At 38.1% G+C, this 541,746-nt stretch overlaps 5 protein-coding genes and 2 long non-coding RNA genes across 19 annotated transcripts; 5 read left to right on the top strand and 2 right to left on the bottom strand.

Annotated features, from left to right (window-relative positions):
- Window positions 1-9,290: 9,290 nt before the first annotated feature.
- TTC29 (tetratricopeptide repeat domain 29) lies at window positions 9,291-284,038 on the bottom strand. Of its 8 annotated transcripts, XR_014955209.1 has the most exons (14): window positions 130,329-130,419; window positions 127,519-127,615; window positions 125,055-125,138; window positions 111,592-111,815; window positions 101,730-101,915; window positions 86,081-86,293; window positions 83,408-83,493; window positions 68,181-68,272; window positions 62,471-62,594; window positions 59,270-59,504; window positions 17,222-17,294; window positions 16,764-16,855; window positions 10,943-11,301; window positions 9,292-10,607 (listed from the first exon to the last, which is right to left on the bottom strand). XR_014955209.1 is itself a non-coding variant. In XM_031504612.3 (12 exons), exons 1-11 carry the CDS (start codon window positions 130,393-130,395, stop codon window positions 17,257-17,259), a joined length of 1,446 nt encoding a protein of 481 aa, XP_031360472.3. In that variant the 5' UTR covers window positions 130,396-130,419; the 3' UTR covers window positions 14,790-16,855; window positions 17,222-17,256. The 8 variants fall into 8 exon arrangements, 6 of the variants coding, with proteins under 6 accessions (XP_031360472.3, XP_085435396.1, XP_085435394.1 ...); XR_014955208.1 differs by having other exon boundaries at window positions 9,291-11,301; XM_031504612.3 differs by lacking the exons at window positions 9,292-10,607; window positions 10,943-11,301 and having other exon boundaries at window positions 14,790-16,855.
- On the top strand, window positions 130,404-161,046 carry LOC146767657 (uncharacterized). The gene is made up of 4 exons (XR_014955210.1): window positions 130,404-130,567; window positions 131,136-131,219; window positions 149,967-150,181; window positions 151,916-161,046. It is a non-coding gene; the product is annotated as an uncharacterized LOC146767657 (long non-coding RNA).
- LOC146767658 (uncharacterized) lies at window positions 252,330-263,575 on the top strand. The gene is made up of 2 exons (XR_014955211.1): window positions 252,330-256,528; window positions 258,755-263,575. It is a non-coding gene; the product is annotated as an uncharacterized LOC146767658 (long non-coding RNA).
- A 35,035-nt stretch (window positions 284,039-319,073) lies between the features above and the next one.
- On the top strand, window positions 319,074-350,314 carry EDNRA (endothelin receptor type A). Of its 2 annotated transcripts, none has more exons than XM_021536588.3 (8): window positions 319,074-319,269; window positions 322,097-322,576; window positions 335,804-335,931; window positions 340,465-340,663; window positions 344,450-344,602; window positions 346,449-346,582; window positions 346,941-347,049; window positions 348,395-350,314. In XM_021536588.3, exons 2-8 carry the CDS (start codon window positions 322,175-322,177, stop codon window positions 348,533-348,535), a joined length of 1,266 nt encoding a protein of 421 aa, XP_021392263.1. In that variant the 5' UTR covers window positions 319,074-319,269; window positions 322,097-322,174; the 3' UTR covers window positions 348,536-350,314. The 2 variants fall into 2 exon arrangements, with proteins under 2 accessions (XP_021392263.1, XP_085435409.1); XM_085579283.1 differs by having other exon boundaries at window positions 319,074-319,193.
- Window positions 350,315-366,573: 16,259 nt separating this feature from the next.
- TMEM184C (transmembrane protein 184C) lies at window positions 366,574-376,199 on the top strand. Its single transcript, XM_021536590.4, has 10 exons — window positions 366,574-366,822; window positions 368,568-368,698; window positions 368,796-368,832; window positions 369,545-369,750; window positions 370,657-370,731; window positions 371,493-371,586; window positions 372,515-372,627; window positions 373,254-373,353; window positions 373,821-373,992; window positions 374,403-376,199. Exons 1-10 carry the CDS (start codon window positions 366,706-366,708, stop codon window positions 374,693-374,695), a joined length of 1,338 nt encoding a protein of 445 aa, XP_021392265.1. The 5' UTR covers window positions 366,574-366,705; the 3' UTR covers window positions 374,696-376,199.
- A 2,325-nt stretch (window positions 376,200-378,524) lies between these two features.
- On the bottom strand, window positions 378,525-400,379 carry PRMT9 (protein arginine methyltransferase 9). Of its 3 annotated transcripts, none has more exons than XM_085579279.1 (14): window positions 400,254-400,379; window positions 393,571-393,675; window positions 392,791-393,003; window positions 392,238-392,386; window positions 391,080-391,316; window positions 390,448-390,615; window positions 389,285-389,387; window positions 388,178-388,284; window positions 386,042-386,234; window positions 382,247-382,430; window positions 380,412-381,123; window positions 379,553-379,706; window positions 379,049-379,171; window positions 378,525-378,855 (listed from the first exon to the last, which is right to left on the bottom strand). In XM_085579279.1, exons 3-14 carry the CDS (start codon window positions 392,974-392,976, stop codon window positions 378,640-378,642), a joined length of 2,532 nt encoding a protein of 843 aa, XP_085435405.1. In that variant the 5' UTR covers window positions 392,977-393,003; window positions 393,571-393,675; window positions 400,254-400,379; the 3' UTR covers window positions 378,525-378,639. The 3 variants fall into 3 exon arrangements, with proteins under 3 accessions (XP_085435405.1, XP_085435406.1, XP_077639139.1); XM_085579280.1 differs by lacking the exon at window positions 400,254-400,379 and adding an exon at window positions 394,730-394,822; XM_077783013.2 differs by lacking the exon at window positions 400,254-400,379 and adding an exon at window positions 393,912-394,051.
- A 23-nt stretch (window positions 400,380-400,402) lies between these two features.
- ARHGAP10 (Rho GTPase activating protein 10) lies at window positions 400,403-537,214 on the top strand. 3 transcript variants are annotated; one of them, XM_085579282.1, is made up of 24 exons: window positions 400,403-400,731; window positions 440,042-440,137; window positions 440,223-440,284; window positions 452,314-452,385; window positions 455,610-455,711; window positions 458,624-458,734; window positions 460,737-460,841; window positions 464,425-464,554; window positions 465,823-465,929; window positions 467,554-467,648; window positions 470,562-470,643; window positions 471,670-471,712; window positions 473,037-473,102; window positions 479,367-479,441; window positions 484,468-484,555; window positions 485,749-485,807; window positions 488,327-488,432; window positions 489,055-489,214; window positions 502,689-502,839; window positions 517,577-517,739; window positions 521,907-521,981; window positions 527,855-527,986; window positions 528,899-528,990; window positions 536,258-536,485. In XM_085579282.1, exons 1-24 carry the CDS (start codon window positions 400,578-400,580, stop codon window positions 536,344-536,346), a joined length of 2,415 nt encoding a protein of 804 aa, XP_085435408.1. In that variant the 5' UTR covers window positions 400,403-400,577; the 3' UTR covers window positions 536,347-536,485. The 3 variants fall into 3 exon arrangements, with proteins under 3 accessions (XP_085435408.1, XP_021392272.2, XP_085435407.1); XM_021536597.4 differs by lacking the exon at window positions 521,907-521,981 and having other exon boundaries at window positions 536,258-537,214; XM_085579281.1 differs by lacking the exons at window positions 452,314-452,385; window positions 521,907-521,981 and having other exon boundaries at window positions 400,437-400,731; window positions 536,258-537,214.
- The last annotated feature ends 4,532 nt before the right edge of the window (window positions 537,215-541,746 follow it).

A 541,746-nucleotide genomic window follows, 5' to 3' on the forward strand; every position in this document is an offset into this window, starting at 1 on the left:
CCCTTTTGGCCATTTGTAAATTGTCACCTGAACCTAAAGTATTTCTCTGGCGAGTATTCTTATTCGTACGGCGTCGGCACCCTATAGTAGATGTCCTACATTATTTGTGTAGCCTGATTCACTGTCCGAGGTATTTGTTTACCGCGTTACATATTTAATGGGGATTCCCATATTGTCCCCACCACACGCTGCTCCCGAAGTGAGAAAGGACGTGGCCGCGTAGGTGACAGCGCTGGGGGGGTGGGGAGGGAGGGGGGTTGGGATTGTCGCTTCGGGTTTCTTGCCAGCACAATATCCGTCTTTCTCCATTTCAAAGGTGTATCGCGACGGTATTCAGACCGGCTCGGTGATTTATTTAATTATCCGATTGCTTATTTATTTATTTATTTATTTATTTGTTCGGTTATTTATTACCTTTAATTGCAATACTTTTCCACGGAGGAAAGTCCCTTTTTTTGAAGTCTGTTTGTAGAAAAGCCAAATTAATATTTGTAGGAAAGGGGAGCGAGCAAGCGAGGCTGCACTGCTTGTAAATTCACAACCGATTTGGTACACTTCTTTTTGGAACAACAACAATAAACTAAGGGTACTCGGTTGGGTACCTGTATGTATTGTAAATATTTCATTGGCGTTGACGCACATATAGATATATTCTTACAGATTTCGCTGTATCGCTATTCTATCAGAGACTGTTTGAAGTCTTAAGTTGTGTACATGACGCGATTTCGTTGGTTTTTGTTTGTTTTTTTTCTTTAAATTTTGTTATTTTTGTTTTGTTAATAGGAGGTTTATTTATTCTAGTAATGTACTAAGTTATTTAAATGTTGTTAAAATCGTCTTTCATTAAAAAAAAAGAAAACAGGATTTTTACGTTTTATTGGCAAAGCGCGTTTGCTGCTTCTTGTTTTTCCGCACCAGCCTCTGCCCGAGCTCCGCGCCGCCTGCGGGCGGGGGAGCGGCCCGGGGAGCGCCGGGCACGGCGGCAGCACCAGGGACAGCTCCGCGCCCGCGGTTCGGCGGGTGCGCGGGGAGGGGGGACGCGGGGCTGTGGGGTGTCCCCGCTCCCCGAGCTGCTGCGTCCCGTCCCCCGGCAACGGGGACCCGAGGGTGCCTCGCAGGCTAAGGCGCGAAAATAACCCCCAGATTTGAAAAGGGAAAAGTAATTTCCCCGCGCGGCGCTCACAAAAGCCGGGGAGCAAAAAAAAAAAACCCGACGGCGGCGGGCGAGGTGGGGAGGGAGATCATACACGAACCGCGATTAAATATTCATATTTCCGCCCAGCCACCAGCTCCAGCTGCAGCTTCAAAGCCGGCCGGGCACGCCGAGGGTGCCGGCGGCTCCGCGGGCGCGGAGGCAGGGCCCGGTGTCCCCGCCGGTGTCCGCACCCACGCGCTCCCCGGCCCTGCCAGCCCCTGTCGCTGTCGTTACCGTCGTGGCCCCGCAGCGTCACGGCTCAGCCCCGCGGGCGCGCAGGGCGGGTTGCCGCTCCTCCATCCGCGGCCGAGGCTCGCAACTTTTTGGGAGGGGGTGGCGCTGTCCCCCGCACCCCGCCGGGACCCCCCCACGCGAGAAGTGCCCCCCTGCCCCGTGGGCTGGGCTGCCGCGCAACCTCCGCGGGCGCGGGGCTCGTTCCAAAAGGTCAGGGAGGGCAGGAGGAAGCAGGGAAGCGGCCGTCAGGGGAGCAGGGATAGGCAGCCCGGCTGGGGCAGGGCCCGGGCGGCCCCCGAACGCAGCAGAGCCCCCCCAGACCGTGAGAAGGTGAAGGCGGCGAGCAGAGAACAGCCCCTGAACCGCCGCTGCGCCCTCTTAAATGAGCCATTCACTTAAAGGCTATTACGGGCGAATTAATAAATTACACAGCGAATTATTAAATCCAGATAATTACAAGGAATAAGTAAGTAATCATTAGTTATCTCAGCTAATTACTGTGGGTCAGAGCGAGCGAGAATGTGAAATCCTCCTCGGGAATTGAAATTAACTTTGCACTGTGAGTCTCTCTGCTTGACATCCCCAGTCTGTAGGCACATGGCAGCTCCCCTGTGAGCTCGGCTTTCTATTTAACTTGGAGAGAATGGAAATAAAATTAAGTGGCGATGTGATAATAGGAAGCTGCTTAGAAAGCAAACGCGGTGGGTTTTATTTTTTACCTTTTACTGCCAGGAGATAGATCGCTCTCTAGTTTGCCAAATTAAAAACCTGAGGCAATTAACCGACTTCTCCCAGTACCTGCCGGTCCTGCGCTTGCAGATGATTAACAAACGAAAAGGCACGGAAAAGCCGGGGGGCTGAGGGCTGTATGGGGGTGCAGAGGTGCCCGGGATCCGGGAGAACCGGGCCGGGTGCCAGGGGAGCCCCTCCGCTGCCCGGGCCGAGCAGGGCTGAGGCACCAGCGTGCTTTGTTTTGGGAGACAATAAGCTGACGAGCTCTAATGAGGGTCCTCGTCTCTTCCGTTGATCTTTCGCCAGATCCTCCAGGAGCCCCCCCTTCTCCCCCAACACCCATCTACAGCATCACTTCCCGGCTTTCCTTCACGTGCATATTTTGTAAACAGCAGATCTATAGGCGGAGATGCTCACGCTGCTCTCGACGGGCTTTGCCCGCATTAAAACAACAACAACAACAAAAACAACTGCTCTGCGTGCACGGCGAGGAAAAACATCTCGGCTTCTTTGCCTTTATCAATTGCAATTAGGTGGACAGTCTTCCCCCTCTTTCCTTGCTCCAGTCTGGGATGATAATTAAAATTTAATGAAGCCTGGGAGTAGCAGAGCTCTGTCTGGGGACTGTGGAATAGAATATTTTAACTGTACATTTACACCAAGTGTCTGGCTTCAAAGACGTGACTGCTTTTAATCTCGAATTAGAAAACCATAGACCTGAAATTAAATATTAGCCACCCTCGGCTCCCCTTCCTTCCCGCCACACGGTCACGCCTGTGTTTGCCTGCCTTGCCCCACGACACGCACACATCCACGTCTCGGGTCTCCAATTACCCTCGCGTTAATAATAAATGGCTTTGCCGGGGTGCGGGTTTTCCCTTTTCTTTTCCTTTTTTTTTTTTTTTTTTTTTTTTTAATAGGGTTAATGCAATATTAATTGCTCGTAGCTGCTATAAGAATGCGCCGCGTTTTTCCAAGAACAAATCGATGGATCGGGGCGGCGAGCGCAGAGCAGGAGGGGCAGCCCTGGGGCCGCCCGGGTGAGTACAGCCTCCAGCACGGCCCTCCGCGCCCGCGCAACTCCCGCGCCCCTTCCCGCCCGGCCCGCCGGTCGCTGCTCCGCTGAGGATGGAGGCGGGTCATCGTTTTCCCTCCCCAAATGCTCTCTCGGAGGAAACCCCAGCAGTGCCCACTCCCAGGACAGCCCGGTTTGTGATCCCGGCGAGGTGACCGGGTGGGGAGGATGGGGGGACAACGTTCCCCTCCCTCCTTTATGGTTGTTGTTGTTGTTTTGGCAGGTGAGATCCCCGAGCCCTCCCGGAGGAGGGAGCCCGGCAGCACAGGAAGGGAACCTGCCCCGCGGCTGCGGCTCCGCAAAGGTAAAGGAGGGGCTTGGAGGGAAGGCGAGGACACCCCGCAAGTCAGCGAGGCGGCGGGTGGGGGATAGAAAAAGAATCACAGCCCACCAGCCAAAAAAATCCCCCAGGAAAATCCGCGAGTTCCCCCAGACAGCCAGGACCCCCTTCCCAGGGCGGGGGAGTTGCTGACCTGCTGACACGGCTCCTCCGTGCGGGAGCATCCCGGAGGCCGGGCAGGGCCGGGGGTGGGCGGGCAGGAGCCGCGGCCGCTGCGCGGGGTAGGTCACGCCTTCCCTGGCCCGGGGCCTGGCCCTCAGCTGGCACTTGTTGACAAAAACAAGAAAAAAAAAAAATTAAGAGCAAGAAACAGAAAGAAACCAACCAAAACCCTGTCCCCAAACTGGCCACGACCCTCGAACGAAAACAACGGAGAGAAAACAGAGGCGCTCGCAGCGCGCTGGGCGGCAGCTGGGACACCCCGGGAGCGTGTGTGTGTGCGGGATCCGGCCCCGCAGATGGGCCCCCGCCCCTGCCCAGCTCTCCGCGGGGCGCAGCGCTGCCCGACCGGGTTGGTGTGGATCCCCGCGGGCGCCGGGCACTGTCTCCCGCAGCGGCACAGCCGCCCTCTGAGCCCGCCAGCAGCCCCAGTGGGACGAGCCTTCGGCCTCCTCCTCTCCTTTCCCCGCCGCGGGGAAGCCGGGCGGCCCTGGGGCAGGCGGAGCTGTGCCGCTGTGCGCAGGTGGCGGTGCGGGCGCGGCGCCCCGCGCAGCCCCGCGGAGTTTGCGCGGCGGTGGGGCCGGGGCTGCGCGCCCCGTCGGGCTGCGGCATCGCTCGGCAGCGCGGCGGGGCTGGGCTGGGCTCGCCTCCCCGTTTATACAGAACAGGATCATTTACATAAAGTCCTTAAGGCAAATAACTGTTGGGGCTCTAATTTATATCTGATCGAAAATTAGCCGTCATTATGCGCTCCATTAGCAGCGTCTTTAATGTGCTTCTAAGCACCATTTGTCAAGCGGCTTGTTAATATCCTTCAAGTCTTTAAAGTTGAGAGCTCATTAAAGAGTGCGCTCTGTTATTGATGTAATTTAGATGAGTTTGGAGGAGCGAGTGCGCCGCGGACAGCCTGGATGAGCGGGGAGAGGCTGGGGCGGTCCCGGGGCCCGGGGGAGCGGCACCCCCGGCGCTGTGGCCCCTCACGGCCGCCCCTGACGGCGGCGCCGGGCCGGGGCCGGGGGAGCCTCTCCGGGCCAGGCGGAGTAACCCTGTTAATGATGCGCAGACGTGACTCCGCCGTCTCTCCCCCACTCCATCGGAAGAGCATAAAGGCCAATAAATTACCTCCGCTGCTTATCTGAAAATCCATCTATCCTGTCGCCTTTTTTTTTTTCTTCCCCCCTCCGCTGGAGGAGATCCCGTTTGCGCAACGCGCCGAAGCCGCCCCTCGAGGGCGAGCTGTGGGCAGCGCCCTCTGGCCCTCCCGGGGGCCCCGGGCCAGGCTCGGCCCCTCCCCGCCCCAAATCCTGCCGAAACCAGGTGCTTGTGGGGCAACCCCGGCTGGGCTCTGGGTCCCCCCTCCCCCGGGCAGCGCGGGGGCTGGAGAGGAGGGTCCTCCCCTGCGCCGCCATCCCCGGGCTTCCCCCGGGCGAAAGCAATAAAGCGGGTAATTAGAGTGCTAAAGACGGATGTAAATAACGGGGAGGAGGCGGCGGTGACAGGCGTGCGACGGGGCCGCTGCCCCCGGGCATGAGGAAAGGAGCCCCGCAGTGCCCGCCCCGAGGCTCGGTGAGGGGCGCTCGCTGCCCCAGCGGCCGGGGGGCACCGGCGGTTCAGGAGGGACCCGTGGGAGAGTCCCCTTGTCCCCTTGGCCCCCGGAACCCCAGGGCGTGCAGGGCAGAGGAGCTGCTGTTGGGGGGGACTGCTGCAGGATCAGCAGCCTTTCAAATCCCGCCGCAGCCCCGCGCAGGGTCTCCAAGTGGCCTTTCACACAGCCTTCTGCCAAAGGGGTGTCTCCTTCACCCCACGGTCCCAGGGACACACGGACACCCTATTTTTCCTAGAAGTGTGATGTGTAAACAGCCACATGTGCGATCCAGCCCTGCTCAGCTCTCAGCCACTGAGCCCAGGGGTGCTCCCCATCAGGGCAGGGTGGGGTGCATCCAGCCCTGGCGCTCACATGTCAGATGGTCGCTCCTGACCAGCTGGGCATATCTTCTGCACTTTGCATGCTCTAGCACACAGAGGTGAGGTGTCCTAGCCCTGGAGCCTGGAGATGACCTGTCCTAGAGGAGACACCACTTCTATATTGGTCCCCAATGCTCTCTGGGCAGAGGAAGAAAAAAATACCCTCAAGGCAGCGAGCAAAAACAACCACCGTGGGTGGGCAAAAGCATGAGGCACAAAAAGCCACCAGGTGGCCCGAGGGTGACTGTGATGAGCTGTCCCTGCAGATGTGCCCTTAGTGACTGTCACCAGGAACACACAGGAGATGCAGCACAGTGGCACACGGCCCTGGCTGGCCTCTGCTCGCTGTGTCTGTCTGCGTGTGGCATTTGGGGACAGAGTCCTCTCAGGGTGTGTGTGCACACACGTGGGTGACCTGCTGGATTTGAGGAAGGCTCGCTGTGTGATGGGAAGCTCTTTCTTATCCGTCTTTTCACTTATAGCTTTTGCCTGTGGCACCACAGTATTTTGGAGGGAAAACCATGGAAGCAGGTAGGATAAACTTTGAGAATGCACATTTTTTAGGGAGGACAATTACAGGGAGATAGCTTTGTCTGTATTGAACAAAGCCATTCCAAACCAGGACGTCAAACATAGACTTGCTCATGCCAGAGGAGGAGGGAAACCCATGGAAGAGACTCATGTTATGACTATGCCAACATTTTATAGCACTAGTGGCTGCAGCTTTTACAAAAGCAAAAGGCAGTTCAATTTCTTGCCATATTTTGAGGGCAGAAGTTGTGGATGTGCAACAGCAGGTGAACCATGTCCTGTTCTCACCCTGGACACGCTTGTCAGGGGGTTTCTGGCAGTGACACATGTGACAATGCCCACTGGGCAGCACCAGAGATGTCCCTGGGCCAAAGAAAGGTGTGATGAGCAGGGCTTGTGCAAACCTCGGCATAATAAAAGCCTCCACCCACAGGTACACACAAACATATAGACACAGCAGATGTTAGGTACAAAAAACCCAAAAAATGTCACCTTTTGAAATAGTTTTTACATCTTGGGTTGCAAAATTTCTTTCCTAATTGTTCTTCCTTTTAGAAATACAGGTTCTTTAAGACTAGAGTCATAAAATGCAGCATCTTTAAAAATGACTGTGAATGGACACATCTGGTGCATGATATTAACCCTCCCAAATTTCTACTACAAAAAGTGTCTCACCACGGTGAAGCCAAGGGCATGGGATCCTTGGAGACCACCCAGTTCAGCCCCGCTGGAGCCTGGGATAGCACCACAGGTCAGCATCTCCTGGTTGTGCCTGCAGCAGGGAACGAAGCAGGGCAGGGCACCAGGCTGGCACAGACAGCTCTGCCTTGGCTGTGCTGGCTGGAGCTGATGAACACCTGCCCAAGCAATCCCTGCCATGGGCTGGGACAGGGTCTGCTCCAAGCAGGCTGTTCAGTGGCACCCACACTGTTTTGGAGAGGCAGGGGAACAAAGGAAGGGAATCAGCCATCACACGGTGCTGCTTGGCCCCAGGCTGGTTCTGCAGACTGACAGGGATGCAGCCCTCAGAGACCATCCACCACTTACCTAAAGCTTTCTCTCCTCTGCAAAGCTTCTTTCTTCCCTGTTGGGGAGGTCAGACTGTGTTTGGCCTGTATATGAAGACCAGAGCTGCTTTCCCCACCAAGCTGAGCTGCTTTGTCTTCCTGTCCCAGGCAGCAGCACTTCCAACTCGTGGAATAGTCTGGATTAGAGCCAGACAGCTGCTGGGCTCATGCCCCCACGCAGGTTTGCCGGGCAATGGCACCAGGACTCGGTGAGGTTCTGACCTCTCCAAGAACCCTACTTCCCATCCTTTGGATGATCCTGGAGCAGCCCTGCATCCCAATGGCCCCACACATGTGCTGATGAACAGGGATGGGTCAGGCATGGGATGGGGCCACAGGACTGCTCTCCCAGGCAGCCCATGGGGATGGAGCATGAGGCAGCCCTGGGAAGGTGGGGAGAGGGTTTTTCTTCTTTTAGACAGCTGTTAAAATGTTTTCATTTAATCAGCCACAGCACGCACGGCTCAGTTAAACAGCTGGCACCCGGGCTGATGCGTGGGGATGTGTAATTTTGATCCCTACCTTTCTGTTTCAAAGCTGTGTCGTTTTCAGCACTTTGATCCAGAGACTAAACTTATTGTGGCATATTTATGTATATGACATTTTCGTTTGCTCCTTTATTTATTTATTTCTGCAAAACACAGCACTGACAAGGTGCTGAGGCAGCGGAGCTCTCTGAAGGAAAACACATGGTCCAAACTCCAGCATGTACTCCAAGAGTCCTGTTTTATACATGTCACAGACTCCAATGGCAGGAGCAGTGGCAAAGTGTGGAAGAGCTTATGCAGGAAAAGGAAAAAAACAGGCTGGGTGAGTGACAGTGTATTTAATGCTGGTTTCCAATGGATTGTGTTTCAGTTTTATAAAGACGCATTTTTCTAGAGTTTTACAATTCTTTCAGGGTCATTATGGCAACTCAGTGCTTTTACCCCTCCCTGATAGCAGCACACTGATCCCCACAACATTCCCAGGCAGTAGGGATGTGCTGCTATCCAACCTTACAGCAGAGGAATACAGAGAAGTTCAGGATGGATGAGGAAATGGATAGAAGCTCCCCAAGTTCTAAGAGGGCTCTTAGACCTGGGACCAACCCTGCCCCTTCTGAAAATACCTCCAAAAAACTGAACCAGTACCTTCCTTCAATATCTCACTCCCAGGATACGAGATACTCCATGAAATACCATTTTCTCTCAGAAGCAGTTTTTTTTAAAGCCCAGCCTCAGGTGTACTTCGGAGGGGAGGTGAAAGCTGACTTCCCTGAATTTGGGCCTTTATGCTGGTATCAGATAAGGCACAAACTCTGGCTGACATCAGAGGATGGAGCATAAATAAATTCCCTTTCCTGGGGATTTCAGTACATGTGATTTTCTGCCTTTTCCCTTGTGTGGGACACACATGGGTTGTGTCACGTCTGTTGTCCACGCCACTGCACAAAACCTGTGGGGCTATATCCACAGCTAAACCCCTTCCCCATCTGTTCCTTTGGCCTGAAGTGGGCTTAAAACACTTTTAAAACTGGTTTGAAGCTGGGGAGGTACAAACCGAGGCACAAACAGACAGGGACAGCCTTGTGGAGGGTGGTTCCCCCAGGAAGGGAAGGGGGAACCAGGAAGCCAGGTCCCATCCATGACTGAGCCACCTGAGGAAGAGATGCTGCTCCTGGAGATATTTCAGCACTTGGGGCACCTCCTTCATGCTTTCCTGCCTACCAGACAGCTTCTGGTCCAACAGTCCTCATCCTCCCAGTGCAGCAGCAGCCTGAATGCAGCTCTGGTGGCTGAGGCTGGCATTTATTATGTGGGTGCTCCTGTCCATGGACACAAACAGCCCTGTTACTCACATGGAAGCAGGACAACTCGTTTCTGCAGAAACATTTTAAACATCCTCAGCAACAGTGTCAGAAGGTCTTGGACTTCACACTAAGAGAGCCCTGACATGTTAAAAATGTAACTGGGGAAAAAAAAAAAAAAAAAAAAAAGTAACTCCTTCAAAAGCAACAGAAAAATTGCTGGGACTGTTCGTTTCTCATATTTGGAAAAGACTTTGACTCATACACCTCCAAACTGAACCCCTGGGCAGTGCTGACACCAACTCTCCCTTCACCCCTCCAGATCACTTCCCTTCTTTGACCCTATGGGTGTTTGTGAGCCAAGTCTTCTTGCCCCGAGGAAATCACCAGATGGATGGGCTGCTTCCTTGGGTTTTGTGTCAGATCTCAGTGAGGTCTAAACCATGTGTACATTTTAGGCATGACAATATTTGAACTATCCCTGATTGAATAGAGAAAAATCAGAAGCTTTTCTCATGTAATAGTACCTTACATCTGAAGGAGAAAAAACACCTGCAATTACAGGAGAAATATAACACTGAATGTGGTTCATTTTCAGTCCAGGCTTTCTAGGAAGAAGATGTTACTCCACCTTTCCTCTCACTTCAAAATTGCCTGCCTTGCCTTGATCTGGGAAAGCAGTGTGCTCAGATTACGGGCAAATACGATAAACCAACATCTCAGAACATGTGTAGTTCTTTATTTTGAGGTACCTGTAGGCATTTTTGGCTGGCATTTCATCATACCTCAGTCTTCTTTCTACCGAGGCAGAATCACTCTGATACTGTAAAACAACATTGCTTGCTACCTTACACCCTAGGCAGTGAGATGTAACTAAGATGCACACGTACAACCTGGTATTTTTCTGCCAAACACCTCTGCAAAGCCAGCTGTGTGACAGTGTCACATATATAAGTCATTGTATTGCCCTGCTGACACCCCCTGGTTAGAAGTACCCCACTTTTCTGAAGCTGAAAATCCTCCTGGAGTACAAAACTGCCGAAAGAATAAAAACTGCAATTACAAATTTTAACTTAATACACAGTATTTATGTGTTCATTTCAATATTACATTTCTGTGGCAAGTTTTTCCATCGTGTGTCGTTCAGTCATGTTGGGACAATTTGTTAAACAATGTAGAGGCATTTCATCATGGAACAACATCTGAGGTGATTTACAGTTCCATCTTTAAACAGCACACCTGTAAATTGCCATAAATAATTCTAAGCCTTATAAAGGAGACATTAGGGTGCTTCCAGACAGAGGGAATTAATGGGGAAGCAGTTGTGGATGATCCTGGGTAAAAACAGTTTGGGTTGTTCCAATACACAGGCCTGCCCAGTCCACAGACAGGTCTGAAGGGGAAGTTGTGGGAGGTCCAATCAAGTTGTGGAATGACAGAGTTTGAAAGGCATTTAGCAGCAGGTTGGTGTCCAGAGATCAGTGACAATCCAGGCTTAAGAACCTTTGTTTCTCTTGAGGCTGTAATGGAATTTTTACAGTAAGATGTTTACAAAAAAGCTTAATTTGAAAGAGCTCCTCATTTTTACCCCTCATCTGTATGTCTTCATTCAGCAGCAAGGATAAAATGAAGGAAGGCTGTGAAGCATTGGAATTGTGGAGACAGAGGGGAGACTTTGAATGAAGGTGAAGAAATAAAACAATGGGTCTAAGGAAAAGTAGGGAAGAAAGAGTAAATGGGGAAAGGATACAGTAGGGTCAAAAAGATCAGATTTACTGTAATTTGTGTGTCAACCCAGGGCCTTTTAGGTGGGGGGTGAGATTCTGACTTAGTTCTGCTATGATTATCAACCTACCTGGAAAAAGATTTATTTTTAATGATGCAATCCTGTATGTGGAAAATGGTGAAAAAAGAGGATCAAGCTCCTAACCAAGGACTGGCCACGGCAAACCAGACAAAACATGTACAGTACTTACCCCAGATGAGGGATCATCATGTAGGGAGGCAAAAAAACAGCTATGATGGCAGAACCACATCAAACTATGAAACAAACTTTTTCAGCTCATAGTGTGGTTAGGAACACTTGCCCTTCAATGGTGTTGAAGATGATTTCCAGGTAGAAATTCAAAAGGCCCCAGTACAGTGATCAGGAAAGGTATGGTGACCCATAATTTGGGGCTATCACATGCAGGCTTTTACTTCAGCTTGCAATACCTGTGAAGACATTGAAACCTTTGCTTCAGAAGTCAAGAGCTGACTTATCCTTCTGTTACAGCAGAGTTGTCACAGGAAGGAGCTTTAGCAGACACCTGGAATGGTCTTCAAAGGCTTGGAAATCAGAGGAAAAAGTAGAAGAGCCTCCTCTTGTCTTCCTTGAGCACAGCTCTGACCTACATCTGAGATTAGACTGAACCAAACTCACTCCATTTTAGAGGTGCAGTAGCCTCTTCCTGGCTCACGTAGTCAACACTACAACAGGCTCATGAGTCTAGGTTTGGTTCCACAGACTCTTTCAGCTGATGAAGACCACTATATATTTCCAGCACCTTTTTCCTTTGAAAAAATAGTTAACTTCAGTCTCACAGTCCTGAAGATATTTCACTCTTGTCTGATATTAAGAAATGTACAACAGGGACTGCAGAGATGAATCACAGCATCTGATGGTGAGATTAAACCCAGCAGCTTTCAAGGGAAAGCACATTGCCTCACTGATGGAAACGCCCCAGCTCCCTACAGTGGGATGTGGGATCCAGGAGAAACAGAGAGGGTGACTAAGGCAAGCATACTTCTTGCAAATATATTAGTTTAGTTTTTTTAATCTTTTACATTCCTCACCTTTACAGCTTGGTTTTTTTATTTACTCTGTATAGACTAAGAAGTTTTGTGGCATAGATAGTTTCATAAAGTTATTTTCTAGGCAGGTTCTACTATCCTGAATTTTCTAGTCAGGAAGAAGGAGATAAAAACCCTAGAATATGACTTATATGAGTGACCCCACCTAGGGATACTGATTAAACATCACCTGCTCCAAGGTGGCCTGGTATGTGTGTGTAGAAATGCAGTTTCAAGCAGGTTTCTTGTTTCTGCCAAAAGCAGTGCAGAGCCTAAATGTGTCAGTGATGTTGTCCTCCAAGAACAGAGGTTTGTAGAGGTAAAGTAAAAGCAAAGGCCTAATTAATCAAAGTACTCTAATATCACAGGGCTCCTCTGAGATTAAAGGGGTTGCTGTGAGAGAGAAGCAACCAGGAGGGGGAAAGCAGGTAATCCTGAACTTCCTTTATCCTAAATAAATTTTGGTTTATTATCTGTACTGCAAGCAGCTATCAGTGCCAAGGAATATTTTTCTCCTGGTACTTGTGTGGAAAGAGAGTGTCTAATTTCCTCAGCCAAGTGGCACTGAGGAGCTCGGAGGCAGACAGCCCTTACGAAAGCAAACTGCAAAGAACAGCAGTGACCACTGGGCTTCACGGAGGGCTCTTTGAAGATGTTTTTAAAGGCATTGCTATGGTTAAGTCCAGATTTAAGTCACTACAATTGTAAACTGTGAACTTGTGACCAGATGGGACAACGAGAGTCCCATCCTGAGAGTCCAGGAAGACCAGGAGCAATGTTGCCAGGATAGAACAGCTCAGTGCAGGAGGCAGCAGCCTTTCAAAGCTGATTTACCTCTGTGTATGGATAAGTATGTCCCAAAGGAGGGGCTGGATGTGCCAGTCACAAAAGCTGCCTCCCAGAGACAAGGGCTACCTCTCATCTGTCCATCTGGTCCGTAGGAGATCTCAATCCTAGCTGGGTTTAGAGCTGAGTCGGAGTCAGGAGCTACTGCCACTCCCAGACACTCCTCTTAGGATGCTCAAGTTCCCAGCCTCTGGCTCATCCATGGCTACAGAAAATCTACTGTGAACAGGTTTTCTGTCCCGTGTCTCTCATGCTGCAGGAGACCAAGTTGCAGACTATTTGAGACCAAGTTGCTGGGACTACTTGAGACTTGTCCCCCCCAGCTCCCAGGGACTCCAGGCCTGTGGAGTCAAAAGAGGGCTCACTCTTGGAGCCCTCTAACACATTAACATGTTTATCTTCAAAGACAGCACACACATTTCATCTACTTGTAAGCATCTGTGTGGCAAATTATGAAGGTATTACAAAGTTATGATGTCAAAAAAGACACAGGTTTGTTAAAAAAAAAAAAAAAAAAAAGAAAAAAGTCTTCATTATCTTCTTTGTAAGAGCTGTCTTCAGAAATACCTGCCTGAATCTCAGGACAAAATCCTTGATGCACACCACTTCTGAGGGCTGAATTCTCACCTCATAAGTAATAGCTGAACCTTGCAGAAATACTCAAGATTTTAACATATTTCTTCATTTTTTACATGTATATTATTGCTTCTTTTAGTTGCAATCTACTTTTTCCTAACAGGAAACTAACATGTGGCTTTAGTAATACCTATCATCAATCTTATTTATTCCATCTATTTCCAGGTAATTATATATAGGGTATTTCTTAGTCTATATTCGGATGGCCTATTTAGAGATGAATGGATTCCTTCCAGAATGGCAATGACCTTTCTATGACTCAAACATTAATTTTCTAAATGGCATCACAGGTGAAATACCTTATACATCATCATAATTAACAAGATACACCCTATTAATGATCAGAAAACATGGTTTTCAAAATTATAAACACAATTCTTTCTGAGGTAAAACCTTCCTCTCTGCTACAAAGTGTTAGTCAGTACCATTGGATACATCCACAGTGAAACCTATTAAAGCCCTACCCAAAAAGCAACCTTAATTGCCAGACTAGCATATCCTAGGTACCCACAAAATGTAGATTTTAGAGACATAACATTTCAGAGCTATTCAGATATCTGCTATAATATGTTTGACAAGTCTCTGGTTTGAAATGGACTGGCATTACAGGCTAAATTGATCTGCTTGCTTTCCTAACTAAAGTCAACTCTGCCTGTGATTTCTGAGAGCACAGGAAAAGTTGTAAACTGCAATCCATACTGTCTCATGAGTCCTCCTCCCTGATTGCAAATTAAGGGTCAGGGAATCAGGTGCTTTCTGGGAAAACTTGGAGGAAGGATAAAGGAGTGAAGGTGGAGAATAACTGTGTTCCATAAGAGGAGTTTCTTATAGGAATTAAAACACCTTTCATGGAAGGAGACAAAAAACATTATTCCAATGTGAGCTCTGATCTCCACAGATCTTACGAGCAAGACTGTGTCTGATGAGAGATCAGCAAAGGGAAGTGATGCTGTAGAGCACTGCTAATTCAGAGTGGTGACTTTTCTTCTGCAGCAGCACTGGGTGGATACTTCAGCCAAGTGCAGTGAGCACTGTGCTTTCAGCTGGGGTGTGTGAGGTGTTCACCAGGCTGCTGTGACCTGTGCAACTCTGACTGCTCCCAGCAGCTGAGAGCTTTATTCCAGGATCCTGTCCAAACAATGATGTTGGGAACAACGTCCTGCCTAACCTCTTGGCCCCATTAATTTGAAGGGGGAAGAGCCTTTGTTTTCCCACTGAAAAGGTCTGCAAGGGGCTGAACAACACCTGCATTCTGCCAGACTGAGAGTTACTCATTGGACAAATTGTTCCTGGGATGGGAGACAGGTATATTTAGTACAATAAACACAATTTGCTCCTAAAGCTTCCTGACTTTCAAAAACAGAACTCATACTTACATTGCTATAGGATGATAAATTTCTCCTTATTTTTATTAAAAGCTGCATGATGAAGTATCAAAAAGTATGGGAGAGTTAATGCTCTAGGGGATTAATTCATTACCATTTTTCACAAGCATATCAGAGTTATCATGTACAGATTGGCAAAAAACAGTGAAAATCACAGATGCTATTTAACATAACTACACAACAACTTTTGAGACACAAAACCAGAATGTTCAGTTCCTGCAGAAATGTACATGGGATTAAAGGCCATTAAGAATTTAGAAACTTGCCCTTGATAAATTGGTGTATTTTCTAGAATATTGTCACAATTTACGTTATTTTATATACTTATATTCTTACTGTGAAGGCCAAATTCAATTAGGTAATTTCTTTGGACAATATTTTGATAAAAGAAATTCCACATATCTAATATTAGCAGTCATGCTATACTTACAAAGATTAGAAGAGCTTGTAGATTAACAGGATTTTAAGATATTATTTGAAAAATTGTGCTGGTTTTAGAATGTTTTTTTTTATTTCAAATCAATACTATTAAAATATAAGGGGGAAACTTAAGGGGTAAACAATACAGATATTTATATTTAATTCGTAGTCCTGTTTATCTTTCTGGTTTCCATAAAATGTTTACCTCATTTTAAGACTGAGCAAAGAGATTTGTTGCCTATGTGTGTGCACGACTGCATGTGGGAATATTTCTATACAACTTTTCAGCCTTGCAAAAGCCTTCTAAATTAACATTGTTATAATAAGCATGGTGTTCAGACAATAAAGACCTAGAAACAAAATAATAAAATTATTTAGCTATTTGTATTTAAATTGCATGTATACAGCATTTTGGATCAAAAATAGTCTAATAAGAGCTGGTTAATGATATATTTTTACTATTCTTTAACAGGGAGAAACCCTATTGTCACATGTCAACCACATACTCAGATTACAATCCTGAAGAAAACTGTCAATTGAGTTATTACTATGGCAAAAGCTAATGCTTGCTCAAACACCATCATAAAACTTGATTATAGGTCTAATGGACCTCGCTACAAACTCTGAGACTGGAAACCTCCATTAAGAGAAAGGAATGGTTGGCTGTTGGGAGTGATAAAGCTTTCTTTGTTTAGTTTAAAAGAAGGGTTTTTTTAATATGTGAAATTATGAATCACCAACTTTTCTAAATAAAATTCAAAGGTTAAAAATTCTGTTTTTATGTGTATTTTGCAAAGTGATAATTTCCATCTTCTGTCCTCTAACTCTTCCTAATGCCAACACCGATAGCAGCAGGCTCTGAGGACTCTTGAGTCCTCTGAGGACTGTGAAGACTATAGATGTCAGTGGGTCATGTAGGGAACCCACTGTCAGGAGTTTCATCAGCTCAAAATGGGACACAATTTTTACACAGACTCCAGAATCAGTGCTTCAGATTATTGACCAGAAAGAACCTAAGCAGAATTTTAGTTTACCTGATGGTGTGAAGTGCAGAGTCACAGAATGGGTCAGGTTGGGAGGGACCACATCTGGTCCCACCTCCTGGCAGGGTTATCCCACAGCACATGGCACTGGATTGGATCCAGATGGATTTTAAACAAACCTGGTTGTGTTTTGAGTCCAACCTGTGATACAGACTGGATCAAAATTGCACCATAGTTTGCCACCCAGGCTGGATCTATTCTGTTTCAGCTGCAGCTGAGCCCCAGTCAATACACACATGCTAAAATCACTGGTAGCTCCATGAATAAGTTTTTCTGAAAGGGACCACAATCTGGGATTTACAGAAAACTCTCCAGACACATTTGGAGCCTGGACATACAAGGCTTGTATTCCCATTCATGTTTAATATCTTAACAGGAGGATCCTGACACTTTGGAAGACATTAGTAAATGGGGGCACAAAGTAAAAAGTTTCTATTCTACTACTCTTGTATTTTTTAAAAAATTATTTAAATTACAGATGGTTTTTTTGACAATAGAATTTTAATGACAAAACCTTTGCTGAAATTCCTACTTTGCTGCACCACTCTTCAAGGATTTTCCTGTACTCATTATACATCAGCTTCTCTGTCAATAAACAGGCATCCTCTAGAATAAAAAACAGCACATAGAAAAATACAAAAATGTCAGAAGTTTATGTATATACATTGATATCTACATGTTTTATATTTGGGATTGGCATCTAATTAATCAGATTTGTTTCTGTTTCAAAGGCTTATTTCTGTAAATTAAAAGTAATTAGACGATCAAAGGCAATTACATTCTAAAACTGGGAATATGTGTAAAAAAATGGAGGGAAGTGTGAATTCATTCATTTATGAGCAGGAAAAATATAATTATTTAGACATAGTAATACAGAGATGATGTGTAATTGCCTGTCAAAATCAGACAATGACATTTTGTAAAAATCAGCAGATTGGCATAAAGTCTGCAGATTAAGAGCAAACACTGTACCAGGAAGATCTTGAACTGGTGTCTCGGACAGAGGCTCACAGAGGCTTTGAGGCACTTGTTTCTTTACCAGGTTCTGTTATTAAAAAAAAAAAAAAAAAAAAAAGTGCATGAATGTTTTTGACTTACAACAATTTTAATGGTTATAAGGCCTAAATGGTTCAATTGAAAAATATGACCTACAGAAATAAGTCACAAGAAAAGGAAATCTGAAAGATACAGAGGTGAGTCACATAAGATATAATCCTAAGAACACAGCACTGACAGGGGTTTCTGGTCTCATTTCTTGCACTCCTGTGCAGCAGTTCTCCAACAGGACAGGTCTGGATGGGACCAGCTGAGGAACCAACAAGGGAGATACATTTGGTAGAAGATGATGGCCAAGACAGCACTGAAAGATGGGAGGTAGGAGAACACCATGCAGTGGAGGAATTGAGCAGTGCAGGAAGCAAGAGGAGGCTGTGACCGCTCAGTGGGGTCTTCCTCATGGAATGTAATCAGGGAACAGGTGGCTGGGAGGCCATAGCTTGACTCTGCAGTTCTTGACAGCCACAGAGTTCATTTGCTCCAGTGACGGTGTCTCATTCCTTCCTCACTCAATTTCCACACCAAACTCCCACCTCCTGGCTGCACTTTCTGCTCCGTTTCCAGGGACTCTACAGCACCACACCTCCCTCTGCCTCATTCCACCTACAACATCCTTGGGGCATTGTTCCTTATTTTGGGAACCACTGATCTGCTTCATCTTCTCAAATGAAGAAAGTGCACATATATATCTAGTCCATCCTTGACATCTATTCTCCAAGGCTTCTGATGAAGGCTGTTTCACAATATCCATAATCTCTGTTTCAGTGCTTCACAGCCTTATTGCTCCAATACTTCCCTAATACTTAAGATAAATATTTATTGCAAATTAAACTGATTTTTCTCTTGTTCTACCTTTTGCACATACAAAGAGCAATGGAACAGCCCTCTTTCAGAATAACTCCTTATTGCACATACAAAGAGCAATGGAACAGCCCTCTTTCAGAATAACTCCTTATAGCTTGAAAGACTATTTTCCTTTCTCTAATTTTCTCTTTTGGAGGCTAAGCAAACACAGTCTCTTCAATATTTGAAATGAATTCATGTTTTCTTAACTGTATCCTCCTCAGTTTGTCACTACCTCTTTGCATTGTGATGCCTAAAACTGAACTTTAGCTTTCAGTCACAGTTATACCAACAGTGTTTGTTTGGCATCATAATTTAACTCATGGCCAAAATAAATCATCCAGTTCTGGTGGGGGTTAAAAATAATGTTCGAGGCAGTGTCTTTGCTGGTGCAATGCCTGGAACAGATTAAAACTACTGGACCACTCATGACTCAATAAAATTTATGTTTTGTCAATTCATAAGCTTTTATTAAGTATAGTTGCTAACAAGGACTTTATCCATAGTTGTATGCAATTAAGAACAGAAGTAAATCTGTTAAGAATATCTGAGAATTAGCATTCCCATATGGAATCTCATTTTGTATGAGGGCAGTGTGTGTGTTAGTGGTTTACAATGTATTTAACAATATAGTTATTCCAGGTGACACATTCTGAAACCAGGCCTAAAGTAAATGAATCGGAATTCCTTTCCTAGCAGACCAAGTCTTATACGAAACAAATCTAATAAAACGTGCACAGCTCAGTTTGGTTTAGAAACTCAGCCAGTGGCAAGCAGCCCAGAGCCCCAGGCAGTCCAGAAGTGCTCACAGGGCTCAGAACTGCACTCTCCCACCCCAGCTTCACACCAGTGCAGTGTTACTGCTCTCTCCAGTGGATGCACTTTGGTGGAAAAGTGGCGCAAAGTGGGTGACTCAAGCCCAAAATGTGGCTGGGTATACCAACATCTGTGTTTCCAGACAAACACACAGAAAAGTGTGTCTCTGACAGCTACAGACACTGACACGTGCAAGAGAGAGTGGCGATGTGCACATGACAGATGGGGAGTTACAGCAGAAATTGCTTTTCTTGTGCACCTTTCAGCCTTTTGCCTTCACATTTGGGCACCAAGCTATTATTGGCTGATTAACAGCTCTGCCCTCCCAGCACATATTAAGCATATCAAGGATAACTGATGGAATACTGAGCCATAAATGTTTTCTTGGCATTTGTTTGGCCTATGCTATTTGGAAACAATAAAAGCATCTCATATTCATAATGATAATACATATATACCACCACAGATCACACCATCAAGCATTCTCCTTCCATCTTATTGTGCGAATTGTGGAGATAACATTAATATGTATTATTAGAATGTAAATATAATTAATCATAATAGGATGTCCCTGACAGATTACCACTGCTGTTGATAAAATAGAATTAAAATTGTCTGGTCGGATTTTCAGTGCAGCTAGAATTGGCATTTCTGTTCTTTCTGATTCTGTGTGTCTATCTACAGAATGCTACACTTCTAAAAATCTCATTATTTCATGATGTTTTTGGGAGAAAACAATGCAGGGCTGCAACTCCTTTACATTATATGATTAGTGAAAAGCCATACAAAAGAAAGAAGGCCACACCCACAAAGACTGAAGCTACAACTAACTCCAGAGAGGATAGGAATTTTAGGCACCATTCTCTCAAAAGATTATAAAGAAAATGAAACAGGCAACACCTGAGACTGCATGCCCATGTAATGGGAATCCATTCAAATCCAAAATTTGCATTATTCAAAGACTGTTGGACTTTATTAAAGAAGAATTCTACTGAAAGCTCCATGAGGTGATGAAGTCATAAGAGGATTATTGTTTCAGGTATATAGTTTCAGCTGAAACTAATTTGAAAAAAAAAAAAATTTTTTTTGAAAAGATGACAAAAGTAAAAGTGAGCGCAGCAAGCATGAGGTGACCCAGAAACCATTTTTCACTGTGTTTTCAAAATAAAAAAATGAGGTAGGGTCTACTGCAAGTGGGAGGTGGTGGGCTTGGATACAAAGCAAAAGCTTCATTGTGCACTGCCACCTCATCACTGGAACCCCCTGCTGCAGGATGCTGAGGATGCAGCAGTTTCCTGTGGGCTCAAGGAGTGCCATGGCAAACAAATAGAGGGAAAGCCCACAGGCTCTCCTACTCCTCCACTACAGCTCACCTGCTTAAGCAGAATCCTCCAACACATCATCTCAAACGAGATATGGTAACAGGTAACATGCTGTTATGTTCTCACATGGATTCAAGTGCCCGTACACAAACAAGGCCCTATTTGTAACTCCTGCTGATGAGACTGACTATAGTGTACATACTGAAGTAGTAATATAAAGCAACGTGGCATTTTCGTTACACTTTTTTTCCTTTAACAGAATTACTTCCATGTATTCAGATCCACCATCAGCCAATACTGCATTTTTTTGTCACAAAAGGGAGAGAAAGCAAGACTACTTTGAATGTATTACCATGTTGGTGATATGCAGCTGATGAGATAGAGCCCATTATGTTATTTTTAAATTAACCTGAATTTTTAAAGATCACGCAACTGCTTTGAGTTATGTAATCTGAAGAATGATGTAATGGTGTAGGAATAGAGATAGAGTAGAAACTAATATGACTGCCAACAACATGCTAATCCCATACTTGAAGACAATCTTCCTACAAGTTCTGTCTTGATAACTGAAAAGTGATGCAATGCCTTTTAGAAGCATGTTGGACATACCTGTTTAACCATGTTTCCTGACTTGGATCACTTGGAATGGAGGCAGTTGTACTTAGAGGTTTTATTAATATAAAGATTAATGAATTTGTACAATTTGGGCATGCAAACCATTTCTATCAGGCATATTCCATTTAGAATAAGCAGTAAACCATATATAAGGGTTGTGTCAAAGTTTACTGAATAGGGCCCTTGGTAGCTAATGTAACATTTCTCCAACAAATCAAAGGTATTGTTCTATGCTCACATGAATATACAGTAGCCATTACCTTAAATTTAAAACTCACTGTGAGCAGCAAACACACTGTGGGGATATGAAGGCCATATTGTATCAGTGGAGTCTGCAGAGATTTTCTTCATATGGCTTTGCCTGGTTGAAATATATGTTGCAGTTGAAAGCTAAAGGGATTACTTTTGAATAGTCATCATAAAGGTTGATTATATTCGTATATCATTTAGCTGGACCCTGCAGGCTATTATTCCATTAGCTGTGCTGGCCCTGCACTGTCAAAAAGTTGATCGTATAATGTAAAAAGGGTCCATGCTATGTTAAGGTATGTGGAGCAACTTGAAGCAGCAATCTTTTAAGAGCAGTACAGCTCTGTACTTGAAGGTAGATTGCATTTAAAAGAAATACCCACAAAATGGAATAAGTACAATAAACCTACCTCTGTTTCCCATTTTTCGTTCTTCGAATAGGCTGTGTATAATTTGAGTAAGTTAATTGCACCAGGTAAGATATTGGCTATGGAGTATTTTTTCATACTTACAGCCAAGGAACTACACCTAAAAAGAACTGTGTCTTTACATGAAACCCTCATGGAAACAACGTTTCTGGGGAAATAGGTTTGCTGATTATGCTTCCCTTGCACATGCAAACACACACACATTTTCTTCCAGTGCTTAATAAAATGGATCTTCAGACGGTTCCATTATGTGGATGCCTTAATATTATTTTATGCTAAAACAGGGACAGCACATTAGATTGAAAGCATCTTACTGTTCATGAGGCAGAGCAATCATGGACTATCCCTAGATAGCAAATGCTCCCATTGGGGAAACATTGCCAACAACACAGGCTAATGAATCACAGCAGTTATTAATCATGGGCATTTGGAACAGCCACACATAATAGAGATGGACTCTCAAGATGAGGAAGGTTAGAAGATGGGACCGAGAAAAAGACAGAAGATCATCCAATTGCATTTTAGAATAAGTTTATGGATGAGTATTTGCTTCAGTACAGTTGTGCCCGTGCTTGCCTCTGTCTTTCTAAGCAGGCAGAGAAAGAAACTATTTAAGTGGCTCGGTTCTCTCAGCTTTCAGATCCTTGAAGGACAACTTGGCAAAAATAAATAAATAATAAACACACAAATACAAGACCCTTAGGGCTTATGGCCTAGTGGAAGTGAGACAGTGCTTCTTTTATTAGACAAAGTTGTTTAATTTAGATTGTAAAAGCAAGAGTTGGTTCTCTTTCAGCACACCATATATATTATTCAAGGCAATGAATGAGTCTTTATGAGTACAAATGGGAGCTTTTAATGAACTACAGCAAGCACTTGAGCAGGTAGGTTTCCCTGAATAAAGGCTTCACAAATGGGCAAGTTTATGAATGAGAAGCAGAGTTTATTTTACAAGCTTTTGAAGAGCCTATGCAGACAATGGCACTATAAGGAAAGTGCAAGGTTTTTCTGGTTTGGGTGAGAAAACCTAACAGGAATATGAATTTTTCCCTAACAACTTCCATTGTTTATTTACTCATATTCTCTCTTGATCTTAAATTTCTCAGTTCTGTGCATTTTTATACATTAATCTGTGACATCTTTTACACAAACCATTTGTTGACTATCAATTTTAAATAACAGGTCTATCAGGCCAAATTGTTGACTGTAGATAGAAAACCAGGGATTTTCTCAAGGCCAAAATATGACACCGTGTCTTTTGTGTATCTGGAAGTTAGAGATCACAAAAATTCTACACAAATATGGGCGACACAGAAAAATCAGCTTTGGAAAACAATCATCAAGAAGGTCACTTCAAACATTAAGAAACCTGAACAAAATTGCTGCCAGTTTTTTATAGTTTTACCTTCACTGTCAACAAATTCTACCTGAAATCCAAACTATAAACCTAAAATTTCAGTACAGCATCTTGTCTCTGGCTAGACTTTGCCATTTAGTGTCTTGAAATATTCTCAGTCTAAGGCAAAGTTTTCCAGCAGCACAAAGCAGGTGAGCATCTGCCCAGCTGGTTAATCAAAGTTTCCACAGTGCAAAGTAGAATTCCCAAATGGCCTGGAGAAGGGTTTCTTTTCAGCCCCCATCCAGATGCAGAATGATCACAATTGCAACCTACTTGCTGTCTCCTAAAGACATGACAGGTTTTGGGGGGACCTGCTGATAAAGCAAACTTCTGAGCAAAGGGTGTCTGCTTAGTCTTGTGGTAGAAGCCAAACTCACTCTTGGCTACCCTGAGGAGCTGTGAGGAGAGAACACACAAGGAGTATAGAGACATTTGTATTACCTCTATCTTTGCCTATCACTAAAGACTGAGCCTGAAATCTACTCAGAAATCCATATGAAAGGAAGGCCTTACCTTGCCTACAGAAGGGGCAGTTTATTGTCTCAAAGAATGTCTGCCAGTATTTTTAGAGGCATTCCTATACACTTCTACAGAAATGTGTCTATCTCAATGACATTGCATCAAAGTTTTAACACAAATCTTTAGAGTTATGAATGAAATCTACTCTCAAAGAAGCAGGAAGTGGGCTGATGTTTTTGACAACATATTGATCATAACAGAAGCAGCATATTTGTTCCTAATTTGTGTGCAGAATTATCATGGCTACATCACTTTAAAAAAAGTGAAGCCAGGTATATTGAGTGCTCAGTAAATAAATAAAGTACAGTAGCTGTGGAAACACAGATTTCAGGCACAGTGACAATTCTGACACCAATTCATAACAAAGCCACTACACTGAAAAATTCTTGCTGTCTTCCACCAATTCACTACAGTCCTTGTACTGTAAATTTAAATAATCTGCTGGAGGATCTACATTTTGAATTTACTGTGCAACTTTTGTGTATGACTACACATAGAACCTCATCCTTTTTCCTTTACTCAGACATAGTGCATTTTGTCTGTTAAATACCTGGTATAAAGGCACAATTAAAACCTATAAGACAGCATAGCAGGACAGTTCATACTTGCCTTTTGTGAATACCATCTTCTACCCACTGAGCAAAACACTGAGCAGAAGAGCTACTCACGGCAGTGTGTAATATTTATTTCTGAATATGTAGCTTGATGTGTCTTCAAAGGACCTGGCTGTCACAGAGTGGTTAGCACTCCTTTTTCTGAAATTCAGGTTCCTTAAAGGTGTCCCAGGGGAGGAAAGCTGGGAAACACAGCTTACTTAAACACATCCTCTTGCTTAACTGTATGCCATCACCATACTGAGGTTCAAATACAGTATCAGACTTTTCTGACTTAAAATATCTCTGATTTTCATTCTTTCTGCTCTATCTCTGTACTTTGACATGAGCATGCTGTGTAATTTTGTTGAGAGTTTCTTGTTCTGTAGCTCTCACTCTTTATGCTTTGGTTTGGCTCTGCTGTTTTCTGGTCTCTAAAAATTTACCTGCTCTTCTATAATACACTTCTAAGAGCACTTATTCATGGCTGAGACTTTCAGCATCTCCAGTGATGACTCTGCCTGGTGGCTTGCAAACTGGGGTTTGCAAAAAATGGTGGTTTGTCATCTGAGGTCTCTGTAATGCAGTTTTTTTTTTTTTGCCTGGGAAACTGTCTTCCAAGAGCTTAGCCAAAGGTATCATCTGGGTACAGAAACAAAAGCTAGTGAAGCAGAGAAATCCTAGCAATGCATCTGCTACAAGAAAAAAAAGGAATGCCATGGAGATTTTCTTTCTCCTTACCTGACGTTAACTTTACATCTTCTAAGGCACCCCAGGCATGAGTGCATCCTCTCTGCTTGAGCAGATGTAGGGAAGTGCCTGGAAGATGATGTTCCTTAAAAAGAAGGTATGGACTCCCTCGTGGAAGTATCAATTTTCCTGTGACTGAGCTTGTCTGGGGAGAATATGTCTCCCCTCTAAGATTGAAGAAAAATGCTCCTAACTTATCTTTTAAAAATAACCAACAAAAATAACTGCTGGAAATTAAGGTTGGGTGTAAGCAGGGTCCTTGCAGTAACATGTGCTGACACTGGTGTGCTATAGGACATAGATCTCCCATGGGCACTTGGGAGAATTTGTCTCAGCTTTTGTTGCGGATTTTACCAACAGATGGAGAACATAGAATCAGAAATCAGACGAAATCAAACCTAATTCTCTTCACCAGGCATTGGGAACAATACTTTTGCTGGCCACAGCAACACAGGGTGTTTCGTTTCTCCCTCCTAGTTTTTGAATTTATGGCCATGTTCTCCCAGACAATGTGTGACAACTTGAAAGACCAAGACTTGTCTTTACAGCTAAGTAGAGAGCTCCAGCTTTCACACCAGACACTCGCTTCTTTTGATGAGAAATACATTCACATGAAAAAAAGATTACACTGAAAAATGGAAATAGATTTTCTGTTTTATTAGCAGAAGCACAAGACTTGTGAGCTACTTTAGAAAGTTATAGAACTACAGAGACTTTTAAGAAAAAGCCAGCAGAAGATAGAATTTAAAAATAAATGCTCTGGCTAGTCTGGGCCCAATTCTCAACTGATGCAGCCAGTGCAGGTTCACTGAAGTTAGCATGGTTATATCAGCTTTGCCAAATTGCTTAAAAACAGATATTTTTAGAAAACATTTGACTTCAGAAATTTTAAATTCACTTTGAATTATGCCACACCAGTCACACTGTTTTGCTCAAGGAACAGCAGAGATTAGAAGCATCTCTATTAAGTAAAAAACGTCACCCTCCCATTCCACTTCTTGACCACAGTGATAAGAGTCACCAGCAGGTACCCCTGTGTGGCAGACACTTGATGGAGCTGAGGGGAGGCATGGACTTCCAGGTGCAAGGGAAGGAGAGCAGCAATGGGTGACCTGGCTTCTTTTGGATCTTTTCCACAACCACAATGCAAGGGGAGAAAATTCATTGCTATAAATTGGAATAAGACAGCCCCACTGGGAGGGTTCAAAGTCTCCAGGTCACAGGTGAGCTTGCCAGCCATGGCAGTGGGGCAATAGCCCTGGGAAGGTTTACTTACTCCACTGCAATTCTCCCTGGTGGGATGTTTGCTGTGGCTCTATTTAATTCTTAATCTCTGCATCTCTGTTTAATTCCAAGCTGCTTTAGAGACCTGTTGTAACACAGTAGTTAAAAAAAAAAAAAATCCACATGTACTGCCAGGCCTCCCTAAAGAGTACTAACTTGACACGTAGGCCATGACAGCTGGGCTTGGACTACTAAGAAATCTAATCCAGGGTTTCCATCATCTCAGTTGTTGCCTTTCTTTCATTACAGTTTGACTCAGCCCCTAATGGATTCAGCTTTATAAAATCAGAAAAAGAGGAAAAGAAAGCAATTTATTCATGTTTCACTAGAGCTCACAGAAGATGTGAATTTTCTCTAAAAATGCAAATTATTTTGTGCCACACAAGTGAGACTGGGCAGCTAAAGCTCTTAGAGGAAGGACCTTTCCCAGGGCTAATGTTTTTATACCCAGTGATTGAATAAATTGATCCCTTTCTTATCACATCTCTTCTGCTCTCCTTTTTCTTCAGAAGAATGTAACCAAAGGTACCAAAGCACCCTTTTTAATTCTAAGAAAACTGATTATGCGTGTTAATTTAGTTTTTAATCCCAGCCATATCAAAATAAACACCATAGGCATGCGTAGCAGAAATCAATATCTCTTAAGCATCAAGTTAGTAAAAACAAGGATTTAGTAAGAATCCAAGATGTAAAAGACTAATGTACAAACTAAGCCCTTATTTATGTAATGCATCGTTATACAAGCTCAATATAAACCTGAAAGAAACTATTTCAGAAGAGCAGAAATGGTTTACTTGCACTGCATCAAAAATGACCCCATAAGACCTTCTTTACTGAGCAAGCCCAGATATTTAATGTGAACATATGTTTTTAAAGGATTTCTTGTCTTATGTCCAGTCATTCTTGTTAATTCATGGGACAGCATACTGCAGATGTGCTTTTTTCTATGTTACATAAAGCAAAAATTACATTTAACAAGTGCAAGGTTGGTCATAAAAAATAAATAAAAATAGACTCTTAAAAGCTGGGAAATCACAAAGTGAAGCTATCAGTCATTCTTATTGAGAAGGGTGAGGACAATGTGAAATAAAACTTGCGCATCTATGAAGAGACATTCCTAATATGCCAGCACATGCCTGTTATTTCCCATTCTCTATAGGTTGTTTCCATTGGCCCAATATTTCTTCCTTTAGGGTAAGCTGCAGTGCACGTTTGCTCTAGCTTCCCTTTCTAGTCATTGGCTTCAATTTTAATAGTAATTAAATTAAACATTTTGAACCTATGTGCAAGTTTGCTTATTTGAAAGAAGAGAGAAGTCAGTTTTTGTGCGTTCTACTTCTGTGTTTGAACTTCAAACTACATGTTTGTTTACCAGTAGTGTTATTTGTTAATATAATTGTTTAATCTGCTAATAAAATAAGTTTTCAACTCTAAACCAAATCCAATTGTTAATTTTTGCACCTTATCCATATGCAAACTAATCAGAACATTGTGATGAGTATTTAGTTCTGTATGGTTTTACTCCTTCCTGAGTGCAGAGGCGAGAAGCAATACCACTTCAAAAAAAGCGATACCACTTCTACTTTTTTGCTGACACTTAAGATATCAATCTTGCATCCATTATTTGTACTTTTCCTTCAAGAGTTGGTATATGATGGCATTCAGAAAGCGGAATCACTCTGTCTTCTAGGACATTGTTAATTTAAAGATCACTAAGTTCACCTATATCAAAGTATAGACATCTCAAATACACATTTCCTTTATATATTTACATTAAAATTATTATTTGTAATGGCAAAGTAGCTTCACAATTAACAATTATGTGAAAAAGCAAGTTTAGTATGAAATTTGTTTTCTGATTTTATAGGAACAACATGACACAGTTAGAAATAGCTCAACAACACATCTCCCCATAAGCTTTTAAGTAATGCTTTAGCAAAACAAAATATTTTTTATAACTTCATCTGAAGTTTAATCTCACACATAAATTATTTACAATTCAATACAGACAACAGCTACTGGCATCTTAAAAGTAGTTTTAGTAGGTAAGTTTAAATTATGAAGCAAGTGATTTATTTTTAAGAGTTCTGGATTTGTTAATAGACAACTAAATTTAGTAAGACTGCTAATTGATGGTTTTCTATATAATATGTTCTACGGACATACCTAGTCAGCAAAAGTAAGTGTAAACAAACACCCTAATACAAACCAAATTACTGGTTCAGGTCTGGACTAAATCCTGACTTTGTAAAACTTCCCAAGTCACTTCATTAACCACAGAGGGTATAATATCAATCAAAGCTTATATTTATACTTACGTACTTTTCTGTATTTTTAAAAATAAATATAGGTTTTCACTAAATACATAAAGTAAATAGAAAAAACAGCAGTCTTAGAACACTGTGAAACAAAGGGTTAAAAGTTAAGCTGTTGAAAAAAGGACATTTATTTTTTGTAATTTTTTTTGCAGACATTTAAATAAATCATGACATCTTAATTCAAGCATACATCATACACTTGTGAGAAAATATGACTTGGAAAAAGTGTAATATGCCAGCTTTGAAGCTAATTTTGAAAAGCTCACACAAGACACCACAGAGCTTACATTGCATCTTCTGAAATTTCCAAAACAAGCCAGCAAGCCTAGAACCTTTCAGGACTCCTGTACAAACTAAAGACCAGGCAAAAATGAACCACAAAGGATCACAAACTGATTTTTTTTGTCTCTTTCAAATCTCTGCCCCTACTTTTTGGGCAAAACTTTCAGAAGATACAACTCCTTCCTTTGTGTGCTAGTGCTTTCTACTTTTTCACCACATTCATGCATTCCAAACTATTTCTATCTCTCCCTTTCTCTCAAGTACCCAAAGCTTTCCAGGACACTTTAATGGAACTATTCCCTCCATTTGTTTCCCCAAAGAAGCTTGAATGTTCTTCCAGTATCTAATGCAGTCATTATCTGCCTGATTCTTCAGACAAGTTAAAGCAACATCCTTGAATAAGCCCCTTTTTCCACTCCCATTTCAATCAGGATGTTATCTCTAAATTCAAATAACAGCACTTCATTATTAAATCAAACTTCATCTCTGATCACTCAATCAGTGCTTCGAGGAGAGAAAAAGGACTGAAGTCTCTATCAGGAAAGCATTACAGGGAAAAGATGAAAGAAAACCCTGAAGACTGCAAAAATGTGAAAAGATGATGAAGGAAAGAAGAGTGGAAATAGTAATTAACAATACAGATTATTTTTTTTTCAAAAAACTGATGAACAAGACAATACAGAGAAAATCGGTAAGTGACAAGAAGTTTAGTAACCACATGATGTTGTATTTTGACACTGATTACTGGGGAAGCTTCCCCTGAACTTTGAAAATGCAAGAAGGAAGGTACAGATGTCTCTAATATATAGTTCTCAATTAAAAGTAGAATCGGGGCCTCTGTAGGTTGACAGGCCTGTCAGAAATTCCCCTGGATAGCCCAGGAGGATGCAGCTGTTTTGCAATCACTGTATCCTGCTCATTTGCCACTGACACAGAAAGCTGCTCTTGCTGTAGCACACAAACATCAGCTCAATCCCCTCACTGCACCTAGAAACAGCTGATGACTGCCTGGCTTTAAACTGAACTCAATGTGAACTTTCATGGTGCCAAGATATCAGAGAGAATTTTTAAAAATACAACAGCTGGAAGTTTTCAGGGTATGGACATAGAAGTACAATTTAACCCAGTGATTTATTTTATGGTGACCACACAAAAATAACAGAGCACTGATATCAAGCAATCAAAGCAATCCACAGATTGCATTGTTCTCCTATTTCTATTTGTGTTCCTAAGAATGAAATAGTGGGGAAAAGAACAATTACATATTTCTTGTTTTTTTTTTTTTCCCCCAGAAAAACAAACACACACACACACACACACACACACACGTACAAATGTTGAACAAGAACTCATGGAACAGAAGATAACAGCAGAAAGGTGAAATGTATTCTTGGGATTGTGGTCACTAAGGAAGACCTCCAGCAGAGATCAGCATTTTTATTTTCTAGAAAAGAGAGGAACAGTTTTAAACTGAAACGCTGTTAGAGTAGGATTAGAACAAGCTGAGAAATCAATCAGGCAAGAAAGCAGTATCTGCTCAAGAGGGTTAAAGGACATGTACAAAGGTATTGCTTAAATGAGCCTCAGTACAAGAGTGACATGAAGTGCTAAACAAGACATTAATTAAAACCAAGAATGTGCCATGGGAGGAGAGACCAGTAAAAATCTGACTTTCATACCAGGCAAATTAGCTGCAATTCTAATAAAGGCTACAATGATAGATAAGTAAATTAAAATGTTATAATGAAGAAAAGAAATCAAGATCACTTCTGTAGAGGTCTCCTGATGTTATTTTCTTTTGAGGAATACAAGAGATCTGGATGACTATTACCTGGTTGATTAGATTCCCAGAATGCTTCAGATATCTTCCCTGGATTAACAACTAGTAAAAGGCAGAAAATAAAGATAAAAATAGATGGACTTATGGAGAAACATCAGTAGTGAATTCAACAGGGATCTAAAACAGAATTTGTTCTGTAAACATTTAAAAAACCCAACAACTCTAAATGTTAGTAAACAGCAAAGTGACAGAACCTACTGCTGGCAAACAAAATTATACTAGGTGACCACAATCAAAAGTTTAAAGAACTTCAAAAAGAGTTTATGACTGGGCAATAAAGCATCAGATAAAATTCAGTGTTGATAAATGCAAATTGATGCATGTAGGTAAAATGTCTTTGATGCAAAGGGAGATTAGAAGGTTCAGCTTGATAGAAAGATGATTGATAGCAGGATATAGAGAGATGTATCTATTTTCATGAGTGCTATGAAGAAAAAGAGTGAGAAATGATAACCTACTTTCTTACAGAGCAAAAGTTGCGAGGTAACAACTGAACCTCCAAAAATCAGGCTAGGGGCAGATACAAGGAAGCTGCATTTTAGCTGCCAAATTCAATGGGGTGCCTTGGCTGCCAGTTATGTAACAGAAATGCACTGGATAAGTTCATGGACAAATACAGAAAAGCCTATTAAATATAATGGGATCTAGATTCAACTTCTTCAAGAAGTCACTGACTTCTTCCTGAAAATATGGAGAGAATACCACACAGAAGCCTTCCAAATTTCCTGGTTTTATATTTTTCCCTAATCTATTAACCACTGCCAGACATACACCTGGCTAAACAGGCCTTTGATTCAGCTTACTACAGTCTTTTTTCCACATATCATGTTAGTATTAGAAAAGCATGATCTTTAATCATGGGGATTAGAGAAGGGTTAGCATAAAAACCTACAGAGAAACTCTTCCAATTGTTCCATGTAGGAAACAAGACTTAAATGACCTCTGCTAAACACTACTAACTCTCTCAATTTCATCTTTTTGGTGGCTAAAACTCCTTCTATCAAACTTGACATTTTCTGAACATTAACACCTATTTGACTTTCATTTAAAAGCTACTAACAAGGGATGGTTTCTGAATGCTGATATTTTTTCCTGCAAGAATAACACCAATTCTGCCTGTGCTGCTAACATAAAGGCACTCAGACTGTTTTCCTATGCTTTTAGCAACAACAGAACATACCAACATTGCCAAGGAAAGACTGGATGCTAGACTGTCACCTCCACTCTTTACCCAAGAGCTGGATCTTGTGGTGTAATATACTGAAATGGGGAGCACACCAGTTGTTCAAAATCCCAAGGCAAGCACTGATATTTACAAATAGGAGCACCATTTCCTAGAGCGAGAGGATTTTGCAGGCTGGTCTTCAGCTTGCAGATCATCTGCAGCTGCCCTGTGGGAGGACAGTTTTTATAAATAAAATATTTGGGAACAGTGGTAGTTACAGCATTATTACAAAGTCCAAAAAAAGATATCAAAGGGCAGTGTTGCATGCATTGAACAACAAGTCTGCAGCATTTTTTCCCCTGAACAGCTGTATACTTCTGTTCTGTGCCCAGAAAAACAGAATTTTTAAGGTAGTTTAAAACAAATGCAAGTCACATTTTTTAAAAACTGGCAACATTACTTTTGTTTACACATGGAATTAATTTTACTTACATAATTAGCTATGGTTGTTACCACTTTTGCATACTTTGCTAACATGTTTTAAGGCTTTTTCAAGTAACTCAGGAACTGCCTTGACTGCCCACTGATGTGGGAATAAGCCCAATTCCTATGTGTTTATTGCTGAGGTGGGATGGCTTAAGTAGGTACAGGCTTCATGTTTTCTCTGCTTAGAAAAATAATAACTTTAGGATTTGGGCTGTAATATGGCAATGAAAAACCTTCTGCTATTTGTCATGTTGAACAGACTCAATTTACTGAATGAATGAAAATGTTAAACAGTTATTGGATAACAGGTTTATAATACATTTATCATTTACATTGAAAGAAAGTAGGATAGACCAGAAACCTGCATGTATGTATGAAAATTTATGAAAAGAAGTTCATCAAAATACATCACCCAGCCTGAAGAAAATATCAGCAACATAGAGTATCTGCCAGACACAGAGGCAGGAATACAGTGTGATACACCATCTCAGTTCTTTGTAAACAGAGCATTACACTGAGCTGATTGATGGGAAAGGCACAGGTGATCCCAGAACATGCTTTGGGATTAAATATTACTACCAGATCTGTAGATCATTCAGTAAAAGCTGGCAAGGGTTTTAATCCCTTAAAGTATTATTACTGCACCATTGTCCAAATACCTGGATTGATCTTGCTGTTTCTTCCTACACTATGTAATTTTCTTCAATAAGAGACTCTAAAATACAATTGAGCCTTGATTTTGCATGACTACCAAGCATACGTGTGGCAGTAAATTATGACAGAATTTTATGGCAGTCCCTGAGATTTTTAGGATAACACACCGTGCAAGTAGGAGTTATTGAAAGACAATAGTTTTGTAGGAAGGTTTGAGCCAGATTTCTCAAAGAATCTCTGGACTTTGTGATGCTATTGGTACCAATATTTAAAAAAAAAAATCTGATTTTCTTCTTACATACTAAGATGAAAGTGTTTGGTTTGGCTCCTAACAGTTATTGCCCACAACTGACCACAAAAGTACTGCTTACAGAAGACTTGGAAATTAATCTTTTAAAATTATGTAACTTTATTTATTCATATGGAATGCCTACAAAGCTCACAAAAAAAGTCTCCCGCTGTTTTTGGGATAAATGTTATGTGTGACAAGGCTATCCCTGTGGTTTCAGAGGTGCATTTCTCTAAAAGAGAGTCACTGCTCTCTCTGTCCTTCTAGTAATCACAAATTCTTCAGAACTAACCTTTCCAAGCAAGCCTCCACTGCATATTTTGTTTCCTGCATATATTTCAGAGCTGAAATAGAACATCCCTAAATGACATACAGAACATTCCTAAATGACACTATCTGAGCTGAGGGTCAAAGACATCTTGTATTGCTTTGGGTAGGGTGCAGGAGTTGGAGAAGACCTTAGCTAGGCATCCTCCCTACAGAGTGTTTTTGTTGTTGTTTATTTTTTAGCAGACTTGTGCCTGTTGTTTCTCTTTCACTTATTCTATCTTTGGTGTAGTATAGTATACATAATTTAAATAACCAGGGAATCTCTCTGGGCTCAAAACCACCTGCTGGCTTATATTAGCTAATTAATGGTGATTTATCCAAGTTACTAATTCGAGTGGAGCTGATTGCCTTTAGGAATTTTGAGAACGTTGTAAGAATTTTGATTATAATTATGCTTATTTGATGGGCAGTCTACTTAAAAAACTTAAAAAAATTTTTGCCTGCCAGCTGATTTTTAACTATGCCAAATGAATTACTCTGTTGTTTTCTGACTTGAGATCATGCATTCAGGTAGTTTGTTTACTCTGATACTCAATTTCATCTTAGTCTGACTCCCTATGATTTTCTCTTTTCTATCAGGGTTTATTTGCCTAGCTTTGAAACAATGACTGCTTGAAAAATAGTCCTGATCTTGAACCTGCAGAGCTTAATCATTTTCACAAAAACTAATATAGCAGATTCATTTTAGCCAAACTTCTCTGTCATGCTGACCTGATTCCCAGGGCCTGAAAGTGTGAATTTAATGGTGGTACAATGTCTGAGGTAAGAATATAATAGAAACCTCTCAGCAGTATATCTATTGGATCAGTGTAATTTCTTTTTTCTCTACTGGTCTCAATGTCTCTTAAGGCAATCTAGTCTACAGACAGCAAAGGAGACCAGCCTTCTCTTTTATTGTGATCCCAATGCTACTTATACTAAACAAAGAATCAAGTCCCTTGATAAGGTAGGCAGTAGACATAAGCACATAATCCTAGAGGAAAATTTACTCTATTAAAAAACTTATTATTTTGCTGTGAATTCACAAGGATGCTACTTGGATGTCTATCCTGAAGAACAGAAGACAAAGTTATTACAGCTTAGCTGTATTACTGTTAGGGATAAGAATTTTTTTATCTTAATCATCTTCAGGTACTAAAAATGAAAATGATACACTATATTCTGCGGTGGTAGATACGTTGCCTTCCAGTACACATTTGTAGATGAAAATTTAACAGAGCTAAAATACTCCCCCAAACTGAAACAACTGCTTCCAATGTAACTCAAGCATGATAATTTCTACTTCTGGTGGGTTTACTGTCTTGAAAGTATTCTTATTGGGCAAATTCTTTCCACAGAAACTTCTATTATAAAGGAAACTTAAGATATGACCCAGTATAGCTGTGCTTTCACAGGTTCTTCTTTATACAAAGCTTTCTGTCAAAGTCTTCTCTTCTAGTGAGGAGGTGGAGGAAATTGTAGACAGGCTTCCTAAAAGTCTTAATTAATTTTATATGAGAAAGTGTATGAAAAGCTTATAATTTATGGAAAGCATCTTTAAAACTGGATTGCTTCATTTAAGGATTTAATTCCACATCTTTGACTGAAATCCAAGAAGTGCAAGATAATAAAGAATGGTCCTGGAATAATACTGCTCTTCACAATCAGAATCAACTGTACCTGGATCATTTTGGTCAGGCAATTTTTTAACATACACTTTCAAAACCCCCAAAAATCACACACATTTCCTTCTCTTCCTAGGCTTCTTATAAATAAAGTGTATATTTCCATTGAGAGTTCTGGGTAATCAACATCTCAAACTGCTTTAAATATTTAGGTATGGTTTTCACTGCCTAATTATAAATGGCCAGTATTAAAAGAGATATGACCTTATGTTTCAGTGATCTCTTCCCTGAAAGATTAAGAGAAGAATTAATGAATAACCGTGCTTTTCTGTGATAATTTAAGAAACAAGAGAAAAAGATGCACCAGAGAGAAAAGGTGAGTCAACATTTGAAAAGCAAATCATTGACATGGAATGAAATAACTTCCTATCAGCCTCAGTGCTTTATCCTCTTCATGTGTTTTTCTGGTGGACTGAAAATTACTGATAGACAGACATTACTCTCCGTGTGCTTTTCTGGTAATCTGAGTCCTTCTTGTGGTGACAAATGTTGCTTACTATGAAAATCAGACTTTTGTCCAATTTAGGCTGCTCTTGTCATGCTTTTCCTCTCTCAATAGTGTTCAATGAAATAAAGCAAAGACAGAGCAATTTTTTTTCCCTGTTCATTCCTTAAAAATTACCTTACTGTTAAGTAAAATGGGAACAAAGGACAGAGGTGTTACAGTTCACTTCTGCAGTTGAACTTGTTCAACCAGATCACAGTAAAAGCTACAAGGCTTTTCTTGTCTTCCACAGCAAAACAACTACAGCTACTGTTAGTTTTTTCACACAAAAAACCCACCTTTTTTGGCAGTGAAGACAAAGCCAACTCTCCCTCCAGTTCCTCTACAGTCTTTGATCTCTTAATTCCCATTTCTCCTTCCCCTTGATGTTCCGGTCTCTCTGATCTCTGTTCATCACTACCATATATGTCCATATAATATCCCACTCGTAATAACTCTAGGACAACCAGAACCTCATCCTTCATTTCTGGCAGACATGCATTCCTTTGGAAATAAAAAACTAGGCAATCATGCAGTTTCATTAGAGACCAGTTCATCAGTGATATTTTGATTACGACTGCCCAAATTCAGTGAGCAAGTAAGTGAATCATGTCTATTAACACCAGACTTCAAGATTTTATATTAATGAAAAATATATAAAAGAAAATCCAAGGGACTCTTTGTCATGTCATTTCATATTTAAAGTATTGTCTGATTTAGCTCACTCAATTTCTGGTCATGAACATGTGAGTTTTGCTCATGTATGTTGATAACATTATGCTCCATTTTAATATTTGAGCAACTTTTTGATGTGTTTACTTAATATGTATCCAAGAGACTAACCTTTCTGTAACTAAATTAGTTTAAGCTAAACTTAAAAAAAAACATTACTTATATGAAGTGTTTGCTATAATCACGTGTTAAAAAAAACAAATGAAAGCATAAATTACATACAATAGCCTCAAAATCTGCTGCATTCCACATACTGAAAAGCAATTGATCTGAAGATACATGGCATTGTGATATCTAGCCAATGCATACCCACTATTATTCTCTATTTTTAAACAAGGCATTCTCCCAGTTCCTCCACCACAAAAATGAATATGCTGACAAATCAAATTAAATATTGTTTACCTGAAGAGACGCTACAGAATTAAATTATCTTCATATTACTAATCTCCTTCTTCAAAACTGGGGAAAACAAATAGAGCTTTAAGTAAAATCTCTGAGCAAGGGATGAATCAAACCTCCCCTCTGTTGAATGTATTTTGTTTAGGCTCTATTCACATGTAAAACATCTAAGACTGCTTGATATTTTGAACACACTGTATTTTTCACAAATTAACTGTGCAGCTTTGAACTTATTAATCATTATTTTAAAAAATATTTTCTTGGGAAAAAAATGCCCTTTAATGCCCTTTACCTTATAGGTACTGTCTTGTGCAATGTACTTATTAAAAAGAGCACATCCCTGTAGCCCAGAGGGCTGACAGCTCCCTCCAAAGCTGTACTGCTGCTCTGAGCTAACCTCCAGGGGCTACTCGAGAGTGATGCAGCCTTCATCCCCTCCTACAGAGTCTGAACAGATCATGCCTACAACAATCTCAACCTCAGCCATCCTGAGAAATGCTTTTCCTAAGGTGGTTACTGAACTCCCCTTCTGGTAGAGAGGCAGTTTGGCTGAGCAGAGAAGGAAAAAAAATCACCTATCATTTTCAAAAAATTTCAAACAATTTTATAAAAGAATAAGAGCATGGATTCAATGCAACTGAGGGCTTTTTTTCTCCTGCTCAGACACAGGTAACATTTGTTTCCATTATATCACTCATCGGTGACTTTTTATCTCACATGATGAAAATATAACAAAGAAATAAAACTGCCAAACTCTGAGCCTTATGACTGAGACAGGGAATGCTTGCAGACAGCACTGAAGAACAAAAAAGCACTGAACAAATCCAGTTCAAAAAGACTGATCATATCCTGAGGTACAGCTAGGGCTTTTTTGTTGTTGCCTGTTAGAAGTGGCATAAAATCTTTAGAGATTTTTTCCTCCAAAGATGATATTTCTCTAGTTTACTAGATACACTGTTTTGCTTTGCATGAACACCCTCTTTGACATTAAGTTCAGCCTTCAGGCTAGTGTCGCTTATCTCTCTTTCCAAAAATCCTCATATTTGATTGTCACATTTATTAAGTCAGACTCTGAAAAAACTTTCATCAATCTGTAGCCCTTTTCTCTTTCTCTTCTTCCTCCAAAATGTAAGCAAATAATTTAAATGCTTGTAGGAAACTGCTGAAATTATAGATACAGTTTAACCACAAGGCATTGCACACATTTCGTGTTTCAAATAGTTATCTGAATTTCAAATTTGTAAGTATTTGTAGTTTCTAGAGGCCAAAAGGCATGGAAAAATACTCAAATATTTAATATGTTACAATATACACCTTATGCCCCAATTTTCTATTTGCTTTATTTCCCTTAAAAAGCCATTTCTTGGGCTATAGATTCCTTAATATCGAGTAGAGGAAGAAAACACTACAGACCCAATAGAATTTCTGTTAAATTCAGATTACCTTTTAGCTACCTATGGCTAACCTTGAGTTTACATGGAAACATTTTTAAATTGAAAAAATAAAATTTAATGAACATTATACTATATTGGAAGACTTAGCAGCAAGAGAAACAATCTTGTGAGTGCACACAAAATGTTGAATGAGAAAATGGATCTCTTGGCTGACCCCAGGTATTGGAAAACAGACATTTCACTTGCAGCATGTGCTCATCTTTGAATGCTAATTACCAGAGGTTCTAAGACTCCAATAATAGGAAGAGATGAAATGATCCTGGGCTGGAAAGTGGAGGTGAAAAAGGCTGGTCTGTTATTTTAGCCAGAGAGAGAAGAAACAGGCAATGGAAGGAGGGAAACATCAAATCTGCACAATACTTTGTTCCAGTAAGTGGATTTCACCCTCAGTCTTCATAGCTCTCCCTCACATTAAACCTGAATAGGAAACTGATTCCAGACTTTCCAACAACTAGCAAAAATGAATATTGTTGCCATCAGAATCAATGAGATGGAAAAATTTGATGCTTTGGTAGCTTTGGAATGATTTCTGCATAGGAGAAGAGCATGGATAAGAATAGATTAAAGAGCTGGAAAATATCCAGAAAGGAAAGGATGAGGGGATAAACTGAGTAGGTAAGGAATATCTTTCAATATCCTTAAGCCAAGAAGTGGCATTTTGGAAAAATGTTTTACAAAAAATATCAACATCTTAAAGCTGACTTCACAGATGGGCAAACTGAGACAAACAGGAATTGATTTTATTACCCATCCTTTTTTAACAAATGAGTCTTTCTTGCCAAATAAAATGCAGTTTTTTTGTTCATAGAAAATAATTCCTTTTTATCTTTTCTAGGCTGTGAGATCCTGTCATGGGCATTTCACAGGCTTATCTCCTGAATTACAGCATCTGCCTGTATTCTGATATGAATGTCAAATACATATATAAATCACTCTCATCATAATGACAACTCATAAACCACTGGAAAAAAAGTTCCTACAATGTTGTAAAGTTTTTCCCAGTGGCTAATCAGAAGTATCCTGCAATTTTTCAGTCCACTACTTTTAGTTCAACATATCATGGACAAAGAGAAAAATCTTTAATTATTTTATGTCCCTATTCAAATTCTGCAAAGTTCAGAATTGATCTATGATTTTGTTCTACTCTGAGTCTCTTGTATAGACACAGATGCTCAAATCTACCATTAAATTAGTATCTTTTGGTCATAATTTTTAGTTCTTTTTTATCCTTCCTGCACCTTCTCCAGGTGTTCTGCATACTCCATAAAGCATTAAATTCAGCACTGCTATGATACTAAGCTGAGACCTTACTGGTGTTGAGTAGAGTAGAAGGATAACTTGAGGAGTCATAATTTTTAATACCCTAGGAAGATGTCTGCAGATTTCACAACAGCGTAACACTGTTCATTCAAGTTCAACTTGTGATTTACTGCTAGGCCTGATTTTTTCCTACCCTCTACAGAACTGGTACTTGCTTCTTTTTTGTAATTCTGCCTTTGATTACTCCTGATTATCAATACTCACGCAAACACACATATAAGGTTGAAAACATTACATGTGTTTCTCAATTTGACAAGATCCTTTAGAATTGCACCACAATGAACAGAGTGCTTATGTTCCTTCCTACTTTGTGTTCTCTTCCAAGGTAAAGCATATTTACTATTCCAGTCTTCAGATAAGGAATGGAAATACAACCTAGTACAGGTTCAGATCATTGTAGAATAGCAAGCTAAACAGCTTTCCATTTCTAACAACAGCCACAGATAGCTTTTATTTGTCAGAGGTTTTTTTAATAATCATTATTCACCCACTTGATAGTAGATTCATGCAGTTCAGGCTTCCTTTCTTGCTTATAAATGTTGCATATAACACTATATAAAAAGCTCCAGCCAGATTATATCAGATACAGTCTCCTTATTTTAACTTCTTTACCTGGAAGCCGTGTTGCTTGGTAATTATTTTGGCTTGACACAATTAGCATTAGCAAACACATTTTGGCTGTTGCAGATTTCCTTTTTTTCCTTCTAGATATCTATTAAACATCTGGTAGTAGGCTCTGGAATTTTTCCAAGACTGGATCTTAAGTTGATCTATCTGAAATTCCATGGTGGCTCCTCCTTTTTCCCTTTCTAAAAAGAGGCATCAGGTTTGCCTTTTTCCACTACTCTGGAACCTGATTTGAACTGCATCTGCTTTCAGAAATGGCTAATGACCTCAAGATTGTTCCAGCCAGTTCTTTAAGGGTTGTAGGATCAAGTTTCTGCAGCCCATCTGATTTGAAGATCTATCTCCTCTAAGTACTCTGTAGCCTACTTTCTCCTGTTCTAGCCTAGGATCTTGCTGATTTTTTTCCTTGTGGCATAAATAAACTCTGTTTTCCACATGATCCCAGCTGACCTTTTAAGTGAAGACTAAAGCCAAAAAAGCATTAAAGCAGACTGGCCTCCCCTAGGTCATTTATTAAGAGTTTCTCCCCTCTGTCATAGAGCAGACTAATTCTGTCCTTGATTTTCCACTGGCTAATAACATGCTAATAGTTTGTTATCATTGATGGTCCTTGTTAACCGTATCTCTAGCACAGCTACTCTTATTTTATATGTTATCAGAACACAAATCTTTTCTCTCTGCCACATATTCTACTGTCTCCATCCATTGCTTCACTCTGTGCAATTAAAAAATCCCAAACACTTTTATAGTGGTATATAAGAGGAGATGTACTTCTTGAATTCACAAAAATACACAGGTCTGCCTGAAAAATGTCTTGATGTTATGAATTTTTCAGTATTAGCAGGAATAGTGGTGCTATATAAACAATGCTTTAACCATTTATTGATTGGTGCTTTAACAACATCTGACTCTGCTAAAATCACAACCAGATGTCTAGAAATTCATTGTTTTATTTAAAGTCAATGTTGCACCACTGCCAATATCAGAGACTTGAGCTTAAGGATAAAAATTGATGCTGACAAACAAATTCACTGGAAAGGAAACAGTATCAAAATTAAACATATCTCAGCACTGGACTTTTGGCAAACTTCTTATTACAGCTACTGAGAGGTGGGTATGACAGAAGCAGTTCCCCCAGGGTCTGGCAACAGTGAGGGCACCATCTGGGTTCTGTGGTCTCAGAAAGTGCAAGGGGAACAGGAGAGAAAATTCAGAAAGGGGGATGAGAGGGAAATATTATGAAGGGAGATGACTGCCATGGCAAGTGAGAATAAGAGAGATGGGGAGAACAAATTTTGCTTCCTTTGGGGGGCCTAAGAAACTCTTGGTACCTCTGTCCTTTCAATGTGAAATTGATTACTTACATTCCAAAATTTTTTTTTTTCTTCTCCAACTTGCATCTGAAAGTAAATGACAAGCAAATGAGCACTAATTAAAGGTTAGCCTTTTAAATCTTATTTAAATCTTCTGATGGAGCTATTTCTAAAACAAGGGTCCACACTTGACCCTCACTGCAGTGAAACTAATGGGATTACTCACATGAGTAAGAATCACAAATGTATTTCCTAATACACTTGCACAAAAAAAAAAAAAGGTTCACTTTTCTGCATGTTTCATAGATGTAATTTGAAACAATGAAGAAAAAGCTTCAAAAGGGATCTTATTTCTGTTTATCTCAAGTTGGAAAGAAAACAAATTAATAATTTGCAAAGCAACAAGAATTCAACCTTGAAATGCCTCTGGTCATCAATTGTTGCAAGAAAGGAAAAAACAAAATGCAAAAGGAACATGGGGATTACATTTAAAAACCAAGAAAAGAACAGCTTCTATACAGAAGAAATGTTTGCTTTATACTCTGCATAGATGCTGTACAAGCAAAATTCCCAGTATATTAATATAAACTGTCTGAAAAAATGCAACCCGATTCCATAAGACCAGCAAAAACAAAACAAAGGGAAGCATGACGTTTATGGGTTTTTCCTCCAGCACAACCATGCAAGCTGAGCTGTGAAACTGTGATGGAAATATTAGAGCTGTTGTGCCTGAAAAAACGCAGTGATCATTTCATTCTTCCTGTCTTTTAATGCTCCAGGGTTTTGGAGACGAATAGGAGCAATAAGTTCACTTTGCAGAATTAATGCTGTAATTCTTTATCATAAGAGCAGAGCATTACCTCAATCTGATTTTTCTACAAAATGGTTCAAAGTCTATTTTTAATGATGGCCCTAATTTGTTAACACCTTTTAAATTATTAATCCCCTTTATATTCAAGTAGTTATTGCATGTCATAACAATGTATCTATGCAGGGAAATTTAATAGTATTTTCTGCATGTCAAGAAAAGGCTTGTTCTGCAAAATGCTATTAAAACTGATAATGAGCTAAATATTTGCCATAGCAAACACTGAAATTACTATATCAATCAACTTTGGGTTCTCTTATTCAATAAACAAAATTTAACCTATTAACTTTGCCTAATTTTAGGCAGGAAAAAGCTTGTTTTCAGGCATATCTTGCCCTTGACTTCATATCTTTATCATCTGATAACTACATTTTCCTGGCCAATTAAGCCATTGTTTTGAATCAAATGTAGCAATATAAGCCTTTTATTCTGTCTTGAATCCAACTATATTACTGGGTCCTGAATACTATTTTCTCCTAGCAAATTTAGACTACATTTTAAAGCTCACATATATCACAGGAAGATTATAAGCTATGTTCCTGAAGACACCTATCACATTAAAGCAAAAAAAAAGGAAAAAAAAAAAAAGATTTATGAGGAAGTCAAAGGGTAAAATAAAACCTTATATTGCAATTCTCTTAACTCTTCAGATCTCCCCAGATCTGTTTATGTGGCAGGATGCTTGTGTTAATATTTTCAGAAAAAACGCCCCAAAATACAAAAACCTGTGCACAAGCATCACTGTTGACAGGCACACCAAGGAGAGCATCCTCTTTCATGAGCATCTGAAGCATAAATCTGAATGCTGATTGAATATCTAACGCCCCATTCAGCGACAAAAAAAGGAGGCAGGTTCCATCTCTGCCGGGCACACAGAGCTGGAATGGTTTATTACATAAGCTGGGAGCCTCGCCTCGGCAGCGTGTGCTGCTGGGCGATGCTGCTGCTCATGCATAAGCGGCTGCACTCAGCCGCTCGTCGCTTTTGTCACGGCAAATTGTTGTGTGATCAAGAGGGATCAAAGTCACCCTCTAGAGGCTGAACGCCAGCCCCGGCCCCGCGCACGGCACCCGCGCTCCCCGGCCCGCAGCCGGGGCTCTCTCGGCCCCACGGCGCCTCTTGCAAACCAAATGACCACAGGCAGTCAGCAGAGGTTGTTAAAGATATCAGCCTTGCCTTGGTGTCCCCATGTCAAATGCCAAAAGGGACGGAGTGCCTTTTGTGAGTGCACCCTGCGTGGCATTGCTGTCCAGGACTGCAGAGGGGTGGCAATTAACTGAAGAATGAGATTATTTTTTTTTACTTCTACCTACAGTAAAAGGGCCATGCCTTGCTCAGGCTGGACTCCATCATGAAGCTCACCACAACTTCAAGGAAACGTAAGGAAGCGAAGTCAAAAGACACAGTCCCTCAGTTTCACGGAAAAGGGTGTACGTACTAAATTCAATAATCAGAGTCACACAGTGGTTTGGGTTGGAAGGGACTTTTAAAGGTCATCCAGTCCAATAAGCAGGGATTTCTTCAACCAGATCAAGTTGCTCAGTGGCCCATCCAACATGACCTTGGCTGTTTCCAGGGATGGGACATCCACTACCTCTCTGGGTAACCGGAGTTTCACCACTTTTATCGCAAAAACCTTCTTATTTATATCCAGTCTAAATCTATACTATTTCCATTCAAAACCACTGTCAGTCATCACAGCAGGTCCTGCTGAACAGTTTGTCCCTGACTGTCTTAGAGGTTCCCTTCAAGCGCTGAAAGACTGCAATGAGGTCTCTCAGGAGCCTTCTCTTTTCCAGGCTAACAAATCCAGTTCTCAGCCCTTCCTCATGAGAACTGCTCCAGCCCTCTCGTAATGGTTTGTGACCATCCTCTGGACTCTCTCCAACAGTGCTCCCTCCCTTCCCTGTGCTGAGGACCCCAGAGCTGAAAGCAATAATCTGTGGTTCTTACTGAAAGACAATTTCTTAATATAGAATATTTCCAATTAAATGATGGAGAGCCACTGCTGAATGGAAATTAACTGTTCTGTAAATGTCATTTAAGTAAGACAAAGCTACTTGTAAAGGCTCATGCTTGTAGACCTTTTTCTTCAGCTGACAATGAAATTATTGCTTCTTTTCTCGTATTTCACATCCTGCTAAATCAAACACCTGTTTGAAAGAATACCAATTTCATTTAATTGGGGGCAAGAATAGTATTAAGCTATATTTTCCTATATAAATTACTTCAAGAATTCAACTAAAAGAACCAAAATTCCCCTCAGAACAATACTGTCATGTTAAATCTCTTACACTTTGCCCTTTAACACAGAACTCTGTTCATTAAGAAACAATTTTCTATTAAAGACCTTACTTTTCATAATGATTAATAAAAATTGTGATTCTTCAAAAGGATACCATGTATTGGTTGTAAGTACATGTTAAATTGTTTAATGGTTTCCTCTGGTCATCAAGACAGACCAAACTTTTAGGTAAAAGTCTGCAATTTCACATGTGTATAATTTTATTGTTCTAAACAAGACTGAGCTTGTGTCAAGATTTTGTGTGTAAATGCAGTTAAATGATAACAGCAATTATCCCCCTAGTGAGCATAATAAAGCCATGATATTCTGAATTACCTTAAGGTTAAATTGAAAAGAATCTCCCATTTACAGAGAGATTGCTGTTGAAGGTTCAGAAACACTCTCAGTTTGTGTGTAGTGACATGCAATACATAAAAAATTACCATTAGTGGCTGCAGTTTCAGTTAAAACTGATTTAAGGAAGGCTCTTTGTAGTACCAAGTATTTCTGCTTACAGTGCTGCTCATATGACAGGAAAATGAGGATAAAGAGTGACTTTGCAATAGGGGAGGGTTGCTCACTTCTGTCTCACACTGTGCCAATACAGAGAAGCACACACTGGAGTTACACCATGCAGAGATGTGGTGTGTTTTATGTATTTCCTGCAGTCAGGAGGTGCAGGGTAGAACACACCACCAAAATCAGCCAGTGGACACAACTTTGGAATAAGGAAAGATCTATGAATAGCTAGGATTCATAAAACAAAAGAAAAATGGAATTTACTGGGAAGTGAGTCTGTGAATACATCTTAAAGTCAAAACTATGATTTAAAATATTAAAGTTTCAGCTAACTGCTGCAGCAACCAAAGTTATCAGCTGTAGACACGTCAGAATCACAATTAAAACAACACTGATGGAGGAAAACTTTTTTCATCTGTTTCCAGGAAAACAAGGTAAGAGGTGCTGTAAGAGCACAATCCTTCAGTCTTCTAAGTAATGATTACTTCAAAAGCTCTTAAGCCCTTACTTTATCCATGGAAACTGAGATTCTCAGGCACATGGGAAACCTCAGTCTAGTAAAATGAAATGCAACAGCCTCCTTAATATCTAGACCACAAAGTTCTGTGTACACAGGGCTCACAAGGTCAAGGGGAAAAAAGTTTTCCCCTTCACTGAGACTCTTTGTGTCAGACACGAGCAGGTCCCACACATGCAGACTCAGAGACAAATACTTGAAAATGTTTACAGATAGAAAGGCATTGGAGACTCAATGGTTATGAAAACTTGAACAAGTTTATGAAAATCAATGATGGAGAATATATTTCATTTTAAGTCTGACAACTTTCTTATTTTTTTCCATTAAGAACACACGTCCCCAAACACAATATAACCAAACCAGTGTGCACCTCTGCAGCACACAGTGTACATGTAAGTAGGGGAGAGAAACATCCTTTTTCTCCAGAGAAGCTCCATTAATCAATCTGGAGATTTCAGAGCACAGTGAGACGACTGAAATTGGTAGAAGAAAGTCAAACACATCTCTATTTCACATGGAGTGAAAAAATGTATGGAAGATCAGCTCACTGCCTGGCCATAACTATTTCCACAGGATACACTTTCTCTTCAGCTATGATGAAGTCATTTTTCTGAAGCAGAGTCTACTTGAGCAGAATGTTTGCTGGTTGCAATTTGAGTGGGTTTTATTGATCATTTGATATAGGTGAAGATTGATGCTTTTTGTACTCTCTTCCTTTAGTTATAACTTCAACAAAAGACAAACAGCCTCAGATTTTCTTTTCCATGAATGAATCCTAAGCAAACAAGTGCCTTGTCAGCTTCTAACTTAGGCTGAAGTGTCTCTGTAGGAAACTTTTACTAATGAAGGCAGCTACTGTTAGATCTTAGGATAGAAGAAGGAGTAACATTTAGAAACGAGTGTGAGTTGAGAAACTGGAGTAAGGGAACTATGGCCGATAGTTTTAAAATAGATTCCAAGATGAGAAAAAAAATCCAAACTCTTAATTAAGTTGCTATGGAATGGGTAAAAAAAAGAATAAATGAAAAGGGAATAAAAGCATTTGACAAGGGCTCAAAAGGTGAGCTATCCGGCTTGTAAATATTTTGATTTTTCATTGCAGAAGACTGGTGAACAGGACTTGGTTGAGCTTTATGAGAATCCAAAGTTGTGAAGGCACACAGTAGTACTGTAATTTTATTTTTTGAGGATATGGATTGAAATAGTGAACTCCGAAACTAGAGAAAAATATGAGTTTTTGAAACATCAAAAAGTATCAAGTATCAATCATAAACAGGGATCTAAAGTATTTTATTTAAGATCAATTGCATCTCTAGGAAGAGTTGAAGTATGAGTGGATTAACTTGGTAAAATGAATGGAGAAATCTTGCTGCTTTCCTGCTTCAGAAACTTGTGTAAGGAGAAGAGTCCTGAATTATGTAGGAGACTTTGAATAACAAAGCTTCACAGCACTTAAAGAGATCATATAAGAATACCTAACAACCCTTCCCCCTGCACTGGTTTATTTCTTGGGTGTGAAGCCCTGGTTCTTTCTGCCCTTTTGGAGTGGATATCATCCTACTGTGTTCAGCTGAGTGATATGGACTAGTCCTACTGGACATTATAACTGGAAAACAAACAAAAAGGGAAACAGGACCCTTGCATCCGCTCTCTACCTCTTTCCATCAGTCATGCTCATAAGGAAGAACTACATTCCATCATATATAATTTATACTTAGACTAAGTAATCCTTATAACCATCCTCTTCAGACATCACTAGAAAATTTTATTCTAAACACCAGTGTGTGCCAGATAATTCCTGTCTCTGATTTTACTGCAAATATGGAAAGGACAGATTTGAAGAACAGACACAGAGTTTCAATTACAGACAATTTTAGACAAGTGAAAAATTTCCTGGTTTATTCCTTTTTTTCTGCATAATTTTATCCTTTAGAACAAATACTTGCAGATGCTGTGGAAAATCAATTGCCAGATTTTTACAAGAACAGACAAGACAAACTTCTTTTGAAAATTACAAAAATACTTTGTACCATTGTTGCTGTATAGGGGCTGAAGAAAATGACTTCCTAAAATCCTTTCCACTACTATTTTTCTATAATCCTATGCTTATTGTCCTGGCTCATTAAATTCCACAATTCTGGAAAAGAATGGAGATTATGCTGCCACGGTGATTTGGGCATCTTCAAATTAACCCCACAGGCTTTGGCACTGAGAAATGCAAAGATTGCCAACTGCTCTCTGCTTTTTCCCTAGCCTGCCTCTGATCCTTCTAACTGGCATCTAGTCAAAGTAAGACTGAACTTGTACACTTCTGTGTTGAAAGGAACAAAAGTCCCAGAGTTTACAGAGACAAATGTTAGAACCAGATTACTTTAAATAACAGATTATACCTATATGGAAACTATGTGTAGGTTTGATTGTCCTATCCAAATATCTCTAAGTAAAGAAAACCTCTGTCTCCTTTATTGAGGACAATAAAATTGAGGACAAATCTCTTTTTAATGGTGCCATTAACATATATCAAAACATATATATTAGCCAACATATATCAGGGACTATACCAAATAACGTGACTGAGAGGTGCTTTACAATACTGGGAAGCAAATCAGATGTGAATTAACATTGATGATAATTTAACTAATAAGCTTAAAATATTACAACTGGAAAGAAGCAACAAAGTAGCAGTTTGTTGTTATTTGGCTTCCAATTTCAAATGATGCAAAACATTTGTTGTTGTGTCAGCCTTACTGACTCCACTCAGTTTTCACTGCTCTTACTTGGATAGAGACAGGCTGTTAAATGGTGAGAGCCAGTAGGTTATTTCACGTACATAAAGTTTGACTCAAGGGTTCAAGGCTCAGCCTGGCAAGATAACAGCATGTTCTATGATTATGCAGGTAAGAAGCACTTGAGCAAACAGCATCTGAAGAAACGCCATGCTGAAAATGCCACAGTAGCAATATGACAATGAATAGCATCAATAGCGATGGCTGCCTCTTTCTGCAAATATCAGATGTCACAGCACGCAATTTATCTGCATACAAAAAATGTTTTCAAACTTGCACTGTAAGGAATCTTAGCCCCTGAACTGATACTCAATTCTCTCTGGAATTGAAAAGGATGGAGAGATGTCATGTCTTGTATTGGAACCTCCTTCTAGCAGTTCCAAAAGACTGACACTGATGTCCAGCCAAGGAGGAGTGTAAGTGTCCTGCTGTTTTGATTCTGTGCTAACATAACTGATAAGAAGAAAGACTTATATTGCAGTTTGCACAGTATTACTTTATGCTGCAGATTGTGCATAGTATTACCAATTCCAGATGGCTCATGGAACAAGGGATTTAATTTGAAAGAGACACGTTGCAAGAATCTAAATGTAGAACTTAAATACAAGGTTCTAACAATTGAAATGTAAGGCCTAGATCTACTGTGCAAGGTACTATTGTGAACCAAATTGTAAATTTTAAGATGATACCTAAAAATCATAGGGAGACCTAACAAAATGAAATTAAAAAGTAGCCTGAGTAAATATTGCCTAAAAAACTAAAAATAAATAAAAATCCAGTAGCTGTAAATATGAGATGTATTGTTGCATGCACATAATGATGTGTGTATCTATGCATTTTTTAGGTATAACTGAAGAAGAGAGCTCAAAATGCTCTTAAAAACCTATACACCTGGGTGCAAATCCTTTAGATTTCTTATTCAAATGAGGAAAAAATTCCCACTTTGAAAATAAACTCATATTGTCACTTCAATGCAAAATGGATCCATCGCTGACTTCATCCATTTGCCAATTGTTGACAGCTGTCAATACAGGGATTTGATTTCTTTATCCAAGCAACAAACCTTACATTCGTATCTTCAGAGAAAGATCTTGACTGTGAGCTGTAGTTTCATTGCCCCAACTCAATTACTGCATTCTTGAACTGCAATGTATTCATTTGTGGGCAGTGGGGCAGCCAGTGGGAGGGTATTGATTGGAGTATAATGTCATGTGTAGCAGCGAGAGTAAGATGAAAAGTGTTTTCTGCTTAATGGGTTGGTATTAAGTAGGTGGGAATGGCTTCTAATTAGCCAACAATTGCTGTGTTTCTGTTTCCCTCCCTTCCCTCCTCCTGTCGGTCACCAGCTGCCAATCTCTCTCTCCTTTTCCTTTTTTGTGTGGAGTTCATTGCTCACTGCAGTGAAAGCCTTTGTTTAAAAAAGAGGGCTCCCAGGGTCTCATCTGCCAGGGTACAGCTTGCTGCCTGCGATGAGTAGCAACTGTCAGTTTATTTTATCTCAACCTTTTCATCATCCTGCTGAAACTGGTCGAGTGAAACCACCTGAGAGACCTGAGGATTCAGTACCTACAAGTCATTAGCCAGGACTGCTCAGTCTCTCCCCACACAGCAAGTCAACTGAACACTGCTTAAAATATAGTCCACTTTAACCCCATATTTTCCTACGACATATTAGGATTCCTCCTGTATGTTCCACATTTTAGTTGCATGATTGTTCCTTAAATATACTACAATTATACTAAATATACTAAAACTATGATTAGTAACATATTTTTCAGCATTTTCCAGAAAAAATATTCTTTATAAATACAAAATATAAGGTACTAAAATCCAGTTATTAGAATAGCACAGAACCTCCTTTTTATTTAGGCTACGTTCTCCAGCATAAATATCATACCTAGCAACTCCCCTAATTATTTGAACCTCTGCTTGTCTTGAAGTTTTTGATAATGCATTTCTAAGGGGTAAAATCTACTTACAGTTGTGTCACCCTCCTCAAAACAGTAAGATTTTATGGGCATAAAAAACCCAGTATTTGGTCCACAATTTTTAACATATATGCAATATTCTCCTCTCTTTGCCATACAGTTTCCCTCTCTGTAGGTACACTTGTATATGTTCATGTACTCCAATGAGTACATCAGTTAAACACTAAACATGAAAATGTTCTATAAATCCTCCTCTTAAAAATGGTACAGGCAATCCACACACCTGACCTAGAGCTGATCCTGTCTAGCAATTCCCAATTATTTACATCAGTATTTAAAATGAACGTCCATCTTCCAAATAGTTAATGGATTGCAGTACAATCATTAAAAACTTACTAAAGTATGTGAGAGAAAGAAATATTTTGTTTTGAACTAAAACTAAATTAAATGTATCTAAATCAAATTCTGTGTCAGTAGCCTGAGCTGTTTTTGGTAACCACAGTTAACTTGTTGCAGTCATTACTGACACTTTAAATACAGCAACTGAAGTATTATTTTTTCTTGTATGAACAATGAGGCTTTTCAAGATCTGTAAGAGATAACAAGAAGAGAAACCCAGTTATCCTTCAATATACAGTTGATTTCTTAATGTTTGAAATTGTCAGTGTTTCATTTCAATTCTCTTACTGCAGCATAAGTGCATATTCTTGTATGAATAGCAACAAAATGAAATTTAATTTGACTTAATACTATTCTCCGACTGAGCGAAAGGTACCAGTGAGAACAAGCTCACTCTGGGAGAACTTCATGTTTCAAGGCATTGTTTGGCAGATTGAAAGGCTCTGGAGTTACAGAACTTGGCTCTATAACACCCTGAAGGGACATTTTCCAGCAGGAGCCTGAAGTGTGAGGTAAACAGAGGGCTGCAAGTGCTGCACCCAGGATAAGAAGTCAGTGGATAGTGTGCAGCACACATCCCTCTCCCCTCCTGGTTCCTAAAAACTGGTTTTCCTTGACATCTGGGTATGGTCTGAACTTCCTATATTTCAAATTCCTTGTGTGCACAACATGAGCTGAGCAAGATTACTCTAGAGCACAGGCATCCTCCATTTTCCAGCTCCAGCTTTCTATCAGCAATGAGGGAAATGCACGGTGCTAAAAGATGCCCAGCTGGGATGCACAGACCCAGTCAGGCAGCTCCACGTCTCTGCTCATGTGATCTATAAATACCAGACAGTGAAACCCACCTTCACAAGAAAGACAGGGTTTGAGTATTGGCTTTCATAGACCTTGGCATTAGCAGATGAATAAATGTAAGATTTCCTTATGAGGGATGTTGGGCACTTCCAGCTCACATTTCAAAAACTGCCGTGGAAGATTAATTCCCCACAGGAGCTGACACCAGCTACATTATGTTTGACTAGTATCTGTAGCAGCTCAACATCCCCAAAATTAAAAATATGCCAGAATTTTAAGAAAAAAGAACTATATTAAACCACTAGCAAACATGGGAAAAATATGAAAAAAACCTTTGAATAAGAACAATTTCAAATCACTCTCTTCATTTCAATTACTCTATTGAATACTTACTAATGTCAATATTGTAGGATAGTAGCTCCAAGTTCAGAATGATATACCTGTATGACACACCATGAAAAATACTGAATAATTACTTGGCTCTTTGGCAAGACATGTATGAGGCCTTCCATGGGATTATTCTGTATTATAGATAATATTGAATGCTTAATTGAGTGAGTAGGAACAAGTGGATGAGCCTGGAGGCATGGTCATCTACTTAAGCATGCATTTGGATCTTCAAGCTAATTAATCACTCAGTTTGTACTTAAACTTCATCAATCCATTCCCACAGGTGATTAAGATCTATTTAAAGGCAATTTTGATACTTCACAATTTTCTATTAACCAACTTGTCAAGATACTCAATAGGAAGTGTGATTCTTTCCATTTCATTCTCTGATCCCAATACAATAAAAACACTGAGCATGAAGAACAGCGTGGAAACAGTAGGAAAACACTGATAAAACTCTCAAAACCATCCTATTGATTCTAGTACAAGTACAAAAGATATACCTAAGAAGTTGTAAGTTGAGGTGGCAGCTACTGGGTATAGAGGTAACTGACTTATACTCCTTAAACATTGGCATAAACATACATAAAATCAGAATTTGGAGTGAAGGTGTAGGGTCAAAAAAGGAGAAAGAATAATTTGCAGTATAAAAGTGAAGAACAGGAAAGAAAACACAGGAGAACAGACAATGAATGAAGAGAAAAAAAAATTTCAAAAACAGTTAAAAAAATCACAAAATATCTCTGGTGATTACAGAAAAGGATAAAGAGAGGTGGATTTTTGGGCAAAAGAAGTATGGTTTCATAAATATATAAAACTGTCGAAGTGCAGCACTTCATTTTTCAAAATAGACTGGCTTATTCTAAATGTAAATCCTTTAAAACTTGGCTATCTTCAGACCACACAGTCTTAATAAAACCAGCAATTTGTTACTTATAACAGGAACATAAAAGGATGTATCTAGGCAGGGAAAATGATTTCAGAAAAAACCTCTCAAGGATGCAGAAAAGAAAGCTGGCTTGGGAAACCCAGGAGAAGGAAGCTGTTTGATACACTGCCTGTGACTCCTGAGATGACCTAAGGGTACTCTTACAGAACATATACAATGAACAGTTTCTTTGTCTTGGCTTTGATTTTCTGTGTCCAAAGATTGTTGGGGAGCTTTGGGTAAGGAAGGGTTTGCACCAGAGAGCTGTTTTCATGTTGGCCTGAGGTCTAGACTGGTTGGCATGTTTCAGACAGCACCAATAAAAGATTCTTTACAAAGTCGAAATGACAAAAAACATCTCAGTATTAAACAAACCCACAAAAATCTTATCCCTGGCTCTTTATGAGAATCCATTCTCCTTTCTGAGCATAAACCCACTAGATACACCTCTGCTTGTGTATACAGCAAAGGAAAAGATGGGCACGTGGAGAGGTCCTAGGGCCACTTCAGAAGTTTTCCAACTGGCTGTTCCTACTTTGGCCCTGCCACTATCAGGGCACTGCCAGAGCACAACTCCTGCCAGCTGTTTCAATTTGTGACTTTTCCCTTCACCAATGCTGCAGTCAAACCAAAAACTTCTCGGTGCCTCAAATCAAGGATTTCTCCAAAAGTGGCCTAACAAGGCTTCACAAGAGATTAAATTTCTTTTGCACCATTCTATAAAATCAAGGAGGACTGAACTTCTGCTCTGAGAATTTTCACTTTTTAAATTGGAAAGGGACTCTACTTATGTAGAAGTTCTGACAGTGCAGTGCACAAAACTATGCTAGCTCAGTGCATAAAGCTACACTAAAGGGTCTGACAATATACTGCAGTTTGAACATCACTTCCAACTTTTTTTTTTCCACAAGAAAGAACAATTCATCTTATTTAGGAAACCATTTTCTGCTGATCTAGGGAGCTTGTCTGAGAAAACACAGCTGGATGCCAACAATATTTAGCACAGGATGTGTCTAAAGGAAATGTGTGGCAAGATTTAGATGGTTCCAAACAAAAGATCAGATGGCAAAAAGCCTAGATAAGATCCAAATTCTCCTCTGGGTAAAATGTTTTTATATAACTATTGATGACAAGAACACTTACAATCACAGTCAGGGTGATAGAGAGTTTTTTTAACCTATAACACCACTTAGTCATAAAAAACTGCCAGCTCTCAGCAAAGACTATGAATAAACTAGTACATTAATCCATGGTTAAACATGAAAATGTTCCATGAACTCTCCTCTTAAATATGGTACAGGCAATGCACACACCTGACCTAGATCTGATCCTGTCCAGTGATTCCCAATTATTTACATTGGTATTTAAGAGAAACCACAGCAAAACCCCCTGGATATTGCATTTGTACAAAGCATGAGAACACTGAATATCAGCTCTCCTCTCTTTTCAGACTTCAAACTTCAGCCATCAACAGTAAATAGAACAATCTACTGCACTCCTGGCAAAACTGACACTGATGTTTATACTGTGTTCTCAGGCTCTTCACTGAGTATCTGGGTGCATACAGCCACTGACCACAATGTGCTGAAAACCCTCCCTTGTCACCCTCAGCTCTTCTCTTCACACTTGATTCTTTCTGTAGTCCAAGCATTAATCACTCTCACTTGCTAAAAATATCAGTGTATCTCTAAGCACACTTAACACATACTTAAAAAACTAATCCAAACTAATAATAAATAATATAACATATATGAACCACATAAACTGATTTTCAGAAACATACCTCTTCCAAGGCATCAACATCTATACACAAACATGGTTTATTTCAACACTCAGTTAAGACTGCATTAAGACCTACTTAAGAATATTTTAAGAGCGTATTCTAGCATTAATATAAAAAATGACTGATATTTTTAAAACCTAAGATGAGACAAGATAAAATGTAGAAAGTGATGAGTGCTAGGTGATGTGAATAAAGAAGAAGCAGCACAAGTTTACAAAATTTTAAAGAAAAAAAGATAGAATCACCTCTCAACTTTCCATTTTCCTAAATGTATATATTTCATAATTTTTAGCCACTGTGTTTTTCCAGAGGGAGAAAATTATTCTGTTTGAGAAACCCCATAAAAAGGTATAGAAGTCATCCTGTGAATTTAAGAAGACTGAAGCATTTGAACTACTTTCAAAACAGGCTTATTAAGAAGTGAGCCTTTGTGCCTCTGGCACAGGGACAGCCTTGGAGTCTGTACTTGGTCACACACCTCCTTTATATAATTTAAAGTCATAGTTCTTATTTACCAGTGTGAACAGTAATGTCTGTCATTATATACACACTATATATAATGAACAACAGTGTGCATAATTCCCTTACTTCATGTTCAGCTGCATTTTCTGAGAAACCCCAAGATCTGTCTATAAAATCCTTTCAGTTTCTCCCTATCTCCAGATGAGCAGACAGTGGATAGACTGCTGAGAGGGAGGAGGTAACATTAGGAATTTTCCTGGAATTAGTGTTCTTCAGACAAAAGAGACAGCAAAAAAAAGTCAGTTTATCACATTATGAAGCAGTCTGTTTTGCTATTGGACATGATTACCAAAATGGCCCATAAATAACACAGCTCTGGTAAATTACAGTAGAGAATTGTTAACTGAATTTGTTTAGTATAATCCTTGACCTCATATCTCACTTCTGACTCTCCCATCTTTTATGGATAATCCTTTTATTAATGAATGAGAAAGTTATACACATATTCAATCTAAAATGCACCTGGTCAGGCCACTGTTTTCCAAAACATTAGAGATTTTGTGCTAGCCACATCTTTTACAGAAAAATTACTATAAAACATCTTAAAGAGCTTTCAAAAATGAATCAATAGGATGAAAATGTAAATTTTTACACAACACAAAAGGACACACTCATGCTACGGAATGTACCATTCCTTACATCCATGAGAGGAGGCTGGAGGAAGAATATTGAGGGACTACATATTTGGGAGTAAGAACAAAAGCTCATTGGATTATATTTTCCAAACTATAGGTTTAGCTGGTGCATGCATTTTAAATTATATAAAAGGCTGCTCAGGTGTGGAATACTAGAAAGAGTCCTTATCATGCTGAAGTTGATGGTACCAGATAATTCCATTGATTGTAAGACTTCAGAATTGAAGATAATATGCAGTATTTAAAGCTATCATAAATAAACTCCACCAAAACAAACACAGGAAATCAATGGTAAAATGTGTCAATTTTGCCAAGTTCTCCAAAGTTAATGAATGTAAATCTAAATTGTTGTCAAAAGCACATACTATTGTTCAAGAAAGCAACTGAAGACTTTGTAGGATGAGGAAAACAATGCATTTTAAGTCTACTCTTGAAAGTGTTCAGATAATTTCAAGCATTCAAGAGCTCTTGCTGAGGCACAGCCCTGCCAGACACAAAAACCTCGACTGAGAGTTGCCAAACTCACAGAAAACAATTTCTGCTCAACATTTCATGTAATCAATATGCAAAATCCGATTCAAAAATTTCCTGCCTTCAGCACCTTTAATTATTCTTCTTTCCTCTAGAAGGCAGCAAATCAGGAGATTATTTATTGAAAGACCTGGGAAATGTTTTCTCATCAGACAATGTTAGGTTGTAGTCTCCTTTTTAGGATTTTATGTGGAGTCACAATCCTTTTTGCCTACTGATTTTGCTGATAATGTTTTCTATCCATTTAAACATAAAAAGAACAATAAAAACATATTTGTTGTTGCAGTGGCATCTCACAATGATATAAATAACTCTCCTGTAAGTGAAGTCAGGTGACTGAGTCAAATGCAGCAGATAGAAACACATTCTCCTTTGCATTTTTAAACCTGGTTTTCCCATAATCTCATCCCTTTTGTCCATGACAACTATGGTCAAAACATCTATTTTATTAATAAATGTTGAGGTAAATTGAGTAATTAATGGTTCTTCCTGCCTGGTTATTGAAATGATTGATTTAGAAAATAAGTCTTGGTTGAAAGACGTAAGGTGATATGGCAGTACTTGAATTTAAATGTAATTGCTCCTCCACTAGTTTAAGTATTTCTTTTGCCTACGAATACAGAAACTACTCTTATTTTTTTGGCATAGAACATTTTTTCAGTCAGAAATAAAAACTTATTGCCTTTCTTCTCCCTTTCATAAAATTTCCCTGCAGATTAAGAACTACCATTATATCTTGTCTTTCTCTGTTCTATCCTCAAAAAGACTGAGAAAAATCTAGTATATTATCAGCACTGAGCTGTTTGAAAGAGCTAGAAATACTGCTCTATTATCACAGCAGGAATTTCCTAAGTGATGAGTTCATCATAGGATGCACAGACATTCTCCTGGAAGGTAGAATAACGGCAGTACCTGAAACTCAAAGCCAGCAAATCCTAATCTTGAATTGGTGCCAGGTCATGTTTTGCCAGACAAAGATATTAAAAATGTAATGCCAGTACTAACGAGAGATTTGGCACACGAAACATGAGAAATGTTACAGATTGTGCTGACAGTGTGACACTATGTTTTCCTGGATGTAATCTGGGTATCATGAGAGTAAACTTGGAGCACTAATGAGAAGAATGATATTGAACTGGAAGAGCTGCTAAATATGCAGTAGCCACAGGGTTCCTGGAGTGAACTGGAACTGAAATGAAAACTGCAATACTGAAAGTAACAGAGGGTAAACTAGGCAGAATTACAGAAGGAAGAGAATCTCCGCAGGCAAAACTTGTTTGTGGTACCATGCTTGCCAGGACATAAAGGGCTTTTCTAATCATACTCTGTTTATCCCTGAAGTACTGTTAAAGAGGAGCAGGATTTTCCAGCTTAAAGGGGCACATATCAGTTCAGGATATAAACAAGTTTCACAACTGACTGGAAAAAGCCATGTATAAAAGTTGAACAGAAACCCCCTTTAGGTGCAAGAACTGAAATTCATATTGGAGATACAAAGTTCATTCTATGTCTTTGAGGTTCCTGTTGTTGTTTTTTTTTTTTGTTTTTTTTTTTTTTTTTTTTTGTTTTTTGTTTTGCTGTTGCCCTTGTTGACTTTTGTTTGCCTCCCATTTTTATGAGCTACAGTTAGTGATTCTTATATGAAAAGTATATGAAATTCTTTTACAAATTCTTTTTTTGACCATCTCTGTTGGAATTCTCAGCATTTGCACTACAGGTCTAGACAGGAGACATACACCCAAATAACTCTGACAGCCAACAAAATCTGTCAGTGTGCTAGACGTTCACTTATTGAGACACAAATCACAAATATAGATATGTATAACCATTGAAGAAGTGTTACCATCACTAGAACTTTAAACCAAATGCTATCAAATTTATCTCTTCAGCCTTCAAATGAGTGCCCTTGTTCCACAATTCTCAGTAGCTACCAGTGTTGCCTCTGGCATCCTGGCTTCTCTTAAACTGCTAATATCTTCAATTACCACTTATTTTGTATATAAAATTCACTACTGTAGTTACACTTAATTTTCCACTTCTAAGAGAGGATGAGATTCACAAGAAAGCAGTAGCCAGGCAGTTCTTTGTCTTTAGGAGTAGGATAACTGAGGGAAAAACAACATAACCTTGAAGCTCCATATTGTGACTGCTCCAGTTGTCATTTATTTCCACTGCAGTCCAGATTCACACTCTTCACAGGAATGCAGAGCAGGAAGTTTTAAGGTAGAGTAGATGTATACCTTCCCCTTCCTCAGTACAACACAGTTTACTACTATCAGTACTTGGAGATAATGCATTATTCAGTTTGTCTTGTATTAATGTATTGTACAAGGGAAAAAGAGCAAAGAAAATTTAACCCATTAAGAAAGAGCGGACTACTCCACAAAAAGTCCTCCTCTGCTCTTTCTGTAAAGTAAGCAGACTTGCTTTTATTTTTTTCCTTTCTCTCTAATGTCAAGCACAAGGATACCAAAAATAAAGCAGTGTTTTTCTGGATCCAGAACTATGTCAAGCAGAAATTACTTCCCACTTTTAGCAACAGGGATCTTATTTTTGGATGTACTTGGAAAGCGCACCACAAATGGAGATTATTATTATTTTCTTCAAAGATTAAAACAATTATGTTTTGACTAAAACATGTAACTGTGGTGTTCTGACAAACAGCACTGAAAAAATCTAAGCTACCACCCAGAGCAATTACTACTATCAATTTCTCCCTGTTATATCATATTTTAACTTGTTTAATTCAGCCTCAAAAACAAGTGCACAAAGGAGTAAAGCCCAACCTCCGTTCCGTACAAGGATTAAACCCGGGAAATAATTTAATAAAACTCTACAAGAAAAATGACTTAAGTGTTGAGGACAATGCAGCACTAATGTGTTTCATAAGCACTGCCTTACCGGCTGGAAGAGGGTCAGTGCACATGTCACTTCTGTTTTGCTTCCATGCCAGCAGGCACTGCAGGCTGAGGGGATCGGCTGCTGCTGCTACGTGGCTGTTGAACGCCACCATCAGCTGATGAGCCTTGGCGATGCCACAGTAACTCTCTGTTTCAGCCACCAAGGGCAAATCGTTCAAAGCTTTCGCCGCCTCAGAGGCCTGACTGAAATATTCCAGAGCTGTGTTATAGTTCCCCTAGTAAAGAAGAGAAAAAAAAAAAAAAGAAAATAATGTTAAAAGCTACTTGTAGTCATCATCTGTATTTTGTCTTGACATCAGAGCTCCTCTGATGCCTCAGAGATGTGGCAGCCCATGGAGTGACTCATGGCAGGGCATTAAGCAAATCACTCTCCCTTGCTGTTTTCTAACCTCTAAAATCCAGGTAACACTGCTCATATCTTTGAATTGAATGGTTTTTAGTTATTTCTGTAGCATTTTGAGTAAACAAATCCAAGTGTATCAATGCTAAGTATTAATAAAGATTACAGCCAGGCTATTTAGAAATTATTGTTTCCTTGCATTCAACATATCAACATATCTGGGAGAAAAGTTACTAATTTATGGTAGTATTAAATCTTAAAAAATAAATCCTAAAAATGGAAAAACAGAGGATAATGAAGGAATAGACTTAAAGCACAGAAAAGAACAGAAATTAAAACTTACTCATTTATGGGGGAAGAAAGGGGTATACAAAACCCTAGGGATATTCCTAATCACAAAAAGAGAAACAGTAGGAGAAATGTAGCCCAACCGTTGCTGAATAGAAAACTGAAATAATTTATCTCTCTATCCTACCACTGGTGTGGAATTCTGCTGCTCTGATGGCAGAAACTTCCTGACTGAAAACATTTTCTGAGATGTCTTATCCTCTCACGCTCACCTTGATTTAAATTCCCTTCTGTATGAAGACTGGGAGGAGAGACTCCAACTGGTACCTGTTTCACTTAATACCACTTCTTGGGATGAAAATAATAACTGCTAAAATATGCTTACAATTAAAAAAGGAAAAAAAGAGTCAGAGCAATTCTGGTAGCCTTTCAGCTTTGTTTAATACAGCAGAAGAACAGAATTAGGCTTATGAGGACATGACAGTGAATAAAGAATGATAAGCTGTAATATAATAAAAAGCAGAAACACCTACTTACCAGACTCATGAGAACTATAGCAGCTTAAGTGATGCAAATAGTGAGAGGAATGTAGCAAATCAGAAAAAATGCAATGAGAAATGACAGAGTGTATCACACAAACTTCAGAGTGTACATATTAAGTAAGCAACCTGCTTATCGAACTGGGGGAAATGAAATGTACTACTCCTGCATAACACCTACCCAGGCATTTTAGGAAACAAGAAACATCTGGGTAAAACAATTGTGACTAGAAAGCACACTTTGTGTATAGCATTAAAAAAAGACAGTACTGGTGACAGAATAGTGAGATGAGAACTGGAAAGATACAGCAACAGTATGGACAGAGTAAAGTGAATTTGGTCAAAGTGATTTGTGTTTGGAAGAACAGAAAGAGTTATATCCCTGGTTTACTAAAGGTCCCCATGGATAGATCTGGATATAAACAGAAATATCTATAATTTGATGGACAGTACTACTGCATCACTGGGGGATATACAGAGTTGAATAAAAAGACCCTAATAATGACTTAACTTAGAAAATACTGGTGATGACAGCTGACACCACCAGGCAGTGATCCAAAAGAGGAAATGTTAATTCACACTCAGTTTTGGTAAACACAACTGACCTTGCAGAAAAAAAATGGTATAGAAAGCAGGGAATTGCAAACTTCAAGACTTTAAAATTCATGTTTAAACTAAATATTTTATATACATTAATAAGATTAAGTTACTGCAATTGTGCCCTTCTACCACCACTGCCTTAGCTCAAGGCAGAAAATTCTGAACTGAGAAAGAGTATCTGAAGAATAATCAAATAGAGGATAGTTATTAAAACACCAGTTCTATTGAATTGATTATTAGTAACGGTGGAAGAAGGAGTGGAATACAGAAGTAGTTAAACAGAAATTATTTAATTATTTTTCAGATTTGGAGAAGAATAATTCAGCACAGTGTCATATGACCCTTCTAAGTTTCAGACCCATTTTACAGTTACTTCATCAAGTTGTCAAAGACCTTAAAACTTAGTTTTCAATGGGAAAGTTGGCATTTATATTAAAAATATCTATAAACAGAAGACTCTCAGGTTACTTTAGAGATTACAGAGTAAAAAAAATTACTACTGCTTATGAAATAAAAACAAGACAAACAGAACAGGAATTTTGGTAGTGGGAGTTCTCTGTAAGAGGAACCCAGGGGAAAAAAAAAAAGGTATTTAGGGATAGTGTAAGCAAAAAGGAGAAAGGACTCTGTTCAGCATATTACACACAGAACTTATGACAAAAAAATATGCAACAGAAGATAGAAAGGTATTTCTATTTTTATTTTATTTGTAGAGAAAGTATTTCCTAAGTTCCATATTATCCAGCATACAGAACAAATTATTTTTATTACTTATTGTATCTAAATAATTTTGTACAGCAATTCAGCTCTAAAATAGGTGTTAAAGCATGAATCTTTCACATTTGCAGCAATGTCTTTAACAGCTTTGATTTCAAAACCCAAGTGTCACCGCAGTGCAAGCAGAGACAAGAGAAAGTCCTTCCAATGCTAACAGACCATTGACAAATTACTTGCTGCTAGAATCCATTTAATAAATTTGGCTGAGAGAATGTAGAGAAGAAATGTAGCTAAGATTATAAACAGCCCATTAGTATGCAATACAGTATACATTCATGTATAGTGCAATAAAATTTCATTTGCATTAACCGATGACTCTTTATGGGCATATATGGCCCCAATGATGATCTGGATGCACATTTTTCACAACATGTAAAGTTTATCCTGATATGAATTTGGAGTTTTTTATTCATCTGTTTTATAACAAAACTCCATGTGTTAAATATGATGTGAAATTTTTACCTTTCTCAGAAAATTAAGACACGTTTCATTTAGTCATGCAGTGACTTCTCCTTGGGTAACTCCTGCAAGATGCAACACCTGGACCAAATCCTCCTGTGTTATCTCATAGGCAAAATCAGATTTTACCAAGAAGTAAATCAAGTTGTTTGAGATCATTACTACAAACAGTACTTACTCTTTCATTGTGAACTTTTCCAAGTAGGACATTTGCATCCACCAGGCTTTGGCTTAGATTAGCACTCTCAGCATCCTTTATAAACTCTCCCAAGTACTTCACAGCCTCATTTGATTTTCCCTGACTGAAACAAAGGACAGGGACAAAATGAAATATTTACTCAGATGGCTTCTTCAAATGCTGAAGATCTGCCCCCTTATTCTGAAGCAACTTTACTTTGTGATGACTCATCAATGACTGGATTTTATTTCCAAATGGCCTCCAGCACTACCTGTGCTGAGCCCAGTGAGACTACTCCACACAGAATGTCTGAGGGCAAAACTGGATCCTTTCAGCAAAATAGAACAAAACTTTCTTTCAGAATATTTTGCCATATCTTAAGGCCAAGAATGAAAACACAGGTGGATGATTTAACAGGGCTTTTGGACCTTCCATTATTTTATTTTTTTAATTCTGAGCTGCTGATAGTATTTTCAATTCAGCTGGACCTCACATCCTGACAAAACAAGGGAAGGAGGTATGAAGGCGTTTTTTTCAGTAAGGCTTTCTGTCATTCAGAGCTGCTCTAGAACCTGGTGATGAAGCAGCAGCTCCATAAAAGTGCTGTTCTGTGTCAGTTCTGGGGTGACAGCCTTTCCCTGAAACACAATACTGCCCTTTGGCTGGGTGGATCAAAGGTGGCCAGGGTCACACAGGCAAACCTATAAACTGTGGATTGCAGGTGCCGCCCCCAAATCCCAGTGAGCTCAGAGCAAGCTGAGGTCACAGCTGCGTCTAACTTGAAAATTGGCTGACGTACTTTGACAATAACATTTGCAGATTTCCTTTTTTATTTTTAATAAAGCCAGTCATACTAACAATATAAGACCTCAGCAGTGTGCTTGCAAGATATAAGACAGACATCTGAGCTTGCTTGTGAATAAGGCTCGGTGCTCTTTTTTCCTTTAAGGCCAGAGTGTTATTCCACCTGACCTCAATATTAGCCATGAACTTGAGTCACTAATGTAGGAGAGTAACATGCTAAATGTCAAGGCACCAAGCAAGACAGAAAATCCAGTCTTAATTAAGAAATTCACAAAAATAGGAGTTTCTGTAAGCAATAAAGAATTGTGATTTATTTTCTCACCATCTTAAACTACCTTCAAGCTACATTCCCGCAGCAAATGATGGCCTGGCATTTATTTACAATACAGTTTTTATTTTTAATTATATTAGGGATATATGCTTTCAAAATCTGGCAAAACTCTGCATTTTCCTCTTTTATGCTGTTGGGGTAATTATAACAGCCTGCCATGAAACAGGAAACACAGCAAAGCTTAGCTGCAAATTTAAAATATTGCAGTGATTATCTCTATGTGACTTAGAGGGCAAGATTACTACAAAAGGATGCTAAATCACTGCAAACTAATATTTTTGAAATGCTCAAGTATATGCTACTGTAAAGCTTAGAGGTCAATTAGCAGACTTGGGTTTACTAAACTTTCCTAAGTTAAATATTTTATTACCATGAGAATACAAAACATACTGGACTGTAATCATTTACCAAATGTCAAAAGGCTTCTAAATTTTAGAATTAGAAACACATTTTTTTAACCTGTTTTTTTTTTTTTTTTTTTTTCAGAGAAAAGAAAATCAAATGTTTCCCTACAGAAATACAGCATATGATTTATATAAGTTAAAGGACAAGGTTAAAGTGTTAGACAAATATTAATTCCAGTTTTTCTAGTTTTCTATATGCAGTGCACAGGTGCAACTTGAAGAGCATATTATATGGTATAATCATTAAATCCATTCAACCAGACCTTTGAGAGTTAAAAACATATATTCTGAGGAAAAGGACTCCTTGGTCCAAGGAATGAGAATGAAACAGTGCAGAATATTTGTGTATCAAGGTGATTCCAGTTTCCAATTGGGAAAACAGGACTGTTAACACCCACATCCCCTGACAACTGTCCAATTATGTATATCACACTTGGCCTACTGTTTGCAGTAGAAGTAATCAATAAAGGATGTGGTTGAGTGAACATAGATTTTGGTTGAACCAATGCATGAAAACTTAATCATTTACTCAGAGTGAAGAAATCAAATAGAGCAGAGATGAAACAGCCACTAAGGGGTTTGTTGATTGTACCACCAAGTTTGTGGGCTAGAGGCTGAAAGTAATAAAGCAAATGGAATCAGTGACAGGAGAAATGTAAAAAGGTTTTCTTAATTTCATGAATTAATAGAAATGTTTTGATGTATTTTTGGCCATTTTTTACTTTTCACATCAAAACTTCTGTTCCACATATAGAAAATATGAAAATTGCTAGGGCATATAACCTCTTTGAGGAAAACAGGAATCAATTTGATACATATCAGACAGATATTTCTCACTGTTAGGACTTCACTTATGCCAGCTAGAAATGGGTTGGTACAGTTTAACAATTTTTCAAAGGAAGTACTTTTAAAAGCACTACAGCTTGAGATATTTAAAGTATGCTAGTGCTAGAAAGATTACTGAAACACTTTATCTCGCACAAGACCTGATAACATGATAAACAGGTCTTTCCTACTCAAAGGGCTAATATTTTATAGTTCCTTCAAAAATCTACATGTTATTTTATACAGCCATATACTTTCTATCTCCTTAGACATCACCTTCCTAAATGCATAAAATGCAATTTCCTAAAGATATAGTCATTCATGATCCCAAAGAACAGTTATGATGACTTCAGCAGAAGAGATTACACATCCACAGCAACTCGTTTTCCAGTTTCATGCTAAAATGCCCTATGAGATTTTTACTCCTATTAGACTTTTATGAAAATATGCACCTTTTATAGGATTGCTCATGTGATGGAATTGGATGTATAAATCATGTGTCCACAAGAAATCATTACCATGGTGGACACTGGCAGAATAAGTCAAGAACATGATGCTATTATGTCAGATTCTTTCCCCTGGAAAATGACATGACTAAATGCACATGATAAAGATTTTCAGTTTCCCATAGTCTCTGAAAACATCTGCAGCAAAGATTTCACAAAATATTCCAAAGCCATAGACAGGTTATGAGCCATTCAGGGGGGCTCAGGAACTTTCTCCAATCTGTCATGAGGCAATAAGTGCAAATTCTCACAGACATTATGGTTGTAATGCATTGTTTTTGGGAAACAGTCATCTTCCCGTGAAGATGTTATTCATCAAATTTAAAATTATTTACAAAAATCTAGCCTAGACCAGGTAAAAATACAAGTAAAGAAAAACTGAGCATGTCAGCTGAATATGGGGATTCTGTCACCAGCAGTAATTATTGCTGCATTTATCCAAAGTGTTCTGCGTCCAGCTCTGGCATCCTCATCACAGGATGGATATGGACCTGTTGGATGCAGAGGAGACCACCAAGATGCTCTGAGGGCTGGAGAACCTCTCCTATGAGGACAGGCTGAGAGAGCTGGGGTTGTTCAGCCTGGGGAAGTTGCCAGGGAGACCTTACAGTATCTCATGTGAGTTTATAATAAAGACGTGGACAAATTGTTGAGCAAATGTTGGGCCTGCTGCAACAGGACAAGGGGCAAGGGCTCTAAACTGAAGGAGTGTTGATTTAGATTAGATGTATGGAAGAAATGTTTTACAATGAGAGTGGCAAAACACTGGAAGGGGTTTGCCCAGAGTGGTAGGTTGGTGCCCCATCTCTAGAAATATTCAAGGCCAGCCAGAATGGGGCTTTGAGCAACTTGATGTAGTTGAAGATGTCCCTACTCACTGCTGGTGGTGGACTAGCTGACCTGTATAGATCTTTTCCAACCCAAACTATTTTATGATTCTATAATTCTATGATTCATAGGTGCCCAGACTTTTCCACATGTAAGTTTCTCAAACAACTGAAAGTTTGAGAACAATTATGACATTTTACAGGGTTGAACAGTTAATGCCTATCACATACCCAAAGCCCTTCAGAGCAGCTATGTATGTAAGGTGTTTAATTTGGTAAATGCTCTCATGGCATAACTACCACATGGGTTTTACAAAATTAAAACAACAGCCATTTTCCAGAGAAAGGGTTTATGGTTGGTCTTCACCAAGATGACCCAACCTATTCTCTCATCTATTCTTCAGAAGATTAAATCCATGATCACACACATGAGATTGAACTACGCCTTCACCTGAATTAATCAGAATATTCCTCCTCCAGGAGAATTCCTTAAACTGAGGAGTTTTACTGCTCTTAGCATCTGCTCCCACTGCTCCTCATCTCCTGTTTTCCTTCTTTTTCAAATTGCAACAACTGGATAGCAGTGGGACTGTCCATTCCTAGATAGCTCAAGAATGCTCCCAGAAGGTGTGGAATACAGATTTGATACAGAAGAAAACCACTAGCCACTCCATCTTTATTTCTGCTTTTAAGAAAAGAATTTCATTGGCATGATCTTTCAGATGAAGGGTTTAGCAAACTAATTTCAAAAAGATCTCAAAATCTCAAACTTCTGAGTAAATAAATGCATGTACCCTCATTCCAGAATGCCTAAATCACAGAAAGGAAATTAACACACATGGTTTACCAGGGATGTTCTCCTGACTATCTCAACCCAAGCCTCTATCCAGACTGCTGCTTTTTGAGAATACAAGGAGCTCATGAATGCTACTGAGAGCTCAGAAAATTGTGTACTCATTGCAAAGCCACTCACTGTAACAGCTGGTGATTTAGCTACTAAATCTTTCTTGGTTAGGCTTTAAGAGAGTTTTGAAACTGGGACCTGGTATTCTTTATTTTGTGTCTTTTTGAATATCTTTTCCCATGTCCTTATTTAGGATGCTCAGAATACATGTAGACATGAATTATGCATCAGAGCTGAAGAAGACTGTGGTTGTGGCTGATCCCTACGTGCTTGGATGAGGCCAAGAGAGAAGGGATCTGACTCAAAGAGGAGAATTTGCTCTGCACACTGAAATAAACCAGGTGACAGGACCCTCTCCATAAACAACTGCCAAGCTCTATCATGCATCATATGCAGTGAGGTCTTCAATTATAGGATAAGTCAAGAATAAGCTACAACTTCACTTTAATCTCTTTTTTTCCCTGTCTCATATGACAATTTCATTAGGTGACTTTATGTCAAAATTATTTGTACCTGAACTAATCCACCTGGAGGAAGATTTTAATGCCAGATGCTGAAATAAAAATATTGAACATAAGCATCATATTTGCAACAAATTACTACTTAGTTTCACACACACAAACCAGAAATGATTCCACAGAAGAAGTGAGTGCAATAAATGGAAACTTACAGTTCAGAAAATATTACACTGAGACACCTACTGCAGCTTGCTACATTCTTCCAGATTTTTTTTTAATTTCTTAACCTGGAAAATAGGATTCTATTTTCCAGTAAGGTGAGGTCCTCCACAAAAAAAAAAAAAAAAAAAAAAAAACAAAAAAAACCCAACAAAAAAAACCCCAAAAAACCCCCAACATTTAAAAAGCCCTCAAAATGTGGAAGAAAAAGGACATGTTATAGTTTACAGTCAAAGAAAAACTAGAAACATACACTTTAAAAAATATGTAACAGTTTAAAATAACTTTTGATGAAAGGGTCACTTACTGCAAGAAGGGCACTGCTTAAAATTTAAGCAGTCAGTAATGGAAAGCGACAGACCTCTAACAATTTAAGTCTTTCACAGCTGAGTGAATCTGTACTGACAGTCAGACAAGGATGTGCTAACCTACCTTGCCAGGATCTTGGCTACAGCTGCATATGCTCTGCCCAGGCCAGCAGAATCACAAAGGGTTGTGAAGATTTCTACAGAGGTGTTCAAAACCTGTGAAGCAGGAAGATAACAGTAAATACCCCAACAGGAATTTCTACTCTTTCTTCCCCTCCTAATCTCTCTGCCTAGACAGAACACAAAATTAAAGCCTTCCCACTTCTGCAACTGTTCTCTAATTAGCCATGATGGGACTAGGGTTTTGATCATCATTTATAATTGTTGGAAACTACTCAATAATTACAAATCAAAATGATGTAATTTGCAATTATATCTCTGTATTTTGGCAACTTGCAGAAAACTGAAGAGGTACTCCCTGATTTGCAGTATAAATTTCTTTATCTGTGATTTAGAAGATTTTAAGAGCCTGTGCTTTTATGAGTTTCTGATAATCTCATAAATTAATAATAACTTAAATAACTTTAGATGGTGTCCTTTGCATCCATACTGTTTTAGAATGATATGCTGAAATACAACTTAGTATTATTTTTCTTTCTCTAATTTGTCACAACTTATCTTATTAGAATTAAGATGCCCCAAAACTGAATAAATTACAGGTTATACATTTAATCCATGTTGGCTTAAAGTACTGTAGACAATGCTGCTATTTTTCTGATTAATTATTCACACATGAGAAGTTTGTTAATATTAGCTTGGAATCTATTATTATGAACCCTGCCACGAGGTTTACAGCTGCTGCATAAAATCTTATGATCTTAATTTAATTTAACACTGACATCACCTGTATTGCAAAATTTCTCTTTTCATCCATTTTTTTTCAATGGCGATGACAGGAGAATGCATATAAAATTAAATCTTATTCTTTCATCCCTCTTCTTTGTTGCTTGACCCAATCTATTACACACATGAGAAAACAGGAAATCTCCAAAGACTCTCTATGGAAATCCTTTTTGCACATTTCCAAGAAAGGAGTAGTGAATGTCATTTACCAGTTCTGAAGGAGGATGGGAGATGCCCAGGGACATATGACACTATCCTGCATGCCCTAGGATGCCTGTTTATACTGAGGTAAAGAATTGGGCATTTTCTACTCAGAGTGCATCCCTGTCACTGGTAAAGTGCATGGTTCAGGAGAAGACAATCTCTGTGTGCTAATGCTGTGCATAACACCATTTTCATTGCTGTTTCCACCACTCAGACTTCCTAGTTCTTGAAACAGTTTTGCTACATGCATCAGCATCCCTGGACATGGCTCTTATTATGTAGCTACAGAAGCTCTGTGTGCACCAAAAGTAGCATTTATTAATGTGCACTGCCCTATTTATCATCCCTCAAGTACTTTCTTATCAGCAGAGTTCCAGTGTTGCATCCTATCCTTGCAGGTCACTGTCAATTGAGTTATCAATGCATTAGGTGTGACAGAAAGAGTACAAAGGCACCTCAGTTAGAAAGTTGTCGCATCAACTCAGAAGCCTCCCTAAACTGAATACATACATGATGTTGTCAGTGCCTGCAGTACATTCTTCTAATAATCCAGGATGATAGCAGAAACACACAGGTGTCTGAGAAATAATTCTTGGTATTGCATTTAACTCAGGGGACCTACAGCATTTGTTGTAATAATCGTACCCATATTAAAAAACCTGCTATTAGAGTGTCAGGAGGTGTCACAACTGTTATGTGCTGGACTGAAATAGTTCCTACTTTAAACTGGCCTCTACAATATTAAACTTGGATACAGGGCCTGCAGTCATTACTATCTGGTACCAAAAGGTTACTTAGAAACATAAGGCTTTGGCTACTGTACATTTTTTTTCTATTAAAGACATCGAAAAGCCTGAAAAGTACAGATAAATCCAAGGAAAAATCATACAAAGCATAGATGAAGTAAAAAGTTGGTTCATTGCATTGCTGCAACAGCTGTGAGAAAGAAGGAAGTAAATAAATAAAGCCCCTCATTCATATTGATGAAAAGTGCTCATTTTGGTCCCAGGTTACTACTACTCTACACAAATCAGATATTTCACTCTAAATAATGAGGGAATTACATTAATTAAATCATCTCCATGAAAGGGAGAAAATCTTGATAAATTACCATAGAAAATGTACTCTTTATGTCTGTATTTCAAATTACTCCTCCAGCTTCAGGTAACACATGGGGACACAGAAAAGGATATAGGGGCTTGATGGAAAGGAGCTGTGCACCCCTGGATGCCACAGCTGCCCAGTATCCCTTTATGTGAAAGAAGTGAAGATCACACACCTCATCTGTGATGTACGCCCAACCTTCAACACTCAGGATAGAAATATTTCAGGACAGAAACATTTCAGGATAGAAAAAGAGGAAAAGGTAGAACAAAATAAAATGATGGTTACACAAAAGCATTACAGGATTTCACCCAGAGTCTCTTGAAATTACAGCATATTTAAAATTTTCATTTAAAACAAGAAAATGATAAACTTCACATGCTGGAAAATCAAGTGGAATCAACAAAGTGATGCCCGCCAGAATCTGTAAAAAGCCTAAAACAAAAAAATGAGCATGAAAACTCTCCTGATTATTTTTATGAGATAGGAACAACCAATCCATCTAACTGGCTTCCTGTGGGTACCACATAGGAAAAGACATGCATGTGGCAGAGAGTACTGGATGGGCAGGGCTCTGCCAGTCTCTTTCCCAGTTCTGTGGGAAGTGCATAAATATTGGGAACACCGGTTACCAATTGGATCTAATGGAATTTATAGGTTCCCAATGAAAAGTTTACCTTTAGACAGAAGCATAACCAGAAAATGGTATTTTTTATATATATACACATACTGGCCATTCTGAGTAGAGAAAAATGATGTCCAAGGAAGAGGTGGAATAATTAATAATTACTGTTGAAAACTCCTACACAAATGTGCAGTTTTACTGGATGGGAAAAATTCAGATAACAAAAGAAAATCCATTTTATTAAGGTAAAATGCTTCTGCTGCATTGTTTTATAGCAAATATTGTGTTTGAAAATGTCATATTGGTAATTTACTTTGTAATTATTAATTAATTCATATATTCATTAATAAAAATATACAACAATATGTTAATAGATATTGAATGGGACTCTGTAAGAATCTGTACTGGTAATGTATATTAAAACCAGATTGGGTATTAAACACATTTAGCTATATTTCCTTTTCAAAAGTTAGACTAAGTTTCCAGATATTTAGAGTTGCTAAAGAGGTAAAATGTCTGGTTTTTTCCTTTATATTTTATTTGTTTATTTTTTAGAATTAACCATGTACAAAGAATTCTGAGGAAGGAAGATGTTACAGATTTATCTTGATCATGCTAGACTCCACTATAAAATTATAAAATTTCCACATTGTTTCAAAGACAGTTTGATACTCCTAGCAACTAGTGGGAAAAGATTGTTGTATATGAGGTTGAACAGATTAGAATAATGTGCAGTTCTTTCTACCTCTATATAAAAATGTAACCTAAGTTTAACAACATAACAATTATAAAAACTACACTGATTCTGGTCACAGATTTGTTTTTGGATCAATGTGACTAAGCACATTGACTATCTCAAAATTTTTACTTCTGTGGGTTTGTGGAAACACTAGCTTAAAAAATCCAAATAACATAAAAGTCAAAGTCTAATAGAGAAATAAACAGTAGGGTTCAATCACTTTCCTCCTTTGTGTAGGATGTGGGAAGGTAGAAGTTGAAGCTGGAATTCAGCTTTGTCTTCCACATAACAGACCACAGGATAACTCCTGTGGGAGGATCCATTCAAAAAATCAACTCTCTTTCAGTGTCTTTGCAAGTCTGTTTTATCTACAACTACAGTGTACAAATGAAGTATTAAGCTTTGCTTAAATCCACAAACTAGAGCCTGTTTGTTGTATAGATCTCACACTAATTCTCTAGCTAGTGGTGTATTTCATATTAACCTTCTTTTCCAAGAAAAATTTTAGTGAACTCTCAGGCCCAGATTTACTTCTAAGTTACCTCAGCATTATGCCAGGCTGACCCTCCAGGGCTTATTCCATTAATATAAAACAGATACAGAAGCTCCTACCCCAAGAACCACCTCCATCCAAAATCCCATCCTTTATTTTTTATTGTTGTCACACCTGTAATTCTTTTATATGTACACAAAAACATACACACACACCCCATTAGTGTACGCAGGACTCAGACAAAAGCACAGAGACTCTGCTGAACACTGGTACATCTAGGGATAATGGACAAAAGCGAAAATATTGAAAGTATGAATTTATGTTGAATAAAGAACATCTATCCAACTCAACACAAGATTAATGCTACTACCAGCATTTCACTGTTTTGGTAAAATACATTTCTCTGACAAGCACATGATGAGATAACATTGATTTATAATACTGTAACTTTAAAAAACACAAAAGCATAGTTCTGCTTTCAGCTTTAGATTTGATATTGTTGCCAAACTTTATTGGAAATACATTCATTTTGATTTCTACAAATCTAGCTGTGTTTAGCCATTTCACAGCTGGTGAGCAGGAAAGATGCTTCTGCCTCATTTACAGATCTTGAACATGAATCAGACAATCAACTGGACCATTAGTCAAAGAGATCAGTAGCTAATGATTCCTGACAGGCACTGCAGAGGCAGGCTAAGGCCCAGCCTGGCTAGCAGCACCTGACAGTATTTTTCTGAAGCCAACAATAGGTGTTGGTAGACAGACAATGCAGTAGACTGAGACTACAGGACTTATAACACTTCGTACCTCTTAAATACTTTCAGAAAAAAACACATAGTTGTGATGGTTACTAAATATTCACTTTGATATAGTCCAGTGAAAATAAGAAACAATAGAATTGTATGCATAGGCACTCTGCAGTTCAATGAACTCTGATCAGTAGCTGCCACAGAAAAGCATATTTAAAAATGACAAAAAAGTGCAGTCTTTATTACCATAATTTGAGTGGTTACATGCCTGTGGCCATGCTGAGTAAGATCAAAGAAAAGTTTCACAATACAAACCCAGATGTATTCTTATTTTTGCCAAAACACATCCTGGGAGAGGTTGGACAGCAAAAGAAAAGAGTATTGTTCATGAAGTGTATTGATCACAATGTACATAGCTCATTGATCCCAGAAATTACACACCAGTATCAACTGAATGGCATGCCACACCTTGTGAAAAAAAATGTGTTCAGATATTGTGAGCATCCAGGGTAGAAGCTGCACATATTCCATCTGCATGCTCACAGTTCAGGGATGCAGAAACTGGGTGCCACGCCCAGGAAAGAGACAGCATTCCTTGATTTGACTAAACTGTTACTTCTCCCTCTTTACTTATAACTAAAATTCATCAACTCAATCCTGTGAATGTTATCTCCTTGCCCTCAGCCATATCCACTTAGACTGGCTATAGTCTTAGATAAATTACTAGAAATACACAAATGCTGTCAATCTCTTTACAGAGATGGGAAGAATTAATCTGGAATTGGTCAATCTGGTCTGTTCCAGAACTCCTATTCCAGGGACTTTATTAAGGTCACATCTTTGGGAAGAATTAATCTGGAATTGGTCAATCTGGTCTGTTCCAGAACTCCTATTCCAGGGACTTTATTAAGGTCACATCTTGGGGCAAGGGGGTCAGGGAAAGGGGACAGAAATAGAAGAATCTACCCAGAAGTCTGCACAAGTTAAATGTCAAAGGGGAACACCCTTGCTGAAGACTTTCCAGAGCTAGGACATGGCTATCTCTGAGGTGCTGCTTGGCTCCACTCTCTCTGTGGGTAACTAATCCAGATCACACTCCTCCTTCCCCGTGATCTACTGGGCTATCAAGTGCAGTGTTTACCCTTATGCTCTACAAACACTCGGCAATACATGCTTCAGATTACTTGTGTGTGCATCTGCTCGAAGGATTAAGGGAGGAAGACAAACATTTTACTCCTTCCTTAACAGTCTATCAAGATCAGACCTAAGGCTCTCTGCCTGCATCAAGTCTTGTCTGCTTCGTATAATACTCAAGGCATGTACATTTTGCTTTGATTCTGAATGGATGATATGTAAATACAAGTAACTAATTGAAAAGGTTCCTTTCCCTAGAGTAATTTCAAACTTCTATTGGCTTCCACAAGGTCAGGAGTTCATCCTGTATGCTTCATTTTGCTGCACAGAAAGCTTAAAGAGATTAAATATACAGATGATTGAATAAAGGTTAATTTTTTTCAGCCTTACTGTCCTTGATTCTGGACTTCTGTGCCACCAATAATTATATTAAGTCTGACTTTTTAAACAACAACTTTGCAGGAAGTAATAATTTTATTATCTCCTATACATAATAAAGGGTTTTATTATTCATTCATATTTGAAAAAATTTCAAAAAGTCACCCAGGTCCTTCAGAGCAAAAAACTATGCAAACATCAAATCCAAGTATTTTCATTTACTATTATTGTTCAATTTGAAATATCCACTGCAAGAGACATTGCCCTAGTAAAGGTTACTGCAATCTATATTTAGGACAGGAATGTAATGTTTTCCAAGCCAGACATTGTTGACATATTTCTTCAAAATAAAGCATGGCTTAACAGTCTGGAGTGAAGAAGCTTCATCTGTTACCCTTTAACAGCAATATAAGAGGAAAAAACAGTTTATGTATCTTTTCCATCCTGACAGATGTGACAATAGCTGGAAACACTGTGCCTGCCAAGAGCTTTTATCAAGCATGTTATAACAACTAGTAATAAGTGTAAATAATAAATGGCTACGATCTTATGGGAAACGGTGGCAATACTAAACAATTTTTGGTGCTTGCTGATGGGAGTCTGCTAGTCCTGGAATTCCCTGGCTTCCCAGTAGAGTTTTGGCCTGACAATAAACAACAGTTTAATACTTTATCTAATCCCAGCCAGGAGGTAAGTTCAACAGCAAGCTTTTGCAGATGTTCACATCCAATAATCTATTCATAATTGATGAAACAGGGAGGTCAGATGTAATGGTTGCTACTATTCCAGCAACAAATAAATGGTTATTGACAAAACAAGGCAGTGTGGCGCTGAGTGCTGAGCAGTGACAAGCATGAAACAGTACTGAGACAGAAGTAGTGATGTGAATACAGCCCTTCATCTTGAGAATTCCTCTATGTGATGTGTGGCACCAGGGCCACTCTGACACATAAGCAGATGGAGGTGACTTGTAAAGGAAAAGTGAGATTCTGCAAGTACATAAAAGACAAAGGCAGAGCAGGGGGAAAATCAAGGAGAAGAGGGTGGACAGGACTGGAAATTGGGGTAAGTGCAATAATGTGAATTGTTAATAAATGTTTTTGTATAGCAGGACTGTGATCCAGATGTCTGGACTGCTTTATCAGATTGTTGTGTTTACATGAATGTACCTGGTTATCAGATCACTGCAGTCTGCTAAGACAATAGTATCATAATAAATATACCTGCATGCTTAAATGCCCATTACTTCTTAGACAAAGCACCTATAAATATTCTGCTTCATACTTACTAATATCTTGAACAAATATTTTTAACTACACAAATTTTTTCCAGATAACAACAAGCAAGCAAGCAAACAAACAAGCAAACAGTTAAATTTGCCTAACAATGGTAAAAATTGCAGAGATAAACTAGGAAAGTATAAAATCAATTAAAATTAGATAATGTAGTGGGTACTTTTCTGCAAATTAATGTAGAAGTTCAGGAAGAGATCTCATTCAGCTAAAAGCCTTATATTCTTCAAGTTTTAAAACCCATGTAATGCAGTAAAAGTATTAATAGACTGTTCTTATTGACTGAATAAAACTTGAGTCATTTAGATGCCAATAGACACTTGAGATCTTTTGCACCCATTTCAGTGCTAAAATATAGTATTTCTACAATGTTTACTGTGTAATATACTAGTATGAAAACCAGCTGAATGAAATGGGGACCTTTACTGGTATATTCAGTCATAAAAAGATTTCAGACAGAAATATTTTAAATATTAATATTACTAAAATAATTTAAAGCACCAAGGAATGTGAAATCGATTTCTTTCGAAGTACAATTTATTTCACACTTTGCTACCAATTCTTTTGATCAGCTCTGAAATAATACATAAGCTGAAAGCAAAACAGCAAAACAAATTGCTTCTAGCAAGGAGGCACCAAGCTCTCAGTTTTACACAGACATGCCTCAGTGTTTTAACTTCTCAGGCTATTTATCTATCAAATGATAAATTTTAAATTCTTCAAGATCTAATGCCTGAATCAAGACCTACTCTCCAATTTAGTCATTGATGGTTCTGATCAAGCAAAGTTAAGCATTTGTTAATACCTGAACTTAAGACTTGTCCCCCCAAAGTCATTGAGAATAACTGAACTGAAATTTAAACACATATTTAATAAGTGAATTGCTGTAGCAATTTGAGAAAACAATCTAATTTTAAAAGCTTTACTTTAAAGATTTTTTTTTTAATAATCTGTTCATTAGAATTAACTATACAATAGAAAACAAAACCTCACAGATTATGAATATATTTGCATTTAAGTACTAAAATTCTTGGATTTGTACAGTGGGGATACAAATGTTCCCTTTATCACAACACATTAAGAGTCTGACTTCTGTAAGTAGATTATCTAACAAAATTAGAAAATTTATCTTGCAGTTGCTCAGCCATTTGCTACAGCCCTGAGTATAGAATGTGCAGTTTCACTATGGACTGGCAGTTCCTAGGATCTTGTATGTTACTGTTATCAGATAACAAACTATGGATTTAGACATGCGGTAGCTATACCTTTCCCTCAACTATGTGCAGCATTTATGTTCTGAGATACAGCACACCTAAGCTAGAAATCCAATGTGGGAATGAAATGAGGGGAAATTTTACATTGGCAGGTGCTTAAAAAAAAAAAAAAGGAAAATGGAGAACAATAAAAAAAGAAGCATATTTTATTAGCTACTCTAAAAAATGTTTCAGTAGATTCCAGAGGAAATGCCTAAATCACATCCTGTAACTGACAGAAGACAGTTATTGGAGTTTCAGAAACCTCAGTCAGGACAGGCCAACTGTAACCTTCTGTCCCAGAAGCAGACCCTGTCTAGCTGTGTCCCCAGTCTGGCTGCCAACCTGCCTGGGAAAGCACAAGAAAGAGCAACCTGCACTGGGCACAGCAGCGGAGAGCACACAGAGGCTGCTCCATCCCAGCAGCCACACCAGAAAGGTGAGACCTGAGCTGAGGCTCCGTGACTGCCAAGCGCTCTGCCCACCACGCCTTGTGAAAACCACATTCTTATTCCCTAGTAAAGCAGTTTAAGGAATTTTTATGGCTTTGTCCTCAACTTTTCAAGATACTAGAGCTGAGCAAACCCCCAGTAAGGGCAGTTTGCTTCTTTTGAGTTCAAGCATAACAGTTAGGAACAATTTCTCAGAAATAATTCAGAGTTATACGAACAATTCTCTTGATCTTAGAATCTCTTTTACAATGTAAATATACTTTAACTAGTGCTGCACTGCACACCCCTCCAGCTCTTTTCCATACTCATACAGAAAATGTATCTAAGTGCCTCCATGTGTATAAGGCAATAATAAAATAATAAATAACTGATGATAAAATATTACAATTTATCATTTTGAAGAAGAGTCAAAATAGTACCAAAAATAGATTTTGAAGTTTGGGAAACCACATTTGATATGTTAATTAGCTTCTAAATGCAGGATGTTTAATATATATATTTTAAGTAAGGCTACACAATCTTATAAATATATATAAATGAAGAAACTTTCATACATTTCAGAAGTAGAAATAAACAAAACAATGTCATCGAGGCATAGCCCTATTTAAAACTGAGGTTTTAAATTTTTTGTCACCAACTTTTATTCAGATTCTTTAGAACACCACTGGGCAGATAATTCTAACATTCCAAAAAGATTTATCTAATGGACTGGGCACTCAAACTTTCAACTCACAGCAATAGTCCTACTCTTCTGGGGTGTGAGAATGAATAAACTGAAAGCTGTAATGCATGAGATGGAAATCCAGCAATTCATGGTGTTTTGGTAGCTGCTCTTATGGGATATGGGACTCCTAAAGAGTAGGGTCAATATCAACAAGTTGCTAGAACATGAATTGTTGCTGTGGGAAAACATGGAATTGTTATTTTTCTTATAATCAGGTAATAGATTTTTTTAATGTATTTAATATTTTTTGTTTATTCTGTTCTATAATTTTTGTATAAATAGACCACTGTCATTCTGAAGCAGGACTGCATTTAAGAGTGTTTTCTTACAGAGGATGTTCTTGTGGCCTATTTATCTTGACAAAAATACACATTACTGAAGGGAGTTTTTGCTCTGCCATTAAGCAGAGCAAAATGTAATCTGAACCATAGACTGAAAAGGAAAATGACACCATGTTTCAAGGCAGTCGTAATGGACACCATAACACCAAGGTGCAAAACCATGTGGTGTACAGAAAAGTAGTGAAGGAAAGTAGCATTGCTGCTTCTCATAATCTGAACCCTTTTCCCTGCAGGTTTTCAAGGAAGTGGTTAAGACAGGAAAAAATCTTATTTACCTTAAACCAACAAAAGAACTCCTTCCTTTACTAAGAGACTGTTAACTTTCATGTCCAAATAAAAAGTTAGAACTGTCCTTCACTTTAAGAATTAAGTGCTAAATTAATAACAAAAAAATTAGTTGAATTATCAGACATTCATCTCTTTCCTGAAGTTCTAGGTCTTCTTTAGCATTTTCAACACAAATAATTTTAAATTTCTTAATTCCCTCAGCATTTGAGTCAGTATATTTTGTCAGGACAAAGTCCACTCCCAGTATTAATCCTCACACATAATTTTGTTTGTATTATCTTCATCAGTGTCTAGCAGCAGTGGGATCCTTCAGGAACATGAAATTTAACCAGTTTCAAAATTGGACCACTCCTTTCTTTGTACATAATCTATCATCAGTGTCAAGATCAATCAGAAGTGCCTACCTTCTAAGAAGGCTCAAAGTTTTGGGGTTTTATTTCTCAGATATGAAAACCTCTAAAGTCCTATATGAATACAATTTTTAAAACAGTTTAAAAATCACTTCAATTAAAGTGGGGCCTCTAGGAATGATGAGACTTCTTAAACTGGTATGCTAACATGTTTTTCCAAGCATGTGATGCCATTTGCTAAGCTGAAAATGTTACAATTCATTACTAATGGCTAAAGATCACTTAGACATTAATAAAGGACAATATGTCTGATTTAAAAGAAGGAAGTTTGAAATAATTTCCATTGAAGAGTATCTTTGGATGTGTATTGTGAGTCCCCATTTGAGAAGTTTTTTTTTGGGGGGGGTAACAATAATGAAAGCTTAAACTCAAACTCAGTGGTCTATTCAGACACCACTGACTTGAAGTTCAGCCTTCTAACTTCATATGCTCATTCTTCTCAACAACCTTGCTCAGTATTTGTGAGAAAAGAGAATAACATTCACTCTACCATTTGGAATTCTTTTACTTGCTAAGATGCTCCTTGATTTACCAAATCCACTCATCCATCCAATCCATACGGGCACAATACATATAATGAGATACAAATAATGTAATCAGATAAAATATACTGTACATACTAAATTCAGAATATCTGTGCCTCACTCATATTCTCCCAGCTGCATGAGAGGAGACAAAATTCCTGGTTGTTTTGACAGAGACTTTTTCAGAAATTAAGTTTATGGCCATTAATCACCTCTGATTGCTGTAACAGGGTCATTTTGAATGTGAAGATGTCATTGTAAGTTCATAAATTTTCTTGATAATTTTATGCCTGTGGCTTGTGTATCGTAATTCTGACAGTTCATGCAGACAGCATTATGTCATAAATTACCACATTTAGTTTGGCATGAGTCTCAGTGCTCATGAACACTGCCTCTATTATTTAAATGTGTAACATATCTGAAGCACAGGATTCAATATCCAAAATAAAGGAACACTCAGGAAAAAACCTAACAGGAGGTTGGGACTAGATTTTTCCTAATGATTTGGGATGAAACTGTAATTGAAAGAGAAAAATCCACTATACACTATACTTTGAAGAATTCTTGAAAGCCCAGTCTAAGAGAAGAAAAAATTCCACATCAAGCATTAGATTGTAATACCTTACGCAAGATTTCTAATGACATAGAAATATTTCACTTAATATTCTGCTTCCATAATGAGTCTGAGGACAAAACAAGTAAACAGCAACTTTTACTTTAAAATTAGCCTAGATGAAGAACTCTCCATGACAAAATCTCTAAGGTTTAATATGAAATCTATATAATGCAAACTATTAATATTTTGTTGTAAAACCATTAGGCTTGATTATAAAATCAGAAACCAGACGGTATGAAAAATATTATGAACATACCCCACTGTTATTGAATGTAATTAGTTCTCAGGATTTTAAACTTTCACACACTTAGATTTTTACATCTGAGTAGTTCTACTGAAATCAATCATATATATCAAATAAAATTAAACTTACTTATACAGATTATACACCAAAACAAATCATGTTAAACACCAAGTTCCTAGCAAATAAAAAACATTCTCTAACAAAACCAGCCCATTTGACACAAAATGACTGCATTTTTTTATAGAATAGGCTGCAGCTTAATCATTTCAGTCTTTAATTACTGCATCAGATAATGACTATTTTGAACATATGCTTCTCTGCCCTGCTAGAAGACATGAATGAAAAAGAAACAAGTTCATATGCATGATCCTGTGTGTGCATGTTGGGGGAGGGAGGCTAAAGAGCAAAAGAAACCAAGTGGCAACAATTGGAGGAAATGGTGCCTGTAACAGCTGCTCCTTTCAGATTCCCCTAGAAGGAGACTGCCTGAGGTGGACCATGGCACAAAGGGATAAAGAAGATGAAAACTGATGCAAAGCAGGGAAATAACTGCTGAGACCCCTGAGTCTACATCCGAATAGTCCCAAGCTGTGTGGCAAGACCTCTTTAGCATGCTACAGAAGCTGGTGATGAACTACATATTACCATGAGGCAAACTGGCTCCTAGCAGTATTGTCTGCATGTTATGTGTAATGATAACCAGTGGGCCCCTGGGAACAAGAGGCAATGATTTCATCTCTGTAAGCATCTGAGCTCCCCTTGGATACAGAGACCATTAAACTGAGAACAGAAGGGGAAATTTTAGGCAATGATTTCCAATTGGAGAGTGAAGACAACTTCTGCTCAACACTACTATCAACCATGGATATTTTACTGCTGTCTATATTGACCACTGCAAAGGACAAAAGGAGCTAAAGTTGTACTCCTTTTTCTTCATCCCAGAGAACACAGTGTATTTTTTGAACAAAAGTACTTTAAAAGCTTTTCATGTAATATTATTGGCAATGCCATTATATTAGAAAATGACACTGTATTATTACCACTGAAAAGTATTGGTATTTCCATTACTGTTAAAATAACATTTTATACTTTTAACAAAATATATAACTTGTTTTTGTATTACAGAGACCTTTGTGCCCTTGCATATCGCTTTCCTTAACTGTCAGGTGGTTTTGTAGGACTGAAAATATTAGGTACTACCTATTGGTTACATATTTAAAATGAGTAGCAGTACCTTAAAAAATTCAGGGTTTCAGAAGCTTCCTTAAAAAAAAAATCTGCATGCAACAAAAAGAAATGAAACTTCCAAATGATTGCTCTAAGTTTTTGACATGAGACACAGGGGAGCAATGAAGGGAAGGGAATAGCTACAAAATGTAGTCAAAATTGATTCTGAGGAAACAATGCCAGGACAAATAATATTTTTGACATTTTCAAGGGTAGTTTGATCCTTTGTATATTCTTGAAAAATTAAGATGCAGGCTTCTTCATTTAGCACACTTGTTTATCCTGCTGCTCTTCAGAATTCACACAGTATATTATGTGAAATGAAAAGTTAAATTAAGTTTCTGAAAGTCTGAGAAAAGTTGCTCAGGTAAGAATGCCAGCATACTTGTCAGGCAAAAAACAATTGCAGATAAACTGAAATATAAAAAATTCTGGTCTAATCTATCACACTGACTTCTTGTAAAAGATCAAATATCATATTCTCATTGCTGTTGTAACTATTAGATACAATTTTATAAAATTATTTGGAGCTTTTTAGTTTTGAAATATTTTTACATTTGGCTACAGGTTTAACTGCAATTCACTGAGAACAGGCTCCCCCTTTCCAGCATTCAGTTGATTTATGCAGAAGATAGGACTTTCAGCATTGAAGAATAATGTATAAAGGTGATCAGTAACTTCTAAAAAAGTCGTAACAAAAATGAAATCAGACAGAAATCTAGAACACCTCCTACACTGCAAGAGCCAAGCAAGTAATTTTGATACACATGCTGAATTAATTCTGGGACTTCTACTGGTCTGCTTCTGAGAAAAAAACAAACAAAACAAAAACCATCACAACAAATACCCACAATTAATGACCTCTATAAAACAAGTTCATTAATAGAATACTGAGTCATTCTGCAGTTACAAGAATAGACAGAAAGAGAAATCAATTGCAATAATCATGAACAAAATATTCAAATTTCTTTTCCACAGAACATTTCTAAGAGGATCATGGGGGACTGTGACTGATGACTGGCATAAAAGAATCAAGTTGCTGCTAATCTTTCCTCTCACACTGACCTATGAGGAAGAAGGGAACCCCCTCCTTCTAGACTAGAATTACACATGCAGAGCTCTCACAGTATTAGAATTATTAAGGCTCAAGGGAAACATAAGAAGAGGAGTTTGAACTCAAGTATCCACAGCAGGAATTGCATCAGCACTACAGCTTTTCAAAAGCAATTAATATTTCTTCTAAATTACTGATGTTTTAACAAACTGAGTGTGTGAAGTGATATATTTTTCATTGTTTCTCACAAATACACTGTACCAAACTAATTTGCAAAACTGGTGTTTTAAAAACCTAAATAAATAGAGACTGTTTGATATTCACATATATACAAGAAAAGCAAGGCTAGTCACATATAATCTGAACAGCCAATTTATACTATTTCTACAGATCCAAGCATGAAAACCTGGACTCAGTTCTGGAATCTATTGGAACTACAAATGCTTGAGCCACATGGATCCCTACCTATAGAACTAGATAAAGTTATGAAATGTCCATGAGCCAAGTCTCTCCAAGTTTTTCGTACTCTGCAAATGCCAAACATGCTGAGGAGGCAGAGGAAGACACTGAGAAAGCTAAATCAAAGAATAAACTTACTGCTAATGCTGTCTCATGCTCTCCAGAAAAATGATATGCTAGACTTAAGCAATAGGCCGCTTCTCCATGCATCTTTATATCACCTCCTAAAGGAAGGGTAAAAGGTAGAGTTACCAGCAGGATCTGAACAAAATGATATTGGTACAGACTGCTCTTGCAGGTTCTTAAATAAGATACAGATGTTAAAATACTGTAGTAAATTTTTCCCTTTCCTTACCCCCACCATGTAGCTCTTTCTGAAAACATACAGTAGTAATTAAAGTCAGTGGAGTTCACCAAGGAAGTTCAGCAAAGTCAGAAAATATCTTCCAGTAATAAAGTACAATGAAAGTAACGTGTAAGGTTCTCTGACATTAATTGTTTAATCATAGTGTCTTCATATTAGAAAATAATACAAGTCTCTCTACATATACTCAATATAAAATAGAAGTGGGTAGAAATAGGTAACAAGCCTTAATCTATAAACACAAAATGTATCTCACATTTTGCTAATGTGAATCTTGGTGAAACACCAGAGAGAACCACCAGTTGACCACTTTCAGCTTTCTTATTTTCCTGTCTGTTTTACTAGCTACTGTAGGGTTAAAAAGCTAAAAAAATGGATTACTTATACTTGCAAGCAGTACTTAAAGAAAATTCTGGACAGGTTGTTGCTAAAGTGCATCCCACTTTCCATGCCAGGTTTTATTTCACTGATACTAGTCTAACAACACTGCTTGCTGGATCTTTTGCATGGCTCCTTCAAGAGAAAATAATCTATTTGATACCAAAATAAACATAAACTAATAGTCCTTAAAGTATCACATTATATTCAAAAATTTCCTTCCAGAACATGAGTAGCTCTAAAAAACCCTGTAGATGAAATTATATTAAAAATAGCCAAAAATCCAATTTTTCTGTTGCTCAATATCCATCTGCTCCAACAAAATAAATAGCAAAAAAATCAACCTGAAGAATAAATGTATATCAAGGTATTTTTCAAAATGCATAAATAAATACAGTTGCAATGAAAAGGGAGATTGTCTGCTTACAGTTGTAGAATTTTCTGTCCAAACACACAGAAGTCTACACCTAGTTCTGAAACTCTCTGAAAGAAAATTGGTGAGGCCATAGCAGTGGCATATAGTGGCACATATAGCACTTAATGTTACTCACAATTATTAAAAGCCTGTAACTCAAAAACCTGATGGTCTTTTCTAATATTCAATATCCATTAAAAGGCATAATAAGGCAAAAGGATACAGAAATACAGCTTCACAGAAGAATAGTAAATTAAAAGTCGCTAGGGACAAAAAGAACATTCTTCCTTGCTTAAGAGGGTTTGACAGTCCGAAGCAGGTAACAGCTAATCCTAATTCCTAAAGTGCATAAACACAGAAGATGGTCCAGAAGGACAGAATGGACATTACAGATAACACCCAGTAGCCAGTATGGCTCTGGAATGAGGACTAGAGAACTCCTCAGAAAGAAGTTCCTAAAGCTTAAATTTAAAGAGGACGACAGCTCATATATTGAGCATAGCAATATGTGCTACATGCCTCAGGAAGCTGTGAAAGTGATTGATTTGAAATTTGAAAAAAAAGGGAACCAGAACACCTGCCTGGTCAAAATAAGTTTTGGAAAGATGTAAGATCCATTTTGCCAATCATTTAATATCCAGCAATTTTCACTGGCATTAAGAAGACATTCATATGTAATTTCATAGCAGTCCTTCTAGTTACTACACCTAATATTAAGAGGAGTTTAACTGTCGCTGTAATTTAAGCATAATTATAAACAATAGCTGTAGAAAACACTACAAGCTTGTATTATGACCTATACAGTCACAATGTTATTTGTCACAGAACTTACTTTTAAATTTGGAAAATATTTTCATTTTTTGCCATTTTTGACAGTTTATCTATTCCAACTACTAGTCAAAGACTGGGTCACAGATTAAATGTTTGGCATACGTTATTTAATTTAAAAAACCCTAATAGATCTGCGGATAAATATTGAATTAATATGTATTTAAACAAAAACCTTATTCATTGTGAGGGTGTTTGTAGAGTGATAAATCTTTCCAGAGTGATTATGGTGGCTCTACCTGTGGAAATACTGAAACCTGACTGGATGTAGCCTAAGTAGCCTGCTCAGGACAACCTTATGAGTTCCAGAGGTTTCTCTTCCTGCCTCTGCTGTTCTGCGATTCTGTAATTTTTTACTTTAGGTTTAAAAGTATTTATGTATATTTAGGTAGAAAATTTTGTGTGCTTATGATAAAAACCTATTTTTTTTTCAAGTATAAAGTGACTATGTAGAGTGAAAAGGTAACTTTTCCAGCAGATAATATCAGTTAAAAACTCACAAATCAGCAGTGACTAGCCAATCAAAATCAAAGACCTCAGCTTCCATCAGTGACTTCACTTACTGAGTATGGGTTTACAGTTTTGTATTATTGTTCCCACAAGGTTTTTTTTTTTTTCAAGATAAAGCTTTGAGGAACCTAAAAGTTTCTTTGTAGTTAGCAAGAAGATATTTCTGCTTCAGTGAAATCTTCAAGCGTTATTGATAACATAGTGAAATTGATAGCATTTGTCTTTGAGTTTCTTAGGAAATAATCACCTATTCAAACCCTGGCTCACGATCAAAATCATTGAAAGAAGGAATAGGAAAACATTGTTTTCCACCTACCTTCTTTTGCCATCTTTAAAGCTTTTAGTAGCATTTTGATGGCCTCTTGGTGTTCTTGATTTTCCAGCATTTTGTCTGCTAGCAAAGTATAAATTCTCCAGAGATGCTGACATGCCAGTGAAGTGTAAGTGTGGCCTGTTTCATCCTTCCAAGATGAGCCCTCTGTTAGCTGATAAAATGTTTCAAAATGCTCAGCAGCTTTCGTGACATGACCTGAAAAACGTAATTCTTAATTAAAATCAGTGCATCACCAAAAATTGTTAAAGTTTGTAGTCTATAATAATTTTATCATTTTAAGTAAGTTAGCCAAACATTCCACAGATTTTTGAAGACTCTTCAATACATAACCCAAAGATCGCTGGAAAATACAAGCAAATTTCACAGTACCCAGTAATGCTCTTATTTAAATTTATAATATTTTTAATTAGCTTTCCTTTGTAAATTTCCAATGTTAAAGGGGTGTGATTCCATGGATGCAAAGTTAGGATCTTCTAGAAAATAAATTTATTCTAGATTCATAAAGCCTTTGTGGTTCTCATATATCAAAATCACATCTATGCATAAATAATCACAACTGAAATCCTCAAGTTTCTTTTTCCATAATGAAAACCTGAGGTGAAAGATTTGAAGTGTGGGGGATAAAGGTATCAGAACTGTGGGGAAAAACAAAAAACCTTCAGTCAAACAAGTTAATCAATAAAAAAAGAATCAGCATGCAAAATAATTTATTCAACAGTTATTGCAAGGCCAATTCTGGTGAGTTTATCTAGTAAGAGCATTAACCATTGATAGATTAATTATTGAGCCTGAAGTAATATACTCCAAGGTCTTCAAATGTAAGTTACTCAAACATCTTTAAGGCAAAGGAAAGTTTGAAGATAAAATTCAATTAATTTTCACATTCAAGTAGTTTTTTCTCTACCTTCAGCTGGATTTACCTGTGTGCATAAAATTCAACCTAGGAGATTTCCATATCTGCTGGACAATGAAAATTCAAAACTCTTGGAAAGAACAGAAAAGCTTTTCCTCATACATAATGGGTATTGCTGGGAAGCAGGTAAGATAAAATTATTTACAGTAAAAATAATTTTAAAGAAAGCATTCTGGTCACAATATCTTGTTCAGCAAAGACTGTCCTGTAGCAGGGAGAATGATGAATGTGACCATGCCTTCATATGTTTGTGTGTGATGGAGGAATCTTGTTCCATAGATCATCAATACATCAACTGTATTTCTATTAACAGCTGAAAAAAAAACAACCATACAATAGGTTCATTTATATGTTTGCAGTTTGCACCTCTTCTGAGATGTGATATTGCTGTTTTGCAGTCTTTTTTTACAGTGCTGAATTCAAACTGCAAAAAGAACCAGGAAGGAGAAAAGTTGTTTCCCAGTCATAGGAAAGGAAAGGAGAAAAGCTTGGAGAAGGATCTTCTTTAAGCATTCCTTGAGAAAATGAGGTTATCTCCCCAGGCCTCTAGCCAACCTAGAGGCAGCAGAACAGCTATGACAGATTTCTCTTATTAACTCAATTTATATTTGTCTTTTGCATGTTACTCCTTTATAACCATGCTTTCAACTTTGCAATATAAAATATAACTCATCTTTATTAGAATTAAATTTATTTTCAAATTAAGTTTCTCTTATGATTAAACCGAGTTCAACTAAAACTGACAAGCACAAGAAACTCCTCTTTCAAAGATGCAATTTAATTAAATGAGTGTCATAGACAAATAATTTTATGGCTCTACAGCCTAAAATTAATGTAAGAATCCCAGAGGAAACAACAGGTGTTGAAGAATGCAGTGCCAGGTGAAAGGAGAATCAGCAGATTTTATTCAGTTCCATTCTACCTAGAGATGGGTATTGGAGAGATGGCCCAAAACACTGGGAAAACAGGAAAAGTTCTATACATTCTTTCCAAAATACCACACGCTTGACATCAGACTGCACAAATAGAAAGGCAAAGGGAAATTATCACAACCAGTACAAGCTGTTTACAGAGTCCCTGACAGTAGATAGAACAGAAAATAGACATGTAGATTTGCTAAAGTCAGATGAAAACCCCTGTCTATTCTCAAGAGACATCCAATTTGATTTTTGTCTAGCCAGTTCAGCTAACTTCTTAGGGCACAGAATTCCAGCTACACAAGGTTGCTAAAGGCAGATTTAAGATATTGAAGAAAGTCACGTTGGGTTTGTGATGACTGATTTAAAGTAGAGCTAAAATTTAATATTGATAGAGAAAGCATTTTGTTCATTTGGTTTCTCATAAGCTCATACACTCTTCCTTGGAATTCTCCCTGAAATCAATTAATAAATAGATTGTTCTTTTGAAAGGGTATTATCATACTTTTGAGTCATTGGGATAAACGACATGTTTAATTGATCCTTTACTAGAATTTGATTCATGTGTTACTCAAAAACTTTCAGTAAGAATGGGAAGCAGCAAACTGCTGTTCAGCTTCATGGTGGTATAACCATGAAGCTGAACAGTATCTGAGTTTCTCCTGACACTGCAACATGATCACTTCACAGTACATATTCTTTAGGTAAATAAAACTTGCAATCTCAAGGACTCCTGTTCAGGTTGTTAGAACAATCAGGGGTGGTGATTGCAGTATCCTCTTGAGAAAGTTTCTATGAGACCAGAAATGGAACTCATACATTCCATGCCCCCAGAGCTCTCAGGACCTAACCCTAAGAGTTCCGACACAACACTACTTATGTCAGATCTTAGTGAAATCTCTGTGGAAACAATCAGTCTACACCAAGCTTCAAAATTATAAAGTAATATGATTTTTTTGGTAATATACAAATGGATCTATATTACATTTGGCTTCACTGAATTAGCAAGAAAGATTACACAGTAAAATGTAAATAATCTGCTCACAGAAATACTAAGAGGAAAGTGATGCACAGAAAGCCAAAAGACCTGCTCGTTTCCTAAACAAGGTAGAGATGGAATTCCTGACATGAAAGCCCTTACATGGCTGGGAATTTACTTACTGAAGATGCTTTCAAATAAAAAGAGCTATTTGGATACTTCTCTAATTCATGGAAGGTAAAACATTTTAGACTTTGGAATTCATTCTTCCATGAAAATAAACCGAAATCCTTTGTTGCCACTGGCAAATGACACATCAGCCTATTTATTTAACCCATAATGCTTCTGTGAAACTCAAATATTGTGGGAAAAGTATTTTTCAGGGGGCTGGTGAGTTTAGTCCCTGTCATGAGTCAGTTCAGCTGGAACTGATCAGGCCAGTACATTCTAATTTTTAAACACTGAATTGCTGCAAGTGTTGGCTGCAGACATACATAGAACGCCATCTGAAAATATTGAAAAAACATTAAAAGAAGGCAATTAGCCAATTTCAGAACATTTCTGAGAATACCAGCATTTTTATCTCAGGCAGTGACAAGGGAGTTTTAAATTACTTTTATTATGAACTGAAAAACAAAACAATTCCAAGAAAAGCAGAAAGAGAAGAAAAAACAATGAAGAAAGAAAATCACTCGAAACAGCATGCAGAAATGTATTTTTATAGGTCTAGGAATTCAAAGAGAAAATAAAGAAGGTGTTTCTAGGAAATACATGTTTGAAAAATCTATTTGGAGACTGTTACACAAAGCAGTAAAGCTATTTTCAGTTGGCAACATTAATAGCACTTGCATATTTATTTTCATACTGCCATGAAGAATTTATCTCAGTGGATACCAAGTGGAGTTGGAGATTCTCTGATGTCTCTCTTCTCTTCTTATAAAAGGAATCAAAAACTAGAATGGTAACTCTTACAACATATGTACTACCACTACCAAAATATTATACTTTTATAATTTTCTATAGTTTAATATAATTCAGGGCTTAACAAGGGAAATCCCATCAGCAACAGCTTAATCTTAAATATGGGAGGCTAACATTGTCACAATATAATTCTGGGAGTAGAAAACCAGTTTTAAACAATTATATATAAATAAAAGACATTCTGACAGATTTGTGCTACAGATTTCACTGAATTGTTTCAAATTAAAACTATTCATTTAAGCAAAATAATTCAATGTAATTTTGTAAATATGGAAGATAAATGTTTTTAATCTAAACATGCATTTATAATTCTCCTTCTTAAAACCCAATCCAAAAATACAGATTTCTTATATCAAAATAGATACCAAATCAAAAGGGGTATATATGGAGACTACTATTTTGCCTTTTCTTTAAGTAGAAAGATTGACTAGATATTAACACAAATGGGTTTAAATGCGAAGCTGGCATAAAAGCAGGCACATAAATGTAATTCTCCCAGCCGCTATTTTGATGCACATTTTTGATTCCATGAATATTTTATGAAATGGCCCAAACTAAAGCCATATAACATTCCTGCATTACTGATGCTTGCGCCCGTAAGCTACAAACATTAGAGGCATGATTGAGTGCATTAAAATGAACTCATTCAGCAGTGCATTGATTACTTGAAGGAGAAAAAAAAGTTACTCCCACTTAAGAAAATAGCACACAAACCTGAAGTTTTCAATACTGAAATTAGAGACTCAAATTTGAATAATGTGGTATTTAACAAATAAAGGCAGTGCAAAACTACCTAGAATTCTCTAGATACATTCCTGACTTTAATTAGGTGAAATGTTAATTAGGTCCACAGATTGCTTCCAGTAGTGTACAGGTAATTTAAAATGTCACAATCTGCAAAATGCAGTGACTGACCTGCTCTAGTTCCATGCCTCAGCTATACTGAGAACACCTAATGATTTCCTTTTCTATCAGCTCGTATACTTGCCAATGAAAATAATGCCACAGAAACAACTGCACAAGAAAAGTGACAGGTCTGTTAGGCAGCATGCCTCAGCAGCACTACTAGAAGCAGGAAGCACATTTAATTCTAAATTGTAAACAGTTTTTGAGGGCTTCAGAAAATATTCAACTGTAGATTAAAACAACTTAAAGGTAAAATAAACTTTGAATATATTATAGTATATTTTAATCTAGAACATCTTTTGCATCAGTTATTTCACAATACAATGAGAACACAAAATCTGGTTGAAGCATCAGTTAATGGTAATGAAAACCAAAAATGCTATTATCTTTCAAAAGATAAATGGTTACATTTCAGTCTAACTGCTTGAACTACTTGTATTATGCTCAGTTTCTATGTTCAATTATGACAGCAATACTCATGCTGAAGTACTTAAGTCTGCCACAGAGATTGCTACAAAAGTGTTTAAAAGAGGTGGGTTCAGAAGAAACATAAAACAAGGCTCTCATTCAGCAAACATCTCTCATTTAGTGGAACTGCCTTGGACTCCTGAGGTAAAATGAACTATAAAGAAGCCACTGGGACAGCCACTTACATGTAATAACCTGAATTCATGTGCCAGCTGAAAAAACAAGAAAAAAATTGCAGAAGGGATTTAAGATAAAACATTATGGTTTCATAACTCTCTAATATCCATCTCAAAGAAAACCAGTCATCAGCCAACAATCAAAGTGAGTATTTTTAAGATAATGGGTAAAACCTTATATGAATTTACTTTAGAGAAGTTGATTTTTTTTTCATAAAGATTCCACCTTTAAGAGCTTTAGCAAAATGACATAGGCCATTCATAAGAATATTGCAATGAACATGCTGGCTCATCATGGGATATTCTAACTATTCCTCCAGTATGACAATTCACCAGTAGATCTCACCTGGAATCCAAGTTGCCTAAGGCAGGCTGAAGCCATGCCTGAGAAGTAGAGCACTTGAGGACACAAAGGAGAAAGGAAGAGAGAAAAGGAAAGTTGAGTTTCACACAACCTGAGATGTAGCATTGGTGGACTCACTGCAGTGCAAAAGGACAGCATTTTATCTTCCCTTGTCTGGGAGAAGGACTGCCAGGCTAGTCTTAGGTACTGCACCTTAGAGGATGATACATTATTTCTGTTTACATTACTTAAACAAATGTGTGTTGTCTGAAAAGAAAATCATAACTGTAGTAATCCAGTGAGCATTAGAGCATATGTAGTCTTGTCCTCTGAGGACCTATATGACTTGCCTTAAAGCTCAAGCACTCAAAATACACCTACACGAACCTAGAGGGCAGTGCAGACTGTAGAACCCCCAGCAGGACAGTTCAAAGATTCTGTATCACACCACCAGCACACTGAGATATAACACCTATTTTAAAAAGGGCTTACTTAAAGGCAGAGACACCTCACAAGGTAGGAATAATGCTGGCTTTTCTGGCTGCCCTCTAATCCCTTTCCCTTCTGCTGCCAGCACTCCTGAGCAGCAAACAGGAGAGTTTTCCCACAGGCAGCTGAAATGACAGCTGCTTTGGGAATGGTGTACTGTGGACCAGCAAGGGGAAGAGAAATGACAACCAAACGGGTCCCAAATGAAAATTCTATGAACTTGTCTGTCTTACACTCATATTCAAATGAACCAAAATGCAAAATTCTGTTTTACAATTAAAATTCCATTATCTTTTTAGGTTAACACATTTTATGAAAGCAGCATTTGTCACATGCCGCCTTCTGATTTTTTTGATTATATATAAACTTATTGATATATATCCATTTTAATCTGGAAGACAACATTTCAAACAATGTTGAACATCAGCTGAATGATCACATACCCATTTTTGAGAGAATGGAATTCTTGCTTCACAGTATTGTTCAAGCCTTCTTTCATGCTTGCAGAGCATCAAAGTGCTTTCAATATGCAAAGGCTACCCAAGATGCAAAATGCATTCAGGAAGCTCACAGTGTAAGGCTCCAGGATCTGGATGAGAGCAGGCCCACACTCAGTGGGATGCTCCCACTTCAGGTTTCACAAATATTTCAATGTCTATGGGAGGATATCTAAATGCAGAAAGGGAAAGGAGCAGAAAACTCAGGGATGAATGGTACATACTTTGCAATTCTGTTTTTTAGGGCTTAGGAGTTTTTAAAGTTCAATAGAAATAATGAAAACAAGTTATATTAGTATTTAACCTCAAGGATTATTATGATCATTATTTTTAAATAGAGAGAGTGTCACGGAAGAAGATTAGTTTCACTAAATGACTTTTTTTGCTATGTCAAATGCTTTTCCTGGTTTAAATGCTTTTTTTTGCAGTGTTTACATTTTATTTAGATTCCACCCAGTTCCCCTCACTTTCCATAGCTTCCAATAATAAATTTATTCTCAGATGCAGCACTTCAGCACTGGAGCTGTTCTGTGGTGCAGATGATTTACTTCAGAAGTGCAGTTGGATTAATAACCTGCTAAGATTCTAGCCAACCTGAAGGATTCTCTGAAGATCAAGACATATTTTTATTAACAGCTTCATGTTTGCTTTTCCTATGGCTTCTCCAGATTATTGGTAATGGCTGAGGACATGCAACCCTGGCTGCTCTCAGTGACCTGGAAAGGCACCTCTGGAAACAGCCTCCTTTATCAATTACTGAAAGGAAACACTGCCTCCAGGAAAGTTTATGATGACAACTGCTGGTCCAGCTACAGTATTCCAAGACCTCTCAAAGCTTTGAAGCAAAGAAAAAAAAAAGTGAGTGAGAGGGCAGCTTCATCTCAGCACTAGTCATTAAGAAGTAAATAATTAAAATACCCTGGAAAAGACAGGTAAAATACAAGCAGCAATGTCAGTAATAGACATGAAAGAGAAGAGAGGGAAAAAGAATTTAAAAAAGCAAAGAAATAATTCATTTGAAGTTTTAATAAAGTTTCATTTGGAGTCTTGTTTAAAGATATATCAGACTTTAGGGATGTAACCTAATTACATTTTTATTCTAAGTTCTATTCAAATATCTTGGACTTTGAATCTTTAACACAGATCAAACACAGTATAATTTACTCATGGCTATCAATACTTTAAAAAGATCTCTTCATTAAATGTCATAGTCTTATGAACATGCACATAAAGCAAACAGAGCAATATTGGATACCAAAAACATTTATAATATGATTTGTACAGAAGTACCTATATAAACAGTTCACCAGAGTGCAACATATTGTATTCAAGCACACATCAAGTGTTTTTTGTAAAATATTCCTGATACATCTTTCATAGTTCAAGCAAACAGCCATAGCTTTTTTACAGTAGTGTTACGACTTGAAAATGAACTTTACAATCACTGAACACACAGGAATGGAAACTAATTTAGAATATTTTTTTAATATGTCAAAACTTCTAATGAGAATGCAAATAACAGAGTTTAGAATCAGCACCTGCGCACTGCTGTGAATATTTTGAAGAGCTTATTAGAAAGCAAGAATACAGACCAACCCCCAGGTATTACAGCAGTACTAAAAGATTCTCCATTTGAAGAGTTAGGCCAGAAAGTGGGAGTGACCATGAAAGGATTAAGAAAACTTACTTTTTCTTAGTGTAAAGAATATTGTTACTTCCCTGAGCTTAATAATAAACATTGATTTAAATCAACTGAAGTAAAATAATGTAGAAAGGATTATATTTTCACAGGATTTCTTTTCAGAAGTAGGATCACTACAGAATTTTTTCTGGGTTCTCTTATTCAAAATATGTTCATTACCCACCAAAACCTTTTAAAAGTAAGAATAAAAAATAATTTTATGAAGAATGTTTTTATGAACTTAACAGGCCCCTTTTTCCTCCATGTTACATGTTCAGAAGCTTCTTTAGACTTTAAGACTGCTAATTTGAGCTGAAAATATTCCTAATTTCTATAATATCAATTCAAGATAGTTCAATAGCTGTAACAGTCCTGTAATAATAAAATGTCATTTGCTGGGGAACTACTTTGTGCACTTGCAGGAGGATGAGCTCAATTATTGAATAAACCTGTTCAATCTGTCCTCTCAAGAATCCAGAAAGACTTGTGGCTGCTTCTGACTGCTACTGACTGACAGAGAAAAGCAGAATATCCAAAGAGTAACTCCTAGCAATTTGCTGCTTAAATTTTTTAAATTATGCTCTACAATTAAGTTTTTTTCAGCCAACTTATATATTCAATTCTTAATCAGAAAACAATATAACAACTTAATGAGATAGAGTAAGTGCAGAATAACAAAAGAGAATTAGCTTCAGTTGATATGGTGAAAATCAGTGACTAGAAGTACCTTAAATGGTCAAACTGGGTATGCAGAATTTCATGTCCCATTAACAGAAAGCTTCTTTCTGTCTTTAAAGTTCCCTGATGTGGAAACTAATTTCATAACTTAAAATTTAGGAACAGGTTTATGTGGTCGAAGACAAAGGATTTGGAAACAAGTGAGTATGTTCCTAGGTCTAAACTAGTCCTACATACCTTTTCCTGAATAAGCTGTTTGGGAAAAAAATAATCACAAGTAGGAATAAATCTGAGAAGGTTATCATTTGGGATATGCAATGTGGGGTGAGGAGAGGGAATACCATGATAAACCAATTCTATTTGGTTACTACTGGAATTGGTCTGTTATATAAATATGTATATTCTCTCCAGATAATGAACAGTACAAAGAGACACTTTTAGGGTAGTCTCCATAGGGAACAAATCTATATGATCATCCTGTTCAACTACTTCTGGAGTGAGTTTCAACCAAATTTAGTAGGAAGTCAATAGGACAGTAAGTTTCCACCACTTCTTTAGAAAATTAGTATCTTGAGGACAGACATTGATCCAAACTCCAGAGAGTCAGAAAGGCAGGCAGAACTTGCTGTACATGTTGAGACAGCACAATTTGGCTTGGCCAGGGAGCATCATGTTCTCAACCAGCTTTAGTTTATCACACCACACACCGAACATCACCTAGTACAAGTGCTGTAGAAGCACAGAGGAAAAGATACTGTATAAATGCAGAACAAACCTGTAGTTCCAGTCTGAAAGGATAGAGAATCTCTAAATCTCTAGAACTAAAACTCTCCTTTAGGCCACCATCATGTTTTAACTAGCACACAAGCTTCCTACGAAAAAAAAAATTGCATAGGAATATATATCTTTAAATACTTTTCCTCTTTTTGGTCCACAGAATGACAAATGTCATTATAGAAAGGAGAAGAAAGATAATGATGAGCTTTATGTTTTATCAAAAATCACAAACATAACTGGGTACCAAGACAAGTTGCTTACAGAACAGAACAACAACAGACTAAGTTGCTTAAAACACAGACAAAATTATAGAAAATCCTATCATTTAGCTGATAATTTGAGTTACTTTTATTCCTGAATGAAGAGATTGGATTTATTTTAGGTTGCCTTCTTCCATTGTCTAACCTAGTGGATACAATGGTATGGAGATCTCAGATATTGGGCACAGGCCTTATGGGGGAAACATAACATAGTCAAATAGACAGGCTGGGTCGTTCAAACACAGCAATTCTGTTATCAGTGACAGCGCTGCACTCCACAGATAGGTAGGAAGAAATTAATCTCTTTTCACAAATGCTGTCCCCCTGGTTTGTTTTACTTACCAGCTGTTTGCAATTATGCAATCAGATTGTAAAGCAGAACATTTCTACACTATACTATGGAGGATTTGCTATTTAAATGGGCTTGGCAGACTTGCAGCACAGATAACAACATAAAGCTCTATTAATGTAGAAGGTGCATGTGGGCCACCTATCCCACTATCAACAGGTGAATTTTATTCTGGCTATACTTAGGAATCTCTTGAAAAGAAACTATATTTTTATGTAATTAAAATAAAGTTACAAATTGTGTGCACAAAAGCATATGAAATTTCACAAGCAATTTTAACTTTTGCCTTTTTAAACCTTTTTAGTACTTCATTTTGCAATATTAACATTCTCTTTTCTATATCTGAATATAAATTATTTCTGCCTGAAGGCAAACCAATTGGGGAAATTCTGCTTAAATGTGCATATTTCCTCTGCATAGATACTCATGAATTTATGCTGAGTTTCTCTCAATTATTTATACATTACAGTTTTCAATTAAAAAGCACTTGCCATAAACAAATCAAAATACAAAATCAACAATTTCTCAGTAAGAATGGATTCTTAGTAAGAATTCTTGACTAAGAACAAGAAAATAAACAGCTTAGACTTTTTATGTTCCAAAACCAGAAGATGTAATGAACCAGTTGTTGTTCAGCAAATAATTAATTGTTAAGCTTCATAACTCAAAGCTACCCTGTGCAATTTGTTTCAGGTGCAACCGCTTTAGCAGGGCAATTGGACCAGGTGATCTTCAGATGTTCCTTCCAATCCAGCCATTCTGTAATTAAGCACATCACTTAAACACAACCAGGACCCTTCCATCAATTTCTGCAATGCCTTGATTAAAAACTTCAATTTCAATACAATAGCAAAGTGACAGGAAAAATCCTATCCCTGAATTTCAACTATTATTGTTAACATCTGCAAGAATTCTGTGATGGCTTTTTTCCCTAACAAATTAATTACATTTATAAGTCCCCCATTCAGTAGCTCTTTCAACCAGAAAAGTTTCTATCAAATTCCAACATATGAAATAGACCGTATTTTATCCTTGATTGCAGATAAAACAATTACACCTTTCCAAAAAAATCAGGTGCAATTAATTAGTATTTTTGGGGTTGGTGCAAAGTGATCAGAAGTGTTCAACTCTGGCATAACATTGCTCTGTTTGAAAGCAATCAGACTTAACATTGCTTCTAATAAAGGTAGAGCTGGATTAGGACAGAACAATTACAAACCCTTCATTAATTTGTAGAATATAGCAGATTTTTGAAATGTCTAAGCTATTTTAGAAAGAACTGAAAGAATTCCTTATTGAGGTTTCATAAGGCTTTCAATCTAAAAAACACATACACAGACAAAACTGGGTTTCTGGATTAGGTGTATGTTGTGGGAATCAGCTCTGAGATTCCCAACATTGCTTTGCACTTGCTCCCTTTCTCTCACCAGTTCTGCTTGGCTTTGATCTTTTCAGCCTGTAAAGATTTCAAATAAAGTATTATCTCCACTTTTGTTGATCTTTATGTGCTAGCAGAATATAAATATGATGACTAATCCAAAGTCACCACTGCCTTGAGAATAATGGCATAATTCTCACACATCTTACAGCTCTCATCCAGGGGAGATCAGGTTGTGGTGTGGCACTGATACACATTTGTAATTAATTGTGAAAGCTTTATTCATTGGACTCTAATTTTATACTTACAGGCTTTCTCAAACAGTTATTTAAATGTATCCAGAAATGTTCCCAAGCACTGCAACCGACAGCTACCCTAATTTCAGATGTCTGGTTGTGCTATGCTTTTGAATAGTATAGAAATTTATCTGGTTTTGTTGTAGCATATTTGAAGTAAAGAGCTCTTACAAGTACAAACTCCTTGTTTTCCCCCAGACTGATCTTTTTATTCATATAAGTTACCTTAAATTTTGGGATGCATATATTTAAGGTGCATATCACTTCATGCATGATAGGTGGCAAGCATTTAGCACAAAACAGAAAGCACTCAAATATTGCAATGAAGTAAGAATCTGTACAAAAAATACTAGACATTGTGCTTTTCAGTGGACTCCAACTGTTTCTTCTGCAAGATACAACAGTGTAAACCTCAAGTTCACAATTAACTTCAGCAGAAAGCACAGTAACATAATCTATCATAAACTATGATTATAAATCTTACCCTCTGATATGCAGAACATTGCAAATATTTCTAATGACTGATATTACTTCTGAAAATGCATTGAAAGTATAGTAAGAAAAGAATTTTTTAAAACTCGCATTTCTTAAGACAGATTTTATTACAAAGCCTGTGCTTACCTGGACAGCAAATAATTCTGGATTTAAAGTGAGAAAAATGTGTTATGTTATTGTATTTTCAGTGTCTGTAAAGTGACACCAGCACATTAAAGAGCTATATGAAAAAAAAGTAATAAATGAGTAACTAAAGTAAAATAATGAGTAACTAAAGTAATAAAATGACTTATTATTAGTCCTTTGAGGAAAGACAAACTATGGGGATCGCACATCTAATTGAACAGTATCAAAATTTTAATACTCCTACAATAATCAGTGAATGCTTCAACCTTATTTTACAGGCAGAGTATTTTAGGAAAGAGGTTAAAAATCTCATTCTGTGAAGAAATGCCATTAAAATAATGTTTGCTCCAAGGAGAACATTCCATTTGTGTCTGTAGCAAGCTACTCACTTATAATTGTTTTGTTTCCCTTACTGGCAGTTACTAATGGCCTGCATCCAAATATCATGACTGAAGTCTACACCACCAACACTTCAAATATTTAGCTCTGAAGATTAATGAACATCAGGTTATATCCAGCCTTTAGGACAGGGACCAGGCTGAAAGTCAAAGAACTTTAAATTTGATTACACAAAAAATACCCAGCAAATTTATTGATTTTCTTCCAAGGCAAACAGCAATCTTTACAAGTCCATGTTTAACTTTATACTCCCAAGCAATCAGTCCTAAGCATATACAGACAGCTTCCTTTCCCAAGTAATGAAAAATACACTATTGGATAAGAGAATTGAAAATAACTGGGACCAGATGTTTACATTTATTCCTGTAGATACACTGCCAGAGAAGTGGGAATCTGACTAATTTGGTTCACAAAATAATTATCAAGTTATAAATACTTGAACAAAAAAATTATAAAATAGCAGAATTAAAATTTTACTTATAACACCATTAAAACTGATGCAATATTATATAATGCTAACCCAGCATCTCCTTTTATGCTTTCTCCAATCAGAACTTGCCCTTGAATCAATCTTTCACCCCTGAAAATACAAAATGCATGGAATACATCTGCTGTCCTTTTTTTCTGTGGTCCCTCAAAGCAAATCCTATGCTTACTCTCTCAGCTTCTTTATTTTTTTACCTCTTTCTCTCTGGAAAGAAAATACTTACAAAAGACAAAGCCCAAATATTCAGTGGAGCTTTACCCTGGGCACTGAAAATCCACTTTGCTTTATCTCTCATTAATAAGGTTAATAAGAAGCTTCTCTTCTAAAAGTTTCTAATATTCTTCAGCAGGAAAATAAAATTTCAGTTCCTCTGATCATCTCAGGCTATTTCATAACTTTACTTAAGTGCTTTTTTTAATGGGCCTCAAGATATTTAAGTATTCAACAACTTTTGCTTAAGACACCATAAAAGTAGAAAATACTATTTTTTTTTTTTAGGCAGTGCTTGGGTAACAGCAGTGAGTCACACTAACTAAAAGCCTTTGAAGTTACAACTAGATATAAATGTTTGCTTGTCTGCACCTTCTTAAAATTTTATTTTTTAGTAACTAAAGGACCAAGTAAAAAGGCTGCAAAAAATAATTAAAATCCAGTACTTTTATTCTACTGAGTAAGAGATAGATAACCAACCTAAGCATTTTTCATTCAAAATGAAAATCATATGGTTGTGACTGGCTGGGCTTTAAGCAATTGCTCTTATCAACTGGGAAACTGGATGATACCATGTATAGGAAAAGTAATCCTTCCATTTTACTACTTGTTGGTACATGCACAAATTTTAAAACTGAATCCAGGTCTGGGTGCTGCAGGCAAGAAAGATAAGGCAACAGTTCACAGGAAAACAGTGTGAATGACCATCAGTCTAGAAAGATGTGAGGAAATATAAAAAAAAGATGTCATGTGTCAGCTGTAAGAGAACAAGAGGAAAAAAAAAATCAGACAAAAATCAACACCCTTTCAATAAAAAAAAAAAAAAAGGCTGCAGACTTTTTGTTTTATGTCCAGGCTTTTGCTGGGAAATGGGGCCATCTTTCAAAACACATCCATTCCACCAGACATTTAATGGAATTAGGCTATTTCCACAAAATATTTCAATTTCTGTCAATTTTTTTTTAAGAGAAGCCACTTTATACGAGAAACTTGCCACAAGTTGAGTTCAGTGTTGGAATTGTTTCAACCCACAGTCAAATTTAGAAACAAAACCATAGTGGCTACAGAAATCACATATTTTAAGCAATAATTAGGCATGCAGGACACTTACAAATTAGAACTGGAAGACAGGCTTTATTCAATTAATTGAGGCTTACTTAATGCTTGCCCTCCTATATCATTAAAGGATTTTAAGCAGAGGAAAATGCCATTTTTATACTCAGACTGCTATGCACACACAAACCCCTCTGCCATGAAAGGTAATACTCCGCTCTTAAATACAAAAACAAGGTTCACCTTGATATAAGAAAGCAATATTGTTTACAGTGAGAATAACTGTTCATTGCAACAGTCTCCCCAGGGATGTGGTAGAGTCCCCATCACTGGAGGTTTTTAAGATGCAATTGATAGGGTGCTAAAATTATCTCATTTAGGCTCCCTTTCCCATGAAAGACTGGATCAGATGATCTGTCAAGGTCCCTTAGAGCCTGGGCTGCCCTATGATTCTAGTTATTTCTATTACTATCTTCTGATTTCAGAGACTCACAGTTTAAGGATGAACATGCAGAAAAGGAGTTGGTGGTGAGGTCTAAGTCTGAAGCAGACTCCAATGTGACAGTCAGGAACAAATAAAGAGGGTGTCACTCGTGGTCAAGAGAATCAGAAAGTAATTTTAAAAAGAACAAAAATACAGGAAGTTTATCTAAGTGCAAATTGGAAGCAGGATTAAACACTACAGAACGGCATGTCCACAGCTCTTTTAATTCAGCCCTGTTTGTGTAACTACATATGCCATCCAAAGCAGATTTGTGATGCCAGTGCCTTACCTTCTTCCTCTTTGATGAGGCCCATGTTTACATATGCTTGTGCCTTTCTCTTCCCACCATCAATTTCTACTAATTGAGCAGTGTTATAGCTTTGCTCATAAAAATAGTTACTTAACCATTTGTCCTCAGGGTCATTGAAAAAGCAGGCCAAGCTAAGCTGGTTATCATACACCTTCTCATAGTGCCCTTTAAAAACAAAAATCAAAAGAAAAATTACCATATTATCATCAGTGTTCAGAAATTTTGCATGTTATAGCAATAATCATAATGAAAATTAAGAGCTATTTATATTTCCACCATTCAAATGCCATCAAGTTCTGCTATGTGCTCGCTCAGAGAAATTGAAGAGGAAAATTATAACCTTACAAATTAGGCACAATTGGAAACATATTTTTGTTCTCATTTCTGTGTGCAAAATCAAAATTCAGTTCAATAAAACACATGGAACCTGGATAAAACACTGGCTAGTCAAAAGAGAAGTCAGAGTGAGACTGGAGAAGCATTTGTCTGAGCCTCTGGGCCTTGAAAAGGTCCAAGAGCTCTCCAAACCTTAAGTTTCAAACCTTGGACATCTAAAGTAACAACTGTGTTGATGAAGATTAAGAACCAAAAAGAACACTCTGCAAACACAATACATTAATTCATATAATTTTACATGTTCAAAGTATGACCTACAAGAGAGGCTTTGAGTTTTCATGCCTATTCCCATGTTTTGTACCTTAGCACTCTTAGAAATTAAAGACAAACTGAAATTGCACCTATTTTCATAAGACTCCTCCCCTACCCAGTTCACCAAGGAATTGTTCTTAGAACAAATGTAGAAAGCAGTGGAGACTCTTAAGTCACAGATTTTCTCCATGTCCTGAAGTTTGGATTCTACTCTTTATCATTTCAGAAAACTGAATGAACACACATTATCCCTAAAATTTACAAAAAAACCTCCAAGTCCTAAATCTAAGTAGCAATACAATATTATCCACAATTTAAAGTTACAGAATAACATTTTCTTTCTCTTGGAAAAGGGCCTTTAAAAAAATTCCCACAAGATAACAGCCATGAATTATTCCAAAACTTTACTAATTTGGAGTAGAAATCTAAAACTTTCCTGACAAATCTTATAATACTGTTCCTTCCTAAAGTGAATTTGAAATATCTATTTCTTATATGATGCTAAAAAATCTATGAGATAATACAGAACCAATATGTTTCATGGCTAATATAAATTAATTTTCTGTGCAAACTCTACTCCTGCCAGATGTGAAATTGAATAATTAGCTAAAATTCCACTGCAGTTTTAGTGGGCTATTTAGTGTGTTTGTGGCTGTTAAATGAATGTGAGCCAAACAGCCAGCTCTAAAAGGAATTTCCACATGTTTGGATAAAGAAGGAGTTAAGAAGCACAGGTCTGGCAGCAGGCAAGAGACTTTTTGGTTAAGCTGGATGTGTGAACAGAACTGCTTTGTTTTTGGGAACTCTGCAATTTGTAAGCTTCACTCAAAAAGAGTGAAAATGGACAAAAGAAAAACCCCCTCTTAATTCTGGGTATGGAACATCACACAGAAATCAACTAGGAAAAAATAAATATTTTCAGTGTAGGCAAGATCTCAAAGTCCAGATCTTTCCTAAGTGTTTTAAAACTATGATAACCATATCAAACCACTCCAATCAAAAGTTGCAGTCAAATTCTCTTCTGTTATCTACAAGAAGAATTGGGGGAAATTCAACTTCCAAAAGGATGAGCTTAATGACTCTAAATTGCACCACCTATGCAAGTCACTTGCACTATTTGGAACATACAGCAGCCATTACTCAAACAAGTACTTTAAATTCATCACTAAACCACACGAGGGATTTGTCAGCCTCATCTCTAGTATGTTCTGTCTCAAAATTACACATGACATATGATCTAATTGAAGAAATATAAATATCTCATTCTCTCTGTTGTCACAACTGTTATTTGACTTCAGAATATCTTAATAAAGTTCTTCAGTGTGTTGCACAACACAGCAAGGACTTTATTCTTTTGAGAAAAAGAGTTACCAGCTAAATATGTCTGCAGTCTTCAAGATGTTCACCTACTACTTGTTTCTCCTTTTTTCTCCATCTTGGTCATTTCAGAGAACTGAAATTGTCTGCATTCTTCCTGCTTTAAGTTTTTTAAAATCAAACTGAAATTTCCCCCATTCTTCAACACTCTTTTTATCTTTTGATTTAAAAATTAAGTACTCTAATGGCAAATAATACTTTTTCTTATTGCCTGTGTTATTTTATTTATTATTTTGCTTTCTTATTTATTTTCTCAGAGTTTTGCCTTCCATGAAGTTCTAACCTCAGATTTCTACCTTTCTAACAATTCCCATTAAAATATATAAAACTATGATTTTGAAACAGTGTGTTATATACATTTCTATTTCTAGTATTTTAAAAGAGATAACATCACTTCCAAGAAATAAGCGATTCACAATCTCTTTAAAATTACGAAAAAAGAAATCGCTCAGAAATTATATTTAGATTATCACCTCATCATTTGCATCTAAGGTTTTAAATCAAAATTTCAGCTTAAGTTTCAAAATTCAGCTTTGAGAGGAATAATTATTAATATACAAACTTCACATATTCCCAATCTGAATATTCTTCATGGCTGTGAGTTTTCATGCCTTTTGTTTCTCCTCAGGACTGAAAAAGCACCTCTTCTAAAAAGAGGTACCTCTTTTTCAGAATATCCTGGCGTCTACATCATATAAAACATATTTATACATTAGAAATTATGACTATTCTGGTACAAAAGCCTCATAAAAATCTCAACAAATGATTCTAGAACAGAAATAACAAAACTGGATTTGGTTTAATATATGTATATTTACCATGTGCATGCATACACACACACACATACGTTCCTGTATTTGTAGATGTTTAAAACATATATTTATAAATCTATACAACATCATTATCTATCACACATATCAACATTATACTAAATCTGAGACACTGTACTGTACCAGCTACTAAGAAGAAAATGAATTCTATCCTAGCCAAAACCAGGACAACACACGCAGATAAAGTTAAGGCCCATTTGGGATTCACCCAAACTAACCAATTTAAATATGGATAGGATTTACCTAAGATTCCTTTCCTCTCCGTGAAGAAAAGCAGATACTTCTTGGCTGAGATTTATCTCATTCTGACTTGAGCAATGCTTGCAGCACAAGGGAATGCTTTTAGAGATTATCTCGGAAGTAGAGGCAGAGCTTCCCATGATTACAAGCACACAACCACATGAGCAGCGAAATACGAAACCTAATTATAACTACTAACATAAAGATAACAACACACATTACATACAGATCACAGCTAAGTGAAAATGAACTCAAAGATACCAGAGGATGCACAAAAATAGTTGTAATATGCCAGAAAGAGAAGATCATCATTGGACACAGACACACTGGATACAGATTTGCTCCTCTGAAATTATTGCTACAAAGTATCAAGGCACTTAGGTGACATAAAATTATGCAAATAACTTCAGGTAGTGCCCTACAAATCCCAAGGGATGGAAGTGACCTGAGGCAGACTCCAGCTACTGCCAGGGCTTTGATTGAATGAACTTTAATGTGACCCTGTGATGATGATCCTGCTGGTGCATAACAATGAGAAGTGCACAAAGACAACCTCATCTCTGGCATTGTCTTGGACAGTGGCTGACTGGATACGCAGGCCATGAAACACACCCCCAAACCCCAGACTTTTAAAAGTCATTTAGGTTTGGATCCAAAGTCTGAGTTACTGATCAAGAAGTTAATCAACATTACTCTGACAGTGGCAAAGCTAGTGTGTGAGACTCAGTGAAAGTGAACATTTACATCCCAGGAGAGGAATATAGGAATAGGTAAATACTCTCTTCGATAAAATCTCCAAGTAGTTGAGATATTAAAACTTTGAACTCTCTCATTTTGTAGAGTCAGTTCTCTACAACTGATTATAAAATACATATAGAGTCAGTTCTCTACAACTGATTATAAAATACATATAGACAAGTCATCTTTAGGTATCTATTGATCAGAAAAATGAAAACAACTCCCTAATTGAGTATTTATGTACAAAAGGAGAGTTGGCCTATCAAACCTTCATGAGATCTTTCTGTTAAACAGAGATTAAAAGAAAACCCCACAAATCTTCAACTTGAGCTTAATCATTAAACCCCATATATTAAACACACATTACCCTGCTGTGTATCAGGATCTCTTTAGGTGCACCTCAGCTGCCAAGTAGCATCTCCTCTCATGCCTAAGCCATAGACTCTGATCAGCCCACTGAACAATACCTTTGTTCCTGGGCTCTTCTCAAGACTGTTCCCTTGGCAAGCAAGGCTGTGCATGGAACAGAGGATCACTCAAATCCGTATCTGCATGTTTGCTGTGCTCAGCTAGAAAACTACTAAGTAGTGCAATGCAAGGGGTAGTGAGGTGCAATTTGAGAACCCCAAAAGGCTAAAATGAGAGAAACGAAATAAATAGAAAGCCATCCTAGTGTGACTCAAGTACAACTTGCTGCCATATCTCTATGATCTCCTTTGTGACAGGATGCAGTGGAAGAAAGGAAAAGAAGTACAGGAATGGTCTTTAGAGAACAGACGGAAACATCAGGAAGAGATCCTGGCTTGGTATTTCCTTTGAAGAATAAGAGAGGCAGGTGTTCCATTTTCCATTAACAAGAACTTGCACTGATTTTTAAACTACAGGTATCAGAAATAAATTTTTCAACATCCAGCTACGACTCAGTATTTCCCACAGAAAAAGCCACCAGTCAGTCCTTTGTTCCTGCCAGACAAAGGCCAAAGGCAATGGAAAATTTTCAACAGGTGTTAATACTTATCCTCCAGTTAGCTGTTTAAAGTGTGTATGACTGGATTATAACTGACCCTTCACTCTTGAAGGCACATAAAGACCTGGCCTACGGTCAATTAAGTCACCAGGAGTAATTTTTTATGTCAGAATGAGACACAGTGCTGGAAGACTAATTTTTCTTTTGCCAGAAAGATAGAAATCAGTGACTTAGTAGCAAGACAGCTGATGCTGTGAAGAATTAATACAGAGAAAGATCTAGGATGGAAGATGCTGGACCAAGAAGAAGCACAAACTGCTTTTGAGTATGATGCTGCAATCAGTTATTTCCACCTGGATCTATACATGGCAAAGAATCAGTCCCTCTTGCTTGTCCAGAAAAAGGATGCCTCTACATCTATAGGTAGAAGACTCCTCCATCACTCCTTTTTCCAGAGAGTTTATTCATAAATGGATAAACATTTTTCCTGAATGTTTAGCTGTAAGTCCACAAATGAAGAAAGTGAAAATGTGAGTTGTGAGTATGATGACACCAAGTTTCAGGAAGAGACTGTTTCATAGAGTGTACACAGAGCACACCAACACTGCCAGGTACATAAAGGGAAAATGCTTAATCAAAGCAGAGTCTCTTAAAAAAATACTAAGGAAATAGTCAGGGTATAATTTTACTGAGTAAAGGATAAAACCAGCTAATGATAATAATATGAGGCAATTAACTGGTAATCTGGAATGCTAAAAGGGAACTCCAAGCTATTGCAACAAAAACATAGTACAGAAATTTTCTAAAAAGTGCTGCTTCTGTCAAAGTCAATGGTAGTTCTACAAGTGGCTGTATTTTGAGATGGTTTGGTTTCTTTCCTGGACAGAATCACTTCAACTTTTTGTAAGATAACTGCAAAAATAATAAAATTCTCCACTGGTCTCCAGCAACTGCTGCATTTTTTCCTGTGATAAAATATTAAGTAGAGAGCAACAAACCTGCTTAGAAAATAAAACAATGTTCCCTTGCCCAGCCCCTCAAAAGCAAACAAAACTATGCCTCATCCAAGCAAATATTAAAAGATGGTTTGTTATACTTTCTTCTTTTAATGCATAACCTCTTACTGTATTTTTTTTTCTCCAAATAGCATGGGCAATATGGTTATTGCAATGTTTCTAGCCCAAGCCTAAGGCATAAGTGTGAAGCCTTACAGAAAAGCTTTCTACTGTAAAATGCTAAACTCTGTTTTCAACCTTGAGTATACTGGACAAAGATTTTTCAGCTCATGCACATCATATACTCATGCTTTCTTCATATACTTTACAAGAAGACATCGTTTACAACAAAAACTAATGGTAACTCATACTGTCAAAATTCTTTCTATGCTGAAGTGAGGGAAAGAAAGCCAAGTTGCCACTTCTTTCTCATTGTGTATGTCTGGTACTGACTAGAATAAAGATCAGCAGCCTGCAGCACGTGCACAGATTCAGCATTTAGCACACAGCACAGCACAAAGGTTGAGTGGGGTCAGGAACCAGGAGCAGGTGGAATCTCAGAAAGGCAGCAGCTCCCAGGTTTTAATTCCCAGTTTCCAGCAGCTGCTCCAGTGATCAGTTAATAAGCAGTGTCTGGCCCTTCTAAAGGCGTGTTCATATCCAAGGATTCCACCCTCTGGCTTGGCACAGTTATCTGCCACTACAGTGCTGAGTGCCCAGCACATGTTGCCACTGAACTGTGGCACTTCCCCTGGTTTTGCATTCCTGCTGTGGCAAAGCAGAGTTAAAAGCTGAGACATCTCTTCCTTTAGCTGTTATTGAGCTGGAACTTGCTTTGCATTCCTCCCAACATCTACAAGCAAATCAGCTCATTCTATACTGATAGACTGCTATCAGTACTGATAAATACAAAATATAGATTGTCTTTTGAAGGAAGCCCCATATATTTCCATATATGTGCCAAGAAATCACTGTACACATCAAATACTGAGCTGTGTAGATCCATTACTCTGGCATTTATCCTGCATTCTTCTCTAAAAAGCCCTACAACTATACACATGTAAACAGCTCAACTACCTCTTTATTTTTTTCCCTAAGCTCCTGAAACTAGAACTAGTTTAGAAAGAGTTTAGTCCAGGATAAAGGAACATCAAAGAACAATTAAAACTCCCTCAATTTGGAAGTCAGAAACCTTTACTTTACTTGTATAAAGAAGGCAAGATAAAAATATAGTCAAGCATTGACAATATTTCTGCCAGTGTTTTTAGAATAATGCTGAACTTGGGGCAGAATAACTCCATCCATCATTTTTCTGAGAAGCTGCACAGATTAGAGTTCCCTCTCTATTTTTTAAATACTTGGGAGATATTCAAGTGGAACAAAAATGAGTTTAAGTTGGCCAGAGAAGCCGTTTTCTTTGCACACAGTATAGTGCTGGCAACAGGCAATTAAAAAAAAAAGACAACTCCTGTACAATTTGAAGTTCAACCAATATATTCTATTAAAAATGAAACCAGAGAGAACTTTTACTTACTGGCATGTGCAAAGGCAATCAGTCTGTACAGTGTAATGCTGGTAAACAAAATGTTATTATTTCCAAACCCAGCAGTAAAAAAAGTAATTGCTCCTTGATATCAGCCTGCACATTGTGGTGGATGGCTCTGATTCAGTTCAGGCCAATAATTTATATCCAGCATTGTACTGTCCTAGAACTACAGACTGTGGAAACCATTACAATATTAACATTTTCCACCAATAAATATGAAACCTGAATGTGCATATAGCTTGCTCTGTACACTATGGTAAGTACCATAAAACTCTAAAATTAGAAGTTCTAAGTTATATTCAAAATTAAGACAGCAATACCCTATGATCCAAAAATAACAGATGAGAAAAATTAAATAACAAGTAAAAAAATTATTTACTGACAAAGTAGGTGTTTTGTTTTCCACATGCCACTCCAGTCTCAAACCCCAACATTTTGTGATGTTTCAATTAATAAAAAAAACTTACAAGTAATAAATTCTTATGGTCATCATGTATAGCTGCAATCTCTTTTTCAGCACAATTGTTACCTAAGATAGGTAAAATCTCAGCCACCCTAATATTAGCAACATCAACCATGCTATGAAACTCTCACCATTTGCTGACCCAAATATTACCTTCACTCTTTTAAGCTTGAACTGTGGCAGCTGAAGAGCAAATGCTGGTCAGCTGCTGTTGTGGCTGCTACATCATGGTAAGTTCTAGCTGAGCTGAACTGCTGAATGATTCTTAAGTGGTGTCAACTGGAGTTGTCAGGAGATCATAAGCCAGAGCCCCAAGCAATTTGTTTAGAATCAGAGAGTAACCGGATTAGCAGAACTACTGAATTAGTGTTTGATGAGCTGCACAATTCATGTGAATCTTCATAGCATTGCTGGCTCCCAGACCTGAAACAGGAACTACCATCCACTCCTTCATGTGCCAGGCAACTCAAACCTCATTTTATACAGACAAAACATTTGTGCAAAGATCTGCATTGAAACCAGTGAAAAAAATAAAAAAAAAATTATGCTCTGATCTAGCAATTCAGTAACAATGCTTGCCAACTCTTAGGTTCTCATTATGTTTTTCTTTTTTCATTTTAATCAACAGGCAAAGTTGGGAGATACTCTCTCCTAGAGGCAAAGTGCAATCAAGCAGCTGGTGGTGGTACCTTGTCTCTGGGAGAGGTGAAAGACTTACAGAGCCCAGCACACAAGAAATGCCAGGTTCAGTAAGAGAAGGGCAGGAACTACACATTTGGCAATACCTTACCCCTCTGGGAGCATGTTTGCCACCTCTGTTGTCACACAGTGCTGTAACACTGAAAAATATCATTCATTGAGGGCAGGCAAACTCTTATCCTCAAGTGGCTGCAGGGCGCAGGCCCACTGAGATAAGCCATGTCTAGTACTTTTTGACCATCAGATATTAGCAGAATGCTTCTGCCAGGCCACTCCAAGCTCCAAACCTCTCTCTCATATTCTGCAAGATACAGGGGTGCCTATTCAAGTTTTAGTCATACTCCAGGCAAAGCTAAAGATTCCTTCCAATTATGGCTGGCTGGACTTCCTGTCAAGAATTATAGTGAATTAAATAAAGAAACACAACTTTTGGCTTTCATGGCAAGCATCAAATAAACACTTAACATTTTTTTGAAGGACCAAAAGGATTTATTTTGCTGTTCCTTTTTTTTGAAATGAAGCTGCGTGTTTCTAAATTTCAGTCAAAAAGCTTAGATTCCAAATTCATAAGCTTAACTGTAGGTTTTTGTATTTGTAATGATCAAAATGCCACTTGAAACAAGACAACTACACTGATATCAACTCAGCCATGAAACAAGATTGTAGGTAAAGCTTTGTCTGCCTCCATCCCTGCAATTATTCCAATGGAGAAAGACAGAGTAAGTTATGTTACTATTTATAGCAAAAGAAAATGATAAATATGAGTGCTTAGTAAACAGTAGGCAATAGAGAAAATACAGTAATTTGGAGTTATGTCTTCACTAATATCTAGTAATTCACAGGTGGCATGTTACATCTGTGTGCTGTATTTTATTTGACATGTTCACAATCCTTTTTAAGTCAGTCGCAAATCCAAACACAGTTAGCAGGGTATTTAATAAAAACAGATTTATAAAACTATTACTGTGTGAAACAGCATTTCACCTATTAAATTTTTCTAATACAAAACCAGCTACTCAAATCAATAGAGGAAGAAAGCAATAAATAATGAAACTATGAGAAAATAATTGAGATGTTATCAAAGCTATAAATACATCAAACATTTCTGATGTTATCAAAATGCACTCTACATCTTTTTTTCCTTTCCTTCACAAAACCTCTCCTGATATCTGCAGCTCCTAATCATTTATTCTATAAATACAGCTCAGTTGACTAAGGCTGCAATGTGCTAAGATGCAGTAGCGTTTCAAATTCATACATGAAACAATTTGGAAGCTTCCCCCAGGCACTGGCGGCTGCGGCTCCCGCTGCTCCGCTACCCACAATCCCCCCATTTACCTGCTCGCTGGGCTGCCTCAGCCCCGGTCAGGAAGTGGTAAAGCTGATCCAGCTTATCAGGCTGCTCCTCCAGGGACTTCTCATGCCATATGGCTGACCCAGGCCCTGCAGCCTCCCTGAAGGCATTCCACTTCTGGATCAGAGTGAGGAGCTCAGAGAAGGACTTGTGATAACCCCGGCACAGCATGTCTATGCAGATGTTCTTCTTGTATGAATTCCTGTAACTGGGAATAAGAAAGGGAGATTTTAAGCCTTTAAACCTGTATTCTGCTCTCCACCTTACCAAATAAGAGCAGATAACTACAACAGCTTTCAGGAAGAGACCTCTGCAGTTCAGCAGCAGGGAGTGGGTATTATTTCCCCCACTCAAAAAGAGATCTGCTAAAATCTGCTTGCAAATGCCATTCCATAGGGAAGCACACATAGCAATAATCAATACATACCAATATATACATTGAAAACACAGTCAAAAATACAGTGGTATTCTTTAGCTGATATTTGGTAGAAAAGGCTGACTGATGGGAACTTCCCCCCCTCCATGTTTACATTAGTCCATGAAAACACAATGAACCCTTAGTTTGCTTTAAGACAGTGCACAGGGGAAAACTGAGGCTCATGTCAAAACAACACATATGTTGTTATATATAACACTTTTATTATATGCTGTATATATACTGCTATTTGTTACATGTATGTATTTACATATATATAAATAAAATAGTTTTGCTGTAGGACAGGATGGCTTGGTTTAAAAAGGTCAAACAAATGCTATGCCAGAAACATATGATATGCCAGAATCATTAGATATTATTTTCCTTCCATTTGCACATAACTTCAGCCGGTTTAGTGATGCAAAAGTTTGATAATTTCTCCCTAATTTTACAACCAAAGATGCTAAGATGAATTTTTATTGAAGTTAGTACCTTCATAAACTCTAATAAGACATATGTATCAAAAAGTTGTGGAATCAAATATTCTTAAGTGGTAATACACCTTTGGAGGTATAAGTTAATGGAAATAATAAAAATATTTATTTTATGTGGCATGAATCATATTGTGTCCTACTCTGGAGAAAACTCTGAGTCCAATGGGACTGCAACACAAAGGTACAGATGGCTTGCAGGGATAGTTGTCCACTCCGGGAAAACCAACCTTTACTCCAGTAAAATAGCAAGGACACAGAAGTGTTATCTTTATCTTGTATATTCCATGAAGTTACCAAACTGTTTTCAAGACTGTCCTTTTAGATTAAAATCCATGTAAATTCAAATTATCTTGGCTTTAAAATAAATATGGAATTCTGAAAAATGAGATTTATAGTGTATGTAATAAATTCAGGTGTAATAATAACAGCTCAATGAGACTAATAATTTGATCTTAAAAAGAGCTACTGCAATTCTTTACCAATATTGATACAATGGAAGTGATGTGAAAAACTTCTTAGCTAGATGCCAACAAAATAGACAGCAATGTAAGATGTAGGAAGCAAATAATCTGCATTATTTCATAATTGACATAATTAAAAAAAAATCTCTTACTACACAGATGCACTTTAATCCTTCACATGTACTTTTCACATTTCAGTTGCAGAACTGAGCATAAAAGTATTAAATCATCCTGATACAATTTAGACCAGACAGTACTGAATTTGTGTTTAATATATAAATGGATGTTTTTTGAGATTGAAAATCACACATTTCTCATACAGATAAGGAAAAAGATATAACTATTCTGCACCATAAAAATTTGCAACATTTATCTTATAAAAGCATATGAGAAATATGTTTAAACATTTAAGTTTTCATTTGCTAGAATATACTATATTTGACATATACCAAATGTACAGTATATAGCTTCAAAATACTGTAAAGATACTATGCTATATGCTATATATGGTAATACCATGCAATGTATTCTCTATTTCTTAATATGGAATACATATTTCTTTACTATTTAAAAATTCAATGTAATCAAAAGACACTCTGAAGAGCATAGGAAAAAATTCCTACCAACTTCCAAAGGCCTAGGACTGAATCCTACAGTAATTTAACTCAGAGAAGTGGAATAACAATCTGCATAGGAGGCACACACATGCTTGTTTATTTATACAATGGGATCTATATATGTTTGTGTGTGTAGATCAGGAGATATATTGGAAGTAAACAAGGAAGTACTGCTAAAAGATCTCAGCAGTCACTACCCAAAATGTCATTCAGGTAATTTTTAACACTCACTGGGCACAGGACTGGTATTCCTACAAATAGAAAAACTGTGTCCATGTTATTTTCTGTAGACTGATGTATTTTACTTGAAGTCAAAGCCATTTTCCCCACAAGAAAGCATTATTAGCAAACCAGTACAGGAAAACAAAGCATATAGTAAAACATGTGATTTTTAAAAACCAGTGTCAAGAGTGTTTTAATAAATCCCATTCCAATTAATGGAGAAATTGAAATGATGCTGAGGTAATCCTACTGTGCAGAGCACATTTTTCTAAAGGCAAAGAGGACTGATTTTAGCACACAAGCAATGAAGCTATCTACAGTAAAACCCTTCAAATTTAGTGGCATAAAAATAAAAGTCATGTCAGTTTTAATGCACAAAGCACACAATAATAATACTATTGTTTCCTTAAGTTTCTGTAATATCTAAGCTACAAACGACTGATCACACACAAACAGTAAAATTGGGCAATAGATTAATGGTATTGTGGAGATAAATGGTATTTATCCCCATGTAAAAGAGCTTGATGCTGCAATGAAATCTAAAATAATTACAGTTATCAAAGTGTTTCTAGATTAAAATTCCAGGGTCCTTCCCCCCCCCCCCCCACCCCGCATTAAACACTTCTTTTGAAAAGAGATGTGGTATAGGTGAGAGCAGTAAACTTTTCATGATATCTTGATTTAAACTATAAATCCTCAATCCTCAAAACACTTTCTATCCTGCTTTTTATGATGTCGTGCAGCATGTAAAATCTGAGGTTAAGCAGAACAACTCATGTTTTGAGTTAACTAAAGATTACTCCATTTCTAATATAAATATAAAAACCCATCATACCTAAGGTTCCTTTCAACTCAGAATTTTCTATGATTCTGTGATTTATTTTATAAAATCCCACTGTTAGCATTAGCGTAGTATGTTTCTACATTGATAAGCAACCTTACGCTAAACACTTTTGAACCTTGCTACCTAATAAATGATGACTTATGGTTAAACAAGCGAGTTTGTTTTTCCGCATTCGTCCGCGCTGACTTGAGGTTTCCTTTGAACAATGATGTTACTTCCAGGAGCGAAATGAGAGAAGACTGCCGGCCCTTTGCTGGGCTCGGAGCGGAGCCGTTCCCGGGGTTTAATGGTCTCTGGGGGCATCTACTGGAAATGCGGGAAACTGCAGGCAGGATGCGGGATCCCGGCGCAGAACAAAGGGCCCGGCCGTGCCCCGGCCCCGGGCACAGGGCCAGGGGCCACCACGGCGCTCGCCTGGCCCGCACGGTCGCCAGCAACCCATGGAGTGTGTCGGACCAGAGTGAGCAGACAGCTCTGTAAGGTCAGCCGCGTTTCATTTTAAACCTGAATGTGATGTGACTGCAAAGCCAAAGTCCTCCCTCCCCTAGGGTGATCATGGGATCATGCCAGAGAAAAAGATACCAGATGGATTTTTTTTTTTTTTGAAGCAAACTATTTTTAAATGCAATTTGGAGCACCTCTATGTATTTATGGTTAAAACAAAGATAGCAATTAATCGGGTTTTAATTTAAGGCAGAATTGGTTTGCTTTTCTCATCCATGAAACTCAACAGATAAGAACCACACCACTTACTTACCACAGAGCCAGCTGATTCTAAGAATCCCCTGATCCTCTGCCTGTGCACTCATTTCTATCCTTGCTGCTACCCCATGATGTTGCTAAATGTTTATTTACACAGGCTGGGCAGTGAGCTCCAGGTGGATCTGGTCCTATGCCAGCTGTTACTGTGATGCAGCATTGCATCAGAAAGTGCTGAAAAATTCTGTGAAGCTTCTGAGAGTGTCTGTGTCATGATGGGGGCTGTGTGTCACAGGAGTTATCAGCACCAAATAAATAACCATAAGTTAATGCTACCATTTTAGCAGCACCTTGGTACAGAGCTACTTACTGAATGTGGATCTGTGAGCTTGAAAAGACACTGCTGTTAACACTGTGCTTAATTTAAGTGTACTCAGATATTGCTTTAAATTTTTTTCCTAAACTATACAGCTACTTCAGTTATTTTCTTATATGGGTTTATTTTTGCATTAACATTGCTATTACAAAACAATCTCGAGTCACGCTGAGAAATAACGGAAACCTGATTCTAATCTGTCTTTACCAGTGAAAGAATAATAAATTGCAATGTTCAGTGAGATTAATGAAATTACACTGTTGTTCCAGTCTCAAGGACTTTCCTATATTATGGTATTGCACTTTTACAAGACCCTTAAGCAATGCTGGGAGATCAGCACAGCACCTCACAGCATTCCCTCTAACTTTAAATCCTCGACAATAAGGCTATTTGCATTTTACCCTTTAAACTGAAAGAGAGGACTGAAAAAGAGAATTTAGAGGCCAAGAGGCAGGAACTGGTGCTAGAAATAATCAAAACAGTCAGTATACCATAACAGATTCATTTATCAGGAGCTTAATTCTCTATGCCTCCTGTCTGATGTGGTCAATTACAGACATGGAAAATAACTCCAGAAGACTACTATTTTCAGATGGCAGATTTATATATACATACATAAGTATATATATATATATAAAATATATTAGGTTTCATATATTTTGATTTTGTAGGGCTTAATTAGTATTTCTAGTTAATTCCAGCTGCTGAGTACAAGTAGTTGTATTGTACTGTAGCAATCCCATTTTGTAAAAAATAAAATGGCATGGATTAAACAACGATAGTATATAAAATATTAAAGTGTACTTCCAGTGTAAAATAATTACTCTACCAATTATTATAATGTTTAAAACTGTATTCAAATAGGTTTCATCCACTTGGGATTTCCTTCTGTAGTTGGCAAGCCAATGACTGATACAAATGCCTTAGATAAGCATCACAAAATTATGAAAAAATAATAAAGATATTTTTGCTTATGTTTATTTAAACAAATTTATTTTACTTCCCCCCCATTTTCTGTCTATAAATCTACAAGAAAATTAAAATTACATAAAGTATGTGAATACTTAGCTACTTTTTGTTTAACCTATATACAAAAAAATCACACCATAAACAGGGGAATATCAAAATTTCCTCCCTAAATTTTGAAAAAAAATTGCATTAAGTAAAAACAAATATAGAAAATAAAAATAAAAAGCCAAATATGCTGTAAGAATTTATAAATTCATGCTGCTCTGCCTAGGAATTGAAATAGGAATTATTATTTAATTATAGCTTGACAGCCAAAAACAAAGAACAGTTTTGCAACACTCTTGGTGACCCATGCCAAAATAAGCGAAATTTTGTGCAGGGAATTGTTGAACACAAAAAGTGCTCATGCAAACACTTGGAAAATATGGAAGGTGAGGATTTGCCTTTAGTGCCCTGGTTCCAGTGGCATCAGCCCCTGTATGTTCTCACACTGCTGCTGTCTACACTGCCACGTCCCTGGGCTGCAACCCACCAAAGGTGAGCACACAGCTAACTCAAAAATACATCCAAGTCCTGTGCTATCCCAATTCTCTGGGAAAATTTATTCACACGAGTATTTTGGTAAGTCAAGCCCTCGTATGGTCCAGGCACTCAGCACATTTCAGTACCACGTACTGCTACAGATACAAAGGTATTTAACTGCATCAGGGCACAGCCTCTTTAATCCTGCTTTAAAGACTGTCCGTTTAAATACTTCTCTTTTAATGAAATATTTACTGCATGGTAATATGTTAAATTGTAGACTATAGTAATCTCATTAAAAAAAGATATGACAGTACAGTAAATGCCATTAAGCAGTAATAGACAGCTTACACTTCAGAATATTTTACTACTAAGGCTGAGTGTTAAATTACATTGGGGTGGGGTGCCTGCTTTTTAATTCAAGATTACAAACTTGAAATAACTAATATCCTATTACAAAAAAGAATAAAATCCACAGACCCTCAAAATGTTATAAAAAGGATTCTGTATTTTAATTATAAATAAAAAATATTGCATGACAATTTGTACACATTGTGAGAGGCAAAAACAGCACCTGGAATTGACTTGTAACCATAAAGACTTTTTAAAGAAGAAAAGCTTTACGGAGCTATGTATCCAGAAGTATTAACAGAATGATGAAAATAGAGCATATATTAAAAAAGGAGGTGTAGGTACTTTATATTATATATATATATATAGGTACAAAAACTTTCAGCTTTAACAATGCAGCATTTTTCATCTGCTGCCTCAGTCACTGGCTTGTTGTCAAACCACACTTTAACCTAAATTGTGCAATCAAAGGGAGATGCATACCATGTCAGTAGGATCCCGCAAAGAACACATATATTGAACTCATTTCCTTTTGTTCAAAGCTACATAAAATGAAAAATTAATCAATTATAAACATCAAAGGATGACACATAAAAAGTGTTTTAAAATGAATATAAGCACTGTAATAATTAAGAATCCTCATTAACCCAGAAAATGGAAATAAAAATTTAGCAATGAACTTTTGAAACATTGTCCCTAAACATAAATGCAAAGAAAACACTAAAACTAAAGATAAAAGTTCTACCCTTATAAAAATGTTCATCTTACAAAAGTACACACACCTGTGATTATTTCCAGACTAATAATAAAATAACATTATCTTCATTTATCTTTCTTCTTTTTTTTCTTAACCAAAAGCAATTCCAATCACATTTTATGGACTACTATTTATCAAAATGAAGAATTTCTCAACTTCCCTCTTTTATTTCAAAGCTGACCTGATGGTCTGAGAGCTAGAAACACATTAGTTTGGAATCCTCTTCATTTGACTTGCAGGATATCAAAGCAGTCGTTAAATTTCTCTGCAAGTTTCTTTTACAGTGTGCAGGACAGATAAAGATAATTATTTACTTTCTGTATCCTCTCAAGCTGCTGTTAAGAAATTTTATAAAACCTTCTACAAGGTTCTGCATTTATTGCAGTATTGACATGAAAAATTTCCACAGTACTTTTGCCTTTGTTTAGGAGATCTCTTGTTCAAGTCCCCAGCTGAATTTACTCAGTAGGATAAGGACAAATAGACCACACAGAGATTGAGAAGAAAGGAAAGGCGAGGATTTTACACAATGCAGGATTCATAGTGAAAATTATTAGGAAGTCATGACTGTACCAAGGCAGATTAGACAATCTTTCTTTATCTCAGCCTCTTTTTGTGTGTTAGAGATGCTTCACCTTTATGAAGTGTTTTAAAAATAGAAGTCAGTTGTGTACTGCTTGTACATTATCTTCAGTAGTAAATATTATTGAGCTACTAAGAAATGAAAGCACTAAAAAACCGTAAGACCAAACTTAGTAAAAACAACAAGTTACATAAAAAAAGAAAAAAACTTCAGCTCACTGTGTTCTTCTTTATTAAAGTATGTCATGTATTTTATCTTTGCAAGAGTTTGATGAGTTTTTGCAAGTAAAATTCTGTTTCCTCTATACTTGCTAATAGTCATGAGAATCTGTAGTTTGCACCTTCCCATTAAAAATGTATTGTATTTTTTGAAATTATTCACCCCGCCTTTTATCCAGATCATGTCTTTGAAAGGAGGAAGTAGATAATAAATGGAATAATTCATGATTTCCCATTAAATATGAAACTTTCTTTTGCAGAGTTTAGAAAATGAAGTTCTACATAATGTACAGAAGTTGATTAGAACTTTTTTTAACCTTTTCAAGAAAAATCTTCCACATTACACAAATGCACAGAGAAGTTTCTTTAGGAAAGGCAAACCATTCACTTCTTACACTGTTCTGTTCTTCAGATCACTGCCTAATTACACTAAATAATATGCTTATCAGGCTCAAAATTCACAGAGATCATTCATTTGACCAAAAAGAATGCGTGCCTCTAAGTTCTAAAATCTCTTTTTGAAAGTTGTTTAATAAACATTGAATCCTGGTCATGGCAAGCAAGATTGTTAGGAATTATTCAGACTGGAAAAAATACATATTTAAATAATATTGTGAAAGGAATTTAAAATTTATCATCTAGCTCACTAAGTGACTTGTGCCATCTCCCTTTCCACAACCAGCAGGGAGTCTGGGACAGAGTGCCTTAATTTAAAATTTCTTTTACCATGAAAGGATACATTTCTTTGGTTCTGATTTACCCTGTTGCATAGTTTTTAGTATCTAAAAGTAAAGAAATACCCTCATAAAATGTAAATGACTTTACACAACATTCCACGTGTTTTCAACCAGAGTAATGTGAACAAAGAGGGCCATAAGGTGCTTACCAGTCCTGTCCAAAGACTGATATCAGGAAGAACAGCAAATTCTTGCTAGGACTGAACATAAAAGGGAAAGAAGTTTACTTCTTCCTCTGTTTGCTGCTATCTCCTTGAGCCTGCCTACCTCCCTCTGTCTCCACAGCATTGTACACAGAAGAAATGGAAACCACTCATAGCAGTGCATCATTGGAACCAATCAAGGGCTGAAATACAAGGGAAAAGCAGAATCTGCTCCTACACATTATCTGTCTGCATCCTAAATTGCCTTTTGCAAGCTTGCTAGTAATAGCAGATGCACCTCATCCTTCCTTGCCTTAATCCCATACCAACAAGATATTTTCCTTACACTTTTTCTTGGTAGTGCTCCTCTTCTGTTCCTCGAGAGCCTCACTTACTAAAAGAGAAATGGTCAATCTACCCCACAACATAAAACTTCCTTCCCAGACCAAGCTCCTTCAAATTGGGAAGCCCCAGTAAAAATTTCAGGTAGTGAAAAAGACAACACCGCAATACAATGTCAATGAAAAAAGGGTCCCCATCTATTTTTTGAGTAACCTAAGAAGTCACCTTATTAATTTATGTGGTAGAGGTGACAGCTACTAAAAAAGTATGGGTTAATCCAATTCCCAATCAGTTATTTGTGTTCAGCCTCCTTAAAGCACTCATCCTTCAATGCAAAATACCAGAACACAGACAGATAAAGAAGCAAATAAATAAAAAAACCTGAGTACTGAAACTCTCAGGATTGAAATAACTTACAAACAAAGGATAAGGTCAGAAAAATCCCAGCCTAATAGTAAGGCTTACTAGTCCATCATGGCTATGATAAAAATACAGAACAGACCTTCAGAGTAGGTTTCATTCATTCTCCTCTCCATCAGTCCACAAATCCCTTTTTTCCCCCTCAGTGAACTCTCTGGATCATCCTGGCCTCTAGTTGGGTGAGGAAGTTTCACCCTCTTTAGTACTGGAGGACAGAGAGGGCTGAGTATTCAGAGATCACTGGTAGAAGACATACAGATGTAGGAAAGAAATAATTTATTTCCACAAATTCCTCTAACACTTAATCCCTCATAAATTTTCCCACATCTTTTTTCCTTAACTCTACCCAGCTGAATGCTGACACTGAAAAGAGCAGAAACCTGGGGAGAGTAGTAAATAATTTTCAGTCTGACTGAAGAATGGAAAAATAATCTTTTCTCAGATGGCACCAACAGAAGTTTTAAAATGGATGCCAGGTCATTTCTCTTCCGCAGTTGACAGCTTCCCGTAAAAATGCTGCCTCAGGAATCAGTCTCTAAGACCTCTACCTCATCCTTTTTACAGCTTTCAAAATTCCATAGCTCTCCATTGTTGGATTGAGTGGTAAATTATGTGTCTAGGTCTGAGCTGATCACCCTACGATCTCTCTATAAGCAATGGAGAGAAACAGGTGCTTCAAAAGTCTCATGCACCTTATTCTAAAGCACTTGTCTGGATCCTGAAAGATGGGGCTCAACAAATCACAAGGCTAGGGTTGTTAACCTGAATTAGTTAAACTTGGGTGAAAGTCCCTCTGCTCTTTTTGCAGGGACTTTATGCTTCATTATATTCATCACTCATACTGCTAGAGCAGAAATTTTATGTGCCATTTTGCAGTCAACAATTTGAAAAGTAGTAATGATCCACCTTCCCAGTATTGGCAGAGATGGCCAATAACTGCTCTGGGGGACACAGAACACCTGAGGATTAAAGCCTTTGCCTTTTTCTGTTTCAGCTAATCCTAAAGTGGGTGAGCCATTGGAGAATTCTAAGCAGAACAGCCCACTGTATCTCAAAAACGTCTGACAGAATGCAGAATGTCATCTCCTGCCTGAAAAAATCCATTGCAGAGCCTGTCTTTACTGATACAGATTTATCAAGCAAGCTTTCCGTAACACACTGATCTACCACTCACAAGACAGAAAACGCAAATACAAATTTTCCACATACCTAGGTAAGCCTTCACCATCTCTGTGTAACAATTTGGATTTCATTTGACCACCAGAGCCTTGAGGACCACAGAACTCCATCATCCAAATCAAATGTATTTAAAATACATGTAGTAACATCACTAATGTAATTATTTTATAGTTACAGCTAAGCAAAGCTATTCCTCTAATCAAATACATTTAAAGTTTCTCTTTCTAGTCTTCAGCTCTTTTTTGATGACGTGTTCCTCTATAGACAGTTTTCATTTGTATGAAGAGGAGAGAACTGTTACTTGATCTTTATGGCCCTAACAAAAAGATCAGGAAACAAGAATGATAATATCAAATTCTGGCCCATTTTAGGCTCTAAACTAATGTGAAGATTCCATCCTGAAATCAATCTCTTAATGAAAAATGCTTTACTTCACAGTTCATCGTGAACTTCTTGACTCTTAGTTCAGTCATATTTTTAATTTTGACTGCAATTTGATTTTGAGCTGGTAATGACTTGGTGAGTCCGGACAAAGAACAGAAGGTACCAAGGAAAGCACACTGAATGCCACAGGGGCCAGCCAACTTCTGCATGAAGCCTGCTTCTATGACAAGAAAGCACTCATGTTCTGCATTAACCAACTTTTGGTTTTTTTCCATTTCTAGAGCTTTGCACCACATTCACTTCTTATTTCAAGTTAAAGTCTTTGAGAAGAAAGCAAAACAAAAACAATGAAAAAACAAAGCAATATCCTGTTTTAATATAATTAAAGTACTATCTTTCTTAAGCACTATTTTTTCTCCCTTGTCTATCATATCTACCTGGGACAAAAAATTATTACAAAGAAAAAAAAATGAAAAATATCATGAACACACTTAATGGAATTCTTCTTTTTTCCTTACATTTGGAACACAGGACAATTATTTTACAATACAAGAATAACTGCTACCTTTTTCCTTCAGTAGTTCATCTCAATTTTAAGGAATATTGTGAGGGATAGAATTTTAGGGGAAAATTTTAAAGAATATAGGTTTTTTCCATAAATATGACACTACCTATACACTCCTTTATTATTATATAGAAGATAATAAATTTGTTTTTGCCTAATGTACACTTAAAAAAAGGATGTTTAATATTAAGGGAAGTGTGGCTAGAAGAATTTGTCTTGATGCAATAATTACTGGCATATTAAATTAACCTCCATATTAAACAAAAGTACAGATATTTATATGTTAGAGGAAGTTCAGTCCTTTTATAAAGAAGTGTAATAATCTGCTTCTGGAATGGAAACAATATTGAAAAACTACACAGTATACTACAAGCCATCTCTCATATTTTTAAAATAATAATGCCCATTGCCTCCTGAGACATTCCAGGCATTACGCTGATTTCAGTAAGATCATTTACAGACATGGTATTGCCTTACTTAATAAATTTGTTTTAGATTACATTTGATGCATTTAGTTTTTTCTAACTAGACTAGCATAGTACTAATGTAACTGTGTAGTTAGTTTGCTACCTTTTGTTTGCTCTCAAATGATTTTATCAAGGTTATGGAAGAGTATTATTAGTAAATTATATCTAGAGAGAGAAATTTCGTAACTGCTGATTTATTATCAAAAGCTAAAATTCCAAGAGAATCGAATGCATAGAACATGAATGTAACATTTTAAAGTAGGTACTTTAAAAATCTCCATAGAAATACACCAGAATACATATGATATTTCAGTTTAATCTTCTAAGAGGCTTTGGTAACTTTGGAAAAACAGCCTCTTACAACACTGTAAAGGGAACTCCACTTTGGGTAGGTATTGCAGAACATTTTGATAAAATTCTTACTTCATTGTGGATGTCCTCACTGGTTTCCTTTTCCACAATGTTCAGAGGCTTGGATATAAAAACATCACTTAGGAGGTTGTTTTGCATTGTTTTTTTGTTTGTTTGTAAAATGCACTTTGAAGCCCCAAGGCCTTCCTAAAATAGCAGTGACCTCCTGTGTAATCACCTCAGAGAGAACACTTGTGCCCCTGGCATGGTGTGTGGAAATCCACTGGGGCTGAGGACTGAAACAGCTCCCTGGGAAGGCAACTCAGCCTGTGACAATTGCTGGAGTGTAATGAGCAGAGCAGCCAGTTCCACAGGTGATGTGGAACCAGGGGGACAGTAAGGGAAGGTGCTTACTTCTGTGCTTGCTCCCCGAGGTCTGATACTTGCAGAAATTTTCTAGATTTCAACATGGAAGTTTTTAGGGAAGGTTTGCAGGCACATTGTTAGGCTAGGAAGGAGAAAAAAAGCATATTTTGCAAGAAACTAGCTGGTGGAATTCCTGTCTGACTGATAGAATGTTTTTACGCTGCAAGGGTGATCTTGCAATATTCATCATTAAGGTGCCTAGAGCCCTTGTATATGCATCCTTTTATTATTTAAATATTGAAATAAATAAATCAGCTCACTTAAGCAACCAGCAATCCAGTTTGTTAGAATTCTTTCATTAATTTTGATGGTGCTGAACCCCAGATCTGTTAAAAGACTCCGGAAGAATAAGTCAGTCATAATCTCTTGTAACTTCCAAATGTAAATACTTCAGCTGTAAGAAATCGAAAGTTATCTAGATTTCTTTCATTCACTGCATTTTTAAATAACTAATGGGGTATTAAATGCTTCACCACAGAAGTCAGCACTTGGGCTTGGCAAAATAGTAATTCAAAATTACAAGAATGTGTATGTCGGTATACTCAGCTCCTACCCCAAAGGAGATATTTTACAAAGGCTCAGAAAAAAAAAAAAGAGAAGGGAAAAGAAAAAAAAAAAAAGGCAGCACAATATGATTACTAACACAATCTTAACAATAATGTCACAAATCGGATCTAATTGGTAAATATACAAATTAGTAAAACCAAGGAGATAAATGCTTTGATATATTTAACATCAAGAGAAATGAAACATCATTATTTAATATCAAATTCAATTTTTAAATGCCAAGTTCCACTAGAAAGGGTAGGGCCTAGGGAACTTTAAATTTAAATTACTATGATGACTAGAAACAAAGGAAACAATAAACTTATGGATGTTAAAATGCCTCAAAAAAGCCAACTTACGCAGCAGCTTCTTGTGTTGACACTCCTTTGATATTCTTCGCCAAATAATCATCTATGGCATCTTTGTCTTTGATCATATGAATCCTAAATTTAAATGAAAAAAAAAATTAAAAGAAACAGTGTAAGGTGCAACATAGACTTCTGCAGCATGTATAATATACTATCATCACAAAGTACAGCTAAACACTGAAATATTGACAAAGTAATATATCAGATATTCTATAAGCACATACAAATATCTTTTTAATTTTTTGGTCTGTACCTAGTTCAAATCTTCATTTCTGAAAGAAAACAGGGGTGATATAAGCTTTCAGGGGATCTGGTTATCTGATATTTCTGTCTAAACTAGAAGAAATTGTGTATTAGCTAAATCAGTAATAATTGATTAAGCTATCCATATTTAAACTTTTTCCTAAATCAGAACTGTTATATTTTTGTATTATCAGTATGGGCTAGGATGGTACAATCTATTTCATATTTAGCTTCTTCAAAATTAAAACCAAAAGCAAATCAAGAGAACAATTCCCAAATCCAACTCAAAATGTTTTCCTTGGTGCAATGCAATCTTTTAATACTGCTCCTGGCTTTCCACAGTTTGAGTGGCATAATGCAAAAGGTGCTCCACTGAGGGGATAATCCAAAGACCATCAAAATAAAGAGCAAATTTCGGGATGTGTGGATCTAGGTTTAAAATTTGAACTGTGCACCATTTCACCTATCACTTCAGCCACCATATCTTTGCATCTCCACTCTGATGCCTGGAAAGGCTAATATGCACTTACTGACCATGGGGTGTATATAAATAGAATCTGATATCCCAACTATAGAGGATGTTATCTTTATAAAAGTAATGTGAATTTATTTTTATTCTGCTGAGAAAGAGCACAAAGATTGTCTTGTTAATCACTCAAAGATAAAAGAAATTCAGCATTAGTGTTCCACATAAATCCATTCTTTCTCTGTCTGTATTACACTGCTGTCTTTCATTACAGTGATGAGAGTAAACTCTTTTCATAATGTTAGCTATTATAAGCATCATACTCCTTATTGCTCTGAGAACTCTGGAGACATTTCACAAAGTTCATTTAAATGAAAACAAAATAGATAAGCAAAGCAGAGATATTTTGACATATCTGTATTTAAAACAATGTAACAGTGAAAACATTCCTCACAACTAGTGCCTTTAAATTTGTTCCAGAATTTGCTGCTGCTGAGTGGCACCAGCAGAGGCTTGTGCTTCGAGGCTGCACTTAACACAATCCAGAGGACTTGCTGCTGATGTACACCTTATGGATATTGACATGAAAATTCACTTATAATCAACACCAAAATGTATTAAATATCAGAATTTTCACACCAGAACAATCAACATTCAGGAAGATCTTTGGAAGAAGAGAGAGAAAGTCAAAACCCCAAACTGAAATAGTGAACTACAACAGGCAAATTCCTATCAGCTTGCTGCAATTCAATCTACACTGCAGTTAAAAAGCATCTTAAAATGAAATAAAGGAAAGCTTAATGCCATTCCATTGTCTTTACAAGGATATCTTAATAAATAATTTTTTAAAAAATCAGGGGGAAGCCCCTTAGGATCATATACAATTTAAAATACCACCTGCCTTATAGCCGAACTATGCATTTCTGACTTCTGATTGGTAAAACTTAAAGAAAACTACAGCCAAGGGAAAAAAAAAAAAACAACATAAGCAAAATCTTGCAAACTAATAACCTGTATCGGACTGATGCAACTACAAGCATGGTCATCCATCATAAAGAGTTGAGCTTACTAAAAATAACAAACAAACAAACAAACAAACAAACAAAAACTCCAACCAACAAGAAAAAAAAGTACTCATCTCACCCTGGCTGTTATTATTGATGATGCTAGCATAGCAATAAAACAGAAAATATGGGCAGGTAATACTTAGGAAAAAATACACTAGGAAATTACATAAACTCAGGAAAATCATTCTGGCTTCCTATATGCAATGAGAATTAAAAACATTAAAATTAATAAATTCATTAATCAATGTGAAGAAAAGAAACTGTGACTTGGAATGGACACTGTTTCTTTTTACAGAATTGAGATGAGGATGGCATTTGCTAAAAGGCACCATTTCTTTTCTTCCAGATGTTGTCACTTTTCCAAGCTACTATATCCTTTTTCTCTGGTGCTTCCATAATGACTCACAGTACTTCATAAAGTGTACAAAAAGAGTCTACTTCATCTTTAAGTTGCCTCCTATTTAATTTTAAATCACTCAGTTGTTAACAAGAATCCAATTTTAATCCATTCTTTTTTTTGCCTCTTTTATTGTGGAACCTTCCTAAGAGAGAATTTCCTTGCCTATGATTTTTGTAGTTTTAAATATTGCAAAAGAGCAAACATAATTTGTCACCTTGGCACAGCCGATTGAAGCTGTTCACAGCAAAAATGATGCTTTGAAAGAGAAGAAGTACCTACCTTGCGAAGTCTAATGGGGGGCAAAGATGCTGCTCTATGAACTTGGGATGTTCCCCTGGGCTTTGGAGGACCGCTTGAGGCAACACGCTCATTTTAACTAAAACAAACAAACAAAACCAACATTATTTGAAACAACCTCCTCACAGCAATGTGGTTTCTTTTCCTTCTCGTGCTGCTTCCCAGGCCACTCTCTGTTATTTCAGTGCATTAAAATCCAACTCCAGCTCCACACAAATCTCAGCATTACTTCAGTAATTCAGAAAGGAATGGTCATTATTTAACTTTACATGGTTTTTTCTCTTTCATTGAGGTGCTTTTGCTTTCCATAGGGACAGCTGATTCAGGTACAAATACCTGCACAGGATTCCCCTGAGCTATCTCATTTACTTCCTCAAGCTATCTAGGTACAAGTACTGATAATATTTTAAATTAATATACAACAATGGAATATACAGGGTGGAAAGCAACGACAGGCACTGTGTTAATGTTCAAAATCCTACATAATCATACTAGAAACAAGCTTTTGAAGGAAAATATTGCAAGTAATGCTATACTTACAACACAGGGTTTTACTTAAAACAAAAGCCAAAAGCCTCACAGAATCGTCTAGCTTGTCATCTTGAAGTACATAAATGCTAATAGGACTTTTTTGTCATATAGAGCTACTGTGTTTTTTCCCCAAGTATTCAGTCTACTCTTCCTACCATTAAAGTTTCAGCTGCCAGTTCCTTCATTTTGCATGTCTGTGATCTGAAGACGTTAGCAGCAGGAGCACCCTTACTTTTAAATTTGGTTTAATGTAGGTATTGCATGCCCTGCTGGTAGGCCTGAAGGCATAAACTTTTAATAGGGATGGAAAAACAGAATATAATAAGAGTGGAGGAAAGAATTTAACTATTTGCTACATTTAGTAAAAGGAAATTTATTTTTTGGGAAATAGGTATTATATATGAATCAATTTGCTACTGAATGATCAGTAACAAATGACTAGCAGATATTTTATAAGCCTTTCTGGGATCAAAAGCCATTTCATTGATGCAGTATTTTGCTGTGGTTATACTGAAGTAAATTTTAAAATTGTGTTACTTAGAATTGAATAATAAGGAGAATTATAATTTGGAAGGATGACAGGATAGGATGTTTCTCCTAAGTCATTCTTTTGGGCCTCATACTAATGATAACATTTTTTACAGAAAGAAAATAGATATTATTTATTGATAAACTGGTTTGCAATTAGAGGCAGCAAAACTTAACAGAAGTGTGTCCTAGAAAACAAAAAAAAGAATAAATAGAACAAAAAACATATGGGTAATTCATCACTATTAAAGATTACACTTCTCACAGAGAATGACAGGTTTGTATACAAAAACTACATAGAAAGGAAAAACTCTTTTTAGGAAGATGTTATTCAGTGAGAAATAGTAATTTACTTGGGAACAACAATATTGAAGTCCAGAGAAGATGCAAAGCTTTCTAAAAGCTTCTTTGTTGTGAGGCATTAAGTGAGAAAATGAACACAGTCATGCCTTAGTGGAGGCTGAGGAATCTGGCAAGGCAGGGGGCCTGACTACAGCTATGGGGCAGAAAAGGTGTGGAAGCAGCTGAAAGAAGACCCCCACAGAGCCACTGCAGCCATGGAAAGTTATTGATAAGGAGTTGTAATTTCGGGACTACCACAAAGCACCTGGCTGGAGTACACGGCAAGTTCTTGGCTCACACGCTCCATGTTCTCAACACACAGAAATCAAATCTATGGGAAAAGAGGCTATCAGACATACAGGTCTCACATCAGGCACATATGCAGACATTTTTTCTTAGCACATTTCTGCCTCACAAAGACTAAAATACTGCCCTGGCTCCTATTTCAAACTCAAAGCTTGGGAGAGGAAAATAAAGGTGCTTCATAATAATGCAAACTGAACTTTTACTTTAGATGTGGGAGATTGCTTTCAGAATGAAATTGAGGGTGTATTTCCCTCATTTACAAGGTAACTAATTCTTACAGGTAAATCACAACCACAGGCACATGACAGAAGGCAACAGCAACACATCCTTCTGAAACCCATGCTATTTCAGTCGTGTAAATTTCATTACTAGTCATTTAAAGTCCACTTTACATCTTGCTCCTTTATTATAAAATCTAAGCCACTTATTTAATCAAACAGAATTCAGCAAAATATGAGGTGGTGCAGTTTGTTTCTAAAGAAGTGCTTCACTTAATCCGACAGTGGAGGGAATCTCCCCAGGGACTGTAATTGCTCCAAGGTGCACTGAAGCTGAAGGTAAAACACCAGCTGATAGCCGAGAGCAATGGTGCCTTTCCCTGCACCTTTTCGGAAACCTGCTGCTGCCCCTTTGCTCTTCCTACACATTTTCTGAGGTATTAACTGGAGGCTGAGGATTCCCCTCCCGGGGAAGGAGGTGAGGAAGTAGGGATGGATACACCACACGGCTGTCTTTGTGGCAGGACGGACTTACTGGCACGCTGCTTCGTTACACTGAAAGTCACAGTGCAAATTAATTAAAAAAACAAAAACGAACAATACATTTTTGAAACCCACAGCCAGCGTGATAGATGCTATTTGTTCCAAGTGACCTGGACAAGGTCACGGCCTCAGCCGGGCCCGTTTCTCAATGCCCTCCGTCCCCGCGGCTCTGGGAATTCAGCCGCCATCCGCTGCTGCCCGGCTGCCACCAAGCACCGCCCCGGGACACCTCAGCGTGTGCCTCCAGCTGTCCCGCTAGCACCCTGCCCTTGGCTCCGGTACCGATGAACTGCACCCATCAGCCGGAGCTCGCCGGGCACGCACCTGGGCTCATGGCGCGGCCGCAGGACGAGCTCTCCGCCGGCCCGGCCCGACGCCGCGGCCTCGCCATGGCGACGGCGCCGGGCGGCGCCGCGGGCCGGGCGTGCTCCCGGAGCCCTCAGCGACCGTCCCACCCCTTCCCGGCGGCTCGGGGGCGATGGAGCCGGGATGAGCAGTGGGAAGCGCTGGGGCTGTGAGAAATCGGCACGGGCAGAGGTGTTGGGGTGCGTTCCTGAGCTCAGGTGAGCTCCGAACGAGCTGGCTCAAACGGGAGCATCCCGCAAAGCTGAGCGAGTTTCTGAAGCTGGCGGGCACTAAGGAAGTGTGGGCAATCTCTCAGATGCCAAAGGGTCACCTGCAGTGAGCAGGTTCTTTCACGGCATCACAGAATGGCTAGGTTGGAAAGGACCGCAGTGGTGCATCTGGTCCGACCTCCCTACTTAAGCCGTGTTGTCCCAGAGCACATGGCCCTGGACTGTGCCCAGATGGTCCATGAATATCTCAGTGAGGGAGGCCACAATCTCTTTGGACTATCAGTTTCAGTGTGTGGTCACTACACAGAAAGAAGTTCTTCCTCATATTCAGGTGGAACTTCTGTGCATCAGTTTCTTCTGTTGCCTCTTGTCCTATTGCTCAGCAGAGCACAAAGCAGAGCCTGGTCCATCCTCTTGGCATCCCTCCTGCAGATGCTGACAGACCTTCATGAGGTCCCCTCCCAGTCGTCTCCCAGCCTGAACAGGCTCAGCTCCCTCAGCCTTTACTTGTAAGACCCAGTCCCTGAATCATCTTTGTTGCCCTCCATCCTTTCAGGACCTCTGAGCCTTCCTGAAGTTCTTCAGGACTTCTGAGTAAGGGAAAAAGCAAGTAGAAGAACACATTAGACTGGATCTCTGAGTAAGTGACAACATGAAGGCATTTTGTTTGTGGAAAATGTCCTCACTTTCTGTTGGTGAGGGTTTGCTGCATAATGTACTGTCACAATGGAGCTGTTCTAAGGGGCTGGCCTGCTTGGGTGTCTGGGGACTGGTCAGAAATGGAAATATTGGGAAGGAATCAATGAACTTTTGCTAAGTGCAAATGAAAACTGTAAGAAAAACTTAATTGGGATGTTACAGAATATAAATAGCAGAGATTTTTCAGTGACTTCTCTTTTTGTGTTGGAAACTTGACACTGGCAAAAGATCATTTTTTTAGTACAGTTTTGACCTAGTTTTTTATTGCTACAACTGTTCGGAAAACAGGAATGTCAGAATCAATTGCTATAATCTATTTTGGAAGTATCAAGTGGACAGAAAGCACTTAAAAAATGACATTACCCGTTTCTGAGTTGATGGCAATCGGAAACAAAGGATCTTGCGTGTTTATGGGTCAATGTTCAAGTGGATAAGTCAGAAGCTGACAGGGTACTTAGCTGATATCAAATCACACTAGAGAACAGCATGACCTATGCCTTACCCACCCACAACACATAGGGAAAGCACTGCTGTACTGAGTGAATTTCAGTCTGAATGACATATGTTGAAGGTCTCATGCTGCCAGTGTTAAAATGTACTTTGAATTTCAAAATATTTAAAATGTCAATTTCCTAACTCAAAAAATGTTGCATCCAACACAGAGGAATTCTATATTAGACCTCATCCTGTCAGATGAAAAAGAATTGATCACAGAACTAAAAATTAGCCATAGCTTAGGTATAACTGGTAATGATTTGATCACATTTGATATGTGCAAACAGAATTAAGTCACAGCCAATAATACATATACTTCATCCTTTGGAAGTGCTAATTTTATAAAGGTGAATTTTATTGTAAGGTAAGTGTGTCGGGAGAAGAAATTAATCTGGAGTGGGAGAATAGTGATTGGAAGTGGTTTAAGGGTGGTAGTGCAGATACCTACTCAGCCAGAATGCCACAACTAAGGAATATGCTGAAAAGCCAGGGTGGTTTACAAGGCAAACATCTGCAAAGCTGGAGAAAGAATGTGGTGTCATTCATGTACACTGAAAAAGGTAGGAATTGTAGAAAATTGCTGTGGCAAGTAAAAGGTTGTGAGGGAAATACACATATGGTTAACTGAGTTAAAATGAGGAAATTGGAGGGGTTTTGCAACTATAGAATATAGAAAATTATCTGAATAGTAGGAAGACCCTATTAAAACCCGAAGATGAGTGCTTAAACCTTAATCAGTAACAAACTTCAAATGTTAAAGATACGCATACTTGTTCTGTCACTTAGGAAGACAGCAGCTGATGTAAGTATGTTGTTAAATATGTTGAAGAGTTGTTTTCTATTCAAAGATGTGGGAGAATGGTTCAGATACTGAAAGAAAATTGCCATTAAAGCTTTTGGAATGAACATGTCTATCAATGTTCATATTCAGAAGTTCTTGAAACACTTGAAAGACTTTTTTAAGGAAGGTGAAGCTAGTATCGTTCTAGTACCTTAAAGAATAAATGGGATAATAATAGTTTACCAGTGTGACACTGATCAGGCAAAATGTGGAATAGACAATATTGTTTACTCAGTTAACAAATAATTTCAAACAAGAAAGACATTTCCAATTACTGTGGACTCCTGCTAAAAAATCTTTATATCCTGGCAGAAAAATAGAGCCTGGAAATCAGACTTTGCTGTTTTGATGAGGCTGTAGGTTTTGCTTATTGATGTAATTTAATTTGACTTCAGTAAAGCATTTGACTTAGTATCATTTGGCATTTTGGATTAAACACTTCAATGATACAATTATTTGTATCCTGTACATAAACTTACAAAAAAACCTTGTAAAAACTGAAAAGATAAACCAGCAGATTTAAAATTACTTTTAATATTCTGGAATGATATCTGAAGTACTTCACAAGCAGACATTTACACCATAGCTACATCTCCTGTGTTAAACATATATAATTCATTTTACTTGGGAGCAAAGTAAAATTTTTTTCTATGGAGATGTGTTCAAAGGATCCTGCATGCCAAACAATATGTAAGTTAGAGAGAACACTCTTTAGCAGAGAATCAAAGGCAGTGTACATCTCTATAGTAATATAAAGAGGCAGTATCCTTTCTGTGGTTAAGGATGAAACCAGCTCCTATTACACTGCTGTGTTCTGGCACCAATTTAATTTGCCTAGAAATGTTTGGCCTGCAAGTCCTGAAGAGAAAGGATGTCAGTCCACAGAAAAAAAATTCAATTGCTAGCACTTTTTTGTTCCTATCATTAGGGTAGGTTTTCTTTCAATTCTATAAGCAATGATAATGTCCAAGGAATTACATTATTTTATAGCAGATGCTTTTTGCAAAAACTGTGAAGAATTAATTTGTTTGAAAAAAAATTGATTCCAGACATGGGCATATTCAAAAATGTAACCTAGAGAGGCAAAAAGTGCAATGTATTGACCACTATGAGTAGCTGGTACCCTTAGGAAATATGTTTGTGCACCTTTAGTGGTTACATGGAAAATGAATTGCTGTGCTTAAATGTGGCAGTGCCCAAAACTTACCAGGACACATCTGGATACTCCTCAATACCTGAATACTGCTCATCAAAAAAATAAGTGTTTTGATTCCTGCCTAACTGCTCATCTTTGTTCCCTGGTAGTTCTGATTTTCCTGTTACTTATCCACCTGTCCACTACACAAAAATGACTCAAACCTGAAGTGTCTCCAGTCCTTTGCTTTAGAAAGGAGGGAAGAGGGAGAGGCTTGGTGAAAACTAAAGTATCACGGTGAAAAGTATGAAGAAAAAAAAGGAGAAATGGCCAAACTGTTAAAAATACAAAACCAGGGAACTGGAGGAGGGCAACACTGAGTGTGCTACCAGGTAACAGTGTATATAGATTTTCTTGGCATTTCCCAGAGAGCACCTAATAAACTTAATTGTGAATGTTGGAATTGCAAATAATACAGCTTTGCAAAAGTCATGCTCTTAAGTCTATATCATACCATTGTAAGCTCTATATTCTACATGCATTACAGACAAAAGTGCCCCAGCATGCACTTTATCTGTTATGATAAAATGAAATTTATGCTATCGATATCTCCTCCTGGTTCTGTTTACTTATTTCAGGTATTTTTATAGTTATGCATCACATGGATTTTCACTTACTGAAACATTTGTTACAATGTCAACTGACTTGTTTGGCCTTCTTTTGAAAGCTGTCTAGAAAGATTTCTATAAAAAGTTAATCAAACTACATCACTGACTCAGCTCATCAGAACAACTTTTTCATCACCATAACAATATCTCTGTGGCATCTAGTTTATCATCATGAATTATGGGGGAAAGGATAAACAACCCATTAAGAAATTAAAGGCCCACAAAGGTGCAGTTTGATAAAGGATAAAAAAACCCCACGGGGTATGTATAATAAAATCTCTCTCCCCTGAAGAGTGATTGTTATCTTTCTTTCATGAGCGTCAAAGACCTGGAGCTTCTCAGTGCCTCAGGCAAGTGAGTTTGAAGGTCTCCTTTATGATTGAATGGAAAATTGTAATCAGAATTAGGTTATGACTGTTTATCCTATGGAGCATTTAAAAATGTTTTATGTGTAGAACTGATATTAGTAACTGAGAGAAAAAGCCACTGTAATCACATTTAGAAAACTCCACTGTATTTTCAACATTCAGTCGGTGATTATCTGTTTATTCTGGTGTATGTTGGGACAAGCTGTTCCATGAAAAACTGAGCTAAATAGTCCTAATACATTAATTTGTATAGTCTTCATTCTGTAATAAATTGAAGCCTGGGTAAAAGAACAGTGATGTACAGATAAAGATGTCTTTACAACCCCAAGAGTAATAAGTTATTCTTAAATAAGTTTTCATTTCCTGAGACAAAATATGCAGCCAATATTCTTACTGTACTGCAATTAATTATGCCTTTCTTTATCCTAATGGAAGACAGCAGTATTTACAGTCTTTCACACTCCTCTGAGTGAATTTCATGATGCTGTACATAGTATGGCTTGTGGCTGAATGAGACTCTAACTAAATCAAGGGAGGTGCAATCAAAATGAATGACTTAAGTGATGACAGTAGAATTATCCTGTACAGTTCTGTTCCTTGTATGATAAATTATGCTTAAATTGGTGAAAAAAAATGATTTGAGATAATAAGAAAGACTGCCAGCAAGAGATGCTCATATTCAGCTGGCAGATAAATTATTTTTTTCCCCAATAAGCTGAAACTCTGAAGTTCTGCACTTGGTCCCTGAAGAGTGCTCTTAATTGCTATTAAACTCTTCTTCATTATTGTTTTCTAGTTCTGGCCACACCCGTTGATTGCATCTCATCTAAAACACTGTTACAGACAACAGCAATTATTATTGCAGGCAACATAAAACACTGATACAGGCAACAGATCCCTTTATGTGATGGAGCCCAGCCCTGAGACCTGTGTGCACTAGTGCAGTGTAAATGATAAATAACAACATGCTAATGACAGAGAACAGATGTCTTCTGAGGTCAGCAGATCTAAAATTCTCTTTCTATATGACTTCTGGAATACTGTCAGTGACAGCCAGCATTGCCTTTGGCCTGTTCTCTGTTAGCCCACAATTTATAGGACCAGTGTTCAAATGGGAGAGTGCCCAGTAGAGGCTCACCTACATTTTAAAGGCTTACCTATAGATGTTTATAACATAAAGTAGCAAGAGTGAAAAGGCATGGAAAGGTCATGTCTAGGAAAATAATGTGTTGTTCTTACGTAGTCTAAGGAAACATTTAGGTGTGTCATGCCAGAGATAATTCACATCCTTTGGGTGCAGTAGGTCTGGTGATTAATGGATGTGTATGCTCCACTGTGTAAACTCCTTTCTATCCATAAGGCTAAGAAATGTTGCTCCTTTTTTGGTAGAGTAGGTGTTTAAATTGAATTTTGGAAGCTTTGAGGGTGAAAAGCACTTTGTGTGCATACACCTACACATCCAGTACCTCTAGGTACTTACCTCCAAACTTGAAATTAGGCATTGTGATAAACCTGTCCATTATACTACTGGAACTTTGTCATAGTGGCCCCACCAAATTATTTTAGGGAACTGTTGTTATCAACCAGACAGAAAAGTGATACTGAAATTACAATGGAGGCCATTTTAATATTCCCTATAAGTGACATGAATATAGGCTTCATTTATTAATTGTAGCTGATTAGCCACAAGGCAAACATTTAATTAAACATTGGGAGACAATAACATTGCACATAAATTATCCATTTAAGAGCACATAGGTCTGTATATTTTATTAAAAATTGTTTAACCAATAACAACACATCTAAAGTTCAATCTGTATTTGCACAGCATTTGAAGTCAGAGAATTCTCTAGTGCATTGCTGGGGTGTTTTTCAGACATTTACTTCCTGATGTGTTTTGATTTGTATTTACTTACCATTTGTTCATGCTGTTTTCCTGATTAGTCAGACTGCCACTCAAATAATGGGTTAACAATTGATTTAAAAATTCCTACCAAATTATTTACTTTTAAAATTATTTCAAAATCATCTAAAAGATATGTTTGGTGCTCATGGAATTCAGAAAAGCAAAAATCCAAACAAATATGTTGTATTATTTCTATAAATGGAAGGCTTCTCTTTTGCATTATTTTTGTCCAATGCAGCTATTTTCTATTCTTCTAGCACTGGGATTTTTTCCTGCAAGAATATATGCTTATTACTTTATATGTTTTCCTGAATACTGGCATATTATATTAAATGTATATTTAGATTCAAGCAGTAAGATGACTGCTTAAGAAATTGTTACATTAGTCTAAAATCCAGTTTTTCACAAAAGCTCCCTACTTTTGTGAGTTTGAGAAGATAATTATCTGCTCTGTGAAGTGAATTTAAGAACTGAGAATACCCTTAAAACATTTGTAGTCAGCCATAAGCTTTATGGGCAGGTAATTTTTTTTTTCAGCATATGTTTTCTAACTGGAACATTTTCTAAATATTATAGACTGAAGCAAAGACATCTTACTAGTAGGCAGGGGGGAAAAAAATCAACTCAACCCTGATAGAAATAAAATTGTCTTATATAATGTAGTGCACTGATTCTTATTTAATATAATTACTAACCTCAAAGTTATTAGAGCTTGATAGCAAATTCTATTTCACTATCCTGTCATAGTGTTTAAGGAGCACAGGGAAGTGTGATGTGAGGTAAACCTGATTTTCCTCCAGTGTATTTATATTTACATTAAAAATTACAAAAGTACCAAACAAATATTTGTGTCTCAGGGATTGCTGGTATTTTCTGGAAATAAGTGAAAGGATATTCCTGTAAATGTTAATGACAGCTCATATGCGTGCCACCTTCTTTACCTGGCTTTTATCTCTGTAGTCAATACTAGAGCAGGGATCTTGCCTCTCTGTTTTCAAAGTGTCTTATTTTAGGAGTACAGGGAAAACAGATTCTGCTTAATTGTGAGATAAAAGCACTTCTGAAAATCAGTCTAGTGAGGTATTACCAATGCTTTGCAAATAATTACTTCTTCTGCTAAGACATTGAAACCAGAAAGCTACCTTGTCCTGTAATAGAACTTTTCTTAAAAAAAAATTGCTGAAATTAAGTAAATGAGCACTACCAAGGAAGCCAATATGTTTAAACCTTAAGAGTTGAGCCTTCTAATATCCCAAGTTAGCCTCTTTCCCTTCAGGTTTAGGAATAGGCTCTGTGACTTTCCTAAACAGTTGGGTTTTTTTCCTCTTTTCCCATTTTATTTTTCATTTGGAAAGCAGAGGATAAAAACCCCAAAAACATCTAGAAATCAATTATCAAATAAAAGCAAGCAGACAAAATAACCACACCAAAAACCCAAAACCTGAAATGCAGTAGGTTTGCACAAGTGCCTGTGAAGTTAAATGTAGGTTACTACATTCATCTACAAAAGTATTTAGATAGCAAATGGAAAGTAGCTGCTGTGAAGTACATCACATTCATATATAATTGAAGTACCTGAGAGTAAAATACTGAGGCTCAATAGGTGACAACTGATAAAAACAAGAGAAGTATAAAACAGAATACAAAACTCTGGGGAGTACAGAGAATATCTAATATAGGCTGAAGAATCTACAATAACTAAATTATTAGTTATAAATTAATCTATAAACTAAATTATTAGTTATAAATTGATCTGGTATCTAAATTATCAGATGATACAATAAGAATAACTAAACTGATAAAGCCAGAGAATTTAGTGAAGGATGCTGTTGGAATGACAATTCACTGGAATCAGAAACATTTGCTTGATTTTCTTCACTACCATGCAAAGAAGAGGAATATTTCTAGCTGCCTGCAAGATGTCCAGAACAGGGAAGCAGAAGCTTCCCAGCAAAAGCCACTGGCTTCACTCATTCTTTATGGATCTGCCTCAAAACCAAGTGTTCACAGATGAAGGTGATATTTGTTGTCCCTCAGTTTACAGGGATGTCCAAGTGTAACTCAAGTTAATACTAGTCCAGTCTAGCCTTATCCTTATTTTGCTTGCTTATCTGGTCAAAGTAAAATCTTTTGGAGCATAAAGCAGAAGACAGCAGCTGGAAATGACAGTTGAGGGCCATAAATGCTGAGAAAAGTATCATTATGCTAAGAGCAGAACCTGGATCTACATGCAGCAGGCTTTGACGTAAATGCCTTTGTCTTGTGGTGGCCGCAAGGCCCAAACTGTTGAGTCACATTCTCCCCTAAATGTGAAACAGACATTTGTACCAGTTTCTCATTAATTAGGCTTTGGGAGAGCATGTTTATTGAAAACAGTTGCTTTTGGCATTCTTCCATAGGCAAGCTTCAAACTATTGTAATTGTAGTACACATCTGTGTAGCATTTTTACACCAGTTTCAGATGCAGAAAATTCAGTCATGTTGTCTATCTTGCTCTGTCCTGACCATCATTTTCCAAAAATTTACAGGTGCTCTGAATTTTAAATCTCTCAGCTTCAGAAAGGATGATGCTAAAGGTGGCTTTTTTTGGGACTTGATCGTGAATTTAAAACCTTCATAACATGGAGTACTTAGCACAGTTCTGGTGCTGCTAACATAAGAAGGACATGGAACTGTTGGAGCAAATCCAGAGGAAGGACATGAAGTTGCTAAGAGGGCTGGAGCACCTCTCCTTTGAAGACAGGCTGAGAAAATTTGGGCTGTTCAGTCTGCAGAAGAGAAGGCTGTGTGGAGACCTTGTAGCAACTTTTCAGGCTACAACAGGGCTACAGGGAAGCCAGAGAAGGACTCTTTGGTAGGAAATTCAGTGGTAGGAAATTTAGAAAATTTAAGGAAATTTTAGTTAGATCTTAGGAAAAAATTCTTTATTGTGAGGGTAGTGATATGCTGACACAGGTTGCCCAGAGAAGCTGTGAATGCCCCATCCCTGGAAGCATTCAAGACCAGGTTTGATATGGCCTTGGGCAACCTCGTCTAGTGCAAGATGTCCCAGCCCATGGCCGTGGCATGGAACTAGGTGATCTTTAATCCAAGCCTTAACATTCTATGGTTCTATATTCTATAACAACCCATTACCTTTATATTGTAACATCAGTTTCAGCTTTGTCTTAAGAATTGCCAGATAGATGTTCTTACAATGTGATTAATGATAATTTTTTTGAACAATGTTATTTAAACAGTTTGAGCTAAGTACATGGGAACAAGTTAAACTGAAGTTATATTTTAGTAACATGGCCCAGCTGGGAGATTAATTGTGGCAATAGTAAAGATAATAATTTGAGTTTACTGCTAGAAAGATTGGAAACTAATATCCATAATGAAATTCAAAATTAACTCCTCCTGAATGATACACTGTAATGTCAACATCAATCTGTCCTTTGTGTTGGATTTGTTGAGAGGAATTGCTGGTCTCCAGAGCTCAGTATGAAGGATTCTGCTTGGCAGAATCACTCTTATCTGCCATAACAATTTACATAAAGTCAGGGTTAAGAATCTTGCATAATATAGGTTTATAAGGACCTACATTGTAATCTTATAATAATCTAATTTTGTAATTTTAACAGCTGCTTTCTTGTCCACCCTGCGAACTTTACCTCTGAACTCTCCTCAAGGTCTCATGGTGAATCCTTGCCCTCTTCAACCTGAGCAGAGTTCAGACACTGCCTTTTGGCCTCAGCCTTAGTGTGCAGTTTCCCTGTACTGCACACTCCTCTGAGAGCTGTGTTCCTGCTGCCCAACCAGAAAAGACTTTACAAAGACATGCTCCCCAGGAGCCATCAGGAATTTCTTCTCTCAGTTGCAAAATAATTGGCAAATGTTCTTAAATTATCATAGCAGAGAAATATGGTGACTGAAGTGTATGAAATATAGGCATTGTAGAGATCCTACCTTGATTTTAACAATATAAAGAGCTGAAAAAAATGTGTGAGATACAGGCAGCTGCCTGGCTTGTTTCTGAAGAGCTGGTGATTCTTCCTTGTGTCTTATGTTTTCCTTCAAGTATTCGCATTCCTTTCCCTCATTACAGCTAAATTTTTGTTTTTCTAGAACTCATAGCAATATGGACTTTCTCCCTTAAAGAGCAGTCCTTTGTTTTTGCTATCTTTATCTACTATATTTTTATCAGTATTTTTGCAGTGTCTTTTGAAGAGGGACATAATTCTGTGTCCATACAGATAGGAGTAGGAAACAGGGTAGGACAATATACAGAAACACTGGCTAGCATGCCCAGAAAAGCAGGTCATACAGTCATATCCATGAAGAAGGTAAGCAAACATTACATATTTTATTATTCCCAAGAAAGTTTAGTCAAGAAAAAGTCATCTCAGATCACTTATTAAAATACATAAAGACACATCATGACACCACATAAAATGTCTAGTAAAAGTAGTAGCAAAGGTAAGATATCAACATAAAATTTTGGATGGTTTATAAAATAAAATGAAGGAATATCCATTAAATAATGAAATAAAATGAAAATCACACATCTGTTCTAATACAGCCACTGATCACTTAATGAAACAATTTTGATTTAAAATTTTTAAGTCTATCTGTATCTGTTTCATTTGTAAGTGAAGAAGGTCTAATCAAATCTGACACTCAGTCTTAAAAGATTCTATTCTGTTTTTTATCCAAAAAAATTTGTACTTATTTTAAACAGTGATATAATTTATCATTATTATAAGGCAAATAACTAGCAGGTTAGAAAAGCAGCGAAGCAATTCTTCAGAAAAAATTTCTTTCTGTTTATATCTTCCAAGTTGCCTGCTGTATTTTCAGTAATTGACAATAATATATTGTTGGATAAATAGATGTGCTATATTTTTTTATGTTTGCATAAAAGTTGAAGCAGATGATAAATATACATTATAATGGTATGTATAATTTGAAAGTAAAATTGATTAACTGTTGTAAATTTTCCTGTGGGTTAAAAAAGTTTTGGGATTGAAAATTCTATGTAGCTACACAAAGCATTTTTCCTCTTTTAAAACTAATACTACAGGATTTTCTGTAGCAATGATTTCAGACAATCTAAGTAATTAGAGCAATACTGCAGTTTACAGTAATTACTGTAGAATACAGTATTTTATAAAGGTTGTACTTCATATTTCATCCAGTAAAACTCAGTTATTCATGTTTTAAAATTAATGTGCTGTAAGATAAACAGGTAAATAATAAAGTGCAAAGATACAATTATACAGATAGAAAAACAAGTGTGAAAATCTAGACTTCTCTGTCTATGTAATTTGCATGCAGTTGTATTTCAACATGTTATTCTAAAAGGGTGAGGAAGATGTCAGATTTTTCTGAATGTGGATCTTACTACTAAGGCAGAAAGTGGTAGCTAATGCCTGCAAAACAGAACTTCACACCAGTAAGAATATGTGGATCTAAAGTGCTAAATGCAAAACTTTGAGTATTACCCAGTGGCTTTATTCTTTGATAGAAATCTGAGTTATAATTTGTAATTAGTAATTGGTATAGCTACTTTTGCTTGTGTCATTGTTTAACCCAAGCCAGCAACCCAGCCTCAGGCATCCCCTGGCTCATGCCCCCACCAGCAGGACTGGAGAGAGAACTGGAAAGGTAAAAGCTGGAAAATTCATGGGTTGAGATAAAAACAGTTTAACAGGGAAAGCAAAACCCACAAAAAGCAAAGAGTAAACAAAGGAATTAATTTCCTGCTTTCCATGGACAGGCAGGTTCAGTCCTCTCCAGGAGAGCAGGGACCCATCGCAGGTGACCTGGGAAGACAAACATCATCACTTCAAACATCCCCCACTTTCTCATTTTTCACTCCCAGTTTATATACTGAGCATGATGTCACATGGTCTGGAACATCTCTTTGGTCAGCTGGGGTCACCTGTCCTGGCTGTGTCTCTTCCCACACCCCCTTGCCAGCATGGCAGTAGAAAACATCTCCACATTATCAACCCCGTGTTCAGCACAAATCCAAAGCACAGATCCATAGCAGCCACTGGGAAGAACATAAACTCTGCTGCAGCCAAAGCCAGCACAGTCTGGCTCACAAACACAGCAGCACACACAGTTTTCCCTCTGCCCCTGTTATTTCTATTTGCTATTGCCACAATTATTGCAGTATTTGTTGCATTGGTAACAGCCGACTTCACCCGGGGATACATTTTTCAAATGTCATTCTGGAAATAAAATACTGATCCCACTGCATGTTTTCCCTCCCAGGATTAGCTGGTGTTTGTTCAAGCTCAATCTTGATGAGAAATATTTATTCTGGTAGTGAGAAATGAGAAATATTTATTCTGGTAGTGATTAGGACTAGGTCATAATCTTTACAGAAGATAAAACACTCAAATGCTTTAATGTATTTTCATTGTTGTAACTGGTGGCCCCTTCAGAGTAAATCAGGCAGTAAAATCTGCAGCTGTGATTCACTTTTGAGTGCACGACATGATTTAAGTTATCATAGGACCATAGTTAAGGTTACAGCTGCAAGTCAGTCTAAAATAATGTCCCAGATGTCTTTACATCTAAGAGCTTTCTACATTGATAAGAGAATTCTTGAACACATTGCTTGCTTTTGCATAACATTTTTTGTACTTCAAATAATTCTGCATCTTTCCTGCACATATGGCCGTGGTATTTTTGTCCTTATTTTCTTTTCAAGTATTGGCATCTTAAGTGGAATAAAGAGCTGATGTCAGGTGTCAGTTTGCATCTCCTTTTCTGATTCCAGTCTTGTGCTCTGATTCAGGCATTCCCACTGCTTATTCCAGTTACATCTTTTGAACTTCCTGTTCCCATATACATAATTGGGTCTCTTGTACAGTCTTTTCTAGACAGAATAAATGTACCACTTTTGGGTTATAAGTACAATCTATGGTCAGTTTTTATGCAGTATTTATGCACATCTTTCCAGAAAGATTATTTTGATGCTAATTTAAGCCACTGAAGAGCACAGTGAGCCATCACCAGTAAATTAAAATCTGTAGACAAATCAGATCTATTATTTCATAGTTTTCAGAACGATGACAACCAAATGAGGTGTGAATAACATGTCTGTTGCCCTCCCCACCCCCAAGCCCTTCTCAAATCCTGTCAGTGACATAGAAGTTCGCAATTTTTATGGTTTCTTTTCTGTGAACTCTCCCAGGGTTCATCTATTTATGAAGTGGCAGGTACTTCTGGAAAGTAGGGATTGATGTAATATGCAAGAGTAAGAGAAAAGATCTTGAGACACACAACTTTTCCCACTTTATTTTCCAGAAATCTGCAGACCCAGCTGGTAAAAAATCTGAAATATTGATTAAACATATTTGTCCAAGACCACTGTGGATAATGTTTTAAAGTTGCTCCAGCATTAGGGACCAAAATATATTATAAAATGATCTTGGTGGAATAATCAGATTTTGTACGTTATACTCTTATTGCAGCACTCATACAAGGAAGCAAACTCTGGCCTTGCTATAGATTTTTGAAGTTCTGTGTTTGTTTTTTAAGTACATTGTTGACAAAATAATGCAAATGACTCTGGTAAAGTGACTGTGCAAACCTCTCAATTTGTTTTACTTTTTTATCATTATGTATTATTCATGTTGTATTAGCATATGCACTATTTATTTCCCTAATTGTAACAAGCACTTAATTAATTACACTATAACCTCTTGAATCTATAGGCCAACTGTTGCATCTTTAGTTAATATTTTAAAGTCTCATCTTTTTCCATTTTTCCATGTGTCTTTGATGTTTTGTTTCTTAGCCTTCTTGTTTGGGTTCTCTGTGGAACAGTCTCAGAATAATTCTGCAGTTCTCTTTTATGGCTGAAACTTTGCATTTTAACAGTTGTCTGGAGATAGTTTCTTCCTTGTGAAATATCAGTTTTAATAACAAGAAAAGAAAAATGCCATAAATCTGCACTAACTACATAAAGCTGAAGTCTCTGAGAGACTGATTAACATTGAGACTCCACACAGGTTTTTCAATAATTAGAGGATGTGCTTGCATGGAGCCATGACTGCTCTGGCCTTGATGCTGTTTCCCAGGGCAGGCAGCAATTATTATAGCCCAGAGTAAATTTCATACACTCATTGCCTCCAGCCACTGAAGATCTTTTTGGAGTAAAGGTCTCTTAATTTACTACATTCTTCTCATCAGCTTGGATTAGCAACATGTTCTACTTATTTTCTTCAGTTATTTTAGAAACAATTGACAGCTGCTTTTCTGCTGTAGCATTTTCTTTGCACCTGAGGTTGAAGGGATCTGATCACAGCTTTTATTATATTAACATAGTCCTGGAGCTTTCAGCAGGGCAGCCAGAACCAAACTGTTATCACTGTCTTTGGGCTCAAGTGAGTAACCCCTACTCAGCACTCCCAAGATTTGTGCTGCAGATTATGTTTATTTATTGTTCTCAGATTTTTATGGCCTCCATGGCTCAATAATTAATTATTCATTGAGGTAGAAGACTCCTTCTTCTTTGATGCAGTGTCTTTACCTTGTTCTGTGCTTATTTTGACTAGAATTTTGTTGTATTACAAAACCACCAACTATAAAACTGACTTATCTAATCTTAAAAAACAAAATAGACAGTCATGGCTAGTAAATGAAATATTAAGTGGTGAAATTTAAAATGGTTGTATTGTTTGCTAATTATACAGGTCAGATGCTGCTAGTTATTAGTGGGGAGAAAATGCCCAGATTGCTTTGTGTAATACAATCTTGGACAGGGCTGTGTAAGGTGTGAAACCATTGCTGATGCATTTCATAATTTGCCTTTAACATCCACTGTTGTCAGTTCCTGCTAAGCCTCTCCACAGTGATGCAGCTAAATAGAGTAAAGGAACTTTTAAAGCAAGAAGGGACTTAAAGCCATGAGAAGATCCACTGTAACAAACTGTATTTTAGTGTGAATTTGTAGACATTATTCCCTCATTGTTTTGAGCTGACCTGAGACTTATCATTAGGAGGACCAATGATATCACTTTAAGAATTCAAATCTTTTGGAAAAGGATGTATGTGGAAATTCAGGATAACTTTTCAGAAAAAGATAAAGATTGACATTGAGAAAAACATTGGAAGAGAGAAGGAGACCAAACTTCTGACAGGAAAGAAGTAGTTCAAAGAAATATGGTTAATGAAGAAACATCAGGAAGTATGGAAGAGGATGAAAGTTAGAATGTGAAAAAGAAGAATAATATTAGTGGAAAAGTGTAAGTTATTAGAAACCTGTTGAATAAACCTCTGGAGAGAAAAGAGAGGAAAAACACTGTCAGGCTGGGCATTGTGTGAGAAAAGGAGAGTGAAAATGCAGGTAAATACAACTGGATATGCAGTGAACCCATCTCAGAGTTGCCAAGTAGAGGGCCTGGCAGTTATGAAGGGTGAGATTGTCCAGGGCAGATATAACATGTAAACAGACTTTCCATTCTCAGCTAGTTTTCATAGGATAGGTTTGAATTGCCAGGTGGGAATGTTCTGATAAAGGAACTATTTTCTTACTGCTTTTTTCTGCTTCACATGTTAAAAATCTTCAGTCAGGCACCGTTTAAGCAGAGTAACAGTTTTATCTGGCCTTTCCCTTAAGGAGGGGAACACAAAGTATCCTTTTAGCATATTGTTTCAGTTGCAAAAACCACATTAATAGTGGTGGCTTTGATTTTTTTTTTTTTTTTTGGGTGCCATGTTAGAAGGAGGTGCTGATCTTTGCGCTTTATTCTTTCCTAAATAAAAAGAGAGGAAAGCAGCATACTCTGAAATGTAGAAGAGTGGCTTCCTAAGCCACTTCTGAAAGAAGAGAAACCAGCACTGCTGCATCCAGCAGAGATGAGAAGAGAGATCCAGTACTCGGTCAAGAGAATGACACACAGTAGTGTTGCTTGGAGCTGACCTTCCCTGTACTGTATGGGCAGAGATAAGATAAAGGACTGACTGGTGATGGAAAATGGAATTTTTTCTGAGAAGGAAATTCCAGCAGAGCAGGTAGACTTATAGGAGAACAGAGGATTTATGTTTAAGAATCTCCAAAAGATTTTGGTGTAGTAAAAAACTTCATGCTTCCATATAAGCTGTTTGCTATAGAATATGATCAGTTATGGCTGGTAGAGGAATTAGATTCAAAATTTTAAAATTATGACACTGATAAAAAACATTCCAGCAAAACACCCAAACCCAGTAGCCAGACTTAAAGCTGAAAAGCAGTGGCTGCTCAGCCCGGTTATTCAGACCTGTTTTGCCAGGGATAAAGTCAGAGCAAGCCCTACAAATCCCACACCTTGGTGTGGTATTAACTGCAGGAGCACCAGAGGAAATGGGACAAGATAGCAAATGCAGACATAGTCTCTTTGTGCCAGATTAGCTAAACTGAGGTTGACTTAGAAAAATGTAATAATGTGACACTAATAGTCCAAGCCCTTTTAGTCCAAGATCTTGAAAGAGAGCTCAGTTAGAATCCTGCTGTGTGGAAGGAACTCATGCTCTTGTGTAACATGCCCTGGATTTCATGGCTCCAATGTTGTCCCTAAAACTTGTCATTCCCATGTACTGCAACTTCCTTCTGCGGCCTGTAGATATTTAATTAACAGTAATTCTCAAAATTGAACCTGCTCAGAAATTTAACTTGGTCTTGCATAAACATCTCCATATTTAGTCCCTAAATAGGTTATTTTCAAATGTCATTCTGGGAATGAAGTACCGGTCCCACTGCATGTTTGCCTCCCAGGATTAGCTGGTGTTCTGCAGTTTTACATTTTGTGTCACTGAAATCAGTCCACCCTTCAGTGTGATTTCCATCTCTTTATATTTGGATATCTTTGTTTAAAACTTCTTCTGAGCTTTGACTCATTTATTCCCAATTGCCAAGACATTTTTTAAACATACTACCTGTGATTTGTCCCCTCACCACTACTTTATGAACTCTACACATAGCTTCTTAGCTTGACTATTTCAGCCTTCAACACAATATGGCAGCATCTCCTCTTCAGTGAATTCCCTACATATTTTCTTTTAAAAATTCCACTACAAAAAATAACTCCCATGTAGCATTATACCTGGCTCCATTCTAAAGTGCAGATAAGAAATTGTTTGTGTTTCTTTTGTCTAGAAGGAACATAAATTATCCTAGCAAAAACTAATATTAGGTATTAATCTGACTTTCATTTTTGTAATTACAGGCAGTATGCTTCACAGCTCTCTGTGTATATATACCAAATTTAATTGGATCTCTTAATGTCTCTTTAAATTAAAAACAGGTTTTAAATAGTAAATGAGTAGCATTTAGAAATGTGGGGCTAGATTCTCAGCTAGCATAAAGGATCTCTCAGCCATGCCATTTTTCATAAGCTGAGAACATGGCCTATGACCTCCTTTTTTTTTATTGTATCATGTGATAGAAAAAAACCTGAAACCAATGAAATTTTCAGAATTATTCTCTAAATAAGGAAAGTCAGGAAAACAGATGTTTCAGGGTTCATACCTGTTAACAAATATTTTTAGGGAATAAAATGTCTTTACTTTCAGAATTATTCATAGTGCATTGATTTTTAGTTGTTTTGCTTTTATTGAGATCATAATTAATAATACATTTCCTAAATAAGGGGTGTTCTAAATGGATTAGCATATATAAATATATATGTGGTTTTATATGCATACATTAAATCAACGCATTGTGCTCCAGATTTGAATAGCACTTTAAAATGCAGCAACAAATAGTCAACTAGAAAAAAAAAGAAGAAAAGTAAAAAGTTTAGTACTCAACCATAGAACAGTATCTGGCTTTGAAAAGAGGTAAAGACTACATAGAATTATTTCGAAGTGTAAACCAATAGATAGAAGAGTGAGAAGGAAATATCCAGACAGGGAAGACTGTGTTGTCATTCTGCACTAAGATGTCATATGCCTTTGTATAGGTGAGAGAAAAGTTATCATAAAGAGAGGACATCTGTTTCTGCCTGATTTAGCAGGTGTATTTATCCTCTTATGAGTATAAATAAGTGATGTTACTTAAACAGTGCAAAAAATGTTTTAGTAAAAAAATTATGATTCTGCACTGTGTTATTTTGTGATAAAAAAATTATTAACAAAGTATTTGACCACACTCACAGCTCATGCTTTTGTTTCAGGACACTAGGTGGGATATGCAGTGGCAGAGACAGTGCATGAATTAAATACAATCTGGAAGAAAGATGTTTCTAGTCTAGAACACTGAATAAGGCCCTCATGAAAGAGCAGTTCTTTATTTTCTGTGGACAGATCAAGGGCTGTGCTGGCTTTGCACAGACAAGCGCAGTATTTCCAAGGATCCTCGGAAATCCTCTGTACTCCTGCCTTGCAAGGCTCATGCTGCACCTTCCTTTGTTGGCCTATTGCTTCCAGAGCCAGCTGGGTTTATCTAACCAGGGGTGTTGACACATGATAATGAATTTGTGTCTTTAATTTACTAGGTAGACAGCTGCTCTGAAGTTAGGATGTTATGGGATTCCACAAAGCTTATTTTTTTTAAGGCAAAACAGGTAATGATAGAGTTTGATGTTAAAATTCATGAAACAGACTATCTAAATAGGCTTGTTCAGAAATATGGGCAGGAAAGGAAACAATACACCAGGGTAATTCAGCACTCAAGACAGATTGATCAGAGGGAGCAGAAAAAGATATAGTTAGAACTGAAGACTGAATAAATTCTCAAGCTGTTTAGTATTATTCTGGAAAACTATGGCTGGCTGTGACAAGAAGGTTCTGAAGACTTAACAGAAGAAAGGGTGATCAAGGTCACATTTGTGACACTAGAAAAATACTACACTGAAAGTTGTTGACTTTTTGTCAACAAGAGAAACAGATAAAAAGAAAAACAAGGAGGGGGGAGACATAGCGCAGAAACAAGCTATCTATGCTTTTCAAATTTGAGTTAAGTTTTGAATTTACCCCAAAATCTGCACAGAGAATTTAAAATTTATTTTAAAACTCGATGGAAAAATATGTTAAATTTCTTTTACACTAGGACATGCCCTCTCTCAAAAACCTAGTGTCTAAAAGCAACATTTATATAGATGTTTTCTCTTCAACTCCTATACTGTTTGCTCAGATTACCAGCCCAAATAAGTTTTTTATATTTTTAACATTGTAGTTCTGGTCTAACAGATGCAAGGCTGTATTGTTTTGGTTTCAGAAATAATTTTCAACAATAGAAAACAAAATTGAGATCCAAGAATGCCTTTTTTTCCCCTATTTATTTTTTTTTCTTTTTAGTGATGCTGCCAAAAGCATAAAGAATGCAGTCAGCCTCTTGAAAGCAAAGTAACTCCCCGGGCACTGCTTGTCAAGACTCTTCAGAGCATTCTCTTCGGTGGATTCTCAGACACGGAGGACGGGCTGTCTGTTATTGACATTGCTGCCATGGCTGTGGAGTAGAGGAGCTACTGGGGGTGTGCATCACACGCACACCTGGACCTTTGCAACTCCACGTGGGTAACTTCTGTGCCTTCTGCTTTACTTGTTTTTGTGAGCAAGGTTGCCCTTACGATTACGAGCAGCACTTTTGCTGCTCTTCTCAGCAGAGATCACTCTTTATGTCAGACTCTCATAGTCTTTGTAGAACAGAGACTTTTGAAGCACTTTCCTGAGATATCTAAAATGTCCTGGGTGTGTTGCTCGTGATTTGGTACATGAGGGTGAGGTTTTCACTGCTAGTGGTGCCTATTTGTACGTTTAAAAGATAATTCACTTTATAAATGCCTGTAAGCAACTTCCAATTTCCTTTTGGCATGTCAACAATATAACAAATTAGGAAGAAACAAATTACAATTTAATACAACTTCCCAGTTGGCAAGAATAAAAATACTCTCAGGAGGCTGCAGACTAACAGGGTATAAGAGATTGGTTGAAAATAGGATGCAGTAGTCAGATCTGACTAGCGAATCTAAGCAGGATACTGAAGATAAAGAGGGACTCTTTGGAAGGCAGAGAAAATTGTGTCTTACTTCTCGATTGCTCTCTCCTGTAGTGTCAAACACCCTTCAAATTATTTAAAATTAAGACTATTTCTCATCACCTGTAGCATGTTAGCGAGAGAGCTGATTTCTTCTTCCTTACTTACTCTCTCTGTTACTAATTCCTGCAATTGTATTGAGTTGTTCAATGGACTAAGGATTAAATATAAAATTATCTGAATTTTAAGTTTCGTTCTATTAACTTAAAAATAATTAATTTTAAATTCTCAGCTATATGAAAGGCTTTCGCCTTAGACTAATTTCTTGGTGTTTTACAACTGCATGAACTTCACAAGAAAGAGCTTCTAGTACTTAGATGAATGCCACTTGTCCACACAGATGTTTTCTAATCTATTTGAAATTATTTAAACAAAGTTACTTATTATGCTCTGTCAATAGCTGCTGTGCAATTAATTTTTTTCCAGTTTCCAAACTATAAGACTCTTCTGCTTATGTGGCCACACAGGTCACACATCTCCTTATCCCCAAAGGGATGAGTTTAACCTCTTGAACGAAATATCTTCTGTTGTCTTCTCTAAGCTTAAATTAGATTGTTTTTAAGATGGTCAAAAGAATGTTTCTTCTTGCCCTAGGACCCTTTTTGAGTTTGGTATCAGGAACACTCTGAACCTTCCTTGTTAAAATAAAATATGAAGAAAAATCCCTTTAATTACAGTAATTTGCCTTGTTAAAGAAAATTGCGCAAAGACTCTGTAATGTATCAGACTGTGCCTCAGTTTCTGTACCAGCACATATATGAAACTGAACAGTTTTATATTCCTAAGGCAAGGCTGGACTGGACAGGCATAATGGGCATTCCTCATTTCTTAGGGGTCTAGGACTGTGTATAGAGTTCTCCTGTTCTCCATGACATTCTCCCTGAGGGTCCATCCTTGGATCTGTGTGTAATCATTGAGAAAATTGAGGGTAGGGAAGAGTTTCTGTAAGAGAAAGGCTGACATAAACTACAAAGAGTTGATAAAAGAGGAGCAACTGGAGGCTACTATAATCATTACTAGTATGAAGAAAGTCATCAAGGAATGATTGCTCATTGTCCCACTTTTCAGAACAAAAATTTGGGAACTAATTTGTTGCAGACATTAGGTGTAATCTAATCTGCTAAAAAGATGGAGAAATTATTCTCATTCATTTTTTAAATCTCACACATTGATGATATTTTTGAACTTTTCCTTTTTGTCTCCATTGCAGTTCCCATACAGAAATTTGTTTTGAAAGGATCCTTGAAGATGACCCCTGACAGATTCCATGGATTTCATCACTCTACGTTGTTCCATAGCATAGTACCACCTTAATTTAGATATTTTTTAACTACGTGATTTGAGTGATAAAAATGTAAACTGTGCATAAAATCAATACCCCATCATTTTTGCAGTTACAAATCATATATACACCTATAAATATGGTGTGCAATTTCCCTCTGCTATTTCTGGATGGCTCTAACTTTATATGAGCTTAATTGCATTATTTAATTATTTGCATTCTATTTTGTTATTTAGTAAGCTTCTAGTTTGGATAAGAAATAATGAGGAGTCTTTCAGAATGCAGATTAATGCAGGATTTTTTTTCCTCTGGCTGACATTTCCTATAGACCGACTGTACAAATGTCATCTGGCAAAATAATATTTGTCACAAATGGATTAGCATGAGGAGTAAAGTATAAAAATATTTTAAACAAAACCAACTTGTGTGTTTCTCTGTTTCATTTTTTTATGGAAGAGCTGTATTTTCACACCATTTCTAATCCAGAAATCATGGCACAGATCTCTTCATCACTGACCCCTTGGGCAGGATGTGGCCAAAGCTTTGACAGAGCAGGCAGTGCAAAGGGTCACATAACACTATGCAATTCTGTTTGAGCCTGCAGATTTGAAAGCAGGCTCAGCCATGGAATAGGAGGTATTTTCCCATGATCCATTATCTCACTGAGATTTAAATAAAACATTGGGAAGCGAAACAAGTTGAGAGTTCTTTGGAGAATGACAGGAACAAACCAAGTAAGTAAAGAATCATTGCTTTGGCATCAGCAGGGCTCTTGTTTGCCAGTCTTCCTGAGCTAACAACTTCCTGCAAAACAACTGGTAGGGAATACAGTCATCCTAATGACAAAATGCTCTGAAGAAGTAACCTTAAAATGTTTAGTTTTGTACCTGGCAGTTTGTAAATTACCACAATACTGTTAAACACAAAAGCCATCAGCTGCAATTTCTTCAAATTCCAACTTCAGCTGTTGCTTTATTATCAGTGTAAGAAAATTGTCTAGAAATCAAGTTGCTATTGCCAGTCCAACTCTTTCTATGGAGGCTCTCAGAGATAGGAACTTTTCCTACATGGGATGTCTTCTGTTGTCAGCTCAGTGTGAAATGAATGCTGCTGCATTCCAAGTCATAGCAGAATCAGGATTTTACAATGGCTCTAGGATTTCTACAGCCAAAAGAGCTGCAGCTTCTGGGTGTCTTTGTACTCAACATGAACACCGTTTTATTTTTAACAGAGGTGATCCAAATTGAAGAAATGCTGCTTTCAAAATATTCAAATCAGACAACACCAAGTCAGCTCTGATGCCAAGAAAGTCCCTTTCTTCTCTCTCATCTCTTTCTCTTGTTTTTAGTCCACTCTCTTTTCCTTCCCCTGCTCAGCTTTTGAATTGAGGTGTCCCTCAGCTCAAAGGAACTAGTCTTCAGTTTGATGTTTTGAAACCTTGCCTGGCCTCAGACAAGTGGATATAATAGCTCAGCCCCTTGTAGGGATGAGAGATAAAACAATGTCCAGGGGAGCCCAAATTCCTTCAATCCCCATCCATGCAAACAGAGCACTTAACCTACACCATCACCTCAGTGACGAGATCCTTTATGTTTAGCACTTTCTCTGGATAGTTTAATATGAAGTAATTCCATTAATGTTTCATACTCTTGTTTCATTAATTTTTTGAAGGAAGAATGTATTATTAAATGTTCAGTCCCTTCTCTCTTATCAGTTCAATTAAAGTACAGGAAAAATGCAAAAATGCAAAAACGTCCTCCAGCAAAATTGGAGTTAACAGCTGATATTTTGAGGATTAAAAAGGCCATGAAAACCCCAAAAACCAAAAGATTTTCAAGATTCTTTTATATATCTCACACAGAGAAAACAAACAAAAAAAAAAAAGGGCAGTTACTATTTTGTTATCAAAGAACAATGTTTCAGCTCATAATTGTAAATTGTAAATGTGACACAAGGTCTGCTCTTTAAAATAAGTATTTTTCTTGATTACTTTCCAAAATGTATTCAGCCCTTCCTTCCCAAGATGGCCTTTGTCTCTGCTCTCAATTCATTATCCAGTCTCTCCACTTGCTAGTTTTTTGTCCCTTTCCCATTTCCACATACCATTTTAAAATTCCAGGGTTGCTACCTAATTGTTCCAATGTGATAATTTTTAATGCTGTTTATTACCACTATTTATTTACTTAAGATGCTCTATGTGTGATATAACTGCATGAGTGGTGTGTTTCCAATGAGCACCATGTCTCTTTATTTCTAAATATTGGACTGTGGTATATTCATTCTACTCTCCATAATTCAGTTGACTTTCTAGTTAGATGACACAGTTAGAATGAGCCCACCTTAGCACAAGAATGCTGTTTTAAACTACTGATAGTTTTGTGAAATTAGTCTATGAGTCTTATGATAGCTATGGTATATCCCAAATTACTGGGAATAGGATTCTTTCTATGGTGGGTGGTAGAGGGACTTGAACTGGGATCTGACAGTAAAAAATGCTCCAGTATTACTTTGATAAAAGCAAGATTCATGAAAAAGCCAGTTTCACTAGGACTTAACCGCATATGATGTGGCTGGGTAATGGCACCAGCTGCTCAAGGGCCTCGTGATCCGTGCACAAATGGAGTAATTCTGTCCCAATAAACCTTTACTGCAGTGTCCTGCACAAAAGCAGTTTCCCTCTGGATTCTGCTATCTACAGCCCTTCCCCAAAGCAGTAAGATTGTCAGAGTTCCTCAGAGCTGGTTCCTTCTATTCCTACTCGGATTCCAGAACCCTCAAATTCTCTCCATTCACCCCCACTTCCCTACATGTGGTTCTTTTCCCTGCCTTTCCTGCATCCTATATAGCACAAGCAAAGATGTACAGTATTTTGTTTTGGATTTTTTTTTTTTAATATGCTATGCCTAATGAGAGCCTATATTCCTGTGTGTATGTTACAGAGTGTTCTGTGTAATGCCAATCATTCCTTTGACTTTATTGCCATACTTGCGAAAAACTTTCAAATTAATGAGTTTTTTTACCCATGTGAGCAAAAAATGAAGAGATGCCATTTAAGCCCAGTGAGTTGTGCAGCAGGCAGAGGAATAAGCATAGGGTTGTTTATGGATTTGACTGACTTACAGCTTGTTACACAATTAAAATAGTGAAGGAATATTCTTGTTTTACCTTTTAATATAGCACTGTGCTGTACAATATTTTCATCTACTGGAAATGTTTTTTATAAAGTATGGATAAAGCATGTATATTTTAAAAAAATTCCCACTTTTGTAAGTCAGTGCATCAGTGACAGTTGAAAACACTTTATGAAACAATGTATTAACTCAGTAAAATACAAATGAAAACTGTATATTAATTGCTTTATGTGCCCTCCTATACTCATGTTTTATTAACTTATTAATATTATCAAGTATCAAATGTAATATTCCTTCAAATAAAGCACTAATTTTACTTGGTTTATGAAAATAAATGAGCATTTCAGATTAGCATTTTGATTTTGCATGAAAGCACATAATGTTTTTTTCTTGCATTCCCTGATTGTTTCAAGGGCATTTTATCATACCATAAAGCTGAAGACTCTTTCGTCTTTCTTCAGATAAAGTTGCTAATTACTCTTAATTTTACATGATATTTAAAGACTTTAGCATTTCTTATTACCATCAGAACGAACATTATTCAGATTAGGAACATAATATATTGGGTTTTTTTATTGTTTCTCTTACAAAGTAGAGTGATGACATACTCCACCACCACCTCATTCCCTTCCCTGACTAGAATTTTATCAGAGTACAAATGTTAGAAAGCTCAATGAAAATATAGTTTAATGCAGCCAGTTAAATTGCCTGAGAGGAAACCGTGCATACAGCTTTTTTAAAGCCTTTCCCCTCAGGCCATTAACTAAGAAACTGGTCACTAACTGCTGGTAACAAACCATTTTGGAAGGATTATTGCTATTACCAGAATTCAGTGGTTTATGGCTACAGTTTGTTAAAGACATGAGGAGCTGTAACATGGATGAGCCCAAAGTAGTGGAAAAATCCTTCTTTTCCCTTGTGATTAACAATAGTTTTTCTTCCAGTCCAGATGTCTTGAACAGTGGTTTCATTATTTCTCATATGTCCCAATGCTGTAAAAAAGGCTTTTCATTATGGCCAGGATTCAAATGAAAGGAGTGAAACTATAATACTGACTTCTGGGAAAGTACAGCTCTTGTAGAAGCCACAAAGCTTTAGCGATTTCCAAGAATTGTATCTGCCACAAAGAACTGGCGGAACAACACAGAGCAGCTTTCCCTTCCTGTGATCAGCCTGATGAAGGCATCACCACTACTGAACACACCAACAAGGTTTTAGGTTCCTTTTACATAATTTTCTAGCTTAAATTTTAGGTGTAAGAAAGGAGTTTTGATCAGTGTGTTTATAGCAGTCCTCAGTTCAATTTTCTAATTTCTGTAATTCACGTAATCTATATAGTATTAGCAAAGATGGCTCAGCCTCATTGGTAATGGAAAGTACAGGATTCTAGGAAGTTCAGCACTTAATTAGGAAAAGTTCTGTGGAGATCCAAAAATCTTTATTTTATTATTTTTCTTCTTTTTTTTTTTTTTTTTTTTTAAGGAACTCCATCTAAGAAGATATTTTGACAGCTTAGTTGTACAAATGATAGTGAGTTAGAATGCAGATTACAAACATATTATTTGCATGGCAAATGTGTTTTTCACTCTATTCTATCCCCCTCCATCTTTTAATTAAAAAAAAAATCCTAGATCAGAACATATCATTAGCTGTGCTTCTTAGTGAACCTGACTTTTCTCAAGAAATTTACATCTTTCTCTCATTTTCTGTTAAGGTTTCTTACCCTGTTTTCTCACCTAAAGAATTATAATGAGGTAGAGAGAATGAGATCTATGGGGAAAGCAGTGGACCTAGAGACTAAAGGTAAAAGGATGATTGATGGTATGAAATTACCATAAAAGTACAATCAGGATCAGATTTTAAAATGAATTTTTAAGCAGCCTAAGAGATACTCTTTGATTTGTAGTCTGGTGGAATGGATAATGTCTCATTCAGTGGATAAAGTTTCTCACTGTGTGACTTGAGCTTTTTCTGATCTTTCTGACTGGGAGTAAAATGGAACCAAAGCATAAAGTGGTTTTTAATGCTGAAAATATCAAAAGCAATATTCTTAATGTCAAAACCTAGACGTAGCAGGTGAGAAAAGAAAAATAAATATAAGATAATTGCAGTGTTGATATTATTGTATAAAAGACACTATCGTCTTCAGCACCCTCTTGGATCTATAAAAATATTTTAAACATAAGTAAGTAAAGGGTCAGATATTTATGTTGAAATGGAAAACCTCATGATCTTTAAACACTTTAAGTATTTTTGAATTTGTTAAATCAATTTTCAATCTAAGACAAATACTATAATTTATGTCTGAACAACACATGACATATATTGCAATCTCTATATAACTAACAATTTACAGTATAATTGGTGGCTTGGCAAAAACAGAACTTAGTGGGTATTTAAGAGCATAAAATATTCAGTAAAATTATTCATATATAATTGCATCAAATATTAAATTTACAGAAGTTGAAAGCTGAAATTAGGACATTTTACACTTTCTAATTTAGTGCATTCTCAGGAGGCATCTTATTGGCTCTGTAGGATTGATGTTAGAAAGCATTATATTGTTGACAGGCTTTTTTTAAAAACCAAAATTTTTTCAATAACAAATCCTTTTTTTTTCTTCTACCACTCACAGTTTCATTTATTTAATTTAGAGGATTTAATTCTGATAGTAAATTTTTGAATAAGAATACTTTTTTTTTTAGCTAATTCACTCCTTTCATGTTAAAGGACATTTATGATTAATTTTTTTCCTACTATATATAATGTATATATGTATATATCTTTACGCAATAAAGATGCTCATATATACCATTTTTATGTATAACCACAAAGGATTTATTTTATTACATGGATCCTTATTATATGGCTGGATATTGTGATATTAAAATTTCAGAAAATATTTTAAAATAGTTTAGCATTATAAAAAAAAACCCCAAGATTTCCAACAGTTGCTTCTTATGACAGTTTTCATTTTTTTCCCTCCTCCTGACAGTTCCCATAATGACTTTAATCATATAGTCTGGAAATGGAGCAGGTTACTGAACAGCAACAAACTCACTGGTCAATGTCGGTGTCACTTTTCTGGGAGCAGGACTTTTTGAGCATCAAGGAACTAATTTTAACAGCCTGCTGGAAAAAGTGTTAAGTGCATTAACTCCCTGTCAATCACATTTTTAGCATGCTGGCCAAATTATTATTATTATTTAGCTCAAGACATTCTATTGAAACTTATTTGTATGGTATTCTTATCTGTGTACCTTATGTGACTAATGATGATTGTTTATGGAGAGGTGCCTGTCCAATTATTTTTGAAGGAACACAAGAATGCAGAATGACTGGAAGCATCAGGTTTTTGCCAGAGAATGCCTCAGGTAAGAGGAGAATGGCTAGAGGCTATAAGGAATCACAAGAGACAAGTCAGAGTCGTAAATTGGAAAACTGACATATCTCATCTAATATACTTGCTAACTAGGCCTTTAAAAACCTTGACATTTAACTAAGTTTGTGGAAAAGTTATATATTTTGTCCTTTTCTATTGGCTATAACTCATTAATATGATGAACTGAGATGTTTATAATCATTATCAGCATTAGCTGACTAGCATACGGGATCATTTAGAGATACAGTTAAGCACCTAACAACTGCTCAGTTGTTTGTGTAGGTTGTGCCTTTTTCAAAGTCGAGTCAGTCAAAAATGATATTGCAAGTTATTTACCCTTTTGGTACTTCAGTGTGTGAAATAGGATGAAAGAATGCTGGTATTCAGCTGAGGCATTTAAATAATGCTTTGGAAGTCCTGGTCTGCTTAGAACACACTGCAATCCTTACCGTAAACCAGAAATTTCTGATGGTTTCAAGAAAAAAAGGTAATACAAAAACAAACTTTGCTGTGAATGCTGCCAATTAACTCAAAATGATTTAAATATGTTAGGGGCTTAACTTTTTTCCTGGTGAAAATAAACTTTGTCTTTGCCAATTAATGTTCTGAGGATGAGACCGTTAATGGGTAATTAAATACCTACCCTGCCCTGATTCTGATGCTATGTCAACAGATTTTTATATAGGGGGGGAAATATCTAATTTATATGTAAAAAAGTAAACCAACAAAAATTTAAGCCATGGAATTCTGTGAAATGAACAACAAAAGGAACTCACTTCACCATGAAAAGTGGAGATGATCACATAAAAAGCAGAAGGAGGCACTGTAGCTCAATAGCTAGATAAGAGTATGTTTTCATTTCTGAAGAGCTCTCCTCTCTAAGGAATAAAATTAAAACAATATACTTTGCAGGCCAGCATTTCTATTCTTAGGGATTGCTGTAATTTTTTCAAAAAGCAGAGAAAATATGAAGAGAGCTAGTCAATGGAGGGAAGGGGAAGCTATTAAGGATTGTTTTCCCAGGGCAGGAAGATGAAATTCAGTAGGAAGTGGCATTTTGACAAGCACTTTGTATTTCCAACCAAAATGGAATCTTGCTCATTTAGTGCAACTGGAAAACAATTAATTGAGGAACACCCCCCCTACATTTTAATCTTACACATGAGAAACTGTATTGACTTTTAGAGGATTTGAGTTAAGTCTACCAGCACTAGGAATTCATTCCTTTTACCTAATGTATTTTGGAGCATGAATAAATTATACGGCTACATATTACAGTAGGAGAGAAAATGACTACTACAGCTCAGGCTGTGTGACGTTTGCCATGCTATCCCCATTTTCCGCTCATAACTTTCTGAAAACTTCTGGCTGCTGGGTGAAATTTTTCATAGTTTAGGTCTCTGTTGGACGAAAATTATTTTTTGAAAGTTAGAGGGACTTTTTCCATTATTTCTGGATAAGTGTGAATAAAAACATATAGCCCATCAGGCAGTCTTGTTTCTTCTGCACTGCACTGTCATCCAAATGGAAAGGGGATCATTTTATGGGAATCTGGGGACTGCAAATGAGTAATTTCATGTCTGCTCAAATAGTTGCTTAGTTTGAAAACAATGAAAATCTTAGAGGAATTTCCAGGTTCATCCACTGTACTGCTGAATTCCTAAGCTCTTTTTCCTCAGCATGTTTTTTCAGGTGATAACCACACAAACTTGTCAAACATAATGTTCTTTATCTCATCACTTATGATCAACAATTACTTGGCAATATTTTGCCTGGTCTGAGATCACTGAAGGATGTGTGCTGGGTCATATTCAAGTAAACCTTCAGATGTAGTGCAATGAAATCCAAAGGGACCAGAAAACACATGGAACCTTCACATTTTAAATGAACATTCGCACATACAATTTCTTGACCTACTAGGGTGTATGGGAAGAGAACAAGAGTATAACCATTTCTAAGTCCTCCTTAATTCTGTCATAGATGAATGTTTAAGGGTGAGGAAGACAGAATGAGCAGCCATGGCACCCCTTATGGCATTGTGGCTCCGTTTCCAAACTCCATGCACAGGCTGAGCTGTGGGTTGGCAACGCAGTGTGGGAGAATGGAGAGGCAGGGCTGGAAGCTGGATTACGCTCTATGCCTCCCATCCCTCTTTCCCAGCAATACTTCCTTTGTTCCACTGAGCTATGTCTTTCAGTAGGCGAGTGCTGTGGAGCCTCAGAGCTGTGAATCTGGTGCAGAGAAGTGTAATAAAGGCACAGGCAGCAGGTTTTAGATGGAACAAGAGTTGAGATGGAGGATGAGAAGTGAAGGCACATAACCAAGCAAGAGACAGCTGGTAACCTCAGTATCTTTCCCCACAGCAAATTTCTGAGAGCTGAGGTCCAGACACCATTTGATATGTGATTCATGAGTTCTTTATTATTATATAGCTTCATTTTGACTCACTTGAGTCAGTGAGCGCTTGTGCTCGCTTTTGTTCTACGTGTCCAAAACATAAATCAGTATTTCTGTTAAGCAGCTAATGCCATATATTAAAAAAAATATATGGCATTTGTCACCTCATATATGCAGTCCTTGCTAAGGGATGTCAACATGACACAGGGGCAATAGCACTGGGTTTGGTGGACCCTGTCCCTTAACTTGCAGGACAAACTTACTCTAATCACATAACATTCAGTGTCTTAGTTTCCTCATCTGTAGGACTTAGATAAGAATTTTCATTTTATTTTTAAATTCATAAGAACACTTCAGAGAAATAGATGTTACTATTCTAACTTGAATCAGTTATTCCTGAATCCCAAGGAATCCCAAGTCTAGGCAACACCTTTCAGTGGATGAAAAAGGTCACCAGGCTAGGCAGAACATATGAATCTCTGTGAATGGAGCAATTAATTTAATCTACTTATTTTTATCTTTTTTTTCTTCCTTCTCCTATGTTGATACACCTGGCCTTGTTGTGCTTGAAAAATCTAGGCTTGGCCATTTGAATTAACTATTTTGAATATATTTATTTACAAATAATACGCACACACAAACATCTCTGCAGTATCCAAGACAAGAAATACCCAGCTGCCCTCATTCAAATGTTTTGGTCACTTCCTAGTCTCAGTGCATTATTGGCACATGTGTAAGTAATCTATCTGGTTTACAATAGAGTACATCATCCAATGTTATTGGAGAAAACAGTTTTAATAGTCTTCCTTTCTGAAAATAGCTCTGAAACCCTGACATCTCCATTAGGTTCATGTCCATTATACTGAGCTGATCTTTTTCCATAAGGCTGTAAAATTTTCTTTTCTCTTGTTCAGATATTGCTAATAAAGCAGTGCCAAGAGTTACTTTATCTGTGTCTGTAATCTTTAGTGCATCAATGGTGTTATTCAGATATGCCATTTTATTTTTATTGACACTTAAGTGAGTCTTCAAAAGGCAATTGCTTTGTCTTCAAAACTTTCTGTCAGTGTTTCTATGTGCAGTGCAGTCTTGGGATACAATTGTCCAATGCTCGGTATGCCTCAGACTGCATTCATTTTCACTGTTTTGTAAGAATAAATGATTTCTCAGAAAATAATTCCAAGAAGCATACATCCCTTTTCACCAGCAGGAATTGCTTGCAGCAGTATCAAGGAAAGGGTGTCATTTGCTATCTTTAAAAATTGCTTATCCATTGCAGGTTTAATTGCAACAGCCTTCTAGTAAGTGAAACCTTCTCCTATAGCTCAACTAATTTGAATTCAGATGGGTTAGAACAATGTGTAGTTGATATTAAAAAACACAGATTCATTTTAGGAAAGCAGCTGGCCTCAGTTTCCTTTAAACAATTATATTTACCATTCACTCTTTAATAATTATTGTCTTTATAGGTCTTATTTGCAGCTTCCCAGTTCACAGTTTTCTAAAACTCTCTCAAAAAGTTAAAAAAACCCCAAAAACCAAAAAAAACCCATTTATTTACCCTTTCCCAGAATGATCAACACCAGCAAAGAAGTGAGATGTTTTTTAAAGCACCTGCTTTGAGCTTCACCCACATCTGTTTGCTGTGAAATGCACTATTCCCATTTATTGATAAAGAACTGAAGTAGAAGACAATTTACTCCACCTCGTACTGAGGAGTTATGATAGTACTATAAGAAAAGTTGAATTCCCCAATCTTGATAGGAGGTTTAAACAACATATCACACAAAATTATTGACCAGAGATAAACTTGGCTATGGAATTAATAATACTTCTACCATTATGAAGATGAAAAGAACCATGTGTCTTATTTTAATTTTACACTTCTTGGTTTATGTCTTAAAAGTCTCCTTCAAATTGCATGTTTTGGAGTATCTGTATTGGGATTGATTTTTGGGAGACTGCTTCTGGAATACATAGGACTGATGGAAGAAAAATTTTCAACTCAACAGTTTTGAGAGTGGCAGATGCCATTGTGTCTCTGCTTTTACAGCCTCTTTGCAACTATCACTAAGGGTTTGTAGATCTATTGGAAGGATAGAGATGAATAAATAATCTTTGATGTCTGTGAAGCAATTTTTCTTGGATTATTTGCAGATATAAAGAAGCTTCTCTTGTCTAGGTCTGTTAATGAATTACTAGTGGAGATTGTGACTAATTAAAATAACAAACAGGTAGTCATTAAAAAACAAACAAAATAATCAAGCTAAATCTACACAAGCATAGCCTGACTGCAAAAAGTCATAATTTTAGGGAATTAAAGTATTGCCATAATCATTATTATAATCAGCTTACAATAATATTTACATGTTTGTCTGTATCTTATATTAGTTCACTGGCATGTTTGTCCTCCCAGGAAAATTTTACGCCTTTGTAAGAGACATGTTTTTGACTCAAGTCTTTAAATTATCATCCAGGTTTTCCTACTGACCATTAAACTACTGATGCATTGCCTGTGGTAAACATAAAGAAACTTGGTGAAAAATAAGTTTCACCACTTTTTTTTGTGAAAGGTGTCTGTCAGATCAAGGGAACATCACTATTATTGTCTCAGTGGAGAGCAGAATGTTTGACTCAATATCTGGCCATGACTTTTGGGCTGAATTCTTTTGTATCTTGTACCTTGAATTCTCTTGTATCTCTACTGAGAAGTAGAGGAGCACTGTAACACACCTGTGATGAGACCCAACCCATCAACTCTTGGTGTCTGTATTTTTTATTGTGTGATTTCTGTATCATCCAAAATGTTTGAATTGTTAGACAGGGTCACTTGGAGTAGATCTTTGGGCTGGTTCTTACTAAGACATAAACAACTTTCACTCAAAGCATTTTTGGTTCCTGAGCTCCTCTGTGTTTTTCTGACTTCTCACTGTGAGATGTGTTCTTGAGGGTAGTGGAAAAAAGCCACTGGCAGCAGTAGATTTTTTCATCATGTTGGGCTTTCTATGCCCTGACAAGGTTGACAGTCAGCAACTGAATATGCAATGGCTATAAATCTTGCAAAATGATTAGCCAAAGGCTATCATAATTCATACACTCCTAAAGACTGAGAAGTGTTCTACCTAGTTGGGATGCCTTTCCAGATTTAATTCACATTACTCTTTGAGTTAGCCTAATTTGAACAGAGCAGCCACTTTGCAACTGAAAAAACCCCAAACCCCCCACTCTGTGTCTTTTTAAAAAAATCTTTGTAGGCCTATAATTACTGAAAGCTTGACTTTGAAGATCACAAGGATCAGAATATAAAAATATATCATCCTTATAATAGATGTTAATAAAAATATAGAGAAAAAGTGAACTGCAATCCTCGTGTTCCTCCCGACTGCTTCTGCTCAATCTAAATACATTGTTTTCTTGTCTTTGTAGACCTGCAAAATCATTCAAAAGCTGCAGCAGGTTTCTTTTTTTTCCCCACTAAAATGGAGCAGTTAGCAACAGGTAACTAAATCAAATGCCCTTAGCATGCTCTTTACAGTTAGAAAGAGAGACAATAAATAACTTCTAAGAGCCATGTACACTGCTATGCGGCTTTGGTACTTAACTATTTGCTTTTTCTATCTGATTTATGAGGTACTTATAGATTTTACTGGTGCTCAGTGCCAGAAGACTCTGCACACTGAGAATTTCTATGCAGAATCAACACAATGTTTTAGCATTACACAGCAGCAGAGTCAAGTTAACACACCTGGTTTGTGCATCCAAAAGCCATAATACCAACCAAGTGTAGACTTAGACTCTTCAGAGCATATTTTTGTCTCCCTTGTACTAGAGTAAAGCAATCATTTCCCTGAACTAGTGTGTGAGACTTCCCCCATGGTTTTTATATACATGTAAGGTAATTTGGGGTAAGAAAGGAAAGACAACTGGGACTTCAGTTAAGCTAAACTGCAGCTTTGTTGGTGAATAGTTCTATTGACAACCAATGTGTTCACTGGAATTTGGGCAAATCTGACAGCTATTTGGATGTGCACATACAGATCCTCTCCTCAGATGAATTATAACAACTTGTGATTAGATAATATTTAAGAAACTGAATGAAAATGAAAAAATAAAACCTCACAAAATGAATTTAAATTATATGCTTTGAAGATAATTTTGCCTAAGTTACATGTCATCCCCCCGTCAATTTTCATCTGATGGATGCTGGGGGAAGGCAAGGAGGAAGGAGCTATCATCCCACAGAGTGAGAGCTCTGATAGTCCCAGAGCAATTCAGCCCAATGCCCCAGGAGGCTGTGGTGACCTGAGAGCAGAAGCATCATTTTAAATCCTCAGGCACAGGTAGAGGAGTCTCACTAGGCCAGATCCAGTTCAGGAATCATGTTACTGCTGTCAGTGAACAGACAAGAATAGGGAATGTTGGTACTTAATTGTAGTTTGCACTTAATTGCAATTAACATTTTTTCACATGAATTAGTAACATTTTTAATGTGAAGAGGTTATTTTGTAATCCCACTTTTATTTAATACATATCCCCATATGTTATTTGGTTCTTTTAAATAATGTTAATATTCTTTTTAACAGCTTTAAATACAACAGAACATCTTCCTTTTGATTTATAAAATATGCTTATGAGATTAAAATCATGTATGGTATTAAAATACATTAGACTAGTGGAGCCACTGTCAATTAAAAGACTGCTCCAAAACTGCAGGTTTTGGTCTCAACAAAGTCTCTTCTAAAAATCAGTCCTTGAAGCTTCTAGGGGAAGAATCTGGGGCTTTTTCAGTCACCAGGGAGCTGAACTCTGAGCTCTCACTGCTCAGCACAATTCATAGCAGCCTAAATATCTTTATAATTCAAGAATTTCATCTCACCTGAAGTGTCAAAGTAGAATACAAATAGAGAACTGACCTTTAATCAGTAACTCAAACCATAAAACTCCTGTTTGGCAACAATCTGGAAGCAACTGCAAGCTTCCCTGTGAGCAATCCCACCAGGATTGCCAGCAAGCAGATACACACATCCTGTGTGACATGAAGAGACATCAGATTTAGCTCATCTTGAATGCAAAACAGCGTGGCAATGAATCTCCAAAAGGAGAATTTGTGTTTATCTTTGCCAAATGAATGAAGGAAGAAAGCACTCTTGGCTCCAAATATTGCTATTACTCCATAAAAAACAGGGAAATTAATATTTTACATAGATTACAAACAAAAATATGTCTTTTCCATCAGGTGTATTTTACCAGAAGCCATTTCCTCATAACAAAAAGCAAAACTCCAACAACCATAACAACCATTAAAGTCTCCCTAAAATGCACTTAACGGCAATAGCTGCAACATGGATTTTATTGATTTTCATTTAAATAAATTATTTTTATTTAAATAAAAATTTTGATAAGGAAGAAAGGAAATTCTTTCAGTGAAAAGACTGAAAAAGATCCTGTTTCACTGATGCCACAAAAACTAATTCAAAATTACAACAAGAAAAAATTTTGCATTCATTTTTTAGACACAGTTCTCACAAACCAGATATAAACAAAATAATCCCTTGTTGGTGTTGCTTAAAGATAGCCCTGGAAAATGTCTGTATGGTGGACCAAAGTATGCACACAGTGTCTGATAGCTTTATTATGTGTATAAAGAAAAAAAAACTACAGAAGGATGTGCAGTGTAGTATGACTGGGAGAAAAGAGATTTTTAAATTTCTCCACATTTTCTCTGTGAGGCTGTCAATTTGATGGTGGCTTTCAATTTAATTTTGTGACTATGTCTCTTCAGTAAATATTCAGTCCTGCCATAACAGATGATTTGGGATTGCGTTGGTAAGAAGAACTCCAGCTTTCATTTCTTTTACATTCTGCTGTTGGTCATTTCAGGCTGCATTCAAGGAACGCGCATATGAAAAGGCACTTCAAGCTTCTCGCTGCTGAAAGAGGAGGCTTTCATTTACATCACTGGAATGAAGAAGTAGTTGCAGAAGAGTCAGATGAGGCCCATGAGGCCTGGAGCTCTCGCAGGCTCTCAGCAGCATCGAGTTATTCATCATGCAACCGGCTCTGTGTGCACAGAGAGCCTTGGAGAGGCCACGCTCCGCACTCCCACACATCTCCATTTGGATGTTTCTAAGCGGGCACAATGTTCAGCACCATCTTTTGAGTAGTGGATACTTCTGTCTAGGGAAATGAAGCCCACGTGCAGCAAGAACAACTGCTGGTGTTACCTGCACCGATGGACAAACAGCCCCTGCCTGCTAAGCACCAGGAGTACTCCTGGGCACAAGTGGAGATCCAGTCACCAAGCTGTACTTGGGAAAGATTACACTGCTTGAGCAATGGTTACTGCCAGCATTTGGTGAATGAGAAGACACTTAAATATTTATGCAAGAGAAAAATTTGTCATTTCTGAATTTCTGCCTAAAAGCAAAAAAGAAGGCAGCATTTCTGAATTTCCTCCTAATATCCCACAAACCTCAGGGAGAAAAGATTTTGAACCATTCAACCTAATGTGATAATACATAGCATTACATGAAGCTATCTACAAAAATAAAATGTGACATGCAGGTAAAAAACATTAAGTTTTTTCTAGGTATCCACAGTTTAAAGGTGTTACTGGAATAGTGAATATACTGACATCCAATAGGGTTGTACAAGGTAATTCTGAGAAAAGGGAGGTAGAGATTTATCTGAGTTAACACCCAAAATAAAACCTCATTAGACCTGTTCTCCTGCCACTAGAAGAAGCAGCAGAGTAGAACTCATCATTACGTGATGACATTTCTTTTAATGTTAGGTAAACGGAGGAGACTCCAAAGTTTCTCCATGGAGTTTCTTCTGCCAAAACACACTCACACGTAATATTCATAAAAATCAATACTAAAAAGAGAGAACCCAATCATAAAAGACCCCTACAAAAACCATGGATGCCTGTTCCACATATTATTCCATGGCAAACTGCTGCTAAGTTTTTCAACAGGAATCATCAATATAGACCCAAGAGACCAAATGACATCTTTGTGAGTGGCTATTTTTCTCTATCTCACTTATGTCAGGAACATTTGTATTAAAAGCATAACAAATGATTCTTGAATTTGTAATATCTAATTCATGTAATATAACTAACTGCTCAGTGATACATTAATGTCAATCTCAGTTAAACTGGCCCAATTTTGTTTCAGTTGCTACCAGAAATGAATGTCACCTTTTACAAACTGTATTCATTTTGCATGCATTGAGTGTAATGCAGTGCAGTGTTACCTTCCAAAAGCAATTTACAAGGGTTTTAGTATATATATGTGCTAGCATGTTAACCTGTACCAGCCCTTTAGCCAGTGAGGAATTTAAGCATGAAGATTAACAAAACCAGACTGTAAAAGCTTTTCTCTTCAGTTGTATCAGCGTAAGAAGAGAGGATGAAGCTGTGAACCTTTCTGTAAGGGGAGGGCAGTTGCCAGTGCAGTAAAACAGAGGGAACCACTGCAGTTTGAGAAAGGAAGGAGATGGCCATATTGCTGCTGGCCCTTCCTTGCCATTCTGGTTCATATGTGTTTACAGAGTTGTGTCTAAAAATGAATAAAGAATAATTTCTTGGAAGAGTAAAGTCATTTTCTGAGGGAAAGGCAAAGGAAAAGTATCCTGTGCAGGAGGTGCAAGTGAAATATATGTAGGGAAGGAATGAGGAACACCTGCAGAGAAGAAAGTGGGAGCCATGAAATAGAACTCAAAGGCTTGAAAAGAGACTGTAAGACATGTAGCATGAAAGAAGGGAAAAAGGAATCTTGCAGGGACAGGTCAGGCCAAAGACTAAGAGGGAAGAACATGGTTTAGAATAAGGAGAAATGAAGCATAGTCAAAGGTTATTTCAGTCTTATGAAATGGAGAATGAAAATAGATGACAAGGAGGATGAGTTAAATTTACAAAAACAATAACATTCAACAATTCTAAATAAAAGAATTTCCCAGTCTTGAAGTTGTGAAATTACCAGCATAAATGAAGCAAAAAGGTTATTTCTTTTATGATGCTGAGAAGCTGCAAGCCAATTTCTATAAGATTTTGGATTTGCTTTGATTTGCTTTGGTTTGCAGACAGATGGAAACTACTAAACTGCAGTCTTAATTTTGAAAAAAGGACAGAGATGTTTTCAAGCTTTTGAGCAAATTGAAACAATCATACTGAGGTATATGAATTTTTCTTGCATATCTGGGGCAGGTAGATACTTAGATACTTCTAAGCCTTCTTTAATGCTTCAAATACACGCATGACATTTCATAATGAGCCTTTAGCTGAAAGATCAAGTTAAACACACATATCTAAGAGAGTGGGCCACAGTGATGGGTTTAGGACTGGGAAAACCAAGGACTGTCAAGACCTGTCAAGATTTTCTGGAGTCCATAAAGAAAAGTTTGGTGTGTCTTTAACACCAAGATCAACTCCATCCCTTCCAAAAATGAAAAGAAATTTCCCAATTGTGTTACAATTTTCTACGACTCAGAAGGTTTGTTGTTATCTAGTACACTCACTGTAGCTCTTAGGATAAAAGGAAGTGGCCACTTTTGAAAATGGTCTCTCATTGTTTCACTCTATGAAAGACCAACTGGTTTCAGGTAGAACACCAAGATATAAAAAAGAAAGTTAAATCTCTGTCTTAAAATTAATATGATGAGAAGCAACAAATGCTCTCTGCCCTCTGCAGCCTTAGTTTCCCTGCAGTTACCATCTCTTCTGTCTCTTGAAATTACCTCCATGGCTTTTTCTGTACAACTCATTTACAAGGTTGCTGGTCCAATGTGTTCCCTTCCTCAATATCTCAGTTTGTGAGGGATCATTTACTGAACAACGTTTCCAAGGTTGTTGATCACAGTGTGTAAATGTTTACAGTCAGTGAGGTCATACAAATACAAAGCAATGCCACCATTTATTAAGTGAATTCTAGAATCAGATCAGGCACATTTTCCTCTATGAACACAATGCAGCAACGAGCATTTCCCCTGCCCCACCAACTACAGAGAAGCTAATTTTGTTTTCCATTTTATATTACATTTCAGGGAGCATATGGTGACTAAATTTCTTTCATAGCTTGTGCTAAATGTTTATCTCATGAAGGTTTACAGAGAGTAAGAAACAAGCAACTCTGTGGCTGCTCCAGCAAAAGTGTCAGAGTAAGTAAAAAAAACTTCACTGTCCCCCAGTCAAACTTACATTTTTTGCAGATTTGTCCCCTCAGACCATAGGTTTGCCACTAAACTTTGCACACCATTCTTGGATGTTTCCATTCTCAGCTGACATTCATGCAGCAGAATTATTTAGACGAGCTCCAATTTTCCCAATATGGAATAGGAGTGAAAATGTCTGGCACTGCCAGGCAGAAGATTGTGTCTTCGTTTTGGTGGAGGTTTCAGGCTCTTCAGAGAGCCTCTGGTTGTGGCTGTCACTCTCTGCCACACTCAGAGGCTTTTTTTATTGTCCCTGTCAGTTAGCAGCCCAAGGTTACTGCCAGCTCTCTGTCAGTGCTTTGATTTTTGTCAGCTATGGCCAGGTCCTTTTAGTTATCTGCTATCTTTTCAGCTTTGTTCAGCCTGAGCTCTACTTGTCTACTAATTAGCTCTTTGGAGATTTCCCTTTTAAAACTCACTATCACAGAGGACAGGAACCGTTCAAAAGTTTTGTGCTTCATAGAAATTCCATATTCATCCACATCCCATACAGCCATCTTTTTAAAATTAAAAGTGGCAGGTCAGGCCAATTTAAGGTATATAAGCAGCATAGCCTGTAAAAAGATACTTTTAGGTTCTTGATCAGGTATGTAGATGAATGACAGAAAAAGAAAAAAAAGGTTTCAACTGAAAGGACCAAGGTGTACAAATAAAAAAGAAACTATCATTCTGTGTAACATATTCTCATTTTCTTTATCTTCTGGTGTGCAAATATTGTGCTAGCTGAATATAAAAGTAGCACAACTTTAGGGTACAAAAAAAAAAAAACCACACTGTAACAACATCAAGAGTGGTCTTACATCAAGGAGGGCCCTGAGGATGTCTTTGTTGTCAACTTCAGAAGAAAAGAGAGGAACAGAAGAGGAAACTGGCAGAAGGAATAGATGCCAAAGAGAACTCAAAGGATTAGGTCCGGGTGAGGTGATCGGTATTCGAAAACAGTCTGCCTTCTGGCTCTGATCTAAGGGAATAGGCTGGCAGCAAAGCCAGAGGGCATAACAGCACAAACACACCTTCAGCACACTGCTGGAGGCTTGCCTCAGTGCCTTAAAAATTGTGGTAGCAATTAGAAATAAATGTATATAGGAGCAATAGGCAAAAGTGCTCTATTTATGAATAAAAGTCCTATTTTTACATAGTACTCAGTCTGCTTGTATCTTCTTTTCCTTCTTTTTTGACACTTAGTACATTTTTCTTGTGGTATCTCATCGATGCTGTAAGTTGCGCCTACATTGCACTTACATAGTGTTAATGCCTGGAAGATGAAAGTAAAAACCTTTGAATATATTAATGCTATAACACAGATGTCTTACTTTTTATACTCCTTTTTTAGAAATATGGTGTGGTTAATAATGATGCAGATTGTGCTGGATGGATGAGCAGATGAAACAGGGGAATACAGATTAAATAAAAATTTCTTCAAAGCTTACGTTTGCTTCATAATTTAACTTCTGTACTTGTCATGATAGTAGTAGCTAGGTGCAACTATGCATAATCACATTGTTCTAAAATATCCTGGTGAAGCATAGCAAACCTAATCTAAACAGCGCTGCCATACTTGTTCAGATAACTGGGGGGGAAAAGTGTAATTAGGAGATGTCAGCTTGGCTCCATGGATGATGATAATTACAAAACTACAGTTACAATAAAATATACGCAAACAGTTTTACTATGGAGAACCAAACATTTCTTACAGAAGGCAAGGCTGCAGAGAGACAATGGAATAATCTGTCCAGCCCTCCTTTTTAGATACAACACCACACACACTTCGTGCCTGATTTTTTTTTTTTTTTTTTTTTTTTTTTTTTTTTTTTTTTCCCTGCTCTGGTATTTGTCTTATGCATTGGACACCTGAAAGAAAAACAAATTCGGCAGCTTTTGCTTTGGTAATGGGAAAACTCCCTTCTCATATCACTGCTAACCTGGGTGATGTCTGGCCATCATGTGCTGACTCCAGAGCACTCACAATTCTAGATGAGAGCTGTTTTTGTTTTTCAGAGATCAGGTTTTCAATGGCCTGGGTATTAGAAGGAGTTGCCAGGATAATTCTTATTCTTTGAACTCACTGTGCACATGAGGTCCTTTGTTCCTGATGTTTTGCCAGACTGACAGATCAACAAATATTTTGTTGTTTCTTGTTCTCATCTTTGGATGTTTCCAGCTGCTTTTAAAACTGTCTGTTGATAGATTTGGGGACTTTACACATCTTTTGTATTTCTTGCAGGTTGAACATTTTGGACATATTTTACTACAATACTGTAACTCTGCTGTTTTCAAGGTACTACCATAATCTTTACCTTGTTCAATTAATTTAAATTAGGGCATAAAGTTAGAGATAACATAGATATTTCAGCTGCATGCATTGAAAACATTTTGATGTCACCTCCTACTGGTTTTAAGAAAAGTTCTGACTAATCACACTTTTTTTTCAAACTAAATTGCAATTATCAAATTGCAAAACTGAACTGACCAAATTTTGTATCAAAAAAAACCAATTCATTACTTTCATAATTTGCATTATGTCGATAACAGCAGTTTTTATATGAAAACTGCCCGGTGTCCTTTATGGAGCGACATTGTTCCAGACACTTTCTCATTGGCATCACACCTTTTGTCTGTCCCTACCTTCTGAATCCTGCATTTGTGCATGGAGCAGCCAGTCACTTGCTCCAGGGTGACACACAGCATGCACCCCGATGAAGCAGTTGTGTCCACATTGCATCTTTGTTCCACTGACACCTTAAAAGCTTGTGAACAATTTAGTTCAGAAAACTCACAGCTATCAAAAGCCTCTCTGCCTGCCCCTCCTCACTAGGAGGAAGGCATACTTCAGGTATGGGTGGCTGTCATGTCCCTTTAGCTTTTCCAGGTTTAGGGAAGACTCATAACAGAGAGCAAGTGACCCTTGTATAACACTGCTGGCAGTCATTGCTTCTCTTGTTTTTCCCTTACTTTAGTTATGCTTCCTTAGCTTGCTCATAGAAGCAAAAGGATGTCTCAGACATGAACTACCTTGAGTTTGTGCTAACTTCAAATTTTTAGACCTGAGCATGCTGATCACCAGGATATTTATCTCAAGGAGCCTTCTTAGCACATTTGACTGACAGCATTAATATTCTTCTACAGAAAATTTAATCCACATTGTCTCTCAGCCTTCCATTTGCAGAGTGGTGATTAAGGCAAACAGTTGCTTGCTTAATACAAAATTTCCTGGTTGTGAAACAGTCTGTGCTGTTCTAGTCAATTCAGATATGATTTCCTCAATTGCAGGCATCTGTTACTCAGCTTATCTCAGTATCATCCTATTTAAATGAATTTCTCTATGCAAATGGATTTTGTCATTTTTTCACCAGATACTGCTTATCATGCTGCTTATCCAAATCAAGGGCTGTGTCTCCTCACTGAGTTTTTCCGCTTGCTTATACTGATAAAATGTAATGCATCAGGTGAATCATTTAATTTAGTTAGTTTTATTTAGTTCTACTTTAATAATTTTATTTAGTGCCAGTACTCATTGTATTTAGTTCAGTACAAGTGATGGGCATTACAGTCCTTGAAGTACCTGTCAGTAATCTCTCAGTTTGTTCCAAGGTGAGTGTCTCACTTTGACCAATTGTATTTCTTCTGTGTTTGTTTTATGGATTGTTTGTCATATATAATAATTGAGGAAATGTCATATTATAATAATTGAGGTAATACCCTGCACTTGAATAGTGATTCAGCTGGTCAAAACCAGGGCGAGGATTCAGCCATTGCATTTGTAGCATGTTTGGGAATCTTCTGAGAAATGCCTCATTTGCTGGGCACTGGTGGATTGGCTGTACTGGGCAGCAAAAGAAAGAAGAGGGCACCCCAAACAATCACTAGAAACACATTATTGTCAACTTTAAAAAAATCAGTTCAGACTGAAATGTGTTCCTAGGAAAGGAAAAGACCAATAGTAGGAATATCTGGCCTTAATGATTTAAAAAGGTACCTTCTCTTCTCCAAGAAACAGAAGTCACTCACTATGATCTTGAGACTGTCTCAAGATCAAGACCAGTAAAAGAAAAAATGCAATGGAAATTTAATTGACTGAAACTGATGTCAGAAATAAGGTTTAACTAGTGGTCAAAATAATGATGGGTGCTCTATGCTCTCCTTTCCCATATCCATCCTACCCTCCCTGCACAGAGTAGCTCCTGAGGATGGATACACCAGGAACTGTGGTTATAAGAACAACTAAAAGCCTGTACCTCCCAATTAACATTCATGAAAAGTTCATCAAGCTCAAAAGAAGTACACTTTTGCTGAAATCAAATTCTTCTAACACTCCTGGTCATAAAGAAAAATTCCAGAATATGATGTAAGTATAAAGTCTTGGATACCTGCCTATGTTTGCAGAGAGCTGTGTTAATGTTTGTGTGTGAGAAGCTCCCATAGGCAATATTTCATGCTGTCTTACTACCTGCCACATTTCAACTGCAATATGGAACTTTCACTAGAGACAGGAATATCTCTCTAGAAAAAAAGAAAGGCGGACAGAATCGTGCTAACACTAAACGAATTTTCTTCCCAGGAACTTAATTAAAGAGATAAGATTTCTTCAGGACTTGAACAAATACTAAAATTCCTAAAATCAGTTTTTGAGTGTTGTAGCTGTTAATACCCTTACTTTACTGAGAGGAAAAACCAAGACAGAAGTTTTGCTTAAACATTTTTTTAGGTCTTCATTTTGGGCCCCTTGCATTCTGGATGCCTAAGTCCATATTTTCTCTTTCTGTTCTCCTCCTGTACTCCTTTTTTGTCTCTAAAATATTGGCCTCTCTCCCAGTTGCAACTGAGTTGTGTCAGTGCTCATTGTCATAGAAGACTAAACTCAAATCATATCAGGTAGAAGTCCAAGTGTTAAAAGTTTCAGTGCAAGAAACTGGACTCTCAGCATCTTGCTGAGGTCTTTGAGATTTGATTTCCTCTAGCTCAGCACTCCTGCACCAGAAATCCACAGTGCTGCCATCAGGTATCTATGTAAGTGCAAAAAAAAAAAATCTTTTACAGGAAAGGCCAAAGGCCAAATACCTGCTGCATAAATACTTTGAAAGTCAGGCTCTGCAGTGGTGAGTGGTTATGGGGATATCTACAGCCTCTCAAACAGACAAGGGCCTACCTTGTTCATTCTCTGGGCTTTCCAGGCATGGATCACTCCAGGCTGAAATCTTGCAGCCATGGCCAGTGCTTTGATGAACCTGGGGCAGTGGGCCCTGCAGTGAGGACCAGCATTACAGTAATGGGATTATTTGGCTTCAGCTGCCCAGGCTGCAGCCGAGACTCACGACATCCAGTTGCAAACACTTCATAGACTTATCATAAACATCACCTGCTGCCTCACTCACCCAGAAATGAAATAATATAATGATAAGAAGATTAATCTTCTACCTCTCATGGCTGGTTTAACATATTTTTGCTCCTTACAAAATCATTTTTATGTCTTTTTTTTCCTCTAAAAATGATTTTTGTATTTTTTCAAATAATGAAGTCACTCTACAAGACAAAGAGTGCTGTGGAGAGAAGGCAGAGCAGCAGTTTAAGAAGCTTGTGAGTTTTCCACTTACCATTTTTTTCCTGGCTGTGAGTGCAAGGAAGCAATTGAGCTCCATGTGATTAATAAAATAGGAAATTTACATAACATCTGACTCTCTGTATGCTATGATGCATTAAAAACGGTAATTCACCTGATTCTTTCCTGGTACTGATTCACCTGATTTTTACCAGATACTGCTAAGATGAAGTGACAGCTTTCCTTCTTTTGATCAATTAAAAGAAGTCCCTCAGTAAATACAGTCTATTTAGTTCACTGGTTTTTAATTTCCTAAATCATCCAAACCCCAGTAACATGGCACTACATAGCAACCAGTGTTTTCATGCTTGTGTTTTTGCTGATTTGGTAGATAAGGAAGGGAGTCTCTGTATTTTTGAAATAGCAGCAGGAACTAAAAGCTTCACAGAGGCCTTTGTGTCAGTGACTAAGAGACACAACATAACCTGAAGCTGAGGCCCCATATTATTTTCCTTCTAGACCTGTTTCAAAAGTCATTTATGCTGTTACAGAGAGCCTGGAAGACAACTGTGAGGTCAGTGGAGACCTGTGGTTACTTATAGAAGTTGTCTACATGTGTGCATAGGTGGTCTGCAGATTTTGTCATCCCTTTCTTGCCATCTCAGTCTTTTCTCCTTTTGGGAGAGAACTGGAAGATTCCTAAAAATGCTATTTCATTTTTTAACAATTGAACTAATTTATCTTTTGTCCTGACAGGACAAAAATCCTGGTAATATGTAGCAAATTCATGGGGATAATATACCTGGCTATAGATGGCTGCGTAGAAGGGTTTTAAGTCCAGAGGAAGTGAGAACAGGAAAACAAGCTAACAGAAGATAATCCTGAACTAAACGGAAAAAAATAATTGAAGTTGCAAGGAGAGAAAAGAAAGGAAAAAGTCAAAAAGTGAAGGAATTAAACATAAGAACATCCATCTGTTTTAATTTAGGGATGCTATACCTGTGTTACACTGCTGCTCTAAAGGACTGAGCTTGTTCACAGCCCTGCAGGACTGGTGCATTTCCCTGCCAGCTTGGGGTAGGAGAGCAGAAGGGCTGTGGGCAGTCAGGGCTGTTGGCAGTGTGGGATGGGGTTTCACCTCCAGCCTCTGCCAGATCCAGAAATTAGTAGGAAGTATTCTCCAAAATGCAGGTCTGAAATGTATTGCTTGAAACAAGACTAGAAACACTCCATTTCCTACTCTATTTGTGATTTAACCTACCTATCTCCTGCTTCTAAAGCAACAGGTAAATGGCATATAATACCATCAGCCTAATGCTAATTCAAAATTAAACACTGTCCAGCCCACAGCTCTGCCAGAAAAATTTAACATGCATTTTGAAGGTGGAAGAGAACACACACCTTATGTTGATTAGAAAAACATACAGGAATTTGTGTCTATGAGGGGATCAACAAACCAAATCCTACAGGAGTGGGGAAGTAAGAGGGCATAATCAAACCATGCATAGTTCATAGTTTTGTGTTTGAGGAATATACAGTCCAATAACCAACATGATATTTGACTGTTCTTGTGCCAAAGAACAGTCCTTAATCCTCACTTACTCAGGAAGAAAGGGATTTTTGAAAGAGGAAAGAGTCCAATTATTTTTCAAACCAGAAAATAAAGAGAACCTAAACACTTTGAAACTAATCTAGAAAATAGATCACCTCCCATGTATTCCAGCTGCATGTCCTGGCGACAGAGATGTACCTTCCTGGGCATAACAGCTACATGCACAAGATGGTAGAGGAGATCTCAAGACTCAGATTCATAGAATAAATTAATATGGTATTTCATATCTTCCATATGGATATAAAGTTGGTTTACAACTTTAAAAGTGTTTTTTTGTCTCTCAAACAATGTAGTGGTAAATGAGAGGGGTGAAGAGTATAATTAATAACAAGTAGGATATGTAAAAACACAACTTCCCTGTGCCAGAGCAGCATTGAGTTTCCACCTGGTCCCTTTTGGGCTAAGCTGTTTGATCAGCTTCCCTCAGTCTCTGTGGATGTCCTTATACCACTTTAATTGAAGGACCCCTGTTCTCTTTTTATTTTTGATCTATGAAAAATGCATTGGAGATGTCTTATAATGAACTTTGATATGGTGAAATGATAATAATGTCCTAATTATATATAAAAATGTAATTACACTTGCTACTATTATAGAAAAACTCCCTTTATAATGAAGTGTTATGTTATAAAAAAAGATTTCATTATAGCTGGATTCCTTTACTTGTTAATTTGGCCTGTGATTCATCGCTTTAATATTAAAAAAATTCTAAGTTACTTTTGATGTTTCTCATTTATGGTTCATTTCTCTGCTCTGGCACCTTAAGATGCCAAAAATTACAAACTTATTTAAGATGTACTTAAAAATGCACTAGTTCTTTAAAAGGAAAATCAGAAAAAAAGGAATAAGGTTACTTCTTCTGGTGAGAATATTTTAGAACATGGAACCAGGTTAAATACCATGGCCATGTTCTCACTGACCAATTGCCTTGTTATTAAAATTTTCTTTCTCAGCATATTATTAAAGGTCATATTAAATAGTGAATGTTACTAAGGAAAGGAAGAATAGTATTAAAATAGATCATTTGGAAAGATCAGTTAATTGAAAGAAGCATTCAGTCACTTCTGAAACTTGCAATCAAGTGATTTTTTAGCAAAAGCTAAAAAAAAAAGAAAATGAAACAGAGAGAATTAACATAATGTGATCTCAGGTCTAATATAACAAGATTGATAATGGTTTCAGAATATTTTCCCTCTTATATCATGAAAAGAGTACTCCACCTGTGTTTTTTTGTGACAGCAAGTTTCCCACTGCATTATAAGGTAGCTTGCAACCAATCAGTTGGTGAAAAACTAGAGGGGGGGGGAGGTGTCAGTAAGGCAGCAGCTTGCTCATGATTGGAAAAGAGAGCAGTCATTTTCTAGAGCAGGAAACAGCATTTCTCAAACCAGAACGACATGACTGAGGTGATAGAATAACCAATTACACTAAACTACATAGCCACTGTAAACAAAAATCTCCTAGGATTTAAAAAATGTTTTAAATGTAAATGATTTTAATAAAGTTTACATCCTGGCATTTATCAGCTTTTCCAGAGCTTTAGTTTCCTTTTGCATGGAAGACGCCTGATCCTGTCCACTTGCTGTTTCCTCCTCTTTGTGGGTGAAAGGTGGCCTCACTAGAGGAGGATGTTCCTCACTAACCAGCAGGTCTCAGGGCTCCAGCCCTTGCTGCAGTGGGTAATGGTTCTGCCTTGTTATAGAAGTATGAGGAAGAGACCTATGCACCTGAAAGCTGTTCTGTATAGACACCTAATGGAAGATTTCTTTTTCTAAAGCCTTGCCTTATTTCTGTCTTTAGGCCATTACTGCTGTAACACCACTGATGATAAAATCCATTTATCTATAGTCAGAGCTAATGTATTCTGTATGATGTTTATACTGCATCACACCCTCCACTCTTGCTCTCTTGACAAAAACCTGTGCAGAAATGGCTTCCTGCTCTTTACATCCATATACTTCTGCTGGTCAGCAAATTAAGGCTGAAAGACTCTGAAGGTCTGTTTCCTTATGGGTGCAGTAGTGTCTGGCATGTTTTCCTCACATTACACTCTTGCAAAGCTGCACAAGGTAAGAGTCTCATTCCTGTAAAGGTTCTTACACAGAACATTTAGGTACCAACAATTTTAGTCCACATAACTTCCTTGCTTCATTTTGCTTACTTGAATAAAGAAGAAATCCAAGAACTATTACTGTTTAACAAATATGGAAAAAAGTGAATTTGAACATAAATCTTCTAACTTAATTGAGACTGTAACTTTCCATCCATATGGTTTTATCTGCATTGGTCAGGAGAACAAGCATTGGTCAGGAGAAATTTTGTCCTCCTTAAATGGTAGGTAGCTCTTCCAGAGCACCCTTTCAAAACACCCTCCCAGTGAGTTCTTACAGTAGGACTGCATTACAATCTTAGTGATTCATTTCTTCAGCCAGCAAATCAGATTTTCGTCTCACTGTACATTTTAGCTTATACAATTCAGTCCATGGAAATAATTTAAATGAGGCCCTAAACCTCGAAGGCTGAGAGAGGAAGAGAAGAAGGGACCAAGACCATGAGAATGAATCAGCAGTAGAATCAGGACACAGGCCGATTAGCAACAGGTTGAGCTGTACTTCCAGGTATGGTAGTGGAACAGCTCAGTCCTTTTCCATTTAAAAGTCCCTCAGCCTATTAGTCAACCTATTTGAAAAATCAGCACAATTGTTTGCATGTCTAATAGCATAAATTCTGAGCATATTCTTGGTCTTGGAGATGGTGAGTCCAGATAATTAAAGAAAAATGAGATCAAATTAAGAGGTGGCACTGAATAGATGCATTCCTAACCTACTGCATTCTGTAGCAATAGTCTCTCTTCAGAGAGAAGCAAAAGTAATAAAATCAGCTGGGATGTGAGGAAGGGCAGGATAGAGACTTTTAAAATGGAGCAGCAACTATAGTCCCCAACAGGTCAGTAAGTGTCGGCAAGGAGATGCAATCTCATGCACTGCTGCCACTGCTGCCACAATGCAGAATTCCCACCAGCTTTTTTCTCCTCTGTCAAAGGAGCACTCACATGAGTAACAGCAGATGAAGCAAAATTGGTTTTGTAGAGGAAAACTAGTTACAATTTTAATCACAGAAGAAGTTTGAATTAATAAAAAGGCATATTTTACTCTGTTCCCTTTTCAGCCTTTTGCAAAGAGTGTGTTGGGATTCTTCTGATGTTTTGGTAGAGATTTTTGGAGTGTTGTTTCTGATCATACTAAAGCAATTGGAAAATGAAGGCTTTACTTTCTTCTTGGTTAAGAACACAGGGAAACATTTTAAGAAGTGTCTAGTTCAGACTTAATTATGGTGCAGCCTATGGAATTTCTGATTCCAAACAGATATTCAGTGCTGGCCAGAGTCCTGCCTGCCAACTGTGCTTTCTCCCAGACCCTTGTAGCTTCTACCCCAACATATTGTCTGCTGGCTGCACTGGTGGGGCCCTGGAAGGGCTACAGAGCTCAATGGCCATTAAAACTCCTTTACTGACAGCACTTCTCTGGCATTCAGGCATGCTAATGTTGACGTAACAGGCAAGCATTTCTCCTGTTAGCAAAGCCTCACACAGCAGAGCAATCACAGACATTTTTGACAGAAAGCACACCTTTGAAGGCTTTAAGATCCTTGCAGCCTTTAAAAATTTCATTCTAAGATAGCCAGTTGCAAGATATTTCAAAAGCTTAAGTTTCCAGTGATCAAAGGCGCTCCTGAATCACACTATTATGTTCTCCTCCTTAAATCCTGTCTGCTTGGCAGTGTTGCTGAGGAATTCGGCAATTTATTGCTCCTACTCGTGCAGCATATTGAAACATGCAAACTGCATGCACAGAGCTCCTCCACAGTGTCACATATTCTGTTGACAACTCAGGATGTGACAACACATAGCAATATTTTGAGAAAACCAGATTGCTGTTTATCCCACCACTTAATTTAGAAAGCAGAAAGGTGATCAATGTTTAGTAATACCATTGTAGGCAAGAAAAACATGTAGGTGCCACTTTGTAGTCATATACCTTGAAAGTAACATCTATTTGAAAATAAAATTTGGGACGAAATTTTCAGTCTCTGACTTGAAAATTTCTTACAATTTTTTCCTTTGCTTTCCTGTTTGCAAAGGCAGGATGTATCCAGACAGCTCTGCGCAGGTGCCAGGTGGTTCACTATAAATGATGGTTGGCCATACAGCTCGTCACCTGTGTTTTATCCATCTGGATTTATTAGCATAAAGTAAAAACATTCAGTTCTAAGCTATTTTATCTCTCTGTTTGAACAACATAGCTGAATATTACTAAATGTTCAAATTGTCCATGGAACCTACAGGATAATTTATCTTTGCCCTTATGACAAACACAACTTCTCTTCTTGCCAGGAGGGGACAAAGAGGTTGGGATAAAAATTAGGTATATTGCAGCCTACTAATGGGCTTTAATTCCTATCTGTTTGCTCAAGTTTGAGGAGAAAGAACAGGAAGGCAACAGCTGTTCCCACAAAGAAAATGAGCTCTGAGAACGAGACCAGTTAACTTCCTTTCTTACATGGGTCTGTGACCTGTATTCTCTTGTAGTCTAAACCCTGATCTTGGCTTTTAAATACTTTTTTTTTTCAGAGTACAAAATTTAAAAAATCAAATTACAAAATATTAGCACCTGTGGCCACCTCCAAAAGATTTGAATCAAACTCTGCATAATCTGCATGCAAAATTAACATGCAAGCAAATACATAAGAATTAATATTCTCATCTGCCAGTATCTTCAAGTTTTGCAGATACCTACATAATGCAAATACACATCTGGTTCTGGTTTTACATGTATCTGTTAATGGGAAGTTTCGACATTTTTTTATCTTATATGAGGTCACAGGGAATATGCACCATTTTTAGAAGTACCAGTAATCTCCACTAAGCAAAATTGAGAAAGAGACATCTTAGACACCCCAGCAGGCCAATGCTCTGGCATTTGAAGTTTATCCCAAAACTAGCAAACAGGATAGAGAGATTTTTAAGCTGCAGAAGAAATTATACTCTCTAGCAAAAATATCTGATCAGACAACTGATCTATTGTAAAACAGGTTTTTGTCTAAGCGACAACAACAAAAAAACAACTTCGGTAAAACCTCATATTGCATTTCCTTTGCATACAAAGTGCAGGAGTTTTGTGTAGCAGAAACAATTGCATTTTTGGGGCAGAAGGAAGAGTAATATTTGCCTCAGTGTGGCAATGACAGTTGCACAAGGGAGTCCAGATAATTTTCTATATCCTGGAAAATCTGAACATTATGAATGCATAAAGACAACCAAAAAATGGGAAGCCATAAGCAGAAGCTCGGCAGTGCAGCAGAGAAAGACACACACACTCCTGGCACTTCCAACTTCAGCTTTGTGCTCAGTGCTGGAAGGCCACGAGGCATTTTCACTGGCTGTGACACAAAGGAAGCACACCAGAGCAACACTAGTGAATATAATGTAATTTTATATTTCTCAGGGTTAAGTTCCTCATAGATAATCACTGGCTTTATGAAAAATCCTACCATATCTCACTCTGAATTATTAAGACTGTTAATGAAGTGAAGCTTAGCTTGATTAATGCAGCAAAATATTTAGTGAAGTTTGCAAAGTGGCGACCCTCTGAGAGCTGGGAAGATTGTGCAAATAAGAAACATAATTTCAAAATTAAAAAAAAAATACATATTTGGGGGAGCAAAACATCTTGACTCAAAACTAGGGAATGAATAGGAAGGTTCTTTTAATGTTGCATCTTGAAGAGAAGCAATAGCACCAATCACCATGATATGTACTACAAACACAGGAGCTCCTGCATTTCATCATAAACTGCAGTGATACAGCAGGACAAACTGCTGTTGATAGCAAACCAAGATGTCCACAAAGTCTGCAAAGGAGCTTTGCTGACTTTGAGGGGTAATTAATTTTTAAAAGCTTATTCAATTTCAAATATTTCAGTTGAAGAGTCTTCATTTGAAAATGCTGCTTTTACATCCACGATGGAGGTGGGAATTGTGGAGGGTCTCAAACACATACTAATACATTTTTAGAGAGTATTGACTAAGAATCCCTGTTGCAAGTAATCTCTTGTAGATTTTCTTTGTTGCAAATAAAACTATCGATATATAACCCTTAATAAACTGGAATGTCAATTATTCTTAGCCACAGAAATGTCACAAAAGGCAGACATTCTACCCCAGGAGCTGTACAAGCTGCAGTCTGAGTCACTATACAGCAAGGAGCAATATTTAGCTAAAGCACCAATCCTGCCATTTTTAAAATTCTCTTGATTTTGTGTACTGCCAAAAACTTCTTATTGAGAATTACAGCAGCTTGAATCCCAGTCTTTGGGGAATATCTGCAAGACATTTCAGTGTCTGATTCTTCAAGTAGCTCATTAGGGTGATGAAAAGCCACATGATGAAGGGGCAGTGCCATCCATGAAGAGCTAGGGGTTCCTGTTGTCTTGAATTATTAACAAGTCAATATTTAGTGGACTGTTCCTGCCTGCCTGCCTACAGCAGGTGGTACCCTACTGCCTTTCACTTGGAAAGCATCTGCTTGCTCTGAGCCTCCCCAGAGCTTGCTACAGTCATTTGTTCGATTTAAGACAGACACTGTCATTATTCTGTGCAGCACTTCACAGAAATATTTCCTACTAAATGCTTGAACCATCTGAGCAGCACTAGGCAGGCTGCAGGCTTCATTAATAATGCATCCCTGCTTATCAATAGATTTAGACAACTGGTATTTAGAAGCTTCTTCAGAAGGAGTGGATTTTTTTCACACCAGTTAGCTTCATTCTGTCAGTTCCTTGATGTAGACATTACATCCAACTGAGTTCTGAAAGGCAGAGGTGCTAAAATTGTATTTGAGCTGCTCCCTTGCTTTGGAGAACCATTTGAGTGATGTAACTCTTCAGATCAACTCCTCTGGTATTTTATTCTTTGCTGGTTTCAGGGTTTAGGGGGAGGGGTGAAGGGCAAGGTTACATTTACATTAAAATGGAAATTTACCTTTATCTTACTTGAAATACCCAGAAACATTGGCTTCACATTCTCTAGTTTCAACTAGAGCTTCTCTGGACTCAGGTCACAAGTGAGGGGGGAAGATTCAGTATTAGATTTGCTGAGGAGTGTCAAGCACTTTTGGCAAAGCCTTCAGGATGCTAAATACAGATTAAAAACCATTGAAGTGCTGACTGGATCAAAAGCAATGTGAAGAAAGTACTTCATTTAGGGAAATGAAGGAATTTAACATAGGGAAAGGGAAAACAAATATACTACTCCATTTTGGAAAAAAAATGAAAAGAAAGCATCTTTGAATAGCTGTCATGATTATAGAGAAGAAGTCCTGAGATCCATTTTGATACTCCTAACTAAGCCTTCTGTCTGGACCAGGTTTCCTTTCCATCACCCCCTTGCTGAAGCCCATAACCTTCAGATGGATTTCAGCAATTTTCTTGTTTGCTGGACTAGTTCTATTTGATATTCAGGAACTGGGTTATTTTTGGTTTGGTTTCAGTTTTTACAAAGCATGAAAACAAATGGTTAGAAATATGCACAGATCTCCCAGATATTATCATATTTATTTATGATCTATAGAAATCTCTTTCAGCTTTGTTACTGCCATCCCTGCAAGTGAAAAAGCTGCTGTTTCCTGCAGTTCCTGTCTATTTGTCCCTAAAGATGCTAATTTATAGCTGATGTGTACCATCCACTCAGCAAATTTATATTTTTTGGTAGACTTGGAGTAATCCAGTGCTTTCACATCCCCTTTGACTCTGACTTGCATGGGGAAACTCTCTACACAGTTTGCTTGCTTGATTTCTTTCTTTCTCTATTTGATGGATATAATTCCTTGATTCTTAATTATAGGAAATAATCAAAATTTTGTTTTTTTTTTTTTCAATTGCAGGAATTAATTGAAAGAGACAGCAGAAAGTATGAAAATATTGAGGTACAATAGCAGTGGACAAACTTTGCAATCAGGCTAATTGAAGTTTGCTTTTGCTACTGATTTTTTTCAATGTAGAATTGCTGGTTGCTGCTCCAAGGACAGAATTAAGATTCAGCAATAAAGCCAGAATTTAAAAAAATAAATAGTTTGTTCTGAGAATTTTATGCAACTGTAAGAGAAATGAAATTATTTTAATCACAACTCTTCTAACTCCTTTGAGTTCCACAGTGGGTGAGGCTTTTCATAATGACACTCATTACAGGGGGTTGAACTGAAAGGACCTCTTTGGAAGTACTTTGCATACTACCCTTGTCCACTGCAACTAGGTCACACATGATTTCTCCAAAGATGTAAGAGCATATTTCAGAAGGATGACTTTCGGATCAAAAGGCAGTTCAATCTCTTTGCCTTTAATTCCACAGCCTAGCTAAGAGGTGCCAGTGGTAACTAATTCACAGCTCTGTCCACCAATACTATTTAACTGTTTTAAAAAACTTGCTTATTAAATTAGGAATGATTACTTATGGCAGAGCTACTGTAAGGTACAGAGAGGCAATGTATTAATCAGTTTTTTTATGTTTTGTTTTCTCTTTTAAAGGATAAATTCCCTGGTGCCATCATTAGGAGCCTACACGAAAGATAGGGAGGGATTATTCACAAGAGCAGGTAGTGGCAGAATAAGGGACATGGGCTTCACTGAAAGGGTATAGGTTGAGACTAAATACTAGGAAGAAATCCTGTACTGTGAGGGTGGTGAGGCTCTGAAACAGGCTACCCAGAGAAAATGTGGATGCCCAGTCCTGGAAGTGTTCAAAACCAGGCTGGATGGGGCTCAGATCAAGTGAAAGATGTCCCTGCCTATGGCAGGGTGGGTGGGATGGTCTCTAAGGTCTGTTCCAACCCAAACCATTCTGTGATTTGACAATATCCCTCTAACAGGGTAAAATTCATTAGCCATGAACAAAGTTAATTAATTAACAAATTTTCCTTCCCCATCTATATACAATCTTGATCTTTAACTTGACATCTTAAGTGGCCAGAAAAGGGCAGTAGATGAAAGGAATGTGCAAAAGCAATGAAGGAGCAAAGAAACAAAAGCAGCAGCTCTTCCTGAAGCTGAAGCAGTAGAGCAGCACAGAGCTTCATACTTTGGCTTGAAGGTGGACAACACCTTCTAAGTCAGCCTGTTCTTCTCCAGACAGTGTGATTCCCCTGTACCATCAGAGGAAATGATTTCACCCTCAAGCTAATCTGATTTTTGGACTGACATCCAATCAGAATTTAAAGGGGAAAAAAAACAAAAACAAGGAAACCACTAGAACTGGTTTAATAATTTTAAAAGAGATTTTAAATGATACTCACTTTATCAAGCTGATGAAAATGACAGTAGTGTCAGAGGGTAACAGGTTGCTAATAAATACAATAGTTTAGGAAAGTGCTATTCTTGTCATGGAAAAATATATTCTGAGAAAAATAATACCACTGTAATTCATTTTTGAGAGCTATAGAGACATCTTAGTGAGGAATGCAGTTATTAAAGGCAAAAGTACACAATATGTTGTAATGAAATGGTTGTGCTACACACTTCATTAAATGTTTTGTGAGGCACGTGGGAAATTCCAGCTCTCCTCCCTCAGAAGCAAGTGTTTGACATGGCTGGATCACTAGAGGAAGCACAGAGAGCTAGGCTAAAACAAAAACCACACTGCCTGTCTTGGTGACTCCAGCCCAAAAGCAAAGCTGAATGTGAGCAAAGATTAACCAAGGGGCTGCAGGAATTTTCATTTATTCTTCCAGGGCAGAAATTATGGTTCCAGGACTCATTGAGAAAGACCTTTTTGACTCCCAGTGTTCAAAAAAGAAGTTGATGTGAGCAAAGCTGAAGTTCGTTGTGAGCGACAATGCTGGGGAAAATCCGACAGACTGTGCTGTGCACGTGTCCATTGGAAGAAAACATGCTTGTTGTATGAGAGGCTGAAAGGCTTAAAAATTCAGAGAGCACAGTAGGGAGTCTTCCAGGAAGATTCAAAGGACTGATATGTTTTGAATGTGTTGAGTGTTTGATTTAAGGGCAGAAAATAAAGGGGAAAAAAAACCCAGTCAAATTGTATATGGATTTCAGAGAAATAGGAGCTCAGGAAGGATAGATGTGCTGGAATATCTATGATATTTGCATGATCATTTCAGAAGCTCACTGTTTTCATAAAAAACAACCCCCCAAAACACCCAAATAAAACAAAGAAAAAAAACCCTCCAAATCCTGTTCTTTAACATTATGAACAGCATTGCTGAAATGATGCTGTTTACAAAGCATGTTTTATAGTTCCAGTTCACTTTAATCCACTATTCTTTCACACGTGCAGAAAGAGCACATTACAGACAAGAACCAGGGCAGAAGAAACTGTGATTATATCACAAAAGCTGGGAAGCTGCTGAAGTACTGCTCCTTCCTTAAAAATATTTGCAATTGTGCTGGAAACTTGAGGACACACCCAGGAGAGCGAAAAAGAGCAAGAATAAGATCTTGTTGCAAAATGTTATAGAAATAATGCAATATCAATAGTGGTAGTTTCTCTTTTTGCTCATGGTTTATCAAAGCTTGCAGTCCACTAAACTGTTTTCCCTTGACTAGGATTTACAATATCATTTGAAAACTCTTAAGAGAAAATAAAGGATAAAATGTTATCCTTTTATCCACTTTCAGTGGCAAAGAAGCTCATATTATTGTCTTAGAGCAATCACAATAACAATTAATTCTGTCTGTACCCACAGATTCATTCTGAGAGAGCCCCTATGGGTATGAAGTCTGGGTGTGTCACCTGGCACATGTGTAAAACAGTATTTCAGTCTCAAATTCTCTCCTTGAAACAGCAAGGCCACATGCAAGTCCCGTGCAGCCTAACTCTCTGAATGGCAAGCCAGAGGGCTTGTGTTCAGATATATTTATTGATACTCTAGCAAATAAAACAAGCCCCTTGAAGAGGTTCTTCCAAAATATTCAGTGGTGCAGGTTCTGGCAAAGGAAGAAAGCACGAGGAAGTATTGGGACACTTTAACACTTTTCAGTTCCAAGGGATGTGCTCTCAGGTGTATGAAATGTTGCTTAAAGCCACCATCATATCTCTCTATTAAGTGTTAGCATGCTCCTTGGAAAAGACATAGGATGAGCATTCTTCTCCTTTTTCAATTTTTGTTTGCAAAGCTGAAGAGCTCTTCAGGGAACTGAAATAAAATGAATAGTAAAGTTTGGTTTAACACAGTTTTTGGCCATTCTTGTTTCAGTTCTGCATCTTTTAACCTCCAGGGCATAATTCTTCCTCCTAATCAATCCCCTTTTGCATTCATTTTGGGTTGTCTTCTTACTTTTAACATACAGCTTAGGATGACTCTCATTCCAGGGAGAGCTATACTCCTTCCTAATAGTATCATCTTGGTTGCTGCTAAAACTTCTTTTGATTCGCAATTATTAAATGCCTCACCCCCATTCAAATATGTAAGCTTCCCAGCTCTCACTAAATAGTGTCAGCTTTTCAGTTTGCCTTTCTAAGGCCCCAGAACTGTGGCTTTATCTTTCAGATTTATCAGAGAGAAGTCTGGACAAAATGGAACCTGGTCGAAGTGTAGTTTTTGTGTCCAGACCCTTTAGGTCTTGCTGTTCAGTGAAACTATGCATAACACATGATTATTTTTTGTTAGTTCACTGATCATTTGGTAAAAAAAAAAATCTGCCTTAGTTTACTTCAGAGAAAATCCAAGACCTGACTTGATTGGAAAATGAATTTGGGAAAAGAAGTTAAAGTATTCATATGCATGATTTTTCAGTGGACATTTTTTGTTCTTTGGATAAGTTCAAGGCTTCCATGATCACATAGATTCCACTACTTCTTCCTCCCCTTAATCCTCACCTCACCAAATGGATAATATCCAGTTCCAAACCTTAGATATTTCTCAGTGTGCTTGTTCCTGGTGGTCCCAGCACATTTTCATTTCACTAACAGACAATGCCACTACAGTTCCACTGGCCTCTGACTGTTTGCATTTTGCTTTAGGAAACTGAGATCAGAGAGGTGCAAAGGAGAGCAGCAAGGACGCAGGGAGAATACATTATTCTTCTCCGTTTGTCCAGAAGTTTAAAGTGCCCTGACAGCAACTAAATGCAGTTAATACAAATATACTGCCTGGTGGTACAATACATTTAGGAAGCAAAATCTTACCCAACATAGCATCAACTGCTTTGCTCCCACATCTGTCTCTAACCTGCTCCTCACAGGAGAGATATCCTTCCCAGGAGTATCTTTTAACAGGATTAAGAAAATAATATGGATTAATTTCATGCTTAAGGGTTGAGTATTAAATGCAGATGTAAAAGAAAATGAATGCAGCTTCAGTTAAGTGACAGTAACATACTTTTGCTTAATGTTTTAAGTAAAAAGTTGGTATTTTAACCAGGCAAAGCTTCTTTCTGTGTAAAATCCACATTTTGAACTGCTCAGATAAAAAATGTCTGCAGTTCCATGAAACCTGAAAGCTCTCTGTGGTATTTGCATCTTCTTTGCTCTTTTCCTAAAAGCATTTTTCCTGACATCCCTTACTGCTGGTGCCACCAAACACTCGCAGGCAAGAGGGCACAGTCTGGGCCTTCTTATGCTGAGATGTGAAAAATCAATTGAATCCCCATCAGATGGAATCACTGGTGCAGAAAGTGACTAAACACTGAAAGTTATTCTGTGATCCCAAAGTCTTGAAAGAGGATATTGCAAACACAGTCTACAAGCTAAAATATAGGGTGAATATATTTATAATAACTCTCTGCCTGGCATTGTTATGCTGAGCTTCTGTCCTTCTACAGGTATGTTGCTACTCATGGCTCAATTAATTTTCTCTCCAAATATTTCAATTCTTATAACCTCTGTATAATATGACATGCTATGACACACACTGTTATATCACATCACATCACGATAGTGAAACATACAGGATATTTCCATTCCATTACCATTATGCATTAAAACAGGGTAGACTGACAGCAGACTCTACATACTGTGATATAAACATGATATTTATTTCTGTTTCAAATCTGGGTGGTTCTAGGCTCTATGTCCTTATTTTACTAAATAAAATCTAATTATTATATGCTGTATATTGTATCTATAATATATAATTTAGCTGTGGGTATAAATAAATCCAACCTTACTTATCTTTCTTCATTTTTTTCTCCCTTTTTTTCTCCCTGTCATTTTCTGTATTTTCTGCTGAGCTTCCCAGCATCTTCTCTAGCCAGTTCTTTGTTTCTCTCTTAAACTTCACATACTGTCTTATGTATCTGTGCTAGCATATAAATGGGCTGCAGGAAGGATATTTTTTTTTTTGTGTACTCTCTTTTTGTGTCAGTCCTATTATAACATAATCAGGATGATAAATTATGCTTGAAAACTTTTAGTACAGATATAAAGAAGTCATATTATCTATTCCCAAAAGAGTGTTAATCATAACTCTTTAATCATAATGCTAATCATACACATATTTGGAAAAACCCAGGCATTTTTATGGTTGAGCACAGGAATAGATGTCAAAAGATACATGTTGTCTTGGCTTTTTCACAGTCTTGTGGTCACAAGGAAATGATCTGATTTTGATTTCTAGCTTGGTTTTCTTGTCAAAATACATGAATAATATTTGCCTTCTCGATTGGGTAATGCTTGATTCAGGTAATGCTTATAAAGCCTTTGAAAATACAGACTATGCTTGGCTAAAGAGGTGCAAATTATTCTTAGCTGTCAATAATGTTTTATAGAAAACACCATGGCTGGACATTCATCAAATTGGTCAATTAGTAGAAAGAAGAAAAATAAAGAAAAATAAAAAAAAGGGGGAAACTACAGCTTTGGAACAGCAAAAATCAAAGCCCAAATGTGATGCCAAAGAACAAACTTTTACATGAAATCTGCACAGCTGCTCCTCACCTGAAATGTGAAACCAGCGTAGACACATAGGCTGGTCAAAATTAAACTCTCCAGTTTTATGTATAAACTCTTTAAGTACACTGATGCTAATGCCGTGAGGTCAGTTAACTTTGATCTATAATGACAAGAGTACTAGCTCCCTAATGTATTGGAAAAAATAAACTTTCAGCATCCCTGAAGCCTCCCCGTGCTGCACGGAGTGTGCTCCTGATCTGTGACTGAGCACACTCTAGCGGTGCCTGGCGTACAAAAGTACAGGCAGGCAGAGCGGGCGGCTCCACACATCCACCTGTGCAGTGTGACACAGAGCTCGGCTGCGGGCAGCTCTCCCAGAGTTTCAGGACCCCTGGCCTAAAGATGGGTGACGTTGGATATTTGAGATTTCTACTTTCTGTACCTCGCTTCTCGTTGAGATTATATATTGCTTTAGTACATGGCTGGGGTAATTTATGGGAAAAAAAAAATGCGTGTCACTAGATTAATCAGTTTGAGATCATAATTTATCTCTAATGGCCTTTCTTTGACATGAAGAAAACAAAAGAAAATTAAAGCTGATAGGGCTGTTCTAGTAATGTCAAAAGTTGGCATTCTTTATCACTCTTTAACTTAAAAGCAGTCCTTGTCAGAATAATGATAAAGGCATCATCGAAATTTTGCTTTTCATCTGTCTGACATATAAATCAATGATCCAAAAAACAAATCATTATATATGTATTTTTTTAAAAGTGAATATAAAACAAGCCCGCTTGTCTACATTCTTTATTCATCTGTTACACCATCTCTCTGAGCACTCACTCACAGCTCAAGCTGCTCCCCCCTCCCAGTTATAACACTGACCCCGTTTAGAGAGCACATCTCAAACAGAGGCATTGGAATCAGTGGCCTTTTCCAGGGTGTGAGCTGACATAATGGGCAGCTTTGCTTCCTCTGGGGAGCAAGCACTCTCTTTATCACTAGGACAAATGACCTGGAGGAGAGGTATCCAAGGCAAGCCACTCTATTTCCTTATAAATGCCAGATCAGATCATAACACATTACTGTGACTCACTGTGTTAATGACCAGGCACTATTATTTGCAGGGAAAGCACGAGGGTGCATCCAGCTGAATCCAGGCTCTGGCTACCTCAGTGTACACTTTCCAAGCAGGAATGCTACTTTTAAAACTTCCCTTTCCCTTTCAGAACACATATTTGAAGTTCACAGTTACAAACAGACCAAAGCATTGCCAAATTAACCACAACCAAACAAATGCTGTAGATAAAAAAGCTTTACCTTTCAGCACTGCTGACCCTGGAAGCAGCGAAAATGATGTGTCTTTCACATCGGGGAACGGTGGTTTTCAGCTCTCAAGAGGCTCCTCCAGAATCCTTCACTTCGGATTTTTCTTTACTTTTTTATTTTCAAACGGCACATTCTTATTCCTCAGAATGGGCAAATGCCAGCACACTGTACATCTTTTCACAGAAGTACAAGACTCCACCTTGTCCCTCTTGTAATGTGAAAGTTGAGCAGGATTAGCTGAGCCTAAAAAGTAAAATAAACAAAACAAAAAATTATTTTTCAGGATTGAATTAATAAAAACCAAAGATATAACTATTCTATATTTGGGGGAAACAAAAAAAAAAAAAAAATCAGAGCCTACTATGGGAACAACTACAGATAAATTAAGAAATTTAAGAAGTAGAGAAGGAAAATAAAGGTCAGATGACAGAATATGGGATAGACAAGAAGAGAGAAGAAAAATTACAGGATTAGAAACAATAAAAAGAGGGAAAGTGTACAGTAATAAATTGGAAATACTAGAAATAAAAGTATTAATAAAAAGCATCTGTTAATTTTAACATAAGTCTGGGGAAAAAAGGAAAATGTTTAACACCCACAGTGAATCTAAAAGCTTCCTGAAGGAAAAAACCCAGTCAACAAACCAACCAACCAAGAAAAACCTCTAAACAAACCAGAATAAATGTAGGAAATTATAAAGACAGTGCATGGAGGGAAGGAAAAATATAAAGGTGTTACACAAGGACATAGCCTTTGCATTGTTCCCCAATTCAGTTGTCTGCAGTCACAGAGAGTCATATTATGGAATCCAAGATCAGAATTCACTACCAAATATTCAGTTTATGTCAGGCCATGAACCACATAACAAGTGTTTAAATTTAAAAAATGCTTACTGCACCAAAATACAGAGTCTGAGGCAGAGTGCAAAGTCGAATGTGTATCATAGGGCTCCTATGCTAATGCCTCTTTAAATTAAAAGAGGAATTTTAGTTTAAAATGCTCAGAAGCTGTACTGCCATGCTTTATGGGAAAGTTTAGAAAACATTTATTCCTGCTACCTTTACTGAAACTCACATGCCATCCAAAGATATATCAAAGCAGAGGATACTGGAGACTTTAATTCAAGCTCCTTTGATAACACAACCCTTAGGATGCATAATTTTTCTCAGTGAAGGTATTCACAAAATTATGTGTATTCCCCAGTGTATTCATACACATCCTTAGAGGTATTTTCAAATTAGGAGCATAAGCATGAGTGCTCATTTCTGTTCAGATGGGGAAAGTGGAGTTCCCTTCCCTGGTATTCCCTTCCATGTCTGAGAAATCTGTGAGAAATCTTTGAGCTCTTACTCTTACACTGGTTTCAGAAACTTGACTGAACTATTCTAAAAACAGTATTCAGGCTGAAGTACTTATTGCAATGAAAAGCTGCTGGCAATGGACCATGCAGAGTATCTGTCTCCTTCCTCTGCCAAGATCCCTGCTTACTGTGCTTTTATCTGTGTTTATCCTCTAAACTAAACTCAAAGTTGGCAGCACTTGGATGTCTGTGTCAGAAGGATCAAGAAGTTTGAGTTTTATATATATAGATGCACTCAGACATATACAAAAATATATTTCTGTATGGGCTCCTTAGTTCTGCGAACAAAACTTGGATTCAGGCAAAAATGTATTTCTTTTTCTATACAATATCAACCACGTGTCTGGTTTTGAGCAACACAATTACTCTTCCCCAGAGCCACCAGGAAATGGATTCAGTAACACCTTCTGAAGAGAACAGAATATAGATTAGTCCTTGTTAAGTTTATATCTGATAAGAGTGTCATATTAGAGAAAATGCACAAGCATAAATTCTCCAGATAGCAGATTGCCATTATTAGCTTTTCCCCAAGCAACTCCCTGACACCTGTTTTCAGTACCTTCAATTACATTAAAGAGTGAGACAGAAGCACACAGGTCAGAGTAGAAGAAATATCTATAGGTTGGATCCTTCATCCCTGAAAAACCCCAAATAACTTATACTTACTCTTACTCCCACTAGCCTTGGTAAACGACCAAATTTTGCTAATTTTGAAGGGTTTTCTTTCACTCCAAATTTCTGCATCTGTTGTGCTTTCCTTGTTAACCTCTGTATAATGATTATCATTTCCCATCTTACAGCAGCATGCTACATTTGATTGAGCATGATTCTGACATTTATATGGGTAATAATATTTTGCAGTAGTTTCTTATCTTAAAATATTTATTAGAATTTTTTTTTTAAAGATGATTTTTTGAAGAGACAAGTGCCAGGCAAGTTCCTGGTTTTAACTTCAGAAACATTAACGTTGATAGCATTTACTAGAAATATAATAATTAGCTAAATTTAAAAAATAAAGTAGTTAAACCAGGATTTTTATCCAAGTAAAAAACCCCAAATTGCTAAGCTTGTTATATTTTAAATATCTGTTAATGATCCCAGTCTGTTTTAAAAAAAAGCCTTATTGGAAAGGATATTTATGCAGAGCCACTGTGATAAATAGGTAAGAGCTGGAATTTCTAATCCTAAGGACAATTTGCTGATGCAAGCTGAATACAAATGGGTTGTAATCACATTTTTCCTCCTGGTTCTGTACATATTTGGAGCATGCAAAACTTCATACTGGCAATTTGCACATGTAAGGCTGTACATAAAAACACATTGCCCAGAGTGAATCATGGCAGAAAATTAGACTTTCAAAGTTTCCTTTTCAGCAGTACCAGAGAGTGCCCTGAATTACATAGGCTGGACACCCATGATACTCAGCTGTATGTAAAAAAGTCAGTTTCTCAACTAATGAAACCATCTCTCTTTTGTTCAGTCTACAGAACGACATAAAGGTGATCCTTTGAATTAAACTTACATAAAGCAGGAGTCACGGTGGCTAAGCTGAGTGAGGCTAAGCATCCACATGAACCTATAGAAATGAATGTTTCATAGCTGTGGACAAAGATAATGGCATGCAAGGAACGCTGTTCTAGAAAATGATGTTGCCTTTCATCCTTAATAACCAAATAAAAAATGGGAAGTCAGTACTTGGGAGCTACTCCAGCAAGCAGATCTCCAGGAAACAAGGTTCCCCACAGACTCTTCCTTGATCTTAAAACTTAACGTGAAACATTTATATGCACGTAGCACCTGGCCACAAGACGTGGGAAGGCACTTTTATCACACTGGATGTATTTCTTCCTTAAATAATATATTTCCTCCTTTTTTCCTTTTTTTTTTTTTTTTTTCCCTCTCCTGGAAATGGAATACATCCTCAATAATGTTTCTGTACCTTTTTTTTTTTTTTTTAATCATTGTAAGAACCAGGCAATCTTGAAAAACTTAACATCACACAACTGTAAAAACTATTAATACCCCTCAAACTGTCTGGGGCTGAATTTCATCCAAGTTTCTAAAAGCAAAACTATCCAGTTAAGATAAATAGAGCATTATTTCAATGAATAAGTGTTTTTTGGTTGCTTTTTTAATGTGTTAATTGAATGCTAATTTCACACTTGCATTTCCCTGTACATCTAAGTACATGGATAAACTGTTCACAGACTAAGTCCAACTGAAACTACACAAAAGTCAGTTGAATTACACACAGAATTTTCCCAAAGGAACTCCAGAAGAGTTAAGAACAACAGTCTGTGAGCCTTAAATTGTTGCTCCAAAACTAGTGCCAACTTTGCAATGATTGACTCACATGCGTCTTAAGCAGGAGTTAAAATATCAAACCTGTAAAACACATGTATTATATGTACTTCCACATAATGTAGCTGCATGTCTGTTTTCTTCAAACTACTCTTGTTTTTATCTACATCTCTAATGTAGCTTGCAATCAGTATATGTGCAAACCTCCACAATAACAACATAAAGCAACCTCAATGCTTCCACTGAAACAAAGAGAAAAACACATCTGGAATAAATACTTATTTGCCTCTGATTACACGAAAAGTTCAAAATTTTCAAACTATTATCCATTAAGACCAATGTCGGTTGAGAACACAGGCAGACAAAATAAAGCCATTTTTGTTTGTGCAAAATAACTCTCCAAATTTTTCTCAAACAAAAATGTTTCATTTTACTTCAGCTTTGTCCATGTCCTGCATTTTGGCTGAGAGCAAACTAGAAAAACTCCAAACAAAACCTAAAACCCTACAAAAAGAACCCAAACCCAGAATACTCAAATGTGAAAATTAGGGCATTTGGTCATTCAAATTCCTGCTAGTGACTCCATTGCTACTGTGATACAAAGCCATTTTTCCATTGTTTAAATGTGAAAGAAAATTTCAAGAAAAACTCTGAAAGTTTTTCCCCTGATTACTTCTGTGGTCTGGGACATGCAGAGTTTTGACAAGAAATTTTAGCCCTAAACAGCTCCTTATAACTGCATCTGAACTTTTGTCCCTTTTGCAGTATTCCCAGGGACATCAAAAAGAAACATTAAGGAGATCACAACTACACAGGAGGAAAACCAGCTATAGAGATTGCACACAACTCAAGCAGTAAGAAATGCAATTAGATCCAGAGAAAGCAAATGAGGAAATATTGGAAAAATTCACCATCATTTTCACATCTCACTACATCAGAAATCTTTGCTGTAAAGCCTGAATTAGATTTGCATCACATAAGATTAGGGTTTGAAACAAGAAAAAACCAGCAACTCTCTTCCTGTGCAACAGAAAAAGAACATAGTATTAGTACAGTTATTTCAACAGCACTCATTTCTCCAGATGATTTTTTTCTAGATTTGCATATGTGTGGGAAAATAATAAACATTCCTCTTCTCTGCCTTCCCCTGCATAATTGTGCATTGTTCCCAGTTCACGTTTTGAAACCTGAGGCATGGAAAATTTTCTGCACAAGACACAAATACTGGGTTACATGGTCCTCCCTGTGAAGTGCTGCTGTGTTCCTAAAGCTGATGTGTGGAGAAATGTAGAGTCTCTGAATGGAGATTCAAAACAGCCCAGCATAATAAGCAGGAACCCCATTGCATTTTGTGGCAAATAAAGGGAAGTGAGCACAGTCCTAACCCAGACAGCAAGAGCTTGGCATTCTTCAGGGACACAGGACACATTTAGTCAGACCACACCCCAGCTTTCCTCGGCAAATATCAGAACCACTGAGCAGCTGAAGCAGCATCTTCTACCCACTCTCATGTATTTTGCAGAGTCCACCCTAAGAAATACAGGAAACCAAGCACAGGAGCTGGGATGGGCAGAGAAACCCCAACTCCATACAGAGTGGGAATCCTTAAGGATGCTGTAAAGATTTAAAATTTGAACAGAGGCAACCCAAAGGGCAGAAACCTCTGTGAAAAGTGAGTCCCTGATGAGAATTTACATTTGAAACCATCACTGCTAAAGTTTGCTTATTTTGTTTGTTAAATGCACTTATGAATATAGTTGCTTAGCATGAGGCTGTTTCCCACCCTCATTAAGGGCTTAGAGAAGAAGTTAATTGCAAAGTCCTGCTCCAGCAGGACTCTTTTACATGAGTCCAAAGGCTGGGACTTGGTGCATCCTTTACAGGTGGAGACAACAAAGATTGCTTCATAGCAGTGTAACTTTCTCAAAGGGAACTGAAGAGGAGGTGGCAATCATACCCAGCCTTTGCACAGATCAGTCTGTTAACTACGAGACACTGCAAGAGAAAGGCCAGGCTTATGGCCAAGCTCAGTCTAAATCTTGATACTAACTCAAACTTCCTATGTGACACCAGGCAAGCTGCCTATCAGTCTCCATTATGCAGCTATTAAGTGGGAATTCAGGGTCCCTCCATGTTTCCTCACCATCAGCCAGGTCTATTCATTGCAAACACTGGGCAGCAAAAGCCTTCTATTATTCGTAGGCTGAGGCCAGGTGGGATTAGGACACCTTCTTGTCTGACCTTTTGCATACCTGGGGCTGTTCTGTGGATAGGTAATACTCACTGGGCAGCTGATCACAAATGGGGTGTTCTCCAGGTGTTCTTTCAAAAGAGAAATAATAATATTAACTCAAACACAGTCATCACCTTCCTCTGTCCATCTAACATGCTGGGCCTATTTAGGATTTGGATGCAAATTTTGTTGTTCTTACAAAGCCAGCAAACTTCTCTGTGTTTCTTCTTTATTTGAAAGTTGTTTCAGAATAGGATTTTTCAAAATGAAAGTTTCTGAAAGAGTTCATAAATGCAAGGGTATTTCAAAGGCAAAAAGTACTTCAACATCCCAGATCCTGAACTGATAATAGTGTGTACGAATGCACTCAGAACTCATGGAATTTTTTCTAAATTAAGCATGATACAGCTTTAAGAGAACACAAATTCTGGAAATCTGTGAGACTGCTGTTCTAGATACATAAAACCATACAAATCAGAGCTCTTTAGATTAACTTAACTCACTCATCAATGTCTAAATATTATAAGGCTTTTCCAAGTAAAATACCCATATTCTCAGAGTGAAGATAAGTTGACCTAAACCAAAGTTTACCAAATCACAATCCTTAACCTTCTTGCATTTTCAGAGAATGTCCTCAGTGGCATTATTTGCTTTCTGCAGGTTTATAATGGAGTATTTAAATAGCACTCTACTTAGGAGATGATCAAATAAAATTCAGCTTCATGAGAATAAATTTTGCTCCACACTTCTGCTTTATTAAAAAAGAAAACTGCACAAATACTCAAATTATTAGTAGAACCTTAATGTTTTATATTTTTGATGAAGTGGAAGAAAATAGAAGAAAACAGTGGAAAAAAACCCTGCAACAAGAAATGTAACAGAAAGCATCAGATACATGCTATGGCATCACCTGCTTAATCCACTCATGACTGTATTACACACTGCCATCATGTCAGCTCCCAGGAAAACACCATCCATATTGCAAAGGCAGTGATTCACACTGTTTCTCAGACAAGCCTGTGTGTTTATCCTCAGGCCTTCCAATCCTTGTTTAAGGAACTATGATCATCTGAATGTCAAAACTCAATATATCAGCTTCAATATATATGAAGGGAGTGAAATATAGAGGCTAGCAGCATGTGAGAGTTAAACAAGATGATCTGATCATCCCCTCTGGCCTTACTGTGACACCTAGCACTGAAGGGAAGGAGATGGAAGATGTGCTGTCCCCTTTCTGTCTCCTTTTAATATGACCAAGCTGATTTAACTACAAAATTTGAGACAGAACCTAAGACAGTCCTCGACTATGCTTCTTTCTCACTCAAACAGCTCTGAAGGTGTCTGCTGTGAGAACTGCTTATAGGAAAGAATACATTGAAGAATGGATGTAAAGTTTTTCAGATCTGAAGAAAATTTAACTTAAACACAGGCTGGAAAATAACTTGGTTTGCAGGGAAGGCCCTATTCAGGAAAATGCCCTATGGTCCAAGACTTAGAATGGACCCTGTTATGCATGATGGGGTGAGAGAAACTGATACTGGAGCTAGAGGAAATGAAATTAAAATGGCAAGCACAGGGCAAGTGTGCTACCAGCTGGGGTAAGAGCCTGAAATCAGGAGCAATCAGGAGGTAACAGGAAACTTGTAGGTTTGGGAGGGATGTCAGCTTATCTAATTTGATGCTGGAGAGGGCTGGGCTGAAAAGACAGCAACCCAGGGAGAGCTAAACCAAAAGTGAGCTAGGAAATCAGAGAGAGCACTGAGGTAGCTGCAAATGGTAAAGAGAAATGAGAAGAAGGACTCAGGGAAGAATACTGGGACAAAATACAGTTGCAGGGAAGAGGATGAGATGGAAGGCTGAAGCAGGGAAAGGAGTAGTCAGACAGAAAGGTTCAGTCTTTGAGGATCCAGTCCACCAGCCAAGACTTCCTTCCCAGAATCTTGGATGGGAAAATTTCTCCACACCTGGCAAGAGGTTAGGACATCCACAGGATGCACATCCTTTCTTCCTTTCTCCTGACAGGCAGCATAAAAATAACTCCCAGCTACTGCTGTCAGTGACATGTTAGCTCAAGTAGCAGATGGCTGTCAGATGCATCCAGAGATTGCCATCTTGCTGATGACCCCTGTGGGGGTGTTATGATTCCACAAAATCTAGTTCAATGTTTTCACTTTGCTTTTCTAAAAACCTAGGGAATTACACAAAGTATTAAAAACAATATTATGCTTGCAAGTAAAGAATGTATTAAGATAAGCAGTATCAAGATTAAAAATGCCTGCTCTTTTTTTCATGTGCCCTCTTCAGTGCATGCTTCATGTGGTGCACATTGCTTTACAGGGGTAACAAATGCTACTGTCCTTATAATTTTGTCTCATTTCTTTTTCTGTTTTTTCTGCTGTTGTTTATTTGCTTAATAATGCAGAATAGGAGATCACTATAGCAAAAATAAAAAAGTGTATTCTTAGGGTCAAGACAGTTAAATGCTGCCTAAATATGAGATTCCATATCTGCTTCTGTATATAACACAAGACAGAACTAAGCAGAAATATTAACTAACCTGATGACCACAAACTCTCTAAGTTCTTACACATTCCATGTGAAACATCTGGCCAGGTTTGCTGAGTACTCATAGTTTCAGACAAAGTTTAATTTATTATAGTAGTTTTCTGAATACCTAATATAGCATAAAAATGCAGATTGCTTTGAAAAGCTTTTTCAAGACATCTCACTATAATCACCAGAATTAACAGCTGTTTGATAATTTTAAACTCTGTCTCACAACACTGTCCATGTTGCCCAGTAACACTGCTTGATTTTTGTATGGACATTGTGAAGTATTACAGAAGTGTCTGCAATAAATTACTAATTCAGTCAGCATCACAGAGTATGAATCTCATATTTCATATTTTTCAATGAAGATTAAAAAAAGCATTGAATGTTGACCATCCCTGGTGAAGACAAAAACACATTGGCATGACAAAAATAAACAGTGTGTGCCTGTATACACAGACACTGTAATTTCTAATTTTGTACAAAGGAGAAAACATGGGATGCACAATGTTATATTCAAAACCATGCTCGATTTTTCAGCTTCAATATTTATTTTTTAATCCAAATTTTTGAATGCAACATGCTATAAACTCATCTACATAGTATTCAGAATTTATAGGAGAGACGAAGGCTCACAATTTGAATCAAAGTGTAACCTATTTTTCCTGCTTATGGCAGGGAGTATGGATTAGATCATCTTTAAAAATTGCTTCCAGCCCAAACAATTCTATGATTCTGTACTAGTTTGGGAACTGTAACCTGACGTGTTACTTTAGAACAAATGGCAGCATAAAGATCTGTCAAAGATAAACTTAATTACGTGATATTGACTAATTTTCTGGCACTGAGACAATCATAATTCATTCCAGTAAGAACAGAATCAAGCAAGCTCACTATTTCCACTTGTGTTTTTCAGGCATAGCGAACCCCATGGAAGATGTGGATTTTTGATGTTTTATCCATAGGAAGAAGCATGACCCCCAGACCATTATAATCCTAGATAAAACCAACTAAAACTGCACTTCTGGAAAAAATACCTCATGCACAGGTGCTTGTTTCAGACGTGCCTGGAGCCTGTGGGAGACCTTTGCTCCTCGGCTGTGTTTTGTGGGCAGCAGGACCGGGGCCACGATCATCCCTGTACTTGGAACAGGTGAGGCTGCGCCTCAAATCCTGGGTTCAGCTCTGGGCCCTTCACTACAGGAAGGACATTGAGGTGCTGGAGTGAATCCAGAGAAGGGCGACTGAGCTGGGGAAGGGCCTGGAGAGTAAATGTTGTGAGAAGTGGCTGAGGGAGCTGGGGCTGCTCAGCCTGGAGAAAAGGAAGCTCAGAGACCTTCCTGCTCTCCACACCTCCCTGGGAGGGGGCTAGGCGGCGGCTCCCTTCTCCGTGATAACGAGCAACAAGACGAGGAAATGGAGTCAAGATGCACCAGGGGAGGTTTAAGTTTGGATATTTGGAAAAATTTCTTCACTGTCTGGCTGCCCGGGGCAGTGTTGGGGTCACCACCGCTGAAGGTATTTAAAAGACACGTAGATGCGGCACTTGGGGACACTAGTGATGGACATGGCTGTGCTGGCTGAACGATTGGACTCGGTGGTCTCACAGCTCCTTTGCCTAAGACCCCGCGATTCCATGGAATGCCCGTATCCCTGGAAATTCACTCTGGGGGCGCCGAAAATCCGGCGAAGAGCAACGGCGCCATCTAGCGGCGGCGCGGGGCGCCTCAGGCGCCGGGCCCGCCGCGGGAAGCGGCGATCCTGGGAGTCCTGTGTCCCGGGGGAATCTGGGTCCCCCGGGGGAGATCGGTGTCCCCAGGGGGAGATCTCTGTCCCCAGGGGGAGATCTGTGTCCCCAGGGGAGATCTCTGTCCCCAGGGGCAGCGCCGTGCCTCACGGGCAGGCGGGGACACCCAGAGATGTCACAGTCAGAGGCGCAGAGTGGGAAAAGGCGTTTGGATCTCATCCAGTCCAACCCCCTGCAATGAGCACGGACGTCTTCAATTAGATCAGCTTGCTCCGAGCCCTGTCCTATCTGGCCTTTAGTTTCCAGGGATGGGGCATCTGCCACCTCACCGGCATTAGAGAGTTTCATCACCCCTCCTTCCTCCTCATATCTAGTCTAAATCGATCCTCCACCAGCTCAGAACTATTGCTCCCTGTCCTACCCCAACGGGCCCTGCTACACAGTCCACCCCCAGCTGTCTCGTAGATCCTTTAGGTATTGTAGGTGTTATGAGGTTCTCCCTCAGAGAGCATGGGGCCTTCTCCATGCTGAACAGCCCCAGCTCTCTCAGCTGTCCTCATAGGAGAGGTGCTCCAGTCCTCTTATCATCTTCAGGGTCTCCTCCACATCCATTCTAACAGGTCCATGTCCTTCCTGTGCTGGCAACCCCAGAGCTGGGTGCAGCACTGCAGGTGGAGTCTCACCAGAGCAGAGGGCCAGACTCACCTCCCTTTGACCTGCTGCCCATGCTGCTTTTGGTTGTGGTGTTTTTTTTTTTATTTTTTTTTTTCCCTTTATGTTGCAATTGTCTTTCTGGGGTGCAGTTCATCAGTTCATGCTCCTGGCTCATGTCTAACCTCTCATCCACCAGCATCCCCAAGTCCTTCTCGGCAGGGATGCTCTCAATCCCTTCATCCCCCAGCCTATATTAAGACCACGGGTTGTTCCAACTCAGGTGCAGCAGCTTGCACTTGACCTTTTGAACCTCACAAGTTTCCCATGGGATCTCTTCTTGAGCTTGTCCAGGTCCCTCTGGGTAACCTCTCATCCCCTGGGCATTTCAAAGTATCCTCTCTTTTGTCCGTAGATGCCAATTTAATATGAAAAACTCTAAAAAGTTTCCAGTCAGGATACACAGATAGTTGCTTTTTCAGAAAACAAAACAAGGCAAAACAAAAAAATCCTCAGTACACCTAATGTGTCAGATAAATAAATAAATAAATATCAAGAACCACTTACTGAAGAGACTATGAGTTATTTTCTGACCACATTGGCAAAATGTATTTTTCCACCTTTCTATCTTGGAAAGCTGAATGATTTTTGCTGTTTCTGGAAAGCTTCATTCAGCATCATAGTGACACTTAACTGGGAAAACATGCCATGGAAATGCCAAGGCCAAGTGGTTTAAGGCTGGCACGTCATAATCAGTTGAAACAAGAGCCTTACAAATGGGAGTGCTGAGCAAACACAGGCAAAATGTGGTCACTTTTTGTTCTAGTCCAGAACTTATACAGGCTGCACAAGGAAATCAAATTAAATATTATCTGTTTTGCAGCCCAGGTGTTTCATTATATCCATGTAAGTCGACCCAAAATTTCTAAAAAGGAGCAAAATTTCAGTTGCTAGAACTGTCCTTGAAAAATAGGAAACATTAAGTACATGACCAAAACCTTTTGAGGATTTGCCCAATATAATGCCTCCATGAGCACATGAGGTCAATTCCTCCAGAAGTGTGACACAGGAAGTTTCTGTAGCCAAAACTAAACTTTTGTAAGCCCTGTGTTTAGTTGTCATCCATACAGTCAGTGAGGCTTCTTCTTCTTTTTGGTTTTGTACCAGAACAAAGGACAGGAGGCTTATCCTATCACAGGCTTTAGCAAAAGGCAAATAGAGCTGTAATGGTTTAAGCTGTAGCCGCACACCTCTACCAGCCCCAGCTTGCTTTCCAAACCCCAGATTTGATTTACAAGAAGGGAATACACACTTTTTCCTGTTTAAAGCTAAATTGCTTCACATTACAATAGCTGAGGCTCCAAGCACTTCCTTGACTCAGCTTAGAGATAGAAACCTCCAGCAGAGACACAGCGGAGAACTGCAGATTGAAGAGACAGTTTAAGATACCATGTCAAGATTCACCAGAATCTGTCTGTTAAATCTTCAAAAAAAAAAAAAAATCAGTGAAATTTTTACAGACATTCACCTGACTTGCTGTATCCTAGAAAATGGCAAGGAAGGGGATTAGGCTTAGCACATATATCACAGCAAGTAGTGGTTTTCTGACTACACAACTGCTTTTCCTTAAAAGAGTACATGTCCTTAATGTGCTGCCAAAAACTCCTGCACTCAAGGGGGCCCAGATGAAGCATTTTCAAATACTTGCTGGGTGCCCCTGACTGAAATGATTCTCACTTGAAACAAGTAGCAGATTTCTTATACACAGCACACAGGGAACCTTCTTATACACACATCACACTTCTGTGCAGATGTGGAGACAGAAGCTGTGAAAAGGACACACGAAAGCCAGAAATAACCATAACAGTGAAATCTTTCCTTTTCCTCCTAAAAACTAATAACAACACTACAGCACATTCTGGGTAGCAGTAGTTTGTCCATGTGCCAGAAAAAAAAATAAACAAAATAAAACTTAAATTAAAAAAATTTAAAAAACATCTAAAGAGTTACACAAGCCAAGTCCTTTGAGAGAAAAAGCAGCCCTCTTAATAACCAAACATTGGGTCCTGGCATTAGTTTTTAGAGCTCTTATTCTTCTCCTATATGACTGCAGCAACTCTGAATGTCTGTTTATCCTTCTGAGGTCTGTGGAAGAATCTATTTATAGTTGTGGGATACCAGTGCTAGTGCATCATGACACTGGCCTCTGTTACTGGAAATGATCCTGGCCGATTTGCAGGCAACAGGATGAGTGACTGACACATCCTATCAGAACAAGATTCTAGAGAAAAAGAACAATTCTAGAGAAAAAGTGCCAAAAAGAAAATGGAAGCCTCGAGATGCATGGGAAGGTACTGAAAACAAAACAAAAAATGGTAAAATCTCCTTTTGAATCCAATGGCCCTCATTTACAGACAAGTAAATAGAGTAAAGAACAAGTCAAAGTATCATTTCTGTTACATGAGCTCTTAGACATGTTCTAATTAAGATACATTACATGTTCTAATCAAGATAACAAAGGTTGTAATTCATCAAAGATGAAAAGCATCCATACAAACAAAAGCCAAGGGTACCAGCCCTGATATGCAGTTAAAAAAACCTTGTTCACTTTACTCAGACTGTGCATCACCACAAAACCACTAGAATAAAACTCCTAGAACTGATTTTGCTGGTAGTTAGAGAGTTACTCTCCTCTGCAACCTATCAGGACAGTATCCTCACCGAAGCAGGAAAAAAAAAGGCCCTACTGAGATATCAGCTGACACATTTTTGCATCTTCCACCACTTTCTCTTTTCCATTCCCTAGAGTGCTATATCAGTCAACACTTCACAACATCCACATTCCCTTATCAACAATCAGACACTAGTGTTCATGGCACTCCCTTGCCAATGGATAGGCAAGTTTGACACATGACTTATTTATTTTGGAGATTTGAGAAACTGTGATTCTTGGCTCTCAGCATTTCTAAGTTTGGGAACGGCTTTATTTATCACCAGCTCTGAATTAAGGCTGTAAAACTGCTATGAAAACATGTAGATGGTCCCTTAAAGGAGAGCTGTGCAACACTGCAAGTGAAATGGTTAAGCACTATGTCTGGTTATTAATAAAAGGAACTGAGCTGCATGCTGATATCACTGGAGTGTTTGCCATGCTTTGGGATAACAGGCCTCTATTTATATGCACTGGTGCACAGGCCAGGCACTCTGTGCTAAGCACAGGTGAGGGTAAGAATACACAGCTGTGAGCTGTCTTCTCCCTTTGAAATTGCATTCTCAAGTTACGCAAATAGACCACTTTCAAGGTGCTTTTCCTAGAGTTTAAGGGAAATCTACAGCATTGCCACAGCTCTAAACTTTTGTGGGTGTTCAAATGTCACCTAGTGGGAAAGCTGGTTTGCACAGTGTGAGCAGGAAACTCCTATTAGGCTTTCCAAAAGGCATCCCCACATCACAGCCACTGCATGGAGAAAGAAGGGTATTCCTTCATGTACGACACAGCCTGCTAACTCCTCTCAGTACTGTTCATCTAGCACTGGTTATTTCAGAGGAAGCTACTATTTCATGTAGTAGAAATGAGTGATTTGCTTTAGCAGGGGTCATTGTTCCATGACAAAGCAGTCTGTTGCTTGGACAGGGCAGAGTACCACTATAAATATCAGCTTCTTACAGTTATTTCTCTTCTTAGTGGAGGTTGATATCTGGAGTGCCAGATCAAAGAACAAATGTGGTAACTGTGCCCTATACTACAAAATCAATAAGTCAACAACTCTCCTTGGATCCTTTATTCTAAGGCAAGGGCTGTATTGTCTGTACTCTTGTCTACAGTAGAAGATATTTAGCTGTGAAGTTCATACTGCAGGAGTCAACAGCAGTCTGGAAAGTGCTTTGCCTCAGTTTGAAGATGATGTGTAAGAGTCATTTCTCTGAGGAAAATTGAAAGAACTGGTTAAGTTAAGATAGGCAGCTCTAAAGATAGTGCTGGTGCTTTTTGCAGCCATGATGTTTAGGTTATACCCTACCATTACATAGGAGATTCAGGACTTCTCAGGCTAAAGAGAAAAACTTGAAAGTTCAATAAATCATTAAACATTAAATTTAATTTTAGGGAATGAGTTGCACCTTCTGTTCTGACAGGCTTACTTTGAGTTTGTTTGGCTCCTTGTGTCTTATTGGATTGTTGTTGAAAGTGTCAAATTTGCATCAACAGTAAGAAAGCACTTGCTACAATGTCTCCTTCCCCCAGGTGAATGGGATACCATTACCTTGGAAGAGGAGCTGCACCTTTGTTTCCCTTCTGAGTTTTGATCAGATGTGCACTTGGCCTAGAAGGTGTAATTGCAGCAGATGCATGTCCACGTTGCTAGAAGATCATCAGAAAACATTTAGCTAACTTCTTAATTCTGCCTTCCAAGAGCTGTTAGCAAGAGAGTGTTTTCACACAGGTGTGGAAAGACTAACATTAGGAGGAGTTTTAGAAAGATTGAATGTTTCAGGATGTAGCAGTAGGATGCAGAAGAGCTGACGCTACCTGAAAGAATCAACACCCCACTCTGATGTATCTTTGATCAGGTTTTAGGCTTATGTATTTTTTTTCTAGGCACCAAAGACACCACTTTTCAGGCCACATACTGGACAGTTTCTGAGCATTGAAGAGTTGCCTCAGGATGGCCCTGCCCAGCACTACATGCTTCTTCCACATGCAAAGCCCATACAGAGAGGGAATGTCCCCATTTTTGTACAACCTTATGGAGACACTACAGAGCAGACAGATTCCCTTTGTCAGCACCAGTCTCAGCTCAGGGACTGAGCTACTGAGCTCCAGCAGATCCCAGTTCCCAACAGGTGCAGTGCCCCAGTAGGTTTGTTGGGATCAGAGAAGCCTCACTGAAGGCTGTCCTCTTTGTCCAGCTTCAAGACACATTTCCCATGAAAGACCCATGACAGCTCATCGCTGCACCCCAGGCACCATAACTAGCAAAAAATATTTTTGGTTCTCCACAGGGAGAGGAACTCAAGCCAATTGTCCTCTGAGCTGCTAGGTAACCTGAAATCTTCAGTGACAGACTCCTCCCTTTGCCCAGAGTGTAGTACCAGATTTAAGGAGAGCTGTTTCCTCTCTTTTTCCACACAAAGATCTTGCTGATTTCTTCCTAGTGCTATGAGCCTTACGTTATTCTGCCATCCCTTAGCTGATTTGCCACTTTCCTGTCATTCATAGATGATTCAGTGGAACCCAGAAAGACCGGGAAGGTCTTGGGAAGTTCTTGAAAGGAAGGCATTGGGAACGATATTGAACAGCACATTGGGACATTACAATGCTTATCCTTATCTCTCTGCACTTTCCTAAACCTCCACTGCTTTGGAGGCTGACAATTGCCCATTTCAGTACATGATTAAAATACAGGGCTCTTTGTGGGGCAGCCTCAAGATTCTCTCTGTTCCAGTTATAATCTTCACCCGCACCTCTTACTCCCAGTCCAACCCATGCTGTAGCAGAGCCTAACCAAACAACCTTAAAGGTGATGTTTTGAAAGTTTTCACAGGCACTTGTCTGTCCTGGTGAAAAACTTCTAAGTACTCTTTGATTTTTTTTCATCCAGTTTAATAAGGCCCAGCTCCCAGCAATTATTTTTGCTTTCCATTTTTGTCTTCTTTCTTTCTGATTGCCCACAGCTTAACTAAATCTTGACTAAACTAATCATAATTAAGGAGATAAATTTTAAATGCACTACTACTGGTAACTGATATGATGCTTTCCTATTTATGAAGAAATAAACCAGATTTTCAGTATCAACTCAGTTTCTAAGGAGTCACAGCAGTATATTTTTCCCCAAAGTGACCCAGAGAACACACAAAACATCTGTCCTCAACAGTTTTAAACTGTCCTTTGGCATTAGCTTGGCTTTCTCTCCATGTTATTCTTTTTTTAACTCAGAACAACTTTTTCCAGTCATCCAGAGGAATCTCCAGTAAAAACAGACAAGTCATGAGTTGCTGTTCTTGATATTTTTAAGGTTAAATAAGCATTTTTATTTTGAGTAAATCAACAAAAGTTCCTGCAGATTGCAGTGGAAACTACTGATTGAACAGAAACTTTGTCTCACATACTTTATTGAGGCTGTGTATACATCTCAGTAAAAAGGAAAAGAAGGGCATAAGCCTTATTTTTCTTTGAATTACAGAAATAGTTTAATTCTAGCTATGCATTCAATAATACTCTCTTCTGCATCACAGTTTATCCTAGGATTTACACCCTCATGTAAGATCTCACACTTTCACAGATATACATCAGAGTGAAAGTTTTAAAACATCCACATGGGAACAGACCCAGTGCCAGTGAACATGGACATTGCAAAGGAAGGGCTTGAGTATCGAGAGGGAATGGTCAACAGTGGCTTAATGGATTACCATGTGGTCAAGGGAATTGAGTCAAACAAAAATTCCTTCCTCAGCTGGGCTGACTTGCTCTTGAAGTGAGACAGGTCTAATATTGTCTACAGCAAGAACTAATTTTTTACTCCACTGTTCCTTCTTCCAGCTGTCTAATCAATTAGGGTCCCAGATAATGCACTTTCAAAAACAATTTGACTTGAAGAATGACAGACTTGCATTGGGCTGTTGTTTCTGACTTCTGTTGGTCTTAAGCCAGCTCCAAATACAAGAGTGAAATCTGGGGCAAGAATTCTTGGAAATGAAAACATTAATTTCCCCCAATGAGCCTGAGAATTTAAAGAGAAAGAAAGGGTAGTCTAATGAAAAATACCACTACTTTTACTATTCTTCCCACAATTAGGAGGAACTTAACAGCTGCAACCATTTACCATTTAGTAAAAAAATTCCCTTTTAAAAGGCAAATTTTTTTTTTTTAAAACGGTTGCTTAATCCCTCTCCAATAAACTCAGAGAGAACATGTGTTAATGTAGGACTATGGATTTCACATGTTGTACAGATTAACTGTAGGCAAAGAATTTTTCTCCCCCTAGCACAAGCTGCTTCTCAGTAATATTGTCAATGAACACACTGGATTTCCAGTGGGGAATAACTCTTGATATATTTTATGCTTTCTTTTAGGACTAGTGGTTTTATATGTGACAGCAGAATGTTGCTGCACAAGTAAGTCTTTGATAACTGATCTGATAAACCCATTTTATCCATCCTACCAAGATAAATCTAATGAAGTAGATTAATTTAATTTGTTTATCCTGATAAACCAGAACTTGGATGACAGGACATAACTTCTACTAAGTTCTAGGAACAGAGAACTATATGTGCTAAAGGAATAGGGTGGTACAAGGACAGAGACAAGTTATCCAAAAAAAGATGCAAAGCTGGAAATTGCTAAAAAAAAAAAAAAAAAAAAAAAAAAAAAAAAAAGGGTTGTACTAATGAAAACAATGATGAACTGAAGCAAAAATCCCTAACCACTTAAAGGCAAAAACCTGGGTGGGGTAATGGAACAAAGCAATGAAAGCAGATGAAGAATACATGCAAGCCAGGGACGGCTAAGACAATTTTCTGTGGATATTTTTCAGTTCTCTAAAGGAGCATGAAGGCAGGACAAAACAGCCAGGATCGAGTGACAACTCAAGGACTGGTGTCAAAGGTAAGCTCAGGGATGTTCCACAACTGGAAAAGTTCAAGAAAAGGAGGAACTATCTTTCAAGGACTACCTTTCTCTGGATCCCTTAACAAATAATCAAACCACCTTCTTGTATCAAATCTAGCACAACAACTGAGAGAAAAAATTGACAAGACAAATATGTCATATAAGTAACAGAGCCCCTGACTTTCTAGTCCTGTTCCACAGGACTGGAGTAAATGTGACCATTTACCATCCAACACCTTTCTCAAGCCACAAGAATCTGTCAAGTTACCTTGGTGTTTTCTCCTTGAGCCATGTTTAGTTTATGGAAATGTTTCTGGAGTTTGGTTTCTAGTATTGCAACTTGTAACACAGTGTTCCAATAGTGGCTTAACTAACACCAAACACAGTTATGTTTATCACTTTGTTCTTACAAGAATCTCTACTGCTTATTATGCACATTTGTTCTAAGTACTCCTGAAATTTCTTGTGAGGTGAATTTTCACATAAATTCAGCCAACAATCTTAGCTCCTAAATATCTGGTTCGTTTTATGAAATATCTTTTGGTTGCTCAGACCAAAATGATTCCAATAATTTCCTGTTCCCATTTCCTGATCCATTTCCTTACTTATCAGTTCCCATTATTTTACTTCTTATCTTTTAGTTGCTTTTAAATACTAAATAACTAAGGAACAAGAATAAGCTCCTACAGGGCCCTCTAGAAGGACTCCTGACGGATGAGTGCTTTTTCTCTACCAAGATGACAAGGAGGTGTATTTAAAGAAGGTTATCATCTTCTTAAATTATTTTTTCCTTCCTAAGAAGAAACCTGCTAGGTTTGGGTTTTTCATTGTTTGTTTGATAGAAAACAGATCATGAACAGATTTACTGACTTAATTGGACTAGCCACAAGGTTGGAATTATGTGCTTCATCATCTTGCCAGATGAATAAAAGAAGTGTTACTATCCTGAAGATTTTAACACTGTACTAAAAATTCAACAGAAGGGAGTAATTTTAACTACAACACGCTTGCACGCATGTGCCTTTACCTGCCAATGGAGCTTTGCCAAAAAATTCAGTGTCCTGTATTGGTTTGGGTGTTTTGAAGCCCTCTACTAAAAAGTAAAAACTTGTTCAGCCTAATTTTTCTATTATATGGCTTACTTGTTTTCTAAAATAAATAGCTGTAATTGCTGAAGTCTTACATGATTTTCCATACAACTCAATTCTGACTTAACTGACTTTGTTCTATACCTTATTTTTGCTCGCTGAGGCCTCTTCAGTGGTCCTATCCCAGGGTTAGGACCTGAAATCCCTTCCCTGGCATACTTGGCTGCCAGTTGGCAGGCTGCCATACCTATTTGGATGGCAGGTGTCTTCTTAGATTGCTCTGCTCTCTTATTGAAAGTACTTTTTGATCCATTTCCTTTATTTACTTGTCTGGAAGAGGGCCATCATCCTTCCTGAAGAACTAAAGACAGAAGTTAAGAGGAGATTGTAAAACTCTGGGAACAGCTGAAAATACCACCTGGAAAATCTTTGAATGATGATTCTGTATCTTAGCAAAGACAAGATAATAATCTTCAACAGCAGACAAGCTGGTGCAAGGAATAAAAACATTAATTTGTTGACTGTGCCCATGGCAGACAGAAAAGAAATAGTGAACTTACAGAGGCATATAGGGGAAAAAAATAAAAATAACACACCTTTTTAATGGCATGATTAGTGAAAGCCTGGAAAAGATTACCTAAAAAGTCATAAAATCTCTGATATCAGAAGCCTTCAAGAAAAGACGAGGGAAGCGTTTTCAGGAATGCCACAGCACAGCCTGCCTTGCCATGAGGCCTACTTTTAGTCCATTTTACAGTAAATATTTTCTTTTTTTTTCTGTCTTTAAGGCAAATGATGTCTTAATAAAATTGCCTGCCCACCCAAGCACAGACTGAGTCTTCTATCAAAATTAACACAACTTGCAATTCAACAAACTTTCAGCACAATGTTTAAGTATGTTCCTAGAATTAAGCACACATCCTTGAATGAGACTGATGACTAAGGAGGAATTGATTTAGGCATGTGTTTTCTATAAGGCAAGTTTGCAACGTCTCCTGTGGAAGAAAAACCCAAACACTAAAATTTCAATAAGAAATCCCAACAAACAGTCCAGAGCATTTTTTATTTCTTACAGTCTCTGCCTCCACATTGGGAAAGGAAATGAAAGCTGCAGCAAGTAAAGGAAATTATAGCTTTTTCTTCGTGCCTCCTACACATGCATTAAAAAGAAGGGATGTGTGGGAGGAACATCAACATCTTAGCCCACTTACATTCCCTTTGCTCCATTTTCTCCATCCAAAAATCAAACAGAGTTCAAATAAAACATGAGAAGCTTTAGTCCAAAAGCAGAAAATCTCAAAAAATGCCAGAGAGTGTTATGGGAATGAGGACAAAAGCCTTCCAGATTGCATCAGTTACATTAACATCCACAAATTAATTACCTTACCTGCCCTGAACTTTAACTATGCACATATGTTAAATCCCTTAGTGACATGTTGTAAACTGGTTGTGTCCTCTGTGCACACGTATCAGGAGTTTTAATCCATAACTTAAATATGAAAAGGTTGCACACTCTAAGTCAGTTTTGTCACTACTTAAATATGAAGTTGAGACACTCCAGTATTTGTTTACAGACAAAACATTAAATCTAACTGCAAACCCTATGCACAAGTGTCTGACTCAGCACATCTTTGACAACACTTCTAATGTATGACCAGTTTTCATACACTTAGTATTTTCCTGTGATGCTGTTGGGTGTCAGAATTATTCCCTGCAATCACAGATACAGAGCTTATCCATGGAAAAATAAAACCAAACAAACAACTTGGGTTGCAGCCCACAAAAAAAAGTTAAAATCTAGCAATGAACTTTGATGTTGCTATGACCACCATAACAACTTACTATAAAAACAATGCACTTTATCAAGCCCATCTTCAGCAATTATGTGAAACTGAATACTTATTGCACAGTATAAATAAAATATTTTTTTATAAGAGTTACTTTTTTAAATGTCTAGTCAAATTACATTTCCTTTTTTTTGAAGTGATTCTTCCAAGTACTTTTTAAAACAAAGTGTTCATTTTGAACTATGATAGCTCAAGTAGAAGTCTCTGACACAAACTTAGCTTTCTAGCCTTTGGGCAAAATATAAAACCATTGTTAAATTGAAATGAACCAAAAAAAAGTATGGTGAAACTCATTTGTAGAAACTTTTGCTGGTAACAAACATTTGTTCAGTGACACAGATTCTAAGTAGAAACACATGACAAGGTATATCTTGTAGTGGTAGAACAGCAGGATTCAGGAATGTTTTGCTGAGTGAGTCTGAAGACCAAATAATTGTGGTACTAAGCCATGTAGATGTTACAACATCCAATACCACACTCCACTATATATATATATTATCAGCATAATTCCAATGTCATGAATGAAATTCAAAGCTCTGTTAGCTTCTAATGTTAATTAGGTTTTTTTCTCTAATTTTCATACAATTTGCTTTATTTTACTGGCTCTTTGAACCTAAACTAGCCAAATTGCTTTTGAAACTGCCTGGCAATGCAACTAAATACGTTTTAGTATGCTGCAGGAACATATCTTACAATTTTATTCCCAGTTACAATAAGACTGTCAATAAATCTGAGCTTACAATAAAACTGAAAATGAGTCATCATATTAATGAAACATTTAAGGACGTGCTTCCATTTCCAAGGAGAATACTCTCATCCCTTCTGTCTTTGTTCTTTTCTACATGCCCCAGTGTTACAACTTTGTATTCCTTGGGCATGATATAAAGGAATGTGTCCATAATATTTTAGTTAGCTTATGTTCAACCCTATCTCGAATATTAAACTGAAATGCAATCTAAACAAACTTTTTAAAGTTCAACAAGGTAACAAATCCCCATGCTTCTTGATTTTAATAGGACACGAAGTTCTTATTGGTATATTTCTAATTAAAGAGAGATTGATAGAATAGAAAATCAAAACATTTCTAAAATTACCATATAAAAAGTAAAGCGAGGATAGGGATCCCACTAAATGTGAGGTAAGGCTCACTACTAAATGCGATCCAAGGCTATGTATTTAAGAATACTGGACTAATTTAGAGTGTCATATAAAAGTAAGGAGATGACAACTTCTGTTCATGTAAACAGTCAAATATCTTCAACAGGAAAAAAATAGCAGCAGTTGTAAGCTTGTTTTTACTTATGCTACTGCACACAGGAGTCTGAGGTGTCACTGCAGCTTGGCAACTTGATGAACATGCATTTCTCCATATCTTGAAGTGTACTAGGTAAATTAATTGCATTAATATCAAAACAGTCATCTGATTATGAGATTTTGAGCAATCTTCATTGTCTGTAGTTGCCCTCAAGTACTGAATATGGCATAAACCTCTTTTCTAGTTTATAAATTAATCAGCTAGAATTAAACTACAGTGGTCTGAAGACATGATAGTGAGCAAAAGGATATTATCTTAGGTCTGTAAACTCTTGCATAGGTTGAGAAGGTCTTGTGGATGGTGCCTGAGCCCACAGGACTGGGCACACCGAAAATGCTTACTTCTGAGTTTGCCAGCATTTCATCAACAAACCAAAAAAAAAAAAAAAAAAAACCAAACCCAAACTCTTCCACCAAAAGAAAAACCCAAACAAACATAACCAAAACCATTACAAAACCAGCAGACATACACACACAAATGGTTATATAGACCACCAATTGCAATCTTAGTTGATCCCCACATTGAATTAATCAGTAGCCCAATTTTTTCAGAATGAAGTATTTTTCTTGGAGACATGATTTCATCTAGGCTCCTAAGTAGAAAATTGGGTGTTAGAAATCAGGACTCTTGTTATAGGGAAAAGCTTTTGCTTCAATTTTTTCCAAGATGATTTATGCAGTGGACTTTCAAGGAATGTAAGCGTTCAGTTCGCAAATTCATCATTTTGCTCCTTTTTCCAGCCCACAGTCTCAACAGAAACAGCAAACACCATGCTCCCCCTAGCACCAAGTGCAGCCATGCCTTCTGAAAGTGTTTCATGTCAAACAACATATTTGTGCTTACTGTTCATCTTTGTCCAAGATGTGGCAGTCAGCTCCCATCCAACATTTAAGAGCATCATGATAAATAGCTGTTTCTTGAAGTGTTTACTCAACATGGTTGAAAGGCTTTTTTCAGCCCTAGCTCAATGGGATGTCAGCCTTGAGCCAGAAACACTGTGATCTTTGGGGGCTCACAAAGTGTGAGTGGCCTTACAAAATCTAGGCAGTTTGCCAAGGGCACTTTTTTTTTTTAAACTTTGTTGAACCATGGTGGAAGGTTAAACAATTCACACAGTTTTGATTCTCCCTATCCCCAATTTGCCTTGTACTTAATGTCTTCTTGTCAAGAAATAAAGTATCTTCATAATGAGATGGATGGAACCATTTCAGCTATTACACAGCAGTGATGCTATTGCAGGAAATCTGAAACAAATGTTAACTTCAGTCCTTTTCAGCTCAAAAGAAAGAAGTATATTTACCATGCTGGAAGTTTTTACATCACATGGTATCAATTTTCTTATGGTTCATTTGAAATAATAGAAAAAAAAAATCCAATCTCAGCTTTATGCTGAGAACTGGCAAGCAGGAAGTGAACTGCTCATGTCAAGGGGCAAGCCTTGGAAATTTGACTCCAGGAAAAGAATGCCTTGTTTCCAAAAGCACTAATGCACACATCATACAGTGTAAGCATGCTTTCACACATGCATTTTAATTTATGCATGTTTTGTGGCAGAAAAGGTCCATCACTTACAAATCAATAGAAGGAAAAAAATATGCATCTATTGAAAATTAATGTTTGAAAGCCTTGGGTCATTCTGCAATTGCTTTTTGAGATTAGAAACAGATTTCTTAAATTGTTCAGAGCAGTATTTACTTCAGAAAACCCTCTACTGGACACAGATTTTATGTCCTATTGTGAGTCACAGAAACTTTGTAAATCAACACTTCAGTGAGCAAATATATTAGGAAAAAACCCCAACAAATTAACCAAACAGACTATAATGCAACAAAATGTATTTTTGCTCATTTTGACAAGTGTTGTTTTATTCCTGATCCCACTTTCAAATGTTCTCGTGAAGTCCCTTTAATAGGCTATAAAGTTCAGCTACTAAATTTGTAGATAAATTTAGGCTGACATTTTCAATATGCAAATTATATCCTCAGTAGTGAAAAAATATACATTTATCTAGACTTGCTTAGAAATGTATACAAAGAAAGGGAGCCCAACATGTCTCCCATTAAAAAAATCTAATTTCAGTAACAGTTTTCCCACTTTATGTCTCTTCACCTTCAGAAGGCTCTTCCTGTAGCCCAGCTGTGAGCAGCAGAATTAGCAGACAGACACTCACTTTTCTGGACTGAAAGCAAGAATAAATAGAATAACGTGATGCAGATTGCATCTGTCATCATTCCCTGTGTACACCAACATGGGAATGTGCCCTACCAACTTCTGCTGCTAAAAAAAACACTGTCTAAAGTAAAGACCCATGCTCTTGCCAGGATTTCAGTGGAACAGCAGTGGGTGGGTGCCCATATGAACAGGCCCACTGGCAATTTTGGGGAATTATATTAATATTTTTACTTCTGTGAGCAAGCCCTCTAAGGTCCCACATGGTATGTTTTCCAAATTGTTGCCAAATATCAATACATATTACTAAAAATTCCTCCAAAAAGATTTTTCTTTGACTTTCTAAATTTCTTTATTTAATCTTTCGATAGAATCTTTCTATAAATATTCAGTCAGTGAGGGTATGCTTTGGCATTTTTGCTCAATAGTGGCACTTTTGTTTATGTCAGCAGGAGGTTATGGGACTGCACATGGAATGTTTGCTGTGAGCTATGAGCTCCATGGGGTGGACAGCAGAGGCAAACACATTTCTGCTGGGTAAATGGTTGAGGGATCTGGCTTAAACATGTGTCACAAAAAGTTTATTTCTCTCTCTGGTTACTCTACAGAGAGGATGCAAATCTCCATGAAATCTCCATGAAACAAATACGCTGAGGATGGGCTATTCCTTGGACAGACTAAACAACACTGTCAGTTCTTTTCTTAATAGTATTTTGTATTACTGCAATACTTTCCTTTGACTATCCACCACTAAGATCTTTCAGTTTAGTTGACTTGTTTAATATTGACAAATATAACAGAAGTACATTGTGAAGTCATCTCTATACTGTAATCTTCACTGTCCTACTTTCTGCATAATTTGCAGCATCCCATATGATTGCCTAGGTATTTTGCCAGGAATAATACTCATAAATAATTTACAGCTCAGACTCAGCAAATGATGTTTTGAAGGAAATGTGTTGTTTATACCAACAGAAAGCCTTGTGGTAGTTATATAAAATGAAATACAATAAGTACAATACAAATTGTGAGCTGTTCCTTCAGTCAGTCCCTGGTGTTATTTATATGAATAGGTACATCTCACTTTAAGAAAACAGTAGGCAGTTTTCAGCTAACAGAAAAAAAAACCAAAACTATTTTCTCAGTTCCTTAAGGCTCACTTCTGAAACTTTATCACAGAGAAAATGACCATAATTTCAAAAATTAAAACTACTGATAGAGAGAATCAAATCAAGCAAGCACATGGAGCAACTGCATTAAAATATTTTCATTTAATAGCTTATTGGAGAGGTGGGAAAAGGGAATAAGTAACCTGTGAGAGAGTTTGAGCTACCATATAAGCTGTCTCTGACAGGTCTCTGACACAAATGCAAAAAGCTGGGTGTTTACGCTAATGAAAACCACTTAGTCACTTGCCAGGAAAATCTAACTGTTTAATACTCAGCTAATGGCATTGGGTAAGTGAATAAATCGATATTGTGCACAAATAATTGACCCAAACAGTTTGTGCTGTGTAGTTAGGACCAAATCCACCTTTGTTTGCTCTGGACATCCCCACTGGGCTGGCAGCAATCATTGCACAGACATAAACATGGAGGAGATGGGTTATTGTCACTACCAGAGCTTGACAGCAGCAGACTATTTCTGTTTCTGCCCACATATGCACAATCCCAGTAACATCCAACCAAAATTTTGGTGCATACAGCAGTCAGATGTGGTGCTTGAATCCTCAACAGGCTGCACCACTCACTGTGCTCAGCTACAGCTAAAATAGACATCAACAGGATTACATTAATCCTGGGAAGGGCCAGAGCATCACTTAGAGAACAGGTGGGTGGTGAGAAAGCTCCCCCCAAAAGCTGAAGATACAAAGCCAGCATTGCCCTCAGTCCAAAGGAGTTCCAAGCACTTTCTAGAAAGTGCCTCTGAAGACGAGTCACAGAGTTCAGAAGACACATGGGGCACCTGTAGCCTTGTGCTTATTCTGACATGGATGTCAGGCAGACATCACCCCACAGTGTCTGTAAGAGTGGCTTTAACCTGGGGAGCAAGGAGAATGCTCACTGCTATTCTCTGGCCATCCTAAATTCAGTTTGGTTTGTAGCTGACCTTACCTCTTATCACAACTGCTATCAAAGTTCTTATTTGAGAGTTATTATTTACTTTGACAGAAAAAGACTGTTCTTTCCAGGAAGCCTAACTAAAGAAATGGGCAAAAGGTAGTAAGATATCACCATTATTATTTTTTTTTAAGAATGGAACTAAACTGAAGTCCTCCTTTAATCACACAGTTAAGAATGCATTTAATGCAGGCTACCCAGTCACACTAGTACATCTATTAGACCACCTACTTTAATGAGCCCTATGGGAAACACCACTGCATTGAATATATAAATATTCTATTCCTGCACTTTTCAATTTGCTATTTTCCCCATAGTATGGTTCTAATTTTAACATAATAAGAAAAAAAAGGCAACATAAACCCAGTCTTCTTTGATAGACTGAACAACCAAATACCACACTCATAGAGGGATGTTGATCTGAAGATCTGAAGAAGGAATAAGCCTCAATTGTTCAAACAAAGCAAAAATCTCAAATAAACTTATTCTATATTTCAATTTGCAGTGTATCCTGCATGATATAATTCATGACACATGCCTATCTCAACCCTTTGATAACTCAGCTCACATATCTTGGTCTCATTGAAGAGAAGTTGGGAGACTAGTATTTATTTCTCTTTTTAAGCTTGACTTTCACTTTTGGCACTCCTTTTTAGGAATAAAAATATAGAACACTTTTGCCTTTCCTCAATAACATCAGTTGATATGTTCAAAGGACAAAAGAGGATTGCGTCAATCTCCATGAAATCTCCATGAAAAAAATACGCTGAGGATGGGCTATTCTTTGGACAGACTAAACAACATTGTCAGTATTTTTCACTTAAACAGAATAGACTGAATTTAAAAGGAAAAAAATAGCCTTTGAAAGTACCATTTCTAGGTGGTTAGCAGAGTTACATGAGGGAAACATCTGTTAACTCCAGCAAGAAGCAAAGAACCACAACCCAACCACTGAAACACTTCATCAAGAGATCATTTTTCCTTCATCTTCCTCTGTAAATATTCCTTTGCATTTTCCTCTTACATGAGAAAGGCAATAATTGATTATGGCCCTATTGGCCTGTTTTCTCTCTTTTTGTCTATATGTACTGAACTAAGCTGTGAACATACACTGTACTCAGGGAACATCTGCTTCAAGTGGGTAGAAAATGTCATCAGTAAAATCTTTTTTTGAAAGCCAGTTTGGCTTATCCATTCCTAGAGACAGTCTAAACCAACACAACAAGGGAATTTTCCTTTAAGCCCCAAGTGACAAGTTCTGCTGTGATACCTGCCAGAGGCTTTCAGCGTTCACACATTTCTACATTCTCCTGTAGAGGAGGATCATGACTTCTCTCATGGCATTTCTACTGGAGCAAATGTTGCAAAGTAGCTTGTATTTTCTCTCAAAAGCCATCTTACAGCTTCCATCAGGGACAGAATTAACCAGAACTATTACATTACAAGGGACAAGCTGTGGTGTTTCAGCCTGACAGGTAAGATGCTGTATATCATGGTAATTTTATTCTGACTTTCTCTGTTCTGACACAAGTATTTGTCTTGGACATCTGCTATTTCTCATTCCTTCCTCATCCTAAGGGTGAGTATACACTTTCATGCATCTAATACATGTTGTCTCTAGGTCTTATCACAATATAAACAACAAATGAGTGCAGCAAACACTGCTAAAAGTAAAAAGGGTTACATAACTCATAGCTCTGGGTGTTAACATATCACTTTCACCTACATGGGCCTCACACAATACTTTTTACTAAGAAAAGAAAACAAGACTTGAGAGTTTGGAGATCTTGAGTTGATCTTTGAAACCTCTGTGTTTTACTTCTAGGGTAAATAAATAATTCTTCTTTTACTAGAAATTTTCTAGGGATGTCATGAGTGCTTCTGACCTGTCCATGATTTCAGACATTTGTGATTTTAATAATCAATCAACTATGTTTTTCTGTGATTGGCACCCCCACACCACTACACGAATGTAGTCATTTAAAGAGGGATATTGGAAACCTCCAAGTCCAAAACGTGATGAAAAAAAAGTTCCACTAAGCCCTGTAGTTTGGGTATTCCAAGGCTGTGCTTCTGGTTTTCCAGTCTTTCTGTGGTGCAGTTAGATGCCTAAGTGGACAAGCTACCTGGTCATTAGGTACATATTCAAATTTAGGATAATATTATATATGTTGTTGTGTGGACTCAAACTTCCAGAACTGTGTCCTTTAACCCACCTCATTGTAGCAAGCAGAATTATAGAAATCCAACACTGTATTTGTGCAGTGGAGCACTGCTAGGAATTCTCATGGGTTACCCTATGAGTTAAGGCCACCATCTTACTAGGAACTCTGCCTGGGAAAACTGCTGTTCCACAATAACATTTCTACCACTGTTGATATTTTCAAAACTTGTCCTTTCAAGCAGCTGACTATAAACTTTGAAGAGAAATCAATTGACCTTCTATAGTTGGCAGTCAAAATGAGTTGAGAGGTGGTGAAAATAAATACTTCCAGATTACATTTCACCTAGGAGTCAATTTTATTCCTTTTAATGTCATTAAAATGCAAGGAGGAATAACCACACTCTTCATATTTTGTCTGTTACATGCAGGAGTGCTCAGCTGATCCCCCCTTAAGTACAGCACTGCTTAAATCTGTGAGTCACCAACTAACCATTTTGGTTCTTGTTTAGGAGAATTTTTAAAGTTATAAATAAGACACTTGCAGCAACCAAATTTTAGGCAAGTTTCAGACCTCTTTGCACTGGTTAGGACCTCTGGTTTGTGCTATGTATAGCCTGTTAATCAAGGCAAACACAAGGGAAGTCTAGGTATGCAACTTCAGGAATTTATCTTCTAAGCACTGAGCCAAAACTGCCAGACCTAATTTTCTTGATGCCAAAGAACTTCATAGAAGTCTACTGCTAGCATAAGGCAAAGAGTACACCAAGATTTTTCCAGGTATTCTCACACAGAATAGTGAAAAGAGCCCTCTTGGTCTGCATAATTTTTGTACAGAAAGCAACAACACAAGTGGTGCTCTCAGGCCTGGAGAAAGGGGGAGAAAAAATGAAACCAAACCATCCTCACCCTGCAATACCTATGGGCAATTCTGGCTGACATCAGACATCATCACATACCTACAAATCAGTCTGTCAGATTAGAAGTCCCCTCCTTAACCTCATCCACATGGTTCCCATTTAGAACAGCTACGCTGCCCTTAAAACATTAAGCAATAAGGAAAAAGCTTATTTATGTTCAGAGTCAAAGCCACAGTCCCCACACCGACCATCTAACAACTGACTTATCTTTTGAATTTGAGCTGTTTTCCCTCTTCATGCCAGAACAGACCAGGCCAGTTTTCAGGGTGATGAAAAACAATTTAAAATTAATCAGTCACACACAGGACACTGAGGATTTAACTGCACGGTTTCCTTTAGACATGCTACCCTCCCCTCGTTGATCTTCATGCAGGTTAAATTAAAAAGCAGACTTAGATTTTTCTTCCTGATATACAACAGTTAGACATATATTCCAACATGCATTCATAACTCCTAGACTACAAATTACAGTTAGAGGTCAAATCTTTCTGGAAGCAGAAGAACCTTATTTGATGGTAAGGACTTGCTTTATCTGTTAAGAAAGAGAGCACAATGAGAGTTTTTCTTGATGTGACATTTTAATTTTCTTGGTCTTTCCCTGTGAACATCAGCAAGAGCCTGCTCTGCCTTGTCTGTACCTCCTCATTAGGTAGCAGAAGACAGCAGTAAGGGGCACCATTGACCCCATCCCCTAGAATACATAAAAGGGTTTTTTTCTGAAAGTATAAAGGAGAACCCTAAATATGCTCCAAAATGGAAACAGCAATGCAAAGCTGATGGAATTAACTTAACCAGTCAAAATCACCATTTGTTTTGTTAACTGGAAAATGGCAAGTTATCATGTCTGAGCAATAGCAGCATGTGCTGTAGGAGATGAGAACCAGCAGGGTGCTGTGCTGAGGGTTTGTTAGCAGGCATGGATCGTATCAATGTGATCAAGTGACTGCATTGAATAATTTGGTTTATTGCAAACATTCTCTTGGTATAATCTGGGTATCACATTCCTCATCTTGACAGAGCTTTGAAGTTCATCCCAGATCAGATAAAGGATGATGCTACCTTATCTCAAAAAGAAACACCCCCAAAACCACCAAAAAACCAACCCACCTGACATCCTAATTTAAAACCTTTTTTAAACAGCTCGTTTTTCTCGCTTAAGTATGCTCCTAAAGGCAGAAGAATGTTACTGAGTCTCATAAGTGAGAGACAGCAGCTGGAACACAGTTTACTAGAGACACAGCCCAGTAAGGGTATTTAAAGCCCTCTGCCTAACTTTAATCAAGAGAGTGTTCTTGTGAAGCTGCAAGACTTAACTCTCATGTCTGAGACAGGCAAATACTTCAAATGTTTTATTAAGACCTTATGAACTGCAGCACCTTGTCTACTACTTTCAAAGTAAATTTCAGTGATCTCAAAGGAATGTTTGGGGTGGTTTTAAGATATTTTTCCATAGAAAGGGATCTTTGTCAGTGCAAAGTGGATAACTGTAAGACAGCAATGTCTGTGCTGGGATGAGTAAGCAGTAGGAGGGACATACAGGAAACATCATCTAACATTAGCTGAGATGTTATTTCTAAGAATTTTGACACCTTTTCCAGAGAAATATTTACCATCTAGAGTGTTATAAGATCCATTTAAATACCTAATATCCTCATCCAAAAAAAAGCTACATCTGTCCAAGCAAGGTAGAAGAGAGCACATCAACTCAGTTTGCATCTACTCATAGACTTTATGAAATAGAAATACTGGAAATGCAATGGGGATCAAATTTTATACCTGATTAAGGTCAGGAAAATATGTCCTTCAGAAATTGTCAAGTTATTTAGCATCTTTGGGTACTTAGAACAGAACTAGACACTGGAATCTTCACTGCTAAGAGAAAACTCTGCTTTCAATTCAGTTTGATATTGTAAAATATCAGGAATGTCAAAAACCAGATAAAAGGTGCCCAAGTCAAGCACACAGCAAATTTTTGCCCTGAAACGCTAAAGGTCATTATGAGGTTTCTGCCATGAACAGAACCATTGTATGTGAACAGCTGTCCTGTTCAGGACGTTTTCTGATTTTTAATATTTTATTCTTTCAGAAGAGATTATCTTTTCTTTACTGCTTTCATCTCTGAAGATGTCTCCAAGATGTTCATAGGAGGCTGTACTCCATTCTTACTACCATAAAAGAGAAAGCCCCGCAAGCCTTCCTATGAATATTGATCTTGTCTATGTCGTTCTGTCAAAATTATCCTCTGATTTTGTTCCAGATCTCAAGACCAAGTTCCACATTTTCATTCATCCTGCTTCTGAACATTCTCTGACCCTCTAATTCCTTACCTTTAGTTACATTTTTTTTGCAGAGCCATGACTGAGAGAAAACACAAAATTCATTTTGTTCTTTGCTTTTTTCTGTTTTTTAAACAACCTCCTCAAAAATTACTTAAGCAATATAATGTCAATTATGGATTAGTAGGAACTGAGTGACTATCAAGCTTTTAAAGACATCAGTTTTACTCCCCAAAATGCTATATATTTTGCCAGGTGTTAGTTAACTTATCATGGTAATGGGCAAACACACTCTCTGAAAATGAGGTATTGATAATCTCTAGAGAAATACTATTGACTTCTCCTAAGCAGATATATAGTGGAAACATGGGACCAAGATAAAAGCCCATATTTTTAAACCATCAAATCTAACACAAATAAGCAAGGCAAAGAGCAAGCAAACAAAAAAATACAAATAATATATCTAACTTTTTCTCATCTATAATGAAAAAAATGTATGAATATTAAGGTATGCCTGAGGAAAGATATTGATAGAGAATCCTGACAGAATTTTTTTTTTTTTTTTTTTTTTTTTTGTGGACACCTGTACTCAATTTATCATTTTGGATATTTAAAGTGCATTGCATGAAAACACTTAGTTTGGCATAACTAGTTCCATTAAACTCTGAACAGGAAGCAGAATGCAGATTTAGCCACCAGCAAATAAAGTTAATTCTAGTTATGGAAGAAAGACATAAGGGTGCATTAAAAAAATTACCAGTGTGTTACTTCTACAGCTACATTTCAGAAGAAAAACCTTGTTCCTGCTCCCATCTCTGGAAGAATTTTGCAGATTACATGAATGTGCTACAAGTTCATACAATCTCATCCTGCCCCTAGAAGCTGCTTGCTAGGGCTCAGCGCTGTGCTAACTTCATCCACAACATTTCTGGTTTGCTCAAAGCACAGACATCTTCTTCCTCTGTCCCATAAACAGCCTTGTTACCTCCCACCTCAACACTTCAGTACTGAAGGAGTTTGAGTCCGTAGAAGTCTGTTTAAGGAACAGCAATGGAAATTCATGTTTTCCTGTTATCTTGATCAAAAGTATCATGATTCTGTCTGGAGCTGTGAAGGTATAGAAAATTGGGAATGTCCGAGAGTTCTAAGCAGGCTGGAAGGCAAAATATATTTCAGGTTCTGTTTTTCAGCTATGTATGCATAACAAATCTTAGAGCCTTGTTTTGGAGCCCCAGTAAAAAAGAAAAAAATCTACTTATTTTCACAGTTTTAGTCTCCTACACTTTTAGAAAGGGCAAGAAAAAGAATTTTATTTTGGTATTTTTTTTGTAATTAGGAGGAATAAATAAGATCCCTACAATACAGAAATGGGAAGTGGGACAAAAAGTCTGTTGGCTTCTTAAGATCCCATGGTGAATCTCAGGAGCACTAAACAGCAAGTAGCACCCTTTTACAGTCAAGTTAATAAGCCATTCCAAGCACTTGCTCCCTAGGGAGGGAGCATGCTTTTCTTTCCTTCCCCTGCAAACAGGCATCATCAAGGCTTCATGACCAACAGGCAACTTTCAACACAAGACACATTCCCACCCATTCATTTGGCTGATATTTGTCCCGTGGCTGTGCTGATAATGGTCTCATTTCCCAGCACACAATGGTTGGTTAGCAATAAAACACACTAAGGAAACATCACATCACAGCTGATAAACCTGCAGTTGTAGGCTTGGACAACCATGCAAGTTTCAATCCTTCATAGATTTTTGGGTATCTCCAAAGAGCTGTCCTTTTATACCTAGATTTGATTTTATTTCAAATGCTTTACATTAACACAAGCCAGTGCACAGGAGCAGAGAGAAAAATTCCCTCTCATCCATATAATTATGATTACTGGTTTAAGGAGCATATCCTACTAACCTTGTATTTCAAAATACAAACTCTAGTCTCATTCGGTTTTCACTCTGAAGGTTAATTTCATTTCTGAGGCCTGCTGAAGCAACAAGTTGCTACAGAAAGCAAGTCTTGAGTCATCCTTGCTATGGAACATTTCTGTAGTGAATATTGTCACTAGGATTCATCTACACCAGGATGGTGTTCCTTCTCATCTTAAGTCTTGGACACCTTGTATTCTATCTCTTATCTTCAGGGCTCTCTCAGAGGTCATCTTTCTGATCCTTGCTCAGCAAGGATTGACTAACTAATTCTGAGAGATTTCTATGGGACAGGAAACCTCCACTTCTACTACCTTTCTGCAGTTTTTCCTTCTGTATCCCTCTGGGAACATTCATAGTGCAAACAGGATCCTTCAGGCTTGGTGACAGAAGCAGGAGGGAGAGTTTGTACCATCAATTTTTAGCTGTCTCTAGTACAGATGTGTCTGTGTGAGCCCTGAGAAAGGTAAGCTTGTATTTCTCTCCATTGTCTGGAGCTCACACATATTCATCCTTACACAAACAGTATTTTTCACTCGATTCACATCTGTTCAACATGTGCCTTTACAAGCATCCATGCCAGGAACAGTCTGGGAGCAGGAAGGGGAGCTGAGAACCAGATGGACTCAAGTACTTTGTAAGCCACTCTTGCCTTGAAAGAAATGCATTTGAGTTGAGACCAAGTTCAATGAGACATTTCCTAGCCAGCAATATCAGCTGGAGAGACTCTTGCCATGTCCATCCCACTTTCTCTTCTTCCCAGCTGTCCTTCAATACCACCAGTCAAAACTGGGTATTTTTAGGGTGGGCATTTTATCAGCTGGTTTGGAGAGCTGATCTGGCTCAGTAAAAATACATAACATCTCTTTTCTACTCCCTATAAATCTTACTTTAAAATTAGTTCTCTTCCCTGACTTGGTTCACAGCACAGCCACACTGGCAGAACTGACAGGATTACAGAAATAGGAAAAACAATCAGTTTGACAATAGCTGCTCCCCCTCAAGTTCATTGCTTTAGTTTCAGAATGGCATAGTCAAAACTTTGTCTTTTTCCTCAATTGCTCCATTCTTCCACATAGATCTGGAAAAAAAATCTTAGTACTCCAGTTGAAGTATTTCCTCACTCTCATAAAACCAGAATAAACCTACTCAGACCTGAAATCTCTCTAGAGATTTCATTTCAGTGAAAACAAGTGCACAAACATAGCTAAAAATGGGTAATTTTTGTGACATGGGAAGACACTTTATCAGGAGTCACTAAAGACTGAATAAAAATCATGCAACTTGTCCCTCCATCCATGCCATTTCTATCAATATCTATGGATATTGCTAATGCTTCAGCTGCATGCCAGTACACATGAGTCCAGTCAAATATACTACAGATAGGATTTGGGGCACATGAGCAGGTCCTGAGGGACGTGCAATGTAAGATCACACTTGAGCTGGTCACATTGATTCCTTCCAGAGCCACCAGAAGCAACAGGCAGTGCTAACATGGGATCCCAACCCATCCCAAAACAACACCCAGCCAAACTAACAAGCTCATCCTGCTCACAGCGCTGATGTTCATAGACTTGCCCATCCAGAGGACCTCAGGGGCAGGCCATGGGCAGACAATAACAAGATGCTGGGATTTTACTCTTCATATTCAGAGTAAGGGTGGCAAAGAGTGATCTTGTAGAACAAAACATGGTAATCGTGTTTGGGCAGGTCCCCACTATTTGCCTGTCCATCTCTCTGCACTCATTTTTATCTCTCCAATTTCTTTCTAATCCACTTCTTTGCTTCTGCAGAACAACCCATCTTTCCTTGTCAAAGCCAGACACCAGCAGCTTTGATAATGGATTTCCCAGACAACACAGTCTTACCACCTCAACAACCAATTCCTTGAGAGTCATTAAACACTGAATATACATTTAGGTTTCCTTTTTTTTTTTTTTTTTTTTTTTCATCAAAAAACAACAGACATTTTGCAACTTAATTTCAATTTACCTTCTCTTGCCTTGGCTTTAACAGCCTGAGGATACTAAATTGTACTGAGACACTGAAACAATGTTGTATTCCCTCTCTGGCTGTGCTGTTTACATTGTGATACAGTACAGGGATAATCATTAAAGAATAGAAAATTTGCATTGCCCTTGTATTTCCTTTCATTACTTTTGTATTGTGTCCCTTTTCCTGCTCTCAGCCCCATCTGATACTTCCTTTTAAAAGGGTGGATTGTCCTGCCAGGACCATCAATCCTGCCCCAGGACGTTCAGTCCACGTCTCAATTAGCCACATTTCTTTTCCAGCCATTTCCTCTCCAGTATATGCACACTTCTGCCTTTGGCCTTACACTACCTCCTCTCCATTGCATTTTTTCCCCTCTTCTTTGGCAATGTTTCCTTTTTTCCATTTCAAGAGAGAGGGCAAATGAGCAGTGACCTCTGTAGCTGGCACCAGGACCTCTCCTGTGGCTAGAGAGGAGCCAGCCCCTGCAGGAGAGGCAGCCAAGTCCCTTTCCCAGGAGAGGACTGTCACCTCCCCACAGCAGTTCCTGTCTGCTGAGAAGCAGAACAGAGTCAAGTCAAATTTAGATATTGATTAATCCTCTGTTTTTCTATTTTCTTCTGAGGCCTAAATTCTCTCAGGAGAATATGGTACTCTATAATAGAGGGAGCTTGATCCACATTTTTATTCCTAAGTACAAACTACTTCTAGAAGAAAGCCATATACATTTCTGCTTATCAGATTTTTTAAAAATTTGCAATTTTTAGAATTTTAAGTATCTGGGTTCCAGCAGAGATGTATTAGAAGTACTACAATAGTACAGATGGGAACTTAATTTCTTGATAATAGTATTTGCTGGATGATGTGCTGCTTTCAGAGAACGGGGATTCAAATATACACTTTCCTGCTTTTCATATAGCTTTTATGCTATTTATAAACCCAGGAAAAGCAGGAAGCACCCTAAAAATACATTTACATGTAATGGGATAGCTTTTTCTTGTCATTAAGTTTCAATATTAAAATTGAAAGGGTCAAGTGTGATTTGCATAGGTTTTGTTCAAATTATTTGTGAAACCCCTGTCACAGTCCTGCACTTACTCCACTGCCCTACAAGTTACACACCGGCCTTTTTGAGGGGCACCTGCATCAGAAGTACTCGGGCTGGGGGTTCACTGGCCCTTGCAGAGCCTCCATACCTGCCCCAGATAAGAATGGCCATTGCCATTTACATTGTCTGTGCCTTTAAGAAGTACAGATTCAGCATTGCACGAGTGGAAAGGGAGATGCAGAACTTCTCATATGTACAAGTTCGCTACTGCTAAAAAAAAAATAAACACAAAGTAGTCATACATTGGTTGCATTTTTGGTTTGGCATTCAGAGTCTGTATCACCCACAGGGCATCAATTCTGTTACAATCCTAATCACCTTCAAATTCATTTTTTAATTATGTAGGAAAGAGAGACAATGACCATCCTTCAAGTCTCCAGACTCTCCACAGATTTGTTTTTGGTTTTAACATGTTGCAGGACCCTCAAGGTCATTTTAGCTTTACCAAGTGGAAACGGGTCACAGTGACATGCAGTGCTAGAGTTGTCCATCTGCACACACTAATTCTAGTTATTTCTACATTATTCCAGCCCTGTTTTGCCTCTTTCACTGCAGAGTGTCATAACAAAACTGATTAGCACACAATAAATTCAGCAGCTATCAGGCCAAACAACTGTGAGGGCTCAGCATGGCAGGCGCTTGTCCAAAACTGATGTTGGTTGATAGACCCAGGAATGCCACTTTTATCCTGGGTGAGGAGAGTGACGAAAGGCACGTCTGAAGTGCCCGGTGCTGGCTCCCTGCCCCAGGAATGCCACACTTCCTCTCACTGGGACTGTGATAAGCCCAGCTATGTTTAGCAGCTATGGCCAGCAGGCAGTAGATGGGAGCAGCCAGAGCTGCTGTTTGACGCACCGGGTGTCCTGTCAGCACAAAGTGCTTTAACCTTCAGCTGGTCTTGCTCATACTCCTGATGTTAGAGACACACACAGATCTGAGTGGTGAGGTGGATCCAAAATCACTGTGAATTAAACAAGGAATTTGTTTGGGAGACTTGAGACCTATAGATCTCACTGCAGTACTTCGGTAATGAGAAATCGAGTCTGAGCTTTTGCTGATGTTGCTGTAAAGTCCTGTGGGACTCACAGCTTCCAGTTGTGGGAAACAAACTTTACCAGAACAGAGACCCCTGAAAACAAAACCTAAAAGACAAAATAAGACAAACAGAGTTATCTCTTCAGCAAAGATGTCCTAGAAGAGTAAATTTTGCACTAATAATCACAAAAACAAAGCCATTTGAAACAAAAGTGTCCTGAGAGATCCAAAACACATTTTCTTTAGAGCTGTATGCTCTGACACATAAGCACAATTGGGACATTATCTGAAAGTCTACGATGATTCACACTCAGAAACGTTCATGCCTCTAGATGTTAGCTGTTGACATCATGTTATCAAGGTCAATTACTTAAATTTAAAAAAATACACACCACACATTTATATATATCTCCACAGCGGGAACTAAGAACTGCAGTTATTTTTAAGTTTATTTCTTTTGTTAGAAGAACTGCAGTTTTCTAAAATAAATTTAAATACAGTCCTATTTTCAAGACCTAGATTAATTTTCAGAGTGCTTTGTTCTGATACTCATAGGGATTATATTTTTAAAATTTGAAATAAACTCTATTGAATTAAAATAAATTTTGGTAGAGACTGAACCTATGAAGTGATCCTTCATCCTTTTCCTCCAGATCCTGTTTCCAAAACTTTGGAAAAAGAAAAAATAAAACTGAAAAACTTTTTTTGCAATGATCAGCTTCTAAATATTGGGAAGCGTAACGAAACCTAAGAACTTGGGAATTTCATCTGAGCAAGAGAATAAGCAAGAATAAGCAAAGGGACAATAAGCCTTTAGCTTTCTAATTTTATCATTCTTTCTGTGGTAGAAAAAACAGAATACAGTGCCAATTAAGTTGATTGGCGCTGGTATATGAACTAGAAATTTTCATATTAAAAGCAAAATCCAGAATAAATTCAACAGTAGTATTTAGGGCTACTCAGAGGGAATCAAAGGCTTAAAAACTGAATCATGACAGGTAGAGAAGATGCAGATGTAGATTAAGATGGTCTCAAATATCATTTATCCTCCATTAAGTTTTAAGAAAAGGATGCCCACAAAGTAAGCAGAAGGGCTCCTGTCCAGGTTGTCAGTTGTCAGAACACAACTGATAAATATTATGGGGAAAATGGTGATGCAAGAAGGTAAGTTCGAAGCTTTCTTCAGCAAGATGGAGAAAAGGTCACCAAGAAAAGCAAAAAATATTTGACACTACTCAAATCAGCACCCGTGGGACTTTGCCCAAGAAGATGGCAGAGCCATGGCAGGTCCCAATCCAATCTCCCAGACAAGCCAAAAAGGCCAAGGATGTGGGATATACAAGGGACACTTATATTGGAAAGCTGTGGGAGTCCACAAGGGAGGTACAGAACTAAAACCAACAGCAAGGTAGACAAGTGCAGCCTTTCCCTCATCCACCAGACAGGTGATCTGGTCATAAAAGGAGATCAGGTTGATCAAGCAGGACTTGCCTTGTCTAAACTTACGATGGTGTCTGACCCCTTGATTGTCCTGATAATCTGTTCCATAACCTTCCCTAGCACTGAGGTCAGGCTGACAAGTCTCTAGTTCCCTGGATCAGCCTTTCTTGTGGCTGGCTGTCACATTGGTCAATCTCTAGTTGTCTGGGACCACCCCAGTGAGCCAGGACTAATGACAAATTATGGAATGACTTGGTGGTCGCTCCTACCATCTCTCTCAATATCCTTAGATGAATTCCATCCAGCCCCATAGGCTTGTGAGTGTCCAAGTGCCAGCAAATCCAAAAGTGCCAGCTAACTCCTCCTGGATTGCAGGGGATCTATTCTGATCCCTGTCCCCATCTACCAGCTCCGCTCAGGATAAGCGTTCTTTCTATGGAAGATGAGGCAAAGACAGCATCAAGTACCTCAGTCTTTCCTTCGCCCTTGGTGACAATGTTCCCCTCCACCTCTAAAACAGGATAGATATTTTCCTTGGCCCTCCTTTTGTTGTTGCTGTATTTATAGAGACACTTTTTATTAGATTTCACTGTGATGGTCAGATGGAGGCTTTCTGATTTTCTTTCTACATGACATAACATCATTGTACTCTTCCTGAGTTGTCTGCCCTTTCTTCCAAAGCTGGTAAAGCCTCTTTTTGAACCCTGTTCAGCCAGGCTGGTCTTCTTCCTCACCAGCTCCTCTTTCAGCACATAGGGATGTCCTGCTTCTGCACCTTTAAGATTTCTTTCTTAAAGTATGTCCAGCCTTTTGTTATAGCCATTTGTTGTTGCTTCCCCAAGCAACCTCCAAAGCAGTTACCTAAACAGGGCAAAGTCCATCCTCTGGAAGTCCAAGATAGATGTTTTGTTGACCTCCCTCCTTACTTCACAGAGTCAAAAACTCTGTCCTTTCATGGTTTTGATGTTGGAAGATGTTCAACACAGAATTAAAGAAAATTGTACAGATGCACGGCAGCCACTCCTAAATCTACAGGCTGCACAGGGAAGGCTTTGCATCTTGGAACAGTAATGGAACTGCTGTTCAGGATTGCCAGAACTCACAAGCAGAGGGAAGGCTGGGGTTGTGCTCCTACAGACCTACAAAAAAGACGGTTCTGGAGCAAAACATCTGGCAGTGATAGAAACTACCAGGATAGAGAGAGACATTTGAAACACACTGTGTTTTTGAAGCCCATTTTATTAACAACTTTACTGTCATTTTGACAAGCTGCCCCCAGTCTCCATCAATGTATTAGCCTTAAAAATATTTCCACTAAGATTTTTAAATAAATGCAAGCTCTGTATTCTGACACGTAGAATTTGCCAAGGGTGTTTTAGCGAAGAAACCCACAATATTGCTGCATGACAATTAAATTAACAATCAGAAAACAAACAAACAAACAAAAAAAGCTAAGGAGTACTGCAGAGCCAAGTGTTGATCCATTTCTTCTTTAACTGCAATTTTTGGATTTTTGCCACTAAAACTGAAGAGGAACAGAACTCAGCCATTTGACTTTAGAACAGTCTACCTTGAGATTAGCATCGTTCCCTTCTCAATTCCAGTGCAGATGATAAACATCTCTCAAATCAACACTAGATATTTCTCCTAAATCATACATAAATTAAATTCTTGCAAGCATTCCCCATAAAAACTGAATTTACTTTGTTTCTTTTTTCCTTCTCTTTCCTCTAAACCTTTTTCTTTCATGCTCCCAAAACAACAGGCTGACTTGTCCCCATGGGTTATTGATGGCATTAAAGTGGACTGTTCAGCAGCTGTGCCCTACTGCCCGCCCTATTGATTAGTTTCTCACATGGCCCTTAATAGGTTTATTGATATTTTGGATTCATTTTGTCCTGATTTTTGTCAATCTTCACATTTTTGCAGTCAGGTTCCATTTTGCTTGAGGAATGTATGCAGTTAGTCCAGCTCTCAAAAGGCACATTCTTTCACTAATGATTTATTCAGCGGATTTATCAACCCATTTCTTTGCCTTTCCTAGTGTTTCTTTGTTTTGAGGGATTTTGGCTCTCATGTTGTTTTGCTTTATGTATTTAGGTAGGATCTGTGTATTATCTGTTATTTTCTGAATGCAAACTATCACTAATCAATTTAAAATTTTTTTGTGCACCCCAGTCTGCCATTATTGTCTGACCATGTTTTAAAATTACTTTTATATTTGTAATACATTTTAATATTCATAAATTTTGAAATCCTTTGCTGGCATTAGCTGGTATAGAATGAATGTTGTTGCAAGGTAGAAGTGCTTTACTTCAGACAAAGATTTGATTCTTTGCTGTTAGGAAGAAAGGTTAGTAAACAAATATATTCAAGTCTGAACTGTTACTCATTTAAGTCTTACTGAAGAGTAGACAACAGATCCAATGAAAATATTTGTCCCTAAGATTTCAGAAACTATGGAAATTGTGCAGCTTCTGGAACCTCTTCAAAAGACATAGTACTAAATGGGTTTACTGATTGCTGACAATTATTATGCCACCAAATGTTTCCAAGTTTCTCATATTTCACTTGATTTTGTGTAATTTTACTATTGAGATGGTGTTCTATTTGGCCCGCTATGAAAGAATTAAGATATAATTTATCTCCAAGTTGTTTTCTTTACATAAGAATCAGCCTAACTTATAAGACTTATTTTCATTTCTTTTTATTCTGTATTCCCAGGATGCTCCTTCATGTACTATATTGCTTTACATTTTTCACACAACTTTGCTGTTTGGTTTTTATGAGTTTATATCTGTTCATTTACAAATCCATGGTAACAAGGTGCCTTGCAATAGCAATGATTTTAAATCAGTAGGAACATCACTTGCAGATTAAAGCAAAACAAAACCAACTGTACCCTTCTACTATATTAAATGCAGAGAGAAGGAAATGTTACTTTAAATCCACCCAGGGAACTGGGGAAACCACAGAGGTGGACTATCTATGTGTAACCAAGATATAAGAAGAATTTTGTCATGTTCTTAACTCAATTTGTAACCAAATCTAATGGACAACAGACAAGTGATAAGCTGCCTCGCTGTGGGCTTTGTGATTCCCTTGGTACTTCATAGACAGGTTAATTGCAAAAAAGGAAGCCTTATTTTCTCACACAACAACAAAATTTCAGTTGGACTTCTGTAAATCTGAATACTGCTGAGGAAAATCACCCATGAATTTAATGGAAATATAACTTCTGATTTGGTCAGATTTCCACCCCAGTATCTGCAACATTTGAGAGTTGGAGGAAGAACCAAGAATTTTTGACTTAAAAATAATCTCAGAGAAACTAAAGGCTTTATAATTCGCATCATAAAGTCATTAAACACATTTTTATAAGCCCTACATTTAACAAACTGAAACGATGGGAAGCATCAGCCTTTAGAATATCACACAGAGGTTTTTGCTTGAAAATAAGAGTTTAAAACTGCCTATGTGCTCATAGCAGGGATTAATTCTGGGATGCCTCTTATGTTAGGCTAGGCCACCACAAACAAATCAGAGATTTAGTAATGAATGCCAACATTTTTATGTGAGGGCTTTTGTTTATTTTTGTTTCTTCATTTTAAGTATTAGAGATTTTAGCATTATGATTTCAAGTGTTTATGTACATAATCCCATTATTTCGCTATCATGCTCCGAGTTTCATTGACAAACCTTCACCTGTTTTAAAAGCAAAGAAATTCTTCACCATAGGCACTGCTCAGCAACATCTGGCATAATTAAACCCTAATTGTAAGTGAGGCCTCTGGACTCTCCTTCAACACAAATTTTAATGAATTTGAGAAAGTAACATTTTTCAGGTGTTTCTCAAACAGTAGAGGACCTTAATACAATTCCTATGAAGTTACATAAATGTTTCTGGAAAATAGGTCCCTCTATAAGTCATACTTACGCATTGAATTGCCTTGATTTTTAGCTGAGTTGGAACCAAGACTGTGTCTGTCTTTTGTTTACACAGGAGGATTAGAACAGGAGGATAAATGAGGGTTTCTTGGCTGGCTGAGGATTATAGAAATAACAGAAAGACCTCATAAAACTAGATAGCATCCTGCTTCAGATTTGCAGCTCCAAAAAGCTAAAGTTTGGCAGGCACGCACTGTGGTTAAAGCTTCCTTATTTGGGAAGAAAAGAGCAGTAATACTAAAAAGGTTGAGAGAGAAGCAGTGTTCTCTGAGAAGACTTAAATTCAGATAAGCTAAAGCAGGCATATATTAACTGGGCAAGCATCAAACTGATGGTCTGATAACTACTTCTTCCAATGGAAGAGTTTGGCTCTCTGAAATGTGTTTCCATTCAATTTTTATTAGACAACAATATTTAATATCTGAATACAGAGTGTTCCAGCTTCCTTTCCCTTTGAAGCCTGGAGCGTTATGGCTGCTCAAAGCAGGGAATCAGAAAATCTCCTGTTGCCTTTGGTCAGCAGCATCTCCCTCAGAAGCCAGGAAGGAGGCAGTGCCAGCTGGTGGTTAATAAGCACACACATTTTTCTGGAATTCCCCAGGCTGTAAAACACACCAAATTGCCAACAACAAGGGTCAGTGTTCAGTCTGTGCCATGCTGGAAAACTACCTGCTATTGGCAAGGTTGGAAGGGATCCCTGGAGGTCACCTCATCCTACCTCCCTGCTCCAGCAGGCTTCCCTAGAGCACTTTACTCAGGATTGTGTCCAGATGGCTTTTGAAGATCTTCAGAGAAAGATAATATTGACATTTAGTAAAGTCAGGTCCTCCAAGAACCTATGTGGTTAAAAAGAGCTTCTAAACTTTCATCTGGGCTGTTTCTTTGACACAAGTTCACCATATGGAACAACAGCTATACCTATGTCTTTTCTGACCAACAGCTGCTAAATTTGTTCTCAGAAGCCCTTCCCATGGTAGACAGTTTGCAGGGCTCCAGTGAGTCACCTTCCTGTTAGGTTTCTTAAAGCCTAATCCAGGCTATCTTTGTTGCAGTTTCAGCTCACAGATTTACTGTCCTCCTACCCCACCCAACGGTGGGGGGAAAGATACTATCTGTGATTGCAGTGGCCTTTTACTAGACAACGACTACAGCGGCGGCCTCAGAATTCTCTAGACTAAGCAGTAGACTTTGACTTTTTTTTTTAGAGCTCATGGTTTCTAGACTCAGGACCGTTTTTGTTGTCTTCATGTGGAACATCATCTTGCATCTTCAATGGGCTAACTTCTGCTTGAGTTGCAAACCCAGAAACCTGAGACATTCTAGTCAAGGTGCTACCACATTTAGCACAACTGGGATAACTCTCCTGTCTTGTGTGGTCTATGCTTGCTGTTGAGGCCCAGCAAGAAGTCCCTTTTTGCCACAACAGAACAATATTCACACAAACCAATCCTTTTCAGACAAAAGGAACAACACAGGAGCTCAGTCATCTGTAGACAAATATTAGTCCTGCATTATCATACCACCAAGAAACACCTGTAGCAAGAATCCCCCCTTTTCTGACACAAGTCTTCCCAGAAGTCAAAAATCATATCTATCAGCCAGCTGCAAGGATCCCCCCAGGAAATCTGATCCTCTCTATTCCCTTAGTAGCTCAAACAATGTAAAAACCACACGGCATTACAACAAAGACTTGTTGCATATGGAAGCCAACATTTTGGGCCACAACACATCTTCTGCATGATTGTATTTTTAAGAACAGAACTTTTGTGAGTCAACTCGACATTCTGCATTTGAAATCTCTGAGTTCCAGGTGGATTTTGTAACATTCTTATCAGATGATTAAAAATAAATTCCAAACCAAGTACGTAATTTCTGGCAAGAGCATATTAAACATTAAAAACTGAAATCTAATGGAAATTAAAGATATTCCTGAAAATCCTCCCTACTGCAAATATTTGTGTATCTGTCATAATAGTTTAGGAAGCTTGCAAAGACAGTGTATCACATGTAGACTGGGTACTGTTGTGCTCAAGAGGATCTACTGGGATGCCAGCACTTCTCAGATCTCAAGACATTGCAAAATATTGCACCTTGACTATATAACCCTTGGCTTCTTATTTCCACAATTGCCTGCTGCAGCCTCACTATCTCTTATTTGGTGTCTTCAAAAGATACAGGGAGGCTGAAAAGTATCAGCAAAGTTCAGGAAAATCTTTGGAGCCGGGAGACTGGGTAAGGCAGACCATTATTCTTATAGCAGATTATTTATGTAAGTTTGGCTGCTGGGACCTGCTTGCATGCACACAAATCATGATCAGCAGTGACTTAAGGCCTGGCTAGTTTAATATTCACACAGTGCTCAAGAAAAGCTAGAACTTAAAGGCTGATCTCCTACAAAGGTAAACAGGCCATGGAGTGTCCCCTTTGGAATTCACAAGCCTCTTGGTTAAACAGGATGTAGCTGGTAGAGAAAAGAACCAGTTAAGTCTGCCCCTAAATTCCAGTTAACTCAAACCATGGGTTTAGCTCAGAAAAAACCAAAAAACCAAAAAAAACCTCTAACTTGTATTGTAGAAAACTGCAGCAACAGAGCAGAAATTTGGAACAGATTTTTGCAAGTGTTTCTAATGAATCCAATCTTTTTTTCCATAAAACCTGTAAGCATGTCCTTTACACACAGGGGAAACAAACATATGTATGAATGTTCATATGTAACTTGAAGTAGAAAAGGAGTCTATAGTTCCCTAATTGCTTTCAAAAGCTACAAATGATCCTAAATTTCTTTATAAGCATATCTGACTGAATGTCTTCACAAGGAAAAAGTTCAGTTGTGTACCCTTGAGCTAATTTACTGTGTTGAGATCCAAGAGCATTTAAAAACTTATAAGTAGAAGACTAGAAAGAATAGTAAGAGTTACAGCTCATGATAAAGGATATAGTAATGCATCAAATGGAAGGGTCCAGCCTTTATTTATTTCCAAAGAGTCTGGAAGTGATTATTAAAGATGAAGAGCTGTGGGTTTAATGAATGTGCAACATTATTACATGTCAAAAAGATCCTAGTCCATGATTTAAAGGATATGAATTAAATAAATCATTTGATTACAATTGCTTTAAGCAAAAACCTAAGTAGGAAATACTTGAGAAAAGCAAATGTAGAATCTGTAAACTTAAAAAAAGAGAAAGAAAAATAAAAAAATGAATAAAATTGTTTGCCCTGTGAAACATGCCTTAGTAACAAGCAAGTAAAACAGTAGAAGTCTGGAGAAGCTCCCAGCAGTGAGTTACATAATTTACTGCAATGCTTGACTAAATTTCAAATGGAGTTGGAGTGCAGAACGTTCTCTGTATAGTACTAGCAGGCTAATTGTGGACTCCAAATAAAAGGAAAGGATTCATCATTTACCATCCCTTCTGCAGCTTTCTTTTCATTATAACAAAAAGCTGTTTCAATTAGAGCTGTGCAGATTCTCTGTGCTGAGTTCAATTCAAAGTGTTCTTATGCAGTGCCAGCATCTCCAGGGATCAGCCTTCCTGACCAGCAGGGGCCAAGCTGTCCCAGAGCTGGGACTGAGATTTGTTTGGGTCAAGCTCTGCTTGCCATCTCTCCCCTCAGCTCTCTGCAGAGTGCTGGTTCTCAGAGAGAGTCCTGATGCAACCTCATTCCAGCAATTTCAACTCTGCTGCCTCGCACCCGTTGGGCTGGATCTTGGGGCTGCTGCAGGGCACCAGGAAAGCATCCCTTTGGCAGCTCTCCTCACCCTCTCCACTGCTTGTGTTTGGGTCTGCAGTTAAACACACACCTGTCTTCTACCTTCTCCTTTTCCAGCCAAAATAATGCCAGAGATCTCCATGCAGTTGCCATCTCCTAGTCTTAACAGAAGGGTTAAAAGGATTCTAACAACTTCCCCCCTAGAGACACAGGGACTCACATTCACCTGTCCTGTTTAGAAAAGCACACATAATACTCAAAGCTTTGTGCACCTAATGATAGCTCCTTCAGCACTGAAAAACTCAGGCATGCAAATGAGGTGCAAGCTGGAAGCACATCCATACAGATTTGAAGCCATGACACTGCATTTGACAATCATTTTTGGAATTAATTCAATACACTTGTCTCAGCCTATGAGCTAAAACATGACACCAAAAATATACTGTATTTCCTAACAGCTAGAAAATACAAAATATTTTCAACAAATTGATTTCATCTCTGAGTCTCATTTACAACTAAGTAATCTCTAGCTGAATGGTAAAAAAGAAAAAGGATCCAGCTTAGAAGTGCAAATGCTTGTAAATGGCTAAGTACTCAGAGAAGACCAACATAGTAATTGTGTCCATTACTATTTAAATGAAATAAACACAATTTAAGTGAACACAACAACACAACTACTGAGTAGGCTCTGACCATTCCTGTTCAATACTGTGAATAACAGGGACATCTCCAGACACAATTTCCAAAAAACCTGAACTCTTTTGCCCTCAGTCTGTTGGTCTGTAAACACTGAAGTGTGAAACATTATGACATGCCTATGAGATTATGTCAGACCCCAGCAGCTGATGTTGATTGGCTGCAAGAGCTAATATTGTTTATATTTTTGTATATAATACCCTTTCCACCAAACCCAAACTTTCTTCACTTTCTATTGTTAATAAGTTAAAGTATTTAGCAAGCTTTTGGCCAGCACCAAACCCCAAACCAGTGCACTCAAAAGTACATTCTATTGTATAACACCACTAATTGGTTTTTTCACTTATTTTGGGATCTCATAGCACAGTCCTATATTTAAGCTAGATTTTTCAGTCTTAAAATGTCCTCTGACCTTTGCCTGAGAACATTATTTTCGTTAAATACTTGAAATAGTCTGCAAAGGATACACAGAAGTCCCTCTTTTTGGAAGTGAGTGAGGTGTCCAAAAAACTTTCCCTTGCCACATCCATTCCCCAGAAAAATACTGGTAATATCTCAAAAGAAAAAGATGGCCCTAACAATGGGAAGGAGTTTGACTCACACCACTTCTGGGGCTGCAGCTGCAGCATGCTGCACTCAAGAATGCCAAAGAAATTTTCTTTTTCCTTTCTTTTCTTTCCCCTATTCTAAAATAAAAGCATCTCTAAGAGAATTTCTAGAAGTAATTATCACTGCCCAGGTTAAACCAGACACTGGGAAATAGCAGATTTACAATTACCTATATGTCATTATATCAAGATGCTATGATCCTTTCTGATTAGAGGACCATGCATAAATTTTCTCTCCAGCATGTTTTTCGCAGAGAGAGTAGGACTGTGTAGAGTTGCCCAATGATATAACAAGGGCAAGTCTGAATTTGGAACTTCTGAGGGCTTGGTTTGCAAACCAAGTACTAATAAAAAGAATATTCCCCACTGCTGCTGATCTACAGTTTAGAGTATAATCGTAGTAACATCTGTGCTACTCCATTAGTGCAAAATTCGATGCAAAGGAAGGCATGACTATGAATGATGAATGAAAGACAATGAAAGTCCTAGGTTGACATTTATATGACCTAATGACTGACCTCACGTAGCATTATCCTGATGTAGCTGCTCTTTTCCTCAAAAATAGGTCTTACTACTTTAAACAATGGATGGCAATGCCCAATGGTTGGCAGTGTGGGGCATCTTTTGTTAAGAGTGTTTGACATGGGAAATATTCACAAATAAGATTACCACAGTTCTTTTGTCAGTCTGCTTTAGGTACAGAAACATATTAGCTTATCCTTCTTACTTGTATAGCTTTGGTTTTATCAGGAATGTTGGGACCTGTGGTGCTCATTCTGTGTGTATCAGCTGGAAGTGGCATTTACCTTGGAGGAAATGGGAAATTAGCACAAAACTCTTCCTTCATCAAACCATCCTGTTTACCTCAGTACTTCTTTCTAGGCAGAACTAAGGGGTTGCAAACAAAAGGGGCCCACTGCAGGGCACATGCACAGACAGAGGAAACACATGATTGTTAAAAAAAAGGACTTGTTACAATGAAAAAGGAGTGATGCCTTTACAAACCCTAAAACTCTAACATACAGATGATTTTACACATAACACTGAATGGCAACACAGAGAAACCGATTCCCATTGTAGCTAAATGCTGCAGACAAAATATTAAATAGATATATAGAGCATTAGAGAAGAACAGTGACTACAGCATGAAGGGAAATTATTTATGCCAGTTTTGCAATGGAAAAATATCCTGAAGAAAGAGAGCTGAATTGAAAGAAAAAATGAAGAGTTCAGAATGACACTTAAACATGCTTGATCTCAACTCTTCTCAATTATATTCAAAATTGAAAAATAATCACAATCCATACTTGCCCCAAACCAAAGATAACTGCAAGTGTCCCATTTCCCCATCTCTGGAAAATGACCAAGTCTTTCTCTTTAAAGAAGTAAAGACAGTTCAGGACAAGACAGTCCTTCTTACACTAAAGTCCTAATTGAAAGAACATGGCATGACCTGAAGCAAAATGTTAATTAAAACCATTCTGCATTTCTTTTCCAAGCAAAGTCCTTTTGTCTGACTTTTATAGATTAATTTGACACACTGCCTTCCCTTGCCTGGAAAGTTCTGGGGTTTTTTGTTTATTCTGTACAAAGCATGAAATTATTGTCCCTACTGCTTTGTTCTTTCCAATTGCATGAAATTTAGCAACATTTTCAAACATATTTGTAAGATGATGAAGGGCAGAGCTCACATATGAAAAACACATGAGTGTGGCCATTTACATGGAGAAAATCCATATTCAGTATACATGAAAACCAGCACTTCAGCAGCTAATTATTTTTTTGTCCTCAAAGCACTAAACTACCAATTAACTCAACACACCTCCATCTTTCTGATAGAAAATCAATTGCAGAAATAGTACTGTTATAAACCCTTCCATCATCATCCAACACAAATGCATTTCTCTATTTGCATGTACAAGAAAGCTCACTTTATTTAGAAAAGGCATGAAAGAAAATTCACTCTAAATTTATTTTTCTAATACACTTCTCTCTCTCTCTCTCTTAGGCTATATAGCCTCTTTTCTCTCCTTTCCACTTAAAAATGGTGAGCTTCTTGCCCCAATTGACAACACCACTGAAAATGAGATTCTTTCTAATCCTGTATTCTAAATTCTGAGGTTCTAGCAGGAGATGGGCATTTGAGCACTGAACATTATCCCTTTACTTTCTGTCCTCCAGAAAGCTGTCCTGTGCCTAATGCTAAGGGCACTTTTAAATACACCAGCAGTAAAATCAAACAAGTAGCATAAAGTGCAAAGAGATTTTGTTTCTCCTGGAGGCCAACAACGTGGTGGGACATGGGCAGACCATTTCACACTCAGTAACACTTCTATTCCCTTTTAATACATTGTCCTTCAAAACAAGAACAGGCAGAAAAGACCAAGAAATTGATGAATTAAACCCAGATTTTCAGAAACACACACAAAAACAATTAAAAATCCCCCAAAACAAACTATAAATATTACATACCATGGAGAAAAATCAGATGGCTTAAGAAAAAGGTTGCACCTTGTTACTTCTGTCCTTGCAGGAGGGGAGGGAAGGGAAATTTCATGCATCCTGACCCAGGTGATGGCAGTTACCTCCCAGGCAGTGCCTTCAGCTGGGAAAGGCAGGAGCATAAGGAAGAACTTGATAGTAAATCAAATGGTCTTAGTGGGGAAAAATAAAAAGGGTTTGTGGGCACATTAAGAAATGGCCATCTAGGAGATCCTTTGCTTAGAGAATTTAATTTTTGCCAAATGGATTCTCTTTGAAATACTTGTATATACCTCAATAGTCTTTAAACTGAAAGCTGTAAAATACTTATTGTGCTCACTCTGCTAGCCTGGAAATTGCATTGCTTTGCATATTTTGAATAAAATCACATGGACTGTTATCTCTGAGGAATTAATTTCTCAGACATAATCTAAACAAGTGAAAGTGGAGAAAATAACTAAACTACTTGTGAATGTTTTGTTCCACCAGTCACCATGAATTCTGGTTCATCTGTAGTTCACAGCCAAAAGGAATCCAGGGTAAAACATTTTCTGGGACTATCTCCTGTTTCAAATTTCAGTTAAGAAAAATAAATGGAAGTTTAATTGAGCACATTCCTTATAATTTCTCTCTTCCTAACAATTTGAAAACCAATCACAACAATTCCACTTCAGATAGCATTCTGATTTACAGGTATGTAAGCAAATAGTTGACATCTAAATTAAAAGTGGAAAAATATTTAAGTTTATGAATTACATATAATTAAAAAAGAGAAATGAACATTTGTAAGTTTTTTTTTTCTTTTCAGAGGCAGTAATTACCAAGACCTAAATAAAATTCCTTACTATGTTTACTTTCAGGTATTCCAGTCTTAAATATGCCACATACATTTTAATTAAGAAATACCATTAGTCTGGTTAAATTATGATTTCTCCTGGGCAAAATTTTTGGAGGCCTAATTTTTGGAGACAACTAATATACAGAACACCTGTTGTGGTTGTGAGAGAAATGTATCACCAGAACCTGTGAAAAGTCTAGTTGATTTTTGGCCAGAGTGATGGTAACTATTAGGAAAGCAGATTTTATATCAGTGATTTAACTTGGAGTGACCAAAAATAGCGAAAGCAAAAGCTTTATTGATTATAGGACCACTAGCAATCTGCTTTTGGATGAACTTCTGCTGTGTTTTGCTGGGTTAACTACGGCAACAGCTTCTTCTCTGTGCCATCACTTACAATATGTAGCACCAGGTCACTTCTTTACCTGTCTCCTGCCTTTTTCTTTGCAAGGCAAGAGGGAACTGGAGAAACAACCTATTCTTGTCCTGCAGTTGATCTCTTTCTACCTCCTACCACATTGTCAAGAAGTAAAAGCATAACATAAATTATAAATATAAAATAATTTTAAAGTGAGATACTGTTACAAAGACAGAATAAACAAAATTATTTTCCAAATTATTAGTATTATCATCTAACATCAAATTATAGCAGTCATTTTGCAAAACAAATCCACAAATTGTGCTGTTTTTCAGTAATTTATTGCAGCTAATTACATCTAAACAATAAATGGATTTTTTTTTTTTTTTGTTCTGAGTCAGTGAAATAGCTGGAAAAACACTTTAATATTCAGAGAGAAACTTATCTTCTAAAATTAAAGAGTTAATGTATATTCTGGGGGCATGACTTGTAAGATAATATGATGTAGGGTGATTGCTATGCTACACGAAAAGTTATATAGGTGAATAAACAAGCAATCCAACCAGTTGCACTCTGCAAATATAAATGCAACAGAGAGGTGCCAGACAGTACAGGAAGGTAACCCAGGGGTCAGCAAGCAGCTCCCTGGAAGCCCTTTCTGTCCTGTTAAATATCTCAGCTGAACTTTAAAATCTCCTTCTCCTTTCCTCCCTAAAGCTCCTGAACCTTAACACTGTTCAAGGACAAAACATGGGCTCCAAAAAAAAGTCATCCTAAGAGTATATGAATGGCAGGTCAAGAGTCCACCTCACCCAGTATAACCTCTCAGCCTCCAAGCAGAAGCCATTTAGGGCATTTTCCAAGCTTCCTGTGGCTTTCCTTCTCAGTTACCCCAATAGGTATGTCTTCCAACTACCTCATCAGTTTCCCTTTAAATCCATATTGTGGAAATAAAAGGCATACAGTTTTTGACAACAAATCCCATGGGTCTGAAAGCTGTTTGCTTTATCTAGCCAAGCATTTGTACAAAGCACAGCAATCTCTTTAAAGTGGGGCTCAATAGAGTACCTTGTCTCTGGGGCTGGAAGGCCAAAAAGCTGAAAAGAGTGCCTTTACCTTCACCTCCTGAACATCAATGACTTAAAAATTTGTTCCTTCTTTCAAGCTCTAATTGTCCCCTTTCAGTTGGGCTCTTCCATCCTTTTGCTCTGTTGTGACACCACACGTTCAAACACAACAAAAAATGAATCCAGCCCATCCTCTTTACTCTTATAACTTAAAAATTCACTTTTTTCTTTAAGCTATCTGGTTGCTTGTTTCTTTTTATTTCTTCTTTCCTACAAATCCCACATTTGGAAAATTTCCAAATCCTGCTAGTTTTACCTCCAAAGAACTCCAGACCTCTACCCCTGTATCACTGTAAGTAAAACCTGATATTGAAAGTGCCATGAATATTGTAAATATCCAGCTTCACTGATGTAAATCCCTCTCATCTGCCTTTCTTAACATCAGTGACAGTAGTCCAGTACAAATAAAATAGAGCCACAAAGATGCTGGGATGGGAGAACAGATAAACCACAGGAGCCACAGGGAGATTTGGATATCAAACATAAAGAAAACCCCTATTCAGCCCAGATCCCCTGGGCTTGAGAGTATGGGCAGCACAGATGGAATCTTCAGGGGCTGTTGCTGCCAAACTCTTATAAGACTACATAGGAAATTTTCAGAGGGATGGTGGTACAGTCAGATTTATACAGATTCCTGACTCCAAGCTCTCTGGCTTCTTTAACCACTTTTATCAGGTGGTTATAAGATTAAAAAAAAAAAAAGCCCAATGTGTAGACAATGTTTTGCTTTGAATTTGTTCATTGTCTACTGAAACTTTGCCCAGAAGATCAGCTTAAGACTGATGATAGCCATGGAGAAATCAGGTCCATGCTTTTCAAATTATACGCTAGCATATAAAAGGTCTCATAAAGGAATGTATTACATTACTTCAATGACAGACACCTTTGCCAGCTTCACCTAAAACCAATTTTAACAGTAAAGTATTTTATCTTTTGTTTTCTCAGCAAAGGACCACCCACTTTGTGCTATGTGACATTCTACAAATGCTTTATGCAGGGACTTCCAGATTAAACTGCAAGCCAAGCTGTCAATGCAAATCTTTTATGATCTCCTTTTGTTAAACAGTTTCTAAATTAAAATAAAATCAGCACATTTTTTGTAAGTGTATTGTAAGAGTCTCGAATTGGTTGCACTCAGTTACTGAGAGCCCAAAAAGAATCACAGAGTGGTTTGTGTCTGAAGGGACCTTCAGAGGTTCTGTTGTACAGACGCCTGCAATGAGCAGGGACATCTTCAATCAGAGATGGTTGTTCAGAACCCCATCCAATCTGACCTTGAATGCTTCCAGGGATGGAGCATCTGCCACTCCTCTGGGCAACTTGTGTGAATATTTCACCACATTCATTGTAAAAAATTTCTTCCTTATGTCTAGTTTAAATCTTTATTTTAAAATTATTTGTCCCACTGCAACAGGCCCTTCTCTTTGAGGCCCAAGTGGGTCTCCCCATCTTTCCCCTTTAAGTACTAGAAGGCCACTACAAGGTCTCTCTGGAGCCTTCCTTTTCCAGGCTGACAATCCCATTTCTCTGAGGCTGTCTTCAAAGGAAATTTGATGAGATCGCACTCAATCCCTCTGTCTATGTCTTTAATGAGGACATTAAATAGCACTGGCCCCATTATGGACCCCAGAGGGACAGAACTTGTCACTGATGTCCCTGACCAGGACTGTGAGCAGTTGTCCCTCTGGATGCAACAATCCAACCAATTCCTCATCCACCTAACAGTCCTTCTGTCAGTCCTTAAAATATTATGGTTCAGTAGTGTCTGGTTTCTTCTATCTCCCAAAGGGCATCTTGAACTCAAGAAGTTTTAGACATTAAGAGAAGGATTAGAGATCCTTTGTTTAGCAACAGATTCAAGCAAGCAGTGTGAAGCAATTCTCTTGGACACCAAGTATAATTATAACTAATAATTTCCTCCTTTCTCCTTGGAACAACACACATTGACTTCGTTTCATTTCAAGGCAGTTGGCTGACACAGTTCAAATTTAATTACTCCTTCTGCCTGATAAACTTCAGTCTGTGAGCAAACATGTCTCATTTTCAAGTTTGGCTAGACAGAAGTAGTGTAATAAAGACCTTTTCACCCCTGGTGAAGCCTGTAACTTTTGAAATCTTTCCTGGATGACAAAACAGCCTTCTCAACCATAGAACTTTATCACATCAGCCCTATTAAATAAAAAAACTAAATGCCAAGAAAGCTCTGAACTAATCAACTGACTGCCAGTTACAATGAATTCTGTCAGAATTGCTTGACGTGCAACCAGAGCAGGTAATGGCAATGTTGATGCTGTCTTTCAAATTAAGGTTTATTAGGCAAGGAGGAGAATTGTCATAGTTATTCTAAATAACATTCTTGCTTTTCCTCCATTGAGTAAAAATTTCCAGTGTCTGAATGGTGGTGTAGTCTAATTTGTATAATCACTGGATACAAATATCCAGGCAGGAAATTCTGACAGGGCTGCTTGTGCTTCACACCTTGGCTTATCTGCTGAGACTCCCTAACCAGACTCAAACTAAAACAGCATTATTAAAGAATAATTATTATTTTATTTTTTAAATTCCCAATAAGAACTCCAGATGGGAATTTCTATACTTGAATTCATCTTTGGATAGCCTTTTAGCAATGAGCAAAACGTAGAACTCTGCAGGACTGGGGAAGTCACTTCCAATGCACCTCCAAAATACTCAGAGTGTCTTCCAGGAAAAGGAAGCCAAGCAAAGGCAAGGGGCATCTCTAGTCAGTCCCATTTTAAAGCTGTTAGGAGGCAATTAAGATATTCTGATCATGGGCTGCCAAAGGACAAGCACAAACATTTGCAATTCCCTGGGGAAAATACATCAGAAGCAGTAGATTTCTCAGACACGAGGCCAAGAGTTGATTTGACATGCACACAACTCAGTCTGCAAGAGAAAGATGAAAGGAAGTATGAGAAAAAGTTTATGCCCTGTAAAACCAGCAACCAAACCATTATTTTCCTTAGGAGAGTTTTAATTCATGGCCACCAGCAGTTATTCCCCTCTTCCTTGTTCAAACTAAGACAGGTATCAGACATCTATTAAGCATGTGTTATTTGCAATTTATTTTGGTGAGGGCTAGAAGTGATGAGCACGTGTCTGTTAATACAGATCTTGAGTGAGACTCCCAAAAGTAAAGAAACAATTGGTGGTAATACAAGAAAAATAAAGAAAATTTTGAAGACCCATAAATTACCCCTCCAATACAGAAAAAAATAAAATTGACGAAAACATTTCAAATAAAATTATCAATGTAAAATGAAGCAAACACTGCACTCTAATGCCACTGCTCAGCAGGGGCCCTGTTCTGAGCTGGGTATATTTTATGCACCCCTTTTTTTCCTTAAATGAGTGAATTTTGCATCAGCTTTTCAACTAAATTCTGAGCAAGGGAACAATAGGTTTGGATAAATTACCAATCTTTTTCAGGTCCTGTTTCATCAGTGAAGGGTGGGCTACTGGCACTGCTTAGTTTAGCTTTCATGTGTATAGGAACCAGATTCAGCATAAAAACACCATGATCCTAAATGGAACGACCAAAGGAGGAATAAACAGGTGAGGCTGTTACAATGTCTTTACAAGGACAGATAAGCTGCTGATATTTAGCTAGAATGCTTTGAATCAAAGCTGCTGAGGGTGAGAATATATTCTTAGCCACAGTATTCCCAAACATTAGAGAGTGATCACTGCTATCCTGTTGTCAGCTTGCCCTGCAGCTGTCTCCATAATGATATTGTCTTTCCTAGTGAGAGTGGTAAACCTAAAATGAAAATGTCCCTTCTTATACACCACCTGATCTATCTTAGATTTTAATTTTTTTCACAGCAGAAGACTGGCACATATCATGGGCATGTATACAGAGTGGCATGGAAGACAGGAAAGCAAAATTAATGTAAAAGATTTTTATGAAAGTAAATTAATCCCAAATACGGTTGATTTTAAAAGAGGTCTGGAGAAATATTATTACTGGTCTTGGCTTCAGTTTTATAATGCCACTGTGCTGAAACAAAACATTAATGTCAAGCAGTGTCAAACCATGCACTCAAGGGGGATTCCAAATATTATAATGCCTCCATTCTACATGGAGAAGAGGAAAATTAGTATTACCAAACTCCACACTATTTTTATAAGTATCTAAAAGCAGCTAAGGCTCAGATTTGTTAGTGAAAATGGATGTATAAAAATCTATATAGTAGTCGTTGGCAGAAAAATTTTCTGATAGACAGACCTGATTCCAGAATTTTCAGATGTTGGCTGCATCTTGTAAAAAAAGTAGTTTTAAAAGCTATGTTCTCTAACTTTTAAGAAAAACACAAGACCCACACAAAGTATCTTCACACTCCTGAGATATTTGAGAAATAAAACCTAAGGATACATAAGCAATGTAAATTTTATCTATTATGAAAGATGAGGCAACTTTTTTTGTTTTGGTAAAATATTTGCTTGGGCTCTTTTCTGATTTTTGTAGTTTTAGAAAAATTTTCTTCTGATTCTGGTAAGATACACATTACCAAGAAAAGCAGTAAGGTTAAACAAAGAAGGAGATACACCAAATAAACTTCATGTTTCCACATAGACAAAACAAGGAAAGTACAAAAGAGGTGAATTGCTTCATATAATTATCTAGTTCTTTTCAAATTAAGATATATTTGTATATGTACACTCTGGAAAATAATCTCAATAAAATTCTAAAATAGATTTGTGGAATGCCTTTAAACATCCCAGCACCTATGTGTTTATCATAGTTAATTGTGGAAGGGAATTAAGATAAACTGAATACATGTACTTTATTTCTGTCAGTGTCACAGCATTAATCCCTATAACTGCATTTGGTCTTCTTGAGTTCTAACACTGAAAAAAGACATATAGCTTAAAAAAGTAAAAATTAAGCATGTGAATTTTAAAATAAATTGTCCTTTGAATGACACATTTTCAATCAACATACCCTAAGTTAAGGCATATACTTTGAGAATGCTGAATTAAAGTGTGTACCTCAGATGGTCTTAATTACTACACTATTTGTTGATGTAAGACTTAAATTATTCTTTTAACCAGACAGAAAGAAGAGAAAGGACATTCTATTGTGCATTTGCAAATGTCAGCTTTTGAAATAATGAATCCCCATTCTGAATTTCAGTTTGTTTTTCACTTCAGTTTGAGAACGATGAAACAATCCTACTTCAAGATTTATAACAGCAGCTGTGAGAGTTACAAAAGCACAGAAGTGTCACTGGGAGTACATGAAAACTCTAACTTTGCCTCAAATTTTGCCTTCAAAACAGCTGAATATTATTTGCCCAAGGTTTCTGAAGACTGGACATTGTAGCTGATGTCAGGCATTGAAAGTGTCAAGCAAAAATCTCTCAGAAATTTGAGTAGATTTATCACTCAGTAAGAATAATTTAGAAAGACTACAGTGTTCATGGCCAACTGATAATCCATTATAATGGAAATTTCAAAGGTATAAATCACACAGTATCATACAGAAACAAAATTTGTTACCCCATGATTCCAGCACCTGGAAGGAGTCACGTTACACCACACTTTTCTGTTTCTTACCCTTTTTTCATCAAAACAATATCAAATTATTCTTACATGAAGACAACAAAAAAAAACCCAAAACCCCCCACATTTACTGTGTTCTCACACTTGTCAATGTTTGGTATAATTTGATGTGCTTCATGAGATTACATATTCATGAGGACTTACAGTCTTCAGAATTTTTATCCTACCCTAGAAATACCTTCTGATTTGTTCCACAAAATGCCTTTTTTTTCCTGCAGTACATTCTTCTTTCTCCTGTGTCAAGGTGCACATGATGCAGTAAAAGGACAGTTATTTGAAATCAATAATGGATCCATTTCTAGTTGATATCTAAAAGCATAACACCACTACAGGCAAAGAACAGTGTGAGCAGATGGTAGAAAATCAGCCAACCACTTCTGAACCATCAGGTAGGATGCAGGGAAAAGAAGGCAATAAAAGGTTCAATGTCCATGTTCATGGCTGATGTGAAAGGAAACAAGCCTAAAATGAAACAAAGAGAAGTCCCAGGGATCCCTTAGGGCTGCAGGAAGAATTCTGCTTTCTATTATCCAATCAATATTTGGCATCAATTAAAGTATCCCCAGGAATACAGAAACCAGCTCTAGCTTATGCAATTTTCCATCTCTCTTCTCTTTTATGAAGTAAATATGGTAATTGGACATAGAGGTTTTTGTTCTATTAAACATTTGTATTTAAAATACTTCTATACATGAGAATAGCAAATGCTATACAGTAATTGATTCTGCATCGGCAGCCTTTTATCCTGTGAGTAGCATAAACCATTATTGATTTTCTTCATTCTGTAACAATTACTTTCACGATGATGCCTACCAACAATTGATTTATAATTTATCAACAACTAAACTAGAGGCTTTCAAATTTGTGCTACATCGGTTAGGTTGATGCAAACCACATGGTAATGTGATGATTTACTTACGAAATTACTAACTCTTACAGCCAGGTTTCTCATGGAAATACACCAGCATTTCTACTGATGAATTCCAAATTTAATTCCCACCATAGTTCACTGAACTTATTGTTTATTTGCCCCATGAGAATTTCTTCCAGTAAGTGTCTAGACAGTTTCAGAAAAGCAAAAGAAAAGTAGAGGGAGTGGAGACACAGCTAACCAGTGGCTGGTTCTTTACTTTAGGGATCCTTTTTGCCTGTGATCAGAGCTGCCAAATCTCATGTTTCCATCCAGATTTATAAAATTCCTCCCACAAACACCACAGCTCTTGTAGTCAAATGCATACCCAGGCTCATCTTTCATTTGAAATGGAAGTTCTCTTCAGCAAACTTTTTGAAAGTTTGAAACCAGAAGACAAATTGAAAAAAGGTAAACTCTAGACTTTAATGAGGAGAGGTAAAGGTCTTAACACTTCTGCAAGATCATTGACTGGGATAGACATGCACTAGTACTCAGGTAACAAAGTATGTAAGCACAGCATAAAACCAGATGCAGCTGGAGTAGGATTAAAAACCCACTAAAAACTCTGCATTTTCATATTAATCTGACACACAAAAAACTGTTGAATTGCAAAATTCATGGGTGGTAAATGAGAAAACCACAAGATAAGGAAGAGAGAGAGAATAAGATAAGATAAAAAATTGCATTGATTTATGAGGACAAAGACATCATTTAATATAAATTAGCTGTGCAAGTTGCAGCAGCTCACAGCCATCCTTGGGAATTGGCACTTAAATAGAAAAAATTCCAGGTCTTCTATATCTTGGCCATAAGAAACACACTCTTAACTCAAAAAAATCATTAATTCAAACACAAATGTGTTTTTCTTCTGCAAAAAGCCAGGCCTCCTTTTGTTTGTAATTATTTCCTGAACAATGCCTTCCCTGATCCATTTTCTTGATTCTGAAATAAAATCCATATTTGTGTCTGACTTTTAACAGGGTATGAACCAACAGCAGCATGGATATATTATTTGCACTGGGCTCCTATCTCTAGGCTGCAAACTTGGAATCACCGATATTGTGTTAGATCCTGCACAACACCTGAACTTTCTTTTGGAGTTAAAATACTTCCACTCTTGTCAAAAAAGACTTGAATTTCTACATACCTGATCAGCCCTGAGTCCACATCAGGGGAGTGGAGAGTATGCCAGCTTACAGGACAGGAGTGAACATTACATATGGACATGTACAAATTTAGAGACCTTCATGGGATAAAAACTTCCTCCATTCTCTGGCCCAGTGTTGCTCACTTAAATGCTGCAACTCATCTCATGTGTGTTAAATTCTTCAGTGGGAAAAGTCACCATTTCAGGCTGAATCAGTCCCAGCAATTTCAGCTCAGCTGCAGCCCAGAGGGAGAAGGCTATTGTAGGATGAAGTATTTCTAAGTGATATTAATCCACCAGGCTGAAAAAAAAATAAGACTAATATTTTCTTTGCATTATATACAAGTGCTACATATGTAACCAAATTTAAATTTCTTGAAGGCCCCTCAAAGTAGCAAAGATGTTAAACCAGTCTATGGGAGCAGGCTCCTATTTCCACAAACAAATGGTGCTAGCCAAATATTCTTAACAGATACCAAAAAGATTAAAAGGCTAGGACAACAATTTTAGGATAGAAAAGTGTTACTGGGACCTCAGGTTTGGAGAAAGCACTAACTTTCACTAACTAAACCTTTTGTCTTTCAAACACTAAAGGAATGAAAGAACAGCTTTGCACACAGTTTTATGCCATTACACTGTTGCAGAAAACAAAAATGGTGTAATGCAGGTGTAATGCTACACAGTTTTAAATAAAGAGGAGTAGCCTAAATATAAGTCACCATTTATATTCACTCACACTAATGGAATAAGTCAATATATCTCACAGAACTGTATTGTTCCTTCTTGATTTCAAATTCTTAAAGTTCACAAACACATGATCTTGTTTCACAGCAAGTCCTGGCCTGAATTGTATTCCCAGCTATGTCTGATGGAGATCAACCAAATTACTGTCCCCCATGTACCCACTTTTTATCTTCTTATTTTATTCTAGCCTATTTAAACTGTGAACTCTTTGTTGAATTGATTCCTACTCTTCCAATGTGTTCCTAGAGCAGCAGCACAACACAGTGTGAACCTTATCTGAGTATCCTTTATTAGAATACTAAACATGGTTTAAAAGCACTTCAAACAATGCCTCTTAGAACAGATGAATATTTATGATAAGGACAGAGAACTCCTTAGGAGACCTGATGAAACACTGCGCTTATTCATTTCAAAGGGCTGAGAGGAAGCTGATTTGAGTCACCATTTCAAATTGTTCAGTACTTGCAGTGGTACTGCTTGTCTAATAAATTCAAAAGCTGCGTATTAGCCCAGCTTTGTAAGAAATGTCTGATTTCTGTCATCAGTAGAGAAGATAAACCCTGGAATATTTTATGAAGTTGAATGATAATTAATGCCATACAGAAAGCCTTCTAAAACCAAATCAGAACACTTAGAATTTAGTCACAACAAAGAGATCACAGGAGATTTTAAAACAATACTTCCAAACATGCAAATTTTTCTGATTTTTTAAACATTTAAGGCACCATAAAAATGCATATCCAATATGTTGCTTATATGACCTCAGAGATCTATCAACACACGCACCCCCACAAAAGCAGAAAATGGCTCTGTATAAAGATCAAGCTCTCAGCCAAGGGTGAAACTCCTCATGGTTCCATAGTTTCCATGAACATAAAAAACAATCATACCATAAGAAAAGTTATTCCAATTTTATTTTACTTTAGAAGTGGTGAGTAATCAGTGATACTTTTTAAAGGTTGTTCAGCACAATAAACATGATTTTTAAAACTTTTTTTTGTTGTTGGTTCGTTGGGTTTTTGTCTGAGAAGCAGAAAAGGGATAAATTGGTTACATCTGTGGTGAAAAAGTGAAACATGAGAAAATGTGCGGTGGTGTGTTTTTCTTTCATTTGATATTTGTTTAATATCTGTTTCCCCCCCCAACCCCCCTTTCCCTGCCCCTTTCCCTAGAACCTTCCCTGTCATTCATTCTAGCCCCCTCCTCAGCTTCCAGATGTTAGTTCTGCCCTAAACTCCTCCCCTGCTATTCCCTCATTGGTTACTGTTCCTACACCCGTCCTCCTGAGTTCTGTATAAAACCTTTGCCCCCCCGCCCGCCGGGGTCTTGGGGCTCATGGAATAAAACCATCTCGTTCCCCCCCCAAGTCCCGTGTCGCCTTCGTCTGTCCCTGCGCGCCACGAACTGAAACTGCAGAGCTTGCGGGGGAAAGCGGCCGCCCGTTCTCTTCCCTCACCGCCCAGCCTGGCACCGCTCGGGGTGCCGCGGCGAGGAGCGCATGCCGCGCCTCAACATATGGTAGCCAGAGGATGGTTCCCTCCTTCGTCTTGTAGAAAAAACGGGCAAATTTGTGGGGGCGCCCGCCTCACAGAAGAAGAAGGAGGGAAGAGGAACATCTACGGCCGTAAAAGCTCTGCCTGATGCTATGAGGAGCTGAGCGCCGAGCGAAAAAGATTGAGGCTCCGGGACCTCTTTGTTCTCGCCATCTTCCCGCCCGGGAGCAGCCGCGCTGCACGGGCAGCCGGGCTGCAGAGCTTTTTGGCGGGCAGACTTACCCGAGAACACAGAGGGCGGTTTGGCAGCGGCTCGGGGGAGCCTGAAGAGGGGCTGACCGAGAAGAGGTTCATTCCTCGGTCAGCATCTGCAGCGAGACCACCGGAGGCTGATAGTGGCCGAAACCAAGGCTTCGGGGACGAGTCTTAGTTTAACGGGAACACCCAGGCTTCCGGAAGGGCCAAAACCGGGAAGGAACATCCCCAGTTTTTAGCGCGACTTTTCCATCGAGTCGAGGAGAAGATTCAAGCCATCTCCGTCCGAGCCTGCAAGGTAAGGTGGGCTACACGGGGTGGGGATCGCCCCGACGGACGGCTGGGTTTGCCGCTTTTTTTTTCTTGCGTTTTGACCCCCGTCTGCGCCCAGACTGGGGCTGTAGCCGTGCATGTCCCTGGCAAGCGGGTGGGTTTTCTTTTTCTGGGAGAAGCTAGCACTGAGTGCTATCCTTCGCCTAGTCTTCTGTGGGGACCTAGATTAGATCGCTTTTTCTTCTCCTCGAAAAAGTTGTCTTCTCTATCCTCCCCTCCCCATTCTGGGCTGGACGGAGGGGGTAGAAAAGACACCAGTAGGGATCAGCTAAGAAGACGACACGTTAGCTATAGGAGAGTTGTTAAAAGGGGCCCTTTACACCCACGCATTGCGCCGACATCCAGCTGCGTCGGGCGGCCCCCCCCCCCTCCTATAAATTTCCCCTTTTTGCTTCTGTGAAGCTCCCTATATCCCCATCCCCTCGGACTTTCCTAAAACCCTTTCCTATCCTCCCTTGGGGATTGCTGTGGCCGAGCCGCCCCAAGTGCCCTGCCGGACACTGCTCAGGCCAAGTGCAGTGTGCCCGGCACCCCTCTCAAGATGGCGCTGGCCACGCCGCTCGGGACCCATTTCCCGCCTTGACCCTTCTTTTCCGCCCCTCGTTTCCCGCCAGTCCCATTTCTCTCCCAATAGCCCTGCACCGTCCCTGCACGAGGCTAGTCCCTATTGTGGGGAGGCGGGGTTGGATATTCCCCCATCCTTCTTCGGGCTCGTCCTCCGGGGGGAGGGTCGGGAGGGATCTTCTCCCGAGGAAATGGAGCCGAAACCCGGGACTGGGGATCCGTCATTTTGTCTTCCCCCTGAAATGGCGGCGCCCCAGTCCACCCCTTACCGATACCCCCTGTTAATCATGGCAATCACTAATTAAGTGATTGTCTGATTCCCCTATCCTATTCCTTAATGTACCCTACCCAATATTCCTTTTTATTTAACTACAAATTCCTCTTTTTGCTTTTGATTATTTTTGAATAATCTGTTTGTTGAGTTATATTTTATAGAAAGAAATACCATCCCAGTTAATTATTACTCAAGATATTATGCCCACCTCTCAAACGGACATTCAAATTGAACAAACCACATCGCTATCCGCTGACTCTGCTTTAAAACAAGCGCCGTTATCCGCTGACTCTGCTTTAAGAATTTAAAAAGCTAAACATCGCAAGCACCGCAACGAAGCAAATTCTAAATCAGATGAAGTCACAAATCCTGCTGTGCTTTGTACCCTTAATTTGGACTTTAATTTAGGACAATTTTATATATTCCAGATAAAGTTTTTATATGTTTCATATGTTATAATCACAATTAGTTTATCATTTTTTAATGTCTTTCAATTTATGTTTTTTTAATAATATGTAATGTTACAATTTGATTTTATATTAAGTTGTTTTGTTGTAATTATAATTAATTCAATCTTTTCTGATATTTTTTAACTTAAAGGCTGTGTTTAACCATTATTGCTACAGGAATCACTCAGCTACTATATCGCTTCAGGCTTGCTGCATTGCTGCGAAATTTAAAAATTTATTAGTTATATTTAGTTGATCTTTTATTATATTTAATTCCAATAATTCCATTTAATTATTTTATTCAAGTTAAATAGTTGTAATTTTAATCATTCTAATTAAATTTTTTAGTTTAATTTCTGTCAATTATTTCATTCTATTTCAATTATTTACATTATTTACATTATTTTAAATTGTTACTCAGAACAGTAAAACAGCAAGTTTTGTGCAGTCTTGTGTCTAATTTAAGCTGTTACTACTCTTCCTGCCCTATAAATGCAATAATGTGTCTTTCATGTCCTTTAAGTAATTTACAATGTTATCATATGATTTTATATTATTTGCATGTTTTATTAATTTGCTTAAACCACAAAATTCTCCTTCTTTTTGTAAAGTAAAAGAGGGAGATGCGGTGGTGTGTTTTTCTTTCATTTGATATTTGTTTAATATCTGTTTCCCCCCCCAACCCCCCTTTCCCTGCCCCTTTCCCTAGAACCTTCCCTGTCATTCATTCTAGCCCCCTCCTCAGCTTCCAGATGTTAGTTCTGCCCTAAACTCCTCCCCTGCTATTCCCTCATTGGTTACTGTTCCTACACCCGTCCTCCTGAGTTCTGTATAAAACCTTTGCCCCCCCGCCCGCCGGGGTCTTGGGGCTCATGGAATAAAACCATCTCGTTCCCCCCCCAAGTCCCGTGTCGCCTTCGTCTGTCCCTGCGCGCCACGAACTGAAACTGCAGAGCTTGCGGGGGAAAGCGGCCGCCCGTTCTCTTCCCTCACCGCCCAGCCTGGCACCGCTCGGGGTGCCGCGGCGAGGAGCGCATGCCGCGCCTCAACAAAAATGTTACCAAAATCCTAAATTACTATTAAACCAACTTTTTAACCTCTAAGTAAATCTTTAACCACACTAACTATTTTATTTTCCATTTGTAGGCATGATTGAAAACAAGCTTTACAAGAAATCCTAAATGAAAAAAATAATAAAATTACCACTGGGCAAGTCTCTCCTGCAATATCACCAATAAGAATATACAACCAGAGATTTGTGAATTCACTGGTTTTCTCTTCTATGATGACTTTGACCCCACAAAAAAAAGTTCAAAGGAAGATTTTGATGTCATTAATAAAGTTTTTGATTGTCCTTGTATCTCAATTTTCAAGAATTCTTCTAACCCACATTATTAGACAAATTAATGGAAAGTACCAAAAATTTTTAAAGACCTGGCCTTTATTTTCTTCAGAATCTCAGTCTCACTGAAAGCCTTCAGTGCCTCTGGTATTTCTCTCCCCTCCCCCCAAAAAATATTGCAGTATATTTAGCTGAAATGCTCAGTGATATTCTGAAGAAATAATAGATTTTCAAGGATTGCACCTAAACTCCTTTGGTCTTCAAAACTCTTCTTTTTAAATAAGCAATCATTTTATTCTTGTTTTAGCCAACCCATCATCAGTTTTTAGTCAGAATTAGTGAAGACAGTGAAGAATGCATACAATATAAAAACATAACCTGGGAGAAATTTAACCTTAATAGTAATCAGAATAAAGTCAATGGTAAATCCTCATCTACAAATTGCCTCAATATTTCAAATTTCTTCTCCTTCTTTTGGACATAGGTTATTTGGTCTAGCATTGATATTTTTTTACAGGCTATGACCAAACACTGTCAATTTTTAATACACAGAGTTATATCAAACCTCTGTTAAGTGGTATAGCTCTAATTCAGAGTAGAAGTTAAAAGTAGAAGAAAAAAATCAGAAATTAAAAAATTCACTTTTTTCAATTATTATTAATCATATCAAATAGTAAGAAAGAGCTTAAAAATCGTATGAAAGTGATCTGACATAATGAAGGAGGTAGGCAGGTCCTGATAGAAGGGTGCACTTCTTTGTGCAGCAAAAGGGTGCTTCTTTTCTCATCCCACCTTCCCTTTCTCATTCCACTTCCTTCACAAGCCTCCTTAGGCCTGCAGCAAAGTGAACCTTGGAGAATTTTTCTCACTATATTGGATAGGAGTGTTTTCATAAGATAAATTTGCTTTGTTCTCTGTGCTTCTGAAATTGCTTGTCCTGCTGCCAATAAAACAAGAATATAATGAATGCTCTCTAGAGATGTTAGAGAGCTGGAAGCTCCAGGGACAAAGAAGGAAGCTCTGTTGCTGTTTTACAGAAAGAAAAACAGTGGTATGGAGAATGAAGCTTCTCAGAAAGCACTTAGTCACTGGTAAAACTGGAAACAGCGAAGTAAATACCCATGTAAAACAAATGTAAAATCTAGAGTAAAGGAGAGATGAAGATAACCTCTTCTCCAGACCTAAAACTTTTAAATAATAGAGAGATTCTGGGTAAATCTGGAGCACAAATTCAATGTCTTCAGACATTTCAGTAACTCATCACTTTTATGGTAGCTCTGCTAGTTCAGCTCACTCCTAACATCCTGCATTCCTCTCATGATGTTGAATTGGCTATTGTAGTAGTCTAAACAAAACATTCTTGTAGTCGCCTTCCTTGGCTTACAGCCCCATCATTTATTATGCTATAGTGAGCAGTGTTAGGAAGGTAAACAGCTCGGCTTAATCCTGTCTTGTTTAAATTGGCCCTTGAAATGGTCTTAAAAACTTAAAAATTTAGCACTTAGTACTTAATGCAATATTTTATTCTATGGTCTGGACCTTATTTCTGCAAAGTCCTTGATTTATACAGAGAGCTGCAAACTGATGAGAGATGTTTTCTAAGGACTAACATAGCATTCTTGCAGAAAGAGAGCAGCAAATTTGGCTGACAAATCAATATTTTACTGGCCTGACATGGCAGACTGACTTCTTGAATGGCCCCACAAAACTACCTGTCAGCTGACTCCCAAAGAGCCTTCCCAAGGAGGGGTGGCTCAGCCATTCAAGAGATGGCATTCCCAGTTCCCAGGCAGTCTCTCCCACATGTGCTGGAAGAATCACATGTTCAGCATCAACAGCTGAATTTTTGGTGCGACGAAGACTCAGCTGCTTGCAAGCTGAAGCCAGGAAATACTCTTTGTCTTCTCTGCACCCAAAGGGGTTCAAGGGTTGGCCACAGCAAAGACTTGTCTAGCCTGGAGTTGTCTGGGCTGAGAAGGAAATTCAGCAAACAAGGGAAATGTTGAGATATAGAAGTGGGAGAGCTGGTTTGTGAATCAGTTTCTTGCAGCGTTTGTGGTTCCCCTTGGCTGACTTCAGCTCTCAGAAGAAGAGGGGTCGGGGGCATTGGCGGTGAGGGCTGCGTTCCAGGAGGAGGATTACAATTTACCTCCCAACTAGACTGGAGAGCAGCCAATGCAGTGCTGCATCTGACTCTTTCATGTTGAGAAGACCATGGGAGAATAATCCTGAATTTTCTGGTGTTGAAACTTGAAGCCACAGAGATTTTTTGGTTTTCATTTTGCATTGTTTCCCAGAGTAAGTAAATAATCACAGAATCATATAGGTTGGAATGGAACTCTAGATGTTAAACCCACATTAAGTCTCATATGAAGTTCTTGTAGGAGTAATCCTTCTCCAGAATGCTCCTTCCTTTGACAGCCCCTTTGCAGTCCCAATCCACTGCAGCTCTAGGCTCTGCCTCTGTACCAACATTGACTGAGCCACCAGGAAAGCCCCACAGCCCTCCTCCATAAGAAAAAATTCCAAATGGAAAAGTCTGCTTGTGGACTGCCTATTTCTTTGGCAGCACCTTTCCATCCCCACTTCACCTACAACTCTACACTCTCTCACCCAACCCCAGCCTTAGGCCTGTGTGGGTGCTGAGCTTTAGCCCAAGTCCCACAACATAGTCCTGCATGAAGAAGTTCTCAGAGGATAACTTTTTTTGGCAGTTTTTCCCCTTCTTTATCAACCCATTTACAGCCAGACTGGGCTGACCTGCAGCCCTAAGCCTTCTCCTCAATTTAGCACCCTAATCCTAGGCATTAGCACAGACTAAACTTTAGCTCAGGCCACATGAAGTTAGGTCTAGTTCTGCATGAATTCCTTGGCAGACAATGTTTTTGGCATCCTCACTCCAAATGATCCCAGAACTTAGTCTCTCTGGCATCCCCAATCCTAAACATAATCCTTGATTTAAGGGGTCAAGGTACAAGCAGGGTTTCAGCCTAAAGGTCCCTATCTCTGCCTCACATGATGAATTTCTGCAGACTGTTCTTTCCTTTGGCAGATTTATTGCAGTCCCACCCCAACTGGAATGCTAGGTTTTGTTTCTCTGCCATCCTTAATCCTAAACCTAACCTTTGGAATTGGCTTCATTTTAGCCAGACGCCCACCTCCAGCTGAGTCCCATGTGAAGGTGTTCTCACGAGATGACTTTGGCAGCATCCCCTTCCTTTGTTAGTCCCTTACTACTTGAAGCAAGATCATATATACACTTCAAATTTACTTCAACCACTGTATGAAATGAATTGTTTGTTTTAATTATGGAATGGGATATTTTGAGAAAGTGCAACCAATCCCATTTAGCCATTTATGATTTAGCAGGGTATTAATCCCACATTTGTTCAGGGGACTGACAAAGCTCCAAGGAGGTTACTGTACTCTTACTAGTACCTTAAATCCCAGCTTTTGCTTAAATAGTGCTAGAGAGACTTTTTCCTTAGTGAAGATGGTCACTTTTCTGACACTTGAGGTGTCTAGAGTGAGCAGAAAGAACCTTATTACAAAAATTAAAAAGACAATTCTACAGAAGGAGCATAATTACCAACTCCTGTCTTTATGTCAGGTCTCTAAATTACAGATGGTTTTGGTCTTGAATACAACTGGGATCAGACCCAGTGAAGGTCCTCAAGAAGAAGGATAAGACTTTAGACTTGCCCGGTAGCTTTTGTCCTACAGATCTGGAAAGTCTGTGGAGGCAAACATGAATCAACATCAATTAACACAGTCTGTTCACTTTTCCCAGTAATTTGACAGATACATCCAAAGTTTTCCAAATGGAAAAACACCTCTGCTTGGCTTCTGAAGGAGAGATGATTTGAGGTCAAGATTTTCAGTGCTATTTGTAAAGAGATTTGCAGTCTTTGGAGAAAAGCAAAACCCAGCCTTTGGCAATGTCAACTAATTTTTTTTTTTCTTTTTCATGGTATCTTTTCCAGAAAATGTTTTAGGTCACAGGATACAGGCAGTGGTAGGACTAGGTAGATGCTTTTCCTGTTTTCACGAACAACACATTGGGGGATTTCATACATCCAAAATGTTAACTAAGGGTTAAAAAACAACTACTAACCTATGTATTTTAAATAAAGTTACTTAAAAATTACCAAATAGCAGAAAAATTCTCTGTCATTATCACAGAAGACTTGATAAATCTTATGTGAAAATAAATAACACTTGTACAGAAAAATATTTATTTGGAATTTTTAGGACTAAGTGTAAACTAAAAACTCAATGTACAAATAATGAAGGTGATTTAAATCCAAGTGTTACCCTACATAAAAACTGTATAGACAGCTGTTACTCTCTATGTTTCAACAGAAATAAAATGAAGCTCTTGAATCTGAATATCCTGGCTTTCAGTATATTCCACTGTAAATACTGTTTCAGATCTCATTGTTTGGGCATTTATAACATGTAACAAAATCAAAGCACTTGAGTATCTCATAGCTTTCCAGCTTTTGCATAGAAAGGAAACAGTTGCTCCTTGAGGAATTCCACTACTTCCCAGAAAAACAAAAATCTGTAAATAAAAGTGCTTTCAGGAAGGCCCATCAACACTGGACAGCAGCTACCTCTTGCTTGGTTGAAGGTATATGACCACTCACAAGAGTGGCAATAAGAACATTTGAGAAAAGTGGCTGATACTGGGGGGGGGCAGAAGATTGTTTCATTAATTTTTACATAAATGTATTATTTTATGGTAAAAGATATATTGATTCATAATTTAATTGATAATGGTGTTCCAGAAGTTCCAGGGTTACCTGATATAGCAGAATCCAAGGCAGCCAGCCCATGGAACAAACAAACTCCCCCAATCAAACATTCCCAACCCACTGTCTGGTTCCAGAGGCTGTAGGCAGGGCTGGCTGAGCAGAAGGCTCTGTTCACCCACTACTCCCCTTCCAGGACCTAGATTAGACACTCCCACTGGATACTGCTTGTGTCCATCTTGAAACTTTTGTACTGTCTCCTTCTTAAAGACCTTTTGCAATGATTGATATGGACACACTCTAACTACTTATGTCTACACAATCTCTATAATTGAATTTCTATTTACATAATTTATATTGGTAATAAATTCTTCTACATGCTGCCTAGGCAATTTTAAGGCATACAAATGTATCCGTCCCCAGGTTGTTCTGTGATTTTCAACCTGGTTTCATTTCTGGCACATGCAATTTCTACTTAGTGCTCAGACTAAACAGGGAAAACTAAACAGACTCTTGTGTTTAGCCAAGTATTATAAACATATTCTTCATTTCTGACTGGTCAAGAGCAGAAGTATAGTGAAAAATTGGAAAATATTTTAAAACTTGAAATTTGTGTGAGGCATTACATAGCTCAAGGATGTCATACTAAATAATGAATGCGGTAAGTAAAACTAAGAATAGTTGATGCATGATCCATATGCTGAAATCTAATTAATAAATATTTGTCCAAAAATTTTGAATAATGAAAAGATGCAAAAAATTAATTATTCACTTCAAGAAAGTTTCCATCTAAAAAAACCCACAGCTAAATTCAGAAAAAAGTTCACTGCAATTAATGGGATTAATTCTAGTAAAGTGTAATGTCTGTTTCTTCCCTGTCTGGCCTAGGTCAGAATTTACTGGAAAAATTTGCATTTAATTTAATTCCACAACAAGCTATATTCTATACTGTATTCCTCTTTCAGTAAAAACTGGTCTGCTTGTCACTGAAACCTCCCAATGTGCATCAAATTCACAGCTACTGCACAAGGGTTTTAATATTCCTGAGTTCAAACACTCATCCAGCTCTCAACTGTGCCATTTAAGTTTTTTTTAGCAATATTTTGCTAATTAGTTTTAAGCTAATTAATGCTGTGTATTGGCCCCTCTCTGTGTGCCCTGGAGCCATTTGTTGTGCTATTTTAGTACAGAGTGTTTTGCTACTCATTTGGTTCCCTACCTGGCACCATGACGGATGCTGGGAGAAAGGCCTGAGCCTCTGGTGTTTCCCTGCAGGGTTTGAATCTCTACTGCAAACTTTAGGCTGCAGCCCAGTTTGAATTTAGAAACAAAACATGCTGAATCATTGGTAGGCTTGGTGCTGCTTGTTTCTGTCACACAGTAAGGGACTGTTTTTGTAGAATCTTGAAAGGAAAACTTTCCTGTTCCCAGGAAATTCATTTTTCAACACTTTAAAACTGTAAATTATGTCTGAAAATATAGAATGCAATTAAGGTGGATATTGCAGTCTCTTGCTGCTAGCCACTGTCTCTGGCAATTGTCAGAATTCTTGTCACCTGTGACATAAGAAACAGCATGGGAGCCCAGTGTCAGAAGTTCCATATCACCTTCCATCCTGTCAAGAGAAATTCAATATTTAAAGATGCAGACTGAATACTGATTCTGAAATGAGTGCAATGCAATGAACAATCAGGTATTAATTTAACATTCAACATTTAAATAGAAAGTCTCTTCTTCTGACTGGATGAGAACAAGAGAGATTTTGGTTCTGGAGTCATATAGTTGGAATTTCAGATGTCACTCAGATGCCACCTTTTTGTTTTTTGCTAGTCTGAGTATCAGACTCAGCAGATATTAGTAATCACCTCTAACTGGGCTCCTGGGCTAGACACTGGAGATGGCAGAGCAGCTACAGCAATCCTCCTGCCACCCTCACAAAAGCAGGGAGCCAGCTGCCCAGTGCAGTGCTCCACCTTTACCAGGATGGCATTGGCTAAGGAAGGAATGAGAGCAGCAGGAGATGGATAGCAGTTAATGGATACACCAGAAGTCACTCTTGGACTGCTCATGAAGGATCCTTCAGCTCAGCCTGGCATTCACAGAGCTGAATTCCTCTCAAGCATTATACTCACTTCTGCACACGCTCACTTAGATTGTTCCTCCACACTTCAGTTGCACTTCAAAAAGCCTTTTATGTTAAAATACAATTGGTAAGTGATGAAAATGGCTGCTGGAGTACACTGGTGTCAAGAAAGATCACACAATCCCATCGACATCACCTCAGTTCCTAGGCATGGACTTCCATTTCACAGTTCCAGGAAAAAAAACATCAAATTGAGCCTGTCTCTTCCCAGGCACCAGAGAGGAGCTATCTCACTCAGCACAGCCTCATCTCTGGAGAACGTTCCTATCATCAGTCCCCAAGAGCTTGGGCTTGGCAGCCAGCAGAGCAAAGGTCACCCCTCTGCTTTCACTCTGCTCCAATATTTTGTGTGCTGTTTGTTGCTATGTATCTGGGCACAGCAGCACAGCCCTGCTCCCACGCATGGAGAGCAGTCCTGCAACTCCAGCCTCTGCACATTCCACCTGAGGCACTGCTTAGAGACAAAACCATGACCCTAGAAGAGGATGTAATACACATTCTCTTTGTTACTGCATATCCCCTCCGAATTTCAATCTTTATAGTGTAATGTGAGAAACATACGGTAAAAACCAACACAACCACTTCAAATGGTAATCTTTGTACATCTGAAATAGTGACATAGCACATCATTCTGTTCTGCAGGCTGGTACTGCTTTCAATAGTACACATCCACAGAGGAAGGTCTCACTGACAGTGGACAGTTAACACTGGTTTGAATGTATCAGATAGCAATAATTTTACTAGAATCCAGTGATAACATTGCTTATCTTCCACAATTAAAACAAACAAACAAACCCTTATGAGATCAAGAATAGAGAAATGGTAAATAACAAAATTAGCTTTTAAACCATTTTTACCTCTAAACATGCAGGGATCCATTTTTGAATACTATTTTTATTCTAGGATCTGAAGGAGCAGAGTAATGGAAACACCCTCTTCTTCCTTGCATGGCACTGCAGCTATAAACTGAGGCCCTAAAAGAGGGACCCACAACCATTCTTAACCCATGGACCATTCCACATAGAAAGTGGAATGGTCTGAACAGGAAGAGGAAAGTGGAAAAGAGAAAAAACACTGTAACACAGAAGAAAGAATGGCTCAGTGAATGGATTTGTAGCAATTGATGGTGACCCATGATTTGAACTTGATGACAGTAAGTTTCATGCCACAGACACGGGATTTCTCCTATAGCAGAAAAAAGGCAGTGAAGAGAGCATTAGGAACAATTTCACATGGACTCAGAGGGTAAAAAATACCTGGTAAGAAGGAAAACAAGAAGAGGAATTGCATTATGAAAGCAGAAGAGGAGAGAGAAGAAGAAACACAGGAAAAGGCAGCAGTCTATGCAAATCACCCTGAAGAGCAAATGAACAGGTCTCAAACTGAAGATGCTCTTCAAGCATGAGAAGGCAGAAGCCTGTTAAGCCATCTCTGGGCAAGAACATTAACATGGAAATGACTGTGCTATTGCTAGGGCCCTATGTGAAATAAAATACTTCTGAATTTTCCCTAGATGAGCATTTAGAAACTGTCCCTCACCTTTTGCAAGAGTTCCTGCATCCTTCCCATGTGCATTCCTAAGTTGGTATTGAACAATTACAGTTTTAGAGCATCATTCCTAACACCTGAGTTTCCTGCTCAGCCCATAGTTCATACTCCTAATGGGATTTCCCCACCCTAATTACATTGCCTAAAGTTTGGGGTTTTTTTCCTTTAGGTCATATATTTATGGTTTCCTCTCCAAATTAATTAGAATTCATCACAGCTACTGGCTTTATTGTTCAGCACTTGATTTGGCTTTCTTTTTTTTTCTGTTGGACAAGCTGCAGGAACAGTTGTCTTTGAATCATATTTATTAAAATTGTATAATGGAAATAATTTGCATTCCTGTTATGTCTTTCGCTGAACTGATCCAGTAACAGACCCTCTAGGAACTGGTGAATTCTTTAAACCCTCCTTAAGGTAATGTGGATTTGCAGAAAACCCTTGCCTGAGACAAAGGAAGTCAAGGATCTGGCAAAATCAATAATTTTCAACCAAAAACCTGTAAGAATACTTAGTTCTATAACCTACTCAATTCATTCAAACTAATGCAAGGGGGAATTCTGTAGGCTGTCATTTATAATTTGGTTTCTTTTCCAGAATACACAAACGTGTCAACTGAAGAGAAATAGATGTGCCATAGAGAGCCTGACAGGAATTGCATTTGTCCTGGTATATAGTATCAGAGCTAATTAAAAAAAAAAATCTCCAATGCCACATTTCTAGCACAATAATCCTATTAGATGGCTTAGACCTAATTAGGACAGCAAATGGAGAATAAAGTTCAAAATATTCTCGCACTCATTTTAGGACAATGCACCCAGTTTGAGATATACCTTCTTTTTCCTATTTATATCATCCACTTACTTATTTCCTTTCATCCTGGTTACAGCTGGGTTAATTTTCATCTTAGTAGCTGCTACAGTGCTGTGGTTTGGATTTAGCATGAGAAGATTGCTGATAACACACTGATGTTGTGGTCGTTGCTAAGTAGTGCTTACTCTAGGATGAGTCTTCTTCACTATCTGGTGCTCGGTCAGCGAGGAAGCACAAGAGGGAGGGAAGCTGGGAGGGAACATGGCCAGGACAGCTGCCACAGATTGGCCAAAGGGATATTCCACACCATAGAGCATCTTTCCCAGTATAAAAACTGGGAGGGTGCTGATTGCTGCTCAGGGATGGACTGAGCATTGGTCAGTGTGTGGTGAGCAATTGTATTGTGCATCACTTGTTTTTCTTCAGTTTTATTCCTCTCTCTTTTTGTCACCTCCCTTTTCCTTACAATGATTATTGTTATATTTTACTTTATTTTCCTCTCGTCTTCAAACACTGTGCATTTAAATGTGTTCTAGCCATTTACTGTTTTTTTTTCTGGACAAAAAAGAGCAAATGAATAAAAGCTTTAACAACCAGAAGCTATATCTAGTCAAGATGCAAGAGAATTCAAGATGGAGAAAACAATCCTGAAATTCATTCGTTCTATGGCTCCATGGAAACTTAAAATGAAATTTGGTCACCCAGAGCATAAAACCAGAAAGGATATACTATCCCTAAAGATGTTACTGTAAAGGACAATTTAATTAGATCTTTCTGAATAGTCTTCCAATAATTTGCCATTGAACTAATAAGTTTAAAATGAACTCTGCTCCTTAAAAAAAGTTGTAACAGCAAAAGCTATAAGAGAGATAAACAAACAAACTAATTTCTAATTTCTTTATGTCCTTTCCCGAGATGTATTTATTCTGAACAAGTTGGTACTGGGGTAAAACTTTCCTGAAATTATTCACTGTACCAATTACTTAGGTTTCAGCGGAGAGGTAATATGGCAGCATTTATGGCAGCAAGAGCTAAGACACTGAAACCATTGTAGAGAAAGTGTTTACAACTTGTACAGAGGAAAACTTTTTATGCACAAACAATAAAAATTCCCAAGTGGTATAAAAAATTGTTTTTGAAGAAAAATGACAGATCTGTTACCAATAAAGTGTAGAACACTGAAAATAAACAGCTGTTGTCAGAAATTCATAGTATCCTGAAAGTTAACGATCAAGAACTGAATAATTTATATATTAATACGGAATATTTAATATTAATTGGCAATTATTTGACGTGCATAAAATAAATGATAAATGCATGATAGATTAATTAAATCAAATAATTACATATTTAAATAATATATTATAAATTAAATAATTATAAAGCAATCAATTCATTAATAAGTGGTTTAAAACAAAGACCTAAATAATTCTGAATTATTTTTGAATAATTACTGAATTCCAGTAAGTTGTGAATTCAACTGGTATTAAAAAGCTGCATTTGACTTTCACTCCCATTTCTTTAGAAAGATACTAAAATTTAGCTGCAACTGATGGATTCTTTAAACTTATTTTTCTTTGGAAAGGCCTCTAAATTAAGCTGCAGTGTGGTGTTGAGATTAATTTTGTGGGCAGACACACAACAATATGGCTTTTTGTGGTTTACAGCAAGCCAACAGCACCAAAGCTATCAAGATTAATGCAGGCATCTAAAGCTGTTTGTCCAGGCCCTTTTGTGACATCTGAAACAGCTTAATAAGTTAGAATTTTAAAAGGAAATGAGACTTGTTGTAGCAGATAAAAAAATATCCATTAGCATCTTGGTTCAATTTCTGCTCCTTATTTGACACTTAATTGCCTGCTAATTCCAAAGGGACTTCTTAATTCTAAAGAATAATGTGCACTAAATCATTCTTATTTACACAAGTGTTTATTGAAAGGATATTCATTCAAGATTAGCTACTTTTTTCTTCTTTCTGTTCTTCAGCGACATAAATTCCCCAGATAATACTGAATTTACCTATTGAATAAAAACTACCAGGAGCCTCTTATGTTGCTGTTCTTTTATCCCCAACGTGAAGATAAAAAGGGAAGCAAGTTGAATCTTATTTGCTACAGACTGAACAAGGACATGGCAGAAAATTTGACAAGCTATCTCCTTTTAGCAGCTTTGTGCCAACTTATTGTGTGCTTTCCTTCTTGCAAATCTGAGGTGATTTGATGTTGCTTATCTTAAATTGATTAAGTAGCTTATTACTATTTTAAGGAATCTTTCATCCTTCACACTAATGCTTCTGCTCTGCTAAAAAAAAAAAAAAGAGGATAAAAAAAAAGGATAAAATTTCTTTAAAATAAATAATCTGCTGTAATTTTCATAGAGGGAACAAGGAACTGGTGCCTGGGGATGCAACTTATTGGCAACTACTAAAAAAAAAAAAAAAGAAAATATTTTTGTCATTTAATGAGCAAAATGTTGCAGTACTCAAATGAAATCACAATATCAAAAGTGTCCATCTTGCATTTTGTCCAGTTGGTGTTTTAAAAAATGCTCTATAAGTTCAGAAAGGTCATATGAAGAACTAAAAAATAAACTGTCATTGCATCAGACTAAAATATTCCAGAAGAAAAAAAATCTTGCACTCTAAACCCCTGATGTAGCACAACACAACATTGTATTAGAGCCAGAATCCTCTTTGCTTGAGGTAAATACCATACAAGTACATTCCTATTAAAAAATTAGCTCCTTGAGTAACAAATTTAACTTGCTATGTCTTGCAGTTGGTTTTATCGTATTGATATTGAATTATTTCATTTAGACAAATCAGCAAGTTTTAGCACTGAAAGGAACACCTACCCATTTCAGCAAGTGTAGTGACTCAAAAGAGCAGTGGCACTGAACTTGATCATTAAAGGATTTTCTCAAATCCTAGTTGCAAAGAGAAAAATAAAAAGACTTATGAGAAACACGAGAACTAGAGGAAAATTGTCTTGGGTCAGAAAGAAGCAACAGCAGAAGACACTATTAATGTGTTAGATTTAAGCCACTTTTTAGAAGCTTCCCTTTTTTCCCTTTCTGCACAGGAAGGATAAGCACAACCACCAGGTAAGATACACCACATGCTGGAAAACAAGCAGAAATGTAAGGGGGTGTTTGGTGAAAAATTTTGCATAAATTATTAATTTTATTAGAGAATATAATCCTAAACTTTGGTAAACTGTAAGGTAGGCCTTGGTTTCTAAAAAACAACTCAAAAGAATACAATGGAAGGGAGTTCTTTAGTTTCAGTACTCATAGTTTCAATTAATCCCTAACTGCTTAGGAAAAAAGTCCTTTGTAATTAAACTAGAGCTATTAAAGAAATGGAATGCCTTCATAATAACAAATGCTTTTTGACTGAAGTTCAACAATCACACAACTCCACAAAGAAGTGTTTTAAGTCTGCTGTTCACCATGACTCAATTACAGAAGAGTCCACAGCCTGCTTAGTACACAGGATATTATGAAGGCAATCATGGAATATCTCCACATTCTTTTTGAGTCTAACCATAACAGTATGTCAATATGATGTTTAAATCAAATATGTCTGGTCAATCCTAAGCAGAAGGAAAATTATTTTAAAATATTTGATCACCTGAAAAACAGATTTTGTGGTTTTGGTAATTTATGTGTTTGAGGCAATTTGTTCTTCTCAAAGTTACCAGAAAAATATTTTCATACTGGTAGCCAAAATTACCAACTATTTTACACTGAACATACAGAAGACAGAGGGGTATAACAGAGGTTGTAGATGCAAGCTTGATGTCAGTATTTCCTAAGTTATGAATACTATGAAATCAATTTTAAATAGTTTTTTACTTTAATGTTTGTATGTTTAAATTGTCTATGTGTATATAAATTTGCTAAAGTTTCCAGCATTGCCATAACCCAGTTTCTTCTTAGTAAGTATGTTAATACTGTCTAAGCTTGTAAATACAGCAAATAAACTCTGAAGGGAAAGCAGACAGATTTCCCATTAGAGATGACAAGAGTCACAAGGTATTTCAAAAAGCCAAAGTAGACAAAGAGTAAATTTAAAAAAAAAATAGATTAATTCTAGATACTTTCCAGATCTCAGCTTAATAAGTATGTTTGATGATGGACACAGAAAAGTACCACTTTCATATCACCATGTGCTACAGAACAGTAGAGACCCCAATACTCAAGACAGTCCATATATATTTCCTGCCTTGAACTAAACTGGTTTTTGTTCTGCAAACTGCAGAATTCCACTTACAGCAAGGAAAATATTCTCACATCGTACAACATTTCATCAAAATCTCATTTTCTTCCCCTTCCACGCCCAGCCATCTCACTCCACATAGCAACTAGATTCAAAATGTCTACAAAAGAAAGTATTCTGGTGCTATAACAAATTATGGCACTCCAAAGTTTTCTGTCTGGACTAAATTAGGGAGAGCATGTTATTAGTGCTCTCAAAAGCCTGCTGTTACCCCTGAAGTCCTCTTCTCTTACACTATATCCGTGATTGTACTTTTTTGTCCTTCTCCAGAGTAAATTATACTATGGTAAAACCTATCCCATTTTCTCTGATGGAGAAAAATCATGACATGTATCATTCATGGACGAGAAACTCCCTCAGTGGACTGACCTGTCTCCATCTGCTCGAAGTTAGAGAGCAGCCTGGGTCAACTCCCATGTGTTCAAAAGGAGCTCACATGCATGTCAGCGAATCTCAGCCTGAGATGCCAAAAGGAGCAGCCCAAATATCTGCCCTTCAATTACCTTCAGAGACATTCCCCCATTTTGAAAGATGGGACACATGCAAATCTGTGCTCATGTTTACACATGCATACATCCAGCCAAACACTTTTTCCAAGTCGAGGGCTATTCCTGGGAATTCTTTAAAAAAGCTGGTCATATGCAAGTCCTATAAAAAGCTCTGAATGGAGGTAAGGATTTCCAGTGAGTGCAGAAGATGGGATAACTGCAGATACAAGCTGAAAAACAAAGAACTAGGTCTGTACAGGCTCACTATTAAATGTTATCCTATAAACCTTACTTTCTAAACAAAGATTCATATAGTTTCAAGCCATACCATTGCAGAAAAAAGTCATCTTTTCCTTAAAGACAGCTAGTAAGTACTCTTTTTGCAATGACACCCTTTTCCCCAGCAGTTTGTAAAAATAAAATATGAGTGATTCAAGCCCTAACACTTACAGGCACCAGTGGTTTAATTATTTAACAGTTCCTGGACTGCTGATATTTCCAGCTTGTGGACTTGGTTACAGGCTCAGAGCTAGGGAATTGTGTTAGTGAAAACAGATTATTAAATAATGAAATACAGGCTTTGAAAAGCCTCCGAGATGTTTACCTTTAGGAATAAGACCAACATTAAGAGATTTCTAATAAAATATTGAATGAATTAAGGGACTTCCTTTTTCTGTATGCAGAGGTTCCATTTAAATCCCCTTACTGCATAGCAGCCTTAGGCAACACAACCTGACTTGACATTCTGTTGCCTTGAAAAGGATGAAGAAGCCAGGTTTTTCCACATGAAAGGCAGGCAGGACTCTTCCTTCTACTCTTTAGTTGTTCTCCAGGCTCCCTAGTTGAGCAGGGCTGTAGTGATAAAACAAAAAACCCTGGAAAGACTTTGCCTGACTTTCACTGGATTTTCAGTATAAGTGTGTTTATTTTCTGGCATTGAAGTTATAGCACAGCTAACTTGTTTGGCAAGCTAATAACTGAGGCAGCCCTAAATCATGTCAAGCCACATCACTCTTTGTAAGGGTAAGAGAGTCTGGCCATCAGTGAGCATGAAAAAAAGAGACTAAAGACCTGCAGGGTCACTTGCCTTGTCAAGCTTGGTGGAAGCCAAAAGAAACCAAAAAAAACCAAACCAAACCAAACCAAAAAAAAAAAAAAAAAAAAAAACCCACTGGTACTCCAAGTCTCTAAAAGTTGTTTAAAGCTAACAAAGAAATAACAGGACTTTTGAAAATATATTCCTACAATATATAAAAATATATTCCCCTTCCAAACATTAACCTTCAAAAATCTCTTCAATGTAGGAAGAACTACAACCTCGCTTTGTAGCACTTTGCCTGAGACCTGCTGATCCATTAACAGCACTGCAAAGGTCACTGGTTCTTTCATCATAGTCACATAAAGTACCATAAAAATACAGCTTAAACATCTCAGTTACAGCTAAACATTCCGTTGTCTCCCTGCACCACTCTAGTGGAACACTGGCAGCCTGCTCCTGTCACTGCAGCTTTTCCTGCACACAAAGGATGTGACTGGCACAGCCGTGTGATAAGGTCTAAAAGGGTGCATGTACTCTCCCAGGTGCAGGTTGTCAAACACCAGCTCTGGTTCCCACCTCTCCCCAGACTCCTGAGGAGTGAGCTAAGTTTGGCTGGGAAACTGCCTCAGTGATAATGGCTGTGACAGGGGTGACACTGCTGGAATCTTCAGTGTCACTGACACGAATTATGGCTTTCCTGTGATAACACCAACTATTGTGATACTCACAAGAACAACAAGTGCAAAACAATTTGGGTATCTGCAGATAGGTGTGGGGCTCTTCTTCTCTTCACAAGTGTCCTGTTTGAAAGAATTTGATCTTACTGGGAATGGCTGCAAAGGGCTCTGTGACCTCTGCAGAAGGATCCGACTGTGGAGGATATGGGAAGCACCATAGGACAGACCCACTCTTCATCCCCTCCTGTGCTGCCAGGTGTTGCAGCTCAGCACAGGCTCATTGGCTCACTCTTTGCCTGGGATGTGCTTACCTCAGATGAAATATTCTGGCATTTTATGGGGAAAAAGATAAAGAGTTGATGTTTGACACTGAAGAAAGGAGTATATGCTTCCTGCCTATTCCTCTCCCATGCTGGTGTGGAAAGCCCTGCTCTTCTTCCAGGAGAGAATAACAGACAAAGAAGTAGGAAACAGCAGAATCAAACTGGCCACTCCTGGGTGTCATTAATACTCTGTATTGTCTTGTAACTTGTGCTGAAAGAACTAACACAAAAACATAGTTGCAAACATTCTGGTGCTGTTCTTTTTTTCCTGCATTGGTTTTTAGCAGATGTATAGAGAGTAAGTAAAGTGTTTATTTTCCCCTAAAACTCAAAAATCTTAGCAGAAAAACTCTTGGTGGAATGTATAAATTGAACAAAATAGTTTAGTCTTCCCTTAAGCCACCTCACAAGGACCAGAGTAAAGGCATGACTGTCCAAAGCCAAAAGATGGATCCAAAAGGCTGCCCAACTTAACTGCATTAACAGGCTCATGTCATTTGCTTTCAGGGAAATAATTCCATGCTCTTAAACCCGACAGCCACATACTACTCAAAGAGAAGAAAAAAACTTGGAAGAAATAACCTTTTCTTTCACCAAAGATGGTATAATTACAAACTTCTTCAGAATATAAAGAACTCAAATCTAGAACAAAATGACTTGATACCAAAAATGGATCAACTCTGCTAATTTTAGTCAGATCTAGCAGGTCATCCCATCAAAGATGTCAAAAAATAAAGCGTAGTATTTGAGAACAGCAAAGTTAACCAAATTAGACATTTCTGAATATCACATAATTATGTTAAGCTGTAAAGCCACATTTCCCCAGAGATTTTATAGATTATTCTCAACATTAGGTGTAGCTGCAAACTATGATCCAAGAATAAAATAATTGCACAATTTTACCACCTCTCCCTACACAATATGTAAATACATCCCTACAGACTGATATATTACCGTGCATAAGGTGGGATAGCCTACCCAAAAGAAAAAAGATTTTCAATTCTGCTGAAGAAAAGAATTCCCCTCTATCTTTAAGCCTTTGATTTCACCAGACACCACATATGGCATCCATAAAAATGTAAAAAACCCTACTGGGTTTCATGTAGCCAAGTATTCTGTTTCTCCTTTAAGAGCTGTATGGGTTTTCTGAAGAATCCTCCTGCCTGACTCCTTCAGTATTTCTTTATGGCCCTCCAGCCCATGGAGGTTCTGTTTAAGTTTTTCTTTTTGATCTGTTGATATTGTCTGCTTCCACAGTCTCCTGTGTGGCAGTACATATCAGAAATCTACTTTGCACACTACATAGTTATGAAAACAGAAGATGACTGGTTTAAAGCCAAAGAAATTATGCTATTAATTCAGGGTTCAGTCAATAATGAGTTGCATTTGAACAATCTTTTTCACAGCTTTGTAAAAATCAATTCCATCTCTCTTAGCCTTCTTCTCATACTTGGGAGTCCCAGACTCATCAGTCTCACCTTGTGATGCTGCAGCCCTAGCCCTTTTGTCAATCATTTTGCTATTTGTAAGGCAAAGGGGGCTGCATTACAACAATAACACTCACATCTGGTCTTTGCTTTTCTTTCCTAAATACTTAAATCACATTAGCAAAAGTTCTGTTATACTGCAGCACTGGGTGTTCTTATTGCAGGGCATAGACAGGCATGACTCCCATGGCTTTGATCTAAGACCTGATGCAGAAGGTACCACAGGAAGGGTCCAAGCATGGGCCTTCCATCTGGCCCAGCACTTCTGCACAGACAAAAATATACTACTCCTGCATAATTTCTGTCATGAGGAGCTTAAAAACACCTTAAAAGTTTTACACACTACCTCTCTCCCTTGTGATGACCCCATCTGTCACAGCCCAAAAGTTTGAGTTTGTCCTTACAGGCTGCAACTCTCTTTGTCCCTTATAAGGCCTCACTGAATTTGACACTGGCTGAGTAGTAACTGCAAATCACTTCCCCAGAATAATACATTAGTTCTTCTTTCCACAAAAGGTCTCTAGCATATGGAGAAAAAGCTAAAATTAAGTGTTCTATGACAGAGTTTTCCTTTTAATGTATCTCAACCTTGCCTACTATGGAGTGGGCAGCTCCCCTCAACCCTGAGTGCTCCTCATCTGCAATAGGGGACCATATCAAAAGGCCTGTATTCTTCACTATGATTAAAAGACAGATAAGTAACAGAAGCTCTAGGGAGTCACTGCAAAGGAGGATACCTCTATTTCATAGTAAAACAAAGGAAAGCCATAAAAGACACTAAGAAAAAAATCAGGCCCATTAGGGTCTAGATACACACTCAACAAAACTTTGAAATTCAAGGCTTGTCAGACTAGTCAGCTTTCATTTCTATGGACATCTTGGTCATGTCTTTTTCTGAATCTATAATCTTCTTTTGTTTTTCCTGTAAGAAGTCATTCCCAATACTTGTTCCTGTACAGTTGCTACTCCCATGACATATTCCCTGTCAGAGTTTGTCTCTGTACTCATCACCTCAACTGGGATGTAGAATTTTTGGCACAGAATGTGTGACTTACACAAGAGTCATTAATTCTTGATACATCTGCAAAGCTCTTGATCTTAGTCTTAGTCCTTTAAGCAAACTCTTATAAAAGGAAAAGGAAAGGCAGGTTGCAACATTAATTTATCTTTTTGTCTGCCAGAAACAAAGAAATTGTTTGGCAAAACCCTGTACTACCTCTGCACGACTGTATTTCCCAGGGCTACAAAGGTTGTAATTATTATGGCTAGAGACTGTCAAGGCTATTTAGGGTCCAGGGCAATTTGTAATTGAGCAATTTCCAAAAATGACATTAACCTTTCTTAATGTTAGACAACACTAATGCTCATAGGCTCCATTCCTCTGGAAAAGCAGTGGCATGTCGTGGATATATCTTTTGGATTATTTGTGCAATTACTTTTTTTACAGATACATTCTTTGCTGCATTGTAAAGAAGTAAGCCATTGTCCAAAGAAGAACAGATTGACATATGCTGATTTCCCTTGCACCTTACCTTGCAGTCCTTCAGATAAATATTTTACTAATGTCTGTTTAAATGGAACTAAAAAGAAACTGTTAATCCTTCATAATTGTGAGTATAGGTTAAAAAATGGCTTCTCATAGGCCAAATCCAATAAAATTGTAATTGTCCCTGTTTCCTGAGGATCTAGTCCAGTAGATTCCAGAAGTCCACAGGCAAGCTCTCAAGTATAAACTCACATTACACAGTGTCACCAGAGCACTCTGTCCATCTAACACACAGCACAGACAGAGGCAGAACATCCTGCTCCACCCCAGAGCAATTCAAATTGCTTTCATTGACACATTACATCAGTGGTGGGGAAGGATCTCTCATGCATATTACCAGGGAAATCCACACAGCCAAAGCATACCAGAAATTTTACCAAACAGATATACAGAAAAGGCTCAGAGTCTTTCCATTCATATTCTGTTACTGGGAAAAAGAAAAGCTTCAATTTAGCAACCCATGCATGTTTTTCTGAAGCTCTATTTTATTGGGTTGTTTTGTTGTTTTTTTGTTTTTGTGGTTTTGTTTTTGTTTTTAATTTATAAGGCCATTTCAAGTGCTCACACACAATTTTTTTTCTTGGTCAGCTTTTTTCACCTGAAGGCATGATTTCCCCTCTTTTCCTTTACATGTAATTACCATGTCATAAATACCACTGTGACTTCTTGGACTAATTTAATGTACAAGAGGCACTGTTTCATACTTCAGAGCATCTATCTCCAAGAAGTGCATATGCAGGAAATGACCTGCAAGTATAATAAACAGATGGCTTTATTTTTATTTGCTTTAATAATGTTGGCAGACTGTTCATATGTCAGAATTACAGTTATGCACAATGAACCGTTGAACAATAAGTCCAGTGCATCCAGATGTGCCTGGTAACTGGGCTAGACATTCTAGTGCTTTTCAATATTTAGTTCAGGCTATGACTGACTGGTTGGTGGAGTTTTTTTTGTCAAATATTTTCAAAGTTGAGTCTGTATTAAAATGGCTTGTCTAGTGTGATGAGATGGTAAATAGGAGAGATGAGAAAACCAGCTCCTAATTTTTCACCCTGCTTCCAGACATTCATGTACATGGATGAGACTCCCCTTGGATATTCTCTGAGCTGAGCAGTCCCAGCTGTCATATGAGAGTCCCTTAATCATCTTAGTGGCCCGTTGCTGGGCTCTCTTCAGTAAATTCCATCTCTTTCTCGTGCTGGAGAGCTGCACACAGCAGTCCAAGGGGGCCTTCACAGGTGCCAAAGCATCACCACGCTCCTCCTGAGGCAGCCCACCAAAAAAACCACAAAATGCACATCAAAAACATCATCATGAAGATATGTAGGACGCAACTCTCATGAAGAAAATAAGCAGGTTTTGCTCTTTGTGATAAAAGTCTGCTGCCAACCTAAGTAGCCTCCATCTGGTTTCAAGCTGATACCAGATGCAGAGGCAGACTATGACAGTAATGGACAGGGGGGTACCCAGAACAATCCACACAGAATCTTCCTGGAGACAAGAGCATGGGACACTTGTTCTGCTGCAGCATCAGGGAGGAATTGTCCCCTCCAGCACCCCCAAAGGGAAAAATATGCTTGCAGAGTGGGAAAGAACAGGAGTATCTTGGAAGTTAAGTTGGTAATCTATTATTCCCTGAAGAGGGGTAGCTTTGGGCAGCTTTTTACAATACAGAAAAATAAAGTTTTTTCCTGTTTAAGGTGAAATTTGCCCCTAAGCTACCCAGGAGCTGATGTAGCACTGGCCTGAATCCAGACTATAAATAACTTGCTTTAGTCAGTATCTTAAAATTTCCCTAACTACTCCATTTCAAAACAAAATAAACTTAGTTCACCTTGAAACATCCACTTTCTATTGTCTTAATCACTCACAACATTATCACCTTAAAAAAACCCCATTATTTTGAAAGCAGATACGAAAAAATGAACTTCCATCTTTTGAATATGTGAGATTTTCCCTTCTGACTAATTTTAAAACTGTTTTTATTTTCACATATTGCAAGGGGTTTTTTTTGGTTCATTTTTCTAGTAATCTTCTAGGGAAGTAGTAAATAAAAACTGTAGGTTTCTTAGTAGACATCTCTTCCATAAATAAACCTTGCTTCCTGCTATTTCTTGTGTCTGATTATCTAGAAATAATTGCTCTCAGACTTCCATGGTCCATTATGGCTCTCTGCTCCCAAGACCACCTCTTGGTCTGACTTACAAAGGGCAAAAAATTGGCTCTTACACTTGCTGACATGTGGCTGGTGAAATCTGCAGGGAAGACATGTAGTGCTGAAGAGCACATTAATCAAAAGATAACAGCAAAATACAACTGTCCCTCTTTACAAGGACAACTGAACAATTCACACTGCTTTTCAAACAGACTTCTTCTGCTTTTATCAAAGACAATAAACAGACTTCTTCATAAATATAAATGCAAAGGGCCAGGCTCCACAACACAAGTTTAAATCAGGAGAGACTGTTCAAGTTGATGCAGCCAAGCTGGTAGATTGGCATGAAAACCAACTAGCAAATCATCTGTAGGCAATAAACAAGAATTTTGACACAGACACATTTTGTTCTCTAGAAACTGGCATGATTTCTTAAGTAATGCAGGCATGATTCAACACCAGATACACATACTGTGCCAAATTACAATCATGGCTTTTGGAACTGTTTAGAAATCTGTCTATACCAAATCCTACACAATGAGCTTTACATTAAACAACTCTTTTCCCTTTCAACATTCTAGTTCCTTCAAGCATGAAGAAATCTTTATTTCTCTAGCCTTAGGGACTCCAGTTAATATTACAGCTAAAACTTTTAAGAGCTACAAAGGAGTTTCCACAATGCATTTGAGATTAAACTATATCACTGATTTTAGTCTTTCAGTCAGTGAGCCCCATGGACTTTTTTCTGTTTCCTTTTGATCCAAGGGTCTTGATCTCAGAAGACATCACTGCTGTTGTTCCAGTTAAACTATTTCTCATTGAACAAAGTCCAAGCAATGCTAAATACCACAGGAACATGAATTTTCAGAGGATAAAACTTTTAATGATAATATGAAGTGAAGTACTCCCACAACTGAATAAACCTCTTCAACTTCTGTTTGATGAGTCCAGCTGGTCCTGATTTTTTTTGTAACCTCTGCAGAATTTGAGTCTTACAAAGAAAGAAGATGGGGAACTTAAGAAGGGGCAAGTTATTTGTTTGCTATACCCATGCTATCAAAAAATTATGCAATCTGGACTCCTTTTTTTTTCCTCATAGAAGAACAACATTTATCTGGGAAGACAGTTCCCACAGAAATCAAGCTCTGTTTGCATGACCATTTCTCTCTGAATAGTCTGTCAGGAGGGAATAGCAGTGTGGGATCAGCTGGAAACTATCAGAGATTCACCAAAGCAGATCTGCTCTGCCTCTTTTATTACCTTTCTTCTGCATATTTTTCCCCCTTTTAGGGGTCCCACATATGAGAGACACAAACATTCATTTGTGGGATGTCCTCAGCCTAGACCACTAGTAGTTTTTAGCTACTTTGCTCCATTGTTTCTTTGAAACAGGCCATTAATGAGCACAAAGATGGGTTTACAGACAGTTGACAGAGGGAACAGTCAAAGCTCTTTATACATTCATATGAACCAGCAGAAATATTCAAAATGCCTCTCAAAAATTACAAAGGGCCATAAAACCTATGTATTTTCTAAATTTCTACCATCACTGATGATTATTATTTTTTATGACATACAGGGTTTAAATGCAAATATATTTAATGTATTTTTTACTGTGTATTAGTAATGTTATAAACCTGTATGAACTTTATTCCCAGACTGGTGGACTTTAATGCTATAATCCTGCCAAGAAAAACATTTCATATTCACTGCAGTAAACAAGGGCTCTACAAATGTAGAAGAAAGTCATTTACCAGATGTTACTATTTCTCTTACAATCTGTCTTTGACTTCTGCTTATTTTCTCTTGACCTTCTAGGCTTCTCCCATACACACTTGGCACAGAAAAACAAATGCTAAACCTTTGAAAGTCAGTTGTTATTCAGCTATAAAGTTCCTTGAGACTCAATGCATATACCTTTGTGGTGTGTCAAAAGGAACTACTTTTATTCTATGACCAGCACAAAAGGATCACTGTATCACATTCCTGCCTTTTTAAAAATTATGCCATGCACTTTCACACTTACAGCTTTCCCAAGGTTTGACAAAATATTGAACAAAAAAGCCAAATAAAATCCCAGCTAAGGAACACGCACAAGTTACCTCACTGAAAATCACAAAAAAGGAAGATTAGATATCTGTGTATGCTTATGAGAATATATAATTATTTACAAAACAATCTTGAATAATAACATCAGTAATTCAACAACTGAAGTCCATGTAGGTATTTCCATTTCAGACTTTTCAAAACAAATCTCCCCTTCCTCCCTAAATAAACAGTCTGCTGGTGGTCATAAAGTTACACAGCATTTGAAACACACACAGTCACTGATACATTTGCTCACACCTTCAAGAAGAATTCAACAGAAATCCCTGCCTTGGTAGCCAAACCTGAGGGTCATGTATGGATCATTGCTGATATATATCACTGAACTTGGAGCCTTCCTCTCACTCATCACAGATGGAACTAACAAGCACTGCCACTGAAACAATTGGAAACTTAAGCTTCTGGAACCACTGAGAAATCTCCAAATAAATAAAAACTAGAGTCCAGGGTAATCTGAAAGCAGCTGTCATAAACAGAGGAAAGAAATTAAGTTCAAACAGTCATGAAAATCCCTTTTTTATACATCATCATTTCAGATTTTCCTGAGCTCTGTTTTGACCAGCTGCATTCCAGCAGCTCCAGAGGAACATGGGGGACATGCTGATATTTAAGCTGTGCATGCAGAAGATGGGTTTAACCACATACTTCTAGCACTTTTTCTTCTGTTATCACAGCACTTTCTTTTCTCCCAAAGGCCAACTAAAAATGTTTAATAGCATGGGAAAAGAGTAGAAACAGAAAGCAGGAAACATCTGAACATCTGAAGCCCCATACTTCCATGTACAAAAGTTCTGAGAGGACAATGCTGCAGTCCATGACTGTGGACCATTGGGTAATTGATCCAGAGTCGTGCTTGAGATGCTTAGGAGAAAATATTGCACCAAATTCTTCTTGTTCGTTGACCTAGGCCTTCCAGAGAAGATTTGCCACACACAAGTTGAGACACAGTCCCAACCCTTCTTTGCAACCAATCCTAGGGAAAAAAAAAGGAGCTTCAAAGGAAGTAAAAAAAAAAAAAAAATTAAAAAAAAAAATTCCAGAGATTGAAATCAGCCCAAGCAAAAAAGCAAAAAGCAGGAAACAGCTGTACTAAAGGAACAGCCTAATTCAGCAGAAGTGCTCTGAACAGAACTGTAACCATGGGGTCAGTCCCTGAACAAAGCAACAGAAACTGAGATTCACATGTGTTGCATGGAAGATGAACAAACTACCACCAGAAGGAAAAGCATCTTGGTTGGAACCACTACAGTGAGTCAGCTGGGGCTGGGAATGATCCCAGGGAAATTTAAGGTAGCTATTTGAGGCTGTGGATAACACAATACATGTGGGGTGTTTGATGCACAGCACAGAATCCAGAGTTCTCCTCCACTATGGTGGAAATTTTGTTCTTGCACCAATGTGTACATTTTTACCTCAGTGCCACAGGTATGTCTGTGATGACTATTTCTCTTCAGAAGTTGCAGGAAAGATCAAAGACATCTCAGCCTAAAAAAATTTAAAAATATAAATGAAAAAAAATTAGAACATGAAAAATTAAATTTCACATTTCCTAGGAAGATATTGGAAAGGAGATGAAAATTACTAATCTAGGTAGGATTAGTGATAAAACTAGTAATTACTAATAAAATTAGTAGAAAAACAGAAATATGGCCATATTTAAGACAAATAATTTAGTTTCAACTCTGCTGAATAGATGAATCAACATTAAGTCTTTGGATTTGAGTTTTTCATTCACTGAAGGTCTTACAGCATTGGTAGTTCACTCCAGAAGCAATCTGTTAGGGCAAGCAAGTATTCTAAAGTATTGCAACATATTAATCACACCAGTCCTGTTCAGCCTGACAACCTGAATAGTCATTTTATCTTAAATACAAATACTTAAACATGGAAGGGAAGAATTTGACATGTATCACAAAACCAAGTAACCATTAGAGGACATATTTAAAACATTTTTTAATTACTTGTACTTCCTTTTTTATTAATAAATTCAGATATACATTGATGCAAACATAGGTCTAATCTAAATAATCAAAGAAAACTAGAAAAATCACATGGAAACATCCAAGGTAATAGTGGTTCCTTGAGATATAGCTAAAACAGTCACCATTCATTTTACACATGCAAACACATACTTTTATTCCACTTTAATTCTTTAAAATTCTGTCTTCTGTGATCTTATTATTAAGCAACAAACAACACATGTACATTTTGCAATAGTATAGAGTTGCAATCAGATCAGAGACAAATGCTACCAGAGGGGAAAAATCTGACTCCCAGAAACTACAGACAAACAAAATCAAAACAAATTCACTGATAAAACAAAAAGGAAGTTGGACAATTTGTATATTTTTTGCTGCAGTAGCCTGGGAAAAGATTCTGGATGTGTGCACATGAGTAACTTGAACATCTGTGTCACATGGACAGAAGCATTAGCAAAATCCTCCTTGGTTGCTTTCCCTGCTGAACTGCCTCTGCTTGCACAGCATCTCTACAACCAGCTTGCAAATAATAAGCTGCCTGCTGGAGAAAGAGTGGTTAGAGACATATCAGAAATAGAGGAAAGTCATGTGTAGTAAGGGCCAAATAAATCATGCTTTATTTAGCATATTGGAAAACCAATTTAGAAAACTTGATGAATTGTTCTGTAGAAATTCTTGAGTTTTAAGAAATATTTTGATGAACACAGATTAAGAAATTCAGAAAGGCCCCTCCACTTTAATTTTACCTCAGCAACTACTTATCAGTGGGATTTGACTGGAAATTCCCTAAGAACTTGTTCCAGTATTTCAGCCTTGAGTAATCAATAATAACATGCTAAAATATAATATCAGAAATAGCTATTTAGTCTTAGACACCAGCCTAGTTATCAGTACCTCCTTCACCCTAATCTTTTGCAACTATTTGGTACATACAGAAATTATTTTTGATGGGAAAATCCTGAAAATATAGTTGCTTAATTTCGAGAATAAATTCAGGTGGCTATCAGAACATTTTAAAGCTACTTAAAAGGGAAAGCCCAGCTGGCTTTGTGTGAGACATCTAAAACCTGTGTGACGTAACTACATTTGTACAATATGCTCTAGCATTGATTCAGTAGTTAGAGTAGCTGATGCTATCCTTTCTGCATTGCGTTTTTCTTACACTTAAACTTCAAAACCACACATTTTGCAGTATTTGAGCTTTGCTTAATAAAAGTTGTCCTACCTCACTGTCAGTCTGGGTAGCAAAGTCAATTTTAGGAACTTTGTTCGACTCTTGCTCCCATTGAAATGCTCCATCACTGCAATGGAAGATTGCTTTTGCATAATATTTTGCGTAAATTCAGTTTTAAAAAGCTAGCAGTCAAAAATATCCAAGTGGCTTGTAACCAAAACCAATTGATTTTGCACAGCAGATAAGAAGAAACAAACATCAGAAGAATAGTGTGAAGTCCTTGTTGTTTCTGTCTTATAAACAGGCTGATGTTTTTCTCTGTCAAGTTCACTGCTGCTTTGTGGAGCACAGTTCAGGGCATTTTGGTCATACAGTGGCAAACATCACAATTCACACATCAAGTTCTGCCAAAAGGCAGGAAGGAGGAGGGGAAGGCAGGGAGTCAGAAATGTGCTCATTAAAAGGAAAAAAAAAAAAAAAAAAAAACTAGCAAGGGAGAATTTTGTTTTCAGAGTCATGGAAAAACACTGAGATCCCAAGCAGTTCAGTAAAGTCATTTGCTTTAAAGGCAGCAATTTATTTTAAAAGAGACTAGAAGAAAAATAGCAAGAATTATGCTATGACCTGGGTAAGTGGAACAAATATTCTGCAATTGCCTCTCCAACAGACCTCTCTGCAGATGAATATAAGGGACTCTTTCTTGCTGTTCCAGCTAATTTCCCACTTTGCTTCAACAAAACCATGGGCAAAAAGCTATGATCCTCAAAAGGGGTTAGAAAAATAACTGTAGTGTTGTGTGTCTAATTTTTTTTAATGCAATTCCATGTGAGCAGGCAATGCCCCTGCTTGAAATCCAAGTCCTACTCAAACTTTCTTCTGCAAAGCTTTTGCTATTGAGTGCTGCCTAAAAATCAAAGTGAATCAGAGGCTGAACACAGATCTAGGACAGTTGGATAATTGTGTATTTGGAGAGGAAGCAGCTTCAGCTTCTTTTGGGAGCAACAAAGCAAGCTCAGCTTGGTGTTTATGTAGCCATTTGTATTTAGAAGACAGAACAACCTAAAAACAACATGGCACACATTTAAGGAGCTCAAAATACCAGAGGTTGCTTTCAAAGTAGAGCTGCAAAGAGAAATACTCTCTGAACAGGCACATTTCCAGCTGGGACTCAGCTGGACTCTACACAACCACATGGCCAGTGTGCTTCAAACATCATTGTGCAGTCCTGTTCTTTAACCCACTTTGGAATTGACCTGGAGCACATCAGAGTTCCAGCCTGCACACCAAGCTTTCTATAAAGCAGTGTGCAGGAAGAAATGCTAGATGTGCTGGCATAAGGACAAGGCCACAGCTTGCACACATATGCTAATTTTTGCGTTCCCCAACACATACAAAAGTCACAAAATCATATAATCATTGCTTGGTGCTGTGCTGTTAGCCTGTTAATTGTTTTGCTGATCAGGAAGACACAAAATGATTATTTAGTTCTATGATTCCAGGAAGAGTAGAGGAATGGTAAAAAGGACAATTTGCTGATTCAGATTGCTTAGTACCTTGGATGCTGCAAGCAGGAGGTGGCTTTTTTTAGTGTTCAGTTGGATATCTAAACAAAAAAAGCATAAATATACAAAATTAAATGTGTTCTAGGAAAACTAGAAAGTTTCATGGGTAATAGGTAGCCATGAAGCTTCTGCTGTGCTGGTGGAATCCAAAAGGACAAATGTAATTGATGGGTACCTATGAAAGGAATCCAGAACATCAACAGGGAACAATTAAGGCCCAATATTTGGCAGAGATTTCATGCTAACACAATACCATGTTCAGATCTCATTTCTAGGCTCTAAGGAAAGTCTGAATAAAACAAATACAACTTTGAACAGGGGAACAGGGGTAACTGATAATCTAGTCTAATCAAAACTAGTGAAAGAAGCAACTTAGTCCATCCTGGGAGTACCAGCCCAGATATATGATAGAAAGTATTTCAACATCAAAGCTCTAAGGAGGTACTATGAATAGGACTCAAAAAGAACTATTTCAGGGCAAAAAATAAAACATGTTTTGTCTGGTTGGTTGTCTCTTAATCACTTGGGATAGGCTTCTCCTTTTTTTTTAATCAAATGTAATAGTTTTCTGAAAGACACACTCCATTTCAACATGGAATTAGTTTCTATTAATCTGGTTCATAACTATGAAAAGTACCAGAACATAAGGTCCTTATAAGACAGAAGAGCAGTTTAATGTCCTGGATACCAGGAAATTTTCCCTTCTGAAAAGTGATAACTGTCTTTTAGCAGATGTGGCCAGAGCTCGGCATTGGCAGCTGGACTCTATTTCTGCATCAGACAAGGAAAACAGTAAACAGAAAATCTCTTCCCTTTCCACGCTGATTTCAAGAGAATGTCAAGTAATGGCTTCACAGAATATTTTCACATTGCAGCTGCAATACTGTTGTCCAGCACTTAACTGTGTTTAAGTGAAGTTTGAAAAAAATGTCTTACAGGATGCATCTGAAAATTCTCAGAGCAGGTCTGACCATGCCCTTCTGCATAACCCAGCAGATCCAGAACTGACTATATCCTACTCCTGGCCTGTTGTTAAATTGCCAAGAGCAGTTCTTGCCAAAAATTCACCCTTATTTCAAAACCTAGGGAAATTTAAAGGACGGGGTTAGATTTAGATGCACACAACAGCCCAAACTGAGTTGAAACAGCATGGGACCAGAAAAGCTGACTGGTACTTGAAGAACCGTGTCACAGGACAGCCTGTTCTACTCTGCAGGGCACCTCTGGCAACACAAAGTGCTTCTGCCATCTCTTCTCTTTCCCCCTGTTCTTGCCTAAGTCCAAAGATAATTTATTTTAAAACAAAATCCAGTTTATTTAAGTGGGATGTTTCAAGGTATCATGCCTATTCTTTATGCAGTTTTAAGATGGGAATGACTCCACAAACACAAGTCAGGAATTTTTCTACCTTGCTTTGTGTTGTATGATACGAAAACCTGCTCTCTGGAGAGAAGGGGGAAGGGACACTTACTTGTATCAAAACATGCTCATAAATCAGAGGCTCAGATGGTTTTACTATTTAAAAAACAGTCAAAGATTAAACAAGTGATAATAGCCACTAAGCACAACAGTTTGGGATTTGCTGCGGTGTCACTTTAGAAAATTATCTTTTCCAGGCTTGACTTAACAAACATGCATAGCAAAAGATAACAGGACTGAAGTTAACTGTTCTTTTGCAGTTATAAAAACTGGGTTTACTTAAAGGAAGATTAAGGAAAGGGTTGACACTGAGAAAAGAGATCCTGTGGGCAGAAAGAGAACCAAGGAGAAGGGCTGGCAGGTACACGGCCGGGGCTCTTGTGGCAGCCAGCCAAGGAGGGAGCTGGAGCCTGGCCAGAGCTACAGGCCACCATGATGGCAAGGGACAGGGACACTGAAGTGGCAAACCTGAGGCTAAAGTCAAATGAGTTTGCTCAAAGTTGTGTGGAAGGCTGCCTCTGTATGAGCAAATGGTTTTCAGTCTTCTGGAAGCAATGGAACTTTTTGATCTTTGAGATCAAATCAGACCACATTAGTGAAGGGTCACTGAAGCAACTCATTAGAGCTATTGGCTGCACTTCTTTTGAGCAAAAAGCAAAGCTCCTGTTTTGCAAGCTGGTGCTGACCATTTCAAAGGAACAGAGTGACAAAGTAGACTTTAAAAAGAGGGACAATATATTTTTATAAATTTTGAAATCCTACTGTCTTACAGACAGATTATTTTGTCTGGCTGGCTAATTTTCAGTAGGAACTTCCAGGGTTTCTCTGCATTTTCTGAATACTGTGTTTTCTCACAAAACATTCTTCCCTTTTTTTTCTTTTCCAAGAAACTTTTATAACAATGAGGGTGTTGAAAAATAATAGTCGAAAATGATTCATCTAAAAGAACCATTAAGTCTCTACCTGCAGCACTATTTACAGCAGTTTCTCTCGTACTCTAAATTTAAGGTGAAATATTTAGATGACTTACAAATGAATACAGCACATAAGAGTTAACATTGATTTTGCTACTGGGCACTTGGCCAAACTCTGGGAAAAAAGTCATGGGTTCCACTAAAGCACAGAGCATCTCCTGAGATTAGAGGTATCCATCATGAGCTCATATGGATTTCATGTTCCAGTTCTCAGAAAAGCATTTTGCTTTTCTTGCTCATTGTAATTATTTGCAAACAAGACCATGAGATTCTGTTCTGATGTAGTGAATGAGTAGACAATCTTGAATTTAAAAGAAACATGGTGCTTTAACAAAAAAAACTGTATTCAAGTTAATCTCTGAAGTATAGGAAAACAGAAAGAGAAAAAGACAACAGAACTACAAACTAAAAAAGAGTGCCATGTACTGATGTTTTTATTATAAATAAGAGAAATCAGAGTAAATAATGCCATCACTTAACATTAGCTTCTGCATTTCTAAGTCAATTGTACTACAGTTTACTTTCTTCTACAATGGATTTAAAAAATTTGCTGTAAAAAAAATACATTAGACTGATCAGGTTTGCTATGAATAATTTAATATTTATCTATAAAGGAAGCACCAATTCATTTGAGCTACCTGGTATTGTTTCCTGAGTAGGATATACTTGGGAAGCAGTTTTGTTCTGCAAATCAGTATGAAATATGTTCCTTAAGTGATAATAGTTTCCTGTAATGTTTGGGCTGGTAGCCAAACCTTGTGTATTTGAACCAGTTTCCTATGCTAAATGATGCATTAGTTTTCAGGAAAACAAAAAAGTTTATTGATGTTCCCACCAGCCATTGTAAAAAAATGAAAAAGCATTTTTCTTATTAAAATTTTAAAATAATAAAAAGGTGTGCAAACATGTAGAACTAGCTTCAGTATCACACAAACAAGCTGTGCAATTTTTTTCAGAGTCTTCACCTCACCAATGTTGTCTGTTCTGGCATAAAATCACATTTCTGGCCCTATTAGCTGTCAAAGCATTCATATGACCTGTCTTACAAGACTACCTGTCTTACAAGACTACTTACAAGACTACTGAAGATTAAACAAACACAAATTGTCCTGTAAAAAGAAAGATATTACTACTTTCACTGACTAAATGTGATAAAAATTGGTTGAAGGACAGATTTGAAGAGAAGATATGGGTACCTGAGGTGCTTTAAGCAGAATGAAACAGTTAAACTGAGGGCAAACTACAGCAGGCTTTGTCACACAGAAGATCTAAGCACTGGTAAGCACCTATAGTTTCCTAGTAATCTTAATTAGGTACATGTCCAGAGTCTTGAACAGCTTTCATATTTGAGTAGCACTCTCAATGCTCAAGAAGTGTAAAATTCAGGATCTCTACCCAGTGACAAAAACAAGAATCTAGCAGAAATGTTCAGAGTACAGCAGTCAGCAATATAAAGAAGAGTATTCTGGGGAAATGTGCATGAAAACTATATTCCTGAATGATAATTAAAAGTACGGATCAGCAAGAACAACAACAAAAAAGAAGTTATCATTGTGAAAGCTCTCTTATTCTTGAATCAAAAAGTAAACTTTAACAGTAAGGCTCAACCATTTAGTTCAGCTCGTGAGCTCTGTTATCACTCTACTTAAACTAGCTTAGATCAAGAGTACAACATATTAAAATTGACTTATGCAAGTGCAACAGTGACATCATAATGTATAAACTATAACAGTAATGTTGAGTCAAATAAGGATCCATACTGAAAACTGACCACCTGAATCCCTGTCATCTGCAGGTTGTTCATTGCACCAGTAAAGTGGGGGTAAATCACAACCAAATCCTGGGCTATATGCAGGCAAATTAGAAAATAATTGGCCATAAAAATATATTTGCTTTGTTCAAAAACTCTGGAATAGCAGCCATTCCACATTAATTATTTACCTAAAATTACCAGATAATACAGCGATATGCTACTCAGAATGAACGTGTCACACTGCAACTATAAGGAGTCTTTTTTTTTTAAATGAAGTATCATTATTAGTAGGTCAGTGATGAGTGATGTCTGAAGAAAATTTCTCTTCTCTAAGAATAGGTAGGAACAAGTGGGAAGAGCTCTCTGTGCTACACTTTCAGGTACTTGGACACATGCCCATAGCAGGGTTGACACATGTCCTGGGCTTACATTGATAAGCAACTGCTCATCTAACATTTGCCATGCTGCATCTGCTAAATATAGAGTGGGACAAAGGGACAGTTCAAAGAGAAAAGCTGAGGGTAAAACTGTAACTGCTCTTTATCAAAATGCACTTTGATATATGAATTTTCCACATCTAACTGGGCCCAATTCCTTCCATCCACCTTCAGAAAATTATTTACAGTTGGAAATTATTTTGTATTCAAATTATTCCATATCCTTTCTTCCATCCATCTGTTTCTCTGTTCTTGATACCTACCAAAATCCTTTCTGTCCATGGCTGCTCCTATTTCTCCTCTACTAAAAAAGAGGCAAATTTCAGTGTGTTGTGGGGCACTGGGAGGGGAAGCGGGGCCAGGCTGTGATGATGGTATAAGGCAAATCTCACATTGCAAGGTTTTCTATTCCTAGCACAGAGGGAGACCTGTTGGCAGTTTTTCATCACAGACATTAGTAAGGCCTGTGGCTACATACACTGGAGGGATCAAGTAAAGTGACCCCACTCATTAGTTCCTCAATTTTTGTGGTTCACAGCTCACAACCAGATAGAACTTCTAACTCCTGTACCTTAAATCTATTCCATTTCTAACTAGCCCTAAACCAAGCTTCTTTCAGGTTTCAAAAACACAGCTGACCTATCCTGGCATCGGCCATTGATATGGTCTGCCACTCATTTTGAAAATTCAAATATCTCCCTCCTTCTTCCAACCCACACACCAAAAACCTCAGCCAGGTTCCCAAAACAGCCTGGGGAATCACCCAGGACTGGTCAACAAAGCCATCAGAAATTATTTATTTCTTTCAAGTGCATTTCTTGATGAGAAGCCCTATTGAGGCAAACAGCCCTATCCAGAGAGAAGGATCAAAAATGCTCTGAAGATGGGTTTTCATTAAAAAAAACCCCAAAATTCCATATTTACCCCTACTTTCTCTTACTTCTTACATGAAGTATAGTATACTTCTACAATGTGGTCAAGCATTCCCATGAAAAACCTGTTCATAACCCCACACATACCTTACACTTATCCCCAGCCAGGCTAAATATCAAACATTACAAGCTATTTGTGCTATCCTCTTTCCCTTCACAATCTAAAACTGAATGACTTTCTCATAACCCGAAACTCAAAAATAATCCCACACAGCCATCTAGCATATTGCATTGTTAAGGGAAAGAAGGATGAAATGATCTCCAACCATTTTTAGTGAAGCCCAAGTCACCATCCCAGCTGGTGAATCACCTAGGCTTTAGATTCTCACCCAGATTTGACAAGACCAGGAAGTGTTCATTCACCCTTAACTTCCCAGCCACTCTGCTGGTACAAGAGGACTTCCTGGGAGCTGCTAAACTGGATTTAGGAGAGTTTGCAAAGTTCCTCGGATTCTTTCTTGCTTACAGAGTTGAGGTGATACTAAGTATTATGTTTATGATTCAGGCTAGCATGGGTAGCAGGGATTGATTAGATTTTGGCAAAGGATTGAGTGGAGGAGCTATGTCATAAGAACAAGATTCCTTACTATTTCCTAGCCAGTAGCAGTTGCTGAATGCCTGCCTGGAACCAGGCTGCACATTTTTCAGGCTTAGACTGATTATTGATGTCAGATCATAGGGACCAGGTGGCAAAATCCAAAAGATGTGTCTGGGTAGGTGTAAGGCAGGACCTCCACAGGTTTTACAGCCATTTCAGGGCTATTTCCCCTCAGGGAGGCCTGTTTTAAAATGAAAGTTGAGTTCAACTCTCAGGGACTGAATCTTTGGTGCTGAGGTCAACCCCAGGGAACAATGCCTGGTCCCCCATCCCAGCAGACCCACATTTCTGCACATCAGGAATGTTCTGCCCTTGCCAAGTCACGTCCCAAGTCAGCATAGTTTATCAGCCACTATGTATCTGTACAAAGGCTTGAATGACAATTCTTATCTCACCCCTAGCTCTTGCCTCATCAGTCTTGGTGCCTCTGTAACTAAGGTTTGCAGCATCAAGACCCCATATACTGGCAGCCATTCTACAGAGCAAAAAAGCTGCTGTTGACCTCAAAATGCACACCCAAAGTGCCAGAGGGCACGTCATAGTTCTTTTATGCTTTTATCCCTAACACCTACAAAAAAGTCCACAATTTTTCTTGTCCTAAATGATGTCAATAAGAGTCTTCATGGGTAGAACAATATTCAAAAGGAATGGTCACAAGCAAGAAGCTTGAAAACAAAGAATGTTTTCACATCTTTAACTAGATCTTATTGAAGGAGAAGATCAGACTTGTTCAATCATTCACATGGTATCACTCCACTAAAGCATCAGTCCAGTATGCCAAGAAAAAAGTGACAAACTGGAGTATATTTAAACATCCCACATAAATAATCAGATTACAAAAAGAAATGTTCAACAGCAGGAGGAGTTGTTCCTTTAATTCATGTTTGTCCTGAGGTTTCCCAGCTGTGGGTGGGAAGTATTCTTGCTTGACTATGAATCAGAGCAAAATTTGTCCTGAAAACACTGTGCAGTAGTCACCAATTCTTAACATTAGCTAATTTCCTGAAAATCCCAATGTTAAGAATATTTTTCTCTTGAGTTTTTGAATGTTATCCTACCAATAATGCATAGAAGCAAACCATAATTTTTGCTTCTTTCCTGCATTGGTGTTTTCAGCAAACTACTACAAATCAGATATTCCAATTCCAGGTTTACCTGGAGATGTTTCTTTTTTTTCTTATGTTTGTCAGTCAGCAGAAAAAGGATCCCATGCTGGAAGCAGAGCTATAATTAGCCTTGTGCCCTGCAATTCTTCAATTTAAGAACACACTTCTTAGATAATTCAGTTGTGAAACAAATTGGGAAGTGAGGAATGAGATTTTTACAAGTTTTGTGTCCATACTTTTAATCCTGCACCACACACAAAATTAAATCTTATAATGCCCAAAACAAAGTAGTAAAGAACAAATCTGAGAAAGTTTTGAAAGCATCTATTGATTTTAGACTCAAAGTCATATTTGTCTGATTTTTCAGATGGAATAAATGCATCCTGCAGCAGAAGCTGACTCCGTGAAACACAAAACATCCTCAGGATTTATGCCTCAGGAAATAACATTTGCATTCGAGAATGCAAGGTCATCTTAGTCATATATCAAGTTGCAATAGTGTTAGCTAGCAGACAATGATTTCTTCCTGTATTTCATTTTACTTTATCTAGATGGAAGAAAATTCATGAAATTAAGATAATGATTAATAATATGAAAAGTAATTTACAACGTGCTGGGGGGTAGATTCTTTTACACAAACACACAACTATCAGATACTCCTGCTTAATAATCTTACATGAGAGTTAACCTGAATTATCACTGCAGATTTATTTCCAAGAGTCATTACTTCAAAAAAGTAAAAATTAATCTCAGTAGTATTGGCTCTTATAAAAACAAGCTTGGTGAAAACATTCCAGCTACTTAGGAAGCCAAAATTTCATTACAGGGAGAAGGGATGATCACACACACATTCAAGGACAAATCTCAAGAAACTCATGTTTGACAGGAAATTGTACAGGAAGCTAATTTAGAGAGATCAAAATGAGGGTGGTATGTTCCCAGGACCCAGGGCAAGCCAGAAATCTCACAGCTGAATTTTATACATATGGTAATTTGATCAGACTGGATATAGCAGAGAGGGGAAAGAAATGGTTGATTGAAAATATAGAGAGAAGAAAAATCAGCAAATCAGCATGGGAACAAGAATCTCCACAAGTAAATCAGATCACAAAGTCCCTAAACAAAAAAAAAAAAAAAGTGTGTGTGTGTGTATATATATATATATATATATATATATATATATATATATATATCCTATGTGAGCTACTTTTTTTGTAGTGGGATGAGAAACACCATAATTTGTGGGCAATGCATCAGATTATTTAAATAGTAGGATCTGAAGTTGTTTTCTTTTATCTTGTAGTCATTGTATGAAATGCACTCCTGCCTTAACACAGCAAATTGAAAAATAGACCATGAGGGCTAAAGACAGGGAGAAAACAGCAGATTTGAAAGTAACTATGCACTTTAAAGCTTAATTCATTTCATATGTCCAGCCTCAGATGATTATAGACTGTTTCTATGTTTTTAAATGTTTATTAGAAACAGGTAATGCAACAATTTTTTCTGTGTTCTCTGTGTTTCCAGAACAAGGATAGCAAGGAATTTCAAAAGTCTGAGGAAATGTATGTGGGCTGCAGTCTGTGGATCCCACAGCCACTGTACAGATCCTTCCAGGCAGCTGGTGATTTGTGGTAGCATGAACTTTGATCACAAGTCAAATGAGTTTAATAACATGAAGTACAGCATGTCCAAGTAAGAGCAGAGAGCAAAGCATTAACTTGAGCTAACACTGACTTTCTCAGGGAAAATTCACAACTTACAACATCCTTCCAGATGAATAAAATAATAAAATCTGGTGTTTAATTTTCTGGTTTATTTCAAATCCTACACCATCTCATTTTTGATCTTTTAACCAGCCAAAAATTATAGAGGTTAAATCATAATCTGTCTGAATGACTTTTATTATCATAAAAATAGGTGACTCAGCTAATGCCACTACATGAGCTGGAAATAATGTGAACTTATGCTCATTTGTTCTTTCAAGAGGCACAAAATCTAAGATTGTGTCTATGCTCTGTCTACTTGTATTGAGAGAGACACGTCTTGGGTTTCTTTGGGGAGAATCCCAGAAGCCAAACAGGAAAGAGGAGGAGCAATGAATGGGAAAACACAAGAAAAGCTAAATGTTTCCCACACAGCTATAGGATTTCCCTGGGGCTTTACACAATCTAGGCCAAATTCTCACTCAGTTACATTTGTAACACCTGACTGATTTCTGACAGTTGTGAATGTAGGGGAGCAAAATTAGGCACCCTGTTTTTATCACTGGGAAAATAAGAGAAAAGTCCCTTAAAAAAGCAACCTAAAAGTCATAGTCTTATAAAAAAAAGCAACCACAAGTGGTAATGCACAAAACCAAAATGAACTGTCGCTTATGTAATTTGAACTGTAAGCTTCAGACATTTAAAACTTTCTTGATATAAAACCATGAGGAAACCATTAAAATAAAACAAAACAACCCCCCCCCCCAAAAAAAAAAACAACCCAAAACAAAACAAAACAAAAAACTCCAAAAAAAACCTAAAACAAAAACACCAAACTACTGGACCTTAAGGTGAAACAAGTCAGAATTCTGAAGGACAAAACAGAAGCAGACAGTACAGCTTTAAAAAAATAAACCCACAAGGTCATGAGCCTATAATGAATAAAATATAACTCAAGCATATGCTTCTAGGCTCACACACAAAATTTCATACGAAATTTTCCAGCCCTGACCACGCAAGACAGTTCCATCATTGTGGCTGAAGGGGGTTATATATCTCAGCAGGGTGTACAAATGCCACTTTCTTCCACTCTTCTGGATGATTCCCCCATTGCTGCATCCCTGTAAGATATGTGATACTTCTCATTCTTGATGATGAGACCATATAATGTGGTCAGACACTTCATCCACTTGAATAATATTAAATAACGTAGGACAAAGTTATTTGGCTGAAAACATGAGAAAGTCAGTTCTGCACATATTTTGGTTTTGCTTTTCCTTTTTTTCTGCTGTTAAGTGAAGCAGGAAGAAAAACTCTTTTGGTTTCCTTGATGTAAAAATGAATCACCAACCCTTCGCCTTGAGGAGCAGTGCAAAGTTCTGCCAGGATCTGCCAGCACTACAAGATGAACTGTAGGTGACAATTCATGGAAGTTCTCCTTAAGAATCTTTGGAAAGGCTTAAGTGGTCTGCATACATATGAAGTAGCTTCCAGGAAATCAGAGATGGCTGAAGGAAGGGAGGAAGACCACATCAGAGATGGGGGATTTCAATGCATTTAAGGTGCAGCTGCATTAATTCTGTTCTTTGTTTAATTCTGGGGTCCTATTTCCTACTCTTTAAAATTAATACTTTTTAAAGCTTTGTAATCACATTCCCTCTGAATTTAACTAAACTTGGGAAAAGACATGGACCAGAAGTTAAACTGGGCAGTAGCCTAAAAAGTTCATATAACAGGGATATGAGCTACATCATGTGTGCCTCCCTTTTGCCATCCTTCCAAGATAATCCAACAGCCTTCTCATGCCTCGTGGCAATGCAAAAGTACAAATCTGATGGACCAAAGATGGGCCTTCCATTTTGGTCACTGCTTCTCCTCCTCCCTAACATGGAAAACTGGGAGATTACTTTTAGTGCCAGCCTGCACATATAGCTTTGCTGCCAGATGAATTCCATGGCAACAGCATGAAGAAGTCATCCAATTCAAAAATCCCAAATCTGTCCACAGAGACAGATTTCTTTTTCAGTGTCTTTGGTTATATGAACAGTTCAGATCTTCCTACCTGCTCAGACACCACCAATTTTTACTCTTTTTTCCTAAAGAAACTTCATTCTGAAGCACAGTTGGGAACCTTGATATGATTTTCTTTTGTTCAAATAGATCTGTGGAGAATCAAGGCAGAACATAGGTTCTCCTCTTTCCCATGTTTTTGGCCATGTTCTGTACCATACGCAAGGGTAGGAACCCCTACTCAAAGGACTCTTGTGACCTGTGTATTTACTGACCAGACAAATCTCTTTTCTACGAGATCAGCACCTGCAGTAGGACTCCCTGAGGGCTAAGCACAGGACACTGTTGCAGCAAAAACTCCTATGTGAGCATCTCCAGTGGAAAATTCACCCTTCCAGTACCTGACTTTCTGCATCACCACAGACTGGTCACCCTGCCTACACAGCACCTCTCTTACAATGGCATTGCACTTGAAATACAACCACATCCCACATTTTTGTAAGGAGCAACATAAAATGCAATGACTTCTCTTTTCATCCAGAGTTCCTGATGACTTATCAATGCTCTTATTTCAAAAAAAGTTTGAACCCAGCTCTTCAGAGAACATTGTGTATATATAACACAGTACAAGAGCAAGTGACATTTGGCAAATGCTGCTGAAAGCCTGTGATTTAATTTGCACTGGTGTTCTTTTTCTTCATTAAATTCATGAGAAGTTACATGAAATAGGAAAATGTATTTGGACCTACTTATTAAGTAAGAAAAGAAACCTTTTCACTTCAATGCCTTGATTACAATTTAAGAGCCTCCCAAACTACAAAATCTGGGCCCAACTGCTTGCCATGAAAACATCAAGAATATATCAGCTAAGTCTCATTGATTCTCAAAAGCCTTTGCCAGGTATCCAGAAGAAAAGGAGATGACAGAATTCCATTCTTAGAAATATCCCAGTAGGTATGAAGATGTTTGTACTGGCAAAATAATAATATTTTAATAAAGGAGTAGAAATGTTTAGAAACTAGCAGTAATCAGCCCAGTCAGATGCAGGCAGTTTTTTTCTTGAAAAGAAATTGTTATAAGACTAACATATATTGCCAAGGAACTAACTACTCATTCACCCTGTTCTACTTTTCCTAAAAAAGAGATTAGCTATTGCTTCTAAATGGATACTCAACATGAAGTTCCTTTTAAAGAATAAGGAATAGAAAAGAGAAAAAACATAGGACTGAAGAACCAGAACATCAGTTACAGAACATCACTGAACCGCAGGATTTTTGTTTTATAGACTGAGACATTTCTCAATAATTCCTTTATATTATTGCCTAACAGCAATCTTATATAAAATCAGTTCAGAGTTACTGTAATACAAGAGGATTTCTCATCTGAAAGCTGGGAAACATGTTTCATGTTTCGTCATCAAAAGTGCAGAGCCAGAGTTACCATGAGTAACAGGAAGTTTAAAAAAACAGACTTTGAGAAAGGACTCAAAACTTTTAACTGCCAGGATGAATGGAGATTAGTAATTGACAAGAAGTCTGGCATCAGTCCTTTATGAGTTGAGAATTCAGTGAACACTTTCTGAACTGAAAGCAGTTATGAATGGAATTGTCCTTCATTCAGGCAGCATGAATATAAAGAGGCAGAAGTGGCACACAGCTGATAGCAGAGTAGCAATGGAATTTTATTCACCAGAAAAATACCAGTTAGAAAGCCTCAAATATTTCAGAGATGCATTATTTCACAAATATAAGGGATAACCAATTTTTACAAAAATATTATTAAAAGCTGTTCTCTGAAGCCTGAGTAGAGCAATTAACTTTCTAATATGAAGTTTTATAAAAGTTATTCCACTTTAATTTCCCTCATGTTCTACAGCTCCATTTTTTACAACAGAAGTGTTCATTGGCATCCAATTGCCTTCAAAGCAAACACCAAAGACCCATCTTTACATGCCCTTCAAGAATGTTTCTATATCTCTTATCCATTGTATCACCACTCTCACTACCTAAAACTGCTGTTTCAAGCTGTCCTTCTTCAACATGTCCCATATCTTGTTCCTGCCTCTGGATCACCACTGAGTTCAGCTTTCAGAAAGACAAAGAGCTGAAATGCTTACATCCCACTGGAATTCAGATACCTGAACTGAATTTTGACCCAAGTCCACATTGTAACACAAGAATTTAATAAACAGGAAAACTACTTCATACAAGCTCTCCTTAAAAATTACAGCCAAAAGCATATATTATACATCTTTGAAAATAATATATTGTTCAGTCTGAACTGTCCCCTTTAAGAAATATGCAAAAGATGAAGTCCAAGAAACAAGAGGGAAAAAAACCTGACACAAAGATCATGAGAGAGGTTACTCTTATAGTACTTTTGATCTGGCTGACACAGAGAGGTAATAAAAATTCATAAGGCAACTGTTCTTGCTCAATTTCCAGGACAAAAGCATCTGGATATCTAGCCAAAGCTGACTCAACCTTGAAATCTTTTGTTCCCCAGTGCCCCATTTCTTTGTAACCAAAGGTATTTGTGAAGTATTTGCAAAAATGCATACATTTCCCAGTGGGTTTTGGGGTAGCCTGATCAGAGCAAGAATTGTAAAAAAACACCAAAAGCTAGAACAATTCTGGATACCAAAGCCAAATTAAAAATGCCACCCAAACCACCACAGGAAGAGTTAAACCCTTCCCATTTGTAATAAACACATTTATATAGCACTTTTTGCTCAATAAACAGAGTGTTTGCTTTGCAGTTTAAGTATTAGAATTGTCAGATAAAGTTATAATACACAGGCAATTTTAAAAAGTGAAACTTTTGCTATACAAATGAAAATGAGCAATATGCTATGTTTCAAACTAAAATAACAGTGTCTGGAGTAGAGGAGATAGGAGGTGGGAATTTCAGAAGCGCACACAAGGGATGTTTGTAACATACCTTAACTGACTGACTCTACTAACATGCCAGCCCTTTACATCCTCTAAGAAAATAAACATATGTTCTATACATACCTGTGCTTATGATCTAGAGGACATGGAGCTAAACAATGTCTTAATAGCACCTGATGTAGTCATTTGTGTCACTGTAGCATCCTTGGGCTTTTATTATGGAAAAAGCCCCATTCTACTATCTGCTGTATTAGTACAGTTAAAGAAATTAAATAATGAAAACATGACTTTCATAGAACTGTTATAGAAACCCTGGTGTATTTTAAAAAATCAAATATACTCATTGTCCATGCTATTCGTCAGCAAAGTCATATTTTGCTCTGATCCATAAGATGAAGTTTCATGGTAATTCTCATATGTTCTCCAAGCCAGTCTAAAAATCTTAGCACTATATCCCAGGTTTTAAACAGATTGAGCATAGATAATTTTCACCTCCAATGTAATTCTGAGTTCATCCCAGCTGATATTAGGTCATTTAATAAAGATGTCCAGTATTTACTTTAAAGTTTAATTTTAACTGACCATTTCTGAAATTCTGACTTAATTCACACCAGCTTCAATTCAAATCTATTGGATATCACAGACCTTGTGCTACTGACACAGTCTGAACCCATGGATTGCAACCAGACTCTGATCTATAGATTGCTGTACATTTGGAGCTGCACTCCTCTGTTTCAGTTCCCATTCTTTAGCCACAGACACACATTCATACTCACTGTGTCTCATATAGCTATGAATTCTCCTAATGTTGGATTTATTCAATAAGGAAAGAAACTCAGAAAGCAATTATTTATACCAATATTTCTACATAGCACATTAATCATCTCATAAATTCAATGGAAGTCCAAACACTACTATTGAAATTAGAAAATGGTATAACATCATCTAAAGATTTTGTCAAGGACTAGAACCATTTAATATCAAAAATATTTGAATAAGGCTATTGGACTTCCAACTAACATTTTATGTATGAGAAAAGCAATAATTACATGGGCAGAATGTGGAGTTTGCAAATACACACATTCATTTGTATATTTACACTGAAGATTCCAAAAGAGCTTTTACTCTTTAAAGCTGCTGGGGATGAATGACAATAACTGTGACCATCTGGTAGAGATATACCTGAATTGCCATTCTCCTCCAAGCACACTTAACAATATATAATCTGTGAACAAAGCACAGAGCTCAGAGAAAGACAAATCTCTTTACCAGTAAGAAGCTCTGCTCACATTACCATGGAAAATCATGGGGACATGTGCCAATCTGAGCTCAAAAATTTTTTTTCTGCATTTGCAATTTTTTCTCTGGAAAAACGAGCCACAAAGAGAATTGGTGACAAAATTCACAATATGCCTTTTAACTTTATTCTTACTGCTATGCACAGCAAGCCTGCACTTCAACTTCTTTGGAGTGTCCACATTTTTGGAGAATACATGAAGCAGCTGTTAACAGTTCTGTGGGGGCAAAAGGATGTCCTGGATCTGAAATACTTCCATGGGACAACCAGCTCTAGACCGACTCCTGAAGTGAATGACAGCATCTATATTGCAGTTGTTAAATGTGACCTGGAGGCATCTTACAGAAGCTATTACTGCCACCAGAGAGAAGGAGCCAATTACTTATTTCAGCTGGTTTTTCTGGCTCTTTCAGCTTACATTTGAGAATTGAATACTTGAGACCCAGTTTTTCAAGATCAAATAACTTAATATTTAGTAAATTACAAGAATAAGATATTGTTAATATTCCCAAGTGTGGTTATGTGATATTTACAGATTTCAAATACAAAAGTTATGCAGTAATTAGCTGCTCTTTATAATTTCAAGCACTACTCCCAACAAATGCAGCTTGAAATATAAATCCTAATTGTTGTCAGAAAATACACCTGTCTATGATGCTGTCATAAGACCCTGAGCAACCAGCTTCAGGTGGCTCTGCATGAGCAGAGGGTTGGACCAAATGACCTTTGCAGTTACCTTCCAACCTCAACCACTCCGTGGTTTGGCAATTCTGTGAATCTGTATGTGCAGAAGTGGATACATATAGATGATACATATATATAGATATATGTTTAGTTTAAGAATTTCATCTTTTGAGGAAGCCACTCTTTGACAGTCCAAGTATTAAAGACAGAAAGGGATGTCTCAGCAAATTAGGAACATTAAGATGACAGGCAGAATGTGAAAATCATACATCATTGAAATTTTGCATGAGGAGTGGCAAAGTGAAAAATCACATTTTGCACAGAAATGCAAGTAATTGTAAATAAACTCTCTAATTCATACATATACACTGAAGTTTCTTTTCATAAAAACTCCAAAAACCCAAAATCAAAAATAATGTACTATCAGTTAGAAAAACTATAATTTCTTTATTGTTTTCTAGTTTCTTTTCAGCCTGCTCTCTCTAGCCTACAAGGGTCCTATGCAAAAAAATTCTCTCATAAGTTAAAGCCTGGCAAACATCCATCTATGCACATAACTTATTAACAGCTGCACAGTGACAAAAACTTCAAAGGTCATCTCCCTAAACATAGCAAGACTGAGGCACTTTTAAATCTGACACTGCCTCTAAGTAGGTAACATCATGTGTGTATCATTTTGTATCTCTTCCCCTTTCCACAAAAGTTCCGAGTCTTTCAGAGCTAGGATCAGCACTCTTTGTGAGTTAGTTGACACACCTAGCAAAGTCTTTGCCCACCAAGTTGGACACTGAACAAATAAATTCTTAGACAAGGCGGGAATATGTTAATAAAGATGGCTGAAGGCAGAAAGGAGGGTATTTTAATCATCACGTGTAGGTGCCTATGTTAGCAGGGATTTGGGGTTTACTTTTACAGCAAAGAAAGATCTCTCTCCCCAGTGATTAGGGAAGATTCTAGACAGATGACCTTTCTAGCTTAGGTGCATCAATTCAGTGGGATGAGTACAGACACCTCTGTGTGTTCATTGCTAACATTTAAATGTTGTGAAAACACTCCCTGATCATGCAAATCAGGACATTAGGTATCTCATCATCAAAGATACCGTCTCTGAAGGAGAACAGATAACCCTTACATACAGATGCAAGCAAATAAAACTTAAAAGCAATATGCACAGCGGGAACATGCATTCTCAAACAGAACACCTGGGATTCCACCAGAGTTCTGTAGAACTTCCTTGAATCCGTGGGAAATGCTCCTACCTGCCACTGCATCTAAATACTCCATTTTCTGCACTGATCTTTAAAGCTCCATCCAACCATAGCTATTCTGCAAGCCTGTGACCTGTTTCATATTGATGGTTTGTACACAAACATTGACTAAATATGGTTGTCCTTTTTATTTTTGTCCTTTCTGGCTGTCCTGGTTTACAAAAATAATCTACATTCTCCAGTGGGAGACAAGATTCTATGTGGAGAATCCAGCACCTGCTAAAAAATCCAGAAATTGTAGAAATGCAAGAACACAAACTACACACATTAGATAAACAGGGACCTACTGAAACTCTCTAATTTACAGGTAGAGCAAGGTCTATGCTTTGGATTCAGAAGTGTTCCCCTCAAGAAAACATTTTAAAATTGTTTCTGTGAATGTAAATTAAACCAATTTCACTGACTCTCAACATCAGCTCAGTCTGAGAATTGCTAAACTATGTTTTTGAATGTTCAAGAAGCTTCTTTAGACAAAGCCAAGTCTCAGCACCAAAATGCATTGGGAAAGATGGTCTGAAGGGCATTTCCATTGAAGACAGAACAATTCCAAGAAAGCCTGATCCCCTGAGTCTTCCAGACCAGTTTTATTCATTTCAAAAGGGGGCAATACATTCTTGAGAAGCATCACAGAATCATAGGAAAATTCTATGGCTTTCCTGGAAGCACAGATGCTTCTCAAAAATGAAAGAAATTTGTAAAAATAGTCTCTTTTATTTCTGTCAAAGTCTACAGCAAGACTATTAATGTCACTGTTGAGAGAATTGACAAAATGCCTGCAAAATCAGGCAATCAAATTAGTTTAAATTAATGGAATTCATCAGGGTAAAAAAAGAGGGTGCCCTCATATGAATGCAAGCTGCAAGGCAGAGTTTTGTGAACCAAGATCTTTACTACCAATTTTTCTGACAAGTCACACAGTATAATCTTATTTAGTACAATGCCACTACATCCTTGACCAACCTCAGATATGAATCTAGACCACTGAATACTTTTTCATCATGGATTCAAACTGATTTTATATAATACCAGTTTTATGGCATAGAGAAAAATTGCCTTTTTTTTCTCTATCCAGTTATATAAACTTCATACACATGGGATATATGCAGTCATATAGTCATTATACATATATATTTTAAAATATACATTTGCAATTTAATTACATCATCTGTCAAGGGACAGGAAGCAAAGGAAAATATATAATGGCTGTGAGCCAATAACCCAGGTATAAGGATAAAAAAAGCCCTGTTCATCTCCATTGTAGGGTGGGGGGTTATATTTTTCCCATGCCCTATAAACATTCAAATAGAAACTTGTTCTATAGATTACAAGCTATCATTTTTTACTTACCAGGTTTACTTACTCCAGCCATGCTATTTATGGACTATATTACTGGATACCCTCTACAGGAAGTCACTCCATTGAAAGGAATTAGAACTGAGTTTATAGTAAAAAACATGCTATGCTTCTTGTAGCTCTGGAAACACAAACAATTTTTCTTGGCAAGACATATACTAAGCTTTTCACCCTCTTTTTTGGGATGTCTACTGTCTTTTCTCTTAATCTCTGTTTGGCCCAATATTTTATCCCATGTACTTTCAGAAGCATTACCATTTACTTTCCTGGTAATAAAAAAAAATTATATCGTTTGTAACATTGACATGATTTACATCTGTCCTGGACAGGCTACCAGTTCCGTATCCACAGAATATTCTATTCCAGACACAGAAGAGGGAAAGAGGTTTAGAACTAAAAGGCTCCAAAAGCTCCATTAAAATTGCTGAAATTTTTAAGTCCTACTGATATCAGGTCTCTAAAGTCATCACTTTGACAGCTGTGACCTCACTAAGTGTCCCTTCCAACACAGAGCTTTTTATGTCTGCTGAATTAGTGGCAACCCCCAAAGTCTTGAATGCTGTGGTGATAGTCATCAGAAAACAAGCCAAATATTTCCAGACTATCAATGAACCAAATAAATAGAAATAAAATAATCTACCTGAGATGCACAAATCAAAACTCTTAATGTGCCCAATCCCTCCTCAGCAATAGGTTTGTAATCAGTGGTGAGAAACCCTAAAGCTTTTAATGTAATGTCAGTGAAACAGGAACTCTGATTGTCCAGAAATCACAACTGTTGGACTTACTGCTTTTTTGTTGTAGAAAACTCTCCCACTTCTTCAGAAGCAGTCTTTCTGTATAAAATCTTTGGTGTACAGTCAGAGGAGCATGAATACTTATGGGGCCTTCTGTTTTTCAGTATGCAAATGTCAAATAAACCATATTGGTTCTCAGACCTCTGTCACAAGGCAGAGAAACTGAAGAGAATAATCTCTTAAGGGCTTCAAGCAAGATGCCAGTTGGAATTTACTTTAAAGTCTGAAACAGGAAAATGGTATAAAATGGCAATCTAACCTCCTCCACAATGCAATTTAGAATAACATAATACTTGAGTCACTTGGGGTAAAATTCTGGCTTCACTGAGAAAGAAAAAGAATTTTCCAAGTGACTTCAAAGTGGTCAGGATTTCATTCCTTATATGCTTCAGATGTTTTATTCAGAGGAGGAAGAAGCTGTTGAAGTATAAAAAATAAGCTTGCTTTAGTTAACTTTCAAATGCACCAAGATGCTGGAAGTGTACCAATTCTTTAGTTGTAAATGGGGAAGCAAACCTTTTAAAATGTCACTTTAAAGAGAAAACCCAGGCTTCTCATTAAAGGGTCTTATTTGGCAACAACAAATTGTAGCATGCATTCTCCTCTTATAACTATTATTTGTTACCATTACAGGGATGTGTTCTATAATTGGATTCTGGCACAGATTACTGGAAAGAGAAAAATCTTTCCAATCTCATTCAAACTAGGTTTTTTCTATGTAAAACACATATGCAAGAGCAAAAAATTATCTCTTTGCTTACCAGTAGTTATTCAAATAATTTAGACATTTTAGTCAAATGTTAAACCTACAATTTGTGAAGTTGTTTGTATAATCTCTCTCTGTATTTGAAGTTCAGGTAATTTTTTCGTATTTGGTGGATAGCTTTCTAATCATAGATTGTGGCTGAGCAACTGTTATGTTCCTCTCAAGAAATACACTTTGAATTAAATTTGCCTCCCACCAAAGAGTCACATACATCACAGCCATAAATAAAATAAATTCAATATTTTATAGATTGACTTAAAAGCCTAAAATCAGGCATGTTGATTAGGCATGAATCTGTGGTTCTACTTCAGCACCCATCAGAAAGCACACTGAAGGAATTAGGTAAATATAAGCGTAAAAAACAGAGTAGTACACTAAAAGAACAAATACAAATAACAAGAAAAAAAATAAAGTGAAAGCTTCTCCCTCTGCATAGAAGTTGGTCTCCCACACTTGAAGAACTTTTTCAACCAATTGATCTCAACATAAAAGTAGCCAAGGTGAGAAGTGCCAGCAAACTCACAGTATCAGCAAAGGAGAACTGATTCAGGCTCATCAGAACAATACTCACAAGCTAATAGGAAATAAAAATATAAGGAAAAGTCAAACTGTGCAAAACAGGAAGAGGAAAGCTCTTAACTAAAACATCAGTTTGTTTAAACTTTTCCTCCTCTCTATAAAGCTTAAGCTTTAGTGACACTGCTTGCACACACCAGCTAATCAGCTCTTCCCAAGAAGAACACAGTCTTGACATAAAATAATTGAGAAATGCTCCTGAATTTTATAATGACCTCCAGAGTCACAGCCACAAACTGAAACCTCTTTTGCACAGCACTACCTGTGCCTTACTGCCCACTCTTCCAAACAGGAGGCCTGGCCAAGGTTGCCTTGATTTGTTTCAGACCAACTCTGCTGTGGTGATTTAATGCCTAAATGCAAGCGGGGATTATCATCAGGTGGAGTTGGCATGAGGAGAATTAGAAATACATATAACCTTTCTTCCTAAAACAGAGCTTTAGGAGATGGATCTGTTCAGCTTCAGATTGATGACAAGCAACGGATGGGCAGCACTACATGAAATTTGGGTAGCTACATTCAGTTTGTGTCCTACTTTGAACTGGGAGAGAGGAGCTATTTTATTTCAAAACAGTGAGAGAGCAGATTCTGTATACTGGTTCCTCCTACTGATGCCCCAGAAGAATACCACAGACTTGCAGAAATGTTCTCATTTCTGTGCAAATATATTTTTTCCTAGTGCCAGACATTTTAAAAGCTTAGTACCAGCTTGTTTTCATTAAGTGTTTAAAAAAATTCGACTCAATAATTTTGAAATCAAAAAACCCTAAAATCCTTTCTTTCTTTAAAAAACCCACAGGACTGCCATGAAGAATTTCACATGCATCTAAGCAATGTTACATACAAAGAGTGTATTTTTAAAAATATTGATAGTTTTATTTCCTTGGATGTTTGTGAATACAGGAGGAAGAGAATAGGTAAGTTTAATGAAAGATCTGGTTAAACTGGCCGTTCAGTCTTTTGAATACTTTCCAGGATCAACACAGTCCATGAATATTTCTCTGAGGATTATTATGTATGCATAAATAAAACAAATGGCAATGAACCCTGAGCCCTTCAGATAAATGCAATTCATATCATGATATATGTTGCCTTCCAAGAAGAACAGTGGTTTTCATTAGAGGCATGCACATATCTCTGATCTCCATTATTCAAAATCTCAAGAAGTACATTTTTGAAACAATGAAGCATAAAACATTAACAATAAATAAAGTGCTCTAGAAATAGGTGACTAAACAGTACACTGTCAATAAGTCTGTAATGAATACGGTAACATATCATTTTTTCAGAAGCTCATGTCTGAGAAGCAGAACTTAATCAAAGCAGACAATGATACACTGCAGAAGTACTTTCTGCAGCAGTGCCTCAGCAAACGGGGGGACTGATAGGCACTTCAGTATAGATCATAAAATATGGTGTCTAGCCTGTAGAATCCTGTAAGTCGTGATAGGGGGCATGATCGAGTAAAGGAAAGAAAATATTATAAACCTAAGAATGCACAAGCAAATTAGAGAATAAGAAAGCACAAGAAAGAGTTATTTGAAGAAGAACCTTCCTAAGATAGTGACCAAGTGATGCCCTCATTGTTCAGCAAGGGAAGTGGTGTGAAGTCAGCCAGGGAAATATTAGAACACAATAATGCTCTGTGTCACCCCCTCTCTTTACCTGCATTTGCAGCTGTTCTGAGCATGTACTCCATGAAGGAGAATTATGATACCAAACTGCAGCCCTCCACTAGGTCAATGTGTTTTCACATAAGTGGTTTATCAGTGGTTAGATAAGAGACCAAAAACTGCCGTAGTCTACCAGAAGAAATAACATTTTAAAGAAGTTGAGGTGCTATCATTACATATCCAAAGTCAGAGAGGATGTGTGTTTTTCATCCACCTTCCTGAGCATGGGAGATGCTCTGTCAATTATAGCTGACAGAACCTTCAGGTGACAATGGAGGGCAAGGGATCCTATCATGGGACAAACTTCTAGAAGGAGATAGCCTGACCCTGATAGAAATTGCCAAACACATCTGCTCAAACTAGAATTTATTAATATTGCAAATCATACCAGCCCTCCAGGGCAGAAGGAATTATACTATCAATTTCTACTCACCACCAAGAAAACCCTTAAAATCTGTTACATGTTGAGACACCTCATTAAGGGTGGGAAGTTAAATCTACAGACAGCATTATAATAACTAATGATTAATTAAAAAAAAAAATTTAAAACGCAACAATTGAGAATTTGAACCCTGTAGGAAATTGAAGAGATGAGGCATGTGACTGTCTGGAGGCAACAATTATTGTTACTATCTCTAGAGGGTGCTTGGCCCAGACATGTCTATTAATACCAGACTTATTAGGTCTTGACAGCTTTTAGGACATCTGTTTGTTTCATTTCCCTTCAGTCTCGCCAAATGCTTGCAGCAAAAATCATACACTTTTTGTTCCTACTTCTGCATAACTTGAAAGACTTCTTTGCATATATGAATTTTGACAATACATGAAATCTAGTGTTCTGTATCTGATATGCATACAGGCATGTGTATTCAAAGAACCACAAAGGTGGGTAAATTCCTTTAATCTGAGGGCATTTATCTAGGAAAAAAGATGCTAACAAACACAAAGAGGAGCTAACAAACATTCTTCTGATGTAGGACAGTTTTCATAGGTTTGTTTTTCTATCTGAACTTAAAAAGTTTGCAGAGACGAAAATATCTCACCAGGAATTTTTCACAAGCAATTCCCTTAAGTATTTCAGTATATTTCAAAATTCCAAGAAAACATTACAAATTTGCAGCAAATAATATTGAGGTTTTTGGTATGGCTCTCCTGATTTTTCCAGAAGTCATCACACAGGTCCTGACACAAATTAAGTCCAGTTTAAGGTATAAAATAAAGGTTCTAAGTTAAGCTCTTGTATTTTGCTAGACTGTTAGTGTATTCTAGACCTAAATCTAAAAGGCATTTCTGTCCTATATGGTTCATAATTCTAGTTCATAATTCTGTTCTTCTTTGCTATCACTTCAAAAGCAATAGCATAGGTGAGATTTAAACATCACCTGCTGGAAACAGAAAGAAAAGGAGATAGTTACATGTGTACTATAAATCAACCACAGGCAGTTGCTGATGCTTTGATCCAGATATTTCACTATGACTATATGCCAAACAGCTAGACTATTTTATTTACAAGAACACAACTTTGCCCACTCATTTCATTTTAATATGGCTGTATAAATAATTTGTTTACATTTTTAAAATAACTTTCTTTGCTTATAAACTTTATGGGATCAATATAACTTCACACATATACATTTTTAAAATTAATTTTTAAAACGCCTTCAGTCAAGCTGTAAGGCCCATTCAGAATATCAGTACAAAGTAGTTTCATTTCAGTTTAAAGCATGTTTGGATACAGATTTCTTTAAATATTTTTATTCTCAGGTGAATGTTTCAAATTAGAGATTATTTCAGAATCCAAATTTAATTTTCAACTTTTTTTCAACACTTATTGAAAACTTGCCTGTTTAGATTATTATAGACACTAGGAAATTAATAATCATTAAAAATTCAGGAAGTACTAAAAAAATATCCAAATCAATCAAAATTTTTACGAAGCAGGATCAGCTTTTGCAGAAAATCACAGCAGCTGCTCTGTTTCAGGTATATTTTGAGAAACATGCACATGATGGCATGGTTCCCTCCAATGTCCACTAATGTGACTTGAAAAGAATTGCACCATCTATAATAATTCCCTGAAAATACAAATAAATGTATTTCCAGCAAGAGATTTACACTTACACTTAATGCCAGAGAATCTGATCCAACCTGTGCTTACCTGGTGCTGTAAGAGCCCCATAAGAAATCTTTGACTTCAGGGGTCTGCAGGAAATAACATGACCACAGGCTTGACATGTATGCTTTCAGGACCTGTTTCACAACAATATTCCTGGGGTTTAGTATATTCAAATCCAGTATCCTAAATAACTACAGAGGTTTCATGGGGAAAACAGAACATTGCATTCCCACCATCTTGGATCTGACCAAGCTGAGCAGATACTATTTATTCATGGTTTAGAAAACATGAGTTTTACATCTGAGAGTAAGTGGAAAGCATTTTTCCAGATGTTCTTCCCCAGGAAAGTATGATGCAAATAATGAACTCACTAGTTCAAAGAGTACATAAACTTCTAATTGCATGCATTTATTGGCTGTATTTTTAACCCCCTTCCTAAATAGTTTAATTGAATAGCACATTAAATCAATTAAGAGGAGATGAAAATTTGTGACTAGGATAATTGTTAGTTAAAAATACAAAACCTGAGCTTACTGTTGCTTGATACCTAAAATAAATTATTTTAACTATTGACAATAGTTTGCTTTTACCAATATTCATAAGAATTATCATAGAAAACTACTATCATTTTTGACCTCACTGTGCCCAGGAATTGCATTGGTCTAAAATTTAATTGTTTTTAGACTATACAAGCAGAATAGTCTTGTGTTACAGCTTGATACAAAGGTCTTATTGTATACTCGCTTCTGTGTGTTATTTACAACAAAATTCCAATGTCATGAAATGAAATTCCTTATAACTGTAGTGGAATATCAGTCAGGAAATGGAGACTGGCAACAATATCTCTTGTTCTTTTCCACTTAATAATCTGAACAATCTATAACTAGTCACTGTGACAAGAATAAAAATAAAATTAAACAATACACATGTATTATTATATGGTGGTGTGTATTTTAACAGAATCATTAGTTTACATTTTCATTATTTCCCTTTATTTGAGAGGACATAGTGTCTTGACACATGGAAATTGTCTCAGTTTCAAATTATTTTATAAGACCAAATAAAATTGCTGTTAACAGAGAAAGAACATTTCTATCCAAAGATGGCAGAAGTGAGTTGGACCTTTGTCTGGGCTAAGGCACACAAAATTGTTCCCTCTTTTCTTCCCAGCACACTCTCCCTCTTTCAGGGAGAAGCAAGGGATGGCCAGCAGCCAAGGGGGATGCCACAGTCCTCACAGTCCTCCCACTTTGCTTGTCTGTTTGTCCTCACCCCACCAGGGCCCAGCACTGTGACTGGGATTAAGGGTAAAACAGCAAAATCCAACAATTTATTGTTCAGTGGATGAAGAAATGGGCACAATCCCAGGTGGTGGAGAAACCACTGTGGGTCATCAGTAGGACAAGGATCAGGAAGAGGAAGATGGCTGATGAACACTGGTGCTGGTGGCTGAGGATTACCAGGCACATGTGGAGACGTGAGGGGTTCTCATTAGACAGAACACAGCAGAAGAGACAAGGCTCTCTGTGGAGAAGCTGGAGTGGAAGAGGAATGAAGGAAGCCAAGGTTAATTGCCTCCCAACCCTCTGAATCCTCAAGATAAAAATTTCTTTGACAATTCCAAAACTTGGAATTTCTTGACAATTTCAAAACTTAGTATCACTGAACTGCATTATCATAGCCAAATACCATAAAAGCACTTCTTCCATACACCCAGTAAAAATCATTGCAGTGGAAATCCAGGTCACAGTAAGGCCATGACAACATGACACAGCACATCATACTAATCCTATAGCCAGGAACACAATCACATCCCAACCCAGCCTTTCCAAACTTGAGATGGAGCCAGCTGTACTGTTAAAGGATCAAGGGCCTTTGTCACCAAAATCTAAAGAACTGTCAGCTCCTTCTGTCTCAAATATTACATATCTAGACTTTTCTATTCACACTGTCTTAGTGCTGTGTTAGTTACCTAAATGTGTGTTTTCATTTCCAATAAACAATATTTTCTGGATAGCATAAAAGAATGGTGAATCTTTTTCCAGAAACCTTGATCATTTATCTCAAAATTGTATTGCAGAGAATTCCTTACTTCTATAAAAACACTCAGAAGTTTGTAATTAATCTATCACTCAATAAGTCTGTAAATAGACCTACTTATATGGCTTACAGTAAGATAATATGTGGAACAGTTTATGCTAGCCACTTAATATTGAATAATATAAGAATGGAACTTTACTGAATCAAAGTAAATGTACTAGCAGATTGTTTCGACTCAGCTTTAGTTACACTAACAAAAAATTAGATAATGTAGAAACATTAGAAAGAAGTGAGATGAGTCAGGGTTTTCCATGAAAAACAGCTTCACTGCAGAGTAGCCAATAGAAATAATTTTAACCTTATTTAGATTAAGATAAAATGGCATTCCAATATCTCACTATCTTATCTAGATAATTTTATTAGTGCTTAAAATAATAAAAGATGCATCTGGCAGCAGAACAGCATTCCTCTATCACAGAATTTGTGTTCTGCACAGGCTCACATCTGCAAATGCAGATTGACACTTTTGTAAATTATGGAAGATTTTCTAATCTAAGACATTCTCTTCCTCTTGCTGTTCTTTAAATCAAAATTTAATTTATATCTGGTTTTCCTTCCTTCTGTTTTGTTTTTCTTTTGTGTGCTTTTAATCACTCATTGCACAATTTCACTTATTGCATGATTACATAACAGGCATCTTCTGTGACATTTTGCTATTTTATTCTTCCTCATGTATATATATTTTGCTGCATACTGAGGGGCTCATGTAGAAATATTTTTATCTGTCATCATTGAAGACTGGTGTTTTTGGAGCAGATTCCTTAGCTCCCAGCTAGTTTCAGGGTTGCCTGAAGCAATGGGGATGAAGATCCCCAGATGCTCCCTACAATCACTCATTTTGCTGTCTTGGCCTCAAAAGTGAAGAAGAAAATAATTTCTTAACTTTATAGAACTAATATTTAAAAAGTACAACCTTTATGAAATATTTTAGTTACAATCACCCATTATCCCATTATCCTTTTGGACAGTATCCAACTTGCCACAGGACAATAGCTTACAAGCACTCTTTTTTTTTTTTTGTGTGTGTGTGTGTGTGTGTGTGTGTGTGTGTAGTTCATGCTCAATTTAACACCACCTCAGTTCCCAATACAAACAACATAACTTGAAGAATTTTGAACACCATAATTCCAGAGCTCAAGTCAAAGTACTCTTGACATAATGGAAGTCTCACCTGAATCATAGATTTGCAGACTTTTGAGATTAGAAGAGACCCTTAGAAATCATCTGGCCCATGACCCTGCTCAGAGCCCAGGCACCCAAAATTGTGTCCAGCTGAGGTTTGAATATCTTAAAGGATGGAGATTCTCCAGCATCTCTTGTCTCCCTGTGCCACTGTTTAATGATCCTTAAAGTGAAAGTGGGTTTTCCTGTATTCAAATTTAATTTATTGTATTTCAAGAATGCATTTCTTGTGTCCTTTGCCTCCTCTTCTGTCACTGAGCTACAGGGAGAAGAGTCTGGTTCTCTGTTCTTTACTGCCTGCCAACAAATAGATTGATAAGATCCAGACCTTGAAAATTAGGGTTTCCATCTATGGAAATGAAGACCAAACAGCATTACCTCTCCCAGTACATCTTTTCTGAAATGTTCTTAGTCCATCACATTTAACACAGTAGGTAAATGCTCCCAGGGGAATCTGAAATGCTCAGCGATTGAAGGGAATTAACAACACATATTATTACTTCCCCAATCTGCACACTAAAGGCCCAGGAAGCTCACTTCTTATTCAAACTATTCCATCAAGATTCTGCAAAATTTAGATACACCCAATCCACAGTTCCTGACTAATATTCCCTTTTGGGGTACAGTAACTCCTGCAGTAGTTCCTGTATTAATTGTTTGGATCCATGGTCAATTTTGTCCTTTAAACTTCAATCCTTTATCCCTTTTGATTCTTTTACAGCTTCAGGTTCCCATAGTCCAAGGACAGGAACATTTCAGTGGTTCTAATACAAGCACCTTCCTACTTATAAGAAAAAGCTAATACAATAGTATTCTCACTATAATTCTCTTTGAATTATAAATTCCTATTGTAAATTGCCAACATTTTCTATTGACATGAAGGTAACAAATGAGAGACAGAGAAAGGGGGAAGATGGAAGGAGGAAAGAAGAGGGCAAGAAGGGAGGGGGGAGCAAGACAGCCTTGCCAGAAACAGGATTTATTTGTGCTAAGCCCATAAATAGAGCTACAGATGCGGCATTAGTAAAGATACAATTTAAATAAATTATCTGCTGGGAAACAGAAATGTTATGCAACAGAAGCAAAAAACTGGTTCACTGATCACTGGAATTAATAAGCCCTGAGTTTCAGTGAATTTAGATTTTCTAGAGGGTGCCCTTTTTAACTGAATTCTTCTAAAGCAGCTGCATAGGTGCATCTTTTGTGGAAGAACAGGTAATCTACACAAGATAGAAATATTCTCTATGGTTTGCATGATTCTTCTTTTTGTTCAGTGAGGTGCAACTTCTGATTGAACTGTGGTAATAAAAGTTGAGAAACCTGCACAACAAGTGTTCTTGAAATTAGCATGATTCCATGAGAAAGTTTTTGATTTGCTGAGTTCTTGTTCACTAGATCAAGGTATTAAATTCAAAGTGAAACAGTTATCCAGTATTGTAACCAAAGTATTTAGGTGTATTTTTCCAAATTTTCCAAATGGCTTCTATTTTCAATTGTTTGTATTGTTTCTGATAAAAACTGTATCAGAAACCTAGTGAAAGAATTCAGGATAATTAGATATTTTCAACCTTCGTCATTAATAATTTCTGATTTTCTGAGTATGAGAGATCAAAAACACACCAGTTGACTGCTTATGGAAATGCAATTATAGACAATAAATGCCTGGTTTTGATCTTGGTCTTTTGAATCTCAGCAATTTGATTTAGGACTCCACAACCTGATGATCATATGTTTCTATTTCATACCAAATCTGGGGAGGTAAGTGGCTTAACAGGTAATACATTTGCTTAGAACACCTTTCAATCCAATAAAATGAAAGTCTTTCATTCTAATACCTGCAGGCTTCATTGAAATCAATTGCTTTACAAAAGCTGATATTTGCGAATAGTCTTCTTGACTCCAGCTGCAAATCCAATTGGATTTTTTTCCTAATGAGATTGATACATTGCCCCTACTCTGAATCTCCAGAGTTATGCAGGACAAGATAAGCAGTTTGTTGAAGACACAAAACAGAAGAGGTCAGAGGAAACACTTTCACTGTGCTGAAACTGGTACAGAATCCTCAGTCAAGAGCTCTTCCCCACATAGGCCAGCAGTCCTACAATGATGGTGAAAGTGTCTCTAAAAGATGAAAATATCTTGGCATAAAGAACTGCATTTTATCACTTTTCCCAGTAGCTGGTGTCAGCTGCATTTGCAACTACAGTTTTTGCATAATTTCTGTGTGAAAACTTCCTCTTCCATGTTACTTTCCTGAACCATAAAAGCAAGAATCACTAAATATAATTTTTGAATTTATCTTAGTTTAAGACAGATATAAACTGAGCTTTAGACACCTAGAAGATTAAAGACAGAACAAAGGTTCATTTAAAAAATCATCAACAGTAAAAATAACAAAAAAACATGGATCAGTAATTTCTAATAGCTAATACTATAATGTGGGTTGGCAGTAAAAGAAGCAGTTATAAAGGCTGTCTAGAAATATATCTTTAACAGAATAGTAAATTCGATATTTTCATTATATTTATTTCATGTAATAGTAAATATAGTGATGTAAATAATCATGTTATTATGAATTGGAATAACAAATACGTGTTTGAATGAGATCAGAAATAAACTTTTTGCTTTGTTTTGTTTTGTTTTGCTTTTTTTTCCTTTTTGTTACAGCTCTAATTGTTTAGACATAAAGGTCAAATCCCAGGAAGGGAATTGGGTCTTAACAATGTTTAGAAAAGACACAAGATATTTAAGAGTTGCATCAATAAAGCACTCCATAAAGTTCACATGCTCTTCAATAACAGCCTTTCCAGCTCTTCAATGTTTTTTTTCCAACAACTTACCACGAAGATGATTCTTGACCAAGCAAATCATTAAAACTAAGCATCTATTACCAAATTGTAGAGACTTTTTTCATAGTATATGGATAATTTAGTGGCTTATTAACTTTTATTGAACTTCACAGCAACCTGAGATTTTGAATTAAACTTTCTACCTGATTTGCAAACAGTAGGCTCCTTGTGATTCTCAGCTGAACATGTATGTTCCTTCATAGATCCTGTGCTTTGACACTTCATTTAACTGAGATGACTTTCTAGAAGTAATAAAATACTGCTAATCCAGTCCACCCAGTTGCTGGTTTTTCCTGTTCAAGATTCATCAGATTATTTCAAACATATTACAGAAGCATACTTTTAACTATGCAAAACTGAAAAAGTTAAAAAAAATTCCTACATTATTTAGTGCCAGATATTTTAACTTTTCAGGCCACAAGCATCACATTTTTTATTGTTCTTTCCAGTTTGCTTTTGCAGTTTTAGGACGACATATTTTTACATCTTATTTAGGAAGGTTGCCTTTTTTTATTCAGAAGAAGCCAATATATGTTTAGAAAATAATTTCTGTGGTACAACCAGATGAAAACTTACCAGGAAATGAGAAACCTGAAACGATTCAACAAAGGACTCAAAATTTCACAAACTTGCTAGCATGAAAGAAGGGATTTTGAAACTGTTTCCTGTACAAGCTGCTGCCTCTGATACGCATTTTTTTTCTCACTGTGAGAACATATCATTAGGTATAAGTGAACTTCCCACTTTTTCTGCACAGATTTTTTTGCACCTCTTTCTTGGTAGAAGAACAGTAATAGGAAACATAGGAATGACAGAAAATGCCTCACCCTTATTATCCTTGTAAATGCAACTAAAATATATTAGCAAGACATATCCTGGATGGATCAAAGAAATTTTCACTCAGGAGCCGTTTCTGCTTACGGATCCAGCATTTTTGAAACTCTCTCACACACAATTTTATTGATTGTTTCAGAGACTGATCCCGGCCAGCCCCGGGGCAAATGCATAGCAAAAGAGGTTTATTTAATCAGATTTCCCGTGGAAATCTGATTTTGCTCATGGATCGGTTTTTGCTCATGGATCTTCTGCTGTCTGGTGAGATCGGGCAAAGACCTTGCTGAGAATCCTGCGTGCCACTAGCAGGCAGCTACAGCAGTGGGTCCCGGGGCTGTGGTTCAGCTGAGTGCAGCGCGGCAGCCGTGCTCGGCTTCAGCGAGGGAAGGAAGGAGTTAAGGAGCTCCGTGTTCCCCTGTGCCCGGGAGGCAGCCTTTGTGTCTAACATTGGCGGGGGCTCCGTTCGGGCTGGAGGCTTGTTTTAATTGGGGGAGGGGGCAGTGAAGAGGGGACGCTCCGACCTCTTCAGTCTGTCTCTTTCGTTCACTGATTCTGCGGAGGTGGGGATTTTCAATTCCACCCAGTCAGACGCAGGCAGGAGGATTTGGTAAGACTATCCCAGGAAAAGCCACTCCGAAGGAATTCTCCGAGGCGGCGGCGGCGGCGGCAGCCCCAGCATGAGGGTGAGGCGGGCGGGGAGGCGGCGGGGGGAAATGCGCGGGATGCTGCGGGAGCACATCGCCGTCCCACGCCGGGAACAGCCCGGCCCGGGCCGCGGGCACCTTCCGCGCCGCTGGAAACGCCCCGGACAGCGATTCGGTGCCGGTGGTGCACCTCTGTGTGCGGGTGTGAGCGTGTGAGAGAGAGGAAGGGAGAGACAACAAGAGACGGGCATAAGGCAGCTTGGGGGAACTGTTATTCCATAAAGTTTAACAATGTATGGATCTTGCCGGAGGCTCTCTATATAGGCTGCAGGGCGGGCAGCCCTGGCTTGCCCGTGCATATTGGGATTGATCCTTCGCTGGTGAAGCCAGGATCCTTCTCGCCTCGGAGAAGGAGCAGCGGGCGGCTTCCCCTGGGAACAGCCCAGAGAATCCCCCTTGCCGGCGTTGTTCCCTTCAGCGCCTTCCTGCCCTGCTCCGCTTCATCCGCTCCTGTTCACATCGCAGCTGCCTTACACTCAACAAGCACCGCCAGCGTTTTAGCTGGTCTTTGGAACAATTTCATTTCCACTAGTGCGGTCTCTTGCGAACCTCGGCATGGGAATTTTTCAGGCTTGATACTCCAGGCAAGTCAGGAATTTAGTCCCCTGCATCCGCGGCTGCTTCAGCAGCACTGCAGGAGCACACGCACAGCACGGGCGGGTGGCTCCCACATTAACAGAGCACCTCACACCCTCCAGGTACCCAGGCTGCTTGTGTGAAGGACAATCCTAAATTACCTTATCACAGAAAGTTATCAGGGATGCCAGCGTGTTACTCATACGAGGCAGGCTGTATGTTATATTCTGCAGCAAGATAAATACTGTAAAAATATGCACAAAGGAATGAAGAGCTGTCAGGAATCTATAAAAAAGTACCCTCAGTAGTTAGCCTATTAAAAACTGTCTAGTTTTTCTTATCGGGGAAAAAAAAAAGTTTCTTCCGGGAGAGGGAAGAGATGGTAATTGGAAATTTTGTTGCCAGCTTTGCAATGCTGGCAGCATGACTGCCATGCTGCCACAATGTTTATATGATATATACATCAAATTTTCACAAAAAGGGTCACAAAGTAAGGAGGAAACTAATATAACTACTAAAACATAGGGTTTGTGGGTTCTGTTCATATCTTTATCGCATATACTTGGAAAAGCCATTTAATACTGATACATATTTCCCATTTGTAAATTGAGGAACCGTAGTTATAGAAAACAATACAAGTATTAATCTTTGCCTGAAAATAATTACAGTCAAACATCTCTGTTATTTGTGGTAAGATTTCGAAACCTAAAGTGAACACACTTGCACCATGCTACTGCTAAGTGCTCTGAGATACCATCCTAACCAGCATTTAATTTAATTAAATAAAGAAGGACTTACTATTTAGTATGTTTAACTTTGAAATTAAGTCCATAGGAACTTGTAGTTGGCCATTTCCTGATCTCAAATACACCAGTAAAAGGATTGAAAGGTCTGTGAGGGACAGCACTCTGCATGCCAGACAGGAATAATCAGGTTAGCATTGCTGCTCTACAGATGTACTCACACACTTCCACAGACCACATACAACAGGAGCCTGCAGTACTAGTAAATATTTATACTCTGACTGCTCCAGAAGTACTATCAGTAAATTTTCTCCCTCCTTTTCTGGTAAATGTCTTGCTATAAACTCTGACTTAACAGCTCCACAGGGAATTAAATTAGGATTCATTTATTTAAAAGGATCCTCCCAAATACTTCAGGCGAGTCCCTGGAAATCAGAAAGTTATAAATACTTTATTTTCTACTCTTCCTTTGTCAACACTGCAGCACTTTGTCTTGTTTTGCAGACATAAGCCATGTTAAAAAAAAAAATCTCCATCTTAAATTAAACCAAGACTTCAGGAAAATGGACTTAAATGGCATCCTTAGATTCACTGGAGGTTTGGTATCTACAAACCCTGTGGCAGCAGTTACACACAGGCAGTCACACTTATTAAGGCAAGATTCTATGCTGCTTTCTTCCCTACCTGGAAATGTCATGAGTTGTTGCTTAGAATATTAAATAAATTATCTTTTATCCTTAAAGAGCTTCATTTTTTATTATTAACATCACCGTGCCTAAGTACTCAGCATGAGTTGCAATTATATTCAGGACCAAATGAGAAAGTTTGAAGGTATTTTCTTGGCCAGAGGTCTATCCTAGGACTATAAAATCTTCCTCCTGATAATTAGGGTATTTGGATCTGGTCCAGATTTTGATTTGAAATACATGCCTTTTCAGTTTTCATTTGAAATCCAGGTAATAAGTCAGACAAAAATAATATAAAGTATAATTGTTGCGGTACCTCAAAAAATACTCAGAAAATTGATGAATTTACTACCTTGACTTTTTAATGTAGTGCTTTTACCTTTAATTTCAAAGAAAAAATAAAAAGTTCTTATTTTAGCTAAAATACCATTCAGCAGTCTCCAAGTGAGGTCTACTTTTCCTGCAAGACTATATATTTAAACAGAATTTCATCCACCTTATTTTTTCCATCCTTGTACAAATTCTGTCTCAAGTTAACAGGGTTTTGTGGGGTCTTATTTGCATAAGCTATCACTTACTAAAAGGAATTTTTTGTGTTCATCTCTTGTCAGACAGGTAATGGGGGTAATCTAGATTTCAGAGTAGCACAGTGAGTATAAACAGGTGTTTATACGTGTGTGCTGCAGAGGTTGAACATTCAGATACCTTCCCTAAGTCAAAAACTGGATGTGACAGACTACCTGTTCTACTGATTATGTGGGTTTTTTCTTTTCTTTTTTTGCTTACGGTTTCTCTCCGCAGGTGAAAAAGTGAGAAGTATCTCACTGAAATACTGAAGAAAAAAGCATCTCGCTGAATTTGCTCACTGGGGACTTCAGGATGGAAGCCTTGTGTTTAAGAGTTTCCTTGCTGCTGCTGCTCCCAGGGTTTGTCCTCAGTGACAGCTCTGACAGAGACGTTTCCAATCAGAGCGACTCTGGAAATCCCCTTTCCACCTTCTCAGGGATGGAATCCAGCGTTCTCCTCACCACCATGCAGCCCCCGGTGTCCAACCAAACTGTCAAATGTTCCCAGCAGACTAAAATTGCTGAAACTTTCAAATACATTAACACCGTGGTATCCTGTGCTATTTTCATCATTGGGATGGTTGGGAATGCAACTTTGCTGAGGATCATTTACCAGAACAAGTGCATGAGAAACGGCCCGAACGCACTGATAGCCAGCCTGGCACTGGGAGACCTTATCTACATTGTCATTGACATCCCCATCATCGTGTACAAGGTAGGAGGACATCCATCCCAACTGCAGTTCCTTACAAGTTCCCTGGCTGTTCTCTGTGCTTCCTCTATTTAGTGCTCTTTTGTCAATGAATAGTGCAATTAAGGAAACAATACAACTCCTTTTTGTTCGGCAACAAACCCCTTGCTCTCAGGTCTCACCTCCATCAAGAAAAAGTGTATCTCCCATTAAAGGTGATATAGATCTTAGCTCCTAACCAAAGTGTGGCCTTGGGCATTCCACAGGAGCTCTTCATTTCTCATAGCTGCTACAGCTAGCAAAAGAATTTATGAGGGAAGGCTTTTTAGAAACTGTTCTCCTCCTTGATGAACTAGCATGCTATTTTTATATTATCCAATCCTTACTTCATATTTTTACAGAAAATACTCCCTGTGATATGTGGGCTTCATATTATGATTTTGAAGGCAGAGATTACATCAGTAAAGTTGAGCCTTAATGTTTTCATTTAATATTTATTAATAGCAGAGTCTCAAAATTATTCCATTTATATCACAGATCATTTCTGAAATATTAAATTTCATCTGGATTGGTCAAAGTGTAAAAAGGCTCCTCAGCAATTCTTTTATCTGGTATAAAGTTATCTTGTCCCAGTGTTTTGATTTTCGAATTTAATTAAACAAAGCCATAAAGCAGTGCTTTTTCTGATGCAATTTATGTTTACTAATAGAATTCAAGCCAGAACATGCTTGGATGAACAGAACTGAGCCCTTTTTTAATATATTTCATTGATATTAACTTATCTTAGAAAATCATCAAAGAATTTTGTAATCTGTCTCTTTGTGTACCGTAGACAGGTGCATAGCTGATAGGATATTTATCTTTTTCTTTCTTTTTTTTCTGTGTTTCTGTTTGTAAATAAAACACTAAGTCATATAATATATGTTATATTATTAAGAAAAAATGTTCACATTTTTAGCCCTTAAAGATTCTAATGACTTTTATTTACGTGTGTTTTAAATGAAACATTTTAATGCACGGTTTTATAATAACTGGTGCCCTGTGGTTTCAAACTGGATTTTTAGATGAAAGAAACAATGATTTTAAAACATGCATTTTGCATCTTTATAACACTGACATCATAACTGCATTATAACAGGTATTCATAGGACAACATCATAAAATTTGAATTAATTAATGGAAAAAATTCTTTCTATGTGCATATATTAAAATTTGTACAGAGGTACTGGGAGTCTGTTATTGTCCACCCCACCAGGAGGAAGAGGTGGACAACTTATTCTAAGTAGCCGGAGAATGCTTCAGATCACCAGCCCTTGTTCTTGTAGTTGACTTTAACCTACCAGACATCTGTTGGCAACTTAACACAACAGAACAGAGGCAGTCCAGGAAGTTCTTAGAGTGTGTGGAGGACAAGTTTTGTCACAGCTGGTGAGCAAGCCTACCAGGGGAGGGACTGTGTTACACCTGTTATTTGCAAAGAGAGATGGGCTGGTGGGAGATGTGGTTGGAGGCCATTTGGGGCACAGTGATCATGAAATTATAGAGTTCTTGATATTTGGTGAAATCGGGAAGAACATCACTAAGACTTTTGCATTGGACTCCTGGAGGGCAGATTTTGGCCTATTTAGGAGACTTAATCAGAGAGTTCCATGGGAAGCAGCCCTTAAAAACAAAGGAGTCCAGGAAAGGTGGGTGTGCTTCAAAACAGAGATCTTGAGGGCACAGGAACAGACTGTCCCTGTGTGCTGAAAGATGAATCGACACGGCAAATGTCCAGTCTGGATGGGCAATGAGGTTTTGAAGGAACTTAGAAATAAAAAGAGGATGTATCATCTCTGGAAGGAGAGTCAGGTCACACAGGAAGTATTTAGGTAGGTTGCTAGGACATGTAGGAAAAAAATTAAGGGAGGTCAAAGCTCAGTTCAAACTTAATTTGGTAACTTCTGTAAAGGATAATAAAAAAATATTTTAACAAATATATTAACAGCAAAAGGAAGGGTAAGACCAACCATTGTTCTCTACTGGATGCAAGGGGGAACTCAGTAACTGCAGATGAGGGGAAGGTGAAAGTGCTTAACACCTTCTTTGCCTCGGTCTTTAGTGGGAAGATGTCTTGTCCTCAGGACAACTGTCCTCCTGGGCCCAGAGAGTGCTGGTGAGCTGTGCTGCATCCAGCTGGGGCCAGGCACCAGTGGTGTCCCTCAGGGCTCTGTGCTGGGGCCAGCTCTGTTCAGTGTTTTCATTGATGACATGGATGAGGGGATTGAGTCCTTCATTAGTGAATTTGCAGAGGACACCAAGCTGGGGGCATGTGTTGATCTGTTGGAAGGGAGAAGGGCTCTGCAGAGAGACCTAGAACAATTGGATGGATGGGCAGAGTCCAATGGGTTGGAGTTTAATAAGTCCAGGTGCCAAGTCCTGCATTTTGGCCACACTAACCCCCTGCAGCGTTATAGACTGGGGACGGTGTGGCTGGACAGTGCCCAGGCAGAAAGGGACCTGGGGGTGCAGTGACAGCCGGCTGAACATGAGCCAGCAGTGTGCCCTGGTGGCCAAGGAGGCCAAAGGCTCCTGGCCTGTGTCAGGAATGGTGTGGCCAGCAGGAGCAGGGAGGTCACCCTTCCCCTGCACTTGGCACTGGTGAGGGCACACCTCGAGTGCTGTGTCCAGTTCTGGGCCCTCAGTTTGGGAAGGATGTTGAGACACTTGAGCAAATCCAGAGGAGGCAACGGGGCTGGTGAGGGGCTTGGAACACAAACCCAGTGAGGAATGACTGAGGGAGCTGGGGGTGTTTAGCCTGGAGAAAAGGAGACTCAGGGGTGACCTTTTCACTCTCTACACCTTCCTGAGAGGTGGCTGTAGTCAGGTGGGGTTTGGTTTCTTTCACCAGGCAGCAAATGACAGAACCAGAGGACACAGTCTCAAGCTGCATCCAGGGAAATACAGGTTGGATATGAGGAAGAAGTTTTTTTACAGAAAGGGTGATAAAGTTCAGGAATGACCTGCCCAGGGAGGTGATGGAGTCATCATCCCTGGATGTGTTTAAGAAAAGACTGGACGTGGCACTCAATGCCATGGTTTAGTTGGGGTGTGAGGGCATGGGTTGGACTCAATGATCTTGAAGGTCTCTTCCAACCTAGTCATTCTGTGTGATTCTGTGATATTATCTATGGTGAAATGCAGCACCCAGTTCTGATCTTCCAGTTGTATAAATTACAGCTAAGTCTTTTAACTTTAACTGGGTTTAATATAACATAAATTTGAAGCTAGGATGACTGTAAATAATTATGGATGTGATTTAATGGGAATTCTAGTTTACACTTTCCAATACTCCATCTGGGAAGTTAAATTGTCAATTTGTTGATAAGATATCTGTAGAGTATTTTGGATTAACAAGTTGATGAGAAAGATTTGAGATTCTCCTGTCTTCCACAACTGGGTGAATGCCTAATGGGACATTGGACTGAGGTTCTTAGCTGGACTCAGAACCTACACAAGGCCAGGCTGGATGAGGCTCTGAGCAATTTGGGCTAGTGGGGGGTGTTCCTTTCCATAGCTGGGGGGTTGGAACTGGATGATATGTAAATCCCTTCCAACCCAAACCATTCAGTGATTCTATGACTGCTCCTCCCATGATGTATTACAGTTTCCTCCCTGGTAAATTACCCTTATGTCTTTATGGAAAATTGCCAAGGCAGCATTCTCACTTTTCATGGTATATCTGATAGTACATTTTAAGGAAAAATGGTCTGAGTTCTTTCAGACCCAAGTTTGAGAAAGAACAAGAATTTTTATATCACAATTTTTTCTAAACTTTCAAGAGCTCTGCTTCTTTTTTGCTAAGAGGAATGGAAATCTGGAATTAATTATGCCTTTCAGAATTGCCTTTTGATGGCCTTTTGAAAATTCTTTAGAAGTTTAGTTGAAAGTAACAAACCATTTTTTTTATATTCTCTTTATTATTTTGCAATACATTTTTTTCGATTAATTTTCTGTCACTTCTCTGGAATTTCATAGGTGCATTTGTCTTCATCTATCTTATATGATGAGCTGAACTGATTTGATGAATGAAATTTCCTTAGCCTACGTGAGAAATTATCTTTGTGCTGCAGAGAAGTACTGGATAAATAAAGGCTATGAACAGAACTACAACCCCTTGACACCAAAGTCTGTCAATTTCCACATGTAAGAAGGCAGAATTAAAATAACCTTTAAAACTTAATTTAGCTTTTAGTTATTTTTCAGTTATTTAACTTTCACAATAAATTACTTATAAATTATCATATACAACAACCTTGTTGTCTGAGGTTTGCTGCAAGAATTGTGATAAAGGGAAGCATTTATGGTTTTATAAGGGGTCTCTGGTACATCTGATAAGAAATGCAATTATTATTATTATAGTCCATTTTTCATATGAACCATTCATTAATGTGGATGCTTACATTAGGAGTTGGGTTTAAAGCTTGTTAAATGCCATTAGGGATCCTAAAATTTGTGTCACCTTTCCTCTTGAGTGACAGTGTGAAGGGTGGCCACTGGAAATACCATGATAAGATAATTGAAGTGATAGTCATTTATGGAAAAAAAAAATCAAATGTTTTTATTTTTGTTTTAAAGTAATTTTTACCTCTCTGAATTTTATTTTAAAAGATTCTTTTAGTTTCAGAGTCAGCCTCATATTGAACCACATATTCATATCCTACATATAAGTGGTGTCAAACACTTCACACCTCTTAGGTCAGATCTTTATTTTTAGGACAAAGCATGTCTGAAATTAGAGTAAACAAGCATTCAGCTGCATATTAAAATAACAAGTACTAGTGTTTTAAGATGGCCACATTGTATAGAACAAAATGTATAATACCTGTAATTATAATTGAATATAGGAAATAGTTATAATCACTTTCCTGAAACATAATGTAGCCTTAACTATTTTGAAAGTACTTTCAAAATAAAAGCAAATAATGCTACTAGTACTCAAATCCATTTTACAAACCCTTAGAAAGAAGCAGCTATAAAATTGTAAGAATTGGCAATGTAAGATCCCAGAATAATTGAGTCCTTCATTCTATTATGCGTTTACACAATTAACAAATATATTATGCTGGGAAAAAAGCAATTATATAATTTATGTCATCTGAAGATGTGGTCACAGGTGTTTGATGTTTTTAACCTTTCTTTGTGGTATAGTAGGTTCAAAATCTCACTCCTTACTTTCTCCAATTACTGTAATTATATAGTGCATTCCTCTTATTGTTAAGTGGATTGTGATGTGGGTAATATTCACTGTCCTTTGAAGATATTCTGGATGTATTAAAGCCCCATTACACTTAATTACCAAAATATTTCCACTTGAAGTATCAGTATTAAAAATCAGTATTAAAAATCTTAATAAATTGAGTTTTTCAGGAAGGGTGACAGTTATAAATCCAACCTTAATAGACCAAACTAGGAGAATTTAATTTTCAATCACTTTTTTATACCACCAGGACCCAAATAGCCTCCTCTTTTCCTAAAACATACCCATCTCAGACATTTTAGATGTCAAAGCCTAAAGCCCCGTATCAATAAGAATTATTTCTCTGCAGGGAAAAGAAGAGCAGAAAATAGAAGTCTTCTATTTTACATGGTTGTAGAGTGTAAAATATACATATATATTATCTTTTTAATATTAATACATTTTCATATGTTAATATATTAATATATTTACTTCTTACATTGAAAAAAAGAGATGGGCTCAACAGCAAGCAAACATGTTCACCCATTTTGTCTTCAGTGAAGGAAGACTCAGCTAAAGCCTTTCTAGTCATGGACATTTTTTAATGTCAGAGTGTGTGCGTAGGTGTCAGAGCAATCCTTTCTGAATCAAAAATTATTTGGCATATCTGAATACCTTCACCAACAAGAATTAATAATTATACCCACATGGGGATGGTAATTAACAACATTAGCACTGACCTTACAGGTGATAGAACAAGCAGCATCTTTTGTGTCAAAGGAGCATAAAGCCTAACCCACAGTACATAAAAAATTAAAGGCACTTAGAAAATAAACTCTTCTTTAAAGGCAGAATTTTTCATATGTATAGTGTGCATTTCTCAATGAAATACTAACACAAGTAAGAAATTCTGGGCCTCAGAACAACTACATTCTGGTTTTCAATAAATTCTTATCAGGGATTCCAAGAAGCAATGAATGGGTAGCCCAGTGTGATGCCGAAATCTATAGAACCTGTGCAAGCAAGACCTATTATTTGGGTGTATGTCCCCATGTAGTGACCAAACACAGCAGAAACCCAGAGGTAGCACAGGAATGATCACCGAGTCCTGAACGCAGAAATATCCCAAAATGGAGCAGGGAACAGAAATCCATCAGCAGTCTGTTCTAGTTACAAACTGCAGCTTCCCAGCAGATTGTGTTTAATGCACGTGCCAGGGTAGCAGTCAAGGAAGAGATTTTATATTCTAGGTCTTAGTTCAAGATCCACTCAGCCTTTAACTCATGGCTGTTCCTCAGGGAGTGGGACATTTGTTCCCATTGATGCACAGCTCTTCCTTCATCTTCAATTCCTCATCTCATGCCTGCCTTTCTGCTCTGTGGATTTGAAAAAGTATACAATACTTGGAAACTATAGGTGTAAGAGAATATTTTAGTGTGTTTTCTGTCTTTATTTCTCAACCAGCTGAACTCTACAGATAACAAGGAATTGTTTTGATTGTGCATATACAGGGCTGATGGGTTCTGCAGTAACTTCTTAGAAATTCTGTCACTCTTTTTAGCAACACACAAAGGAAAACACAGCTGAAAGAATAACAAAAGAAATATTATGCCCAGGGATTGAAAAAATTCCTTTCAACAAATCACCATGCACATACACACACCTTGCAGCTCATTTCCCTGAAGAAGAGCAGCTCAGCTTGAAAAACAGTTTACCTAACAGGATGGGAAGATAGCCAACATCATGGAAAGCAATCCTGCTTTGTAAACACCAAAAATACCACAAGGGAGATGCCTAGAGTTGTTGGGAATGCTTTGCTACTAAGTAGATTTTTGTAGAAATATAAGCATTTTAACAAGAACCTAAAACTTAGGATTACTTTTTCTTCCAGTTAGTTGAGACAGAATGTTCAGCTACAAAACCAGGGTATTTGTTTTCTTACTTTTCAGGATCTCTTGAAGCATAATATATTTTCCCTTGTGTAAAAACTATACGTTCCCTTCCATAGCTGCCTAAGCAGGAGAAAAACACTGTAGGCATTCAATGAATGGCATGAGACTCTTTGCTACCTTCACCTTTACTCAGCTGGGCTAAGATAAGCAAAATAGCAGAAAAAGTTCTGGCAGGGCGATTCAGAGTAAAAAATGTCTTTGATGGTTCTCATGCATCCTCACATAACCTTTCTTCCTTACAGGAAGAAAGCCAGTCAGTCTTTTATCCACCCAGAGTAGAAAAAAACACAGTTCTTGGTTGTAGCAAAATCAGGAATATATTTCCTGCAAAGAAGAGTTGAAGAGATACAGTGTGTTTTCTCTACCATCCAGGGTTGTGCATCTAAGTATAAGGAAATAAATTATCGCAAAACTGGCAGAAGCTTGAGCAATCATCTCACCATGTACTCAGTACTTGTCTTATGCCCTGCATTATAAAGGCTACCCTTGTTCTTTGTTTTTCTCTACTCTTTGTTTTCCTCTCATCACTGTCATTTCAAAATCTGAGGTTTTTCACTTCAGCAGTGGGAAGGAATACTTAGAGACAGGCTGTGTCCCTCTCCACCCTGACAGCTCTCCCTCTTTCCTGCAAAGTGGTGGAGCACAGCTGACTTGTGAAGCAAAAAAAGGATGAGCTTTGTCCAGCAAATTCTCTCCTGTATATATGGGTTTTAGGAAGAAGGGGAAGGCTTGAGAACATGCAATGAATTCTTAGCCTATGACATTTCATGAGGACAGAAGGGTCCTGTTTCAGTCACCGCAACCAAAATACCACTGCTGAGGAGTCAATTCATCCTTATTCCTAACTAAGCAGTCTTACAGATCAGAGATAGGTGAGACACTTCAGTCAGAATCATCATCTTTTGTCACTTAATGCAGTCAGCTCAATGGTATAGAACTCAGACACTTCTGTGCTGAGTCAGATATCACCTGGATTCCACCCAAAACACCAGATACCTTGTCTGTCCCATGCCTTGAATCAGACAATGGCATATATAATTGTAGAACACAATTTAAGACAGAGCTTTATCCAGACAGCTCAATATCTCCTAGAGGAAACTAGCCTTAAAAAAAATAAAAAGGAAAAAAAAGAAGCCAGCAACACCAAATGTGCTGATGTAACAAAACCAAAAGAATTTCCCTTATCTTTTATTCCGGGCTATGTGGCAAGGAAAGAAAATCACCAGAGACTACACTGCTTTTGTAACTGCTTCTCCCAAGTTAGGAGATGTTGGTAACTTACACAACTGGATTGTACCTCTACAAATGAAATCTGCTGGCTTGGTCCCTTTCTCCATTACTGTACAAGTGTAACTTAAGCTGTGGAATAAAGAAGATATTTCTATTTTTCCTGAAGATAGAATAGAACCTGTTATAATATTGGCTTTTTGCAAATATTAAAATGGATTTTATATTTGTGGTGTTAAAGTAACTTTGTTATAAAGATATAGTTTGTATTTCTGCTGTTACTTAAACTTAGACATAGTAGTGAAATATCGATGCTTGTGTTAAAATGCGTGCTTGGATGGGATAACATCCAGGGAACATAGGATGAGGACACCTGCTACAGATATCCCAACTATCAGCACTCACTGTCTGAAGACAGCATGGACCAAGGCACAAACTGGAAGTGATAAAAGAGAAGGAGCCAAAACCACAGCCAAGAAACACGCACGCTCTAAAAAGTCAGACCCAAGGAGGGGCCGTGTAAAATAGTTCCTGGAAAATGTAAACTAGTTCATGGATATGCATAGGAGTCTATGAATATGCAACAGGCTGATGTAAGGAAAAGCACTTTAAGGGGTATCCTCAAAGATAACAGAGTGGTCTTGGCTCAGTGCCAAGATGCACCCAGCCGTAATAACCTTAATAACCTTTGCTCTATGGTCCTTGTCTCCTATTGTCCTTTATTAAACTTCTTACATTTTCACAGGAGAGTGAATGTGTATTTCACAAAGCTGACTTCCATGGTTGTGCCAGAGTTGTTCCAGCAGTATCATGGAACATTTAAATGCCATGAAACTCAGGAGAGTTTCCTAGATGGCAGCAGCACGAGGGGCAAGCCCCGCTTGTAAGGAACACAGTTCCATTTCTGGGGAGAACATCTTGTGTGTCAGCACAACAATGGTCCCATGCGGATATAGGAAGAGCAGTCTCTAGAACACTAGGATTAAATCAGAGCAGGAAAGGGCAGGAATGGAGCCTTTGCTGCCATCCTCAATGCCACATGGCAGAAAGAGGGGACCTCCTGACATGCACTTGTTGAGCTGAACAAGTTTTAATAGAGCAGCTCAGAGCCAGTTCTGATCCAGCACCCAACCAAGCCCATCTGTTTTGGGCTGAGCTCCAGGGCCATCATCTTTCTGCAAACACACAGAAACAGCCTGGCATGAGATAAACAGTGCGGCTGCACATGAGCATGATCTGGGCAACACTCATGTGGTGGGGTTACAACATCCTCTCTTTCAGGCTATATATAAATTTCCTGGGATGCACAGTGGGACTTGATGTTTTGTACATCAGCTACCATACTGAGGGGGGGTTAGAAAATAGCAACAGCAGAATAAAATCAACGGAGTGACATTTAAAAATCACTGCAAAGGAATGTTCTCAGTGCTGATGTCTTGTTTGTCTTCAGCTGCAGCTCAGGGCAGAGAGGCCATATAAAGCAGCAGAGAAGGGAGGATGCTCAAGGAAGCTGTGGCTGTCTGGTCACTTCACTGAGTTTTTAAAGAGCAGCCTTGATTTCTGATTCCAGTGCAAAAATACATGTTGAACACACTCTTTTCTCAGGAATTGCACCACAGTATGAAATACTCCTAAGTAGCAAACTGCACAAGGGAAAATTGTGTTTCCTTTGTCACATGTCTTATTTTGAAACCTCAGAGATTTTGTAAGTCGGTTTGCAAAACCACAATCCACTTCCACAACTCATAGAGAAGTGGGACACAAGTAGGAGCAATCAGTCTGATTTCTTCTATCCTAGAGCCTTGAGAGAAAAATGTAATTTTCTAGAATTTTATAATCATTTTGTTCAGATATTAGAATATGCAAGAGCACTCAAAGAGCAAAGCCAGTAGTTCCAGTTCTTGAATTGCAGCTAAGTAAATCAGGATTAACTAAATTAAATTCTTGGGTTCATTTTTTTAATACAAAATAAATGTATTATTTCCTTCTGAAATTTCCATACCATGCCAGGGCAGAACAAAGAGAAATGGACTTGTTTTGATGCAGAAATTAGTAAAACTAAAGACAGGACCAGATCTGCTGACTAAAAATATCTGCACAAGAAAAAAATTGGCACCTGATCCAAGGGGAAGTAATGAATGCACAGCTGATGCCGAGTGATAATGGAGTACACCCCAGAAAAGATTGCAAAGTCCCAGGGATTTTGATTAAAGTCCACTTGAAAAGAATGTCTGATGATTTGGTACTGAGATTACTTCAATTAGTGCAAAGTGTAAGAAACAAAAGGAATAAAATACTTTTAATCTCAAAAAAGGAGAGCTTCCTGGGGTGTGGGTAGAAGTGTACATGCTGGAAGCATGATAAAGCTTCCCCATGAGGAGTAATGAGTTAGTGAACCTTTTTCAAGTACAACACTTTTCTTTTTGAAGCTAATATTTGCCTTGTAGTAGCAGTTTCACAGTGACTACAAAGTGCTTGTTCGTTTCTACTGCTGGTGTAGCTACAGCCACAGTCAGGGCACTGAAATGAATAGGTGGTTTTCAGCTGCCTCTTAAAGTGTGACCTATAATGATAAATGGGTTTTGGGGCTCTGGTTGGCACAGGGGATTGACAGAAGTGTGCTAGAGCTGCTTTTCCATGGCAGTGCCATTTATAATTTAGTCTTCCCAGCCTGAGAGCTACTCTGATTTTACCCAAACCAGCCAAGAGTTTGGAGGTGAAATTCCACATGACTACAACATGGTTGAATTGCTATGGGTCCTGATTATCCCTTCTTTTTTCAACTTTTTTTGTGATAAAATCTAAAATCTCATGTGAGAGCTCTTGGCAAAATGCAGAATATGGTCTGCATACATTTGTTCCAATATTGAAAACCTATCTGGAAAACAATTCTGCTGGAGCTTTAAATGCATTTCATTCAGTCTACAAATACAGAAGGAATCAGAGGAACTAACCAAGAGCTTGCAGATATAAACCTATCACTTTTGTTACTGAAGGTATTGACTACTGTTAAATCACCAATCCTAGCAACACAATTCCTAACCTTTTATGAAAAGGGGGATTTCCTTTCATCAACTATGGCTATCCTAAACTGGGATACCATACCAAAGGTGCTTGTACACATAAATTTGATCCACAGTTTCCACCCATCTGGCTGAAAGCTGTGAGTTGCTAAAATCTGTCCTGAAATACAAGTAATCAAATTACATTAATACAGTCCTAGAGAGACATAGGATATGCGGAGTGCATAGCTGCTTCCAGCATTTTTGAGGTATCATTTGGAGGACAAAATCACAAGTAACTCAGCATTGTGATGAATGACTATAAAACAGAGGGGGTGCAAAAAATCCACAGTGGGATTATGAGGAGAAGATTAATTCCTATTTAGGTAGAATTTTGTGATAAACATCCATATGCTACAGCTAAGTTCTCTGAAAAACTCGTGCTGTGAAAAAATAGAAAGGTAACACCTACCTAAACTGAGATAAAGACAGATGTGCATTTGAACTTCTCACAGCTAACATTTGTATTGCTAAAGGCAGTGATTATTAACATACTTCAATTTAACACTAATTTAAATAGAAATAAAATGTTTACTTTGAATACTACAGTCCTGAGTTAAAATCAGAATTTGTTTTTTCTAATTCTACAGCTAGAATACACCCACTTTTACCAGATAAGTGTGTTCCAGGACCTAAACTTCTAATGAAAAATATTTCTAGTGTTTGTGATTGCAAAGCTGACTCTCAAAACATGAACATCCAACCACTAAGAGAGCCTCAGCAGCAGAGGCTTAGAGAAGAAGATGAACAAAATGGCGGTGCAAGAGTGAGAAGGTTTAGTGACTTCTTTTTTCGATAAAACTATTCATGAGGGTTGAAATATCCCTTACTTGAGTCAAAACAGATAAATTAGGGCTTATCTTTATATTAAATTATTGTAGTTTGTATGGACTCAATAATTTTTCATTTATTACACTTACTTACATTGAATGCAATTTCCATTTTACTGTCAGCACAAGAAAAGGGTGATCATTTGTGACTCTGCAGTCACAGATTTGATTATCCTGAATAATTTTGTGTCCTGTATTTTATGTGTATACTTGCTATCAAAGCCCAGTTCCAAGACATGTTCAAAGCTTTTACAGTTATAGCTAGAAATACTTATATTCTAATTCTTCACAACTGTGCACATGAATCACTGTACTAATATTTATTATGCAAATGTCTCTTTGGAAATATTGCTCTAACCTTCAGTCACTCACATCTTTCCAATGGATGTGTTGCCTTGAAGCACAGCCCACATGTTTGCACGGTTGTCCTTTAAAATGTAATATGGAACAAATTATGCATGCACAGTGTTTTCTTCACACTTCTCAGAGTCTGGCACTGAATATTTCTATGAATTACACAATGGTGCATTTATGATGACAAGAATCTACTTGCGTGCAGCATCAGGACTTGGCTCTGAGGTGTTTCATTATGGACCCTGAGTTATGTTTTGACTGCCTGGTTCTGGGACATGACAGTCCATTTATGATAACCATTTATGACATGCTTGAGTTAGATTTTCACTATTCAGTACTGCTGGCAGGTTCATAATAATAATAAAAAAATGTTAACAATTAAATTTACTATTGCAACAGCACAAGGTCAACATTTAATGTATACTTTCAACTTCTGTGCTTTCACAGTAGCAGTTAGTTCCCAGATCCACTCAGTACTAAGGATATACTTGAGGTATGGAGAATTCAAGGTCAAATTTGCTATGTCTTAGACAAGAAATAACTAAAATTGTTACATACTTGCTAAGTTACTGTTTAAGTATTCTGATTATTTTGTATCTTCTCTTTAGCTCCTCGCTCAGAAGTGGCCTTTCGGAAATACAGAATTTGGACAGTTTCTTTGCAAATTCCTTCCCTTTATCCAGAAGGCATCAGTGGGAATCACAGTCCTTAACCTGTGTGCCCTTAGTGTGGACAGGTACAGTATGTTTTACTGTTTTGCCACCGTTCTTGCACATGTAGATTTCCTAAATCTGAGAGCACTAAACATGGTCTTAGCAGGCAGATTACAATTCAGATATAACTTAGATTCTGGTCTTTTATATTCTGGCTAACGCCAAGCACCATATTTGTGGCTCAAATTATGAGTCCTTGGGTTAATGAACTTTACATGTTTTTTAAAGGTATTTAAAAGCTCTGGTAAAGTGTTATTTCAACTTCTTTTATAAGACAAAAGTGTACTGGGGTTTGACTCAGTATTCAGATTTCTTTCTTTCATATGAATTCATGGGGGTTTTTTGTATTTGAAACAGATAGTAATCTTTAGGCTTAAAAATTAGTTTTTCAACTCACTGCCTATGGACAATAAACAGGGTTTATTCTGATAACTTTCAAAACGAACAGAGCTCTATTGAAAAATCCATTGGAAATTTGCTTTGATAGTTCGACTTAGGTAGTTTTAAAATTAATGCCTCTGTATTTTTACTTAATACATAAAATACAATAGCAGATGAACACTTGACTTCTGTACAAGTTGATTTTATGTTTTGAGTTACTTGATTGTGTTCTACTCCAAAATATCAGTATCTCTAAATACAGAAAATACTGTTAAATAAAATGCAGTATGTGTATTAGTACAGGGATACAAAGAAGCTTTAAAATGAATCTTTGTTTGGCTTTATAGAAAAAGTTAATGTATAAGGTTTGCAGTGAATAAATCACTTGGTGGTATCCATACCTAAAATAAGTCATAGATCAAGTACATGAAACAGACAGTTTATTAGATACATTCAGACAACTGCAGTTTCAATAGACGAAGTTCCACTGTTATATAAATTTTTATAAATTGAAACTAATTCAGCTGAAGCTACCTTTTTGTAGATGCATACATATTTTTACAAGGACTGATTTGCTAATCCTCACAGCAACCAAATGCTGTTTCCATTTGAGTATAAAATCTGGTATGGGATCAGACTCAGACTATTTAATTTCCTCCCTTAGCTTAGACACTTTGCCAAGGACATATTGTTTATCATCTGTTGCTACTCTTGTAAGTGGTTGAAGAGGATGTGTGTTAGGAAACAGATGTATAGAGCCAGATTCTGATATTGGCTAGCAAGAAGTGAATCTAGCTTCAATCACCATGAAAGCTCAGAGCACCTTCAATAAGTTAGGTTGGACACTGGAAGCTGGACACATTAACACAAAATTCCACATCAGCGAATGGCTGCTTTTTAGAATGGAAAATGAGTAAATATTAAATATTATATTTATAATAATATAAATATAAAAATATTGTGCTGTCACAGCTGGACTGTTTCTGGTCTATGGGCAAGTTAATTCTTGCAAAAGCTCCTGAAAGTTATCTGTATAATTATTTTGGGTCCCTATACACTGCACATAAAGACAGAGTCAATCGGTAGAGTGAATCCAGAGCTCCATATTTATAGTCGTTGTTGACTCTCTATCCCTGTTGAAGACTACAGCCTTAAGTTAGAACAGGATTTTTTTTTTTTTTTCCTACCAGGAAAATCCCTGTGCTAACTACATCCTATTGTGAAATGCCCCTCATTACCACTGCCCTGGAGTGACTTGCCCTGGCAGTGTATTAAGGTTTAACTGTGCATGCCCAAGGGGAACAATGGCCACTCACATGTGGAGAGGGTTTTAAGAGGCTGACAGAAAGGCAGCCATTCACCCTTCTGAGGAAGCTCACTTCGAAGTTGCCTCAGATGCCCCTCAGGCATTTTTAAACTCTAGGTCACAATGGTGATGACAGTGCGGCTCTTTTTCTAAACAGTGCCTGAGTGTGACTAAGAGGAAGGATATTACCCTGCCTGAGTTTTTACTCTTCCTTATGGTCTTGGGCATAATGATTTTGATGAAGAAATGGGTTGAAGAAGAAAAGTGAAGATATGGCTCTCATTTAATGTGTATACACTCTCTTCTTGACCCCTCTGCATAGCACATTGCAAAGGACAGTAATCCTAAAGTAGATATTTTTATCTGGACCAACTCACAGTAAGTGCATGAGAAAAGTCGAGATTTTGCCACTAAAATAAAACTCTAAGAGCTTTATTATATTAAGATATTTGCATAAAATGAATAACAGCTATGGTTGCTAATAATGAAGCAGAAGAGTTCAGTATCAGCAACTGTCAGCAGTAGGGACATTTAGGAACTGTTCTGGCACTCATCTTGACAGGGACTACTTCATGCTCGATCTTGTTCCTTATGTTTCCTGCATTGCTTTTCACTCTTACAAAGGGCTGATGATACTCCCAGAACAGACACTTGTTATATAACGGGGCCATTTGAACATCTAGTTTTCTAATCAACACCTAATTTCTAATCTAAGTTAAAAGGAATAGGGGAACAAAAGCACCCACTGGTGTTCTCAGATCCAGACAAGATGCCCTTCTGAAAGAAATGCTTTAAGCATATTATAACTGGATAGGAATGAAAAATATTTAAATGTGTGTATGTATACAAGTTGACAGCACATGCATGAGCAGTTGAAAATGAAAAAGGGAGAGAGAAGAGGAGCCATAGCATTAAGCAGAGCACAGGAAGTGACCTGGGAAAAAAAGTGAACATTTTAGACAGGATTGGAGACAAGAGGGAAATAAACAGAACAAAAGGAAAGTTAGACAAATCTCACACAGATTTTAGAGTAAGGAATTAAATGCAATCAATGCATTATGCATATATTTTATGTGAGGTCCCTGGTGGATATCCTATGTTTTCCAAGTATGAGGGAAATAAACCCTGCAGTACTTTCTCATTCTTGACTGTGGGAGGTTTGTGGCTAGACAAAGATCCTCTATATTCCATAACCCACAGAACACCCACCTGAAAAATTATTACTACTAAAATTAATATTACTACTATTTGCTTTTTTATGCTCAAATTATTTCTACACACATTTTCTGTAGAAAAGATGCTCTGAGAGCCTGTCTGTAGTACATCTGTGTCTGTGCTGTGCATGACTCTGCTGCAGATATCATGGCAAAGCTTTCCAGTCTGTTTTCCACAGGGGTGATGGCAGGCCCTGACACCTTCCAGTGATCTTGTAGCAATGTAACAATGACTGCTGAAGTTTTTGTGAGGGGCCTAAGCCTGGATTTGTATTCAGGCATTGTCACTTCCCTAAGACTGAGGCTACAGGGGATGAATTCCCAAGGCTAACATCTTGTTAATAAGCACACTCCCAAACTAAAAAGAGGGTGTGATACAAGAAATCAGAAGAAATTATTTGTGTGTGAATCCAGTGTTACTGTATTGGTTGAAGGAGGACTGAGAAAGCCTTTCAATAATCAAATTTTCCTGATCTCTGTAGCCCTCAAAAAATGTTTTCTCCCCATTGGAAGCTCTTAATTCCTTCTGTCTTCGTTGGACTTGATGATCTCAAAATGTCTTTTCCAACCTAGTTCATTCTGTGATTCTGTGATCTCAAAAATTCCAAATCCAGTATTTCCCTTCTTAATCTGATATTTTTTTAAGCAGATGAACAACCTTTCTTGACTTCTTTTATCCTCAACTAAAGAAGACTATTTCATCAGTGGATGCTATGATATATCCATGCAGTATTGTCATTCCAAATGGGAAGGTGCTATTATTTTAAGGAAGCAAAATAAGCAGTTCAAAAGCTGTTACATCATTAATGACAGAGAGCTCACCAGAATTAATTTCAGATTATTACAAGATCAAAAATAATACTGGTTCTTTCCACTGATTCTGTCTTTGCTAAATTATTGGAAATGCTAAGCAAGTAGTTTACCACAGTAATTGTAGGACAATAGTTAAATCTTCTACTGAAAATTTAGTTTATGGACTGGATTGAAATTTGCATTCTATGCCTATCAATCTTCTCTGAATAATTTTACAACCTTCCGACCAGAGTTGACAGAGAGATTGAGGTCTCAAGGCTAATAAATTTCTACAAGCTCATTGAAAACTGAGAGACAACTAAAGGAGAAAAATCCCCTCAGTTCATTGAACAGTGTAAACAGCACAAATGCATTTACACTTCATCAAAAGTATTTTCCCAGTCTTTCATTGCCTGGAAGCTGACACTTTCACTTTGGATAGCGCTGCTGCTATACAGCTGAGGTAGCTAAAGGAGATGGATGCTTTGTATCTGTTAGAATGGCTGTGTGCCTGGAAGCTTTTTTTCCTCTGTTATGGCAGTTGTTTAGTGAAAGATAAAGTATGTCCTCACAAACCTTGCCTACTTTAATTAGAAATCATTAGTGCAGTCCACCCAGCAGAATTCCATGCAATCCCACACCCAAGCAGAACAGGAGCAGCCGGCTCTCTGCTCTCCACCCCTCGATGTGGCCTGTTATGTCCTAGGTAAGTTGATAGCTGGCAGAGGCCCTGGAATAGGCAGAAAAACTAAGTAATACAAGTCTCAGATGTCAGCTTTAGGAATTTACTTGCCATATGACACTGAGCCATGATCTTTGAAGAAGGAAACCGCGGTCTGAAAACCAACACCTGTCTCTTTCAGGTACAGAGCAGTTGCGTCCTGGAGCCGTGTTCAGGGGATTGGAATCCCAATGATCACTGCTATTGAAATTTTCTCCATTTGGCTTCTGTCCTTCATACTGGCCATCCCAGAAGCAATTGGCTTTGCCGTGGTACCTTTCAAATACAAGGATGCAAGTTATGTTACCTGCATGCTCAAACCTACAAATGACTTCATGTTGGTAAGTAACATCCTGTCTTCTCTTTTTTGGAACTCACAGTACATGGGTTAGACAATTAAGATATACTGGATGATAATAGAGTTTATTCATGCATTAAACTGCAAAATGTATTCTAATGTGTATTGGTGCAAAGAGGATCCCACGTTCACAGTGACTTGTCTCTGCTTTCAGCCAGAGAGATTAAATGGGGCTTTACTGCATTTTCATTTCTTTGCCACTCAGAATTCTTACTACAGACATTTGCAATCCACACCTGCTAAGTACAATCAAGAGATGTTATATCAGGATAGACAGAGCCTTGAAAAGTTTTGAGTTTCAAGGTACAACACCTTGGAGCTTGTAAATGTCAGAACACATGTTTTACCATGATTAGTCACCCTTTTATATGCAGTAGTCAGCTCTCTTGGCACACAAAGAAAAGGGTGGGGCCATGCTACATGCAATAAAGTAAAATAAAAGATAATCCTTTGGTTTACAAGAAATCATTGCTACAAAGCTGACAGACCCACACCTCCAGCTAGGTGCTTTGCAGTGTTAGCTGCCATTAGATACAGCAGCTCAGGAGCAGGAGGAGTGCCTGAGACATACCAAGCTGCCTTGGCATGTTTCCTACCCCTCAACCTCTGTGCTCCTGGAGATTAACAGCTGTCAATACCCACATCAACTTCTGCAAAGCAACTCAGGTGAGAAGTCACTACAGAATCAATAGATTATTGCATAGGGACATAGTGGTTTTCCACCTGGCCTTACAATGAGAAAATATCTTAATTTTTTTAATTTCTGAATACAGTGAAAGGCCAGGTATCATTCATCCAGTAATGAAAAAGAAAGAGTAATATTCTGATCTGTTGCAGAGAAGGCAGATAGCATCAGGTCTTAAGTCTTGAGAAAAACTCAGTATTTTTATCTGGACTAGAATTTTTCATAATAGAGTATAAGTTTCTCTTTTTTGAATGTCTGGTGCATCTCTTTTTATTGGATCAGAACATAACTTGGCCTAGAGAATTGGCACGGATAAGGTAAAGTGGAGCTAGGAATTTTAGAAAATAAAAAGTGTGGATGATTATTTTTTCAGAGGAACACTCCCAACTCTGGTAGTCTTACACAGACTATAGGGATGGCCAAAAGAGCATGAGATAATTGAAAGAGAAGACAAAAGGAATTCCCTAATGGAAATAATTAATGCAGGTAAAGATGGAGTGGAATTTCCCAGAGTTTATTACATTTTTATTTCTTGAAGCCACAGCTTATCTGACTGTCTATACTATAGTTATAAGACTGTGATTTATGAATTATACACTGCAGCAAAATTTCTCTTCTCTTATGGCTGTTTTTCTTTTCAAATGTGCCTGGACAACCTTCACTTCCTTTTTCCCTAAGAAAAAAAATAGTTTTCCCTTTTCTCAAAAACATTATTGTTCAGGTTTTTCATAGGCATGCTAACTTCAATGATTACTGTTCTGTTCTTAATGTTCTAAGTAGAGTAGCTTGGTTTGTTTTCCTAGCTGGAAGTGGTGTCTCTTACTTGCTCAGGATAATTCAGAAGTACTGATCTCCCCACAGCAGTTTGATTTTTAAGAAAACAAACCAAAAGTCATGTCCAAGCTGAGAGTAAATGTTGGATGTGTCAGTCAAAATGGAGAGCTTTGTGTTTCAATGTATTGCAAGCAAGTACAAACATGAGATCAAAGTGGAAATACCATTTTAACCTTAACTATAGTATTTACTACCACAAACACCACAATAAACAATTACTAAACTTCAGGAAGGATTTATTATTAACTTTTGTTTTTAATAGGAGCTTTATGCATGTTTAAAGCTATCTTTGAAAGATTTAAAAAATTCATGCTAGACCATGATTCCCAAGAGGCTGAGCGCACTAGGAAACTTGTTTAAAATGCACATTTCCTGTAGAAAACCATTTCCATGTGGGCTTTCAAGACAAACAAAAGAATGTCTACTTCTCTTCAATCAACCCATTTTTGTGCATTGATGTAAGCTTTGTGAAACTCAGATTACTCAATTAATCATTTACAGACATTTTAGAGTAGGTTTTATAACTCCACAAGGCCAACTCCTCATCCAGAAGTGATGTAGTGGGCAGGGCTGTGCCACAGACCTTATGTGTATTTTCTTGACCAGCAGGCAATGCTCACTGGAGGCTGAAACACTGGTAGGGCACAAAATTTTCCCTGTAAACATGGAATGGATTCACGTAGTACACATCTTGTTGTGCTGCACAGCCAACATAATTCCAGGCTGACTTGGAGGAATTTGCCATGGAAAAGATAATTGTCTCCATGTATTTGTAATTCTTTGCTCTGCAGAAGGAGCAGTAATTACATTTGCCCTCAGTACAAACTCCTCAAATACGAGGCATATTGTTTACTGGCTTTCTGCTGGCAAAAGCTTTGCTCCCAGAGGGGGAAATTCTGGCCCCAAGGAAAGTTCAGCTATGCAAGAGACTGCAGCCCCTTCTCAGGGAGGAGGCTAATGAGGAGGAGGAAACAAGTTAATCAACACCGTGTCCCAGACTGAGGTCGGATTGTGGCCTAGAAACCAGCAGTGTAATCTAAACTAGCAAATTCTGTATGCAGCTGTGTTGGGGCAGAGGGAAAGAAATCAAAAGCATTCCCTTTTTCTTAGTAAATCAACTTCCTAATGTAACTGAAGTAGATTTTTTAAAGTAACATTATTAAACACCAGTATATTAATTGTATCCAACTATTTTCTTCTTTCAACGTTTAATGCTATTTGGTTTTAAATGTAAACACAATGTCAAAAGTTTGAGTTTTTAAAACAGGATTAATAAAACCCTCAGGCATAAGAATTTTGACATTTGGTGTGGGAACTGTGATGTTACTAGAGCACATCCTCTAGGAACAAACAAGCTGGGGGAAAGAGTGACATATTCCTTTTATACTAATAATGTAGACACAGGAAATATTTTAAATGCTATATTTTAGTGCATACTTTTGGCTGAGCATAAAAGTTAAAAACCAAGTTACATTATTTTCTGAAATCTGAAAACATGATCCTCTACAGAAAAGAGCTATTTTAAATGTTTTCTCAAATGTAGTATTCCTCACAATACATAAATGTATTAACTTCCAGCATTGCTTACATCACAGCTAATACTTAAAACTACACAGAGTAAAGTATTGCTATTCTACCAATACCTCAGTGTCCTGCCACAAAAGGCAAATGGTGGAAATGGCAGTCAAGGGGTTAAAAGTAACTGTACCACTGGAAGCCATCCCTAAGCTTTGCACGTATCAGACAAACACTTATGAAGTGGCTCCTATCTGCCCAGTACATAAGCAAACCAACTGCCAACCTTTTCACTGATAACAAAAGGTGATTAAACTTACAAGACATTTTGAATTTTCCTTTTTTGGCATCAAGACAGAAGCTGTAGAGGTAAATGGCATTTCCTGAGACAGGCTTTTAGTAAGATTTGTTATCTCAGACTGACACTGTCTACATTTTGGCAGGTCTTTTTCATGCAGCTGTATTCTAGTTTTCATGAATGAATATAAATGTTCAGAAAGTACAACAAAATAATTAATTCCAACTTGAGACAGATTGCAACAAAGGTACAGACAGGCTATCTGTAAATATTTGCACTGCCACAATTCCTATTTTGGTGTTGGTCAAAAAGAGTTCAACAATAAGCAAACAGACAGATAACAGTGTATCAACTGTCATGCTTTTTCAAGGCCTTTCTGTGGTATTTTGCACTCAATCATAAGAAAATATCTGCTCTCTTTTTTTCCTTATCTACAGTTTTACAAAGATGCAAAGGATTGGTGGCTGTTTGGTTTCTATTTCTGCATGCCGCTGGCGTGCACTGCCATCTTTTATACGCTAATGACTTGTGAAATGTTAAACAGAAGAAACAGCAACTTGAGAATTGCTCTCAGCGAACACCTGAAGCAGGTAAATATATTAGAAACACCAATGCTTGAAAATATTGTTCTTCTCTCTGTGGGCTACATTAGAAATATTTCAAAGTGTACCTGAATACACTAAACTACAGAAGTAGAAAGTGAGGATGTGGGTTATTTATGATGTCAAGGCATTTATTTAAACCTGGAACAAAAGACTAAATCATTGTATGAGGAGGCATTGAAGACAGTATGCTCAGAAAACTAACCCTTTTCTTTCTTTTCTCATTCTGACGGTTGTGCCCTCTTTCTCTTTAACCTCAAATCACTACTGTCTAAATGCTTTGAAATTTAACTACAAAGATTTGCCAAAAATGTTTCTTTTTCTGTATAAAGATATGAGTCTATGGATCCTCCCTCCTTTTGGCATGCTTTGATATGTAACTGCAGTTTCATATAAAAAGCAATTGGAGAATAACCTAGTTTAGAAAGAGTGGATTTTGTTTCTCAGGGTTAGTGCACTGTTGCAGTACCACTGCTGTAGCAGCTTTGAAAAGAGCAACAGGAGAACAGAGCAAACAAATGATCACAGAACAAAGTCACTCACGGAACCGTCAGGTCTCTTTGCTGGTTTGGCAGCACTGGCTCATGTTTAACACTTAACTGAACTTTAAAAAAGAATCTGGAGTGTTTCACCTACATTAATATCAGCCCTTCAAATTCCACTCTTTTAAATTCCATGTTCACAGATGTGAATCCCTAAAGCAGTCCTTTCTGCATCCGAGTGAGTTCTCACGGAGGTTCCTCCTCTGCTGGTTCCCAGATCAGGGCTGACTGGATAATCCTCCCCTTGTGCAGATTCTCCACTTTTTTCCCTCATCAGGCCCTGGGACTGCAACACAGTGTGTCTTAGGGCCACACATAGGCTACTCCACCCAGTAGAACTGGAATGGTATATACTAGGAGGTGGGGGAATCCACCATCCTAAAATGCAGTGCCCAGTAAACTTCTCAGACTGGCTGCTGCAGGATGACTTTAAAATTTAAACATGTTTATCTTTTTAACCCTCATCTTTTGCATTCCTTCCTTCCTTCCTTCCTTCCTTCCTTCCTTCCTTCCTTCCTTCCTTCCTTCCTTCCCTCCCTCCCTCCCTCCCTCCCTCCCCCCTGCTCCACATTAATGTCTAATCACAAATATTTTAATATTTTGATAAAAAAGAAGAAATTATAATAGTCATATTCAAAGCCTAACAAGACTGTAATCACTATTTGACTTCAAGTTCTTTCATGACAGAGCCTAGCAGTGCTTGTCACTGTTATATGCCAGTGGAATCCTTACACCTTCATATGCTTCTCTTTATCAAACCCATGCCTACCAAACCCCACCGGTATGCATTGTCAAAAATCCACTAAAATGTCTGTAACTCTCTAGAGCCACATAAAAAGCCCATTAAATTGCAATTATTTCCTAAGTATTACAAGATTAAGCTGTAATAATAACATTTCTGAAACATTTGTCGAGGAACTATTTACCTGAGAGCATCAAGATCACATAGTGAATGTGTAAGGATCACATAGCAAAATCAAGATACTGGGCAGCATCCCTTTACAGAACATTATATCAGAGAGAATCCTACAGTATTCTAGCAGTACCAATACCTGTGTGCCCAGCTGCTCCAGCCTCAGTGATGAGCAGGTTCTGTTGAGGATGACCAGGATTCAAGAACATGACAAACCCCATAAAAAAAAGAGTAGTACATCAGGTAGTCTGAAAGCTTCACTTTGGGAATTCTTTCATAATTTATCTATGTTATAGACTTTGCTGCCAACATTACTAACTACAATCACCTGCTAGTATGAACTGGGCACTCAGTATACATTTTTATCTCCTTTATCTAGCGCCGAGAAGTTGCCAAGACAGTTTTCTGTTTAGTCGTGATTTTTGCTCTTTGCTGGTTCCCTCTCCATCTGAGCCGGATTTTGAAGAAAATGGTATACAATGAAAAAGACCCCAGCAGATGTGAACTGCTCAGGTACTTCATTTTCTATGCCAATAGTTTGTACTGAAAAAATATAATGCTGTACACTTAGAATTTCTATGAGGAATGTCACTGCAATGCACCTATGGTGCACCCATTTTCAGCAGTTTCACTTTTAATAGGGTAGCATAATCTCAACAAATGTTGTCTGTCATTATTTCAATCACTTTTCTCTGGATTTTTTGAACATCTGTGAGACAAGTTATTATAGACATGGCATGGTAGAAGATTAGATTGAGGGAGTTAGGTAAGACAGAATGAATTTGTGTGACAGAAGAGGCTGTAACCACAAGGAAAATGGATGCTTCTGTAGCATATGAACAGTTTTAATGTTTGTTCTCCTCTTGCTTAGTTTCTTGCTGCCCTTGGATTACATCAGCATCAACCTGGCAACCATGAACTCTTGTATAAACCCCATAGCTCTGTATTTTGTGAGCAAGAAGTTTAAAAACTGTTTCCAGGTAAGCTTCTCTTGATAAGATTTTATGTCCAGTTAACTAACCGTATTGAACCACTTGTCTGTTATCTATTTTTAACAGCTGGGAGAACAGGCACGCAAAGGAATGAAAGAATATAAATTGTCTGGGTTAGCAGCTAGCAGTTCAGTTCACATAGCACATGTACCAAGATGAAAGTGAAACTATCCACTTCGTCTGAAATACTAAACAAATAAATAAATTTGACATAGTCCTCATATGTGTAAACTGAGATAGACAAGCTCTTGTAAATACTATTTATCTGCAGGTGGCATGCACATGAAATAGAATTGCTCAGTAACAATTTTCCACTCTCAATGACACCAAGCTGCCCATATTAAACAATCTCATAAATGACTAAAATTTTCAGGCTTGAACACCAAGTCAGGCACCTGAGTTGACCTTGGCAATTAAATATGCATTATGTCTTCTACCTGCATTTTCCAGTTCCTACACATGCAAACATATTTTAAGGATAAAATAATTTCCTTGTGACAATATGCTTATGCAAGTCCCTGTCCACCTATTAAAGGCCATAGGAAGCAAAAAAAAAAAAAAAAAAAAGAAAAAAAAGAAAAAAAAGAGAGTAAGAAAGTAATGAAATGGAAGACTAAAATAGCTTTATCTGCAATGAAAAAACAAAGGATGACAGGACTGTACCACTAAACTTTAAGTCTGAGAATAGGCAGAATCCAAACTACTGAGAAAAATGTGAAGAATTATTAGACTTAAGGAATACCTGTTTGTCTGTCGCCTGCTCAGGTTTAGAAACTATTTTAAGGGAGCATTTTAACATGATAGGTAAGAAATCAGCTTCTATTCCTAACTGTGCAAATGTTACATCTCAGTATGTTCACTGAGCCTTTTCCAAAATAATTTTGTCTTTTTCTAAAATGTGAGAAGAGACCTGAGACACAGGCTGGGGAATTTTTCTTCTTTTCTCTTCCATGCTAAGCAGCATGCTGATCCTTAAGTGTGTCAAGTACAATGATAAAGAGGGGGAAAGAACAATCAACCCAGCACCTAACAATATGTACTGAATTCTGTCAGTTCTCAATTTATTTAATTTAGTCAAACAAATTTCCCTTTTCATAATGTGAAAGTTATTTGTAAATAAGAGGCACAGTCTGCACCTAATTTTCTGCACTTGTGATGTCAATCACAATAATTGTTTATGTCCTAGACTAAAAATCTCCCTGAATATAGCTACCACTCCCTTCAGCTAGAATCTGTTATCTGTCATTTCTGACTTAAAAATATGGCAAGCAATCTGCATAGAACTGAGAGATTTGTCTTAACATTTATTTATTTATTTATTATTCATTTTCAGTCATGTCTTTGCTGTTGCTGCTCCCAGTCCAAGAGTTTGGTGACTTCAGTGCCCATGAACGGAACAAGCATTCAATGGAAAAACCAAGAACTAAACAATCACAATACAGACCGAAGCAGCCATAAAGACAGCATAAACTGAAAATCAAGGACTCACACCATTTCAGAATGAAAATAAAAGTCACTACAAAGCTATTTACAACAGGAAGCCCAGTGACTGTTCCATAACAAATTCAGACATGTGCACCATTTTACCTAATTCTAGAGGTGACTGACTAGATGGAGTGAGTGTAACTGTGATGTCCTGTGAACTGAAATCCACTGGATGGTAATTCTGCCTCTGAAAGGGACATTGATGTGATTATGACACAAAAAAAAAAACCAAACTGGCTTGAACTATACAGATAGTTTTGCTGTTCTGAAGCAGGCAGGAACTTTCCAGTGTCTGTGACTGGCACAATGAAATATTTTTATCCGATTGTCACCTAGAATTAATCACTCTGGAACTTCTGAGAAGATATCAAAATGGAATCAATCTGTGATTCTCTTTTCTCTCCCCATTTGTCTTTTAAGTTCTATTTCTCTGGTGGATAAAGTCCACACACGAGTTTGTTTTGCATGTTGTTGTTGTTGTTGCTGTTTTTCAGGTTTATGTTAGAAAATGTTTTGGTCCACACCAGCATTTTACCTATCTTACAATGGATTGGGACATTAGCTGGGCAGTTCACATTTGTAGCACTTCAGTATTCAAATATAGGAAAAGACCATTTAAACAGCATCAACATTTGGCACTTAAGCACAGATTAATACCAAAAAAAGAGGTATTAATAATACAGTTCTATACTGTGTTATTTATTCTAATGCTCGGTACAAAATAAACATAATCTGTATCAGCAAAAAGAATAGAAGATGCTCACAGATGGGCACCTGACAATGTGTTTTTATTAACATGACATAACTATATGAACCTTTTAATCTATTTAGACTATAGCTGCATGAAATCTAAGTTGAAATGAGGGTCAGTGGAACACAGTGAAACATTATTAAAGCTGTCCACAGTGTTCTGAGAATATGGTTATTATTAGAGCAGTTATGCACTCTATTTTCACATTGTGAACATGAGGTTATAGTCAGAGTGAATGTAGAAATGTGGAAGTCCATAAGAGTTGGATGTGCAGAAGGATATTTTGTGCCTTATTTCTTACAGAGTTCTCTGTCTTTCACAACACTCAAAGATTTTAATGGGGTTTAATAGGTTATCAGCATTGTTAACCATACAAATGCTATTAACAATATATAGAAACTATTGCTTGCATATATGTAAACTGATGATTTCCTTATTATTTCCATCCATTAAGGCTACACGGCAAGAGATTCCCAGTTTGCCTATAAAAATCTTTAATAGGTAGCCTTTCATTAAATGGTGGAATTCAATAGTGTGGTGTCATATATAATATGTCTCATGCACAAATCTGTTAGGCAATTTATAGCATCTTTTGTGCTAGGCTAAGAAGCACTAATCAGAATTCCAAAAAATTTTAAATGTCTATTTTCTTTCCAGTGAAAGATGTAATACTTCATAGTATTTTTTAAGAGGTCAAAATGCTAGTCCCTACAGTGACTTCTCCTGCACAAGTTTCTGAAGGTTTACATTCACAATCTTCTGAAGTATATTTTAAAAAAGGTTCTTTAAATTTGTGTATTTTTTGTGTGCTTTTGTCTCTGTGACATATATGCCTGTATAAATACATATAAATCTATGTTCATATGTTACAAACCTAAATAGAGTTTTCTGACAGTGCTCTGTGGTAGAGCCTAAGAGCATGGTATGGAATGAGACTTGGCTGAATTTTACTTAAAACATTTCATCCTCAAACTGTATCAGAAATCATAGTAAATGCGTGACAATGCTCTCTGAGAAGACTGAGTTAGTCTCTTTACATCCTGAAATCTTCCCTGATGCTTTGACTGAAGGTATTGAGGAGATGATAAAGGTAAAGAGAAAAAAGGCATGAGGAATGGATTTAAGTTGTAAATTGCTTCTCCTTTATTTCAAGGCAGGAGAAAGCTTTGTGTGCATTCTCCTTTTCTGCTATTTACCCAATAGCTAGATAAACAAAAAACTTTCATACACTCGCAAACCAGTAATGTGATTGCTCAGAGACAATGTTTCTACCCATCTACAAAAGACAGTGAGCAATAGAGACAATCTAGGTCAATTTAGTGTTCTTAACTTCTACCAAAAAAAGCCCATTTACCTGCAAAAGTTTCAGTCTGTGAAAGGGGTTGTTTTTATGTTTCACAAGCACTGATGCAAACCGTGAGTCACGAAAATTTAAAATTTTTCCTTCCAAAACGGACATTTCCAACATCTATTGCCTTCAACTCAAGAGCTGTCTCTGTTATATGGCAGAGATGTATGACACACAAAGCATCCTTTAAACCACCTCAGCTTAGATGGAAAAACTGTCTTCTTACTCCTCATAATGCTAACTGACCTTACCAGCAGCATTTAAAAATGCAAAAAATACAAAACTTTTTAAAAATACAAAACTTCTTAGCTAATGAAGAGGGTAAATTATCTAAAAGAAGTGAGAGGTACTTTCTAGAATTCTTTAGAATTATTTTAGTGAGCTTACTTAGGGATCACAGCCTGCAAAAACTAACTGGTGACCCTCATTCCATTTCTCCAGACCTGTGGAAGGACAGAGAGAGTTTAAATAACAGTGACAAGAGAGGTCCTGGGAGGTCTCATACGCTTTTTTGCCTTGTTTGCTTTTTTGTATTTTTACTGGTGGCTGCTGCTCTCACTCAAAACTAGTTGTAGGAACAAAGGGTGTTGTGATGTGGCAGCTGCAATGAATTGGGGGCGTGGGGGGAATGCTTCTGAAAAACTTTGCAAGGTACTCTTTTAATTCTCTCCTCTTCTTCACACTGAGAATGGTAAATATTCCTCCTGGTAGAGTATCTACCCTCAATTCTGAAAAAGCTGACTTTCAAAAAGAACAAACAAAAGTATTCCACAATTCTGGTGTCACACAGCTGCTTTCTCTTTTACATCAATACAACTTTCCACAAGTATCCTTCCATTCTCTCCTTATTTTACAGATATTTTTAATCCTACTATTTGCATCAATCTCAACTGAACTAAGCCTAGCTTTTCTCTGAAGATAACAGGGATTATTCCACAAACTTCAGATTAACTTCATAAACTTTTTGTCTGTTCATTGTAATCAAGATCCATTTAACTGTCACATTCATCTGGTTTTTTGTGGACTTCAGAATTCCCAACTTTTGTCAGTCCACTCAGTGTAAAATTTCATTGACAGTCTCAGTTCTTAACTTAGTTTTAGAATACAGCTGTTCTCTTTGTTTTCAATATGCATTTTTTCAAACTACCTCACTAAATATTTCCTTTTTGGTATATTTTATACTTACTTGCTTCAAGGAGGCAGCATACATGGGTTTTCACTCATGTCTATGTCCATATTTATTTATTTTCATATGAAACTCTGTGCTTCAGATCTGGTCTAACCAGCTCCTGTGCATTAAAAAAGTACTTATATAGTTCATCATAAATATCACCTGAAAAAAACCATTAGCTTGGTTCTGAGAAAATATACTTATGCTACCCTCATATCTGAATATGCTTATTTTTTATTTTAATACAGGCAGCTTCAGATGTTTACCTGTCTGTCCCTCAATCCTTCCAAACCAATTACCAACCCCCCTGTCCAATTTCAATGAATTTTACAGAACAGAGTTATCATCATTATGAAGCTACAGAGAATTTCACCAGAACTGCAGGATGGAAGGAAGAACAAAATTCTACTCATGCTTTATGCAGAAAATTTTTGAAAAGTAGTTTGTGCATAATAAATTCACTTGATAGAAAGATGTTATAAACATTATAGATGGAGAAAAAGCCTTGATCAGAGCATGCAACTTGTAAGACATCTGAGAATCAAACCACAACCCACAAATTCTTGGAAGCCAGTATTTGTAAGTTCCCTTGCTTGTGGAATTACTTGCTGCTTCTTTCTATTTTTTCTGCCTCTCTTTCATAATTTACGTATTTACTGCAACCTTGTTGCTATATAATTTGATTCTGTGAAGTCTTATGGGTTTCAGTGTGTGAGAAAATTCAAATTCTGCTGCATTTGTATGAACAGATGCCTGCTCAAATGTCCTTGAGGCAAGGCACACATTTTCATTACAGGAAACACCAGGACAGTATGCTAACATCGCCTTGCAAAGTTTCTTCCATACAATCAATGCTGCAAAGTATTGCCTCAGCAAAGTATTCCTAATTTATACTCCTCACTCTTTCAAAGACTAAATAAAGGCAATTTTCCAAAACCAGAGTAAAAGAAGACACACAGACCAGAAATAGGTCTCAAGTTGCATAGAAAAAAAAAAGACACCAAACCCAGGCATGTTTAAAATGTGGCTCTAAAAGAAATACAGCTTATCATTAGTCCAAGTGTGGGAAAGGAAGATATGAACTAAATAAAAAAATGTAGGTCATCTCCAGTTTCTCCAAAGGAAGATGAAATTAATTGACCTCTACTATCTCATCTAGAATCACTTTTCCCCTGTACAAACACCACTGCTTCTGCACTGAGCCTGGCAGTCCTGTTAGTAACAGTAGCTTATTATTACAATAATAAAGCTCAACAAAGTAAGTGTTACAACTGGTAAGGAGAAAAAAAATCTGAACTTCAGCAGCACTGCCCACAATTCTGAGAGTAACTGAGTATCTGCCAACTGCTCTGCAATCAATGATTTGGTGCATCTCAGAATAAGGCCTTTACTTCAATCTCACTGTGTTAGTCCTTGGGAGCAAAGATTGAGACCAAATCAAACATCCAGAACAATTAATGAGAAGCACTTCCAAGCTCTCCAAGAGAACATACCTCCTGCTACATGTTTTAAAAATAGGGTAAAAATTAGAAATCCATCATTACACCACTGTGTCATCCTGTAGCATTTCATATTTATTGAAAAATTTGTGTCAAAAAGTTTTTTTTTGTCTTTTCCCCTCTAAAATTGTTGTACAGTGGTCTCTTTGGTATTGCCTCTGAATAAAGTATACATTTGGATTAGCTTTCTTTCCAATATCTACACAGCGTTAATAAAGCATTAATCTCCAGATACACAGTATATTCTGGTACAGAAGTACAATTAAACCAAACTACCAATAAAAGTCACAAATTTTTACAGTCAAATCTTAAGCAGAAAAAATAAGAGAGAAATCTTGAGACAAATTACTACAGTTCAGTACTACAAGTGGAAAATACATTGATTTTTTAATAGATAAAGAAGAAACCATACCACTTTTTGCTAATTAAGAAAAGAGCAGGTGTCTACAAGAACAATGAATAAGTCCACATTTCATGAGCTGTAATAAAATACTGTAAGGGCAATAAATCTTCATACTCCATTATATGAAATACATGTAAATTCTGGGGATTAGGAAGACATAACTCTCCAATGCAAGATTCTCTGATTTCTCTGTAATGTTTCTCTAAAGTATTAGTTTCAAGACACATCTTATACTCAGAGATAATTGTGAAGAAAGGGAGATGCTTACTGAGTTTGCCTTCTTGAACTGCAAAAAATCTTTGACTAACTTCTTTTAATATCCAGTATGTTCTGGCTTTCCTGTACCACAAATGAACTGCAACAATGGCAATACTGAGGAATATTCCAAAATCAAGGAATCGAGTGTTGAATTAGTTCATTTTTATGATAATTTGTATATATTTTTACATATATGTATATACATATCATTTGAGAATTTATTGGCAGAACCTTAATCAGTGTTTGTTCTTCCATATAAAGTGCATTATTAATATACACTCCCCCCCCAGTCTTCTCTTCCATTTACTTTAGTAGTATAAGACCTCGATCAAAATTAAAACTAGACAATAAAGTAATGTCAAGTTTTGGATAGTAAAAGTTTTCACTTGGGATAAAGTGCTGACCCTACTGATTTCAATAGGACTGGGATTTCAGTCAGAATTTGTGATGGAGCCCATTGGAATGGTAACTGTGGTAACGTGACTAAGCTTACTACACCTAAGCAGGAGAGAAGTAAAAGATTTTGTAGAGCTTGGATGAATAATTATGCAATTATCTCATACACTCAGGTTGGGAAGTCTCAAACAAAGAAACCTCAGCACACTTTGTTTCCAAAAAAATCAGTTTTATAAATGAAGTCAGAGGTAACAATTTTCTCCCCTTGCACTACTCCACCAACAGAGACAGAATAGAAGAAAAGGAATATTGTCTATTTACAAGGAGCAATCCTCATTGTAGAATACTGATATTCTGAAAATCCAGAGTATTGTCCTGAGCCTGTCCTTCCTCCAAGATGTGACTCTTACTTAAACCAATTATTGCACAGATATCAATGGAATAATCTATGTCAATGTTCTTATTGCTGTGTCTGCCTCCCTGTTCAGGCAAATTTTGGGAAAGTACCATTGGCTGGAATATCCTCACACTATGTATCCCTGACATGCCTGCTGCAATTATGCAGATCAGTTTTATTGAACCAATTCTGGCCTACACTGAAATCAAGGTGAACATATTATAGCATAAGCACATATGTCTCAAAAATGTAGTGAACCTATGTCAGAGAAATCATGGATCAATATTTATTACTGCAGGGGATGTAGCACGCTGTATTCCTGAAGAATTCCATATTTACAAAAATATCTCTGTGGGAGCTTACCCTTCTGAGTCAAACTGAAACCCTTACAATTCTCCCGATATGCAGGCCTTTGGGATCTGCCTCTTTTCAGAAAATATCATGTCCTGATTACATATTTAGCTGTTCTAGGAATGTATTTTCTAAGCTTTGGGAAAACAGAGTTTGCTCTACCTAAACACTGTATGAGAACTCTCATGTACAGCCGTTTCCACTTTGCAGGTGTTTTGCCATAGGGATGAGATTTCATAAACATTGCTCTGTATGCAAAAAAAAACACTCAAGTAAAATTATATGGAAAAATTATTACATGAAAAATAATTAGATGTCACAAGAAAAGGAGCGCTCTCTAACTAAGCCAATCTGACACACTTCTTATAAAGATCCACTTGGTAATAGTCGATTATTTTTTTCTATGTTGAGTCTCAAAACTGAACACAGACAACTAATTTAAAATACTGCTCATGTCTTAGTTCAAGTGAGGTTACTTTGACTTGCCACAGTACCCACAGAACAGGTTAACCATTCCAGACATGTTAACAACAATTCGATACAGTGGGTGCCAAGATGGAAAATGGGAAGGAGTGACCAACCCAAATAAACAAACAATACAATTCAAGAACAATTTTGAGCTCGCCAGGGAGTTGAAAATTTATTCCAAATGCTGCTTTAACTGCCTGTTGTATAAATACTTCAATATTTTTTTTCAAAACTATACTCTGCAAGCCTATGGCAACATAGGCTGTGTAACAATTTTATGGAACATTAAAAATGCAACTTTATAATGTTTAGTTCTACAAGTTTGATGATGAGCAGTAACCTGTTAGAAATTTTCAGTGTTAACTAATTTTACTTATCCAAACTCTACAGTTTGGAGACTACAGAACCCTGAGAAATCTGCAAATTCAAAGTTAAGAGAAACCTTTTCTAAATAATTTAATGCACAAGTTAAAGAAATTGGCAGCTGAAAATTCCAATTTCTATTACTTGGTGCCTACAGTTTGCCCTTGAAATCTTTTTTGTTATCTTGTCCTTGTCTCTGAGATCCTTTCTTATTGTTGACTTCTCGTTGCCAATAAGCAGGATGAATTAACTTGTGCTCAACACTCGACTGCTTCCACTTCTTTAGATTTTAGTGTTACCCATGCCTAAAACTGGCCTTATGTATTACTGCCCTATAACAAAAGTTCCTGTGTGAACATAGTTTGAATTGTTCATCTTTGATGATGAAGTGATCAAAATGTGACAGTTTTAGGGCAGGTGATTATAGGAAACAGCAAGAAATTAACAAGGGAAAACCAATTAAGGATTGCATTGAAATGAGTTTTCCATCTTTAGGAATAGTCTTCTATCAATTTCCCACAACTGTTCTCTCAAAGATTCTTCAGAATAATAAGCAATCAAGGAAGAAAAATGTTTTATGCAGCCTTTACACTAAACTAAGAGTAATAAACAGCATTTAAAACTTTTAGATGCATATAGGATAGAAGATTTTGATGCCTAATTTGTAATAGATTTGTTTCAGAGCTGTCAAACTACAGATAGAATGAGATACAGTCAAAGTAATTTTAATCTAGATTCAGTATTTTTAATCCCACAATGCAGACAAAGAGCTTGGCCTAGAGAGCCCAAACTTTGTTCAGCAGCACGGCAAACGTTATGGCATGCAACTGCAATTCATGGTTACAGGTACCCAAACAAATTAATTCAGAAATAGATCAAGTGTAGCTTTTGAAATCATGATTCGTGCTATGTATTTTAAGAAAGGAAGAAAGCTCCAGAACACAAAGCCTCTTCTAGACTCCAATTAAAAAATGTATCCTTTAAGTGGAATCTAACACAAACTAGATTCTTGTTCCAAAAGTTCATTCTTACAAGAAAAGGAAGGAAACCCCAAACCTAAACCATTAGTTTTTATCTGTGGAGTGGCAGGAATGCTGCATTAGAAATTTTACTAATATAAACAATGCTTGAAAAGCCCTTTCAAGTCAAATTTGAAGTGTATTAATAAAGAAATATATGAAATTTAACAGTATAGGAGTTTACAGGTCTTTCTTTATTTTTCATAACCCAGAATAGCTGGAGAATTTTTGTTTTAGGACAATCAGTCTGACACCTTTCAGAAGTATTACTTAAAAAAAAAAAAAACACAAAGGGATATAGAAGATAAAGGATTTGCTATAAACAAGTAAGTAAATCAATTTAATTTTATAATAACATAATGAAACAGATTAAAGCTTTAAAAAGATAGACAGAAGAGAAAAGGCATAAATTTGTAGAAAATTATAAGAATGCATCTAAAGAAGATAATCAGAAGCTATTTTCTAATGGGAAGATAGAATCATGGAAAGAGACCTTCAGGTGGCTATGATCACCAAGTAAGTTATGTGTTTGCAACTAAAATACAGCATCAAGAAAGAGAAGTGGATTTGGTACTAATACATGGCGATATTAAGCATCACAAGTAAGGATTTAATTTGTGACTGTAGTGTGATTATATGTGAAATAATTGCATTCAGAGTGCTCAACTGTGATTTAAAACATTCTGTTTTTGTAGCATACAGTTTAGGGAGCGAACAAGCCCATTTATTGAGAGGCCCTTCAACAGTAAAAGTAATTGTTTAAGAAATCATACAGGAAAAAATTCATGCTATAAAATCAGATTCGCTTAAAACTCTCCATGCAAAATGAACACATTCCTGACCAGCTCTGTTTTGTACATGTATGAACTGTCTCAGTGCTAATGACGAAAAGGATCTAAAAACCTAAAGCAGATATTCTGAGTCAGACCTTTTTGTCACCCATGAGGCCCCTAGAGAAGGGTGTAAGGACAGTGTAAGGATACAACACTTCCCTGGCAGAGTGCCCAAGCCTTCACCAAACTGAGGTGAGGATCAGTACATTTTGGGTAAATGATGTGTATTCCTCCCATCCTATGAATTTATCTTTTGGGGCTAAGTAATTATGTTCTCTTCACTCTAGCAAAGCTCACACTGAAATGGGATTAACTGCTGCTTTACATGCTAAACTGAATTCTTGGAGGTCAGTGGAAGCTTTGCCTGAATGAGCAGGGCAAGGACCAGAAAATTAAAAGGTGAATCAATGTCTTCTTTCAGATATTGTCAGAGTGTCTTTCAGAACTGAGTTAACCATTTGACTATTTTTTTTTTCTGAATTATGTGAAAGCAACTTCTAGCCAAATCCACAGGAGTGCTCACATGCACCTGGGAACGCTGGCTCAGAAAACAAGACCAAGCTCGGGATAATGATCCCCTGCTGCATAAATGATCGATGTGTATTGATGTATAAACACTCTATAAATTAACTGAAACAATTGGGTTCAGTGTTCCTGCTCACAACTGGAGTAGCAGCTGTAGCACTAACTAGGAGTCTGAGGTGACTAATGGAACTCTTTTTGCTGTAGTTCTTTCTTTGTCACCTCTTGTAAATGTCTTCTTCTGTGTCTAAACACTTTGTAGTTGGAAGCATTTTTGTGTGGTTGTAGTTAAATATAACTATGGCTTCATGTCTGGCAAAATCAAAGTATCCTTGCACTAGAATAAGCACATCTAATTTATAAAATTGTGCCAGGAATGATATTGGTGATAAGAGAAAAGTAAAATGCTAAACCAGTGTAAGACACAGAACTGCATTTCTTGTATCTGTAAGAAATCAAAGGAAAAGTTTTGCTGGGTTCATTCAGAGGGTAGCTTCTATATTGTACACATTTTGGAATCCTGTAGTGAAATCTCTCCTTGGGAATTGCACTACTCTTCTGTCCAGCACTCAAAGTTTATTAAAGTTTTGTGGGAAAAAAGCTGTTTGGCAGCATCCCAGTCCATAAGGGTCTGAGAATGATGTGCCAGAAAGACTCGAGAGGCCTAAAAAGCCACTTTGAAATATGGAAAAGCTCCTTTTTTTTTTTTTCTAGGGGCCCAGTTCAGGGAGTTTCAGTCTGTTTCATGGATTTTTCTAGGCTGCAGCACAGAAAAAAAAGCCTCTAAAATTATCATGTTTAAACAAAAATTCTGGGTTAGAACAAAAATATTTGGGTTTATGCTTTTTACTGATTATTGGAAAACTAGGGGTTTTTGTCCACTAATAGTTATCTACCTATCTGTAGATATTTAGAAATGTATTTAGTGTGAAGACTTTTTTTCCATCATATCGCTGTTTACATGTTGGCATGGATTAAAGTCCACTTGTATCTCAAACACTCTGTGTTTCTTTATACCAACATTTCTCAACAAGTAAAAACTCTGTTTTCACAATTTTGTGCCACAATGACTGCCTAATCATAGACACAAGCTGTTACAAATGTTTGCTAAACATATCCTTGCAAGGATAAAGCACAAGCATGCATGTACTCTGAAAGGAAAAGCCTATTTATTTTTCTTTTCCTCCTTTTAGCTCTCTTTTCAGTCACTTAACAGACATCATCTCAGAGCATTTGAGTTTAAATTACTATAAAACTGCTTTTTAATTACGTTGTTTTAAAGTATTGAGGCAGGCATTGACATGGGGGGAATAGCAGTTTTGAGAAATTGGAGCAGAAAGGCAGGAGTTTTAGGTAATGGGTACAATACAGGAAACTCATCCAAAAACTCTTCTTCCATCAATACTTGGAGCCCTATTCTAATTTAATGAACATCACAAGGAGTTTTCCCTTTGACTTCTGCAGAAAAAGGTCAGGCTCAGACTATGTTTCTTGTCTGTTCATTTTAGGGGCTGACCACAAGCCTGGAGAGAAACAGAGAAACACAGCAAGAGAGAAAGGGAGGGTGAGTCTGGTCCTTCTATATTTGACACATCCCTATGACTGAACCTGGGACAGATACGGAAGAAGACAAAGCACTGCACAGCCAAGTACCACACCATCTGATTTTCATCTGCATAACTGAATCCAGAGGTTAGAGTATTTATACAGAGCATGGGGGACATTTTTTCATTTGGCGCACCCACAAAATCATCATGTGGTACAGAGAGCAGACTAATATAAGCAGGCACTAACTGCAGAGCACGAGGTTCTAGTCCCAGCTCCTACAACTATTTTTGTACTTCTCCAGAACTGAATATTTCTCTATTTTTTGTAAACTTTCACAATAATTCCTCTTTTTCACCAATAGTGTCATAACTGCAAGACTGAAACACTGACAGTGTCTAGTGAGTATTTTCTTTGCAAAGTGGAATTGAAGAGGAAAGAATCCTTCCTGTGTTCTAAAACATCTTCTGCCTCCTGACTAAAGCGTGGTCCAAAGAGGAGTTGGATCCTTTGAGACAGACAAGGGAATTGAACCTGGACCTCATCCACATTTCTGTCTGTACTAAGCATGGAGTTACAGTATGAAGGGAAATATTTTTCCAGTGTGGGGCCAGCATTTTCAGAGCTCACCTACTGGATTGAACTCTCCAGAGAGACATGCAGAGGAATACCTCATTTCTGGAAACCTACCTGGCATTAGCCTGAGTTAATTACAAAGCTGCTCAGTCCTATTAGGCCTTAAGTACCTTTGAGAGCACGAATAAGCAATGCTGGTGCACCTCATAATAAAAAATGCCAGTGCTTCCACTCAACCTTATGAACTTCTAGGGTTTTATGGCAGATGTGTAAACATTTTTAGGACTGCAATTTTGACCCAGGGCATCTAAATTCCACCTGACTTGAGCATCAGTTGTTTATGTGCTTTTCTGGGCCTCATCCCAGATTAGAATCCACAGCTCAGAAATAATCATAATATCTGCATAATGCTGATTTTCAGAATGATTTATAAATATTAAGTAATTAATCTTCATATTGCCCTTGGGTAAATATTTCCATTTTACAAACACAAAAAATTGTGATAAATTGCCATAGGCTACATCAGAGTCAGTATCAGAATGAGAATGGAGGAATTCCTGGTTCTCAGACTAGAACTTAGTTCATTGCTCTCAGAAGGAGAAAAAATCTTGCTCTTCAGAAAGAAGAGTTGTGCTGTTGACAAGTTTTAATTGACTGAGACCTTTTTTTTCTAAAGTGGTTTATGTTGTAGATTTGGCATCTTTCAGACTATACACAAAACTTTGCAGCACTACTTTTCAATTCTAGTAGACTATTAGCAACACTGATGGGTAAGAACTGAGAAAATATGACCAAACTTTACTTTCAGTAAAACTCATTTTATGTCTGGAGTTAGAAAGGAATCACTGGAAAGACTATATTTAATATTATACCAGCTTAATGCATCAGTTAGACAATCACTCAAAATAAAGAAAAGGCTCATTAGATCACTTAATCACTATCACTGGAATTACTGTCTGTACTACACTGACATTGAAGTATTTTAGGAACCTTTAACATTTTCCACACCTGCTTTGTTTTTTAAGATGGAAAATCCAGAAGAAAAGTAATAGGAGGATTCTTTCTCCTTTTGTTGCTGAAGGAATTCCAAAATTCTGGATGCCTGCAAAAACTGTTGCTGGCATGGAAGTAACTGTCAGCTACCAAGGCCTTCATATCACAATCTAGGTTTGAACAGTTCAAAAAGACCCTTCCCTAAGTTCTCTTTCACATCTTATCAATCTACTTTCTTCATACACAATTTAAGAGTATTTTGGTCACTGTAAAGTTGCAAGTACTGGAAAATTCTTACAGAGGAAACAATTTCTAGGCTAAAGTATCAAAACTGATAAATGTCAGTGCTACTGAAATGACAAACCACAAGCCTTAGCAATGCTGCATCAAATATTTCCATCACATCAGTTTTCAGAACTCTACATTTTGATAAATGTACATTGTTTCACACCCAGTAACACAATATAGCAGTTTAATTCCACTAATATAAGCTGTACACTCTTTGATACATGTTTACACTCACAACAGGCAAAAAGACCAAAACTACAAGTAATTCACTATAGAACACATTTTATTTTTCTGTGTGTAAATCACATTTATTGACCATGTGATATATATAGGAGGTCTTAGCACAGGGACCACACCTTCACACAAAAATTTCTAGCTGAAGAAGTTTTAATGTTAGATATTGAATAAATGTAATATGGTCATGGCTGTGACACTCCTTTGGGAAACTCTCACTTCAAGTATGCCAGCTAAGGATAGTTCCATGATAGGAAAATTTCCCTGCCTATCATTCAACCACCCCATGCCTTTTCTTACAAAACACTGCATTTTGTATTTCTCTGAAATCACCAAATGAGAATACTATGGGGATTATGTATCCATCACATTTAAGAATTTTGAAATTTCAGGTTCATAAATATCGGGGCTTCACTTTTAGGCCAACAGCACATCCTAGTGGGTACTCACACTATTCCATGGCTTTTGAACTACAGTCACAGCTGCATAAATACTCTTGTGGTATCCTTCAGTGCATGAACTCTTCTTCCTTCCCTATATGGAATAACAAAGAATGAAGTTAGGATTTTGGAAGTGTGTGCCAATTAATAAAACTGAGGTAATTCAGAAACACAGAAGACTTTACAATTGGTTCCATATATCTTTTAAGCAAAAATGTGCCTCTGAATATGCATAATTTTATCCAATTTTAGGCAATGAACAGTAGTGTCGTTTGTTCTTTCGTTTTGTCAATAGGAGAAAACAACTCCAGTTTCATAGGGGCAGCTCTACCTGGGAAATATGATCTTAGTAATATGTGCATATTACTAAGTACTAGGCTAATCAATAAAATGATATATTTACTCACCAAAAATGCATCTATTACAGCTTGAGGGACTTTGCCAGTCAAGCATGCAGTACAGAGAGCTGTCTGTTGAAACAAAAAAAATCAAGAGAAATGGAAAGCAAATGCTATTTAACTCTCATTTTATAATAGTCTAATTTAGAGATTTTTAACTGACTTCACATGGGAAGAGTTGTGAAGTAGGGAATAAGGACATGGAAAATCTTCAAGATATTTTCTCCCAGGTAAGTTCACAATTTTGCATAGCTGCAAAACCTTTCACCATATTTCTCACTTTCTGGTATTGTCATATTTGTAACATATATTTTCCATGGGAAAAATGAGGTGACGTGTGTCTTTTAAAGAAGCTGTCCTGTGAATGGAGTTCTGTATCCTTAACAGGCTCTGTAAGCTGAATTTTGGTAAAAGGGGGTGTGGGGGATATCTTATGAGGACCACTTAAGAACCTCATGATTGTGTAGTCTGGAGAAACAGTGGCTGAAGGGTGACCCCCAAATCAAATCAACAACCCCTTTAATTTCTAAAGCTTCCTGAAGAGGGGAAGTAGAAAGGGAGGTGCTGATTTATTCTCCCAGGCATCCAGTGATAGGACAGCTGGGAATGGTTCAAAGCTGCATCAAGGCAGGTTTAGACTGGACATCAGGAAGCATTTCTTTACCAAGAGAGGAGTGAAACACTGGAGCAGGATTCCTGGTCAGTTGGTTGATGCCCCAGGCCTCAGTTTCAGAGGCGTCTGGACAAGGCATTTAATAACTTACTTTAACTTTTGGTCAGCACTAAAGCTGTCAAAGAGATGATTGTTGTAGGTCCCTTCCACCTGAAATATTACTATTCTATTGTATTCTGTGTTCTATTCTATTCTGATCCATTCTATATTTGCCAGCTGAAGATCTACAATAATCAGTAGGCAGTACACTTCTGCAACAGAACCTGATCCCATGAAGGAAGAAATGCAGTGGCCCTTCTGTACTTGGATTCACATATTTCTTTCCCCTTCTTGAATCAGTTTCAGTTGTTCCAGGGCAATTTTATTCCCTGAAAAATTGTTGGGGTTTTTTTTTATGGTTAAAGTGTTTAACATCATTATATGAGAGAAACAGATTTTGTGCTACTAATGTGTGGCTTTTCCAAAGGCTCAAAAATCAGAAGTCAGTTAAAAGGATCCCCATTTTTAGTTCATGGTCTTCTGCTACCCAACTCATGTTAGATGTGTTACTGCCAGTGCTAACGTCTTAATTTGGCTGAGAGGAAAACTGCCCAGAAATAGTCCCTGTGCCCCACCTACAGGCGAATCCATCATTCCCTCTAAGGCTGTGCAGGTCTCAAAAATTCTCTCCTGAGAAGGGGAGTGAAAGAAGGGAGAGACTCCAGCACTCAGCTTTGTTAGCAACCCCAGCTGGGTACATACACTGTGTTTTAAAGCTGAAGCTGCAAGGTGAGAGATAACAGTGGGGTTTTTTGTCAGTCGCCAGACATTTCCTAAATGAGCATTGACAGTGGCTGTTACAGCAAGCAAGCTTGTTACAAGCAATGATGCTGCCCACTTCTCTACCAGAAATAGAGATTATTTTCTGGAACATTTTCCATATCAGAGTTCAGGAATCCTTGCTGTAAATAAAACAGTTACCATAAGGAATTCTTAGTAAAAAGCTATTAACTTCTCAACAGAAGGACACATAATAGTAGTGGAGAAAAGGTGCTCTTCAGGTAATAATTTTTGCTATAAATAAACATATTTTTATGCTTAATGAAAGAATTTTATTTGGAAGGGACCTCTGGTCATGGTCCACATGACAGTTTTCTTTCTTCAAAGAGGGTGGGGTATGGGAGGGATTTGTTTCTATAATCTTTGTCAGAGCTGAAAAATTTTATTGTAGAGGTGTTGAGCAGCAAATTTTTCCACCATTTTTTGTCACCATATTATATGGCAGCAATCTTATTCCCATGAATGCCACAATCCAAATGGTTGAGGTTTGAAGGGACTTGTGGTAGCTAAAAAGTCCCCGGCTAATTAACATGCACAAATCTGAGTGACCAAGAAAACAATTAAGCTGCATCTAAAGTTACCACCCAAACTACTGCTTACAAATGCTTCTGAAACCCAGTCACTCTCTGCCATGAGAAACAAGGAAGTAATCAGAATGTTGTGGCAGCATTTCCCTAACAAAGATCAACTTCTTTTAACTGGTGACAGCCCTCTGATGGAGAAATGATGGAAAGGAAAAAATAAATTAAATTGAGTTTTTAAATCTCATTAAGATTTAATAAAATGAAATAAAACCACCCTGGAAAGTTTGGTGATGTGAGTAAGCACTAGAAAGTAGAGTAGACTGATCAGGTGTTTGCCATTGGATGTGATGTGAAAGAGCAAACAGTAAGACCACTATAACTGAGGTGAAATCTGTGATTTTTCACTGTATGAGAATTTGAATTTAATCCTTACTGTCCACCTCACAGGGAAATTATGTTCAGGCAAGAGGGACAACTCAGTTATAACCACACATCTGCACTTACATAACACAAAGCAAGAACAAAAAATGATGAAACCTATGAAACAAATGGCTACAAATAAAATAGAATTAATGAATAATAAATACCACATAGTTTTCCAGCCACAATTATAAAATACTCTCTTCTCTTTTCCATTTTAATTTAGCAAATTTTTATAGGGTTCCATAATTGCAGTTTATTATATTTAAACATGAACTCTTCTTTAAATAAATCTGAAAATCATGAGAGTGGAATGTATATAATGATTGGCATCAACAACAATTCACATCAGTCTTTCAGTAGCAGGGAATGCTGTTAGTACAGCTGTTACGGGCAAGTTCTGGGGAGTAGCTTTGTTACTCTTTCTCTTATATTAGAAGCCCTAATAGTGAAGGTCCATTTGGTTTTTCTAATATTTCACCAGTAGCTTTTCGCTGAAAGCCAGGAGGAATACGTGTGCTCTGGAGATGTGGTTAGTGCCGCACAGTGCTGCTCACTGACAGCCCATGCAATGCCTGGGGAACTGCCCCCTTCTCTGAGATGTCAACAACTTCTGCACAGAAATAACAGACCCTGTTTCTCCGTACTGCTTCATGGGGGCTCTTCCAGCACGTTTTAGTGACGCCTCAAAGTAAAATCGGCATTTGCCTCCTTGCAAGAATTGGGAGCTGCAGTTCCTTGGGCATTTGGCAGTGTTATCACCTCAGGGCCCGTGTTTGCCACTGACTACTGCGGGCTTAGCTGGCAAGTTGGCAGCTTTTACACGGCACTTCCAACACACGGAAACAAACGTTCAACAAACAGCGGAGCTAACACCCATTTTGCATTATTTTGCGCCCGCTGGAGTTTCCACGTCTCGGCTATGCCGCAATCCCTGCCGTGAGGCGCGGCTCCCCAGGGCCCTGCGCGCCCCGGGCGGCTCCCAGGGAGGCGTGCGAGGGCAGGGCCCGCGCTCAGCGAGGCAGCTGGAGCAGCGGCTCCGGGCCAGCCGCACCGCTGCCGGCACCGCTGCCATTCCCGCTGCCATTCCCGCTGCCATTCCCGCTGCCATTCCCGGCTCCAGCCGCTCGGGAACGCGGCACAGCCCACTACCAGCGGCGGAGGGGGGTGGGAACACACCACCCCCCGGCTGCCCCGGGTGGGCGGGGCCGGGGTGATGGGCAGGGAACGCAGCCAATCAGAGAGGCCGTGGCGGCGGGGCGGGCAGCCGGAAGCGGTGCCGGGCGGAAGTGCCGCAGGGGCGTGAGCGGGGCGGGGCGGGGCTGGGCTGGGCGCGCCGGGGCGGGACGGGGCCGAGCCGGGATACGGAGCGCGGCCGGGATACGGAGCCCGGGCGGCGGCCCCGCCGGTGATGCACGCTCCGCAGGGGCTGCCGGCCCGCTGAGGTCGGTGCGAGGGGCGCCGGCGGCCATGCCGTGCACCTGCGGGAACTGGCGGCGATGGATCCGGCCGCTCGTGGTGCTGCTCTACATCGTGGGGCTGCTGGTGGTGGTGCCGCTCTGCGTGTGGGAGCTGCAGAAGCTGGAGGTGAGGGGCGCGGCCGGGACCGCTGGCAGCGGGCTCGGCCCCGGGCAGGGGGGCGGCGGGAAATGTGTTACCTCATCGGGAAAGTATAAAAGTGTCGAAGTCACGGGTGCCAGGAGGATGGAGCCAGACTCTGCTCGGTGGTGCCCAGCAACAGGACAAGAGGCAACGGGCAGAAACTGAGGCCCAGGAAGTTCCACCTGAACATGAGGAAGAACTTCTTTACTGTGCAGTGACCACACACTGGAACAGATTGTCCAGAGAGGCTGTGGAGTCTCCCCTCCTGGAGATACTCAAGAACCATCTGGACACAATCCAGTGACATGTGCTCTGGGATGACTCTGCTTGAGTAAGGAGGTTGGACCAGATGATTCACTGTGCTCTCTTCCAACCTGACCTATTCTGTGAAAGGACAGGCTGGAGAAGTGCCATGGTGCTGCTGGACTCATTTGTCCTGCTGCTAAAGCCCTAGTGAACCTCAAAGGAACAGGGCAGTGTTTCTTTCCCCTTCTGTTTCCATAATAGTTGCTGTTTGAACAGTTGGTACAATTCTGAAGAGATTCAGGTCAACCAAGAGTGACGAGAATAGGTCAAGTTGGAAGGGACCACAGTGGATCACCTGGTCCAACTTCCCTGCTCAAGCAGGGTTGTCCCAGAACACATGGCACGGGATTGTGTTCAGACTGTTCTTGAATATTTCTGGCAGGGGAAACTCCACAACCTCAGCAGTCAATCTGCTCCAATGTGTGCTCACTGCACAGTACTTGGTCAGGTGAATCTTCCTGCGCATCAGTTTCTGCCCATTGCCTCTTATTCTATTGCTGGGCACCACCAAGAAGAGTCTGGCTTGCTCCATAAGTTCATCCCAGAGCTTAGATTTTGAAACTTAGTACTAATGCTGGCATTCATAAAGATATTTTCGTCTGTTTTGGGAGAATTTAGTAGAGCATATCTATGGGTAGAGAAGCTGCTCTTTCATGCTAGTGGTGCTGTAACTGTAGTGTGTGAATTACAGACACGGATGATCACATTGCTTCTCTAACAAGAAGTAAAACTTTAACCTTAAAATATATGTATTGTTCAATGTAATACAGGTCTGTGCTCCCAGATGTAGGCTTTTTCAGGGTGTAGTTTTCAGGACTTAATGACAGTAAGATCTGTCTTGAATATGTTTAAAAATTTTCAGGTTTGAATTCCTGTTCTGATGTAATGCATGTTCAGCATAATTGATTTTTATATCCAATTTTATACCATTAAGTCTTACTTGTAGAGAAACTGATCAAAAGTAAAACTAGAAAACAACACGAGACATGGGATGTTGATGTAAAGTAGGGGATCACAGAAAAGGTTCTCATCAAAGGAAACTGAGAAGAGTCTCCTGTGTTTCTCAGGTTTTGATACTTAGGATTATTAGTTGTTTTTCAGAGAGCTTTGATTTAAAATTTCAGCTCTGTGTCTTAGCAGACATTGTAGTTTTATGTATCTACATCCATATCTATTTCTGTTTGTTAAATGAAAATGAATTGATTACTATTTGGAACTTGATTTTAAAGTTAAAAATACTTTAAATCCACAGGTTTTCAGAAACTTTATAATGCAGCACTGAATCAAGACAAGTTCCATATGCAAAGCAAAGACTCTTGTGGGTTTCAGTGAATTAAGTACTGGGCATTACTCTGTTTTTGTGGAATGTTTTGTGTACTTGTAATAACTTGACAGTATTAAGACTAGATGTTTAATCTTGCAAGGTTGGAATTCATACGAAGGCATGGTTTATCGCTGGGATATTTCTGCTAATGACTATACCAATATCTCTCTGGGGGATACTACAACACTTAGTCCATTATACTCAACCTGAATTACAGAAACCAATAATAAGGTAATATTTCACGTTTTACCTATGCTACAAATATTTGATTTAATTAAGACTAAAAATACTTTTAGTAATATAAAATGTTCTTCTGCTGTTATAACAGGATTCTGTGGATGGTGCCGATTTACAGTTTAGACAGCGTAAGTGTTCGCTTACTGTTACCAGCTCAAATTCTGATTGTTGTGGGAGTGAGGGAAAACAAACTGTGCTGCATGGAGGGGGTAGTCCTAGAAACTTCTGGGCATTCCTATTTATGGAGTATGTCAGAACCATAGTTCTAGTCATACCACATTCTTCTGGAGATTTGGGGTTGCTTTTGATAACCTTTCTTAACCCTGTCCTTGAGTATCCTTTATGATGGATGTGGAGTGGGGTACGACAGGAGCCTGCTTTTGGCCCATCCATCTTAATAGCAGAAGTGGAAACAGGACTGATCCAAGAACTGCCTCAAAATTCAGTGCTGTACCTTCCTTACCCAAGTGAGGCTTACTCGTAGAATTCTTTCCTGAGTTATGCTTAGTGCTAAAATGATTCCTTTTTGGTTCAGGGGACAAGAGATAATATCCTTTGTGGAGTACAACAGCATTGTGATAGAAACTGAGAGCTCTCATAACCACAGTTTCACTAAAAATAAAAAATCCAGTTTTGGTTTGAAACTCAGAGAGTAGGCTAGTACAGGTGGAATCTGAAGTCCTGTGTGTGTTATTTTGTAGCTGTAGCATTGCTCTCCCAGTGCTTTCAGCCCTGTTTGATTAGTGCCTGCTGGCTCAAGAGCTTGCTCACCCAGTGTTGTCGTTGGAATCCCTTTTGTTTTTCTCGCACATAACCTTTTGTGTACCTCTCTTCTTGCAGTGGATAGCTTTGAAATACCCCAAGATTGCAATATATGTGGATACATGTCGAGAATGCTATGAAGCTTATGTCATCTATAACTTTATGGTTTTTCTTTCAAATTATTTAACCAACCGGTACCCAAACCTTGTGTTAATAATAGAAGCAAAAGATCAGCAGAGACATCTGCCCCCTCTCTGTTGCTGTCCATCGTGGGCTATGGGAGAGTGAGTATATCATGACATCTTCAAGCTTTAGGCTGTGTAGGCAGCTCCAAACATTTTCTATTCATATTTAGCAGCGTAACATTTGCTGCTTGATGGAGTGAGTTTATGGTTTATATGTGTTTGATCAGCTGTGAATCTCTGTTGAAAGCAGCTGTGGATGAGTGACAATCAAGCTATAAAACATCCTGTGAATCTGACTTAGATACTAACCTGCATTGATTGACTCAGGGAGTGCTAAAGGAAACTTCCTTATTTTTGAAAAATATTAAAAAAAGGTCTCCTGGAATCTGCTTCTATTGCTGTTTGCCAAAAACCTCATGTGGAATTGGGAGTAGACTGGATAGCCTGTTGCTTTTACTTCAGGTGAAGGGTGAAAGGCCTTATGCACCTAAACTGTTTATTTCTGAATGCTTAAACTGATAAAATCTCTCTCTCTCTCTTAGGAGATGTTGATTAAGCTGTTTGGTGAGAGGGGAAGGGAAGGTGGCCTTCAGTGGTCACAACTTCTTTATACAGTTTACCATATTGGGCAAAGAGCTTTGGTTCTCTTAAGCGTTTAGGGCAATTATTATGATTTTTAAGTCTCTTACATTTAGACTCAAAGCTTTTCTTACATCTTCAAACACAGCAAAAATTGCATTCTCTTTGCTTAGCCCAGCCAGAAGCTTTTCATGGCTAAAATAAGTGAATCATTGAATATTTCCTGTAATGTGTCTGTCAAAATCCAGCTCTTTTGTGTATTTTGTATATATACACCGTATGACGCAACATCTTAAATCCTGGACGTACAAGTTGAAATTACCATAAAATTACAATTTACCTTAGTAAATCTACTGAGAATAGAAATCATCCATAAGAGAATTGTATTTAAATCCTTATACAATGAATTTTGTGTTTCTCTTTCAGAGTTTTGTTATTTAGATGCAAACTGGGTGTTTTGCAGTACACTGTTGTCAGACCATTTACTACCATTATTGCTTTGTAAGTACACTGATAAATAATTAATACTGATCTTCAGGATATGATTTTGACTTGAAAGAATTTCTATGCCCTTTTTATTGGATCAAGGCAGTTTGAAAGCAGACTCGTGTTGCATGCTAAATGGGTGCCAACAATTTGAATCAACTTATGATTTCTTTATGGCTTCTCTATAGCAAATAACTATTTGCAGAATTGAAATCATAAATACTTAAAGCCAGCTTCTGTAATCAGTGGGATAGAATGTGGAGTACTGTTGGGGTGGGAAAAACATTTTTATGATCTCTTAATTTTTAGGTTCTTTTTTCCTCTTCCCTTTTTTGCATTTACTTCAGCAACTGAGAATTTTTAAAGGCAGGTTTCGTGTAATTTCTAGAATTTTTTTAAACTTCGCATGTGACAAGCTTGACTGTGTGCGTTTATATCATACAGCCTGGGTGTGTAAAGGAACAGTAGGCAGGCAGGCATGATGATGCTGAAAGCTTAATTTCCTGAGCTTTGTATTGATGGTCATTACTGTTAATTCTGTGGGACTGTGGAATAAGTTGCTACTCACCATGAACATCTGTATAACTATTTCTATTTCATATCTATATATATGTGTGCTGTTGGAAACTTATTATTGTGCATGCCCCCAGTGCCCTAATGTAAGTACCAGAAGAGGTTTTTAACTCTAAGGATTGATTGATTGATACAGTGAAGATGTAGCACTTGAGGGAAGTGATCTGTTTCTCCATAGTGATTAATTCTAAAAATTCTTCCAGAATTTGTGAACTAGTGGGAGTGTATGATGAAGGAAACTTCAGCTTCAACAATGCATGGACTTACCTCGTTATACTTAACAACATGTCACAACTAGTGAGTATCAGGAATACATCTTCCTGCTCTTGGAATTCATCATTATGTGAATCTGCTATCTGAAGTGTTGGCAGTGATTGTGTTAAGGTCTGGGAATTCTTACAGGTAGAATATTTTCTATTTTAAGTCAAAATTGCTCTCTGTTAAATATTATGTATGAAAACCACTGGAAAACCAGATAATCTAAAACTTTTATTATTTTTACTATGACACTCCATAAAGCAAGCACCTTTCCATCCCAGATTATTTTATGGGTCAGGTAGTATGGCCCAGGCATTAGAGCTGCAGACCTGCCCCTCTCTGGTAAGAGATGACTCCACTTGTCCTCACAGTTTCCTCCTGACACTCATACAAAGAATTAATATATTAAAAATTCTGTATGAAAAATGGTGATAACATTCACAGGAAAAAATTAAAATGGTGTGTGCAGTGCTGAGGGTCTGGCCTAGTCAACACTCCTTTTTATTGGGTCAGCTGTCAGATAATGTCAGAGTAAGATGTCAGCCCCTAAAATTGCGAGTTTCATTTTGGAGTCCATGGATTGCTTTTACTTTTCTTGGCAACAGCAGCAGGAGTCAGAGCAACATAACAACTGGGATAATTTGGAAATTTTGTCCTCTTGCTGCCACCCCTGTGTTTGATGGGTGACTATCACAGAAGAAGCTGTAATTGCTTTCTGCTGTGACAGCAGTCCCAACAGCAGCGTGAACTTCTGTGTCCTGTTTGAAATGATTGGAATTTCAGGAATAAAAAAAAGAAAGCACTTTAAAACAGAAAGTCCTTTAAAAAAAAAAACCAACAAAAACCAGCATTTTAACGTTGTCTCATGCTATGATACATATTTTAACTGTAGAGATGGTGTTACACAACTCCCTCACAAAATAAACATGAATTTGAAAGCTTTCATTGATTTTCTTTTCCTTGTCAGTTTGCCATGTATTGTCTGGTGCTGTTTTATAAAGTACTGCGTGAGGAACTGAACCCTATCCAGCCTGTTGGCAAGTTCCTTTGTGTGAAGATGGTAGTTTTTGTTTCTTTCTGGTAAGTGGATTTTCTACTTGTTACTTCTTGTCTCAGGGCAGATTATAAAAGAGCTAAAAAGGCTGGATTTGTTACTGAGGTTAGAGAGCTTAAAATGTCTACCCATAATCTCAATGAGGGGAAGAGGGTAGTACTGTGTTGGAGAGAGCAGTCTTGTTGACTTATTTATTTTAGAACCGTTACCTGCAGCTATTTCAAAACTAACTTTTTTTTCCTTTTAAAAGTAAAAAAAATTACTTTTTCAAAGTAAGTTATTGTAAGTTAAATAAAAATTGCTGTTTGAGCATTGCTCACACTTAGCTGCTGATGAGGGAGTGTATTTGACTATCACAGCATTACTCTCTGAGCTACAGCAACATCCTGAAGGAGAAGAAACTTGTTCTAATGACTAACCAGAGTAACAAACTCTCCTTTAGTTCTCTGTTCTCTTGGTCTTTAGCGTCAGGGATGAATGAGATCTCTTGTTAAGTTTGTTTCATCTTCTTAAAATCTAAGTATATAAACAGAAAAGTTTTTTTTTTTGTGATTCTTCCTATGTATACATATGACCAGATTTGCTTGCAGATTTTTGGCACTACTGTTACAATTCTAATATAAATACTTCTTGTAATATATTCTCTTTATAGGCAGGCTGTGCTCATTGCATTGCTGGTGAAAGTTGGTGTTATTTCTGAGAAACATACCTGGGACTGGCAAAGCGTGGAAGCTGTGGCTACAGGCTTACAGGTAGGAGCAGATGGTTATTTCTGGGGAGAAATGGTTATATGTATATGGTTATATGTCACCTTACATAGCTGATCTCAAGGAAATACTTGGAAATACTCAAGGAAATAACACAGGTTTGATTAGTAATGATTTAATCTAAGCTGGGCTGTTTCAGCCAATGAGCCCATATGAGCTTTATGCTTAACACTTCTGTATCCATGGCAGAAGGAATGTGCCCCAGTGCAATATGTCTGGAAATGCCTTGCATTTCTTCTTGCAGGTATTCATTGTAGAGCTGCTGCTTATTAAATTATCTGTTTAAGTGAAGTCCTGTATGTGTGGCTCTCTGAAAGCTGCCAAGAATATCCTGGTGGAAAAGTAGCTTAAGTCAGTATCCTGGGGCAATTCCAGCCTTTCAGTTGTAGAAGAAACCCAGGACTACTTTTCTCCAGTTATGAATGATTAAGTCAGTGTCTCTGTCATTGCAGGATTTTATCATTTGTGTGGAGATGTTCCTGGCTGCTATTGCACATCACTACAGTTTTTCCTATAAACCTTATGTTCAAGAAGCTGAAGAAGGCTCGTGCTTTGACTCCTTCCTTGCAATGTGGGATATTTCTGATCTAAGGGCAGATATCTCCGAACAGGTTCGAAATGTGGGTAAGTAACAGACAGGATTTGTACAATCTATCAACAGCATCTGTATTTTCAGCTTTATGTCACACTATTGCCCACCTTTATAGTAGCCTAAGAACATTCTATTACCAAATCAGTTGCAGTTGCATCTCTAGAGGATTTCATGGTTTATCTGGCACTTTTTTCTTTCCAAAATTCCTGACTGATTTAGAGTCTAGTTTTTAATTTTTTTTAAAAAAAGAAAAGGTTAGGTAAGTTGTTTTTCTCTTAAATGGAAAGACATACTTTTCTTTATTAAAACTAACAATGGCCATGTGTAAACTAAGATAAAACAAAGATTTATATTCTAATTTAACATGACTGTTTTAGAGTTGATGTGTTCAAAGACTAGTGTTGGAAGAATTAAAAAATCTTTTCATTTCGCATAATTTCAGGGAGAACAGTTTTGGGCCAGCCAAGGAAAATGTTTTTTGCTGAGGATCATGAACAAAACGAGCATACAAGTTTACTGTCTTCATCTACTCAAGACCCAATTTCTGATGCTTCTTCAATGCCATCTTCACCCATGGGTCACTATCAGGGGTTTGGACACACTGTGACCCCTCTCACAACACCGACGACAGCCCCTGCAGTCGATGGGGTTTTTAACCCTTCTGCCAGTGAGGATGCTGAGGAATCACCTGAACTAGAGAACAACTTAGCAGAGAAAGCTCTGGATAAAAGTTAAACTTGCCTTTTCTTTGAATGTGTCAAGGAGTCATTACATACTTGCCACATGTGTCCTGTTAACATGTACTATTAAGGATGAAAGTTGAAAAGCTTTGGAAAGCTGCTGCATGGACAGGAAGAGGATATGGTATGGCTGTAACTGACATCTGAATCCAGACTCTATAATGGACGTGAGCATCTGTGAGTACCCCATGGATATGAAACACGCACACTGTAAAGGTTTCTGCATAAATGTAAGCGTCATCTCCTTAAAATGCTTAACGCTTCCATGTCACATCAAAATAACACTAGTGCAAAAGAAACATTTAAAAAAAATCCTCTCCTCATATAAAAATGTAGTGCAAATACAACCAGCAATGGGAAAGCCTAATTTCAAGAATGTATTTTAAGGAGAGCAGTAGCAAAAACTGTGTTAACTTTGTTTGTCTTAATGACGGTTAATGTCCGTACCCAATGCTGAATGGAACGTGGCTGAATGATAGCTTCTGTAGAGATGTCACCTTCTTCCCATTCCTACATAGCTAAAGTCCCTTCATGAAGATAAGTTACGACTAAGCATTAGTAAAGAATCTCTACAAAGAAAACATTCCCTGCAGCTCTTGCTATCAAAGTCCATGCCCAGATCATATGACTGGTGTATCTGTTGTCTTTGAGGCTCATAGTTTGTAAGTCTTTTATATCCAGAAGAGACAGCCAGGATGGTAAGTTTTGGATTAATACTTTACCTTGACTATTCTTTTTCCTAGCCTTCTAAAATAAGAATAATGGTTACTTACCTTAAAATACATGGAGGGGGAATGAAGGATATTGAAAAGGAAGTAGAAAACAAAACTGATTTCTTTATTTTGGGCTGCAATAAGTTCTTTAACGCTTAAGTTTTTTTTAAGCTGTTAAAGCAGGGTATCTTGTGTCTGTAGTAATTTGTGTTCTTAAATTTGTGTCTGTGTGTTGATTGTATTATGCTTCTAGAATAGCCTGGATTCAAATGTAATAGCTGTTTTTTTCCCCAGAGAAGACCTTTGCTGAGGTAAAACTATGTAGCTAGTCTAATACTGGAGCTGCTAAGACTAAATTTCAGCCCGAGAAGCAGTACACTTGTATCAAAATGTTACTTTGCAAAAACTGACAGTGTCAGAGAGGTATTGTTTTTATCCCCTTATCAGATTTTTACTATTATTGCATGTTTGCAATCTGACAAAAACAACCAAATCAGTAGAGCACTTTTTAAATGACAAGATCTTAAGTTTCTTTTTCAGCATTGCTAGCATTTCCAGGATAAATGTTTTAACTTCTGGCTGTCAGTAAATTCATCTTAAGTGCTTTTTTTGCAGTACTAGTGTGATGTAAATATTGCGCCTTACTCACTAGGCTGCATATTTTATAGCTGAGTATGTACTTGCTGTATCTGAAGTTAGTGAGAAAGTGGAAATCATTATTTTCAATTTGCCAACTCATTGCCTTTGTTGTAAATAAGCAATTAAAGATTTTATTTAAACGGTTCACCGTTGATCAATCTGATTTACTACTACAGTAGTTTAAGAGCGTGAATGAGACATGACTACAACTGTCCTTATGGACAAAGAGGATCTTAAGTAGAACTGCTGCAAGAGTTTGTGCTTTCAGTATTTCATGGCTTGTACTGTAAAGGGAATTCTTGTTTAGGCTTATGAAGAATCAGAATCTTCTAATCCATGCTTGATCCCTGGTATCACCTTATGCAGGTTCACAATGCATTGGGACTTCAGTGCCCACTACAGCCACTACCAGAAATAACCTGATTTCCTGCATGTATACAGGTAAAAAGGGTAGGAGTAATATCTGAGGGAGCAGGGCTGCTGCAAGCAGACTAGCTACTGTGCTCTAGCTCTTCAAAAACCTCACTCTGAAGAAATTTTTTCAATACTTGAAGTTATATATGTTTGATGCAAAACTAAGGTCCAGAGAGGACCTTGATAGGAAAAAAGCTGTCTAAGTGTTTCTTGACAGCTACTAAGTTGTTTTATTATTATTCAGTTATTCAATTTGCACAATATAATGTTCCAGGGGGGAAAGTTATTTTTTTAATTGCAGTAGCTTATAGGATTGTACCTTTCCCTAAAGACTGCTACTGAATTTAAAAAATAAATACAAATCTTGCAGTGATACCCACCCTGTCTTTTGAAAACCATTAATTACCACAGTATTCCAATTCCACAGCAAAACCTATCACAATTACCTAAAAAGGTAATTTGCAAATAGTTGATTTTCCTCTTAACTGTATTTACTCCTCTGTTGTTTTATGCGAAATCTCCTCCCAAGTTTTTTAATCAGAAGTCTTGAGGATTGCTCTTGCCTTACACTCAAGGAGACTAGAATGTCTTTAATTTGTCTTGAAGTCATTTTGCTTTCACCTTAATTACTAAAATCCTAATAAATACACCTAACCTACTCCGTAAGGTTTTTATTTTTATCAGAGGTCTTCCTGCACAAGAAACCTTTTTCTTTTCTATGAAAAACCTTTTGCACTTTCTATAAAACTGCACTCTGCCGAAATCACCATGTACCTGCCAGGTTTAGTTGTGTCAAACTAAGTTAAAATTTTATGGATCATGGTTTTAGGTTTTGGGTTTAAGAAACACTGTTTTTTCTGTAGTATCAAAAACCTCTGTCCTTGAAACTTGCATTTCATTATACATTGTACCCCTTAGATAAAGGATGGTTTCTAGTTACTTTATCTTCACAAAACATGACTTTGTGCCTCCACTTTGGAAAAAAATGAAATGGAGATGTTTCCTCCACCCTTCCAAAAGCAACTTTATTACAGCAATTTATCAGGTGCAGGTTCAGCTGAGGCTGGGACAACTCCAGCTCTAACAGTCCCTGAAGTTAAACTGAGCAAACTTTACAGAAACAAATAGAAATTGATATATAGAAATAAGTTAAACTCTCTGAAATGTTTGACCTAATGAAGAGTATATAATAACTTCAGCAGGTCCAGAACTTATAGAAGAATCATTTTTTGATGGGTCTTTATACTGGCTGCTGTTAAAGCAAGAATTGCCACTTCTCCATTAAACATACGGCACAGTAAAAAGAAGCTTAGATACAGAAAAATCTTGGTAACAGTCTTCCTCCTCTCTGCAGAGGTAGAATCAGTGCTGAGTTCAAAGCTTTTTTTAGTCTTGCACTTGTATTTAGTAGAAGGATTTAGTATTATTCCACAGATTTAGTAGAAGGAACTGGTTACCTGCATTATACCAAGATGTAGTGCTGTAGAACATCAGCAGGAGCACTGCAGTGACTGATGGTGTTTTATACAACTTTCTACAGGTAAGTTAATTCCCATTGTATGCCCAGAAAAAATTCTCTGGGGGAATTCTAAAAAGTTGACTAGTTTTACCTTCCCTTATATGGTCTGAGTTACCCAAAGGCACTCCTTCACAGCTTTTTAGAATGCTCTGTGTGCAACACTAGCTTGTGGTACTGCAGCTGGAATGCTGTTCAGTCCTCCCACAAGAGTTACATCTCAATGATGTACTGATGTAGGAGGTTCTGGCAACTGAGAAATTGAATCACAGTTTGAGAAACAAGGGCTCTGTCCCAAACAGCCACAGCTGTTTATTGCTGGTAGAGGTACCTGGATGCTTTTTTCCCTCCCTACAGCTGATCTGGTAGATCTCTGTCACACTGCTGCAGTCACTACACAGGCCAGAAATCAGGTTTGTGCTGCAGTGAACACAGTATCTCCTCTAGCTTGGAAGGATACTCTTACAGTGCAAATTTTAGTCCACCAGTTGAACCTAAGTATCTCTTATTACAGTCTTTTTGATCAGTAAATCAAATCAGCCTTTTTCATCAGTAAATAAAATTTAGACTTTAATACAAAGTAACAGCAGTGTTGTTCTGAACATTCCATTTATGCATAGGTAATTGAGCACAAATCACTTCACACAGGACATTCCTTCACCTTTTAACTATAATGCTGATATTGCTTTTATGGTGTTGGACATCAAGTACAAGTTCATCTCCAACCTGAACTGGGATGGGCTCATCCAGAACAACTGCAGCTTGTTTCCAGTGTGAGGACTCATCAGATGTGTTCAAGCTATGGTCTTCATCTAGATGGATGTGATACCAGAAGGGAATGGCAGTGACCTGACCAGACTTACAAATTTGTACCTGAAAATATTTAAAATAATGATCAGTTATACTACTTTATTCTTTGAAAATTAAGTGGTTCAAACCATTTCAATCCTTTTCAGGGACAGCTGCAGATAAATAAATCCTGTATTGAAATGTTTAGTGCACAAGAGCAATTAAGAAGCAGTGCTGCAGAAGAGTAGCTAAATGCACTTTGGGTGCCAGAACTCACCTTCACTTCTCTGCTGGGGCTGTTCAGCAGAGGGTTCATGAGATCCAGCCTTAAAAGCTCTGCTGGCTTGCTCAAGGGTACACAGGGTAATGTGGAGAGATCCAAATACACACGAACAGGTACCTGAAAGTATAGACCAGAACTTCAGGCAGCATCAGCCATTACAAAGTGAAAAGGTAGTAAACTTAAAGTTGCCAGGAATTACTGGAATGGCTGTAAGAGACAAAATGCAAAATACAGCCCTCTAATGCTTTCTGAAACACTGGAATACAGTTGCCTGGGAACAGTTACGGCACAGTCATTCTTCCGTACAGTAGCAGGGACAAAATTTCCATGGCATTTCTAAAACAAACATCACTGATTTTAGTTTATCTCAAGGTCCCTGTGTGGTTACAAAAGACTTCTCTTGATAATTTCAACAGTGGTTTTTTTATAGTTCACACCAAATCTAAACAGCTAAACAGCTGCAGCTTTGAAATCAGAAGTCACCCACCAGCTTCCTACCTTGAACTGGTTGATGAAAGGGGCTATATTAAACCCCAGGGTTGGTTCTGTTCCTTGAACAGCACTCTCCAGCAACAGAGACTCCGATTCTACAAGCATCCCATATACCAACACATACTGTGGGAAAATCTTCCCTCCACTGTGAAGTAAACACCTGTAAAATAAGAGGGATTTCACCTGTAAAGCTGATCAATCAACATTAGTGAAAGAACAGTAAATACATTTAAGAAAGGCACACTCGTTCTTCCTCTGAAGTCAATTGCTCCTAAGCATAACGTGCCATCACTAAACACAAAGGTTAACAGTAAGGTTTCCCTAGGCCCACAAAAGAGGATAAATCCATTTCACACTTATTTACCCATTTCCATTAGTTTCCTTCTTCTTTGCCTTCCTTCCCACTCCTCCTGCTGTGAAGAACAGCAGCTTTGCTGCTGCCTCCCTGGCTGTTCTGACACCATGGGTTTGTCTTTTAGCAGGACCAGTTTGTTCAGACAGCCATTTGACATCTGGGCTTTTCTCAACTTGCACTAAAAGCTACCTTAGTTATTCTTTGTTATCCTACAAACTTCTGACAGACCAAGGAATATGATCATCCATTCATATTCTTGCATAAAAAAAGATAAAAGAATCTGAGATGGTGAAATCATGATGCTTTTCTAAAGAAAATACATAGTATACAATGGTCATGCCAGAAACACTGGCAGGTTCAATGCAAGGAAAAATTCTTTTACTACAGAAGAAATGTAACAGTAGTTCCATACTTTTTCTACAGTAGAAACAACATAGTTACAAGCAATATCTTAAAATTTTTCAGGTAATTACAGAGTCCTACAAATACTTTTGTCCTTCTATACTGTACCTGGATATTGCAGCCTTTTCCATCACTTCCTGCTGGATTAAACCTGATGTCTCTATAACATCCAAGATAATAATACTCCACAGTTTGTCTGATTTGGGTCTCTGCAGCACCACACTTTCTTCTTCTAAGTGGCTGAGCCAAAACTCTAATGTTTCCTTAGAGAAATGGTTTGCTTCTGCAATGACATTAAGTGCTGCCTGATGCTGATCTTTCTCAACAGAACTGTAGGCTTTAACTGGTCCAAGCTTGCCAGCTATAATTGGCAGGATGGAGAATCCTTCAGATACATCTAAAATGTAAAAAGCATCAGGATCCACACCTAGAGAGCTCATGTTTTGATGCTCTTGGAGGTTTATCCCACTGCCATGTCCATCAACATCCATGGAGTGCAAGTCCTTACTTAGATTTAATGACAGCAGCACTTTGCTCATGGCAGCTTTAAAGCATTCATGGTAAGCTATGTCATTCAGCAGGGCTATTTCTGTGGATTCCAGCACACACACTGGAGTGCTGCCATGCTGTTTGGTGCTTGTTTGAAGTCCAGCCAGAGCATTACATAATTCAGCCTCATTGCCCAAACTCAGTGTGTTGTCTCTGTCACTGAAATCCATCCCACACTCTGAAGGCAAAGAAGTAATTTTCTGGATCTTCAAGTAGCAGTCTTGACAACAAACTTCCATCATCACAGTATCTCCAGTCTTCACAGAATAATCTTGGCAAAAGAGCATTAAAAAAGTCATGTCAGTTACAGACACATCACTTAAGAGCCTTAGGGTGTCTGAAGCAAACTAACCCACCCAAACTATGATCTCATTTGTTCAAACCTGTGCCACAAGAGGAGGACATCAAACCACTTGAGTGTGTGCAGAGCAGGGTGACCAAGATAGAGAAAGGCCTCAGAGGGAAGACTTACAAAGAGCAGCTGAGGGCACTTGTTTTGTTCAGCCTGGAGAAGAACAGGCTGAGGGAAGATCTCGCCACAGTCCAGAACCCCCCTCAAGGGTGGCAGTGGAGGGGAAGGTGCTGATCTTTCTCAGAGAAGGCACATGAGGTAATGGAATGAAGCTGCATCAGGGAAGTTCAGATGGGACATTCAGAAAAGGTGCTTCACCCACAGGATTATCAGTCACTGGAACAGGTTTCTCAGGGTAGCAGTCACAGCATCAAGCTTGCCAGAGTGCAATGAGCACCAGGATAATGCTCTTAGACAGGTGATTTAATTTTAGGTAGTCCTGCAAGAAGCAGGAAGCTGGACTCTATGATCCTTATGGGTCCCTTCCAGCTTGAGATATTCTAAGATTTTAGGAAATAGGAATATAAAAGGTGGGTGAGTAGAGAGTAGACACTGTTAAAGATTACACTGCCAATGCCTGTAAGAGAGTATTGAAGCTGAATCCCACATGGGGCAAGGGGTAGGTAGGAATGTTTAGTAGTTTTGGGTAATTTTGGGTTTGTGGCAGTAACAGCTAGCAACTCCTACCTCACCTTGCCCCCCTTCCTCTCCTAAGTTGTATGTTCACCAAGTCAGCCAGTCAGTAGTCCCACTTTTTGGAGATGCTCCACAATGCATTAAATTCAATACAGAAAAAAAACCCCAACTTAATGAAAAGCTTTCTCCTGGATCTCATCTGCTTAACAGCAAAGTCCCATGAACAAGCCCTGATAAAAAGACCGTGCTCTACAGAACAGAAACACGATCAGCTACTTGCTGTTGAATTTCCAATGCTATTTAGACTTCCTAATCTCTGAGGTAAGCTAACTTACAAAATTAAAAAAAAAAATCCCAAAATGAAACCAAGTTAATGTACCACAAGAAGCAAACCCACAGGACATACCAAGGAGGCCCTGCACAGGATACACAGCCTGTTCCCAGCAAGTTTCCTCACTGGGACTTGTAGATAGAGAATGCTCATCATCAAGCTGCAGTACAAACCACACCACAACAGCATCCAGTATTCCTCCTTCAGTGACTGGCAGACTGAGCTTCCAGGGCTTTCTAGCTGCCAAGCTTTTCAGCTCCTGACCAAAGCAGAAAGAGAAAAAACAGTGGGGGAGTTTATTTCCATAAATAAAAATTTGGTTTAATTAAACTAAATCATTCAAAATTTCTATACCAATCCATGAGGGCACCCAACAGAAACTTGAAGTTACCAAGCCTCTACAATACCAATTATCATCATTAGTACTCATTAGCATAGGCAAGAGCCATTTCCCTCATGGACAGCCTGCATCCATGAGAAGCAAACATGCCTACATCTAAGAACACACACATTTAAACCCACTGAAAACTGCAAGACTTCTGACTGGCAGGGCTTGCCTTACAAGAATGAATAAAATCAGAGCCAGGCTTTTGGCTGAACTCAAGCCAGTGCTCAGGCACATGTTTCACTTAAAACCTGTGTTCAATGTGTACCATTAATTTACTCAAACACAGATTTGCAGAGTCATTATAAACACAGGAAGTCAAACATCTTTGAAGGTCTTTTATCTGCTATCTGGACTATTTAGGCCTTGTGTAAAAGCTCAGGCATGTACAATCTCACTACTGGGAAGACCTCAAGGTCTATCCTAAAGGGATAATTTATAAATTCTCCAATACTCCTACAAAGTTTTGAATATGTAACAGGAATTAAATTTTTTTCCATGTACAATTTATTTTTCTCAGGAATTACCTTCTGCTACCAACATTCACAAGCACAAAAGGACCAGCACTAATGTTTTACTTCCAGCATAAACCAATTAACAGGAGGTCAAGCACAAGGGACCAAAGGTTCTCTCAGTCACAGCCATTCTACTTAGTAATAACCCTTCCAATACATTTATCAAATTCCTGATCTGCTTATGTCAACATTTGTTCTCTTTTCATTTCAATCTTAAAATACATGTGGCAAAAGAAAAGTTCATGTCCTGCTCTGAGGACAGGACCAGCTGTCACACGCTAGGTTTCTTACTATTTCCTCTTCACTCTGTGTTCTCCAAGAGCTTGTCTATCCCTCTTCTCACAACTGAGATGGCTGAACAATGGGCAAGTTAAAATTACTGAATGATAACCAAGGCCACTGTAAGATCACACTGCTCTTCAATACAAGTGCTTTGCTGCCAGGCATCCTTTTGTAACCTCCTCAGCTAGTGAAGGGAAGAGTAGTCAGTTGAAGTTTTGCTGTTATCAAGCCCCTTGAAATAAGACAGCAAGAGCACAAACATCCATCTGGTTCCTGGTTTCTGGGAAGTTGGAGAGGTATAGAAGTGTTTTTGATATTAGAAGTATTCTTCCCGATTATTCCTCAACAGCAGAGGCCCAAGATTCTCATCCAGTGAGATATAGTAACTGCAGAGTTACATTGCCATCACTTAAAAATCCATTTGAAGGCTTATTTCAGCTTTCCCTGCTCTCTGCTATGCTGCTTAACCCATATTTATTTCTCACATTTCCCACTTTATAAGCCTTCTTCTATTTTATATGCCAATAGCAGATTTAAACAGTCGTAACACATCAGGATGGCAATTTATCAAGTAGTTTTGTTAAGAGAAAGCAAAGGAAGTAAAGCAATGGACAGGAATAGGCAGTAAAATGCCAAACTGATTCAATGTCACACATTTCCTCTGAATGAGAAAGACCTACAAACAGAAGGAAAATCCAAGAAAAAGTATGCAGTTATCAAGTTTCCTATGTCTTGATCCACAATTTCTCACATATTCCACACCACAACTTCTCATGAAGGATTAGGAAGAGCCAAAATCTGTAACTGTTGGCAAAAGCAGAGTTCCTTTAGGGCCTGAAAGTGAGATTGAGCTTTAATTACTAGCTGCAGAGGTAAACACTTCCCCTGCCAGTGGCACTGATCTGCTGCCAGCAAACATGCACACAGGTAGCACTTGGCAAGTGTAATTACAGCCACACCTCATTCCCCTGCCTGGGAGGGACTGAGCTGCTGCTGCTGCTAATAACAGCAGTAATAAAGTAAACACCATAAAGCAGCTGCTTTTTAAAAATTACTATTATTTGTGAATTTTGACATATTATTTCTCTGATCTGTAATGATGTCTTTGAAATATCCTACAAGTTTGAAATACACTGTTGTACTATAGTTTAAGCCTTCTCAGTTCTGCCAGTTTAGGTCTGGACAGTTAGCACAAGCAGAATAAATGCAACATCCCTCTAGTTCTTTAAAATAGGAGTTTAGAAAATAGGTCTTACAAAATTACTTTAGTAGTGCTAAGTGATTTGTTACCTGAATTTCTGTTCTTAGTTGGTAATTCTGATACTGTTGTTAAGTTTAGGAGGATTTTTTCCTACTACAGTAGGAACAAAGACAATTTTTTTCTCACTTTTGGCTGCATTGATTGAACATCCAGGTATGGCCATGATGCAACACATTAAAAAAAACCCCAAAAAAAATCCTTGCTGGAAGTAACCTGTGTTTCAAACTGCCACGTTTGCCCAGTGAAAAAGTAACAACAAACAGTAACCAAGGATTCCCAACCACATTAGTGACTCATAACAGAGGCCTTTCTTCCTTTTTACTTAACAATATCTTAACATTTCATGATGGGAGCACTCCATTAGTCTGACCAAAACTTCAAAGGAGCACTTCTGAAACATGATTTAAAGAATAACACTGTTCTTTACTCTTCTAAATTATCTTTACATGTTTGCCAGCAGGCAGATCTTAAGAACAAACATCTCTCAGATAAGAGCAATAGTTTCTTATTGACGCTGGAAGCAGAAGCAACGTTAGGTCACAGAGATTCCTCCCAACAATATACTGAAGAGCCTTGTCTTATTTCATTTTTCATCTCAGGATGTCACATAAGCCAGCTGGGAAAAGCTATTGATTCAGAAACTGCAACTCCTGGCCAAGCAGCAGCCAAGAATAATTTCGTTTATATAACAGAATCTATTTTAAGCTCTGATTCAACGCCAGCTCCTCACCACAGGTCAATGAGCAAGAAGCACACCAGAGATCAGATGTATCATCATTTTAGCAAGCTCAGCTGCAGGGGCTAAGCTCCTTGCCTTCCAGTTCAGGCCTATTTAGCATACACATACAAATGTATTTTGTGCTAAATACACACAATTATGCTACTAGATTTTAGAATGCCCTATTACAGAAATACCCTAAGACACAAAGGAGCTGAAGTGTGGAATCAAATGGTTGAATAGAAGAAATTCTTCATCTCCTCTTTTACATTTACCCACTAACATTTACATTTTTATGCCAGATGGAAAAATACAGTCTTTCTCCTGTCTTCAAGAGCTTTATGAAGACTGACTTTAGAGAAATAAACTAAGTCAGCTACACAACTGCATAAATCATTTAGGATGGATCTCTTGCATCCTTTTTCCTCTCCCTGTACTGAGGCTGGTAGCTGTTTGATCTTACAGTGAGGTAGTTTCTAAAATTCCCTAAGCTATGCCCAATAACCAAAAAAACTCCACTTACAGACTGTCATCTGAGGAACCACATCACCACACCAGAAAAGCATCAAAACCAGCAGAGCATTTAAGAGCAGCTCTACGTACTTTGCACTTGTGAACTGTTCTGAAGTTGAACCCAAAACCAAATGACAAATGGGACTTTCCCTACCATAAAAAGATTACTTCAGAAGGGTTTAAAAAAAAACATTACCTGCAGATCATTGAAATCCACTGTCATGACTTGACAGGGCTCTGTGAGGGCTCTGTAACCCCCAGGAATACGACTGAGCTTCTCGGTGGTGTAGGGCTCCACAGTTTCCTCTGAGCCAGCAGCAGCATATGTGGGACTGAAAAACTGCACTGAATTTGACAAGCACACACCAGCAACTTCTTGCATTCCCACTCTGGGAGCAAAGGCAAACAGAGGAGAAATTAAATTCCAAGTAATTTGACTAAAAACCTAAAGGAAATTCTCATTAGGCTGACTAATTATTTTTAAATGTTGAGAGTGTTAGAATAGAGAAGTTAAAAAACACTAAAACAATTCTGTGGGGTTTTTGCCATATTCAGAGCAGCTCTAAAGTGCAGAAAATGCACCTCACTTTCAAGAATCAGAACTGAATGCTGTCACCAGAAACTAAGAAAAAGCTCAATACATATTAAGAATTTCACTATATCATACAATAAAAAAACCCAATATCAATCAGAGCACAAGCAATGAAACATAACTTAAAATTGCTGAAAGAATGGGACAGAATACAAAGTAGAAGATCAGATCAGGCACAGAGAGATGGTTATGATATGCAAGATTATCAACAATTGACTGAAAGGAGATTCTGTCTCTCAGCAAGATAAATCAGTGTTTGATTATAAATTAAATGCATTTTTAAATGTACTTCAGGAAAAAAAAATCATGTATTCATTTAATTCTAGGCTCTATGTCTACTATAACCACTCAAAAAAAAATTAAAGCATGAGGAAAAGCTCAAAGAAAAGTTGTATTAATTGTTCAAGGCAGACACTGCTAGATTATATAAAAATCACGAGAAAAGAGATACTTCCACACTACTATTTTATTGGGCCTCCTGCTCAGAAAAAAACCATCCAAGCCCCAAAGCTTTCCTTTAGGTTGTGAAAACACTTGAGGAAATGTGAAGGTATGAACATCAGAATAATTCAAACAGATCTGCGTAGTTTAAATCTAAGAACAGGCAAGTGTTTTACATAAAAAACTTTACTTGTTAAAATAATCTTAAATATTCCTACTGGAGCAAAAAGGGATCTCAAACTATAAAGGCACGAAATTTAAAAGTGACTTTTTTTCCCCTACAACATATAATTAATTTGTGACAATCACCTCAGTCCTGCTAATCACCTGACCTTAAGCTATTAAAATGGAGCATCAATTCAACCATCCAAATTTAACAGCAAATTAACTTTCATTCTATTTAAATTTTGTAAGGAATGGTCGATGTCCAGTTTCAAGGCCAAACCTCTTCTAATTGATGAATAATTAACTTACAAAAGAAACTATTAAAAGAAACTTAAAAAATAAACTATTCTGTGACCATCTACCATGGAACTTCTTTCTCTTTCTGGCCACTGTCCACGTCTACTGCATTAGAGAAATCACTGATGCAGCCTGGCTGTTTTACATCCAGCTCACTGGAGCTCCTCTACAAGTATTTTCTCTAATTTACAACAATATTAATCCTAAACAAAATACCTCAACTTCAAACTTCTCATAGAGAGACTGTCTCCATACAATGATAATATTCCAAAAGATTAGAATAAATATGAAAGTAATTAATACACAGTCAGAACTATCAGCAAAGAAACTCTACTGTATGCCAGCTCAGAATTAGGCAAAAGACATTCAGACAGATAAAGACAACTGGGGTTATCAACATTTAGGCTTTACAGGAGTTAGATCCAGGGCTAGATCCAGAAGTGTGGTATGGAGCAGATCATAAAGAGGGTAAAATGAGGATAAAGGCCAAGCATTTATCTAAGAATCTCAAGGTCTGAAATCGAGAAGTAATTTTAGTAGGAAGGAATTAAATTTCTTTAGCATGTGTTAGAGGCAGATATTTCAGCATAACTGTATGATTAATGGGTCCAGAAAATCTGAACTTCAAACAGGTAGGGTGGTAGGGCAAAAAAAAAAAAAAAAGATAGTTTGGAAAAGGGGTGGGGTTGGTGAAAGCAGAAATCTTTTTTGTTAAACAGATCATCAGCCTTTCAAAAAATAAAGAGGAAAGTAAATGAGAAATGGTCAACAAAAACAACCAGTCTCTCTTCCCAAACAAAAAATGTGGGTTCAAGCTGTGCTAGACTTCAAACACACCTGTGATGTTTACGTATCTCTTTGCATTCCACTGCCATCCCAAATATTGTAGCACTTGCAGGAATAACTCTGCCATAGTCTCCAGCACTAATGTCTTGGTTTTTAGGCTGTGAAAACATGAACAACATACAATGAGATAGTGGCCTATTTCTACCATTACTGAAAAGCCTAAATTACATATTAGTGAGCCATTCAAGTGTCAGTCAAAACCTTAGTGACTGGTAAAGTCACTAGCCTTTGGCATTCTGTTGCCCATTAAAGAAGTTTTTTAAATACAGTGTCACTTCCTCTGTGTAACTCTAACAAAATGCAGATTGAAAAACACTGTTAGACTACACTGAAACACTTGAGGACTTTTGCGTTATGCATCATTCCTGCACTTAACACTAGAGGTCATCAGTTTCAACTCAGTATAACACAAAATGTTTCAGTCAGCTAAAACTTTTTTTTTAAATGAGTTGGAATCAAGGCAAGGACAAAATAAAAAGAAGTCCTTCTATTAGGAAGAATATCAGCTTAACAGAAATCAGGCTATGTAAGACTCCCTGTCATATTACTATTTTTTTTTTTTTTTTGCTTAATGACTAGCAAAACCACAAAATATAAAGTAAAATCTGAGACCCAGTGGAATTGCTCAATCTTCCAAAAAGGTGCAAATCAGCAAAACTAAATTAATTTATCAAATTATAATTGAGTGTTCTCAAATGTTACAATGAAAAAAAACTCTACCATAATTCAGCATTTTCTGCTTAGACTGACTGTACACTTAAAATCTACACAAAGCCTTTTGCTGTTACCTACAAAGATGGGAGAAAAAAGATTTAAAATAAATGAATGAACAGTGATTAAGAGTGAACCACCTGTGATGAAGGAAGATTACATCAGGGAAACATGCTGTGCAAGTACATGTTTACTCAGAACACAGAGCTCACAGAAGTACAATGTAAGTTCTGCCTCACTGCCACTCTCCAAAATCGAATTCATGGAGCAAGCCCAGATCACTCATTTTTTAGCATACCAAATGGAATGAAATATTTACAAAACAACTGTTTCTCATTCCCATATGTCTGGAATGTGTGCACAAGCACGGGTACCCACATCACCTACCTTTGGTTGTAAAAGCAGATGTTCCCAAGCATGTATCAAGCTCTCCACAATTCCTTCTCCAAATAAGCCAGCATCGACTGTTTCTGTGACAACCAGGGAAACTCTAGACAAGAAAAATATGATGTATAACAAACACTTCTGTCAACAATCAATCATTCTTTTAAAGAAAAATCCCCACCATACCAATATGAGCTCAGACAGAACTTTTACCAGGAGTTTCAGTACATGTGGACAATTTAATTCTTAAAAAAAATTATGTGTTTTGAATTGTTGTCAGAAGTTATTGAAGATGCAGATAAAAGAGAGCAAATATTGAGGAAGAATTTACTGTAAAGCTTCTTGCTCAGCATTTATAAATAAGTTGTGTGGGAAGAATCTAGCCAAAACAGGAAGATGTTTCAGCCTGGGCACACAGCCAATGATACTGCAGAATATATATTTTGTGCAATAGTATGTACTCATGCATGTGTATAAAAAGGAATTAAAATCCCCAAAACTATAATCAAAGCACAAAAAAATTCCTACACAGACTAACAGCCTAATATTAAAATCTCCTGAATTAAATTAGAAAACATATGATATAATAAGAGGAGACACTTCCAGAACAGCAGTTATTTATTAATAGCTGACATCTAGTAACTCATTATATACATTAAAGGGATACATGTATTACAGTAGCTCAGCTGACACAATTGGACAAGGCTTGATTGGTCTAAACCAGGAGATTCATCATTTCATATCATGAACCTGTACCATCACCATAATGTATTAAATATTAGTAACTTGATCCTATTCAAAGGCTGCAGAAGTGAGCCACAAGATCTTAGAAATATAAAAGTGTGTTAAAATTACTTTTATGACATAGTAATCTAATTTTTTTCCCCATTGCTGCAGTATCATTATGTATGCCTCAAAGTTCGCACCATCAAAGAATTAAACTCCTTAATTTATGATATTGTTGATCTACCAAGAGAAATTAGGATGACCAGAAGAAGACGTTGTCATTTCTGCTCTTTAAACAGATATAAGATACAGAGAACCTTCTCACATTATGAGCAGTATCACAGAGGTGTTATTTCCTGTTTAGGTCACAAGACATTTCCTATTTTCTAAAAAGGATGAGCAAACTCAAAATACCATCAGAAGAGAAAGCAGCAACGTACCTTTCAGGCATGTGCTTTGGAATTTCTATATCAAGTGACTTCAAATGCAGAAGTTTGATCTCTCTTTCCATATTATTTGCTGCCACCACATCACGGGCAAGTTCATACATGGTTTTGGATAATTCGCAGGCATAGACAAAACATGCTCCCGCCTTTTTTGCAAACATACTGAAAGACAAAAATCAGGGGTTTTCCCCTTCTCCACATCTGCTTCATATTTCTACCAGTTCAAGTCTAAAAACCATCCTTAGATTAACTGGTATCTGATATTGCACAAGTTGATATCCTCTTGATATGTTACCAGCAAAAAAACCATCACAGTTAGCATAAAGACACTCCCTCAGCTATGCTGAATCCACTTTTTACAGTCAATATTTAAAGACAGGACAATAACATTACAACTTCAAAACCCATGTGAGTAATTCAATTTCAGCAGCACTTACTGGCACAAACAAAAAAAGGTTCAAAAAATACTATTCTAGACTCACTGCCTTCTGAAAGCTTTGCTTACTTTTGTAAGTTCTGTCTCCATAAAAGGATCAAAGCAGTTATTTTTTCCACTCTCAGCCAAATTTTGTCAGGCAACCAATACTTTTCTATTAAATTCCTATGAAATGTGCATTGTGGCATACCTCAAAATTCCTGTTCCCGTTCCAATATCCAGGACAGATTTGCTCCCTGAGCGCACAGCATTCTCAATGGCCCTGAGGTAGGTGAGGTTCCTCTTGGCATCGTTGAGCATGATGAAGTGCCAGCGCTCCACCAGCCAGTTTGCAACGCGGTAAAAATTCTCCTTGGCGTCGGCAAAGTCGGGGTTGAGCTTCACTGCTTTGTGAAAATAGCCAGCTGCTTCGTCTCTGAAGCCCATTCTAAGAGCAAAAGTGACAAAGGGAAAGTATGCATGCAGCTGTGAACATCTGAGGGTCTGTAAAGAGGTCTTATGTCAGCTAAAAGACAACAGAAATAGTCAGAAAAATTATCTGTAGAAAGAGTGCCATTACTTCATGAAAAAGAATGATTTATAGCTTTATATCAAGTCACTGTAAAATGCAAAGCCAGCTCAGAAACACCATTGTGTGCACCAACCTTCATACACTACTGCATCTTTTGACAAAGTAAACCAGGTTTTATTTACAAAAATTCACTGCAACAACATGACAGCAGCAGCTCTGCAATCCAGTCTCTCAGATCCTCTACTCAAGAGAATGTTGTAAAATGTGTAAAACTGTGGATACTCTACAGTATAATGCTGTAATTTACAGTATAATTTACAGTAAAATGCTGTAAAACTGTAAATACTCTATTTAACTGGAACATCCTGCAAAATCACGGAATTTTGATTTGCCAGCTTTTGCATTAAGTGTCAATTCTGAAAAAAGAAATTAAAAGAATCCAAAAAGAAATCAAATTGTGAATCTGAATCAAGTTTTAATGATACCTACAGCATAATCTCAAATCAGGCAGCACTGAAAAAAGTCCTAAGTCTATAAAATATTTGTATACATTTTAATACAATGCTCAGAGAGGTGTTCCTTTAAAACAAAGAAATTACAGAAAGGGAACCTAACTAAAACCACCTGGATTATGATTTCAGTCTTAAAATTCCAGCCTTAGAAGACCTGAGCAACAACAAAACATGGTGGCGCATATTTTTCCCCACTTTTGCTGTGATTAACAACATTTATTTTAGCATTGATTATTCTTTTTAAGCTATTTAAGAAAAACAGATTTGAATGTGTTTGTATTCACAACATGACTCTTACAAAAACTGAATATACATCACTGCAAACCTGAAGAGATGTTCTCCCATACTGTTACAGATCACTTCATCATTGGGATACAGTTCAAGTGCTTGTTCATAGCAGTTAAACAGATCCTGAATCCGTGCCAGAGAATCCAGTTCTTCTGCCCATTTAAAGAGAGTAAACTGAAATGTCTCCTAGAAAATAAAGCACAGGCCAATGAGGTTCTGCGAGTTGCCAGAAGTAGGGAACTGAGCCCTGAAAACATCTGGAGGTGTCCTGACATACACCTGGACACACACAAGGATCAGCACCCAGCAGTGTTTACTGAGAGCCTGTGTGTATATGCATGTTCCAATTATAAAAATGTCCTGATTTTATTAAATGCCATTGACAGATAGAGACTAAAAGAATATTCTGTGAACTCCCTTCATACAGAGCTTATTAAAGAAGTCATTCGCCATCTCAATTACTACTGATTTTCCAATTCTGTCTTCAAAAAAGCAGAAATAAGTTACATGTAACAAATCACAAAACATGTCACAAAGATCTCAAGAGAATTAGAATAAATAAAATGTCAAGTAATTCAAAGAGCACTTACTTTGACAGTGGTTTTTAACTCAGGAGCTAGATTTAGTACCAGGAGATAGTGAGCATATGCAGTTCCAAAATCCTGGTTCTCCAGGCAATGCTGAGCACTCTGCAAAGACCTGGAAACCAATTCCCGTCTGCTGGCTTCTCGGCCACCCCTGTGGTTAGAATGAAGTTTGGCATTGGAGTTGGGCATTCTGAACCATGTAAATACTCACTTATTCTAAAAAAAAAAAAAAAACAAAAAAAGGAAAAAAGAAAAAAGTCACACATACTGTGTACTGTAGGTCAAAAGGTTTGTACAGAAATTCGACAGATCAAAATACATTCCAGTTTTCACTGGCATTTAGCAAAGATGTCTCTTCTCCCACCAAGTCCTAAAGACTCAAAAACATTTTTACACTACTGATAATTCCATCAGCTCTTTTGATGAAGTGTCCACCATTCAAAAGTCAAGTGTGCACATCTGAGTTAAACCAGGTGTCCTGGGAACAGATTACATTTCTGCCTTTGTAAAATTTATTTTCATGACATTTTAGCATGTCTCTGACCAAACAGTTTTCTACACTGTAAGTTCATGCACTCAACAAATTTCACAGTCAGCTACAAAATCTGCAGGTTAAATTTCTTCTCCTTGAACAACAGCATCTCCATAAAGCAAAATCCCACAGAAAGAGCTAACGAATTCACAGTTTATTTTAGACAAGGTACCACGACTGTCTTTTCCCATAAGAAAACACTAAGAAGAGTGACCAGAACCAATATGAACATTTTTATGTATTTTACGTACAGCCTGTATTACCACTGTAACTTTTAAATAAGAGTCTCAGGTGAGCACGGCTATGGTATGTAGACACGGTCCCAAAGCTGAACGCGAAGGTTCCGTGAAGAGGGCCTGCAAGAAACACAACACCATCATGACTTTTCTGTTTTCTTAAAAATAAAGCAAAATACGCAACAAAACGCAGACCCAAGCTCGTCCAGGCAAGCGCACCCCGGGAGACGCAGCGCCGGGGAGGCGCCGCCGCTCGCATCGGGGCCGGGGCAGGGCGGCCGCGGGGCTCCAGGCGCTGCCCCAGGGGGGCTGCCCCGGCGGGCTGCGGGGGGGCTCCCTCTGCTCCGGGGCATCACCTGCTCCTGGCCCGCGGTCCCGGCTGCACGCCCGCCGTCCCGGCTGCAGGCCCGCGGTCCCGGCTGCACGCCCGCGGTCCCGGCTGCACGCCCGCGGTCCCGGCTGCAGGCCCGCCGTCCCGGCTGCAGGCCCGCCGTCCCGGCTGCAGGCCCGCGGTCCCGGCTGCAGGCCCCCGGTCCCGGCTGCAGGCCCCCGGTCCCGGCTGCAGGCCCGCCGTCCCGGCTGCAGGCCCGCCGTCCCGGCTGCAGGCCCGCGGTCCCGGCTGCACGCCCGCGGTCAGCGGCCGTGCGCGGAGCGGCGCTCCCAGGCCGCGGCCGTGGCGCTGCCTGGCCGGGGCCGCGGCGCAGGCGCCGGGCGGGAGTCAGCGCTGTGGGATAAAGGTGTTTCCATCACCCACGTCCTTTCTCGGCCCGCGTCCAGCCCTCTGGAAGCTGGCGATGCAGCTCGTGCTAACGCAGGGCTGTGGAAGGGATCCGCAGCCATGGCCAATGCGGTTCCTTGGCGGTCCGCGCTGCTGAGGGCTGCTCGGCCAGCACCAAAGAACCACCACCTTAAATCCTGCCCGGCCTGGCTGTGTAGGCACTGCCTCCCTGCACTGCCCTGCAGTCGCGGTGCTCCCGACTCTTACTTTTGATTCCCCTCCTGGTAAGTCCCGAGGAGCTCAGGTTGGAACAACACAAGTCATAAACATGCTTTTCTTGAACCTTTGATTGGCAGCTCTGCTCGCAGCAGCAGATCGCGAGGAGCAAAATCCAGAGCTTCGCTCCACATCTTAAGTTCCATATCCGCTGCCTCCCATGCCTGTGCCACCGCTTACCTTCCCTGTGGAACTGCCTGCTCCAGGGAACAGCCCCATTCAGAGCCCTGGAGTGCCGCTCTAAAAAGGCAGAGTTCATTCGGTCATGTCCTACTTCTGCGACAGGAACAGGCCGTGGCATTGTTTACTAATTATGAAGTGTTTGGGAGCTGCTCATCTTTACTTTCCCGTTTTAAAGCATGAATGCAGCTCTTCCATGCTTTTACAGCTGTGGATATTGTGTGTGCCGTTTAGCACATCCTTTTTAGAAACAAATGAGCATTGTGTAAAAATGCCAGGACAGCATTTTGAACGAGATGAAAACAGCACATACATAATGGGAGCGCGAATCTGAATGGAACACGGTAGCAGCTAAATTGTTGAGCTGTGCTAGAAAAAAACATAACTGGTAAAGCACTTGGACTGAATGAAGCCCATGAGAATGTGCAAGTATCAGTATCAAAAAATATCAGATCCTTCATATGCAGATTTGTGAGAACCCCGGCCTTGCTTTGGGGCCTCATGTGGTGGTGAAATTCCTCCTCCAACCCGTGCTTCCAAAGAAAAACTCCGCAGGCTTAGCTGTTCGGTCTCAAGGCAGTTTATTGCTAGTTATCTAACAGATTATGTTCTTGGACTGCGGCTATTTGATCAGTGGCCTGGGTAGAGGCACACACACACCCTGACATCCTCTCTATCTGCTGTCTTCTTCGTCTCTCTCCCCGCCTAGGGCTGCTGCTATCTTTTATAAGATATATTACGTATAACATGTTTACAATTATTCCCCAATACCTACTACCTACGTTGCCAAGTGTTTTTCTACTCTAAACCAATCTGTGAGTGCCAACATCACCAAGAACATGGAGGTAAGGAAGAAGAAGGATGGGTTCAGCCCACTTTCCTCCATCTTAAAACTTCTGACCCCCATGTACAAAGTGAAAACCCCCCTGTACATGTGTTAAAACCCCCCTGTACAATACTAAAAAAATTTCCCCTCTACTTTGTAACTACTTATACTATACTATCTAACCTTTTGTGATTGCTTGTTCCACCTCCAAAGTTGGTAATTCATTCCATGGCTCAAACTCAAAATCACAGTTGTTTTTCAGCTGTCTGCCAGGGTCTAGAATGCTTCAGACCAAGGCCTGGAACCTCTAAAAATGCCTGAGAGACATTTTGAGTTCCCACACAGATTGAGCTCCAAAGGAGGATATAATACCTGATTAAATCAACTTGTTGATTGGTACCAACAAGCCTTAATTCAGTTTTGAAAGAAAAAAAAAAAAAGCTGTGAACTTTAAATTAGTTACAGATAGAGAAAACCTTCTTGGAGTTTGGCTTAATTATGCTTTCCAACTACATGATGACAGTATGAGGCAAAGAAAATGTTAGCACCTGTGGGACATCAGGAGTACACAATGCAATTATCACCTGTGGTCAGTGAGGTGTAACAAGAACTGGACAGTACCAAATACTGTAATGGGCAATTATCTCTGGCCCTCCATGGTTCTCCAAACTAATTCAGCTGTATTTTTTGTCAGAGCTAATAAGTGCTAGTGGGTAGCATAAATTCTTTATGCTACCTATTTTTAAGCATAAATGAAATAGTACTGTGTGCTAATTTGACCCATTTGTGAAGATTACTAAAATATGGCAGTGTAAAATCCTTGGAATTCACAAGAGTCCATTAATTTCAAAGGCTGGGAAGGATGCTTGTTAATTTCATACTCACAACTTTTTGATGGAACACTTCAGGAAGAAATGGCCCCAGGATACAATGCTTTGTAACGCTGACAAAACATACAGCTGCTTTCTAAAATAATTTGTTGGGTAAAGCTTGTACTGTAAAGGAATGCAAGAAAGGAATGCCCATCAGAGATATACATGATTTCCACAATAATCATCAAAGTGGCTGACAGTAGAATAAATAATGTTGGGTGGTTGCAGACCAGTCTGTTTACATATGAACATACATATGAACTGCTGATGGATGAGAGGAGAGGGAGCATGCAGCCTCGAGGTATCACACTTATTCATCAGACCCCTAAGGTCTTGCAAGTCAACCGTGATTGTGTACTCATAAGCAAAATGGGAGTTAGAAGGAAACTCTTTAAACCCTCTATTGAACCCATGACAGGACTAACAGAGGTAGAAGTGCTTAGACAAGACAAAAAATTGTAATTCCTTGGAAGGCTGCTGTTGCTAATGATGTTTTGAACAACACAGCTGTGTGTTGGAAATGGTGGGAGCTGATATTGATGCTCGATAACAAAACATCTGTAAAACTGAAAGTAAAATTCACTCATTTCTAACCTGTCTCTCCTTAATATGCAGCCTGGAGATACAATCAGCCACACATCTGAATATTATCTTTTATAAAAATCAGAATGGTGATCTGAAAAGAACATGAGGAAGGTAAGATGGGACAAAAAATACTGGTGTATGCCTATTGTATAAAATGACTTGAAGAGGGTATTTCCTGAAACCATGCTTGCAGTGAATGGCAAAGGAAAATACCAAAGCAAAGATAAATACACAGTTTATGGACAGGATATTGCTACAGTTTCACATAGTCAATCTATGTCATAGTCTCTTAAAACAGGCTAGAAGAAGGCTGTAAAATTTGATGACCTTGAGTAGACAGTGGCAGAAAAGCAGAGATTTTTCTGATATAAAGCCACTTCTAGCCATAATTAATGGTAAAAGGGCTATTTCTTTTAATGCTCATTACATAGGTAATTGTGCATACATTAATTGGTTACTTTTATTTCTCCTCAGTGTTCCATCATTTGTTTTAAATCACAATTCTGCTGTTTCAGAGTGTGACACTTTTGAACTGGTGGGTCAAGTTTAGGAAGACATATATTTAATAACTGTGGTGGTAGGAATCCAGTATGTTGTCTTGATTAACTGGATAAAGAGTGTAGAATATCAATTTAGCAATGAGTTTATTTTATTGTTTTGTTATATAAATAGAAGTTGACTGTATTTTTTCTGGGAAAAAAGTGTTATTTTAATGTATTTCTGTTGTACTGACTACTCTTTTTAGCGGCAGCTAGAAAAGTAGAAAAGAATACATTTTGACTTCACATGATTGAGGCAGGTGGACCAATTTCCCCTGATGGGCCTATCATATAGGCCAGCTCTAAATTTCAGACCTGTTGCATTTTTTGCCAGCTAAAAACCCCAGAACTAAGACAAATATTCAATTAAAAAAAAAATTATTTGAGTGCAGGCAGCTCCACACAAAGCATGAGACCCCATATGCTACAACACTTCAGTGGAATTTTAATGGGGAAATTAAAATAACTAAAAACAACCATGAACAATATTATTCTAACTTTAATGCTGAAGACAACTACAGAACAAAGTAAACAAACTATCCATGGAAGGCATACCTACACTTGAAATGCTGCTCCAGTAATCTAAACAGAGATAATGATTGTTATTTGTTTAAGGTGGTTTTCTTTTTCTTTTAAAATTCTTTTTAAACTGATTTTTGAGTAGCATAGAAACTTCTCAGCTAAGTAATTTTAGAAAATAAGTATCAGCAGATAATGTGATCTAGTAGGTGAAACACTTGGCTGAAAAACTGAATGTTCAGGATCAGCTCACAATTGCCCTTTCTGGTCTGCTGTGATTTCAGGTAAATCATCTGCACATTTAGGTAGCATCTCATTTGGAGGGGCCACACTCATTTTCAGACTACTTTCAGAAACTACACTTACCCATGAGCCTTCATGTCAAGCCCCTTCTCCCTGCCCTTGTCTTTACATAATTGTGTTTTCTGACCATCCTTATCTACATGAACAATGAGGACACTATCTTGCCCTTTGACCATGAAATTGTGTTTACTCCCTTGAGCTCTGTGATTGCTGCCAGAGGAGTAACAACATCCTCAGTCTGGTTTCTGAAGCAGGCTCTGAAGTGGACAGGTATTAAAAAACCCAGATGTTTACAAAATTGAATACTACCCAATATACAGCTTTATGAATAGGAGTAATTAAAAATGAGATTTGTAAAGTGCCCACCTATTTCCATACTTGATTCTCCAGGTCAGTGTATGGGGTCATACAGAAAAAGCTTGATAGTTACACCACCAGTTATCTTCATCTCAGTCATGCATTTTAGGCTTTACTGTGGGCCCAACAATAATACATTTCATTAATACCAAAGATCATTGCTTCAAATGGAGAGGGAACCCAATTTGCCAAAATACAGAAAAAAATAGATTGAATTGACTCCCAAATGACTACAATATATATATCCCCCAATCATCTGAGAAAGTCCCACAAAAGCACTCTGAATTGCACTACTGTCAAACCATTGAAACCATGAATTATAGCTAAATTATAAACACAAATATAACTATAAGCCTTTTATGTCTTCTTCATGGATTTCCTAACATTCTTAACTGAAACAATTCAGCATCGAGTTGACTTCTTGTTGTCACAGTTTTTGTTCACAAGACTGTAGTAGTTTATTGAATGAAGACATAAAGATGAGCCTGTATCTACTTTACTGAGTATTTCACATGCAGACCCAAGTGGGACAGGGTGAGCAACAGCAATCTTCTCAGCTGGTAGACAACCACCGCCGCAGCCAGTTTTGGATCAAGAAGCCTGTGTGTTGCACTGTGCATCCTCCCTCTGGGAGCCTGCTCAGTCCCTTTCCTAAAGCTCACAGAGGTTTCCATGAGGTGCAGGGGGCCCAGTGGCTGGTACAATCATAGAACCATAGAATATGCTGAGTGGGAAGGGACCCATCAGAATCATTGAGTCCAGCTCTGGCCCAACACAGGACATCTCAAGAATCCCACTGCGTGCCTGAGAGCACTGTCCAAATGCTTCTTGAGCTCTGTCAGGCTTGAGGCTGTGACCACTTCCCTGGGATGCCTGTTCAAGTACCCAGCCATCCTCTGGGTGAAAAACCTTTTCCTGACACACAACGTAAACCACCTATGACTCAGCTTCATGCTGTTTTCTTAAGTCCTGTCATTGGGTACCACAGAGATCAGTGCCTGCCCCTCCTCTTCCCCTCATGAACAAGTTGAAGACCGTGATGAGGTCTCTCCTCAGTCTCCTCCAGGCTGAACAAACCAAGTGACTTCAGCCACTCCTCATATGGCTTCTCCTTAAGGCCCTTCACCGTCCTCATAACCCTCCTTTGGATAGTCTCTGATAGCTTAATGCCGTTTCTATACGGTGGCACCCCAAACTGCCCCCAGCACTCGAGGTGAGGCCGCCCCAGAGCAGAGCAGAACGGGACAATTCCCTCCCATGCTCGGCTGACGATGCTGAGCCTGATGCCCCCCAGGACAGGACTGGCCCTCCTGGCCGCCAGGCACTGACTCACATTCAATTCTCCATCAGCCAGGACACCCAGGGCCCTTTGCACAGCGCTGCCCTCCCGTTCCCCAGGCTACGCACAGAGCCAGGCTTGCCCGTCCCAGGTGCAGAGTCCTGCACTCGCCCCTCGCGTCTCTAACTTGCCGGGGGTGTCACTGCGGAGCAGAGGGCTCTCTCTGGTAGCGGGGCCTGCCCACCTTCTCCGCTCGGGGACGCCCGCAGCGCCTCAGCGGAGCCGCCTTGCCCGCGGACCGGGCGCACCGGCGCAGCCCCAGCGCCCCGCCCGGTGCCGCCGCCGCCGCCGCGGGGAGCTCGGAAGGGGCGGGCCCCGTCTCTGCCCGCCCCGCTCGGGCGTGTCTCGGCGGGGCTGCCGAGAGGGAGGCTCCGCTGAGCTCGGCTGTGTGTGCCCCCACCTAGCCCTGCGCGGGGGGAGCTGCTGCTCCGTCTTTGTGGCCGCGACTGCGGAGGGCGGCGGTGCTGCGGTTCGCGGGGAGCCGAGCCCCGGCGCGGCGGCGGCGGCCATGGGGCTGCAGCCTCTGGAGTTCAGCGACTGCTACCTGGACAGCCCCTGGTTCAGGGAGCGGGTGAGAGCCCACGAGGCCGAGCTGGAGAAGACCAATAAGTTTATCAAGGAGTTGCTGAAGGATGGGAAGAACCTGATCGCCGCGACCAAGAGTGAGTGGCGGGGAGCGGGGGGAGCTGCGGGGGCGGCTGCCCGGCGCCGGGAGCCTGTGAGCCGGCGGCGCTCGCCTTTGTGGCACATAGAGCTTTGCACTGGCGCTCTCCTGCCTCTCCCTTGGGTTCCCCATCAGCCGCTTGGAGACGCAGGTCCTCTCCAGCCCTTCTCCGCAGAGGAGAATAAGGGATAGAGGCGGCGGCAGCGCCGGGTGACTCCTGTTGCATCTGCCCGGTTCCTGGGCCGGGCCTGGCTCCTGTGTTCGGCGGTGCCGAGCCCGGAGCAGCCCCGGCTCCGTGTGAAATCCGCCGGGAGGACTCGGTCCCAGGTGTTGCTGGTGCGCTGCAAGCTGAGCGGCTGTGGATCGCGTACCTGACCATAACCCTGTCGTGCCTGTGCGCTGCAGCCTGTGGAGAGGCTGCTGGAAAATACCTCTGTCAAAAGAAGTGTGTTCAGGATTTAGCAGACGTAGTTTTGTGCTGACGGCGCTGGTTACCAGTTCTATGCCTTTGGCCTCTTAAAATGGGATTGTGTTTTGTTAATTTTGGGTTTAATTGTTGTATTCCTTTCTAGTGTATATAAATAGTTAGCTATAATATGTTTTATGTGGGAATCAATTTTTTTTTGCCTTGAATAACCATGCTCATGCACGTTTTTAGTATTTTTTGCTGTTATTTTATTGTGCTAATGTATTTTTTCCATTGAACATGAGACACGGTTGTGTAGTCACCTAAGTATTTATTAGGATGATTTACTATACCAATTTTTCAAATAAACCCCTAATACAGTGCTCTGGCACTGTGTTCTCGGAAGTGTACAGCACTTATGGTATGGTGAACTTCTGAAGCCAGGAAACCATGCTGTCAGGATGTTTCTATTAAACTGATAGGGTTTTGGCTGGTGGTTTGATCAGTGTAGCTGCCTGGATATGGTGAAGTTTTTAAAACCAGAATTAACTCATTTCTGTAAATAAAACCCACTGTTTTCTGGTTTTGTCTCTGGTAGAAAATGCCATATCAAATTTTACTTGTCTGAAACTGTTATTCTTTGGCCAGTTAACATTCAGTTACTGCTAAGTGTAATCTTAAAGGATTATTAAAAATCTGTGACTTGAAGTGTCAGTATAAATAATTTTAACTTGGAGTGTAAAGTCAAAAAGCGTCCCCAAAATTGGGTAAGAACAGTAGAGGGAAATCATTCCATTTCTCTCCCTCAAGCATCTAGACAGTATTTTGGCAACTGCTCCAAGCACTCAGTTGCTCATGTATGGTAATGTATATATAGCTTAATTTGCAAGCTGGCTGTGGTGAGGAAAGCCCTAACTCAGTGAGCATCCTGTCCACAGCTGTGTGTCCACAGCATACCAGAATCCTGTGCTGATAAATTGGCTTTATGTACAGTGCTCGGGGTGCTTTCCTGTGTGTGGTGGAAGCCAAGTGTGCTGGCCAGCACCACCTGGCCTGAGAGGGCTCCATGAAATAGTTCGGGCTAGCCCATGAGGGCTGAGATCCTGCCTGTTCAGGTCTAAACACTGCCTTCCTTTCTGAGATGACAGTCAGAAAGTTTATTCTTGAGTTTAGTTGCTGTTTCTTATTCTAATAAACATCTTCAGCATACTTGTTTGAAAAGTACAAACAGGTTAGACCCTTCTTCCCACATTTCAGGTTTCTGCAGTTGTCTCTCCTCTTTAGAGTGCCCTGAGTGACAGGTTTGAAGCTGAGTTGCCTTCAGCTGGTGCTGGTGAAGGAGTGCCGCTGTTCAACAGACATATAAAGACAAATTGAAGTAGAAGAAGCACAAGAAGCCTGGTGTTTAAAACCCACTAAAACCCCAGTGGTTAGGGTATTTGCCCTCCTTGTATTTTCAGAAGAAAAAGTTATAATGTAAATTCTTGGAGGAACCTGATTCGTTTGCTATCAGGAAACCAAATGGGATTAGTATTTGTTCCAAAAATCCAGCTTGAGAAATGGTCTAGACACAATGGTCTATTCATTTGTGTCCAAACTGCATTTTGTGCACAAAGAGAGTCTCACTGCAATTTTGAGAATGTGATAATAAAGCAGGGTGTAGTGAGCTTAGATGATTGCCTCTTAAACAAGAGTTGTTGACAATTTTTAGAAAATTGTTTTAGTCTTTTGAACAAAAAATGTCATCTTGATAATAGCTAAAATATTTCCCTCTTTTAGAACCAGGTAAAAAAATGAGATTTGCGCCTGGTGTAATTGATTTTTGAGTGTGACAAACTGTTCTGAGTGGTGTGTAAAGTATAAAACATAGTAGGTTCACTATTCTTCTTGAATTTGTGGGGGATGTGTGATTTGTGGGACTTCAGTAGACACTGTCAGCATTTCAGCATTTCCCTCCCTTAGCAATTTCCTCATTTTACTTGTAAAGCTGGCAGCAAACATTGTGGGCATTCTTAAGGTGTGAATAACTGATGTAATTGAATAGGGCCCTCTTCCTGCCTGATAGGCAGCCTTGTAAGTGACTTTGATGCTGCCTGCACTGGGTTGCATCTTGACAGGTGATAGCAGATACTGCTACCACTCCCTCTAACTCATAGGAACTATCAGTGTCTTGCAGGGCACAACAGTAACATGATGTGGATCCTCTCACTGTCTCTTTTCCATTTGTCTCCTCAGTTGTATGAGATTGTATTTTTCATCTCGAACTCAGAAGAATTGATTTTTGCTAGTACAGGCCTATACTGTTTAAAAAAGAGAACAAAAAAAAAAGGTTTTTAAATTGTTAAATTTCCAGAGTAAAGTATACTTCAAGTGTATCTCTACACTTTAAAGTTTCAGTTGTTTCAAGAATGTGATAGAAAGATAAACAAGAGTGACTCAAAGCTGTCTGTTTCCTGTGTAAGATTTTGAATCACTGAGTTGTCTATTCAAGCTAAATATTGGAAGGATGAACAAACCATAGGTGGTTCTTCCTTTTTTTTTGTGACAGTTAAATGTATTTAAAAGGCATACAAACCCATTTTTCCCTACTGTTACTAATCAGTAAATACAAGTGGCATACACATAAGCTTTTAAAAAAAGAAATGCAATATTTCTTAAGGTATTCCAGTTCAATTAAACAAGTTAGGATCAATAGAGTTTATAAATAACTTCTGGATGGAGGCAGTTGTGCTTCAGTGAAAGTGAATTTAAAGATGCCTGATGAGAGAATCCTTATTCTGAATCATGAAAGGAACATAAGAGGTTTACTTCTGAGCTCTTAAAAATCTGCAGTGCAATTTGTTGGAAGCTAAAGAATACACTGAATAAATACTATATATTTAGTCTGAATTCTTCTCTCTATGTTGGTCCAACTCTAGGTCTCTTCACACGAGTGTGAGATTTTTGGGGGGCTTTTGAAGATTTTTTTTTTTTTTTTTTGGTGTATCTGCAGCAGGAGCTGCCACTGCTAGTGAGATCCTAAGTGGAATAGGAAGAATCAAGATGGGTATAAGTTTTGGCCCATTCACAGGGCCTTTGCAAAGGATAGTCGTGAGTGCATGCTCACAGCTGTTTCATGTGCCTGAAAGCAGAGCCTCTCCATTCTTGGATTTAGGCTCAAATCGGAGCAGAATTCTGTCTGAGTCAACTGCAGTGACTTTCTGATGGGCTGGTGAAGACAGGAGATGGATGTATTAGGTGCAGAGGGCATCCTGGCTATCCAGTGCAGCCCAGTATACTCAGTGACTGTTTCATGTTGCCATTTTAATTTTGTGTTTTTCATGGAAGAGTTATTTCTTGCACTCTTCCAGACAGCATAAAAAATGGCAACCTAATTTATTTTATGTGTAGAAAGAGTTTGTCAGACTATACAGAGTTTCTGATGAGTATTTGTTTTAAGAAAGATGACTGAAGAACCTAATCCAGTCCCAAGCTCCAGTTTGGTATCTGAGTTGTCCAAACCCATATGCTTTTTCTTGGCCAGTTCTCTTGGTGTGTGGTGGTGGTTGACCTTCCAGACACTGGTCTAGTTAGATTTTGGCCTTACTTGGTGTATATATTATTATGTAAATATGAAAGCTGTGGTAATCCACATAATAACACCACATAAAAGCCTCTCAGACCACTTGAACTGTGGTGCATTTTTTTCTTAAGCACTAATTGTCTATTTTTTAAAGCTTTCCTCAATATAATCTGCAGTTATGAAACCATGTGTAATGTGTGCCAGCTTTTGAAGTCTTAGGAATTTTTTTTGCAACAACAATGTTCTACTGACATTCCAGTACATGTCAAAGAAGTAAGATAAAACCATTAATATAGGGCTTATTAATAACTTCTAGACAGGAAATGGGCATTCACTAAAGATTTAGGTAGAATCCAAAGGTTGAGTAAAAACTTAATGGGGAAGGGGGGAATATTGCAAGAGGGTCTTAGTTGAACTTGTGTGCAAAGTTTCCTAAGTCAACTGAGGTTAGGGCTCTGTATTTGATTATTTTGCTTTGAATTCAGTGAGACCTCTGAATTAATAAATCTTTACATTTAGCATTTTTGAAAACCATTTTATTTTTCAATTAGTAGCCTACATCCAGGCTTTATTTCTATTGTAAGGCATGCTTTAGGTGTGATGACCATAAGCAAATCAATGTTGTATGTGAATGTTCTGAGATTTAAATTTGAAATATACTCTGCTAGGGCCATGTTAGGTAAAAATGACTTCAAGGGCAGTATTGCAAAGGCTACTGAGCTGTATGTGCCTTTAAAAACCTCCAAGTTTCTATTGGAAGTGTTTACATTATTGAGCTCATTAGAAAACTGAGGCAAACAGGTACTTTGGGGCCCATCTAATATAGATTTCCCTTAAGAAAGAGCTGCTGATAATAATGTAATAAAATGTTGCTTTTCCCTTCCCTTCAAGATAATTGCCACAGCTGAGGTCTAATTATCTCTGACAGCCCTTTTTTTTTTTTTTCTTTTCTGCTTGTAGATAAAGTTGTTTCTGTACAAGGACCAGGGAAATGCTTGCATTTAAGAAAGTACTCTAAAGAACATTTTGTTTAGCTCCACCCCAAGTAGAGTTACTGTGTCAGTAGCTATAAAAAGTGTCAGGCTCATTCTGTGGAAGATGCCAGTTTGTCAGCTTGAATCTCATCTCTTCAGCTTGAATTACTAACTAGCTCCATTACTGTCTTTGTTCTGTAGCTGTTCCACTGTTCATTTTTTTTTTCTGTATTGAAAGCAGAGTTTTGGGCTACTGATATCAGAAAATATGAAAATTCATGAATATATATGGATTTCCTTAGTTCTGAGAGATGAGAAAAACTGTCATTAAATGAAGTGATTTTGTCTTTTAATCATTTGGGGATAAGGTATAATTTTTCAGCTTTAGATAAAATGTGTGAGTGGTCATTAAAGAGAGCATCACTGATAGGTGTAATTGTGAGTCTTCAGGACAAAACAAACGGAAATAAACTTATAATTTTTAGAAATGTTGTCTGGTAGATAATATTAGGAAGGTTTTTTTCCTTGATTTTTTTTTTTAAATGACAAGACTTTTAGAAAGGTAATTTTAGAATTCTATGGAATTGCAGTCTATCTTAAGGAGCTGTAAAAAAGAGTGGATTTGCCCTACAGGCTGTAAAGTGCCAACACCTGCTTGCAATTAAGAAAAATAGGCCTACTGCTAAGGCTGTAGGTGTATGCTTTTCCTAAAATCATGGTGTGCTTTCCAACTAGGTATTGCAAAAATGTTGCAAATTTTAGCAAGCTGACCTTAAGACACTGATAACACTTCTCAAATCCATTCTAAAAGAACTTGGTAAGACACAACATCTCTTTCTGCCTGGCCCAGATGTTTTTCTAACGGGGCAGGAAAACGAGTGCTGTGGTAATTTTTTGGGGTTTTTTTTTTTGGGAAGTAGCAAAGAGGCTGGGTGCTTTGCCAGTGCTTTAGACAGGGAGCACCAGGAAACGTGTTTGGACTGGCACTGAAGAGCTACATCCCAGTACTTGTCTCCTCCTTCCCAGCTGTTTTGTAACATTACATAATTAATGTAGAAGGTTTACATTGTCTGTAGTGCTTTCGTTTTACAATGCCAACCTCAGTCGCTAGTGCAACACTTAGCATATTAACCTAAGAACCACGGCCTTGGCTGTTTTAGAGAGAGAGTTCACAGCATGTGAATCTTGGCAATATGCTTAATGTTTTGATAGTGTGGGTTGTGGCTTCTTGAGATAATTTTTATGATTTGCTCATGTCTGATGGGGCTTCCTTTTGTGTCTAATGCCACTTTTCTGAGTTTCAGTACCATATTTACTGTTCTATGACAGTTGTCCTTTAGATATTACAATATGCTCAGTGTTTTAGTTATCTTTTAAAAGTCTTCAAGTTTCTGAGTTGGCTAATTAAGACATTTGGAGCAATTGAATGCTTTCTGGAGTATCTAATGAGTGTAAAATATATGATCAGATAAACTTGGGCACATATTGGCAGAATAATTTAAGAAACTACTGTTCAGGGAATGTAACGTTTCTCTGCTGGTGGTTGCTGCCACCCACTGTAGTTGTCAATCTTTATCATCACCCAAAATCTGCCTTGTTGCTAAGTCAGACCCATCTTCCTTGCCAAATTTAAACTCAGCCATCAGTTTTGCAGTGAGTTGAAGGAGGCACTTGTACTCCATCCCAGCAGCTCCTATGGAGGTTGTTTTCCTCTGGGTGTGACTTTGATGGAGAGAGGGCAGTAATTTATAATCCCATATTATACAGCTGGGATAAATGTGTGCCTTCTGTCCAAAACATGTGTCTTTGGTATCTCACTGGGAAATAAGATCCTGGAAAGGGAAGTGTGTGGCCTGGTTTACACTATCCTCCAGTTCTTTTCCTAAACAGATAATTTTGGCAAATTTTGACAGTCAACCTCAATGTCACGTTGTTTTTCCATACCTGATTGTAACTATGACTGGAGCTTCTTGCAGATACCATGTTCTTTGTCTTTTACTCCTTCTGCTCTGTTTTTGTATCCTCCCTTTGTTGTTCTTTTCCATCCTGTGTGTTTGCTCATCTTTCAGGATAAAAATAGAGAGAAAACATCCAGGCCCTCAGAAGCTATGTGGCCATCACAGGCCAAGGCCAAATCAGAAGTTCCTGTAAATCATTCATGCTAGGCTTGTCCTTTGTGGGAAAGGAGCAGCGTGATGGGAAAAATAATCTACAGGGATGGAAAATCACTGTGTTATTAAGTAGATTGTGGTTTTACTACAGCCCAGACCTTTGAGTAAACAGCCTGTTGTTGCCTATTTAAATGAGAGGACTGGGCAGGTGGAGGTTATTGGCTCAATAGGTGGGTCAGAAAGGGGCTTTGTCTCTCAGTAGGTCTGGTTGTTACAATGTCCCTGGGTCCTTGACAGCTTTTGTATGTGCACCTGGCTGGTTGGGACTGAATGTCCTTGAAGAGGAAAAACAATTCTTTGTTTAATTTGGCTGGGAAAATTGAGTATCCAGGATGAAACTGAGCAGGGCTTTGTACCAGAGCTGGGCCTTGAAGGACATTGTAGTGTGTGTGGTGTCCTGGAATAGGTTCTCAGCCACTTTGTTGTGAGTGGTTTTTAGCTTTGAATGTGTCTATTTCCTCCATTAGGCTGGTGCATGAGGGCTTAGAAATAATGAATTAATTAATGTTGAGGACTATGAAGTTTGTCATACATTAAGTATTTCAGCCTTAAGAAAAATCAGATTTTGTATTGTATCAAATTTCAAAAATTGAGATGTTTTCCCAAGCAGAGAGAGAGAGAGCACTGTATTTTTGCTTGGTTGGTTTAATCTGTGATTTTGTCAGTCATTAGAGTTGCTTGCTTCGAAAAATATTACTAATATTTGAATGTACATGTGTTGGAACAAAAAAAAAAAAAGTATATGGAAGCTTGTAGCAGTTTTACATAACACTGTAATTGCTTAGAATGTGCTTCAAAAGAAATCCTTATGTTTTGCAAACAGGTGGAGGGAGCATGCTGCCAGGTTACAAACTTGTCAAAATATCATTTTGACAGTGGATCCCAGTTCTTAGGAATCTGTTGTGGGGATGAGCTTGCAGCTTATGGGAATTAACAGACTGTGACTGCTATATAGTGTCAGCCTTTGGAACACATCTGTGCTCTGAGAGCAAAGCAGTGTAACTTGTCCATACCTCTTTCCTCTTAAAATCCCAGGTTGTAAATTCTGTGTTGGAGTGGCCTGGACTGAGTGACAAACTCAGTCACAAGCCAAAGGACTGTTTCTCCAAAGCTTTTGCTGTTCAATTTGTCAGCCTGCAACCTTTTCAAGAACAAAGCTGACTTTGTCCAGTCTGCTCTCAAACACTTGCTCTGTGGTAATATTACTGTTCTTTCCTTGTGCTTCATTTTATGCTTTCAGTAATTTCTAAATGCACAGTTTCAAATTTCTGTTGTGCATCTTGTAGCTGTTCCCTTGTTCCAGGAGATTCAGCATCTTTGCCAAAAGAAATCAAACTACCTAGAATCATTGCCTTTATTTTATTTTTTTTTTTAATTTTTAGAAGTGTCACGGCTTAATCCCAGCTAACAACTGAGAATCACACAGCCACTTGCTCATTCTCCCAGCTAGTGGGATTGGGGATAAAATTAGAAGGGTAAAAGCTAGAAAACTCCTGGGTTGAGATCAAGACACTTCAACAGGGAAAGCAAAAGCCATGAACATCAATAAAGCAAAACAAGGAATTATTCACTTCCCATAGGTGGGCAAGTGTTCAGGCATTTCCAGGACACCGGGGCCCAATCATATGTAAGGGTTACTTGGAAAGGCAAATGCTATTATCCTCCTTCTCACCTCTTTGTATATGGAACATGACACCATAGGTATAGAAATTCCTGCTTATCAGACCTGATTTCCTTTTATGACAAGATAATGAACCTAGCTGATCAAGGGAAGCCAGCTGATGTAAATGTTTTGGATTTCAGCAGAGCTGGGATGCTGTCTCTCACAGGGTCCTTCTGCACAGGCTGTACAAGCAGCCCCTGCAGTGGGTGAGCAGCTGGCTCACAGGTCAGGCAAAAAGGGCTGTAGTGAAGGGGGTGGGCTGGAAACCTGTCACTAGTGGTGTTCTGTAGGGCTCCATCTAAAGCCTTGTGCTTTTGAACACCTTCATTACTAACTTGGACGCAGGACTGGAAGGGATACTAAACATGTTTGCAGATCACACAAAACTGGGAGGAGCTGTTGACTCCCAGAAGGCAGGGAGAGACCCTTCAGAGAGACTTTGGCAAAATAGAGGGCTGGGCAATCAGCAGCCAGGGCAAGTGTCAGATTCTGTACCTGGGATGGGGCAACCCTGGCTGTACTGGGGAATGAGAGGCAAAGGGACCTGGGGGTTGATGGAGAGTTGAATGTGAGTCAGGAGTTCCCTGGCAGCTGGGGGGCATCAGGCACAGCATGGCCAACTGGGCAAGGGAGGGGATTGTCCTGCTCTGCTCTGCTCTGGGGCAGCCTCACCTCGAGTGCTGGGGCAGTTTGAGATGCCACAGTATAGCCAAGATACAAAACTATTAGAGAGCATCCAAAGGAGGGCATTAAAGGTGGTGAAGGGTCTTGAGGGGAAGTGGCTGAAGTCACTTGGTTTGCTCAGCCTGGAGAAGAGACTGAGGAAAGACCTCACTGCAGTCACAACTTCCTCATGAGGGGAAGAGGAGGGGCAGCCACTGAGCTCTGCTGTGAGGTGCTGAGTGACAGGATGTGAGGGAATGGCCTGAAATTGTGTCAGGAGAGGCTTAGCTTGGATATCAGGAAAAAATTCTTTCCCCAGAGGATGGTTGGGCTCTGGAATGGGCTCCCCAGGAAAGCGGTCACAGCACCAACTCTGACAGAGCTCAAGAAGCACTTGGACAATACTCTTGGGCATATGGTGTGACTCTTGGGGATGGTGCTGTGCATGGCCAGCTGTTGACTCAGGGGTCTTTGTGGCTCCATTCCAACTCAGCATATTCTTTGTAATATCCCTTCAGTCACATGGGGTCACCTGTTCCAGCTGAGTCTTGTCCTAACCTCTCATGCATCCACAGTCTCCTCACCAGCGTGGCTATGCAAAAACTAGAAAAGTCTTTGGCTCTGTGTAAGCCCTGCTCAGCAATAACAAAAACATCCCTATTACTGTTCACTGTGTTCAGCACAAATCCAAAATTCAGCCCCATACCAACCACTATGAAGAAAATTTACTCTATCCCAGCCAAAACCAACAAAAGAAGTAGAAAAATATTATGTTGCTCTTCTCTCCCATGGCTATTTTTGTTTTGTTTCACAAAACAGGTTTATGTGTCATCCAGCATCGTTACTGCTTGTCCCACAATGTTCTTTAGAGTAGTACCTGAGGGGGAAGGCTGCCATCCTGAGGGGTAGGGAACTAGCTAGTAAAGCATGGAAATTTATTGTTGCCAAATGTGTCTCTCCTCTCACTGCAGTTTTTTGCAATGTTTTGTGAAGGAATAGTTCTAAGCTCTGGACATGCGGCTCAAGTTTTTGTGTAGTTAGTGTAATGAACTAAGGAAATGATTGTGTTGCATCCTTGAATGATAGTGTAGAACTTGTACAAGTGTAGAACTTGTTACTCTGTTTAGATGAACTCTGCTGGGGACCTATAGCAAAACTGAAGGAGATTGGAACCCAGTGAGCCAGGTAGTGTAACCAGCTCTGAGGGTATTGATGACTACAAATAACCTTGGAGAGGGCTGAGACCTGAAAACAAGCAGATTGAGGATCTATGAGAAAGGTCAGTCACACACAACATAACAAAATTTTACTGTGTGTATACAAATATTACACTGTATATGCATATGTGATATCCCATATGTGAATTTTATTTGGAAAATGTAACTTTGAGACTCAAGAGAAATGATTCTTTGTCTTCACTTACCTGGAAATTCCATTTCCCTTCCTGCTTCTATTACCCACTGTAATATATCTGTAATTAGAATGTGTCTTAGGTATGAATTAGTCTTTATTAATTTACAAAAATACCTTATATTTTGGTGCAACATAATTTGTATATAGGGTACTTTTTTTTTTTTTTTGGTTGCTGCAAATAGCTTGCTGCCAGTCTTGAGGATCTTTCTATAGTGGTCATGGTTTGTGTCTGCAAAGTTAGTTCTCTTTTCATATACATGTATAATTTTATGTTACAAGTGAAAGACCAAGCTGTTTCTAGAGAAGTGACTTTGTGAGCAACTTTGGGCAAACCCTTCGCTAGTTTGTATCTTTTTTCTATCAATATTTAATCTATTGCTTCAAATTTAGGGTTAAGCTTCTGTTAAGCATTTAATGAATTTTGAAATGTCAAAGAAGCATTGTGTTTGAGTCCATTTTGCATTAGGGGAGGCTGCACCCACTGCTCTTTTTCTGCAGTCATTATTTGAATTGAGCAGTACTTAGAAACTGTTCAAGTAAATTAGCTTAAATATAAGATCTTATATATAAACTTTATAAACTCTTTATAACTTCAAGTAAATTAGCTTAATATAGAATCTGAGAGGAGGATGTTCCATATGCTCCTGCTGTCATGTAGTGGACATCTCAGTGTAGACAGCATGGCAGTATGAGCTCAGAAAGCAGCTGTTCTGCCTTTGCCATTCAGACTATTCCAGTGGAAATTTTAGTCAGCAGTTTGGCTTTTCTAAGGTTTATAGCATTTCATCATTCACTTTTTTTTATAGAAAGCATGCAGATGTGAAGAAAAACAGGTATGCCAATCTTGCTATAATACTTCATGGATGTACTGAAATCCAATTCAGGTCAGTAAATTTATTGCAAGGCTTGCTTCGTTGAGGAGGATTTTTTTTCCCTCTTGTATGGTATTTTTTTGTTGTTCTTGAGATGAATGTGTTTAGAAGGAAGCTGGTTTTAATACCTTCTTGGAAATTAGCTTGGCATAATTACCATCAATGCATTTAAAAATGGGATTAGGAGCTAAGATGTCAGGCAGGAAAAATATCATTTTTTTTTGATGGAGGAAGCAACTGGGCTACAAGAGAAATTAATCTGATAGTGTCTCCTCCACCACTTGTCTCTGGTACAGAGAAAGGTTTCTTTCATTGGAACTTAACCGTGTTTGTAAGAAACATGTAACTGAAACAAGTAATCAAAACCCCTCCTGAAACAAAAGCTTCTGATAATCACAAAAATGTCAAATAACTCCCAAATAATTCTATCAATGTTTATTTCCATTTCAGTCCTTTTATAAATAAAGCTTTCCGTATGTGCTTTTTGTTCTTGTAGTGACAGCTATGGTTTGCTTGCTTTTAGGATCTTGAAGACATGTGAGCAGATGAAAGGGACTGTATGCTTTTGATGTGTCAGGTTTGATAGCAAAGCCTTGTTAAGAGACTTTATCTTTAAAGAGTGTTATCTTTTGAATAAGGATGCTGTTTTTCATAGGGTTTCAGGAAAAGAAAATTCTTTCAGTTTCTATTTTAAATATATAATATTTCTATATTTAATAGTGGTCTGGAGGTGATCTCACATATCATGAGGACATTATTGAACAGCCTTATTGGAACATTCTTCCTAGACCCTATTATTAGTGTAGGAGCTGAAAGAGATAGGAGCAGCTGCTGAGATTTGTTCTGAGTGCCTGGGTGGGTGTGTTGGGGAGGCATTCCCAGTGACAAACAGAGGCACTAGGGGATGCCAGGAAGGAATTTTGGTTGGAAAGTAGTTGACATGAACTCAGTGGTTGATGATTCTGTTTCTTCTTTCTCTGTCTTCTCTCTGAGAGGTCTGAGTAGCTTAACTTTTCAGATGATTCCTGCCATAGTCGGCAGAAGTTGCTGCCTTCTTCACCTCATTTGATGTCTTTAGCTGCCTTTCTGGTGAAATTTTATAGAGCAAACTCAGGTGAATGTTCAAGTTTGAGTATAGGGATGAGCAGCAAAGGTCTAATAGGCATGGGTTTTAGCAGATGTTACCATGGCGATATGCTCATGGTTCCTAAGAGGTTTTGGAATAGAGCTGTAGGGCAGAACAACGGCTGGATCAAGTCCTCTTCAAAGCATGTACCTCTGATTCCTTGCTAGGCTTTGGAAAAGGTATGCTCAGACCGGTGTTGCCAATGTCAGTGGAGTTTTTAGTCACAGCAGAACAATTAGAAGAGAGAAAGACATGTCTTTTGTGGCTGTGTAAAAATTGATGTCAATATTTAGTAATGTCAGAGGAAGACAGCGTGTCAGTTTTCTGAGGAGGGGAGTGGTGGGGTTTCTTTCTTTACTTGCTTTCTTTAAGACACCTGCTTATTCCCAGTTGCTTTGTTTCCAGAGAGGGACCCATTATACTGCTCTCTAGTACAGTTTGCCTCAGCCTTTTCAGGTGATGGATTCACTAACCTTTTCCAGAGGGGAAAAAGAAAAAAACCTTACTGTTTTGTGTAACATTCAAATATTTAATAATATTGAATGGTGACATTAATTTATTCAGCATTATTGAGTGAATTTGTTAATTTGTTTTCATTTTCCCTTGTGCTTTTTGTTTGCTTAAACCTGTTGAATTTGACTGCTGGCAGTCACTTTTCTCAAGTTGCCTTTTGATACTTCATGGACTTCTTGTGGTTTTTGGATCAAAGCCCATGGGAATGTTTTAGTGGTGCATGCAGTATAGGGAGCTGAGGATTCTTTGGTGTTGTAAACAGTTCCATTAATATTTGTTTTCTTAAGTTCTAATGATGTTTATCTGTGAGCTGGTTTAATGTTTGTTTTCATTTCACGAAGATACATAGTTACAGATGTAAGTGGGTAATGAATGTGAATAGAGGGAATTGAGAGTTGTTGTTTTGTGTCCCAGCAAAATGAAGCATGTCTGTCTGGCAATGACTAATTCTTCTGCATACTCTTAGTGATACCAGATATTTAGGAATTCAAGTCAGAGGGAAATTCCTTCTTTGCTCTATATTTCTGCAATGAACAGCTTGGTGTGGTTGAGATTCTTGGTGGCATGAAGCTCTTTATTTAGGGTTGCCCCTAGAAAAACCCAGTGGAAGGATTTATATGCAGAAAATATAATCAGAAGAATTAAAGGTGAGTTTATTTACTTATGATCAGCCAAGACACAACCCATTTTAAAGTCTTGCTAATGGTTTCCTGTGTTCTATTTGTAGCACTGTTTTTTTTTTTTTTTTTGTCAGGTGAAGTATGTACATGTTAAAGCACATTAATATGAAATTATTCTTGAAAATAAACAAACAAAGCTCTTAATCTTTATAGCACTTAAAAATCCTAAGTGCGTAAAGCATTTTAGATGGGAACCTTTCAACATCCTATGCACTAGGTTGGGCTGTGGCTCTGTTTACACATGGCTGAAGTGAGAGGCCAAGTGATTAGATAGGATTGCACATTAAGCCCTCACTGGAGATGGAGTTAGTTATTAGGAGGCCCTGACATTTAACCTTTTTACCCGTGCATTGGCATATTATGGTTTGTAAGACAGCTTGGAGACACTGGGATTGTGCTGTAAATTGTGAGGGTTTCGGACTGCCCATTGAATTCCCTAACCGTTTTCTCCTTTTCCTATTGGTGACCCTACCCAGCTTAGTCTCTGCCCTTACAGATGGTTACTACTGACACCAGTCCTAAATTTAGCCCTAAATTTTTTCTTCTGAACCCATCCTTAGTCCTAATTTGGTGATTGTAGCCTTTAGCAGATACAAGCCAAGAAAGGAAAATTTCCCTGCTGATTCTAACATCTCTCTTCATCTGGCAAACCTCTGCTGAACCCAGCAATGAGTATTCCTGCTGGCTGCTACCCAGCCCTAAAAGTAATTGACTGAATTTTTGGATCCTTCTCTTACTGTCTGTTGACAGTGGTAACTAATAACAAACAAAAAATCTGAAAGCCTTGCAAGTGAATCCTAGCTCAAATCTTGCCGTAACACAATGCAGGTGGCTCCCACTGAACTGCTAAATAAGGCATGAACTAAATTATATTTGGTTCCATTGTTTTATATTGATTATGTATGGATAAATGTCTTAGAGTAGTATGAATTCTGGAAACCAGGAGTGAAGATTATAGAATGTATGTAAAGCAGTGTGCCTTTTATTTCCACCAAATGCGAAAGAAGAAAGAATCAGGAAGGATTTGGGTTTTTTAATGGGTAACAGCAAGCCAGCTTAATTGTAACTTGCCAATAGTCACAAAGTTTTCAATTTTTAAGCTATTTTTGTATTAGTAATTTTGCTTGCCTTATAAAGCATTTTTTAATCTCTGTTACTAATAAAGACAAGAGGATGGTTGTGCTTTGAGTTGACATCAGACCAAGAATACAAGAAGACTGTTTATGCAGAGATTCCCACTTTCAGATGCCTGCTTCGGGATTGAGACATATCAGGAGAAGATTCCCCTCCTCCTTCCCACAACCATACATGAGAAAGAAAACATGAGTGCTTTTCCTTTCCCTTTGTATCCATATAGCTTTTCCTTTCCCTTTGTAACCATATAGCTGATTGTATGTGAACCATTTGTCTCATCAGTCTTGATGGCACTTTTAAGGAAGTTTTAAATACAGGAGAATTAGATAACGATTTTATATATCTTTTACTGAGAGAAATTAATTTTTGTGATGAAAAATCTCTTCATTTACTAGGCTCTAATTAGGAAATCACCATCCATTTTCTGCACTCAGTTCTATATAATCTGTGCAACTGTGAGCACTGTTCAAAACTTATTATAATACCTTTGTCTGGGAATCCTACACTGGTCTTTGGTACGTTTTCCTTTGTTTCGTTATAAGTTGCTGCAATGTAGAAATAGGGAGGATCAGCTTGCGATACTCATGTTTGATTTTATTAAGTGCCTGTTACTGCTAACTCTACACTCTAAATAAATGTGAAACCAAATCACTAGTTTTGAAAGAGTGGGCTGGGCTGGAGAAAAGCCATAATGTTTTGATGTGGGTTTTGGCCACAGGAACAGAGAGGTCTTCTGAAAGGAGTGAATCTGATCTTATTTCTGTTTTTCTTTAAAAGTTTTCTTCTCATCAGACTCTGTCTCTTGACATCCCAGGGCATCTCTTCTTTCTATTGCATCACCCCATGATTACACAGTACTTTGGTGAGCATTCTTGTGGTCGGTAACCTATGTTAGTACAAGTTGCACTTCCAGCTTTAAATATGCCTCTAAAGAAGATGAAAAATAAACAAATACTTGACAGTACTGAGGGCCCATGTCCACCTGGGCACAAGCTTGTGCTCAGGGTCTTGCACACACCCAGTGCAAAACTGTGATGGTAGAAAATAGAAAGGCCCTGCTGGAGCCTCCAGAGGAAAAGCTAATGATGCTGGGGTTTGATATTATCTGTTGCTGCCAGTGCAACCTCCCTGGTTAATACAACTTCTGTAAGGGTCAGAAGCTGTCTGTGAGAGACTTTGTCCTGTGCTGGAGCTTTTGGTGCAAAGTCTCAGGCACTGCAACTCTTTCCTGTTAGCTCTCCTGTGCCCTTGCAGAGTATTTGCTTTCCCTGCCTGCTCTGCTTTTACCCCTGGAAGATACAGCTGTCATTTCTATTTAAACAATTAGTTGTATAATTTCTGTACATAGAAACAAAGGAGTTGAAGTATAAATTATTGCAGAACTTTTATTGTACAGTCTCTGAGGAAAGTGGATATTGTACTTTCCTTTCTTGCTTTCCACTATACTCGACACTTGCTTAATCAGATGTGCCGACATGCTTCCCCTGAGTAATTTTCCTTATTGTCTTAAGTTAGACATTTCTGCTTGAAACACTGCCTGAACATTTAATTGCTTTGGATGGGTATTTCTGCAGGAAAATCTTGGTAATATGAGTTATGCTTATGTTGTGTCCCCATGAACTCCATATACTTGTATGTATGCTTGTGTGTTGCATCTTGGTATGTGTGTACCGTTCAGCCATGACAGGAAATGAAGGGAAGAAACACTAACTAGAAAAACTTGTAATTCAGTCCTTAAGCCTTCTTTGATATGCTGTACCTTGCTAGACAGGATTGTTATTTGAATTGCAGGATTTGAAGTTGAGGGCAGAATAGCCTGAAGCACTCTGTCATACTAACACAGAAGCTTTCATAATTGGTACAATTAATACCAGTATAATTTCTGTTGTAGTCATCATGTAGGAAGAAAACCTCATTCATTTGACTGTAAACATTGAGGGCAGTATTTCTTACACATTGTGGTTCACTAAATTCCTCACAGTACTCACAGAGGCTTGCTAAACTGAGATTATTTATGTGAAGTGATTTATTGGGCAAAACTGTCAGCAGAACTGCAAGCCTCAGTCGAGCTGGGTGAGATTTGTTATATACCATGGCCTCTACTAGGGTTCTGGCAAGAGAACTTTTCCTGAATAATGTGAAAGACCTTGTCAAGCTGTCTCTGATAATTAGATTTGACATAGCTAATACCTGAAATACAGGCAGGACAGTCATGTGGCCAAATCATGGCTTGTCAGCAGTGAATGTGTTTGTTTGGGTTGCCAGTGTTGTTTTTGGGAAGGAAGCATTGCAGAAAGAACATCTAGAAAAAAATGTGTAGATACTTCATCCATTCTATGCTGAAATAAAAGGCTATAGTTTTGCTAAGCCAAATGGTTATTTATATATTTAATTAAAGCATAAGAACATCCCTTGTTTGATAAGAGGAGACTGGGAGATGTGCAGATGTTCTGAAATACTTCAAACATTTTAATTCTGAGTGTCTGAGAGTCACAGAATGAGCTTATGTTGTCAATCCTTCCTAGTCCTGAGGAACAGCAACATTTAACCATCTATCTCTTTAGTTTAATACTGACCTCCTGTCTCCCTTTTTTTTTAATGGATTATAATGTTGGATTAAGTGAGGCCGTCATGCAATGTATTAGGTGCTGCTGTTGCTTTCTTTAATGGCTGGGGAGGGATGCAATTTAAAAAAAGAAAGCAATAAAACATGGTTGTGCAGAAGTGTCCCTGTGTTTGCTGAAATTACAGATAGCATGACCAAGATCATCTAACTGTTGGAAGAATCCTTCAAGCAACCTGGGATTTCTGTGGGCATCATTTCTACAGAATAAATACACAATGTGCAAATGCTGGCTCTTGCGTTTAAAGAAAAGCAGAAACAATTGTTTTCTGTTCCCTTAATGCCTTTTTGTGTTCTTCAGATCAAAATTTGCTCATTTATATTAAGAAATGAAAATATATTTAGCTTGCTGATAAATGAAAGAGCTGCTTTAAAGTAATTCAGCAATTATTCATATTCATATCTCTTCCTAAGAGAGACAGGGAAGGTCGGTGCACGGTACAGCATGAAGTAAAAATTCTTCTCTTCTTCTTTTAAAAGAGCTTTAGATTAGTGTGTTTTGTTGCTTTCTAGCTTTAAGATTTTTTAAATTTTAACTTCCTACTATCAGAGGAAAAAGCTTTCTGGATTACTGTGGCAAACAGGCTAAATGGGTATAGTCAGAAATAGTTGTAGTTGCTTTCAACCAAATGTGGCCAGTTGCTCAATTGCCTTCATAATTCTTTCCTCTGCTTCTTAATTTGGTTGGCTGCACCTTTTTTATTTTTTTCTTCTAGCTCCAAAAGAAAGTTCACAATTCAAGGAAAGAATGAATTGGAACAGCTGGTGGCGTTTTTCTGAAATGCACATTCCTGCAGGTAGCAGGAGTTGCACCAGTTGAGCAAAAAAAAAACCCAAAAACCAACTTTGCTTATTGTTTTCTTTGGAGCCACAGAGTGGATTATGAAATTCCTGGAATCGAATGAAACTTCAAATATACAAAACATAAAAACAATGTCGTCGGCTTGTGGTTTGTGTTATTGGTAGGTTTTGGGGTATTTTTTGTGTTTCAAATTTTCTCTAACTCTGTCAGGCCTTGGACACAGGGAGAACTTGTGTCTGTGGCTGAAACCCCTTTGAAAGTATGAAGAAAGCCAAAGAAAAGCTAAGTTTGCAACTGTCTAAAGCAATTTCCAGCTGATAGTCTGGCTTTGTTGCACTCTGTTCTTTATTATACAAATCTGGCTGCTGGATTGCTTTGGTGCAGTGCTGTGCAGCAGCCACAGGTTCCTTTGGTCCAGTCCATGGGAGGTTAGAGTTGAGCTTCCCTGAAGAAGTGATAATTCTGGTTTATGGAGTCATTAGACCCACTGCTTTTTCGAATAAACAGAAGAGAAACTGGAACAAATGTTTGTATCTTACTCTTATTTGATCTGTTTGGCTGTATCACAGCATATTATTTAAGCTGTGTCACAGGAGTTGGTAGTGTGATGTTATTTCCCTCCCCGCCCACCCCCCCCCTCCCCTGCAGTGTATTGCCAGCTTTTTTTTTTTTCCCTTTTGTTGTCCTTTTGTTTCTCTCTGATTTCTGATTTCTCTGGTGCTCTAAGAATTTTTTTAAACCAAGAAAAAAGTGAACTTATCAGGGAAAGGGAGTTTCCTACTTTACAAAAGTGAAGATATGAAGATATGATCTATGAGAGACTTAGTGCTATAAAAAACTTAAAGTATTATTTATACAGACTTCAACCCTTTTTTTTTTTTTCCCTGAAGATGCCTAGCTATCCTGAGAAGTGCTATAATGCTTTCTGGTTTTCCCAGTTCATACTTGGCTAAACTGTGTGTGTGCAGAATGGATGGGGAAACTTACTGCCTGATGCCTGGTGAGATTTCCCTTCCCTCAATTAACTAGCTGGATCGTGTCAGTACTGCAAGAGAGAAACTGTGGCAACTTCTGTCTCTAACACTTAGAAAATGCTGGAGGAAGCTCAGGTGTGGCTATAACCAAATTAAACTGTTTCTAGCTTCCATGAGTCCTAAGCTCTTAAAATAGCCCCTTAATTGCTAACTTGTTAAAGTTTTCAATAAAATATTTACTAATTTCTCTCACATGCTTGGATGGTGTGAATGTGGCTTGATAGGCATGTCTTCATAGCATGATGAAGAATTTGGCAGCTAGAGGATTAAACACCATCTTGTTGCTTGTGATCTAGGTCAGATATGAATCTGGTGATCTGGATAATGACCCCCCAGTCATTGTTGACAATTACCTTGCAGTGGGCCTTCACTATAAATTAGAGCATTCGTCTAACATTATGCACAGTGTAAAGTTGCAGCATCATCCCTTTTTCTTCGGTTGTAGTATAAAAGTATAAAAATATTGTGAAATACAGCTAAGAAAAGAAAATTCTACATGAAGACATGACTTACTCTGAGGTTTGTTTGGGTAGTTCAGCTTTTAAAAACAGCACTGGTGAGGGAAGATGTGGTGACCTGAATAACTGAGTATATTGTTCACTAATAGATTTTATCCTGCTGATAAGAGGCTGAGGTACCTTCCTGTGTAATAGCTGGGGCACAGCATGAGTCAGTGACTTTATCAAAGTCTATTCATGGGCTGGAATATGAAACAAATTCTCTTGAGCTGGGTTCTATTGTTTTGTGCATGAAGCCTAATTCAATGTATTTATTTCTACTTTTAAACAGAATTTATGCCAAGCCACTTGAGTACTAGCAGACATACACTACATTTATTTATTTGTTTGCTAGTTTGTTTGTTTTCACAGGACATTTCACTAGTGTGAAATCATTGCCCCCGCTCCTTCAGAATTCCTGCCTAACTACAGTTGTTTTGAGCTTGGGATGCTGAAACAGTGGCAGGTATATGAAGCTAGGCAGATAGTTTGCAACTGGAAGTTTGCAAACATGCAGGTGCCAGTTTGATTCGGGATGAAGGTGTGTTTCCAGTGCTGTGGCCGGGCTGGTGTGTGCAGAGAACATGGATGTTTGTGGCATTTGCTAGCTGCTGAGCTGCTATAAATGATATCATCAGAGCCACACGTTGTCTGTGTCTTGCTCTGGGTTCATGATTTGGCTTCAGCCAGCTGCAGGGCAGACTTGCTTCATGTTTGAATCCAGTTTTCCTTGCAATACTGGCCATCAGTTTGCCCTTTTGGTTCTTAAAAGGATGAGTGTGATGTGTGTTGTGCTTCCTCCATGTGTACTGTGTATCCCTGGTGGTCCTTTTCCCATGGTTGCAGGATTTGCACAAGCCCAGCAATTGGTTTTTTTATCTTACTTCCCACATTTAGTTGTGAAATTACATTTACACATGGTGGGGTAGCAGAAATAAAGGTAGTGCTGCCATTGATCAGAGATTTCAGTGATGTCTGTTGAATGTGCAATTTGATCAAATTAACAACTCACTGGTTCTAATACACAGTCTTTCTTGGAAAATAAATCCTACTTATACTATGTCCTAAAATAGTGTCTCAGTTAATGTTACAAAAAAAAAGTTGTTATTTTGGGCTTATAAAAATCTATTTCCCGCATCATCATGCAACATTACTTGCAGGGTTGGAAGTGATGGATGCAAAGACTTTGAGATGCTTTATAAAAGATTGGCTTTAGTTGTTATCTGCTCTTCTGCATGCATTTCTGCTCCTTGGGAAGTGAATTCTGTGTTTCCAACTGCTTTTTTTTTTTTTTTTGTCTGCACTAAATTTATTATTATTATTATTATTATTATTTGCACTATTATTATTTTTTTTTGTTGTTGTTTGCACTAAATGCACTGATCTGCTTCTGGAAATACTTGGTGAACCAGGGCAGAGTGTTGGCTGTGTGTTGGCCTTTTTCCAGCTCAAACACCCTGCAGTCACATGTGTAGGGGTTATCATCCTGGTTTGAACTTTGTTTTGGCTTTTGGATGTGATAAATGCTCCAGGATCAACATGATAGCAGTTAATGAAACTACGGGTCATCAGTGTTTGTTTCTGAAGTGGAAACTGGCTGTGGGAGGGGAAATGTATTTCCTGTTACTTCATAATGTGGAAGCAAGGGATCTGCCTGGGCTTCTGTGTTCTGCTCTGCAGAGCTGCCGGGCTGCTTTCAGCAGAATGAAGTGGAGAAAGGTGGAGAGGAGCTACATGGACTTTGATGTTTAGTGGTGCACGTGTAGTTCAAGATGCTGTTCAGTGCACCACTGAACAGCAGTGCAGTAAATAAGTGCTTCTCATGTTTGTAACATGGCTAGGTGGCATCTTTCAGTGGCATGAAAATAAGAGGGAAAAACAAAGTTTCATTTCTTTGTGTCACAGGCACTTTGTTAGGCTGTGTGCTTATTTTTGGAGTATCCTGGGCATCCAAAGCATGGTGGGCAGCAGGGGAGGGAGGAGATTCTGCCCCTCTGCTCTGGTGAGATCCCATCTGCAGTGCTGCATTCAATTCTGGGCTCCCATCACAGGAAGGGCATGGACCTGTTGGAACAAGTCCAGAGGAGGGGGATGCCAAGATCATCAAAGGGATGGAGCATCTCTCCTATGAGGAAAGGCTGAGAGAACTGGGATTATTCAGCCTGGAAGAGTAAAGGCTTCAGGGTGACCTAATTGCAGCCTTTCAGTACCCAAAGGGAGCCTATGAGAAAGATGGAGAGTATTTACAAGGGCGTGTGGTGACAGGACAAGGGGGAATGGCTTCAAATGGAGAGACAGTAGGTTTAGACTGTATTTTAGAAAATAATTATTTACTGTGAGGGTGGTGAGGAACTGGAATAGGTTGCCCAGAGAAATTTTAGATGCCCCATCTCTGTAAATGTTCAGTGCCAGGCTGTATGGAGTTCTGAGCAACCTGGTCTAGTGGAGGGTGTTCCTCCCTTTGGAAGGGGTTTTGAGCTAGATGAACTTTACAGTCCCATCCAACCCAAATCATTCTATGACTCTATGAAGTATGTGATAGTGACTAAAATGTGACTTCTTGCAATACTCTAGAGTAAATGATGAAACAAAGATTACAGAATTGGAAAAAAATGAGTTGACTAATTGATTATTTCAACTTGGCCCTACAGGTCTGATCTGAGCATGTTTATATTATGAATAGACTACACTGTGTATCCAGCAGTACATTTTTATGTATCATTAAAATTAGCTATCTACATGGGGAGTCAGACCACTGCGCTCTCAATTTGTGCTTGTGTCCTGCCTTCACTTTTCTTTAGTTTTCCCTATTGCCCTGGTATTAAATTTGGAATTTATTCAGGTAGTCCAAAAAGACAGAAGCAATTTTCTGTTTAGTGAAAGGCTTTTGTCCTGACTCTCTTTGTTGATAACTAGAAAATGCTTGTGGCCATGTAAGCAAAATGTAAACAAAATATCTGTGTCTTAGCTATGCATCCAACTAACATTTCTGCTGTAGTTGCAAGTATGCTTACATTGGTATAAAGAATTTGGTAAAAAACCCAACAAATACAATGACTTACAGTCTTTTTTTCTCAATAGATCTATTACTTATGGAGAGTTGCAGTTGTAATGTTAGTAGGGGAAGTTTTACTACTGACCAGCAAAGATCCTTGATATCTGTTCTCCAGCAGTTGTGGATTTTCTGGATTTTCTCATCTGTCTCTCAGTCAACAAAAATAAGAAGAAAGGTAAAAAGAAGTCAGTGAGTGTGTTGCATTTCTCTTAGTTGGACATTCCTGCTCTTTAATTAGCATTGCAAAATACCTCTGTCATAAGATAAAGTGTCACTTACAGGTCTGCACATGCTGGATTGTTTTTTTTTAATTTTTTTTTTTTTTCTGTGACATTTGTACCATATGGAACTACTCAAAACCTCCCCACCTTTGTTTTGGCTGGTGTCACCCCTCAGAGTTTCTCATAGACTTTGGTCTTTTGAGTAGAAAGGTAGAGAAGTTGCAACTGAACCCCATTTAACAGGTTTTGCAGGTTAGTAGAGGTCCAGTGGACTGCAGCAGGGTGACTTCTGACTGAAAGTGCCAATCCAAAAGCCTTACTTGTTGAAGCTAATCATCTTTAGAGGTTTAATGTTCTTTGTTACGTAGCTTCTGATCCTGTCTGAGATTTTGTGTCAGTGTGGCCTTCATCTGTTCAGGACAGTAAGAAACAATACTTCCATGATACTATAATGTTTTTAACATGCAGGTAGTCCTAAATCATGGTGATAGTAGGAGGAAGTACAAACCTATTGTGGCTGTACATGTGGTCTGGCCTGAGCTGCTGACCACCACTGAGCTTCTTCATCTGCTTCTCCCTCCCCAGGATCTGGAAGGTGCTAATTGATTACTGTGGTCTGTGGCTCTTGATACTGTTTTGTGCTGCACATACTCAGAACAGCAATGAAACAGCCTGGACTTTGAGCAGGAACTTTTCACTGAGTTTGTAGTGTGTGTGTTTGCATCTTCCTGTAAAGCATGGCAAAGCACTGGTTTAAGTGGGCAAAGTAGAAAATTACAGCCCAAATTTGACTTGTCAATGTAGAGCCTAATGTTTAAGAAACCAATTAAGTTTAAAATTCCACAGCTAATGTGCTAAAATGGGTTTTCTTTTCACCTGCTTCAGCAATAATTTGATTATAAACTGGGACATGAGAAGAAATGTTAGTAAATTAAGAATACATTTAGGAACTTTCAGTGTAGGAATTATTTATTGGTGCTAACTGGGACTAGAGAATGAGATTGAGGAAGAATTTTAAGGCATATGTCTTAGTTGGCTGAGGGATCTTTCATGCATCTTGCAGAGTTTTGAAACAAGCCTAAAGATATTTTGCTTATGAGGACTAGAAGAAAAAGCATGAAGATTTGAACTGACACTTTGTCTTCAATACTTATTCCACTTATCCCAACCTAAAAATGATGTGTTTATATGATGAGATAGGTAGGAGTTGCTGGTGCCAGTACAGTACACTAGGTTGTTCACTGTAGCTCTGAGGGCCACGTGTGGACAGACCACTTTTGTCTATGCAGCCTGCTATGGAACAGAATGGTTAGAAACTGTTCTGATTTACATCACTAGACTCATTCAGATTCCCCTGTGTCCTACAGAAATCAGCAAATGTTTTTTCCAGCTGTCATTGACGGATGCCTTCACTGAACACTTCAGGGTTTCCAGTGTATTGCTGCCTTATTTTCATATGTGGTAGATTGAATGAGGCCAGTTCCTTTGGTGTAGAGAGGTTTTATTGACATTTATGGTTTGGGATTTGTTTTGTGGATATTTCATTGATAGCGTAGTTCTACAATTACAAACCAGCAGTGCAGCACAAACAAGATACAAGACTAGGATTCCTGACTCCTTCCTTCTGGTCTCTGTGACAGGTGAGCTGTGAATTATCCAAAATAAGATTTGAGCAAATGAAAGTATACTTGATCTGTCTTGCGACAGGCTCTTCTCTTTAATCAGAAAACTACTGACAGCCTTTCAGACAGCCTTACCATGTGATAACTGCTTCACAATACTCCTCTAATTATGTTTGCTTTTTAAATACTTGTGTGTTGAGTGGCTCTTGAACCATGCTGTTGTTGCAGGATTGACTTTGACATGGCAGAGCATCTGTCACTGCTCTGGAACAACAACCTATAGCTGTTAATACAGGTGCTTGCAAGTTTTCTAATAAAGGTAGTGCTCTAGATACACAAAGTAAACTGTTCACAAAGCTAAAAAGATCTTCTCCATGGATTCTTCTAGTTATGAAGTACCAGTGAGAATTAGTAGCAGAATTTCAGGAACAGGCCTGCCATGAATTGTAGCTCAATCCAAGGATACTGGGATCAGTTATAGTGGTTCTTCAGGGGAAAGACCAAACTTTTCAAGTATGCCAATAGATGATAATCTCACATTAAGGAGCCCAGCTGTGAAATGTTTGCTCTCCTAGTGGTTTTATTTATTTTTTTTTTTGGGTCATTGTTGTTTGTTTGCTTGCTATTCCTTTTGGGCTTTGTAGAAAGCATAGCTGAGTGTCCAGTGAGAATAACTGTGCTGCTGTACGTCACCTTGTGTGTCTCTCCTGTGTATATATAAAACCAAGGTATTTAGATTATAGTGGCACTTGGAAAAGCAGGGGGGGATTAAATCCCTGTAGCTGAGCAAGACTGAGCATGGTTGTGGTGAGACCAGAGATCAAAAACAGAGTGGACACTTTATGTCTGGTGTTACTGTTGCTGTTTCCCTAGCCATGGACAGAATTTGTTCAAGTAGTTCTTGTAATGCTTTCTCTTGTATTTTAATCTTTCTGAGGGGGGAAAGGAGGAGAATACAATTATTTCAGTTCTCTAGAACAAGATGCTTTTGACAGTACTTCTCTTTTAGTACTATTTTAGTGCTTAAGTGGTGGTAAATACTAAATTGTAAGTAAATCTTGTGCTGTCCTGTGACTGCCTTAACTGACTAATCACTGCATTGGTGGTCAGTCTGTCTTTCCCTCTCTTGCTTTTAGCTTATGACTTTGAATTTATGGAAAGCATGTATCTCTTTCATGTTAGCCTGAGCTGTAGGTTTTCTTTTTCCCTTGAATGTGAGAAGAAACAGACTGTTGAAGGAGCCAGATGGAAAGGTCTAATTTTGGGAAATATGGATGTTACATTGTCTAACAACTCTGCCATTCACATATCTGTTAATATGGGGTTCCATTTTATTACTTAGGTTACTTTCAGAGTGTTCTTCACTGCTTGAGTGACTCTTATCTCATAGTTAATTTGTATGTTTTGATCATTATTTATTAAAGGTTTCTGTTTTGCAACTGGAATAAATATAATGTAAAACTTGTAAGAATGCAAGAGATATTGCATTAGGGAAGACATGTCTTTGTTTTCTTAAAGGGAAAGAGCAAAGAGAAGGGAGAGGAATAAAAAAAAATAAATCCTCCCTTCCCCCCTTACCAATCATCAAGATCAGGTTCTTTTAAGTTTTCTCTATTGCAATATTGCTCAGCCTCCCTGAAGTACTTTTGCATGTTTGCAGGAATAGATGAATAAATACCCTTCTTTTCTTCTGTGACCATTCCTGTCACCTCTTAGAATGCCTTAAAAAAAGAAGAAAGGGTCCAGAGTAATTCCTAGTTTATTTCAAATAAACGAAGTGTTCATTTTTCTAAAGGCCTGTAATTTCCAGAAGAAAGATTTTTAAAAACTAAAGTGCATATTTTTTCTTAACAGCCTATGATTTTTTATTTCCTCAGAGATCAGGAGTTTCCATGTAGCAGTCTTGTCATCCTCTGTTTCAAAAGACACAGGCTTGGTCACTTGAGACTGAGTCCCTTCTTTTGCTGTAAACTAGAAATCAGAGAGTATTTAAGCACCACTTCTTTAGTGTGATCCACAGACACCTGTTTAAATCTGGTTATAATTTTAAAGACAGTTTACAAAAGAGCCCTTTTCATTGAAATGTCAGCCAAGCAAATTGCTTTCTTGTTGATTTGTACTCTACATGTATAAACATAACCACATGACAGTTGGATGAGTTGAATGATAGTTTTAAGTGCTAATATTTTCAAGTTGTTTTTTTTTTTACAGTAATGTCTGTTGTGGCAGAGTGTGGGACAAACACAGGGCAACTACTTAATCTTCCCTATCAGTTTGGCAAAATCTAGACCTAGTCAAGCAATTATACCCTGCAGTTGTCATGATAATTCACATGTGATACCTTGTTCAAATTTTTTTTTTGTTTGGTATTTGTTATTAGTTAAGTACTTTGATTTCTTCCATCATTTCAATTGTTTTCTGCTTGCTTCCAAGCTTGATCTGTGAATAAATAATCAGATATAAAAGGCATGTGCATTTCAAGTTCTGTGAGCAGACAGGACAGTTTGTACCAGTGAGTGCTGAAGCTGAGCTGTAAAGCCATTCAGCTGGAGTTCAGAACACAGCGGGGATTGTTCTAGCAGGACAGTTCAGAGGAGGTAGGTGTACATGTCCTGTCCCTGGACTGTACAGATGCAGTGCTCTCACTGCTGAAAGCTGAAGCTCTTCCTTCAGATTGTTGTGTAATTTATCATCCCATCTTTGTATATATAATTTGATATATTTATCATTCCCCAAATTCAGAATTTGGGGCTCTTCTGTGAGTATAGTACATTTAACAGTGTGCCCAGGTGGCCAAGAAGGCCAATGGCAGCATGGCCTGGATCAGCAATAGTGTGGCCAGCAGGACCCAGGCAGAGATCATCCCCTTGTTCTGGGCACTGAACAAATCCTGGGTTCAGTTTGGGACCCTTCCTGACAAGGAGGACATTGTGGAACTGGAGCTTGTCCACAGAAGGGCAACAAAGAGAAAGGTCTGGAGCAGAAATTCTATGAGGAGGAGCTGGGATTTTTTAGCCTGGAGAAAAGGAGGCTCACAGGAGAGCTTATTCCTTGTAACTCCCTGAAAGGATGCTGTAGCCAGGTAGGGATTGGTCTCTTCTCCCAAGGAACAAACAACAGTGCAGGACGAAACTGCCTCCCCAGGGGAAGGCTAGGTTGAACATTAGGGAAAAAAACCTTCACTGAAAGGGTTATCAAGCATTGGAACAGGCTGCCCAGGGAAATGGAGTGACCATCCCTGGAGGTATTTAAAAGTTGTGTAGATTTGGCACTCAGGAACACGTTGAGGGGTGGATTTGGAAGTGTTAGCTTTTAGTTGGACTCAATCTTCAAGGGTCTTTTCAAACCAAAATGATTCTATGACTCTATAACGTAGATTATCACAGTCCAAGCAGCTTCTCATTTCAGCTGTCAGCCTGGCAAAATATTTTAGGTTTTTTTTCCTTTATTGTGTTATGTTCTAGAGAAGGGAACCCACATCTATGGTGGTGAAATAGCAGGCCAGAGGCCTTACAAACTGAGTCTCAACTTGAGCTGACAAGCCATGAGAAAGCTGACAGCTCTTGGTGAAAACAGTCCTGCATCAGTGAAAAACAACTTGTTTTCTTTGAGAAGAACTTTAGGACTGTGGAAAACAACCTGTTTTCTCTGAGAAAGAACTCTAGGACTGTGAGAAACACTAGCCACCTGTATACAGTGGTTTTACACCATTAGGTAGAAAAATGAAAACAGTATGTCACAAACAACTCAGTCTGCATGCACACATCGAGGGATTGAGTGACCAATCTATACAGGGTAAAAACTTGTTACTGACCAATTTGGGACAGACAGAGGATGTTCTTTAAAAACTCTATATAAAGAACAAACCAGAATCTTCTTTTTTGCTCCATAAAAAAGAATGTGTCCTACACTACAGAGCCACATATCTAGATTGAGCTGACACTGTTTGTTGGCAGCCATGGATTGCTTTAGTCTCTGCTCTGGTTTTGTCTGCCTCTCAATTTGTTCTGATGTGCAGTTAAAGCTTCAAGTGTGTTCAGTGTGTCGGGGCTATGAGGACAGGGTTGTGGGTAATTAGGCTGATGATAAGCAGGGACAGTATTTGAATATGAACTGTTGTTTACAGGACACAGGGAAGAGAGACAAAAGAAAAAACAATTATTTCTGTTTTATGAACAAGCTACCTGAAGCTTAATAATGCCTCAACTCCAGAAATGGCAATGGAAACACTTTAGAAAACATCTTTCTTTTTTGGAAATGCTGGCTTGCTCCTTTTCCCTCAGCTTCCACCAAAGAAATTCAAACATGACTGAACCAAGCCCTGAACTTTTGTATTCTTACTCCGTTATAGGCAGTCTTCCTCATATCCTCAGTTGAGAGAGTAGTCACTTCCACTGCAGGAGATACACACAGGAGTTTCTAAGGGAGGCTGTGAATTCTTTTTTGGTATTGCTTGTCTTGGGCAAGAAACTGCTTTATCTGCTCTTTCATGAGAACATATTATGGCAAAATGCACAATAACTAGTAATGCAGCTGGAACAGTTAAGTAAGGGAAAAATCAAAAAGTTACTTAGGCTTGTGCTTTCACTCAAATTTTACATGTTATGCTTATTTAGAAACAAAACCAGCTTGACTTTTTCCCAAAAACATAATAGTATATTTAAGCTAATTTTTGTGTGAATGATATAAATTATGTGAATGATATAAATGTGAATGATATAAAGTATGAAGGATATAAAAATAAAAAAGATTCTCACTGTGTTACATACTGTAAATGTTCTTTTTGTTTGAAAACATAATGAAATATGGAATTGCATTAGAAGACTAAAACATTTTTTGCTTCCTACTGCAAGGTGTTTGTTTTTCGTGCCTCGTGTTTCTTAGAAGGATATGGTGTTTGCTCTTGGCTATCTTTAATTGCTTTTGCTCAGTTATTTTGTTTTTTAATCATTTAGTGATCTTTGATTCAGGAACCAAAGGAAACTCATTTAGAGAAATGTACTGAAAACCCAAAGCAGTGAGGTTTTCACATGCCTGTGTGCCAGAAGCTTTAAGGTCAAAAGTTTTTTCCCAGTCAGAGTCAGTGAGTTTTACTGTGTGTCACTTTTGAAATACACATTATCAGCCTACATTTGATTCATTGGCCTCTTGTAAAATTTCTAATCTGAAACTTTCAGAAGGATTACAGGATTTCTTTGCACACAGAGTCCAACTCTTGCACAACCCTCTGGACCAAAGATGAGTGAAGTTTCTCCTTTGGCATGTACCACACTACATTATTGATTGTTTAATTCAGTATTTCCTGCTAAGCTCTGTGAGCAATTATTGGTGGCAGAAACAATAATTTTATTCTTTGCCCAGACAAATAAATTGCAATAATTGGAGAAGCTGGCAGGTGAAATGAGGCTGAAATATCTGGGTTTTCTCTAGCAATTACTTTTTTAAAAAAGCTACAGTGAGAGCAGGGAAAGAGAAGTATAAAGCTTATCCTTTAAAGTAAAGGTTTGTGTATTTGGTGCTTCCTGCAATTTTTGTTTATTTAAAGGAAACTTACATTCAAAATAAAGATGTCGAAATATTCTGTTGTGTTCATGTAAGGCTTTGGTCTGACCTAATTAGAAGCTTCATTTTTAATATGTTTAGTCAGAAACAGTTCATCTTAAAGCTGTCAGCAAAGTTTTTTTTTGACACACAACTGTTGTGTCACTTTGCACTTAAAGTCCTTATTTAAGTTTATTAATCCATTTAAGTCACCCATTGCTCTGCTGTCTGCTGCTTTTTCTGGAAACTGTATATGACAGAAGTACAGGCTGTCCTCTTCCTGTACAGTTGCTGCCAGCTGTTTTCTCTGTCAAAATTTGGATTAATTTCACTTCTGTGTTGAGCTGCAGCAAGGTTATTCTTGAACTCTTTCATCTTTGAGGATCTGTCCTTCTTGATGCTGAAGATTCATCTTTTAATAAATAAGGAAATAAATAGCTGCAGGATTGGGCACTTGGTCATTATGTGTTGAGTTATAGATCTCAACTGTTCATTTATCTGATTTCTCATTGTGTTTTCCTCTCTCCTCTCCCACTTGAATCCTGTTGCACTTGGGAAAATAAAGCTGTGCGGTCTCAAGTCTTTGCATACTGGAAGAATTTTGCTTAATGTTCATGACTCATGAGCAGAGGAATTGGTGAAAATATAACTTTATTTTTCTGAGCCTTCTCTGAGCTTCCTGATGATGAATTATTTGGTAGCCATTTCATATAACACCCTAATTATAGGTGTGCACTTGTGCTTCATGCATGTTTGGACGTGTTTTCTTGTAGAGAAATCACAGTATCATGCAAGTTCAATCTCCTTCTTGTTTTTTTCTACATATACAAATATTTAGGTAGCAATTCCATACAAGTGACAAAGTTTTGAGACATCTACCATTTTAGCATCTACCATTTTACCATCTACCATTTCACATTCATTGTGAATGATATTTTTTCCTGCAAAGGTATTTAATGTTTAATATTGACATTTCTACAAAATGAGGTCTTGCTGGAAATATTTCTTGGATGTGAACTCTCTGAGATGGTGTCTGCCCAGTGGCAGCAGATGTGGCATATGAAAAACCTGCAAGCTGGTGTGTTTGTTGTGACCTTCTCATCCCAGGCTGAGCTGGGTTTCCCCTCCAGCTTTCCCAAGCAGATGAAGTTTCAGTCATGTGTGCTTTCTACAAGAGACTTCAAGTAATTAAGTCAGTCCTGTTTCTTGGAAGGGGGAATCTCTGTGCCTTGGTGGTGGGTCAGGACCTCTGCTGGTTTGATGTCACAACTTGACCTGACTGCCATGAGCAAATTTTGCTGACTGAAGAAAGTAGATGTGTCCTGTCAGTTATTTGGATTTAGAAAAGTGCTTTGAATTCAGTGATTATTTCACTTAACATGAGTTGTGTGGGGTTAATGCTTCATTGCCCATTTCACAGTGTAGATTTGATTATGTAGGGTTGTTCCCAGACCACAAACCTCTTTTATAATTTGCAGACTATAATGGCAAAATTTAGCTTCTGACCAACAGTCAATTGCTATTTTTCTTTTGCAATAAAAACAGTATTTCAGCACAATAATATATTAACTTTGTAGTTGTCTGGGAACTCAGTCTGGGAATGAAAGCAATGATCCAAAATTTAAACATTCAGAATGCTGATGTTGGATAAGTATCTGTAGAATAAACATTTTTTTTTTTCCTCTAAGTACTTTATTTCTTTCAGAGTTTCCCAGTTGAGAATGTTTTCAGTTAACTAGCACAATTTTTCATCCTTAAGCAGTATGGTCTTCTGATTTACTTGCTACTGAACAGCAGTAATGCATGAAGGCCCTCAAATCTGTGGTGTTTGACAAGAATTTTAATTGAAGAATAAAACATCTGGAAATCTATGATCTACTAAGTGATCAGAGTTGTATTACAAATGCTATCAGTTTTAAATTTCCATTTCAAAATTTGTTGCTAGCAGTGTAATCTCACCTTCTGAATTCATGCATCTTCACATTAATAATAGTAAAATCTTGGTGGAATGCCATTACAGTTTTCTGCATTGCAAATTTGTTTTTCCTTATTCTTCACTTTCTATATTAATTCTTTCATTCTGTTTCATTGTTAGAGGCACAGAGTTTGTGCCATCGGGAAGATGGTTCGGATTCCTTTGAAGACAGATTATCTTTGTGGTGCTTCACAGGACCTTTCCTCAGAGTTGCAAGACCCTTCAGCAGAGACTTTGGGATACAAATATTATGTCAGGGTGGTTGCAGGAATATTTCTTCATCTCTGAAGCAGTGAATATATCTGCAGGATTGTAGGTCCAGGATGGAGCTTCTCTTTTGCTTTCATAATGTAACTTATGCTGTTCCTGAAAAGCAGAACTGAAAGATGTAGTCACCATCTGAGCTCACAGAGGGGTGGGAACACTTTTTCGCAAGAGCTTGTTGGAGATGCTTTAGAAAATCCATAATCATTGCTGAGACACTATATGTGCTTTTTTGCCTAATGCCTGTGATGCAAAGAGGAAAATGCCCTTGGCAGGGTGGAGTAGGGCTGCTGGCAGATTTCAAAGATCCAACTAAAAAGGCAAATAACCAGAGCCCAAGAAGGTGTGGTGCAGCTGAGGGACAATACCAACAGGACTTGGCACTTTTCCCATAGTAAGATGCTACTTTATTTCATATGTGGTAATTAGCATGTTAATGATATGTTTCTTGATGTGGAGGATTATGGAGTTTGTACCCTTGCAGTTGCAAGGATAGAAAGAGGAGAAATGAGTCAAGTCTGTTTAAACAATTTTGCATATTTATGGAAAAAATTAGTCTACTGACATCTGAAAGATTTCTTAACTTGCCTGTTCTGATTCGTATGTGGAATAGTGGCGTTTAGATCATGGGATTACGCATTTGAAAGAATGAAAATCATAAAATTCTTGCAAGAATTGGGTTCTCTCTTTTAAGGAGTGGGGAGGTTAGAATGTGGGGAGATTAGAATGTGTCTTTTGTGCTCCACAATGTGACTTGTTCAGACTAAATAGCCTGGTTTTGCTTGTCTCAAAATGACACCACAATTAATGACCCCAGCATGCAGTAAAACTGGTAATAGGGAATGTCCATCACTGTGGAAAAAACATCTGGGAGCAGTAGGTTCCTAAAAGAGGCACTGTTTAGAAGAATGGTATTCATTGCCCCTGATATTAGTAGTTTTTATTAGATTGAACACTAAAAATACGCTTTAGTTTTTGGCTTCTGGGTTGTTATTAGTTGGGAGAGTAATGAAAAAATGTGGACTTTAGTGTAGGAGAAGAATTACATTACCTATGTCAAGAAGAAAAAATACATTAGTGATCAAGATTGCTAAAATTCTTATTGATCTCATGTTTTCACATATAAATTACCTTAGAGATGTTTTTTTTTTTATTTTACTCTTGAAATTTCCTTTTTTCTATTTGATGCAAAGTGTTTGGTTGCATGTGGGTTTTTTTTCTACTTGCAAAAATGCTTTCCATGTTAAAATTTGAAAGACTTTTCCCAAAACATTGCTGCTGCCATCCCTATTTTTTGTAGTATTTTGAAAATTTAAACTCTTGCTTATGTGCCTGAAAAAATTCTGACGAATTTTCCAAAACAGTAAAACAGTTTGTAACTTTGGTACACTTAATGTGGAATTGCCTCAGACCTGAGCATATGAATGAGGAGGATGTGTAGTTGTTGACAGCTGGAGAGGAACTTTTGGGCCAGCATGAGCAGGATGCTAGTTGGATTAAACTGAAATGGTGAGAGGTTGAGGTTTTCCTTATTTGTTTTAAAGGTATGGGATGGACCAGCTGCACTGTATTATGTAGGGGAGCCAGTGGGAAGTTGAGCCACTTGACAAATCAGTAATATGTTGCTTTATAATAATTTTCATAGCCAGAATTGCTCAGCTTTCAGAAACCTGTGAGCTGCTATGGGTAATGTGACATGATTAAGTTGAGACTCCAGAAACCTCTTAGACTTTTAACTTGATTTCCATTCAGGTTTTGGATGGGAATGAGTAACTTTGTGTTTTAGAATTTTTTTGTTTTGATTGCTCTTTCAATATATTTATCAGATAAAAATGAGGAGTAAAAAGTCTATTTGGTTTTAGGGAGTTGGAATGTGTTACTGCACTTAGGAATTTTGCCACAAGGCCTGCATCTGCTAAGTTACTAAATTAATCCTGTTTATCCACCCTGCTAAGGTAGTGACTAAATCCTGTTCATGTTCTCAGTGTCATGGATTATATTATGTTCATTGTTCACCTTGTGAAAGGGGGCACAGAAGAGGAACACAGAGTTGCTTTTAAAGTGTTGAGATGGTGCATTTTTTGTATGAAATGTCATACGAGTCCGTACTGCGGCTCTTGGACAAACTATTTTAAGTGCTCTGTTCCTCTGTTGGCTTTTGTAGGAGACTGGGAAGAAGAGGGGAGAGGCCAACTCTGGCTCAGTTTGTTTTTGCCTGTTTCATGATGGTGTGTGGCTTGCCTGATCTTGGCCCACTTCAATGAAAATACCTCGAGAAGTCTAATATTAGTTCTTAAAGTAGCTTGAAGATGATCTTGGTAGTTAAATCTAAGTGTTTGTTAACCTTCTAGCTTTTTAGAGGGGATGTTGTTCAATGAAACCAAAGCACTTTCAATCCATGTTAAATAAAGCTGCTGGAAATCTGTCATTCCTGGAGTGTATCTGTTAAGAGTCAGTGAAATTTGAAGTTAGGATTGAGGAATGGTGATGTAATTCCAGTCCTTCTTAAAATCTTGATGCAGAAATGTATATGTTGTTGTAGAAAAATATTAACACATACAAATGGGTGCATGTTGTTCTGCCTTCCAGAAGAGATCCTGAATAGCTTTAGAAAGCAATATTGTGAGGGGCTTTGTGCAAGACTTCTGGTTTGTGTGGCTAGCACTGAGGTTAGTACTGATCTTAAAAGGAATCATTGGATTCTGGTGCTGTTAAGTGAGGCTTGGCCACCACCCAGCAACTAATGGTGTCATGTTGGCTCAGCTCGACTGAGATAAGGAACAAAAGTATTTTCTTTTAAATCCAAATGGAAAAAATATTGAGGTTTTTGTGTGGGTTACTGCCAGCACATCTGGCACTGGACAAACTCACAGGAGCACTTGTTACCAAGGTGTTTCAGAGCAAAGTGAGGAAGCAGGCAGCTGCTCCTGTCTCTTTTGCTGTATTTTTAAATAGTTGCATCCAAATATGAAAGAAGTACAGTGTACTGATATGAACAATGCCAAAGAAAAAATTAAAAGCTCTGATGTCCTTGGGTCCCCTCCCTTCTCTCCTTGGAAATCTGTCTTCAGTCTTTTGGTCCAAATATTTAGCAGATGCTTAGCTTCTTTTAGTGTTTTAGAAGGTGAATCTTTGAAATGACTCTGCCTTATGGGTTTGCCGGTATTCCATTGTATTCAGCAGTGTTAGTGTTCGGTTGATATTTAAAGCACTCTTTGATCTTTAATGCCCTGTTCCTCCCTTTCAGTGATAACCACTGCTTGTAACAAGCAACAACCCTATTGCTGCTTCCTTTATCTTTCAGTTTGGTGTTACTTTGTAAAAAGTGGAGATTAAAGGGAATAAAATAGTTACTCTTCAGTGGGCCACAGCATTATTCACATAACCAGTGTAACTGCTTATGCTGTTTGATACCTAATTGTACTCAAGTGATGTTTTATTCTAGTGTTTATAGCTGGAATCCATTTGGGTTTGCAATCTGCTATATAACACATACTGGACTTGCAGGCTCTCATACTGCTGTGGAACAATGCTGGGATGTATCTGTCAGTGCCAGACAAATAATTTTGCTCTAGTAAAGGTCTTCTGACACATCGTGGTGAAAGCCAAGTTATATTTATGAAATTTCTAATTCAAACAACAATGGTCGATATTTAAATTATAGCACAATAGTCAGACACTGTAGTACTTACAATTATATCAGCATCTAGTTTGTTTTTATAAATGCTTATAGTTGGGTGAACTTCTGTGTATGTACATTTGGAATTTATCAGAGGAATTGAAGTTTTTTGTTCCACAGTGGAAGGTTTGACTGCAGGTGGTCTCAGGTATCTCACTCTGGCTGTGGCTCCTCAGGTGGCAAGAAAATCTACAAAGCTGTTATTTATTTATTTGTTTGTTTGTTTCCAGCCACCATCCTTGTAATTTTTCCTGTGCCTTAACAAAAAAATCAGTATTCTTGCTCTGACCTTCTGAGAAAGTTTTCCTCCATTGTTACTTGATACTCAGTTTTGATTTTGCTCCAGTGACTTCTTGCTTTTGTTTAAAGTTCCAAGTTCTTAAAATCCAGAAAATCTCTTCTTGTTTTCTTCCAGATGTTGATCCAATAGTCAAGTATCTGCAGCTTCTCTTGACCCATCAGGTTGTTTTTCTGTGACCCAAATCCCTAAGTCCCTCCCACTCACTGATGGTTTCCAAAATTTTCTGTAATGCTTCTTAAACATTTAAGAAATTATTTATGGAAATATGTTGCAAAAACTTAATGTGTCTTCATGGTTTTAATGAGGAACTCTGTAAATCTAGCTTTGCTGTGTGAAAAGGTTATTGCTTCCAACAACATAGTCAGTCCTTGGGTTAGTACTTTCCAATCCCTGAGCAGGTTCGGTGATGAGAAATGCATAAATGTGGGTTTCTGATCCTGTGAGAAGCTGAGTGTTTTTATTCAGCCCATTCTCAAGCTGATTGTGGATGTTGGACTTTGCACTGAAAAAGCCTGGGTGTGGCCATAGGTTTTGTTTGCTGTCACAAGAGAGTGACAGTGGAGCCTCTAGAAAGGCTTATAAACTCACTAGTATTGTACCTGTTCAGTCCATTAAATGGGGGTGTTGTGTGCATGTGGTGCTGCCTGAGTCTCTTAGCATGTATCTTGATCAACATGATTTGAATGCTTCACCTCTACGAGTAGGAGAAAACATAATAAACAATTCCTTCCTCTAGCATGGGGCTGACTCTCATATGACAGGGCTTTGGGAGGGGATTATTGGATTCAAGAAAATGTAATAAGTTTGGGAGAATGAGTGTTGTTGGAACCATTCTCCCATAAATAAATTCTTTTCAGCCTTGTGCTGTGACCTGGCTCACAAATAAGTGTAACATTAGATGGTTAAGAACCTTGTTATTTTCTATATTTAAGCCTTTCACATCCAACAGAACTTGTTTCTTTTGCTATTTGCTTTATGTACAGCTGTTCAGCCCACAAGACATTTGAATTAAAACACCCATGTTTCCTTTCACATGGGAGTTACATTACTGCTTCCTCAACCTCCTTATCCTTGTTATTTCAACCCTGTGCCGCATCCTACTACATCATGTGTTGGAGGGTATATGCACAGGTTTAGGAGGGAACAGCTGTTACACAATGGGCGAGGAGAAGACTAATGAGAAATGGGTGAAAAGAGAGGAAAAGGAACACAAAGCATTTATTTTTTCATTTTAGACTGTGTTTTGCTGTTTGTAGAGTATTTGACTTAACCTTTTAAGTAGTTGAACTGAACTTCCAGTATGAGGGGTTGTACTAGGACATGTGATAAAATATGTGGTGTGTTTGATGCAGGACTGGTAATAAAATTGTGTGATTTTTTTGTTTGTTTGTTTTTGATTAAAAAAACAAAACAACAAACCAAAAGAAAAAAGAAACCAAAACAAATTGCCTCCCTCCTAAAGCTAGAACAAAAAAGACCAAGCTGGTAATCTTTTAGTGCCTGTTAATATTAAAGAGCAAAATGCTTAGCTCGCCTGTTAAAAGAGTTCTTCTTAACCTTTCAGAACTGCATGTGATAAGAAAAAGATTATAGATTAACTAAGTACTTTAAGTTGTCCTTAACTTTGGCTGACAGCAAAAATATGAGTAAAACCTTCACTACTGGGTAGAGGTATACCAGGACACGCATCTTTTTTTTTTCTTCCTACTGAATTGTATCCTTCCAGAACTTGTGACATTCCCAACCTGCACATGTCAGCACAACAGGAAAGTGTGTGCACACTGTTTATTTACAACTTTATGAATTTAAAGATTTATCATGAGGATTTATCATGATGATATTGTGACTGAATATGGAGTCTGATTACTTCCTGAGTGCCTCTGATCTCAAATTGCCAAATGTTAGTTTGGGTTAAATTTGGGTTGCTGGAAATGTTTTATAGCTATTACAAAACAGTTATTATATAAAATTAATTTTAATGCTGTGTGTTTAACTTAGGTTTTGGCAGAGTTTAACTCCATGGAATTTCTAGTTCAAGTGCAACAATTCTTTTGTATTTGGTTTACGTATATTTATGTATAAAGATTTCACTAGCAGAGCTATCTGTGTATAGTGTCTAGAAAATTCCAAGATGTGTATTTGTGCTGATGAATATGTGAGTGAATTTAGGCTAGTAGAACAAGACAACTTACAATTTACAGTGTCATGCCCTTAACTTCTGTAATTATAGATTTGTTTTCATGGCCTGTGCCCTAAATTGAAGTGAACTGTAAGGGTAGATGTAATACTATACACATGATCACATGTGCTTTCTACTGTATGGCTTTGCATAAAGAAATCTGTGTGACAAACTCCTTACCAGAAGAGGGTTAGGCAACACTGGATGTCCTGTAATGTTCTTAGACAGACCTGTATTAAGAGTTTCTTGTAAAATTTGGTTATTCTAGGCATAGAAAGATCTTCTGGCCTACATAAAATGACTGCTTACCCTTCAACCTGTGCTTTTTTTTCTTGCAGACCTTTCAGCAGCCCAGAGAAAATTTGCCCATTCTCTGAGAGACTTTAAATTTGAATTCATTGGTGATGCAGAGACTGATGATGAAAGATACATAGGTAGGTATGAAGTAACTGGGAATGGCTATATTTTTTCAATGCCATCCTGCAACATTATTAAACTTTGTATTGTTTTATATTACAGATGCATCACTTCATGAGTTTTCAAACTTTTTAAAAAATCTTGAAGAACAAAGAGAAATTTTGGTGAGTTGCAATAAATGATTTAAAAAGCTCTGCACATAGCAAAGAGATCAAGGTGAAATTGCTTTTATTGCTTCGTTAACCACCAAGGCGTTGCTATCACTGACTTAACAGTGGGAACTCTCATTGTGCAGCATCTGGTTCTGTAGTCTAGAGTACAAACAACTAGTTCTCATTAAAGAAGTAATCTGTATGGTAGGGATGGATAAATATGAGTTGGTTTAAAATAATCATGCCAAGATTAGTTATGGCTGGGGTGAATGGGAAAACCACCCTAAGTTTGTTTTCCATTTCCGGTAAAAATCAAGTTGAAAGAGTTAATGCTGCAGCAGGGGACACTCAAGTTTTGGCAATTGGCCAGCTTTGGATACAGGATCTCTGTAGTTCTGGCTTCAATGCTTATGTGGATCTGGGATGCAATCTGTTGTATTTATGAAGCAGCAGACTTAGAAACCTTTACCTTGTATTTCAGCTTTGTGGTGAGAGGTTGGAGCTGCAGACAGCTGTTCTTTTGTGTAAAAGTTCTCTGTTCTTTGTTCTGTGGCCTGTGATTGCTTGGGGTGTAATTAGTGAAATATGGCTCATGTTGGCTGCACACAGAGCAGGGGCTGAGAGCTCTGCAAAACACCTTGCTACCTGGGTTTCCTAACTTTTCAGAAGATGGGGGTTTCTTTCTGGTTCTTCTCAGCAGCCGTGTGCCCAGCTTTTGTTTCAGAGCAGTGATTCATAGAGCAGCTGCTGTGTACCCAGTTTTCTTCTGAGTCAAACCAGATTCTCCATCTGGGACATGTGCTTAGATCTGACTTGATAGCAATTGCATTTCTTGGTATTTGATGTGATTATATCTTTACCTTCCTGGAAATCAGTGACACCTTGGCATCACTGAGAGGAAGCTGAGACTAACCTGCTATCTTCCTTGTTTCTTTCTGTCAGAAGCTGTGCCTGCAGTCCTGATCCCAGTAGTAGTCATAGTTCCTTGTAAGTGTTGTGTTCTGTCCTGGTATGCTGTTCAGATCTGGAACCACATTCGGGTCTGAATTAGGGTCAGTGTGGTTCTTCACACATTCCTAAAAACTGTCTTTGCATAGGAGAGGCAATTTTTCAATGTTTTGAGCTGTTTTGCGAAATTGTAGAGATTGGCTCAAGTATGATTCAATACTTCTTTTGTTTTTCATAATTGTACAGTATAGTCCTTACTCTGCTTTTTCCTGCCATCCATAACTATTTTATTTTAATGAATTGCACAAATCTAATTAATGAAAATATTTATAACGTTTTATAATGAAAAATACTTAATGAACTGCCACATTATTTTGATGTAAGGCTTTTGAGGGTTGACTTAACAATTACATGGCACATTTCAGTGACTATATAGATAGCTCTTCAGCAGGGATAGATCACCACCACAGCAGGCTGTGCAGAATCCAGTGCTGTCTGTCTGGATCGTAAAATACTTCTATTGTTCAAACTGTATGCCATGAAACTGTATTAACTTACTTTTTTGGTATGGTGCCCACACTACACAGAAGGTGTTATCATACTGAAAGCTAACTAGTATGAATTTCATGACAGGAAAAGGATGAAATGCAGTTTTTGCTAGAACCATGGCTGATGAAAAACAGAGAGTATAAACTGTAATGGGGAAAATACTTAATGCCAAATGGAAACAGAATATATTCTCTGAGTTACCAGATGCATGGCCTTTTTATTACATTTGTAGTCTAGCAAATGTTCCTGTATCATTTCTGGAGTGAGCTTATGTAACAAGGGCCATAAGTCTCTGAGAAAATGATTGTGTGGTGACTGGTAAAGATAATTTTCAGCATCTGCTCCTCTGAGTTGTTTTTTTTTTTTTTTTTGGGTTGTTTTTTTTTTTATTTCTCAGTGGATGTTTTAACAGTGGCATGAGCTCTAGAGATACTCCTGTGGAGAATATTAGAGCATGTTGCATTCACATATGTTTGGAATGAAGTCAGGCATCCAAAGACTTTCCATTAAGATGCAAAGTATATAGCAGGAGTTTTTTTCAAAAGCGTTCAGTCTTTTTTAAGATTGTTCATTATTTGGCATTTCCCCCCTAACTATTTTGAAGATGACCAGACGACTTTGGACTGCTGTCTTCAGTGTCAGTGTATAGTTAAATTCATATATAAATTTCAGGCCCATAAAGTAATACTAAAGAAATCAATATATAATTACAGCACTAAGGGCATTTCACTGCTGTGCATTTTGGTTTTTTTGATACTTGAGAAAAGGGTTATTTTTTTTCAGAACCACTTTGTAAATGGAACTAATCTGCACTTAAAATATATTCTAGACTCAAACTAAATGCTAATAATCTACACTTCTCATGGTTTTTTGAAATTGTAGTGAATCCAGAGTTCATAAAACTTGCTATCAGTGTTTACAATGAATGATGACCAGAAAGCTAAATTAGTCTTGTGAATATTTATTTGGTAGATATAATTTCATTCAGATGGAGTCTTGCACTTCATGATTTTACCCTTTCTCCCATCTCCTTCAAAAGTTGCTGAAATTATATCCCAGGTGTCAAAGGATTTAGATGCATATGAAAGGGGAAGTTGGCAATAATCCAAACATTTCACTGAAATTATTACAGAGTGGTCAATACAAAACCAAATTACATCTTTTTGTAGCACTGTAGCTTGGTGATGCTCCCCAGGGCAGAAATAGATCACTTTGTCCCTGAGAATATTCTGGAAATTATTTTTAGACGTTGAGGGTGAATGGAGTTGTAGGACTGAGATTCTGCTCCTTTGGCACTGCAGAAGTGCTGCAGAAGTTCAGGGATGACAGAGAACTTGGCAAGGATGTAGGAAAAGGTGGGGATGAGCAAGGCCCAGCATGATGATGCTCTGTTGCAGTACCCAGCTGTTCCCCTGCTTGCCAGGGAGAGCACACAACCCTCCCTCTCTCTCAGCCCCACTTTTCCTGGCAGCAGAAAGAAGCTTTGATTTTTGTGAGGGACTGAGAACAACAGGTTTCACTCATTTGAGCTGTGGTGGCAAGCAGAGAAGCCTTACCTAGTTAGCCTGTGGTTGTTGATCTTCACACCTCCCTTTCTCCTTCCCAGGCTTCTCTTAAATGACCAGCTTGCCCCTTAGTTCATTTTCTCTGTTGATTCCAGTCTTGCTAAGTCATAACCAAATTTGATAGCTCTTGTATTGTTCCCTCAGTTAGCTTGGCAGTGCTTGGCACTCCTGCTGTGGTCACCTGGTGTGCTGGCTTTTAGGGCTTTTTCACCTTGGACTTCCTCTGTCCTTCTTGGAGTTTAACTGCTTCTGGAGTTCACATGATCCTTGTCAAGAGCTGGTCTAACCTGTTCTTAAAAACATTCCAGGAACATGGATTTCTCTTTATTCTGATATGTAGTCTTCATTTGTTTCACCTGATGTTTACACTGGGTCTTGTTTACTACAGGTTAAGCTGGGAAATTTTTGAGAAATTTTCTACAGTAGTCATGAAATAAAACAGATCACTTTTCCTTCATAGTAGTATTTTCATGGTTACTGTTTCCAAGTGGTATTTTATATCTGTATTTTTCCTTGTTCAATTTAATTACACTCTGTTTAGACCTTCTCTCTTTTATATTGGAATTACTGCTTTCTCCTCCTCTTGCTTTTAAGTTGCCACGTATTTGCTCTTCTACCATTCTCTGAGACCTTGCTTCCCTCTCCCTTTAGTTTGCTTTGCTGACTTCCTAAACTGTTCTGAAGGAAAGCCCCTTCTGACTTGAATGCAATTAATAATTCTGTTGTGTAATATAGGAATACATCTAACAGCTCCTAAGGAGTGCTTACTCCCCTGAAGACCTATTTTTCACCCCCTTTATTAGATAGTTTGCTAGAAACCAAGGGTCTTTTCCTTTGTGGAGGTAATTAATTTCCTTTGTGTTGTCTTATACACAATCATTGATTAACACTCATTTCAGTTCTATGATGGTTTTATAACTTCCTTTCTCTCTTTTCATATACATAGGAAGAATCTCTTTTCCTTAGGATTTTTTTTTTGGTGTTGCCAAATAAAATATTTTTTACTTTCTTTCTAATTTCGCCCCTAAGCACTCATCTATTTCCTCTTACTCCATTACATTTCTCTTTGTACAGGATTTCTGATACCATTATATCCACCTTATTATATTCCCTGTGATTTCCCAAGGCAATATAAACAAGCTGTTTTACTTTGATAAGTTTTCTTCTATTTCCTGCTATGTTTTCCTCACACTTCTATTCCTTCTAATGTCTTAAGAGGAAAGGTACTACATAGTTTATATATATATATATATATATATATATATATATATATATATATATATATATATATATATATATATATATATATATATATATATTAGCAAAAGAAAGGCTTGTTCTTGTGCTGTGGATATCTTTGCAATTTTGGCCTCTGAAAAAATTCTTTTGCATTCTTTGTCAGTTTTGCCAGCTTGGCAGAATCAAATCCAGATTAGCATCTCTGATAAGCAGAGTTATTCCTGGCATATATCAGGAGCACAAGAAGTGGTTTCTCTATGGATTTTTTAAGAAATATCCCTGTGAAGTCACTCTTTTAGTATTTTTTAAAATTTCTTCTTAAAAAAACGTGGGAGAGGGTTTCTCAGTTGTGCTTTCACAAGTTAAAAGATGTTGCTAACATTCAAAGGTATACACTCAAAAGTTTAAAGATATACTTTAAGTAATCTGTACACATATGTACATTTACTTATTTATTCTTACTTAAACTACCTCTTATGATTAGATATGGAAGTGCAGGAGTATTTATTTCACAGGTGAAGTGCTCACTTAACACACAGTGTTCCTGAACAGCTAACTGTTACTTTTTATGCAGTGACTTTTGTATCTAGATTCGATTCAGCAGTTGACTCTGCTGTGAAGATGGTGGGATTAATTTTTCTAAGCTTTTCTTTGGCACTCTTCATGTGGTATTTAGGGGTTTGTAAATCTTAATCTCTCTTGACAGTAATCTGAAGAAATCTGTGTGAAGGAGCAACCAGTTTACTCACTGATGTCAAGTAAAAAAGTGCCCAATAGTCTTAGATGTATGATGCATTCAATATCTGTTCCATAGGCGTTCAAGGCATTATGTAGTGCTCCATATGTTCAGATGCTTTTAAGTCTGCTGACAGTGCAAACTTCTAAATATATTTGCAGAGACAGTGGAAAGGACATAATTGTTGACCACTTCTCAAAAATTAGGCTGCCAGCAGTACATTGAATATATCAGATGCAGAGATAGAGGCACAGATGAAACAGCATGTCTCGGGAACAGCATTTGATTAGCTTAGTTGCAGCATCTACCTTCTTTTCTTTCCTGTGCAAATTTTCCAATTTAATAAAACATTTTCCAGTTTTAGAAGCAAGCAGAACAACTGCTGTCATATCTCATTGCCCAGCCTTCCCTTTTCCTCTGCTGGGTATGAGATTAGATGACAATCATGTAATTTTCAGAATATGGAACATGAAGGTAGAACTATGAGTATTTCAGCCACATCTTACTCTGATTTGGTGATTCCTGACATTGAATGTTTCATTTATTTGTTGAGTTTGGAATGTCATGTACAGTCTTCTGAAATAGTTTTGTGAGTTCCATCAATCTATAAACCAAAGATGACTTGTTTGTACAATAGAAAAAAAAGTGCAAACCAGATCTGGGTGTGTTCCTCCCACCTCTGAGTGAACACAGCTGACAAGTCCTGTTACCACCGGCTTCCTCTTCCAAATAACTCTGTGGTCTCATATGCATCAACATTATTCACCAGAGAATTTTCATTCTGTTAGTTCATAATTGGGAAATGTTTGGAATTAGCATTGTAAAACTGTCACCAGTTTGGATTTTGATGGTTGTCAATAACACCAGTGTTTCTTCTGGAGGAAAGTGCTGACAATTGAACAATTCAGTCTTGACTGAATACTGATGCCGTTGTTCACTGCAGGATTCCTTGACTTTCAGAGGCATCTTTTTGCTTGGTGATGAACTTTGCTATGCACCAAGAAAAGGGACATTATGTAGTTTTCTTTTCTAAGCAGCCTTTCTGCTTGCTCAGGATCATGGTATGATCACATACAATATCTATGGTATGAAAACCAGACCATGTTGTGGTGTGTTGTGGTTTGCTAAGGCAACGTCTTTCTTAGAGGAGTTATCCCAAGCTTTCCTTCACTGCAGATGGGGAAAGCTGATTTGTTGCAGTGTGTGAAAGTGTTTCTCTTTATTTTGTTTTCTTGCTTGTTATGATTATGACTTTGTAGTATTTTTCTCTTTATAGTAGAATATATTGCATAGGAATAAGCTGACTCAGAAGACAGGACTATTAAATAGCTTTCAGTAAATAATCTTTACTAAAACCCACTGTCTATTATTTTTTTGTTAAAGGAAATTATTTAATTTTTCCTTGTGATACGAATCTGATTTTGGAGGCCAGCAGTTTCATGACAAGAGAATTAATGAGGGCAGCATTTCAGAGTAGGGCACAGCATAACAGATGGATCATAGGAGACCCTTTTAGCTGTCTCTCCTTAAGGTGAGTCATGAACTTCCAGGAGATAAAAAAGGAAACAACTTTTCTGTAGAAGGGTGAACTCAGGAGTCCAGCATGTTGTATTTCCTGTAAACCAGGGCTGCTGCTTGTGAAAGAATTAGGAAGTGCACAGGATTCTGCCTGTATTGAGGCTTGTGAGGCAGTGGCTTAATGGTCTAGGAAATTCCCCCTGGAACAGTTTGAGAAATTTCTTGTCTTCTTACCAAGCCCTGAGGGGTAGTTCTCTGGAACACCTAAGAGGGAGGTGATGTGTTTTGTTACAGATGCCTCCTGGTGCTTCAACAAAATATGTTGTCTCTAGGTGAGGTGTACCTGTCCCCCTGGCTTTTTTGTTACCAGATGGCTTCCTCCACAGCAAATAAATCCACAGCAATGGATGTCACTTCTTTTTTATAGCCTCTGCACACATGCAAAGACATGCAAGTATTAATGTGCTGTGAGATCTCCTTAAAAATCCTTTAGTCTGTATTCTGCAGGCCTTCTAAACTGTATTTCCAATGTGTACCTGAGGCCCTTTCATTATCTAAGATTGTAAAGCCACAGGGAAAGCTCTAGAGCAGGAAGAAAATCCAGACATGATTACTGGAAGAAAACTTGATTTGAAAACAAAATAATGAGTCTTGGGGGTGGGTTGCACTGTCTGCAGTCATCAGTACTCCAGATAAATACAAAACCACTGCTGAGGAGTGGTTGTAGAGACAACTCTGTCTGTAGGGCTGGCAGGGGGATTGGCTGTGCAGCTAACTGGAGGAACGTGTAACTATAAGAGCTACTCATATTCTCATAGGAAAAGAAAGAACAGAGATTCAGGCTTTTCAAGTAACATCTGATGTTTTCAGTACTGGAATTTTATCTGCAGATTTTAATAATACAGGGTTTCAGGCATAGGTCTTAATGCTTTGAGAAATTTCAGTAGCAAATCACTATGTGAAGTAGGAAAGCTTTTTGGGGAAAATAATTTTTTTAATGTATTTCTCTCTCCCTCAACATTGGAGGTATCAGAATCGGCTTTTTTTTTTTTTTTTTTTTTAATTAGGCTGAATGGTGCATTTTCTTAGGGAAAACATAACAATATCCTCTGTAAGTAGAAAAGCAGCTGTAGTGGTAAATATCTTTATTGGAAAGTAAACTTCTTTATCTGGCAACATTGTCAACTATTTTGTTATTGAATCACTGCTAAGTATGCCTTCCTTTCTGCCTTCTCTGTTGCACTCACTAAGGCAAAGCTTCCTTCCCAGATCTGATTTCATTGACACTTGCTCAGTTTCATGAGCTTTGCCTTACTGATTGTTGGCCTCCCTCATTGCGTTGTTGAAGGGAGAAACAATCCTGTCCCTGACTACAAATAAATCTTTCCAGTTGGTATGCTCAGAAACTAAACCCCTCCCTTTATGCAAGGCATCCAGTCTACATTCCAGTTCCTGAGATGGAATTGGGAACTCGGCACTCCCGTGTTCCAGTGCAGTTTGCAGGAAGGTGTAAGTTTATGGCTTAGTTTTCTTCTTTCTCAGTAAAGCTGTTTTTTTATGTGAGAATACTTCAATTTGGAATGGAGCAGAGTATTTACCACCAGAATCGTTGATGAGCAGTGTGCAATTTCCAGTGCTTCCAGTAAAGGCTGAACTCTAAGGACATTTTCAGGATGAAAGCTAGGAGGCCAGCGCTTCATTTGTCTAATAACAAACTTTGATTAACTTAGGTTGGTTTAACCTTTTTAGCCACTGAACTTTAAGAGGAGCTCTTGGAGGTTGCTACTCCTTTACAGGCCATGCAAGCAGGCTTTCTTCTCTGCAATGTAAGCCTGGTTGTGCCTGGAAAGGGAGTGGGAACTTAGAGAACCTACTCCTGTCTACTGCAGGAGAAAGCAAGACAAGCAGTGAATGCTGGTGCCTGGTCTTCTCTCTCAGGTTGCAGTGCATAGGATGAGGTGTTGGTGGAAGCAGTTTCTTGTTAAACACCTCTGCTCCCACCTTTTCTGGGAAGGGAAGAAATAACAGTCTAAATGGAGTCATCTTGTGGACTGCCACTGACTGCTCAGTGGCCTGTTTGGTCTTGTAGATCTGACTGAGGAAGTATCCAGCAGCTGTGAATGAGCTTGCTAATGGATTTAGCCTGTGCCTTTGAGGGCTGCACTTGGAAAGAGTGGTTGGGGCCCCTTAATCTACAGTCTGTACAATTTCTCTGCCCGAGCAAGTGGAATTTCGTAAGGCATCTGAAATAGATATACAAAAAGCTGACAGCATGCTTCAGGATGCTGGAAATGTTGGCTAGAGTGATCTTCTGAGGTGGTGATGGCAATGATGACTTTATTGTTGCTATTTGCCAGGTTTATGTTCAAGTTAAGTTAACTCTTTGACCTTTCTGTAGGTGCTGCAAACAGAGCAGGACTAGTGTAAGCATTTTGGGATTGTCTGCCCGAGACACGTGCGCACATTGGGTTAAACATTTCTCAGAGCATTCCTGAGACTCTTGACATTCACAAAGCTGGTTAAAATTCTGTTACCTGAAACATGACCTTGTTAGATTGGTTCACTTATGACTTGCATGCCACAGTTTGCCTGCCAGATATAATTGAATATATATTTGTTTTATGTAGGTTTGGATAGATAAGAGATGTAAAGAAAGGGATTTTTTAAATGTCATTTTATATAGTACATTTCTGTCATAATCTGTCAGGATTAGAGAAGAAGAGGGATGAAAATGAATGTAAGAGTCAAGACAAGTTGAAAAAGGAAGGAACATCTAGTTTCATATTAATCAACTTAAATGCCTAGTTTCTTTTGCTGGAAATTTTCCATTTTTACATGATTCTAGTTCTTAAGAAAGGTACAAGTGATAATTACAAATATATAGGTAATCCCTCACTTATTTCCTATTTGCTAATTTGTTATCTGTAGTTTTAAAAAAAGAGTTGTTTTAAGTTTCTGAGTTATAAATAAGCTAAGAATGAATAGCAGTGTAAAATAATAATACATCTTTTTGTAATTTTTTGTGACAAGCACCGGACTCTACATACTGGGAAACAGCAAGAATGCCTCTCTATTTAATCTTGTATTGGGCGTATTTTAATTATGAATTTTGTCAGTCAGAAGAGCAATCTGATCCATTGTTCAACAATTACAGATCTCTGTAATTCACTGTTGGGTTTGCCAGTCTTGCATTGTAATATATGGCCTGGTATGAATGACCAAGGACCTGCAAAATCTCACTCCACCCAGAAGTAATCAAGAGTCCTGTTATTTAACCCAGGCACAGAAAGCAAATGGGGTGACAAATCACAAGTACCTTCATGGCAGGCACATGGGGATACATCTGTTAACAAAAGTTTAAGGTGTGCAAAGTGAGAAATGTCTTTTTTTTTGAAGGAGAGGAAGTTTGTTTTTCTATTAATGAAAGAATTACTGGTATATCATCCAACTGTCAGCAGTGGAATCTGCTTGTTGGCAGTCGCTGAAGTGCACATCCCATTTTGATTTAAAGATTTTCTGCTTCAAACAAATTCCTGGAGTGGTTCCCATGGTTAATACTGCATAGGAATAGCAGGATAAGTGATTTGCAGCCCTGCTGTTTTATGAAGCACAGCTTATTGTGCATATATTTTCTTTTTTTTTTAATTTTTCCTTTGTTACATCAAGGTGCTATGGTTTTCTTTGATTTGGACTTTGAATTCAGCATATAGTGTGTGTTAACCTTACACTTTTTTGTGTGAATGTTCAAACAACTAATAAGCAACTTGTCATTTGTTAATTATTTTTAACCCTCTAACCATGTGAGTGCTCAGTTGTTACCTTTAAATGCTTTGAAATTATTCCAGTCAGTGTGGTGCTCTACCTTGTGGAAGCTTGTGCCATCCTCTCTAAGTTTTCCCCCGAGGAGTTTTCTCCTTCACTTTGTTAGAACAGAGAACAATTTAAAGTTTTCCGGTATAGAAGGACTGATTGTGAGGTTTCCATGCTCTCCACTCTGACGTGAGAGTTCTTCCTTTTCCTGTTGCTCCCAAGGGCACACCAAAGGGTGCTTTAAAATGTTTTTGGCAAAATCAGGAAATGGATGCAGAAGGAAGTTTTGTGCTCTGCAGAAGAAAGCGTGCTCTGAAGTTAGGATGTAGCTGTTATGTGGATGACTGTGCAGCACCCAGTTTGGCCCAGACTTGCCAGCTCTTTGGGTTTCCAGTTAGCTGCAGGTTAGTGTGCTGTGCTGGCCCTGTAGAAATGTGGGTTGCTGTGGTTACAGTGAATTGGCAGGATGACTCCCACAGTAATCCCTCATGGCTGCAGGGATGGGTGGGAGCAGACAGTGCTGTTTAGATTTGTGTTGTGCCAGATCTCCAGTACATCCCATGTGTGTTTTATGATAAGAATTTTCAGAAGTGTTCCAGAAGGCCGGTTTAAGCCTGTGATGTTTTATCTGAAGATTTTCACTATAAAGGGAGGGGAAAGGGGAGGAAAGAGAGAGCAAGGCTTCTGTTGTATGTTAGGGGGATACCAGGGAGCTCTGCCTTAACTCTTGGCATCCCAGCCCAGTGGCTGTGCTAAGCCCAGTCCTGGGCATGACTTGTTCTGTGGGCCTACCTTAGGACAGACCAAAAGGTCTGCTCCTTCTGCTCCCTCTCACCTGCAATACTCTTGCCATCTTTTCCATGCTGCTGCTGTGTTCAAGAAATACCAGCCTCCCCTGAAATTTTAAATATTTTTAAAATCTGAAGTCTTGTTTACACTAAATGGAACCCTGCTTCATCTTCAGGGAGATTTCATGTGAATTAGTAGCTTTGCAGATTTAATAAGCTACAGTTTTCTGTCTTATGATGGAATATTGTGTCTTTCTTTTTTCTTTTTACAATGGCTATGAGACTTTATATCATAAGTGCACTGATGATGCTCACCCAGTAATCTCAACCTCTCGTTTCTTGACTTTGCACCCCTTTAATTTTATAATTTAGCTTAAGGTCTTATTAATGTACTTAAGTGTGTTACTATTTGGAGACTTATATGAATGCCTAGTGGCTTTAACTGTCTTAAAATATTATTATTTGCTACTCACTGGCCAATTCCACAGTTGTCTGTAGTGCTTCTTGTTGCAGAAATTTTTGCATCCCCTAATGAAGTTTATTGGTCCTCTGTCTAATTCTGGTATTCAGTCTTTGAGACTTTCAACCTGATCTGCAAGACTGGCACAAATGAAGCAGTTGTAATTTTGAGTGCAACCTGGAAATTTTTTAAATTTTTGCATTTGTTTTAATTTAATTTTCCTGAGAGTGGATTGAGTTAAGAAATTTTGTAAGCTTGAATGAACTCAGATATGATATTTTTTTTTTTTTTGAGTTAGAAGTTCTAACTTGCATGCTTCTATTATTTTACCCCTATTATTTTGCTTGCTTTTTTCTTTTTATTGCTGATGCTGAGGTGACTCGTCAGTCTGGCTACAGAAACCTAACCCATGCTTTTTTTTTCTTTAGGCACTCAGTGTTACTGAAACTCTGATCAAACCTTTGGAAAGATTTAGGAAAGAGCAGCTAGGAGCTGTAAAGGTTTGTCTCTCCTTGCCTTTATAAGTTTGTTTAATTTCTCTACTTGGATTGCATTGTAGTAATGACATGTAATTGGCAGAAACGTATTACTGATTATGTGTTTCATGTGTTAACACTTTTTTTGTTTCTACTTTGAGAACTTTCTTCAGAAACAAATGGAATGCTTCAAGAAGAGAAGAATGTGTCCTTTCCCTTCCTTCTTCCCATCTCCCTTATCTTCTCTGTCTGGAATAGGAAGAATTCTGTTAACAGCCTGCCCCCACCTCCCCCTTCCTAGTGGGTAACCCTGTTCTGCTTTGTATTTACCTGCAGTTGCACAATCAGAGGCTGAAAAATATTAACTACCTAAAGGAGCTTGATCATCCATATGCTTTTAACTAAATTTTTGGCACCTGCAAGTGAGAATTGCCTTTATTTAATTTTTTGTTTTGAATAAATAACTCACTGTCTCTGTATGCATGGGAATAATAGGGATGAAGAGACTAAGGACAAGATCTCATAGAAAATATTTTTGATAAAAGCATTTGGTGATTTTTTTAAGATTGTCACTAGGTTGTGAATATTTAAAAAAAAGGCAAAGTAAACTTCATATATTAAGTATAGACTAGATTTGGATAAAAGTAACAAGGGCAAATTTGTGTCTGTCCACGTTCCTTGCAGTGAGAAATTTAAGTGCTTATTAAAAAAAGTAGAAAAGAAAGAAACCAGCATTTTATTAAAGTTTTCTGTTGTAAAAACTCAATACATTTTCAAAATACCTGCATATGGTTTATTTTACAATTTCATGACTTCATCACCAGTGATATTTAGTAGATAAGACAATGTTTCACTTATAAGAGCACTAATGCATTTTGACTTTGGCAGGAATGATTAGCATGTTCTGCATATGATTTCAGTGTTAGTGAACTGAAAATGCTCTGTTGATCATAAATCCTTTCAGTTCAATGGTACAATGAGCTTTGTGTAGTTCTATGGACTAGGGAGAAGTATATTAGGTGACCCAACCAACACACATAAAAACTTGGTCTGTAATACAGCCAGTCTCCTAAGGAAAGAGAGGGTTTGTTCTGAATGTAACTGATTGTCATAGAAGCAGCTGTGTAATGAATGCATTATTTCAGCAGTATTTTTGCTGTTAAAGAATATTGCTGGATTTGGGGTGAGAACTCCAAATGCTTTAAGTTATATCTTCACTCATTTCCTAGACAGAATTGTCTCCCTGATGCTTCTAACACAAATTACATTCACGCAGCCTACTTGTTTGGATGGATGTTTCTTTCCTTGTGTCCCTGCATATGGTTTCTGTGAAGCTGTAGCTTTTATTTCTGATCTAAACTTTTTTTTTTTTAAAACAGAATTTACTGTTGAAAAAGGTAACTTAAACATTTTAATAGAAGTCTTACATAATTTATAATGTTTAAATAAAAACCCTGTAAAAATACTCAGCTCTTGGAATATTCTTAACTGAGTATTTATTCAATATAATTAATAGACTGATATTAGAAATATAGCTCTGCTTAGCTCTGAAAACCAAGCTGTGGCATCTAGTGGTGGAATACATCTGCAACATTGTGTAATATTTGCTTTAGGAAAGATTTATATTCTATCATTACAAAATAAAAGTTGAATCTGCTGCCTCAGATTTTATCTGCATCTTACACTCCTTTGCTGATTAAATGGTCTGAGTTCAGGTTAAGAAAAGGAAGGGGAGGAAAGTTTAGCTTCATAGAGCTGGAAGCTGAGACACTTATTGAATTACCCCTTATTGAAGGTGTTGCTGCACTAATCCTAAGCTGTGTGTCTAAAATTTCTGGCTTTGCCTGTTAAGAAGTTAAGAGAATTTTTTTTTCTGGGAGCATTCAAACTTTCACCACATCAATGGAAATTTTGCTAATATAAGCACAAAGATTCACCTATTTCCCTGCACTTTGTTCCTAATTCCCCATTGCTAATATGTTATCTCTAATCACTCTGATGCTGTATGCACATCTTCATGTTTCTCAGTTGATAACATATTTTTAAAGACTCCTTTTTTAAAGGGAATTTTGAGTCTCAGAGTGGGGAAAAAAAATTCTGTTAGAAGTCCTTGCTGAGAAGCAATACTAAACAGTCTCTTTAATGCCATCTTCAGAATCTAATGGTTCAGAGAACAAAAACATGTGTTTCTTCTATTATAGTATATATAGTATTATTCAAAATGAAAGGTTAAGAGGAGAAAAAGAGAGCAATTATGTCTGTAAAGTTTAACCAGGGGTTTCTTTAGAATACATTTAAATGTGATTTCAAATCTACAGATGAGGAAAAATATTTTAATTGAACTAGTATCTTTCTGATGAATAAATCTGCCAGTTCTTGAATATGTAGTTAAGTACTTGATTTTACTTATTTGAGGTTATTTTCAACTGCAATTAGATATACTAAAAATAGTTTCAAATCTGGTTGGTTGAATTAATGAATACTAATTTTTGCCTTAATACACTGGAACTGAGGAATCAATTTGTTTTACAATATCTTCTACTAAATTAGATTCAGAAACCTAGATTGCAAAAAAAAAAAAAAAAAAAAAAAAAAGGCTGTCTCTCTTCCAATACATTGCTTTTGGTGGTCAGAGAAATGGTTTTGCATTGTGCAAATGAAATTCATACATGTCTGTAAGAGTTTTTCTTTTGATACTATGATATTAAGTTTTATGGATATTTTTTATTTTTATTGGGTTTTTGTCATGGGCACAATAACACTAGAAATAGGAATTCAGCACTGAGGTTGTTGTATAGCTTTAAAATGAAGAAATCCTATGGAATATAGAGGTATATTTTCTTTGGGTTTTGAGCTGTTGGAACTTTTCCCTTGTCAATTTCAGAAAGTTATTTTTTCAATGAAACTGGTATTTCCATGCAATGCCTTTTATTCAAAAGCAAGGTGGTGTGGATGATGCATGAAAGTAATGAAAAATACAATAAATCAAGAAGAGGTCAGGTATTTTTGCTTTTTTTAACGTAGAAGATGCAAGCATTTGTGTGATTAGCTACACCATAATGATGCGATGGAATTTCATTTCAGGTTAGGCTTTAAATTAATTTTTAAAATGAGATGGAGCATATTTTTCTCTACTTACCGGAGCTGTGATATTGTTTCCTCTTTGTTCCTGATGAACTAGAATTTTAAAAGAAGAAAAATAGTACACTTTTATATTGATATGGTTGTTACTTTGTTTCTGATTCTAGGAAGAAAAGAAGAAATTTGATAAAGAGACGGAGAAGAACTACAGTTTATTAGAAAAACATTTGAATTTATCAGCTAAGAAGAAAGAACTACAATTACAAGAGGTATTGTTGCCTCTCTTTTTTTATGCAGACTGAAGGCTTTGGAATAGGTAAATATACTTATGCAAATGCAGAAACAGCATTCTCAGTGGCAAAACAAACCAATTTTCTCATCTGGAAAGGTTGGTGAAAAAAATATTTTCTGAACTTAGTACTTCCACCATTTTCTGAATCAAGGTTTTTGTGTGTATGAAGCACTGAGTCTCATGTCATTTTTATATAATTGAGAGAATAGGGAAGTGCAAACATACTGTGAGAAACTCATTAATTTCTTACAAGGCCTTACCATTCATGTAATTTGCATTGCTTTGTGAGTATTGACTGAATGTCCTGTGATAACACTTAAAGCAGAGGATAGCAGGACTTTTATTCCCAAATAAAATGGGTTTGTGCCTTTGCTTTTTCTCATGTTTTGAAGATTTGTTTTGGGATTTTTTTGAGTAGTGCTATAAAAAAGTTTGTTGACAATTTATGACTGATAGACTTTTTTTGCCTGGCATTCTTTCTGTCCCTCTGGGTTTATTATCATCATCAACTTATTTGTAATAGTTTTGATTTCTGGAGCAACGGCAAATGTATGTGAAAAGACTGCCGGGAAATCATGTAGAGACTTGCTGTAGCCAGAAGGACTTTTTTTCCCAGATAAATGTAATTATGTCAGAACTATTAATGCTTAATGTTTTCCTCAGAGATAACTCCTGTCACTGCCCTCTGCCCCATCCCAAATATTCTATGCCATTTTTCATAAAAATGGTTAATATTACTGGCAAAGTTACCCCGGAATTTCTCTACTCTTGAGTTTCACTAAAATGTCACTTCACCATGCTGCACTTGCAACATTGACCCTTCAAATGTGTAAAGAACTGTCTTTTGGGGAGTTGAGTTGTCCCAATGAAGTTATTGAGCATGGCTCATCTGTCAGGACCTGTACTTTTGTCAAATTGATCAGCTGCCAAAGAACTTGACGCAGAGAAAATGATAAAGGGCTGATTATGATTGCTTGATGAAATATAGGTTCTTGATATCAAATCTGAAATGAGACCTAACCTCAATGGAAAAATACATAATGCCTCTAAGAGGCATTTTGAAGCTGTATCAAATATAGCCTGAAGCTTTAGAGCATGTGTGAAATCTTGAATGAGCAAATAGATTTGTTTTAAATGTCCTTCAAAGTTTCATGAGCAAAAATTCTGAAATTCTTCAGTCAGGCTCTCACATTTACGTGTTTTATTTTGAAGTATAAATGTATAAGCAATTTAAAGAAAAAATGCCCTTTGGAGCATGTTGTCATAAGAAACAGGTAACAATTTCTGTCACAAGCTTAGAGAACAGATTTATATAGTTGCATAATGTATATAATTTATTTTATTCGCGTCTAGTTGAATCAGTTCCTCACTGGAGTAAATAGTGCAGGGATAAATTTGACAAAAATTTGATGAAAAACATGCAATGTTGTGGAGTGTGTCTTAACAGGAGCACAACTTTTCACTCTCCTGGTGGCAGGATATTCCTGTAATTTTACTGAGGCATGTTGTATTTCTTTTTCTTTCTTCAGCAGTACACAAACTACAATGAAACTTGCTGGGTACATGGGGAGGCTTATGCCTCAAAAAACTGAGAGATGTGATAATGTATTCTGGATTGTGTGGTGATCCAGATGTCCTCAAAGAACCACTTCAGAGTCTCTTTCTAGGGTGTTGTGGTGCCCTTCATGTATATATGATTAGAAGCTTAGCTGACAACTCAAACAATCCTGTGTTTATAGGCTGACAACTCAAACAATTCCACAATTTATGGGATGCATCAAAATGGCATGGCTTGTTGAAACACATTTGCTTACTTGAAATACTTATCAGGGCTTTATTTATTTAATGGTATTTGTGGTTATGCCCCTTTAACTGCTGAGAGTTCTCTAGCACAGAGAAGTAAAGCCAAGCATGTCTTAAAGCTAATTTGGTTTATCCTCTTAAAGCACAGCAGTCAGTGTTCTGACTGAAAGATGTAATCTCAGTATTTAAGAGTCTGATAGTAAGTCTTGTCCTTTCTCCTAACCCTTTCTCCTCTTCCTCTGGTAATTCACTATAGATGCATTTTGTATTATCTTTGTGGGCAAAGACTTAGTTACTTAGAGGAGGAACCTTTTCTTTAATGTATTTTAATAACAGTTTCTATTACCAAGATTTAAGATTAATTTAAGCAAATCTTACATGCATCTTAAATAATAACTTCATAAAATAATGGGTAGATGCTAGAAAGTGAAATATTTATATGTATATCGATGGCAGTTGAAATGTAACTGTTCAGCATCAATATGGTGCTGGCATTTCTGCAAAGCTGTGCTAAATATCAGCTTGCAGATAGAAAGGCTGCATTTTCAGACACTGGATGCTCTGGGAAAACTTGTACCAGTAAGTGAACTTTTTTTCTATTGCATTTCTTGCCAGTGAAAGTGAGCTGTGGGACAGGTACAACAACATTCTGGCTATTTAAAGCAGTTATTTGGGTTATAGAGTAAAATTTACAGCACCAGCACTGTAGTTTTCAAAAATAACATTTTCTTCCTTAATTTGATTGGAGAGATGACTTCCCCCTTTTCTAATGGACTATGCTCTTAGCTCCCTCTCTCTTTGGGCAGGTACCTTTGCAATGCTGTTAAAAGTTGGATTCCCTAGAAAAGAAGCTTGAGGAGATGTTGCTGGAATTTTTCTGAAAAGTCCAGCCTCATGATTCAAAACAACCTATGTTACCTAGTAGAAGGGAATTGCTGCTCCCATTTAAAAGTAAATGAATGATCTGGGTTGTAATAAATCCCTCAAATATTGTGAAAATCATCTGCTTGCCACTTCTGTGTGTGTGTGTGTTATCTTGAAGCTGCCTGCAAAATGTTTGTGAAACAAGGTGTGCTCTTTGTGCAGGCAGATAACCAAGTGGAGCAGAACAGGAAGCACTTCTATGAGCTGTCGCTTGAGTACGTGTGCAAGCTGCAGGAGATACAGGAGCGGAAGAAATTTGAGTGTGTGGAGCCTGTAAGTATCAGGGAATTCAACCTACTCTACCTTTCATAAAGGAGGGAGAAGGAATGCATTTGGACAAAAGCCAAGCTTTGCTTTCTGGAAAACACAACCAATTGAGTGACTTAACAGAATTGAAGTTGACTTGTTACATCTGTACAGATTCCTAGTGCAGAAAAATCTAGCCAGGCATGTCAAATCTTACATCAGTAATAAGAATTGATTTGGACCCTCTGATGTTGATTTTCAGAAAATGTGTGAAACTTTTTGTTGTACTGCAAAAACCTCAATTCACATTTTGAGATAGAATAGAGGATATAAGAAGATGGTGTCAGGATTCTTGCCTTGAGTTTTCTAACCAATGAAATGTTATTGCTGACTAATGCAAGGAATCTAATTTTAATTATGAAGGTTGGGCTTAGAGGCCTGCTAGTAAATAATTGCAGATATAAATCAGTTAGGAGGGGGCTGCTGGGTAAGAAGCCTGTTCCTGGGTAGCCTGATATGTTTAATTTCACTTGCAGTTGAATCTGTGCAGAAATCAAGGGTTTTAATTTAATTTTGGTGGAGATGGTGCATGCACTGATGCGACTTTCTTAATCTATGGGCAGAACTTATTGTAAAATTTTTCTGAAATGTACATTAACTTGGTATTTTAAATGCAAATTTATCAAACAAGAGAGCAGTAAGTGTAATACTGAGAATAAAGGGAGGATGGATTGTAGGAGTGACTTCCATTCTCTCTTATTCTGAAATCTGTGCTTTTGTGCCAAGTTTGTCCTTTTATTCTAATAGAATTACCTTAATGTAATAATGAAAAAAAGTGTCAAATGACCCTAATTAAAATAGCTGGTCATTATGCAGTCAGTTATTAAGAACTGTCTATTCTAATATGATAATTCCTGTATTAAGAAAAAATGCTAAAATACTTAAGGGGGAAAAAAATTACTGCAATTATATTAGCATTGTTTAAAGGAAGGCAAAATGCTGCGAAAAGAGTGATTGTATGGGGTTTTTCTGGTGTAAATATGTTGACCTTTTTATTTTTTTTTTTAATTAAAAAAAAAATTCTAATCCTAAGTACCTTTGCATTTGGCTATTGTGTTTCAAACTGTTTGAAGTTTCCTCAGAGCCAGACTAAGCAAATTTTGTTCTTACAACATGTCCCTTTCTCATTTCTGAAAGCTCCTTCTGGATGGTGCTGTTGCCTAATTTGTACTTGAAGTTTACACTAGGCTAGAAAGCTTTGTGCCAAATTCCTTTTCCCTTAATATGTAAAATTTATGGGGCTTTTTTGCATTTGTTGAAAATGCTTTATTTGCTGTATGACTTCAGACTTCTATTAAATACATACTTTGGCTTGCTCTCTTTAGAGAGTTGTTCTTTTATGTCTCACTTGCTTTGTTCCAGCAGCCTGAACTAAAAAGGAGAGTTAGACAGGACTACACCTCATGATGCTTCCAGCATAGTGCAACTTGTTTGTTCTTTTAAATTGGAATACTAAAGTCAGCACATGCTATATGGGTCACTTGCTGATTCTGACAGAAGGTCAGATCTGTGTACAAAAAGCAGCAATGGGCAAAGCTTCCTTCTTCCAGAAAACTGATGTGACAGTCATCTCCACATGGTCATTAGCAGAGAGAGGAATGACCAGGGAAATGATGACGAAAAGACAGAATGATCATTACCTCCTTGTGCACAAATCTGAGTTCCAGATGTCATTGGTATCAGAGCAATTGTAGGAAAATATTACATAGGAAAGTTTGGGAACATGGTATCTACATTTCCTATGGTCAAATGGAAAGTAGAGATCAGCTGTGAAATTCCAGAGACAGGACCATCCTAAATGTCTGTATACATGGATCATCATTTGGATTTAGATATTACTCATAATATTAGTGGAAATTTATTTTAAAATAATCATTTTGTAATCTAAATTTCCAAAAAAGCCTATATGCAGCAATTGTATTGAAGTAAATTGAGTTTTTTTGTTCTAACAAGTTTTTTTCTATTTCAGGTGCTATCATTTTTTCAGGGTTTGTTCACTTTCTATCACCAGGGATATGAACTTGCTAAGGACTTCAGTCATTACAAAATGGCCTTGCAGATAAATATACAAAACGTAAGTTGAGTCTACTTTTTTGAGTAAAATCACTCGCTGAAGTTGCTGCATGTGCAGTATCTGCATTGCCAACGCTTAAGAATTTCATGTAAGTGCATTGCCTGTGAATTTTGGGGATATGGTGCCATCTCCTGGATAGCCAACCACATCACTGAACAAATCATCATTAACTCCTGCGAGTTCTTTGTAATTTCTAATAATACTGTAAAAAACAATCATGAAGTAAAAGGCTTCCACTCCTTTTTTTCTTATTTTTGGAGACAGAAATAATGCAAGGATTATTTAAAATTAATGAAGTCTGTTAAAAATGCATAAAACACTGGTGTATGGGTACACTCCAGAGTATGGGTAATGAAATATGAAGTTTTCAGAGTTTTGGGTGTGTTTTGAAATTGAGTATGTGGTGGTCATGTCTGAGGGTCATTGCCCTATAGGGTTACATTATCCATAACTAAGAAAACGGAAGAAAACCAACTGCTCACAGGAGTATGGAGTTTGTTTTGCAGAAGCCCTTTCAAACAAGAACACCCCTGTTAGTTTGGGGTGCAGAGCTGTGTAAGGAGACTTGGTGTTGGCAGCCATGGTGTATTGACAAAATTATCTGTTCCTTCAAGGACAGCCAAATGGGGCCACCACTACTTTAGTGTGCCCTCATCCCAGTGTGATCTAGACTGGGAGAGCACGAAACAAGGTGAAGGCTGAAGCAGTGGGACTGACAGAGTTACTAGTCAGGTGGTCTGTTTGCTTCCTTGAGATTTAGGAAGAATAAAGCTTGCTCAGAGGAATGTGGGTGTGCCAGAGGCCTCTTGGTAGGAAGCACACCACACACTTAAATGCAAACAATCAATTCCTGGTGGTACATTGGTTTTGTTGACCTCTGAGGGCATGTGGAATTAAGACACAGAAACTGCTTCTTGGAGAGGACAGTCTGTTTTTAGAAATGGCTTAACTAGCAGGGAGGCGGAAGGGAGGATTACAGTTGTTGTAATGCATAGTGACGTGATTCATGTGTCACGATACCATTCCTTTCATTTTCCTCCTGTGTGTTCAAGTGTCAAGTTTCGTTTTGAGGTGGTGTTTGGTTTGAGAAAGGGAACTGGTTAGTGGTAACTTTGTAAGCAGACTTTTGTGGCAGAAGTCAGTGCTTTTGGGGGAAATGTCAGGCCAGACTTGATTCTTCTGTGTGCTTAACAGGACAAGTTGCAGCTTAGAGGGGAATTGATGCCAGATGAAACATGAGAGGGAAACTCTGATACAGTTTTGAAGAGCTGGGTTTCAGGATACAGATGGAAAAGAGCCAGTGGAGTGATTTGAAGAAGTGATGATCAGTAATAAAGTAAGCTAATCTCAGCAACTGTGTTTTCAATTGACTGAATGGTATCACAGTGTGCCCCACGAGATTCTGAAGAGCTTGAGCTTTGCAGCTCAAGTTTTATGAATAGATGGAGGCTGTAGAGAGAAGGCAGAACAAGGCTCAACAACTCTCCTATGTAAAAGGAGAATAGAAGGAAGCATCTGAAAAGATTTTGAGAGAACATGACATATGCTCCTGTTGCTGAAGATCAGCCAGATATTCCAAAGGAAAAATGAACTGGGGTTTGCCTGTGGTACATCTGAGCTGCTGGCAGAACACTGGATTGATGTGTTAGAAATTGAAAGGTACAAGATCCACTACAGACAGCCTAGCTGGATATGGAGAGTGATTTAAGAGTTGCCAGTATAGCTGTAGTAGTTGCCTTTCCTTTCATTCAGGTTGACTTTTCTGTGAGAATTATCCTATGGATTTCTTCTCCACACCCTACCACAAACCCTGCCTTTGCTCACTGCCCATCTCCTCCCCTCAAATGAAAGAAAGAAAAACGACCCACCCCAGCCTTGTAGCCCAAGCTCTAGAAAGCTGATTCTCCCAAGAGTCGTGCTATCTTGTATGCTTGTCCTGGGGAGAAGATAAAACAGGTGAGGCTGCATTTTCAGAAAAATAAAGGTGCTTTCAGAAAGAAAAAAGACACATAAGCATGCATCTGGAACTAGGTGCTTTCCTTAAAACACATGTACCAACTTGGATTTTAAACTGTTTTTCAGTGTTTTAGCTTGGACAGCTGCATATGTAGAGAAAACCAGTTATTACCATGACTGTTGTGGTTTTGTTTGCTCATTTAACAATTACCAGTGTTTTCAGACCAAATCAAAGAGTTTCTTGTGTCAGGTGTGAGCTACTGTGTTGCTTCGTGTCATATAATTTGTGGGTGGCATGGTTATTTTCTGATTGTTTTTGCTAATATTCTGATAAATATTTCTCTTCCTGCTGCTTGCAGACTTTGGAATAAGTGACATTCAGGAATAATAATCAACTAGACTTCCAAGTTTTTTAGTTTGTTTTTGCATGCTTCTGCTTGTGTGTGGTCAAAGCATTTGGCACATATATAGTCTCAATCTGTATATACTGTTGATGACCTTCCTGATACTTTTTTCCTCAATTACCACAGAAAATCCTGTACTTCCTGATGTCAAGTAAGTCTCATGAATGAGGCCAATATATGTAGTAATATTTTTCTAAGGAAATTTCAATATTCAAATTTGTTTTGCACTCAATATTTCACTTCTTTCTGAACAGGTCAGTGCATTGTTTCAAAACCTGCTCTAGCAGTTGTAGTGTGCTTTCCACAGTCACAGCAGCTAATATCTAAACCTCACATTGATTTTGAAGAATATCAGAAAACTCGGAGAGTAAACACATATAGTGCTTTAGGACTACATGTCCTAAAATGGCCTGGATCATTGTCTTTTTTTTGTAGGTGTTTGTGGTGGGTTGTTCTTGGCTGGATGCCAGAGGCCTGCTGCTCTATCACTGCCCTCCTTAGCTCTAGAGTTTGTGGATCAAGAACAGGACAGGAAGATCAACTGCAGACCAATTAGAGGCAAAACAGACTTGACTGGGAGAATTCAGTTTAATTTATTACCAGATTAGGGCAGGATAATGAGAAATAAAACCCAAATCTTAAAAACACACCTTTCCATCAGCCCTCCCTTCTTCCCTCAGTGGTGCAGGAGAATGAGGGTTATGGTCAGTTCTTCACATGATATCTCTACTGCTACTTACTTCTCAAGGGGAAAACTCCTGACACTTTCCCTGCTCCAGCATGGGGTCTCTCCCACTTGAGACTTATCCAATGTCCATGGGGACTTCAGGGGAATCTCAGCTCTGGCACCTGGAGCATCTCCTGCCTCTCCTTCTTCACTGACCTTGGTGTCTGCAGAGCTGTTCCTCTCACATATTCTCGCTCCATTCCCTGGCTGCATTTGGCATTGTGTGGTTTTTGTCTCTTAAATACATTATCCCAGAGGCTCTGCCATGGTCACTGATGGGCTCAGCCTTGGCCAGTGGCTGATCTGCCTTTGAACTGTCTGGCACTGGCTCTGTGGGACATGGAGGAAGCTTCTGTCACCTTCCCACAGAGGACCCCTCTGTAGGCCCCCACCAGAAAAACCTTGCTGTGCAAAACCTACTGCATGATTCCTAGCAGGAAAAGTAAGTCTTTCTACCACTCTCATTACCAAAGGGTTTTGTGTTGTCTTGTTTTAGACACGAAATCGTTTTGAAGGAACAAGGTCAGAGGTAGAGGAGCTCATGAACAAGATCAGAAGAAATCCTCAGGAACACAAAAGAGCAAATCACTTCACGATGGAAGGCTACCTCTATGTACAGGAAAAAAGTAAGGTGTATTTTGTATTCCACAGTGCCCATATTAGGCATACAGGCAAGTCTTGTCTCTACAGGTAACATGATGATGTAAAGAATTTACTGTTGATTAAAGGGTCATCTAAGTATATTTTCAAAGTTTTTAACAGCATTGTTACTGTGGCTCATAAAAAAAAAATATTGAGCTGAAAATGTGACAGTTTTTAGTAAAAGTGACTGAATTCAGGAAGTTTTGTTTGACCAAAGAATGGATTTCATCTTATTTTTAATCCCTTACTAATGACCTCCCCTGGATCTGTCAAATGTTCGTTGTCAGCTAGCAACATGAGTTGTCAAGTTAACCTCTGAAAATTTGGCTTGTTGAGTATGATGAAATGAAGTGTCATTTCCTTGATTCATTGATACAGTTTCATTACCTAATTGTGATGATAGGGTCAAATAAAGCAGACTATATGTTAGGTAGCTGGTGTTAAAATTCTTGCTGTGAAGGTGCATGTTGCATAAATCATATCCTGTCAACACTTCAAACAATTATAAATCTTTCTCACACTAGTAAAAAAGCCAAACAAGATGCAGAGCTCTTGTTGCTCAAGGAATGACAATTTATTGTAATTTATTATTTATTTTTAAGCATTTTGCATAAATCATATTTTTGAGATATGTGCCCTTATAGAGTGAGAAGATTAATTTACTGACATGATTTTTTAGGAAAAATTAAGTAATAGAAGTGTGGAGATACAAAGGGTCAGAATCCAAGTTTGAACAGGTTGCACTATGGTACAAATCTCAGCAATATTGTTTGCAGTAAGCTGGGTTCTAAAATAAGTGTCTTCTGTCTGGGGTATGCACTGATTAATAGGAGAGAGTTCTGGTGTCAGAAGTTGTGATCCGGCCTTAATCATGAGATTATTTAGAACTTGTAACAGAGTAATTGGTGGTTCTTTAGCTACCAGGTGTAAATCTAGCTTTCTGTGTTCTTTTAAATAAAGTCTCAAGGGCGTATTTAGTATAGGGAAAAATTTTGTCTGTAGTAGTGAGAGAAAGATACATTAATAATTCTTTCCATTTGTTATTAAACATAAGAGTAAAGTATACCATGCATCGTATTTTAGAATAATAAGCAGTGGTTAATATTTGTATGATGTCTTAATTTGTACCTTTGCTTTAAATACTGCATTATTAGGAATTAATTAGGGCTCTAAGTATCATTTTAGAAAGCAGGAGAGGAGAATGCAGAAACTGGAAAAAGTACATACTATTTGTTGCTTTTGTATTATGTAGGGCCTGCTCCTTTTGGTTCCAGCTGGGTGAAGCACTATTGCATGTACAGGAAAGAAACGAAGAAGTTCTCCATGATTCCATTTGAACACAGATCAGGAGGGAAAGTTGTATGTATATTTATGTATTCTACTCTTACAGCTGTTCCATATTAAGATCAGAGAATGTGTCATTTAAGATGTGTCAAGTACTTTCCCCCTCTACCCTCCTTGCCCATTTTTTTCACCTTTCCTCATACAATTCAGTCTGCCATTGGAGGACATTAACCTGAAGTAGTGAATGGATTAATAGATAAAAATTCTCTAAACTTTCCAGTTACTTCCTTTTAGACGTCCAGAGGACCTGGCATGGATCACATGCAATGTTTCACCATTTAGAATCTTGTTTATCCATGAGGCCTTTCACTTTCTAAAGTATAAATCAGGAAAATATAACACATCTAGAAATTTCTTTATTAAATGATTCAGTTGGAGTTTTCTTTGGAGATGTAAATACTAGAAGTGGGACTAGAAAAGTGGATAAGAATGTAATTTGTACTGATAATTGAATGTAATTTCAATTATCTTTAAAAGCATCTGAAATATTCAAGACCCAAGATTTTATTTATCTTTAAATGGCTTTAATTCGTACTGAAATAGTTGGGAATTGATTACCTTTATAGATGACACATTAAATGAATGTATTGATAGGGATGAAATGAATTTTGTTGCAAGGAAATAGGATATCTGAATCTGGAAACTAAGGCTAGAGTCAATATGCCTCTAAATTCAGCACCCTGCTCTGTCTTCAAATTTGGTTAGGAAATCATGTTGTTGGAATTTTATCAAGTTATTATGTCCTATTAGTTTCAGCAGAGGGGAGATGGCTTTCATAATTTTGAAATTATGTGTATTTACAAATCTATTGAATTTTAAATATTTTAAAAGCTTTGGAAAACCTGATGTACTGAAAATTAGTGATATTTGGTTTCCTTAATCACTTCAGTACTTCTATGAATTTTTTATCCTAGTTTGTTCTAGTTGTAATAAGCCATTTTAGTTAGTATAGTATATAGTATGTGTGGCTGAACATTCAGCATTCTAAAACACATGTTTCTGCTGTATTAAAATATCTCCCGTTTAGAAACCCCTGCAATTACTCCTTCAGTGACAGCCTTTTATGTCTGGAGATGCTGAATAAGACAAGAAATAATTAAAATTTGCAGTTAATCTTGATTTAATCTGGTACAACTCAGGCAGCATTCAGAGATGGGTTTGGGATTCCTCTGTAAAATAAGATCCTAGTGTTGGTTTTGAAGAAAGGGAGAGTTGGTTCTGTAAGACATGTTACAGATAGTAAAGAACACTTCCTTTGTTCTGGTTAACGTAGCCTTTACTATGACCTTTACTATGGAAATCACTGTGGCTGACATAAAATGGGAAAAGTCTCTTTGTGTGTTTATAATGTAACCAGTGCAAAATATTTTTGTTAGTTTTTACTGAGTCACTCTGTAAAGTACCAGCTAAAGTGGACTCAACATTTTTAGATTTATGTCCCAGAAAAACATAGTATTTATGTTATTGTGTAGAAAAGTGAATTGCAAACATGGGCGAATTCTTTTGCAAGTGTCAGTTTTCAGTATAGCTTTCGCCATTTAATATAAATTTACCTTACTTGCCTTGTACAGCTGGCTTACTGGAGCTTATAAAAACTTCCAAGAACTGGGTCAAGCTTATAAAAACTTTCTTTTCACAGGGTGATGCGGAACTCTTTGTCCTTACGTATTGTACCAAAAGAAATACAGATACAATAGACAGGCGATTCTGTTTTGACTTAGAAGCTTCAGACAGGTAAGCTTGTGAAGCATCCTGGGAAGAGCTCTTTTGAAGCAGTAATTAAAACTACTGCAAAATTACTGCAGCCTTTTCTTCTGATTTCTTCAATCCTCAGTTAGAGTTCCAATGGGAATGGTCGCTGGAGGAGCAGGCAAGCACTGCCATGGCTCACGGGGTTTTACCTCAGCTGTGTATAGCAGAAGCAGAGAGGAACTAAACTGAAATGTAGACATTACCTGAGCTCACATTAAAGAAAAGCACAGAGTTAAGAGGGACTATTAAGAATTATCACAGTGAAGAAACATTACTTAAATTGAAGTACATACAGCTATAATGAGAGACTGATTACAGTAATAACTTACATAGTCATGACCACACTGTATCACAGTCCTGTGTTCCAAAATGGTGGGTTGCTGAGGAGATATGTGTTGCCCTGTTCTTTTAAAAGTTTTAAAGTTCTTCTGAAAGTTTTCTATGCCTTCTAATGTTTACATATTTCTACTAGAGTTTCTCACACACTGTCATGTAAATAATGATTGTTTTGTATTCTTCTTTGTGGGAGGAGAGAATTGATAGACTTACTTTGACCAGTGTGTTTGGAGAGGTGGCAATTTCACCCTCCAATACACTGTCACTTTTAGAATTCTATATATTGTGAGGTCAGAAATTTTCTCTTTTGCTTCCTTTTGTGCTTTCTATCTTAGTGTGTGTGTGAGTTATTTCATGTCCTAGTGCAACAGATATGCTGGATTTTCAGATTGAAATAAGGTTATTGGGATTTTGAGGCTTCTTGTGTCTGGAATAATCATCCACTGCATCTTGAACATTGTTGCCACTGTCTTTTTGAAGCACCACTTGTTGCTCTATTTCTAAAGAAAAGACTTGCTAATCTTTTTCTCTAAAGGACCTCAAAATTTGATAAACATTGTCTTTAAACAGTGTTCTAGTTTTCCTTCATTTATGAAAGTGAGGGTATCCAGCTTCATAAGATACTCCAAATAAATGAGGCTGTGGTAATGCTACATTCTTTGGATGCAGAAATGGAATTAAATGCTAGATATAAATTAGTGGATTGCTGTTGAGTTTTTGCATCCACCCCCTCTGAGCTACTATTAATCTATATGTTTGCTCATTACATTACACCAATTAACCACATGCTAACTTATAATATAGTAGGTCAAGTTTTATGGATTTTTTTTTTTAACATTAGATTCTTAGTTTTTTCACTTCAAAAGCATCAGGGCCAGTGCTCTCAGGCCCCCCTGTCCTGATTGCTCATGGTCTGCAGATATTTTTGTGATTATATGCTCAAACTTTAATCAGAGTCTATGCTGAGCTTGTGTGACCAGTTCAACTGGCCTGAAGCATGTTCATTCCTACAACAAGCGAAAGGTAAAGGGATGTAAAACTCCCTCTGCATCAGAAAACTTCTAGCCTGCATGGCAGATGAGAAGATGCTCGTTTACAGCTCAAGTGATGTTTGTCATTACTTTACAGTGTGGTTTGAACTTGCATTTTTGAGATGAGGAGGATGTGGTTTAGCTATTCTAATGCTGTGTCCCAGAAGTATGAAAGGGAATAAAGGTTTATACTCCAGGCGTCAGCTCCTCTTGGGTCAGTGTATTGATTGGTCAGTAGGGATAACAGATTTCAAACTGTCTGATAAAGTTGCTAAAAGGTAGCATGAGAAATGTCAGTCTGTTCACCTCTGTGTGTCATCTCTTTGGTGGGGTATCTGGAGTTTATACAGAGATGGATGGAGAGCAGGGTTTCCTTGATGCTGCAAAACACTTTTTCATTCTCTTCTCTGGTAAAAGGGGGAAAAATCTAGTTCCTCTTTCTGTCTTGATATAATAGATACAATTTGATCTGCTGTGACCTTGATATCAGACATTTTTCTTTTAATAATATATGTGTGTAGTACTGAGATGTTCCCATGGAGATTAGTTCTATGCTGCAGGCCATTAGCTTGTTTCCTTGGTATCAGTTCAGGGCACACTTATCCCTCAGCTTGTCCAAGTTAAAAAATAACACAGGGATTGACAGCTGGGCATGGATTTTCTCCAGTACTGTGCTTTGGAAGGAAGCAAGGTCATAAAATTTTAGGGATGACTTAAGTAGCAAACATTCAACCCTGTGTGTGACTGAAGCATAACTTTGAGCTAGCTGAAAATTTGCATATTTTTCTTTCAAAAGGAATGGTTGTATTTTCTTTAAATTCAGACATTTATGGCTCTCAGGGTGCTAAGATTCTGATTAAGTCTCTGGGAAGTGATACTTTTTTCTTTATACTCCATCAGGTTTACTTGAGGGTGACTAGTGGTAAATGTACAGAAATTTAAATCTTAAGGAGAGAGCAGACGTCTTCTAGGATAGGAAAAATTTATTTTATTAATAAAGAGTATTATCCTTCTGAAATAGTATTATCCTTCTTGATTTAAACTTTTTCCAATACAGGACAATGAGGGAAGGTTTGGTTTCCTTTGACTTTGTTTTGAAGACAAATAAATGGTATTTCATGCAGCATATACTGAGTTTGATGTATTGCTTCTAGGTTGATACTCTGATACCTTAACAACTGTAATTTAGTGAAAAGAACTAAATGGTTTTAAGCTATGATCATTGTTGCTGCTTTAAAGATGAAGATTATATATTGACTTAACAAATTCCATTTTTCCAGTGAGCTATTTCAAATAGTTTGCAGATTACATTAATTTTCCTTTTTCTTCCCTGTTCTGCCTATTTCTTACTGTATGTATCACGTCCATACTTTTTATTTTCAAAATCAGCATTGTTCAGTTATTAAGCAAAAGAAAATTAACCCTGACTTTTAATGCAATGGTCTTTTGCTTGTAGTTAAAAATAGAATTTGCCAAACATTTTTTAGTTGTTGGTGAATGCAGTTATGTTATGTTGGTACATTTGCAGGCCTGGAGTTCCTGTGACCATGCAGGCATTTTCTGAGGAAGACAGAAAGCTGTGGATGGAAGCCTTGGATGGAAAAGAAGCTGTAAGCATAATTTAAAAAATATTCTTTTATAGTGTAATGGGGAATTCTCTCATCCTCTGCTTTCTGATCCCATTTATACTTAATAAACTGGCTTTATGTAGTTTGCAAAATGATAGATTCAATGAGTAAAGAATAAAAGTGAAATAAAACTCAGGAGAGATGAGTAACTTGGTACAGCTCAGCGTAGATAACTACTGATGCTGATATGATAATTTTTTATTGTAATGTAATCAATTTTTATAAATGGTTTCCCATCCCAATGATAATATTGGTGTTATAGAAAATGTCTAGTATAAGCATGTTCACTTAGTCTTATGCTGACATGCTGTATTCCAGTGGCAAAACTTGCATGAGTGAGTTACATGGTGTTATTATTATATTTTTTAAAACCAGATCAAAAAGTTCTTGTCAATGGGACTGAGGTTGCACATGAATTTGCTTATTTCTGCCTCTCATCAGGAAATGAGTCTGAAATGCTGAATTGAATCACACTATTTATTCTTACAATGATAAATATATTGGTCTTATGGGCCAGAAATGATGGGGTTTTCTAGACAACGACACGGTCATGTCTCTGCCCCAGTAGTTGTTTGATTGACTCTTTGTTGCACCAATCTGCTTTCATTTGCAGAGATGTTTATTGCCATGACATGTTAGCTGAGCTGGACTCTCCAATAAGTTTAAAACTTCTGGGTGACCCAAACTGGAACATAAGTCCCAGGAATCATCACATTCTTAATAATTTAAATGACCTTGAAACTGTGGGAATTTAACCTGCAGAGAAACAGGAACGTGGAGCACACAAATCCCACTTAACTGGCTACAGCCAGTTCAGTGGCTGTAGCTGACATTGTTCTGAAGGGGCACAGACCTCTGGTCCTGCTGTTAGAGCTGCTGGTGGTGCTATGTTCTGGCTGTAATCAGCTGTATTTGTGCCTACTGAGCATTAATATTGCAAGTATCTTCTTTTTCTGGTTTCGTGAAAGTCCTTAAAATAATTTGTCTTTTTTGCTCTTTTTGTGTTAGCTGCTCATCAACTTGAATAGAGCGAATGCAAAACGGGAGGGAAGTAAGTATTTGAATTGGCATGAAGGCAGATTTTGTTAATATTTTAAAATTGAGAAAGATAAAGGTAATTAGTTTTGTTTTTTTTTTTTTTCCTCTCTGGAACTTTTTTCCCCTTAATTATTTTGCTTTTAAATCTTGAGTTTTGAATATTACTTGTAATTTTTGTAATTACAAGTAATCATTTAATTGTGCAATTAATGGGTTTTCATACTAACTCAATACATATTGTATAGGACTGGACATAAGCTGGAGAAACAGTGATTATTTTTGCCAATTTACTTCATGCCTGAAATTGATTCAAGGTTGTATTTATATGTAAATGCAGCACAATTTCTTTATCCAGATTGCATGTACATTTCTGTTAGAATGTGAAGGTATGGTTTTAAAACCAGTTGCAGCTGTAGATCAAGATCAGCAAAAAAGCTGAATTTGTGCATTTAAAATATAAACCAAAATATGTAAGTAGAAGAGATGGCTTTCTCTATACAAAGAAGAACATTAGCTTTCTTCTGTTGGCAAAGTATAAGAGTGAAAACAGGTATCCTCTTTTGATTATGAGGCAATTTATGCTTGCTTTTTTAAAAACTTGAAATTGCTGATTCAAGCTGGATCCTGGTGTTATTAAATATAATTTTTTGCTCAGATTTGTCTTTTCATGATGCAAGACCAGGTTCCCAGGAGCTATAAGGCCAGATGTCTGGGGGAGGGGCAGTTTTGCAACATAAGCTTTTAAAATGAAGTTTTGATGTGAAGAAAGAGTAAGATAGGAACAACAAAGGAACGCTGGAGCTCAGCTGTTGTCCTGTTCATACATCTGCTTTCATGTAGTCAGATCATTAACTGCTGTGAAATGATATACATGTGTCCTGTATCTTTAGTGTGGGAATTTCTTTGGCTGAGGGTAGGACTCAGTAAAAACCCTGCTGTTGATAATTATGTTTTTTCATCATAAGTACTTCCTTGTCCCATTTGGTGAACTCTCTCAGATGTTGTTGATGTTGCAGTAAGTACTGTTAAATTCCATCTTGCATCTGCCAACATGTGTAACTAATCAGAGATCCCATTCTTCAAAGGATGCTGCTGTGAACAGATTCACTGAAGCCACTATCACCAGAACAAGCCTTTACTTCAGCTAGGCAGGCTCCTGAAGGAGAAAAGCAGAATTTCTCTATAAAAAGTGATGTATTCTTCCAATTTCAGAATATTTATAGTTTTGCCTCAAAAGTACTAGCTTTATGATTAAGTCCAGCCTTATTTACAGTGAAAGACATAATTGTAATGGTGCTTTAAAACTGTTCAACCCTTTTTTTTTTTTTTTTTTGTAGGTGCACAGTTGGATAAGATAGGGTTCACCATCATCAAAAAGTGCATCAGTGCTGTTGAAACACGAGGTAATGATCAACTCAACCTGTTTGTGGAGAGGGTGAAGCAGCTGGTCTGTTGAAGAAGGTGATAAAGTCTGCTGTAGATCTCTGAAAAAGACTTTACCATGGAAGACATTTCACTGATTACACTGACCAAGACAGGAGTCTGTCCAGTCTTTCCTTTTATGCATGTTTTTCTTTCCAGAAATATGTTTTCCAGAAGTGCTCACAAGTGGGGAATAACACCTCTCTTGAGAAAGAGAGCCAATTTTTGTGCACAGAAGCTAAGACAAACTTGCTGTGTTTTGTAGGCATTGCTTGCACCTTTGCTTTGCTGTTTGAACAGAGTAATTTATTTCAGTGTTTCATTTCTGTTCAGGCTCTTAAGGCAGAAGAACAGGAGCTGAGCAGGCATGTGATTAACAGAAAATGTTGAAGTACTTTCTATGGACTTAGTTTCACCCCAGGGACAAAGATGCTATCAGATTTTATTGTTGCATATATTCATTGTTGTACTTCCAGAATTGGAGATGGAGAGGTCAGTGTGCAGACAGTATTCAAGAGGTATTTGGGATTGATTTTGGAGAGGCTCTGCTGAAGTGTGTGCTGACCAGCCACTCTGAGGCTCACTGCATTGTACATGGCACTGTGTGGAGAAACAGCTTGTTTGGCTGTTGTTTTAAAAAAAAAGAGGTGAAGGCATGAAAGTAGGTGAGGTTACAGTATATTTCTCCGTTTGTTAAGAGATGTTGTAATTTCTCTGTGTGCATTTTTGTTTTCTCCTAAATTGTTCACTTTCCTTCCTACTCTCAAAGAGCACACTTAGAATTTTTCACTAACTGGATCTTTTTTTTCTGTAAGTCTGGCATTGCACAGGGCAGAATACTTACATCTTTCTGTGTATCACAGTCCAGCTGAACTAAGATGAACAGAAGAGCAGGTTCATGCTTGCTGTCAGTGCAGTATCTTACTGAAAAACAGTGTCTTCCATGTATGTGCTTACTATACAATATTATTAGGAACACAAGCAGCCTTTGTGAGACTTAAAGTTTTGCATTTAAACAGCAAGAAGTATCTGAAGTCCTTTTTGTATCAGTCCTGTCTGATACATTAAAGATGTTATTTCAGATTAGGCTATATTCTATCTGGTGTTATTTTTGTACATTCTGTTCTTTTGAATATTTTTTTCAGATAAGTTTGCCTGTCTCATCACTTTAAAATTTCAGTTACTGGCATTTACAATCTGAATATTTGAGCTGGGAAACATTGCAGATAAAGCTGGTGTCCTACAGATAAGTTGTCTTCACTGCAAAACCCTGTCTGACTATAGTCTGGATCTTCTCTTTACAGTGAATTAAGCAGATTTAATAAAAAGGGTGGCATGTGCTCATGTAATGAAAGGCTAGTTTTGGCCTATAGTACAGTTACAGAGTACCTTACAATACCTCATGAATTCTCCTTACTATAAGCAGTGTGGAGTATATTATATTTTGGTTTATTATTTATAAATGTGTTCAAATAGTTTTCTTTAAGTTGTGGGTTGATTTTCTTTTTCTAATACCTTACAAGAAAAGTGAAACAAGGACACACAACTGTGGAAAAAAATGGAAACATTTTCTTTATGAAATGACTATTTGGAAAAATGTTTTTTGTTGACTTTTTTTTTCCCTCAGGGCTGTGAGTGGATAGATTAAACTGAATGGAGATTTAAGTTCACTCTATCCTTTATGCCTTGATTTAGGAGCATGTAAGAAGGCGCAAAGTACTTGTGTAACCCTCTCATTCAAGACAAATTATGAGCTTTCATGGGTTAGCAGCATTTATCCCCATTGTGGGGTCTGGCTGAAACATACTTGGGAAAGAATTAAAGTTCCCCAAGTCTATGCAGACTTTGCACCTTTGCTGTTGTATGTACACAGCCTCTGTAAGATATGCAGTCAGTAGAGTGCTTTGTGGTAGTTACCACCAAGGAAAAAGACTTGTGTCTTTTGTCTATTAATTTTGTTTCAGAAAGTACACAAAAAAGAAAATAAATCAGTTTTCAATTAATATTTCTCATTCTGGAGTTCCAAGAATATATTTAGGTGAGGTACTATCTTCCAGGAACTCAACAATGTGCTTAGTTTGGTTTCAATCCACTTGATTTTTTCCATTACATTTCAAGCAGTCATTGATGTTTTTCTGTTTACTGATTCTGAACGTAACATCAACTGCATTTAAAAAACAGAACAAGTAAACAACTCCAAAACAAAACAAAAAACCTCTAAGGGACCTTCTGCTGATGTCTGCTGAGCTAAACAAATGGAGGGCCAGAAGAACATTCAGTTGTTTGTCTCAGAAGAGTTTGGACAAATAGCTGCAGATGAAGAAAATCCATCTTTCAAGTGGCAGAATTTTCTACCTGTACTTTTCCTTGAAAACCGTTTTTACTTGGTTATTTCACTTTAATGATAATACATCAAAAGCAAGTTATATTCAGCAGGAGAAAACAGGACAGATGCTTCTTCAGAGATGGTGCTTGTGTGCCATGTTTTTATCTCTTTTAATCATAATGGGTGTGAGGTTGGCGTGGGTGGGAAGAGAGGACAGTCTAGTGTGGGTGGAAACTGAGAATAGTCTTGTCATGTCACAGCAGAAGTAGTCTGGTTTTCAGAGAGAGAAGAGCATAACAGAGATATTGAATATAAACTTGTCAATGGTTGGATTTTTTTTTCTCAGTTATGTTCCCTTTTATAATGCCAAGAAGGGAATTATTTGCTCTGAATGAATAGAAGCACAAAAATTAGTGTCTTTGTTTAAATGCATGTGAGCTTCTGATTCAGCTTTGCCTTGTAAGAGATTGGCTGTGCTTCACTGGTAGGCCATGCTGAGGCATCAGGATATGCATCCCATCTCTCACATACTGACCACCACACTGGTTGGATGTGCATCTGTGTTTTGTCTTGGAGAGAGAGAGCATTTTGGGATTCTCTTTGGAGTATTTCATTTATTATTCTCTACTGAGAATAATAGAATGGGGTAGATGTTTATAGAAACATCAAAGAGCTGCGTGCTCCACTAGTAAAGGCTCCGTGCATGTTTTTGTGTGCAAGTAGCTGGTTGTACCTTCTGAGGGGATGTGATGGGTAAAGTTTGCCAGAGCAGTATTTGTCTTGAGCTTAGTACTAGCGGAGCTGCCAATCTGAGCTGCAGAGAGATGGCAGCATTGAGCTGCATGACCGGCCTGGCTGTTCCTCAGGCAGAAAGTACATGGTGAAAAGGGAGTAGAAAACCTTTGCAAGTGATATAAAACCCTCTGTCATTACTTGGAATTCAGAGTGTCACTTGTATGGCTGTTTCTGTGCCATGGATTTTGGTATAAAAATTTGTATTTGCAGCTATATTGCAAGTCTGTGTCAGCCCCATGTACAATGCCAGTTGCAAAGTAAACTTTCCTACTCCATACCTTGCTTACAATAGTATAAATTACTATCTTGCTTTCAATACCTTATAATTCTAAGCATGCTTCACAAGCTGTATCCCTGTGCCAAATTCTGTATCAGGCAGCCAAACATCTTGAGATAATGTAAATATGAAGGAAGTTGTGCTGTGGGGCTTTACCATTCCAGGTTGCCAATAGTGGTTGAGCTGGCAGACTCAGCATCTGAACCCCTTCAGCATTTCAGGCAGTGGTGAGCTATTCCTTGCAGTGAGTCATCCTGTCAATTGTGTTCTGTAAATGCCAAGCATTATCAGTGTTGGATGTGCTGAAGATCTAAAATGTGCAGATTAAATGAGAAGTAGGACTGTTTCAAACCAGGTTTGTATATTTTAAATACAACATCATTTGAAAGTACGGTTAAAGGTATAATCTCAAACTATGTTAAAATTAATGCCTCTTTTCACTCCTTGATGTCTGCTAGCAATTAGCTATGCTTTTCTCAGGTTGATGAATTTGAAACTGACCAATTATCTGGTAATCTCTATCACAGACTCATGATTATTGCTGGAAGATTGTCATAGTTTCAATACTGCCATTTTCCAGAGGCTTCTGCATTATCATGTCTGTTTTAATACTGAGGAATAAGTTTGACCTTGATTATTTCTAAGCCTGTAAAGGTATGTTTGGGGGTCAGCACAGTTGGTTCCCCTCAGTTTTAATGTTAGAAACACAGGAAATCACAAATCAACTTCTGAGATAAGCAAAAGCTGAGTGTGACAGTATTTCTTCAGCCTTTTTTTCTTGCATATGATGCAGAAGGCTTGTTCTGTGGTACTGAAAGTAGTAGAAGACATTGTATAAAAAAAGTGTGATGCATTTTGGCAAAGCTTGATGTTAGTTTGGTACCAGAATTTTCCTGGACACCTCTGAGAATTTTGAAGCAAAACTATTTGCTGCTCTCAGGACAGATTTGTAGTATTTGTAGCATTCTTGTTTGGAGTGTATCGAGGACTATATTGTTGAGGTTTTTTATAGTGTCTTCAAGTAGTGCATAGCATGCTATCATACTTGTTCTAGGGATCACTGGAAAACTTACTTGGTTGTGTTGATAACTTCCTATTTTGAGAAGAACAGTGTTGTGGCCCCATAGCTGTTTTGGTTTTATTCAGTTCATTCTTTTGTGCACAGCTGAACTGTGAGCATACTGCTGAGCTGTGCATTTTGATGAGTGCAGATAAAATAAAGGAGATCTGGTTTATTCTGTTAATTTGAGTCAGCTCCAAACCTGGCATCTAGCTTAAGGCTCAGCACCATTTCAGCAGTGCTTGCATCCTGGGGAGGAAAAAGGTCCAGTTTTACCCAGGTGGAGCAAGCAAGGCAAGGAGCAGCTGCAGCCCTGGGACAGGGGAAGGAGCAGTGCTGGCAGTGAGTTCAGCAGGTTCAAGAATCTGGGATGGCTGAGGAGGCTGCAGACTGTGTGAGGAAGAGGAAGGCATCAGAGAAGAGAGAAAAGTTGCAGCAAGGCTAGGCAGGAAGAGGAGGAGGTAGAAAATGCCAAGTTCTCTCTACCATACTGAGAATTACTGCTGTGTATTATGGCTCTGTCTGACAGTAATTCATTAAAAGGCTAATGATTTTTACATACTTCATCTAATATTTATTTGGGAAGAACTTTTTCTCATATGACTGGTTTTAATTTTCCTTCTCTGTGTTGGAACAGCTTGGTATTGAAGCTGGGAATTCTCCACAACTCTTCCTTTGTTGAAGGATATTTTGAATAAGAATACCACATAATCTGTTATTTGAAAAGATTTCCTTGGAGTAGAAATGCAGCTATTTTTTGGCATTTCTACTCTTCCAGACCAGTGTGATTATGAAGGTAGATTGTGTTTGTAGATGGCTGCTTATTATGAGGCCTCTCAAACATCTGTGTACTGTAGTATTTCACCTCCCACTGTTTAGGCTCTGAAACAATGCAGCAGACAAAGACTACCTTATTTTGCCCTTTTTCTTCCCTACCCCTTCTGTCCCTGCCTTTTTTTTTTTTTCAATTTATATTCACAGTTTTACTTCCCTGGGGCTAAAGCTGGGTAATGTAATGGTAAGCAAAAGCAGGGGAAGAAAATGGGTAGAGAAGTGAATGTATGTGAGATGATGGAAGGGCACAGAGGAATGCCAGGAAAGTGGTCCAGTGCCTATATAGAATGGGAGTAGAGGACTGAAAATACTGTACTGGTTATGGCTCCTCTGTTCATCCCAAGAAAAACTGTTCAGTAGCTTTTGGTGGTGCCTCTGGATGTAACTCCTATGTGGACCACAGTGGGTTGGAATGAGGCCTTGTATCTTAAATGGAAAGCATTTATAAAATTGAAAAAGTACTGATTTTGAGTACTGGGAATAGGCTTAGGTTTTTCTTCATCCAAAATGTTTCAGTCATTTCATAATGGTGGGGGGGGGGAGGGGGAATAAGTGTTAAAGTTACTGAAGAAATCTTAATTTAGCATTTGTTTGTTCAGTTCCTGCATTATTAGAATGTGGCTGTTGATGTACCCAAAATGGAATTTAAAAGATTTGAAATTAGGCAGTGGTTTATTTATTTATTTTCAAGTAAAGCTTTGACCCTGTTTGCTTCTCTTCTCAGTTTCAGAAGTGGAATTGAGGTACATAAAATCTTTGTCAAAATATAGCATGAACGTATCTTAAAAACAGAGTAATGAAAGGATTCTTCATTTATAATTTTCTCAGAACTGTTAATACAATGTAGTCTCCTTGTCTTTCGAGATAATTTGTTGTCTGGGGCAAAAATTTTAATGCTAAATTTGCCTGTGGTTGATCTCATGCTCATGATTTTTTTTTTTTTTACATAATAGGTATAAATGACCAAGGATTGTACAGAGTTGTGGGGGTGAGTTCAAAGGTCCAGAGACTTCTGAGTTTGTTGATGGGTATGCCTCTATTTTACAATTTTTTTTGAATATTTTATTTCATGTTGTTTTGCTGTCAATATTTAGTTCGTAAAGCACCTTCCAGTAGTTTGCTCTAGTCCATGCAAATAATCACCACACCATTGTAAGTTTCCCTACTTTAGAAAGACCTGGATTAGTTAGTATGAATAAATGAATGAATAAAAGAACTGCTATAAGGCATGTGTAGTAGCAAAGATTGTGGTTTGTGCAAGGTTGATGGAAGTGGGATTAAAGCAGCCTAAGTTGAAGGATCGGATCAGAAAATACAAAATATCAAAGTCAGGAAAGTTTGAAGCTCGTTGCTTCATTGTTTCAAGTTTCCACCTTCCTTCTCCCATGTCTGGAATGTACAAGTGTACACACCCATGTGTCTGTAGTTAATCACTGTGCAAAATAAGACAGTTAAAGAGCTATTTGGTTTAAGAGGAGTGATATGATATATGTTTTAATAATAACTGTGTGTCGAGGCAGGAGACAGATGGAGAAAGGATTTGGTTTTGTAAACTTAAACATCTTAGGCTCTTTTATACCTAGTTAGCTAAAATAATTTGCAGAATTTTTTTCTCCCTTTTCTTTCTGGAAATTTTGATGCATCTTTAATTTCAATGACTGGAGTTCTCTTGCCACTCTGCTGTCCCTAGGGGAGGGAAAAAGAGAGAAATATTGGCACCTGGATGAAATCCATCATCTCTCACCAAAGTAGTAGCCATGACTGCAGAATGTGCCATGTTCCCCCATTTCTTGTCCTGAGCACTGACAGTACATGCAGTCAGACAAGACCACTGGGATTAGTTCATTTTTATAGAGCTTCCAAACCTGTCACTTGACAGCAAAGGTCTGATTCTCAGGGATTCATTGGTATGCAAAGAAGCTTGTTTGCAGTTTGCACCAGGCTCTTCTCCAGAACCATGCATGCTCCATCTGTGCTGATAACACAGTGTTCTTTGGCACTGCAAACTGAAGGAAGCCAGAAAGTGAATTCATTTCATTACCCCAGACATTATGTGAATGACAAAGCGCTTTTATATTATATGCTGCTGTCAGTTCAGTGCCACCTGTAAGACTTTTTCTTTTCCTTCCTTTATTTTTTCAAACAGCCTGTCTCCTCAGAAATGATAAGACATCTTGAGACTTGAGGACCTGCATGTCATATCAATCTGTCATAATGACCTTGCTAAATATTAATTTATGATGTCTTACTTTAATCAATATTAACAGCACCCTGAAGTACTCCATTAGTAAACCTTTAAAATATTACAGAAAAAAGGGTCTTTTTGGAAATACAAACTGGGATTAATAAAAATGACTGATCTATAACAGATTTTCATAGTTGTTTATCTGTGTTGGGGTTAGCCTCAGTAAACAATAAGCATCTTTAGCCATTGACCATGGGAAGAATGATGTGCTGTCACTCAGAGAGCCTTGATTAAATGTGTTTGATATCACAAGATGCTTTTCAGTTTTGTTCTTGCTGGCTTAGCTTGGGTGTGCAGGTCTGGCAGGCAGATTTTCCTTGCTGCCATTATTGGTATCCAAATTAAATAGACTTAGATTGCCAGTGGTTCAGTGGCAGCTGGAAGATTTTACTGGGGATTCCAGCATCTGCTTTTAGTTACTTTTAAAAATCAGGAACATTTTTTGTCATTTCCAAGTTTCATATATTTATTTGACAAAGGAAGAATACAGTGGTATCAAGATGAGGCAAAATACTGAACAGGAAAAAGTTAGGGTGCAAGCAGGTGCTCTTTTCTGATGATTTGTTGAAAGTGATCCTATCTCTGCTCTTTATGTGTCTGTCCTCAGAGGAGAACAAAGAGGGTTCCTTTTTGATATACAGTGGTACAGAGAATTGAAAATGACTGATTAATCTTTAATCCTTTGTCTCTGGACATACTCTTAGATACCCTTTTATATGAAAGATTTTTCAGAATCATAAAAAACTCATATTAACTTTCTGTATTTTAAAATGTTTGATAAGATTTCAAAGTATTTTAAGCTACCTATCACTGACCATGAAGTTCACAGTTGGAAAGGCCTTGTGTGAAAGAAGTCTTCCAAATGGTAACCAGGCACATGATTTTTTTTTTGTAGTTTTGTCTCTTTTTCAGATTATTTTCTGTAGCATTTTAGAAAGTAGACTGAGAGTATGAGAAGACCAACATATGCTTTTCTAGTACTATGAATGCATAGATTTTCAGCTGTAATGCAAAAATCTAGTAGAGTGAAGTTACCTGTAGTTGGTATTATGCTATTTTGCAGTATTGATCCTGTTTAAATTTAAAGGGAGGCATCTGGTGAGGAAAACGCTTTCTACCTTTGAAGGGAAAATGTTAAATTAACCAAATACCTCTTTGTAAACAGGGATAGAAAGTCAGAACTTCCAATATTATGACAATGTGTTACAAGCACTGCAGTGTGAGTTGTCAGGAGTCTCAGTTCTGAAAGTGCATCAGGGCCCAGTTCCTGTTTCATCGATGATCTGCATTATAAATCTGATGTGGCTTATTCCCTACACGCTATTACATAGATTTTGTACAAGCCACTGCATGGATCAGCTTTCAGATGAAGCACTGCCTGTGGGAAGGGCCTGATGAGGACTTGCAGTTTTTGCTGATGAGTTCAGGTTTGATTTCTGATGCTGTCTGGTGTGAAAAGTTCCAGATATTAAGTGTAGCAGGAAGCTTTCATGGATACCCTGCTGCCACGGGCTGGGCAGGGGCGAATCCTGCACTGCACCCTGAAAGGAACCAAAAAGAGCGAGTTCCCCTGGGAATTCAGCTTTTAACCCCTCTGTGTTCTCAGAGGTGTGACCTCAATTGGTCACCCCAAGTGTCAATATCGAAATTGACCTCTTCCTTCCGAGAAGATTCTTTTTCCTGTGTCAAACCACGACACTTGCCTTCCCAAAACTAGCAGGTTTTAAAGCAATGACATGGAATTCCTTGTTATTTTCTGTACAGTAGATGACAGTATACATGCACATCTACAGTGGGCATATTGCATATGAAAGCAGAGAGAGTCTCCTCCTAACCAACTTAGTGAACTGGACAGTTTTTATAAACTCTGGTTCCCTTATTGTCAGAAAGATTTGCATAAAATGTAGAGCTGATCTGTCAAAAGCTGCTCCTTAAAAATGCACAGTTAGTTTTACAGGCATAACGTTGCCCTTGAGTGCACAGTGGCTGTTGCATGAACAAGTAGCATGAAAAAAGCTATAGTGATATTTATTAAAACCTGGTTAAAGTTCCAGTTCTTACTGAAAAGGGATGTTTGAAGTAGAGGGGGAGAACAGAGCAGGAATAGCAAAATATATTGGGGTGGTAGGGCACAGAGCAATGTAAAGCAAATGCCAAACCAAAAATGAAGAAAATGTCTTTAAATCTTGATGACTTCTACAATCAAACCAAGGGTTTGTAGCAGGGCTGTTTCATTTTTTTTTTTTTTTCTCCAAGAGATAATGAAATGTTTCAACAATACTTTCTATTTTTATTTAAGAGGCTCACTTTGGATTTCAGATGCCTGTTGTTTTCCTCCCAAAATTCATCAACAAATTTCAATGAACAGAGTACATACTTTGAATGTAAAGGAGGTTGATGATTATGAAGCAGCTATTTAAAAACTGAATATTACATAGTGATTTAGTAACAAAACCCCCATAGATTTTGTGGCTTCTCATGTGCTGGCAATTTTTTATTTAATTAATTCAGGAGACAAATTTACTTCTCAAAAAAGAGAATTTGAACATGGAAACAGCTAGCATGCTAAAAAGTAAAAAAAAAAAAAAAAAGAAAAGAACCTTATATTTGAGACAATCCTGAGTATTTTGGGTGGCTAGTAGCAGTTTGCTACAAAATGTTATCTGACCTGTATTTTAAAATGAGGTTTAAATAATTGATATAATAAGGGAGAATATTCAGTTACAGAAATAATTGCTTGGCACAGCTTTTAGAACAAAATTATTTAGTCCCGGTAAAAGGACTGCACCTTTAATCAGGGATCCTAATTTGATTTTTTAAATGTGTCTGTCGTTTGTCTGACAAGCCAAGTAACAAATGAATTCTGAATTGTATGAACGGGTCTACACGTAATCTGCATCAGCCACTGCAGTGACTGATGGAAACGTAGCAGTAAATAGTAATAGGAAAGTCAGCAAACACATAGGGCTAGGTTGGCCATATACATGTGCTCTGTTCTTGTGTCAGCTAGCCATGGCTTCCTGTTTTGAAGCCAAAAGGGTTTTTTTTGATTGCAAAATGTTCCAGTGTGCTGTGTTGTGTTTGATCTGTCAGAAAGTCTTCAACCTGATGGGTCATTCAGACAAACCATTTGGTTTGGTCTGTCTTGTTCCAAGACTCTACCAACTAACCTGGGAGAAGGTGGGTGTTCTGTGGTCCTGACAAATGGTCAAGCAAACAAGTATTTCTGGTCCAGTGGCTAAAACTGATCAAGTAAGACAAACATTCAGCAAAGACTCCTTTTCCTACTTTGGAAGCACCTCTTAAATGTTCTCACACAATGCAGAGGGTCATGCTGCACTTTAACTTTTCTCATCAACAGTTTACAAGAAAAACTATGGAAAGAATTTATCACTTATAATAAGAAAGAAAAGAGTAAAAGATAAATTCTTCTTAGACAGTTTTTTTCCCCTAAACTGTTTTTGTACATCTTTCTGTGTTTCTGAACATCTCTGTTTAATTAGAGGTGTGAAAATTTCAATTGCTATAGAGATCTTTTTACATGAGGGTGGTTTTTAATCCTTCATTAAAGAAAAAAAAAAAAACAACCAGTAAATAGTTTTAAAAACAAAATATAAAAATGGAATTTATAAACAGATTTGGATATTTGTTCTTCATATCACTGAATAATAATAAAAAGGGACATTGCTTCTGTGCTCATGTGAGCAAACACATAGTGTTGAAAGTCAATGTGTTGCTGTTCATGTAACTCATACTGATTTAGAATTCCCTTTTTTCATGTCCCTTTTCTCTTTCTGGTTATTTTCTAGATTCAAAAACCTGCAATGAAGTTGACCTGGAGAATTCTGTAGATTGGGAAGTGAAGACAATTACTAGTGCTATGAAGCAGTATCTGCGGTAAGGCTGTCTCTTGTTTATTTGGTTTTTTAGACTATAAATTCTTATTTTAGTTTTCCTATGCAGTATGTTAAGCTGCACTAGTTAGTTTTGCTATGTTTTGGAATAGGAGCTCATTTTGTACAAATACCATGTTTGCTATTTGTTTTGGAGGAAGCAAAATCCTTCAGCAACACTAATACTCATGTTCATGAGACAAGCCTACTTTGGTGTTAGACACAGAATCATTTCACTGATGGTTCAGAAACCTGAAATGTTACTAAACTTGCTGTGAATCATTACTGAAAATTAGTGAAGATTGTTAAAATTTGTTTCCTTTTTGTGTTTGTGTAGTGGAATGAAAAGGAGAAGGCTGTAAAATTTTTAGTACTTTCCTCTTTTCCTTCTGACCCTTGCTCTGATGTTCTGTGTGCAATAGTAATAATATTTTGAGTGTTAAAATTTATAAATAAGAATTTAAAATATGTTTGCTATTCAAATGGCTTTGCCAATTCCTAATAAAGCTATTTTGCTAAATTGCCTAAGAACATAAAATGTCACACTTATGCATTTCTTGTAGTGTAACACAAACATTGTACTTTTGATCTCCTATTTTTATTAAATAAATTATTATTACAACCACTATCAATGAGTCCTGCAGAAATATCGTAAGGATACAACTCTTAGATAATATAGAAAAGTAGAAAAAAAATAGGGGCATAACTGTACATGATAAAGTATTTCTCCCCTATAGTATTTCCCATCTGAGTGTTTACTCGGATATGCAATATTTCATGAGCATCATTAAAGTCAATATAATAAATGGTTTTAACTCTGGTGGTGGTGGTTGTTGTTAGGACCTTAGTCTTTCCAGTAAGGCATTGACTTCTCATTTGTAGTATTTTAAAAGTGCTAATAAAGAATGAATTGCCCAGTACTTGTGTACAATCTTGGTGTTGAAACTGGAAAGGTATCTTATGATAGAGGTATCACTTCAGCACATGGAAAGGTGAATGGTTGCATTTAGTCTTATTTTCCTGATAATATAAAGTTTTCCTTTTGTTCTAGAAATCACTGAATTCAAGGGCCTTTGTAACAATGGTTGCTTCCAGTATGAGAATTATGTTACTGAATGTTGTAAAGGCTTCCTAATTAGAGTAAATGCAGCTAGAAGAAAATACAGTTAAATTTATTATATCATCCTTGTTTTACAGAAACCTTCCAGAGCCACTGATGACATACGAGTTGCATGGAGAATTCATCGTTCCTGCCAGTAAATACATGACTGTAGTTCAAATAGAATATTTTTGTTGTTGTGTCTTGTGACCTCAGGAGCACCCTGCAAACTCAATTCCAGAAAAATGCTTCATCCCAGTAAAAATACAGAAACAAGAAATAATAAATGATTAATCAGTATTTAGTTCCAGTGTGTGTCAACATGTAATGTGACTTTCTAGCACAGTTTATACTTTTATGGAAAAACTTTTGGATAGCCAGTGTAAACATTTATTCTTATTATCTTAATTGCATAATGATAAGCATCAACTTAATCTGTGATTTTTTTTTTTTTTTGCTTTCCATTTATAAAGAGTATGAAGCTTAGCAAAAGAAAGTACATTAATTTGAGCTCATTTGAGTCCTTAAGGCACAACTGCCTGTGTAGGCTGGCTAGAATGTTCCTCATGTATTAGAAGAAAGGAAAGAGCAGGCCAGATTACACTGTGGCAGTTCAAACACAGACTTGGAGAAGACACAACAGCATTTGTAGCTCAGTTGTATGGTATCTAGTGTACATGGAATTTTTTTGGAAGAGGATAGAGGGAAACTGTAAGAAAATTTTTGGCAAAGTATCAGACAGATATTTAGCTGATTTTCTTTCCAGCCTGTAGCACGTCTGGCAAACTGTGGAAAGCAGAATTAAAATAAACTTTGAGACAATTGCTTTATCATCTTCAGATTGCTATAATGACTTTCTAGGACTGCAGAATGTATTTTCTTCTGGTCCTTAATTCAAAATGAGAATTAGCTGAGGAAATTTGTTGCCAAAGCACATGCTAGCAGGCAAGTGCTTAAACAAAATTTGACATCCTTACCTATGTGGTGAGTCTTCACATTTGTATTGGAAAGTGTTAAAATAATTTCTCTACTTCTGAAGTTTTGCCAGCAGTTTCCTCTCTTTATTTTTCTTTATATTATAATATTACTTACTATATATTGCTTATATATATTACTTACTATATACTATATAGTATTATTTATGTTTTCTTTCTATTATATTTCAGTAAAGGAATTCAGTTGAAGTTACATGTTTGAGACAGTACAGTGTTTGTCAGTAGCGAACAGCTCAATAAAGGAGTTGGTTCTGGGGAGGGAAATTCAATCAACATTGCAGATCTGAGTTACAGTATGCTCAAAAATAGGTAATCAGGGTTGTTTCCTATGTTGGCTATAAAAAACCAACACTGGAAATAGCTTGGAGTATCCTTTTCCCTGAAACTGTTGGATGAGGAGCCTAAATAAAAAGGTTTACTTTCAGTTCTTTCCCTTTATGCATATCAATATAGATTGAAGCTACATGAGCTTTGACTGCATCTTGTAATTAAATTGTTTAGCCATTCTTTAATTAGAATTTGTGATCTCACATATGCACAAAATAATCTCACTTTAAAGAAGGCCTCTTTTTTCTATGAGAATTTTGTAGTAGCTCCCTAGAAATTAAGCATTTTGCTTTTTGGTAGCCTTTTTTCTTGCAATCTGTGCAGGGGTATTCACTGCAAAAGAATGAAATACAGCCCTAAAATCTACAGCAATATGCAAAGAAAAAAAAATCTGAAGCAATATGCACTGAAGAATCTGAAGAAATTGTGGTATTTTATAGGAAATACACTTAACAATCAAAGTTTCCTTTGAGAAAAATGGGACCTGATCAGTCCCTCATGTCAAAACTTCTTGCATTCAGAATAAAGTCTAAATTTTTCTCATTCTGCACTTTCTAGGAAGTATTACTATAGGTAGTAGAAATGCTTCCATTTCTTTCATTATAACCACTACAGAGATGTAATTTTGTGATTTAATGCAATTTCAATTAGGAAGATGGTTTATTTTCATTTTTACAGGTTTTTGTTTTCATCTGTGTACCGTGAAACATGTAGGGGTCAAATTTATTTGATTTGACAATCAACATGCAAAAATAAAAGCTCTTTGCTTATCTATATTTCTGTACTGTACTGGAGATGCCATTGTTATTCAGAACCTTTGTCATAGTAGTCTCTGTAGGATTTTTTGCATGTTTATTCTTCTGTGTCTTCAGAGGTCATTAGGTTTTCTAAGCATTTTGGATCTGCATGCAGTTTCCAATGCAGGGTAGCCTAAATGCAGCATCGTTAGGTGCACAGTACCAACAAAACTGAATTCTAATCATGAGGACCATCAGTTAATGATGCTGAGGTGGAAAGCATCGCTGCTCACCTTGCAGTGTATTTCTAAGCAGATGTGCCCAATGCAGCAAAACAATAACTGCGTCTATCAGTTGTTAAAAATAGATTAACAAAGGCATCCTTTTGCAGGTGGATTGAAAGATAAGTTCTCAAAATAAGTAAATAAGTTGATAATTCTAGAACACTATTACTTGTGAAAACAAGCACATATGTTCAGTGTTGCTATATTTGGAGAAACATAAGTGGTGAAGTGTGTGCAGTGTGTTTCCAAGCAGGGGTGGGAGAAGATTTGTGTTTTTGTGGATCTCATTTTATTTTAATTTTATTTTGAGATATTTATTTCTATATCCCATAGAAAGTGGGAGTCCGGAATCGCGAGTCAATGCTGTTCACTTCTTGGTCCACAAACTCCCAGAAAAGAACAAAGAGATGCTGGAAATTTTGGTGAAACATTTAGCAAAGTGAGTGCTATGACCTGCTTTCCTACCTTGTCAGAATTCTTGTCTTTACCTTTCTTTAACTACAGAGGGCTTTAGTGAAGTGTGGCTGGAGCTAAAGCCCATTTTGATGCTGTCATCCTCAACCCCAAGAACCAAACGTGCAAAAACAGACAAGACATTTGACTCACGCTGTGCATATTTTGGCGGGAAAGGCAGAAATCTAAGACATTAATGAAGCCATAGAAATATTTACTTTAGCAGTCCTGCCAGCAGCTGAGGGCTTGATTGAAGTGAGAAAGGGAACATTATACTTTCTTTTCGCAAATTCTGGCAGAGGGAATAGTGGAGATCTGTTAGCAAATTTAAGTTGGTTTCACACTTGCCCTGGTCCAAGGCTAAGTGCATTTTATATATTTAAGTTCAGTAAGAGGCTGGTTTTCTTTTTAAGATGCTGGTGGAAGAATGGCATTTCAGTTTTCCAGAATTTAGTAAGACTTTATTTGGAGAAACTTTGCACAAAACAAACTTCTAAAACATAGATTAAGGAAATGTAATGTTTTCATTCGTAGACTGCAGTTTCCAACAGCAATGGAAATTTTTCATAACCCATTTCCTGTTTTTTCCTTCAATTCTTTTCAAAAAGTGTTTCAAAGCATGCCAAGATGAATCTAATGACTGTGGCAAACCTAGGGGTAGTATTTGGACCGACCTTAATGAGACCACAGGAAGAAACTGTAGCAGCCATCATGGATCTGAAGTTTCAGAATATTGTCATTGAAATCCTGATAGAAAATCACGAGAAGGTAAGTTTTGCTACGTTTTCACATTTCTGAACATTATCTGAAACAATCTGCTAGCCTTAATGGGGTTAAGCAAGGAGTTAAGCATGACATTAAACTAATAGTTTAATTCTAAAGAATATTTTCTATACACTGTACGCTTTTGGTTATTTATCCTTGATAATCATTCCTGTTCATGGATGAACTGACATTTCAGAATGCATGTTTTGTGGCAGTAGTAGTGCTTCTGTGTGCATAGTACACCAGTAGATTTGCATTATGATATTTGCATTTGCTTTGTTTTGGAGCAAAAATGATACAAAACTAGAAAAGAGAAAGCCCAAGTTCAGTTTCTAGCTCTTCCATCAATGCTCTTTCATCACTTTGACCAGGCTCTGAATTAATGGTTTTGTCTTTATCTCAGAGTTCTCAGAGTAAAAAAGACAACTTTACTGTACTCTGAATTTTATGTATGAAAAGCATTATGAGAGAGCCAGATATTAACACTTCCTTTGTTTTCAGCTGAATGTGTGTTATTTTAAGCCTTTGTATTTGAAGTAGTACTGAAAAAAGAAATTGTTGTTGCTGCTTTACTAGAGTTGCCAGTTACTGAAGTGCCTCACATGTACAAGGTACTGTCCAGGATATCACTGACTGTAATCTGGGACCTGAAATAAAAAATAAAAATAGTAGGAAAGTAATTTACTTGTTTCCTTACTTGGATACTCATTTGGGAGTCCCTTGTGTCTAATTGACTTTTGTGACTGGATGTTTAAGGTAGTTTGTACTGAGAGATGGACAGCATCTCCCTAATTCTTACTGTCAAAAAAAAAAAAAAGTGCTTTGGAAAAATCCCAAGATATGCTTTTTCCTCTCCTTTCTTAAGCACTCAGAGCATTACAATTGTTATTTCCTTTAAAGGTTAGCAGTGTTGAAATTGGCTATTTAAGTCAAGTGTAATCTACCCTAAATAATATATGTCTCAGGCTTTTCTGACAATGTAACTATGCTCCCTTCCTGATACAGGCTGGGCAAAACTTCTGTTGGCATAGCTGTGTCCGCATGGTGGGTTTTGTTGGCTTAGTTGACTTAGGGTGTAATGCTGTCCTCACACACACTGGGCAGATATGGTGTTATTCTGTTGGAAAAATATTGGGCTGCACATGTGGCTCAAGTTCTAACCAATAAATATTCCAAGAGCTGTAAGCCATGGTATTAATTTTGGATCTCAGAAATGAAAGTAAACCTTGCAGCTGAGCTCATGATTTTAAAGTTATTGAGGTGATCACACAAATTAAAGGAAGTTAAGAGAGAACAAGCAGAGCCAGGGTGTTTTAATAACATGTGGAGGTTGAGTTGTGTTTATTCAAATCACCACAGATTAGCACCATCCTGTTATTATGCCAGCTCAGTCACATGTCTCTTAAAACTGGACATCAATTTTACATTTGAAACATTAGTGGCCTTTCTTGCTCCTCTGAAAATGTGGAGAAGCGAGGAGTGGAAAGTGCATCAGTATAATACTGCATCATTTTCCATAGTTTCTTGGTTTTATGCCTTCTTTAGAACTAGAAGGTATAATTTTTAAGGAATTTCTGTCATTTCACTGCCAATTCTAACAGTGAACTTGTCATCAGTGGTCTGCCTGCAGCAGCCTCTCCCATTCTAGACCTGCTTTCAAAATGGAAGGCAACCCCAAATGTGACCTCTGTGTGTTTATAACAAAGGCAATGGAGAGGTGTGTTGAGTTACTGCAAAAATTTTATAGTTAAACTGAGTATGCTGCTTTTACAAGTGATATTTCTTCATTTAGAGCAGACCAAGGACCTACTTTTAAAGGCAAGCAAGATCATTGCCAGTTTAATGTTTGTTTTATGTTGTTTTTTAAAATTTCTATGCATTTCAGACTTTCTGAGTGTCTTGCATTAGATATTTTTATTTATAGCCCCAGTGAAGTCCTAGGAAATGTCACCGGCTGTGGGTTAAAGTAAAATATTTCATTCAGCCACTACTCTGACTCTGCTAATTTTTAGCAGCTTCTGCTGATAGGAGCAAAGTTTGGAATTGTAGGAGAGTGATGGACTCAAGATGGAGATGTGCTGGCCCTTCACACTTGGTGCATATGTAATTTCCAGTACTCCAGTAATTTCTGTTACTCTGCAGAGAGGCATTTCTTTTCCCTTGCAGCAAAGGAAATTATCAACACACTTTCCAATTCTAGAAGCAGGAGCCATCAGCATTTCTGGTACAAATAACAGAAACCTGGTAGGCAGAATGGTAAAAAATGATTAGGATTCCTCAAATATTTTTAAATTCCATCAATGCCCATTATGTGTTTTGTGGATAGCTTTATTGAATGAGAATCACTATTCATTTTTAGGAAGAGATATAATTGGGTTACTGGGCTTTGAAATCGTGGTGTGGTCATTCCAGTATCATCACTTTTTGTTCTAATTAGAGAATTTCTGTGCGATGAATGTGTGGAAACCTGAACACAATGACTTGCCCTAAGATAAAAGTATCATGCTTAGTGAATAAGCTGGTTTTGTTTGTTTGTTTTGTTTTTTTTAAATTTATTTTTAAGCTTTGTTGATAAATACATTTGTGTCCTGCTGGCTAGAAACCAGTCAGTACCACTTCTACCTTGCTTATGGGCTGCATATGTGCCTCCAATCCATGTCTATGTACCAACTGCAGTGTGCTGAGGAGGGGATGTTTTGCAAAATGCTGAGATTGGAACACTGAAGCTACACCATACAGCCTGATATGTTGCACAATGATTAAGAGTAGGAAGGGATAGAAGAGCATCAGGGAATTGTTTAGCTCCTGTCAGTTCTAGGCAGGACTCTGTCAGGCAGAGTATTTCACAGTGCCCACTTAGAAGGTGAGCTGCAGATCTCTGTTTTGAAAGAAAAAGACTAAAACTAGACCCAAGCTGAGATATTTTACTTAGGACTGTCAGAACTACCTGCTGTGGAAGCAAGGACAGTCCAGAGGATATTTAAACCTGCAAAATGTCTTGCTTTGCTTCTGTCCTATGGCTATGGGGGAAGGACAGCCAGATTTTGTGTCTTCACTAAAGAAGAAAATTCATGTTTGTGTTTCATCATTATTTTTGCATTGAGGTAACAAGCTCAGGAGCTGACTGCAGCTGTGCTTGTACAGTGCCTGGAGCAATCTTGGCCTTTAGGTAATCTTCTAATGAAGTCTTAGTCAACTTGGCCCCAAAAAAAAGGTTTTGATTTCTCTTCTTTGCCTTCTCCAAATGAGTTTTAAGGGTTTCAATTAATTTTTCTTCCCATGGGCTTACCAGACTGGAAATCTTGGACATTTCAGCTCTTCTGGTCTTTGACTTATGGTGAGGAAGAAGGGTCCATGCCATGGCAGCATGAAGAGCATGCACATATTTATCTTGCTGTTTGTTATAGTGTTCTGGCATCTTATTGGAGTGAATGTCACTATTCAAACAGCTTGTTTATATGCCATTTAGAAATGCCTCAGTGGTAATGTGAACCATTTTGGTTTCTCAATTCCCTGAATATTATTTTAAGAAGAAAAAAAAGGCACCAGGATAAAAAAAAAGTCTAAGAAATGAAAGAAGATGAGGGAGGAGGTTGGAATAAAAATCTCAGTGGGACTGAAATATTTAAACCAGTGTATGGGGGAGGAAAGAATAGTGAGTACAAATAGCAAGATTATAAAAACAGCAAGAAGATGAAAATTACATTGAAAGAAAATTAGAAGGAAAAAAGCAAGGGGCTAGACCTAGAAGTTCCTTCTGGAGATTGAAAGACCAGAATCTGAGGAAAGGGGATAAGCTTCATAAAATATATCTTTTTCTCAAATTCAAACAACCTATGGGCAAAATTATCTCAAAGACACTCAAACTGAAAAGCTCAGTATTTCCTATATATAGGGCAGATACCTTTTCCCCATCAGACTCTCTATATAGGGGAAGGATTTTACATATTTTAGACAAAATGTCTTTGATATGTTCAAAACAGTTTTAAGGGGAATTTTTTTAATGAAATACTCTTTTTTGTACCTTGGGCACTTTCATAATTTATTTTTTAAACTAAAAAAGGAAAAGAAGAATTTAATACTACTGAGCTCTTAAGCCAACATCAACTTCATGTAGTAATCCTTGAAAAATCTTGTCTTAAAATGTATTAGAGTGCATAATACATGCAATATTCGTGAGACAGAAGGAATGGAAGTGGATGAAGTCAGTTTGTTTCAGAGCATGAAGCAGCACAGACTCCTCGTGGCAATCTAGCAGTTCTGTTGTAGGTAAATGCTTTAGGGTGGAATGCCATGCCACCACATAAACTTAAGACTATTTTTTGGCAACAGAGCAGATCTTTTGAAAGGGACACATGAGAGTTACTAAAGAGGGTTTGTTTCGACCTTCCTGTTGCTTTGGCTTTGGCTGCAAAGGAGGACCAAGAAGCAGCACAGTGTTATTATGGTGGTTTGCTGTGGTGCAGCAATTTGAAACCTCCACAAGCTGAATGTTTCTCAAGTCAACAAACACTGGACTTGGAGGGGGGAAAATGACATTAAAATATCTCCATTAGCGTTATCTCAAATATCTCCATTAGATATCAAAATATCTCCATTAGAGTTTGTGGTAAAAACATGTGAAGGTATTCAGGACGGTATTCAGCACGTGCTGAACTTGAAGCATGTAAGTAATCAGAAGTGTCATTGAAACTGTTCCTGAACTTAATTCTGATTACATGCCTATATTGGCTGAGTCTCAAGCAGAAAGAGCAACAGACACAACAAAGAAGTTCTAGTAGGAGTTAGAGCAGCTCTTTTGTTCCACTGCAGTGTGAGCAAACTCTTTAAATTCTTTTTCTGCTCTGTAGATAGCATAAAGCCCTTCCATATGAGACACACACATGTGGTGGTAAATTGACTGCAATTTTTTTGTTTGTTTAAAAGACTCCAGTTTTCTAAATGTGGTCTATGCATGGTAAGAAGACTGAATATTAAATCTCTACTCACGTTTGTGACTGGAGTTGATGGTATTAGAAGCAGTCTGGATCAATACCTGGATTGGTATGCTGCTAGACTGGTCCAAAAGAAACAAAACATGCACTGTGAGAAATCATATTATGTTAATTAAGAAAATCAAAACAAAAGTCATGATCTCAGGGGTGGAAGAGACCTGCTGAGATGCTGTACTACAAATACATGGCACACAGAAATAGTATACAGATTTCTGACTTCTTGATTTGCCTACTGTATTTACAGTGAATTTGGGGGAACCTCCCTCTACTTTATACGAAATTTCAAAGTGATAGAGATCTCATCTTGTGCTGCCCACAAGCAATGTTCCTAAGTTAGTAAAGAGAAAGGATAAAGGAGTGGCATTCAAGTGACTAATATTTGCGTCAGTCTTGATGGTCAGGGTGCTGTGCTTGCATGTGTGGAGGAGGAAGCAAGGGAGAAGTCCTTATGGAGACTGCCAAAATGGATGTTCTTAAATAAAATCTTGTTAGTAAAAGAAAATATTCTGTAAGATATTGCAAGAGGCATGAAGAGGGGAAAAGTTGTTGCGATTCTGAAACGTTTAAAAAGTAAATTCTTATGCAGAAACTGTGTGACATAATGTGTTTTGCATGTATGCTTTAGAATTCTAGTAAGCTTTTGCCTTGCCAGAAGGACTAGTGTATTTCAAACCATTAAATAGTTTTGTATTAAAAATACATGGCAGTCAGCTGATAATACTTTTATTTCCAATATTTTCCAGTGCATGCTTCTTGCACTAATAAAGCATCAATATTTCATTTAGACATACAATAGAACAGAGTGTTCTTTATCTCCAAAGAGCCTATAGTCATAGTGCAAAGTAAAAAATGTATTTTAACAAAAACAATGAGCAGAAAATACTTGAAAAAGCAATGATGGTATAAATCCTTGTAATGGTAGAAAGGATATCTGTGAAAATGCTTGTGAGATTGCAGGGTTGGCTGCAGTTGGAACTGTGTCATTTGCAATAATCTTGAAGATCTTGTCATTTCATTCTTATGCTTTGCTTGGTGACAGTGTGGTAGGGGGAAAAATGTGGGTTTTTATATTAAATTATAGTATTCATAAAATCTGCAGTAAAATATATTTACATATATATATATATGGTGGTTTTGTGTGCATATGCACACATATATATTTTATGTTTTTACATAAATATATGTTTATTACAAATGAAGGGGCAATACCTGTGCTGTGTTTGGCCATAGTTGTTGTTTTTGCTTGGTCTTGTCTTTGGTTTCCAATGCCGTCTTTCATCTTCTTAGGACTTCTCACACTCTTTGTAAGAGAAAATGCATGCAAATATTCTTCTTCTGCATTATTTTCCTTTGAGAAGTGTGTCATGTTTTAGAAATCAAGATAATTATATTGACTATTCAATCTTTTAAGGCATTTCTCTGCTATTTTAAGTAGTTCCTATAACTAAACAAGATACACATAGCTATAATGTGTAACAGGGAAAGATAACCTTTGTAGAATACTCTCCTTGGTGTGAGTTAAGAGTAGGTGAGCACAGAAGAGAAGGTGAACCTGCTGCTCCTGCTGGTGCAGTGGACAAATGTGGAGGTATTCCCAGCCTGGTATGTGGTTAACTCTCTCATTTCCCTTGGTGGCTAAAATGGATTGTTTGATAGCAGAGAATGGGCTGCCATCAGGAGCATTCTTCTCATGAAACTGTTAAAAGGTGGAGCACCATGTGATATGGTGGAAGCTGCAATCTTTGTATCGGGAGTGCTACTTTTAGAAAGGCTGACTCAACAAACTCGTAATTCACGAGTGAGCAAAGGACACTTGTTTTTAAACTTAGTATGGTTTTCTTTTTTCTATTCCCTCTCCTTTGCAGCTGTCCTCCAGACTGTAGTGTTGTGTCTTGCAGGCTTTTTAGTTCCTTCAAAACTTGAAGTACACAGTTAAACACAATCAGGGCAAATGAGTGCCTGTTAGAGTCTACTGATGCATCAGGTCTGTCTGAAACTTCACTGGGTTCTTTTGTCATTCTTGTAGTTTGCAGATTGTCCAGATCTGTAGTAGTTCTTGTATAAGAAGAGCAGATAGCAGATACTCCAGTGCGAAGTGGATCACAAATCCCTGTAAGCAGTGTTTCATTTAGTTGGGGGTGATCCAGCTGCCAGGCAGATGGGCTCAACAAATGATATCTTTGCAATGAGGAAAAGGTTGCCTTGGATGGATTCAATTTTTATTTATTTATTTAGAGAGCTCTGTGCTTTGGCTCACAGCCACGGATGATTCCTGTTTCTTGTTTTGACTTACACCTGGTTACTTTCCAGGCTGCATGCTCTTTTGCACTGTAATTCAGCAGTGGGTGCCAGGCAGCATCCAAGAGCATTATTGATGCTGTCTGGTTGGTGGCCCTCTAGAGACTGAGCCACAGGTAGTTTTCAGCTCTGGATCTGATTTTTTCCCCCCATCCCCAATACAATGATTGTGAATAATGTAGAAAGGTATTTTGTGGTTTGTAGCAGAATTCAAGCCTCCAAATCCAAAGCCTCAGAAAACCTGCATCTTGTGCAATCTCGCAGAAAGCAGTGCACAGCAAATCATATTCTACAGTATGTAAGTGTTGGAGTGCAAAAGATAGGATAGCTAATTTGAGGCAGGCACACCTGTATTGGAGTGGACACCATGATAATATTTGTGAAGTAAGTAATTTAAGAATTCTAATGAAGTGGTTGATAATTTTTCTTGGAGAATTCTGTAAACATTTTAAAAATATTGAATATTAATTTTATAAGTAATCAACTTTAATCACATTTTCCACACTGAACACATATTCTGTTTAGACAGCAATAATTCCTAGTACACGTAGTTTTTATTTATTGAATTGTGTTTGTGAACAAGAAAAAGAAATAGATACTTTGACTAAACCCAGGAATGTAACATGTTGATCTAACATTGTCCATAGTAAAGTAAAAATATGAACCGGTATGAAACTACAGTAACAAAGGAGAGTTTTTAAAAAGATTTCAGTACTCTGGAAGTTTTATAAAACTGTTAGAAGTGGTGCAGAAATCAGTTTTGAAATAAAACTTTTGTCCTAGTGCTCTAGGAGTTGATATTTTGTAACTTCTATTATGATTAAACTTTTATTAACTCCAATTAGCTTCTGTAATCCCTTCAAATAGGGAATAAAAACCCTAGAACTTTTCATGTTATTGAATGTGGTTTTTACTCTTAAAAAATGGATTACAATTAGTGTGCAATTAGTGGCTAGTGGTTATAATTAGTGGCTGAACTATTGTAGTAGTGTTTTAGGATGCATATGTTCACCTTGCAATTTCTGAAATGCTTATCTCTACACTAAAATTATAATTTGACATAAAAGACATCATTTCTTTGGTTTCAGAAAATGGCAAAAAGCACAGTACGACCATTGTCTTCATTATCCTAAGAGGAAAAAAATGTTGAAAATTAATCTGAGTAAGAGCACACTGCAAACCACAAAGACAGTTGGCATTTTTTTAGTGTTTTTGTCTCTGATATAAATATTTGAGTTTTGGTTTTGTGCAGATTGATGGGTTTAACCTGAATTGGGCTTGCATTACATTGAAAAGAAGCTAAGTCAAGGAAAAGACCATGGTGATAAGCTCCTCTTGGACTGTCCCATTAACTGCTAATGTATAAAGTATTCTTTAATCAGAATATATTATATCCAGTTGTCATGGAAATGCAAGGAGTACCATAGGGATAAAAAGTGTAAGGGGACAGCAGTACATGTGCTGTAGCTGGATGGTGTTTTATATTATTCAGTGAACATTAGTGGAAGTGTCTGTGTTTGTATCTTTTATTTAACAATGGCAAATCAAGTTGGTATTGAAGGGAAACTGCCCAGGTAGAAACTTATGTTGTTCTTGTCATGGGAAATACTCTTCTCTATAACAAATGAATGTAGTAATGGAGCCTATCCCACCAGTGGAATTCAAAAAAAATTGGAATAACCTTGCATGTTCTAGATTCCTTTGCATTACACAGTGTCTTCTGGTGATCTGGTTTGTTTTTGTATTCCTAGATATAGGTGCATGTTCTGGGTGCCTGGTGTTATGAGAGTGATAGGGGTTTTGTCTTGAAATAGAACCATGGCACTGCTTTAAGCTGATTTCTTATAAGTTTATCTTCATTAGCTCTATTACTAAGCCTCCAGTTTTTTGTCCCCTCTTTTTCATCCCACTCTGTCCTTGCTATTCGCTTCCCACTGATTTTTAGAGGAAATTTTAATTACCCCAGTGAAACAAAGCAGACAGAGATGACCTGATGTCTGGGTCTTTTCCTAAAGTAATTTCTGGCAAACATACTGAAATTCATTAATTAGTTCTGCTTGAGAACAGAACTAACAGATCGGTATTCTCTTGTAGCAGTAGAATCTAATCTACATTTCCATGTACAGCTATACATCTAGTCATAAACTTGTGGAATAAGCCAAGGTAAACCCTCCCAGCCATGGGTTTTTTCAGTATCTAAAATCGGCTCTCGTAAGAGCTCAGGATCTAGAGTCCAATGCTGTTGCTGCAGATTAAGGGGGGCCTGGCAAAATTGCTTGGGCTGCTGCCATGTGGATTTGCTGGTAGAATACAGTGCGATAATATGTTGAATTTGGCTCATTACTCTGAAGAAATGCTGCCACAGACACTGAGGGACACAGATTTCGGAATTGGAATGATTCTATGTTGGGATGATCTTGTGCTCACTGCTCTAGACAGAGCTGTTATTAGTGCTGTATGCCCAAGATGGTTTGTGGTTTGTTTAGCCTTGTAAAGCATCCATTTTATACTCCTACATAGAGAAGGAAATAGGTCAGACTTAGCAGAGTTTAAATTGCTCCACCAGAGTTTCATCTTTTTCGTTGTAACTTTTACACTGCAGGTTTGGAGATTCATCCTCTGGTTCATTCAGAGTGCACTTTGAAATTTTGCTTTCATGGAAGATCAGACCTAAAGAACCATTTATAATACTGGACTAACTGGGACTGACTACCAGAGGGGTTTGTTGCTGGATTAAAATTTTGAGTATTACATATATTAGTCTTCTCCCAAGTGTAAATTGTTACACTTAGCTTCAGAGTTTACTCCCAGGTAGGTCAATAGCAAGATGCCAGTGTTTTTGAGAACTAAATTATAGAGAACTGATAGTCTTTAAATCTCATGCAGTTTGACCACAGTGTCAAAAACTGTGTTAACACTGAATGTGAGTGTGAAATCTTTAAACTTTGAGGTTGGCTTAGTATATTTTATCACTTCTAGAATGATGTAAGTCAATAAGCATACCTCACTCTTGTCTTTATTACAGGAATTAGGTTAAGCTGTGGTGACTTCTGTAGTCCAGATGAGTGATAGTGGTAGATCTGGCTTCAGGGAGTGTGTTTTTTTGAGTAGCAAAACAATAATCTCTTAAATAGCAAAAACCAACCTGTTTTTCCTTGGGAGAGTTTCCCTCCAACTGGATATGTGTGATTGCCTTGCCATGCATCTGATAGCAGCTGCTTGTAGTGCAGGACAGTACTCACCTGTGGTCACCTTGTTCACCTGTGGTCCCATGCTGACTTGCTTTTGTGCACCAAATGGCCTCACACAGTGCTGCTGGGACCATTTCAGGTGCTTACATTGTGTGTGTGTGATGTTGAATTCAGTCCTCTCTGTGCATGCATTGGGCTTCTGACAACAGGTCACTCACAGCTGGCATCTTTTATTAGCCATGAAACATTTATCTTCAGTGATGTTTAAATAGTTAATAAAGTTAGAAGCAAATTTGAATAAAAACAAAACCAACTTTTTTCCCCACAGATAAAATAAAGTAGCTCTCCATCCCCTCATTCTCAGGCAGACCTAACAGTGCTTCTGTCAGTGCAGCAGACAAATATCCAAGCTATGATGAAACACATTTGTCTATTTAAGTGAAAATAAAGCAAGAAAGATAAGCTGAATGCTGTATGTGCACTTCTGAAGGCAGAGGTTGATGTTCTGCTTGCTTTTCAGATGCTCTCCTTTGCAAAACTGTAATATAAGCTGAGGCTTTGGCCTACAACAGAAAGATTGCTGCTGCTGAAAAATGTTTCATTAGGTCTGGGCTGGATTTTATTTTCCTGCTAAAAAGACAAAAAAGATACCCAAGTAGGGATGAACACAATTATGAACTGCTTGAAAGAGCAAAAATTCTTCTTGTCTTTTTGCCTTTGTGACTCTAATTTCTCATGCTAATAATTTTGGAAGAGTATATTGCAATATTTGTGAGAGACAAAAAACAGTGAAGAAATTCACTGCCACCTGTGCAAGTCACCTAGAAGCATACAAGAAAGCTCATCTCTTATGAAGTACTCCAAGGAAATACTTGTTCTTCTCACCATCACTAATTTCAGCAGAGATCCATGGATAAGGCTGTAGAAATAAGCACAGCTGTGGAATATGGCATAGTAAAGAACATGCTGAAACTTCTTGGCAGAGAGTTGTTTGCCAGGGAGCCCGAATGCAATTCTTAGTCCATGGAAAAGATGGCATTTCAAGTTTTGGTACCTTTGAATTTTTCGGAAGCAAATATTTATGCCCAAACCTGCTCAGTCTAGCTTTATATTCACACATAAGGGGGCAGTGTGGTACTGTTAGCCAAGTGCCATGGAGGTGCACATTAGATTTCACTATTATATATTGCATCATGTTTTAAGAAATGGCTTTAGAACTCTGAGCACAGCTAGAGCTTTGTCACTGGCTGTTAGTGCTGCTGTGTCTGTACTGGGGAGAACCAAGTTGGACAGCTTCCTCTCTTCTTTGTAAACATTTTGTTTTTAGAGAGTTGCTATTTTGGCACTCTCTCGTAGTCCCTTGTTTGTAAGCATGTGAAGGAGGAGGAGACAGTTTTCCTAACGCTGGGATGGGGAACTTCAAATTAGAGCATTTTTACCTCCCCCATGCAACATTTACTTACTGGAAAGGAAGGTAATGTTTCCACTGAAGCTTTCCTGTGCACACCACACACGGGCTTCTAGCCCACTGCTGCCCAGTTTTGAGAATATGATTATTTCTCCACTGTTTTCGTGGAATATGTCCTTTCTTGATTATTTTGTACCAGCACAGTCTTTTACGTGCCAATAGAAAAGTGATGATTAAGTGGCTGAAAGTCAATGCATGCATAGGATCTTAGGTCATCTTCCTACATGTTAATATTCAGGGTTAGAAGGCCAGGATATGATGGCATTTAGGATCTCTAGTACTTTTAACATGGTGTTTGGAGTGCCTTACTGCAGGATGTGTATGGCATTGTTTCTAACCTGTCTGGCTTTTAGTGTCATACTGCACCTGACACATGCTATTGTTATCCAAATATGTGTTATCTGTGTTGTCCCTTTGTAGTTTCTGCATGAATTTCTACTTTATCTAAAGCTTCCCCTTCAAATATTGATTTCATCTCTCCTCTGCCATTTGTCCTTATAGTAAATATCATAAAGTTGCAGAGCACAAGAGCATCATACACTGTTTCATTATATCTTGTTATAACTCTGTGTTGCATTGCTGTGAGGTGCTGTACTGACACAGGAGTTTTTTTACACAGCTCCTGTTTGGGTTTATGTCCTTCTTTGTCTTTGTTGAAATACATATGAAGCCAATTTGTTCATGCCATGATCACTTGTAGAAGGCTGCAGGTAAATTGCATGCCAGCACACTGATAATTTCTAGTAGTAATTCAGCACTGTTAGACTGTCCCCTTTGTGTGACAGTTAAAGTGCTGTCAGGTACACTGAATCTATGTTGTTGGTTAATTCAGAGAGATATGACGTGGAGTGGTGATAATGCTGATGGTCGTGACTCAAAAGATAAAATGATGATAGCAAATGCAATCCTTTTTATATGCATCTTTGTGAATGTCAGTATTTAATATAAAATTGTCTCAATATGTAATAGTTAACAGAATAAATTCTCACGTGGTTTGTTACTATGGTATTTCTCACTAAAAACTCCTGCCCACAAAATTTTCCCCTTGCTTTCTTCAAGAGTGTGGTGTTTCTTTAATTCAAATGGCTAGTATAATGATACCACAAGCTTTGAAAATGAAAATGAGTATTCTGGAAAAATTACGAGTTCTAGCTAAAGCTATAAAGCATTTGGTTTACTGGTTCCTAAATTAGTGTCTTTCATTTTCTCCTTCCCCTCCATCCTAGCTGGTAAGTGTGACTGCAGATGTTTTGTGTTTGAATTAACTGATTGGCAGCTTGGTTAATGTGTAGAAAGTGCTATTGGTTATTTCCACATTATATTTATCTATCTATTTATTTATTTATTTTTAAAGCACTCATTAAAAACCCATGACATACTCCCAGTCTTGAAGGAATGGATTTTTTGGCTCCTGTCTGCTTTGAATGAAATCCAAAACAAATGTTGTTTGATAATGGTTTACAGTTGCATTGCACAGGTTGCTCTTCATGATAAATAATTAACACCCTTTGTGTTCTTGATTGCAGATTTTCAAAACCCTGCCTGATGCTTCTTTGCCTGAGCCAATCCCTATGTCAGTATCTCCTCCAAATGCCCCACCAAGGCAGTCAAGAAGACAAGGGCAGCGTATTAAGAGGCCTCTGGCTGTTTACAATCTCTGCCTGGAGTTGGACGATGGTAAGACGTTAGTGATATTTCAGTCCTTGCATCAGATGGGCTGTGCTTCCTATCTTCAGGAGGTGTTTTCATTTCACATTTCATTTGTATACGTGTGTGGATGCACATGCTTACTGGTTTAATTGCTTTGGGACATGCAAAGAAGCAAGGAGAGCTACAGAGAGAGGACAGCAGGGAGTACTGTGACTTATGTTTAAAAGTAGGACGGACTGTCTTAAATATGCCTTTCTCCTCTAAAAAAAAGTAGCTCCTGTTTCTTTGGGGAAATCTCTTTGACCTCTACTGAAGATTACACAGCCATAAGATAAATGGAGAGAGAACTAAAATTAAAGCAAATCTTTTATGAGAAGAGCTAATGCACTTTACAGTTAAACTCATCTGGATTAAAGGCTCAGGTCACCACTGCACTGGAGAATACCACTACTTCACTTGAATCTTTAATACCTTGCTGTAACTAGCAGTAAATACTTGTCAACTTGCCCCTACCATTGAAAAGCAATGGGAAAAAAAAAAAAAAAAGTCTTCCTTTTGCAGGGAGTCTGCAGTAGCAACATACAGTGAGGCAAAGGGTGTATAATAAAATCTTATGTATTCTGACTGTTGGGCAGAACCATAATAATTTTCCTGAGATTTCATTGCCTGGGGATACGTACAGTACTGAAGAGGCAAGTCAGGGCTCATTTTGTGTTACAGTTTTTCTCCACTCTATTCCTTTTCTCTCTCCTAATGTTTTTTGCCAATTGTCTTTTCACATGAAGAGCCGTGGGATCAGGGCACAAAGTCCAGTTACAGCAAGTGAAAATAAACAGGAAGGTTTTGGAATCATGCAGTAGTACGAGATTCACTGGTGAACTGTCACTAAATTAGTAGTTAACAGTGGTTTATTTCATAAGGCAAGAACACAAATACCTATGACAGCTGTTAAGTGCAGCTTTTAGAAAGAAACTCAGGACTGTTTATAGTTTCAAAGCCAGTTTTGCAAAGAGTCAGCAAGAAATTCAGTATTCCTGCGATCGGATTTGATTCACCAGAGAGATACAAAATTTGTCTGTTTTTTCTTGCATCAAATGTGAAACTAAATGCCTTAACTAGAAGATGTTTAGGGGTAGCTGCTTAAAAAGCTTAAGATGTGTTAATTTGAATAATTTGATCCCAAAAGCTAAGAAAGCTCTTGAGCTACATCTGCAATAATAAATTTATCCTCATCTGAAAAACAAAACTAAACTGAAGCCACTCAGAGAGCTATTCACATCTAGTTTTGAATGTGAATCCTAGCAGGACCCAAGAAGTACCACAGCTTCTCAAATTTTGTGGAGTAAGGTGTGCACTGAGTTGACTTTGACCCAAACACTGCAAACAAAAAGCACTTAGTGGGTTGTTTTTATTCTGATAGTCAAAAATACAATGTTACTGTTGAAAACTGTTATAAAGATTGTATTTTGTCTAAATGCAGTCCATATTCTTGTCTAATTTGGGCATCTTGGCAAACTGCTGGGATTGTTAAAGGCTGTAATAGTTATATTTTATGCAGAACCTTGGTGCTTGTCTGGGAGTTGTAGCGGGCTGAACTGCAGAATAGCCTAATACTTCATGGTACATATTAAAACTGCAGTGAAGGCTGAGCTGCTGAAGGTGAAATTCTGGTGGGATCTGGCAATAACATTTCTCCTCTGTGGTCTGTAAAGCTACTACCAAAGGTAGCAGGATCCTCAGGCTGTTGGTAGCTGTTGGCCACATGCTAGTGGCTTTTTTCCTTGTTCAGCCAGCCTGCTGCGTCAGGACAGTGGGTGGTGTTTGGGACAATGGCTCTTGGGCACGTGTGCCATGCACATGCAGCACTGCAGTGCCTTGAGCCCAGCTGTGTCACTGCATGCTCTGAGCCACTGCCCCAGTGGCTGCAGACTGTGTGGATCAGCCAGGTTCATGAATTATCTAGTCCCTGAGTAGAGCTGAGTGCCTCCAAATACACTCCGTCGCCCTCAGTTGCTTTCTTCTTTGGAGAGGGGATAAAGGAATAGAAGTGAGCCTGGGCTTCATTCCCTATTTACCTAGCTTCTTGGCTAACAAATACATGTTTTATAACTGCTCTTTGGAAGATTTTATCCTGTGTGTGTTTTTAACAGGAAATTAAACATTAAACCCCTTCCCTCCCCCGCCCCCCCCCCCCTTATTCACAATGGCATGAGTTAAGCACCAGGCACAAGCCAGTATTTTGTATTTCCTGGATATGGCAAAATTATCATAATCTTGTTTTAAATAAGCAGCTGATACATATTTATATGTAAATATATTTGTAGACAAATATATCTCTAAGGTTATTGTAATTATAGATAAATATTCTCTATGCCTTGAAACTAGAACTATGTCGGAGACAAATTCTCTCTGTGCTGGAAAACTTCTTGAGTGTGTTTCTTTTAGGATTGTTATGCAAACCAGGAAATTGTTAGAAAAGCGGAAACAAGTCTTTAGCTATCAGCTGCTCCAGGGACTTAACAGGCTTCAGAATCCACTGCTTGAATTGGAAATGCAGGGTTCAGGCCAGGTTTCTTTTTAAAAGCATGTTTGCAGTCGAGAAGCTTCTTGACTGCAGACAAAATGTATGCAGCAACCACCCAGAAAGGGCTGTAAGATATATAAATATTGATAGATAGAATAGCTGAAGAACACACACTATGTTTGATAAAAATCTTTATTTTGCCTTCTAGTAATTAGCTGTACTGAATTCTGTAAGTGCATAGATTTTTCCCTCCTTGTACATGGCATTTAGATGATTAAACCTATTTGCAAACAATTCAAGGATTATATTTACTACCTTGAAGATCTTTGTTTTCTGAAAGACCAACTTAAGTCACAGGTGACACTGTTTTTCTTTCAACTTCTTTCTTCTTTGTTCTGTGGTAAGCCAGTTACTAAATTTTCATTCCAAAGTTTTTTGACATCCTAGTGTCTAAAGTAGAACTGGACCTAATGGGGAACTCTGAGCTACTTTCATATGTGGCTTAAACCCAAAGTTCTTGTTTCAGCAAAATGCAGATTTGTCTGAGATTTACATTAGGACCATTTCCAGAGATTTCTAGCCTTCTACATTAAGAGTTGGGATTTGTTTTTTGGTGGTGGTGAATTGTTTTTTGTTGTGTTTGTTTGTTTGAATTTTTTAATATTTTAATTTTATTTTGTTGTTTCTGTTTTTTTTTTTTTAATCTATGGAAATTGCCTTCTTCTTTTCCCTCACTATCTGAACAAATTTTATAGTGAATAGCAGTGCAGAAACTCTTGTGACGTACAGTCTCAGATATGTACAAATCTTTTCGTTGCCTCTCTGTCTCTATGCAAACAGGGAAGGACTGTTAGCTAGAACTGGGAGTTGTTTATCCTGTTCTAAACGTATCATTGGGACTTTATTTTCCATTTGGGCAGTCAGTATATATATCAGAGTAGTTTGCTGTTTACATTTCTCTTAGATGGCAATGCAAATTTAAAATTTTATTCCCTTACAATTTTATTTAAATTTTAACTTACCTTTATTGTTGCAAATGCAACAGGTTTGGGATTTCTCTTGTTTGTTTGTTGTATCATTTTTCTTGGTTTTTGTAGTGCCAGAGACTTAGAGATTATTAAGCAATTTTGTAGGGCTGTTAGAGCAATATGGAAGAAAAGTCCTGTGTAAGGTAAGCAGTGTAATGGAGTCCATCCAGGATGAGCAGAGAATCAGCACAAGTTGTATAAGTCACACCTGGAGTCAAGAAATGGGCCATGCATAGCACTTTGTCCAACTACAGAACAACTTATTTTCTAAACAAATATCTTAAACCACAGGGCCTGCTGATGCCTTATTCTATTGAATATTCTCTAGGTGCCAAAATTTCTCCTTGGCACATACATGGAGATAGCACATTAGTGTTAAAGGGGGGCTGCATTGTTCTTTTTTTAGAGCATTTGTGTCCTGTTCCCCCACTCTGGAATCATATGGGCTGTTTTCGATAGGTTGCTGCTGCTGCTATTAACTAAATACTATATAGTGATTTAGAAAACAGATTCTTCTGCAGAATTTGAAAAGAAATAAAAATTAGAACTGCTACTTAACCCTTCAAAACTTTGTGCTAACTTATATTGTCCTTTGAAGTATTTTGGGACACACAATTATGAATGGTATGTTAGTGTTGAATAGGAGTAGCTGGTGTTGATTTTTTTTTGTGGGGATTGGAGTGAGACAGTGTCTTAATTTAGGTGATAAATTAATTTGCATTAATTACTGTGGCATTCAATTAAATTATTTTATCAGAGTAAAATGTGATAATATGTGTAATGGCTACATAGCAATATTCCCTCTCCCTACTCCCCCTCATCCCTTCCTGACCCAAACACAAGTAAAAAATCACAAACTTTATTTGGAATTACTGAACAGAAAAACTGAATGTTAAAGGAAGCCTTGGACTTATAATGAGTCAGGTCTTCAGGGCTGAAACAGCCCAGAACTGCAAGGTTGCAGGTGTGAAACCTGGCCTTGAACTCCTTCTATTTCTGAATTTGCCGCTTGAAAGTGTTTCTGTAACCTGGCATTTAGTAGGGGAAATGGAAAGAAAAGCAGCTACATAGGCATATCAGAAAGCCATAAGGCCCTGCAACACTTGCTTACAAAGCTATTGTTAACAGCTGAGCAGAACACAGCTTTGCTGTCACAAAATAAGTGCACCAATGTTAGTCATGAGGGGAAGATCAGGATGACTGCTGTTTGCCGTGTGGAATTTCAGACAGTTTGTATTTCATCTTGCTGCAAGAGTAGCTCCTGCAATTCTATGTGATTCATCAGAGCTTTTCCTACCTGATCGCTCTGAGTAGGATGTGTGCTACACAAAGTTAAAAGTTTTTTTTGAGCTGCTGCCAGTGAAGGTAAACCTTTTTGTTATGTAATTATGGATCCTGTTTTCCTATCAGAGAGTTGACTTCTGCTTGGAGAGCTTTGAGTCCATAGAAGATACTTTTTTCTTTTTTTTAAGAGATACAGAATAATTTTGGTCCATACTTTGCATACACAATATACATTATCTGGCCATTTTATCCTTGTAAGTAATCTTTTTGCTACAATCTACTTGCTGCGCTGCTAGCAAAAATCAAATTTGTGTCATCATGTAGTAAACATCTCCTAAGTTTTACATCTTGTTGAATGAGGTATATCAGATCTTCATGGTTTCTGTGAGAATTGCCTTAGTTTCAATGCCAGTGCTTGTCTGTTTTCAGTGTATGAAATCTAGAAGCTGTAGAAATGTTCAAAGTAAACACATCCATGTGTTCATACACATGTGTACAACAGAAGTCAGGGGACAGGGGAAGGGAACTGGGAAGGGAACTTGAATAGACTTAAAACTAGGATCTGAATTGAAAGAAGGAATGGTGAGTTCAGGAGAATGGGTCAATCTTTCCTTGAGGCCAGACATTATTAAAAATCTCTGACCTTCTATAATAATCCTTCATCTCTTTAATTCTCTACCTTCTGCACACAGACATGCAGGGGCAGATAATGCTGTAAGAAGGCTAATTTGGCATGCTAAAAGTAATTAATCCCAGGCATGGAAGTCACTGACATATCTTTACTACATGCCAGCTGTGCCCTGGCTAACCTGTATTGGTAAAAGTAAATTAATTCACACAAGAGTGTAAGTAAAACCAAGACTTTGTAGCTGTTCAGCTCTTCAGAAACCTTCCTATGGATGAGAACATGCATTGTACTGAATTAGGGGTTTCCTCACATGCTCTTGCTTCTCTTCACTGGTGACAAGAATAGCTGAGATGTTGCAGGGGAGAGCTGGTGAACTTTTTATTAGGCTGATATGCAAGTTAGAAAATTTCCTTTTCTTGTTTTGCTTCCACTCCATGAGTGTTTTTCATTTGGTCAGAAAAAAATGTATTCTTGTTTGCCCGTTAGCTTCTGGAAGTCTTTGTCCTGTTTGCTCTTCTTTTTCTCTCTAATTTTCTGTTTTCTTCTTTTGAAAGTCGCACTTAGTGCAAGGTGAATTACATTGCTGTCACTACTTTCCTTCCCAGCTGTTTTGTGACTTGCTGAACCACAGGGAGATTGAAGGTGTTCTTAGGGGAGATCAACAAACCTGTCACCTGGATGTTCAACTGAAACAACTGACAAAACTTCCCCCAAGGGCTGCTTATCTTGTTTTCAGTAGTTTTTTTTTAACAAACCATACATATCCCACTTGATCCATTCCTCTGCTGAAGTCACTGTTATGGCAAAAGGAGAGAGGTGAACAAAATGAGGAAGGAGGCACAGGCAAGTGTCAGCAGCAAATCTCAGAGTGGCTTTCTTGTGAGAGAACCATCATATACAGAATGTGGTAGCAGCTAGTCGTTGTCATTGGCCACGTTGTGCAATTATTGGTGAGAAACTTTATTTAAGAAGTCATAGGAAATAACTGCACATGAAGAAAGCTTAGTAGCAAGAGAAAAGGAGACAATAGTATGATGTTATTCCTGTTTGACAGCTCAGGGAAAGAGCTTTTGAACACCTTACCTTTTAGGGGTAGAAGCACCCTTAGAGACACATCTTCCAGCTTATTGGTGCCTGAATTTCCAGCAAAACAGAAAAGGAAATGGAATAATATTTTCATGGACTTGGAGTTTTTGATGGTATTTAAGAAGTGCTTCTGAATTAGGGAACTTTTAGGCCTGGTGATTTTTACCCCTTCTTGATCTACTCTGGTGTTTCAGAGTTCTGATTCTCATGGATTAGACCAGAGCTGTTCCCCTGTATATTTCAGTACAGACCTTTAGTTGCCTGGACTGGTGGAAACCCAAACTCAGTGCTACCAAAAAAACTATGGAAACGATGGGACAGTCTGTTTATCATACTATTTGTCAGGATTTTTGGGAAGTAGCTTCAGTTCATGATTGTATTTTTCAGCTATGAAATTGGTTGGCATCTGGCCAGCCTGGTAAGGCTGGAGATCATGTGTGGTTTCCTGCCAAGCCAGCTCTGGTAAGAATGAGTAATTGTTGAGTTTAGATACTGCTCTTGTTATCATGATGTGCACAAATCAAAAGAGGAACCCCTCTGCAGGCTTGTATCTGATTTCTGTTGTTTCAAAATTTAATTACGTGATATAATTAACATCCCAACATTGTATCTGTGACTGTCTTGAATTGTTTTTTCACATTTTGAGGAATAAATAGGGATTCTTTACCCATTTTAGTTTTAGCTTGCTCAGTGAAAGGCTATGTGTCTTTTGGATTTTATTGACGTAAAGTAATCCAAGCAGTATTTCTTCTGATTTTGGAAGATAACCTGCAGTAAGAGGGATATTTGTTGAAATAATTGCTTATTTTTTACAGGTTAATTGCATAATAATACCATGTAAGTATATCTCTAGAAAGATGCTTGTTAAAAATTGAACTTTGCATTTTAAAAATGGACAAAGAAATCAAAAAGGAGGAGGGCCAGGAGAGGATGATGGTCCCCAAACTCCACTTGCCTCTAAGTAACTTGCAGATGAGCATATTTCTTTCCCTTTCCTAACCCCAACTCAAACACCTTGTGGCCCTTTTGGCTACAGTTCTTGAGTTGCATCATCCAGTCTTGAGGCAAATTCTTCTAGCTCAGCTTTTTCCTTTTCCTGGTGAAGCTGAACCATTAAGGAGCTGGGAAAAACAACCTTTCTACAGGAAAGCTACTTTGTGCCTAACATACACATGCTGCTACATGCACATATTTGAAAAATATATCAACGTTGGTCTTTGTCTAGGAAAAACTGTAGTCAGCTCAAATAATTGTGTTAATTATTTTGTCTGAGAGAAAAAAAGTAGCTGGAGCGGGGATCTGATTCTTGCTGCATGTGTTCTGTGTGACAGCATGAAACTGATGGGAATGTGGGTTGTCTGCTGCCCATTTGCTCTGCTGACTTGAGGCTGGATGAGTCTATGATGTCTACATTTATGTAAGAAGTAACTGCATACTAGGGCAGGGCTGCACTGTAGGGTTTGCTACATTCTAGGGTTATTAATGGGTACTTTTGGATAATGGAATGTACTAGTACAAATCTATTTTTCTGAGTTTTTACAGGAATCTGACCTCCAAAATACCTGTTTTCAGGGGCACTGAAATAATTCTGTTGTTTAGTTTTAGCATTCACTATGGTTGCTTTTTTAACCAAATAATAGGTCACTATTAACTTTCAATTAAGCTTTCACCTTGATTTGGAAACGTGTTTAAAAAAGCAGTTTCTGTAGCCTGGAGGTAATAAACAATTAACCAGTTTTAGTGGCATGACAAATGAAAGTACACAGTTTGTTAATTTACTGAGAAACAGATGACTTGGCTTCATTAATTCAGAAATCTTTTTAAAAGTTTGACGAAGTAGAAGAATATCTGAGCTCACCTGTTTGGTGTGATTTACTATGGTAAATAGTGAATAAAGGGGCAGCCTTGCATCTAGAAAAGGCTCTTCTTGACTGCAGATTCCTCTGATAACAATCACAGAAAACTTTCTCCAATAGAGCTACTTCTAGCTTTCCAGGAATGGCTGAATCCTTTCCAGACTAGTTGGTACATCGTTTCATGAGATCATTTAAAGATTTATTAACTGTGTGAGGAACCTTTGGTTATTCTTTTTGTGTCAATTTTCTGTAGATGCTGAAGATTCAACACCTGGAACTAAGTACTTGCTTGATCAAGGATATTTATGATACCAATATTTTTTTTCTGTCCCTGATCTATGAGATTCCTATTAAAATGAAAGTATAGTACATACCCACAAATGAATATTAGAGCAAAGCTACTTTCTACTTGGTTGAACTTCTGGGTTATTGTGGGACATTAGCTATTTATGGGGAAGGAATGTTTGTTGTCTCAGAGCAGGATGCAGCTGTGATACTGATGGGGGAGGACGGGTGGCTGCACAGCAGTGCAGCTGCTGCTTCCCCACCTCGTGATGCAGAAAATGGCAGACTTGTAGGTGGCAACAGGGATTTTGCAGCATCTTTAACCTACTCTCCTCAGTGAATATCCTATCGCCCCTTGTCTATGAGCTGTTTGTGTCAAAGGTGAGATGGATTTTTATCATCTTATTTTAGCATGATTTGTCTATGCAATGACCATTTGAAACACATATGACAGTTCTGTTTGGCGTATGCTGTGTATCTCAACAGAAACAGTCACATATTCCTCATTAACTCCAGAAGAATACTCCTTCATAAACTGTTTTCATTGTCTGCTTACCCTTAAACTGTAGACAGTACAACAGGTTGTACTGTTGACATTAAAGATTAGTCTTGCTTTTTACTTTAAAGCATGTAATTCATCAGTTTACTTAAGCTGAAGTTGGAAGAAAACTGTCACTTAAGCAAGTAACTGATAGTGTTAACTCTCTGCTCTTCATGGTTCTTAATACAAATGCTTTTTTCTTATTTAGAATTCTCAGAGTAAAGTAAGGATCTGATTATTGACACTGCCAAAGTATTTCGGGGCTTTTTTTTCAACTTTAGATGCCAACAAAAAATATTCTTAGACTAGCCAGATGGAAAAAGAAGAAAAAAAAGGCAGTGGGGAGACATGTCATGCTCAGTTAGATAGAAGCTTAGTTCAGATTTCTGGTAAGGAAGGTCTGTGAGCTTTTACTATCTGCAGCTCCTTCAGATAAAAAGCAGAAGGAATTGAGGGTTCACGTATTTGCTAGAGAAAAGCTAGATATTAGGTAGATCTTAGTCTAGGCTGGTACTTTGGGGGTATCTGTTATTATGAGAAGAGATGACATGAGGCAAGGGAAGGGGGCAAGGAGGAAGGATATTTGGGTTAGAAACTGAGGGGTTAGTAGTACCAGCTAGACACACCAATAAATTGTTATGATCAGCCTAAGATATTTATTATTTTCTAGATGAGGCTGGTTTAGATGAGGCTGGTTTGAACCATGAACAGCCATAAAGACAGAGCAGAGGGTGTCTGTTGCAGAGGCACAGTGAAAGCTCAAAGGCTTGGATGAGTGTTGTGATTAGATCAGTGAAACAAGAAGTTAATTTACATGACAGTTTAAAAGGATCCATGCAGTCAAAAATTTAAGTAGTATGCAAAAGGTGGTGAGAATGTGAAACAAGTTTTAACTCTCTTGATAGTAAAATTGGATCTTACACCTATTTGCGTAGGATGGGGACATGAATTGTAGAAGCAGCTTGATGGCAGCTCTAGAACGATGGCCAAGCTGAAGGCACTCAGAGCCTTCCCACAAATATGACGAAGGGAAGGTAAAGAGTTGATGGCTGGAATGTTGACAGAAATTTGTGAGATGTCATACAGACTTACTGCTTTTGTACTGAGACCTCTTGTGTCCTTCATCTGTTCAGGCACTCTTTGGCACCCAAAAATGAGTGTAATATGAGAGAAAAAGGAGGGGGATTGACATTTTTAGAAGTAGAAGGTGAAGGCACCAAGAACACCAGACTGTGTGCTGAAAGAATAATATAAATGAGCTTTAAAGGCAGTCACATCTTGCATGTTTTATAAGGTAAAAGCTTATTAGAATTCAGGTGGTAAGAAATAAGAATAGGAAGTTTCTGAAGCTCCGCTTCGAAAACACCTGTCAGTCCAATGTGGCAGTCAGATTTTTCTTAGGAGACCTGACAGTGCTGCTCACTGGAGAACAATGCTGGAGATAAAGAGGAGTGAGAGGAGAGAAATAGTAAAAAATACTGGACTACCAATATTAGGAGCTCCTGACTTCTGAGGTAAAAGGAAACCCATAAAGCTGATTCAGTTGCAGCATTGTCTTTAACATGCACTTAAAGAAAAAAAACATATCAAACCTAAAAGGCAGTTCTCCAGCAGCTTAGGGTCTTTACTCCTTCTACAAAACAAACTACAGGAAAAGGGCAGGGGTGGGTAAAAGAGGAAATAGCTAGAAGTCAATGTATGTTACAAGTTCTGAAGAAGTGTCATAAAGAACTTAGCTATGATAATCAATGTGTAATCAAGCAGAGGTGTTCACAGGTGGGTCTGCTGCTAGATTAATATTTTGAATAATGCAAAGTGACCTAGCTTGTCTTAAAAACAGTCTCTGGTCATGGGTCTGTATAGTTTGGCAATGTTAAGTTTTGAAACATCTTGTAGTTTACTGAAGAAGTTTGAAACAACTTGAAGAATGCTAATGAAGTATTAGAATTTAGAAAGGTAAATACAAGTGTTTGACAATATATTTGCTCATGGGACAAAGTTAGGAGAATTGCAAATAATGACAGGCAGTAGGAGTTGTAGTTGTGTGCTAAGCTGCACCCTTCCAAACAAAATAAGTGTGATTGTATTGAGAAACAAATGTACAGATTTTAGAGGGAAAACGTAGCCCAGAATTACAGAAGGGAGCACATCCTTAGAAACAATGACTCTGCTAAGTCTGTTGGTCACAGAGACCAATCAGCTCATCATATTATTAATTTAAATTAATGGCTAAAACAAGTGCCAGCCCTGGATGTACACACAGGACTGATCAGTAGGAGTAAGAAGTGGAATGAATGCTTAATGTCATTCTGATGGAACCACAACAAAACCCCATAGAATCACATCTGATGTAGCCTCTTCAGAAAGTACACTGGGAAATTGTAACAGCTTTATAAAACAGGTATGTGATTCCAAAGCTGCAAAATCCCTCCCAGTAAGAGAATCAGTGTAAAACTTAAAAAGGAAATAGTTGAAATACTGTCACACAGCACAAAAACCTGATATGAGAGATAATTTAATAATTATTAGTGCATATTACATGGGTCATGCCTGAAAATAAAGCCTAACAAAGTGAAGGTACATGCATTGGTTGTCAAACCTGTTAATTAGTAACCAGTTGATTCTTCGTTCCCTTATCATCTACTGATGATTTCGGACAATGACTATTTGGAAGACATAGTTTGACCCCAGTGTGAGATGGGCATTAATCAAAAGCAGATTATTAAACTGAGTGAAGAGATAATGAGACACTGTCCTGTGGCCTCTGCCATGTACAGGAGTTACTATAATTTTTGAAGCTACCAGAACTTTTGGCATTGACATACAGGGTGAGATCTTTGTGCTGTTGGAATCATAGCAGTGATCCTATATTTTGAGGATTAAGGTTGGAACATATATAATTTTTTTTAATCATGAAAATGTGCTAGATGGTCATTAGTCATCTGTATTTCCAGTTATACAAAATTGCCTCTTTCTGAATAAAAATATTGTTTTACTTTGCAAAAGGAGATAATTGAAGACATCAGAAATGTAAAGTGTCTTTGAACATGTTTCTAGAGGGTTTTTACTTAATCCCATAGAATTTAGCAGGCGTTTTCCTGTTTAAATACCTGATTTGTTTTTAGTGTTCAAAACCCAGTCTTGGTTTTGGGAGTTCAATGCAGTACAGACTGTGAGAAAACACTGGCTCAGGAAGGAAGAAGTAAAATTTGAGGAAAGATTTAACACACAGTTTAATTTAAGATAATGTCAAACATAATTGCCTGTATACTGCAGTCTCCAGTGTTGATTCTGCTGTGCGTGACTGAAGTGTTCAGTGTTCTGGGGTTTTTTTAACTTCTTCTGTGTGTTCTGAGAAACAATTCAACAGAATATCCTCTGCTTTCTCTAGGGAGGTGCTGTGAGCTGATCATATTTGTGATATTAAGGACCACATTAATATTCCTTTCAAATGTATTTTAGTAATGCTGAGTGAATGGGTGAGGTAAATGTGGCCTTCTAGGATGGTACATATAGTTTTATAATCTAGACTGTGATACTTCTACTGCTTTGAAAGGAAATTTGGATAGATTAAAAGGACTCTACTTCTAAGGAATTTATGAAATAAGGTTGCAGTACCACTGTCTAACCTCTCAGATGTTTATCTGTGACAGATGTACGTGACACATACATTTGCAAATGAGTTCTAATTAGTTAGTTTTTACCTGACACTCCTGTGGGTCTCATGTTATGTAAATATGAAGCAGCAGCACCATGGCCTTGGTGCAGTGGGGAGGTGCCAGGTAAACAGGATTGGGCCACAGTGCAAGTGACTCATTTTCCCAGGTAATGTTCTCCTCCTCAGAGCATATCACACTTTGGTACTACAGGCTAATTTAGATCCTTAAATTAGCAGCTGCTTGGGGAGAAATTTCCAGATGATCACTTATCATTTCACTGTTTTCAGTTATATGTCATTTTACTCTCTTGGGAAGGTGTTCTCAGAGCTTCTGGGAGGGGGTGAGGATGAGATGGCTGGGGAAGCAGATGAAGACTTTTCTAACTCTGAGCTATTGTAGCAGAAGAAATTGAGGCTGTGATAAGAGTTATGAGAAGGATTTTATCCATCAAGGGTGACTTTTTATTGTCCACAGTATTTTTGTTGTGGTGTTGCGCTTTTCATTAATTAACAAAAAAATCATAAATGAAATCATTGCAACAGTAGTGCTTAGCTTGGTGGAGTAGAATTAAACTCAGTTGTTCCTGAACAGATGCTAATTAATTTAGAAATGGAAAGTAATGTTGTACAGGACTTCATCTTGTATATGGGAGATATAATTAGTCAAGCCAGCACAATATTTGAATAGCTTTTGATTGATTGTATTATTTTGATGCTGTGTTGGAACATAGTTGTTAATTTTTTTTTCCCCAAAAACTTTCAGCCCCAAAAGAGCAAAACTCTTTTACAAAGATGGTGGGAACAGCAGTATCTACTCTAGACTTTTCTGGTGGTTATTTGGAAGGCATGTGGGTTGTGTTCATGAGTGCTACCGGGAGTAGGATGGATGGAGGAAGGGATGCAGGGAGCCTTATAAAGGGTGGCTGGAACTGATCCTTATTACTGTTAAATATTAATATATTGAAAACAGCTACAGGCCCCATTTGAGAATGCTGGCTTAGGTATGGTGGATACTTTAATGCTTGCAAACATCCTCATTTCATGAACCTCCTTTAGAATCTATGAAATGTGCAGCTGATATTTAAAAAATAAAGATTGAAAGGAAAAAGTTATGTGGGTGAAGGTTACTTTTCAGTGAAGAATATAGAATGTGCCGTTTGGCTTGATGTGTCAGCATAGTTAGCAGTGACTGCTCTGACACATTGGTAACTTTATCTTATGGTCCTTGGGATAGGAATGCTATTCTTTAATGTTTTTCTAATTAATCATATCTGAATATGTTGTCCCTCAAGTGCTATCCTAAGAGTAGCCTAAGAAAACAAATATATCAGAATACAATGAGCTCTCTTAAAAGTAACACCATTAGAAAGGAGTAATAAAAGTAACATTCTTGGGTATTGTGTGTTTGTTAGAGATCTCATGCTTATTCTGACCTTTCTAAATGTCATTGTTTCATGTTTGAGAAGACTGTGCTTATTGTATTTGAGAGCACTTATTTCCTCAAATGTGTGTTAAATTATCTTCAGAGACTGTTTTCAGGGTGATGTGCAAGTGTGCATAGCCTAAACTGTTTTCTTATCAGAAGTGTTGCCTTTGTCTACCCAAAATTTAGCATTTCATTCACATAATACACAGCTGAAAAGGGACTGGGAATATGTTGTATGTGAAGAAAGCCTGATGAGAGCTGTGGGGGAAATTGTGCAATTATACCTTTTGTAGAAATATGGGGAGATTTCTTGTCCTCCAAAATACCCGGTGGAGATGGAACAGAATGGTTTCTTTTCTTATATATTTTAGGACATTATCTCCAAGCCAGATTATTTAGCTTTATGAGATAATTCGTTGACTATCCTGACTTGTTCTCTCTTTCCTAGCTGACAGTCACAGCTCTCCCAGAGAAGACACCCCAACTGGGAGCATGGATTCTCTTTCTTCCCCATCTCCAACACCTGCATTCTCCAGCAGCCCACTTGGGCTCTTGGATGGAAATCACCTTATCATGGACAGCGGAGATCTTGCAGGCTGGACAACAAATCTGTAAGTAACTGAATATTAAGTGAGGATGTTTCCACTGGTATGATTGTGAAACACATTTTCTGTTTCAGTTTGGTGAGGAGTGATTTTTAGAAATTGCATATAATTGTGTTTGTTTTCTTCTGCTACAAGAAGATGTGTTTATGTGTGGTGGTGGAGCTTAGAGCCTACTTGAATGCTTGTAGGAAAAAAATGTTCATATTCTATTGGAATCTACTTAATTTTCATGTTACCTGTTATAACATTTTAAATGTTTTTTATTTTTTTATTTAAGCAGTGAATATATAAGTTATTCTCTATATGATATTTTACCCTAGTTTTATTTCAAGAAAACATTAAGGTGCACTTAGATGCCATACTGTTAAGATTTTGGGCCCAACTTTAGGTTTGGTTAACAGTGAGCGTGTGCTCAGATGCTATTGTCTAAGAACATTGTTATTTTTAATCTCTGCTTAACAAATTAAGTGCCTGGTTTCCAATGGAAGTGCAGTCTGTCACTTTCAGAAGATGCTGTAAGTGTTCTGTTTTTGAGTGTGACTTAAATTTAGCAAAAATTGACATCAAAATGTTAGTCCTATCTCTATAATACATGTTCAGGTTTGATACACAAAAAGCTGACCATAACTTGTTTTTAAATCAGAGTTGAACTTGAATTGAATTCTCCGGTTTGCTATTCATTCAGACTTTAACTACTATCAAGACAAACTTTTCCAGCCTTTAGTGCCAAGAACAATGGAAGGAACAGGTCTGGAGAAAAGATCTGTTACAAATATTTTCCATAACGGCATTCTGAGTAGCCAGCTCTGGTGATGAAACAAGTGTAAAATATGTATATAGATGTATGTAACATCTGAGAATATATAGATAGTCACAGAATAATTATTAATCTGCTGACTTGAGTGTTGATTGACTAGAACAATTTTTTTCTTTCATATATATTGAAAGAATTCCAGTATTATAGGTATTTTCCATAACGTTGTTTCTTCAGTAGAGGTCTGAAGTTACTCTTCCCTTATCCTCTTGTACTATCCTCTAGAAGTGAGTACAAGTAGCAATAAATTGTACTTACCAAAGAGGGCTGCATGTGTGGAAAAGATGCTGTAGTGATATAAAACTGGACTGTCAGTGAAAGCTAATTAAGGAACACAGGTTTAGCAGGATAGTGATAATGTCACTTCAGAGAATAAAAGGAGGAGTGTTGGTTTTATGCAAAGAATTTGGGAACTTCAGGTGTTTGAAGGAATATTGCAATTTTTTGTGTGTGTTTGTTAATTTTTATAAAAAACTATACTGAACTGGTGTTTTGGAAAACTGACTTGATGGCTTGAGGTTTTCTGCTCAGTTGGAAACAGTACTTAAAGTTCTCCTTGGAAGGAACAAAATAAAGGTGCATGGTATGTGCATTTAGATAATTTGTCAAAAGTAGTTTCTTTCTTCCACTTGCCTGTCTGTGAAGTCTGCTTAAGAGCTACCTCTGTAACAAGCCTGGACAGTGACAGAATAGTCTGTGAACGCTACATTCTTTCTTTGCTCTGTTTTCTCACCTCAAATTGGCTTCTCTTCCTCTTCTAGTTCGGATGACTCAGAGGGCCCTGCCTTAACAAATAAAGCCCAAACTAAAACATAGAGCAGCTCCAGTGTAGAAATAGCAGAATGTAGCTCTGGTAGCTCTCCCAGTTCCAGGAAATGTTAGCACTGGCCGTTGGTTGTAGAGTGTTCTCATGAGATGGACCAATCCTTAGAGTAAGGTGAAGAACAAACGTGTTTGTGCAGGATTTCAAAATGTTTTGTATTGTAAGCCAAACTGGGACAAAATCAATTCTTAAATCCACAGTATCATCTCTCAAATGGTATTGCAGGTGTTCACTGAGCTATAGCAAATGCCATAGTGAGTCTAGGGAAGATGGAATTATACCAGAGGATCCGGTTTCTCAAGTTCCTGCTGATGTTTATAACATATGGGTGTTACTCGTTGGAGATCGATCACTCCGGAGTTATGCAGTCAACAAGATGATGGTGACTTCTTTGTGGCAGAAGAGTTGCTTGCACTGTTTCTCAGGGGAGGGATGTTGCATTGTGGGTCAAGATGTGTCAGCTATTCCAAGAGCTGGTTTACATCTGTAGTTTGCTTCAAGAAAGAAGAAGCTAGTGAATGATAGCTGTTGTCACCGTGATGTTTCCTGGCAGAGATTTTTGTGATGCGCGCCCTTTCCCTCTTCCACCTTCCAAAGCAAGAGCTACAGCTTCCAGAATGGTGAGGTTAGCACCAAATGGAAGCAAATACACCCTCACCTCCTGATGGGCTCTGGGAAGGGCTTCATGTCCAGAGTGGTGAAAGAAGCTAAGAGAGCAAGGGCTTTGCCATCAATTTGAAATATCTCACAAAGCCCCAACTGCTCAATTGTCACGTCAGTATTTAAAGATGTGCTGTGCATACGGTGCAACTTGAAGGTGATGTTTCACATATGTGCCATTTTGAAGCCCTGTTAAGCTGTTGGTTTTCATGTCTGTAAGTGTGTGTGTGTCTGCCTGATGCTAGATTTTCTCTGAAAGCTCTGTGTAGATCAGGCATATGTCCTGTGTTGTCATGTGCTGCTGTAGGGGTGAGTAGAGACTTGGGTGATGCTTGGCAGGGGTGGTTCTCAGTGGAGACCTGAGTTTGCTGCTTTAAGACTATCATGCACCCTAAACTTTCTTTAACCTTTTTCCTGAAGTTATTTTTAACTTCACACTTCCATTTAGAGCCAAATACTAAAAATAAATATGTTTTATTTTTACATACAGTCTATGGTAGAACATAGCTTTTATTTTTTTCCCCCTGTCAATCACCAAGTTACAGAGAAGTTTTTGTAGACACAGGATTCAAACTCCAACTAGCCTAGGATGGGCAAATTACCACTTCTACTTGATGGAGCACTGTGTCATAAACATGTACTGTTTGGAAATACCTTCTATCCAAGGACGTTTTGCACAAGGTGATCTCAAACATAAATTCCTAATTATAGTTGTGAGCTGGGTAAAAGATTGCCCTCCATTAGTATGGACGTTTTTTCCCTTTAAGGTAGAGCAGCAACAGCAATCTCAGTTTAATGTTAAGCACAGCATTTGCATTCTTCCTTTTTTCCTCTCTAAGTGTCCATACAGACTCTCTCCTACACAGTTTCTGGTTTTTCTATTGCATTTGCCTAAAAAGTAAGTAAATCTGCTACATCTCTTTTTCAGGAGGCATGATAGCTTTTTGCTGGAGGATGTGACCCTGACATTATTCTCAATGCCTTCCTAATTGGCACTGAAAAATAGTGCACCCTAATCACTCTGATTTTCATTCCTGTGGTGTATGAAACTCAATTTTTTTATAGTTTAAAATGTATAAGACAAACTTTCTAAGAGGAGTTCAGGATTTCAGATGCTAAGAGGCTGGATAGCCTTTCTAAGCTAGTCCCCAAACTGTTTTGATAATAGTGATGGTCTTGGGTTTGGAGATATGGAGTAGATAGGGTAGGTGTTAAACTGCATTTGAACTGTGGAGATATAGTCAATCTTCCCTTTTACCTGCAGTTGAAAGTTGGTGATACAAAACTTGAATTTCACCCCATTAAACTATGGCTTTGCACATGCAGAAGACAACAGTGATAGCTAAACTGGGTATACACTTTGGCGTCCAATAAATATACTTAAGCAAGTAAAGATGAAATGTAATTTAAAGTCCTCTTATAGTGAAGGAGGTGGTATTACCAAAGTTTCGGTATCAGATGTGGAATGATGTAATTAAATTTTAAAAGGGTGAGTGAAACTTTTTTTTTGCAGCTGTTGTGGTTTGATTATAGAATTTACTTGCAGGATCATCTATTGATCTGTGGCCTGTCCTATTCAGCCTTTCCAGAGTCCTGGCTGTAATGGCAGCTCACCTCTGATGGATTAGTACAGGTTTCCCTCGTTGCAATGACTGATTTATCAAAAGGTGGATTACAAGTCATGTCCTAAAATACTGTGGGCTGCCTTATGTCTTTTTTCACTTGACCTCAGAATGAACCAAAAAAGCTGAACACTTGGTATTCTCTGGACTCACTATGTGTTGTAATTAATATTTCTGAGGACCTTTTTCTGATAAGGAAAGATTTGTTGCTGTAACTGGCCTCTTGTTGTCACGAGATTTCTTTGTGCTTACAGTACAATACCCTGTGCCAGGACTTATCTACAGACCTTACAGACTTACCCCTCACAGTGCTGGGATTTCAGAATTAGGTCAGTCTTCCCTTTTTTGTTGGAAGTATCCTACCCTTACTGCATGATCACTTCTTCATGCAAATAATGAAAACTATGTCTTGTTTCTGAGCTGGAGAGTTCTTTTTTTTTTTGGGATCTGAGACTGCAGAGTGTTTGGGTTTCACAGGGTGCTGGAGCATGGTAACTTTTGATGGTTGTTCTGGATGGAGTTATGATGAAGGATATGGAATAGCCTTCTTCAAGATAATACTGAGTGTCTGTTTACCTCGCTTGTTCTTCTTTCCATCTCTAAGCCTTTGGGATTTTGCAGTTCAAGGGGATTGAAAGCACTCTTGTCCCTCAAACATTTTCAGTAGTGTGGGTGAATGCAGGGCTTGCTAAAGCAATTATGTTTCTGAGCTAAGAATGGTAAGATTCATAGTTTCCAAACTGAATCCCACCTTGGATACTTCTGTAGGAGCATGCAAGGTACAGTCCTGACAGTCCAAATACCAAAGTGTTCAAAGCCCAGAGGAGAAATGGAAGCACCAAGATAAACGGATTTTCAGGAATGTGAAAGGGACTGATGGAAGATGAAATAATTCAGTCTTTTTTTATTATTATTTTTTTATTTCTTATCAATTTTTCTTAATTGGTTCTCCTGACATTAAAATATCCTGTTAACCAGCTCAATGGGATGTAAGTGCTACACTGTGGGCCTAGTTTTGGGGTTTTTAATATCCAGAATGGTGATGAGATCTGTGCTGTGCAGCATTCAGGGTCTTTGTGACCAGGCTGGGAAGATTTAACTCATTCTTCATGAAATCTCAAGCTGTTCAAATTGCTGGTGAGCAAACTGATATTAAAAGAGCCATCAGATGGCAAGGGCAGGCAGAGATAGTGGTGTTCTGCACATAACAGAAGCCTTGGAGATAGTTATTAATTTTGTTTGACTGCTGTGTGAATTCCCATCAGCCTTGTTATATCTACATCAGTAGGCTGCATGTCTAGTCTCCTTAAAATGGTACTACTTTCTTTTTTGTACTTTCTGGCAGTGGTGTGAATTTGCAGTTTTACATAAATGATGAGCGAGTTCAGTTTCACTGTCTTCAAAATTTTTTATAATATCTAATGTCATCATCTTATTTTATTGAAAGAAGGTGCTCTAGCCGCTGGTGGGCCATTGTGCTTATTCTGCAGTTTGGTTTTGTTTCAGCTGCCACCTCTCCAGTGACTCAGCACTTTGGGAGCAGGTTTAGCAGAGCAGGCACTTCTTTTTGTACCCTTTCGTTATGCAAGCAGAGCAAGAGCCCTCATTTTGCAGCTTCTTTGAGACAGGCATAATATAACTTAGTCACGTGGCTCGTACAAAACAGACCTTGCCATCTCCTTGGCTGCCAGGGAACTTGACAGCAGCACTACTGTGTGAGCACAGGCTAAATGGTGTGTGTGCTCAGGGCAGGGAGGGGTGTGGATGCAATCACTGGGATGAGCTAAGGTTTCCTTTTTAAATTTTTAAAAATTATTTTTATTTTATTTTATTTGTATTCCTCTAGGGCAACACAGCTCCCTCTTTTCTTTTTTTTTTTTTTCCTGAAAGGAGCAGCAGTGAGCTATAAGCTTCTAGATGTACATATTTCACTTTTGCTTTGTCTGAATTATCATTTAAAAATGCTTTAACTTGGGACAGCTGCTGTAGACATTAGCTTTGGATTTACCAGACTGGTGTGAAAGATCATTTCACTAATGCATTAGCTGCTTCACTGAGACTTCACAATCCAAGTTAAAAACCCCTCTATTTCAGTGCTGACTGATGTGCTCCGTATAAATGAGGGTTCAGGAAAGCTGTGTGCATTTCACATACTTGAAATTTTGAGGATGCAGTTTCTTTCCAGGGGGAACACAGATGGGGAAATTCTGGCCTTCTGTGTGTCTCCAGCTTTGCTGCAGCTATGACAATTTCTAGAATTTTGGCCACATATTTTTCTGCTCCCCACTCCCCAAGGCACAAAGGGATTTTAACGTGCAGGAAGGTGGTGGTCACTCTTGGATTGCATAAAGAATCAGAAATAGCCAACACCCTTTGATACACACTGTCATCTTGTAATGAAACCTTTCAAGAATGCTTTCATTGACTTTGTCAGCCAGACACTGTGATATGACAGCCGTGGTGCTGCCAAACTTGTCTGAAACAACCCTTTTTTTCTCAGGAGTTGCAGTGTAGATTCTTTTCACAGACTCTCTTCCTTGTTCTCAAGATAAGAGGCTGCTCTTTAGCTGTGTTACCTTAGGAACCAGCCAGATAAACATCCAATAAAATCTTGTTTTCAGAAATTTCTTTTTGAATATCAGTACAAAATCTTTAGCTTATTTTCAATAAAGCCATTCCTCCCTCCTCCCCTTTCCCATCGTTCACTATGCTAGACAATAGCATTTTTTCCTCAAAGAGAGATGGTTATGTCAGCCTTTTTGGCTTTTTTTCCTACCCGCAGGAAATGCATTGCCTTCATTTTAGCCTTAGGAAAAAGAATTTCTTCAACATACCTTCTTAAAGTTGAGGTGCTGTGCGATAACATGTGCAATACTTTCTAATATATCATCATCTTGATAAACAAGGAGTGCAAATCCTTATAGCAAGGTAGCCTTGCTGTGACAAGAACCTTTTCAAAGAAAAAACAATAAAATCTAACCTTTTGTTGCTTACACAACTCAGCATTGGAAATTATATTTCTTATTGAGTAAAACCTCCTGTTTTAGTAACAAGAATGAAGTGATTCCTGAGGTAACCAAGTACAATAAATATAAAAAAATACCAACCTCACAACAAAATCCATAAATTCTAGAATGTGCTTAATAGTTAAAGCTATCAACTTTTATTTTTTCTTTGTTTCTTTCTTCTTACCATGGTGAAACTATTGCTATTGAAAAATGTGTTGGGTTTTTTTGTCTCCTGCTGGATGGTTGAGCGTGATCTCTTACTGGGTAACCAGGAGCCTAAAGTGACAGGCAAATTCTGCTGCAGTGTTTTCCCTACAGCTGTAAAGTATTAAGGAAATTCATCAAAAAAGTGGGGGAGGGAGCAATCCAGCACTCCACATACCTGTACTTCTGGAGTGTTTTTCCACTACTATAGTTGAAGTGGCTCAGAATTTGTAGAAAACCTGCCAATTTTAACATGCTTCTATATAATCCTGTCTAGTAAAGGACAGTGTAGTGTAACTTGGTGATAGATTGCGCTTCTTGTTAAGTCTCTGTAACTTGAGAAATTAACATGCCATGGCATGGATCTGAACATTTCATTTCATCTTCTGTTCCTTTATGTGCACACCTCTTTCCTTTTTTTTTTCCCCTCTTTCTTTCCCCTCCAAGTCGCAGCAAGAAACCATCTGGTATTTATTCCAAGTATTCTTATGAATGACCAATGCTTCCCTGGGTCAGAGGGTTCCTTTTGTGTTCTTTCTGTTCTGAGTGTTGCTTTGAAGTCATTAATTCTGTGTGTGAGGTGCAGGTGGGGTGTGTTGTTCTAGAGCTGATTGAGTAAATTGCAGAGATTAACATGACGCATCTATCAATTAAATATTTAATAAATGCAAGTTTTAATATTCACTTGTTGAAAATCAAACCACACATCTGAGGTTGCACTACAAAAGGCCACTTGGTAGAATATTCTTGAATTATGAATAGTTTGCATTAGAAACATTTTAGTACTCCTTTGGCAATATACTTGGAGTGTTATTTTTCTGTTTTCAGTTTTTTCTGTTTTACAGGTTTCAGAAATGAGACTAACACCAATCCTTATCACAGAATCATGGAGTGGTTTAGGTTGTAAGGGACCTTAAATATCATGTCATTCCAACCACCTTGCCAAGAGATTGATTTGAATTTAATAAATAGCAAGGAAAATACTTTTTCTCTAAGTCTCAGAACCGTTTTAAGTAGAAGAGTTTAGTCTGTGCAAGTATGACTTCTTTTAAATTCACTTTTAAAAAACTTTTCTTCTGTTCACCTGCTGAGTTAAAATTAATTCTGCACTTAGACATTATGAGTGGGAAATTATGAAGAAATAATTTACTTTCTGGCAAACTTTATAAACTTTACCATACCACTGAGAATTGTTTTATCCTCAGTATTTAGAGAAAATGATCCAAATGCTGTAGTTTTCAGGGTTTTTTTTTGTTTATCTCTGGAGGAAGTCTTTTAGCTGAAGGTTTTTCTTTTATCTGAGGAAAATGTTTCAATTATTAGGTAAAAATGGGAGGAAGAAGACAATTTAAAGTAAAAGAAAACCCTAAAATTAGGTGCTGTTCCAAAAGGTATGTAATTATTGGAAGATGTAAAAAATTGTGCAGTGGAGGATTCCCAGGCAGAAAAGATGACTGGACATCCTCTTCCCAAGATAAGCATAAAATATGTTTCTAGGCAGCATAATCCTGCTCATCATTCAATTTAATACATATGATTCCTTGTTTGGTAAATGTGATAATTTTTAAAAGCAGAGCATGTTTTGATAAACCCTTCTGGTTATGATTCCAGCACATTTAAGTTTCAATTTTACTAGTGGAATTAACTATAGAATGCTCTTTTATAAACTCTGAATTCCAGTTTTTATTCAAATGCCATCTGATATGTTTCCAAAGGAAAAATAATTTTCTTGTAATAAGGAATGTGACATTATAATGTAATAAATTAAAAAAAATAATAAAAGTGAATGCCTGCTTAACTATGTAATTGCTAGAATGACTATGAGATATGAGTTCATAAAAGTTGAATTTGATTGTAAATCATGTTGTGCAAACAACAAATGATGATAATTTCTTTTAGAAATTAAATATAAGGGTGTATGATAAGATAAAAATCAGGTATCTAAGTTAGGTTTCCTGCTTTCTTTATTCATCTACAATTATTACTGGGCTGATTCTTCATTCCTCTTTTTGCTTGTGTTTGCTCCATCTTGATTAGGTGTGCATTTAGACTCCCACAAAAACCTTGACTGAGGTCTTAGATTTTGGTGGTGTTTTCAGATCAATGGTATCTAAGAGGTTAATCTTGGAGTAAGACAAAGTTATAAATGCTGTATTGGGAAGCCTCCGCTTCTGAGGGAACAATTGCTGTTTGCAAATTATTTTAATTCTGCTTCTGCTTAGAAACTGCTTGAAGTCCAGCTCTTTGTTCCAAAGATATGCTGACAACCAGCTTTTGGACTATTTGTTGTTTTGTCCATGCAAAGAATGAAAGCCTTCCAGTGCTGGACCACTTCAGTTCTTTTAAGGTGTAAAATTAGAAATGTTCTTTATATTGGGGACAACTTTGTGTGTTTACTAATGCAAGTTTTAAATTTTGCCTGCTATTTCTTCTCCTCTTGTGGCAACTTTGTGTTCAGCCATTCACTTGATATATATTTGATCAATGCATTGCTGGGGGCAGCCACTTAGACAGTGTTTGCACAGTTCCATGAAGATCTCAATCCAGAGCTGGAATTGTGATCCCAATGCTGGAATAGCTGCAGCCTCTTTAGAAATCTTCTCAGTTGTACAGCACTGAGGAGATTTTTAAATAGATTCATCAAAACTTGTAAAGGCAGAGTGGCAGCACAAATAATAGCCTGCTCTATGCAATATCACTTTGTCTGTCTTTATTAGATAAGGAATGGGGAATTTTGTCCTTTTATTGTTTATGCCATGAATTTCAGGTCATTCTCCTTAGCTTAAGATGTAGGGCATGCAGAAAAAAGAATTCCAGGGAAGAGTGCAGAATCATACAATGGCCATTTCTGCAAAGTCAGCTGGACAATATGATTTGGTTTGAATTTGAAAAATCTAACAGGTTATCCAGTGATAAAGACTCAAATATTTTGGTAGGATAAGAAATTTTATTCATGTTGTTAATTCTGCCTGGAATGTATTTCCTCTTAGTCCTGCTCAAAGCCGCCCATCAATGGTGTCATGGATGAACATTCCATCTGCTAACCCAGCTGCCACAGATGCTGCCCTACCCACTTTCTTCTTCCCCAGCCCTGCCACTGGCACTGACAGAGCAGTGGAAAGGTATGGTGTGCACTTCAACTTTTGCTGGCTCTTTATTTGCCTCCTTTTTCTGTATCTTTATGAAAATAGTCTCCTGTGGCATGTGAGTGATTATCTCATACCAGGAAGTGCAACCATAGCAATTTTAACAGAATAAAATAACTGTCTACCTCATCTTACTTTTCTTTTGAACACCTTCCTTGGTGGAAGGCACACACTGAGCCAGTGGTCTGCTGGTTAATACAGGAGGGCTGTATTTACAACGGGTGGACAATTCAGAGTGTGTCTCTCTTGCGGTGTTTCTCTTAGAGTCTTTTAAATACAGATTCTTCCACCTTTGCCAGATTTAAGTTTCTCATCCTATACTTCCTTCCTTTTTCTGTGGTTTCATTCTTTTCTTTCACTCTTTTGTCCAGCTTTCTTTCCATCTTGTTTCTGCTTCCTTCCATGTTGTTTTCCATGTTTTGAAGTATTTTGAGTTTGTTTATTTGAAGGTCTTCACCATCTTAGCTTTTCCCTTCAAATTTAATAATACTTGCCTTTCTAATTAAGTAGTTTGGTATATTCACAATTATTTCCAACACTTGATAAAAAATCCTGTTTATATTACTGGTTGGATTTTTGAAGTATATTATACTTTGCCTGCTATTGAGTTCATTGCTGACTAGCGCATGAAGAAAATTTAACTGTAGTTGAAAGTTGAGTTTGTCATAAAAATAAGTGTGCAGAAAGTTGGGAGCATGATATTCAGAAATGCCAACAGTAAACTGTGAAGCTTCATCTTTGGCTGTGTGTATGAATTATAAGCCTGTAATGATGCATGTGAGATTGTGTTTAAAGTTTTAGTCATCTCCAAATGTGAATGGAGAGAGAATGGTTGAAGTGTCTTCATAATAGTAAAAAGTTGCTATAATTCATAATTTCATTTTTCAGTGTTGCCCACCGAAAAGCAAGAGCAGTTTATCCATGTGAAGCAGAACACAGCTCTGAATTGTCATTTCAGATAGGAGCAATATTTGAAGATGGTAAGTGTTGCTTGAGTAAATATAAAGCAATGAAAAACAAATTGACAAAACTGCTAAAATGGCTTTGGATAAAAATACAAGCCTGACTGCTATTCTGCCAACATTGCTGATGGCACACAGTTGGTGATGGAGATATTTTCTGGTATGAAGAAGCTACTTAACATATCCTTAGCACTGTGAGGCAATGTTTTGGATTTTTGGGTGAATAGTCTTCCAACTGGTATAATTTTTCAGCTTCATTTAGATGTGTTGTGGTACCAAAAAAAAAAAAAAAGGTTATTCAGTAATAGAAGAGAACACCTTGGCCTATGAAACTGAATTTTTTAAAATGTGAACTCTTGTTGTAAAATAACACAGGGGTTTTCCTTCAAAGAAAAAAAAAATTCTGTTTCAGGATTCTGAAACAAACAGAGTGCCAGGTAAATCAGGTGAACAATGGAAGAAAAAAGAGTGTTTTTACTGATTTAGATCAAGGTCTGCATTAGTGTGTGCAGGTACTTGTAGAAAATGGAATATTCACTGAGGTGTGGAATGAAGGCCTGTGTTAAATGATTTCTGTGGATCCAAATATAGCATTACATGTGAGCATCCAGAAGGTGATTCCTGTGCTCAAGATTGTTCTCAATGAGCTTCCATGGATCTACCCTTCAGCAAATGCACAGGGACTTCAAATTGATAGGAAAGGTTTTAGTTTTTAAACCTCATGCCAGTGACTACTGTAATAAAATTCTGAAGATGCAGAATGGGAAGCTTAGCAATTTTTTTTTTAAATTGTATGTATAATAGGATATTGCTGTCCTCTGTCTCCTCCAAAACATGTAAATAGCAAGCTTAGTCCAGACTTCAGTTCAGCTTTTTTTTTTCCAGTATAAAGTGGTTTGGGGTCTTCACTAGGTTCTTCCCTACTAGCACCCACTATACAAAATCATTCTTGATGTTTCCTATTAGAGCTGCCTTGTAGGCAAAACATGTCTGAATCAAGTTAGGTGGGAAACCTTTTAAAGATGAATTAGCTGAGTGATTGCTCTTTTAAAAGTCCTTAACACCAGATATTTTAATTTAAGTTTTTTAAAACATGATTGATAGGGCTCTTCAGCAGACATCAAACTGTGTACAGGAAAGAAAATCTAGTGCATGGTGCAAAAGATTTGGTATCTGGGAAAGGCCTTTCTGCTGTAGAACAGCAAGGGTTGTGTTAGCTTGGGGTAAGCAAGTCTTTCAAGAAGTAGTTCCTTGTGTGTCATTTTTTCCTGTGAGAGCAATTGTTAACATTCTCTCCTTGTATGAGAACTCGGGAAGGGGTGGCAAAGCTCCCATGATTTGGTGCATTGCAGCCTCAGTTGACTTTTTCAACTGGAGAGTTGGATTACCCCAAAACAAGTATGGAATTTGACTCTGGCATCTGTAGAGAAATGTTTCAACTGTAACTGTTTCCATGTCATCAGAAAAATAAGGTCCAAAGCCTGGGAAAAAGGGTGCATGGATTGCATTTGGAAAACCCAATTGCAGATTTCTGATGGCAAAGTTCACATTTCCTTAAACACATTAGGTTTGATTTGTTCTGCTGTATCCTGGTTATTTCACAGCTGTTGTCCTTGCCCTGCAGGGCTCTCACCCTCAGATAGGCTGTGGATTGGCAGAAAAAATGGGGAGAGTGTGCAAGCAATAAGGCAGTAAGTGTATGTAATGGTAATTTCATAACTTTTCCCAGTAGGTTATGTCATGGATGGCTCTTTTCATGGCTGTCTCCACATTTGAAACCTCTGAAATGCCTCGACATGGGCCTTTTCTTTCTGTATCAGGCACCCCTGTGTCTGTGCTGAAATCAGATTGCAGTGAATCAATTCAGGTTCTTTAGTTACTCAATTTAAATTCCCATATGCCCTAATAAAGCCCCCAAATGAAGAATTAAAGTAATAATACATCAATTCTGCAGCTCTACCAATAACCTTAACTATCAAAGTGACAACGCATCAATCAAGTTGACATACAGCTAGTATCAACCATTAAAGTAACTGTTAAATTAATGTCTACTAAAGAGTGCTGCTTCCATTAGTGAAGGTTTTATCCGTCTCTCCTTTCTCCACCCGGCCTGTCTCACTTTCTAATCCTGTCTCTTTTTTTTCTCCCCTTTTTCTTTCCTCTCTTTTCTGCTTTGTTTCCTTTTTTCTGTTCCCTTCCCCGTTCTTGGTTTGTCTCTCTTGGTCCATAGATGTTGATTGCAGTGGTTGTCTCACCTGTCATTACTCTGGATGAGTCTTTCTGGCTGCTCCAGCCTCAGACAGGATAGTGGCATTTAGGGAAGTAGTCTTGCACCTGTCATAGCTGCTAAATATAATACTGGTGCAAGAAGGTGAGTTTAACCTTTGCTCCCATCTCCATTTCCTGTTTCTAAACAGGGTAAAAAAAATCTGTCTCGGTCTGCCAAGGTTAGATTTGCTAATATTTTAAGTTAAGCTTTGCATCACCTGATAGGAATCTGTATTGAACCTTAGCATTTCCACATTCAGGTGTTTTCAGTACTGCATATACATTGTGCTTCCACAAATCCCACAGTCTTTCCATTAAAGTGCCATAGAATATAAATGCTGAGGCACCATCTGGTAAGTTAAAAAGAAAAGGCAAAGCTTTCTATTTAATTGAATTGTGTAAGAAAATGAATAATGTAATTTGAACAATATCCACTAGATTTTTTTTTTTTTAATCTTCAATTCAATTTGCCTTAGGCTGTGCCAATATTTTTATTTCCCAGTTGTTACAGGCTATATTATTGACAGCACATAACAATATAATTCAAGTGGTTGGAAGCAAAGCTTGAAGAGTTTGCAGCTGGATAAGGGCAAATAAGAGAAGAAGCAGAGTAGGATCTGAGATTGAGAAACATATGCTGGCTGGGCATGTCTGTTGTTGTTGAGGCAGATATTCCCAATAATCAGGGAAAGAATAATCAGACTGCCTGGCACTGGAATTTTGCCAGTCTTGGAGCCAAGTGTTATTAAATTTCTGGTTCTTGAAAGAGACTGCTTAATAGTCAGTAAATGGGAATTTCACTCAGGAGAAGTGTTTCAGATAGGTTAAATAGTATTTACACAATAAAAATTCCTTGGCAGAACTGCTAGCAGGAAGGCTTCCTGAAAACTTGTCAAGATAGCTCTTATCAAGGCTTTTTACAATTCTTAAAATCCGTTAGAGGAGAGAAAACATGAAGAAAACTGAGAGAGTGTTTTGTTCCTGAGGAAAAGTGGGGCACCCATAGTCCCCACAAAGTATAAAAGGAATACAAAAAGCCACATTCACACAACCCTTGTCATCCCCATCTCTCTCCCTCATTGTAACAAAGTGCCAGCCTTAGTTAATGTTCCTGGTTTTGACTCCAAGGCACTCTCTGCCCTGTGAGACTGCTAATTCATGCTGTGGCTCCTGCACTGTCTGTCTTCATGGTCCTGACCAATCCAGGATTTACATCAAAGGGACGAGGTACTCCCAAAATACTGCATTGCACTGTATGTGCAAATGGTTCTTATGCTGGGGTAAAAATGGATATAGAGCTACTTCCTGGTGCACCTTTCATCTGTGTAGTTCAGAGCACTTGGAAACATTCACGGGGAGAAGAGTCCCTGACTCCTAGTCCTGTGTTCTGTCCACAAGATAATTCTGCTTCTTACAGCATAATTAAAGGAAACAGCAAGTTTTGAAATTTCAGATTCCAGGCTAACTTAAGCATGATAAATATTTCTCCATTTCTGCAATCAACTCAACCCACAGGGATTGTTTCAAAGCCCAAAGGGATTTCTAAACATGGAGGGCTTGCAGGCACATTTGGTTGCTTTAATTGAATTTCCTGATGAAAAGTTGGTCAGCATCATTGAGTTCTATGGAAGTGAGTTCTAGTGCTAAAGTGGTTTTAGCAGTGAGATTTCTGTTGCTCTCAGTAATCCTCATTTCTGTTGCTTTTTGAGGTTTTTACTCTGATTGCCAATCCCTGAGAAAGGGAGGCCCTCTTCTGCCAGACACCTGCAGGTCAGATTTGCTTCCAAAACAGCCAGTTTCCACAAAGATGTGGAAATCAGTGTGAATCAGTGTCTGATTCAGTCTTGCTGAAGTTAGTTGCACCCAGCCAATGAACTAATACTGCTGAGGAAGTAAGTCTTGCTCTCATTGTAGTTGAAACCTGTGAAGCATTTGAGCTGTCAGAGCAGAGCAGAGTCTGCTTATGGCATTGGGTCTGTGGGAAGAGCTGCTTGCAAATTTTATGTATTTGCAGTTAGAAAATAATAACATTGGCAATATCAAAGCTATGGAGAATACAGAAAAGTAAGAGGCAATGCTGCAAATACCAAGTTGACCTGATGGTGTTTCTTGATTAGAAGAAATCAGATCTCACTGCAAGTTCCAAGTCTGTAGATTTTGTTGGCCCATTTGAGCTGGGGTGATTGTTCCATAGCACTTGCTGTCATACTGATGCTCAGACATCTTCCTTCCCTGCACGTTGCCTCCATGAGTGAGACTGCTGAAAAGGCCTTGCAGCAGGTACTGAGGAAGTCACTGTCCCCCTCTGAGCTCTCAACTTGGCTGCTATTTGCACTGGCCTAAGAGGTGATGGTTTTTAGTGGTGGTTCTGTGCTTATCTTGTCATGCAGTCTTGCTATGCACTCATTAAATCTTGATGAAAATATTTACTGTTTAGTTCTCTGCTCTGTATTTTATACTACAAGTATTTTCCCTTTTGTCCCGCGCCAACATGAGCCTTAGTCCTATGGGATGATTGCTCTAGTAATGAGTTGTAGTTTTAAGGCCGAGTGTGTAGTTTGTGCATCAAGGTGTTTTTACATGAGGCAGGCCTGAGAAAGTGCTAAGAACTGTAATTGTTGTTGACTAAGAAGAAATGACAGAAGGGGGACACTACAGATGCCTTCTTTTGAGCAGGGTATTTTTCAGAAATAGGCCATGTCCTGGGTTTAAGAAGAGCTGTGCTCAATAGAGGAATAGGGTTTGTGCAGTTAAGTGGTTTTGATTTTAAAGGAACACATGCTGTTGTACACTGTACTTTGGAAATGGATTAGCAAAGTAAATGGGATCAGTGGAGCTTAAAGCAGCTTTACTTTTGGGTGGCACCTTCATTAATATATTTTCCCTACAGAAGCAGCCAGTGATGTACACAAGTATCTTACCTCTTCTTGCACAATGTGATTGGAGTGGGGGCAGAAACCTTCCCTGCTGTGACAACCACAGTCACCACAACTGCTGGAAATTAAGAATTACTTTTTGCTGGGTTTTTCTGAAAAACAAAGATCTCTAGAAATGGTGACCTTAGGTATAATTGAGTGATAATTCCTTCTTCAGTCTTCCTAGAGTCTAAAAGAACTGTCTGCCAACAAGTGAGGCCCTGAGCTGTGTAATGTACACGGGCAATATTTAATTTCCTAAGCCCAGAGCTCAGTTGTACCAGCTAGGTCTTGTCTTCTGGCATGAAAATGGTGTTTGTCACTCAAACCCAACTGCTGGGCCATGAATGTGCTTGCAGGGTGCAGAGCTCACCATTATCTTCTCAAACTTGCTTGGAAAATATTTCTTTTGAAGCTTGGTGTTGTTTTGAGTGATGTGATTCAGCACAGTTTGAGCATTTCCTCCTCTGTGTAAATTTTAGGTAAATTTTAATTTCAGTGCGATTCCCTCAGATGAGGGCTCCCCTCAGTTTGAACAGGCCTTGGATTTATAGACACTCACATGCCAGTGGTTTCTACCCTATTTCTAATGGAAATTAAGGTTAAGCACCAGAGGACAGGTAGAAATTCCTACTCCTACGCTTTCTAGTTGCTTTTCTTCCTAATCTGTCCTTTTTTTTTTTTTTTTTGGAGTTGTTTCCTGTAATACAGATGTGCTGCATAGGTATGGGGGACCTCAGGGAAGGGTTTGGCTGGCTGCTGGTGCATCTGCTGGAAATGCAGAATTACAGCTTCTGGAGTGAGGTTTGTGGTGGTGTCAGCCATGCAGTTTCAAATGCATGTGTACTCTGTAATTGTGGAATAGAAAGGACAAAGGGAGAGGAGGGTCTGCTAATTACTAATGGTAATGTAAGTTACTGTGTGAGCACAGATCCTAAAAGGTAATTGTCTATGCATATTTTTCCTTTGGAATCTTTTTGTAGAGGACTACAAATATCACATTTCCCAATGTGTTAATGTGTTTTAAATAAAGCACTGACATGGCTGGCAGCACGTTTCAGCATTTGTCTGATGTCTTCTCTAAATACTGTCTGGCTCAGAAGCACTGTGAGGATAAATTAGTACAGTAGAGAGTGCCATAGGTTGCTGAAAAGGGTGGGATTTTACAGCTACATAGATAAATAGGTATCTGTATTATATCCTTAAAAGACATCTCAGAAGGGAATTTGAGGGCTTTTTAGCCTGTTTTCCAAAGAAAGGAGGCTTATGCTGCTTTTTTAACTTCCTGTCAAAGGTGGTCAACATATATATACAGGAAGTCAGATTTAATTAGTTCTCTTGCTCACAGAGTATCTTCTGGGGCATCGAGAGTCCAAAATGAAATACTTCTTATTTTATATTAATGGATACTCTTGCATAAACTTTGGGATCAGCAGTGGTAAACACTTAGGATGGCACAATGAGCAGTTCAAGCCTTTGCTTTGTGTTTTGTGAATTGCACTATGTATTTGAATTTCAGAGAGAGGATTTAATCAGAAGAATGATTCAGATTTTGTCCACTGGTCACTTCTAATAGCAGCTCTATTCTGAAGAGATGATACTTGGAGTGACATCTGGCTCACTTCTATTTCCCCTATAAACCTTTCCATGCCTACTTTTCATGCCAAGTAAGGTCCTATGCTGTGCTTCTGTGGTTCTGAGCTTCCAGATTCATTACTTCTGCTCAAGACAGGTTTTTGTTCTTGTTTTGCCCCACCTACTGAAAGTGTTTTCCACTGTTTGATATGGATTCTGACTTCTCCCCTAAGGCACAGATTTTTCTATTTTATAAAACTGTCCTAAGCTCCATTAACCATTTCCTTAATGAAGTCTCCTGCACCTAAAAAGCTAGTTCACCACGTAGGCTTTGCAGAAGTATATTATGAAGTATTTAAGTCAAGTTAATAATCTTCTTTATCTTTCCTAGCCAGATTCTTAAACTGGTGATTGCAGATGAAGGGAAATTTTTATGGATGCTTTGCCTGGTGTCATGGAGCTAAAGCTGAAAAGTACTAATTCAAACATAAAAAGATGCATTAATTTTCTGTCTTTTTCTTTTGCAGTGCAATTTTCCAGAGAGCCAGGATGGCTAGAAGGCACATTAAATGGCAAGAGAGGACTTATTCCACAAAATTATGTTCAGTTTTTATAGCTTTGTGCATTGAACGCCAAGGTGTACATGGTATCCATGGATTTTTGTTCTAGTCACTTGTCTCTACTTTGTGACTGCTTTTAATCAGTGAAGAGCTGGACTGTGGATTGGAGATCTTAATCTGTATAAAGACATTAAGTGTTGCCAAATATGAATTTAAAAAAAATGGTTCTTTGAGGGTTGGAATGGGGGGGGGGGGGGGCAAGAAAGAGGGATGGAGGGGTAGGTTAATTTTTTAATAGGGTGCTTGTTTTTTCAGTTGTAAAGAGCAGTAGTAGTATGTGTGTTTGCAAGATAAATAGCTTTTGAAGTCAAGTATTTGGTTGATCTTTGACTCAACTTAAGAGTCCTGGAAATTATGCTTTGCTAGCCACCATTTTTAACACAATGTGAGGGTGCTGAGGCCCTGGCACAAGTTGCCCAGAGTAGCTGTGAATGCCCCATCCCTTGGAAGTGTTCAGCGACAGGTTGGATGGGGCTCTCAGCAACCTGGTCTAGTGGACCAGGGGACTGCAACTAAATGGTCTTTAAGGTCCCCCCTACCCAATCCATTCTATGATTCTATGATCATTTTAGGTTTGGAAGATACTGATGGATAAGAAAAACTATCATGCTGACAATTAAATTATATTTCAGAGTGGAATAGCCAATGCAGAACAGACATCAGTAAGTAAAAAATAATAGTTACCAAGACATGACATTTTTCAAATGTCTTCAAAGAGCACATTTGTTTATGTTGCGTGTATGATTTCATTTATTTTATAAAGATAAGACACATGAACTTTTATTACAGGCTCCTATATGTCGTGGTTCCTTTGCTACTCAAAGATATCACTGTAAATGAAATAAAATGCTATTTGTTATTTGACTTGTCATTCCTATGTTGCAGAATATTTTGCTCTGGTTCTGGAAGTTGTGGCATGAAATAATTATTGGCAGCTCTGTGCAGTCAGCCTCAGGCAGGTTCCAAAAGGGATGGGGAGCTTTCCTCACGCAAAATAGGCAACTGGAAGTTCAGACCAAAAGGGAAAAGAGAATCTCTGGCTATGGTGCTTTTGAATCCTAGAGAATTCCAGCATTTTATCTGTTGTCTGTTTTAGCTGCTTGTTCATCTTGCCTGTCTTCCTTCTCTTTAATTGTCAACTGCAAGGTCTTATTGATGCCTCAAAAGTTGTAGAACTTTAAAAAAGTCACATGCAGTTTATCACTAATTTTTCTATTTTTCTGTCCTTCAGGTAAGACAGTGGAGAGAATGCAGGGAAGTGTGACAGGATGACATGCTAATACAGGCTCACTTATTTGTTAAATTGGACTCTGTGGATTTCAAGTCATTTACTGCAGCTCTACTTAGCTTGCAAGTTTTCCCTAACAAATGAGATTAGTAAACCAGTTAATGGTTAATGCTGCCTTGGGGTTGGGATGGCTTTTCCCCCTGAGGATTTAACTCTATGCCATTAATTTGTTCCTTTGCCCACACAGACCACTGGAGTATGCACAAATCATTTCCAGATGGAGCAATGGTGGGCCAAGCCAGTACAGCTCTCCAGCACTGACCCTCATTGCTTGGAGGAGTTTCATTTGGAGATTTCTCCTAGTATTGGAGCAATGACTCTCTGGCCCAAAGCTTTTAGGCAGTTCTTGTCTTGGCGAAGTAGCCCAAGCACTGAAAATGAATTCTGACTGATTTGCTCCTTGATTTAGTGTTAAGGAAATAGCTGCACCAGTACTTGCAGCAACAGCTTGCAGGTTTCTTTGCTCAGATTTGTTCACGTGGCAAAGCTCTGTTCTGGCTGGGTCTCCTGTTGCCTGGGCCCACAGTTCTATCAACTCCTCTGTGGCCTTAAAGAGTCATTCTGGAGGCAGGGTGGGATTTGTGTGCCAAACTCAGTTTTCATGGCTACTGCTTGATAGAAAATGTTGAAAGGAGAGGGAGAATATAAATCTTTGGTGTTAGCCCTGCAGGTGTGGCAGCTAGGTATGCTGGCTTGTCAGATGGTGAAGCTCTGATAACTTTAAGCTTTCAAGCTTTGGATGTTGTTTCAGTTTGTTTTGTTGTTTTAAACCTGCATGTTCAATCTTGTTCTGGCTGCTGTCCTCCAAAATTCTCAATGTGCTTCTCAGCTCTAGCTCTGTGTCGTGGGGATTTTTTTCCTTATAACTGAGATTGTTTATAAAGAGAAGCAATAATAGTCTTAGTGTCTCTTCCATCCAGTCCTGTGAGCCTGTTTCACCTTTAGGTGAGATGTTTTGAGGTTCCTGTTACTCCTGGAGCTACACAGAACCCAAACAAGAAGAAAACTTTTCTACTGAGAAGTGATACACTGAACAGAGGTAACACTAATCCAGACTTTCTCACATCCCAGCTGCTGTCTGAAAGCAGTGGTATGAGCTGAGCCAGATCAGATCTGGCTTTCAGGCTAACCACACTGCCTCTGAGGAATTCAGTTGTGGAAATTGCTACCCACCAGATGGGTTTCCACATCAGCCCAGTTACACCAATGCCAAGTACAAACTTGCACAGCCCAGTAGCCACAGCACAGCTTATTCTTCATCCTCACTGCTGAGCAGAGTTGTGAACAGTGCCCTTGGTACTGACTGCTTGGAAGTGGAGATTAAAAGATGCTAAAGTTAAAAAAAAGAAATAGAATACAAAGGAAGTCAGGCTTTTGAGATTGCTTGCTTTACTGAAGGTGGCCTTTAGTGCATACCTCTTTTCTGGCAGCCATCTACCATGGCTTGGTAGATTTTGGAGGAGTGCAGTAATGTGCTGTTGAGACAGGAAGGAGGCCAGGGAGTCAGTCCATCTGGGAGAAAGCTGGTTGCAGGGTCCTTCTCCTGGCCTGGCAGCAGGAGTGGTCATTTTCCATGGGTGTGGCCTCTGTCCTCTTTCATGGAACTGCTCTCCTGTCACACCTGTAGGCACAGGGGAATTAATCCTTGGGTTGGGTTCCCTTCCCTTGCTCTGTGCTGGTTACTGTGGGCAGGGCCATGGTCTTGGCATTTTTCAAAAGCTGAGGCTGCTGGTAGTGAATATGCATGACATGGTAGTGAATATGCATGACAGTGTGAATTAGGGAAAAAAACCCAAATAAGCTTTTTATGCCAAATGGCATTGGCCTTGCCATCACTGTGGGGCCAGAGACTGAATCCCTCAGCCTGGGGATTAAGGTTGAATATGTTTGCTGAATAATTAATGACCAAGCTGAGACTCCTGTCTAGTTGGGCTCAGCAGAAATTTATAGCCTGTTAGTCACTGGCCAGGGTGCAGTGCTTCCACTCTGCTGGGTAAAAAGCCCTGGGGTTTTCAAGGTGCTGAAGTTTATGTGTTGTTCCAGCTGATCTTCATGGTAGGTTTCCTTGAGATGCTGTCTTTCATGAGTGAAAGAAAAATCCCATTAGGTGACTTATCTATCCTGTAATGAAAATACAAGTTCCTACCACACTGTTTGCTAGCTAAGCCACTGTAATTGTGTCACAGAAGAGACTTGGTCAGAAACTTGCCTTCCTTAATGCTGTTCCTTGTTCTCTTAACCAATTTCACAATTCTTACCTGGTTTGCAGTTTAAGGAGAAAAGCTGCTGACAGAGGGCCTGTGTAGGCTGTAAATGTACCAGTGCTAAACTGGGTTTCACTCAAAGTCATCACTGGAGTTTCACCTCTTCAGCTGAATGTGTCTTGGACATTGTTTTCTACATCAGAGTCCAACAGTCTGCCCTCATCTGTCCTTGCAGTAGCCACAGGTAAGCGCCAAATAAACTCCACCCTGTCAACATCTACAATTAATGTAAGAACACCTCAAAAACCTTATGGCAGGGCATGGTTTACCAAGCACAATCTCTGACAGGAAAGGACATTTCTTCCCTTCCTTTCTTAGTAATATTGTACTCCTCATGAACTCTCAATCTCTGCAGACACCCGAGTGCCTCAGCTTGAGGTCAGGTTACAAGTTTCATTTTGGTTTTAAGTAGTGATAGCATTGTCTTATTTCTAGAACAGCAAATGACAGATGCATCTGCCTGTAAACATATGGGAAATTTTTCTTAACACTGCTGATCCCCTACTATTCTTTCTTTCTGACAATTCAGCAAAGAGAAAGCAGGTGCAAGGATTTTTTGGCAATAAAAAAGTTCATGTAACTTGTTATTAAAAGACCAAAATGCAGTTAAATGGTGGTTTTACACCACAGACCAGGCTTTGTGCAGAACTTGGTGGTGAATTGCTGAGAGAGTGTCCAGAACAAACTAAGGTAGTTAGAAGGAGAAATAAAACTCCTGCTATCTTACTGTAACTACAACTGGAAAAGGTCTGACTCTGAAAAGGCAGGGTCAGCTGGGAGACCTTGTGTATATAAAATAGAATCTCTCCCAGTGCAAGAGGGATTCACTAACTTTGGCCAAAGGAAAGAGCAGAAGGTTAACAAAAACTGGAGCCCAGACTGGTTTGTTTCTTCCAGTGGGATGTAGCTTTTGCCTGGAACAGTGTCAGCACATGGGTTGTCAAGCACAGGGACCCAGGTGAAATGAACCACGTTGCTCGGTGTTGGACATTCCCTGTCTCACAGCCTGAGGAGCTGCTCCCTGGCCAAAGCCGTGGCAGCTGCGGCGACATCCGGAGCTGATGGCGCTTGCTGGAACCAACACTCAGCTGTCTGAGGAAAGATGTTATAGTGCATTTTGAGTTACTTTATGTTGAAGTGTTCATGTCCAGCTTAAATGGGGCTCTAAGCACCTGGTCTTGTCAAAGGTGTCCCTGCCCAAGACTGGAGGTTGGAACTAGATGATCTTTAAGGTCCCTTCCAACCCAACCCACTCTCTGGTTCTGTATAGTTCCTACATGAGCAGAAGGCTTGCCTCTAAGGATATCACTGCACCAGCAGCTAGCTGAGATTAAAATGCAAGAAATACTTGCAATCAAACCAGTTTAATTCATGTATATTTGTACAATTTGTATAAAAAAAAGAAAAATAGGTACTTGCAGACATTAACATAAAGACCAAACAATATTTTCTATTTATTTAAAAAGCTTTAAACATACAGAAGCAAACCCCTAATTATAAATGCATCATTATGCATAGATTTTACTGTTTACACCATACTGCTGGCTGCTTTTTTCATCCAGGAATCTATTTAAACTCCAAGAATTCTTAAACATTCCTCTGAGCTTCCTGGCCTCAGAACTGCTGTCTATCTTATCAAGTCATTGACCTCCAGCTGAAAACGTTGCTCTAAAAAAAGTCAAATCTTTAATAAACAATTAAAAGTGCATTAACTGTAGAATTTTTTAATTTCATAAATGTTTAAACAAGTCAGTGAAAAACACCACCCTGTGAATTAGCTTTTTGCATGATTGATTGTAAAGTATCTTAATTTAATAAGATTTTGATATTGCAAACCTTAGTCT

This window comes from Lonchura striata, chromosome 4 (genome assembly GCF_050655825.1).
Source record: "Lonchura striata isolate lonStrDom1 chromosome 4, ASM5065582v1, whole genome shotgun sequence".
Classification (NCBI taxonomy): domain Eukaryota; kingdom Metazoa; phylum Chordata; class Aves; order Passeriformes; family Estrildidae; genus Lonchura; species Lonchura striata.

Bases quoted from the DNA above. Each gene is read 5' to 3' on its own strand.
- TTC29 (XM_085579268.1), bottom strand. From the start codon at position 130,395: ATGGCGAGGCCGCGGCGTCGGGCCGGGCCGGCGGAGAGCTCGTCCTGC. The intron at 127,616-130,328 runs GTGCGTGCCCGG...TGTTTGTTTTAG, and splicing joins CGGCCGCGCCATGAGCCCAG to TTAAAATGAGCGTGTTGCCT. The intron at 101,916-111,591 runs GTAAATGGGGGG...TTGTTTTTAAAG, and splicing joins TGAGGCAGCCCAGCGAGCAG to GGCACTATGAGAAGGTGTAT.
- EDNRA (XM_021536588.3), top strand. From the start codon at position 322,175: ATGGAAGCCTTGTGTTTAAGAGTTTCCTTGCTGCTGCTGCTCCCAGGG. The intron at 340,664-344,449 runs GTAAGTAACATC...CCTTATCTACAG, and splicing joins CTACAAATGACTTCATGTTG to TTTTACAAAGATGCAAAGGA. The intron at 344,603-346,448 runs GTAAATATATTA...TCCTTTATCTAG, and splicing joins TCAGCGAACACCTGAAGCAG to CGCCGAGAAGTTGCCAAGAC.
- TMEM184C (XM_021536590.4), top strand. From the start codon at position 366,706: ATGCCGTGCACCTGCGGGAACTGGCGGCGATGGATCCGGCCGCTCGTG. The intron at 368,699-368,795 runs GTAATATTTCAC...CTGTTATAACAG, and splicing joins TTACAGAAACCAATAATAAG to GATTCTGTGGATGGTGCCGA. The intron at 373,354-373,820 runs GTAGGAGCAGAT...CTGTCATTGCAG, and splicing joins CTGTGGCTACAGGCTTACAG to GATTTTATCATTTGTGTGGA.
- PRMT9 (XM_085579279.1), bottom strand. From the start codon at position 392,976: ATGCCCAACTCCAATGCCAAACTTCATTCTAACCACAGGGGTGGCCGA. The intron at 391,317-392,237 runs GTTTGCAGTGAT...TTTTGCTCTTAG, and splicing joins ATGGGAGAACATCTCTTCAG to AATGGGCTTCAGAGACGAAG. The intron at 389,388-390,447 runs GTACGTTGCTGC...TTTCTTGTCTAG, and splicing joins CCAAAGCACATGCCTGAAAG to AGTTTCCCTGGTTGTCACAG.
- ARHGAP10 (XM_085579282.1), top strand. From the start codon at position 400,578: ATGGGGCTGCAGCCTCTGGAGTTCAGCGACTGCTACCTGGACAGCCCC. The intron at 458,735-460,736 runs GTAAGTATCAGG...TTTCTATTTCAG, and splicing joins AATTTGAGTGTGTGGAGCCT to GTGCTATCATTTTTTCAGGG. The intron at 473,103-479,366 runs GTAATGATCAAC...TTTACATAATAG, and splicing joins CAGTGCTGTTGAAACACGAG to GTATAAATGACCAAGGATTG.